The sequence below is a fragment of the Quercus robur genome, chromosome 7 (genome assembly GCF_932294415.1).
Source record: "Quercus robur chromosome 7, dhQueRobu3.1, whole genome shotgun sequence".
Classification (NCBI taxonomy): Eukaryota; Viridiplantae; Streptophyta; class Magnoliopsida; order Fagales; family Fagaceae; genus Quercus; species Quercus robur.
Window position 1 is genome coordinate 43,790,032 of NC_065540.1, and position 576,716 is coordinate 44,366,747.

General features: G+C 35.3%; 24 protein-coding genes, 5 long non-coding RNA genes and 4 pseudogenes across 86 annotated transcripts in view; 18 read left to right on the plus strand and 15 right to left on the minus strand.

Annotated features, from left to right (window-relative positions):
- LOC126693565 (L-type lectin-domain containing receptor kinase IX.1-like) overlaps positions 1–807 on the plus strand; it is a 2,046-nt gene extending 1,239 nt beyond the window's left edge. The window contains exon 1 of the mRNA XM_050389563.1: positions 1–807. This exon is cut by the window's left edge and continues 1,239 nt beyond it. Within this exon, the coding sequence (XP_050245520.1) occupies positions 1–767 (767 nt within the window). The 3' untranslated portion in view covers positions 768–807.
- A 14,189-nt stretch (positions 808–14,996) lies between these two features.
- LOC126691467 (disease resistance protein RPV1-like) lies at positions 14,997–19,258 on the plus strand. The gene is made up of 5 exons (XM_050386509.1): positions 14,997–15,377; positions 16,065–16,841; positions 16,980–17,255; positions 17,346–17,972; positions 18,794–19,258. Exons 1-5 carry the CDS (start codon positions 14,997–14,999, stop codon positions 19,256–19,258), a joined length of 2,526 nt encoding a protein of 841 aa, XP_050242466.1.
- Positions 19,259–35,851: 16,593 nt separating this feature from the next.
- LOC126693563 (disease resistance protein RUN1-like) lies at positions 35,852–93,757 on the plus strand. Of its 4 annotated transcripts, XM_050389562.1 has the most exons (6): positions 35,852–37,261; positions 39,661–39,713; positions 39,830–40,349; positions 40,589–41,687; positions 41,809–42,084; positions 42,186–42,509. In XM_050389562.1, the coding sequence occupies exons 3-6, from the start codon at positions 39,844–39,846 to the stop codon at positions 42,357–42,359; spliced, it is 2,055 nt and encodes a 684-aa protein (XP_050245519.1). In that variant the 5' UTR covers positions 35,852–37,261; positions 39,661–39,713; positions 39,830–39,843; the 3' UTR covers positions 42,360–42,509. The 4 variants fall into 4 exon arrangements, 1 of the variants encoding a protein (XP_050245519.1); XR_007645423.1 differs by lacking the exons at positions 35,852–37,261; positions 39,661–39,713; positions 40,589–41,687; positions 41,809–42,084 and adding exons at positions 44,359–45,367; positions 92,790–92,981; positions 93,128–93,757 and having other exon boundaries at positions 40,217–40,349; positions 42,186–44,252; XR_007645424.1 differs by lacking the exons at positions 35,852–37,261; positions 39,661–39,713; positions 40,589–41,687; positions 41,809–42,084 and adding exons at positions 43,279–44,252; positions 44,359–45,367; positions 92,790–93,757 and having other exon boundaries at positions 40,217–40,349; positions 42,186–43,065.
- Positions 52,486–53,178, plus strand: LOC126691468 (uncharacterized). Its single transcript, XM_050386510.1, has 2 exons — positions 52,486–52,660; positions 52,802–53,178. The coding sequence occupies exons 1-2, from the start codon at positions 52,486–52,488 to the stop codon at positions 53,176–53,178; spliced, it is 552 nt and encodes a 183-aa protein (XP_050242467.1).
- Positions 53,337–54,566, plus strand: LOC126691469 (uncharacterized). The gene is made up of 3 exons (XM_050386511.1): positions 53,337–53,679; positions 53,788–54,050; positions 54,132–54,566. The coding sequence occupies exons 1-3, from the start codon at positions 53,337–53,339 to the stop codon at positions 54,564–54,566; spliced, it is 1,041 nt and encodes a 346-aa protein (XP_050242468.1).
- Positions 84,394–212,376, plus strand: LOC126693566 (disease resistance protein RUN1-like). Of its 11 annotated transcripts, XM_050389564.1 has the most exons (8): positions 123,057–123,293; positions 123,762–123,928; positions 124,041–124,591; positions 125,822–125,915; positions 126,033–126,308; positions 126,399–128,291; positions 128,635–128,746; positions 128,902–129,182. In XM_050389564.1, the coding sequence occupies exons 3-6, from the start codon at positions 124,467–124,469 to the stop codon at positions 127,647–127,649; spliced, it is 1,746 nt and encodes a 581-aa protein (XP_050245521.1). In that variant the 5' UTR covers positions 123,057–123,293; positions 123,762–123,928; positions 124,041–124,466; the 3' UTR covers positions 127,650–128,291; positions 128,635–128,746; positions 128,902–129,182. The 11 variants fall into 11 exon arrangements, with proteins under 11 accessions (XP_050245523.1, XP_050245529.1, XP_050245525.1 ...); XM_050389566.1 differs by lacking the exons at positions 123,057–123,293; positions 123,762–123,928 and adding an exon at positions 84,394–84,500 and having other exon boundaries at positions 124,177–124,591; XM_050389570.1 differs by having other exon boundaries at positions 123,056–123,928; positions 125,830–125,915.
- LOC126693561 (disease resistance protein RPV1-like) lies at positions 84,401–104,733 on the plus strand. 4 transcript variants are annotated; one of them, XM_050389558.1, is made up of 8 exons: positions 84,401–84,918; positions 85,139–86,240; positions 86,370–86,648; positions 98,946–100,418; positions 100,501–101,290; positions 103,713–103,783; positions 103,862–103,937; positions 104,032–104,733. In XM_050389558.1, exons 1-6 carry the CDS (start codon positions 84,401–84,403, stop codon positions 103,772–103,774), a joined length of 4,224 nt encoding a protein of 1,407 aa, XP_050245515.1. In that variant the 3' UTR covers positions 103,775–103,783; positions 103,862–103,937; positions 104,032–104,733. The 4 variants fall into 4 exon arrangements, with proteins under 4 accessions (XP_050245515.1, XP_050245518.1, XP_050245517.1 ...); XM_050389561.1 differs by lacking the exons at positions 98,946–100,418; positions 100,501–101,290; positions 103,713–103,783; positions 103,862–103,937; positions 104,032–104,733 and adding exons at positions 86,756–89,028; positions 100,419–100,462; XM_050389560.1 differs by lacking the exons at positions 98,946–100,418; positions 100,501–101,290; positions 103,713–103,783; positions 103,862–103,937; positions 104,032–104,733 and adding exons at positions 86,756–89,028; positions 89,087–89,286.
- On the plus strand, positions 150,061–160,946 carry LOC126693575 (uncharacterized). Its single transcript, XR_007645429.1, has 4 exons — positions 150,061–150,780; positions 155,037–155,169; positions 160,303–160,383; positions 160,627–160,946. It is a non-coding gene; the product is annotated as an uncharacterized LOC126693575 (long non-coding RNA).
- On the minus strand, positions 164,743–171,307 carry LOC126693573 (nuclear intron maturase 3, mitochondrial-like; annotated as a pseudogene).
- Positions 212,377–218,719: 6,343 nt separating the features above from the next.
- Positions 218,720–220,777, minus strand: LOC126691470 (uncharacterized). The gene has a single exon (XM_050386513.1). It carries the CDS (start codon positions 220,775–220,777, stop codon positions 218,720–218,722), a length of 2,058 nt encoding a protein of 685 aa, XP_050242470.1.
- A 5,739-nt stretch (positions 220,778–226,516) lies between these two features.
- Positions 226,517–234,164, minus strand: LOC126691471 (AUGMIN subunit 6-like; annotated as a pseudogene).
- A 3,160-nt stretch (positions 234,165–237,324) lies between these two features.
- On the minus strand, positions 237,325–241,873 carry LOC126693572 (uncharacterized). 4 transcript variants are annotated; one of them, XR_007645427.1, is made up of 7 exons: positions 241,459–241,873; positions 241,271–241,358; positions 239,957–240,022; positions 238,784–238,928; positions 238,477–238,695; positions 237,815–237,995; positions 237,325–237,706 (listed from the first exon to the last, which is right to left on the minus strand). XR_007645427.1 is itself a non-coding variant. In XM_050389585.1 (2 exons), the coding sequence occupies exons 1-2, from the start codon at positions 237,943–237,945 to the stop codon at positions 237,595–237,597; spliced, it is 243 nt and encodes an 80-aa protein (XP_050245542.1). In that variant the 5' UTR covers positions 237,946–237,969; the 3' UTR covers positions 237,325–237,594. The 4 variants fall into 4 exon arrangements, 1 of the variants encoding a protein (XP_050245542.1); XR_007645426.1 differs by having other exon boundaries at positions 237,815–238,010; XR_007645425.1 differs by having other exon boundaries at positions 237,815–237,979; positions 241,459–241,870.
- A 4,418-nt stretch (positions 241,874–246,291) lies between these two features.
- On the plus strand, positions 246,292–309,929 carry LOC126693559 (disease resistance protein Roq1-like). Of its 16 annotated transcripts, none has more exons than XM_050389543.1 (15): positions 246,292–246,517; positions 296,439–296,557; positions 298,548–298,596; positions 298,699–299,192; positions 299,455–300,550; positions 300,656–300,991; positions 301,109–301,796; positions 302,010–302,603; positions 302,817–303,668; positions 304,521–305,350; positions 305,421–305,934; positions 306,182–306,508; positions 307,336–308,042; positions 308,265–308,408; positions 308,516–309,929. In XM_050389543.1, the coding sequence occupies exons 5-12, from the start codon at positions 299,561–299,563 to the stop codon at positions 306,463–306,465; spliced, it is 5,088 nt and encodes a 1,695-aa protein (XP_050245500.1). In that variant the 5' UTR covers positions 246,292–246,517; positions 296,439–296,557; positions 298,548–298,596; positions 298,699–299,192; positions 299,455–299,560; the 3' UTR covers positions 306,466–306,508; positions 307,336–308,042; positions 308,265–308,408; positions 308,516–309,929. The 16 variants fall into 16 exon arrangements, with proteins under 16 accessions (XP_050245500.1, XP_050245510.1, XP_050245508.1 ...); XM_050389553.1 differs by lacking the exon at positions 246,292–246,517 and having other exon boundaries at positions 296,306–296,557; positions 308,516–309,455; positions 309,542–309,929; XM_050389551.1 differs by lacking the exon at positions 246,292–246,517 and having other exon boundaries at positions 296,306–296,557; positions 308,516–309,151; positions 309,301–309,929.
- On the plus strand, positions 249,467–309,929 carry LOC126693570 (disease resistance-like protein DSC1). Of its 7 annotated transcripts, XM_050389582.1 has the most exons (8): positions 249,470–252,225; positions 252,464–252,598; positions 252,707–252,980; positions 253,069–253,128; positions 253,249–253,404; positions 253,534–253,649; positions 253,737–253,834; positions 309,602–309,929. In XM_050389582.1, the coding sequence occupies exon 1, from the start codon at positions 250,543–250,545 to the stop codon at positions 251,983–251,985; it is 1,443 nt and encodes a 480-aa protein (XP_050245539.1). In that variant the 5' UTR covers positions 249,470–250,542; the 3' UTR covers positions 251,986–252,225; positions 252,464–252,598; positions 252,707–252,980; positions 253,069–253,128; positions 253,249–253,404; positions 253,534–253,649; positions 253,737–253,834; positions 309,602–309,929. The 7 variants fall into 7 exon arrangements, with proteins under 7 accessions (XP_050245540.1, XP_050245539.1, XP_050245535.1 ...); XM_050389583.1 differs by lacking the exon at positions 309,602–309,929 and having other exon boundaries at positions 249,467–251,388; positions 251,488–252,225; positions 253,534–253,897; XM_050389578.1 differs by having other exon boundaries at positions 253,534–253,834.
- Positions 298,780–299,560, plus strand: LOC126691472 (toll/interleukin-1 receptor-like protein). The gene is made up of 2 exons (XM_050386514.1): positions 298,780–299,192; positions 299,455–299,560. Exons 1-2 carry the CDS (start codon positions 298,780–298,782, stop codon positions 299,558–299,560), a joined length of 519 nt encoding a protein of 172 aa, XP_050242471.1.
- On the plus strand, positions 307,768–322,374 carry LOC126691473 (disease resistance protein RUN1-like). Its single transcript, XM_050386515.1, has 7 exons — positions 307,768–308,017; positions 318,467–318,661; positions 318,769–319,018; positions 319,357–320,413; positions 320,598–320,819; positions 320,977–321,541; positions 322,001–322,374. Exons 1-7 carry the CDS (start codon positions 307,768–307,770, stop codon positions 322,372–322,374), a joined length of 2,913 nt encoding a protein of 970 aa, XP_050242472.1.
- A 4,205-nt stretch (positions 322,375–326,579) lies between these two features.
- On the minus strand, positions 326,580–327,258 carry LOC126691474 (pentatricopeptide repeat-containing protein At3g26782, mitochondrial-like; annotated as a pseudogene).
- Positions 327,259–335,974: 8,716 nt separating this feature from the next.
- LOC126693576 (uncharacterized) lies at positions 335,975–338,659 on the minus strand. Of its 2 annotated transcripts, XR_007645431.1 has the most exons (4): positions 338,453–338,659; positions 337,952–338,039; positions 337,267–337,339; positions 335,975–336,352 (listed from the first exon to the last, which is right to left on the minus strand). It is a non-coding gene; the product is annotated as an uncharacterized LOC126693576 (long non-coding RNA). The 2 variants fall into 2 exon arrangements; XR_007645430.1 differs by lacking the exon at positions 337,267–337,339 and having other exon boundaries at positions 336,139–336,352; positions 338,453–338,654.
- Positions 338,660–344,504: 5,845 nt separating this feature from the next.
- On the minus strand, positions 344,505–344,984 carry LOC126691475 (uncharacterized). Its single transcript, XM_050386516.1, has one exon. It carries the CDS (start codon positions 344,982–344,984, stop codon positions 344,505–344,507), a length of 480 nt encoding a protein of 159 aa, XP_050242473.1.
- An 18,411-nt stretch (positions 344,985–363,395) lies between these two features.
- Positions 363,396–363,965, plus strand: LOC126691476 (uncharacterized). Its single transcript, XM_050386517.1, has one exon. The coding sequence runs from the start codon at positions 363,396–363,398 to the stop codon at positions 363,963–363,965; it is 570 nt and encodes a 189-aa protein (XP_050242474.1).
- A 24,263-nt stretch (positions 363,966–388,228) lies between these two features.
- Positions 388,229–390,658, plus strand: LOC126691478 (pentatricopeptide repeat-containing protein At4g35130, chloroplastic-like; annotated as a pseudogene).
- A 4,808-nt stretch (positions 390,659–395,466) lies between these two features.
- LOC126693578 (nuclear intron maturase 3, mitochondrial-like) lies at positions 395,467–396,107 on the minus strand. Its single transcript, XM_050389587.1, has one exon. The coding sequence runs from the start codon at positions 396,063–396,065 to the stop codon at positions 395,580–395,582; it is 486 nt and encodes a 161-aa protein (XP_050245544.1). The 5' UTR covers positions 396,066–396,107; the 3' UTR covers positions 395,467–395,579.
- A 3,707-nt stretch (positions 396,108–399,814) lies between these two features.
- Positions 399,815–406,520, minus strand: LOC126693577 (nuclear intron maturase 3, mitochondrial-like). The gene is given in 3 exon segments (XM_050389586.1): positions 399,815–400,273; positions 403,933–404,057; positions 404,060–406,520. Coding segments are annotated over 3 exon segments (2,448 nt in total). The 5' UTR covers positions 406,358–406,520; the 3' UTR covers positions 399,815–400,248.
- Positions 406,521–438,093: 31,573 nt separating this feature from the next.
- On the minus strand, positions 438,094–439,466 carry LOC126693579 (probable calcium-binding protein CML36). The gene has a single exon (XM_050389588.1). It carries the CDS (start codon positions 439,346–439,348, stop codon positions 438,551–438,553), a length of 798 nt encoding a protein of 265 aa, XP_050245545.1. The 5' UTR covers positions 439,349–439,466; the 3' UTR covers positions 438,094–438,550.
- Positions 439,467–460,259: 20,793 nt separating this feature from the next.
- LOC126693580 (triacylglycerol lipase SDP1) lies at positions 460,260–465,968 on the minus strand. The gene is made up of 3 exons (XM_050389589.1): positions 463,548–465,968; positions 461,603–461,746; positions 460,260–461,461 (listed from the first exon to the last, which is right to left on the minus strand). The coding sequence occupies exons 1-3, from the start codon at positions 464,961–464,963 to the stop codon at positions 460,490–460,492; spliced, it is 2,532 nt and encodes an 843-aa protein (XP_050245546.1). The 5' UTR covers positions 464,964–465,968; the 3' UTR covers positions 460,260–460,489.
- Positions 465,969–482,923: 16,955 nt separating this feature from the next.
- LOC126693581 (uncharacterized) lies at positions 482,924–502,673 on the plus strand. 16 transcript variants are annotated; one of them, XM_050389599.1, is made up of 13 exons: positions 482,925–483,395; positions 484,593–484,653; positions 487,690–487,770; positions 489,060–489,114; positions 489,806–489,875; positions 493,580–493,646; positions 498,209–498,341; positions 499,176–499,426; positions 499,537–499,761; positions 500,404–500,496; positions 500,597–500,698; positions 501,439–501,816; positions 502,351–502,673. In XM_050389599.1, exons 7-13 carry the CDS (start codon positions 498,224–498,226, stop codon positions 502,423–502,425), a joined length of 1,242 nt encoding a protein of 413 aa, XP_050245556.1. In that variant the 5' UTR covers positions 482,925–483,395; positions 484,593–484,653; positions 487,690–487,770; positions 489,060–489,114; positions 489,806–489,875; positions 493,580–493,646; positions 498,209–498,223; the 3' UTR covers positions 502,426–502,673. The 16 variants fall into 16 exon arrangements, with proteins under 16 accessions (XP_050245562.1, XP_050245556.1, XP_050245558.1 ...); XM_050389601.1 differs by having other exon boundaries at positions 489,810–489,875; XM_050389595.1 differs by having other exon boundaries at positions 487,690–487,764.
- LOC126693583 (uncharacterized) lies at positions 490,864–491,649 on the minus strand. The gene is made up of 2 exons (XR_007645432.1): positions 491,345–491,649; positions 490,864–491,065 (listed from the first exon to the last, which is right to left on the minus strand). It is a non-coding gene; the product is annotated as an uncharacterized LOC126693583 (long non-coding RNA).
- A 15,132-nt stretch (positions 502,674–517,805) lies between the features above and the next one.
- Positions 517,806–518,750, minus strand: LOC126693585 (uncharacterized). The gene is made up of 2 exons (XR_007645433.1): positions 518,326–518,750; positions 517,806–518,115 (listed from the first exon to the last, which is right to left on the minus strand). It is a non-coding gene; the product is annotated as an uncharacterized LOC126693585 (long non-coding RNA).
- Positions 518,751–522,873: 4,123 nt separating this feature from the next.
- Positions 522,874–528,138, plus strand: LOC126693584 (calmodulin binding protein PICBP-like). The gene is made up of 3 exons (XM_050389606.1): positions 522,874–523,567; positions 523,781–527,294; positions 527,667–528,138. The coding sequence occupies exons 1-2, from the start codon at positions 523,277–523,279 to the stop codon at positions 527,243–527,245; spliced, it is 3,756 nt and encodes a 1,251-aa protein (XP_050245563.1). The 5' UTR covers positions 522,874–523,276; the 3' UTR covers positions 527,246–527,294; positions 527,667–528,138.
- Positions 528,139–543,298: 15,160 nt separating this feature from the next.
- LOC126693586 (uncharacterized) lies at positions 543,299–549,593 on the minus strand. Of its 2 annotated transcripts, XM_050389609.1 has the most exons (7): positions 549,346–549,593; positions 549,164–549,229; positions 547,948–548,022; positions 544,214–544,343; positions 543,997–544,122; positions 543,666–543,843; positions 543,299–543,577 (listed from the first exon to the last, which is right to left on the minus strand). In XM_050389609.1, the coding sequence occupies exons 1-6, from the start codon at positions 549,504–549,506 to the stop codon at positions 543,700–543,702; spliced, it is 702 nt and encodes a 233-aa protein (XP_050245566.1). In that variant the 5' UTR covers positions 549,507–549,593; the 3' UTR covers positions 543,299–543,577; positions 543,666–543,699. The 2 variants fall into 2 exon arrangements, with proteins under 2 accessions (XP_050245566.1, XP_050245564.1); XM_050389607.1 differs by having other exon boundaries at positions 543,299–543,843.
- Positions 549,594–562,367: 12,774 nt separating this feature from the next.
- LOC126691479 (uncharacterized) lies at positions 562,368–563,430 on the plus strand. The gene is made up of 2 exons (XM_050386518.1): positions 562,368–562,946; positions 563,068–563,430. Exons 1-2 carry the CDS (start codon positions 562,368–562,370, stop codon positions 563,428–563,430), a joined length of 942 nt encoding a protein of 313 aa, XP_050242475.1.
- A 3-nt stretch (positions 563,431–563,433) lies between these two features.
- LOC126691480 (uncharacterized) lies at positions 563,434–564,714 on the plus strand. The gene has a single exon (XM_050386519.1). The coding sequence runs from the start codon at positions 563,434–563,436 to the stop codon at positions 564,712–564,714; it is 1,281 nt and encodes a 426-aa protein (XP_050242476.1).
- An 8,271-nt stretch (positions 564,715–572,985) lies between these two features.
- LOC126693587 (uncharacterized) lies at positions 572,986–575,712 on the minus strand. Its single transcript, XR_007645434.1, has 2 exons — positions 575,620–575,712; positions 572,986–574,466 (listed from the first exon to the last, which is right to left on the minus strand). It is a non-coding gene; the product is annotated as an uncharacterized LOC126693587 (long non-coding RNA).
- Between the last annotated feature and the right edge of the window lie 1,004 nt (positions 575,713–576,716).

Genomic DNA, 576,716 nt, shown 5'->3' on the forward strand with positions numbered 1-576,716 from the left:
GAAATTTGGTGAAACTAATAGGAAGGTGTCATGAAAGAGATGAGTTCCTACTTGTCTATGAGTTTATGCCAAATGGTAGCCTTGATTATCACCTCTTTGGCAAGAGGAGTCCTCTCACATGGGTAGTGAGATACAAGATAGCTCTTGGGTTGGGCTCTGCATTGCTTTATCTTCATGAAGAGTGGGAGCAATGTGTGTTACACCGGGATATCAAATCGAGCAATGTCATGCTTGATTCCGATTTCAATGTCAAGCTTGGTGACTTTGGGCTAGCTCGGCTTATGGACCATGAGTTAGGTCCCAAAACAACTGGATTGGCTGGAACTATAGGATACTTGGCTCCAGAATATATACGCACAGGTAGGGCTAGTAAAGAATCAGATGTATATAGCTTTGGAATAGTTGCCCTAGAAATTGTTACCGGAAGAAGGTCAATTGATCGTGTGGGAACGAATTCTGAATTGATGTTGGTAGAGTGGATTTGGAATTTATATGGAAGAGGAGATCTTCTTTTGGCTGTTGATAGGATGTTGCAGACAAATTTTGATGAAAAGCAGGTAGAGTGTATGGTGGTGGTTGGACTTTGGTGTGCTCACCCTGATCAAAATATGAGACCATCCATAAGGCAAGCCATTCAAGTTCTTAAATTTGATGCAAGAATGCCAAATCTTCCACCGCAAATGCCTATTCCTATGTATCATGTACCTACACCGTTAGTCTGCTCTGGTGCACCTTCCATAACAACAAGTCTTCAACAAGGTCGTTAATCCTGTTCACTATTGCTTCTAAAAAACTGTTACAAGTATTCAACGGGGTTGTTAATGCTATTTACCTTCTTTGCTGTTAAAACCTTTTACATTTGATTGTTGTCTCTTGAGCGTAGTCAGCTCGTTTTATGCAGATATCACAAAGTTGAAAGTTATTATAAAACTTTTAGTTTCTTATACTCACTAGGTTGATTAGAATCATATAGTCAGGGAATCACAATGATAAATTATTATTTATTCCCAAAGTTTAAGTTCATTAACAACTAGTAAATTTAATTGCTTGACTATTACTCATTAGCAACACTCTTTCTCTCTCAAATGTGAATTTATACTTTTCCTCACTAAATGGGTCCAACAATATTTTTTTAGTTTTTACATGAGAGCAAAGGCACCTTGATACAATTGGAAGCTTGAGACCAAAATTTTAAGTTATTTTTCTTGTATTTAAATAGCAATTAAATAATATTTATTTAAATTTAAATTTTAGAGTTATGATTTTTTTTTTAAATAAAAAACTGTTCTGTAACTTTTCAAAAAATAATTCAATTTATTTTATATTTTATTTATTACTAGTATAATTTTTCAAGTATTTTTTAGATTCATTGCATTTTAGATTCTTCCATTTTTTATTATTTTCGATTTTTATATCTTGAATCATATGTTAGAAATGTAAAATTGAATTTATAAATGAAAGATTCATTAGCTACAATATAAATTTATAATATAACTAGAATAAAAGAAGTTTTAAAAAGCTAATTCATCAAAGGCATTGTTGTAGCCTCAATTAATAATCTAATTACCCAATAGTCTTAACCTTAACAAGTAGAAAGAGATATACTTAATTCCAAATTAATAAAAAATTCAATTCTTTTCACATTTTTTTTTTTTTTTTTGAGGAAGTCTTTTCACAAATTATATACATACAAAAGCATAATATATACTAGCTTCTAAACACGCGGATCAGAGACTCTTCTATTTTTTTGAGAAAAAGTTAATAATTTGCATCCACTATAATTTAAGATTATTACATTTTTCAATCACCAAAAAAAAAAAAAAAAAAAAAAAAAAACCCTAGCATGTAATGAGTTCATACCTCTTTGCACTAGTTATGGATGGGCTCAAAAAATTAGTTCAAGCTAACCCCAAAGTTTTGGGACTAACGTTGGTGGTTGTTTTTTTATTATACTTTAAAGAAATTGATTTGGTAAGCATACTCATAACATAAGCCAAGGTAAGTGTAGGGGCCTTTTTTTATGTGTGGTGTATTGGGCTGGGCTGCCTCCAGCGGTAATGGACTGGGCTGCCTCTTGCGGTGATGGGCCCGAATATTTCTGAGTAAGAGAGTTGGGGCCGGTCCAATTGTAACTCAACTTGGGCCGGTTTGTGCACAAATTTATGCCTTGTCTGCCAGAAGTAAACTTACGGCAAGTAGAACTGTTACAGATGAGTTACGGTAGGCAGATATAATAATAATAACCAAAACAGAGTATTCTGACTATTTAAATAAATGGCTATGTAATCCCTACCTATAAAGCACAATTACAATTATGATAATGTCATTTGTACAGAGAAAAGTAAAGGAGAAAGAAAATAACATAAACTAATCCAAAATGGGCATAAATCAAGTTTTAAGTCTAGTCTGCAGGAACAAAGCCAAAGAGGGGAGAACGCCTCTTCTCAATACAAATAATCCTTCGGGAAGAAGATCCTGCCATGGGGATTAATGACTTTGAGGGAGTCGGACCTGAATGGTTATTGCCCAAAAAAGAAAGAGTCCTTGTTTACGTTTTGGGAGAAAAGCAAGATTTGAAGGGGGAGAGAGGGAAAACGATCTACCGGTGCATGCCCACTATATTATCTCTCATCCTTCCTTAGTTTTCTCTCTTTTCTTCTCTGTTTTTCTTTCTTATCTTTTTTTCTCTTCTTTTTACTCTGTTTTTTCTTTCTACAACGTAAAAGTGTTATGTTTTTCGATGATCCTTTCAGGACATGGCAAGGGCCCTTTTACAGTACCTGCCATGGCCAATATTTTACCGTTTTGCCCCTTAACCGCCTTTGTCTGGTCTGGGCGTACTTGTCGACCACCAGGTCTGTGCGACATCCACCCTTGCCAGACAGAGGCAGGTTTGTTTCGTTCCTCTGTATACCGTAATACTTCTTTCTGCCACGGTATAAATGCTTTCTCTCTCTACTCTCAAGGCATGTACCCAACAATTCCCCCTCAAATTACTTGCCTCTTTTGGGTGGTCTATCATCCCAGCAGGACGTAGCTCCCAAAAGGGCCTGGGCAGGAGCCGCAAAATAGACCTTTTCCCCTCTCCCCACCACCAAACCATACCCCCTTTACCTCTTACCTCTGGCCCATGGCCCCACCACGTCCTATATTGGCTGGGTACAAGCTGGTGGTGCTTGGGCCTTGCGCGTGCTTCCCTTTCAGATATGTCCAAGAGTCTGCCTGCCGCTCATGCGTTTGCTGTGATCTGGAGACTCTCTGTCTGTGTTTTCTGGCCTTTTACGTGAGCTTCTCTTTGGTTTCTCGTTCCATTCAGGAGCTGGGCTTTGTATGATGATGGGCCTTGCATTTCTTTGGCCCACTCTTGACTTTCTTTATTGCCTGCAACGTTGAACTGTTATTCCTGTTGTAATAACTTAATCCTGCTGTACCTCTTTTTGGACCAACCATTTATCCCTTTTCTCAGTGGCCTGTCATGGGCACTGTTTTGCTTTTACTCATGGGCTTCTATATCCCTTTGGGCTTTCCTTTGGGCATCTACGGCCTGATTGCTTTCTTTGGGTTTCCTCGGCCTGTTTGCTAATTCCACACTCCCATGGGCTTTTTTCTAACTTCATTGGGCTTCCCCGGCCCAATAACCTTATTCTTATCTTTGGGGTTCATGGGCCTGCCATAAACCCCTTACTTTCTTAGTTTGCATTGCCTTGGGCCTGCGGTAGCCCTTTCTCACTTTTCTACCTCATACACTACCCATGGGATATTATTTCTTTCTATCCTAGCTTCTTTGAGCCCGCTTGCCTCGTTAAGACCCATTTATTTATTTGTTAGGCCTGTGATCCATTATTCCTGCCGCTTGGGCCTAATGGGTTTTTTGTTATCTATTTTGTCAATTCTTTGTAACCTTCATTATTGGGCTTTTTTGTCTGCCTGGGCCTCTACAAATGGCCCTCAACAATAAGCATGATTCATACAACATCATACATGAGAATGATTTAATAATTAAGATTTATGGTGTCATTTCGACATAGTACATTGATCTAATTCTTACTAAACCACCAATATTGGGATATGGCAACAAAGAGAGGTCTATCACAATCAATTACCCAATGCACATTTGCCAAGCCAAAGTTAACACATAAGCTCCAAAGAGCAACATTAAGCATGTTAAAGTCCACATCTATTCCTTTTTATGAGAGTTATCTACTTATCTTTAATCCTAACATTTAGCTACTTACTACACTTCCAAATAACAAAAGTAAAAAATTAAAAAAAAAAAAAAAAAAAAAAAGAGCTTAAATTCAGGCTAAAACTACCTTTAAAACCCATAAACTACATGTAACATTTTTTATAGAAATAAAAATAGATGTGGATTTTTTTTGTTATGGTTTTTTTTTTTTTTTTGTCTTTTATTTTTGTTAAATGAAAAATCCAAGTTTGTTTGTGTTTGAGTGTTGTTGCAGGTGTTGTAGGTGTTGTTTTTTGTCTATTTTATTTTATTTTATTTAAAATGTAGTGTTTTAATCCTAAAATTTAGCTATGTACCACACATCCATAGCAAAAAGTTAAGATGAGCAAAAAATTTAAAATTTAACAACTACCCCTTTTTTTATGGTAAAAGGCTGACATTTTTTTTTTTTTTTGGTGGTGGTGGTGTTGTTGTTGTTGTTTTTTTTTTTTTTTTTTAATTTTATTTATGACCTATATCAAGTTGTATTAAATCCTAAAATGTAGTGTCTTAATCCTATAATTTAGCCATATACCACACATCCATAACAAAAAGTTAAAAAGAGCTTATATTTACAATTTAGCAACTACCTTTTTTTTTCTTTTATAGTAAAAGACTCAAATTTTTCTTGCTATAGTTTTAGTTTTTATTTTTTTTTTTGGTTTAAGGAAAGGCTCTAGATGTGCATCCACATTTTATTATTTTTAGTGGTGTTGCTGTTGTTGTTTTTATTTATGATAGTTATCAAGTTGTATTTAATCCTAAAATGTTGTGTTTTAATCCTAAAATTTAGCCATGTACTACACATCCATAACAAAAAGTTAAAAAGAACCTATATTTAAATTTATAATATAACTAGAATAAAATAAGTTGTAAAAAGCTAATTCATCAAAGGCATTGTTGTATCTTCAATTAATAATCTAATTACCCAATAGTCTTAACCTTAACAAGAAGAAAGAGATATACTTAATTCCAAATTAATTAAAAAATTCAATTCTTTTCATAATTTTTTTTTTTTTTTTGAGGAAGTCTTTTCACAAATTATATACATACAAAAGCATAATATATATATACACACACACTATTTATAAGAGGAATCCCCTATTTGGAATGAACTTTTATGTGGTTCAGAAATATCCCTAAACCTTATGTTTAACGGGAAAATACTTGAAGATAACCCAGTAAAAATATATCTTCAACTCCACTTAAAATACCTACAAAATAGGACACTCTCTTACAAATTCATGTTTTCAAGACAAACTTATCCAAAGTTTAAAAATAAAAAGGAAATTATGGCACTAGACAAAGAAAATACCTCATCACACGTGCAAAGCGCATGGGATGAGGCTAGGCTAGTGTGTGTGTATGCATATATATATATATATATATATATACACACACTATCTATAAGGGAATTCCCCTCTTTAGATTGGACTTTTATGTGGTTTAAAAATACCCTTAGACCATTTAACAGAGACAAAACTTGGAAACAACTTGATAAAAATATATGTCAAACTTCACTTAAAATACTTACAAAATATGACACTCTAATACTAATCCATGTCTTTAAAACAAACTTATCCAAAATAAATAAATAAATAAACTAAAAATTGAAATGAATGGAAAATTATGACACTGAAAAAAAAAAAAAAAAAAAAAAAAAAAAAAAAAAAAGCCTCATCACTTAGAGTAAATGGGTGGTATGTTGGTGATATTAGTTGTCAAGAGATGGAGAGAGAGAGACAGAGTTATCATTCTTCTGTTTTAAATTCCGTTCGTTATAGTTGGAATTTCTCACACCAGTTAAAAATACCCTTAGACCATTTAACAGAGACAAAACTTGGAAACAACTTGATAAAAATATATGTCAAACTTAAAATACTTACAAAATATGACACTCTCATACTAATCCATGTCTTTAAAACAAACTTATCCAAAATAAATAAATAAATAAACTAAAAATTGAAATGAATAGAAAATTATGACACGGAAAAAAAAGAAAAAAAAGAAAAAAAAAAAAAAAGCCTCATCACTTAGAGTAAATGGGTGGTATGTTGGTGATATTAGTTGTCAAGAGATGGAGAGAGAGAGAGAGAGAGTTATCATTCTTCTGTTTTAAATTCCGTTCGTTACGGTTGGAATTTCTCACACCAGTTATCTTACAAGAACCCTTTGCTCTGTTTTAGTAAAGATACCAGTCCATTCCTACTTGTCAAAGGTCATACATACATACGCCTACATATACCCATACATACATGTGTAAATATGGGTTGTTCACATAGGAAATAATAAAAAAAAATTAATGTGTTCGCATTCTACCAAATCATTCGCCATAATGTTGAAAAATCTTTAGCAACAGGATAGGTGGAATCTTCATACTTCATAGTATGAATCAAAAGTATTAGGAGAAAAATCGACAAATTATTAGACTAATATACGCAGGGCCTTTGGAGGCAAAAGAACAAAACTTAAAAAAAAAAAAAAAAAACTCTTTTTTTTTTTTTTAAAGAGAGTTTTAATTTATGATATCCGCTCATGATGATTTTTCTATAAAAAAAAAATCATCAGATCAAGATACCAATTAATTTTTTTATGTAGGTAAGGATTGAACTATAGATCTTTTATTCAATCATTAGAGACTTTAAAAGAGACTTTTTGTTATTACTTAAATAACATTTAATTAGTGTTTTATATTTAAAAAATTATTATTCTTATTTTTAATATGACAATTTTTTTTTGGGAAAATGCAAAAAAACTATAACAAATTTTTCTATAGAAACTTACACATTGATGTAATGTAGCAACAAATGTGATCAATGACACCTAAAAAAGATAATTAATGAGTACTAATTTGAATGTATAATGTTAGGGATATTATAAAATTTACAACAAGAGGCTTACAAAGATGCATTACCAATCACAAAAAGCAATTTAAAAATGCATTTAATATATAAGTTGTTGCAGTCCACCAATTATATTGGCGATGGCCTAAGTGGCCTAGGCCTAGGGCTAGCTCTGAAGACACAAGATATAATAGAGCAAATTGTGTTAGTTTCATTCTTCATGCCATCAAACTCTCAAAACATCGTGTGCATTTGAAAATCGATTATATGCTAGTTTTTTTACTTAAATAATTCATTATTTGTGGGTTTTACACTACTTTTTGTTTCAGTTTAATTTCAATAATATAAGTTTTAGTTTTTTTTTTTAAATAAATTAGTTTTTAACTTTTTGTCTAACATTATGCAACTAAGCTACTGAAATTACCAATTTTCAAACATAATGGGTCATTTGGGTACAATTAAACTTTTAAAAATAGTTTAATTTTTAAAGAGAACAAATTATTGTCAATAAAATATTAGATAATAAATTATACATTATATATTCCACATTACAATATAATTATACTAATCTCTACGTACACGTGTTGCGTGTGCTCAAAGGCTCTTTCATTTTATTTTTTTTTCCTAAAGTACAAAACTTTCCATTTATCATAATTCAAGGTTTTGAACTGTGTTTTATCTTTTAATTTTTTGTTGGCCTTAGTGTCATAATTTTAATTTATTTCAATTTAAGGTTTATGTATTTCTCCAATAATATTTGTATATATAAATTACTGATACAGTCAAAGTGTGATGAGCCTAGCACAAAAAAAGAATAATAAAATAGCATTTGAAATTATATTCTTGTGTGTGAAAAAACTACCCACTTATCTAACCCGCAGCAAGCCACTATTTACAGTAAAAAACCAAACTAAAACTTTTTTGACGATTACAAAAAAAAACTTATTGCCTCGTTGACCATTGCATGCCATGTTGACTATGTTGTTTCATTTCCTGGAGACATGTGGATGGATCATTAAGTGCCCAACAACCTTAATCTTGATTAATTGTATCGTGCAATAGATTGAATTTCGCTAATTACAGTAACTACAGTTCACTCAAAATAATAATAATGTGTCTATACTCAACAAAAGGGGGAAAGGCCTTACCAAGGTGTCTTATAGCTTTTCTTGCCCACGCTCCAAATTTCGCACGAACATTAAAACTGGGGGGAAAATATCTATAATAAAAGATACATTATACAGAAACAAAATTAAAATCTAAAAATAAATTGATGCAAAATTGAGGAAGGAACAAAATCGCGTGCTAAATTGTTGACCTTACCAGATATGTATTAGACCTGCAAAATGGACATTTTTATGAAGTCAGATTCTAGAAAAAGAAGAAAACACTAAAGTCTTATGTCAAACAATTTTTGTGCATGTAATACAAAGTTTTGTTTCGTAAGTCCACACCAGCAAATTTTTACAAATTAAACTTTATATCAAACTTGAATTAGAAGGTGAAATCAAGGTGCCCAAACCAGCAGCGAGAATGAGATAGAACATTAACAAAACACAAGTGACAAAGAACAGAATTATAGAGGAATAAAATAAGATTTGGGGTTGTTCCCAAGAGAGAATCATTACACTGATACACGTGGTTTTAAAATTCGGACCGTTCATTGAACCGTAAAAGAGAGAGATTTAAGGTTTTTGAGATGGAACCGAAGTTGAACTGAAGTCGAACCGTAATGACGTAATAATTAATTTAATAATTATTTTAAATATATTAAATTACTATAAATACAAAATTTGACTAAAATAATCCCTAAATAAATATAAAAATCTATATTTCAAATGTATTTTTTATATCATAACTTTCATAAGATAAATAAAAATAAATAAATTCAAAGTAAGCATAAGTTGAACCATGATAACATCATAAATCATTTAAGAATGAAATGAAATACAAATAATAGATAAAATTTTTAAAAAGGAGCAATATTGATTTAAAAAGCAAGGATACTTTGAAATTAGAATCATGAAGCTTCTACAAAGCTTCTCTCCCACCAAGTACCAACAACCCACGTGCATTGGACTCATAAATATCTAGATATCACATTCCAAAGCATTTTTATTCAAAGCCTCGTAAAAGTCTCACACTCTATCATTTTCTCTCCGGAAGTGGCAGAGACACAAGCTTGAAGAATTGAGTTTTAGGGTGCGTTTGTTTTGGGGGGAAAATGATTTCCAGAAATCATTTTCCCCCAAACCCGCGTGTTTGGCAGCAATAGAAAATGAAATTTTCCGGAAAATCATTTCCTGTTGACCAACATTTACTCCTTTGACCCGGAAATGATTTTACTCCCTCATTTTCACTTCAAATCATTTTCGGAAAGAGAGAGAGAGAGAAAAGAGAGAGCCCAGATCGGAGAGCATGATCGTCCATCGCGTCGCTCGTCGATCGACGAGCGGTGTGATCGTCCGACGAGCGTGCTTGTCGATCGCGCCGCTCGTCGATCGCGATCGACGATCACGCCGCTAGTCGATCGACGAGCGGTGCAATCGTTCGACGAGCGCGCTCGTCGATCGCTATCGCGCCGCTCGTCGGACGATCGCACCGATCTCGCCTCCGCTCGATCTCACCTCCGCTCGATCTCGCCTTCACCACGCGATCTCATCTTCTCCTCCGCCGCGCGATCTCAATTTGACCGGATTTGATGAATTTTTTTGCTGGGTTTTATTTCTTTTGTGAATGAGTGTGGAATTGATTCATTATCCGCATGTTTACAGTTGAGGAAGTGTATGGAAAATTGGGTATGTAAAGCATTTTCTATAAAAATGTTTGAATGAACCAAACACCGAAATTGATTTTCCGTGTGGCAACCAAATACATGAAAACATTTTCCTTTCCGGAAAATAGCATTTCTAGAAAATGAAATATTTTCCTGAAATGCTTTTACACGAACCAAACACAGCCTTAATGGCAGCACTTGAGCTTTGTCCATGACTTCAATTTTTGTTTTTTTTTTTTTTTCTTCTTCTTCGATCTGATGTGAATCTTATCTTTTTTTTCTTCTTTTCTCAAGCAATTTGATAACTTCTTCTACACTTTTACTTTTCTTTCCAGCACCTACTTCTCAAATTTGAAAGTTTGTGTCTTTCTCTCCCTACTTCTCAATCTCTCATCTTCGGTCTTCCTTAGTTCTCAAGCAAATTATAACAGATCTAAAGGCAAGACTCTCTTTCACAACTTCATCCTTTACTCACTCTCCCTTTTTCTATTCCCGTCTCACTCTTTCTTCCCTAAAGAACATATCTGGCCAACCTGAAATTGCTCTTCACGAAGAAATTTTATGAGGAGGAAATCGGAAAACTCGTGTCCGGTTCAAAAAACCATGCGGTTTGACCACGGTTCGCGAGTTTCACAGCAAAAATATAATTTCCGGTTTTTTGTGTTTAAAGAACCATTTTAAGTAGTGGTTCTCAGTTAATCCGGTCGGACCGTACGGTCCAGTCCGAGTTTCAAAACCATACCGATACATTGTCTTTATTTATTTTTACATAGATTCATTGCTCTCATAGTTCAAAGTGTTTGGAGAACTGTAACAGCAAGGAGAATATGGAACGTGTCAAGGCATGGTTATTGAAAATAAACTTCAAAAAATTAATTAAAAATTAAAAGTAAAAGAATATTGCAAGGGATGCGCCACTATGCAAAATTGTAGATTATCTCATATATATATATATATATATATATATTTACAATATCCTTCCAAACTTTTTTCATTTGCTCAATTAACACCCAAATTTGAGAGACTTGCCACATTGTCCACCTTTAGTCTTGTGTGTAGCCCTGTGCATATGCATAGATACAATTAAAAATAATCACAATTATACATTTTTTTTAATAAAAGATTCAAATTATACATAGTATTAGCTTATATTTTTTTTAAATCATAAATTTCTAAAATATGTAACTTTTTCATCCAATAATTCACTTAACACAAAAATTAAAAAAATAAATGGACACATGACAGAAAATTGAAATCCAATTTAAAATCTAATTGGATTTGGACTCTTCGATTTTTATGCTCAATAATATACTTGGCACAAAATTAAAAATTAAATAGGACACTTGGTGCAAAGTTGAAAATCTAATTAAAATCTAATTGGATTCTCTCTCTTTCTCTCTCTCTCTCTCTCTCTATATATATATACACACTAGTGTGTAACCCTATGCATATACACAGATACATTTAAAAACAATCACAATTATATATAAATATATATATATATATATAATTTGAGTAGTTCTAGGACTATAAATTATTCCACAATTTTTTTACCACAACTTTAACGTGGCAAATTGTGAGTGGTTAACTGTTACTTACACATGGACCCACAATTTTTAATTTACCAATCACACTCTGCCACGTTACATTTGTGGCAAGAAGTTGTGAAAAATTATGTGGTTCTAGACTTTTTCATATAATTTAGAATCTAATTAGATCCAGACTCTTCTGTTTTTGTATTCAATAATTTACTTGTCAAAAAAATTAAAAAATTAGATGGAACACATGCACAAAATTGAACCCCAATTAAAATTCAATTTAGAATCTAATTGAATTTAGACTCTTTAATTTTTGCACCTAATAATTCACTTAACACACAAATTTAAAAATTAGGTGAGACACATGGTGCAAAATTAGACTTCAATTTAGAATTTAATTAGATTTTCTCTTAGATTTGACTATTAATATATATATATATATATGAGACACATGACACAAAATTAAACTCCAATTGAAATCTAATTTTTACATTGAATTAACTCACTTGACACAAAAATTTAAAAACTTAGATTAGATGGGACACATGACGTAAAATTAGACTTTAATTTAATTTCAATTTGAAATTTAATTGGATTTTCCCTCAGTTTTACCTATTATTATTATATATAGACTAGTGTCTAACCCTGTGCATATTTACGGATATATTTAAAAACAATCACAATTTTATATATATATATATATATATATATATAATTTGAGTAATTCTAGGACCATAAATTATTCCACAACTTTTTTGCTACAACTCTAACATGGCAGATTGTGAATGGTTAACTATTACTTACACATAGACCCACAATTTTTTCTTTACCAATCACACTCTACCACGTCACAGTTGTGGCAAGAAGTTGTGAAAAATTATATGGTCCTAGACTTTTCCTTATAATTTAGAATCTAATTAGATCCAGACTCTTCTATTTTTGCATTCAATAATTTACTTGCCACAAAAATTAAAAAATTAGATGGAACACATGCGTAAAATTGAATTCCAATTAAAATTCAATTTAGAATCTAATTGAATTTAGACACTTTATTTTTTGTACCTAATAATTTACTTGACACATAAATTTAAAAATTAAGTGAGACACGTGGCAGAAAATTAGACTTCAGTTTAGAATTTAATTGGATTTTCTCTTAATTTTGGCTATTAATATATATATATGACTTATATGACTTATAAACTTAAGTTTTTTTTAGTTATACAAAAAAAAAAAAAAAAAAAAAAAGCTCATAAATATAAAATCATTCAAAAATTATATTTTTTATGGTTTACTTATATTGAACTCCTCCTTTTTTACACTAAATTAAATCATTTGACACAAAAATTTAAAAACATAGATTAAATGAGACACATAACACAAAATTAAACTCCAATTGAAATCTAATTTTTACATTGAATTAATTCACTTGGCACAAAAATTTAAAAACTTAGATTAGATGGGACACATGGCGTAAAATTAGACTCTAATTTAATTTCAATTTGAAATCTTATTGGATTTTCTCTTAGTTATACCTATTATTATATATATAGATTATGATTATCTTGGACAAAAGACATAATCACATGCAAACCATGAGACCTATGGGCCAACAACACCAAGGGGTCTATTTTGAAGAAAATTCTGAAAATGTCCTCATTGGTTGCAATTTATTAACTAAACACATATCTTTTCAAAAAAAAAAATTAACTAAACACATACAAAGTTGATGTTATACCCAAACTGAAACCCTTTGATATGATAATATTGTAAAGACTAACCTGCAAACGGTACCCCTAAAGTTTAATGTCATTTGATTTTCTTCCCTAAAGTTTCAAAATTTTGATCATCTCTCCTATCACTAAGGTATCGTTTCAATGGGTAACCTCCCCATTATAAAAATTAAGGAAAAAAAAAATCCTTAGCTAGATGTTAAGTGACACCTCAACTTAGCGTGGGCTAGTTCTTCCATTTAAATCATGACAAATGGACCATGTAATTAAATAACCCAAAAAAAAACTTAAAATAATTGCAAAAATCTCTAAAAATCAAATAAATGAAAATTTTTAATTTAACTTTTTCCTTCGAAATTTTTCTTTCTTCTTTACCAAAATTTCACCTCTTTTTACTTTTTTTTTTTTTTTAAACCTAATTTTTGTGGTGTGGATTCGCTATTGTTTGCCCTCTTGTTTGCTCCCTAGTTTATTTTCATTATTTTTTCTTCTGTTGTATTTAATTTTCTTTTTTTCTTTTTGGCCAAAATACAAAATTCACCCTCTAAGTTTTACTTTCTGTCATTTCAACCCTCTAAGTTTCACTTTTGTCATTTTAGTCCTTTAAGTTTTAATTATACTCAATTCAGTACTCCGTTTACTATTCATTAAATTGCACCGTTAAATTATCCAAAATGACACCGTTTTAAAATTAGTTAATATTTAATTTTTTTTTTAATTTCTGAATTTTAGAAAAAAACGTTTATTTAAATAATTTTTTTTTAAAAAAAAAGAATACTAAACCCCAACGGTTGGGACCGTTGGGACTGAGAGGAAGAGAGATTGAGAGGGAGAAAGAGAGGAAGAGAGATTGAGAGGGAGAAAGAGAGGAAGAGGGACAGAGAGGAGGACGGTGGCTGGGCTCCGTCCAGTGGTGTCCTCGGCTTCACTCTGCCGCTTCAGTAGGCAGTTTCGGCCATTAATTGTGGCTGGGGTTCACTCCGCTAACCCTTACTTGTTATATTTCCAATAGATTCAGTAAGTAGAGGGCCAGGTATTGAAGAATAAGCCTTGATATAATTTTCTCGGGTTTGAAATTTTGTTTGGAGGAAGCTTATTCTCATGAATGAAGACAATTGTATTGGCAGGGAAGGATCACGGTTGCAATTATCTTGGATATCTCAATTGTCTGAATTTTGACCAAAAGGAGTATGCATATTGATTTCTGTTGCTGCTATACTTCTTTTTTCTTTTTTAATTATTTTTTATGAGGGAAGATGTAATCATTCTTGATTTGAACCAAGAACCTTTCGACCAGCCTCACGTTTCAGAAGCAAAGTTGGCAAAGGCAAAACTAGTAGAACTGGGAGCACGTATTTGATAGTTAAGGCTCTAGGAATGGATTCTGATGACAAAAAGGCAGCAAGTGGTAGTGGCCGGAGCTGCCTCCTGAAGCGGCAGAGTGAAGCTGAGGACACCACTGGATGGAGCCCAGCCGCCGTCTTCCTCTCAGTCCCTCTTTCTTCCTTTTTCCCTCTCAGTCTCTCTTCCTCTCTGTCTCTACCGTTTGGGTTTAGTTTTTATTTTTATTTTTATTTTTAATTTATTTAAATTAACGGTTTCCATAAAATTCAAAAATTAAAAAAAAAAATCAAATATTAACTAAAGTGTAAAACAGCGTCATTTTGGCTAATTTAACGGTGCAATTTAATAGATAGTAAACGGATGACTGAATTGAGTGTAATTGAGACTTAGAGGACTGAAATGACAAAAGTCAAACTTAGAAGATTAAAATGACAAAATTTGAAACTAAGAGAGTGAGTTTTGCATTTTGACATTTCTTTTTTGTTTTGGTATGCAAATCTATATATAGTGATTCAATATTTAGTAGTAGTGCCATTTGCAATGACTTTAATGGGAATGGAAACTGCCTCATCATCTTTTCCAAGTTCTTCTACTTCATCTTCTACTGAGCAATGGAAGTATGATGTTTTCCTCAGCCTTAGAGGCGAGGACACTCGAAACAATTTTATGGATCATCTATTTACTACTTTGACAGAGAAAGGCATTAACACTTTTAAAGATGATGAAAAACTTGAGAAAGGAAAATCTCTCTCGCTAGAGCTATTGAAAGCAATAGAAGAATCAAGATTTGCTATTGTCATTCTCTCAAAAGACTACACATCTTCTACTTGGTGCTTAGATGAACTTGCAAATATCATTGCGTGCAAGAAAGATATTGAAATGGCAGTTTTACCTTTTTTTCACCATGTTGATCCATCTGATGTATGAAAACAAATGGGAACTTTTGCACAGGCATTTGTTAAACATGAAGAGGAGGAGGAAAAAACAAGGGTGGATAAATGGAGAGATTCTTTGAGACAGGTGGGCAACCTCACCGGATGGCATTTAAATATTCAAATTTATCCCGACATATTTGTTTCATTTAAATATTCAAATGACCCACTTTTTATATATAACTTTATTTGGAACCTTAAGCAAATCTATACACATGTTTCCTTGTACTTCTTTCAATTTTTTCCTAAGCTAATCAATGTACATGTTTTTGTTTCAGTCAATAAAATTAAACTTTAAATATGAATCGTATTTTTTTGTCTAACTTATTGGTGGTTCAAACTCAACGCATTTCCAACTTTTTTTAATTGTAGACCTGAGTCACAAGATATTCAAGAAATAATAGAATGGATATCGCTCAACTTGAAATATGATGCATTCCCATATATTACCAAGGATCTAGTAGGAATATACTCTCAACTGGTGGAATTGGAGTCATGTTTAGCTCTAGGTTCAAAAGATGTCCGCTTTATAGGGATTTGGGCGATGGGGGGGATGGGTAAGGCAACACTTGCTAGAGTTGTTTATCATATGATTTCTAAAGAATTTGAAGCTCGTGGTTTTGTTGTGGATGTTAGGGAAAAGTTTGAAAAATATGGTCTTGTTCCATTACAATAGAAAATTATTGATGAAGTTTTGAAGGAAAAGAATTTGAAAATAGAAGAGGAGTATGATGGAGTTCTCAAGATCAAGAATAGGTTATGTCGTAAAAGGATTCTTCTTGTTCTTGATGACGTTGATAAAATAAAACAGTTAAAAATGTTAGCTAGGGAGCATGATTGGTTTGGTTCTGGTAGTAAAATTATCATAACAACAAGAGATGCGCATTTCTTAGAGGCACATCAAGTAGATAAAATATATGAAGTTAAAGGATTGAATGATGAAAATGCCCTTCAACTTTTTTCCTCGAAAGCTTTTAAAAAAAAGCATGTCCTTGATGATTATAGAGAGTTGTCTAACCATTTTTTGTTTTATGCCGCTAGCCTTCCTCTAGCTCTTGAGGTTTTGGGTTCCTCTTTGTTTGGAAAAAGTATTGTTGAATGGAAAATTGTGTTAGAGAGACTCCAAGAAATTCCAGACGAAACAATTCTCCAAGTACTTGAAATAAGTTTTAATGGACTCCAAAAACCACAGAAGGAAATATTCTTGCATATTGCATGCTTTTTTAATAATCAAAAGAAAGATTATGTATTTGAAATACTAGATATTCTTGGCCTTTACCCTGTTATTGGATTGAAGGAACTCGCTGATAAGTCTCTCTTGAAAATTATGGATAATGATATACTGTGGATGCATGACTTGCTTGAAGAAATGGGTAGGAACATAGTTTGTCAAGAGTGCCTTGATGATCCTAGGAAGCATAGTAGAATGTGGGATTATGAGGACATTGACAAAGTGTTAAAAAAAAAATAAGGCAAGAGGTTATTTAGAGAATTTGAGCTTATTCCCTACCTTCATGTTTAACAATTTGGAATTTGAATTGTAATGGTAATAATTAATTTCGCAATTCACCAATTCCTTCTTGATTATTAGGGGACAGGAACACTTAAAGCCATGGATATTGTAAGTACTTATAATGAACAACAAGATGCATGTTGGAACTGTGAGGCCTTTTTGAAGATGGACAATCTTAAATTTCTTAGAATTTGTGGTATTCTTCATGTCCCCACACAGCTCCCTAATGATTTAAAAATTCTTGATTGGATTTTGTATCCATCAAAATCTTTGCAATCGAGTTTCCAGCTAGATGAGCTTGTTCAACTTTGTTTGCAACAAACCAAAATTGAACAACTTTGGATTGGAATAAAGGTAAGTATCCTCCAAAAACATTGCTTTTTAAATTACAATAAATGGACACTAGGAAGCTAATTATTCTAACAATTGTTTTTCTTTAAACAGAATTTTGACAAGTTGAAATTCATTGACTTGATCGATTCCTCGGAACTAATTGTAACTCCAAACTTCACTGGAGTCCCAAATCTTGAGAAATTAGTTCTTGTAAGGTGTACAAATTTATGCAAATTTCACCCATCCATAAGAATTCTTAAAAAACTTATTCATCTTAATTTAGAAGATTGCAAAAGACTAATTCGTATTCCAAGAAAGTTTGGAATGGAGTCTCCTGTGACTCTTGAACTTTCTAATTGCTCAAAATGCAAGGAAAATCCAAAATTTGTTGTAAACAAGGAATTCTTACGGGAGATTCTTTTGGATCGCACTGCTGTTGTGGAACTAATTAAAAACTTGCCAGAGAACCTATGGATAGGCAAAGGCCTAGAGGTGCTTGATTTGAGCAAAGCAGATATAGAAGAGCTGCCTTCATCAATTGAACGTTTGACTAACCTTACTTCATTGACGCTAAGATATTGCATGAATCTTGTGCGCTTTCCTAACACCATTTGTGGTTTGAAGTTGCTTAATTCTATTGATCTTTTTGGATGCTTAAAATTTGGTAACTTGCCAAAGAACATAGGAAATGTAAAAGGTTTGGAGCTGCTAAATTTGTGTTGGACAGCCATAACAGAGGTTCCTTCTTCCATTGTTCTCCTTAAAAATCTGAAACATCTTTATATTTGTAGATGGAAGTTATCTGAATCTTATACCTGCCAACAAGTCTAGAGCTGATGGGCTTAGTATTGCCTTCATTAATTTTAGCAAGTCATGTGAAGCCCATAATATTGCATCAGACGAGCTCAGAATATGTTTCCATGCAAAGAGATACTCAACCATTATTGCCTTCTTTATTAGGTATTCAATCTTTAACATATTTGCATCTTAGTGACCTCGATCTTTTGTCAATCCTCGATGACATTAGCTGCTTGTCCTCTTTAGAACACTTAAATCTAAGTGGAAATTTTTTTGTTTCCCTTCTTGAAAGCATGTCCCAACTCTCTAATCTTCAAAGACTCCATTTGGAGTGTTGCACAAGGCTTCAATCATTGAAAAATGTTCCTTTAACTATTGATTTTGTAATTGCAAACCATTGTCTATCATTGAAGAGATTGCCAAAACTGCAATTTTATCCTTTTAGGTTAGATCACTCCCATTTGAATTTCCAGTGTGTTAGCTACTTCAAATTGGTTAGCCATATTCGAAGTAGCGGTCACATGCTTCAGCTCTCTCTCTCTCTCTCTCTCTCTCTCTCTCACACACACACACACACACACACTCTAAGTTCTAAACATTATTTTCCTCAAAAAAAGATATATATATATATATAAACATTAATTATGCTTTGTATATTTTAGGGGCAAAGTGGTAAACTACCAGACATCTTTGACATTATTATTCCTGAAGGTCACTTTCCAAAAAGGTTTGAACATGAATCTGTAAGCCATGAATTGCAGGTACAAGTGCCTTATAGGTGTGATGAGTTGATGGGAATTGAGTTCTGCGTTGGTTTTTCAGTCCCAAAGGTTTCTAATACCTCTAAAGATTTTCTTCTTACATGTTGGATTAAAGTCAAAGGATTTGAAAGCGCATTACCAATACACTCTTCTTTTAGGACAAACTATGACAAAATTAGATCACCTCACCTTTGGCAACTCTATTTGTCTCCTCGCTATTTTGACTCCCAATGGGGAGAAAATTTTCGTCAAATTGATGGGAATGGATCCAATAAAATTGAGAATAGAATAAGTGCTTCACATAACTTGTGGGTGAGGAAAGTTGGGATTCATTATGATATTAATAATGATTCAGCCTCCAAAGGTACCCAAAATAAGCGAAGCCATGATGAGGATGATGGGGCTGGGCCTTGTGGAGAAGGCTATTCAAATGACGAACCACCTCCAAAGACATGGAGGATATAAAATTGAATCAAGTGTAAGAGAATTTTTGACTTCTTTGCCTGTAAGTCATCATCGTTCTTCTTTCTATTACTAGTCTTGATGTTCACTTTATTATTGGGAGGGGGGGGGGGGGGAATCCAATGAGATGAAAGTGTGGGTTTTGAATTATTTTAGCATGATAACAAATTTAATTTGTCCTAGGCATATAATAGAGATTTTTTTCTTTTTGTATTTACCTTACTGGCATTTTAAAAAATAAAATAAAATCATTGCATTGTGCTAGTTGTACCTTAGCATTACCTTTTGGCTTTCATGTAGCCACATTTTTTCTTTCTTTCATTTTTTTAATCAGGTTGAAATCAAATTTTCCTATTGTCTTGTTTGTGCACTTTAATATAATGGAAGGAGGAGATCAAACGTCCAAGAATCTTGAAGCCCATTGCAGTGGTAATTAAGAGGGACAGAAACCAAAGGCACACTGAAGAATTAGCAAACCTGGGCTCTTGCTGAAGTTGTCAAGGACTCAAAATGGTCAGCTATTATTATCTATATATATATATATATATATATAACCGAAGCTTTTGCTAGCTCCACAATTTTTCACGTTAGCATTTTTTTTTTTTAATTTTTAAATATGGTTTTATTCTTTTTATAAAATATATATATATATATATATATATATTCTCCGTCTATTAATAAGCAACTTTAAGTTTTTCTATCGATCTCTCTCTCTCTCACACAATGGCTGACAACGCCATTGCCACCACCACCACGACAGTGCCACTGTCTCAAGAAAACACCACGGCGGCAGCTGCTGCTCCGCCGTCGCCACCGCCACAAGAAATCCCTGTTCCAAAGACGGAGATGAAACGCTGGGTGACGAAGAAGACGACGGGCCTTTGGAGGACACAGCTACCGCAGGACAAAGTCGCTGCCGAACTCAACGTCAAGGCCTTAACCATCGACGACACCAAAACGCTCACATCACTGCGGTACCATCAATCTCTCACATCACCAAGATTTGAATTTCTTTATTTCCCTGATCCTAATTAGGGTTTCGATCAACTCAATACCTTTGCTGCTACTTTTTGTTAAAATATAATAAAGTACTGATTTTGATTATAGTTTGAGATCCTGATTTGAATTTCTTTATTTGCCTGATCCTAATTAGGGTTTCGATCAACTCAATACCTTTGCTGTTACTTTTGGTTAAAATATAATAAAGTACTGATTTTGATTATAGTTTGAGATCCTAATTAGGGTTTTGAATCTTTATCATTGATATTAATTTTTGTTTTGATGCTTATACAATGTGGCAAGAGATATAGTGTTCTATAGTTTTAATTCCTATTATTATGTTACTTGGAACATGAATGCAGAAACACATATGTATAGTTGAATCTGTCAAAAGAACTGCTGAAGGATTTATAAATTGAGATGAAATTCCAGAAGCCAAGTAAAATTCAAGCTATTAGTTTGCCCATGATTTTGACTCCTCCCCCCATAAGGATTTGATAGCCTAGGCGCATAATGGTTTTTCTGTCAATTTAAGGATTTCGTTTTTAATTAGGTTTTTCTGTCAATTTAGGGATTTCAATTCCTAATCCCTTTTTCTCTCTATTCATTTTTGTTGAAGTCAGGGAAACACTCATAGAAAATTAAATTCTACAAGTTTTGTAAGAAAGTGGAGATAGTATTGAAGAGGCTCCCAACAGTCAAAATCTGACAACAATCCTACAGGTTTTGCTTTACTTTCAAGTTTTGCTTTATTTTGCTATCTAGGTTTTTTAGCACATCTGATTTAGCTTAGCTTAATCGTATGTTTGATTAAATAATTATTTGGGCACCTAAAACATCAGCCTTCTTTGTCTCCACTCAGTCCCCTATTTTTTTTTTTTTTTCAAACCTTCATGTTTATTTTTGTGTTGTTCCTTCCTTGCAACAACAAAGCAGGTTTCATTCTTAATTTTTGTTCTTCCATTCACTTTTATTTAGATTTAATATTCCTGATTAATTTCTGCTTTTTTATTGCCTTTCTCTTCAGTCTTTTCCTCCATTTGAATCAAGGTTAAAGGTATGGTATTCGTTTGCCTCTGTACTAAATTTTTGAATTTATTTTAGTATAGGGTTATCTATTTGTCTATGTACATCTAATTTCTAAATATTGTAGTGTTCTCTTTACATTTAAAGAACTCATGAAACTCAATTTGAATTGGTACTTATCATGTATAAATAAATTTTTTTTTGAATTTTTAGTAATTAATAATTGCATTGGTATGCTGTTGAGACACACAATCCAAATAAAATTGTAAAAGTGTCATGAAGGTTGGTTGAATTTTACTCTATTTTAATGATCATGTTGATTATATGTGTGCTTTACCTATAAACAATTGCATTGTTGTATCTTCTGGAGTTTTATTTTTATAGACTTAACTTGAATGTTTTAAAGCTAGAACTGACATGAGCACATTAACCATCCTGCCCCAGGAGGCAGATTTCATAATAGCTGAATCTCCAAGTTCTAAGTCTTTTTACTATGAAATCTTAAGTAAGTGACCAGGAAGACAGGGAAAGCCCTGAAACAGCAAACATATATGATTGGTAGTATTTAAAACATGAGCATTAAGAACCTTGGTTCTCAAATCTTCTTATTTATACCAGGTTAACTTGATTAACAATACTGGGGATTATGACATGTTCTAATTCTACACCTAATTACATACACATCTGTGGGATTTTTTTTTTTTTAATATCATTATTGGTTTATTTAAGTTTAATCTAAACTGTATATGTAATACTATGGCTCTATTTGGATTTTGAAGTATTATAGCTTATTACCAGAAGTATTTGCTATATAAAATGCAAAAACTGCATGTACTGCTCAAACTTATGCTTTAAATTTAATTTTTACTCTTCAGCTTGCTTTACTTTTGTAAATTAAAGGGTTTAGGGGTTTATCTAACAAACTAAGTCTTGAGTCTAAACATTCAGAGGATAAATGATTTTCACAGCAAGTAGGACTTCATTTCTGATTGTAGTTGCTGTTGGATTCATATGTTATTTGTACTGCTCATTTTGCATCTATGTTCATCAAATTTTCACTTGCTTTGAACTTCTCCAATCCCAAAACAAAGAGAGAAGGAATGAAAATTCCACTGACATGAGCACCAGCCTAAGCACCATCTTTACCAGTTACAACTCCAGCTTCCAATTCAATATCACAAATTCTGCCAACACAGATGGAATGATATCAAAATTTGATTGATCCAGATAGGCTTTTTAGTTTTTTATGATGGGTTTTGCTTGGTTTTGTATTTTGTATTATGCATAATTGGTTGTTGTACATTTGGTTGGAGTCAGTGATACGCTATTGTTATGATGAATATTTGTGCATAGTACTTTCAAATGATCATCTAAACAACATTTACAAGCAATAAAATTTTAGTGTTTAAACAATTTACAATTATTAACGCATGATAGATAACATTATTCTAACAGTAAGACTCCAGCATTACTTCTTTTTATTTATTTATTTTTTTATTATAGATTAAAAGTTCTGCTTTTAAACATAATTGTCATTGAACTGTTCATGCTCTTTTCCCAGTTAATTGAAGTACTTTTATTAATTTATTGTCAATATTCCTTCCCAAATTCAGAGCCCAAATTCTATTTCCAGAATTATCTTAAAATAGTAGTGTCTAAATACAATATAATTTTACCTTTTAGGGTAAAAACAACTTCAGAAAAAATAGCAATATTCATAAATAACAACAAATCCAATTTGGGAAGTCAAAATAGCCATAACTCACCCAGATATATCACATGATTTTTTTTTCATGATTGGTCCTGCATGATGGTCACACTTCACATGTCAATTGTCAAATAATTGTACATTGTATGCATGACTATAGTTGAGGAATACTATAATCTCAGCTGCTTACAAATATGATATTTAAGATGTATATGTTGTGGCCTATCTTAAACCTCAAATGAAATGGAATTGTATTGTGTTTTGGTTTAGGTTCTTTAAATTTGGGTTTAGATATGATTTAGGTCTGGGTATTTTGATTGGATTGGATTGCATTCAGGTTTTGGCTTAGATTCGGTTTGAGTAAGAAATTTGGGTTAGAATTGTTTTTAACATCAGTTATCTGTGTTAGATTTGGTATTTCTTTTGGATATTTGGGTTAAATTTGTTTTGAGTATGTCTTGGCTCCAAAGAGAAATCTCTGGAGATCTTCATGGATTGATTTAGTTCTGAAGAACATAGATTCATGTTACCAAAAAATAAAGCTCTGTTTGCCATTTCATTTATGCCGTTTTTAATTTTTTTGTTGAAATATATTCCCCTCTTTATATTTTCATTTCCCATGTTTCTTTTCTACCATTGTTGTCAAGTTTTTTCAGTATATATTTTTCTAAAATTAAAGTTTTTCCTGGGTTATGATATAAAGGCCTTGTTGTTCACATATCACAATGAGTAGGTCAATTTTATTATTAAATTGTATTTCATTAGTATAGACACACACTCTGTAATGTTAGAGATGAGTTTTGTCATATTTGATCAACGAGGCTAATAATGCAAACTTTGCATCTGAATTGGGTTTCCATTTCTACTTTAGTATGTCAAATATTTGAGCTTCAAGTCTCAATATCTATTTATTTCAATTTTTTGTTTAATGATGTGCTTTGCCTGTTTGTTAAAAGAACTGAGTCAATAAATTTTTCAGAAATTGTTGTTTCCTTTATGGCATGAGATTAACAATATGAACTATTTGAACTACCCTTTATTCTTTTGTTATGGAATTGTTGTTTTAAATTTTAATGCATCTTAATTTGTGATAATATCTTGCTATCTTGGAGGGTTAGTCATGTTGTGCAAGTCCACTAGATTCACCAAGTACATTCTCATGTTTGTAAGATTTCAACTTTTTTTTAAAAAAAAATCTGAATTTTAAAAATCGTTCACTAGGTGAATTACTAAATACTCAATGTCATTTTGTCTTTGTAAGTGCATCAAAAATCTAACAAAGAGGTACTTAAGAAGATTTTTGACATCGTGAGAAAGATAGAAAGAATTCAGGTAATTTCAAATGTAGTTAATCCAGGTGATTTAGGTTTCAGTACTATTTCAAACACGATTTACATATGATCTATAAAAGACTTTGTCTGGCCTTCCACTGCAACAAAATTCCAAACCAACACAATTTTTGCTCCCAAAAACACCATCTAAAATAGGTATTTTGGTTGGATTGATTTTGAACTTATGGTCTTTCAAAAATGGCATTAAATATGATTAGTTTTGGGTATTCTAGTCGGATTGATTTTAAATCTTTGATTTTTATTTCTAGGTTAGATTTTGTTTTGATAAAGGTATTTGGTTAGAATTTGCTATCTTTAGGATATTTGTGTCGCATTTGGTTTGCTTTTTTGTTTAGAGTATTTGGGTTAATGGGTTTTGGGTATTTTTCAATGATGTTTTTAAAATAGAGAAAAAGAAACACAATCATGCCTTTCTTTTCCTTTTTCTTAAGAGATGGGAATGGTGACAATCTTTAAGTTTGGAAGACTCTAGATATTTTTTTCCTCGATGATGGTTACCAATTCCTGTAGATAACCATAAGTCCATAAGGCTCATTAAAAATCCTCTGGGCTTGAGTTTAATGGTAGAGTGAATTACGTCCATGGAAATAATAGTGATTTTAATGATTCAATGTGAGTGTGTGTATATATTTTATCCTTACTGTGTTTGTTTAATCCATATAATCATGTTAAAATTAGAGATATGCACATGTTTTGATCCTTGCCACTTTGAAATGTACATATATATTCTTGATTGCCATTTTGATTTATAGCTGATATTTCTGCTATAATTGTTAAAATTATGCTATAAACTTGATTTTATTGTGCTTTGCTAAGTTTGATGTTGAAATAAGCTTTATTCTGAATTACTGTATTATGGGTATATAGAAAAAGGCATATAAGAATATTTTGGGTTCAGGCTTATTGCTTATGTCCTTCGTATAATAGTATAATGAAATAATGTTTGTAGATATTGATTTAAAGGTGATTGCTTTTGCTTTCTCTTGAAAAAAAGTTTCAGTGCATATGGTGGTATCTTGAATCTACCTATTCAATTCTTATTTAGTTTCTTTTCTTTATGTTGCATTCATTTCTTAAGTTGTATTGTAGCCATTGTAATTTGATATTGAGGTTAACATAGTTCTATGGTGCATAGGCTTATATAAAATGTGAGTACTTTTTTTTTCTCAATGGATTTTCTTGCCTCATATTTTATTTTAAGTTCATAAATTGATGTATTATCTGATTATACCATTTAGTTGAGTTATGATGCCAGCAATTTATTCTGTTTGTATTCTATTATTGTATTTATGAACTAAATGAGTTATGATGCTAGCAATTTGCTGCTATGGAATTCATTTGACTAAAGCAAATAAAATTTGAGCTGACAATTTTTTCTTTTGATGTTTCCCTTTTTAGGTGTATCTCTTGAACCTGTTTGGTTTCCTGTTAATTGGAAATGTTCATAGTTTGCATAATACTACATTCATAAATCCAACATATCAGATGAGGCGCTTTAGAAAAATTGGAGTCATCACTGTAATGGATGGGCTAATTCATGAAATGTGCCCACTTAAAATTTTTTTTATTTTATTTTTTTATTGATGTAAGTTGCGTAAGCTTTTTGTTGTAAAATTGGTAGTACCTTTAGCATTTTCCATATGTTCTTACATTTCAATGCTTTGATTGGGGAGTTTTGTTTTGTGTGCTAATATTTTGGATGGGAATGATTATACATGGGGAATTATTATTGCAAAACTGGTACAAGCACATGGTAGATTAATGTTATGCTTTATTTTGAAGCAAATAAAAAGATGCGCTAAATAGGTTTGGTTTGAGGATAAGAAATATATATATATATATATATATATATTTATATATATATATATATATATATATATATTTTGCTAGAAGGGTAAAGATTGTTGAGGGATTGAGATAGTATCAAAAACTACACGTGTGTTCCAAGATTAACTATCCCGTGCATCGCACGGGTTAGCGACTAGTTTGATTAAATCATGTTCTTTCTTTTCTTTTCTTTTTTTGGTGACCTACAAATGCAATGCTCTTTTAAACTTCTATATACAAATGCATATTGAAATTTCTCTTCCTTAGTATTAATATAATTGTTGTTTTGCTTTTTCTTCCACGGTTTGGTGTTTACCGTTCTCAGATTATGGCGTAACCGTTTCACCTGCACTTAGGGAATTCCCATTTGATGGTTCCTTTTGTTGATTTTGTGGAAATGGCAATGTTAAAGTTGGGTTCACCTGAGCTTGAGATCAGTTTTAAATTGGCCTAGCTGCTGTGGCATAATCTTGATGAAATTGCGTAAAGAGAAGCTGCAAGTTCTGTCGAGACTCTATGCGGCACCATGGTGGAATGTTATTGATGAATCGAGCTGTTACATTTAGTCTTGATATTGGAATACAAGACGTCATGGTGGACTTCCAATTTCAGGTTGATAGTTCCATTGAAGTTGAATGAAAGCTATTCGTTTGAGGCCAAGAAAGATATAAAAGTTCTCACACTGCAGGTTTTTAACAAATTTCTTCATGGCATGTTTGGTACACTGTAAAAATTATTACATGAGAATAAGAATACATTAAGTTGGAATGTAATAAGTATTACTATTCATTAGTTTAGTGACTATTTAGGAATAAAATCCTGAATATGCATCCACAATTTAGTATAGTATAAAAAGAAGGTGTAGTTAAATCATTTTTAAGTCAAATTTCCAAAAATACACTTATTTTAGGTTGTTCAAAATAGAGCTAATAATTAACAATAAGGAAAATTTGTTTTCTTTCCTTTTGAAGATGTGGCAACTGATGGCTTTTTAGGAAATTTTTTTAAAAAGTTATTACATAAGGTGAAGGAATAAATATTCAGTACTTTTAATAAAGGAATAACTATTACATTACAGTGTCTATTACAGTCTACTAAACGTGCCCTCAATTTTCGTGCAATATTAAAGAAGTGTAATCTGACAGCCCATGGTTTAGTGGGGTATACAAAGGAGAATGAGGAGACCTCATGTCTGGAGGACTGACCTCTCTTTTTTCTTCCTTCTGTACAGGAAATTTGAGTTAATTAAAATCTGTCTCTTTAGTTTCTTTTCATTTTACTTATCAAAAAAAAAAAAAAAAAGTTTATTTTTTTTTATTTTTTAAAGACAGTCCGATATACTAATGTTTTCTATATTTTTTCTCCCCATGCAAACAGACCTGCTCGTTTTCAGAAGCTGATTTTGGACCATGATTTGCATACGTACATGTAATTGAAGTTGCATTAAATGAGCTGATATCCCACTTTGCCAGGTCTAACCTAATGATGCTACTCTGAGAGTTTTTTAGGACTTCGAAGCACCAACAAGAGAAGCTTAGCTCTAATGTACTCCCATGACTCTGCTCTTGAATAGGTTTTATCTGAAACGTTTTGAGGACTTTGATGCACCAACAAAGTTTACTATAATAGATACAAGGCCATCTCATCTTACTGGCTTCCAAAAACAGTTTTTCTTTCAAAACACTTGACACCCTTTCATTTGATCACTGGCAGCATCATATATGACTCAAGTTGAAGTACCATTCTTCTGAATTAGGACTCCGTCTGGATTCCACCAATCATGCCATAGGAAAATGCTACAACTTGATCCCACTTCACACTTCAGTAACGGCTTAACAGTGCTTCTAAGATTTAGAATTTTCTTCCAACCTCAATAGCTGCCTTGAGGAATGTTAATACTCAGAAATTCATCTTTTAAAGATTAGATTGAACCCAAGCTACCCAATTTGAGCCTGTCGTTGCAAAAAAATCCCATGTATGTCTCATTATGGCTGCTTTGTTCAATTCTTCCACTCTTCAATCTAATCCACCTTCTCTCTTTTGCTTGTATACAATACCCCAGGCCAGGATACTTAGCCCCTAGAGCTGAACCATGCTTTCCTTTCCAAAGTTAACTATTAAATTTATGTTCAAAAGCCTTGATAATCTACTTTGGCAATATGAAGATGCTGGACCAGTAATCCAAAAGGCTGATTAAATCAACTGGAGCCATCCTACAAAGGAAAGATTCCTTGCTACCCAAGATTCAATTATGCTCTTATCATGAAGGGGCTTACATTTTTTTGCACCAAGTCTACTAGAAATGGGAGGAACCCAGAGATATCTTACTGGTAGTGAACCTTCTTTGAATTGCAAGAGCTCAAGAGTTCACTTCTTCAGCCCATTTGGAACAGCAGCATGGCAAACTCACTGTTTTGAGAGTTAGCAAGCCAAACCAGACAGACATCTATATACTAGGAAAATAAAATAAAAAAACCTGCAAATTAGTTTCTTATGTTTATAGTTGTGTCTCGATTTCCATTCCCATCCAAGAAATGCAATATACTCATATATATCTTTAGGGTGGCAAGGTAGAGTTCTCATCCCAATTGACATGAGAATCTTGAACTGTGAACCTCTCAAAGGAGCAACTGGGGGACGGTAGATGTGTTGTGGCTAGAGCAGAGATCAGTGCCCATCTTTGGGAGCTAAGGACATTGTTTATTTATCCAAGGGAAGGGGGTAAGTAGAGAAGCTGGCAACACCACAACCAATATCCAAAACCTGAACTACCCCTGTAGAACAGATATCCCTCATCTCAGTTGTCACATTTGTCAACTTGAATTAACAACATTATTCACTTGCATATATGACCAAAACCAACTTATTGACCCTGACACAAAATATAGAAGTCATAAATTCACACACCTACAAATACATATACATATACATACATATATGTACTATGTATGTAGGAAATGATAAGAAGTTGATTAGTTTGCATGACAACAAGCTTTATACCTATTCATTCACTATAAGACAAATCTTTAGCAACAGGTTAGGCAGAATCTTCATAGTATGAATCAAAATTATTAGGAGAAAAATGGACAAATTATTAGACTAAGATGCCGGATATAATAGAGCAAATTATGTTAGCTTCATTCTTCAAGCAGTCAACTCCCAAAACATGGATAATAGTTGCTAATATATAATAACATCAAATATTCCTTCATACAAATAACATTAAGTAAAATTCTCATTTGTAATTTCTGAAGCAGGAAAGCTCCAGCATTGAACATGAGTACATGACAGTATATATTAAAAGATGATTATCAACATAGACAAAATGGAACTTGCAGTTGAAATCGAATTTTAGTGAAAAACGTGGATATCTTGTTTCAGTCACTTAAAAAAACAATAAGAAAAATACCATACATGCTAATAAGTAGTAGAAAAAATTAAATAATTATCAATAGAAAGTGACTTAAAATGTCAGTTTCAAACTGTAATTCACATCTACACCCCTTTCATTGAACCACTTCTTTCCACTTTTTTGATACGTCAGTTATTCTTCCTTTCATTTTCCCTTTTTCCTCCCTCTCTTCCTGGGGAAGACATTACTTGGGACTATTGGTTTTCCAGCACCAGTTTGGCTTACATATCTTTACTCTTTAGTTGGCTGTTGCTTTTTTTTGGTTGGGAGTTGGGGGCGGGTGGCTGAACTACTTATAGGGAAAGCATGACTAAATGGGCCATAAAACCAAATAAATTATATTTTTTCTAATTAGAAAATTCAAAAAATTCATGCCATTAATGACTTCAAATTTACCTGTAAAATGAATCTTATTTTATTTAAATGACAAACAAAAGCAGTATCAAATGCTAACTACATAGCCAGTCATGCCACTGGAGAAAGCAAACACCTGTAAACAAAAGAGGGGTATGACAAACAACTGTCCCTTCGAACAGACTCAACCACCCCATGTATAAAATGCATAACACCACCTAGGAACCACCAAAGCTAGTTCACCCAAATTTCTCAATTCATGTATGATTCACATTGCTTCACCACAATCCCTGCTGGTTGGCCATTTATGGATTTCATATAATCTTTTGGCAGAGGAATAAAGCAAAACAAGCGTCTTAGGTGGTCCTTTCTGCCAACTGCATGTTAAAATTAAGCTCGCCTGTCATTCAGCCCCCTCCTATTTGAACATGTGGATACCAAATCTAAACCAGGATAATGTCTCTGCTGGGGTATTAGAATGCACCACTCGCACTGAATTGATAAATTTAGGCAAATACTACCATACAAACTCCTGTATCATCTGACTTAACCATGCCAATATCTCATAAATCTCCTCTATTTGATGGTGTGATCTACTGCAGAAACAAATCCATGGATCATCCCTTTAGCCTCAATGCAACTCAACCCTGGTTTCTTCTTCAGATCCTTCTCATTCCGTAGTCCAAAACTTGCCTGTAGATTACTCAACAGAGTATGATACCCAATATTATCAGGTTCCAATCCAAAAGCCTTTGTACTGTATATTCCCAAAGTTTGATATCTTCATGGACTCTACAAGCTGCAAGAAGAGAACCCCAAATCCTTTTATCAGGAAAATCACCATTTTCAATATTAAGGCTAAGGCCTCTTTTAAGTTTTCCACATCGAGCCAAAAGATCCACAATGCAAGTGTAATGATCCAAATCATGTTGAATACCAAAGATGCATTTCATGGAAATATAAACTTCACGCCCATCTCTGACAAGACCAGAGTGGCTACAAGCAGACAGTAAGCTCAAAAAGTGACACTGTTTGGTTTATTCTTTACCCCTAGCATTAGACCAAAAAGTTCTAGGGCTTCAAAAAAAAAGCCCATGAGTTCCAAAGCCTTCAATCATTGTTATCCAGGTTACTAAATCTTTGACCAATATCTCTGACCCCACAAAGATGCCATTGGAGCCGCTTTGCACGGTGGTGGCAACCTTGAAATTTGGTGAGGAACCCAGTGATTCCCACAAGCTTTTCGCAGCATTCATTGACACTTCGGTTGGGCTTATAGTAGTGACGGCCGCAGATCAATGCTTGCTGGTTGGCTGTCAATGTAGAGGTATGTCTTGAGGTGGTGCTTACTGTTGGAGATCAAAGGCTGGGCGCACCGAAGTCTGGCAACATATGTGAGATTTGGGTAGCAAAATTTTGAGATTTGGTTTGTTTGATAAAGGGGGCTTTTGATTTTTGTATTAGTGGAATTGGAGGGATGGGTTTGATGGCTGCAACTACCATGGAAAGGCAACCCCCGCGTCTTTTTCCAGATTCCGGCGGCGTCTTTGAGGGGTAGGAAGTGGTGGTTCTTCCGTGACAGGAGCAGGAGTTTTTAATTCAATAGGATTTAATATTTTGTGAATGCTCTAAGATCTCCAGCACTGAAGGCTTTAAAAAAACAAATTATATTTTATCTACTCAAACACTACTTTACCTATTTTATTAACTTATTAATTAAAAGCCCGTACTTTGCACAATTTTATCATAAACTTATAGAATATATGAAGTATTTTATAAGAGAAATGATAACCAAATAAATAATTATTATAATAACAAAAGGAATAAATTTTATTGATATAACAATCGTCAAATATAAAATGATAATACCTCAATAGAAAATTATTAGCTTGTAACTTACAAAATTGTGCACTAATGAGACTTGTAGTTACATGTATCAAATTGTTTTTATCTGAATTTTGTGTATGGTGAATCTATAATATTATTAGCTACAATAATATTAATGAGAAAAAAAATGATAGAAGTTGTTTTACATTTGGGAGATTGTTGTTTACCTCTTTGTATACTATATTTTCAGTGTATCCTTGTTTTTGTTTGTCATTGTTCTTTATTAAAAAATTTAATCATTCATGCAATTGGTCATAATTGAACACTGGACTTGGCAAGTCCTCGATTTTTGTTGATTGTCATAGCATAACAAATTGTTTTCTTAATCTTAAAAAAATATTAATTATGATATATATTTTAACTATAATTTACATGTAATCATGTGAAGATTATCATTTTGAATGTTTTTTAATTGATAAAATCATATATGTTTAACCATATTAATCATATATGTGTAACAATGTATCACCATTGAATATCTCTTTGGCTACCAAGTCAAAAAGTAAAGCGGTGTGTAATTCATGTATGGTATACAAAATAATGACAAAATCATGTCTAACTAACTAACTAACTAACTATATATATATATATATATTTTGGAGAAACATGTCTAAGCATATTTAATGATTGATTCTCAAACCATAATCATATAAATTGAATAGAACTTAAGAAAATTGGGTTAAACAGAAGACAAAAAATACACAAAACCTAGTAAAAAAAATTAGAGTAAACAAATATATAGTTGTAGGTAGAAGAACAAAATTCAATGGAAATCAAACTTCATCCACACTCATCAATTTTTTTTTTTTTTTTTTTTTTTGAGAAAGATCCACACTCATCAATTAAGTTTGTATATACACTCTCCAAAAAAAAAAAAAGGTTTGGATATAACTGTTTTTTTGTATATATTTGTTGCAATGATTAATGACATAACAGACTTTTTTTTTTTTGGTAAACATACAAAGATTCAAATAATTTTAACCACATAAAATTGGAAACTATATCCATCAATTTGAATTTAAAATTGTTTGTGAATTCAAAAAATTCGTACCTTAAATGTTCAATCATGAACATGACTTTTAATGCATCTACAATACAAAAGAAGTATCACTGTCTCACCAATAAACATTATTCTTGGTTATTAAAAAAAAAAAAGACGAACATGATTCTTGCTTTCTCCAAATTGTCCTGAACAAAAGAAATTATATATATATATATATATATATTTATTTATTTATATATATATTTATTTATTTATTTATTAACCATCTTCTCTCACTGCGTTACTCTTTCTTTTATTTTTTCATTATTCCTGCGGCGCTCTTTGTCTGCTCGCTCTCTCATTACCTCACATGCATGTCTCTATTTATTATTTGTCTCTATTTATATAACAAATAAAAGCAACCGTTTATCCCAAAAAAAAAAAAAAACCGCTTTATCTTTACCTCCCATATGAATTCACTTGGGACTCCTATCCCTTTTTGAAATAGAATAAACTAGTCGCTAACCCGTGCGATGCACGGGAAAACTATTGAAAATAATATTTTAAAAAGAATAATTTTATAAATTTTGTTTATATTGCATATTTATTTATGATAATTTCAAATATTATTTCAAATCCTATAACATTAGATCTTTCACAAACTATAAACAAAAATGTAATAAAAAGAAATTAAGATAGCATCACTTTTATGTGAAGAAATATTTAAAAATATGTTTTCTTCTGGTTAAATGATGAGAAATGAAACTCAGCTTCAACTTTTATTCTATTATGACTACCAAGCCTTATATAAATGTTCCTTCTAAATTATTCCAAAGATTAATATAATAGTTTCCCCTTAGTTAGATACCCTACCCATATGCTTAGCTTAAATTTAGAAATACCCTATATCTTATATTAAAATAACTATCTTGAAACACAATTGTCATATATAGTAAGAATTTTCAAGCAAAGTCCTAATGCCTAAAGTTATTTTAACAATATAAATTTAAGTTTCATTTCATTGCATTATTTGAACATGTTAGAAGAGAGTTAACTATTCTAATATGTTTTCATATTTGTAACATGGTAGTACCCAGTAGTTGATCTTTTGTCTCAATGAGTATTATGTAAAGGTCTGAATTTTGAAGAAAGGACACCAAACAATTCAGCATGATCCAAAACCTATTAATTTAAAGGGCCATTGATGATATAAACAGTATTAGAGGAAGCTGGCCTCAATTGCATATTCTTTGATTTTGACGGCGGGATTCAGATTTTGCTCTACTCGGAGACTGGCTTCAGCTGTAGACTGTTTGTATTTGTCGATGGAGAGCATGGGAAACAGAAGACAGAGATCTAGTGAATTGGTAAGATTAGAGAGTGGAGACGGAGTCAAAGAGAAGAGAATGAGTTGCATAATAAGTCTGGACCGTAGGGTATGAATTCTTCTTTTTAAGTGTCAGTCGAATATATATATATATATATATATATTTTTTTTTTTTTGAGAATCTGTGTCAGTCGAATATAAAATTGAAAGAATAAAAAATACTGATGTGGCAGAATATAAAATCAGAATTTTTGCATTTTTTTTTAAATAATGCTGACGTGGAAAATTGTGGTGCTAGCAGAGGTTTTGGTTTTATATATATATATAGATAAGTGGGTCTCTATGTGTTTGTTTTCTTATCAATTTGACCATTTGTTCCAGAAAAGAGTTTATAAGATACACCACTAAAATTACTACGTAACTGAATACAAAAATGAGTTGATTTTTAAATTTTTCCGCAATGCCTATTTTTTAACTATGTATATTATTTGAAAGATCATGCATTATACGGATTTGTTTTGCTCATAAACATATAAAATATATAATTTTATGAAGAAAAAAATAATTATTACATAATTTATATGAACTATCTGATATATGTATACACACTCCACATTGAAAAAGTTGATAAAAACAAAAAGTCTAATATTAGTTTAACTTGTGGATGTGTGAAGCTGAATTATATGTGGAATTACTCATTGTCATTACGTGGCATGGGGTTGATGAGCCCACACCGGAGACCCCCTTTTTTTATTCAGCAAAAAAAAAAAACCTACGACCCACGCGATATAAACATCGATCAAATAACATTGTTCTATGATACTTTTGTAAATATGTTAAAAATTGTAGGTTCCACCTAATTAGACCACATAAGGGAACTTTCTCTCTTCAAATAAAATAATAATACTTTTATTGTACTTGTCAGTTTTTAAAAAAAAAAACACATACAAATACTAAATACAGAATTATGTTTTTTCACAATTTAAAATATGTTATTTGAAACATAATACCAAACACATTTTTTGCATTATAAATACTTTAAACATGTGTTTTCATAACACTTCTTCTATGATACTTTTTTTTTTTTTATGGGCTTGTTCTATGATACTTTAAACACATTTTTTGCTTTATGAATTTTTCAATTTTTAAACAACATTATTCTATGATACTTTTGTAAATATGTTAAAAATTGTAGGTCCCATGTGATTAGACCACATGAAAGAACTTTCTCTCTTCAAATAAAATAATAATACTTTTATTGTACTTGTTAGTTTTTTTAAAAAAAAAAACTCATACACATACCAAACACACAATTATATTTTTTCATAATTTAAAATATGTTATTTGAAACATACTAAACACATTTTTTGCAATATAAATACTTTAAACACATGTTTTCACAACACTTTTTAAATTATAGTTTTCATATCATTTTAAACAATAATACTTGAAATCTACTACCAAACAAGCCTAATGCAATTCATTTTTAATGGTTACTTTTAATATCAGCCTTTGATCAAAGTGGTTTTAAAAAAAAAAAAAAAGTTAGAAGAAATAAAAGATAAAAAGTCGAAACTTTTTTATTTGATTTAAGGGTATTACACGGGTGCAACAGCCCAGCCGGCAGCCGTCGCTCCTGATCCAAATCCCAAAACAAGCTATACACCGGGTGAGAAGGCAATAGGATAATAACTTAACTCGTTTAGAAGAAAATATGAAAAGATGTTTATAGTATCTGTTAAAAATAAAATTTAAAAAAAGAAAAAAGAAAAAAAAAAGAGCGCTTTCGCTGCTCACGCAATAGAAGTCCAGAACTTTCAGCGCCACTTTCAAAAAAGAAGAAGAGAACTTTCGCTTTTGTGAGTTAAAATGAAAGTTGAGCGCTTTTTGGTTTTTGGCTCTATTCTCTGCTGATAGGCACAAACGAAATCTGCTTCCATCACAAGAGAGAGAAAGAAGGAAAGAAGAAAGGTTCTGAGTTGGTTTGTTCGAGGTTTAGATGATAAAAGGGAGATTTTTTTTTTTTTTTTTTTTATATTTCGGCTCAACGGAGGGGCAGGTAATATCTCTCCATGAATCTCTAATTTAATTAATTTCTTACAAATCTACATTTCTGAATTTCGACTATGTTAAATTTATATTTCTTCTCAACGAGTGTATATGTATTATTCGTGATGTTCTCTTGGGCTGGGATGCTTTTTGCTTTTGGTTTTGCAGTTAAAGAACTAAACTTTAAACTGTGGAGTGCTGATGGGTTTTGGGCTTTGATTATCTTACATTCATTTTGATTTTTGAGCTGAGCACCTTCTTCTCAATTTATTTACTGAACCCTCTCTTAAAAAATTATCATTTGACTGCCCTCTACAGTTCAGAGTTTTATAGGTTTTGTAAAAATATGAGTATTTGGAAATTATGAATCTTCTGATTTTTAGATTGAAGATGAAGGAAAAAGTTAATGAAGAAGGGAAAACAGTTAAGACCAACTCCTCTTGCCTGTGATTTGAAAATTCAAGGTACGATGACGAGTGTCTATGAAGTGTTTGTATAAATGTTCACTTAAGTGTACGTGCAGCAGAATATGTGAGTTGTTTTGTATTATATAATTTCTTGCTTATGTTAATTTTGTTTAGTTTTTTTTTTTTTTTTTGGTTTGATTCAGTTAGATCTGTTTTGTGTTTGTGGATATGTTGTGAATGAGCGAGTTGGTTTTGCTTGATTTTGATTTCAATTGGAGCTAAAAGCATGATTTGCTGGTGAAGATAGAGATATGGAGTGAGAGAGGGACTATATTTTGTTTATAGATGAAGAGCTCTCGAGATAAGGCTTACATGGGCTCTCAACTCGAGCGGCCACACTTCTTTTGCTCAAAATTGAATTGGATTGTTGATTTTTAGTTTATGATATTTGATTGGTAGCTGAGAAATGTATATATTTATAGAAAAAGGGAAAAGTTTGAAAATTTGCAACTTATTTGGGGCTTAAATCTTTTTTTTTTTCCTTCCCTTTTTTTCTTTTTGTGATTTAAACTTTCATTGCTATTTGGGTATTGATTCTTAGTCTCTATACTCTGTTGTTGTTGCTTTACAGTTTCAAAGAAAACATCAAAGGCCTCCAGAATTCCTCACAATCTAGGTAATTCTTTTTTCCATTTCTCTTGCATTGAATTTTTTTTTTCCATTTCTCTTGCATTGAATTTTTTTTTTCCATTTCTCTTGCATTGAATTTTTTTTCCTTTGTTCTCTTACAATGTTTTTGAATATTTGTGTCATTATCCCTATGAATCTATGGTTGATGCATTTTTCCAGAATGTGTTGGGTATTGAAAGATCTGAGAAGGTTAACATTACTAATTGGGTACTGATATAAGTCCATTAATATTTGGGTATTGATTTTTAGGGGATAACATTCTTTGTACTATAATGTTGGGTTTTTCTTTCTTGGGTTCGCTCTCTCCGAATCTTTGTGATTTATGTATCTTTGAGATGATTTTTCAAATTTTGTTCTTGCTTTTGGTATTTAAATTTTGTGTACATGATTCATGAATAAAAATATGCCTTAATGTTACTTATTAAAAAAAATATGCCTTCATGTTTTATTGAACCTTGAGAATAATATGAATTATTATTATTAATAGTTTGGTCTTGGGAAGTTGAGCTGATTTAAAATATTGAATTATGAGTGTTACCAAAGAGCTCAACGCCAAGCACAACAAGGTTCAATTCTTTTTCCTCAAGACCCCAAAATTCAATAAAATGTTATACTCAAAAATTAACTTGGATAAGTAATCTTTAAGCTCTTTGGTGGATTTTGATCTATGAGTAGTTCTGTGTTGATAGAAACTTAATTAGAGTGTGATAGAGAGCTTTGGGGAGGAAGTGATGGGGACAAGGCTGAAGTATTTATGTCTATGTTGAAGGTAACCATGGATTTGGTAATAGATCTGAATATTTTGAAACTTTATTTTTTGGGACGCTAATTTGTTTTATTTGTGAAAATGGTTCTCTTGTGCTAAAAATTTGGACTTTGTGCATGCAAAAATAGATGCTCATTGAGGATGTGTTGGAGAAACTCTTAGGTTTCTTCATAAAATTAGACAATTGATCTTGATCAGGATGACACATCTACCTTTAATTTTTGCTTAGCAATATGATCATTGTTTAATAGTTTATCTTCATAGCTAACCCTAACTAATCTTTTGAGGATCCATAATTGATTCCAAAATTTGGGATTAAGGCTTTGTTATTGTTGTTGTTGTAGATGTTTATATTGCAAATTCTGAATGAATTAGGGGTGTCCATGCAAACCGAAGACCCGCCGGAACCGACCAACCCGATCGGAACCGACCCGTCACGGCCGGGTTGACACCTCCGACGGGTCGATGACGGGTCTGAAATCGTCAGAACCGACTCCGGCGGGTCGAGTGGCGGGTTTCGTCCTCAAGGAACCGAGCCACCCGACCCGCCCGACAAAAACTCAAAAAACCCAGAAAATCACCAAGATCCGGCAACGATCTAGCGCTTCGTAGCTCCGATCCGGCCACGTTTGGGCTTCCTTCACTTAGATCAGCTCAAATCCGGCCAAGATCTAGTCTTTTCCTAACTCAGACATGCTTAATTCCGGCGAATCCATCCCAAATCTACTCAAACTCGGCCAAAACTCCGGTAAGCCCGACTCCAACTCAGCCAAATTTTCATAGATCCAAAGGAATCTCGCCCAACCCTCGTTAGATCCGGCCAGATCTAACAAGATCCGGCCAGATTTCGGCCAAAAACCAGCGAATCGGAAAACCCGAAACCGACCGATTTACACCCGAAAACCGATGCGACCCGACCCGGTGATCTGAAACTTCCGGTGGGTCGGTTGCGGGTCGAAATCTTCCCCACCCGATAATGTCGGGTCGAGTCCGGGTTGGGCACAAATCCGACCCGGCCCGACCCGTGGACACCCCTAGAATGAATATTGAGAAAATGATCCTATATTACTTTTATGAGATGAAGGTAAAATATTTTTTTTTTTAATAAGTAAGACAAAGGCAAAATGTCATTGTCATTTAGGTTCCTTTTACATATTACATTTATGGATAATTAACTTAGATTTGTTTATGTTTCTTTGAAATGCAGTGGCTGAACAATTTGTGCTGGTAGAGATATAATGGATGGCTCTCATCTAAAAATACAAATTATAGACTCTAGATTTTGCTTTTAGCATTGCATAACAGAATGCTCTTTAAAATAATTTTGTTGCTAATAAATTTTTTTTCTCATTGTAAATGTTTAAGAGCAATTTTGCTTTTTATTAAAGCAACCCATGATAGAATAACTATGAACATTCTTTGATAATGTTTTAGTGTTTTTCACGTGCCTTGCATGTTCATCAAAACTAGTAGTATTAAAAAGATTAGTGGGAGTTTCTTGTAATTTTACCTAAAAGGAGCACTAAAATTTCAGTCCTCTTTCATTACTTCCAAATTTCTAGCTTCTCTCCAAACTCTCTCCTCAATCTTCTCTTTCTCTCTTCATTTGCGAATTTCAGATTGGATTTTTGCTAACTCCGATTCAATGCATTTCCAAAACTACGCAAGTTAGGTTAGGGATCAAGTTATTTCTTCTTCCCTAATTTATTTCTTTTTAATCGTTTTTTGATTCTAAACTTCTAATTTATTATTATTTGTTTTTTTGGTTTTTTTAAATTTTTCATGCAGATCTATTTTTTCTAATGGCTTTAATGGACACGGAAACAAACTCATCAACTTTCCCAAGTTCTTCTGCTGCCCGATGGAAGTATGATGTCTTTCTTAATTTCAGAGGCGAGGACACCCGCTACAAGTTTATGGGTCATCTATATGATGCTTTGACACGGAAAGGCATTATCACCTATAAGGACAATGAAAAACTTGAGAGAGGAAAAGCCATTTCAGCAGAGCTTTTGAAAGCAATTGAAGAATCGAAATTTGCTGTCCTCATTCTCTCAGAAAACTATGCATCTTCAACTTGGTGCTTAGATGAACTTGCAAAGATCATTAGCTGCAAAAAAGAGATGGGAATGATAGTTTTGCCTATTTTTCACTATGTGGAACCATCCGATTTACGGAAACAAATGGGAACTTTTGCACAGGCATTTGTTAAACATGAAGAAAAGGAGAGCAAAGAGAGGGTGGAGAAATGGAGAGATGCTTTGACACAAGCGGGCAACCTTCGCGGATGGCATTTAAAGGATTATTGGTATTTTAACTTTGACTTATTTATTTCTTTAAATATTCAGATGACCCATTTTATATATGTAACTTTATTTGGAACCTTAAGCAAATTTACATACATGTTTATTCTACTTCTTTTAATTTTCTCTCGAGCAAATCAATTTACATATTTTTGTTTCAGTCACTTGAATTGAATATCAAATATATTCTGTGTGACCAATTGGTGACTAAAACTCAATGCATATTATACTTTATTCATTGTAGGTCTGAGATAGAAGACATCAAAGACATCGTAGGATGGATATCGCTTCACTTGAAATATGATGCATTCCCATACATTACCAAGGACCTAGTAGGAATATACTCTCGAATGGTGGAATTTGAGTCGTATTTAGCTATAGGGTCAAATGATGTTCGCTTTATAGGGATTTGGGGGATGGGGGGAATGGGTAAGACAACTCTTGCTAGAGTTGTTTATTATATGGTCTCTAAAAAATTTGAAGCTTGTAGTTTTATTGAGGATGTTAGGGAAAAATCTGAAAAAGATGGATTACTTTCACTACAACAGAAAATTATTTTTGATATTTTGATGGAAGCAGATTTGAAAATAAGAGATCAGTATGATGGAGTTCTCAACATCAAGAATAGGTTATCTCATAAAAGGATTCTACTTGTTCTTGATGACATAGATGTACTCGACAAATTAAACATGTTAGCTGGGGAGCATGATTGGTTTGGTCCAGGTAGTAGAATTATCATAACAACAAGAGATGTGCATGTGTTGGAGGCACATGGCGTAGATAGAATATATGAAGTTCAAGGATTGAATGAGGAAGATGCAGTTCAACTTTTTTGCTTGAAAGCTTTTAAAAAAAAGCATGTCCTTGATGATTATTTAGAGTTGTCTAACCAGTTTTTGAAATATTCTAGTGGCCTTCCTTTAGCTCTTGAGGTGTTGGGTTCTTTTTTGTTTGGAAAAAGTACCATTGAATGGAAAATTGCATTGGATAGACTCAAAGAATTTCCTGAGGAGGCGATTCTCAGAGTACTTAGAATAAGTTTTAATGGACTCCAAAAACCACAGAATGAAATATTCTTGCATATTGCATGTTTTTTTAATCATGAGAAGAAAGATCATGTAGTAGAAAAACTAGATGGTCTTGGCCTTTACCCTGGTATTGGATTGAAGGAACTCCTTGATAAATCTCTCTTGAAAATTATGGATGACAATTTAGTGTGGATGCATGAATTACTTGAAGAAATGGGTAGGAACATAGTTTCTCAAGAGTGTCCTGATGATCCTGGAAAGCGTAGTAGATTGTGGCATTTTGAGGGTATTGACAAAGTGTTAAGAAAAAATAAGGTAAGAGGTTATTTAGAGAATTTGAGCTCATTCCCTTCTTTCATGTTCAACAAATTTGAGATTTAAATTGTTTATGCTAATAATATATTTTGCAATTCACCAATTTCTTCTTGCTTATTAGGGAACAGAGGCAATTCAAGCCATAGATATTTGGGATACTAATAATGAAGAACGAGAGACACGTTGGAATCCTAAGGCCTTTTTGAAGATGTCCAATCTTAAATTTCTTAGACTTAATGATATTGGCTATGTCCCCATACATTTTCCTGATGATTTAAGAATTCTTGATTGGAGTAATTTTCCTTTAAAATCTTTGCCATCAAGTTTCCAGCTTGATGAGCTTGTTCAACTTTATTTGATAGAGAGCAAAATTGAACAACTTTGGATAGGAATAAAGGTAATTGTGTTCTTAAGTATCCTCATACAACTTTGCTATTAAATCACAATAAACAAACACTAGGAAGCTAATTATTCTAACTTTTTTTCCCCTTTTAACAGATTTTTGAGAAGTTGAAGTACATCAACTTGACCTACTCTTGGGACCTGATTACAACCCCAGACTTCACTGGAGTCCCAAATCTTGAGAAATTAATTCTTGAAAGTTGTGGTAATCTATGCAAGCTTCACCCATCCATTGGAATTCTTAAAAAACTTATTTTTCTTAATCTATGAGGTTGCAAAAGACTAAATTGTTTACCGAGCAAGTTTGGAATGGAGCCTATTGTGGGAAACTTGGAATGCTTACAAAAGCTTGTTTTGGATGACACTGCTGTTATGGAACTACCTTCATCAGTTGGAGGCATGATTGGCCTGACTTCATTGACTCTAAGGAATTGCAAAAATCTTGTGTGTCTACCTAGCGCCATTTGTAGTTTGAAATCACTTGAATCGCTGGATCTTTCTGGATGCTCAAAATTTGATAACTTGCCAGAGAACTTAGGGAATATCGAAGGTTTGAAGAAGCTTTATTTGAGTGGAACAATTATAAAAGAGTTGCCCTCATCAATTGAACATTTGACAAACCTTACTTCATTGACTCTGCATGATTGCTATAAACTTGTGTGTCTTCATAACACCACTCGTGGTTTGAAGTTGTGTGGTTCTCTTAATCTTTCTTCATGCTCAGCATTTAAAAACTTGCCAAAGAATCCAAGGATAATTGAAGGTCTAGAGATGCTTGATTTGAGTAGAACAGCTATAGAAGATTTGCCTTTATCAATTGAACGTTTGACAAGACTTACTTTATTAAGTCTCAAAGATTGTAAAACCCTTGTGTGTCTTCCTAGCACCATTTGTAGTTTGGAATCACTTGAATCTCTAGATCTTTCTAGTTGCTCTAAATTTGACAAATTGCCAGAGAGCCTAGGGAATGTCAAAGGTTTGAAGGAGCTTGATTTGAGTGGAACAGCTATTACAGAGTTGCCTTCATCAATTGAACATTTGACAAGCCTTACTTTATTAAGTCTCAAAGATTGTAAGACTCTTGTGTGTCTTCCTAGCACCATTTGTAGTTTGAAATCGCTTGAATCTCTGGATCTTTCTAGATGCTCTAAATTTGACAACTTGCCTAAGAACCTAGGGAATGTTGAAGGTTTGAAGAAGCTTGATTTGAGTGGAACAGCTATTACAGAGTTGCCTTCATCAACTGAACGTTTGACAAGTCTTACTTCATTGACTCTACATGATTGCAATAATCTTGAGTGTCTTCCTAACACCACTTGTGGTTTGAAGTTGTGTGGTGCTCTTGATCTTTCTGGATGCTCTAGATTCAAAAACTTGTCAGAGAACCTATGGATAATTGAAGATATAAAGATGCTTAATTTGAGTGGAGAAGCCATAGAAGAGTTGCCTTCATCAATTGAACGTTTGACTAACCTTACTAAATTGACTCTAAGATATTGCATAAATCTTGTGTGCCTTCCTAGCACCATTTGTAGTCTGAAGTTGCTTAATTCTCTTGATCTTTTTGGATGCTCAAATTTTAACAACTTGCCAGAGAACATAGGAAATATAATAGGTTTGGAGGTGCTTAATTTGTGTTGGACAGCCATGAAAGAGTTTCCTTCTTCAATTGTTCTCCTTAAAAATCTCAAACAGCTACATATCTGTGGATGGAAGTTATCTGAATTTTATTCCCAGCCAGCAAGTCTTGAGTTGATGGACCCATTACGGACTTCATTATTTTTTCTACCAACAAGTCTGCAATCTTTAACATATTTGTATCTTAGTGACTGCAATCTTTCATCAATCCCCAATGACATTGGTTGCTTGTCCTCTTTAGAATACTTAGATCTAAGTGGAAATAATTTTGATTCCCTTCCCGAGAGCATGTCTCAACTCTATAATCTTTTAAGACTCTATTTGGAGGGTTGCAAGAGGCTTCAATCATTGGAAAATGTTCCGTTGACTATTGATTTTGTAATTGCAAATGACTGTACCTTACTAGGGAGATTTCCAGAACTGCAATTTTATCCTTTTAGGTCAGATCACTCGCATTTGACTTTCCAGTGTCTCAACTGCATCAAATTGGTTGACCATATTCAAAGCAATAGTAACATGCTTCAGGTCTCTCTCTCTCTCTCTCTCTCTCTCTCTCTCTCTCTCTCTCTCTCTCTCTCTCTCTCTCTCTCTCTTAGCCTGTAGCTCTAAACTTTATGTTTGTATATTTCAGGGACAAAGTGGTAGACTACCAGGCATGTTAGAAATTATTATTCCTGGAAGAGAAATTCCGAAATGGTTTAACCATGAATGTACGGGTCACGAATTGAACATTCAAGTTCCTTCTTGTGGATGTGATGATCTGATCAGAATTGCATTGTGCATTGTTTTTGAACCCAACGGGTGTTATCAACACCCTAAAGAGTATCAGTTTTCATGTTCATTCAATGAAATTGAAGAATATGATCTATATAACTCTATACTTAGTAAAAACTGTGGTATAATTGTATCACATCACCTTTGGCTGCTCTATTTGTCCAATAACTATGTGTCTCGCTATATGAACTCCAGTTGGGGAAGAATATTTAGTCAAATTGATGCAAATGGATTTCGTCAACTTAAGATTAAAGTAGAAAGCTGGAGCTTGAAGGTGGAGAAAATTGGGGCCTGTTTGGTATACGAGCAAGACATGGAAGATCCCAATCAAACTATGGCACAGTGTAGCAACAACAGCAGGAAGCTCTCTGAGGATCTGGGTGTTCTCCAACACGATCTTTATGTTTCAGCTGCAGAAAGTATCAGAGAAAAGCGAAACCATGATGAGGGTGACAGGGCTGGACCTAGTGGAGAATGCTACAATATTGAGGAACCACAACCAAGGAGGATTCAAACACTTGAAGGATTCTTGGCTGATTTTGAAGGATCTAGTGAAAATGACCTGGAAGGCTAAGCATTCAGGGTGGTTTCACCAAGAAATCCTCAATCTGCAGCAAACTATGTTTGTGACTTGCTGGATGATAATACAAAGACTTGGAGAAAGGATGTTCAGGACAGGTTTTATATACCACAAGAAGCTGTTGTCATTGAAAGCATTCCGTGAAATTCTCAGCATTCTGATGACAGTATCTTTTGGGTGAAGCAAAAACTGGAGATTTTTCAGTTCAGAGTGCATATGATTAGTTGGACCACAAGGCACTGTTAGGTTTAGGAGAGGCTTCAAACAATCACAGCTCAACAATTATGTGGCAGGCAGAGGAAGGCTTGGGTTCCTGACAAGATTTATAGTTTTTCATGGTGTGCTCTTCTGTATATCCTACCAACAAAGCCTCATCTGTCTTCAGTAACTTGTGAGCAGTGTATTGAAAGTTCCTGAAACCAGTTTACATGCTTTATGGTCTTGCCCATGTGCCATAAAGGTATGGAAATTAGTTGAAGGCATAAACTTTATCCCACACCAGCCTTTTCAGAACTGGACTGATCTATTCTCCTGGATGCTGCACCACAACAACACTATCTCACTGAAACTATTTCTCACCTGCGCAGAAATGGGAAAAGATTTGGAGAACCAGGAATACAGCAACCACTTTAGTATGTAGAGGTAAGGAGATGCTTGAATGCTACTTGGCAAAAGTTTCACCTGCAGAAAGTACATATCCCGATATGGAAGCCCCCTCATTACTTTAAGGTAAATGTTACTGTAAAAATAATGCAAGAATAACTTTTGATATGAGATAGGAGCAGTGATTAGATATTTTAATGGAATTTTGCAGGATTATGGCATGCCCTACAAATACAGTTGTGTAAACCAGCAGGGACTTCAGGAGGTTCAACATGAGGACCACTTTAGTTAACATGGAATCCCCCAAAAAAAGTGACCTGAAATGCTCTGTTCAACGAAGTGAAAGTAGCTATATCTAATTTCTGATGCTGCGAGTTTAATTCTGTGGACAAAAGCTGACAAGCTGTAATAATGCTGCTCTAGTTTTAGCAGATTTTTTTTTGTTTTTTGGAGAAACTAGTTTTAGCAGATCTTGTGTGTTAATATTGTGTCACTGAGATTTGGCTGGGTGTACCCCAACCTTTTCTCACCCTTTTTTTTGTTGTGAAATGCAATATATGTCCTGCTTTTAATAAGAAAAAATTACGTGATATTCGTCTTTCTTATAAACATATTGATATTTGTCTTTCGACACACACCACAATCACCAAAAATAAAAAACAGCTAAACAGAGCAAAACTAATTAGCTGCATGGAGTGCTCTCCAAGGATAGAGCATTTCAGGTCACATCATGGACTGCATAATGCCCTCCTCAGTTCTTATCCATTGGCAATGGAGAATGACATTCCTTTGGTGCCATGTATGGTACACAGCAGCACCTGAGTCCAACTTACCAAGCACTTAGAGATTTTCACTTCCACTGATTTTCTCAGACGATGATGTCTTCCCACACAAATTCTTGGGAATTAATTAAGCAGCACTTCATTAATTCTTTCCAAAACCAGACAATTTAAATTCCTCCAGATACTATGAAAAACCTTACCATAAACTAGTTGCTTATGCTTATAGTTGCTTCAAGATTTCCATTTCCCATTCAAGAAATGCAATATAAACAAATATCTTCGGGGTGGCTAGGTACCATTCTCAGGCCAATCGACACGACAACCTTGAACAGTGAACCATCTCAAGCTCTACTGGGGTCTGGTATCTGTTCCTGGCTAAAGAAGAGATCACTCCACCAATTCAATTCCTTGCTCTAATGCGAATTGAATCTGTTTCACATGTTCATCTTTTGGGAGCAAAGGGCAATGTTATTTTGATAAACTTATTTAATAATCCTCAAATCCTTCTCATATCTCAGAACCATTTTCTCCACACAGTACAGTACAGTGTCTCTTTGAAACAACATTCCTTCTTTAGACACCATATTTCTCCAAAACAACTTATTATTGATATGATATGCCCACTTTTTCCAATTTTATAGGGAACGGAAATTAAATATTTTCAAACTAAAATTAAACCTTAATCATATTTTAAACACCAAATCATATATTTTTGCTGTCTCTATATAAATACTAACAATAAAAAAACGATGTCGTTTGTAATTGGCAATTGCCACCATTTTTCATTTCACCGAGTCAGAGCAGAGCTTGTTGAAGTAAAAATGGAGAACACGGCAATTCTGAAGGACTGGATTTGAGTGAGTCTGACTCGGAGAAAACCGGAAACATCACAGCTCCTCATCTCAACGTTCCCTTCTTCTTCTTCTTTCTTTTGTCTCTTGCAATTTCAAGATTCCTCTCTCTCTTTTTTTTTTTTTCTTTTTCTTTTTTAAATCTTTTTCCCTAAAAACGACGGCGTTTGACATCTTCTAACTAATTAAAGTGGGTTTATTCTAGTTGCATTATGAGAAGTGTTAAGTTTGGATACATGACCCGCTGGCCAGGCCTTCGCAAATAGCAAACATTTTTTTTTTTTTGGTGAATTGCGTTTTTAAACCCACATTTTATATTGTTTTTAAATTACAATCCTCCTATGGATACCAAAACATTTACCAAATATTTCACATTTTGCTTACGTAGCATTTGAGATGGTGCTCAATTGAACCACACCACTGTACAAAAACCCAAAATAGGTTGTAAGAAAATCAATGACACTTTTAAAGTTTGACATTAAAAAAAATAAATAAATAAAATCTTTCTCCAGTTTTACTATCAACTTTACGCTGCGATACGGCAATAGGTAATATCATGTGTACCATTGAGACCTTGATGAAACTATTATCATGGGCATAACACATTTGTCGAAGTGTCACTACTCGAACTGCTCAATTACTACCAAATATTATATAAAGTAATACGAGAACTCTTACCACCAAGTCACAACTTGCAGTGGTTTGCTAATATTTGCTTTCTTCTTTGTTCTTCATAGTTTCACTATTTTTTCATTTTTATTATTGAATTTGGTTGACTTGAAATTACATAGAAAAGATAATCTCAATTTCTCACGAGTCCAAATGTTGAACTAGTTTAACTCTTCCCACGACATCTACTTTCATTCCCGAAGATAAAAAGTTATCCACTTCAAATTCGATTTGGGCTACCCTAAATGACACAATAAGCTTCTTCTTTTTTTTTTTTTCTTTTTTTCTTTTTCCTTTTTTGAGGGAGACTATTATTGGGTTAGAGTTAAATGAAAATTAGAGAGGAAATTATGCTATTCATATTGAAAGAATATAATCGTTGGAAAATACAATTGTTAGAAATATGTGGTTGTTTAAAAAATAAGACCATTGAAAAAAAAAAAAAACCAATAAAGACTGAATAATGAAGGCTTAAATATGAGAGAGAGAGAGAGAGAGAGAGAGAGAGAGAGAGAGAGAGAGAGAGAGAGAGAGAGAGAGAGAGAGAGAGAGAGAGAGAGAGCTTTCTCAACAAATATATATATATATATATATATATATATATAAAAGATAGAGAATAAAAATTTGTTGTATTTGAAAAGTAGGTAACTCAAATTGAAAAATATAACACCTTGGATCCTTCGAGCCCCAAAAGACCAACTTTTGGGGCTTGAGCGACAAAAGGTGTTAGAAATAGAATTAGAAGAATGTTCTTCTTGTTGGTAGGACATGTCATAAGCCTTGTGCCGTAAGAGAAACACCTTTGAAGGACACAGCGTATTAGAAATGGGAAGCCCCTTTTCCCATTAAGCCTAGTCTTTTGGGCTTGAAGAGTTCAATATGTTACAAACTCATTAGGTATGGACACAAGATACAAGTCTCCAATTACATAAACTTACATTAACATAAAAAGAAGACAGCCCAACCAATTGCCTTATAGTTCAAGATTGCTATTAGTTGGACTTTAGGCCTAACAATTGAAGTTTAGGATTTATTTTATTTGTGCGTAATTAGTTAACACTTATTAGGCTTATTTTCCTTTCCTCTCTTTTATAAAAACCTTATTGTCTTTTACTACTTGGTTTAGAAATTTAATTTCTTTTCTTTGATTTACAGTTTATTTGACTTTAGGGTCATTCTATGGAAACCTCTGATTTTTTTTAGGGGAACGATACTCACACAAATCCTAACCATAAATTTGGTGGAGTTTTAATCCTAACTGTTCATTTTATTTTAATGGGTTACTGATTACTGGTAGAGTAGCTCAGATATATAAACCTAAAATAAAATTCAGATTGTTCATTTCACACCGTTCTCTCTTGCGTTCTCTGAGTTTTTTGCAGATTGCTTCTTCAGTTCTTCTCAAAAAACCAGATTGCTACTTCTTGCATTCTTTTTGTCAATCTCCTTTAGCCTCTCTTCGACTTACCATCCAGTGAAGGTTCCTTGAGATGATCAAAATCTTTTTGATATTGTTAAAGGTAAGGATCAAACGATGAAACCTAATTTCATTGCCATTGTTTAGTATCCCCTTTTTCTCTGTTGGTTTTTCAGGGCTACCCATTTGAAAAGGTAGATATATGCAATTATTTCAAAGGATTAATGTCGATTTTTTTGTGGGTATTGGGTATGGGGTGGTGGGGAGGAATCTTGATTTGTTATATGAGTTGATTAATAGTATCAATATTCATTTCTTATGTTTTATTTATTTATTATTATTATTGTAAACTTTTGCATATAAGGGTATGTGGGTTTCTAGTGTGCTGTTTGTTCTTTTGAAGTAGCATGTGTATGTGGGTTTGTGTTGTTTCATCGCTTTGCCAGATTAGACCACTTAGTGAATATTTAAAGTAAGTTTTTCTTAGTTACACTCACAAGCAAGACAGAGCTTTATGGGTTGGTTCTTATAAATTTGATTGTGCTGGTATTTGAAATGAAATTAGGAGCAGAGTTAGTAATATGGAATGGTGGCATTTACTGTGGTTTAACTTGGCCATTCCCAAACATTCATTTGTTGGTTGGATGGTTATTCTTAATAAGCTTTCAACCAAAGCTAGAATCTTGCGATGGGTTCTTCCAAGTTCCAGTTGATGGTTTGTGTGTTTTCTGCAGCTCTTGCATTGAGTTCAGGGACCATTTATTTTCCGGTTCTTCTTTTAACAGGAGGGTCTAGGAAATTACAATTAACTTGTTTCTACTATCTTTTGCTAAGACTGATTGGTAGGATAGTATGAGTTAGGGAGAAATAATCTTAAAGGGAAAGGCTTAAGAACAACCCTTTGCAAAGTAGCTTTGTGGGCTTCTGTTTATCATGTATGGAAGCAAAGAAATTCTATAATGTTTTCTAGGAAGGTATACGCTGAAGATCAACTCATTGGCATTATAAAGAAGGATGTTCAAGGAAGACTAGAGAGTAAACTATGCAGTTGTGACTTAATGCTTTATCATATCATTTGCTATAAATGGGGACTCAAATCTAAAATGCATACTACATTATCAAACTAGTGACTGATCTATCCTATGATGGAGAATTATTGAAAGCTTGGTATTGCTGGATATCTTGTGGTGCTCTATTATTGTCAAAGCTTGGTGGATCTGTTGTTTCATTTCTCAATTGTGACATGTTGCTGCTGTGTTAAAAAGTTGTAATACCTTGATGATGTTAATGTATAAATTTTGTTCTAGATTGTGTTTTAGGAGTGGCCAGTTTTTAGCTTGATTTTTTGAGATCATGGCCCACTGTTGAGGGGTGTAAGCTGTCATAGCCTGCTGTTTTGTTGTAGCGGGTCTGTTATAAACTGTTTTTTGTAGAGGCCAGTCTTAGTTTTGCTATAGCTTGGTTGTTTTGCCTTGTATTTTGGTTGATTTCTTAGTCAATAAAAACCTCATTGATTCATCAATAAAACTGAAAAAGGAGGTGGTGATGCAAGACAAGGACGAGAAATTGAATGATAAAAAGAAGAAAAATATCACAAAAAGGCCAAGGAATAAGAGGTCATATATACTGGTTATTGTTCTGTTTACTTTTCTTTTATTTTTATGTAATTATAATTGTCTTCCATAGAGAACATATCATGCATACTAATGTCCTAACTTTATGCAATTCCATAATTCATGCCTTACTATGAAAACTTTCTAAGGTTTCCCACCACAACAATCAAACATAAATAAATAAGGCACAAATTATAAAATCAAACGATAAAAGTAAATAAATATAAGCTTCGGCTACAAAATCATTGTTTATAATATGTGTAACTATGATTAGAACAAATAACCATATACCAAGAGTTATTTCAACATAAAAAATATTTTATTTATACAATTATATATACACTTGTGATGGAATTCAATTATCCTAGTAACCACCTCAAAATTAAAAAGTATTCTAAAAAAATGAATTTTTTAAAGTTTACAGTATCACTTATTATTATTATTATTATTATTATTATTATTATTATTGATGATGTCAAAAATTGTCAATTGGGTCACTTGTCCAATCCAAAGCTTTGGACGATCTTGAAGTACCTTTAAGAAAAACAGAGTTGATCGAAGAGACCACCAGGTTGTGCTTGGTGAGGGAGCTTTTGATGCTCAAGTTAGTATCAACCTATATATTTTGTATATAGATAGTAGTTTTGTAGTACGTTTTGACGTATCTTTACAAATAGACAAATTGTCCCTTTTATAGGTAGTTTGGGTAGTTATTGTACTCATAAATGTCTTCATGTACATAATTGCTGGTAATTATTTCCCTGTGCATAATGGTCTCTATCTTAATGGGAGTTCAAGGTTGATGAGTAACGGTCGTCATTACTAAAAACTTTAGCTTGTTATGCTTCTCTGATTGGGTCGAACAATTAAAATCTAAAAAAGACCAATAAATTTTAAGATACACATCATACTTCAGCAAACTACAATATTGGATACTTCAGCAAAGAAACAAATCTTGAAGATCCCAATTGAGAGAAGTTGGATCAGCATGACAAATTGACAATAAAGCATTTTCATATGAATAAACTCATATGATGTTTGCTAGTGCAATTCTAACAACTTTGTCATGATGTTTTTAGGAGAGGAGAAGAAAATAAAAATTAAGCTTTAAACACTCACCATGGAATATCATAGGAGGAGGGGTCACTAAAGCAATTATTAGTTTTTTCAGGAGGGGATACATGTTAAAAGAAATCAATCACTCCTTTATTGCTCTTATTCCTAAGGGCAACAATGTAGTTTCAGTAAATCAATTTAGGTCGATTAGCCTCTGTAATATGCTTTATAAAATCATCTCTAAACTCCTTGCAAATAGGCTCAAGTAAGTCCTTAAGAAATTGATTTCTTCATGGCAGACAGCCTTTATTCCTAGTCGTAAAATCCAAGAAAACACCTTCTTGGCTCAAGAAATTCTTCATGCAATGAAGAAGAAGAAGAGTGAAACAGGCTGGATGGCTTTAAAAATAGATATGGAAAAGGCGTATGACTGCCTAGAATGGGGCTTTATTGGGAAAGTCCTCCACTGTTTTGGGTTCCCTGATACTTGGATACAATGGGTTATGCTTATTTCTACAACATCCTTCTCCATCCTTATAAATGGAAGTCCGTTTGGGTTCATTAGGCCTCAAAGAGGGGTGAGGCAAGGTGATCCTCTTTCTCCCTTCCTTTTTGTATTAGCAAGGGAGGTTTTGGCTTGATTGATTGAGAGGGAAGCCTTGTGTAATGGGATAAAGGGTTTTAAGCTAGCCAAAAATCTAATTCCTATTACTCATCTACAATTTGCAGATGATCTTTTTATTTTTGCTCAAGTTAATGAGGAAAATTTAGAAAGGATAAAATATTGCCTGGATGCTTTTTCAAGCTGGTTGGGGCAAATGATAAACTTCTTTAAATCGGTTATAATTTATAGTAGAAATACTCCTCATTATCTGAAATCTTCGCTAGCAAATTCTATTGGAATTAATGCTTCAAATAAGAAGGAGAAATATCTTGGTATTCCAATAGCCTCTAGCAGAGACAAAAAAGCAGCAACTGAAGAGATTATTGAGAAGGTTAAGCCAAGGCTGCAAGGGTGGAAAATGAAAACACTCTCTCAAGTTGGTCGAGTGACACTCATCTCATATGTGGCTTCTTCCATTCCATTTACCAAGCATCATCCCTAATCCTCCCAAATGAAGTTTGTTCGAAACTTGAATCCTTTAATCGAAGATTTTGGTGGGGTACAATGGATGACAATAAAAAAGGTTGTTGTCTCAAAAGCTGGGATTCAATATGCACACCTAAAAATGTCAAAGGTCTTAGCATTAAAAAAACAGCAGACATGAATAAAGCTTTGGTGGCCAAAATGACTTGGAATGTGGTCAATAACAGCGATAAAATGTGGGTGATGGCTTTCAATAAGAGATATGTTCGGAATAGAAAATTCATGAAAATGTCCATTTTGAAGGGTGTTTCTTGGGCATCTCAAAGTATCTTTGAGTGCAGGAAGGTTATTAGTAAGGGGTTGTGCCATAGAATTGGCAATGGCCTCAACACTTGGATCTTTGAAGACCCGTGGGTCCCTAACGAGCCAAGGTTCATCCCCCAAGCAAGATGCGGTATTTCTATTGATGTTCACCTAGTTGCAAATCTAATTGATCAAGATACCAAGCAATGGGATAAAGGTAAACTTTCAATCTTATTTGAACCTCCCACAATAATTAAAATCCTAAACATTCATCTATCTCATCAAACCATGAATGACCAAGTATTCTGGTGTCTTACTCCTTCAGGCGAGTTTTCAATGAAATCTGCTTATAATGCTATTAAAGGGCTGCATTCTCCAAACCACCCTCACATGCTTAGTAAAGATTGGAAGGATTTATGGAAGCTTAAATTTAATGCCAGACTCAAAAACCTTTTGTGGAAAATGTGCTGCAACATTCAACCAACTTGTTTTGCTCTTAACAATCGATTTCCCATTTCTTCTTTAAATTGCTTTTTGTGTAATAATGCCCCTGAAATTATTGAGCATTTGTTTTTGCATTGTGGTTGGGTTGTTTAGCTTTTGTTACTAGCCCCATGGCCTTTATATATGAGTAAGTTATCCTCTCTATCTATCTTGGATTGGATTAAGGTTATTTTAAATCCAAAATCCATGTTGGGGTTGAATGAAGAATCTATCAAAGACTTCCAGCTTTATGCTACCATTCTCTGTGATCATTTATGGATGGCTAGAAATAAAGTTAGAGTGGAGAGTTCCAAAAGTAATCCAACTGATCTTTCCAAGCAAATATTTAGTGTCTTCATAGGGCATAAAGAAGCTTGTAAGGAGCAAAATGAGAGGTCATCCAAAGATGTGGTTTGGTCTCCACCTCCAAGGAGCTGGATCAAGCTAAATTTTGATGCTGCAATCCGTGAGGAGAAAACCACAGTTGCATTTGTAGGAAGAGATATAGTTGGCAACCTTCTATTGGCATGGTTAGAGCAATTTGAGAGTGGCAATTCCCTACTGGGGGAAACGAGAGCAGTTTGGTGTGCCATTAGATGTTCTATGAATGAAGCGTTTTAGAATATAATCTTGGAGGGAGATGCCTGGAATGTCATTGAGTCGCTGAAAAAGACAGATGTAACCCCGCATTGGAGTATCAGATCTATTTTGGAAGATATTTTGTACTTTGTTAATTGCTTTTCAAATGTTGAATTTTCTTTTGTTCATAGAAAGGGTAAGTTATTTGCACATTTGTTCGCCCAGTGGGCAACTCTTGTAAACTGGTCTGGGCCGATTTCCATCTCCAATCTGCCTTCTCATGTATCTCAGGCCTTTGTTAGAGATGGGTCCAGGCCTGATCTTATTGTTTCTCACCTATTTCGGGTTGAGTTTTTTGAGTAATAAAGTATTTATTCAGCAAAAAAAAAAAAAAAAAATCCTTAAAAGCCTGAACATGATAATTGATAATTTGATATCCATTCACTTCTTTCAAACTAGACTCTTGCTATTTTAAGATCAGCGAACATGTTTAAAAAAGAAAAGGAAAAGAAATATATTATGATAGAGATCAATTGCATAGTAAACAACAAAAAACAAAAGACCCCTATCAAAGACCATCTCAATCATACTCCTCTCATTTTCAATTCTCTTGCCTAAACAAGACGAGTCTCTTTTAAAAGTCAAGCAAGTCTACCAATATATCCAGCATTCATTGTCCAAGGTCCTAAATATGCTTAAATATGCTTCCACAATGTGTCCATATTTTTTTTCAATTCATTTTGTTAAGTGTGTCTTTTAATAACAAATTGTATTTGTTTTCTATCATTCTACTTTTTATTCTCCCAACCAAACACACATGGTTGAAAACTAAAATCTTTTCTATCATTCCACTTTTTCATGCTTTCACTTCGATCTTCCCTACTAAAAACAACATAAATATTGATTCATGGTTTTTTTTTTTTCTTTTAAATTCTATTTTGTTTTTCAAAAAAAAAAAAAATTACTGGTTGGAGTTGCTAAGAGAGTTTTTTTTTTGGTTGGATTTGGAACTATACAATTGCACTTATAGTGTAAGAGAGAAAATTTAAAAGGTTAGACACTGTTCATTTGTTCTAATGCTGAAATTAAAAGTAAACTTTTTAAATTTAAAAAACAATTGCAGGATTTTTCTTACTTTACTTTAATAATTAATTTTTTAATAAATATATAAATAAACTCTTAAAAGAAAATTTCACTACTTGGAACTAGTGGTGTTACCTAGAACTAGAGTTTTTCAAACTCGATTACCTTTTTTTTTTTTTGCATTGAAATCGATTTTTATAAGTTTGAGTTATGGAAAAAAAAATTTGCATAGGATTCAAGTTCCAAGTAGGATGATTGTAATTTACATGCCATGTTAGTGACTCCACATCAGTATGTGGTTGCAAGAACTCAGAATTTAGAAAAAACAATACAGCTGGTGAAAAAGCAATATGATAAAAATAAAATAATAAAAACAGAACTTTAGGTGCTCACTGCTGACCCACTTGCAACTTTCAACGCTACTTTTGAAAGCGCAGCCAAAATATTAAAAAACAATGAGAAAAATGAGAGCAACTTTCCCCCCTCACTTGGAAGTGGAAGTGCTCAGAAGTTTCTTGTAATTTTTCCTAAAAGGAGCGCTGAAATTTCAGTCCTTCTTCAACTCAGCTTGCTTCTTTCCTAATTTATTTTCTTTTTAATCTTTCTTCGGTTTTAAATTTCTAATTGATTATTATTATTTTTTTGGTTTTTTTTTTTTTAATTTTGCATGCAAATCTATATTTCCAACGGCTTTAGTGGGCATGGAAATGGACTCATCATCTTTCCCAAGTTCTTCTTCTTCTTCTTCGTCTACTGGACGATGGAAGTATGATGTTTTCCTCAGTTTCAGAGGCGAGGACACTCGCTACAAGTTTATGGGCCATCTATATGAAGCTTTGATACAGAAAGGCATTGTCACCTTTAAGGACGATGAAAAACTTGAGAGAGAAAAACCCATTTCAACAGAGCTGTTGAAAGCGATAAAAGAATCGAGATTTGCTGTAGTCATTCATCAATTGTTCTTCTTGAAAATATGGAAATTAAAGCTATATATCCATGGATGCAATAATGGGATATCTTCATTCATGCCAACAAGTCATGTTCCTGGGGGCCTATTATTGCCTTCCTTATAAATGGGTTTAGCCTTGAATTGCGTTGTGCTTTGTTTTTTTTTACAAAAGAGTTGTGTAATTACTCTAAGCTTACATTTTTGTTTAAAGTCAATGGATTTGCAAGGACATCTACAGTGCGCTCTTCTTTTATGACAAAATATGGTAAATTTAAATTACCTCACCTTTGGCTGCTCTGTGTCCTCTTATCTATTTTAAGTGGAACGGATTGGGAAATAAACTTAGTCAAATTGATGTGACTGGATCCAGTAAACTTGATATTGAAATAAGTACCAATAACTGGGTGGTGGTGAAAAATGGGATTCATGTGGTATACAAGCAGCATGCCCGGTGAGGATCTGGGTGCAATTGATCATGATATTGATGATACAGCCTCCAAAGGTACCTGAAATAAGTGATTCCATGATGACGATGATGGGTGGGGCCTAGTGATGAAGGCTACTCTTATGACGAACCACCTCCAATATAAGAGAAATTTTTGACCTCTTTGCCTGTAAGCCATCATCTTTCTTCTTTCTATTATACAATTTACAAATCTTGATGTTCGCTTTATTTTGGCGAGGGAATCCAATGAAATGAAAGTGTAGGTTTTGATTGTCAGGTTTATTTTTGGCATGACAACAAATTTAATTTGTCATAGGTATAAAATTATAAAGTTTTTCTTTTTGGAGTTCCCTTACTAGCATTTAAAAAATAAATATAAATCATAGCATTTAGTGTGCAGATGTACCTTAGCATATTATCTTTTGGCCCTCATATAGCCACTTTTTTTTCCCTTTAAAATCAGGTTGGAATAATTTAATTTTTTCTTGCTGTCTTGTTGGGGCACTTTTATATGGCGGCGGTAAGAGGGATTGTTAGCAGAGCCATGTTGAAGAATTAGACAAGTAGGGTTCCTTCTCTCACATCCACCTGGGCTCTTTCTAAAGTGGTCAAGCTCAAGGACTCAAAATGGTCAGCTATTTAAATTAACTGTCAAATGGCTCTTATTATTGATTAAATCATGTTTTTATTTTGTCCTGCAAATGTAATTCTCTGTTGAACTTCTATTTCTATGCAAATACTTATTGAAATTTCTCTTGAGGACTGTTGCATTTATATAATTGTTGTTTTGCCTTTTCTCCAACAGTCCCACATATATAATGTATGCTTTTTCTTTTCCCTTGCTGGCATTTGGGTCTATGATTCATATTTAAGAAATATCCAACAAAAACCTGGCTGGGTTCGGATGTTGATTTTGGACCATGATTTGCACAACTTATATGCAATTGAAGTTAGAAAAAGAAAAGTAATGAAAAAATGTTGAAGTTTGTAAAACTATTTTTTTTCACTGTTTGGTGATCAAAAAAGAGAAATGAAGAATAAGTGGATAACTATTCAATGTTCCATGACAATGAGTCGTAGTAAAGTTTATAGCAGAATTTACTATTCATATGAGAGTTGAGAATATTACCCAAAAGATAGAATAAATTTTCAATGAATTTGTCTTATAATTTGTACAATATGTTGTTTTATTAGGCATGAACGCTTTTATCCAAAAACAAAACACACTTCACTTCAATTTTCATCTTATTATGGAAAGAAATATAAATAGGTTCTGTTTCTTTTTTTATTTCTTATCACTTTTCTTCTATTATATATTAAAACATGAAAGTTGATTTTACCACTTCATTTTAATCAGTCTAACACATGTTAAATCAACATAAAAATCCGAGATAATTCATTTTCAGAACTCACCAATGACAGCTAAATTAATTACCCATTTACTACAAATGACTCAATTTAAGAAAGATTACATTGTTACGTCTAGTCTCGAACCTTAGTTTAACCTATGTTGCACGGACACGGACACGGACACGGACACGACACGGACACGGACACAGGGATACGCCAATTTTTTTAAAATAAGGACACGACACGGCGGGGACACGGCGGTTAAATAATTAATTAAATTTTATATTTAGGCATATTTTTAAATATTTTTAGACATAAAATACGTTTATGTCTAGAATTAAAATTAGGCAACTGACTGAGCTGATTTTTCACTTTCAATATTCATTTTAGTAAAATCACCTATAATATTTAACTTTAATAAATAAATAAATAAATAAAACTATAGCAGGACATACAAAAACAAAAATCACTAAATTTATAATGGATTTTACTAATGTGTATCCTAAGGGCACAAAATACTAAACCAATTTTGAAAAAAGTTTATCAGAAATTGAAAAAATTTTGACAACTTTTTTAATTCCTAATAAAAATTTTCCAAAAATAGATTTGTTAACAGGACCCATTTATAATAAGCATTATAATTTGAGGCAAAACAAAAGGCTGAAGGGCTGAGTAAAGAAACACAGTAACGGGACAGTGAGAGTGGGATTAAAAAAAAAAAAAAACGCGTTATAAGTAACCCACTAACCCACTAACCCATTCAGTCATTCACCCAAACCAAATGGCCGAATATCTGAAAAAAAAGAAAAAACAGAGAGAAGCTTAAAGAGGTAGGACCTGACGCCGAGAGAGAGAGAGATCGGAAGGGACAAACACGGCGTCGACGTCGATGGAGCTCGCCGATCGGCCCGATCTAGCTCCGGCGAGGAACAGAGGGCAGCGGCAGCAGCGGGCAGAGCAGAGGGTGGGTGGGTTGAGAAGTGAGAACTTGAGATGTGGGTTTCGGGACTTCTCAGGCTTGTTGTTTCACAAAATCAATGGTATTGGTAAGTCAAAATCTGTGATTTCCTTTTTTTTTTTTCACCGCTGGCGTGTCGGAGCCGTGTCGGAGAAGCGAAAAAAAAAAAAAAAAAAGAGACACTCGCCGGACACCGGAATCTGGCGAGTCGTACCCGTTCCGGTGTCCGACACGTGTCCGACACCGACACGACGCCAAAAATGGCGTGTCCGTGCAACCTAGAGTTTAACCTCTCTCTATATGGACTGCATAATGCCCTCCTCAGTTCTCATAATGGTACACAGCAGCACCTAAGGCCAACTTCCATACCACAGCCCTTAAGAGATTTTCCCTCCCACTGATTTTCTCCCCAAACAATGATGTCTTCCCACACATATTAAAGGAAATCAATTAAGCAGCACTCCATTAATTCTTTCCAAATTTCTAGTTAAAAGAACTCGAGAGTACAAGTGTGCATCCCAAGCTTTTCCTGCAGAGTACACATTTTTAGATCACCAGTGTAAACCCAATGTAGCATTCTGTCCTGAGTGCTTAATTTGGTCCTTGTTACCAGCCAATAGAGGAATAAATATCTTGGAATAACTTGAAAGAAACGCATGATTTTCCACCATCCAACTGTTAAAAGCTTAACCCTGACCCACTCCCATGTTTCTGCACTTGAATAGGTACCACTCTATCTCTTTCGCCAATGTTTAGTGAACAAAGTTTACTCTGAATGGATACAAGGCCATTTGATCTTACTCACTTCCGAGACCAGTTTTTATCTTTCAAAACACTTGAAAGTTGACCCTTGCATTTGATCTACTAGCAACATCATATATGACTCGAGTACCGTACCTCTGAATTAGAACTCCATCTAGATATCACCAATCATGCCATAGGAATCAGCTACAACCTCAACTTCAGTAATAGCCTGAAAATGCTTCTAAGATTTAGAATTTTCGTCTAGCCCTGAGAGCTATCTTGAGGGATGTTAACAAACCCGAAAGTCCAAAACTCGTGTTACAAAATATTTTAACACAAGCTACCCAAATTGACCCTGCTTTAGCAAACAGATTCCATATCTATATCTATATATTACTAAAAGCTGAAGCGTAGCGTTTAATGTTGCTGTTCTCACGTTATGCCACATCAACTATCACGTCGTTTAAAAAATATATATATAATTTTTCCTACAATTTTAAAATGGTTTTTATAATTGTAAGGACACGATTCGTAACGACCCATAATAATATTGGGTTCGCACGTAAAAAGACCCAAACAATATCATTTATAGAGCGTGGGTTTGAAAGGCTAGGCCTTGGTCACAAGACAGTGGATTTTTCGTGGTGTTCATACATAGTTAAATCGAGTTCGCTCTAGGAGTTTTTCTCTAGGAGGCGGGCTGGGAGGCTCTAGTTTTTTGCCATTTTTCCCAGCCTTGTTCCCCGGATTGCTTACTTTTCCTTTTATACTAGCCTATATCCTTTATCCAACGTCCACGTGTGGGTTCTATTTTCTAGGACTGATACTTGTCCCATCAGCCCATACCCAGAGTGGTTGGGGGTGGTTGTAAAAGCTGAAGAGTATGGCTCTGTTAGGTGTAGAGTATTGAATGGCAGTAAGGTCAGCTTTCCCTTTGTCCTTGGTCGTTATACTATCCAGCGTACCTTTCTCTATTGACCTAGATATTTTAGATTTTTTCCCAAACTGTTCTTATACCGTTTTTGCCCTTCCTTCCAGGGAGACCTCGGATATGCCAAGGACAAAATCATCCTCGGCTGTGTCTCAAGACCATTTGGACTTTTATTACCTATCCTCGGCTATAACCTTCCTCGGCTCGAGCCTTGGGCCCCAATGTAAAAATGGGCCAAGGCCACAAATTATTGGACCCCACAATAGTCCCTCGAAATCCTGCTGTCCGACCTCTTGGTCGAAGAGGAGGGTTTCGGTAATGCCACGCCTTTATTGCGGTCTGCTTAGATCTGCCCTTCATCAATGTGGGTGTCTCTTCATCTATCCAGGAAACACACCGAACTACGAGACATTCCTTTGAATTCATTCATGATGCGTTCCTACCGCTTCATTATCCGAAACGCGCCTTTAATGATTTCCCTTTACGAGACCATTTAAATTCGACGGTTATTGATGGTGTGGGGAAGTGGAGTGGGCATATTCTGGTTTACAGATTTTCTTGGAAATTTGGACAGATTAAATGCCTCCCGTTTTGCCCTTCATATAAGAAGGAAAGCAAGAGGTTACCTCCCTTACACAGAGATCTTTCAATCCTTTTAAAGTCTGAAAACCCTTAGCCTCCCCCAGAGTTTCCCTTATCCGCTCGCTTACACCTTGAATTGTGATACGTCCAAGATAGGAGCGGGAATGAAGAGACCATACCCTTCCCAGAAATGCTACGTTCTTGTGAAACTCAAAATGACTCGGTCAAGGCAGGGATGGCAGAGACTCAAGATACTCCTCATCCTCCTTTCAGCCAAAATCCGAAGCAGGGGCTCATCGCGTCAAAATTTTGGCACGACTGAGCTGGGGTCACCCATTATCAGTACCAGCCGCTCTCTTATGAGCATAGCTAACATGGCACCAGCGTGTTAGGAGTCATGACTGATGCAGGGACAAAGTATTCCTACTTCTTCCTCTCTTCCTTCACTAGTGCCTCCTTTTGCCTCTCCTTCTTCTTCTTTCCCATCACTAGATCCATCCTGGTGCTTTTCCTTCTTCCTCTTCTTCTCCTCTCCCACCAAGGAAGGTTCTCCTCTCAATATGGGTGCTACTGAGGCAGAATTTGAAAAGACTTGGGAGCAAAGCTTAAAAAAGATTTCTGGCTGTTTGTTTGTTTTTTATTGTTTTTGTAATTCGTTTTCTATATAGGCTTGTTTAAGCCCTTCATTGTACGCTATAATACCTTTTTATATTAATAAAAGTCATCATTGCTTTACTTCGTATATTCTATCTCTTCTTCTTGAAATGGTTACACCGTGAATAGACGTGCTACCCTGTGACTTCTTTTTTATTTCTATACTATGAACGATGCTTAGGGTCGAAATCCCAATTAATGAAACTATCCGGCATAGTAATGCCACTTTGAACAAACAATATTTAGGGCAAAAATCCTTACTAAGAAGAAAAGAAAAGGATATTATGATGAGCTTACTAGAGCTATCTGGCATAATAACGCCGACCTGAGAAAACAATACTTAGGGCCGAAATCCTTTACCAAGAAAAAAGATGTTATTATGAACTTATTAGAGGTATCGTGTACAATAAGACCGACCTGAAAATGGGCTGTATACCCCAAACTTGAACAAGGTGATGGCTGAATGCTCGATGTCATGTAGGAAGTAATCATCCGAAGATATATAACCCGAAAATGTACAACCCCTGTAGGTTGCTGAGTAATAAGGCGTTTCGCCATCTTCCTAATAAATTTCAAAGCCTTAACCTTTTCTGGTATTTGGTCCGAGAACTGAGCAACTTAGAATTTTTCATAAGTAGCTGACTTCTCCAAAGGTTTGAGTCCGAGGACCATACAATACCTTGGTTCTGTCCAAAATTTGATTTTTAAATAATTGGTTTCCCCATAGGTTTGAGTCTGAGGACCATGCAATACCTTGGTTCTGTCCAAAACTTGATATTTAAGTAGTTGGTTTCCCCATAAGTTTGAGTCCGAGGACCATGCAATACATTGGTTCTGTCCAAAACTTGATATTTAAGTAGTTGGTTTCCCCATAGGTTTGAGTCCGAGGACCATGCAATACCTTGGTTCTGTCCAAAACTTGATATTTAAGTAGTTGGTTTCCCCATAGGTTTGAGTCCGAGGACCATGCAATACCTTGGTTCTGTCCAAAACTTGATTTTGATAAGTAGTTGGTTTCCCCATAGGTTTGAGTCCGAGAACCATGCAATACCTTGGTTCTGTCCAAAACTTAATATTTAAGTAGTTGGTTTCCCCATAGGTTTGAGTCCGAGAACCATGCAATACCTTGGTTCTGTCCAAAAGTTGATTTTGATAAGTAGTTGGTTTCCCCATAGGTTTGAATCCGAGAACCATGCAATACCTTGGTTCTGTCCAAAACTTGATTTTGATAAGTAGTTGGTTTCCCCATAGGTTTGAGTCCGAGGACCATGCAATACCTTGGTTCTGTCCAAAACTTGATATTTAAGTAGTTGGTTTCCCAATAAGTTTGAGTCCGAAGATCATGCAATACCTTGGTTCTGTCCAAAACTTGATATTTATAAGTAGTTGGTTTCCCCATAGGTTTGAGTCCGAGGACCATGCAATACCTTAGTTCTGTCCAAAACTTGATATTTATAAGTAGTTGGTTTCCCAATAGGTTTGAGTCCGAGGACCATGCAATTCCTTGGCTCTGTCCAAAACTTGATATTTAAGTAGTTGGTTTCCCCATAGGTTTGAGTCTGAGGACCATGCAATACCTTGGTTCTGTCCAAAACTTGATATTTAAGTAGTTGGTTTCCCCATAGGTTTGAGTCTGAGGACCATGCAATACCTTGGTTCTGTCCAAAACTTGATATTTAAGTAGTTGGTTTCCCCATAGGTTTGAGTCTGAGGACCATGCAATATCTTGGTTCTGTCCAAAACTTGATATTTAAGTAGTTGGTTTCCCCATAGGTTTGAGTCCGAGGACCATGCAATACCTTGGTTCTGTCTAAAACCTGATATTTAAGTAGTTGGTTTCCCCATAGGTTTGAGTCCGAGGACCATGCAATACCTTGGTTCTGTCCAAAACTTGATATTTAAGGTCGACTATGGCGTGAGACTTTGGTTTAGGAGGATTAGCTCCACAGGCAAGCCCCTAGAACCACCCGTGCCGCTGGCGCTACAAAGCGCAGCCCTTAGTGAAAAAACATAGCCCCTAGTGGAACTTTACGCTAGAACACTACAACCGGTTGTTAGAAATGACAAGGGGACGGTCTCGACCTACTGCCTGTGCCAAGACACAAGCCTCCCCACAGACGGCGCCAATTATAAGGACACGATTCGTAACGACCCATAATAATATTGGGTTCGCACGTAAAAAGGCCCAAACAATATCATTTATAGAGCGTGGGTTTGAAAGGCTAGGCCTTGGTCACAAGACAGTGGATTTTTTGTGGTGTTCATACATAGTTAAATCGAGTTCGCTCTAGGAGTTTTTCTCCAGGAGGCGGGCTAGGAGACTCTGGTTTTTGGCCATTTTTCCTAGCCTCGTTCTCCGGATTGCTTACTTTTCCTTTTATACTAGCCTGTATCCCTTATCCAACGTTCACGTGTGGGTTCGATTTTCTAGGACTGATACTTGTCCCATCAGCCCATACCCAGAGTGGTTGGGGGTGGTTGTAAAAGCTGAAGAGTATGGCTCTGTCAGGTGCAGAGTATTGAATGGCAGTAAGGTCAGCTTTCCCTTTGTCCTTGGTCGTTATACTATCCAGCGTACCTTTCTCTATTGACCTAGATATTTTAGATTTTTTTCCAAACTGTTCCTATACCGTTTTTGTCCTTCCTTCCAGGGAGACCTCGGATATGTCGAGGACAGAATCATCCTCGGCTGTGTCTCAAGACCATTTGGACTTTTATTACCTATCCTCGGCTATAACCTTCCTTGGCTCGGGCCTTGGACCCCAATGTAAAAATGGGCCAAGACCACAAATTATTGGACCCCACAATAATTTTTAACCCTATAAATGCAGCCTACTACTTATTTATTTAGTTCCACTATCACCTTATCCTCCTATAATTGTTTTTAAGATTTATTTTTTTAATATTTACAATTCTCCAACTTTTGTCTCTCCCTTACCATTTCATCTTCTCATTACTTCTTCAATCTTTTTCTCTCCCTTACCTTTTCATCTCTTCACTACCCTCTACATTAATATCATTCTTCCTCTTCCCTTTCATCTTCCTTTATTTTTGTCTCTTCTTATTCACACCCTCTTATTATAAATTTGTCACTATCTCTTCTATTTTATGCATAGTTCCCTCACCAAAAAAAAAAAAAAAAGGTTCTCTCTCTCTAAATTTTTTGGTGGATTTTTTTTTTTTTTCTTGCATCTCTACTTTAGGTTGATAATTTTTTATATTATTTAAAACTCTATTTTGGGTTAATGCGATTTAGTTTTGTTTTTTAAATTATTGTTTTTTTTATTTATTTTTTATTCTCTTTGATTATTAAATGTTACCATATTGCGTTTTAAAGAATTAAATATAGCATATAAAAATATAATATTATTCTATTACATAGCATAATTTGGATAATTTGATATTTATTCTGTTACATATCATGATTTTTTATAGGGCTCAATTTAGACGTTAAATTATGAGACTTTACTAATTTTTGTTTATTTTCTAATCCTTTGTGCTGGACAAAGTGCTCTTAATAGTTGTATTAGAAGTACTCTATAATACCATTCATTTAAAGAAAAGCAAAGGTTAGCCAAATTAAAATAATTGGATAGGTGACAAATTTTAACTTTTTCAATTTTATTTTTATTATTATTATTATTTTATAACAATGCATATATAGAAATTTAATTCTTAGATTTTGCTAATAATTGTTTATTTGATAATATGTTTTGGGTGGCCAAAATTATAATTTCTACAAAGAAAATAACCTTAATAGATTATCAAAAAAAAAAAAAATTATCCTAATATTGGTTCAATTAATCACTGTTAAGTTTTATTAATTTTTTTTAGTTTACGTTTTTTTTTTTTTGGTGTTTTGGATTGTTTCTATAATAAATTAAAATATAATTACAAATACATTACTCATTATTAGGTTAGTTTAAATGGTAAAAAAAAAATTAATAAAACCACCCTAAAAATAATTATCACGCACAACGTGCGGGTTCATGGCTAGTATGTCCATTTCTTACACCCCTTTCAACCCTCATCCACCTTCTCTTTAGCATACAACATCCCACGATACTTAAGCCCCTAGAGCTCCTTTCCTCTCCATAGGTAACTACTAAATTTCTGTTCAATAGGCTTGATACTCTTCTTTGGCAATATGAAGATGCTTGACCGGTAAAACCTAAAGGCTATAAAGAACTGATTGGATCAACTGGAGCCATTCTGCAAATGAAAGATTCCTTGCTGCCAGGATTCAATTCTGCCTGTTATCTCAAGAAGGGTCATACATTTTCTTACACAACAACTCCCAGAAATTGGAAGAACCCTGAGGTATATTACCAGTAGTGAGGCTTTTTTAAATTGTAAGAGCTCAAAATTTTGGTTCTTCAGCCCATCTGGGACAGCAGCACAGAAATCCTCTTTCTTTTGAGAGTTACCAGCCAAATCAGACAGATTTGCAAACTCCTCCAATTACTATGAAAAAACTACTGCAAACTAGGTGCTTCTTAATAGTTGCTTCTGGATTTCCTGACACAAAATTCAGTAAAGTTAAATATAAGAACCAAAACAGCACATTGATCTTGACACAAAATTTAGAAGTCATACACACACAAAGGGAAAAATTATCTGACTCAGCTCAGATAGAGGATATAATAGTGCAAATTATTTGCTTTATTCTTCGTGTGGTCCAACTTCCAAAACAAGGATAATAAATGCTTATACATGATAACAATAAGTAATTTCTTGAAGCAGGAAATCTGCAACATTGAACATGTTAATATATATTACTGATATGATTATGAAGTCTGACACTGACTCTGACACAATGGAACTTGCAGTTGAAATCAAATTTTAGTGACAAACGTGGATATCTTGTTATGATCACTTATAAAGCCATGAGAGAAATACCATACACTAACAACTCATGAAAAATTAAAGTAACTGTCAGCAGCACAGGTTTTAAAATGTTTCTTTCAGACTGTTATTCAAATCTACACCCCTTTCATTGGAACACAATGTCAGTTCTTCTTCCTTCATTTCATTTACCATTTTTCTCCCCCTCTTCCTGAGGAAGACTTAACATGGGACAGTTTCTTTTTTCTCGCTTTTCAGCCCCAGTTTGCCTTAGATATCTTTAGTTAGGTCAGTTGTGCTGGATGTTGTATTTTACAGGGGAATGCATGATTAAATGTGCCATAAAACCAAATAAGTAATATTTCTTCTAATGAGAAAATTCCAAAAAAAAAAAAAAATATCATGCCAAACGGTCACCTCAATTTTTACCTGTAAGATAATCTTTTTATTGTGCTTGACAAACGAAAGCAGTATCGAATGCTACATGGCCAGTCGTAAAAAATAAGTGTACCTTTGAACATACTCAGCTGCCACATGTATAGGTATGCATGTATATACAAGAGGAGAATAAGTTGAAGCTGCCTTCCTCTAGCAGCATCATGCTTCCTTAATTGAGCTAGCTGGCTTTAAAACAAAAAAGAAACCTATTAAAGAGCTTGCCCTACTGAAGTACTAAAGGTGTACCCTGCGGGTTGGTTCTTTGGTTTCCTTTAGAATAAAAGTAGCTATTCAGCCCTATAGAGTGCATAAGATACGACACACAAAACTGTTTCCCGTCTATAGAATCCAAGTTAAACTCAGGATCTCTAAACTAATTTATCAGGAGCCACCCAACATTAAAATTTAATTTCTTAGAAATTCAAAGACAATTGTTTAAATTCATAGGAGCCTTAAGTTTCAAGATAAAAGAATTCTACCAACAGAATAAGATGCATAGTTGGAACACCTATATCAAATCAAAAAAATCATCAAACATCTATTTGTCACACACTTAACTCTTAAGCTCCTAGAACTTACCATCATACGATCTGTCTTAATATTGGCTTCAAAAATCATAAGTAGTACAAGGGAGGGAGCTCTATAATTTCTTGTGGATGCCTTATGTGGTTGTACTCTAAATTGTTGGATTTTTTTTTATTAATAGAAGTTAATTCCATTTGAAAAGGAATATGAATACCAATAAATTCCATATTTACTATGACACAGAGCAACAACAACAACAGCATGCTCTATGAGGATCTGGGTGTAATCCATCATGATATTGACAATTTAGCTGCAGAAGGTAGCAGAAATAAGTGAAGTCATTATGAGGATGATGGGGCTAGACCTAGTGGAGAGACTACTTTAATGAGGGACCAGATCCAAAGACTTGGAGTATGTATGGCTGATTCTTTAGGGAGTTTTTTGACTTCTTTGCCTATAAGTCATCATCTTTCTTCTTCCTATTACAATATAATGACATGAAAGTGTGGGTTTTGATTGTCAGGTTTAAGAAAAAAAATTCAAAAGTATTGTGCTAGTTGAGTAGTTGTACCTTAACATTATTACCGTTTGGCATTCACATCCCAATCACACAAACTCAAAAATTAAAATCATTCCACTCACTCTATTTTTTACTAGTTTTTTCATCAGGTTTAAATTGTTCAAATTTTTCTTGAAGCCTTTGGTGGCAGTAAGAGGGATAGTTACCAGAGGTTGTTGAAGAATTAGCCAAGGAGGGTCTCTCCTCTCACACCCACCTGGGCCCTCGTTAAAGTGGTCAAGAAATAGCCTTGGAGGGTTCCTTTTTGCTGTATGTGTGTGGCTTTGTTCAATTGGTTTTATAGAGTTTAAGCACTAGCATCAGTTTATAGAAATTAAAGATTCTCTTGTCCGGTGCTATTTTGTAATCTCCTATTTTCTTAGTGAAATTTTCTTTAGACATTGTCCGTGGATGTAGGCCCAAGGCAGAAGTGTTTCATGTGTTATGTCTTTTTCTATTTCTCCTATTTCTATTTTGCATAACCTACTATTATTTTGTTACACAGAATATAAGCATTTCAAGCTTCCACCAACTTAACGGTTTGTGATTAGAGCAATGTCTGATAGAGTTGTACACTTGCACTGTTGTAAAGTTTGAGTGCCTTGTCGGGCTTGTTTAGTGTAGTTGCAAATGTAGCTATTTGTACTTTGGTGGCAGACAGGGTTGTTTTAAGTATTGTTACTGGGCTGTTGGTTGTGTGTCATGCTTTGTTTAAAGTTTTATCTTCTAGTGTTTTGATCAATAAAAATTAATTATTTATTAAAAAATTTCTCTTGAGGTTTGTTGATTAATATAATTTTGTTGGGCTGTTGGTCAATTTATGCTTCTCTGCTAGTGACAAAATGCAATAGAACCTTTAGTGATAAGTTACTGCATTTTTTATCATCTTGAAGTTGTGACAGCAGCAGAAGAAATCAAGCCGCTTGATAGTATCAGTATCTTCAAGAGCAATGAGTAACTTGATCAGCCTAGGGCAACCCATGATTTTTGTAAAAGCAGCCATCTAAACCACCTTCCTAACAGGTTATGTTGGTGCATTTTACACACAGCCTCATCAATTCCTCCATTGTGCTTTTAGCATATTTCTGTTCCTCTTCCTCCTCTAGTCTCCTCTCTTCTTTCTCTAATGCCATTCTAGCTAGAAACAGACTCAAATTTTGTCATCATTTCCTTGGAACTTATTATAGGCATAAACTAGACCTTGGGGTAAATGATCTCTAATGCACCTTAAAGAGAGAGAACTGCCTGCTGTAAGCTTCCAATGCCATTCCCAATAATTCATTTTAAAATATTTGACTTATTAGTTTTGAATTAGTTGGATTAGTCGAACTTGGTTGTATTTGTGATACTCCACTATTTTCCTTCTTTTTGTGTTTGAATAGAGTTAGAGACCCACCAAATCCATGCAGAAGCAAAATTATCAATTCCATTTTGTTCAAGTTATTTATCGAGATGAATCATCCCCCACCTCGACCTAAATTTCAGTCTGTTTCACTAGCTTTTGGCTGATATAGTATTTTCTGCTAATACGTGAACAAAACATGAACTTTTTTCTTTGTCTTTTTTTATTTAAAACTTTTTGTTGTTAAAATATGAAATTCGAATTTGATTGTTTGATTTGATGTCATTACTATGAGAAATTTGAACCCAATGATCAGGAAGTTGTCAAAGTCAGGTTAAACTAAGCTGGTTGAACAATTTAAGTTATTGACTTGATTCATCATAATTATTTTTTCTTGATTTGATAATTAAAATTTGGTCCTTTTAGGCTAAACTCTCATTCATCCCAAATTAATTGGGTTTTTCTTATGTAATGAGATATTATAAACCTTTTTGTTGTGTAATAATGATGCTAAGAATGTGTATTATTTGATTATAAAAAACACTTGAATCTTTGAATGAGCATTATTTTGGACCTTATTTAATGTATGTTACGAAAGTTTCCACAAAATGACATGTTTTCTTTCAATTACCCCATTTTGTTAGGGTGTGTGTGGAAAAGAACGGATTTTTTTGGCATTTGGCATATTTTTGCTAACATTTTTGGTATGTAGCTCAAAAGGCAAATATATTAGTTAAGTAGCATCTCAAGTCTTAGAGACTCAAGTTCAGTGGAGGAACTCAAGTCTCTAAAAGTCAAGTTCCAAGTGGTGGCAAAGCTAATGTGGAAAAATTCCACATGGAATTTGATTCTTTCCTCAAAAGAAAACCAAGAAAAAAAATCAAGAAACTGAGACGACAATTTCTTCTTGTTCTTCTCTCTTTGAACCTCTCTTCTTCTCTCTAGCTATATCTATAGATCAAGCCCAAATTGGGCCTCCAAGGCTGAAGCTCACCATCGAGGTGGTTCTTTCTCACTTTGTCCCCATTCCCTATCTCTTTTGGTCAAAACCCCAAATCAAAACCCATGAATTTTCCCCCTCTCTTAGCAGGTTCTGATCAGGATGAGGAGGTGGTGCGTTTGTTGGGTTTGGATTTGTAGGTTCCAATCGGGATGAGGTGGCGGCGTGTTTGTTGGGTTTGGGTTTGCAAGTGAGACATTCACAGATTTGTTTTTTGTTGGGTTTGGTTTTGCTGGTGAGGAATTGAAATTTGGTCTTTAAGGAACTCTAGTTTTTAAGACTCAAGTTCCATGTGGATTTTTTAATCCACATCAGATTGCCACCACTTAGGACTTGAGTCTTGAATTCGAGTTTCTTCACTGAACTTGAGTCTCTAAGACACAAGATGCTACTTAACTAATATGTTTGCTTTTTGAGCTACATAACAAAAATGTTAGCAAAAATGTGCCAAATGCCAAAAAAATCGAGAAAATAACACTGATGGATTATACCTTGTGAAGTACAAAATTTATCAAATTTAGTTTAAGTACATTCACCTAGAGGCTAGGGCTTGGTGCAATTGCAAGTGCCTTCCACTAAAAGTGATAGGTCACAAGTTCAAGCTAGGAATCAGCCCCTCCAAAAAAGAAAATTAGGAGTAAGATTACCTACCCTCCATCTTCATTTTCTGTACACAGTACAGTATATCATCTTTATCTTCTAGAAACTACCTTCCATCTTTAGAAACCACATTTCTCCTCACTCACCCATTAACTTGATATTGCAAAAGCCAAACAATGAAACAATGTCATTCTTTCTTGCTCACTAAAAACCTCAAAACCCCACAAAACATTACACTTCATTAGTAACAAAATCTTCTTCAGCCTGTTTATGGTCAGTCTGCCAAAAGCTCAGCCTGCTTCGTCACAGAAATGATCAACACTTTCCCTTCTAAAATATTTTTTTTTTTTACTTAAAGCCTTGAAATCCAGTACCTCTGATTTAAAGATGACTCACAGAACCCCATAGCAGCCATTCCTATATTGAACAACCACAAAGACCAATTAAAAGGAAACAAGTGTTCACTACTGACTATGAAAATTTTGATAAACGATAAGGAAAAAAAGTATATTGCATTTTTCAAAAGTGTCAAACGTAGACTAAACTCTAAAAGCAAAAGACGTAAATACAATACAAGTCAATTATCAAAGAAAAATGATGATTAATTGTCAAGTCAATGCAAGTATATACACATACATCACCCATCATAATTTTTTTTTTGCACAAAATGGCAGTACTTAAGATATGAACTCGCAAACCTTTGGTAGCCAATCATACAATGGGAACTGTAAACAAACCGAGCTAAGCCCAACTTCCAACTACTCATACTCGGCTCTTGCAAAATATTTCTAGAATTCAAGATAGGCTTGAGCTTGATTCCAGTCTCAACATTCTGGTTGGCGCTCAGCTCGTGCAATAGTTGAATGTCTTCCAAGCTGATTGCAAGCTCCAAAGATAAAATTCACACAAAGATTCCTCTCCACAAATGAACAATGACATTAGTAGCAAAGATATGAATAAAAACGCAATCAATTTACACGTCACCTACCTGGTTTCATTTCAGAAATGAAATACAAAAGAATTTCTTGAATAAGGTTTCAGAACATCAGCAGCCTCTAGAACCAAAGCCAATTACATAGGAAACTGCAGCAGAACAAGCAACATTCAGTCCACATCTGCAAACAAAGTGCAGTCAATGTCTTCATTCTATCCACCTTCAACTCCAACCCCCCTTCTAAATATTTTAAAACCCAATGCTTCAAATCCATGGCCAAAATCTTTGAACTAAACATCTTTGAACCTGAAGTGATCACTAATATTTTTTTAATGAGAAAAGAGAGAGAAGTTTAATATATATATATATATATATTTTTTTTTTTTAGCTTCTTGCTACAATGCACAGCCATCTAAAAAATTTTAGTTATAACACCATTATTGCAGCATGCATTTTAAGTGTTAGTTGTGCTAAAAATAGCAATATAGCTATTTAGCACCACTATTGTGGATGTTCTTACCTCTTGCTCATTGCTACTTGTCACACTAAAAATTGCCATATAAAATGCAAGGTTGTTTTATTCGCTTCAGTCCTTCTTGTGTCAATAATGGACTCGTACAAATTTACTTCAGACCATGAAACCAAATTTTGGGTTGGCTTGATTTTGACTTGTCTTCAAAAAGCATTCTAAATTGAAGTAAAAGTTTTTTTTTTTTCTTTTAAAATTTACTAGGATCAATAATACACATCTCAACTTCTATTGGATGTAACTTTTATCAATAATACACATCTCAATAATTTTCTAATGATGCATGTAAGGACTCAATTCGTGACGGCCCCAAAATAGTATTGGGTTCGCACGTTGAGGGCCCAAATAATATAATTTGTAGAGCGTGGGTTTAAAAGGCTAGGCCTTGATCACCAGACGGTAGTTAATCAGGGTTTCCATAGCGATTTGCACAAGGATGAACCTGACGTGTGTAATAATAATCTATTCCGGTACATCATGAGTGGCTCCAGTCCTTAAACCTCATCCAAGGAGCTTCATATCCTTATTCTTCTCCCTTTTTTTGGACTCCATCGTCTGGGAGCCCCCTTTTTGACGCACAAGTCTTTACATTATATAGCCCTTCTCGGTTGATCCAGACCCTCCACCTGTTTATCACGCAGGTTCCTATTCGAATACCTGTCCCATCAGCCGCCTCCCCCTGCTTTTTGTTAGTTACACTAACCGAAACCACACTGTTTAGGCGTCTTTTCTCATTAATATGGCTAGGACGTTTGTGGGCACATTCAATGATGTATTTACCTTGAACCACCTCCACTTCGTACCCCCATGTGGGTCCCATTTTACTCACCTCTTCTTCTGGGGGCATTTCGGAGGCAGCCTTCGACGAGATATCGCTCTTCCCTTTGAAGTCTTGGGATGCCGAGGACAGGGTCATCCTCGACTGCGTCTCTAGGCTATTTGGTCTTTCACCATTTGTCCTCGGCAAATACTCTCCTCGGCACGGGCCCTAGGCCCTAGTGGAAAGTGGGCCGGGTCATAAGTTCTCTAGCCTCACAATGCATTTTCTAACAAGCTTATATATTACGTGATTATTTTGTCTTTTTGTCCCCTACATATTTAAAAAAATTATAAAGATGATTAGTTATTGATAACAATCACCTCTAGAAAATGTTTAAGATTCAAGATTTTTAACTCTAATCATACATAAAACATAAGTTAATAGATTGGATAGTAAACATCATTCGATATTAATTTAAAGTTTGGGAGTTACATTAACAATGAAGAGAACATGTAATTTAATGACAGAATTGTAAAAATATTAAACCAATACAATGTTATTAAGTAGTATAATATTAACAAAAATTTATCGTGAATATAATAACATGATCCTCATTCATTTTTTACAGGACCCAGTTAATGAGTGCCTCAAGTCATTAGTTAATGTTGAGTAGTTTTTTTTTTTTGGAGATAATATAGACAAAAGACACAAGAAATGCGGAATGAGAGAGTGACAGAAGACACAAGAAATGCGGAAAGAGAGAGTGAGAAGACAAGACTTACAATGTTGAATTTTTTATTGAAACATCTTTTTGGAAGTCACATATAATATAGTTAAAAGAAGTATTTATTTATTTATTTGTTTTTGTTGTTTCAATTTTGTAAGACTTATTAAATTCTTTGTAGTAATTAACAAAAGGTTTTCATTATTATTATATGAGATAAAAGTTAACGGATATTCTAAAAGCATTTTTTTTTATTTATTTATATTTTTTTTAGGGTGATCCAAATGGATATGTTAGTGAATCATTTTAGAAAAAACAATTTATACAAAAATAAAAAAGACAATCAATGTTTTGATAGCTTTTTCAATTTTTCATAAAAACAGTATAAAAACTTTCTTAAAATGATTTATTAACGATCGTCCTAAGTCACCCATTAAAATGACATTTATTATTATTATTATTATTATAAACCAATCAAAAGTCTAAAATCCACTGTCTTGTCGATAAAAGTTAATGGATATTCTAAAGGCAATTTTTTTTTTTTTTTTTGGTTTTAGGGTGATCCAAAGGCATACACATTAGAGAATCATTTTAGAAAAAAAAATTTATACAAAAATAAATAAATAAATGTTTGATAGCTTTTTTAATTTTTCATAAAAGTGATATAAAAATTTTATTAAAATAATTTATTAACGATTGTCTTAAATCATTCATTAAAATGACATTTATTATTATTATTATTATTATAATAATAATAATAAACCAATCAAAAGTCTAAAATCCACTGCCTTGTCAATTTGTCATGGGTCACAGACAGTAACGTACAGCCAAGATGTTTCTGTCCTAGAAAAATGTTAGGAAAAGAGGGTGAGGAAGTTTCCGGGAAAGTTGAAAACATGGAAAAAGTCACAATTCACAAGCAGGATAGCAAACATTGGAAAAACTCCCTCTAATCTAGTGTTAGTCCATTCATTTTTTTCTCTTGTCCAAACAAGAGACTATTTTATTTCCCAATAAGTAGATTAGTTTACATAATAAATAATTGGGTTGTGTTGAAGGTAAGATGCTCCTTAACAATAATTTTTTTCAGCTTTTTGCTGCATTTATTCTACTTTTCAGCTTTTTGATAATTGTAATTTATGAAATAGCTGTCAACAATGTATTTTTTATACAAATCAATATTCCCAATAGATGATAGTGACTCTTGTTTTGTAGTGATCTGCAAAATTTCTTTATCATTCATCCCCACAATCAACACAAGAAAATCCATATGCATTTTCCTTCCTGCACAGCCGCACACTCCACGCCAAATCGCCCATTTTCCATGACTTTTTTTTTTTTTTTTTCAAATCCAACCAACCCAATTTGTGAAGTATAATATTTAGTATCGAAAAGCTTATTTAACTTTTTACTTAAAACTTTTTGTTAAAAGTGTGCTAAAATATATTTGTACTTTAAAAAATATGAAAAATTGTGAAAAAAAACAAGAAAAAGTGAGGTTTTAAAAATTTGTACATAAAAACTAAAAACTAATGCTAAAAATTGATGCCAAAAATATAATGTTTAGTATTATTGAGTTTTTTATGAATAGTTTTGTTGATTAGGCCAATCGATCATTAAATCAATAAGATTTTATTATTATTATTATTATTATTAAGAAATAGGACATGAATCTCAAAAAAAAAAAAAAAAAAAATAATAATAGGACATGGGTTTGAATAACATGTATACTTTGCTATAAATTTCAGGCTTGATTAATTTTCTCTATCTCTAAGCAATTGCATTTTGTCACCTTATTATCATATTATGAAGTGGATTGCAAATGTTCTCCTCAAACTTCAATGCTGAACAATTGATTTCTTCAAACTATTGGATCAATTGTGATCTCCTTCTGTTATTAGAGTTTCTTTGATTTCTGTTATACTTAAACATAAAATTCATACGTGTATCTCATGATCATATAAAAATAAAAGAAAAATAAGAGGAGGAACGTAAATAAAAGAAAATAATTCTTAGCTAGAATATTCACAGACACATTAAAAAAAGGGAAAAAAAGTGAATAGTCAAATAATTGATAATTCTGCTTGTTTTCCTTTAAATTTTTTCCTTTATTTTTTGCCCCAATCATCATATCACAAGAAGTGAAAACTAAATAACATTAGCATTTGCTTGCTCTTATGTTTAATTATGATGATTAAAGGAGATAAAAATTCTTTATCCCAACATAAGTGTTCCCCTTGATCAATAATGGCTCTAGAATTTTTTTTTTTTTTTTTTTTTTTTTGGGGGGTCAATTAGAACTAAGAAGATGAATCTTGAGTAAGAGATGGATTGTTGTAGTTTATGTAGTTTTTTTATTACAAATTTGTTCATAGTGTTAGAAAGAGAACAAAAGATAAACTATAAGTTTATTTGATATATTGCTTCTTAACACAATAAAAAAATTAATTATTTTTTCTAATTAAGATTAAATTTTAAAAATTATCTGTTGTTTCTAAATACAATAAACATATTAATCATTGTTGTTATAATTGAACTTTAATTATTATTACTTAAAATGCTTTTATCTATTAGTTTATGTCTTTAGTCGTTACAATTATTTTATCTACCAATTCAACTTAACTTTAAAACCTATTGGTCTTTGTAATTGTATTGAGAAATTTTTTGATGTGTTAACATTTGCATTTATCTTCGTTCAATCATTCCCCTATCCGCTGTCCCATGCCCCTTGTCTATTCTATTTTTTAGAATCACCCATGTCTAATTATTTAATTGCTTTTTAGTGTAATATTTTCTGTTTTAAAAAAGCTAAAATATTGTTAAGAGAACCATATTCTAACTTATTTCAATTGAATTTTTTTAAAAATGGGGTCAAGGGATTTAAAATTTTATTTTAAAGGATCAAAGCAAAATTATTTTAATATAATTCTACATAATTCTTTATTTATTTTTATAAGTTCCAGTAATTAACGACAAAAAGATGGGCCTAAACTTAGAATCGGTTTAGCACAAAGTCTTATAAATACAAATTAGCCAGAGATAAAGTTGACAACTTTTCCCCACACCATTTACCATTATGACACGTATGTATTCAATGCCCCCGCCATTTTTGTAACAATGGAGTTGTTATCATCATCTTTTGCTAGTCACCATGAATTTACACTTTGTCCTCATTTTTGAACATGCGGGATGTGTACAGTAGAGTTGACTCATACAATGACTCTACCATTAACTAAACTTCTTCGAAGCTCACGAAGAATGAAGTTTCTTTGGAAATTTCCAACATCACTGCTTATACAGTGTACGCCTGGTGAAAAAGCAATCTGAAAAGAACTTTGTTATTTTTAAGAAGAAAATATGAAAAGCTGTTTATACTTTATGGTAGCTAATAAAAACAAAATAATACAAAAGAGAAATTTCGCATTAAAACTTTCGGCGCCACTTTTGAAAAAGTGTAAAAAAAAGGAGCAACTTTCGCTCCTCCCTAGGAATTGGAATTACTCAGAAATGAGAAAAACATATATAATAATAGTAATAAAAAAGAGCGGTGGAAGTTTCTTGTAATTTTTCCTAAAAGGAGCACTGAAACTTCAGTCTGTTTCATTACTTCCAAAATTTTAGCTCTCCTCAGTCTTTTCTCTCTTCATTTGCAAATTTCAGATTGGATTTCTACTCACTCCGATTCGACGCATTTTCAGCACAACACAAGTGATCAGGTTGGGATCAAGTCATTTCTGCTTCCCTAATTTCAGATCCACCTATTCTAGCCCCAATCTCAGGTGCGTCTCCTCCATTCTCTCAGTCTCATCTATTGTTAAAATTTTGTGGAGTTTGATGTGTTGTTACAGTCTTTTTTGGCTCTGATTTTCGGACTATTATGTGTGGGTTTATGATGTTTGTGTTATTTACTGGGTTTATGATATGAAATCAGAACTTCATATATCAACACCAAACCTTTAACACTGAGATCTTTTCACTTTATTTTCTGGGTTTATTTTAATGAAAAGGGGAGTAAAATAATATTTTTTTTGTCTAGCTCTCATGAATAGTGCACATCTATCTATAGACGTGCACTGTAGCAATGAAGTTAAAAAAAATAGATTTAGCTCCACTGTTGGAACATGCTTTTTGGTGTTTGAGGAGCTAAAAAATACCAATATACCAATATAACACCATTGTTGTGAGTGCTTTTAGTGGCATTCTCAAATTTTATTATTTTATTTTAACCTATAAGAAATTGACACTTGAATAATTATAAAAATATTGTAAATTTTATTGTGTCAATATAACAATATATATGACAACTCATATAAATATTAAAAAAATGCAAACCAAAATAGCATGACTGAAAAAAAAGAAAAAGAAGAAGGCAAAACGGTGAGTTTTGCTCACCAATTGACTAAATCAAGTTTACTGTAGAAAGAGACATTGCCTCTTAGATAGTAGATTAGTAGATATTAGAGCATCCACATCAGTTGGTGGATACTCTTCTATAATACAAAAATTCCTTTATTTTACATATTTTGATCAAAAAATCTCCCACATCAACTCATGTAAAACGGTGTAAAATCTTCTAAAAATTTCCATGAGATACAGTAACCGTGTATATTTACACGATTACTGTAGCCTTGTAAATCAATATTTTATACTATTTTCTCTGTCACCGGTCAAATCTCTCTTCTTTCTCATTTCACTCTCTCTCTCCCTTTCCCTCTCTTCATCTAAATCAGCACAGCCGATCAACCACCCACCCACCATCACAATTCAGTACCACCCAACCACCACCATTACAACACATAATAATCCAACCAAAAAATCAATGGAAAATCAAACCAAAAATCAACAGAAAATGGAACCCAAAGTCAAACCAAAACTCACACCAAAGTTGCTGTTGCCGCTGCCATGGAAGCTTGGGTGGAGTATTCGCTGCTGCCATGAGAGTGTGAAGATTTGGAGCACTGTTTGTGGCGGTGTTGCAGCTAATCTTTGCTGCCACTGCTGATGGCATGGCGAAGGATTTGGGGCTCTCGGCCCTGGACAGAGCTCAAGGTGAGCTTTGGCTATGGCTGATCGTGAGAAAGAAGGGCAGTTTGACAACAAAGGCTATGGCTGATCGTGAGAGAAGAGAGAGGGTTGTTCTGAAAAATAGCGAGGGAGACCGTGTGTGGTGGATGTTGTGGGTAGTGGGTAGTAGGTAGGTGAGTAAGTTAAATAATAAAATAATATTAATATTAAATGATTATTTGAAGAAAAGATAGTGTATAATAAATGATATGATGTTTGTGTTTTTATCAATGATTTGAGTAAAATTGAAAAAGTAAGTTTTCAGTGCAAAATAGACAAAAAAATTTTAAACAAACTGATGTGGATGCTCTTAGTAATGCAAAGACACCGTGGTATTACTAATACCTGGAACTGTGCAAATGTTGAAATAAAAAAATAAAATTTTTTAATTTAAATCTCAGTTCTTAAAAGACAATTGCATGATTTTTCTTACCTCACTTAAATAATTAATTTTTTAATAAATATATAAACAAACTCTTAAACTTGGGTCAAAAAGCAAATGTAAAAAGCACTTTATAGCCGGCAAAAAATTGCAATATAGACAGGACTTCCTGGTTAATGGGAACTTTACAGCCTGTCTTCCTCATGGTAGTATTTGAATTTTTTAGTATTTTTACTGTAAAAAAAAACTATACACCCCGGTGAAAAAGCAATATGAAAGGAACTTTTTTTAGAAGAAAATATGAAAATAAGTTTATAGTAGCCGTTAAAATTAAAATAATAAAAAGAGAACTTTTGCTGCTCCCGCACTACTACTTTCATTGCCAGTTTGCCACTCTTGAAAAAGCGTTAAAAAAAAAAAAAAAAAAAGAAAAAAAGAAAAAGAAAAATGAGGAGCAACTTTCGCGCCTCACTAGGAAGTGGAATTACTCAGAAATGAGAAAACATATAATAGTAATAAAAAAGAGCAGTGGAAGTTTCTTGTAATTTTTCCTAAAAAGAGCACTGAAACTTCAGTCTGTTTCATTACTTCCAAAATTCTAGCTCTCCTCAGTCTTTTCTCACTCTTCATTTGCAAATTTCAGATTGGATTTCTACTCACTCCGATTCGACGCATTTTCAACACAACGCAATTGATCAGGTTGGGATCAAGTCATTTCTTCTTCCCTAATTTCAGATCCACCTGTTCTAGCCCCAATCTCAGGTGCGTCTCCTTCATTCTCTCAGTCTCATCTATTGATAAAATTTTGTGGAGTTTGATGTGTTGTTACAGTCTTTTTTTACTCTGATTTTCGGACTATTATGTGTGGGTTTATGATGTTTGTGCTATTTACTGGGTTTATGATATGAGATCAGAACTTCATATATCAACACCAAACCTTTAAAACTGAGATCTTTTGGCTTTATTTCCTGGGTTTATTTTATCAGATCAAAGCTTTTATTTCTTTCACCTTTGCATTCTTCTTTTATCTTCAGGTTGGGTTTGTGTGTAGAAGAAACGTGGGTAGCCATTCTGACATAGGCCCCACTTGCTTTTTACAAACCAAATACTGAGTTCAAGTTTGGGTTCCAAACAGGAATTTGAAAATTGAGAACTAAATTATGAAAATTGAGATATGGGTGTGTTGAAAATCAAACACTGTAAACTTTCAAATCTTTGAGACTTTGGCCACACTTGCTTACGCCTCAGTTGGGCTCTAAATTAAATTTTCTTTTATTGCGATGATCTTAGCCACATCATAACTAGATTTGACTGTGTAGAACTCATTGTTGGAATGTGACCAAAACATAGCATCATTTGTCTGATAACAAATTAGGGGGAACACGTAGAATTGCCTCAACATCGTCACTATCAAAGTTTTAAGACTAAGATAAGAGTTGTAATAGCCATCTTAATTTTACGTTTTCAACAATGCTTGCAAATTGTGTCTACTTCACAATTAAAAATAAAATTCTCATAAAATAAAATAAAAAACTGTTAAAAATAAAGTGAGGCTAAAAAAGCACAATCTCCATTAAATTTAAGAAGGTAGTTTAAACTTTAAAGTTTTAATAGTTTGCAATGCAAAGTGCAAAGAATTTATAATTTATACTTTTAGAGTGGATTTAAGTAATTAATACATAAAACAAACAATATTTATGTTTTTGATTTTTTGAGCTGACATTATTTATTATTTTAGTCATGTAAAGACGCCATCGTATAACTAATACTAGGCATATGCACAATATATATGAGCACCTGAACTATGCAGTTGCACTTTTTTAATGTAAGAGAGAGAAGTTAAAAGGTTTAAAATTATTCAATTGCTCTAATGTTAAAATTAAAAATGAATGTTTTTTAAGTTTAAAAATCTCAGTTCTTAGAAGACAATTTTTTTTTTTTTTTTTTACTTTACTTTAATAATTAATTCTTTAATAAATATATAAACAAACTATTAACTTGGAAGTAACGTAAAAAGCAAAAAAGCAATATAAACCAAAGTTTTGAATTATGTTTATTGGCTATAAGAATGGAATATTCTAGTATCGGTGGGCGGTGGAACATTATTCTAGAATTACGTGCCAAATATATATATACACATAAATTATTTAAATTACTTATTTTTGGGTATAAAAATAAATTTCTTATATAGTGATATAATTATGAGATTGATGATTAAAAAAATTTAGAGGGTGCTTGGTTTGTGTTTTTAAACAACTATTTTTAATTTTTAAACAACATTATATATATTTTTACACATTTTTTAACTCATAAATATTTTCATAAATATTTCTAAACAATAATTTTCAGTTTTTTTTTGGAACTAATAATTTTCAGTTTTTAAATACACCTCTGAAACTTTGAAATTAGTTAGTACAGCTGAGATGAGATTGTTTATTTAAAAATAATCAAATAAAGGAGACTGTACTCGTTTTAGATGGGTATTGGGTAAAGTAAACTAAGAACTTTCCTTGAAGGCTGACCTTTCACAGTTTTTGATGTCTTACAAAAAAAGATAAATTCAAACTTGATATTACTTAGTACAGCTGAGATGAGATTCTTTATTTAAAATAATGAAATAAAGAAGATTGTACTTGTTGTAGATGGGTATTGGGTAAAGTAAACTATGAACTTTCCTTGAAGGCTTACTCCATTGGTTTGGTAGGATGAAAAAGTTGGAGATAAAAAAAAAATGGTAGTATGACAAAAAAGTGAGAATAATTTTTTTTTAAAATTTTTCATCTTTTTATTTGGTTGAGAGTGAAAAAGAGGGAAGATAAAAAAAGTGAGTTTATTTAAATTTATTTATATATTCATGTTAAAAAATAATATCCAATTAAAACAAAAAAAAGTGACAAATAACAAAAAAAAATCATCTAAATTTATTAAAAAATAAAAATCATATCCAGAAAAAAAATCACTTTTAGTTCAACAAAAGAGAAAAAAACATTAAAAAAACACTGTTACGCCACATCCCAGAAAAAAAATGTCCAGGAGGAAATAAAAAAGAAGAAAAAAAAGAAAAAAAATCACAATTTTAAATCTTAGTTCTTAAAAAGCAATTGTACGATTTTTCTTACTTTTCTTTAATAATTATTTTTAAAAAAATAAATACATAAATAAACCCTTAAAAGAAAATTGCGCAATTTGGAACTGGGTGTCCAGGAGGAAATCAAAAGAAGAAAATAAAAAAGAAAAAAAATCACAATTTTAAATCTCAGTTCTTAAAAGGCAATTGCACGATTTTTCTTACTTTTCTTTAATAATTATTTTTTTAAAAATAAATACATAAATAAACCCTTAAAAGAAAATTGCACATTTTGGAAGGAAATCAAAAGAAGAAAAAAAGAAAAGAAAAAGAAAATCACAATTTTAAATCTCATTTCTTAAAAGGCAATTGCAAGATTTTTCTTACTTTTCTTTAATAATTATTTTTTTAAAAATAAATACATAAATAAACCCTTAAAAGAAAATTGCGCAATTTGGAACGAGGTGTGTTACATAGAACTAGAGTTTTTCAATTGCAATTTTCTTGATTTTTTTTTCTTCTGATTTTGTATTGAAATCGATTTCTATAAACTTCAGTTTTTAAAAAAAAAAAAAAATTAGTGGGATGATTTTTATTTATAAATGCCATTATTTTTTTGAAAATAAACGGCAAAATTTTTTAAATATCATACGTTAATAATGGTGGGGCTAAAAAGACATATTGTTAAAAAAATCATTTTGCTATTTTTAAATGCCATGTTAGAGCATTATTATTAGCAAGTGGTTCATAGAGCTCAACTTCTGGAAAGTTGAATTTTACTCAAAACTTTATTTTCAAAAAGATTTTTTTTGATAAAATAATCCTAAAAAATGATTTATTTAGCGCCAAAAAAAAAAAAACCCCCAAAAAGTAGTATAAAAAGAACATTGTAGCTTGTAAAAAAGAAAAAGGAAATAAATATAAACATAAACTTTCGCTTAGTGCTTGAATTCGTTCAGTCATTGGAAAGTCGACCTGTCTTCCTTAGTGCTTGAATTTTTTACTTAAAAGAAAAAACTACAAACCTGGTGAAAAAGCAATATGAAAAAGAGAATTTCTTTGTAGTTGCAGAACTTTCGCTGCTCACGCACTCGGAAATTTCATCGCTACTTTTGAAGTGAAAGTACTCAGAAAAAGAGAGCAACTTTCGCTCCTCACTAGGAACTAGGAAGTGGAAGTACTCGGAAAAATAAAGAATAATTTCAGTCCTCTTTCATCTCTTCCAAATTTCAGTCTCCTCTTTCTCTGTCTCATCAGTTCCTAATTTCAGATTCAATTCCATCTCTTTCAAAGCTACGCAATTCAGGTTGAGGATCAAGTGGTTTCTTTTTATTCTTTCTTCGGTTCTAAACTAATTCTAATTGATCTTTTTTGTTTTTTTAAATTTTGCATGTCAGATCTATAATTTCTAATGGCTTTAATGGGCATGGAAACGGACTCCTCATCTTTCCCAAGTTCCTCTTCTTCTTCTGCCGCCCGACGGAAGTATGATGTGTTCCTCAGTTTCAGAGGTGAGGACACCCGCTACACATTGGCAGACCTTCTATATGATGCTTTCAATCAGAAGGGCATTAACGCCTTTAAGGACGATGAAAAACTTGAGAAAGGAAAAACTATTTCGCCAGAGCTTTCAAGAGCAATAGAAGAATCGCGATTTGCTGTTGTCATTTTCTCAAAAAACTATGCATCTTCGACTTGGTGCGTAGATGAACTTGCAAAGATCTTTCACTGCGAGGAACACATGGGAATGAAAATTCTGCCAGTTTTTCATGACGTGGAGCCCTCTGATGTGCGGAAGCAAATGGGAACTTTTGAACAGGCTTTTATTGAACATGAAAATCGTTTCGAGGAGAATATAGAGAAGGTGAAGATGTGGAGAGCTGCTTTGACTCACGTGGGCAATCTCGCTGGATGGCCTTTAATGAATAGGTAATTTAATTTCAATTGATTTATTTATTTGTTTTAAATATTCTGATGACCCATTTCATATATATGACTTCATTTTGAACCTTTAGCAGATCTACATTACATACATGTTTGCATTTCTATGAATTTTATCTTGAGCCTATCAATTTACGTCATTACATGGTTTTGTTTCAGTAAGCGGAATTGAACACCAAATATCTTCTATGATCTCTCTTTATTGCAGGCCTCTCTCACAAGTTATTAGAAGCATTGTGAGGCTAATATGGCATAACTTGAATAATGATACATTCTTAGAAGTTATCAAGGGCCTAGTGGGAATAGACTCTCATGTGGTGGAATTGGAGTCGCGTTTAGCTTTATGGTCAAATGATGTTCGCTTTATAGGGATTTGGGCGATGGGGGGAATGGGTAAGACAACTCTTGCTTGGGTTGTTTATCATATGGTTTCTAAAGATTTTGAAGCTTGCAGTTTTATTGAGAATGTTAGGGAAAATTTTGAAAAAAAAAAAGATTTTGTTCCAATACAACAAAAAATTATTGATCAAATTTTGATCGAAAAGGATTTGAAAATAAAAGATAAGTATGATGGAGTTGTCAAGATCAAAAATGGGTTACGTCATAAAAGAATTCTTCTTGTTCTAGATGATGTAGATAAGCTAGACATGTTAAACATGTTAGCCGGGGAGCATGATTGGTTTGGCCCGGGTAGTAGAATCATCATAACAACAAGAGATATGCAGGTGTTGAAGACACATGGAGTGGATGAAATCTATGAAATTAAAGGATTAAATGATGAAAATGCTCTTCAACTTTTTTGCTTGAAAGCTTTTAAAAAAGAGCATGTCCCTGATGATTATATAGGGTTGTCTAGCCATTTTTTGGAATATGCCGGAGGCCTTCCTTTAGCTCTTGAGGTTTTGGGTTCATTTTTGTTTGGAAAAAGTACTGATGAATGGAAAAGTGCGTTAGAGAGGCTCAAAGAATATCCTAATCTAGAAGTTTTGCATGTACTTCAAATAAGTTTTCATGGACTCCATGACACAGAGAAGGAAATATTCCTACATATTGCATGCTTCTTTAATCATAATGAAAAAGATTATGTTGTAGAAGTACTGGATAATCTTGGCCTTCATGCTGGTATTGGATTGAAGGAACTCGTTGATAAATCTCTCTTGAAAATTATGGATGATGATGTAGTGTGGATGCATGATTTACTTGAAGAAATGGGTAAGAACATAGTTTTTCAAGAACACCGTGATGATCTTGGAAAGCGTAGTAGATTGTGGGTTTATGAGGACATTGACAAAGTATTTAGAAAAAATAAGGTAAGAGATTATTTAGAGAAATTGAATTCATTCCCTACCTTCATGTTCAACAAATTTGAAATTTGAATTGTTATGCTAATAATATTTTTTTTGCAAATTATCAATTCCTTCTTGAATTTTGATCATCAGGGAACAAAAGCAGTTCAAGCTATGGATATTTGGGGTGGTGGTTTTCTTGAAGAACATGTGGCAACTTGGAACCCTGATGCCTTTTTGAAGATGTACAATCTTAAATTTCTTAGAGTTGATTACATTGACTATGTCCCCACACATCTTCCTAATGATTTAAGAATTCTTGATTGGACTGTTTATCGTTCAAAATCCTTGCCATCAAGTTTCCAGCTAGATGAGCTTGTTCAGCTTCGTTTGCAATATAGCGAAATAGAACAACTTTGGATAGGAATAAAGGTAAGTGCATTCTTAAGTATCCTCTTCCAACTTTGCTTTTAAATCACAATAAGCAAACACTAGGAAGCAAATCATTCTAACTTTTTTTTTTCTTTTTCTTTTAACAGCATTCTCAAAAGTTGAAGTTCATTGACTTGAGTAATTCCATAAACCTGATCATAACCCCAGACTTCACTGGAGTCCAAAATCTTGAGATATTAGTTCTAAATGGTTGTAAAGAACTACGTGAGCTTCACCCATCTGTCGGATTTCTTAAAAAGCTTGTTCGTCTTGATCTAAAGTGTTGTGAAAAACTAATTTGTCTTCCTAGCACCATTTATAGTTTGAAATCGCTTGAATCTCTAGATCTTTTTGGATGCTCGAATTTTGACAACTTGCCTGAGAATCTAGGAAATGTCAAAAGTTTAAAAAGGCTAGATTTGAGTGGAACAGCTATAAAAGAGTTGCCTTCATCAATTGAACGCCTTCCAAGCCTTACTTCATTGGATATACATGATTGCAAAAATCTTGTGTGTCTTCCTTACACCACTTGTGGTTTTAAGTTCCATGGTGCTCTTGATCTTTCAACATGCTCAAGATTTAAAAACTTGCCAGAGAACCCATGGATAATCGAAGGTCTAGGGATGCTTGATCTGAGTAAAACTGCTATAGAAGAGATTCCTTCATCAATTGGAGGCTTGATTGGCCTGACTTCATTGACTCTTAGGAGCTGCAAAAATCTTGTGTGTCTTCCTAACACCATTTGTTGTTTGAAAGCACTTGAATGTCTTGATCTTTGTTGGAGCTCAAATTTTGAAAACTTGCCAGAAAATCTAGGGAATGTAAAAGGTTTGAAGAGGCTTAATTTGAGTGGAACAGCTATAAAAGAGTTGCCTTCATCAATTGAACGCCTTCCAAGCCTTACTTCATTGGATATACGTGATTGCAAAAATCTTGTGTGTCTTCCTAGCACTATTTGTAGTTTGAAATTGCTTGAATCTCTAGATTTTTTTGGATGCTCGAATTTTGACAACTTGCCTGAGAATCTAGGAAATGTCAAAAGTTTAAAAAGGCTAGATTTGAGTGGAACAGCTATAAAAGAGTTGCCTTCATCAATTGAACGCCTTCCAAGCCTTACTTCATTGGATATACATGATTGCAAAAATCTTGTGTGTCTTCCTAACACCACTTGTGGTTTTAAGTTCCATGGTGCTCTTGATCTTTCAACATGCTCAAGATTTAAAAACTTGCCAGAGAACCCATGGATAATCGAAGGTCTAGGGATGCTTGATCTGAGTAAAACTGCTATAGAAGAGATTCCTTCATCAATTGGAGGCTTGATTGGCCTGACTTCATTGACTCTTAGGAGCTGCAAAAATCTTGTGTGTCTTCCTAACACCATTTGTTGTTTGAAATCACTTGAATGTCTTGATCTTTATTGGAGCTCAAATTTTGAAAACTTGCCAGAAAATCTAGGGAATGTAAAAGGTTTGAAGAGGCTTAATTTGAGTGGAACAGCTATAAAAGAGTTGCCTTCATCAATTGAACGCCTTCCAAGCCTTACTTCATTGGATATACGTAATTGCAAAAATCTTGTGTGTCTTCCTAGCACTATTTGTAGTTTGAAATTGCTTGAATCTCTAAATCTTTTTGGATGCTCGAATTTTGACAACTTGCCTGAGAATCTAGGAAATGTCAAAAGTTTAAAAAGGCTAGATTTGAGTAGAACAACTATAAAAGAGTTGCCTTCATCAATTGAATGTTTGACTAACTTTACTGCATTGACTCTAAGATTTTGCATAAATCTTGTGCGCCTTCCTAGCACCATTTGTAGTTTGAAGTTGCTTAATTCTCTTGATCTTTATGGATGCATAAAATTTAACAACTTACCAGTGAACATAGGAAATATGAAAGGTTTGAAGTGGCTTGATTTGAGTTGGACGGACATAAAGGAGGTTCCTTCTTCCACTATTCTCCTTAAAATCTCAAACTCCTACCAACAAGTCCTGTTCCAATGGGCTTGTTATTTCCTTCCTTATCAAGTCTGCAGTTTTTAACTAATTTGGGTCTTAGTGACTGCAATCTTTTTTCAATCCCCAGTGACATTGGCTGCTTGTCCTCCTTAGTACAATTAGATCTAAGAGGAAATAATTTTGTTCCCCTTCCTGAAAGCATGTCTCAACTCTCTAATCTTCGAAGACTCTATTTAGAGGGTTGCAGGAGTCTTCAATCGTTGGAAAGTGTTCCGTCAACTATTGACTCTGTAATTGCAAACAATTGTACCTCACTGGAGAAATTGCCAGAACTGCAATTTAATCCTTCTAAGTTAGGTTTAAATTTTCAGTGTTGCAACTGCTTCAAATTGGTTGACTATATTCAAAGCAGCAGTTACATGCTTCAGGTCTGTCTGTCTCTCTCTCTCTCTAAAAGTTCCTAACATTATGCCTTGTATATTTCAGGGACCACCAAACATTATTATTCCTGAAGGTGAAATTCTGAAATGGTTTTGGCTTGAATGTCAGGGTGGTAACATAAGAGTGTCTTTTCGTGGGTGTGATGACCTGATAGGAATTGCGTTGTGTATTGTTCTTGTACCCAATGGGTCACAATACTCAAAACTTACATGTCATTTATATATCAATGAATTTCCAATTGCGTATTTCGTACAATTTTTTAGGCCAAAATATGGTAAAGTTCAATCACCTCACCTTTGGCTGCTCTATTTGTCCTCTCAATATTTCGGCCCTCATTGGGGTAAAATACTTAGTCACACTGATGCTAACGGATTCAGTCAACTTAAGATGAAATTATTTGCTAACAAAGAGGGGTTGGAGAAAATTGGGGTTCATTTGGTATACAAGCAAGACATCGTAGATCCCAATCAAACTATGGCACAGTTCATTAACAACAGCAGCATACTGTATGAGGATCTGGCTGATTCTGAGGATCAGCCAGAATCAGAAATTTTTAACTTTTTTGCCAGTAAGCGATCATCTTTCTTCTTACTACTTCATAAGACATCATCTTTTTTTTTTTTAGGACGAATACTATCATTTTTATTTTCAAATGTTAACTTCAAAGTACCTTAGCATTATCTAGTAACACTTGCAGAAAAATAAGCCCAAACTAAAAAATTAAAATAATACCATATCACGTTTCTATTTTTAGGTTTTTTTTTTTAATCAGGTTGGAATAATACAAATTTTTCTTTTTGTCTTGTTGGTGAACTTTTATTTAGTGGAAGGAGAGGATCAAACGTCCAAGAAGCTTGACTCCATTCATGGAGGGAAGAGCGATTGTTACCAAGACATTGAAGATCCCAATCAAACTATAACAGAGTTAAGCATCAACAGCAGGACACTCTATGAGAATCTGGGTGATCTCTGCCATGATCTTTACCATTCAGCTGCAAAAGGTAGCAGAAATAAACGAAGCCGTGATGAGCAAGATGGGGCTGGACCTAGTGGAGAAGGCTACTCTAGTGATGAACCAAATCCAAAGACTTGGAGGATGTATGGCTGATTCTAAAAGAATTTAGTATAAGGAAGATTCGACTTGTTTGCCTGTAAGTCATCATCTTTCTTCTTGCTATTACAATATACAAGTCTTGATGTTCTCTTTTATTTTATGGAGAGGGGAATCCCATGAAATGAAATTGTGGGTTTAGTTACTCAGGTTTAAATTGTCATGATAAAAAAATTTAATTAGTCATAGGTATAAATTGGAGTTTTTCTTTTTTGATTTTTAAGCTAGCATTGAGAGAGGGAAAAAAGAAAGTTCAAAGTATTGTTTGGCACTCACATCCCAATCACCTAAACTCAAAAATTAAAATCATTCCATATCACTTTTATTTATTTATTTTGAAGTTTTTTCATCAGGTTTGAACAATAAATTTTTTTCTTCTTCTTAACTTGTTGGGGCACTTTCATATAATGGAAGGAGGGGATCCAAGAAACTTGAAGCCTATCGAAGTGGTAAGAGGGATAGTTATGAGAGCGATGTAGAAGAATTGGCCCGCGGGGGGGGGGGGGGGGTTCCTTTTTGCTGTGTGTAGGGCTTTGTTCAATTGGTTTTATAGAGTTTATTCACTTGCCCAATGCTTTTTTGCTATTTTGTAATTTCCTATTTTCTTAGTGAAATTCTTTGTTAGACAATGTCTGTGGATGTAGGTCTAAGGCCGAACCACATAAATATGTGTTCCATGCATAATTGTCTTTTCTATTTCTATATCACATGACCTACTATTATATTGTTTCACCATGCACTAAGGGTGCACGGTGGTGGTGTCTTGGAGCAGTTGTTATAGATGTTGTGTTTGGGACTGAATAATTACATTAGTTTGAGATTGTACGGCTACTCAAGATATGCCAGATGGCTTAACGGGAGGAAATTGAGGATTATGCTTCTGCTATTATATATAGTAATAGATAATAGATTCTGTTGGGCTGTTGGTCAATTCATGCTTCTCTGCTAGTGACAAAATGCAAGAGAACCTTTAGTGATAAGTTACTACATTTTTTAACATCTTGAAGTTGTGACAGCAGCAGAAGAAATCAAGCCACTTGATAGTATCTGTATCTTCAAGAGCAATGAGTAACTTGATCAGCCTAGGGCGACCCATGATTTTGTAGAAGCAGCCGTCTAAACCACCTTCCCAAAAAGTTCTGTTGCTACATTTCACACAGCCTCATCAAATCCTCAACTGTTCTCTTAGCATATTTCCATTCCTCTTCCTCTACTCTCCTTTCTGCTTTCTCTATTTTTACAATAAAATATGGTTTAATTGAATCACATCACCTTTGGCTGCCCTATTTTTCCAATTACTATGTGTCTTACCATTTCAGCTCCAATGGGGGAAGAATGTTTAGTTAAAACCAAATTGATGCTAATGGATTTTATGAACTTAATATTAAAATAAATAGCTGGAACTTGGAGGTGGAGAAAATTGGGATCTGCTTAGTATACCGGCAAGACATGGAAGATCCCAATCAAACTATGGCACAGTGCAGCAGCAACAGCAGTACAATTTATGAGGTCCTGGGTGTTCTATATCATTATCTTGATGATTCAGCTGCAGAATCAGAAATAAGCGAAGCCATGATGAGGATGACAGGGCTGGAGCTGGTGGAGAGTGCTACTATAATGAGGGTCCACAGCCAAAGAGGATTCAAACTTGAAGGATCAATTGCTGAATTTCAAGAATTTAGTGAAAATGACCTGTAAGTCATCATTTTTCTTTCTACAAACTTCGAAATATTGTGGTACTTGTACCTTAGTGGCAGCTTTTGGCAATCACATCCTAATTGACCCAAACTCAAAAATTAATATCATACGCACCATATTGCTTTTTTTTTTTTTCCCCAAGTAGTTTTTTTTATCAGGTGGGAATAACAAATATTTTTCTTAATGTCTTGTTGGTGAACTTTTATTTAATTAATGGTAAGATGGGATCAAACATCTGAGAAGCTTGAAGCCTTTGCCACCGTGGATGGTTACAAGAGCATCAACGTTGAAGTATTAGCCAAGTAGCCATTCTCCTCTCACACTCACCTTGGGCTCTTGTGAAAGTGGTCAAGGACTCTAAATGGTCAAGCTTTAAAATTAACTGTCAATTGGCTCTTATTATTGATTAAATCTTCTTTTTTTGGGTGTCCTGCAAATGTGATGTTCTGTTAAACTTCTAATGACATACAGACATAAATCCTTCCCATCTACCTCTTTTTGTTAACGCAAAGTTACCATCCAAAGCCTCATTTGGTTGGAGAAGTATAATGGAAGCTTGAAAGGTTGCACAGTTGAGCTACTGTTGGAAGATAGGGATGGAAGACAGGTTAACATCTGGGAAGATAGGCAGCTGCCAACACTGAATACATCTAAGGTGGTTTTACTAAGAAATCCTCAATCTGCAGCAAACTATGTGTGTGACTTGCTGGATGATAATACAAAGACTCGCAGAAAGATTGTTCTGGACAGGTTGTTCATGTCACAAGAAGCTGCTGTCATTCAAAGCATTCCGTGAAATACTCAACATTTTGATTACAGTATCTTTTGGGTGGGTGCAGAAATTGGAGATTTTTCAGTTCGGGGTGCATATGATTTGTCGGACCACGAGGCAATGGCAGGTTTAGGAGAGGCTTCAAACAATCACAGCTCAACAATTAGGTGGCGGCCACTGTGGAAGGCTCTGGTTCCTAACAAGATCAAAGTTTTTCATGGCATACTCTTCAGTTTGTCCTGCCAACAAAGCCTTGTCTATTTTCCAAGTGCATCATCGCTTCAGTAACTTGTGAGCAGTGTAATGAAGTTCCTGAAACCAGTTTACATGCTTTGTGGTCTTGCCCAGACACCAAGAAGGTATGGCAATTAGTTGAATGCATAAACTTTATCCCACACCAGCCTTATCAGAACTGGACTGATCTATTCTCCTGGATGCTGCACCATATGAATACATTCTCGCTGAAACTATTTCCCACTCTCTCATGGCAACCATGGCTGCGCAGAAATGGAGAGATTTGGGGAACCAGGAATACAGCCAACCAGTTTGGTATATATAGGTAAGGAGATGCATGAACACTGGTGACTGGACTGCAAAATTTTCATCTGAGATACTGCAGAAAGTACATCTTCTAATATGGAAGCCCCCTCAGTTAACTTACTCCAAGGTATATGTTGCTGTAAATGTTGTAGTGATTAGAGATCTCAATGTGAATTTTGTTGCAGCTAAGGTTGAGGTGATTGTGGGCCAATACCGTCTGGAGGCTCATTTTGCAGGATTCCGGCATGCCCTACAATTGTTTAACCAGCAGGGAATTCAGGAGGTTGAACTTGAGAGCCACTTAAGTATTGCCAATTTGCCATTGCTGCTTTTAACATGGATTCCCCCAAAAATAAGTGACCTGAAATGCTCTGTTCAACAAAGTGAAACTAGCAATATCTAATTTCAGATGCTGTGAGTTTAATTTTGTGGACAAAAGCTGTAATAATGGTCCTCTAGTTTTAGCAGATCTTGGATGTAAAAATTGCGCCACTAAGATTTGGCTACTTGATAATTTTGTGAAAGGCAATACAAATCCTGCCGCTTTTATTTTAAGAAAAATACACACCTGCATACCACAGTTACCACTTGATAATATCAGTATCTTCAAGAGCAATGAGTAACTTGATTGGCCTAGGGACCATGTTATTTGTAAAACCAGCCATCTTAACTGCCTTCCTAACAGGTTCTATTGGTGCATCAACTTTCATACACAGCCTCGTCAAATCCTCAACCGTGCTCTTAGCATATTTCTGTTCCTCTTCCTCCAACACTCTCTTTTCTTCTTTCTCTAATGCCTTTCTAGCTTGGACCGGACTCAAATACTTGTCAACTTGCTCTTGGAACTTATCATAAGCACCAACCAGCTCTTGGGGCAATTGACCTCTAATGTGCCTTAAAGAGAGAAAATCGCCTGCTGTAAGCATCTTATGCCATTCCCAACGCTCTTCCAAGGAACCCAAGAAATCATGGACCATTCATCAGTCCAAGTTCTCAAGATTTCTCAAACCTCATTTTCAATTTGGAAGTCAAATTTAAACCCATCACTTTGCTTCAACTTCTTAAAAACATGTTGCAATATCTTCACACCCCAGTATCTTTCTATTCCTCTCTCTCTCTCTATCATTTTCAAATTCTAAAGCTCTAACTTCCATCTGCCTAAGGTACTTTTTCCGTGCCCTAATTGCTTTCTCCGTCACGGGAGGATGCAAAACTGAAGGTGGAACCGCCTGTAGACTACAGGCTGTAGTTCCATACCTAGAAAACTAATATTCTCAGATACCACACTATGAATTGCCGTCATCATTTTATCCATCCTTAAATCCATTTAATCCAACCTACCTTTTAAATATTTCAAAACCCAATTCTTAAAGTCCATGGTCAACATCTTCGACCCTGACGTTACCACTAATATTTCATCCAAATATCTGACCACATACATCTTCACTAGCTTATAAAACAGGCCAGACATCCAAACAAGTTGCTCTGATTTAAACTTTGGATTCTCCTGATTTTTCTGAAGGTGCGTATCTTGAATTTCTTTATCAAACCCATCAAAGTAAATGTTAATCAAAATCGAACACAACCCGCTTTCTTGAGGAAACCCCCTTCCTAAGTAACAACCACCCAATTCAATTCCCACCACCTCACACTCAAACAACCTCTTTATTAAAACAATCAAAGAACCATCTTTTATTTTCTCTTCAATAAACAAACACAACATCAAACCTTTCTCTATCAAATGTGACACTAAACCACCAACTAGGATTCTCTACCGAGTTCTTAAGGTACCTAATGGCGGTGTGGCGTCCCATACCAACACGCCCACCATAAGAAAAAGTTACAAACTGCTCATCATACACAATTTCCAATACCAACCTAATAGCTTCAATGAAATCCTTTAATTTCAAGTTGGGCAAGACCAAGGACTCACCTTTCTTTCTTGGGGGTAGCATTGTGACACAACAAGCCTCAATATCAAACCGATTGTCGCAGAGCTGACTGCCCATTTCTTCGACATCGAATCGCTTTAAGACTAGGTGGAGAAGGGACTGCGAGTCAGTCAAGGGAGCTGAGCCTGAAACCATTGTTGGGTAGTGGAGTGGTGGCAGTGAGGAGGACATTGGGCAAAGCGATGACGTTTGAGACAAGGTTGGAGAACTTGCCTTGAGAGTGGGTGAGAACTAAGGCTTGGAGGGCTGAATTCAAGTGGATTTATTCTTCTGAGGTGAATAAGCATTGAGACAATGAGAATTGAGAAGTGAGAAGTGGAAGTTTTGGATATTAATTGTGCCTGAGTTCGAAATTGAAGATAGTAGCTGGCCAAATTTTCGCAAATAGCAAACTTTTTTATTTGCTTTAATAAATTACGTTTTTATATTGGTTTTATAAATGAACTCTCTAGTCTCTACTGTTCAAAAAGCAACGTAAATGTAAAAAGAGCAATGTGTAATAAAAAGAACTTTAACCCAGCGGGTTGGCCTATCGGTTGGGTCCTTGGTCTCAAAATGTTTGTTTTGATTGAGTGTGTTCTTCAGTTTGAGTTCGAGTACCTGCATTTTGAAAAAACTAGGTCAGTGATTTATCCCATTAGGGTCCACCTGTCAAGAACAATGATTTAAATTACAATTTACTCACATGTGGTTTTACCGAAATTTAAGTTACTTATCTGTTGTTTGAAATTTAACACTTTATCCACATGAAGTTAGCTCAGTTAGACTTCTATAACCCATTTCTATTAAAAATAGAGCTAAATATGTAATTTTTCTCCATTTTTATGTCACTCCTCCAAAAATACAAAAAATATAAAAATACAAGATCAAAAACTATCCATCGGAACACTTGCATTGTAGAATTTCAAACTACATATAAACAACTCAAATTTTGGTCAAATTTCAGATAGGTAAAGTGTCAAATTTCAGATAGGTAAAGTGTCAAATTTTAAACCACATGTAGGTAATTTAAATTTTAACCAAACTGAGTAAATTGTAATTTCTCCAAAAAAAAAATTAAAAAAATAAATAAAAAGAACTTTTAGCTGATGAAAAAAAGCTATGGTGTAGAATAGACTCTCGTGATGACTGTCACATGTTCAGATGGGTCGGGTCGACTACTGTACGTTCTCGAATCTTCAAAACCGAAGTTTCCAGGAAATTTCCCACTCCACTTCACAAGTCACGTTTCTCAAAAAGTAGGCCACTTCCCAAGTAGTCTCTGCTTTTCAAAAGGTATTCCATATCTCTCATAGATTCGATTCCAACTCTCTCCGATTCGACGTACTTTCAAAAGCCACGAACTCAACTCAGGCTGGGAGTCGAATAGTTTCTTCTTTTTTTTCATATTTATTATTATTTTTTTAATCTTTCTTCAGTTCTAAACTTCTAATTGATTTTTTTTTTTTTGGAACATGTAGATCTATATATCCAGTGGCATTAATGGGCATGGAAGCTGACTCGTCCTCTTTCCCAAGTTCTTCTTCTTCTTCTACTGCTCAAAGGAAGTATGACGTCTTCCTCAGTTTCAGAGGCGAGGACACCCGCAACAATTTTATGGATCATCTATTTAATGCTTTGAAAGGCAAAGGCATTCACACGTTTAGAGACGACGAAGAACTTAAGAAAGGGAAAGCCATTGGACCAGAGTTGTTGGAAGCCATAAAAGAATCCAAATTTGCTGTAATCATTCTCTCAAAAGACTACGCATCTTCAACTTGGTGCTTGGATGAACTTGCACACATCATTTTTTGCAAGGAAGAGAAGGGAATGACAGTTTTGCCTGTTTTTCATTATGTCGATCCATCTGATGTACGAAAACAAAGGAAAACTTTTGAACAGCCTTTTGTTGAATATGAAAAAAAGGAGAACAAAGAGAGGGTCGAGAAATGGAGAGTTGCTCTGAGACAAGTGGGCAACCTCGCTGGATGGCATTTAAAGGATACTAGGTAACACAACTTGACATATTTATTTATTTTAAATATTCAAATGACTCACTTCAAGTATATAACTTATTGACTCTATTTGGAACCTTATAAGTAGATCTATTTACATGTTTCGTTGTACATCTTTCGATTTTGTCCTGATCGCATATTTTTTTTCTTTCAGTCAACAGAATTGCACATTAAGTTTGTATTTTTTTTTTTTGTTTGTTTGTTTTTTTGTTACCTATAGGTGGTTCAAACTCAATGTATATTGAACTTTCTTAATTGCAGGCCTGAGTCACAAGATATCCAAGAAATTGTGGGATGCATATCACTTAACTTGAAATATGATGCATTCCCATATATTACCAAAGAGCTAGTAGGAATATACTCTCCAGTGGTGGAATTGGAGTCGTGTTTAGCTGTAGGGTCAAATGATGTTCGCTTCATAGGAATTTGGGCTATGGGGGGAATGGGTAAGACAACTCTTGCTAGAGTTGTTTATCATATGGTTTCTAAAGAATTTGAAGCTCATGGTTTTATTAAGGATGTTAGGAAAAAATTTGAAAATTATGGTTGTGTTCCACTACAACAGAAAATTATTGATGACATTTTGAAGGATAAGGATTTGAAAATAGAAGAGGAGTATGATGGAGTTCTCAAGATCAAGAGTAGGTTAAGTCGTAAAAAGATTCTTCTTGTTCTTGATGATGTAGATAAACCGAAACAATTAAAAATGTTATCTGGGGAGCATGATTGGTTTGGTCCCGGCACTAGAATTATCATAACAGCAAGAGATAAGCATGTGTTGGAGGCACATGGAGTGGATACAATATATGAAGTTAAAGGATTGAATGATGAAAATGCTCTTCAGCTTTTTTGCTCGAAAGCTTTTAGAAAAAAGCATGTACTTGATGATTATATAGAGCTGTCTAATCATTTTTTGAAGTATGCTGGTGGCCTTCCCTTAGCTCTTGAGGTTTTGGGTTCTTTTTTGTTTGGAAAAAGTAGTGTCGAATGGAAAATTGCGTTAGAGAGACTCAAAGAATTTCCTGAGGAAGTAATTCTCCAAGTACTTCAAATAAGTTTTGATGGACTACAAAAGCCACAAAAGGAAATATTCTTGCATATTGCATGCTTTTTTAATCATCAGAAGAAAGATCATGTAGTAGAAAAACTAGATATTCTTGGCCTTTACCCTGTTCTTGGATTGGAGGAACTCATTGATAAATCTCTCTTAAAAATTATGTATGACGATATGGTGTGGATGCATGATTTACTTGAAGAAATGGGTAGGAACCTAGTTTTTCAAGAGTGCCTTGATGATCCTGGGAAGCGTAGTAGACTATGGGTTTATAAGGACAGTGACAAAGTGTTAGAAAAAAATAAGGTAGGAGTTTAAGCAGAGAATTTGATCTCTTTCCCTATCTTTTTGTTCAACAAATTTCAAATTTGAATTGTTATGCTAATAATATATTTTGCAATTTTTCATGATTATTAGGGAACAGAAGCAATTCAAGCCATGGATATTTTAAGTACTTATAATGAAGAAAAAGAGGCACGTTGGAACCCTAAGGCCTTTTTGAAGATGGAGAATCTTAAATTTCTTAGAATTTGTGGCATTCACCGTGTCCCCACACATCTTCCTAATGATTTAAGAATTCTTGATTGGATTTCATATCCTTCAAAATCTTTGCCATCAAGTTTCCAGCTAGATGAGCTTGTTCAACTTTGTTTACAACAGAGCAAAATTGAACATCTTTGGATAGGAATAAAGGTAAGCTTGTTAACAACTTTGCTTTTAAATCACAATAAACGAACACTAGGAAACTAATTATTCTAACTTTTTTTTTTCTTCTTTTATCAGAATTTTGACAAGTTGAAGTTCATTGATTTGGCTAGCTCCTTAAACCTAATCATAACCCCTGACTTCACCGGAGTGCCAAATCTTGAGAAATTAGTTTTGTCAAATTGCACAAAGTTACGCGAGCTTCACTCATCCATTGGGATTCTAAAAAAACTTATTCTTCTTGATCTAAGACGTTGCCGAAAACTAAGTTGTCTTCCAAGAAAGTTTGAAATGGAGTCACTCGTGACTCTTGAACTTTCTGGTTGCTTTGACATCGAGAAAATTTCAGAATTTGTTGGAAACATGGGATGCTTACAAGAGCTGAATTTGGATGGCACTGGTATTAAGGAACTACCTTCATCAATTGAAGGCTTGATTGGCTTGACTTCACTATCTCTAGCATATTGTGATGACCTTGTGTGTCTTCCTAGCGCCATTTGTAGTTTGAAATCGCTTGAATCTCTTGATCTTTCTTGGTGCTTAAAAATTGACAAATTGCCAAAGAACCTAGGGAATGTCAAAGGTCTAAAGGTGCTTAAGTTGAGTGGAACTGCTATAAAAGAGCTCCCTTCATCAATTGAACATATGACAAGCCTTACTTTACTAACTTTTAATAAATGTAAAAATCTTGTGTGTCTTCCTAACTCCATTTTTAGTTTGAAGTTGGGTAATTCTCTTGATCTTGCTGGATGCTCAAAATTTGACAACTTGCCAGAAAACCTAGGGAATGTTGAAGGTTTGGAGAAGCTTGATTTGAGTGGAACAGCTATTAAAGAGCTGCCTTCATCGATTGAACATTTGACAAGCCTTACTTTATTGTCTCTAAAAAATTGTAAAAACCTTGTGTGTCTTCCTAGCACCATTTGTTGTTTGAAGTTGCTTAATTCTCTTGATCTTTCTGGATGCTCAAAATTTGACAGGTTGCCAGAGAATTTGGGGAATGTTGAAGGTTTGGAGTTCCTTGATTTGAGTGGAACTTCTATAAAAGAAGTTCCTTCCTCCATTGTTCTCCTTAAAAATCTCAAAGAACTTCTTGTCCATGGATTGAAAGAAACATTATTTTCATTTGATTCCATGCCAATGAGTCATATTGCTGTGGGCTTATTATTGCCTTCATTATCAGGTCTGCATTCCTTAATATACTTAGATCTTTGTGACTGCGATCTTTCGTCAATCCCCAATGATATTGGCAACTTGTCTTCTTTAGCACGCTTAAATCTATGTGGAAATAATTTTGTTTCCCTTCCTAAAAGCATCTCTCAACTCTCTAACCTTCAAACACTCCATTTAAAGGGTTGCAAAAGGCTTCAATCATTGGAAAATGTTCCATCAACTATTGAATTCGTAATTGCAAACAATTGTACTTCACTGGAGAGATTGCCAGAACTACAAAATCATCCTCTTAGGTCATGTCCCTCCCGTTTGCTTTTCACGTATCTCAACTGCTTCAAATTGGTTGACAATATTCAAAGTGGAAGTAACATGCTTCAGGTCTCTCTCTCTCTCTCTCTCTCTCTCTCGGTCTCTCTATCTCTTTGTCTCACTCACAAACATTATGCTTTGTATTTTTCAGGGACAAAGTGGTAGACTACCAAACATGTTAGAGATTATTATTCCTGGAGGTGAAATTCCAAAAGGGTTTAGCCCTGCAAGGTTTATTTTGAAAAGTCCCCCTCGAAGTAAGCTTCAAGCGTTGATGGGTCATACATGGAAGATACAACTACAAGTGCCGTCTTGTAGGTGTGATGAGCTGATGGGAATTGCGTTGTGCATTGTTTTTGTACCCAACGGGTCATATCAAAGCAGTTGTGCATTTGAGGTACATGGATTTCGAGGGGCAGTTCCAGTAAAATCTGATTTTGCAATAAATTATGGTAAATTTGAGTCACCTACCATGCTAGACTCTGGATTTATGACAAATTATGGTAAAGTTGAATCACCTCACCTTTGGTTGCTCTATTTGTCCACTCACTATTCTGGCTCCAATTGGGGAGAAACATTTAGTCAAATTGATGCGAATGGAGCTCATCAATTTGAGATTGAAATATCTTCCCCAGAATATGAGGTGGAAAAAGTTGGGTTCCATTTGGTATACAAGCAAGACATCGAGGATCCCAATCAAACTATGGCACAATGTAGCAGCAACAGTATGCTCTATGAGGATCTGGTGGATCTCCATAATGATCATTCCAATTCAGCTGCAGAAGGTTTCAGAAATAAGCTAAGCAATGACGGGGATGATGGGGCTGGACCTAGCAGAAAAGGCTACTCTGATGAGGAACCACAGCCAGAGAGGATTCATAGACTCGGAAGATTTATGGCTGATTCTGAGGATTCTAGTCAAAGGGAAATTTTTTACTTCAGTAAGTCATCATCTTTCTTGTTACTATTACAATTTACAAGTCATCATTTTGGGACATATATTAGCATTTTTTCAAAATGTTAACTTCAAAGCATTGTGCTTTCCTCATATTATCAGTGAACTTAGAAAAACATAAAATGCATGTTTGGTTTAACATATATTCTTCCAAATGTCAAAGACAATTATGCCTTTCCAAAAGGAATACATTTCAACAACTAAAGGAGACAGTTTCCAATAAACTTGTTGGTTGGATGGATAAGTTATTGTCTAAGGAATTTTTGGCAGGGTAAAAAAAAAGGATGAAAAGAGAATGACTTGGCATAGTTGAGACCAGTTATGTGCTCCTTAGGAGAGAGGAGGGATGGGGTTTAAAGATTTACATGCCTTTAACTTGGCTTTGTTGGCTAAGCAAGGGTGGAAACTCCCAAAAAAAAAAATTTGAACTCATTTTTCTATAAAGTATTCTGAGGAAAGTACCTTCGGAATGGTGATTTTCTGTATGCTAATTTGGGTCATAATGAGCGATGCATTAGCATGTGGCATGATAAATGGATTCCCATCCTGATATAATGTAATCCTCCAACCCCACACAACCCCATCCCCCAAACCTCCCCCCCCCCCCCCCCCCCCCCCAAAACAAAAAAAAAAAAGAGAGAAGAAAAAAACCTCCCAGTGGATGCTAAGGTTTGTGATCTAATTAATGGGGAGGATGGAACATAGAAGAGTAAAGTGGTGAGAAGATCTTTCATGGATCATGAGGATGATACCATTTTAGGAATCTGCCTATGCCCTGTATATGACAGAGGACAAGTTGATATAGGCTGCTACCACCAGCTGAAAATTCACTATGAATAGTGCATATAAAGTGGCTATGGATGCACTATTCCACTAACAGAGGCAAGAGCTCTTACAAGGTGAACACAATGAAGCTGTGAAAGCGAGTTTGGAAAGCTGAAGTATCTCTGTATCTGGGAAAGTTAAGAATTTCATGCGACATTCATGCAAGAACATTCTTCCTACAAAACTAAACCATTTACAGCATCATTTATCTACTGATTGGGTCTGTGAGGGATGTGGGAAGGCTCAGGAGTCTACTGGTCATGTCTTTTGTTGCTGCAGAATGGCTAGAGAAATATGGACCAGCTGTAATCTTGGCCACATAATGATTTCTGATGAAGAGGATTTTACTAATGTGTTTTGGAGAGTGGTTCAGGATGATAAGATCAAAGCCCATGTGATCGAATTAATTATGATGACTAACTGGGCTATTTGGATGCATAGAAATTAATTGAGGCTGGAGGGGATCTGACATTGCTAGAGGCACTTCATTGTTATTGGAGTTCCGTTCAGCCAGGGAATGCAATATTATGGCAACAGCAGCAGAAGAAGTGAAGGTCTCCACCCGAACCTGGGATGTATAAAACCAATGTGAATGGTGCAGTGTTCACAGAGGAAAAGACAGCAGGGGTGGGTGTACTGATTCGAGATGAAATGGGTAACATTGTTGCAGCTATGTGTATGAAGATTAATGCCCCCTGTCCTGTTTGGAGAATGAGTCTTATGGCATGGCTTAGTCAGTTACTCTCACAGTTCAAATAAGATTTGGACCACCACTGGTTGCACTGGAAATTGAAGCCAAAGCTATGGAAGTCGTTGCCCACTTTGCAAGAGATATAGGTGTCCAAGAGGTTATTTTTGAAGGGGACTCTGTTAGTCTGGAATGCTTTATCTGGGAAGTTGAAAAACCAGAATGTTATCAGTGGAACCCGTGTGTGGATGCAAGAGTTTCGATGAGCTGAGATTTCTCAAACACAAAGCATAATGACAATAAACCAGCTCATTCGCTAGCTCAACAGTCAACACACTTAGCATGTTCAGGATTACTTGACTTGGTTTGAGGAGACCCCAAATTTTATAGAAAGCTTTTTGTGATTCAATAAAATTTCAAGTTTCCAATAAATAAATAAATAAAAGAATAGATTGAGAATATACTTCTGGTTGTTTAAATATCTATTCACTAGAGAATGAAGGTCTTATCAAATAACAGTGAGTTGGTTGGCTTCATGAGCATGTTGGTTGAAATAGTTTTGATTGCGTAATTTGGAAATTGATTTTATACATTAAGATTATAATGTTTGTTGTATCATTTCCTTTTCTTTGTAAATCCTCTTTAATTCATTTTTCTTGTTATATAGGAATATCAAAGAGTGTTCTTTTAGTTAATGAGGGTAAAATTAATATTGAACTTCGTATTTTATTTTCGATTGGGCATATTGTTTAACACATACTGGCCTTTAAAAAGGCAGTCTTTTTTCAACAATAGAACCAATCACATCTGACAGAGATATCATCACGAACCATGACATTTTCTTCTCTATCATGCGAAGTCCTTATTTTAATATCTCCCTTTAATCAAAATGCAGGAGAATGGATATTTCGGTTACTTTGTTGGTGTGCAAGAGACAAAGACAATAGAGATGAGTAGTATAAATGGGTATGGGACAACCATAGAGTCAATTTCTCATTTGTACTCTTATTTTCAATATTGGTTTTTAATTTTTATGTTGTCCAGGTATGCTCTTATAAACGTTTGGAGAAACTTCTGCTTTTCCAACATCTTATACTACTGGGACCGTGTAGACTTTCAGGTCAGTCAATTAATGATTTACAAAAGGGGTTTGCTATAAATGTGATTTAATTGAGGGGTATATTTGTTAAATTCCTTCATTAACAACTTTTCAGATACTGAGTCCAGTAACTATACTACAGCATGGATGCAAAAGTTGGGAATCTCATTAATAGTCCCAGCCAAATCGAAATACTTCCTTCGGAGGACTCTGATCAATTCACTGTCCGTGTGATGAGCAATCTATTTTGCCATAGAAGGAGACTGGTTGGTGGTTATCAATGCAATATGCTGAGCAAGCGAAATGCACATCACCAGCAGGGCACATTGTTGAAGACGCGAAATGGCTTGCAACAGACATGAGAGCATGCAAATTTTAACATACCAGAAGAGAGGCAAACATTGCTCTGCACATTCTCTGGCACGCCCCAACCTCAAGCCCAGTTTTTAGAAGCTCCTATGTATATGGCTTCCGGATATACCAGCCTCCATTGCAAATGTTATTTTAATTTTTTAAATGAGTCATTGTTATGTTGGTTTTTGATGCAGCAATAAATTATTCATGCTCTTCTTTTTTTGTTTTTTTAAAAGGTAAACAAAAGAATAGGATTGAAGTTCCAAGAAGTGAAGAACATAGAAAAAGGGCTGGAATTTGTCTCTCTTTCAGGGGCATTTTGTAAGCGCAATGTTAGATTTTGTAATAACCTGCGCATCACGTGGGATACCGGATATGTTATCAAAGACAATATTAGCCTAAATATTCAGGAATTTTTAGGAGTTTTTTAGATCTCCTTAGGTTTTCATTTTCTTTTTTTAAATTTCTATAATATTTACTACTTTGAATAAGAATGGCCAGAAGAAGAAAACAGACCACATAAAATTGTGGAAAAAAACAGAAGATGAGTATCAGGGTGTTACAAATCAGTTCAAAACGGATTTGAAAAAAAAAAAAAAAAAAAGAGGTTTACAAAGATACCCATTTGAAATCTCCAATAAGAGACTAAAATTTTAGCCTGTTGATGCTTTTCTGATTGTGTCGAACAATTAAAAACTAAAAAAGACCAATAAATTGCGCACTTCAGCAATGAAACCAATCTCGGAGATCCCAATTGAGAGAAGTTGGATCAGCAAGACAAATTGACAATATTTAGTTGTTTCTTTATTTCAATGGTGGAGTCCTTTTTTTTTCCTTTTTTTTTTTTGTGGGGTACTGTAACGATATCATCTCATTTTAACATAAATTGAAAATGGATAACCATATAGGTGAATATTGTAAAACAAGTATTGTTATAGCTACACGAAATAATTCTTTAAAACAGCTCTTAGAAAACAACATTAATAATAAGATCCTTAAATTACCTATTATATAAAATAAAATAAAAAACAAAAACAAAAACAAAAGACACCATTATATGGCATTCAACCCATGTACTAAAAGTAAGTCAATAAAACTAAAATTTTGTAGTTGAATCAGGAAGAGAAATTTAAAATTTTAGCTTTAGAAACTCATGCATTCACATGCAAAGGGCCTAATATGTTTCTTCTCCACTCTTGTCCTTTAATCTAGGAATAAACAAACATAGAAAAGCCACAGAAACACTATGATCGAATTACACAACTTTTTTATTATTTTTATTTATACCCAAAAAAATGTAAAAGTTTTCAACTCAAATCATACCCAAAATTGATTGCAAACAATTGTACCTCACTGGAGAGATTGCTAGAACTGAATTTTATCTTTTTAGGTTAGATCACACCTATTTGCGATTCATGTTTCTCAACTAATTCAAATTGGTCAACAATATTCAAAGCGTTAATAACATGCTTCAGGTCGCTCTCTCTCTCTCTCTCTCTCTCTCATCAAGTTCTAAATTGCTTTGTATATTTCAGGGACAAAGTGGTACACAACCAGGGAAGTTAAGCATTATTCTTCTTGGAAGTGAAATTCCAAAATATTTTAACCATGAATGTATGGGTCATGAATTGAAAGTACAAGTGTCTTCTAATTGGTATAGTGTGGGAATTTTCTGCAGAAAGTGCATCCAATTTGTCACATGCAAAAAGTTGTTCTCCCTCTACAGAAACCCCAAGTATGGTTCCTAAGACAGTCACTCTTGTCTTGGTGTTTGAAGACATTGCAGTTAGGCTCTGATACCAATTGTCACATGGTCAAAAATTTTCACTCAATTTTCTACCTTTGATGGCCCTAAGTCCCTAACTTAGTCTCAACCAACACCACACACACACACTATAGGAAACACTTAGAATAGCTTATATAGGGACTCGCACACACACACACAACACACACTATCTTTACAAGGAACCCACCCCCAATATTTATTACTTAATCTCAAGTACAAAGGAAACCCTTTACAAGCTTGGAAAAAATACGTAGAAATCTCCCTAAGGCAAATAAACTTTGCTATTGACACCGTCAATAGCATTAGGGTCATATACACAAAAATAGTGGCTATGATAGTTACTGCCTAGTAATTGCCTGGTTTTTGGACAATCTGCCACTTGGGTTTGACTTAGGACACCTTGAACTAATGTTGTCTTGTTTTGCTCTCCACGTTTTCAGCCTCTACATAACAAGTCTGATCATTAGGAAAACTAGAAACTAGTTGTAACTACCACTGCACATCACATACTACACATGCACAGCCCATGCCTCAGCAAATCATGGGGCTTTTGCCCATCCTCTAGCAACCCACATAGCATGTTTCCCCACGTTTTGGGAGGCTTGGCCCATGCCCAAGCCCTCCCCCATTAGAAAACACAATCCACACAACATGCCCACATGCAGCACACATCAAGTAACTGTTATTAGCCCACTAGTATATGTCCATGCATTTAGCTAGCATCCACCAGCCCAATGCCTTGCACACAGCATTTGTTTGCACATTCTCATGCAACCCAACCCTACCTTGCACACAAGCAACCAAGCCTACACACAAGCAACTAGCAACTAAGCCATTAATGCCACGCGCCACCACATAGGGTCGACACCACGTGCTGCTGCCCATCATGAAAATCAACTCTACCACCATGGCCTTGGGGTATCATATGGAGTAGGGTGTCTCCACATGCTGCCCCCTCACATTGCTCATCGATCCAACTCAAGTAGGGAGACTGAGCATGTCCCCCTCAAAGAGTCCTTAGGAGCATTACCAATCTAGCATGAGTAGCCATCAATGTATTGAGAAAACATGAAGCCAAATGACTGGTTTAATGCTGCCCAAGCACCCTCATTCCTCATGCCCCTCATGCCATCATTAGTAATAAGTAAAGCTCCTAACACACGCCCACCATAAGAAAATGTTAGAAAGTTAGAAACGCTCTTTCTTGATGGTAGCATTACACACAAAGTGATGTGTAAGAGTGTTTATTTGGATATCAAAATTGAGAATAGATGGCCAGTGGCCACATCTTTGCAAATAGCAAAAAAAAAAAAATTTGGGTATATTTTAAATTGGTTGCAAATTATGGTCCACCTATAGACATTGCAAAATTCACCAAATTTTTCACATCTTAAATTTATACATTTTTTTCCTTTTAATATAAGGGGCAAATTACATTTTTTTTTTCCATTTTAATCTTTCACTTGTTTTACAATCTACTTCCAAACTTTGATTTGCTCAATTAATAATAGTAATAAAAAATAAATATCGGTAAGACAACAACCATTGAATGCATAAACTAATAGAATTAAATAACTAATCATACATTTTTGTCAAATTAATAATAACTTACAACCCTAAAAAAATAACTTATAATATTTATATGTAATATCAATTAAATAAAAATATATGATAAATAAAAGGCAAAAATACAAAACTGACCCTCTAACTTTCACCATTTTTCATTTTAGTCCTCTAACTTTCAGTTTTGTCAATTCAGTCCTCTAACTTTCAGTTTTGTCAATTCAGTCCTCTAACTTTCAATTTTTGTCAATATAGGGCTTCGTTACAACTCAGTTAGTGGCTGCCGTTAGAACTCCTAAAATGACGCCCGTTTTGCATTTTTTTTTTTAATTCAGAATTAAAAGAAAATAAGAAAAATCTGGAAAACAAAAATGGCTTCAAACAATTGGTGACATCATTGCCGTGTAATCCTCTATCGCTCATCTTCATGACAATCCCGAAGGTCTTGAACGGTAATTTGGCCACAACCTTGCCGTCAAACAAGGAGTTGAGGAGCCCAAAAACGATGAAGAGAACAAGCGCAACCACCGCACCAAACTTGAACTTGATGAGAGAAAGGTCGCGGCTGGATTCCTTGAGACTCGTCTCGATGCGATCAATCTTCTTGTTCTTGGATTTCTTGTTGCTGATTTTGACTTTTGCGACGGAGGAGGAAGATGAGGAATTTGGGGTTTCGGTTTTCATGGTTTCGAGTTTTTTGGCGACTTTGTCGATTGAAGAGCGGAGGGATTTATAGGAGTTGGTGCAGTAGATTGAGGAGCCCGGTGATGTTTCTTTGTTTTGTTTTGATTCAGGGGAACGACGTTCCCCTTAATATATATATATATATATATATTTTTTTTTTTTCATATTTTTCTTATTTTCTTTTAATTCTGAATTTATATAAAAAAAAAAAGAAAAAAGGGCAAAACGGCGTTGTATTAGGAGTTCTAACGGCAGCCACTAACTAAGTTGTAACACAATCCTATATTGACAAAAATTAAAAGTCAGAGGACTGAATTGATAAAACTGAAAGTTAGAGGACTGAAATGAAAAACAGTGAAAGTTAGAGGATCAGTTTTGCATTTTTGCCTTAAATAAAAATAGTAAAACGCTCAAGAGTACAACGGGAAGTAAACGGGAAATTAAGAAAAAAAATAGTAATTAAAATAGGTTTTTGCTTTTAAAGTGTATATATAGGACATTCTGGCATTTTACCCTTAATTTTTAAAAAATTTGGCAATATGCCCCTATTTTCAAACTATATAGGGGCGTGTCCCTGTTTTGATACTCGATTATCTTAAAATCGAGTTTCAATTAAATACTCGATTTGTAGAAAATCGAGTTATGCCCGATCAAACTAAAAAATTAAAAATTAAAAAAAAAAAAATTGCATGGAACTCAAGTTCCTACAAATCGAGTTACATGCAAAAAAATTTTTAGTGTGATCACCCTATAACAGGTTGAGGGAGCCCTATAATGGCGTTTTTTTATCCCTATAGTAGCGTTTTAAAGCCCTATAGTGGCATTTTGGAACTCGATCTCCCTAAAATCGAGTTCTATGCAATTTTTTTTTTTTTTTTTTTTTTTTTTTTTTTTTTTTTTTTTAAGTTTGATCGGGCATAACTCGATTTTTAGATAATCGAGTTTCGAAACAGGGGCACGCACCTATATAGTTTGCAAACGGGGCATATTGCCAATTTTTTTAAAAATTAAGGGTAAAAGGCTAGATTCTCCCTATATATATATATATATATATATATATATATATATTTGAGAAAAAAAGTTTATAGCTTTTTAATCAATACATATGGTTATTCTCTTGGAATTGGAGTAAGCACTAAAAGATGTGCCCATTTGATTGGACTTTTTGGGCCCAAAAAGCTGTTCTCTAGTGAAAACTTGATCTTTATGTGCTTGGCAAAATTTTACCATCATGCATTTAAGGCTCCAAACTGTGATTTTTTGCGTTTTGTTTGGCACCCGTTGAGCTGCAATTGCATAACACGAAAGTCACGTTGAATGGGTTAATTGGACCTTAAAATATTACCGTTGCTTTCTCCATAAATTTCCCTCAGATTTTTTTCAAATATCTAATTTTACTCCTCTAATGACAAAATAAAGCAGTGATTCCTTTCGCGCGCGTGCGGCGCCTGCGGGGGGTGGGGGGCGCTTTTCTATTAGTAGTTGGTATTGCTCCTTTCTTCAAGTGTGTTTGGTTTTGAAACAAGAAAGAGATAAAAAGAATCAGGGCAATGGCGGATTGTTGATGGAAGTATTTGGCCATTGCTAGGGGCTTCGGTAAGTGAAGAAGAAGTAAAAGAAGAGAGAGAAAGTACCTGATGGGAATTGTTAAGTGGAATGAGATAAAAAGGTGTAAAAAAAAAAAAAAAGAGTGATAAAGCATAAAATTAATTAGTTGGAGTGGGGTGTCACTTGCCTATTGGTGGAGTAGACTTTTCTAGATAAGGTTTGTGGGCTTAGTGTGCGTTTGGATACAACTATTTTGCTTAAAACTAAAAACAATAAAAAAAATAATTTTTTTTTGCTATTTATTATTGTTTGGCACTGTTCATGGCCAATGAATAGTGAATAACATGCTGGTTTAAAAAAAAAAAAAAGGCCTAAAATGAGGACACGCAATACAAACAGACCTTTAGTATTCAAACGCAGATCCACATTTGCGTTTCTTTCTTTCCTTTTTTTTTTCCCTAGCCGCATGTTTTGACTTTTCATCAATGAACAGTGCACCTGTGCACTGTTCACGGGTCCTACACAAACTTCACTTTTCAGCAACTCTTTCATTAAAAATGGGTCTCACGGTACTATTCACATATTTAAAAATTATTTTGTTGTAGTGTTTTCAGTTTTCAGTTTCAACAAAATAAGTTCTATCCAAACAGACCTTTAATCTTAGAATAATGATATTTACGCAACATTTTCATAACAAGAAATTCTATGTGGCAAATTATTATATGTTCTTATTTGAACTATGCTACTTTTTAGTTTGCTACCTAAAATTTATTATGAAAATATTGTGTATGTAGTATTCTTTCGTTTTATCAGATTTTATCAACTACTAAAGCTAATAAAGCATAAATGCACCAAGAATTGGTATGTATTTTATCATCTTTTGCACTGATCATTTTTGAATTTGTGCCCATGAAAAATTTAAGAATTAACTACTATCGATAAAAATTCATTGATAGTAATAAAAAAATAATTATGACATTAAAAAAATTACAAGGTGAAACCATAAAAATAAATGAAATTCCCCTTTGGTAATTTACACCTCAAACTTTTGATTAGTGATAACCAAACATTTAACTTTTTCAAAACACACCTTTTGTCAGCTTTTACCAAATACTCGATTTTTTTTAAAAAGCTCAATTTTCATACTACACTTTTTAAAATCACCACTTTTTCAAAAAGCGCAATTTCAAAAAATTGAATCAAACTCACCCTATTGGACTTGGAAATTTGTAGAGCACTTATCAAACTACTTGGTCTAATAAAGAGAAAAACTAAGAAAATTTAGCAGGGAGAAAGAGAGAATGAGGAGAGAATCACATATGTAGATACAAATTTGTTGGTTGTATCGCTAGTATAATATTTTTGCTAATGAAGAAAAAAAATACAAGGAAAAAACTTCATTCCACTGTTAATGCCAAAGTTTAAGAGAGAAGTTTTTTTTTTTTTTTTTAACCGAATGAGCAAAAATTTGAAACATTTTTTTTTCTTTCTTATAAAATTAAATATTTTAAGATTAGTGCTATTAACACAACACTTTCACAAAAATTTCATTAAAAAATCTAGATGGCAAGTTGTTAAAAGTAGGTAAAAAATTTATGTTAGTTTCAAGTCCAGATAAAAACTAGTTACAGCTTATCACTTAACTTTCATTGTGAAATTATTGTGAAAATAACAATAAGATGATCATTTTAAGTTAATTTTAGTTGGGTTTAAAAAATATATATCAAGGCCAGAGTGTTTACATTTTTAATTCAGGAGGTCAAAACAAATTTTTTTATATTAATTTTTTTATATATAATTTTTTTTTTTTTTTGTGGGAAAGTCAAGGGATTCGTTTGAACCCCAAGGCTGTGTAATGCCACCCCTGCAATTGGAGTCTCCTTAAAAGAAAATTCATAAACTTCCCTCACTGGTTGTAGTTTATTAACTAAAACACATACAATACCCAAATTGAAACCTTCTAATATGATATTGTAAGGTCCAACATTCAAAACATAACCCTAAAGTTTAAGTTGAGATTTATTTTACTCCTTAAAGTTTCAAAATTTCAATCCTCTCTTTTAAAGTTAGGGAAACGTTTTGATTGGTAGTCCCTTTGTTTAAAAAAAAAAAAAAAAATCCCTAGCTAGCCCCTAAGTGTTACACTTCAACCTAGCACATTGGCTAGTTCATCCAATAAAATCATGTCACATAGTCCATATGAATGACAAAAAAAAAAAATTTAAAACAATTATTTTTAAACTAACTTATTCTCTTCCATATAAAATATGTGTGTGAAGCACTCTTCTATGGACTTGAATCTCGGTTCTTATCCTCTATACCCCACAAGCACTTATACTTGTAGAGTGACCATTGTACTAAGAGTGTGCAGTGGTCTATTCCATTATTTTTAAACTCATTTATTCTCCTCCACATTTTTTTTAACAAGATTTTATATTTTGAAATTGTTGGATGATAATTTCATTATAAATACATTAGGATAAGGTACCATTTGGCAAAATTTAATCTCTATATCTCTTATTCGACAACCAAAATATCTTACTATTTAAACTAAATGGAACCATGAAAAATGGATTTTTAGTTTTATTTTTTATATATACTATCCGATGCCTACATCTCTACTAAATATAAAATATTATCTATTTATTTAACATAAATTTATTCAAAAGTCAAGCTCAATACTCAATAGTGAACGAAATGGGAAAATAGGCATAATTTCCCAACTATCTAGTTAATAGGTCCGGTTTTGAAAGTAATTGGGTTAGTAACATCTCGACTTTATGACAGTCGATTTTGGGGTGTGTAAATCGACACTCAAAGAGTCGGTTTTGATGGTCGGTGACATCTGATGTGGCGTTATTGCCATGTGGCAGCCATCTGAAAATCGACTATCAGAGACTCGATTTCCATGTTGGTGTCACGTGCCGTTGACGTGGACCCACCTGGAAACCGAGTCTATGAAGGTCGATTTCTAATAGGATATTTTTGAATTTAACGCTCTCTCTTTCTTCAGTCACCCACCCACTCACTCTCCCTCATACGCCTCTCTGTCTCAGCACACTCTCACTCTCCCTCATACGCCTCTCTGTCTCAGCACCCTCTCACTCACCCTCTCCTTCTCTCACTCTCTCAGCGTCACCGTCGCCGACGACGGCCCCAACCCAGTCACCCTCTCTTTCAGTCACCCACCCACTCACTCTCCCTCATCAGCCAAACGCGACACTCTCACTCACCCTCTCCTTCTCTCACTCTCTCAGCGTCACCGTCGCCGACGCCGGCCCCAACCCACTCACCCACTCACCCTCTCAGCCTCACCGACCCAGTCTCAGTCACCCTCTCACTCTCTCGCTCACCTACGCGGTATCTGAAAGAAATAGAAGAAAAAAAGGTGAGTCCCTTTATGTATTTTGCAATGTAATCAGTTCGTTTTGTTTGTTTGTTTGTTTTTTTTTTTTTTTTTTTTTTTTTTTTTTTTTTTGTATAAGGAGCATTCTTCTTCATTCCCAGATTGTTGCTTCAATTCCTTCCCATTTTTCAAGTATGCCATTTCTCACTTACTTTTTTAGATTCGAATTTTATGTTCGAATTAAGACAAATTTCGAAGACCCATTTTAGATAACATCAGTATTTTTTATTTTTTTTTGTTTGAGAAATGTAGGTTTTAGAAAGACCATAAGAAATGTAGGTTTTAGAAAGACCATAAGAAATGTAGAATGTACTGCTGTGCAGATAAACACTTAGAAATGAAATAAGACAAATTAATAAGCAAAGCACTTAAAAATCCAAATTTCTCATTGACAGACCAATATATAAGATGCTGGTGTGTTCGTGTGTGTGCGTGTGTGAGAGAGAGAGAGATGCATTTGGCTTAGAAATTGAACTGCAACATGATGAAATATCAATGTGGGTATATTGGGAAGTATTCCTGAAATAAGAAATATAGATAGGGTCAAAATGAAATCTTAGTGTGTTATAAAATGATTATTATCAAGTAGTTTTGAATGGGGCTTTCGATGATATTGAGATGCATAATTGAGCTAAATGGATACATTCTATAATTTGGTTTTGATAACATAGCTTTTAGTTTAGTTTGCTAAAGCAGCAACAAAGAATTGGATTTAGTTTCATTTCTGGTTCTTGGTTTCTGTGCCTATCGATGAATTATTTGAGAATCTAATGACTGAATTATTTGAGAATTTAATGACATTGAAAGGCTCAATTGAGAATTGTGATAAAATAATTCTAATCAAGGAGTTTTTAATGGGTTTTGACGATTTTGAAATGATTGAGCTGAATGGATACATTCTCTCTGGTTGGGTAGATTGTGGTATTTGTAGGTCAATTGTGTCGCATTTTTAGTTTAGTTTGCTTTCATTTTGTGGTTTTAGATTCTATGCCTGTTGATGAGCGTCTTTTGAATTTAATAACTTTGAAATGATCCGTGTGGGTAATGTAAATGCCATATTTTTAGTCCTTGGGTACTTGGAAGTATTGCTGAAATGAGAAATGTGAATGGTTTGAGATGGATTCTGATAAACCTTATAAAATAATTCTAATCAAGTAGTTTTGGATGGGACTTTTGAGGTATTAAAATGCATAAAATATCATTTGAACTGAATGGATACATTGCCTGGTAAAATAGATTCGTTTCTGGTTGCATTTTGTTTTCTTTATGGTATTTACTCATTAGTTATAGAAATTTGTTTCTTTTATCTTAGAATTCTTAGGATCTCAAGGAGTTTTATGTATGCTGATTAGGGAGCCCTGAGTAGTCACACTCATTTCCTTCGAATATTTTAGCATCTCAAGATGCTAGAGAATTCTCTGTTTGTTGCTATGATCTTGAATAAACCAGGTTTTTTCCATGATCTGGAATAAACCACCAGGTTGTTTTATTGGTTTATGTTAACTGATTTTAGGTTTTAGGTGTAAGCTACCATGGTAGCACTGTCTATCACATTGCCTAAGGGTTAACAATGGGGGTGCTTAGTGCTTACTGGTAGTGTTTGTATGGTGTTTGTTGTTTTGGTTTGAAGTTGTTTAATTGATTTTAAATATATAGGGCTCATAATTCTGGTTCACCTGGTGTATATACATATAAATACATGTCCTTTTTCTCAACATGTTTATATTCTGGGAATTACTATGTCAATACATGAGCTTGCCTGGCTGGTTGTAGAAATATAGAAAACAAAAATGATCCCTATCACCAGTTCGAAACAAAATTCTAAAACACCTCAAGAACCCCATCATGGGCAACTAATCTCCCTGCTGCTGATGTAGCACCTCCCTATAGAAAACTTGAGTGCTGAAAAACACCTTTCTTCTTCTGACCCACATACAAAGGCCTTGATGTGCTGAGCACAAAAATCCACTTAGAACCCTCAACTGTGTTAATAAGCATCCCTGTTTGCCTGTATAAAAGCTTTCCACTCTCTACAATTACTTCATATGCTTCCCTCTCTTTCTGTAATACCAAACGACAGAGAATGTAAAGTTATAACAGTGAAATATATGCACTTATCCACATTCATAAGAAGCCACTTAGTTATCTATCTAGGCACTTATCTAGGTTGCAAAGATGCTTATGGGAGTGTGTGCATGTAAATTCAACACAACAAATTTGATGAAGAAACAAGATTGGAGGGGGTCCATTTCACAGTTAAGATATTATTTTTTGGATCTAATGTATAAAGAGCCATGCTACTTAAAATTTTAAATGATGTTGCAGTGGATACACTTAAATTTGTAATATTTAATCTAAACCATGAAATGAACACATTTAAAATGGAGAGGGGGTGTATTATTGGAATGCAGTAACAGATGGTATGATTAGTAATACTTACTGGTCCAAGATACGCGATGCATTGACGTTGTAGATCAGTCCTTAGGCACCTTTCAAGATTTAGGTCTTTACCATCACCAACATCCAACCTTCAGTTTCAGAGGAGGAGAAAAATAAAGTTAGAAATGAGTGATAAAGAAGGATAAGGCTAAATCAAAAGCAATTATACCAAGAAAGAAAAAGTTAATTTTCATGAGTACCAGTAGAAGAAAGGTTGGGTGCTCTTGCTATCAGACCAGACATCATAGTAGAAGTGTAAATTGTGTCCATAACGATGGCATGGATCAATCTGAAAAAAAACAAAGATTAACAAAGCCCATTAGTCCAACGATTCTACTTCCTTACCTATTAATTGGGGACTAACAACATGGAACCTATTAATATCCAAAAATATAAATCCATAGAAGATATGTACTTAGCTAGACCACTATTCAAAAGCCCAAAACTTGAGCTCAATTTGAAATTTCATCCAAAAAAAAAGTCACCAATTCCTATATAGGAAGCATACATTGGCCAAGTTTGACTCTCTTTTTTAAGTCTTATTATGAGAAGTGACTAGGAATACATGTCCCCTAAATTCCTAATATCTAATACAGCAGTCGTTTTTGAAACCATCACTTGACCAAAATTAGATTGTTTTGAGGAAAATATTACTTTCTCCATTTTTTGATGGAAACGTTAAAAAAAGCAGAAAGAACAAAACTGCATCAGATTTAGAAAGAAGCATGTCTGGTATAAGCATATGAACTTACAGCTTCAAGCCAGTGTTGTAGTGCTGTTGATGATTCTAGGGAATTACAAGCTTTAGCATTTTGAATATTGAATTCTTTTAGATAACTAAACTAAATTATTTTGCATATTGAATTCTTTTTTAAAATTATTTCTCGTATTTTGCATATTGTAATAAATAAAAAATCTAATGCCATATAATTGTCAATAATCAGTTATTCAAATTATTGAACTCTCTCTCTCTCTCTCTCATATGCACTTTGCAAACCATGCAATACATACACAACAAGAAGTTGCTTAATTAAAGCTTTGGGACAGAGATTGTTCCTTTGTGCTCTATTTTTGACCTATTAGATGGATGCAGCTTGAAAGTAATAATTATTTGTATTTTGTGGTTTTGTTAGAGGTTTGTTCAAATAACCTATATAAAAGAAAAAGTTAGATGTAACATCAAATGCATACCTTGTTTCATTATGTATTATTATTGACAATATTTTTTAGGTTGTTTTTGTTTTTGTTTTCAATAATGTCTAGTATGTGCTAATTGCTTATCATTTTTGTGCAGTATGGCTGCTGCAGATGCTGGACAGATTAACCATGCGCAGCCTGGCCCCATTGACACGTCAGTGTTGACGTTGCAGCCCAACCATCGATCAGAAGCCATTTGGAATGGGCAGGTAAAACACACCACTAAAGATTTCACTTTAATACCTTGTGTGTGGTGAATTTCGTTTTTTGAACCTGGACTTTATTTTGTTTCTAAGTCTTTTCTTTCTATGAATATTACATGTTTATTTAGAAAAAACGAATGTTTAACATTGATGCCAATAAGAGATTTTATGACCTAAATATTTTTAAAGTGTAATTTTCTTAGTTAGCATCAAGTCATTAACTAGCTTTTAGAAATTAATAATAAATAAATAGAAAAAGATACATAAAAATCATCTTCCAAACTACTTTTTATGCTAAAGCAGCATAGATTGAACTAATACATATTGGGAATTTTGCTAATTTAGTACTTTTGCAATTCAACTGGTAATGCCATGACAAAAACGTAATAATTTCCTCCATCATCAGCATCTTCATGGAATCTTCACAGTCAACAGCATCATAGTCTCATTTTCATCCTTTCTTCTGTGTCCTTGAAAATTCAACAAAAAGTTTGTGTGGATTGCTTGCAAATCCATGGCTCTATATCAAGATCAGGGAAATTGAACTCCCTTTTATTTCTCTTTTAATACTTTTATTGATAAAATCTAGGAAAATTGATAAGTGAAAATATCATTAAAAGCACTGAAAGAAACCCAGCTATGCCGCAAGGACACAAACATTTGAATCTCTAATGTGGTGTTTTTTCTCCTTGTTATTTAGTAACTCAAATCACTTGTCAAGACTTAAATAGATTAATAAGAAGGTATCATGTACAGTATACACTGTGAACTAATAATAGAAAAACGGGGTAAGAGTGATATATAAAAAAATTAATTGTTAAAACCATAAGGGACTAGTCATTCCTTAAATTGTTGTTTACGATAGAAATATTTGATTAAGAAAGAACAAATCCTTAACCCATGTCCGTCTGTCTGTCTGTGCGTGGGTTTTGGTTTTGGGGGGGGGGGGGGGAGAGGGGAGAGAATACGTTGATCTGTAGCAAGAGAAGTCTTATGTATCATGATCTGTGAGCTAGTAAGCCAGTAGATATTGACTAAGGGAAAAAAATGAAACCACATAATTGGGAGAATATAAAAATAACAATTCTGAGTACAACAGAAAGGAGAAAGCACCTGAGCTGCAGCTCTTTTTTTTAGCAGAGTCCGTAATAAGCAAACAGAAATCTGGCCATCTCAAAGATCTGCATGCAAACTTTCAGGCTTGTACCACAATGAGAAATCAATTCCTTTGCTCTTCAATTTCTCTATTGTAGGTCCAATTCTCTCCAAAAGCTGCATTTCAGAAGATTAAAAAATCTAAGCAATTTAAGAAAACTAGCCAGACCCAAGTGAAATACTCTAGCACTTTCTTCCCTTCCATTTAAAGTTATTTTATTTCCCAAGAAGTTGCAAGTCAATTATGATACCTGTTCTCTTCCGTCCTCACGTCTAGGCCACTCTCGAATGGCACATTTGATACCTTTATGTCGGTCAGAAATAATACAAATGTCATCGTTAGGTATGACATGCTCTATGGAAGTCCTGAGACACTCTAAAAACCACCCCCAACTAGCCCCTGACTCCTTGTTCACAACAGCGAAGGCGAGAGACAAAACCTTTTGGTTAGCATCGGTTGCCATTGCAATCATCAATACCCCTTTGTATTTACCATACAGATGAGTCCCGTCAATACTAATCACTGGCCTGCAATATTGGAATGCAGCAATGCATGGAGCGAATGCCCAATATACATAGTGTAGTACCGCAGTACCTTCGTCTGGCCTAGGTATGGTGTGATAGCTGTACTGGGTACCTGAGTCCTCATCCAAGTATGCCAACAACAACTTTCGCAACTTTTGGTAAGACTCCTCCCAATCCCCAAATATCTTAGCAATTGCCTTTTGTTTTGCGTCCCATACTTTATAGTAAGAAAGCTCATGATTATACTTAGTACGTATGATCTCCCATAGGTCATCAATACGTGTAGTGTGATTTTTTTGCAATTTTCCCACAATTTCTGATGCAACAAAATGCGAATCCATCATTCTACCATCTCTTTTTAGGCCAAAGGGTATACAAGTGTGTGGACCCACATAAGACGTAACCATCCACATACCATTGAATTTAGTCTTCATGTATGCCCCAACATACCACTTGCAGTTGTCATCAGCACATGCGGCGCACAATTTCGTTTTGGTCGACCTCCGGATTATAAAATTTCTATTATCCTTTGCTGCGTATATTATCAATGCATGCTTCACCGCATCTTTATTTGCAAAAGTCAACCCTTTAGAAAAATGCATCCCATCTTTCCAAGTAGAGACAAATGGTATCTGAAGACGTGAAGGATCAACCATATCTTCCCAAGTATTTGAGTAGAATGACTCAGCAGGAGGTCTGTAGCCAGTGGTCGTATTTCTATTATACTGGACACCAATATCATCATTTGCATCACCTTCATCATGGTCCTCCATATTTTCCTCTTCAAAATTGGGAACGACTTCATGTTCATCCACATCGTTCTCAAAGTCGCCTTGCTCAATCCTCTCTTCATACTCATCCACAACCTCAACATTTTCACCATCATTCGCAACATGATCTTCGTCTTCGTCTTCCTCCTCTAAATGTGTCTCTTCACGATAGAGGGTTTCACTAGTATTAGCAACATGATCTTGAGATGGGAGCGTATAACCTCCCATCGTATACCCTTGTGCAGTATACCCTCCCATCGTATACCCTCCCATTGTAGTGCATCCATCATCTAGGGCTGTAAATTGTAAAGCCGTAGTTGTTTCTTGCACCACCTCAGTAGTGTTATCTGCAGGCGCCTCCAAACTTACATACAACTCAGCAGCATTTACTTGGGGCATTTTCTGGATCCTATTAAACATCATCTTTACATGTTTATCTTCTTTGATCGCCATATACCCATAATTTATCCGTTCATGAAGGACTTCTTGTGGGTAACGATAAATAATCTTGATGTCATACCAAGCAGGATTCAATTTCAATTCGTCCATTATTTTCCTCTTCAAATCATTCAACGTCTTCAACTTACGACGTAACATCATGTAGTAGCATTCGATACCCTCCCCTCTAAATGGGAATCCGTCAATCCCTTCAGGATTGTGAAGGGGTCCACCGAAGTATACATTTATATCAATATTCTTCAAAGATTGTGAACCTATTAGAGAGCCAAGCCAAGGAAATTTATGTTAGTGACATATTTTATCTCTTTCATTTATGTTCGAATTACAAAACCTTTTCTATCTACTCAAAGTACAAAAATTACAAGGGATCTAAAAGTGTAACAATTGCATATACTCACCCCACATCACATACAAACACACTCAATCATTATAATTTCGTACTCAAACAAATAAAAAAACTAAAAACAAAACTCACCCCCATTACAAATTTTAAACTCAGCTCTAACAAAAATATAAATAAAAATATCATCATTCCAGTGCTACGGAAATTAATGGCATACCCTATTACACTACTATTAATGAAATAACATAGAGCAGGGTTCATCAGACAAAAGAAAAAAAAAAAAAAACACTAATGTGAATATGATCATGATCAATCAAATTAGACATATCATCTAATTTGAAAATCAAGGCATTAATATACAGTGAAATATACTAGATGTGATATACAAACAGAAATTTTGACTCTGAATCATAAAAATCATACAATAAAAAATCCGTCATGACAGTAAATTTGTTTCGAATCTGCTAATATGTCATCAGCTTTATGTCATCCAGAAAATGGAAAAATGCTAGCTGCTTAATTAGGTGCAACTGGACCGGTGACCCAATTATTTTCATAGCTTTTACTGTATTCAATAATGTCTTTCTCATGGTTGGAATTTCATAAAAGTTGGAGGTTGCACAATTCTTTGAACCTGTTTCTTTTTTCTTTCCTTATGTGTCTATTATTTATATATTTATATAAATATATAAATATATAGTTGTATAAATATATAAATATAAATATATAGTTGTATAGATATATAAATATAAATATATAAATATAAATATATAGTTGTATAAATATATACATATATTTATATTTATATAAATATGTACATATATTTATATTTATATAAATATATAAATATAAATATATAAATATAAATCTATATATTTATATAACTATATATATATATAACTATATATATATATTTATATTTATATTTATATTTGCATTTAGTTGTATAAATATATAAATATATAGTTGTATAAATATATAAATATATTTCTATAAATATATAAATATATAGTTGTATAAATATATAAATATATAAATATATAAATATAAATCTATATATTTATATAAATATATATATATTTATATTTATATTTGCATTTAGTTGTATAAATATATAAATATATAGTTGTATAAATATATAAATATATTTCTATAAATATATAAATATATAAATATATTTCTATAAATATATAAATATAAATATAAATATAAATAAATATAAATAATATATATATATATATATATAAATATTTAAACATATAGTTATATAAATATAAATATATATACATATTTAAACAACCAACTAATATACATAAGGAGCCCTGCTTGGGCTTCCAGGCCGGTTACTCAAAAAAAAAAAAAAAACTAATATTATGAAACAAATATACATATTTAATACAAACAAATATCTTATCAGGAAACAAATATAAATATTTAATACAAACAAATATCTTATTACGAAACAAATATAAATATTTAATACAAACAAATATTTTATCAAGAAATGGCATGACAAATTCAATGCAAGCAACACTTTTTAAAGCAGCTATATACACTAAACAACCAACTAGATAGTGAGGAGGAGACCCTTACTTGACATGAGGATGAGCAAATATACTGCTGAGATTGTATGAGAGTGAGAGGAGCAATGTTTTGCTGCTGATGTATGAGAGTTTATGAGAGTTGTATGATGTTTTGTGAGAGTTGTTGAGAGAGGTTTTGTGATAGAAGTTGCTGAAGGTGTGAGTTGTGTGAGGCAGTCAAAATATTTTCTGAGAGTTGTGTGAGAGGTTGTGTGAGAGTTTTTTATTACAGACCAATCACCCAAAAATAAAACACGGATATGACCAATGCCAAAACAGTGCTGGTCAGACTTTTCTTTATAAGCTTTGCACATTCAAAATGACATGACCCACTCAAAAACAAAGACTTGATGGCACGCCCAAAGGAGACCAAAAATACAACACAGTAGCTGGTCAGCTTTGCACAAAAACACAGACTTGATGGACTTGATGGCACACCCAAAAGAGACCAAAAATACAACATAGTAGCTGGTCAGCGTAAGGTTCAAAAACAGACTTCATGTCAGATATTCTCTGCATGGACTTGATGGCACGCAAGAGACCAAAAATACAACACAGTAGTTGACTTGATGGCACACAAGAGACAAAAAATAATACAACACAGTAGCTGGTCAGTTCAAAAACAGACTTCATGTCAGATATTCTCTGCACGCCCAAGACAAAACATAGACACGACCAAGACGTGGGAGTTGGTTTGACTGTGTGAAAATCGAGTCTCTGAGACTCGATTTCACTTTAAGTAAATCGAGTCTCTGAGACTCGATTTCACTTTAAGTAAATCGAGTCTCATAGACTCGATTTCTACGTGTTCTCCACGTAGAAATTGAGTCTCAGACACTCGGTTTCTACGTGGAGTACACGTGGAAATCAAGTCTCAGACACTCGATTTCTGCGTGTACTCCACGTGGACTTTTCGCATAGAAAACCAGGTAAACCGAGCCTTAGAGGCTCGATTTAGAGGCCCTAAATCGACCCTCTAAGGCTCGAGTTGTTACAATTACAAATTGTTTGCAAACGGGGCCAACTAACTGAATAGTTAGTTTTTTAATGCTAGTTTCCTACAATCTCCCTCAATAGTCAATACAGTCAGTTTTGAAAGATAAAGGCATGCGTATGATACGAGTATTGCCATGGACTTTCCACATGGTAATCACCCCAACACCTATACCAGGTCCAGCATGAAAGAGCCAAGAGGCTTTAGATCTTTTATTAATTTTGGAATCTTTCCCAATTTTAGTTATATAGTTTCTCCGCTATTATCTTTTTGTTGTTTCTTTCTCCTTTCTAGCCGGGTGCTGGACTTATATCCTCTTTCAATTTCGCGTTCATCCTCAAAACTTCGAACATCCAGAATTGAAAAAGGTAGTCTCTCTCTCTCTCTCTCACAATTTCGCGTTCTCCTCTTCAGATCGTCTCACTCTTTCTTTCACTCTCTCAGTCCGTATTTTGAGATTTTTTTTTTTTTTAATATTAAAATTTGGGATTTTAGCATTTCAATGGGTGAGCTAAACAAAATCACTCAGCAAGGTTTTCTTTTTTTATTTTTTTGGGACTAATTCGTGTTGTTACTTGGGCCTTTGGGCTTATTTCAATGTAAGTCCTCTCTCTCTCTCTCTCTTCGAAATTATTGAATGAGAAGAAGATGAACCAAAACTCTTCAGAAAGTCTTCCTACAAAGTAGAGCCCTTGTTTATACACGCAGTTGACTTGACTAAAAGATAACCAAACACATAACCCATCTCCACCATTTTTATTTGAGTTTGAATTTGAGTTATCTACAAAACGTACCCAGCCGAATTCAGAGATTTAATTATATATATTGAGTTTTAGAAAATATAACGAACGGTGAGACTTCAACGGCGTTCATCGATGGCGTTACTGGCTTCGTCACAGCGAGTAGCAGGGTGATGTAAGTTTGGCTGGAGTGAGTTTATTTGCTTAACTTTGTGAATCTTCAGTTCAACTGGGCGTTCTCATAAATTAACCCAAAAAAAAAGGTAAAGTTGTTTGACCGATCTGATGAATGGAGGGATTTCTTCCCTAGTTTATTTTCCCTATCATTTTTTCTTCAGTAGTATTTGATTTCTTTCTTTTTTTTTGGGTATGCAGATCTACATATATAGTGATTCAATATTTAGTAGTAGTGTGTTTGCAATGGCTATAATGGGAATGGAAACTGCCTCATCATCTTTCCCAAGTTCTACTACTGGGCGATGGAAGTATGATGTTTTCCTCAGCTTTAGAGGCGAGGACATCCGAAACAATTTTATGGATCATCTATTTACTGCTTTGACAAAGAAAGGCATAAACACTTTTAAAGATGATGAAAAACTTAAGAAAGGAAAATCCATCTCACTAGAGCTGTTGAAAGCAATAGAAGAATCAAGATTTGCTATCGTTATTCTCTCAAAAGACTACACTTCTTCTACTTGGTGCCTAGATGAACTTGCAAATATCATTGCTTGCAAGAAAGATATTAAAATGGCAGTTTTACCTGTTTTTCACTATGTTGATCCATCTGATGTATGAAAACAAATGGGAACTCTTGCACAAGCATTTGTTAAACATGAAGAAAAGGAGGAAAAAACAAGGGTGGATAAATGGAGAGATGCTTTGAGACAAGTGGGCAACCTCGCCGGATGGCATTTAAAGGATACTAGGTAATTTATCTCGACATATTTGTTTCATTTAAATATTCAAATGACCCACTTTTTATATATAACTTTATTTGAAACTTCAAGCAAATCTATATACATGTTTCATTGTACTTCTTTCAATTTTTTCCTAAGCGGATCAATGTACATGTTTTTGTTTCAGTCAACAAAATTGAACTTCAAACATGAATCGTATTTTTTTGTCTAACTCATGTCCTACTTTTTTAATTGCAGACCTGAGTCACTAGATATCCAAGAAATAGTAGAATGGATATCGCTCAACTTGAAATATGATGCATTCCCATATATTACCAAAGACCTAGAAGGAATATACTCTCGACTAGTGGAATTGGAGTCATGCTTAGCTCTAGGTCCAAAAGATGTCCGTTTTATAGGGATTTGGGCGATGGGAGGGATGGGTAAGACAACTCTTGCTAGAGTTGTTTATCATATGGTTTCTAAAGAATTTGAAACTCGTGGTTTTATTGAGGATGTTAGGGAAAAGTTTGAAAAATATGGTCTTGTTCCACTACAACAGAAAATTATTGATGAAGTTTTGAAGGAAAAGAATTTGAAAATAGAAGAGGAGTATGATGGAGTTCTTAAGATCAAGAATAGGTTATGTCGTAAAAGGATTCTTCTTGTTCTTGATGACATAGATAAGATGAAACAGTTAAAAATGTTAGCTGGGGAGCATGATTGGTTTGGTTCTGGTAGTAGAATTATCATAACAACAAGAGATGCGCATTTGTTGGAGGCACATCAAGTAGATGAAATATATGAAGTTAAAGGATTGAATGATGAAAATGCTCTCCAACTTTTTTCCTCGAAAGCCTTTAAAAAAAAGCATGTCCTTGATGATTATAGAGAGTTGTCTAACCAATTTTTGAATTATGCTGCTGGCCTTCCTTTAGCTCGAGGTTTTGGGTTCCTTTTTATTTGGAAAAAGTTTTGTTGAATGGACAATTGCATTAGAGAGACTCCAAGAATTTCCAGATGAAGCAATTCTCGAAGTACTTAAAATAAGTTTTAATAGACTCCAAAAACCACAAAAGGAAATATTCTTGCATATTGCATGTTTTTTTAATAATCAGAAGAAAGATTATGTATTAGAAATACTAGATATTCTTGGCCTTTACCCTATTATTGGATTGAAGGAACTCACTGATAAGTCTCTTTGAAAATTATGGATAATGATATAGTGTGGATGCATGACTTACTTGAAGAAATGGGTAGGAACATAGTTCGCCAAGAGTGCCTTGATGATCCTGGGAAGCGTAGTAGATTGTGGGATTACGAGGACATTGACAAAGTGTTAAAAAAAAATAAGGTAAGGTTATTTAGAGAATTTGAGCTCATTCCCTACCTTTATGTTTGACAATTTGGAACTTGAATTTTAATGCTAATAATCAATTTTGCAATTCACTAATTACTTCTTGATTATTAGGGGACAGAAGCACTTAAAGCCATGGATATTGTGAGTACTTATAATGAACAGCAAGTTGTATGTTGGAACCCTGAGGCCTTTTTGAAGATGGACAATCTTAAATTTCTTAGAATTTATGGTATTCTTCACGTCCCCACACACCTTCCTAATGATTTAAGAATTCTTGATTGGATTTTGTATCCATCAAAATATTTGCAATCAAGTTTCCAGCTAGTTGAGCTTATTCAACTTTGTTTGCAACAAAGCAAAATTGAACAACTTTGGAGAGGAATTAAGGTAAATATCCTCCTAAAACTTTTCTTTTTAAAATTAAATAAATGAACACTATGAAGCTAATTATTCTAACAATTGTTTTTCTTCTAACAGAATTTTGACAAGTTGAAGTTCATTGACTTGACCGACTCCTCAGACCTGATTGTAACTCCAAACTTCACTAGAGCCCCAAATCTTGATAAATTAGTTCTTGTAAGGTGTACAAATTTACGCAAATTTCACCCATCCATAAGAATTCTTAAAAAACTTATTCATCTTAATTTACAAGATTGCGAAAGACTAATTCATCTTCCAAGAAAGTTTGGAATGGAGTCTCCTGTGACTCTTAAACTTTCTAATTGCTCAAAATGCAAGGAAAATCCAAAATTTGTGGTAAACAAGGAATTCTTACAGGAGATTTCTTTGGATCGCACTGCTGTTGTGGAACTAATTAAAAACTTGCCAGAGAACCTATGGATAGTCAAAGGCCTAGAGGTGCTTGAATTGAGCAAAGCAGATATAGAAGAGCTGCCTTCATCAATTGAACGTTTGATTAACCTTACTTCATTAACGCTAAGATATTGCATGAATCTTGTGCGCCTTCCTAACGCCATTTGTAGTTTGAAGTTGCTTAATTCTATTGATCTTTTTGGATGCTTAAAAATTGGTAACTTGCCAAAGAATATAGGAAATGTAAAAGGTTTGGAGCTGCTAAATTTGTGTTGGACAGCCATAAAAGAGGTTCCTTCCTCCATTGTTCTCCTTAAAAATCTGAAACATCTTTATATTTGTAGATTTTCTAAATTTTATTCCCTCCCAACAAGTCTTGAGCTAATGCGCTTAGCATTGCCTTCATTAATTTCAGCAAGTCATTTGAAGGCCATGATATTGCATCAGAGGAGCTTAGAATATGTTTCCGTGCAATTTCCTCAACCATTATTGCCTTCCTTATCAGGTCTTCAATCTTTAACATATTTGCATCTTAGTGACTGCAATCTTTTGTCAATCCCCAATGACATTGGCTGCTTGTCCTCTTTAGAGCACTTAAATCTAAGTGGAAATTATTTTGTTTGCCTTCCTGAAAGCATGTCTCAACTCTCTAATCTTCGAAGACTCCATTTGGAGTGTTGCAGAAGGCTTCAATCATTGGAAAATGTTCCTTTAACTATTGATTTTGTAATTGCAAACCATTGTAAATCACTAAAGAGATTGCCAGAATTGCAATTTTATCCTTTTATGTCAGATCAATCCCAGTTGAATTTCCAGTGTGTTAACTGCTTCGAATTGGCTGACTATATTCAATGTAGCGATAACATACTTCAGGTCTCTCTCTCGCTCTCTCTCTCTCTCTCATCTGCACATTAATTATGCTTTGTATATTTCAAGGACAATGTGGTAGACTACCAGATATCTTTGACATTATTATTCCTGGAAGTGAAATTCCAAAATGGTTTATCGATGAATTTGTGGGTCATGAATTGAAGGTACAAGTGCCTTATGGCTGTGATGAGCTAATGGGAATTGAATTGTGCGTTGTTTTTTCAGTCCCAAAGGTTTCTCATCCCTTTACAGATTTTCTACTTACATGTTGGATTAAAGTCAATGGATTTGAATGGGCATCACCAATACGCTCTTCTTTTAGGACAAAATATGGTAAAGTTATATCACCTAACCTTTGGCTGCTCTATTTGTCTCCTCACTATTTCAACTCCTAATGGGGAAAAAATTTTCATCAAATTGATGCAAATGGACCCAATAAAATTGCGATTAGAATAAGTACTTCAAATAACTTGGAGGTGGTGAAAATTGGGATGCATTTAGTATACAAACAGTGTCTCTGTGAGGATCTGGGTGTAATCCATCTTGATATTAATGATTCAGCCTCCAAAGGCACCCGAAATAAGTGAAGCTGTGATGAGGGTGATAGGGCTGGACCCTGTGGAGAAGGCTATTGTAATGACAAACCACTTCCTAAGGCTATTAGAGAATTTATTGACTTCTTTTCCGGTAAGTCATTATCATTCTTCTTTCTATTACAATTTACAAGTTTAGATTTTCTCTTTATTTTGGGGAGGGAATCCAATGAAATGAAAGTGTGGCTTTTGAATTATTTTAGCATGATAACAAATTTAATTTGTCCTAGGTATATAATAGAGATTTTTTCTTTTGTATTTCCCTTACTAGCATTTTAAATAATAAAATAAAATCATTGTATCGTGCTAGTTGTACCTTAGCATTACCTTTTGGCTTTCATATAGCCACATTTTTTTTTTTTTTTTTTTTTTTTTTTTAATCAGCTTGAAATCAAATTTTCCTATTGTCTTGTTTGTGCACTTTAATATAATGGAAGGAGGAGAATCTTGAAGCCCATTGCGGTGGTAATTAAGAGGGATAGAAACCAAAGGCACGCTGAAGAATTAGCAAACCTGGGCTCTTGCTGAAGTTGTCAAGGACTCAAAATGGTCAGCTATTATTATTGATTAAATCATGTTCTTTTTTTTCTTTTTTTTGGTGACCTACAAATGCAATGCTCTGTTAAACTTCTATATACAAATGCATATTGAAATTTCTCTTCCTTAGTATTAATATAATTGTTGCTTTGCTTTTTCTTCCACAGTTTGATGTTTACTGTTCTCAGATTATGGCGTAACTGTTTCTCCAGTACTTAGGGAATGCCCATTTGATGATGCCTTTTGTAGATTTTGTGGAAATGACAATGTTAAAGTTGGGTTCACCTGAGCTTGAGATCAGTTTTACCATGGCCTAGCTACTGTGGCATAATCTTGACGAAATTGGGCTAAGAGAAACTGCAAGTTCTGTCGAGACTTTGTGCAGCACCATGGTGGAATGTTATTGATGAATCAAGCTGTTACATTTAGAGCATTCACATCAGCTCATCTAAAAGATTCCGTCTATTTTACACCAAAAACCTACTTTTTCTATTTTACACCATTACTTTTACAAAACACCCACATCAGTTCATCTATTCTACCACCCCTTTTATTTAAATAATCAATTTTCTCAATTATTTTATTATTTTTCTCAACTAACCCATTTTACCCATTTTTATACGCGCGCTCTCTCTCTCTCTCTCTACCATATTTTCTGATTTCTTGCCCTCTCTCTTCTATCCCTCCATACCCACTCTCTCCCTCTCGGTCTATCTCTCTATACCCATCTCTCTCCCTCTCGGTCACAAGCACCAATCCACATCATCTCGGTCTCCAGCACCAATCCACATCATCTCGGTCACCAACACCAATCCACAGCACTGATCCACAACTCCGATCATAGCTCCAATCACAAGCATCGATCCACAGCAGCACCGATCCACAGCTCCGATCACAACTCCGATCACAAGCATCGATCCACAGCTCCGATCCACAGCTGCACCGATCCATAGCTCCGATCCACAACTGCACCGATCCACAGCTCCAATCACAAGCACTGATCTCCCTAGCTTCAATTAGGCTCCGATCAAGCAAGACCCATACCCACGAGCTTCGATCAAGCGAGACCCACGAGCTCCGATCGTTCCGATAAGCACTGATCTGTCTCTTTTTTGTTTTTTCGTTTGGGTTTGTTTGTGTGTGGGTGTGTTTGTGTATCTCTGTTTTTTTTTTTTTTTTTTTAGCAAGTGTATCTCTGTGTTGATTTTTCTGTGTAGATGTGTTTGTGTGTGGGTGTGTTTGTGTGCATATGAGGAAAAAGAAGAAGATGAGGAGTGGGGAAGTTACTGAGTTTGTTGAGCATGGAGAAGAGAGAGAAAAAAGGGAGCGAACGGGAAATTAATAAAATAATAAATGGACGAGCTACAGTAACCGTGTATATTAACAGGGTTACTGTAGCTACAGGGTTACTGTAGCTTGTGTAGAGATATACACATTTTTACACAATTTTAGCAGCACTAATATGGAGCATTTCTGGGTCAGAATGTGTAAAAAGAGCAGTTTTTTGTATTTTGGAAGATTATCCACGGACTGATGTGGATGCTCTTAGTCTTGATATTGGAATACAAGACCTCATGGTAGACTGTTCCAATTTCAGGTTGATAGTTCCATTGAAGTTGAATGAAAGCTATTTGTTTGAGGTCAAGAAAGATATAAAAGTGCTCACACTGCAGGTTGTTTTAAACAAATTTTTTCAGTTTTCATGCAATATTAAAGAAATGTAATTTAACAGCACATGGTTTAGTGGGGTATGCAAAGGAGAATGAGGAGATCTTATGATTGGAGGACTGTCTTCTCTTTTTTCTTCCTACCTTACAGAAAATTTCAGCTAATTAAAATCTGTCTCTTTAGTTTCTTTTCTTTTTACTTGTATAAAAAAAAGTTTATTTTCTTTTCTTTAAAAAAAAAAAAAAAAGACAGTCCGATATATTAATGTTTTCTATATATTTTTTCCCCATGCAACAGACCTGCTCGTTTTCAGAACTTGATTTTGGACCGTGATTTGCATACCTACATGTAATTGAAAGTTTTTTAGGACTTTGATGCACCAACAAAAGAAGCTTAGCTCTAATGTACTCCAATGACTCTGCAATTGAATAGGTACCACTACCAGGCTCTATCTGAAACGTTTTGAGGACTTTGATGCACCAACAAAGTTTACTATAATATATACAAGGCCATCTCATCTTACTGGCTCCCAAAAACAGTTTTTCTTTCAAAACACTTGACACCCTTTCATCTGATCACTGGCAGCATCATATATGACTCAAGTACCATTCTTCTGAATTAGGACTCCCTCTGGATTCCAGTAATCATGCCATAGAAAATGCTGCAACTTGATCCCACTTCATACTTCAGTAATGGCTGAACAGTGCTTCTAAGATTTAGAATTTTCTTCCAACCTCAATTGCTGTCTTGAGGAATGTTAATACTCCAGAAACTCATCTTCTAAAAGATTAGATTGAACCCAAGCTACCCAATTTGAGCCTGCCTTTGCAAAAAAAATCCCATATATGTCTCATTATGGCTGCTTTGTTCAATTCTTCCACTCTTCAAATCTAATCCACCTTCTCTCTTTTGTTATATTAAATAATTGTTGTTTTTCTTTTTCTCCGACAGTCGCAACAGATACAATATTTTCCCCCCTTCCCGGCATTTGGCTCTCTGATTCATATTGAGAAATTAATGAAGCAGCACTTCATTTATTCTTTCCAAAACCAGACACAATTTAAATTCCTCCAGATACTTTGAAAAACCTTACAACAAACTAGTTGCTTATGCCTATAGTTGCTTCAAGATTTCCATTTCCCATTCAAGAAATGCAATATAAATAAATATCTTCAGGGTGGCTAGGTACCATTCTCATGCCAATCGACACAACAAGCTTGAACAGTGAACCATCTCAAGCTCTAGTGGGGTCTGGTATCTGTTCCTGGCTAAAGCAGAGACCACTCCACCAATTCCTTGCTCTAATGCAAATTGAATCCGCTTCTCATGTTCATCTTTTGGGAACAAAGGGCAAGGTTATTTTGATAAACTCATTTAATAATCCTCAAATCCTTCTCATTTCTCAGAACCATTTTCTGCACACGGTACAGTACAGTGTCTCTTTGAAACCACATTCCTTCTTCAGACACCACATTTCTCCAAAACAACTTATTATTGATATGATATGCCCACTTTTTCCAATTTTATAGGGAACGGAAATTAAATATTTTCAAACTAAAATAAAACCTTTATCATATTTTAAACACCATATCATATATTTTTGCTGTCTCTATAGAAATACTAACAATAAAAAAACGACGCCGTCTGTAATTGGCAATTGCCACCATTTTTCATTTCACCGAGTCAGAGCAGAGTTTGTTGAAGTAAAAATGGAGAACACGGCAATTTTGAAGGACTGGATTTGAGTGAGTCTGATTCGGAGAAAACTGGAACCATCACAGCTCCTCGTCTCAATGTTCTCTTCTTCTTCTTCTTCTTCTTTCTTTTGTCTCTTGCAATTTCAAGATTCCTCTTTCTTTTTAATTTTTAAATCTTTTGCCCTAAAAACGACGGCGTTTGACATCTCCTAACTAATTAAAGTTGGCTTATTATTCTGAGTTGCATAAGAGAAGTGGAAGTTTGGATACCTGACCCGCTGGCCAGGCCATTGCAAATAGCAAACTTTTTTTTTTTTTTTTTTTTGGTGAATTACGTTTTTAAACCCACATTTTATATTGTTTTTAAATTACAATCCTCCAATGGATACCAAAATATTTACCAAATAGTTCACATTTTACTTACGTAGCATTTGAGATGGTGCTCAATTGAACCACACCACTGTACAAAAACCCAAAATAGGTTGTAAGAAAATCAATGACACTTATAAAGTTTGATATTAAAAAAAAAAAAAAAAAAAAAAAAAATCTTTCTCCAGTTTTATTATCAACTTTATGCTACGTGACGACAATGGGTAATATCATGTGTACCATCAAGACCTTGATGAAACTATTATTGTAATACCCCAATTTTGTTTTTATGATTATCACCGTACCTTGTCATTTTTTTTTTAATATAGAGTTGAGGTACTATATGTGTGTGCACAGTAAGATGGGAGTAGACAATTTAGTAAGGAAATTAAAATAATAAATAAATAAAAGAGGAAGATGTTTTATGAGCTTCTTGGAGACTAAAGAGATGAGCTCAAGTGGGTTTTAAACTCCAGCCCACTACACCAATAAGCCCACATCTTTGATGTGTTGAATATAAGGTAGATGAAGAGATAAATTAGGGTTTTTCATAGAAGGGGATTCATCACGAAGGAGGCTAGGAGGTATATTCTTTCCTTAGAGTTAATTAAAGAGGCAACCAAAGAATTCCAGGTATAATTTCTCGTTTGTTAGAATCAAAGAATTAAAAAGTTAGAACCTTATCATGGAATCGGTAGTGATGGGTAGATTGTTTGAAAGGGGATTGTTTACACTATAAATCTTAATTCGTGTAGATGATTTTATATTCTTCATTGGGTTATATACATATTAATTCCTAGATTGCAAATCCTAATTCAAGGAAAACATGGCTTTTACGTTTCCTGGTGGTTATATAGATTAGATTGGCTTAACGTTTTTTTACTTTGGGATTATAAAGCCATAAATTACATTTAAGAACAAAGCCACTGTGTGCATTCTAGTACAAGCCGTAAATTGAAAAAGGTTATGTATATGGCTTTACTTCTCCTTTTGGTTATATGTATATTAAATCCTAGGAGCGAAAATGGGCTTTTGCCTCTTTCGCCAAAACTTTTCAGCAAAATGCCCCATATCTGAAACTATTTAGGGTTTCTAAAAATCGAGTTTCAATTTAAAACTCGATTTTTGGACAATCAAGTTATAGCGAACTGAAAATTAAAAAATAATAATAATAATAATAAATTCTAGAATTATGTAAAGTACTTGAGTTCACAAAAAAAAATTTCTAAGTCCACATTCACTATAACTCGATGTTCCAATAATCGAGTTTCACATTGGAAACTTGACTTTTAGAAAATTGAGTTTCAAAACAGGGTTATTTCCTAATTAGTTTCAGACATGGAGCATTTTGCTAGAAAGTTTGTGAGAAATGGGTAAAAGCCCATTTTGGCCTTAAATCCTAGGTTGCTCACTGTGTGTATCTAGATAAAGCCATGGATTACAAAACTTGCTAGAGTAAAGCCACGGGTTACACAGTTTGATTATGTACATGGCTTTTACGTTTCTTTGGGATATATATATATATATATATATTAAATCCTAGGGTCTCTACAGCTTGTATTCTAGAACAAAAGTCAAGATTATAAAGCTTAAATAATGTATAAGGGTTTACTTTCCGTTGGGGCATATATCAAATCCTGAGTTTACAATATATTGGTTACTGCCTCTAAGGTTTGATAAATTCAAGGAAACATTTTGGGTAGAGATTCCTTGCATTAGTGTTATTAATTAGTTCAACAAAGTATAATCTTAGTGAGTCAGTTTGTATAATTCGATAAGCTTTATATTTTTGTGGAGGATATTAAGTAATTCCCATGATTGATTATAGGTCCTATTTAAGAGTGTTTTGAGGCTTTTTGGAGGTTGTTTCAGCTGGACTTTCAGAGTGATTCAAGTGTTGTAAGTAATTATGCATAATATGCACAAGTTTTGTTCTTTGGGTTCTTAGAAGTTAAAGGGTTTCAAAAGTTATGTTTTTAAAGCTTACGTTTTCTAAAGTTTATCAAAAGCATTATTTTTACATCATTGAAAGAGAAACTTTGACTTTTAGGCAATGTTTTAGAGAGAATCTTCGAATTTTAAACAACGTTTTGAATGTCCAAAATCTCATTTAAAAGATGATTTCTAAACTAAACTATTTTCCGAAAATAATTGAGTTTCAATGTAAGTTTTGTTCTTTAAATTTGTTTAAAACCAAGTGATTTCAAAGTCATATTCCTATTCTTCAAATGGTATTTAAAACTTTTCCTTAAGAAAATTGAGCTTTCAGACTTACTCAAGAATTGTAAAATATTTATATAAACTCCTCAGTTCCTATTTGTTTCCTAAAAGAGTCAAGCATCCTTTGATTCTGTTTCAATTCAATATTGTGATATTCGATATGTCTCTATATCTGGAATAATTGTTAATATTAAGAAAATTATTCTATTTTGTATATATTTTGTTTTGTGATATGTGACTCAAAATAAGTATTTTTATAATTGATCAGATATATGTGTAAATCCACTCACAGGATTGTATGTGAGAATATTTGTTGATCCCTCACCAGCAGGGGTTAGATGTTGGTATCCGCTCATAGGATTGTATGTGATAATATGTGATGTGTATATGTGACACTATGCTATGGTCAATTATATGTATGTGTTTTCTAATGATTTTAAGATGTGATTACATAAGTATTAAGTGATTCATTATATGTTTTGGAATAGTTATTTTTGATATTATTGAATGAGTTTGTGAAAAATCAAAATACTCGTGCTTTGCTTGACTCTATTCTGTTGTGTATTCTGTATAATTACTTACTAGATGTGTGGCTCACCCCATCAATTACTGTTTTCAAATTAAAGTTGGGAATATAGAACCTTTGGATCGTTTTGTAAGATGCAAGGTAGAGCGTGGAAGTTTTAGGCAACTTCAGTATTACTTGAAGACTTATAGAATTTTAGTTACCTTTATTTTGTAATTCATGTTTTATATATAGTGGAGATTATTCCAATTTGTGGAGTTTAGATTTTTATAAGAGGTTTTTTTTAAGAGCATTGTTTCTTTGGAGTTTTAATTTATTTTGGATTAATTATGTTTATTGAGTTATATAAGTTCAGCAAGTTAGTCGTGCATCTAAATTCATGTTCCATGGATTTGGGTCGTGACAATTATAATGGGCATAACACATTTGTCGAAGCATCACTACTCGAACTGCTCAATTACTGCCAAACATTATATGAAGCAATACAAGAACTCTTACCACCAAGTCACAACCTGCAGTGGTTTGCTAATATCTGCTTTCTTCTTTGTTCTTCATAGTCGTACTATTGTTTCATTTTTATTATTGAATTTGGTTGGCTTGAAATTACATAGAAAAGATAATCTCAATTTCTCATGTGTCCAAATGTTGAACTGGTTTAACTCTTCCATCGACATCTACTTTCATACCCAAAGATAAAAAGTTACCCACTTCAAATTGGATTTGGGCTACCCTAAATGACACAATAAGCTTCTTCTTTTTCTTTTCTTTTTTTCTTTTTTGAGGGAGACTATTATTGGGTTAGAGTTAAATGAAAATTAGAGAGGAAATTATGCAATTTATATTGAAACAATATAATCATTGGAAAATACGATTGTTAGAAATATATGGTTTTTTTTTTTTTTGAGAGAGATTTTCAACTTATAACGTCCGCTCCTGATGATAGCTCTTTATCATCAGACCAAGACACCAATCAGTTTTTTGGTGTAGGTGGGGATTGAACCCCAGATCTCTTATACAACCATCAGAGACTTTACCAGTTGAGTTAACTGGAACCCACTATGGTTGTTTAAAAAATAAGACCATTGGAAAGAAAAAAAAAATCAATAAAGATTGAATAATGAAGGCTTAAATAAAAGAGAGAGAGAGAGAGAGCTTTCTCAACAAATGTATATATATATATATATATATATATTTAATAGAGAGAGAATAGAAAATTTGTTGTATTTGAAAAGTAGGTAACTCAAATTGAAAAATAGAACACCTTGGATCCTTCGAGCCCCAAAAGACCAACTTTTGGGGCTTGAGCGACAGAAGGTGTTAGAAATAGAATTAGAGGAATGTTCTTCTTGTTGGTAGGACATGTCATAAGCTTTGTGCCGTAGGAGAAACACCTTTGAAGGACACAGCGTATTAGAAATGGGAAGCCCCTTTTCCCAATTCCCATTAAGCCTAGCCTTTTGGGCTTTAAGAGTTCAATATGTTACAAACCCATTTGGTATGGACATACGATACAAATCTCCAATTACACAAACTTATATTAACATAAAAAGAAGACAGCCCAACCAATTGCCTTATAGTTCAAGACTGCTATTAGTTGGACTTCAGGCCTAACAATTGAAGTTTAGGATTTATTTTATTTGTACGTAATTAGTTAACCCTTATTAGGCTTATTTTCCTTTTCCTTTCTTTTATAAAAACCTTATTGTCTTTTACGACTCGGTTTAGAAATTTACTTTCCTTTTCTTTGATTTACAGTTTATTTGGCTTAAGGGTCATTCTACGGAAACCTCTAATTTTTTTTAGGGTCCGGTACTCACACAAATCCTAACCATAAATTTGGTGGAGTTTTAATCCTAACTGTTCATTTTATTTTAATGGGTTATTGATTACTGGTAGAGTAGCTCAGATATATAAACCTAAAATAAAATTCAGATTGTTCATTTCACGCCATTCTCTTTTGCATTCTCTGAGTTTTTAGCAGATTGCTTCTTCAATTCTTCTTAAAAAACCAGATTGCTCCTTCTTGCATTCTTTTTGTCAATCTCCTTTAGCCTCTCTTCGACTTACTATTAGGTGAAGGTTTCTTAAGATGATCAAAATCTTTTTGATATTGTTAAAGGTAAGGATCAAACGATGAAACCTAGTTTCATTGCCATTGTTTAGTATCCCCTTTTTCTTTTTTGGTTTTTCAAGGCTACCCATTTGAAAAGGTAGATATATGCAATTATTTCAAAGGATTAATGTCGATTTTTTGTGGGTATTGGGTATGGGGTGGTGGGGAGGAATCTTGATTTGTTATATGAGTCGATTAATAGTATCAAGATTCATTTCTTATGTTTTATTTATTTATTATTATTATTGTAAACTTTCGCATATAAGGGTATGTGGGTTTCTAGTGTTTGTGTCTGTTTGTTCTTTTGAAGTAGCATGTGTATGTGGGTTTGTGTTGTTTCATTGCTTTGCCAGATTAGACCACTTAGTGAATATTTAAAGTAAGTTTTTCTTAGTCACACTCACGAGCAAGACAGAGCTTTATGGGTTGGTTCTTATAAATTTGATTATGCTGGTATTTGAAATGAAATTAGGAGCAAAGGTAGTAATATGGAATGGTGGCATTTATTGTGGTTTAACTTGGCCATTCCCAAACATACATTTGTTGGTTGGATGGTTATTCTTAATAAGCTTTCAACCAAAGCTAGAATCTTGCGATGGGTTCTTCCAAATTCCAGTGGATGGTTTGTGTGTTTTCTACAGCTCTAGCATTGAGTTCAGGGACCATTTATTTTTTTGTTCTTCTTTTAACAGGAGGGTCTGGGAAATTACAATTAACTTGTTTCTAGTATCTTTTGCTAAGACTGATTGGCAGGATAGTATGAGTTAGGGAGAAATAATCTTAAAGGAAAAGGCTTAAGAACAACACCTTTGCAAAGTAGCTTTATGGGCTTCTGTTTATCATGTATGGAAGCAAAGAAATTCTATAATGTTTTCTAGGAAGGTATACACTAAAGATTTCTATAAATGGGGCTCAAATCTGAAATGCATACTACATTATCAAACTATTGACTGATCTATCCTATGATGGAGAATTATTGAAAGCTTGGTATTGCTAGATATCTTGTGGTGCTCTATTACTGTCAAAGCTTGGTGGATCTGTTGTTTCATTTCTCAATTGTGACATGTTGCTGCTATGTTAAAAAGTTGTAATACCTTGATGATGTTAATGTATAAATTTTGTTCTAGATTGTGTTTTAGGAGTGGCCCGTTTTAGCTTGATTTGTTGAGATCATGGCACACTGTTGAGGGATGTAAGCTGTCATAGCCTGTTGTTTTGTTGTAGCGGGTCTGTTATAAACTGTTTTTTGTAGAGGCCAGTCTTAGTTTTGCTATAGCTTGGTTGTTTTGCCTTGTATTTTGGTTGATTTCTTAGTCAATAAAAACCTCATTGATTCATCAATAAAACTGAAAAAGGAGGTCGTGACGCAAGACAAGGACAAGAAATTGAATGACAAAAAGAAGGAAAATATCACAAAAAGACCAAGGAATAAGAGGTCATATATACTGGTTATTGTTCTATTTCCTTTTCTTTTATTTTTATGTAATTATAGTTGTCTTCCATAGAGAACATATCATGCATACTAATGTCCTAGCTTTATGCAATTCCATAGTTCATACCTTACCATGAAAACTTTCTAAGGTTTCCCACCACAACAATCAAACATAAATAAATAAGGCACAAATTATAAAATCAAACAATAAAAGTAAAAATTTCTACCAAAAAACAATAAAAGTAAACAAATATAAGCTTTGGCTACAAAATCATTGTTTATAATATTTGTAACTATGATTAGAACAAATAACCATATACCAAGAGTTATTTCAACATAAAAAATATTTTATTTATACAATTATATTTACACTTGTGATGGAATTCAATTATCCTAGTAACCACCTCAAAATTAAAAGGTATTCTAAAAAAATGAATTTTTTAAAGTTTACAGAATCACTTATTCTTATTATTATTATTATTGATGATGATGTAAAAAATTGTCAGTTGGGTCACTCGTTCAATCCAAAACTTTGGACGATCTTGAAGGACCTGCAAGAAAAATAGAGTTGATCGAAAAGATCACCAGGTTGTGCTCGGTGAGGAAGCCTCCGATACTTAAGTTAGTATCAGCCTATATATTTTGTATATAGATAGTAGTTTTGTAGTACATTTTGACATACCTTCACAAATAAACAAATTGTCCCTTTTATAGGTAGTTTGGGTAGTTGTTGTACTCATAAATGTCTTCTTGTACATAATTGCTGGTAATTATTTCTCTGTGCATAATGGTCTCTATCTTAATGGGAGTTCAAGGTTGATGTGTAGCGGTCGTCATTATCAAAAACTTTAGCTTGTTATGCTTCTCCGATTGGGTTGAACAATTAAAAACTAAAAAAGACCAATAAATTTTTAGATACACATCATACATCAACAAACTGCAATATTGCATACTTCAGTAAAGAAACAAATCTCGGAGATCCTAATCGAGAGAAGTTGGATCAGCATGACAAATTGACAATAAAGCATTTTCATATGAATAAACTCATATGATGTTTGCTGGTGCAATTTTAACAACTTCGTCATGATGATTCTAGGAGAGGAGAAGAAAATAAAAATTAAGCTTTAAACACTCACCATGGAATATCATAGAAGGAGAGGTCACTGAAGCAATTACTAGTTTTTTTAGGAGGGGATACATGTTAAAAGAAATCAATCACTCCTTTATTGCTCTTATTCCTAAGGGCAACAATGTAGCTTCAGTAAATCAATTTAGTTCGATTAGCCTCTGTAATATGCTTTATAAAATCATCTCTAAACTCCTTGCAAATAGGCCCAAGTAAGTCCTTAACAAATTGATTTCTTCATGGCAGACAGCCTTCATTTTTGGTCGTAAAATCCAAGAAAACACCTTCTTGGCTCAAGAATTTCTTCATGCAATGAAGAAGAAAAAGGGTAAAACAGGTTGGATGGCTTTAAAAATAGATATGGAAAAGGCATATGACCGCCTAGAATGGGGCTTTATTGAGAAAGTCCTCCACTGTTTTGGGTTCCCTGATACTTGAATACAATGGGTTATGCTTGTTTCTACAAAATCCTTCTCCATCCTTATAAATGGAAGTCTGTTTGGGTTCATTAGGCCTCAAAGAGGGGTGAGGCAGGGTGATCCTCTTTCTCCCTTCCTTTTTGTATTAGCAAGGGAGGTTTTGGCTCGATTGATTGAGAGGGAAGCCTTGTGTAATGGGATAAAGGGTTTTAAGCTAGCCAGAGATCTAACTCCTATTACTCATCTACAATTTGCAGATGATCTTTTTATTTTTGCTCAAGTTAATGAGGAAAATTTACAAAGGATAAAATATTGCTTGGATGTTTTTTCAAGCTAGTCGGGGCAAATGATAAACTTCTTTAAATCAGTTATAATTTATAGTAGAAATACTCCTCATTATCTGAAATCTCGGCTAGCAAATTCTATTGGAATTAATGCTTTAAATAAGAAGGAGAAATATCTTGGTATTTCAATAGCCTTTAGTAGAGACAAAAAAGCAGCAACTGAAGAGATTATTGAGAAGGTTAAGCAAAGGCTGCAAGGGTGGAAAATGAAAACACTCTCTCAAGTTGGTCGAGTGACACTCATCTCATATGTGGCTTCTTCCATTCCATCTACCAAGCTTCATCCTTAATCCTCCCAAATGAAGTTTGTTCAAAACTTGAATCCTTTAACTGAAGATTTTGGTGGGGTGCAATGGACGACAGTAAAAAAGGTTGTTGTCTAAAAAGATGGGATTCAATATGCACACCTAAAAATGTCGGAGGTCTTGGCATTAAAAAAACAGCAGACATAAATAAAGCTTTGGTGGCCAAAATGACTTGGAATGTGGTCAATAACAGCAATAAAATGTGGGTGATGGCTTTCAAGAAGAAATATGTTCGGAATAGAAAATTCATGAAAATGTCCATTTCGAAGGGTGTTTCTTGGTCACCTCAAAGTATCTTTGAGTGCAGGAAGGTTATTAGTAAGGGGTTGTGCCATAGAATTGGCAATGGCCTCAACACTTGGATCTTTGAAGACCCGTGGGTCCTTAATGAGCCAGGGTTCATCCCCCAAGCAAGATGCGGTATTTCTATTGATGTTCACCTGGTTGCAGATTTAATTGATCAAGATACCAAGCAATGGGATAAAGGTAAACTTTCAATCTTATTTGAACCTCCCACAGTAATTAAAATCCTAAACATTCATCTATCTCATCAAACCATGAATGACCAAGTATTCTGGTGTCTTACTCCTTCAAGCGAGTTTTCAATGAAATCCGCTTATAATGCTATTAAAGGGCTGCATTCTTCAAACCACCCTCACATGCTTAGTAAAGATTGGAAGGATTTATGGAAGCTTAAATTTAATGCCAGACTAAAAAACCTTTTGTGGAAAATGTGCTGCAACATTCAACCAACTTGTTCTGCTCTTAACAATCGATTTCCCATTTCTTCTTTAAATTGCTTTTTGTTTAATAATGCCTCTGAAACTATTGAGCATTTGTTTTTGCAATGTGATTGGGTTGTTCAGCTTTGGTTACTAGCCCCATGACCTTTATATGTGAGTAAGTAATCCTCTCTATCTATCTTGGATTAGATTAAGGTTATTTTAAATCCAAAATCCATGTTGGGGTTGAATGAAGAATCTGTCAAAGACTTCTAGCTTTATGCTACCATTCTCTGTGATCGTTTATGGATGGCTAGAAATAAAGCTAGAGTGGAGGGTTCCAAAAGTAATACAACAGATCTTTCCAGGCAAATTTTTAGTGTTTTCGTGGAGCATAAAGAAGCTTGGAAGGAGCAAAATGAGAGGTCACCCAAAGATGTGATTTGGTCGCCACCTCCAAGGAGCTAGATCAACCTAAATTTTGATGCTGCAATCTGTGAGGAGAAAACCACAGTTGCAGTTGTGGGAAGAGATACAACTGGCAACCTTCTGTTGGCATGGTTAGAGCAATTTGAGAGTGGCAATTCCCTACTAGGGGAAGCGAGAGTAGCTTGGTGTGCCATTAGATGTGCTATGGATGAAGGATTCTAAAATATAATCTTGGAGGGAGATGCCTGGAATGTCATTGAGCCATTAAAAAAGTCAGATGTAGCCCCACATTGGAGTATCAGATCTATTTTTGAAGATATTTTGTACTTTGTTAATTGTTTTCAAATGTTGAATTTTCTTTTGTTCATAGAAAGGGTAATTTATCTGCACATTTGTTCGCCTAGTGGACAGCTCTTGTATACTGGTCTGGGCTGGTTTCCATCTCCAATCTGCCTTCTCATGTATCTCAGGCCTTTGTTAGAGATAAGTCCAGGCCCGATCTTATTGTTTCTCACCTATTTTGGGTTGAGTTTTTTGAGCAATAAAGTATTTATTTAGCAAAAAGAAAAAAAATTAACTCCTTAAAAGCCTGAACATGATAATTGATAATTTGATATCCATTCACTTATTTCAAACTAGACTCTGGCTATTTTAAGATCAGCAAACATGTTTAAAAAAGCAAAGGAAAAGAAATATATTATGATAGAGATCAATTGTATAGTAAACAACAAAAAACAAAAGAACGCCCCTATCAAAGACCATCTCAATCATACTCCTCTCCTTTTCAATTCTCTTGCCTAAACAAGATGAGTCACTTTTAAAAGTCAAGCAAGTCTACCAATATATCCAGCATTCATTGTCCAAGGTCCTAAATATGCTTCCACAATGTGTCCATATTTTTTTTTCAATCCATTTTGTTAAAAGTGTGTCTTTTTAATAACAAATTGTATTTGTTTTCCATCATTCTACTTTTCATTCTCCCAACCAAACACACATGGTTGAAAATTAAAATCTTTTCTATCATTCCACTCTTTAATGCTCTCACTTCCATCTTCCCTACTAAAAAAAACATAAATATTGATTCACGGTTTTTGTTTTCTATAAATTCTATTTTGTTTTTCAAAAAAAAAAAAATTACTGGTTGGAGTTGCTAAGAGTTTTTTTTTTTTTTTTTTTTTTTGGTTGGATTTGGAACTATAAAATTTCACTTTTAGTGTAAGAGAGAAAAGTTAAAAGGTTAGACATTGTTCATTTGTTCTAATGCTGAAATTAAAAGTAAACTTTTTAAATTTAAAAAACAATTGCAGGATTTTTCTTACTTTACTTTAATAATTAATTTTTTAATAAATATACAAATAAACTCTTAAAAGAAAATTTCACTATTTGGAACTAGTGGTGTTACCTAGAACTAGAGTTTTTCAAACTCGATTACCTATTCTTTTCTTTTTTTTGCATTCAAATCGATTTTTATAAGTTTGAGTTATGGAAAAAAAAAATTTGCATAGGATTCAAGTTCCAAGTAGGATGTTCAAAGGAGACTAGAGAGTAAACTATGCAGTTGTGACTTAATGCTTTATCATATCCTTTGCTATAAGTGGGGACTCAAATCTCAAATGCATACTACATTATCAAACTAGTAACTGATCTATCCTATGATGGAGAATTATTGAAAGCTTGGTATTGCTGGATATCTTGTGGTGCTCTATTATTGTCAAAGCTTGGTGGATCTGTTGTTTCATTTCTCAATTGTGACATGTTGCTGCTGTGTTAAAAAGTTGTAATACCTAGATGATGTTAATGTATAAATTTTGTTCTAAATTGTGTTTTAGGAGTGGCCAGTTTTAGCTTGATTTGTTGAGATCATGGCACACTGTTGAGGGGTGTAAGCTGTCATAGCCTACTGTTTTGTTGTAGCGGGTCTATTATAAATTGTTTTTTGTAGAGGCCGGTCTTAGTTTTGCTATAGCTTGGTTGTTTTGCCTTGTATTTTGGTTGATTTCTTAGTCAATAAAAACCTCATTGATTCATCAATAAAACTGAAAAAGGAGGTGGTGATGCAAGACAAGGACGAGAAATTGAATGATAAAAAGAAGAAAAATATCACAAAAAGGCCAAGGAATAAGAGGTCATTTATACTGGTTATTGTTCTGTTTCCTTTTCTTTTATTTTTATGTAATTATAGTTGTCTTCCATAGAGAACATATCATGCATACTAATGTCCTAGCTTTATGCAATTCCATAGTTCAACCTTACCATGAAAACTTTCTAAGGTTTCCCACCACAACAATCAAACATAAATAAATAAGGCACAAATTATAAAATCAAACAATAAAAGTAAAAATTTCTACCAAAAAACAATAAAAGTAAATAAATATAAGCTTCGGCTACGAAATCATTGTTTATAATATTTGTAACTATGATTAGAACAAATAACCATATACCAAGAGTTATTTCAACATAAAAAATATTTTATTTATAGAATTATATTTACGCTTGTGATGGAATTCAATTATCCTAGTAACCACCTCAAAATTAAAAGGTATTCTAAAAAAATGAATTTTTTAAAGTTTACAGTATCACTTATTCTTATTATTTTTATTTTTATTATTATTGATGATGATGTAAAAAATTGCCAGTTGGGTCACTCGTCCAATCCAAAACTTTGGATGATCTTGAAGGACCTACAAGAAAAACAGAGTTGATCGAAGAGACCACTAGGTTGTGCTCGGTGAAGAAGCCTCCGATGCTTAAACCAAAAAACAATAAAAGTAAATAAATATAAGCTTCGGCTACAAAATCATTGTTTATAATATTTGTAACTATGATTAGAACAAATAACCATATACCAAGAGTTATTTCAACATAAAAAATATTTTATTTATAGAATTATATTTACGCTTGTGATGGAATTCAATTATCCTAGTAACCACCTCAAAATTAAAAGGTATTCTAAAAAAATGAATTTTTTAAAGTTTACAGTATCACTTATTCTTATTATTTTTATTTTTATTATTATTGATGATGATGTAAAAAATTGCCAGTTGGGTCACTCGTCCAATCCAAAACTTTGGATGATCTTGAAGGACCTACAAGAAAAACAGAGTTGATCGAAGAGACCACTAGGTTGTGCTCGGTGAAGAAGCCTCCGATGCTTAAACCAAAAAACAATAAAAGTAAATAAATATAAGCTTCGGCTACAAAATCATTGTTTATAATATTTGTAACTATGATTAGAACAAATAACCATATACCAAGAGTTATTTCAACATAAAAAATATTTTATTTATACAATTATATTTACACTTGTGATGGAATTCAATTATCCTAGTAACCACCTCAAAATTAAAAGGTATTCTAAAAAAATGAATTTTTTAAAGTTTACAGTATCACTTATTCTTATTATTATTATTTTTATTATTATTGATGATGATGTAAAAAATTGTCAGTTGGGTCACTCGTCCAATCCAAAACTTTGGACGATCTTGAAGGACTTGCAAGAAAAACAGAGTTGATCGAAGAGACCACTAGGTTGTGCTCGGTGAAGAAGCCTCCGATGCTTAAATTAGTATTAGCCTATATATTTTGTATATAGATAGTAGTTTTGTAGTACGTTTTGACGTACCTTCACAAATAAACAAATTGACCCTTTTATAGGTAGTTTGGGAAGTTGTTGTACTCATAAATATCTTCATGTACATAATTGCTGGTAATTATTTCTATGTGCATAATGGTCTCTATTTTAATGGGAGTTCAAGGTTGATGAGTAACGGTCGTCATTACTAAAAACTTTAGCTTGTTATGCTTCTCTGATTGGGTTGAACAATTAAAAACTAAAAAAGACCAATAAATTTTAAGATACACATCATACATCAACAAACTACAATATTGCATACTTCAGCAAAGAAACAAATCTCGGAGATCCTAATCGAGAGATGTTGGATCAGCATGACAAATTGACAATAAAGCATTTCCATATGAATAAACTCATATGATGGTTGCTGGTGCAATTTTAACAACTTTGTCATGATGTTTCTAGGAGAGGAGAAGAAAATAAAAACTGAGCTTTAAACACTCACCATGGAATATCATAGGAGGAGAGGTCACTAAAGCAATTATTAGTTTTTTTAGGAGGGGATACATGTTAAAAGAAATCAATCACTCCTTTATTGCTCTTATTCCTAAGGGCAACAATGTAGCTTCAGTAAATCAATTTAGGTCGATTAGCCTCTGTAATATGCTTTATAAAATCATCTCTAAACTCCTTGCAAATAGGCTCAAGTAAGTCCTTAACAAATTGATTTCTTCATGGCAGACAGCCTTCATTCCTAGTCGTAAAATCCAAGAAAACACCTTCTTGGCTCAAGAAATTCTTCATGCAATGAAGAAGAAAAAGGGTAAAACAGGTTGGATGGCTTTAAAAATAGATATGGAAAAGGCATATGACCGCCTAGAATGGGGCTTTATTGAGAAAGTCCTCCACTGTTTTGGGTTCCCTAATACTTGGATACAATGGGTTATGCTTGTTTCTACAACATCCTTCTCCATCCTTATAAATGGAAGTCCGTTTGGGTTCATTAGGCCTCAAAGTGGGGTGAGGCAGGGTGATCCTCTTTCTCCCTTCCTTTTTGTATTAGCAAGGGAGGTTTTGGCTCGATTGATTGAGAGGGAAGCCTTGTGTAATGGGATAAAGGGTTTTAAGCTAGCCAGAGATCTAACTCCTATTACTCATCTACAATTTGCAGATGATCTTTTTAGTTTTGCTCAAGTTAATGAGGAAAATTTACAAAGGATAAAATATTGCTTGGATGTTTTTTCAAGCTAGTCGGGGCAAATGATAAACTTCTTTAAATCAGTTATAATTTATAGTAGAAATACTCCTCATTATCTGAAATCTCGACTAGCAAATTCTATTGGAATTAATGCTTTAAATAAGAAGGAGAAATATCTTGGTATTCCAATAGCCCCTGGTAGAGACAAAAAAGCAGCAACTGAAGAGATTATTGAGAAGGTTAAGCAAAGGCTGCAAGGGTGGAAAATGAAAACACTCTCTCAAGTTGGTCGAGTGACACTCATTTCATATGTGGCTTCTTCCATTCCATCTACCAAGCTTCATCCCTAATCCTCCCAAATGAAGTTTGTTCAAAACTTGAATCCTTTAACCGAAGATTTTGGTGGGTACAATGGATGACAGTAAAAAAGGTTGTTGTCTCAAAAGCTGGGATTCAATATGCGCACTTAAAAATGTCGAAGGTCTTGGCATTAAAAAAACAACAGACATGAATAAAGCTTTGGTGGCCAAAATGACTTGGAATGTGGTCAATAACAGTGACAAAATGTGGGCGATGGCTTTCAAGAAGAAATATGTTCAGAATAGAAAATTCATGAAAATGTCCATTTCGAAGGGTGTTTCTTGGGCACCTCAAAGTATCTTTGAGTGCTGGAAGGTTATTAGTAAGGGGTTGTGCCATAGAATTGGCAATGGCCTCAACACTTGGATCTTTGAAGACCCGTGGGTCCCTAATGAGCCAAGGTTCATCCCCCAAGCAAGATGCGGTATTTCTATTGATGTTCACCTAGTTGTAGATCTAATTGATCAAGATACCAAGCAATGGGATAAAAGTAAACTTTCAATCTTATTTGAACCTCCCACAGTAATTAAAATCCTAAACATTCATCTATCTCATCAAACCATGAATGACCAAGAATTCTGGTGTCTTACTCCTTCAGGCAAGTTTTCAATGAAATCCGCTTATAATGCTATTAAAGGGCTGCATTCTTCAAACCACCCTCACATGCTAAGTAAAGATTGGAAGGATTTATGGAAGCTTAAATTTAATGCCAGACTCAAAAACCTTTTGTGGAAAATGTGCCGCAACATTCAACCAACCTGTTCTGCTCTTAACAATCGATTTCCCATTTCTTCTTTAAATTGCTTTTTGTTTAATAATGCCCCTGAAACTATTGAGCATTTGTTTTTTCTGTGTGATTGGGTTGTTTAGCTTTGGTTACTAGCCCCATGGCCTTTATATATGAGTAAGTTATCCTCTCTATCTATCTTGGATTGGATTAAGGTTATTTTAAATCCAAAATCCATGATGGGGTTGAATGAAGAATCTGTCAAAGACTTCCAACTTTATGCTACCATTCTCTGTGATCATTTATGGATGGCTAGAAATAAAGCTAGAGTGGAGGGTTCCAAAAGTAATCCAACTGATCTTTCCAGGCAAATTTTTAGTGTCTTCATGGAGCATAAAGAAGCTTGGAAGGAGCAAAATGAGAGGCCATCCAAAGATGTGGTTTGGTCTCCACCTCCAAGGAGCTGGATCAAGCTAAATTTTGATGCTGCAATCCGTGAGGAGAAAACCACAGTTGCAGTTGTGGGAAGAGATATAGTTGGCAACCTTCTATTGGCATGGTTAGAGGAATTTGAGAGTGGCAATTCCCTACTGGGGGAAACGATAGCAGCTTGGTGTGCCATTAGATGTGTTATGAATGAAGCATTCTAGAATATAATCTTGGAGGGAGATGCCTAGAATGTCATTGAGCCACTGAAAAAGTTAGATTAGCCCCGCATTGGAGTATCAGATCTATTTTTGAAGATATTTTGTACTTTGTTAATTGCTTTTAAAATGTTGAATTTTCTTTTGTTCATAGAAAGGGTAAGTTATTTGCACATTTGTTGGCCCAGAGGGTAGCTCTTGTAAACTGGTCTAGGCCGGTTTCCATCTCTAATCTGCCTTCACATATATCTTAGGCCTTTGTTAGAGATGGGTCCAGGCCCGATCTTATTGTTTCTCACCTGTTTTGGGTTGAGTTTTTTGAGGAATAAAGTATTTATTCAGCAAAAAAAAAAAAAAAAAAAACTCCTTAAAAGCCTAAACATGATAATTGATAATTTGATATCCATTCACTTCTTTCAAACTAGGCTCTGGCTATTTTAAGATCAGCGAACATATTTAAAAAAGAAAAGGAAAAGAAATATATTATGATGGAGATCAATTGCATAGTAAACAACAAAAAACAAAAGAACGCCCCTATCAAAGACCATCTCAATCATACTCCTCTCCTTTTCAATTCTCTTGCCTAAACAAGACGAGTCTCTTTTAAAAGTCAAGCAAGTCTACCAATATATCCAGCATTCATAGTCCAAGGTCCTAAATACGCTTCCACAATGTGTCCATAATTTTTTTCAATCCATTTTGTTAAAAGTGTGTCTTTTAATAACAAATTATATTTGTTTTCTATCATTCTACTTTTTATTCTCCCAACCAAACACACATGGTTGAAAACTAAAATATTTTCTATCATTCCACTCTTTTATGCTTTCACTTCGATCTTCCCTACTAAAAATAACATAAATATTGATTCATGGTTTTTTTTTCTTTTAAATTCTATTTTGTTTTTCAAAAAAAAAAAAATTTACTGGTTGGAGTTGCTAAGAGAGTTTTTTTTTGGTTGGATTTGGAACTATACAATTGCACTTTTAGTGTAAGAGAGAAAAGTTAAAAGGACTCATCATCTTTCCCAAGTTCTTCTTCTTCTTCTTCGTCTACTGGACGATGGAAGTGTGATGTTTTCCTCAGTTTCAGAGGCGAGGACACTCGCTACAAGTTTATGGGCCATCTATATGAAGCTTTGATACAGAAAGGCATTGTCACCTTTAAGGACGATGAAAAACTTGAGAGAGGAAAACCCATTTCAACAAGTGCCTTACTGTGGGAGTGATGAAAAGTTGATGGGAATTGCGTTGTGCTTTGGTTTTTTTTACAAAAGAGTTGTGTAATTACTCTAAGCTTACATGTTTGTTTAAAGTCAATGGATTTTCAAGGACATCTACAGTACGCTCTTCTTTTATGACAAAATATGGTAAATTTAAATTACCTCACCTTTGGCTGCTCTATGTGTCCTCTATCTATTTTAAGTGGAACGTATTGGGAGATAAACTTAGTCAAATTGATGTGATTGGATCCAGTAAACTTGATATTGAAATAAGTGGCAATAACTTGGTGGTGGTGAACAATGGGATTCATGCGGTATACAAGTAGCATGCTCGGTGAGGATCTGGGTGCAATTGATCATGATATTGATGATACAGCCTCCAAAGGTACCTGAAATAAGTGATTCCATGATGACGATGATGGGTGGGGCCTAGTGATGAAGACTACTCTTATGACGAACCACCTCCAATATAAGAGAAATTTTTGACCGCTTTGCCTGTAAGTCATCATCTTTCTTCTTTCTATTATACAATTTACAAATCTTGATGTTTTCTTTATTTTGGGGAGGGAATCCAATGAAATGAAAGTGTAGGTTTTGATTGTCAGGTTTATTTTTGGCATGACAACAAATTTAATTTGTCATAGGTATAAAATTATAAAGTTTTTCTTTTTGGAGTTCCCTTACTAGCATTTAAAAAATAAATATAAATCATAGCATTTAGTGTGCAGATGTACCGTAGCATATTACCTTTTGGCCCTCATATAGCCACTTTTTTTCCCTTTAAAATCAGGTTGGAATAATTTAATTTTTTCTTGCTGTCTTGTTGGGGCACTTTTATATGGCGGCGGTAAGAGGGATAGTTAGCAGAGCCATTTTGAAGAATTAGACAAGTAGGGTTCCTTCTCTCACATCCACCTGGGCTCTTTCTAAAGTGGTCAAGCTCAAGGACTCAAAATGGTCAGCTATTTAAACAGGGACGGAACCAGGATTCATACTGGGGGACAAAGCTTAAAACCAAAAAAAAAAATTATGAAAATAAAAACTAACATCTATTTCATATTCAACAAAATACTACATACAAAATAAGTATTTCTTAAACATTTCATATTATAAAACACATCAACAAAGTATAACATACAAAATAAGTGTTTCTTATTTTTTGCACGATTTTTGTTTAGTCCATTTTTTTTTTTTTTTTTTGTAGTTAAAGGGGCATGAATTTTATTTATTTATTTATTTTCTTGTAGGTCAATATCTAAATATTTTAGAGGAGGACAGACAAATATATATATATATATAAGGGCAAATCTTAATTTTTTTATACTAGGTTTTTTTTTTTTTTTTTTTTTTTTTTTTTTTTTTTTTTTTTATGATGTGGGTGGGGCAATGGCCCCCCTTTGCCCCAACGTAGATCCGTCCCTGTATTTAAATTAACTGTCAAATGGCTCTTATTATTGATTAAATCATGTTTTTATTTTGTCCTGCAAATGTAATTCTCTGTTGAACTTCTATTTCTATGCAAAATACTTATTGAAATTTCTCTTGAGGACTGTTGCATTTATATAATTGTTGTTTTGCCTTTTCTCCAACAGTCCCACATATATAATGTATGCTTTTTCTTTTCCCTTGCTGGCATTTGGGTCTATGATTCATATTTAAGAAATATCCAACAAAAACCTGGCTGGGTTCGGATGTTGATTTTGGACCATGATTTGCACAACTTATATGCAATTGAGGTTAGAAAAAGAAAAGTAATGAAAAAATGTTGAAGTTTGTAAAACTATTTTTTTTCACTGTTTGGTGATCAAAAAAGAGAAATGAATAATAAGTGGATAACTATTCAATGTTCCATGACAATGAGTCTTAGTAAAGTTTATAGCAGAATTTACTATTCATATGAGAGTTGAGAATATTACCCAAAAGATTGAATAAATTTTAAATGAATTTGTCCTATAATTTGTACAATATGTTGTTTTATTAGGCATGAACGCTTTTATCCAAAAACAAAACACACTTCACTTCAATTTTCATCTTATTATGGAAAGAAATATAAATAGGTTCTGTTTCTTTTTTATTTCTTATCACTTTTCTTCTATTATATATTAAAACATGGAAGTTGATTTTACCACTTCATTTTAATTAGTCTAACACATGTTAAATCAACATAAAAATCCGAGATAATTCATTTTCAGAACTCACCAATGACAGCTAAATTAATTACCCATTTACTACAAATGACTCAATTTAAGAAAGATTACATTGTTACGTCTAGTCTCGAACCTTAGTTTAACCTCTCTCTATATGGACTGCATAATGCCCTCCTCAGTTCTCATAATGGTACACAGCAGCACCTAAGGCCAACTTCCATACCACAGCCCTTAAGAGATTTTCCCTCCCACTGATTTTCTCCCCAAACAATGATGTCTTCCCACACATATTAAAGGAAATCAATTAAGCAGCACTCCATTAATTCTTTCCAAATTTCTAGTTAAAAGAACTCAAGAGTACAAGTGTGCATCCCAAGCTTTTCCTGCAGAGTACACATTTTTAGATCACCAGTGTAAGCCCAATGTAGCATTCTGTCCTGAGTGCTTAATTTGGTCCTTGTTACTAGCCAATAGAGGAATAAATATCTTGGAATAACTTGAAAGAAACACGTGATTTTCCACCATCCAACTGTTAAAAGCTTAACCCTGACCCACTCCCATGTTTCTGCACTTGAATAGGTACCACTCTATCTCTTTCGCCAATGTTTAGTGAACAAAGTTTACTCTGAATGGATACAAGGCCATTTGATCTTACTCACTTCCAAGACCAGTTTTTATCTTTCAAAACACTTGAAAGTTGAAACCCTTGCATTTGATCTGCTAGCAACATCATATATGACTCGAGTACCATACCTCTGAATTAGAACTCCATCTGGATGTCACCAATCATGCCATAGGAATCAGCTACAACCTCAACTTCAGTAATAGCCTGAAAATGCTTCTAAGATTTAGAATTTTCGTCTAGCCCTGAGAGCTATCTTGAGGGATGTTAACAAACCCGAAAGTCCGAAACTCGTGTTACAAAATATTTTAACACAAGCTACCCAAATTGACCCCGCCTTAGCAAACAGATTCCATATATGTCTAATTATGGCTGCTTTGTTCCATTTCTTACACCCCTTTCAAACCTAATCCACATTCTCTTTAGCATACAACATCCCACGATACTTAAGCCCCTAAAGCTCCTTCCTCTCCATAGGTAACTACTAAATTTCTGTTCAATAGGCTTGATACTCTTCTTTGGCAATATGAAGATGCTTGACCAGTAAAACCTAAAGGCCATAAAGAATTGATTGGATCAACTGGAGCCATTCTGCAAATGAAAGATTCCTTGCTGCCAGGATTCAATTCTGCCTGTTATCTCAAGAAGGGGCATACATTTTCTTACACAACAACTCCAAGAAATTGGAAGAACCCCGAGGTATATTACCAGCAGTGAGGCTTTTTTAAATTGTAAGAGCTCAAAATATTGGTTCTTCAGCCCATCTGGGACAGCAGCACAGAAAACCTCTTTCTTTTGAGAGTTACCAGCCAAATCAGACAGATTTGCAAACTCCTCCAATTACTATGAAAAAACTACTGCAAACTAGGTGCTTCTTAATAGTTGCTTCTGGATTTCCTGACACAAAATTCAGTAAAGTTAAAAATAAGAACCAAAACAGCACATTGATCTTGACACAAAATTTAGAAGTCATACACACACAAAGGGAAAACTGTCAAAAAGGGAAAAATTATCTGACTCAGCTCAGATAGAGGATATAATAGAGCAAATTATTTGCTTTATTCTTCGTGTGGTCCAACTTCCAAAACAAGGATAATAAATGCTTATACATGATAACAATAAGTAATTTCTTGAAGCAGGAAATCTGCAACATTGAACATGTTAATATATATTACTGATATGATTATGAAGTCTGACACAATGGAACTTGCAGTTGAATTCAAATTTTAGTGACAAACGTGGATATCTTGTTCAGATCACTTATAAAGCCATGAGAGAAATACCATACACTAACAACTCATGAGAAATTAAAGTAACTGTCAGCAGCACATGTTTTAAAATGTTTCTTTCAGACTGTTATTCAAATCTACACCCCTTTCATTGGAACACAATGTCAGTTCTTCTTCCTTCGTTTCATTTACCATTTTTCTCCCCCTCTTCCTGGGGAAGACTTAACATGGGACAGTTTCTTTTTTCTCGCTTTTCAGCCCCAGTTTGCCTTAAATATCTTTAGTTAGGTCAGTTGTGCTGGCTGTTGTATTCTACAGGGGAATGCATGATTAAATGTGCCTTAAAACCAAATAAGTAATATTTCTTCTAATGAGAAAATTCCCCCCAAAAAAAAAAATAATAATCATGCCAAACGGTCACCTCAATTTTTACCTGTAAGATAATCTTTTTATTGTGCTTGACAAACGAAAGCAGTATCGAATGCTTACTACATTGCCAGTCATAAAAAATGAGTGTACCTTTGAACATACTCAGCTGCTACATGTATAGGTATGCATGTATATACAAGAGGCGAATAAGTTGAAGCTGCCTTCCTCTAGCAGCATCATGCTTCCTTAATTGAGCTAGCTGCCTTTAAAACAAAAAAGAAACCTCTTAAAGAGCTTGCCCTACTGAAGTACTAAAGGTGTACCCTGCGGGTTGGTTCTTTGGTTTCCTTTAGAATAAAAGTAGCTATTCAGCCCTATAGAGTGTCATAAGATACAACGCACAAAACTGTTTCCTGTCTATAAAATCCAAGTTAAACTCAGGATCTCTAAACTAATTTATCAGGAGCCACCCAACATTAAAATTTAATTTCTTAGAAATATAAAGACAATTGTTTAAATTCACAGGAGCCTTAAGTTTCAAGAATAAAAGAATCCTACCAACAGAATAAGATGCATATTTGGAACACCTATATCAAATCAAAAAATCATCAAACATCTATTTGTCACACACTTAACTCTTAAGCTCCTATAACTAACCATGATACGATCTGTCTTAATATTGGCTTCAAAAATCATAAGTAGTACAAGGGAGGGAGCTCTATAATTTCTTGTGGATGCCTTATGTGGTTGTACTCTAAATTGTTGGATTTTCTTTTATTAATAGAAGTTAATTCCATTTGAAAAGGAATATGAATACCAGTAAATTCCATATTTACTATGACAGAGTGCAGCAGCAAAAACAACATGCTCTATGAGGATCTGGGTGTAATCCATCATGATATTGACAATTTAGCTGCAGAAGGTAGCAGAAATAAGCGAAGTCATTATGAGGATGATGGGGCTAGACCTAGTGGAGAATGTTAGTGTATAGTTTAGACTAGGTTAGCCCATTGGGCTTAGCCCAGTATACTGTACTTGTAGTTTACTCTTTTTACTTGTATTGCACACATATCTAGCCTATATAAGGCTCTCTATTGTACATTGTTCTACACACATCAATATACAGACTATTCAGTTTATAATCTTAACATGGTATCAGAGCCATTCCTCTGACTTTCTGGTTCCTGTGGACGTCTCCGGCGTTCTTCCGCTGCCCTCGCCTTCATCCAGTAGCCACTGTCAGAAGCGAGTCACCGCCATCACGCCCACAGTCCCAACAACTCTCGGATCTTATTGTTCTGCTCATCCAACTGTCAAAGCAAAGGCATTGAGTGACAGAACAGACAATCCCGAGCAAAACCCAACAAAGAACGGCCAGAAACAACCTCACACGCGCCGCCTGAAGTTTCTGCCTCACGAACACGCGCTCCACGCGCCTCCACGCGCCGCCACGCGCTGCCACTCTCACTCACGCGCCCCACGCGCCGGAACAGACGCCCTCCCACGCGCTCCACGCGCTGACACGCGCCCCACGCGCCAGCTTCGTTTCTGGAACTGCCACGTCAGCCCTAGCGTGACGTCACACCGCCCACGTCAGCACACGTCATCAGTTGACTTGACCAGGCCGCCCGTTGACTTTAACCTTTGACTTTGACCGTTGACTTTGACCGTTGACCAAGTCAAAATTTTTCAACAGGACCTGTCTTGCTTAGTTTTTCGCGTAGATTCTGATTTTGGGCTCCGTTTCTGCATTTGAGGTATCTAAATCTCACTTTTTGGTCATTTTCTTCATTATGGCTCAACAAAGTGAACGAGATATCATACGTCCTATCACCATCATGTTGGATGGTCCTACTAGCTATCATGCATGGTCTCAGAATATGACCGTCTTTCTCAAGGGTCGTAAACTGTGGAGATATGTGACTGGTTCAATTCCTAAGCCAGTACCAGACCCTAAGTCCAAAGCCACAGCTGCTGAAGAGTCTTCCAAGACTGCTGTTACAATAGATGATTATGAAGAACGTCTAGAGGAATGGGAGAGTATTCAGAGTAAGATCTTATCTTGGTTTATCAATACCTCTATTCCCTCCATTCATAATCTTCTTCCTCGTCTTGAAACTGCTGAGGCTGCTTGGAAATTTTTGGCCGATCGTTATAACTGCACTAATGATTCAAGCTTGGAGTTTCACATTGAATCAAAGCTTTATCAAATGCGCCAAGAGACAGGTCAGTCTATTTCTGATTTTTATTCTCAGACTTCTACTATGTGGGAACAACTCTCTGCTGCAGATCCTCCACTGGTGTGTTCTAAGGACATTGAGCTCTTTGTCAAATACCGGGATCGCCGTAGATTTATGCACTTCATGATGGGTTTACGTGAGGATTTTGAGCCTACTAGGGCTTCTCTACTTAGCCGGTCTCCTACTCCTTCTCTTGATGCTGCAGTAAAGGAGCTCATTTCTGAGGAGAATCGTCGGCCTACTTATCACATGACATCATCTGATCATGTATTGGCTACACCCTCACCACAGCCTCCCATTGTTGCATTCACTGCTCCTCCGCGAATAAACTCTGGGCGTCCCACCTCTCAGTCTTCCAAAGGTATTCACTGCAAGTTTTGCCGTGCCAAAGGCCATGACATCTCTGTTTGTCGTAAGCTACATAAATTTGTGCAAGAGCAGAATAAAGCTTCTCTTCCTCAGGCAGCTGCTGTATGTCCTTCAGATCCATCGGTTCCTACAGGTCCATCTTTGGCTTCCTCACTTACTACGGCTGATATTGAGGCAGTTGTTCAACAGGTTTTATCCCGCACTTCCACTGCCCTCTCTGTCACCTCAGGTAAACAACCTTGGTTTTTTGATACTGCATGTTGTAACCATATGACTCCTGATGAATCCCAATTTTCTGATAAGGCACCCTTAGAACATCCAATCACCATTTACACTGCTGATGGAACTCCTATGCCTGTTAGTCATAAAGGAACAATCTCTTCTCCTTGTTTATCCCTTAGTGACACTTTTCATATTCCAAAGTTATCCCTCAATTTGCTTTCTGTTGGTCAACTTTGCGAATTAGGCGTAGATCTTCTATTTACTAATCATGGTGTGGATGTGCAGGATCCCCGGACGGGTCAAGTGCTTGGGACAGGCCGTAAGGTTGGTCGCATGTTTGAGGTTCATGACTTGAAGATTCCTTCACAAGTTGTTTCTGCAGCTGCTACCACTGCCACCTCCTCACCTGATCTATGGCATGCTCGTCTTGGTCATCCATCCTTATCTCGTCTTCAATTATTAGCTTCTCAAGGTCATTTAGGTTCAGTTCAGTTTCAAAAATTTGATTGTACTTCCTGTCATTTTGGCAAACAAACCAAATTGCCCTTTAATAAAAGTGACTCCTTTTCTTCTGCCCCTTTTGATCTTATACATTCTGATATTTGGGGTCCTGCACCTGTTCCCACTGAGGGGGGATCTAAATATTTTGTCATATTTGTGGATGATTTTTCTCGGTATACTTGGATTTATCTGCTTCACCATAGGTCTGAACTTGTGTCTATTTACCAAACATTTCATAAAATGATTGAAACACAGTTCAATCGCACCATTAAAGTCTTTCGATCAGATAATGCTCAAGAATATAATGATAAATCTTTCCTATCCTTTTTAGACAGACATGGTACTCTTCCTCAGCGGTCTTGTCCTTACACCTCTCAACAAAATGGTCGTGTAGAACGAAAACATCGTCACATTCTTGATGTTGTCCGCACCCTTCTCATTTCTGCCTCTCTTCCTGAGCGCTTTTGGGGTGAGGCTGCACTCACTGCTGTGCACACCATTAATCGTATTCCTTCACCAACTACACACAACAAATCACCATTTGAGCTTCTCTATGGTCAAACTCCTGACTACTCCTCTCTTCGGGTTTTTGGTTGTGCTTGTTTTGTCTCTCTTCCTGCTCATGAACGAACAAAGCTCCAACCTCGTACTCGTCTCTGTTGTTTCCTTGGTTATGGTGTGTCTCAAAAAGGGTTTCGCTGCTATGATCCCATTTCTCATCGCTTTCGTGTCTCCCGTCATGTTGAGTTTTGGGAACATCGTCCTTTCACGAGTCTTCAGCAGTTTCCTACATCTTCTTCCTTAGAGTCTCCCATTTTTACTGATCTTTTCCTCCCTCTCTATCCTGAACTTGTGGAGGATTCTTCAGCATCGACTGCCTCTCCAGACGACTCATCTCCGGTTCTGTCTCCGACATATGACCCGCCTGTCTTGGATCCTGTGGCACCACCCTCTCCTGAGTCTCCTATTGGTCCTGAACTTCGTCGTTCCACTCGGGTAAGCATTCCTCCCCCTTATCTCACTGATTATCATTGCTCTTTTGCTCTTGCCACTCTCTATGAACCTCACACCTATCGTGAGGCTCATACTGACCCTCTTTGGCAGCAAGCTATGAATGAAGAACTAGATGCCCTTTATAAGAATCACACTTGGGATATGGTTGATTTGCCTCCTGGTCAGTCTGTAGTAGGTTGTAGGTGGGTTTACAAGATCAAGACCAAGGCTGATGGATCTATTGAACGATACAAAGCTCGCCTAGTTGCCAAGGGCTTTACTCAGGAGTATGGTATTGACTATGAGGAAATATTTGCTCCTGTTGCTCGTCTTACATCTGTTAGATGTCTCATTGCTGTGGCTGCTGTTCGCCGTTGGCCTCTTTATCAAATGGATGTGAAGAATACTTTCCTCAATGGAGACCTCCATGAAGAAGTGTACATGCAACCACCCCCTGGCTATCCACACTCAGGCAATCAAGTTTGCCGCCTTCGCTGTGCTCTTTATGGCCTCAAGCAGGCTCCTCGAGCTTGGTTTGAGAAGTTTAGCTCAGTTGTTGCTCAGCAGGGTTTCACTTCAAGTCCTCATGACACTGCTCTCTTTGTTCGACGATCCTCTGCTGGTATCACTCTTATTCTTCTTTATGTTGATGATATGATTATTACTGGAGATGATTCTGCAGGTATCCGCTCTCTTCAGAACTTCCTTAGTCAGCATTTTGAGATGAAAGATCTGGGCACTCTCAGCTATTTTCTTGGGCTTGAGGTTACCTCATCCTCTGATGGATACTATCTTTCCCAGGCTAAATATGCTTCTGATCTTCTCTCCAAAGCCGGTGTCACTGATAACAAGACTGTTTCCACTCCTTTGGAATACAATGCAAAACTCACACCCTTGGACGGTGAACCTATATCCGATGCTACTCGCTATCGTCAGTTGGTTGGCAGTTTGATCTATCTCACTGTTACTCGTCCGGATATTTCACATGCCGTGGGTATGGTTAGTAAGTTCATGGATGCACCTCGTTCTGTCCACTATGCTGCTGTTCTTCGGATTCTTCGATATGTCAAAGGCACACTTTATCATGGTCTGCATTACTCCTCTCGATCTTCTCTCGAGCTTCATGCTTATTCAGATGCTGACTGGGCAGGTGATCCGACTGATCGATGCTCTATCACAGGTTTTTGTTTCCTGTTAGGTACTTCTCTGGTCTCGTGGCGCAGCAAGAAGCAGGATGTGGTTTCCCGTTCCAGTACTGAGGCTGAGTATCGTGCCCTTGCCGACACCACTTGTGAGCTTGTTTGGCTTCGCTGGCTCTTGGCTGACATGGATGCTCCACAGCCCACTGCCACTCCTCTTTATTGTGACAATCGTAGTGCTATCTACATTGCTCATAATGATGTCTTTCATGAACGCACTAAGCATATTGAGATCGACTGCCACATCACTCGCCAGCATCTTAAGAAAGGAAATCTCAAGTTATTCTCCATCTCCTCTACTAACCAGCCTGCTGATATCTTTACCAAGACTCACCCGCCTGGTCGTCTTCGAGATCTTATATCCAAACTCCAGTTGGCTTCCTCCTTGCCACCTCGAGTTTGAGGGGGGATGTTAGTGTATAGTTTAGACTAGGTTAGCCCATTGGGCTTAGCCCAGTATACTGTACTTGTAGTTTACTCTTTTTACTTGTACTGCACACATATCTAGCCTATATAAGGCTCTCTATTGTACATTGTTCTACACACATCAATATACAGACTATTCAGTTTATAATCTTAACAGAGAAGACTATTTTAATGAGAGACCAAATCCAAAGACTTGGAGTATGTATGGCTGATTCTTTAGGGAGTTATTTGACTTCTTTTCCTGTAAGTCATCATCTTTCTTCTTCCTATTACAATATAATGACATGAAAGTGTGGGTTTTGATTGTCAGATTTAAGAAAAAAAATTCAAAAGTATTGTGCTAGTTGAGTAGTTGTACCTTAACATTATTACCATTTGGCACTCACATCCCAATCACCACAAACTCAAAAATTAAAATCATTCCGCATCACTCTATTTTTTACTAGTTTTTTCATCAGGTTTAAATTGTTCAAATTTTTCTTGAAGCCTATGGTGGCAGTAAGAGGGATAGTTACCAGAGGTCGTTGAAGAATTACCCAAGGAAGGTCTCTCCTCTCACACCCACCTGGGCCCTCGTTAAAGTGGTCAAGAAATAGCCTTGGAGGGTTCCTTTTTGCTGTATGTGTGTGGCTTTGTTCAATTGGTTTTATAGAGTTTAAGCACTGGCATCAGTTTATAGAAATTAAAGATTCTCTTGTCTCGTGCTATTTTGTAATCTCCTATTTTCTTAGTGAAATTTTCTGTTAGACATTGTCCGTGGATGTAGGCCCAAGGCAGAAGTGTTTCATGTGTGATGTCTTTTTCTATTTTGCATAACCTACTATTATTTTGTTACACAGAATATAAGCATTTCAAGCTTCCACCAACTCAACAGTTTGTGATTAGAGCAATGTCTGATAGAGTTGCACACTTGCACTGTTGTAATGTTTGAGTGCCTTGTTGGGCTTGTTTAGTGTAGTTGCAAATGTAGCTATTTGTACTTTGGTGGCAAACAGGGTTGTTTTAAGTATTGTTACTGGGTTGTTGGTTGTGTGTCATGCTTTGTTTAAAGTTTTATCTTCTAGTGTTTTGATCAATAAAAATTAATTATTCATTAAAAAATTTCTCTTGAGGTTTGTTGATTAATATAATTTTGTTGGGCTGTTGATCAATTTATGCTTCTCTGCTTGTGACAAAATGCAATAGAACCTTTAGTGATAAGTTACTTCTTTTTTTATCATCTTGAAGTTGTGACAGCAGCAGAAGAAATCAAGCTGCTTGATAGTATCAGTATCTCCAAGAGCAATGAGTAACTTGATCAGCCTAGGGCAACCCATGATTTTTGTAAAAGAAGCCATCTAAACCACCTTCCTAACAGGTTATGTTGGTGCATTTTACACATAGCCTCATCAATTCCTCCATTGTGCTCTTAGCATATTTCTGTTCCTCTTCCTCCTCTAGCCTCCTTTCTTCTTTCTCTAATGCCGTTCTAGCTAGAAACAGACTAAAATTTTGTCATCATTTGCTTGGAACTTATTATATGCATCAACTAGACCTTGGGGTAAATGATCTCTAATGCACCCTAAACAGAGAGAATTGCCTGCTGTAAGCTTCCAGTGCCATTCCCAATAATTCATTTTAAAATATTTAAGGACTTACTAGTTTTGAATTAGTTGGATTAGTCAAACTTGGTTGTATTTGTGATACTCCACTATTTTCCTTCCTTTTGAGTTTGAATAGAGTTAGAGACCCACCAAAAAGTCCATGCAAAAGCAAAATTATCAATTCCATTTTGTTCAAGTTATTTATCGGGATGAATCATCCCCCACCTCGACCTAAATTTCAGTCTGTTTCACTAACTTTTGGCTGATATAGTATTTTCTGCTGATACGTGAACAAAACATGAACTTTTTTCTTTGTCTTTTTTTATTTAAAACTTTTTTGTTGTTAAAATATGAAATTCGAATTTGATTGTTTGATTTGATGTCATTACTATGAGAAATTTGAACACAATGAGTAGGAAGTTGTCAAAGTCAAGTTAAACTAAGCTGGTTGAACAATTTAAGTTATTGACTCGATTCATCATAATTATTTTTTCTTGATTTGATAATTAAAATTTGGTCCTTTTAGGCTAAACTCTCATTCATCCTAAATTAATTGGGTTTTTCTTATGTAATGAGATATTATAAACCTCTTTGTTGTGTAATAATGATGTTAAGAATGTATATTATTTGATTATAAAAAACACTTGAATCTTTGAATGAGCATTATTCTGGACCTTATTTAATGTATGTTACGGAAGTTTCCACGAAATGACATGTTTTCTTTCAATTACCCCATTTTGTTAGGGTGTGTGTGGAAAAGAAGGGATTTTTTTGGCATTTGGCATATTTTTGCTAACATTTTTGGTATGTAGCTCAAAAGGCAAATATATTAGTTAAGTAGCATCTCAAGTCTTAGAGACTCAAGTTCAATGAAAAAACTCAAGTCTCTAAAAGTCAAGTTCCAAGTGGTGGCAAAGCTAATGTGGAAAAATTCCACGTGGAATTTGAGTCTTTCCTCAAAAGAAAACCAAGAAAAAAAAAAATCAAGAAACTGACATGACAATTTCTTCTTGTTCTTCTCTCTCTGAACCTCTCTTCTTCTCTCTAGCTATATCTATAGATCAAGCCCAAACTAGGCCTCCAAAGCTGAAGCTCACCATCGAGGTGGTTCTTTCTCACTTTGTCCCCATTCCCTATCTCTTTTGGTCAAAATGCTAGATCAAAACCCATGAACTTTCCCCCTCTCTTAGCAGATTCTGATCAGGATGAGGTGGTGGTGCGTTTGTTGGGTTTGGATTTACAGGTTCCAATCGGGATGAGGTGGCGGCGTGTTTGTTGGGTTTGGGTTTGCAGGTGAGACATTCACAGATTTGTTTTTTGTTGGGTTTGGTTTTGTTGGTGAGGAATTGAAATTTGGTCTTTAAGGAACTCTAGTTTTTAAGATTCAAGTTCCACGTGGATATTTTAATCCACATCAAATTGCCACCACTTAGGACTCTGAGTCTTGAAGTCGAGTTTCTTCATTGAACTTGAGTTTCTAAGACACAAGATGCTACTTAACTAATATGTTTGCTTTTTGAGCTACATAAAAAAAATGTTAGCAAAAATGTACCAAATGCCAAAAAAATCAAGAAAATAACACTGATGGATTATACCCTGTGAAGTACAAAATTTATCAAATTTAGTTTTAGTATATTCACCTAGAGGCCAGGCCTTGGTGCAATTGCAAATGCCTTCCACCAAAAGTAATAGGTCGCAAGTTCAAGCTAGGAATCAACCCCTCCAAAAAGGAAAATTAGGAGTAAGATTACCTACCATAACCTCTTCCAAACCCACCAAAAGTGGGAGTTTTATGTACTAGGTACAACCTTTTTAGTTGAAGTATATTCATCTCCACTTTCACTTAGGATTTTAAGTTAAAATGAAAATTGTGTTTCCATAACGGCTTTAAAATGCTAAGATATAGCAAATACTTTTTGATTTATTTTGTAGCAGATACAACCATGTAATCTGGTGAAATGATCAACAAAGATCAATGGAAAAGAAAAGTATTTATTAATGTGAGAGGTGGTAGCCCCTAGACATCAGTATGGACTAGTTTGGAATTTTTTTCATTTTTCCACCAAGGCAAGTTTACAAAGATGTTGGACATTTTGAGAGTTGGAAAATAAAAATTTGGACAACTTTGGTAATGCAGATTATGACATCTCTTGGATGACCGTCATTTCTTCCACAAATCCCACTAGTAAGTGGGGAAGAATTAGCTTTGAGTAATTTGCAATTCAAACGAGGACAGTTCCAATTTGGCATTCTATGGCACTTACAATAGCATCTGTCAATGGTGACAACCATCCAAGCAACTTCAGTAATACTACTTTGCCATTGTTAATCCTTCCAGATTTGTAAAAATTAACTCGAATGGACTACATCTGAATCTACCTTCCATTTCTTACACAATATCTCATTATTGATGAAAAGGGATAGATTATTAGTCCACAATTAGCTACCATAGTAAAATGCCCTATGTTACTCGGTGTCAGTAACTTCTAGTAGAATTTCAAGTGCCTACGCTCTTCTCGATTGAATATTATTTGCCTCCTCTTTATTAGATTTAGTTGGACTAAAAGAAGCAAAAGAAAATTCATATCTGAAGCAAACGGAGAATTTTCTTCTGCTTAAGTGCCAAATAATTCAATCTCAATTGTTTGATTACTTGATAATCTAATTCACATCATCATGAAAAGAATTCTTTTTTCTATTCAAACTAGTTGCCCACCTTGATAGTGTTTTGAACTCGTTGAGCTAGGTTTGGGGTGTGACATTCGAAGGTCCAAGATTCAATTCACCACACTATCAATCTATCGAACACCTTGATAGTGTTTTGAACTTGTTGAGCTAGGTTTGGGATATGACATTCAAAGGTCTAAGGTTCAATTCACCACATTATCAATCTATGGGGTTTCGGGGTGTCTCATGGATAGGAAGTAGAATAGTCTGGTCAAACGCAAAAACACCACTTCTTGAGAGAGAGAGAGAGAAAGAAAGAGAGATTATGTGTCTCAAAGTAAAACCAGCAAAATATATAATGAAAAATCTAATCTAATTATCCATATTATTTCTCATTACCATTTTCTATCCACAGTATAGTATATCATGTATATCTTCTAGAAACTACCCTCCATCTTCATTTTCTGTACACAGTACAATATATCATCTTTATCTTCTAGAAACTACCTTCATCTTCAAAAACCACATTTCTCCTCACTCACCCATTAAACTTGATATTGCAAAAGCCAAACAATGAAACAATGTCATTCTTTCTTGCTCACTAAAAACCTCAAAACCCCACAAAACATTACACTTCATTAGTAACAAAATCTTCTTCAGCCTGTTTATGGTCAGTCCGCCAAAAGCTCAGCCTGCTTCGTCACAAAAATGATCAACACTTTTCCCTTCTGAAATATTGTTTTTTACTTAAAGCCTTGAAATCCAGTACCTCCGATATAAAGATGACTCACAGAACCCCACAGCAGCCATTCCTATAATGAACAACCACAAAGACCAATTAAAAGGAAACAAGTGTTCAATACTGACTATGAAAATTTTAACAAACGATGGGGAAAAAAGTATATTGCATTTTTCAAAAGTGCCAAACGTAGACTAAACTCTAAAAGCAAAAGAGGTAAGTACAATACAAGTCAATCATCAAAGAAAAATGAAGATTAATTGTCAAGTCAATGCATGTATGTATACATACATCACCCATCATAATTTTTTTTTTTTTTTTGCACAAAATGGCAGTACTAAAGATATGAACTCGCAAACCTTTGGTAGCCAATCATACAATGGGAACTGTAAACAAACCAAGCTAAGCCCAACTTCCGACTACTCATACTCGGCTCTTGCAAAATATTTCTAGAATTCAAGATAGGCTTGAGCCTGATTCCAGTCTCAACATTCTGGTTGGAGCTCAGCTCATGCAATAGTTGAATGTCTTCCAAGCTGATTGCAAGCTCCAAAAAACTTCTAAATGCTAGCTGTCTTGAGCATTTAAACTTCAAAAGCTGATGGGCTCTACAACAAGGGTAAGGTTATTGTACAGCTTAGGAAGCAACACCTGCAATGGCCTTTTTTTCTCTCACGTGTCCATGGGAGCATGGTTGTTTATGTATATTCCCAAAAAAGGCACCTCAGTGTGTCCTCTTCTCCTATGTGTGACCTACAGCTGCTAATAGGGAAGCAGGACTTGTTATGACAGGAATGGCTACTCTTTTCATCTCTTGTTTGCAATTTGGGAACCAAAGAGGGCAAAATTCGTCTTATACATGAAAAGCCCATAACATTTTTACGTGGTGGTTCAATCCCACAGATTAAAAAACAGATAAATTAAGAAGAATGTGCTGTCTGTGCTTAATTCCCAAAATGAAATACTCAGACCAGTTTGAGAAGAAGAATATTCCCTCAGATCAGATCTATGATGGAGACCCTCTATCAAGCCAGATCATGGGCTGACAAGCTGAGCATAATGATGCTTAAGCTCAGAACATAGTTCAAGCTCAGATCATCTTGCTTAACAAACAGGCCAAGCAAACTTTGATTGAGCTGCTTGCGAGCAGCTTGGCTCATTTTTCAGCCCTACAGTACTTGAGAACAGCTCTCAACATATACCTACAACAAGCATGAGAAGAGTTGGGAGAATTCTAGCATTAGTTAAAATAAAAGCCAGAAAGATCACAAGAGACACTATACAACAAACAAACAAACATCAAACAAAAGAAGACAGATTCTGGAGAAACGCTTTTCTTATGGGTCAACCAAAAATGGGCAACTCATGGGAAAGAAGCTTCAATGAGACAAAGGTTTACCAGTCCTATTTCCTATTAAAACAAAAGAAGCTTAGGGAAACAAACAAATGGTCCCCTTAGTTGCCAGAGTAACTAATTTTTTCGATAGACAAGCCAGAGGAAATCTTTTAGATTGTGTAACTTACAAATAAAAAATAATAAGAGTAAAAAAATTAATTAATGTCTTGTATCCATTGTGAAGAACTAAGTGTTTTTGTATAAATCAAACAAATTAAGGATCAAACTGTTGGTGTGGAGAGTATGAGGGTCACAATGTTGTAGAATATTTTGGGCATGTCAACGTGAGATACTTACATAGAAGAAGGTAAGAAGGCACCAAGAAAACAGTTTTAAGGAAAGACAAGATTATCGTATTGAAAGGATACTTAAGCAACGCAAGAGGATAGAATTGTCATGGACAAAATGGTTTTGTAATCCTATCAAATGTACCCATCACAATATACTGAGCTATGAGATAAATCAAATGCTTGTGGTTGGTTAAACAAAAGATGCCTTTCGCAAAAACTTGGAGAAGTTACAAAATAACCCTCCAAAATCATGGAAAATTTTTGGATAATGACTACTTGAATAAGCTCCTCTATTATGTTCTTAAGATAAAATTCACACAAAGATTCATCACCACAAATGAACAATGACATTAGTAGCAAAGATATGAATAAAAACGCAATCCATTTACACATCACCTACCTGGTTTCATTTCAGAAATGAAATACACAAGAATTTTCTTGAATAAGGTTTCAGAACATCAGCAGCCTCTAGAACCAAAGCCAATTACATAGGAAACTGCAGCAGAACAAGCAACATTCAGTCCACATCTGCAAACAAAGTGTAGTCAATGTCTTCATTCTATCCACCTTCAACTCCAACCCCCCTTCTAAATATTTTAAAACCCAATGCTTCAAATCCATGGTCAACATCTTTGAACTAAACATCTTTGAACCTGAAGTGATCACTAATATTTCATCCAAATACCTGACCACATACATCTTCACTGGCTGGCTTGTAAAACACGCCAAACACCAAAATAAGCTCCTGTGATTCAAACTTTGTATTCTCCTGATTTTTCTGAAGACACATATCTTGAATTTATTTATCAAACCCATTAAAGTAAATATTAATCAAAATCGAAAACAACCCGCTTTCATGAGGAAACCCCCTTCCTAAGTAACAACCACCCAATTCAATTCCCACCACCTCACACTCAAACCAACCTCTTTATAATACTGACAAAGAAACCATCCTTTATTTTCTCTTCAATAAACAAACACAGCTTATTTACATGCCTATTATCAAAAAAATTTCGATCAAATGTGACACTAAACCACCAACTAGGATTCTCTACTGAGTTCTTAAGGTACCTAATGGCGGTGTGGCGTCCCATACCGACACGCTCACCATAAGAAAAATTAACAAACCGTTCATCATACACAATTTCCAACAAAAATAGCTTCAATCAAAACCTTTAATTTCAAGTTGGGCAAGACCAAGGACTCAACTTTCATTCTTGAGGGCATCATTGTGAAAAAACAAGCTTCAATATCGAACCGATTCTCGCAGAGCTGGCGGCCCATTTCTTCAATATCAAACTGCCTCGAGACTGAGTGTAGAAGGGACTGTGAGTCAAGGGAGCTGAGGCCATTTCTGGGTTGTGATGTTTTGGCAGGCAGTGAGGAGCACGTTGGGCAAAGCAAGGACATTTGAGACAAGATTGGAGAATGTGACATGTGAGTATTTAGTGAGAACTAAGGCTTTGAGTTGGGGTTTTGTGAGGGTTTCTGTGGGGTTTGTATGAATCAAACTACAAATTAAGGATCAAACAGCTGGTGTGGTGAGCATGACAGTCACAATGCTGTAGAATAAATTTAGCATGTCAACATGAGATACATTTACATAGAAGAAGGTAAGAAGGCACCGAAAAAACAATTTAAGGAAAGACATGATTATCATATTGAAAGGATACGTAAGGCACAAGAACATAATTTTCAGGGACAAAATGGTTTTGTAATCCTGTTCCATCATAATAGACTGAGCAATGAGATAAATCAAGTGCTCAGGGTTGGGAAAATAAAGGATGCCTTTCACAAAAACCTAGAGAAGTTACAAACTAACCATCCAAAATCCTGGAGAAGTATTGGATAATGACTACTTGAATATGTTTCTCTATAATGGTTTATAATAAACTTCACACGATGATCCATCACCACAAATGACAATGACATTAGTAGCTAAAAAGAAAATCAATAAAAAGGCAAAAAATTTACACATCACCTGCCTGGCCTCATTTCAGAAAAGAAATACAGAAAAATTTCTAGAACATGGTTCAGATCAATAGCAGCCACCAGAACCAATGCCAATTATGTAGAAACTGCAGCAGAACATGCAACATTCAGTCCACATCAACAAATGCAGTGCAGTCAATGTCTTGCAGGGTGATATTCCCCATATATAAATCATTTATGTGATGAGAACAGAGAGGGAGGCATTTCCGATTGAGACTTTCATGAATTGCACCCATCCCTGGGACCCACTTGTCCTCAACAGATGGATTCACTTTCAAACGGTTCTGCAGTAACCATACCCGATAATAAACAGTATCCATTCTTTCACAGAAATGACCGATACAGGAACATGAAGGCTCATCAGAAGCCAACCTGATCAAAGCCAAAGATAAAGCCCCATCAACAGGCCTTGGATCCGAAAGATTTTGATCTCCCATCATTTTAACCTCTCTTTCTGTGGGGAAATACACTTCTTCATTTCCATTAAAATCAGAGACCTTCAAATCTTTAGTGTAATGCTTAATGGCTTCACGTTTGGTTGACTCATGCTTCTCTGCTAATGGCTTCATGTTTGGTTGACTCATGCTTCTCTGCTAGTGTCAAAATGCAAGAGAACCTCAAGTGATAAGTTACTACAGTTTTAACCATCTTGAAGTTGTGACAGCAACAGAAGAAATCAAGCCACCTTCTCCCTACTCCTGCATACCACTTGATAATATCAATATCTTCAAGAGCAATGAGTAACTTGACCGGCCTAGGGCGACCCATGTTATTTGTAAAACCAGCCATCTTAACTGCCTTCCTAACAAGTTCTACTGGTGCATCAACTTTCATACACAGCCTTGTCAAATCCTCAACCGTGCTCTTAGCGTATTTCTGTTCCTCTTCCTCCTCCACTCTCTTTTCTTCTTTCTCTAATGCCTTTCTAGCTTGGACCGGACTCAAATACTTGTCAACTTGCTCTTGGAACTTATCATACGCCTCAACCAGCTCTTGGGGCAATTGACCTCTAATGTGCCTTAAAGAGAGAAAATCGCCTGCTGTCAGCATCTGATGCCATTCCCAACGCTCTTCCAAGGAACCCAAGAAATCATGGACCACTTCATCAGTCCAAGTTCTGAAGATTTCTCGAACCTCATTTTCAATTTGAAAGTCAAATTTAAACCCATCACTTTGCTTCAACTTCTTAAAAACATGCTGCAATATCTTCATCCCCAGTATCTTTCTTTTCCTCTCTCTGGCATTTTTAAATTCTAAAGCTCTAACTTCCTTCTGCCTAAGGTACTTCTTCCGTGCCCTAATTGCTTTCTCCGTCATGGGAGGATGCAAAACTGAAGGTGGAACTGCCTGTAGTTCCATACCTAGAAAACTAATATTCTCAGATACTGCACTATGAATTGCCGTCTTCATTCTATCCACCCTCAAATCCAACCTACCTTCTAAATATTTCAAAACCCAAGTCTTAAAGTCCACGGTCAACATCTTTGACCCCGACGTTATCACTAATATTTCATCCAAATACCTGACCACGTACATCTTCACTGGCATATAAAATAGGCCAGACATCCAAACAAGCTGCTCTGATTTAAACTTTGGATTCTCCTGATTTTTCTGAAGACGCATATCTTGAATTTCTTTATCAAACCCATTGAAGTAAATATTAATCAAAATCGAACACAACCCGCTTTCTTGAGGAAACCCCCTTCCTAAGTAACAACCACCCAATTCAATTCCCACCCCCTCACACTCAAACAACCTCTTTATTAAACCAATCAAAGAACCATCTTTTATTTCTCTTCAATAAACAAACACAACTTATTTACATGCCTATCATCAAACCTTTCTCTATCAAATGTGACACTAAACCACCAACTAGGATTCTCTACCGAGTTCTTAAGGTACCTAATGGCAGTGTGGCGTCCCATACCGACACGCCCACCATAAGAAAAAGTTACAAACCGTTCATCATACACAATTTCCAATACCATCCTAATAGCTTCAATCAAAACCTTTAATTTCAAGGTGGGCAAGACCAAGCACTCACCTTTCATTCTTGAAGGCATCATTGTGACACAACAAGCTTCAATATCAAACCGATTCTCACGGAGCTGGCTTCCCATTTCTTCGACATCAAACCGCCTCGAGACCGAGTTGAGAAGAGACTGTGAGTCAAGGGAGTTGAGGCCATTGTTGGGCTGTGGAGTGGTGATGTTTTGGCAGGCAGTGAGGAGGACATTGGGCAAAGCAAGGACATTTGAGACAAGATTGGAGAACTTGCCATGTGAGTATTGAGTGAGAACTAAGGCTTTGAGTTGGGGTTTTGTGAGGGTTTCTGTGGGGTTTGGGGTTTTGGTTTTGGGGGGTGGAGATGGGTTTTGTAAGCAAGTTGAGAATAGTCTGAGAGAAGAGCGATTTGGAGGGCTGAATTCAAGTGGGTTTCTTCTTCTGAGGTGTATAAGCATCGAGACAATTAGAAGAGACGTGAAATTTTGGATTTTGGAACCTCCACTTTTGAATTTATGCGTGATTTCAAAATTGAGAGAGTGGCTGGCCAGGTCTCTGCAAATAGCAAACTTTTTTTATTTGGTGAGCGTTTGGGCTCCGCGTTCGCTGCGTCTGCGTTTTTCCAGTTCGCGTTTTCTCTTTTTTTTTTTTTTTTTGGCCCGCTTTTGTTGACTTTGGGAGACAAATTTCACTATTATGAACAGTAAATGTACTGTTCACGTACTGTGCTGTTACTGTTCACATATAAAAAAATATTAAAAATGGGTCCCACGGTACTATTTACACATTTAAAAATTATTTTGCTACAGTGTTTTCAGCAACAATTTTCAGTTTCAGCAACAATAAGCTGTATCCAAACGGACCCTTGTTTGATAAATTACGTTTTTAAACCTATATTTTATGCTGATTTTAAATTATAGTCCTCCTAGGTGTGATTCTAGATATTTATCATTTATTTTATTTTATTTTACTATTCACAGATCACTGTTCACAGCAAAGCAACAGCCACCCAAACCTTGATTGTTCTCCTTTGTTTCATCCCTAAACCCTACTAATCCTTATCCCCCTTTGTAAACCCTATTATCCCTCTTATTTTCTAGCCTATTTACCACCAGAACCTAATCCTAATCCCTCAAAATAGAAGTATTACCAGATCTGCCCCAACAGTTCTAAATTAGATTTTGTTTGTCCCCCCTTGTCCTAAGTCACCTGTGTTTATGTATAAAACAAACAACAAATCCAAGATCAAACAGCTGGTGTGATGATCATGATGGTCACAATGTAGTGGAATAAATTGAACATGTCAACATGAGACACTTATGTAGAAGAAGGCACTGCAAAAACAGTTTAAGGAAAGACAATGTTAACGTATATTATGTTATGGGTTTTAGGCCTAGTTAGGTTATTTGTATAGCACACTTGTACTTGTACTACACTTTACTTGTACTGCACACATATGCCTTTTATATAAAGGCACTGATGTATATTCTTTTATTTATGAAATACAATACAATCATTCTGTATTTCTAACATGGTATCAGAGCCACTACTCTGACCTTTTCTTAGCAGTCTTGTCTTCATTAGTGTGACTTCCTTTTTTTTTTAACAACGCTTCTGCCATCACAACTGCCGCCGCAGCCTCTCACCGTTGAACCTCCGACGTCATCCAACCGTCGTCCTTGGGTTCCGGACCTGCAGACGCCGTTGTTAAGGAGTTTCACACTGCACAGACCACTGCTCTTTGCATCACCGCTGCAAATATTGCTCCGATTACGTTTTTGAAGGTACCACTAAGATCGTCCTGCGCTGATCTACACACTCGTGGAAGCCTCGAAGCAATCGGAGACTGCACGCGCCCCCACGCGCTGTTCAAAGTTGCTGTTCCGCCGATCACGCGCCACACGCACTCCCACGCGCCGCAGCTTCTTTTCACGTACCACCACGCGCCGTCACTCTCCGTCACGCACCTTTACGCGCCTCCACGCGCCGTCATGCGCCTCAACAAGTCTCGCTGACGTCAGCCCTAGCTGCCCCCCATTGCTGACGTCATCTTCTGACTCTGGATTTGACCGTTGACTTCTCAGGTTGACCATTGACTTTGACTGGCCGTTGATCGTTGACCGTTGACTTTTTCAGTCCAGGTTCTCCTTACCTAGTTTTTCGCATAGATTTCATTTTTGCTGTCTGTTTTTGCATATTGTGTCTCTAAATGGATAAAAAGGATATTTTTGTTCCTCGCCCCATCAATACTGTATTGAAGGGGAATAAAAATTACTTATCTTGGTCTCAAGCTATGCGTAGTTTTCTGAAGGGTCGAATGCTCTGGCATTATTGTACTGGTGCAATCACTATTCCTGTCAAGGGAGCAAGTGAAGAAGATGCTGCCTTTCTTGGTCGCATGATTGAATGGGATAGTCATAACCACATGATCCTCACATGGATTCGGAACACTTCCATTCCCTCTATTTCCAATCTGTTGGGCAGCTTTGATGATGCAAAATCTGCATGGGATATGTTGGCCAAAAGGTACTCCACTACTCATGGATCCATGAAATATCAGTTAGTGGTTGAATTGCATCAACTCAAGCAAGAACCAGGGCAATCCATCAATGACTATTATGATCAGCTTCGCTTCATTTGAGACCAAATTGACCTTTCTAATCCAACTTGGGCATGCTCAAAGGATGCTCAGCAATATGCTTCCATCAGAGATGAATTTCGCCTCTATGAATTCTTGATGTCACTTCATAAGGACTTTGAGCCCATTCGAGGTCAGCTTCCAAATCGCAGTCCTGCTCCCTCTCTTGATACTGCTGTGAATGAGTTAGTTAGAGAAGAAGCTCGTCTTGCAACCCTTCAAGCTCATAATAAGCTTAATACTTTGGCTCTTACTCCATCTACTCCACTCATAGAGCAACCTCAGCAATCAGGTGATTCCTCTGGCTCTAACAATCGTCGCAAGCAGACCAACAAAAAGGTCTGCAACTATTGCAAGCGTTCTGGCCACACCATTGAGACTTGTTACCGTCGCAACAAATCTATTGCTGTTGTTGCTAATACTGAGCCAACTCTGCCAATGGCTTCCACCTCAGCTGAGTCCCAGTCTTCTGGATCCACTATCAACCTCTCCCCCACTAAACTACAGGAGATCATAGCTAAAGCTGTTCGTATGGCTGGTAATGCATCTCTTTCCACTGCCCTATCTGTTCTACCTGGTAAGTCTCAAACTTGGCTTTTTGATTCTGCCTGCTGCAATCATATGACACCTCACTCGTCCTTATTCTCCAAACTTGACCCTGCACCACATCATCTAAATATTCATATAGCTGATGGTTCCACCATGCATGGGAATAGTCTAGGTTTTGTTTCAACCTCTAACCTTTCTGTTCCTGGAGTCTTCCATGTACCTGACCTATCCTATAATTTGTACTCTGTGGGACAATTAGCTAAACTAGGTTATCGTCTTATTTTTTACTATTCTGGGTGTATTGTGCAGGATCCGAGGACGGGTCAGGAGCTTGGGACCGGTCCTAGAGTTGGGCGTATGTTTCCCGTGGACAATCTTCATCTTCCACCTGTTGCTCCTGTTTCTGTTGCTGCTGCAGCTGCTGCAGTTTCTTCCTTACCTTCTCTTGCACTTTGGCATTCTCGTCTTGGTCATGCACCATCTTCTCGGGTACAACAGTTAGCGTCTAGGGGTTTGTTGGGTTCTGTGTCCAAAGACAATTTTGATTATACTTCATGTCAATTAGGAAAACAGCCAGCTTTGCCTTTTAATAACAGTGAATCCATTTCTAATAGTATTTTAAGTTAATTCATTCTGATGTTTGGGGACCTTCTCCTGTTGCTAGTATTGGTGGATCTCGATATTTTGTTGTTTTATTGATGATTATTCTCGTTATAGTTGGATCTTTCCTATGAAATCTCGTTCTGAAATTTTACCAATATACAGCAATTTTGCAAAAATGGTTGAAACACAATTCTCCAAACGTATCAAAACTTTTCGATCTGATAATGCTCTTGAATATACTCAATATGCGTTTCAAGCTCTGTTACATTCCTATGGCACTGTACATCATCTAACTTGTCCAGGTACCTCTCAGCAAAATGGTCGAGCTGAAAGAAAACTTTGTCATATTCTTGACACTGTTCGTGCTCTTCTTCTTTCTGCCAAAGTTCCTGCCCCATTCTGGGGTGAAGCTATTCTTCATGCTGTTCATGCAATTAATCGCATTCCAAGTGCTGTCATCCATAATCAGACTCCGTATGAGCGTCTCTTTGGGTCACCCCCTAACTATCATCACCTTCGCTCATTTGGATCTGCTTGTTTCATTCTTCTTCAGCCTCATGAGCACAACAAACTTGAGCTTCGATCTAGACTTTGTTGTTTCCTTGGTTATGGCGAAACTCAAAAGGGGTATAGGTGTTATGATCCTGTCTCTCATCGTCTTCGTGTTTCACGTAATGTTGTCTTTTGGGAACACCGATTGTTTGTTGAACTCTCTCACTTTCGTTCTTCCTTGACTAACTCCTCTGTTTTAGAAATCTTTCCAGATGAGTCTCTTGTTCCTTCTACAAATACTTTTGATCCTCCTTTGGACTTCTCTCCAGATATTTTTGATGTTTCTCCTAGACAGGTTGAAGATGAACAGGTTGATGACGAGCTACCCCACCTTGAGCCTGGGTCCCCTGCTCCTGCTCTGCCTGAAGATCCTCCACAAGACATTCCACCTCGCCACTCAACCCGGGTAAGATCCATTCCTCCACATTTACTTGACTATCATTGTTACACTGCCCTTGTTACACTTCATGAGCCTCAAACCTATCGTGAGGCCTCTACTGACCCTTTATGGCAAATTGTAATGAAAGAGGAACTTGATGCATTAACCAAAAACCATACTTGGGATCTGGTTACTCTCCCTCCTGGACAGTCTGTGGTTGGTTGTAAGTGGATCTATAAGATCAAGACTTGCTCTGATGGATCCGTTGAGTGCTACAAGGTTCGTCTTGTTGCTAAAGGTTTTACACAGGAGTATGGGATTGATTATGAAGAGACTTTTACTCCAGTTGCTCGTATCTCATCTGTTCGTGCTCTCTTAGCTGTTGCTGCTGCTAGTAAATGGGATCCTTTTCAGATGGATGTTAAAAATGCTTTCCTTAATGGGGATCTAAGTGAAGAAGTCTATATGCAACCTCCTCCTGGTCTCTCTGTTGAATCAAATAAGGTTTGTCATCTTCGACGTGAACTTTATGGTCTTAAACAAGCCCCACGAGCTTGGTTTGCCAAGTTCAGCTCCACTATCTTTCGCTTGGGTTACACTGCCAGTCCGTATGATTCTGCATTATTTCTTCGTCGTACTGATAAAGGCACTATTTTGCTTCTTCTATATGTGGATGATATGATCATAACTGGTGATGACCTCAGTAGCATTCAAGAACTCAAGTATTTTCTCAATCAACAGTTTGAGATGAAAGATCTTGGACATCTCAGATATTTCTTGGGTCTTGAAATTACTCACTCCACAGATGGTCTTTATATTACTCAAGCCAAGTATGCTTTTGACCTGTTATCTCGAGCTGGACTCACTGACAACAAGACTGTTGACACTCCAGTTGAACTTAATGCGCATCTGACACCCTCGGGGAGGAAACCATTGTCTAATCTTTCTCTTTACAGACGATTGGTTGACAGCCTAGTTTATCTCACAGTTACTCGTCCAGACATCTCCTATGCTGTTCATCAGGTGAGCCAGTATTTGTCTGCTCCACGATCAACTCACTATGCTGTTGTTCTGCGCATTCTTCGATACCTGAAGGGTACCCTTTTTCATGGGCTTTTCTACTCAGCTCAGTCTTCTCTTGTACTCCGTGCATTCTCTGATGCTGATTGGGCAGGAGATCCTATTGATCGCAGGTCCACTACAGGTTATTGCTTTCTCCTTGGTTCTTCTTTGATTTCTTGGCGAAGTAAGAAACAAACCTTTGTGGCCCGCTCTAGTACTGAAGCAGAATATCGTGCCCTTGCTGATACCACATTTGAGCTCCTTTGGTTACGATGGCTTCTTAAGGATTTGGGTGTGTCCACCTCCTCTGCTACTCCCCTTTATTGTGACAACCAAAGTGCCATTCATATTGCTCACAATGATGTCTTTCATGAACGGACTAAACACATCGAGATTAATTGTCATTTTATACGTTATCATCTTGTCCATGGTGCTCTTAAACTTTTCTCCGTCTCCTCCAAAGATCAACTTGCAGATATCTTCACCAAGTCACTTCCTAAGAGACGCATTCGTGATTTGGTTGACAACCTCAAGTTGGTCTCACATCCACCTTGAGTTTGAGGGGGGCTATTAACGTATATTATGTTATGGGCTTTAGGCCCAGTTAGGTTACTTGTATAGCACACTTGTACTTGTACTTGTACTACACTTTACTTGTTATGCACACATATGCCTCCTATATAAATGCACTGATGTATATTCTTTTATTTATGAAATACAATACAATCATTCTGTATTTCTAACAGACAAGATTATCATGTTGAACAAACACTTAAGCAATGTACAAGGACGGACTTTTCATGGATAAAACTGATTTGTAATCCTACTCCATCAAAATAAACTGAGCTATAAGTTCAATCAAATGGTCGGGGTTGGGAAAACAAGGGACCCCCTTGTCAATCAATTTCATCAGTTATGAAATAACCAAGAAAAAACCTGGAGAAGTTCTAGATAATTACTACTTGAATAAACTTCACACGCGGATTCATTAACACAAATAACAATGACATTAGCAGCAATAAAAATGCAAACAATTTATGCATCACCTACCTGGCTTCATTTCAGAGAAGAAATACACAAAATTTTCTTGAACAAGGTTCAGAACATCAGCAGCCAATAGAACCAAAGCCAATTACATAGAAAACTGTAGCAGAACAAGTAACATTCAGTCCACATCCACAAACGAAGTGCAGTTAATGTCTTGCAGGGTGATTTTCCCCATATATGAATCGTTTTTGTGATCAGAACAGAGACAGAGGCTGATGCAGAACAAGTAGGAAAATAGAAGATAAAAGAGGAACAAAAGTAACAACAAAACAAACCGAAGGCTTCACCACCTAGAACCTGCCTGCAAACCTTAGGAGTCAAATATGATTCCCGTGCCCATCCTTGGGAGTAAAGGACATTGTTTGTATATCCAAGGGGAAGAGGTAAGCATAATGCAGATCACTCCCTTGTAGTCCTATTTCCTAACCCGAATGTACAACAAAATTCAGTTATGTTTAACATATATGACCAAAAACAACATATTGATCCCAACAAAATACAAAAGTCACAAATACACACGCGCCACACACAAACATATGCATGTATGTATGTGTAGTATGAACATAGGAAGTGATAAAAAGCTGATGAGTTAGCATGACAAAAAACTTTGTACCTATTTTTCCACTATAATGATGACAAATTTTTAGCCACAGGTTAGGTGCATCTTCATAGTATGAACCAAAAGTATTAGGAGATGAGAAGGGACAAATTGGTAGACTAAGATACAGTATATAATAGAGAAAATTACGTTAGCTTAATTCTTTTTTTGGTGCAACTCCCAAAACAAGGATAATAATTGCTAATATATAATAACATTAAGTATTCCTTAGAAAAAATAACAGATAACATTACGTAAATTCCCATTTGTAATTTCTTTAAGCAGGAAAGCTCCAACATTGAACATGATGGTATATATTACAGATATGATTATCAATAAGAAAAAATGACAAAATGGAAATTGCAGTTGAAATCAAATTTTAGTGCCAAATAGGATATCTTATTTAGGTGACATAAAAATCCATAAGAGAAGTACCATACACACTAACAAGTCATAGAAAAATTAAAACAATTATCATCAGCACGACTTAAAATGTTATTTTCAGACTGTTATTCATCAGCACTCCCTCTCTTCCTGGGGAAGACATTACATGGGGCTATTTAGTAACGTTATTTGTGTGGGGGAGTGGGGGGCAAGCATGATTATATGCGCCATAAAACCAAACAACAAATATATTTTTTCCAATGAGAAAATTCTAACAATTCATGCCAACGGTGACTTCAAATTTACTTGTAAGATAAATAGTATTTCAGTGCTTGACAAACAAAAGCAGTATCAAATGCTAACTACATGGCCAGTCATACAATTGGAGAAAAGGAAAAACATTTAAAAAATATAGGGGATGGAAAACAAGTGCACCTTTTAACATTCTCAGTCGCTTATGTTTAAGGAACCACCAAAGGGATTCTTTTCATGCACCTAATTTTGTCAAGTCGTGTATGATGCACAGTACTTGACCACACATAATCCCTTATGGTTGGCCGCCTTATGGTATTCTTATAATCTTCTGGCAGTGGAATCAAGCAAAATAAGTGTGTCTCCAGTGGAGGGCAATGCCATTCTAGTTCTTCTCTTCCTTTCTGCCAACTGCATCTTTAAGATTAAGTTGACCTCTCATTTAAGCCCACTCCTATTTGAACATGCGGACACTGAAACCAAACCAGGATAATGCTTCTGCATGGGCATTGGAATGCACCACTGAATTGATAAGTTTAGCCAAAGATTACTATATATATTCCTGTATCATCCTACTTAAACACGCCAATATCTTGTAAATCACTTCCATTTGATGGTGTAATCTATCTGCAGAAACAAATCCATGGATCATCCCTTTAGCCTCATGGCAACTCCACCCTGGTTCCTTCTTGAGATCCTTCTTATTCGTTACTCTCCTTACTTCTTCAACTTCATCCCATTGTCCAACACTTGGCCTGTACATACTCAACAAAGTATAGTACCCAATATTATCAGGTTCCAATTCCAAAAGCCTTTTTTCCGTATATTCCCCAAGTTTTATGTCTCCATGAACTCTGCAAGCTGCAAGAAGAGAACCCCAAATCCTTCTATCAGGAAAAATCACCATTTTCACTATTATGGTTATGGCCTCTTTAAGCTTTTCATATCAACCCAAAAGATCCACAATGCAATTGTAATTATCCAAATCAGGTTGACTACCAAATATGCATTTCATGGAATTATAGACTTCCCACCCTTCTCTGAGAAGACTAGAATGGCTACAAGCAGACAGTAAGCTCAAAAAGGTGACACAGTTTGGTTTTATTCTTTCCCCCAGCATCACAACAAAAAGTGCTAGGGCTTCAACACCAAGCCCATGAGTCCCAAAGCCTTCAATCATTGTTGTCCAGGTTATTAGCTCTTTGACCAATATATTGTTAAAGCACATTCTAGCCAAAGAAATGTTTCCGCATCTTACGTACATGTTTAAGATAGAGGTTTCCAGGTGCATAGTTTCTTCCATAGATCTGTAAATTAAGTTCCTTATAAAGTAGCCATTGATTGCCATTGCCTTACCCAATTGCAGTGTTCCCAGATGGGTACATGCATCAACAATGCTTCTCAAGATCTCAGCCCTGGGCTCAAAATTTGCAGCTTGCATTTGACGGAACAAATTTATGGCATCCTTAATATATCCATTTTGAATGAAACCTGACATCATAGCCCTAAACGTAAGACTGTTTCTATTAGGAATTTCTCTGATCAACTGAGCTGATGCCGCTATTTTCCTACACTTGGCATAAAAATCCAACAAAGAACTCAGCAACACATCACCACAAAAACCAGTTTAATGGCTAAACGATGTATCTGTTCTCCTTGAAAAAGATCTCTACACTTCGCAAATGCTGATATAAGTAATGTTAAACTCTCAATGCTGAGTGCAGCACTACCCCTCATTTCACTAAAAATATTCACTAACTTTTCAATATCCCCTTCCATGGCATAATAGGAAATCAGAATATTGCAGGAAACCTTATCCTTTCTGTCAATCTTGTAGAATATGGCTTGAATTAGGAGTTCAACTTCTTGTTGGATTTGGATAAGAAAGGAATTTTATTCTTTTTGAGTTACTATTGTTTGAAGTTATCAAGCTTTATTAGAAGTCTTGTTTACTACTTGATTTTGAGTTCTATTTCGAATAGGAGTGATTCTCCTTTTGTGTGTGGAAAAGAAGTCTAGTTCTTTTTGGTTTTGGATATGCTAGCCGACTCAAGTCGCCTATATAAATAGAGTGCCGATGTGGCAAATTTAGAGAGTGTGTGTGAGAAAAAGAGGCTCTCTCTTGGTTTGGTTATTTGATATTTGTGGGTTACAATTTGGAATAGTAAGAGAGGTTTGTTGCCGCTTAGCCTACTCAAGTCTCTTATATAAGCATAGTGCTGCTACAAAAAATTAGAGAGAGAGATGAGAGGGTGTGAGAAAAAGAGGCTCTCTCCTGGTTTGGTTATTTGATATTTGTGGGTTGCAATTTGGAATTGTGAGAGAGGTTTTGTTGCCGCTTGGCTTTGGTTCTGCAGTTTGGAGATTTGCTCTCTCTTAATGCGTTGCAACTTTTGGATTTGCTTTGTGGTTTTTTTTGTTTGTTTGTTTGTTTGTTTGTTTGTTTGTATTTAATTCTTTGGTTTTGTATTTGTGGGAGAGAGCTATTTGGGTATATTTAGGATTTGGGTTTGTGAAAGTGCCTCTACACCAATTTGTATTATCCCAAATTTGATATAATGACATTTGTTCGTCGTCACCCGTGGATGTAGGCTATTACTGAACCACGTAATTCTTGGTGTTTTGTTTTTATTTTCTTTTAGATTAATTTTTTTTCTTCGTTCCTATTGCTAGTTTGGAGATCTTTCTCAAGCCTAAAATATTTTCACAATCAATCTTGGTAATTTGAGCTTCCGCTATTTTACAACAAATCTTGCTGAAAAAGTTTTCGACTTCTTCAACACTACCTCTCCTAGTATACTTTTTTAAAATTGAATTTTGTACTGACCCATCTATTACTAACCCACTCTTGATTGCATAACCATGAAGTTGCATCCCATGGATCAAACTTTCACTGGCACAACAAGCCTGCAACATTGCCATGAAAGTCACTGAATTGGGTTCAGAGTTTACCATCATTCCTGGAAAAAATTGAAAGCAGTACCAACACTTCCCTCACCAACATACCCTGAAATCATCAACGTCCAAGAAACCAAATCTCTCTGTGACATAGCATCAATCAGTCTACGGGCATAATCTACACCCCCACATTTCAAATAAACCTCAATCATGGTATTGTAAAAATAAACATCAAATCCAAACCCCATTTTCGTTGAGACACAATGGACCATCTCTCCATACATTACATCACTCTGAAGCGATGAAACAGCTTGGTTTACTATTGGAAATGTGAAGCTATCATGGGCAACACCCAGACGTCTCATTGTTTTATATAAAAACAAAGCCGAATGAAAAAGACCCAAATCAAGATAGGACTTAATGATCAAATTCCATGCAATAGTTGTCAAAGTTCTAAAGCATCAGCAAGTTCTGTTACATGTGCATCAGGTGCCTCAGGTGCCACACTGATGCAGCCCAAGCTGCATCACAGTGCAGCAGACAATGTATCAACAGAGCATCAGTGTACATCAGATCAAGCAAGACCCTTTGATGATGTAGCAGCAAGTGCCAAAGTAGCAAATGTGAAGATTGAAGAGCTAACTGATTGTTTAACTAATGAATTTGATATAGCAAAGTTGCAGAGAATTAAGAGTTGTATAGATATGCCTAAACTACAGAATAAGGATGTAGCATAGTTGGTTTTGTGTTGTAAGCTTCTTGTAGTTTTGTACCTAACTAAAGGTAGGCTAATGACTCACGTGTGGTAGTTAGATAAATTGTTAGAATGTGTTCACACGTGCATAGCAGTTTATTTAGGCAGTTACACGCTCCGTTTCGGTATATAAGTGTACAGATCATTCCATTAATAACAGATTAATCATTTCAATCACAAATTTAGTTTGTTATATGGTATCAGAGCAAAACCTCTAGAATTTCTCTTCTCTTTTCTAGGGTTTCTCAATTCAATTTTGGGGATTTTCTCATCCGCCATTGTCATCTTCCTTGAAGCTTTCTTCATTCACCATTGTTGTGTTCTATAAGCTCTTTCAATGGCAAAAACAACAACGGCCAATACTTCCACTACAGAGGCTTCATCTTCTTCGCAAGATTCATACAATCTTAGTGATCCTCTGTTCTTGCATCCTGGAGAAAATCCAGGAGCAATTCTCACTTCTCAACCATTAATTGGAGGAGAAAACTATCCTGCTTGGGTGAGATCAGTGAGGAAATCTATGATTGCCAAGAACAAGCTTGGATTTATTGATGGATCTTTAACCATCTCTTCACTATTGGTGAATACACTAGTAGCTGCTCAAGCTTGGATACGTGTAGATAATATGGTAGGCACTTGGATTATCAATTTTGTATCACCAAAACTCCAAGGTAGCATCATCTACAGAGACATTGCTTTGGAGATTTGGACTAATCTTCGAGATACTTTCTGTCAAGGAAATGGGACCAAAGTCTTCAACATCCAGAGACAGATTGCTGAGATTCATCAAGGAGAGCAATCACTCACAGATTGCCTCACTCAACTCAAGGTTTTATGGGATCAGTTGTAGAATTTGAGTCCATTTCCTTAATGTAACTGTGGTCAATGTGTGTGTGGCATCAATCAAAGGCTGAAGAGTCTTCAAGCTAAGGAATCCACCATGAAGTTTCTTATGGGGGTAAATGATGCTTTCTCTCAAGTCAGAACTCAAATATTGTTAATGGATCCTTTGCCTTCTGTTAATAAGGCACACTCCTTGTTCGTTCAAGAAGAAATGCAAAAATCTGTGACCAATCTTGTTAGAGTTGAATCAACTATTTTGGCTACCAAAAGCTCAAGCAACAATTTCAAAGGGAAAGAGAGACCTGTATGTACTCATTGTGGGAAAATGGGTCATACTGTGGACAAGTGTTACAAGTTGCATGGTTTCCCACCAGGGTTTAAGTTCAAGAACAACAAGAATGCCACTGCTCATCAAGTCTCATCTAATCTTGAGTTGATTCAAGGCAAAAAGTGCAATGGAGTTCATGAATTTACTTCAAACATGCCTGTTTCTCAAACTCCTTCATTCACTCAAGATAAGTATCAGCAGCTCCTAACCTTGATTGGTTTTTGTTCTACTTCACAACCCAAAATAGGTCAGGCCTCTCATGTAGCCAATGCTGTAACTTACACATCCAATGCTGTTGCAGGTAACCTCACTAACTTTAAGCACTCAGTCTTCTCTGCTAAGACAGTAAATAGGAGAGCTTATAACTTTAACACATGGGTTATAGACACTGGTGGTAGTGAACACATAGTCTGCTCTATAAAATTGTTGACTTCTTATACTGAAATTTCACATTCCATGGTTGAATTGCCTAATGGGGAGGCTGCTGTTGTCACACACATTGGAACCATACACCTTTCCTCTCACATTTCCCTTACCAATGTGCTTTGTGTGCCTTCTTTCACCTTTAACCTACTATCTGTCAGTGCTTTAACTAAAACTCAACCCATATGCCTTGTTTTTCTATCCAAATTTTGTTTTATACAGGACCTTACCTGTTGGAGCACGATTGGAATGGGCCAAATGCATGATGGCCTGTATATGTTGCAAGATTCCAGCTTGGATCAAGCCACCACTTGTCTTGCTGATTTTCTGTCAAAGCAATCCTTCAAATCTTTTTCTGCTGCTTGCTCATCTACTCTTTCTAGCAATTTGTTTTCCCTTTGGCATTCAAGGCTTGGACATCCCTCTGATGTGAAGGTTTAGTCCCTAAGCCATGTTTTTCCTTTTCTCAAGAACTGTTGTAATAAAACTTGTACTGTTTGCCCTTTAGCAAAACAGAAAAGAATTCTTTTTCCCTTCAATAATAATAAATGTTCTCATCCTATTGATCTTGTCCATATGGATGTTTGGGGCCCTTTTTCTGTTTTAACTTCTAATGGTCATAAATACTTCCTCACTATTGTTGATGATGCATCTAGAGCTACTTGGATTTTCTTACTCAAAGCAAAATCTAATGTTAGACCATTAATTGTTTCCTTTTACAACATGATTCTCACACAATTTGGAACCAAAATTAAGGCCATTAGATCTGACAATGCCTTAGAGTTTAGCATTCCAGACTTCTATAATTCCAATGGAATCATTCATCAAATGAGTTGTGTTTATACCCCACAACAGAATTTAGTTGTGGAGAGTAAACATCTACACATTCTTGCTACTGCTAGGGCATTGCAAATTCAATCTAATGTTCCTTTATCCTTTTGGGGTGATTGTGTTCTTATTGTAGCCTACTTGATTAATAGGCTCCCTTCTCCAATCCTTGATCATAAAACACCTTTTGAGATCCTATTCAACAAACCACCTTCTTATTCTCACCTTAGGACTTTTGGATGCTTATGTTTTGCTACTAATCTCACTCCTCATAAGCATAAATTCACTCCTAGAGCTAGAAGATGTGTTTTTCTAGGATACACTTTTAATGTCAAAGGTTATAAACTTCTTGATCTTGATTCTCATACCACTTTCCTCTCTAGGGATGTTATTATTCATGAATCACATTTTTCTTTCTCTTCTAATACTAATTCTCAGTCTCTTAATCTCATTCCTTTGCCCATTTTCTCTTCTAATTCTACCCAATCTTCTGTTTTCACTGACTTTCCTTCTTCCAATCCTTTCTATTCTTCTTTGCCCATATCTGATGATACTATTGTCCAAATCCATCATGATTTTGATGAGGACATTCAGGAGTTTCCTGATGTATCTGATTCATCTCATGCCCATGATTTGTCCAATCAGCCACCTGTTGAACAGCCACATGTTGGTCAGCCACCTGTTGTCCTTAGAAGGTCTAATAGACCTACTAAGACTCCTTCCTATCTTGCAGCTTACCATTGTAATCAGGTTTCATCTGCAACCCTTCCAATTTCCTCCATTTCAGGTACCTCACACCCCCTTCAATCTTGTATTTCTTACACTAACCTTTCCCTTTCATACAAGTCATTTTGTTGTGCCATTTCCTCAATCACAGAACTTGCTTTTTACCACCAAGTAGTAGGTAATCCCAAATGGCAAGATGCTATGGATGCTGAAATTAAGGCATTAGAAGCTAACAATACTTGGACTATTACTTCATTGCCACCAGGAAAGAAACCTATTGGATGTAAGTGGGTCTATAGGGTCAAATACAAATCAAATGGTTCCATTGAGAGGTACAAAGCAAGACTTGTTGCTAAGGGTTTCACCCAAAAGGAAGGACTTGACTACATTGACACATTCTCACCTGTTGCTAAGATGGTATCTGTGAAGTGTGTGCTTGCTGTTGCTGCTGTGAAAGGCTGGTTTCTCAGCCAACTTGATGTTAACAATGCATTTCTCCATGGAGATTTGCATGAGGAAGTATACATGTCCCTTCCACCAGGATTTCATAGCAAGGGGGAGCAATGCAGTAAGGGGGAGCAATCACAGCTGGTATGTAAACTCAACAAATCTTTATATGGCCTAAAACAGGCATCTAGAATGTGGTTTTCCAAGTTTTCCACTGCTTTGGTTGAATTTGGCTTTGTTCAATCTAAGGCAGACTATTCCTTATTCACTAGACAACAAGGTGAGTCATTCATTGTGTTGTTAGTGTATGTGGATGATGTTTTAATTGCAAGTAATGATCAGAAAGGGGTTGAAGATTTCAAGGTGTTGTTAGATCAGAATTTCAAGTTAAAGGACTTGGGAGAATTGAGATATTTTCTTGGATTGGAGGTTGCTAGAATAGATAAAGGAATCTCCTTATGCCAAAGAATATGCATTAGAGATATTGGAAGATGTTGGTTTGCTAGGATGTAAGCCTTCTAAGGTACCTATGGATCAAACCTTGAAGCTTAGTAAGTTTGATGGTGAGTTACTTGATGATCCTAGCCAATATAGGAGACTAGTTAGGAGGCTCTTGTATTTAACCATATCCAGACCTGATATTACCTGTGCAGTCCACAAGCTAAGCCAATTCATGGCAAGGCCACGAAAACCCCATTATGCAGCTGCCCTTAAAGTCCTACATTACCTCAAGAATGAACCGGGTAGAGGGGTTTTCTTTTCTGCTAGCTCAGAGCTTCATGTAAAGGGCTTCTGTGATGCTGATTGGGCTTCTTGTCCAGACACAAGGAGGTCTGTAACAGGGTATTGTATCTTCCTTGGAGACTCTTTAATTTCCTGGAAATCAAAGAAGCAAGCTATTGTATCAAGATCTTCAGCTGAGGCAGAGTATAGAGCAATGGTTGTGAGCACCTGTGAGATTGTATGGATTCTCTACTTGCTAAAGGATTTACATGTCAAGCATGATAGAGAAGCACTTCTATTCTGTGATAGTCAGTCTGCTTTACACATAGGATCAAATCCAGTTTTCTATGAAAGGACAAAACATATAGAAATTGATTGTCATATTATGAGGGATAAGGTGTTGGCTAGAGTGATCAAGCTAAATCATGTAAGGACCCATTGCCAGTTAGCAGATTTGTTGACCAAAGCTTTGGGGTATAAGCAATTTTCTAAGTTAATGTCCAAGATGGTACTGATAAACATTTACTCTCCCTCAGTCTATCTTGAGGGGGCGTGTCAAAGTTCTAAAGCATCAGCAAGTTCTGTTACATGTGCATTAGGTGCCTCAAGTGCCACACTGATGCAGCCCAAGCTGCATCACAGTGCAGCAGACAATGTATCAACAGAGCATCAGCGTACATCAAATCAAGCAAGACCCTTTGATGATGTAGCAGCAAGTGCCAAAGTAGCAAATGTGAATATTGAAGAGCTAACTGATTGTTTAACTAATGAATTTGATATAGCACAGTTGCAGAGAATTAAGAGTTGTATAGATATGCCTAAACTATAGAATAAGGATGTAGCATAGTTGGTTTTGTGTTGTAAGCTTCTTGTAGTTTTGTACCTAACTAAAGGTAGGCTAATGACTCACGTGTGGTAGTTAGATAAATTGTTAGAATGTGTTCACACGTGCATAGCAGTTCATTTAGGCAGTTACATGCTCCGTTTGGGTATATAAGAGTATAGATCATTCCATTAATAACAGATTATTCATTTCAATCACAAATTTAGTTTGTTATAATAGTATGGGGTTCTTCTAGGGTATTAAATACATGGACAACGCTGTGAAGGTCATGGGATTGTGCGTACAATCTCATGAGCTTTGAGGCAACAGAGATGGGTTGGAAACCTTTTGAGACAATGAGAGAAGCATGCGATTGTCTTAGAGTTTGGAGGTCCTTGCATGAATGTAATAGCCATGAAAAAGAAGAGGAATGAGTATTTAGGTGATGGGTGTGAAGAAGAAGAAGAGGAAGTTGTGAAGGGAGAGAGGAGAAGCGAAGAGGATGAAAGACATGACGGAGAAGCGAAGGAATATTGAAGTTTATAGATTGAACAAACAAAGGCGTGTTCTTGTTATTGTCTGATTGATGGTAAAATGAATACATCGTCATGTGTTCTGTTCTACACTGATAATTCTTTCCATGGCTAATGACTCTTATTTTGATTTTTTTTTTTTTTTTTTGAGAATCCAACTTCAAATTTATAAAACTAAAGTCAGCCACAATCAGCTAAAAGGACATCAACAACTTGTGGTGGAACATCCTCCATCCACATAGAGAAACTATCAATAGTTCTTGCATGCTTTGCTAAAGAATGAGCAAGTGAGTAACCCGAACTACGGGTATGTGAAAAGGAAAAAAAATTACAAAAAGCTAAATAATGCTTGATAGAAAAAAGCAGATGACCATAAGAAGAAAAAGATTCCTCTTCCTTTCTTAAGGCTGAAATAACCACATCTGAATCTCCCTCGACAATAAAAGAGGGTAGGTTGAGGTCTATAGCAAGGGTGATAACGCGAACAAGAGCCAACACTTCCACTTCCTCTGATGAGGATGGAAGTTTGATCTTCTCCGCCAATGCTGCGAGCACCTTTCCATGAGAATCCCGCACAACCACACCTAGCCCAGCTTCCTCTGTTTCTCTGAATACCGCACCATCGAAATTAACCTTTAGGTGCGACGGAGGAGGAGGTTCCCACTTGGGCCGAGACCTGTGAGGGGAGGCCATCTGTATTGGATATGCTGGTTGCAAATCAGTGAACTCTTGTAGCATCTGTGTGGCTGATGGAATGATCTGGGATAGAGGGAAAGCCTTGTTGCTGGTTCGTAGTTAATTACGGCGTGACCATATTGTCCACGTGATCGATGCAAACAACTCAAGACTCCTGTCAAACTCCAGCACAAATTTAGTGAGCTCGTAGAAGTTTGAGAATTTTTTAGACCTGCAAAACAGCCACAATGCGTTAGTTTCCCAAATGGCCGAGAGTTTAGAGCAGTCCCATAGAGCATGGAAACCGTCCTCGGCCTTCAAGTTACAATGGCAACACACATCTTCCTCAATGACTCTTCTGTGAACCAGATTCATCTTCACTGGCAAAGCTTCCCTACAGGCCCTCCAAAGAAAATTTTTGACTTTGTTTGGCACCAAGAGGCCCCATATACGGTCCCAAACACTTGGAGCTTCACTCTGGGAGAAGGGAGATGATGTTGGCTCAGATTTTTCTTTGACAAGGAATCTATACCCGGATCTCACATTATAAACACCATTAGGGAGATATGGCCAAATGAGCTTATCCTCTACAGTAGTTGGGCTAAGTTGGATTTTTAAAATCAAGTCAACTTCCATAGGGGCAAAGTAGCCAAGAAGTGCATCCCTATCCCAGTTCCTAGGTGTAGGATTGATAAGACAATCCACAATTTCTTCCTGTAGACCATCTATGACAAGGGACAAAATTCTTGGGTGCTCTAAACTAGGCAACCATGGATCATCCCAAATTTTGATGGACTTTCCGTTACCCACTCTCCATATAGCCCCTCTCGCCAAAACTTCCCTCCCCTTGAGAATACTAAGCCAAGCGTATGAACCACTTGAAGAGTCTGGGGCTTCCATAAATGAGTAATTTGGGAAAATTTTACTCTTGAGAACTTTGTGCAAAAGTGAGTCTTTGTTGTGTAGAAGATGCCATGCTTATTTGGCTAACAAAGCATCGTTAAAGAGAGCTAAATCTTTAAAACCCATCCCACCTACAGACTTAGCTTGGGTAAGAGTCTCCCATTTCACCCAATGAATTTTCTGCCTATCTCCACGTTGACCCCACCAAAATTTTCTGATAAGGCTGTCCAAATCATTACATAGGCCAATGGGGAGTTTGAAGCAACTCATGGTGTAGGTGGGTATTGCTTGCACTACTGCTTTAATCAGAATCTCTCTCCCAGCCTGTAAGAGTAATTTTTCCTCCCACCTTTATAGCTTCCTCCAAACCTTCTCCTTTATAAAGTTGAAACTGGCTTTCTTTTTTCTCCCCACAAAAGATAGTAACCTTAGATATTTCTCATATTGCTTGATCTCTGGCACCCCTAAGGCTTGTTTGATATGCTGTCTTATTTCTTCTGAAGTAAACTTGCAAAAGAAAATGGTGGTTTTATTTCGGTTAATTTGTTGGCCAGAATAACTCCCATATACATCCAGGATCTCCAAAATATTATTGCATTCCTACTCTGTGGCCCTGCAAAAATAGAAGACTATCATCTGCAAAAAGAAGATGTGTTAGTCTCTGGCTATTTCTGGACAAAGCATATCCCTTAATGTCACCCCGGTTTTCTGCTTGGGTAATCAGACCATTTAGCCCCTCAGTACACAGCAAGAATAAAAAGGGGGATAGTGGATCACCCTGTCTGATTCCTCGGGTTGGGACAATCACACTTGTAGGCTCACCATTGATCAATATAGAGTAGGATACAGTGGTTATGCAAATCATCATCAATTTAATCCATTTTTCATCAAATCCCATTCTCCTCATCACCGCTTCCAATTAGACCCACTCCACTCTATCATAAGCTTTACTCATGTCAAGCTTTATGGCCATATAGTCATCTTTCCTTGTGTGTCTCTGCATACTATGTAAAGACTCAAAAGCCACCAAAATATTATCTGAAATTAACCGACTCTTCGTAAAAGCACTTTGGTTTTTAGTGATAATTTTTGGTAGGATTTTTTAAAATCTGTTTGCTAAAACCTTTGAGAATATTTTATACAAAACATTACAAAGGCTAATAAGTCGAAATTCAGACACAAGTTTCGGATTTTTAACCTTAGGAATGAGAGTAATAAAAGTATGATTAAGGTTAGCAGGCAAAGATGCAGAGTTGAGACAATAAAGCACAGAAGAGGTGACATCCTCACCTAATAATTCCCAATAGTTTTGATAAAAGACAGGGGGTATACCGTCCGGCCTAGGGCTTTTAAAGGGGCCATTTGCTTGATTGCTTCTTGTACTTCCACAACTTCAAAATTAGCCACTAAGCTTGCATTCATCTCATCACTGATAATGGGATAAATAAACTGAGTAGTGCTCTCTGGATTTATGGGGTTGGCCGACTTAAACAAGTCTTGGAAATAGGCTACAATTGTGTCTGCCACTTCAGTTTGATCCCCACACCACGTGTCATCACCTTTTTTTAGAGAAGAGATTGAATTTTTTCTAAACCTTTGTGTGGCACTTGCATGGAAATATTTTGAGTTTCTATCCCCATGTTTTGCCCATTGTACTTTAGACCTTTGCATCCACATCCGAGCCTCCTTTTCCCTGAGTTTGTTAAGTTCAAGCATCAATTCCCTTACTCGAAAATTAAGCCCAGATCTCATGGTTTCCTTTTCGGCCTGCCCAATTTCCTTCTTCTTAAGATCTAGCTCTTTTCTCACACTACCAAACTTTCTCATACTCCACTTCTTTAGTTCAACACCACATCTCTCAATCTTTCTGATTACTTTAGTACCTGGATCAGCTGAGTCATTCACGGCCCAAACAGCTTGAATAGTATCAGTACACCAATATATTTTGTTTGGTTAATTATTGTCGCATCATATCAACACTATTTCATTTAAAATTGTAAAATGGTAAATAGTATTTTGAAAAAGGGATTTCATCATTTCTCGTACAAATACTATCACTACTTTTCTTGTTCCTTTTGCTCTTTCACTTTTATTGAACTCAAGACCCAAAATTCTGTTAGGCACTTAGGTCTATGCAAGATCCCCTTAGATACACTTATAACTTTAATTTCATGATCTAAAAGTCTCCCTTGTCCAAAATTTATATATCACACACACTCAAAAAAAAAAAATCCTCATATATCTCACCCTAACAACAAGCACCAAAACTCAAAAAATTCAATATAAAAAACCAGGTTAGATAGCATTTCTAGGGGAAAATGGGTATTTGCCTCTAATTTACAAACTATGCAGCAAAATGGCCATGTTTTGAAACTATTTAGCAAAATGTCTTTATTTTTAAAACTCGATTTTAACAAAATCGAGTTATTTGTAAAACTCAATATCCTCAAAATCGAGTTATATGAATATTTTTAAGTGGAACTTGACATTAGTAATGTCGAGTTTCACTTAAATTTTCAAAAAAAATTAAGCGGCAAAATATGCATAGAACCTGACATTGTTAATGTCAAGTTCCACCTATAACTCAGCATTTTGCTAAATAGTTTCAAAACATATGTGTAGTCGCACAATTTTCCTGGCCCAACTTCTGTTGATCAGGCCTCGGCCCAAAGCACAACCCACAATAAATATTTGTAGAGGATGGGTTAAAGAACTTGGCCTCAGTGAAACTATTAGGTCTGATGCATGTAATGTACTGTTTGCAAAGAGAAATAAGAACGCAAAGATGGATTCCTCAAGTCTGATTTTATTTCTTTAGTTCCTCTTATAATTCCTCCGTCCCATTCTTTGAAGGACTCCACTACATTATATAGTTCTCTTCTTTTCATCTCAACCTTACACCTGTTGACCATCTAGGCATCCACTTGAGCACCTGTCCCATCAGACGCCCTCATCAGTCCCTTTGTGAGTTGCAGAGGCCAAGGCGGTACTGTTCAGGAGTCTTTTCCTCATTAATGCGGCCAAGAGGGTGGTTGGGGCGCAATTAATGTGGTGGTAGCCTTCCGCGAGATATTTTGGATTTAATTCATTTTATATGTTGGGAAGGTGAGCTGAAATGGCTGGAGAAAGTTCCTCGTCTGGGCTTCGTGATGTCCGAGGAGGAGTTACTTCTCGGACGGGTTTCCCTGGAGCTACTGGGATTGAGTAATGCTTCATATGAGACTCCTCTTCGGACAGGACGCTCCTCGAACGGGCCTGAGTTTGGAATAGCCCATCATTTTTGGGCCGGCCCCCACAATAGCCCCTAAAAACTTCGGTTTTAACCTCCCTCCGAGGAGAAAAGCGGGGTTTTGATGTTTGTGAGTGGAGGGAAATAAGGAGATCGTGGGGTGCGCGTGCGGACCGTTACTTTTGACGCGCTACAATTTACGAGGCGTGGCCATTAACTTCTGGAGGCGTTATGTTCCCTTCATCCAACGGCTTGGCGTGGATCGAACGGCCATCGTTTTTTCTCGTATTTTTAGGCAGGGACGATCTTTTCTCTCTCTTCCCGGCTATATAAGACGTCAGCGGGGTTCAGTTCCTTCTTTCATCTGTATTTCACAAACCTCAAAAGACTCCAGAGAACTCCACCGAATCCCTGAGATATACGAACACTTGCGTCCGTTACGCCGCCGTAGCCGTTTTTGTGAAGCGTTTCTTCCAAGAGAGATTTCCAGGCATCCTATTGAGCGTTTTGTGAAGGTACCAGTACATTTCGCTTTTCTCACCGTTTCAATTCCCTCCTCGGACTCTGCTTTTCTTTTCAGTCTTTACTTTTATTTCCCCAGTTCAGTTCAGATGGGTAGATTCGAAAAATTAGTAAAAACTCCAGCCGCTATGGAAGCCTTTAGGGAGAAATACCACATTCCCCCGGGGGTTGGGCTGCGGTACTGTCCTCTTGAAGGAATACTGACAGATAGAGTTGAGGGGGAAGTTGTTATCCCCATGATTGCTTTCATAGAGGGAGGGATGACACTTCCCATGCATAGGATTACAAGGGAGTACCTGTTCAACCATAGGTTGACGCCGTATCAGTGTACCCCGAACATGTTCAAGATACTAGGCTGTGTAGACGTCTTAGACGAGCGGATGAATCTAGGCCTCACTTGGCACGATGTGGCCTATCTGTACGAATGTCACCGCCTCGGGGATGATGGGTATTATCTTAAATCCCGGAACGAGGATGTTAGGTTGATCTCTTGTCTCCCAGTATCCAATAAGACCGTGAAGAATGACTTCCTCATTGCTTCTGGGGAGTGGTTCGACGGTATTCGTTGTCCAACTCGGGCAGGAAACCCAGGTGCGGCGTTTTTAGGATCGATCCTTCTTGGGAAAGGATTTAGTATTAAGGGGTTATTATTTTTTCCTGCTTTCTGTGTAATTGGAAAATTTCTTGGACTAACCCCACTTTTCTTGGTTGTTTGCAGACAAAGCTCACGTCGCTCCTCGGATAGACCTTGCGAACGTGCCAGCGCTGAACTATCTTCTCAGGTCGGAGATTTACGCTACCGAGGACGGACAGTTGCGTGCGGCCCATCTGGTTCTGGGCTATCAGCCTCTGAGCAACGCTTTCCAGGCAATCGGTCACGCTATAAGGGCGGGCAGTCCGAGGCTGGCTAGGATTGACGTGTCCCGAAACGGGTTCCTAGCTCCACACGATCTGCCGCCAGTAGTGCTGCCTGGGGTCAGAAATCCTTACTTAGCGGAGCAACTTCCTCCGGTAAACGAGCCTGGCGCTGCTGCTCTGGTTGAAGAAGAAGCTGAATCTTCCCGTCTTTCCCTTGAGGAAGAAATAGACAAGTTTTACTTCGAGGAGGAAATTCAGCAAAATCCCTTGGTGGAGCTTTCTAATCCTGAAGCAGAGCAGGACCGTCATTCCGCAGTTGGTGTACCCTCAATCGTTATCTGCTCGGACGATACTTCAGATGAAGAGGCAGAGCCCATGGCAAGAAAAGGGAAGTCTCTAAAGGAGTTGATGTCCTCTAGAGGGAAAGGTCAGTCATCGAAGGGTCAGTCTTCGAAGGTGCCAACTCCATCACAGGCCAAAACCCTTCCCCCGGTGATCCCCCTGGGTGCTTCGAACCCTGGCCTTAAGGCTAATCCCGACCTGAAGAAGAAGAGGCCGGTTGACACTCCTGAGGAAGGCGAGGTGGCCGTCCAGCCGACCAAGCAGCAAAAAACCACACGGGCGCCAAGGAGCAGAAGGGGCACCTCCTCGGACAGCAGGGATGAGGGGAACCTTGCTGAAGTGCGCGCTGCCCCTCGTCCATGGGACCCAAAGTTGGAGCTGGATGGGGTCGCTATCCCTTACACTGCTTCGATCCGAGAGTATAATCGAGGCCGGGCAGGGTACGTGGCGGAGGCCTTAGAGCAGCCCCTACTTCTTCCTCGGGACATGGAGGCCTACAGGCGGTTCAATCAGTCCGAGCTCTTCCTATCCCTTAAAAGGGATCTCGCGTTGGTAAGTAATCCTTTTACTGTTTTATCAATTTACTTGCTCCTGTTAGATTATATATTTTTCTTTTAAGGACAATCTTGTTTCGTCCGCAGATTACTCAGCAGGTGTTCGTGGCTGAGGAGTTTTGCCGTGATAGCCGCAATCTGGCTGAGGTTGAGACCCAGGCTCGGACAGAGATGGAGAAAGCCTTGGGGTCCCTCAAGCATGATCACATTAAACTCACGGCTGAGTTCAAGGAGTCGGAGAACGGACGTAGAAGTGCAGAGGCTGGCTTGAAGAGTGCCGAGACCCAGGCGGAGGACCAGCACAAACAACTGTACACGGCTCAGCTTAACCTTAACACCGAGAGGCAGGCAGTGCAGGACCTCAAAACTGCCATGCAAAAAGTAGAGGATGAGCTGAGGCGGGTAAAGGAGGAGGCTCAGCTGATCCGAGAGGCAACAGAGGCCGAGAAGGAGGTCGCTCGCCAGCTTGGGGCCGAAGAGACGGAGGCCAGGCTATCTGAGGAGATTCCCGAGGTATGCAGGGATTACTGCAGTATTTCATGGGCTCATGCTCTTGATGCTGCAGGAGTTCCTGCAGATTCGGCACTAAGATTGCCCGAGAGTATCTTCTATCCTCGGGAGATCCGTGCGAATCCTAATGACGCCCAAGTGGCTCCAGAGCAGGATCTGACGGTGCCTGATGCCGCCCTTGTGTCTGATATGACGGAGGACCCCGCCGCAGATCCCACCATCGAGGCTCCTCCTCCTCAGCCCGAGCAGAAAGAAGATCCTCCTGCTGAAGCTTAGCCTTCTAGGTTTTCAACCTTTTTTAATTGTTTTTTTTTTTTTTTTTTTTTTTTTTTTTTTTAAATGAGAGTTATCCTACTTTTCCTTTTTTTTTTTTTTGTAAGGACCTCTCTTGCTAATGTACTCGGAATATTAATATAAGACGTTCGTTTTGCTTACTACGGATGTGTCAGTAATGCTCTTTTTATTTTAAACATTTGCAACAATGTAGACACAGGATATCGGTCAAAACAATAATGGGTTTTTGGCGCAGTGCACTTGACGATTGCGATAGTGCTAGGCTGCGCGCGCGCATAAAAATGATTTCCTTTAAGTAATAATCTCCCAATCTATCATAAGTAATAATTTCCCCAAAAGTCTGTGGTCTGAGGAGCCATGCAGGACTTAGGTTCTGCTTAAAACTATGAATTGTCATGAGTAATAATTTCCCCAAAGTCTGTGGTCCGAGGAGCCATGCAGGACTTAGGTTCTGTTTAAAACTATGAGCTCTCATGAGTAATAATTTCTCCAAAAGTCTGTGGTCCGAGGAGCCATGCAGGACTTAGGTTCTTTTTAAAACTTATAAACAGTTGGCTTAAGTATTACTTTCCCCTAAGTCTGTGGTCCGAGGAGCCATGCAGGACTTAGGTTCTGTTTAAAACTTATAAATAGTTGTAATGTAGACCGACAAGCGGCGGACAGTCATGAAAGAAAATGTATGCTAAGCCATTCTCATTAATAATAATACCTCCTGAGGTTATTTACATTCCATGGTCGAGGTACAGCTTCTTCATCTAAATCTTCTAGGTAGTAGGCGCCTATTCCGGCCACGGATGTGACACGGTATGGTCCTTCCCAGTTGGGCCCCAACTTGCCCCAAGAGGGCTTCTTTGCGTTGCCAAGGATCTTCCTCATCACGAGATCACCTGGACCCAGAGGCTGCAATTTGACGTTAGCATCGTACCCTTGTCTCAGCTTTTGGTGATAATAGGCCATGTGAATCGTGGCCTTTTCCCTTCTCTCCTCAGCTAGGTCCAGACTTCTTCCGAGCAACTCATCGTTATCGCTTGGGGTGAACGAGCTAGATCTCAACGTGGGGAAATTGTTCTCGATCGGAAGCACAGCCTCAGCCCCATAAGTCATTGAGAAGGGGGTTTCACCGGTTGAACGCCGCGGCGTTGTCCGATAGGTCCATAAGACGTGCGGTAGTTCTTCTACCCATCTCCCCTTTGACTCATCTAGTCTTTTCTTCAATCCGTTCACTATGACCTTGTTTACGGCCTCGACTTGCCCATTTCCTTGGGGGTATGCAGGGGTGGAATATCGATTAATGATCCCAAATTCACGGCAATACTCCCTAAAATTCTTGCTGTCAAACTGGAGACCATTGTCGGAAATGAGTGTTCTCGGAGTTCCGAAGCGGGTGATAATGTTCTTCCAGACGAATTTCTGGGCATCCACGTCCCTGATGTTGGCCAAAGGTTCAGCCTCCACCCATTTAGTGAAGTAATCGGTTCCTACTATTATGTATCGCTTGTTCCCCGCAGCCTTGGGGAAAGGCCCGACAATATCGAGGCCCCATTGCGCGAACGGCCATGGACTGGAGAGTGGGTTGAGCACCCCTCCCGGTTGGTGGATATTCGGAGCAAATCTTTGGCACTGATCGCACTTCTTAGCGTATTCCTGGGCCTGTCTCTGCATGTTCGGCCACCAGTATCCTTGAGTGAGTGCCCTGTGCGCCAGCGATCTTCCTCCGGTGTGACTCCCACATACTCCCTCATGCAGCTCCTCAAGAAGAGACTCGGACTCTTCTGGATGTACACAAAGTAAGTACGGTCCAGAGTAGGAGCGCCGATAGAGTTTGCGGTTCTCTGATAACCAGAAACGAGGAGCTTTTCTACGTATCTTCTCGGCTTCAAGTTTTTCTTCCGGGAGGATATCGTCTTGGAGGAAATTCCTTATGGGGTCCATCCAACTGGGACTCTGTCTTATCTGATGGACTTGGGCCGGGTTTCCGCTGATGGGACTGGCCTTGACTAGATCTTCGACTAGGATTATTCGTGGCAAACTGCATGCCGAGGACGTGGCAAGAGTGGCCAGCGAGTCTGCATGAGTGTTTACGCTCCTGGAAATGTGCGTCAGATGGAAGGATTCAAAACTCGTCTGTAGTCGTTTGACTTGTCCTAGATACTCTTGCATCCTAGTATCTCGAGCTTCTAGCTCTCCCATCACTTGTCCGACCACTAATCTGGAGTCCGAGAATGCTTCTATTACTCTTCCACCCAATCTTTGAACCATGGCCATCCCTTGAAGTAAGGCTTCGTATTCGGCTTCATTGTTCGTAGCCGAGAATCCGAGTCTCAATGATTTTTCAATGACAGCGCCGTCCGGCGATATTAAAACTATCCCAACTCCTGATCCTCTCTGGTTGGCCGCGCCATCCACGTAGATCTTCCAATGCATGGTCTCCCCGGCTAAAACTGCGCCAACCAGTTTTCCACCCAGGTCTTTCTTCTCGGTCATCGTTTCTATAGAGGGCTCAGCAAACTCCGCTACCAAGTCTGCGAGGACCTGTCCTTTGACGGAGGGTCTGGGCATATATTTAATATCAAAGGCCCCCAAAAGAGCACTCCACATGGCGATCCTTCCTGTGTAGTCAGCGCTTCGAAGCACGGCTCGAAGGGGAAGCTGAGTCAGAACGATGACCGTATGCGCCTGAAAGTAATGGGGAAGCTTCCGGGTTGCATGCACTATCGCCAGAATGGCCTTTTCTATAGGTAGGTATCGCACCTCAGCCTCGTGTAGTGATTTGCTCACATAGTACACCGGTCGCTGCACCCCATTATCATCCCGTATTAGTACCAGGCTTACGGCGTGGGGAGTTACGGCGATGTAGGCAAACAGCACCTCGTCTGCCTCAAGACTGGACATGATGGGTGGTCGGGACAGGTAGTCCTTAAGCTGCTGGAAAGCTTGAACGCAATCCTCCGACCATTTGAACTCTTTCCACTTGTTTATCAGGAGGTAAAAAGGCCGGCATCGATCCGCCGATCGCGATATGAATCGGTTTAATGCCGCAATCATGCCAGTGAGCTTCTGCACTTACTTCGGGTTCCGAGGAGTCTGTAGGCTGTTAATGGCTTTGATTTGGTCAGGACTTACTTCTATTCCCCTGTGGGTGACCATGTACCCTAGGAATTTCCCAGACCCGACCCCGAACGAGCATTTGGAGGCATTCAGCCGTAACCGGTGCTCCCTCAAGATAGCGAAGATTGTTCCAAGGTCTTTCACGTGCTCGGACACCCTTTTGCTCTTCACAACCATATCGTCTATATACACCTCAATGATTTTTCCCAGTTGTGGCTCGAACATCCGAGTCATCATCCTTTGGTATGTTGAACCCGCGTTCTTTAGCCCGAACGGCATCACCTTATAATGATAATTTCCGATGGGCGTCATGAAAGCCGTTTTCTCTTGGTCCTCTAGCGCAAGGGGTATCTGATGATAGCCCTGGAAGGCGTCCAGGAAGCTCATTCGAGGGTGCCCCACGGTTGCATCCACCAATCGGTCGATTTTGGGTAGGGGGAATGGGTCCTTAGGGCACGCCTTGTTCAGGTCCGTGAAGTCTACGCAGACCCTCCACTTCCCCGTCTTCTTCCTTACCACCACTGTGTTTGCCAACCATTCGGGATAAAAGACCTCTTTGATAGCCCCTGCTCTTTTTAATTTTGCCACCTCGTCTCTTACGGCACTAGCGTGTTCCTTTGAAGGGCGTCGGGGTGGCTACTTCCTCGGAGTGGAAGAGGGGTTGACGTTCAAGTGGTGACAAATAAGGCTAGGATCGACTCCCGGGGCATCGTAGGCATCCCAAGCGAATACATCGACGTTTTCTCTGAGAAATCTGACCAGTTCCTCCTTTTCTTGAGAGGGCAATTCAGAGCCGACCTGAAAGAATTTCTCTGGGTCATCGTTGACAGCAATCTTATCTAAACCTTCACACCTTATCTCCTCGGCCAGCCCCTCGTTATGCTTTGTCGAGGAGGCTGGTTGCTATAAGCTCTTTGGGTCCGAGGACTCGACCAAGGGTCGATGTAAAACGGCGGCCACCACACATTTCCTGGCCAAGGCCTGATCTCCTCGGATTTCTTCCACTCGTCCTTTGGATGGGTATTTTACTTTCTGGTGAAGTGTGGAGGTCACGGCCTCTAGGCTGTGGATCCATGGCCTTGCAACTATCGCAGTGTAAGGTGAATAAGCGTCAACCACGATAAAATTCACCTCCACTACTTCCGCCCCAGTCTGTACGGGCAGTCGGATTTGCCCCTTTGGCGTGACAAGCTTCCCCTCAAAGCTGAGAAGGGGGGAGTCATATGCTGTTAAATCTTCCGGCGTCAAGTTCAGCCCCTTGTATAGGTCGGGGTATATTATCTCCACCGCACTTCCCGAATCTACTAACACCCTTTTAACATCAAAACCCCCAATCCGCAAGGTGACCACCAAGGCATCATCGTGAGGTTGAATTGTTCCTTCTTTATCCTCATCCGAGAATCCCAGTATCAAAGAGCTTCCCTTTTTTAACCTTTTGGGCTCCCTTTGCCTGCCCTTGTAGGGGAGATGATCCACGGCTAATACCCTGGGGAAGGGCGGCCCAGTTCTTCCCGGTGCAGCGAGGATGACATGTATCGTCCCGGTGGGGGGTCTTAAAGACACGTCCCTTCGAGGTTCTTGTGTTGCTTGGCCGGGATGGCCGCTCGATGGGTGCAGCAGGTGACGTAGCTTTCCTTCTCGGACCAATTGATCTAGGTGATTCCACAGATTCCTGCAGTCCTCAGTAGTATGCCCGTGGTCCTGATGATAGTGGCAATACAGGTTCTGGTTACGTTTGGCAGGGTCTCCGGCCATCTTCCCCGGCCACCTGAAATAGGGTTCATCCCTTACTTTCTCCAGTACCTGTTGTACTGGCTCTCTGAATACGGCATTCACTGCCTGCGGGCTGCTCTGCCCAACCTGTCGCGGAAAATCTCTCCTCGGCTGACCAGGATTGTGACGTTCCGTCCTGAAATCATTGGCTTTAGGGGGGGTAACCTTCTCCTTTCCCTTCCCTTGCAGCTGATCTTCCTCCACTCTTTTGTACTTGTCGATCCTATCCATTAGCTGTTGGACGTTAGCAACTGGTTTTCCGGTGAGGGATTTCCTTAAGCCGTGCCCTGTGGGGAGACCGCTTTTGAACGTGCTGATAGCAACATTATCATGGTTGTCATCCAAATCGTTATACACCTCCCAATATCTATCCGAGTACGCTTTCAGGGTTTCTCCTTCGTGCATGGACAAGGACAGTAGCGAACTGAGAGGTCGAGGGACTCTGGTGTTTGTAATGAAACGGGAGCAAAAAGCTTGAGTGAGCTGCTTGTAGGAGCCTACGGAGTTTGTCTTCAAGCTGTTGAACCACCTCATCGCCATCGATCCCAAGCTGGATGGGAAGATTTTGCACATCAGGGCCTCGTTTTGCGAATAAATCGCCATTTTCTGGTTAAACTGGCTCACGTGCTCCACCGGGTCCGTTTTGCCGTAATAGATGGCGAACACCGGTTGGTTGAAGCGTCTCGGCAGCTTAGCCCCTTCGATTCTATTCGTGAAGGGTGACCTTGAGACCTGATCCAGCGCCCTCTTCATGGCGTAGCTCCCAGAACCTTTGCTGGACGGGCTCTCGTACTTCCGTACGGGGCGTGGCTCCTTTTCATAAGAAAAGGTTTCGCTTGGGGGGGTCCTAGACCTTCGTCTATAACTCACGTCTTCCGCGTTAGAAGATTCGCCCGAGCCAGAGGGAGATCGTCTTCGCTGCGCACGTCGTAACTTCCTTTTTAAGTCATCTATCTCTCGCTGCATGGCCTGGTGACTATTTCACCTTTGAGACACGTGACTTCCTGTCTGAGTGTGACTCTGGCTCGTCCGGGTGGTATGCACACTCCCTTCACGATTCCCCCTTCCACCTGGGCCAGTTGGGTTATTTTGCCTCTGGGACTCGGCAGGTCGTGTCCGTTAGGAGTTAGCTTGGTGAGGATCCTCCTGGTGCGGGTCTAGTTCTGACATGCTTGACCGTTGCACTAGCTGATGCCCTAGTTCTTCCCACAGACGGCGCCAATTGTAGTCGCACAATTTTCCTGGCCCAACTTCTGTTGATCAGGCCTCGGCCCAAAGCACAACCCACAATAAATATTTGTAGAGGATGGGTTAAAGAACTTGGCCTCAGTGAAACTATTAGGTCTGATGCATGTAATGTACTGTTTGCAAAGAGAAATAAGAACGCAAAGATGGATTCCTCAAGTCTGATTTTATTTCTTTAGTTCCTCTTACAATTCCTCCGTCCCATTCTTTGAGGGACTCCACTACATTATATAGTTCTCTTCTTTTCATCTCAACCTTACACCTGTTGACCATCTAGGCATCCACTTGAGCACCTGTCCCATCAGACGCCCTCATCAGTCCCTTTGTGAGTTGCAGAGGCCAAGGCGGTACTGTTCAGGAGTCTTTTCCTCATTAATGCGGCCAAGAGGGTGGTTGGGGCGCAATTAATGTGGTGGTAGCCTTCCGTGAGATATTTTGGATTTAATTCATTTTATATGTTGGGAAGGTGAGCTGAAATGGCTGGAGAAAGTTCCTCGTCTGGGCTTCGTGATGTCCGAGGAGGAGTTACTTCTCGGACGGGTTTCCCTGGAGCTACTGGGATTGAGTAATGCTTCATATGAGACTCCTCTTCGGACAGGACGCTCCTCGGACGGGCCTGAGTTTGGAATAGCCCATCATTTTTGGGCCGGCCCCCACAATATGCATTTTGCTATATATATATAATTTGTAAATTAGGGACAAATGCCCATTTTCCTCACATTTTTAACATGGTGTAGATTTTTCCTTTTGAGAATTGAGAGACCTACCAAACTCCAAACCCTTTCAATAATGAAAATGTAGTCTTTGGCAACATTCTAGAGCCCCTCGTCACAATTACATGTGGCAACAACAACTTGTCCTCATCTAAATCATTTTCTACCACATTAGCAATCAGTCTATTCCAATTATTTGCCATCACTTTCGATGGTATCGCGCCGGTGAAGCTGTCTTTGGTTTTGCTCATTTTGGAATTGTGTATTGCAATGAATAGCTTGAGATAGTTCTTTCTTCTATAACAAGTAATGAAATTAATTTGTTTGATTAGTATTAATCAAACCAAACTAATTTCATATAGAGATTAAAAAAATATTATGGCTCAAGAATATATATATATATATATATATATATATATATTAAAATGAGATCCACTTTACCTTGATTAAGGTCGTGCATGGTCAAGGAAAATTGAAATTTAATTCTCAATTTTGATTTTGATGTTGGAGAAAGAAAAATCCATTGGTGTGGGATCCTATAAAATTGTGTGGCTAATGTAAACAATCTCTTGGGTGAGAGATTGGTAAACAAAAGTGAAAGTCTGTTAGGGGAAATTGATCATCAATCATGATACAGTACACTCGCAATAATTTTATGGCGGTCAAGAAATTTAGGGATTCAATTAAATTGAGTTTATATTGGTCCACAATTTTAGGACCTTCTAAAAATAACTCACCTATACTATTTGTAATTGTTTTTATTTTTTTTCAATTAAAATAATTATCTCCTAATTTTAAGCCTTTAAAAAAAATTGAAATCCAAAGCTTTTATTAAAGATAATGAGGTCAAGTCAATCTTGATATATAGGCTATATAGCTTTAGTAGAACTTCTTCCATCCAGACTACTTATGTTTGAGACACATCTAGCATGCCTTGCAGAGTAAATGGCAAAAAAGAGCAAAGGATTCTTGTTTAGGGGTTATAGTCTTTACTCTTTGAGGCCTTTTTTTGAAAGAGAGCTTTAGGCTTAGTATAAAATGCCTTAGGCCTAGACTTAAAGTTGGTCCTGTGTTTTTTGGGTTACGTTTGTCATTGGCTGAAAAAGATAGTTTTTATTACTATTTAGCTTATTTTTGCTATTATTCATAGGACCTGTTGTACTTTTTGGTACTATTCATGAGTCTCAATGTACTATTTCAGCTAGCTTTTAACTTTATCTACAATACTATCAGCAAAAAGTTTTCAATTTCAGCTAAATAAGATGTTCCCAAACGGACTTATATCATAATTAAGGAAACATTTTCTTGACCAATAAATTTCTTTTCTTTGACATGATCAAACCAGTTTTGGCAGACCATTGAATCTAATTTCACTATGAAGAAATGTGAATTGTTGCCTATGTATGTATGTGAGATGAAGAGTAAGAGTCATAAAGAAATTTCGGCTTAAGTGGCCTTAGGCCTAAAGCTAACCCTGTATTAGAATATCAGAATAAAGAAAACATTTTCTTGACCGATGAATTCCTTCTCTTTGACATGATCAAATCAAACGTTGGTGTCAAGTTGGTGGCATAACAATTGGATACCAATATTTCAATAAAAAAAACCATACCAATTGATGAAACAAAAAATAGTCGTTAGTCGCTAAACTTGTATAATCGATAGACAAGAAAAGTTTCCCTACAAAAGAGAGAGAACAACGCAAAAGATAACAACACTTGGGTGGTGCCTGCCAGGGACCCTCCGATGATTAAGTTAGAGAGCTGTATGATATATCTGAACACTCAAAAGTATTAAGTGATTGTGTGTAAACATACCTCTCTTGTCTTTCTTCTATGACGTTATATAGCTTGGCTTTATGTAGCCATTGGAGGCTTATTTGCTGTTAGAAAAACACCTTCGAGGCAATTTATGCTATTTATTGCCATTTGTTTCGGCCATTTGACCGTTGTGGTCTGTTGGTTATGAGCGAGTTTATGACTGGCCTTTAAATGCTATAAGGTCGTCTAGTACTCTGGACGACATTATATTCCTCACTCAGTAGTTGCCCCCTTTATTCCTTTGTCATCATATATGACGACTAGAGGAATATGAAGGGTCCTTTATTGCTCGTTGATGTCTTTTGAGATTCCTTATCTGTTGTATTTAATGTGATGTGACTTGGCCATTAGATCGTGGACACATATCATTGTCTTACTAGCTGGTTGTGCGAGCATGCTTTCTAGATTTTTCCATGCCTTAATTTTCGTTCTTTTAAAATAAATAAAAAAAACCTTATGTTTCCTTCTTTTCCTTTTTTTTATTTTTATTTTTATTTTTATTTTTATTTCTCCTACGTTTTCTCCAAGCTTGAGTCGTCCTACAATTCTATAGTAAGATTTAATTTTCTTTGCTTTTTCATGGTTGATTACACCTTTGTTAGGCAAAACTCCCCTTCCGTCTCTTTTTTCTTTGCTAGATTAGGCGTTTATCTTGAGTGGTCAACGCCCTCAAGTTGGTTTGTTTGTGTCACGTAGTTGTGCTTTTAGGCCTGTGTTATTCGAACTCTATCCCTTGATTTGTCAATCTCTAATTCAGTACCATCTAGCAAGAGAAATGGCCAAAGAGAGGGTGAGGGACACTGAGGTCAAGTTGAGTTAACTAAATATAGGCTTATTGTCTAGTGGCAAGCCCATGGGCATGGAGATAGACACAGCTGCATCCAAGCCTTCATCATCTTTCGAGCAAAAGCCCTTCCATTTGCCTTTGGAGAGGTGTGTGACTTAAAAGAGAAACACATTAGGAGATTTAGAAAAAGGTTCCAGTTCCTTGAGGGGACCATAGTCTGTCTTCCTCATCCAAATGAAAAGGCCTATGCTTTTGCTCACAGTGAAATGTGTTTCTATGAAGCCTCTTTTTTATGTGGTCTTCGTTTTCCCATCCATCCCTTTATTATGGAACTACTTAGTCATCCAAAGATAACCCCAGGCCAGCTTGTCTCGAACACTTGGCGGATAATAATTAGTTGTATGTCGATACGGATGTTCGTCCATAAGGGAGATATGATAAGAGTGAACGAGTTCTTGTACCTTTACTACCTTAAGCCATCCACTCAATATGGGTACTATGAGCTTTTGCTGTGGGATAGGAAATTTAGGTTTGTCAACAATCTCCCCTCTTATTTTTATGATTGGAAGTTGAGGTACTTCTTTATTTCTGGGACTAGTTGGGAAACTGCTCTTGACGAGGTTTGGGCAAGGTTCCCAGGTTGCTGCGCAAATGGGAGATTCCCTCACTTGGTGCTTGTTTTTCCTGTTCTGGACCTGTCATCATCATTATATTTTCATGTAATTGCTTCTGATTTACCTTCTTGCAACCTCGATTTGTCCAAAATTAGACTTTTCTCGAGGGATCAAAGACTTTGACGAGCTTGTTGACCCGCGGCCTTTGTATGACCAATTTCTTGGTCTTGAGCCACCCGCTTATGTCCTTCGGTTACTTATTATTATTAATTTAATCAAATCTTTTGCCATTTTAGTCTTATTTTCACGAATTTTATTACTAGCGGCCATTTTGGTAGTTTTTAAGTTATTTGAAAAGATGTATTCCACGAAGAAATCTTTCAAGCGATTATCCTAGGAAATTTTTTTAATAATAATGGAAAGATCATACAAGCAAATAAAGAAGAAGAATAGTTGTTTTCCTTAGTCAAAATTCGCTTCCCCCAACTGCCTAAACACCATATCTGTCAAATATATTATTTACTTTGATGAGTGATGTACTGATCCCTTCGTATACTATAAATTTTACTATATATAATATCAAAATTTTAAATTTTACTACATATAATCTCAAAATTTTAAATTTTACTCAATGGTGGCTTCAAGAATTTATTTCAGAGGGGTCATTAAGAAAATTAAATAAAATAAAATTTAATAAAAAAGAACTTAAATATATCGAATTATTGATAAGAAAAAAAAAACATAAAAATACATGAAATTTTACAATTTTCTTCTACAAGTTTTCATATTTTGAAATTGTTAAATGATAGTTCATTATCAGTTGTTATTATCTATTATTTTCAATATGGGCAGGTGTGACAATTTTATTTTGTTAAATTTGTATAACATTTTTATTTTTATGCATTTGTCATTATGTATTTGTCATTGTTTTTATAAGAATATTTTGAACTAACTGACAAATCTCAATTCACTGGCACTGTATTAACACACTCATTCATGTATAAATAATACACTAAGCATTTACTTAACCAATAAAAAGCATGAACATCACTAACTTTACTTCTTTTTTTTCTTGAATCACTAACTTATAACTAAAATTTTCGGGATGGCTGATGTGTGTTTTTGTTTGGTTTTGGGCTAGACTGATCTGATCAGGGTGTGCAAAAATATTTTTAAAGATCTCTAAAGATATGTATAAAATTGACTGTTCAAATTAAGAATTCTCTGTCTTATGTTGCTCTCTAAAGATCTTATTAGCTATATAGAGGGTACTTTTGGTTTATGAGACAAGATCAGCAAAATGTGATTTTTATATACTTATATTTAGATGATACTGCAATGTCATGATGGATAGGTTGGTCTTATATTACCATATGATATAAGTAATTATATATTGCGGGATTTATTAATATGTTCATATTATGAAAAAAAATTGCCTTTTACATTTTATTTTATATTTCCACTTTATGATATATAATTTTTTTTTAGAGAGTTTCAGCTTATGGCATCCACTCCTGATGATAGCTTTTTATCATCAGACCAAGACACCAATCATTTTTTAATGTAGGAGGGGATTGAACCCCAGATATCTTATTCAATCATCAGAGACTTTACTAGTTGAGCTAACCGGAATGCACTATGTTATATGATTTATCGATTATGAAGAAAGAGATGTCGATCTACTTTTTGGGAAAAAAAAATACCTATAAGAGTTGATTCACATATATCTGTATAGTAATTAACAAAGTATACATAATTATAATTTGGTCTAATAATTCTCACACTATAAAAGAAAAGAAAACTTTTTTTATTGCATTGTGTTTTCATACATATCTCACAATATATAATACCCGACTACAAAATATATTATGTTACACTACAAAAAATTTCAAATAACACATACTAACTTTTAAAAAATATAAAATTCTAATATATTAATTTAATTAATAATTATCTAATAAAAAATAATTATATCAAAAAATTTCATGCATCATGCGGGTATGTGACTAGTCGTTTATTAAAGCTATGTATTTCTATAAATTCAGCAAAAGCACGATATTATGATTCACATGGGAACACTGGAGTGGAGGTTTCTTGGAAATTTCTTACTTACGTTAAAACACCAACCACAGCCACCAACCACCAACTACCTAAAAAGCATATAGGTCAACGATATAAATAGAATGGAGAAGGTAATAAAAACAATATACATCAATTATTTATTTAGATGAGTGATGTTAAATCTACTATAAGGATCCATTGCCCAATATCAAGAATCATCTATTCTATTCTATGAGTGATGTAAATTTATTCTATTAAGGATTTATTGCCGACTCCAACTTTTGGGACTAAAGCTTTGTTGTTGCTGTAGACTACAACTTTAGTGACTTCACACATGAATCTATTACAATCTGTAACTTAATTTTGTTTTAATGGTCCGGAGAAAATGGGCAAATACCCCTTTCAAAAACAAATCTAGCATTTTGTCCCCTTTCCCAAACTAATTAGGGAAATGTCCCTCTTTTGAAACTCGATTTTCTCAAAATCGAGTTATAAAAAAAAAAAAAAAAAATTCTAGAGCCCTATAGTGGCGTTTTAAGAAGCCTATATTGACGTTTTAAGGACCTATAGTGGTGTTTTGTAATCCGATCTCCATGAAGTCGAGCTACATGCAATTTTTTTTTTCTTTTTTTTACCTATAACTCGACTTCATGGAAATCAGATTACAAAACGCCACTATAGGTCCTTAAAACGTCACTATAGAATCCTTAGAAATGTCACTATAGGGCTTAACTCGATTTTAAGAAAATTGAGTTTCAACAAAAGGGCATTTCCCTAATTAATTTGGGAAAGAGGACAAAATGCTAGATTATTTTTTTTGAAAGGGACAAAAGCCAAATTTTTCCTTAATGGTCCATGTGTGAGGTGTTAGATTAATTTGGCAATATACTTCCTTTTGCTCAAAAAAAAAATGACAACGTTGTGAATTTTTGTTTGTTCATAACTTTATTGATGATTATAAAATAATGTATCACCAATAACTTAAGGTTTCAAATATTGGATATACGTGTTTGGGTCTTGATTATAATGTAATTTACTGCTTATTTTTTCTTATTATTTGTAGGTTCACGTGAGCTTTTTATTTATTTTATTTAACTTTTAGTTTTTATCTATAATGAGCAAGTCTGACAATTATATCCATTAATACGCAAATATTTGATTTTAACATTTTTCCGATTTTTATTTATTAAGATTTACACAGGAGCACTAGAGTGGAGGTTTCGTGGAAAATTCTTACGTGAAAGCTCCCTGCCAAGTCCTCTCTTACGCGTCACCAAGTCCTCTCCCTCTCTCTCTCTCTCTCTCTCTCTCTCTCTGTGAAATTATTGAATGAGAAAGTCTAATAAATGTTCCTACAAAATAGAGCCTTACTTATGCACGCAGTTGACTGACTAAAAGATAACCAGAGACACATAACCCATCTCCACCATTTTTATTTGTGTTATCAACAAAACATACCTAGCCGAGTTCAGAGATTTAATTATATATTGAGTTTTAGAAAATATACCGACGGTGAGACTTCAACGATGTTCATGAATGGCGTTACTGGCTTCGTCACAGCGAGTAGCAGGGTGATGTACGTTTGGCTGGAGTGAGTTTATTTGCTAAACTTTGTGAACGTCCAGTTCAACTGGGCGTTCTCATAAATTAACCCAAAAAAAAGGTAAAGTTGCTTGACCGATCTGATGAATTGAGGGATTTCTTCCCTAGTTTATTTCCCTTTCATTTTTTCTTCAGTAGTATTTGATTTCTTTTTATTTATTTATTTATTTTTTCGGTATGCAGATCTATATATATATATAGTGATTCAATATTTAGTAGTAGTGCATTTGCAATGGCTTTAATGGGAATGGAAATTGCCTCATCATCTTTTCCAAGTTCTTCTACTGAGCAATGGAAGTATGATGTTTTTCTTAGCTTTAGAGGCGAGGATACCCGAAACAATTTTATGGATCATCTATTTATTGCTTTGAAAGAGAAAGGCATTAACACTTTTAAAGATGATGAAAAACTTGAGAAAGGAAAATCTCTCTCACTAAAGTTGTTGAAAGCAATAGAAGAATCAAGATTGGCTATTGTTATTCTCTCAAAAGACTACGCATCTTCTACTTGGTGCTTAGATGAACTTGCAAATATCATTTCTTGCAAGAAAGATATTGAAATGGCAATTTTACCTGCTTTTCATTATGTTGATCCATCTGATGTACGAAAACAAATGGGAACTTTTGCACAGGCATTTGTTAAACATGAAGAAAAGGAAGGAAAAAACAAGGGTGGATAAATGGAGAGATGCTTTGAGACAAGTGGGCAACCTTGCTGGATGGCATCTAAAGGATACTAGGTAATTTATCCTGACATATTTGTTTCATTTAAATATTCAAATGACCCACTTTTTATATATAACTTTATTTGGAACCTTAAGCAAATCTATATACAGGTTTCATTGTACTTATTTCAATTTTTTCCTAAGTGGATCAATGTACATGTTTTTGTTTCGGTCAACAAAATTAAACTTTAAATATGAATCGTATTTTTTTGTCTAACTTATTGGTGGTTCAAACTCAACGCATTTCCTACTTTTTTAATTGCAGACCTGAGTCACTAGATATCCAAGAAATAGTAGAATGGATATCACTCAACTTGAAATATGATGCATTCTCATATATTACCAAAGACCTAGTAGGAATATACTCTCGACTAGTGGAATTGGAGTCATGCTTAGCTCTAGGTTCAAAAGATGTCCGCTTTATAGGGATTTGGGCGATGGGAGGGATGGGTAAGACAACTCTTGCTAGAGTTGTTTATCATATGGCTTCTAAAGAATTTGAAGCTCGTGGTTTTATTGAGGATATTAGGGAAAAGTTTGAAAAATATGGTCTTGTTCCACTACAACAGAAAATTATTGATGAAGTTTTGAAGGAAAAGAATTTGAAAATAGAAGAGGAGTATGATGGAGTTCTTAAGATCAAGAATAGGTTATGTCATAAAAGGATTCTTCTTGTTCTTGATGACGTAGATAAGATGAAACAGTTAAAAATGTTAGCTGGGGAGCATGATTGGTTTGGTTCTGGCAGTAGAATTATCATAACAACAAGAGATGCGCATTTGTTGGAGGCACATCAGGTAGATGAAATATATGAAGTTCAAGGATTGAATGATGAAAATGCTCTCCAACTTTTTTCCTCGAAAGCTTTTAAAAAAAGCATGTCCTTGATGATTATAGAGAGTTGTCTAACCAATTTTTGAATTATGCTGCTGGCCTTCCTTTAGCTCTTGAGGTTTTGGGTTCCTTTTTGTTTGGAAAAAGTACTGTTGAATGGACAATTGCATTAGAGAGACTCCAAGAATTTCCAGACGAAGCAATTCTTGAAGTACTTAAAATAAGTTTTAATGGACTCCAAAAACCACAGAAGGAAATATTCTTGCATATTGCATGCTTTTTTAATAATCAGAAGAAAGATTATGTATTAGAAATACTAGATATTCTTGGCCTTTACCCTATTATTGGATTGAAGGAACTCGCTAATAAGTCTCTTCTGAAAATTATGGATAATGATATAGTGTGGATGCATGACTTACTTGAAGAAATGGGTAGGAACATAGTTCGTCAAGAGTGCCTTGATGATCCTGGGAAGCGTAGTAGATTGTGGGATTACGAGGACATTGACAAAGTGTTAAAAATAAATAAGGTAAGGTTATTTAGAGAATTTGAGCTCATTCCCTACCTTCATGTTTAACAATTTGGAACTTGAATTGTAATGCTAATAATTAATTTTGCAATTCACCAATTCTTTCTTAATTATTAGGGGACAGAAGCACTTAAAGCCATGGATATTGTGAGTACTTATAATGAACAACAAGTTGTATGTTGGAATCCTGAGGCCTTTTCGAAGATGGAAAATCTTAAATATCTTAGAATTTATGGCATTCTCCACGTCCCCACACACCTTCCTAATGATTTAAGAATTCTTGATTGGATTTTGTATCCATCAAAATATTTGCAATCAAGTTTCCAGCTAGCTGAGCTTGTTAAACTTTGTTTGCAACAAAGCAAAATTGAACAACTTTGGACAGGAATAAAGGTAAGTATCCTCCTAAAACTTTGCTTTTTTAAATTACAATAAATGGACACTAGGAAGCTAATTATTCTAACAATTGTTTTTCTTCTGACAGAATTTTGACAAGTTGAAGTTCATTGACTTGACCGACTCCTCAGACCTAATTATAACTCCAAACTTCACTAGAGTCCCTAATCTTGAGAAATTAGTTCTTGTAAGGTGCACAAATTTACGTGAGATTGACCCATCTATTGGAATTCTTAAAAAACTTATTCATCTTAATTTACAAGATTGTGAAAGACTAATTCGTCTTCCAAGCAAGTTTGGAATGGAGCCCCTTGTGACTCTTGAAATTTCTAATTGCTCAAAAGTCAAGACAATTCCAAAATTTGTGGCAAACCCGAAATTCTTACAGGAGCTTTCTTTGGATCGCACAGCTATTGTGGAACTAATTAAAAACTTGCCAGAGAACCTATGGATAATCAAAGGCATAGAGATACTTGATTTGAGCAAAGCAGATATAGAAGAGCTGCCTTCATCAATTGAACATTTGACTGGCCTTACTTCATTGACTCTAAGATATTGCGAGAATCTTGTGAGCCTTCCTAACACCATTTGTAGTTTGAAGTTGCTTAAGTCTCTTGATCTTTTTGGATGCTTAAAATTTTGTAACTTGCCAAAGAACATAGGAAATGTAAAAGGTTTGGAGCTGTTTAATTTGTGTTGGACAGCCATAGACGAGGTCCCTTCTTCCATTGCCCTCCTTAAAAATCTCAAACGTCTATATATCTGTAGATTGATTTCATCTGAATATTATTCCCTACCAACAAGTCTTGAGTTGATGGGCTTAGTATTTCCTTCATTAATTTCATTAACACATTGTCTACAAAATTTTATAAACACAGACACAGCCTCTCACCCAAAAACAAAGCATCCTCACTAACTCTCAACCTCACTAACTCTTACCCATACACTCAGCCTCACTAACTCTCACTCACCCATAACTCTCACACCACATTGCCTCTCACTCTCACTCACCACACTGCCTCTCTCATTGCTCTTCCCTCTCAATAATTTCATATCTCAGGTAAGGGTTTTTGATTTGATTGTTATTGTAGTTGGGTATTAGTTGTCTATGGGTGTGGGTTAAAGAGTTTGAGTATCAGAATAAGTGTAAATTACAAAAATTTATAGTTTAGGATGAACATTGCAATTGACCTCATTGTTTAGGGTAGAAAGTTGCAATTAACCTCAGAAATAAGGTGGTGTAGCCTAGCCTCTTTTGGTGATGTATGGTTGTAGATAGAAATAAAGTCTATTGTAATCTTTAAGGTAATCAAGGTTTTGGTATCTTCCTTTTGTTCAATAATAAGCTCTCTACTTCTTTTTTATAAAAGGTTAGAAAATAAGCTATCTACTTCTAGTACAAGTTAATATAGATGTGTATATGTGAAAAAAATATTATGGAATCATTTCCAAAGTGCTCTGTACAGAATAGCAGAGGTTCTCTGATTCTTTTTCAAAGGGGCTTTTGTTGAGAACAGTCACAATCTTGAAGCAGATTTAATTTCTAATGAGTGTGTACTGTGTGTTCATTAGGCTAAAAGGTCCAATCTGATGTGGTTATTAAAGCCAGTCTTGGAATCTTATAAAATGGTTGACTGAGATTTCAGTTGATACTGATGTCTTAAGCATGAAATATGTTGGAAATACTAAAAAGGTCTTGATTCTTTTTGTTTGGGGGGGGGGGGGGGGGTGTTGTATGTGTTACAAAAAATTTTGGCTATGTATGTGTTACAAAATTATATGATATCTTTTGCAATTATTTAGTCCCCCATTATCTTTTGCAATTTTGTATGTGTTACAAAAAATTGTGTTTGCAATTATCTTTTGCTTTACACGTCTTTGCCTCTCATACCATCCTACTGTAATTAGCTTCTTGTATATAGGAAGGACAGATGGATTTGTATATGTCCAATTGTTAAATATAGTTGTACTACAGCCAAAATTTTAGAAAAAAATGTTCAGTTTGTATCATGAAAACCAAATTAAAAAATTTCTTGGCCGCTTCTTTTTATTAGAAAGTTAAAGACTTGCTTCAAGTTTCTTTTAGATCAGGGAACTTCAAAATTTTTTTTAACTAACATAGTAACTTGACTTTAACAGGTTCACAATTTCTTGGCCGGGTATAAAGAGCTATTATACCCAAATTGATCGTAGGTTGAAGACTCTTGACGAATTGAAGATGATGGTTATGGAAGAGTTGTGTGAGAATCTTGCTGTGCATAACATACAAATTACTTATTGTATGCCAAATGAAATCCTGAAGCACCGGATTAATTACAAGTATATAGCGATAGAAACAGACAAACATGTGAAAATCATGTTTGACAAGTTAGAGAGAATACCTGAAGTAATTAACATTGAGTTGTACATATAGTTGGAGCCGCGTGCAGAAGTTGGTATCTAGGAAATCCAACAAACACAAAAAAGTTTACAAGTTACAGTTCCAGATGCTCAATATGAGTATTTTACACATGTAGAACATGGTGATGTTCGTGCCGATGATGATGATGATGATGTTCATGCTGATGATGATGATGATGAGGATGAAGATGATGATGAGGATGACGATGACGATGATGATGACGACTATGTTGATGAGAGTATTGCCATTGATGGTGAAGATTTTGTCGATAGAGATGAGATTGAAGATAGGATTGAACGAGGGGACTTTAGGGACTTTGAGAGGGACATTGATGATGATGAGACATTGGACAGAAGTGAACCTGATGTAGACAACGTTCTTAGTGTCCAAAACATTACGGACACAATTCCTGCCTACGCACCTCCTGCCTTGTCATTCTCTGCAAATACTTGGGAAAATATGGTTGATCCTTCACATATTGAGACACCATTTGTGTCTACTTGGAGAGAGGGGATGAATTTGCGCAAAAGCTTGACTTTTGCCAATAAAGTGGAGGTGCAGCGCGTATTAACAAAGTGTGCCCTCAAGGAAAACAAACATATTATGATTAGTAGGTCGACCACGACAAAACTTTGTGTGAAATGCGTGGATGAGTCATGCAAGTGGTATGTCTGCGCAGTCATGAAGCTCAATCTCCACAGACTATGGATGGTCACCGTGTACAAGGGTCCTCACACGTGTATACGGATTGAGGTGCGAAATGATGGTAGAATGATGAGTTGTAATTTTATTGCAGACGACATCCTTAAGAAGTTATGTGAGGATTTGCTTGTTCACTCCCAAGTGCAGGAGATCGTAGCAATATAATTCTTGGAGTACCAAGGTCAAACCACAAGGAGCAGGGTAAATTCAAAGATAATATAATTAAATAACAATTTGGGTGAAAAGAAAAATACTTTTGCTTGGTCATTGTTAACAAGAATAATAATAAAAACTTATTTAAATTAATAACGTAAATACAAGGGCATTAGGGCGTTTCCCTATATCGATATAAAATTTTTTGTGATTTAAGAAAATATCTATTTCATAATTGATTGTTCTTATACAATTAAAAACTTATGATTCAATTGAACTGAGACAATTCAAGAACGCATGATAACCTCAATTAATAATGCGGTTAAAAAAGTTTTCAGAAAAACTCATTCACTTTAAAACCTGATTTCTATTTGAAACTATTAGAAATTCATCTAAACAATAAGAAAAACATGATTGAACTTATTGAAAGCATGGAAGAAATAATACATCAAAAGAAATCTAATTGACCAATCAAATATGTTGTTGATAAAATCCTAAAAAGAATCACATTGAATATTCATACCATATAGAAGAAACATAACCCCTAGCCCTAGTAAAGAGTTTAGGCTACCATTAGAGAAAGAAAAATACAAGGTTTTCTCTGCCAAAATTCATTCTACACAGCCTCCCTTCAAAACCCTAATGTCTAAGTGTCCCAAGAAAATAAAACATTTACTATTTTAATTTCCATCCAGGTTTACAGCAGTAAATTGTGAGTTAATTTCGGTCTTTAATAATTGAGAATTTCAGAAAAATCAAAAGTGGAAAGTTGTAGATATTTAAGTCACGGTTCCAACCCATCCAGTCTTGTATCAATTGGATTTTTGAGGAGAGAGATACATCCAAAATACTGATCAGTACTCAAATCAGATTTTTCCTTTTTAAATTCTGCCTCTTTGATTTCTTTCCTTATTTGAAGCTTCCAATCATGGTAGATGATCCAAGCACTCCAGCTGCACCTCCTTAGAAATTTAAGCATGGTCCTTTAGCTCCACTTTAATTCTAGTTTGGCCTCCATTCTCTCACAAATTCCTGTAAACTCATCTTTCTCACATGATTTCTTGAAAGTTGAAAATTACACACAATGAATAGTATCTTATTCAAGAAATTATGTAAAGATAAATAATAGGGACTAATGCAAATCATGACTTAATTATACAAATTAAGCATAATAATAAGGAGATAACGCCCACATAAATATATAACAAGAATACATTTTAAGGTGTTATCACACCCCCCAACTTAAATCTTGCTAGTCCCTAGCAATCCACAAAGCACCCATGTCTACTAAATGTGAAAAATTAAAACTAAAATACAAGCCACTTTCGTAGGCTACACGATTGCACTTCCCATGTGCAACAAGTCTTTGAAACCCTAGGTCACCCTAGTGGACGAGTTTACTCTCTTGAGGGTTTGCAGTGACTCTACCCATAAAAGTCAAAGGTTTCTTGAAAATTCTTGTAGCAAATGTTAATCTGCTTTATCATTATATCATACAAATAAACTTTCAAATTTGAATTGGGATACTATTCATCATATTAAAGAGCTTTCACTAGCTCTACTTTTGGAATGTGTGTGTGCATAGCCCATCCAATCAAACCGGCTTTTCCGAACATGCATAGACCAAGAATAATCTAGATCAGAGCCTCTACTCCAAAACCTCTCTTAAGTCATCAACACTCTGAAAGAACACACATAGAAGTGATGGTTTCTCTCTTCAAATCACATGTGAACAAAAAGGAAATAAGAAGTTTTAAGAATATCACATGTGTATACAAAAATAGCCGCTAAAACAACGGAAAAAGATCTCTTGGAAAGGATGTTGAATTCCTAGAAACATGAGGTTAATACCATTCTCATCCCTAGTTTTATCCTAAACACATACCAGCCATGCACCTTTAGGATCAAGTAGGACTTTAAGCTCAGTGGTAGTATAATCTTATGGCTAGGTAAAGGCAAACTGCTCTCTTTGAAATATGAGGTATATGAATCAAATGCAGAAAATTCAAGCCAAACCCAACTCATAGTAGTAACAACCAACTTGAATCAAAACAACCTTTACTCAACCATATAACCCTTCTGAAATACATGAAAGATGTGTAAGACACCAATGATTTATATGTATGTCTTCTCTTTCTTTTTCTTTCTTTTCTCTTTTTTTTTTTTTTTTTTTTTTTTTTTTTGAGGAAAAGAGAGACAATGGTGGTATCTAAACACATCAATTGCTCAAAACTTGAACCCCCATGAGAATGCCCATAAATAAAAATGTTTTGTGGTATTGTAGAAGTATTTCTCATGGCTCAAATGATGTTGACAATGGTTAATGTAAAGATAGACTAAATATTTGTTTAGCCGGTGACAAAAATTGATGGCCTTAAGCTCTCATCTCTTAAAATTCCACATAAACTAGCAAGCCTAAGGAAAAAAATAAGTAAGATTAGGGTATATCTCCTCATAATGTTTCCAGTAGTCAACCAAAAATAATATATATATATATATATAGATCTTTTACAAAAATTGAAGCATATGAGAGAAATTTAAGAGTTCAAATAAAGATATACTCTCACAAAGAAAAGTAAGGCTCAAAAACTCTCTATATAGGTTGAGTTTCAGCTTATATCTAGTTTGTTCATGATCCATGCATATCCAACATCCAACCTTCCGCTAACCTGGCTATTGTGCTCAAAAGTTTTCAATTGTGCTCTTCATGAAAGAGTCTTAATATAGCAAATAGTATAACCAACTCAGCATTATTCATTCTATCACATGATATAAAAATAAAGCTTATAACTCTACTGCATTCAAATTCAAGGTTTTTTTTTTTTTTTTTTTTTTTTTTTTCAAAATTGAAAAGTTGCAACCAAAAAGAAAGAAAAAAAAATCATGCAAGGTGCAGCAAAATGTGTAGACGTCTCCCCCCAACTAAAATATTGCATTGTCCTCAATGTATCAAAACCAAAATAAATTCAAGTATAAAGGGAAGAAGTTACCTTAAGCATTTAAATTTTTTTTTTTTTTTTTTTTTTTGAAATTTCTTTCACACCTACAAGTGTTAGCACACAAAAGAAAAATAACAAAACAAAAAAACAAAAAACAAAAAAAACAAAAACAAAAGGCAAAAAGAAAATTAAAACAAATATGGTACAACTTCATAAGGCTCTTTCAGAGTTCACGTAGCATCCCAATAGGAAGGGATCTTCAGTGACATAGTCTCCTCCTTTGGTATAACTCCCCCTAAGAATGGTTTTAACCTTTGTCCATTTATTTTCAAAATCCTACCATCTCTAGGGTCCTCAACTACTACAGCTCCATGGCTAAACACTTCCCTTACAATGAAAGGGCCATCCCATCTAGGTTTTAACTTACCTAAGCTTAAATATGCATATTTAAGACCACCAGGCAGCGGTTTCAGCTTCAGCTGTGGTGCCTCTTCACTTGAATGTATGAGTTTTTTTTCATTTTCTAGTAGCTCCTCAAAGCAAGGCTTCCATCCTTTATTAATTTCCATCATTTGTTGTTCTTCCAAAACCTGTAAGGAATCCAACAAAGAAAAATTTTCAGATACATGAATATCACATTCTAAATCATAAGAACCAACAGAATTATTAAGAAGAGTTTCAAAAGGATCAGAAAAACAATTCTTATTAAACTCTTCTTGAACCACCACCGCAATGAGGTTCACATAAGCACAATCATCATCCTCATGTGGTTGTTTAGTCACATGAAATATGTTTAACTCTAAAGTCATGGAACCAAAAGTGAGTTGCATTCTTCCATTCCTGCAATTAATTAAAGCATTAGCTGTGGCAAGAAAAGGTCTACCCAAAATAATAGGGGTATGAACACTAGGATGTAAAACAGGTTGGTAATCTAGAACAATAAAATTAACAGGATAATAAAATTGTTCAATTTTCACCAACACATCCTCAACAATCCCTCTCGGTTCCCTTACAGAGTGATCAGCCAACTGTAAAGTTACTGAAGTAGGTCTTAACTCACCAAGTCTAAGTTTTTGATATACACTAAATGGGATCAAATTAACACTTGCCCCAAGATCTAGCAATGCATGCTCCATGATGTAATCTCCAATACAAGAGATCGTAGGACAACCTGGATCCTTATACTTTGGTGTGGTCTTATGTTGAATAACTGCACTTACCTGTTCTGTTAGGAATGCGGTCTTTTTCACATGATGCTTTCTCTTGATGGTGCATAAGTCCTTAATTACCTTAGCATATGCAGGCACTTGCTTGATAACATGCAATAATGGCAAATTTATCTTAACTTGATGCAAATGCTTTAATATCTCAGATGTGGTGTCCAATTTCTTAGGTAATTTTAAGGCTTGTGGAAATGGAGGAGGGATTGGGCATTTTACAATTTCACCAAATCCATGTGACTCAATTTCATCCTTCTCTTTTTCAACTGGGGTCTCCTTAGATTTCTTAGTTACTAAAGGAGAACTTTTATCAATCTCTTTACCACTCCTTAAAATGGTCACAGCTTTTACTTCCTCATGTTTATCCTTAGAGCCAATTTTTAGATTTTGATTGATGGGATTGGGTTGAGTTTGGGAAGGAAGCTTCCCTCTCTCTATCCTACTCAATGAATTTGTAAGCCTAGTTATATGACTCTTGGTCTCTCTTACCTCTTCATCTACCCTAGTGAGCATGGATTCAAACTTTTGATTTTGCTCACTTTGCCTTTGAATGAAAGTACTAAGTGCATCCTCCAAGGAAGGTCTAGATGATGATGATGATGATGCATGTGGTGAATTAAAATTCCTTGAAGCAGGAGGATTCAACACACTGTCACTCTTATAACTCAAATACGGATGGTTTCGCATATTTGGGTTATAATTGTTAGAATATGAAGAATTATTTGGCCAATATGAATTAAATGCATGTACTTGTTCTTCTGGCACATTTAAGAATGATGAAAGTGATGCACATTCATTTGTAGCATGGTTTATCTCATGACAGATTTTACACACCTCCATTGGGTCCTCTCTAAAGGTAGCACTAACACTCCTACTTCCTTTCATTTTGAGTGCCTCAATTTCTTTAGTTAACATGCTGATTTTTGCGCTCATATTATCATCTTCCTTCAACTTGAAAACACTTCCACTAGAAGTGGTAGCGTTAGTTCTAGTCCTATCAGTGGAGTCCATAGAGCTAGGTCCAGTCCATGTGTTAGAGTTTTCAGCTATCTCATCAAGATAATCCATTGCATCTTCGGGTTCTTTTTGTAAAAAGTCCCCTCCGCATGAGAGTTGAACAAACTGTCGGTCCCCAGGTGTAAGCCCTTCATAAAAATAGCTAACCAACCTCCAATCTTCATACCCATGAGTTGGGCAGAAATTGAAAAGATCTTTGTACCTTTCCCAAGCTTGGTATAAGGTCTCATTTTCTCATTGGACAAAAATAGCTATCCTTCTTTTTACTTGCTGGACTTTGTGGAGAGGAAAGTTTTTCTTAAAAAACTCTTTGGCCATCTCCCCCCAACTACCTATAGACCTAGGTTTCAAGGTGTAAAGCCAACTTCTTGCCTTATCCTTAAGTGAAAAAGGAAAGAAACGTAACTTAGCAGTCTCAATAACATTTTGTGCATAGAAACTACTAATTACCTCTTCAAAAGCTCTAACATGGACATAAGGATTTTCATTTTCTTGTCCCCTAAAGTCAGGAAGTATTGCTAATAAACCTTGTTTCAGTTCTACATGTGATGCATTAGGTGGAAACATGATACATGAAGGAACAAAATTTTGTGTGGGATGCAACAATTCATACATATTTCTTCTATTCTCCTCATGATTATTACGTGTTTCATCATCTATGATTGATGAAGAAGGTGAAGGCAAAGGTGTGTCAAAAAGATTACCAAAGTAAGTTTCAAAATTTTCTAATCTGCCTTCTTGTTTCTAACCCAAATGCTCATGCAACAATGAATGCCAATCAAATAAAATAAATTAAAAACAAACAGAAAAATAAAAACAAAATAAGGGAAAAAAATGGAATGAAGTTACCAATAGAAAAGTTTCCACCAGCTATGCTTTGCTCCAAAAAATTGCCTCTGAACACGCAGCAGCTCCCTGGCAACAACGCCAAAATTGCTTGCTCACTACCAAGTGCAAGAGATCGTAGCAATATAATTCTCAAAGTATCGAGGTCGAACCATAAGGAGCAGGGTAAATTCAAAGACAATATAATTAAATAACAATTTGGGTGAAAAGAAAAATACTTTTGCTTAGTCATTGTTAATAAGAATAATAATAAAAACTGATTTAAATCAATAATGTAAATACTAGGGCATTAGGGTGTTTCTCTATATCGATATGAAATTCTTTGTGATCTAAGAAAATATCTATTTCATAATTGATTTTTCTTATACAATTAAAAACTTATGATTCAGTTTAATTGAGACAATTCAAGAACGCATGATAACCTCGATTAATAATGCGGTTAAAAAAGTTTTCAGAAAAACTCATTCACTTTAAAACCTGATTTCTATTTGAAACTATTAGAAATTCATCTAAACAATAAGAAAAACATGATTGAACTTATTGAAAGTATGGAAGAACTAATACATTAAAAGAAATCTAATTGAACAATCAAATATGTTGTTGATAAAATCCTAAAAAGAATCACATTGAATATTTATACCGTATAGAAGAAACATAACCCCCAGCCCTAGCAAAGAGTTTAGACTGCCATTAGAGAAAGAAAAATACAAGGTTTTCTCTGCCAAAATTCGTTCTACATAGCCTCCCTTCAAAACCCTAATGTCTAAGTGTCCCAAGAAATTAAAACATTTACTATTTTAATTTCCGTCCAGGTTTACAGCAGTAACTTGTGAGTTAATTTCGGTCTTTAAAAATTGAGAATTTCGGAAAACTCTAAACTGAAAAGTTGTAGATATTTAAGTCACGGTTCCAACCCATCTAGTCTTGTGTCAATTGGATTTTTGAGGAGAGAGATATGTTCAAAATACTGATTAGTGCTCAAATCAGATTTTTCCTTTTCAGATTCTGCCTCTTTGATTTCTTTCCTTATTTGAGGCTTCCAATCATGGTAGACGATCCAAGCACTCCAGCTGCACCTCCTTAGACATTTAAGCATAGTTCTTTAGCTCTACTTTAATTCTAGTTTGGCCTCCATTCTCTCATGAATTCCTATAAACTCATCTTTCTCACATGATTTCCTGAAAGTAGAAAATTACACACAATGAATAGCATCTTATTCACAAAATTATGTAAAGATAAATAATAGGGACTAATGCAAATCATGGCTTAATTATACAAATTAAGCATAGTAATAAGGAGATAACGCCCACATAAATATATAATAAGAATACATTTTAAGGTGTTATCAGGATCACACTATCCCAATTAAGCATCTCAGATCTATGATAGAGTCGAAATATGAGGGCCATAAGCCTTCTTACTACAAGGTATGGGATGCGAAACAAAAGGCAATTGGGAAGATGTTTGGGAATTAGGAAGAGTCTTACCAAAGGTTGCAAAAGTTGCTAATGGCATATATTAATCAGGATCCGACTACCCAGGTGTTCTATCGTACCACATCCACCGGTGAAGATGACACAGTATTTTTGAATTATGTGTTTTGGTGTTTCGGTCCAAGCATTGATGGATTCAAATATTGCAAGCTAGTTATCAGTATTGATGGGACCCATCTGTATGGTAAATATCAGGGAAAGTTGTTGGTTGCAATGGCAACCGACGCTAACAACAAGGTATTCACTCTCACCTTTGCTATTGTGGATTCTGAGTCAGGGTCCAATTGGAGGTGGTTTTTACAATGCCTTAAAGATGCAATTGGCCACGTGATACCTGACGAAGGCATTTGCATAATTTCTTACCGATATCTTGGTATCAAAAACGCCATTGCAAACTGGCCTAGAAAGGATGATGGAAGAACACGGGTATATCATAGATATTGCCTTCGACATGTTGCTAGCAACTTCAACACACATTTTCAGAACTCGACTCTAAAGTCAGCGGCGTTGAAAGCGGGATATGTTACTTAGGTAGTTAAATTTGATACCATAATGGAGACCATTAAGCAGGCAGAAATGAAGGCCATTAGGAGTAAGAAGAAGGTGACGGGGAAGGATGGCAAGGAAAAGAATCAAGATTATCTTCCATACACATACCTAATGAGTATGTGTACATGTGGACCCAGTCACATGATGATGGGAGACATTTTGGGGCAGTGACAACCAATATATCAAAGTGCTTCAATGGTGTACTGAAAGGTGCATAGGGCCTTCCTATTGCCATGTTGGTTGAGTTCACTTAGAACAAACTTGTTCAATATTTCCACGATCGGCACAAAGAATACCATTATGAGTTGTTAGAGGGTAAGAAATGGAGTGAATATGCCTTATCCACTTCGGATGGAAATAAGCGTAAATCTAAGAAACACTATCTCAAGCCATTTAGCAATGAATAGCTAATATTTCAAGTAGTTACCCAACTCAACACGTGTAGTGCAGGAGGGGGAAACCACAGTTATAAAGTCTGGTTATAGGAAAGAACATGTAGTTGTGGGAAATGGCAAAACATAGGGACCCCGTGTTCACATGCAATTAGAGTATGTGACTATTTACATATTCATTCGACCACATATATTCACCCATGTTATGGTTTGAACAATGCCCTTAACACTTATGAGCATGCATTTATGGTTCCTAAGTCACAGTCATTGTGGAGGGATCCCATGGGGCCAAAGTGGTTGCCTAATCCAGCATTGTTGTGGGCCAAAGGTCGACCAGTGAAGTCAAGAATAAGGAATGAGATGTATGGAGTGAGGAATAAGGATCGAGAACTGGGATGGTGAAGGGAGGATGCAGATTTGATAGAGAGTCAACCCAAGCAGACATGTGAACTATGTCATTCTTTTGGGCATAACAGAAAATGTCCACAGTCCCGTGGCGCTTTCACAAGTGGTCATGTTCCACACTAGGTAGGTACATGGCAAAAAATTATGCATCAGTTAAATAATTGTTGTTCATTCGATGTTTACCTAATGTTTACTATCTTGTCTCCTAATGTGATTCCTCTACGTTTTTCAGGCATGCTTCCATGGACGACGTTTTTGTCGTGTGGACCGTCGATGTAAGGAAAAGTGACTACGTTGTATTGGCTCTATGTTAACTTTTTGGTTTTTGTTGAATATACTTGTAATTCTCTATCCAATGTACCTCTATTAAGATTGTGATTTGAGTAATATGGTTAGAACTGCAAATTAAGCGTGGTTGGGCATGTTTAGAATGTTGAAATATTGTGAATGCCTTTTACTGCGATGTAAGTGCATTTGCATTGTAAAACCATGTTTATGTAGAGAGCGTAACAGTTTCTATAGTTTGGTGCCTATTGAGAATGTGTTTTGATGTAATTTAAGTGTATTTACATTCTCTGCCTCTCAATGAGTGTTTATGGATTACATTCTCAACTTCTCTATCTCTGTTTCTTAGCAGGTGCATCATTTCAGTTTCTGGTTTGCCTGCATTTCTAGGGAAAAAAAAATTCCGAGTGAATGGTTTGAGGAATGAGCAGAGCAAAACAGAGCAAAAAAAAAATTTCCCAGTGGAACTCGAGTCTATGAAACTCAAGTTCCACTAAAAAAAACAGGGCAGAACAGAACAACCTCTCGGACTAAACAGAGTATTCAGCACATTTGATCTCTAGAATTAAATTCTCGAGTTCTTAATGGAACTCGAGTCTATAAAACTCGAGTTCCACTGAATATCAAATTTGAGTTCTTTTCTTTTCTTTTTTTTTGGTTATTATTTTTTTAAAATCTCACATTTTTTTTTTCTTTTGTACAAATGAGAACAGATTTTTTAGAAATGTAAGTGTGAACATAAGTTTGATCGAGGTGTTTCAAGGATTAAATCACATTTGGCTGAAGTTATTGATCTTGTTATTTGTAAAAAACTAGTAAAATTGTTCAAGAAGAAGCATATTTTTCTCTCAAAAACAAAGAAAAGAAAAAGAATAGAAGCTTAACTAGCCTTTAAAATTTAGCAGCGTACAAAAAGTTAATCGGATTTTGATTTAATTATATTTATAGTATATATGTATGTGCTATAGAATATAGAGAGAAAAAGACAAAACATAATTATATAATATTTTTAAAAAATTAGAAAATGCTTATTCTTTTTCATGAAAAACTTATTTTTATAATTCTATAGATCCATTTATTTTAAATTATTTGTTATTCTTCTATTGATCCAATTTTACGCCCATGTGCTTCATGAATCATGGGGTGCAAATAAACCTGCATAGAGTTTAAGGTGGTTCAATCAGATCACACTGGCACAACTCTCGCATAACTTATATTTGACCAAACCATGATGGAAGGTGCCAGCCCATGATCACACTTGCTCAGCCAATGATATGCTTCCTTCCTTCAGAAATTTATCTGTACCTTCATTGTACATCATACAAATTTATCTATTCCTTCATTATACCTACTAAAATTATTAAAGTGTAAAACAAAGTAATTTCAATTGGGCCAGGCCTCTGAGGCTAACAAGAAGTCTAGGAACACATTTTGTCATGCAATTTGACAAACGGCTTGCTTTTGTGTTAACCGTAATTGCATTATTTTTTACCAGGCACCGATAATGACCTCATGTATAAGTGATGTAATCCGATCATAAATTAGTGTCTATGCAAGTTCTGATCAAGCACATTGCAAAAGATCGTATCTCATAAAGATAATATGTTTGTTCTCCCCCAAAGAAGTGTGATCAAGTTCTACCCACCAGCTCCCCCGTATTAGGTGAGCTTGACTCCTCTTGTGAAAAAAAAAATTAAAAGAAAAAGTAAAGTCGGTTGTGACTGCTGGAAAACTGAGAAGAATTAATATTTAGTAGAATCAGGTGGAGTCTACATGGTTAAGCTGAATTAAGGAAACATGGCCTTGCTCAACAAAATAAATAAAAGTAATCCAACCGTTACAGACAGTAACTTCTCATTCCTGATGAATCGCAAAATACATTATCAAATTCATGTGATACACATCTATCAAACACATAATAAACAGTCCATCAACAATCATTCTTGACAGTTAAAAACAGGATGCTAAGTGAATGTGGTATTGCTGCCAGAAACTTGTCAGGCTAGAAACCAACCTTCACGTTCTATTTCTAACCATGGGATGCCACATTTCTCTTCTTGAGTAACATTTTATGAACCGACTGTCAAGGGAAGTTTTCAAATTCGGACTCTATTGGTTGGCTGCAGATTTTGGCCAACACCCAGGTCAGCATTCCGATACAGTACGACCATCTCAAGTTCCAGGCATCTGTCAAGCATCTAAAAAGGTGCTGCCTAATGGCTCATAGTTCCCTCCACAATAGGATAAAAAATGTGCCGAATATGTGGGCAGAATATACAGAAGATGAAGAAGGAAAAGAGATATCCTACAAACTCCGTGTCATACAAAAATAATGGGGAGGAGAGAGTATGCCCACTGTGGAATGAAAACAAAACCATCACAGCAACCGAATTATCTGGCTCGAGAACACAAGAGCAAGGTTGCCCAAACACCTGTTTCAATGCTCCATCAAGGCTGTTTCAGTTTCGGACAGTGGAGCTGCAAGACAATGGGCAAAATATTTCAAAATGATACATCTACCAATTGTGAAAAACATATGGAAAAGTTAAATTCTCAGTAAGGTTAGTGAAAGAAAGCTCTCAATAAAGTTAGGCAGTGGTACAGAAAAGGAATGCAGAATATGTTAATCATGTATTTGTTGTGAAAGGGCAAAGGTATGTGTTGCCAGCTTAGTTTGTTTGCGGAGAGAGACGGTGAGAGCAAAGCCGACTGAAGAGATAAGAATCTGGAACACAAGCTCTTAAACTTTAAATACCTTTCTCTTGGCCTTTATAAGACACACAAGATTGAGGCTAACAAATAATTAGGGTCCCAACTCCCAAGTAAGATCCACATGGTAAATCCTAAATGATTTGACTGTCTAAATTGTGACAGTACAATACAGATACATTATACACTAAAAGTAAAGCATTCAACAGGAATGAGTGGACACATACCTCTTCCAGATTCCTTAAATGGGTTAAGGCTCAGAGTCTTTACAGGACAGAATTTCTACATTTGTAAACCCAAGGGAGGGGAGGTTCCCAGCCACCAAAGGCTCTAAATGGCATAAGGAGAATAGCATGAAGAATATGTGATTACACATTACCTGAAAGCTAGCTGAGTGCTGCTGATGCTCAGCAAGAGTGGCAGCTAAAGACTCAGCATGGCCACTTGTACCACCATCCTGTGTGTTTCGTAAAATTTCTGGACCTTCTCCATCATTAGCTTTTGCCTATGAAACAACATAAAAATAACAATACTTCACTGAGAAGGGCAAATCAATACCTTATCTCAAAGCCAAAAACAGTAACAAAACCACATTAAACAGGATGGAGTTCTCTAATTTTTGTTTTTAAAGTGATTTAAATACCAAATCCATATTACAAACAGAACAAAATCACTAAGTATGGTACAGCATGAAATGGAAGTGTTTAAACTTTTAAGCAAGGGAATTGTTGGTCCATTCTGGAAAAACCAAAAAACCTACGAGTCACCATAAATGAAGTTTCTAAGGCTATCCAAGCATGCAGGCTAACAAGGGTATGCCCATGTGCCAACAAGCTGTGGCTCAAGTGGCAATTCATCCTCCCACAAGAACATGCAGACGGTGAAGTCGTGGGATCAAAGCCCATAGGGGGAATGTGTAACTTACCAATAAAAAAAAGGGTCAGCCCATGTTTCAAAAGGAAATCAGCAAAAGACTTCGTTGGAGTAAATATCAAGAGCCATTTCCTTAACATAAAAGAGAGAGAAAGTAGCCGTATAGGGGCTGGTATGAGTGAAATACAATAGTGACCAAAGTACATCTTCTACAGTTGTCACCTAATTTATGAGCACAAAATCACCTATCAAACCAAACTTTGAGATAAAAACTAGAGTAACAGCAGAACAATAACATTTCAGGAATAACAGTGGAGGTGTTAAATTCAATCAAGTTCCAGAACTAGTAATTTGAATCACTAAATAACATGTCTCAACTGCAACCAAAATCTCAAACACACCATTGCAACAATGACTAATAAAAAATGTTACATAATAAAAAACAGCTTTAAAGAAAAGAGCATACCAGATGAAGTGACTGCTTATGAATACGCTGTAAAGCATGTGTCCAACGCCTGATGATTTCAGCTACATCAACAGTGGGCTGGACTCTTCCACTTCTATCATCTACTCCAGAAACTGTTTCATCATTTACTTGTGAATGGGATGAATCTAAGTTCTTCTTCAGCTTTTCCCTATTTACGTTGACATATGATCCATCACTCTGCTCTTTGTCATCCATATGTGTTGTAGGTAGGTCACTAGGCTGGACTGATAAGACATCAGAATAAGGAAACTGTGAACTCTGATCCATAGCTGCAAGCAAAGATGATCCAGAGATGCGGTACCTAAAAGGAAATTTATGCATGAGTAGGTGTGTTGGAAAATGGCATCTATGAAACTAGAAAGACATGGGATGCTAAATTACCTGAGTTCACGGTGAGCTATCAAGTCCTCAATAGGACCTGAGGCAAGAACTTCATGTTCACCTGTACATTAAAATGATCAGCTTTAAAGTCATCAGAGTATAATCACAAGAAAGAAAGGAGGAAAAGTAAGCCAAAGAAGGAAAAAAAATTTCAGCTATTCTTGTTCATTCAGAAACCAAAGCAACATGGATTATTTTCCAAGACACGTGTCAGTTTACAGAGAAAGACAGCTCAAGTATTTCTCAAAAATTTCCTCGGTAATTACTGCAAAATCTCACTGATATAATCAATCTCAGAATTTCCCTTGACATAATATGACCTTAAAATAAAGTTACATCCAAAACTAAAAACAATAATAGCCTTAGAAGGAGAGTACAATAATTAGAGGAGAAAGCCTTATGACCAAGGCCACTTCTTAACCTATAATCTGCATCTGAAGTTCACAAAACAGCAGGCACAAACTACGTCAACCACAGAACTGATGTATTGTACTAGTCTGCACTCAAATGTTTTTTTTTTAAGAATACATGAGACAAGATTTAAATAAAAGGACAAGAACTAAATTATCTACTCTCCCCAGTGTAAAATGCCTAACACTGTTCTAGAAAGAAGGGAACAAAATCATGGAAGGCGTACAATCTTAGAAACAAAAGCACTCATCCTTCCATACTCGGTATTAATCCCTAAATGATATAGATTACCAACCTCAATAAATCTAGGAGACTAAAATGAAATAATTTGGATTCTGTAAGAAAATTAGAAAAGAACCACAGTGCTCCAACGCTTACTTTCACGAGCTAATATTGGCTCCCACAAGCGAGTAGCCTTTGAAACTAAATGGGAATTCTGACCTGAACTAGATACAAGGTCATCCCAGAGCTCCCCTTCTGACTTCACTTTATTTCTCAAGTCATGCATTTTTCCAGCTCTTGCTGCAAATAAGCCTAAGTCCAAGTTTTCCAAGAAAAAGCATAAGAAAAATTACAAAGCCATGTGCAAGAACATAAATCTTCTAGTTATTAACCAAAAGCCCATCCCATGAATGTTGATGAGTCTGCACCATACCTCTTCAGCACAAAGACCACGAAACTCTGCAGTCATTTCGTGAGCCAAATTTGACCACATAGCTTGTCGTTGTACTGCTGTTTCTGCATTCTTAAGAAATCTTCTCCGTTCGAACGCTATTCTTGCCTGTTTAAGACATGAGGTTCATATCACTGCTACTGAATGTCAAGTAGATTTGAAAACTGATGCTAATGAGAAAGCCAATTAAAAACTTAAACCAAAAGAAGAGGAAGTAAGACAAGTCAAAACACACACTCACATGATTTTTTTAAAACATGGTATCAACCATTATTAGCGTTACACTTTAACAATAAGTATCAGAGAAAACCAAGTAGTTAATACAGATCATATTAACATTGGTGCACCCAACACAGAATATATGTGACATCCTTGAAACAGCAATATTTGTATGTAAGGCTTTTTTATTTCAGAAGAAGACAATTCAATGTCAAAGGCCACATCATATTAGAATTAAGAAAATTAGTTCTCTAAAAGAAAGAAAGCGGTGAAACTAGAGAACTATGACTGTCATTCATTTTCAATAATGTCAAACACCTCATTTTGACATAAACCCTATATGAATACAGATATATCTTGATCTTCAGAAATTCAGAGATAAACATTTCTGGCACCTTCTATCACTAACTTCAAATAGTTATGCTTTGCTACTATTATTCAAATGTGAAAAGGGAAAAAAAATCATAAAAACAGTACTACCTTTGTTACAGGAAGAAATGTGGCTGCATGGGAAAAGGCTACATCGGTCAGCGATCCAGGCAGTGGATTAGAAGCTACATCAGCTGCAAAAGTCCGTCTATGAACCTCTCGCAAGCATGCAAAGAAAGTTGCCACCAGAGTTCTACAAATCTGCAGCGAACACATAAAGCTTATAATCTACTTCAGTTACGTTGACAACCACCATCCTAAAAATGCAAATTAAGCGACTTTGAAGTTAGCAAGCATTGTCAGAACAAAAGAAGCACGAATGTTTACGTGCTCGTTCCCCCGTTTCATGAATTACAAAATTGGGGCTTCTAACGAATACTATTCACAATGCAGCATTTCTTAAATCCTCAATACACTTATCTTCCATAACTCCCAAAAATAAAGAAAGAAAGAAACTTAAAAATCATACAGTTTCCATCTGGGACCAATGTAAATAACCAAAAGTTCCCACTTAATCAAACCCAACACCGCCCATTTTGGCTTTTACTCAAGATCAGATAATAAACTTCCATTTTCTTTTTTAACTTTCCTCAGTTTTCTCACAAACCAAACACAATTGTACTAAACCCTCAATATCCAGTACAACCAACCTGGGTCCACAACACGTGGCGAGCGAGGAAACCCTGGAATTGCTTCTGGGAAGAGCCCCTTGTGATTCGAGCTCACTAATAATCCCTTGCACAACCTAACCAACCAAAATCCCACACAAAAATTTCAAATTTCAAACCCCCCAAAAAACAAAAACCAAAAAAATCCCAAACTCCCAATATGAAAAATAAAATTTCACCTTCCGAAAATCCCTCGATTGCGCCGAATCGAAGATTGGCCACACCTTGTCGAAATCCTGTTCAATAATAGAGTCATTTTTTGTGACAGTTATCAATTAAATTATATTCCTGATCTATAACACATAACTAATCTTAGTTAAATGACAGATGTATAACAACAAGGAAGCCAAAAACCGTAACAGATCAAATCTGGAGGGAATGGGCAGAGTAGCAGTGTGATGGGCAAGAATGTTGTAAGTTAGGCAACGTTTCAAAGTTTTAAGGAAAATAGCATCTCGAGTTTTAGAAACTCGAAATCCATATTAAAACCCGAGTTCCAGAGACTCGCTTTGCGAGTGTTTGGCTGGATGATTTGGACTGAAAATGCCACATAGATCTCGAGTCTTTAAGACTCGAGTTCCATGCAAAAAAAATTTATCCTATAGTGGCGTTTTTAAGTCCTATAGTGACGTTTTAAAAGCTCTATAGTGGCGTTTTTCTGCAAAAATTTTTTAAGTATGATCACCCCATACCAAGTTCTGGGAGCCCTATAGTGGCGTTTTTAAGCCCTATAGTAACGTTTTAAAGCCCTATAATGGCGTTTTTATGCAATTTATAGAAATCGAGTTTTTAAAACTCGATTTCCACGTGGATTTTTTTCCACATCGGACCCATCCGCTTACAAATCGAGACTTAAAAACTTGAGTTTTAGACACTCGAGATGCTAGTTTTCAACATTTTTTAAAATGTGACAACTAACTAAATTTTTTAATATTTATTGTTATTTAGAAAAAAAATTCATCAAATCTGCATATCAAACTTACAATTGATCAAAAAACAGGTCCATCAACATAGTTTTTCCAGTCCCTACTCCTCCAAAAAGATATAGACCCTTGACAGGCGAGTATGAAGATTGGGGTATGAATCGAGACCACAACCACCTACTCCTGTATACAAACAAATTGGTGACTAATTGGCAAATGGGTTTTTTTTTTTTTTTTTTCTATAGCCGAAGTATATTCAGAATAAAATAAAGAACTTGTCTGTGTTATCAGAATATCATAACAAAATGGAAGATTTACCTTCCAGCTTTTTCAGAAGCCAAATACCTATCCAACCAGCAGGCATCAGCAGAAGCAACAAGCTCATCATATAGGCTCTGAAGTTCTCTTAAGGTGTCTACCTGCAAAAACACTCTTAGATCCATTCAACTAGGAAAACCATAGCAGATATGAAAGTAATTGCCTTACAACTATGTACAAAGTCCATTAAGCCCATAGTAGATATGAAAGTAAAGAGTTCGAGTTTGGGCCCATATATAATGTGGGAGTGTTTTCGAATTATAGTTATGTGATTAAATTCGCCATTTCCTAGTAGCTTACACTTTTGGGACAAGTCACAATTTATCACATATTATTATCATGATTTTCCTTTCAATACTAACAAGTATTCAATAAAGTGAGTATGCAATTAATTCAAAAATTACACATGAAAGGAACTACATTAATAGACAAACACACCAAGGAGAGAACAGATTCACAAAAATCAACAACAAGGTGTTTGCATTACACAGAAAGTCCTTGTAATCATAAAGAAACAGGATAAAGAGAGAGTTTGAGCCTACAACTCAACAAAATAAACACACCTCAGTTCCTGCAGGGGTCTTAAGGATTTTCTTGGCAACAGCCCCAGCAGCAACTCTTCCAATAGTTTCTCTTGCTGAAGATCTACCACCACCCTTCATTTACAAATTAAATTCAAATAAATTAGATGCAATAAATTACCAAAATGCGCTTAGCGCCGCCATTAAACTTCAATGCCAAAAGACATTACCTGCACTGCTCTTGCACCATATTTCATGTCACAAGTAGCATCTGCATGAGAAGGCCTATAAGTCGTTGACATTTCACTGTAATCCTGAAAATTTTATAAGGAAATGCCAAAAATATGTTCATAAATATTTCCTCCTCACACCCATTATGACTTAATTATCTAGCATCAAATACTCACATGTCCTCTCTGGTCAGTATTGGGCACAAATACAGATATTGGTGTGCCAGTAGTTACTTCTGCAGTTGACAAATCATGTGTACAACCAAATAAACAAGAATTTTAGCTGAGCACCACGACTCTGACCAAATTTATCTAAATAATAACCAAGACAAAAATCTTAACCTGGCCTCCTGGACACAACTTCTACAATTTAATCCTCAAAAAGAAAATTTTCATCATCAAAAGATATCAGTACCCCAGTAACCATAACTACTTCCAACATGCAACAAAGGCATCTCATATAAGTAAAGGACACATTATCATCAGCAATGAATAGAGCAAAAGCAAAGTCTACAACAACCAATACCTTCTATCAAGTTCAACTTCCATATCAGCTTCTGAGAAGGGAAGTCTAGAAGGGCATCCATCAATGATACAACTAACACCACCTCCATGAGATTCTCCATTAGTTGTTACACGAAAATAGTTTCCATATGTACTACCAGCAGCCTGAATCTATGTGATTCAGCAATAACCATGTCAGAATCCAAAATTTCAACTTTTAGTCCTATTCTCCAACCCCATTATTGTTAAATAAAAAAACCCAAATCTGTCATATCAAACTCCTATCTCTTCTCTCTAATTTTGCAGCAACTGAATAAAGCATAAAGCTTCTCCTATTTTTCATTCACAAGCATGAAATGTATTTAATTGTCTCAACAGCCTATATGGTCCTACCATGATGGTAAACTGTTACAGATCAGTACTGAATTATAGACAGCAGCACTTAGCCATATTATTGGCTACATTTTTGAAGTCTCTCTTAACCCAAACAAAAGAAAAACTTAAGATCAAAAAGGTATGCAATATAAAACTTTCACCCAATGCCATGTACAGTGGCAAATTCATCTAGAGCTTATCATCTCTGTGGCATTACTAATAACACAGTAAATGCACCATAAGTTATTAAAACTAGTCACAAACTCGCGCGTTGCGCGTGATTATGTTTTATGGTGATCTCATTATTATTTGTTATGGTAATCATATTTATCACAAAATAATTTTTTTATTATTGTAGAATTGTTTTATTTAAAATTTGAAACCTTAATTCTACCATAGTTGGTTGACTAATTTTTACATCTCTAAGTCAATTAAACATGTTTTGCATGCTATATGTAAACCTTCTTTTCCATAAGGGTTGAAATAATGTGCGTAATATTTTTCTTTCTATGGAAGTTAAAAAGAATAAAATTCACCTTGTTTTGATGTTTTCTAAAAATTAAATTTGGAAATTCTCTTTCAGTAATTGTGAAAATTCCAAGCAATAATTCAGAAGGTAATACATGTTACATGTTCATGCTTTGATTGTGTAATTGTATGATTGATTTGGGTTGTAATTTATAAGTTGAATATGGTGGTGTATATTCAAAAGAGCCTAACTATGTTGTTTAGGATATTGAATATAGTGTTGTGTGTGATTTATAGAGTAGCGATGGTTGTAGTAATTAAAAATTGGTTTTTCATTGTCTTTTAAGTTAATAAAAACCTTACATCTACTTTTTTTTTCAAAAAACCTTTACATACTTTTTTAACGTGAATCTTTACATATACCTTAATAAGTAAACCCTATACATTTTATTTTCTTAGATGCATAAAAAAAGACATCTATTCCATAATAATAGTGGCTAATTAGTTTTTTCATGTTCTCATTTATAACGTTTCTTACTATTATCATATTTTTCTGGCTGTTGATTTTCATAATAGATGCATTAAATGAGAGTTAAATTCTTTGAACCTTTCATTAGATTTTAAAAGTCATGGTGTGTGAAGAATATAAGCATTTAAGGACTTTTTTATATATTTTATTATTTATAAATAATGTTAAATGAAATGCCAAAAAAAAGATTTTGAAAATTTTCATCTTTATTTCTTATATATTTCTATTATTACTAAAGAACGTTTTCCTTTTAGTTTTGATAATAAATATGATTTTCTAGATTAGAGTTTCATTAGTTTCAAGTTTAAATTTTGTATGATTTTATTTAATTGTTGATTATATGATTTAATTAAGTGAATTTAACGATTTATTTATTTGCATTGTAAAGTTTATAATAACATTCATAGGGTCATCTTTAATTAATTTTTTACTCCTTCAGCCGTCGGTCTCTTTGTTTTCCAATTAATGGTTACAAATTAATTTATTTAATTGATGTTTGATTTCTTTTACTAATCTCTCTCTCCCTCTTTGTTAACATCCTATTGTTTTCCCAAATTTGATGATAATTCTAATGTGCATATTGTAACGTTTATTTTTATTTTTATTTTACTCCATTTTGCCGCCATGAAGTTAGTACATCCATAACTATTAGTTTATTATTTTATGATATGTTTGGTTTGATATTATCATTATTATTATTATTATTATTATTATTATTATTATTATAAATTTAGTGTTTCTAAAATAGCATGTGTTCTGTATTCTCTTTTTATATTAATGCATTGTAACTTTTTATGGGAATACTTTATAAGAAAATTTTTTATTCTTTTTTTTTTTTTTAAATTGAGTGTTTCTAAATTGATATTTGTTTTGTATTTCATTTTTCCATTGACACATTGTAACATTTCATGGGAAGACTTTATAAGAACAATTTTTATTTATTGAATAAAATATTATACATTTAATTTTAAAAAAAATGAGACAAAATATAAATAATTACGATATGGAGGATGTTGCTAAATTTAAATGTTGAATAAAATAATAAAAATGAAATGTATAGCAATAAACACCATTTATATATAATATTATATTTTTATATACTATCTTTATAATGCAATAATATAACATTTAACAACCAATGTGAATAAAAAAGATAACAACATAAAATATAAAACTAAATCGTATCAAGCTGGATTACCTGTCAATTCCAATTTTAGCAAACTACCTAGTTTCTAGTAGTCTAAAACTGATTTCTACGATGCATTCGGTGGAGCTTTCAATACTGCATCAGTATGTTTTGATGGTCAACCTGTTACACTAAAATTTTAAAAAAAAAATATATATATATATATATATATATATATAGAGAGAGAGAGAGAGAGAGAGAGAGAGGGGGGGCTTTTGTGTGTGGAAAAATAGCAATTATGCATGGAATAAGAGGGAGAATGACAATTTTATAGCATGAGGATAAGAATAAGAAGAGTCAAAAATAAAGGAAGATAAAAAGATAAAATAATATTAATATTGAGAGTAGTGGGGATATGAAAAGTTGAAATGGAATGAGAAAGGTTGGAGAAAGTTAAGGTAAAGAGTAGTGGGCATATGAAGTAGTGGGCATATGAAAAGTTAAAATGGAATTGAAAATTTAATAATAAATAAGAATAATTAAAAATAAGATAAATTAAATATGATATTTTGATTGTAATATAATAGAGTTTTTAATTCACTTTAAATGTTAAAAAATTGTATAAAAAAATTGGAAAAAAATTGATAATGATATGTCCGCTGACGTGGCTCAATGGAAGCGTAGCAACAGTAAATGCTACGCTTCAGCTTTTTGTAATATATTGATGTCTATGAAAAATTTCTACATAGTGGATATCACATGACACTATCTATAATCAACAATCAGTTCAAAGTGCATTTCAGGAATTGATAAAATAAATTTCAGCCTAGAAGGATATGCTTGATTCATCACTATGATAATAAATTCTCAGAATCTAATCTAGACACTCCGTACAACTCTTAAGTTCCCTCAACTGATTTTGGGGGTGCAATCGTTCATTCCAGAAAAATATGATTAGCAGCTAAACTACTTCATTTTCACCCAATTAACATACAAAAAAAACAATTGTGTATTTACACCAAAAGCTAAAATTCTACAAAATCAGGTAACCATGCTAGTCTTCATCAGAAATCTTTTGCTTCTTCCACTTATAGGCAGCTTCCAAGAGTTTAAGATTAGTCGTCTGAGTTTCCTCAGGGAACATATAATCGATGTATTCCTCATACCTGCCAATTTAAACTTGTTAGTACTGGCAAATAAGGAAAAGCCTAAAGAATGTAAGGAACACAATTATATCAAACCTTAATATGACTTTTATAAGTTAATTATCATACCCAGCCGGACCATCCTCATACACCATCTGCCTCCTCTTTTTCAGCTTCTTTGGCAGCTTAGCCTGGACTAAACTAATATCACCAAGCTCCCCAAAACTGCTCTCCATGTTCAGCCACCATTCTAGTAGCATTGCTCTTTCCTCTTTTTACTCAGGTGCAGATGTTCTGTAGTAGTTAATGGCTTTCTCAAAAACCCCTGATTCATAGAAAACAAAAGAAAAGGGATAGAGCTTGTTTTATTTGTGATGGAATTTAAACACAATCAAATTATAAATTAAAAGAAGTAAACAAAAAGATTTTGCCAAAAAAAATAAATGTATTATTACCAATTATCTAAAATCAATTTAGTCAACAAGCTTTAAAAAAGTATGCCAAGTGCATTTACAATCAAGTCAAATTGCTACACTGGTAACCAAAAAAGTGATCATCACATCCGCAGAATTATGGGATATTAAGTGGCAAAATAAATCAGAGTATAAGACAGAACTGACCCAATTCTGAAAACAAAAAAAAAAAAAACAAAAATGAATGAACTTCATTTATTTATCAGATAGGGTCCCTTTTTCATTATTTCTGGAATAGCAGGATTAAGGATCAAGAAACAATAACTTCTTTCATTTTTATGAGTAACAGAAAATTTACTGAAAAACTATTGCATGTACCTTCCACAATAACTCCGGCATATCCAGTGCTGGTTGGGCAATTGCAAGCTCAAAGATTGCCCTAGGTCGCTCAGTCGCACACAAAGATCTCTCTAACTCCGCATACTTGCTCCATGCATAACAGTTTTCAGGCGCCCACTCCAAATACTTCTCACAAAGCTTTCGGCCACGGTCTATATTTCCAAGCTGAAGCTCTATCTCAATATACTTGTTGAATATCTATTGGGTTAAAAAGCAAAATCACAAGTGTGAGAATATGTGGAATATGCCAAATATGGTACATATTTAAATTCAATCAGTAAATGACCTTATCTTTAGGAGCTTTGCCAATTGCATTTCCCAGGATTTGTCGTGCAGCCTTGAGATTTAGCTGCCGGATCTCAAATTGAGCAGCTAGAAGCCATAATTTTGCAAAAGAGAATCTCTCATGAGGAATTTGCTTCAGACACTCCCTAGAAAAATTAACAGTAAGTGAGCAATCTCTTCAAAGTCACTTTGGTGTGTCCACTCGTGTGAATCATACATAGGAAAACCAGTTACAAGTGCTGTTGTGAATGACGGTTTTTTTTTATAGGTCAGAAACATGTACATTCAATAAATTGCTAAATGCAAAGAAGCACTAGCATATCAAACATACAAGAAAAGAAAGAGAAGTACAAACATAAGAGAAGAAGAACGCTAAGAACAAAGAAGAAGAGAGCATTAACAAATTTCATATAGTAATTTTTATAATGAATGTACATCAGAGAGATTTCCAAGTTGTAAACACTTACAATTCCTTATTAATTGGTCATAGGAACCAAAAAAGCCATTCCCGCACTCAAGACCTTTATTTTCTTTGATAAGTATTCCCTCACTCAAGACCTAATACATAGAAATTGTGCATTAATGTTCCTGTGTGCAGCATTCAGCAGATGCAAGGACCATTGTTTTATGCGTATGGCAGCACAGACGAAATGTACTATTTCGCCTTTCTCACCTAATCCCACATTGCCCTTATAAAATGGAGGATGAAGCCTAAATTGTGGATAATCTTTGTGAGATTTCAAAATGGCACAATACTTGGATCAAAGTGCTTTAACTAGGCTTAAGTGTAATATACATATACTGAAAACTTGCAAATTACACAACCAATTCCCCCAAAAATGTCTCATTCTCAATCGTCAGCAAGCCCAGAACACCAACCATAGCAAATCATAACAGCCACCACAAAGACTGATTATCCAACTCCACTGCCAAGTAAACATGTGAAACACAACACTGCCTTGTGTAAACATCTAAATTACAACCTTGAATTTATTTTGGCCACACACAGCAACAAATACAAGTGAAGTATGAACAACATCATGCAAAAGCATACATTGAAAACAACACAATCTGTTAGAGCTATCTGCCACATTTTTAAGTCTAAACATAAACGCTATGCAGTACATCAACTTTACCAACCACAAAAATAAGTTTTTGGCAATCACAAACTTACCCATACACATCTCTTGTGTGCTCCACATATTCTGCATCAAGCTCTTCATACAATGCATAATTAATCCTAAAAATCACAAACAAAAATCAGCAACAAAAATTGAGCATATGAACTCGAATTTTATATTAGCCCTGAGTGTCATATATATATATATATATATATATATACACGATGTTTATATATTCACTACAATCCTAGTGAATGTGTAATCTTGGATCACTCAATTGACAACATGATACACTTTTCTCTCAATACTCCAATTTTGGCAACCCAATAATTTTCTTCACTTAACTCATCTTTTTTACCCAATGTAGAAATTAATATTACAAATACTAGACAAGAAAGTAATATTGTTACCCAAATTTTTTGTCCAAAGAAATTAAAATTAACCAAAAAAAAATACAAATAAAAAATTTCCAACAAGTGGGATTAGATGGAAAATTTCATTTGGGTGAACTCAACATTGGCTTTGCAAATCTTCAAATTGCCTTGTTATTTGTCATATCATCAGGCACTCTTGTATATTTTCCAGGTAACAAGGCGGCATCTTGCTGCCTTCTAATGGATTTTCTTATTCATCATAGAGTTATATATGAGTACTTAATCCAACGTGTTCGAAAATTATCGGCTTGATAAAGGTTCACTGCACACACCAACCGAACTGCAATAATATTTATTAACTAAAAAGATTGGAATTTGCATTTATATTAAAACCACAGCTTCAAAACTACAAATCAGAAAACTAGTGTCATCAACAAAGGGAAAACATTAAGCCCTTAATAAAGAAGGAAACCAAGGTGATATCAATTCTTTTATATCAGCTCTTTGGTAGTAATTTTGCATAATCTAACAAAGGAAAAACTCCCATCCACCAACATAACTGAGAAGCATAATGCATGTATAGAAAAGCCTAGACATAATAGACCCCTAGTTTACTTAGAAACACATGCAAAAGACACGCATTGCAAGTTCAAATGACAATTGAGTGTAGAAACCAAAGATTTGGTGTCAAGAGCAACAACAACAACAACAACAACAAAAAAAAAAGTCAAAAATATTGCAACCTCAATCACATTATATGGGTTTAAAAGTATGATATAAATTAGATTTTGAAATCCATAAACCCAAACTACACACATAGTTAATAAAATTACAGAAAAGATAAATTTTCAAACCTCAAAATCCATCATATTTCTCAAAAACCAATTGAATTCAACATACAAAAACTATGACATAAAAAAATTTACTATGACATATATCTCACATGCACCATCCATAACACAAAGTAATTTGCTTCATGCATCTTTAACAAACCTCTTTTTCAAGGTTCACCAATTTTGCATTTTTTAACCCTCGTGTAATGTTTGGGCGGGGGAGGAGGCTGCGGGGCATCATCCTTAGGCTGCAAAGACATTAGATGCATAGAATCAATATTCGGTGTAATGATAAGAATAAAGTGAACTACAAAATATATCATTACATTGTAATTAATGTTATCATACCATAGAGCTGTCTGCACGTCCTATTTTGTGTCCACCTGTCCCACAAGTGGGTGCTCTTCTAACACATTGCGGTCTACCTTGTGGGGGTGCGAGCTGAGGAGGGGGATGCTCATCCGGTATAGCTAGCTGTACAGTGTCAATCCCAACTAGAGGTCCTAAAAGGTCAAATGAGGATGAGGTAGGTGGGTCTATGGGCATAGTGGGTGCACTAGAGCAGGTGGGTGGGTATGAGGGTGTCTCGGGGTGTATAGGAGGGGGTCAAATGAAAATTAATACCGAGATCAAAACTGGGCTGCGAAGGTGGGGTGGGTGAAGGGACCTCGGGCTGAGGAGATGCATCTACCATGGGTGGAGATGCATCTGGGATAGGTGGATGGACCTCGGGCTGAGGAAATGCGTACAAGATGGGTGCAGGTAAAGAAGTAGTTACAACCCGAGGGGTAGTTGCACACAGACCACGGCCCGTAGCTGCACTTGTGCTTGGGCTTGATGTAGCAGGCCGACCACGGCCCCTAAGTGCACTTATGCTTGGGCTTGCTGTACCAGGCCGACCACGGCCCCTAGGTGCACTTGTGCTTGGGCTTGCTGTACCAGGCCAACCACGACCCCTACCAACGCTTGTACTTGGACTTGCAATAGCTGCTGAGTCAGTGTCATGCCCATTGATTGTCTGACCATCGGCTGCAAGACCACCACCAAGCCCAGCCACATTATTTAGGACACGCCGAACATGGTTGTGAGCTCGACTGCCTTCAGGAAACATCTCCAACAGTGCTAAATGGCTTTGAATTTGAAACGGAGAAAGAACTGGTACAATCAGATTTGAGAAATTTATGTATCAATTAATGAATGGATAATATAGTACTTATTAATCTACTCAAATACTCAACTAAGAACTAACAGTTTTATTAGAATACTATATGTAACAGAAAGTCTTTAATTGGATGTCAGTCAAATCAAATCAGATTTGTTGAAAAAAGAAATCAATTGATTCTACGTTCATACATGTACTCAAGAAAAACGAAGTAGGCAATAAAATCTAATTAGAACACATTACCATTATATCTAATTTAGCGCTATTGCGGTTGACATACTTTTGAGTGACTGAACAGTACCAGCGGTAATAGGCATGATCGCAGGGCATCTCACCAATCTGAGGAGGTGCATGACAAAGTTGTTGTCATCTCATATCCCATGAAATGATATATGGTCCATGCTCCTCCCTCCAATTCTTTTCCACCTTCTCACGTAAGTCTATTCTACGCAGTCTATCATCATACACAACATTGTCAGGCAGCTCCTGCGCCAACCCAAACTGTCGAAGAACACAGTCTCTACTATGCAAAAACACACAAGCGGCACCCTTGCTGTCCATGTATCCTTCCCTGCAACGCAGAACTCAGGAAGGTGGCCGAAGTCTGCCTCGTATGACTGCCACACAATCTACAATAGAGACAAAAAACAATTATCATAGCATCTTAAAATGTGAAACAAGGAAGAATACATACATAAAGGGAAAAACAAAAATTAAAACAGAAGATATGTTAAAGGATGAAGCAATCATATTCTTAAGGAAAATTAACATAACCAAACAGAATTTTTGAATATTATTACCTGGTCTAGCTGCATTGTAACTAATTGCTCGTGATAGTGGATCAAGGCCGTGCTGGATGGCCTACTCTTTGGGCTTGGCACCCGCACCGACCTACAATTACAAGAGAATAACATAAGATACGATAATATCATTTAGTTACTAAGAAGAATACATTGCATAACACCCTAAATATCAGGAAAAGACTTACTTAAATGCAAGTGAAGCATATGGCCATGGGCCATAATCACATCTAGGTGGGGGCTCTATCCTCGAGCATAAGAATGGCAATCTTGCCCATGCCCAATACTGGATCAAGGTGCACGCCCCACCAATCTGTGATGCCCCTTTCTCGCTTGCCCGACACAACTCTCTATACAACCAGTTCAGGCAACCACTACCTTAACTATACTGTGGCGGATCATGAAGGTTTCGCAGGAGCTCCAAGAACATTAGATGCACCCTATCTCTCGACTTGTCCATGAAAAGCTTATCCCCTAGTAGTGCTAAAATATAGTACCAGGCATACTGGTGTATCTAAATCTCCATTGCGTCATGAGGCAGTGGCGCTACAATGGCGTCAACAAGGCGGCTGATGAGAATCATTTGCCCCACCAAGGTTTTGTTGTCATTCGCCGGAGTAAAACCAAGCAACTCGAAGCACAGTTGACTCCAATCCCCATCCACCACAGCAGTCAGCCCAACCAAGACCTCACCGTCTATAGGAAGTCCGAAAATGACCTCCACATCTTGTAGGGTGATTGACGCGGCACCATGTGGAAGATGGAACGTATGAGTCTCCGACTGCCATCGCTCAACTAGGGCCGATATTAGGCAATGATTTATCTCTCTGGAAGGGGCCCTAAACAATCCTTCTAGCCTTACCAACTTGATAATGTCAATCACCCGATTATCTCGAATATGAATGAGTGTCATCTCCTCAGTGCGACCACGGCACGTAAGTGGGCCCGGGTCTTGCAAAATCCATACAAAACCATCGCAGTTGTTAGAACTAGATATACAACTTTGAAAGAACTTACTAACTAAAAGTCAAAGACAACGTAAAAATTAAAGCGGTTGTTAGAAGATATTTCACCTCGCCATTCCAAATGTCCTCTAATCGACGATATGGTTGTCGCGTCAACAATGACTGATTTTAGGGACCAGGGTGCACGATCTCTAGCTCCTCATCGATCCGAGGCTCCATACTGCAAAGAGTATAGACAATTAAAAAGGTTATGAAGACCCCAATTTTTCTGTGCCAATTTTTGATAAGACTACATATATTTTCATTCCATCACCGAGGCTCCACGTGGAAAATTTGTCCACGTAAGGGTGTTACCAAAACAATGAATTCGAGCTTTAGAAAATTGAGTTCTAATTAAATCTCGAGTTTTAAAAACTCGAGATGCTAGTTTCACACATTCTTTCAAAACCGGGCAACTAACAAAATTGTTAGAAATCCTTCGTTATTTGGAAAGGGTGTTCGTCTTTGCTCCTTGTATAGCGGTAACTAAGTTGGTCAAAGTAATGATTGTTGTCGGAATAACAGACTATTTTTTAACTGAAGTTGTGAGTTGTTTAACTACTCTACCTGTGCAGGTTTGTAGAGATCCTAGATGGGGTCGTTGCTATGAAAGCTATAGTGAAGACCCCAAGATTGTTCAAGCAATGACTGAGATTTTACCAGGATTACAAGGTGACATTCCTAGTAACTCTGCCAAGGGTGTCCTATTTGTTGCTGGAAGGTAAAAATCTTACCAAAAAAATTAAGTTACCTCAGATGTTTTTATCCCTCAGCCCATATAACGTGAACTAGTAATAAACTTGTTTTAGATAATTTAATGCAGTATATAATAATGAGAATTGGATCTAATTTCTAAAGTTTACATAACTAGAAGTTAACTGATAGATTATAGGTTTCGAACTTCGCTGTAATATTCTCATGTTATTAGACAATGTGTTATTTTTATTTAATAGAAATCTGCACCATACTGAAAAGAAATCTATACTAAACAAATCTATGCAACACTGCGGTCAATCTGCATCATCTGACCATTGTAGTAAGATTTTAACTTAACATAAACAAAATATCTATTCATCAACTGTAAAAAAATCACAACAAAATAAGGTATCAAAACTCAAAAGCCTCAATTTTTTTCAAAATTTTTTGTAATTATAACCCAAGAACAAAGAACAAAAATAAGAGCACAAACAAAAGCACAAATTTGTCAGCCCAATGAAGAAATTTGATCATTTCTACACAAACTATAAGTAAAGACATATTGCACAGATCCAAGGAGTTCTGCAACATTTGCAACCACCCCATAACAAAGATTTTACTAACATAAATCCCAGCAAGTAAACACATGTACATATCAAGCATTATTACCCAGAAACCAACAAAAAAGCGAGACAAACACAGAACATGCCAGCAACCCAAATCATACAACAAGTAACAAAACAAATCCGTCTAACAAGAAAATCTAAAGCACTAACAAGGGAAATTATCAAACACAAACACTTGGGCTAAACCCATATGGAATGTTTCTTTAAAAAGCCCAAATTTTTATAAGAAAAACATACCTTCAAACTTGAAAAAATCTGAACTTCCGTTGGTAGGGGTGAGGGTGAAGCCAATTGTGAGAATGGCCAATTTTCAAGGTATAGGATTTTCAAGTCTGAAGCCGATTGTGAGGAAAAACAGAGAGCGTTTGATGGTGAGTGTGATTTTTGTTGCACGCCGACGGGTTGAGGATGACTGATTTGGGTGTTTGAGTGAGAGTGTTTGAGAGACTGAGAGAGAGTGTTTGAGAGAGTTGAGTGTTTGAATGAGACTAAGTGAAAGAGTGTTTGAACTGAGACAGAGTGTTTAAAAGCGTAAGATTGATATATTGTGCAGATTTTGAGTCTATAAACTCGATTTCTACGTGACTCCACATGGCAATTTTGTCCAGCTAAGGGTATCAAAAAAACACTGAACTTGAACTTTAAAAACTCGAGTTCTAATTAAATCTCGAGTTTTAAAAACTTGAGTTGCTAGTTTCACACATACTTTCAAAACCGGGCAACTAACAAAATGGTTAGAATCTTACAGTTATTTGGAAAGGGTGTTCCAACTTTCAGCGCCACTTTTGAAAAAGCGTCCAAAAAAAAAAAAAAAAGGAGCAACTTTCGCTCCTCATTGGGAAGTGGAAGTACTCCGAAATAAGAAAACATATAAATAAAAATGAGCAGTGGAAGTTTCTTGTAATTTTTCCTAAAAGGAGCACTGAAACTTCAGTCTATTTCATTACTTCCAAAATTCTAGCTCGCCTCAGTCTTTTCTCTCTCTTCATTTGCAAATTTCAGGTTGGATTTCTACTCACTCCAATTCGACGCATTTTCAAAACTATGCAAGTCAAGTTGGGGATCAAGTTATTTCTTCTTCCCTAATTTTAGATCCACCTGTTCTAGCCCCAATCTCAGGTGCGTCTCCTTCATTCTCTCAATCTCATCTATTGTTAAAATTTTGTGGAGTTCGACAGGTTGTTACAGTCTTTTATTAATCTGATTTTCGGACTAGATTATTTTAGTTTTTTTTTTTTTTTTTGGGTATTTTCTGGGTTTATGATGTTTGTTCTATTTATTGGGTTTATGATATGAGATCAAAACTTCATATATCAACACCAAACCTTTAAAATTGAGATCTTTGGGCATGGAAACATGGTGTCCTTCCTTCCACGTTGGTGATTCCCTACTATAAATTTTGTTGCTGCGACAATACTTATTAAATTAGGGAATATTCTTGCTTATTTTTCCTGAGAGGGTTACCTAAGGAATGACACTATGAGCTCTGGAAGTTTCTGGTTAATTTCCTGACAAGACAGGAGCACTGCAATTTCAGTCTTCTAGTTCTTACGTGTCCAAATATCCCTCTTCTTCTCACTCCTCTTTCTCTCTCTCATCAGCTCCAAATTTCTGATTCAATTTCATATCTCTCCAATTCAACGCATTTTCAGGTTTGTGATCAAGTCATTTCTTCTCCCCTGATTTACTTTTTAATCTTCCTTTGGTTCTATATTTCTAATAGATTTTTTTTTTTTTTTTTTTTTTAAAAAACAAGAAATTTGCTTGCAGATTTATTTTTGTTATGGCTTTGATGGGCATGGAAACGGGCTCATCATCTATCCCAAGTTCTTCTTCATCTTCTACCGCTCAGTGGAAGTATGATGTCTTCCTTAGTTTTAGAGGTGAGGACACCCGCAAAAAATTCATGGGTCATCTATATGAAGCTTTGATACAGAAAGGCATTGCCACCTTTAAAGACGATGAAAAACTTGAGAAGGGAAAACTATTAGACCAGAGCTATTGGAAGCGATAAAAGAATCCAAATTTGCTATCGTTATTCTCTCAGAAAACTACGCATCTTCAACTTGGTGCTTAGATGAACTTGTAAACATCATTCACTGCAAGAAAGAGATGGGAATGATAGTTGTTCTGCCTATTTTTCACCATGTGGACCCATTAAATGTACAAAAACAAATGGGAACTTTTGCACAGGCATTTGTTAAACACAAAGAAAAGGAGAATAAAGAAAGTGTGGAGAAATGGAGAGATGCTTTGACACAAGTGGGCAACCTCGCCGGATGGCATTTAAAGAATACTAGGTAATTAAATTTGACTTATTTATTTCTTTTAAGTATATTCAGTCAACCAAATTGAACATCATATAGTTTTCAAAAAAATAATAATAATAATAAAATTGAACATCATATATGTATCATATTTTTTGTGTGATCTCTTGGGAGTTCAAACTCAATGCATATTGTTACCTTCATTGTAGGTCTGAGATAGAAGACATCAAAGACATCGTAGGAAAAATATCACTTAACTTGAAATATGATGTATTCAAATATATTACCAAGGACCTGGTAGGAATATACTTTTGAATGGTGGAATTGGAGTTGTGTTTAGTTGTAGGGTCAAATGATGTTCGTTTTATAGGGATTTGGGGGATGGGGGGAATGGGTCAGACAACTCTTGCTAGAGTTGTTTATTATATGGTTTCTAAAAAATTTGAAGCTTGTAGTTTTATTGAGAATGTTAGGGAAAAATCTGAAAAAGATGGATTACTCTTTCTACAACAGAAACTTATTTATGATATTTTGATGGAAACAAATTTGAAAATAAAAGATGAGTATGATGGAGCTCTCAAGATCATGAATAAGGTACGTCATAAAAGGATTCTTTTTGTTCTTGATGATGTAGATAAACTGAAACAATTAAAAATGTTAGCCGGGGAGCATCATTGGTTTGGTCCTGGTAGTAGAATTATCATAACAACAAGAGGTAAGCACATGTTGGAAGCATGTGGAGTAGATGAAATATATCAATTTCAAGGATTGAATTATAAAGATGCTCTTCAACTTTTTTGCTTGAAAGCTTTTAAAAAAGAGCATGTTCCAAATGATTATATAGAGTTGTCCAAAGATTTTATAAAATATGCTGCTGATCTTCCTTTAGCTTTTGAGGTTTTGGGTTCATTCTTGTTTGGAAAAAGTACCGCTGAATGGAAAAGTGCACTAGAGAGGCTCAAAGAATATCCTAATACAGAAATTCTCCATGTACTTCAAATAAGTTTTGATGGACTCCATTACACAGAGAAGGAGATATTCCTACATATTGCATGCTTCTTTAATCATGATATGAAAGATCATGTAGTAGAAATTCTAGATAGTCTTGGCCTTTACCCTAATGTTGGGTTGAAGGAACTAAGTAACAAATCTCTCTTGAAAATTATGTATAATAATGTGGTGTGGATGCATGATTTACTTGAAGAAATGGGTAAGAACATAGTTCGTCAAGATTAACCTGATGATCTTGGGAAGCATAGTAGACTATGGTGTTTTAAGGACATTGACAACGTTTTGAAACAAAATAAGGTAAGAGGTTATTTAGAGAATTTGAGCTCATTCTCTACCTTCTTGTTCAAAAAATTTGAAATTTGAATTGTTATACTAATAATATATTTTGCAATTCTCCAATAACTTCTTGATTCTTAGGGCATAGAAGCAGTTCAAGCCATGTATATTTCATGTATTTATCATCAAGAAAAACAAGCATGTTGGAGCCCTGAGGCCTTTACAAAGATGTACAATCTTAAATTTCTTAGAATTCTTGGCTTTCACCATGTCATCAAAAGTCTTCCTAATGATTTAAGAGTTCTTGATTGGGAATCATATCATTCAAAATCTTTGCCATCTAGTTTCCAGCTAGATGAGCTTATTCAACTTCGTTTGTGCTACAACAAAATTGAACAACTTTGGGTTGAAATAAAGGTAATTGTGTTATTATCATCACAACTGTGGTTTTAAATTTCTAGAAATGGACACTAGGAAGCTAATTATTCAAACCTTTTTTTTCTTTCAATAGAATTTTTACAAGTTGAGGTTTACCAACTTGACCAATTCATGGAACTTGATTATAACCCCAGACTTCACCGGCGTCCCAAATCTTGAGAAGTTAATTCTTAAAAATTGTATACGTTTACGCAAGCTTCACCCATCCATTGGAATTCTTAAAAAAATTTATTCTTCTTAATCTACAAAATTGCCTAAGACTAAATTGTCTTCCAAGCATTGGAAATATGGAATGCTTACAGAAGCTTTTTTTGGATTACACTGCTATTATGGAACTACCTTCATCAGTTGGAGGCTTGATTGGCCTAACCTCATTGACTCTAAGTAATTGCAAAAATCTTGCCTGTCTTCCTAGCACCATTTGTAGTTTGACATCTCTTGAATCTCTAGATCTTTCTAGATGCTCAAAATTTGACAACTTGCCTGAGAACCTTGGGAATGTCAAAGGTTTGAAGAAGCTTAATTTGAGTGGAACAGCTATTAAAAAGTTGCCTTCATCAATTGAACGTTTGACAAACCTTACTTCGTTGACTCTACTTAAATGCTATAAACTTGTATGTCTTCAACACCAAATGTGGTTTCAAGTTCTGTGGTGCTCTTGATCTTTCTGGACACTCAAAATTTAAAAAATTGCCAGAGAACTTATGGATCATCGAAGGTCTAGAGAAACTTGATTTGAGTAGAACAACTATAGAAGAGCTACCTTTATCAATTGAACGTTTGACAAGCCTTACTTTATTAACTCTCAAAGGTTGTAAAAATCTTGTGTGTCTTCCTAGCACTATTTGTAGTTTGAAATTGCTTGAATCTCTAGATCTTTCTGGATGCTCAAAATTTGACAACTTGCCAGAGAACCTAGGGAATGTTGAAGCTTTGAAAAAACTTGATTTGAGTGGAACAGCTATTAAAGAGTTGCCTTCATCAATTGAATGTTTGACATGTCTTACTTCATTGACTCTACTTTATTGCTATAAACTTACGTGTCTTCCTAACACTAGTTGTGGTTTTAAGCTTCGTGGTGCTCTTGATCTTTCTACATGCTCAAGATTTAAAAAATTGCCAGAGAACCCATGGATAATCGAAGGTCTAAAGATGCTTGATTTGAGTAAAACAGTTATAGAAGAGCTACCTTCATCAATTAAACATTTGACTAGCCTTACTTCATTGACTCCAAGATATTGCATGAATCTTGTGCGCCTTCCTAGCACCATTTGTAGTTTGAGGTTGCTCAATTCTCTTGATCTTTTTGGATGCTTAAAATTTGACAACTTGCCAGAGAATATAGGAAATATAAAAGGTTTGGAGGTGCTTAATTTGTGTTGGACAGCCATAAAAGAGGTTCCTTCTTCCATTGTTCTCCTTAAAAATCTCAAACAGCTAAATATCCATGGTTGGAAGTTATCTGATTTTTATTCCCAGCCAGCAAGTCTTGAGTCCATGACCCCATTACAGACTTCATCTATTTTCTTGCCAACAAGTCCTCCTAGGAAAAGATTATTGCCTTCATTTTTATTTTTTTCCCTGCCAACAAGTCCTGTTCCGATGGGCTTATTACTGCCTACCTTATTGGGTTTGCAATCTTTAACATATTTTTATCTTAGAGACTGCGATCTTTCATCAATCCCCAATGACATTGGCTGCTTTCCATCTTTAGAATGCTTAAATTTAAGTGAAAATAATTTTGTTTCCCTTCTTAAAAGCATGTCTCAACTCTCTAATCTTCAAATACTTTGTTTGGAGGGTTGCAAGAGGCTTCAATCTTTGGAAAATGTTCTGTCAACTATTGATTCTGTAATTGCAAACGATTGTATCTCATTGGAGAGAATGCCAAAACTACAATTTTATCCTCTAAGGTCAAATCACTCCCATTTGAATTTCCAGTGTCCCAACTGCTTCAAATTGGTTGACTATATTCAAAGCGGCGGTAACATGTTTCAGGTCTCTCTCTCTCTCTCTCTCTCTCTCTCTCTCTCTCTCTCTCTCTCTCTCTCTCTCTCTCTCTCCCTAAGTTCTATACGTTATGTTTGTATATTTCAGGGACTAAGTGGTAGACTACCAGACTTGTTAGAAATTGTTATTCCTGGAAGAGAAATTCCGAAATGGTTTAACCATGAATGTATGGGTCATGAATTGAACATACAAGTGCCTTCTGGTGAGTGTGATGATGTGATGGAAATTGCATTGTGTGCTGCTTTTGTACCCAAGAAGAGGCTTCCCCGCTTTTCAATATGTCAACTTTCACGTTCATTAAATGGAGTTCAAATGAAACATCGAGTGTACTCTGGTTTTAGGACAAACTATGGAATAATTGAATCACATCACCTTTGGCTGCTCTATTATTCCAATTACACTCTAAATGATGGAAGAATATCTAGTGAAATTGATGCGAATGGATTTTGTCAACTTAAGATTAAAATAGATAGCCAGAGCTTTGAGGTGAAGAAAATTGGGGTCCGTTTGGTATACCGGCAAGACACTGAAGATCCCTATCAAACTGAGGCACTGTGCATCAACAACAGCAGTATGCTCCTATGAGGACCTGGGTGTTCTCCATCATGATCTTGACGATTCAGCCTCAGAAAGTATCAGAAATCAGTGAAGCAATGATGAGGATGGCGGGTCTGGATCGCTGGACTTCCCTTCGTGGAGAACGCTACAATATTGAGGAACCACAGACAAAGAGGATCAAAGACTCGAGGGATTAATGGCTGATTTTGTAGCATCTAGTGAAAATGACGTGGAAGGCTAAATGTTTTCTGTTCATAATCTGTAACTGTAAGTCACCATTTTTCTTCCTACTATTACTGGTCCAGTTCTTTTCTTATTTTCTCCTCTAGACATACTAACTCGTTTTTTCTTTTCTTTTTCCCCTTAAATATCATTCCGTATCACCTTTTTTTTTTTTCCTCTTTTTTTTTTTTTTTTTTTTTAAATATTATCAGGTGGGCATAATATAGATTTTGCTTGTTGTCTTGTTGGTGCACTTTTATTTATTTAATTAATGGAAGGACAGGATCAAATGTCCAAGAAGCTTGAAGCTGCAGTTAGAGGGATAGTTACAAGAGTGATATTGAAGTATCAGCCAAGTAGTTATGGTCTTCTCACACCCACCTTAGGCTCCTGCGAAAGTGGTCGAGGACCCAGAAGGGTCAAGCATTTAAATTGACTGTCAATTGGCTCTTTTTATTGATTAAATCTTTTTTGTTTTTGGTGTCCTGCAAATTTAATGTTCTGTTATGCTTCTAATGATGTACAGATATAAATACTTCCCATCAATCTCTTTCCTTAATGCAAAGTTACCATCCAGTGCCTCTATGCTTGGAGAAGTATAATGGAAGCTAGAAAGGTTGCTCAATTGAGCTACAATTGGAAGATAGGGAAGGAAGACAGGTTAACATCCGGAGATAGAGGTGGCTGCCAACACTAAGCACGTTCAGGGTGGTTTCACCAAGACATCCTCAATCTGCGCAAACTATGTGTGACTTGCTGGATGATAATACAAAGACTTGTTGAAAGGATGTTCTGGACAGGTTGTTTATGCCAAAAGAAGCTGCTGTCATTTAAAGCATTCCATGAAATTCTCAACATTCTGATGGCAGTATTTTTTGGGTGGTGCAGAAACTGGAGATTTTTCAGTTCGGAGTGCATATGATTTGTTGGAAAGCTAAGTGGACCTAAGTAAATTGCCTAATCATGTAAATGTTGTGTCGAGTGATTATTTCCCTTTGTGCAATATTTTCTCTATTTTCGTTTCTCACTGGTTCTAGGAATTAGGTTAAATACTTAAATTCCAAACAGGCTCAGGTTAGGAATGCACTGCAGGATATCCTACCAACAAAGACTCATTTCTATTTTCCAAACGCACCATGTCTTCGGTAACTTGTGAGCAGTGGAATGAAGTTCCTGAAACCAACCAATTTACATGCTTTATGGTCTTGCCCACACGCCAAGAAGGTATGTTAATTAGTTGAAGGCATAAACATTATCCCACACCAGCCTTACCAAAATGAGACTGATCTATTCTCCTGGATGCTGCACCTCAAGAATACTATCTCACTGAAACTATTTCTCATTCTGTCATAGCAATTGTGGCTGCACATAAATGGAAAAATATTTGAGGAACCAGGAATGCAGAAAAAATTTAGTCTGAGATACTGCATATCCCAACATGGAAGCCCCCTCAATTACCTTACTCCAAGGTAAATGTTGCTGTAAAAAATGCAAGGATGGCTTTTGCTATGGAATAGGTGCAGTGATTAGAGATTTTAATGGGAATTTTGTTGCAGCTAAGGTTGAGGTGATTGTGAGCCAATGCTGTCTGGATGGTCATTTTACAGGATTCTGGCATGCCCTATAATTGTGTAACCAGCAGGGACATCAGGAGGTTCACTTGAGAGCTACTTTAGTATTTTGCCATTGCTGCTTTCAACATATTACCCCCCCCCCCCCCCCCCCCAACACCAACAAAAAAAAGACCTGAAATGCTGAAACTAGCCATACTAATTTTAGATGCTGTAAGTTTAATTTTGTGGACAAAAGCTAATAATGCTGCTCTTGTTTTAGCAGTTCTTGTGTGTAAATGTTGTCACTGGGATTTGGCTGGGTATCTGTCAAAAACAAGATTGGGGAGAATGATTTCATTGAATAATTATGATTACAAAGCTATTCCCTTTATGTACAGAGATTTGATTATTTTGCAAAATGCAATATATGTCCTGCTGCTTTTAATAAGAAATAATAAAAAAAACATATATACATACTGATATTCGTCTTTCCTATGTCAAGATTTGTTATGGTAATATAATTGTTGTTTTTCTTTTTCTCCAACAGTCCCAACATATATAGTGTTGTTGTCTTTTCTTTTCTTTTTTTTTCTTCCTGGCATTTGGCTCTATGATTCATGTTGAGAAATTTCAAACAGAAACCTTGCTCTGCTTAGATGTTGATTTTGGACCGTGATTTGCACACCTACATGCTATTGAAGTCAGAAAAAGGAAAGGTGAACTGAAGTTTGCAAAACTTTGTTCTGCTTGGTAAAAATAAAAAGAAAAGTGAATAAATATAGAAAAAATGGATAATTTTTCAATTTTCCATAAAAATTAGTCGTAATAGAGTTTGTAGAACACAAGCAGAAGCAATCACAGGAGTAAGCAGAAATCAAGATAGTACAGCTCCAGGGAACACACGCAACAACAAATGGCTTATGTCTAGTTTCTGCACTTAATTTAAGCTCTCTCTCTCTCTCTCTCTCTCTCTCTCTCTCTCTCTCTCTCTCTCTCTCTCTCTCTCTCTCTCTCTCTGTGGACTGCATAATACCGTCAGTTCTTATCCCTTGGCAATGGAGAATATAGCGTTCCTATGGTGCCATATATGGTACAATGCAGCACCTGAGGCCAACACTTACATACTACAGCCCAGATTTTCCCTTCCACTGATTTTCTCCCCACACAAATTCTTGGGATTTAATTAAGCAGCACTTCATTTAATATTTCCAAAACCAGACAGATTTTAACTTCTCCTGATATTACTGAAAAGCTCACTGCAAACTAGTCGATAAATGATAATGCTTATAGTTGCTTCTAGATTGCCATTTCCCATTCAAGAAATGCAATACAAATAAATATATTTAGGAGGCCAGGTAGCGTTCTCATGCCAATCGAAATATAAATTGAGAAGTGAACGATCTCAAGCTCTACTGGGCTATGGTAGCTGCCTAGCTGTTTATGGCTGAAGCAGAGATCACCCCACCAATTCCTCTCTCTAATGTAAATTGAATCTGTTTCTTATGCCCACCTTTTGGGAGCAAAGGAAAATGTCTGTAACTCCAAGGGGAGGAGGTAAGTAGAGAAGGTGGCAACCCCCACAACTTACATCTAGAACCTGAAGTACCCCTGCAGTAAAATGCCCTATGTTACCCAGTGTCGACAACTTCTAAAAGAATTTCAAGTACCTGGGCTCTTTCGGATCCAAATTATTTGCCTTCTCTTTATTAGATTCAGCTAGCCTAAATGAAGCAAAAGGCCTCATATCTAAAGCAAACTAAGAATTTCCTTCTGCTTCTGAAGCGCCAAATAATTCAATCTCGACTGTTTGACTACTTGATAATCTGATTCACATCATCATGAGATTCATTATGTTTTGTTTAGATTAGGTATGCACCTTGATACTGGTTTGAACTTGTTGAACCAGGTTAACCATAATGCTTTATCAAGATCAAACATCTCAAGAGTATAACCAGCAAAATCTCAAATGAAAAATCTAATCTTAATTAGCTCATTAAATCATCCCATAATGCTTTATCAAGATTAGGAATCTGAAGAGTAAAACCAGTAAAATACAAAATGTAAACTTAATTCTAATCTGCTCATTTAAGCATCCTCAAATCCATCTCATTTCTCAGAACCATTTTCTGCACGCAGTATAGTGTCTCTTCTATATCTTCTCTGAAATCACATTCCTTCTTTAGACACGAGACACCACATTTCTCCAAAACAACTATTATTGACATGCCCACTTTTTCCATAATCCACACGACCAATAAACTCGAGATTACAACAGCCAAACCATTAAAACAATGCCATTCTTTCTTGCTTACCAAAAACTTGAACCGCTAAATCCCACACAACATTACACCACATTAATAACAGAATCTTCTTCAGCCTGTTTATGGTCGTTCTTACAAAGTTCAGCTTGCTTCGTTACAAAATGATCAAACACCTTTTCCACCTGAAACATCCTTGCTTACTTTAAACCAAGAAAACCAACCGTCTGCCAAGTTGGTGCTTGTAAGCTCCATAAATGATAAAACTTCTAAAGAAATATTAACAATAAAAAACGAAGCCTTCTAACTAATGATATTGTTTGGGTTTTGTAGTTATTTTCTAAAAAATCCCCACAGCTCCTTATCTCAAGGTTCTCTTCTTTCTTCTGTCTCTTGCAATTTCAATTTTTTTTTTTTTTTTTTTTTTCTATATCTTTTGCCCTGAAAACGACGGCGTTTGACATTTTGGAACCTCCAATTTTGAGATTGTACCTGACAAGCTGGCCAGGTCTCTGCAAATAGCAATTTTTTTTTATTTTTTTTTATAAATTACGTTTTTAAACCCATATTTTATATTGGTTTTAAAATTTTAAATTACAATCCTCCTGCCAATACCGAAATATTTACCAAATATTTCACATTTGAGATAGACTGATTTGCTCAATTGAACCACCACGAGACAAAAACACAAAGCAAGCTGTAAGAAAATCAATGGCACTTGAGCACTAGCATTGAGAAATGCTATGCTATACTATTATACCATCCCAAAAAGTCACTTTATTACTTATACCATCCCATTTTACAATACTTCCCACATCCTAAAACTCTATTCTTATTAAAATATTATTCTTTAATCTTTTTTTATTATTTCTTTTTAACCAATATTTTTTTTCAGTTCCACTTTCCTAGGCTTTCCAACCGTTTTTTTTTTTTTTTTTTTTTCCTCAGCCTCCCTTAACCTCTAGCATTGGTTCATCTCACAGAACCCCACACACACAGACCCATCAACAAAGCCACACACAGCCACACACACAATCCATCAAACCAGAGCCAACAACGGCCACCACACCCACCACCCAAGCCACCGATCAGAAACCACACCGCCGATTTGAAACCCACCGGAGCAAACCCATTCAAAAAACCACAACCAAAAACACCGGACCTAAGCCAAAAACAACCAAAAACCAGCCCCAAAAACACCGGTCACAGCCAAAAACCACAACCACCACACCCACGCCGTCACCCACGACCCAAACACCGGACCCACAACCCACCCATGACCCAACCAAGACCCAAACCCCGGACCCAACCACGACCCACAACCCCTTTAAGCACAAAAACCACAACAACAACCAAAAACCACAACCAAAACACACCTGACCCACGCCAAAAACAACCAAAAACCACAACCAAAAACACCGGTCACAGCCAAAAACCCACTCCGATCTCCGATCTCCGTGACCCACGCCATGACCCACTCCGATCTCCGTGACCCACAACTCACCTCAGCCATACCCACCACTTCTTTTAAGCCCCGGTCATAGCCAAAAAAAAAAAAAAAAAAAAAGCAGATGAGAAAGAGATGGATGATGTTTGGGTTTGAAAGAGGAAAGAGCAGATGAGCGGTGACCGGTGCTTGAAGAGCAGATGAGCCGATGAGAAAGAGAGAATGAAGAGAACGGAGCGGTGACCGGTGCTTGAAGAGCAGATGAGCCGATGAGAAAGAGAGAATGAAGAGAACGGAGAGAGCAGATGAGAAAGAGAGAATGAAGAGAGAGAATATTACAGAATTTATGGGAGGAGAGAGAAATTATGGGTTGATTAAAATATATATATATATATTTTTTTAGAATTGTACTGTAGCACAATTGTATAATTTTTTACAATTCCTGTGTTTAGCATCCTTTGATACAGCACATTTTGAACCATAAAATGCTAAAAAGGACCTAAATATGGCATTAGCATTTTTCAATGCTAGTGCTCTTATAAGTTGACATTTTAATTTTTAGAATCAGTTTTACTATCTGTTTTCAAACTTTTGATATGCTCAATTAATCCCCCAAATTTGAGAGAATTACCACAATATTCACCCTTTCGTCCAAATTGAGATTATGTTGGACAAAAAAGTATAGTTACAATCACATGCAAAACATGTGATTCATGGACCCACAACACCAATTAAATTGCCCTCATTATTGCCGTTTGTTATCTAACACATACAAAATCGATATCATACCCAAATTGAAATTGAAATTGAAACAATCTAATATAATAATATTGTAGAGACTAAATTGTAAAACATACCCCTCAAGTTTAAGGTTATATTTATTTTGTTTCTTAAAACTTCAACCTTTTGATCCTCTCCCCTATCATTAGGGGATCGTTTTGATTGGCAACCCCTCCATTAAGAATATAAAACAAAATCTTAGTTAGGTATTAAGTATTCCTCAACTTGTCACATGGGATAGTTCATCCAATTTAATCATGCCATATGATATGAATTAAATGGAAAAAAAAAATTAAATTTATTTTTATAAAAAATCTCTAAAATATAATAAAATAATTTAATTTAATTTAACCTTTTATTTTTTTTTCAATATTTCTTTTTTCTTCCACAAAATTTATGCTCTTTTAAATCTAAAAACACTAATTGTCAAGTGGTATGGTTTTGCTAAAGTTTATTTGTGTGTGTGTGTGTCTATATATATATATATTTATTGCTAAATAAAAAAATGGGTTTTTGATGTAGACTCATCGACCCCACATTACATGACCGCAATAGTTAATACCATGTGTACTATTAGGGCCTTAATGAGTCTATCATCATGGGCATAACACATTTGTTGAAGCATCACTACTCGAACCGCTTCACTCCTACCAAGTATCATACGAAATGATTTGAGAACTTTTACCACAAAGCCACAACCTGCAATGGTTTGCTAATGTTTGCTTTCTTCTTTGTTCTTTGTGTTCGTACTATTGTTTCATTTTTATTATTGAATTTGGTTGACTTAAAATTTCATAGAAAAGATAATCTCAATTTCTCATGAGTCCAAATGTTGAACTAATTTAACTCTTCTACCAACATCTACTTCCACCCAACAATAAAATTGGATTAGGGCTACCTCCAAATGACACAATAAGCTTTTTTTCCCCCTTTTTTTGAGGGGGACTATTATTGGGTTTGAGTTAAATGAAATTAGAGAGGAAATTATGCTATTTATATTGAAAGAATATGATCGTTGGAAAATATGATTGTTAGAAATATATGGTTGTTTTTCTTCTTCTTCTTCCCAAAAAGAAAAAAAAAAATATGGACGTTTAAAAAATATGACCATTGGACAGGGAAAAAAAATCAATAAAGACAGAATAATAAAAACTTAAAAATAATAGAGAGAAAATATAAAGAATATGTTGGGTTTGAAAAGTAGGCAACTCAAATTGAAAAATATAACACCTTGGATCCTTCAAGCCCCAAAAGACCAACCCTTTGGGCTTGAGTGACACAAGGTGATAGAAATAGAATTAGAGGAATGTTCTACTCATTGGTAGGACATGTCAAGAGCCTTGTGTGGAAACAAATTTGTAGGACACAATGTGTTAGAAATGGGAAGCTTCTTTCCCACTAACCTAGCCTTTTGGGGTTAAAGGGTTCAGTATGCTACAAAAGGTGGGCTTTTAGCTAAACTTTGGGTGAGAGTTGGCCTAACTCATTTGGTATGGACACAAAGATACAAGTCTCTAATTACAAAACTTACATTAACATAAAAAGAAAAAAGCCCAACCAATTGCCTTATAGTTCAAGACTGCTATTAGTTGGACTTCAGGCCTAACAATTGATGTTTAGGATTTATTTGGTTTAGAGATTCAATTCCTTTTCTTTGATTTATAGTTTATTTGATTTTATAAGATTTCATGTGATTTTTTTTTTTTTTGAGTTAAAGATTTATAGTTTATATGATTTAATAAGATTTCATTTGAAATTTTCTCAATGATATTATGAAATTTCATTTTAAGTCTATGCATTAATTAATTCCTTCTTCTTTTTTTCAGCTTTCTTGCTTAATGCCTTCTCTGGCAAGTATAAGTGTTGACATTGTTTTTTAAAAAAAAATTATTTTAAGTATATTATTGTTCTTCAATTTTGTTTTTCACAAGTTGGAGTTTAAGAGGATGGTTTTTATAGATTTAAATCTGTGCAATTGGACCTTCTAACGTAAGAGATAAAAGTTTAAAAGGCTTAAAAAAAAAGAAAAGAAATTAATCCAATGATTAAGAATAGAAGTGAAATTTTTAATTTTCCATCTCTTCATTCAAAAAAAATTCAATTATATGATTTTTCTTGTTGTAATGTTTGGTTGTTAATAAATTTATAAATAATTTTCTTTTGGTAATCCAGTAATTAGTAATTACATTAAGAATAAAGGTTTTTTTTTTTTTTTTGAAGAGAAAAATAAAGGTATTTAAATCCTAAATATTTTTGTCAATAATACTAAAAGGAACGGTTAGCTTCAAAGTTCTTGACTATAAATAGACTCTTTACAACTTGTATAAAGAACTTTGTGGATTCGGTACTATATGCAATTATAGCCATTCCTCTCACAATATTGTTTTACTTCTTCACTTTTTAATTTTTAATTTTTTTAATTCACTTTTTTGCTTTTTCTTTTATAAATTTGTTATTCAATTGTTACGTTGAGATTGATTATTATTTTTTTTTTTTTCATTGCTCAATCTAAGCCATTAAGAGCAACTACAAACAGTGCAATACCAGTTAACCTGACCTCAATCTGAACTTTGTAGCCATATAAATCGTAAAAAGGGCGGTGGTTGATTCATACATTGCCCAAGGTCCTTAATAAGGCTTACTAATTAAATGAGCCAGATGGGTGAAATTGTTTAAACTTTTTTGAGTCCTAATAAATTTGAGAGCAAGTTTAAAAATACAATAAAATCTCATAATATTTTTCCACTATCTTTATTTTGAGTTGGAGTGAATAATAATAATAATAATAATTATTATTATTATTATTATTATTATATATAAGGTAGTTTACTCAAGTCGTTTTACTTTACATTCACACAAGTCACCGGAGCAGGGTTTTTTTTTTGGATGAATGAGATTTAATTAAGTCTATACAACTGAAAGCACCAGTAGAATCAATCATAGTAGCAAAGGAGCAGATATCAAATAGTATAGCTCCAGAAATCAATCAGTCACAAACTGTGGGGAACCAAGACCTTTCAACAAAGAAACCAGAGAAAGTAGACAACAATTGAGGTTTCTACGTGAAATTTCCAACGCGAAAATAAACGACATCAGTCAAGTTACGCGTGAAGACTGACGGAGACCGATCTCTGCAGTCTTCTTCTGAAAATCTGTCCCTGTCATTCACTCTCTTTCTCTGTAACTAACGACAAAAAGATGGGCCTAAACTTGCCAGAAATAAACAACTTTTCCAGAAATAAAGTAGACAACTTTTCCCCCCACACCATTTACCCTTATGACACGGACGTATTCAATGCCCCCACCATTTTTGTAACATCGAGTTATCAACATCTTATGCTAGTCACCATGAATTTACGCTGTCCTCATTTTGAACACGCGGGATGTGTTTGCTATGGTGTACAGTAGAATTGACTCATGCGATGACTCTCACATGGGGTCGACCACTTAATTCATTCTTTGTATCTTGCCGAATGAAGTTTCTTTGTAAATTTCCTACATCACCGCTTAAACACCGAATTTCTCATAAATAAGGTTAGGAGTGTGCAGAAAACCCACCGATCCGTCAAATCCGACCCAACCCAACCCAATCCGTCGGGTTGAGTCGATTTTTAAGGCTTGATGGGTTGAGTTGGGTTACAAAAAAAAATTTTATGGCGGGTTGGGTTGGGTCTGGGTCATAAAATTACAAACCCACCAAACCCAACCCGACCCACCCATATTTAATATATATTTAAAATATATTTTTATATTTAATAATTTTTTTTAAATCAATTGTAAGGAACTTTTATATATAAATATATATATATATTATATTTAATAATTAAAAAAAAACAGTTATAGAGCAGTATTTCCTCAGTTCCTCCTACTAATACTAATTTAATATATATAAAATATATTATATAATTAATAAATTTTTTTAAATAGTCAGTTCTTCCTATCCTATATAAAAGTCAATTAGTTCACACAAATCCTAATAAATTACTATTGTTGTTTAGTCATTAGTGAATTTAGTGTTGTTTGCCTTTAAGGAGTTACATTGTTACTAATCTTTAGGTTTTTTTAATATTTTAAATTTTTTTTTACTCAGTTTAATAATAATAATAAAAAATTTCAAATCCATGGGTTCAACCCGACCCATACGGGTTGGGTTCGGTTGGGTTGGACTTATGTGATGGGTTGGGTTGGGTTGGGTTTTTTTTTACCCACCATGGTGGGTTGGGTCAAAAAATCCTCTCAACCTGACCCATGCACACCCCTAAATAAGGCCACCTCTCGGTAGTCTGCTCTTCAAAAGTTGTCCTCTCACTGTCTCTTTCATCAGTTCCAAATTTCACATCGATTCCATCTCTCTTTGATTCGACATAATTTCAAAACCACGCAATTCAGGTTGGAGATTGTTGGGGACATTTTTTGTGTACAACCACGAGTTAATCGCTTGTAGGATTACTTTATTAGACCCGAATTTGTTTTAGGAAGTAAATCTGGAACTCAGTATTGAGTCAAAGAAGCCACTGACTACTAGTGCACTTTTAAACTTACAAAATAGACAAAACCTAAAGTTTAAGAATCAAAATGACGATTGAATAAATATATGTTTAACATAACATCATTGATTAAGTTTTGAGTTAAAGATATCAAAATTGTATACTGATTGATAATATTAGAAAATAATTAATAAATTATTATGTGTCCAGCAATGAGACAGTTCAAAATGGTTCATGTCTAACTATGGTATAATTCATGTTCAAATAGTGGTTTGTGTTCAAATAATATATGTCCAGCAAAATAAGGTATGTCCAAATAATATATGTCCATAAATGAATTCTACTATTTTTCTTCAATTTTGTTTTTAACAGGTTGGAGTTTAAGAAGATGGTTTTTTTGGATTTGAATCCATGCAATTTTACCTTTTAATATAAAATTTAGAAAAAAGTAAAAGAAAAAAAAAGATTAAAAAATTTCTAATCTAAGATTAAGATTAAAATTAAAAGTAAAATTTTTAATTCCAATCTCATTCAAAAGGCAATTGTATAATTTCTTTTTTTAGTTATAATGTTTGAATTTTAATAAATATAATATTTTTTTAAATTTAATAGTTAATTTACATTGGAAATAAAAGAATTCAAATCTTATACATCTCTGTTAATAATATAAAGAGTATCGGTTAGACTCTTTAATTAGCAGGTAAAAAAGTAATGTAAAAGAAGAACATTGTAGCTGGTTAAAGAAAAAAAAAAAAAAAAGCAATATTAACAGAACTTCTACTGGCCAATGATGGCGCTAAATTTTGGGTCCTTCAAGCTAGCCTGAAGTGGGCCCTCCGACTAGGAATTAACTATACGTTGAGCTTAATGCAAAAGTTGTTGATTCGGTTAACTCCGATATGATGCTAATAGGACTTATACATCACTCTTAAATGATTGTAGGTCATTGCTCAATAGGCTTCAGTGTTTCACTGAGTTAGAGTTAGCCATATTTATCACGAAGTGAATAAACGTGGAGATAATAAAAGGGGTTGTGCTCAATAGGAAGACTGCGTAATTTTAGAAGAACTTCCCTCTATTGATGTCTCTAATTTTGTAAGTTTTGTTGCTTCTGGTGTGCACTCTTTGAGTATTAGAACTGATGGTGCCAAAAATTTTAGCTTTTCCATAGACAGACCCAAGAGGGTCCTTCTGGTGTACAATCTTAGAGCATCAGCATTGGTTGTACAAAAAATTTTAGCTTTTAAAGGGACGGACCCAAGTGGGGGCTCAAGTCCCTTGGGTCCAATTTTTATTTTTTAGTTATTATATATATCATTTTTGTAATTTGGCCACCTTCTAAAATCTTAGGCCCCCATTCTCCTCAATAATCTTAACTAGCTTCACCCAAATAGCAACTATTCAACCTACATACTTAACACAAATAATAAAAAAATTTACAATGGTGATTGTATTTTAGCAAAAATAAACTAATTTACTACCAAAGAATCAAAAAATCATGTGTTATTAGAGAATATAAAGCTAAATTTGTAGCAATTACAGTAAACTGGTATAAATATCAGTTAGTTGTTGCAAGTTGTTAAAAATAAAATACAATATTTTATTAAGATTATATCTCTCCCTTCAATTAAAAAACTCAAACTCTCTCTTCCTTTTTCATTTTAATGAGTTGTTTATATTATTTAAATGAAGTGATAAAAAATAAAACATTTGATATTGGGTGTATTGTAAAGTGAGGCGGTAAAATAGATAAATTACATTTTTAAGGTGCTAAAAGCTAAAATTTTTAGCACCACCAGTGTGAATGCTCTAATTTCAACCAAAAAAAAAAAAAAAAAAAATCCTAGCCAGCCTAGTATTTAAAAAAAAAAAACATTATTTTGTTTTTGTTTTTGTCTTTGTTGATAAATTATTACATCTTAATGTATAAAGAAATAACGATTTTGAGTATTTATAATTTTTTAATACTATATCAATTCCTATTTGGAGTTTTTTTTTTTTTTTTTTTTTTTTTTTACTCTATACTCTGGCCCTCACTAACTTAAAATCATAGGTTTGTTCCTGTTTTAGCACCACAAAAAGCTACTTTGTTTATTTTACCATCTCATTTTACAAAAACCCAACATCAATGGTTTTATTTTAGCATTCAACATGTTAAAATAATATAAACAATACAATAAAATAATATATCTAATACAATAAACACCAATTAGAGCCACAAACAAAAGAAAATAATTATTATAATAATAAAAGGACAAACAAAATATATATTTTTTAATTATACCATATGAGCGACAGTGTACAGCCAAAAATGGCTATGCATTATAGCTCAAGAGCTAAAAATTATGTCTTTAACTCCACTAATGCAGCTCTATAAATATATATATATATATTGGTTGTTAAATTTGGCAATATGGGCCTCTTGGGTAAGTAATTCCAAACAACTGTTTTTAGTGTTTAATAGGGCCGTTTGGTAAAGTAGTTTGAATAATGTTGTTTGTATTTTTTTGAAATATGTGTAAATGAAAAAGTGTGTGAAAATGCGTGTAATATTGTTTAAAAATTGAAAACATATTGCTAAAATGTTCTACCAAACTAGCCCTAAAAACTATGAGCCTAAAAAAAATACATGTTTGGTAAGCTTTTCAAATAACATTGTTTAATGACATTTTTGTAAATATATTAAAAATTGTGAGTCATTTTTGTAAATATCTTAAAAATTGTAAGATATTTTTGTAAATATACTAAAAATTGTAAGCCCCACCTGATAAGACCATGACTTGTTGGACTCAGCTTGTCTCTCACACCTCCACACTCCTTTTACCCTTTCTTTTTCCTCCCTTTGCTTTTCACGCCTGGAACCTTCCCTCGTCGCAGCTCTCTTCAATTAGATCCCTCTCTCTCTCTTCTCTTCAATGGGCCACTCAACTAAAACTCTCATGTATCAAGAATTTTTTTAAAAATATGTTGTTTGAAATATGGTATCAAGCATTTTTTTTTATTATAAATATTATAAACATATGTTTTTACAATACTTTTTAAACCAAAATTTTCACATTATTTTAAATAAAAATGTTTGAATATTGTTACCAAACAGTCCAACAACAATTTGACACCGACATTGTTAATGTTGTTTATAGAACAACTATGCCATATATTTTGACTAGTTAGGGCCGATTTGATAACGTTGTTCTAATAACGTTGTTTGTATTTTTTTGAAAATATGTGTGGGTGAAAAAGTATGAAAATGCGTGTAATGTTATTTAAAAATTGAAAATTATTGTTCAAAATCACATACCAAACAACCCCCCTAGCTTCGTTGTGGTTGTGCATATTCCCTTTTATCCAAAATAATAATAATAATAAATGAATAAACAAAGGGGAAGATATGAATTATCTTTCTCATTGAAATGCATGAATTTGAATTTTTATTGTAGAATGAAAAGAATTTTTACTTCTCACCTATTCATGGTAAGTAACAAGCCTACATTACTAGGCTTGGTAGGACTTTTCTTAATAAATATCTGTTTATCAGTGTGTGTATTTATACAACTTATATATATATATGTAAGGACTGGATTTGATCATGGGCCCAAAACAATAAATTTGTAGAGAGTGGGTAGAAGAACTAGACTTAAGTGAATGGGATACAAGTTATAATGAGTTTCCAAGACAATCAAACAGAAATGAACCAAGTTTGTACAAGAAAGTTTGTCCTTGGTACAATCCAAGGAGCTCTCTTCTAGTATGTATTGGATGACAACGGTTATAGGAGTTGTTGAGATTGCTACAGCGCTTTCTCTATTTTATTCTCCCCCTTATTCTTTGGGGTCTCTACCCTCATTTATACTACATCTCTCCTTCATCTTTACTCTACACGTTGACAGTTGATGGTTTACACTAATACTTGTCCCATCAGCCCCCTCTAAAAGTCTTCTGGGGTGGTAGCAGCTTTCCCTAAGATATTTTTGGGTTCCCATCTTCTTTATACGTTTATGGCACACGTCCATATCACTAGAGCTTCCTAAAAGGTCACTTTGGTCATTAGGATTTATAATCGATTTGCGTTTAGCTTATTCGAGGAGATATTCCTCCTCGGACTCAGAACTTATGCTCTCGGCCAAAGCCCCACATTCTCAGCCAAAGCCCAAAACCCGATTGTATGATCTGGGCCCATGACCTTATAATAGCACCTCAAAACTCTGGTTTTTTCCTCTCATCCAAGGAGAAAAATGGGGTTCTGAATTCTTAAGAGTCAATTCTACTTGATCCTTTGATTTACACCCATGGGAGTGCCGTTTTACGTGCCCCATAATTGGTTATAATCTTGGATCTATCTTGACACTTAGTGAGAAACAAATAGATATCATGGAACGTTACTTTTCCCAAAGTATGTGGTCCGAAGATCCATGCATAACTAAGGTTTTGTTGATACTTAAGAGATGTCATAGAGTGTTAATTTTCCCAAAGCATGTGGTCCGAGGACAGAGGCATGATTGAGCTCAGTTTAAACGCTTGTAGAGAGATGCCATTGAGTGTTAACCTTCCCATGTCATCTGGTCCGAGGACCGAGGCATGATTGAGTTCAGTTTAAACACTTGTAAAGAGATGCCATTGAGTGTTAACCTTCCCACGTCATCTGGTCCGAGGACCGAGGCAAGATTGAGTTCAGTTTAAACACTTATAAAGAGATGCCATTGAGTATTAACCTTCCCACGTCATCTGGTCCGAGGATCGAGGCATGATTGAGTTTAGTTTAAACACTTGTAGAGAGATACCATTGAGTGTTAACCTTCTCACGTCATCTGGTCCGAGGACTGAGGCATGATTGAGTTTAGTTTAAACACTTGTAGAGAGATGCCATTGAGTGTTAACCTTCTCACGTCATCTGGTCCTAGGACTGAGGCATGATTGAGTTCAATTTAAACACTTAGAAAGTTGTCATGGAGTGTTAACCTTCCCACATCATCTGGTCTCAGGACCGAGGCATGATTGAGTTCAGTTTAAACACTTAGAAAGTTGTCATGGAGTGTTAACCTTCCCACATCATCTGGTCTGAGGACTGAGGCATGATTGAGTTCAGTTTAAACACTTAGAAAGTTGTCATGGAGTGTTAACCTTCCTACATCATCTGGTCCGAGGATCGAGGCATGATTGAGTTCAGCACTTCGAAGTGTAGACCTGAGCGGAAGCTAAGTTATGACAACAACTATGTGTGTTCTTGGAAATAATGATGAAGCTTTCATGTAGTATGCACCACCACCAAAATGACCTTCTCTAGGGACTTTTGCTGATGGGAGCTTGATCCTACCATGACTAATCGTTGCACTCACTATCACACAAGCTCTTCCCACAGACGGTGCCAATTGTAAGGACTGGATTTGATCCTGGGCCCAAAACAATGAATTTGTAAAGAGTGGGTAGAAGAACTAAGCTTAAATGAATGAGATACCAGTTATAATGAGTTTCCAAGACAATCAAATAGAAATGAACCAGGTTTGTACAAGAAAGTTTGTCCTTGGCACAATCCAATGAGCTCTCTTCTAGTATGTATTGGATGACAATGGTTACAGGAGTTGTTGAGATTGCTACAACGCTTTCTCTATTTTATTCTCCCCCTTATTCTCTGGGGTCTCTACCCTCATTTATACTACATCTCTCCTTCATCTTTACCCTACATGTGGATAGTTGATGGTTTACATTGATACTTGTCCCATCTGCCCCCTCTAGAAGTTTTCTAGGATGGTAGCAGCTTTCCCTTAGATATTTTTGGGTTCCCATCTTCTTTGTACATTTATGGCGCACGTCTCTATCACTAGAGCTTCCTAGAATGTCACTTTGATCATTAGGATCTATAAGCGATCTGCATTTAGCTTATTCGAGGAGATATTCCTCCTCGGACTCAGAACTCACGCTCTTGGCCAAAGCCCCACATTCTCAGCCAAAACCTAAAACCCGATTGTATGATCTGGGCCATGACCCCACAATATATATATAAACAAATTTGGTGAATTTTTAAAATGTATTGTTTGGGATATTTATTTTGATTTAACAATGTGTATAGACTTAATAAATCATTATTATACAAATTCTCATTAACCCATTTCCCATCAAAGAAACATTGTTAACCTAATAGATTCAACCGCTACACCTAACAAAACGGGCTACACAACTATTTGATAAGAGCATTAGATGATTCGAAAACCCAATTTGCCTGATCTAACCTCATGGATGCAATTAACTCTGGAATTTTTTTAGGACCATGATGCACCACCAAGGCTACACACTCTGGAAGAAAAATATTCAAGCCGTTTTACTTTACGTTCACACAAGTCACCGGAGTAGTTTTTTTTTTTTTTTTTCCTTTGGATGAATGAGATTTAATTAAGTCTATACAACTAAAAGCACCAGTAGAATCAATCCTAGTAGCAAAGGAGCAGATATCAAATAGTATAGCTCCAGAAATCAATCAATCACAAACTGTGGGGAACCAAGACCGATATCTCTGCTGTCTTCTTCTGAAAATCTGTCCCTGTCGTTCCCTCTCTTTCTCTGTAACTAACGATAAAAAGATGGTCCAAAACTTGCCAGAAATAAACAACTTTTACAGAAATAAAGTTGACAGCTTTTCCCCACACCATTTACCATTATGACACGTACGTATTCAATCCCCCACCATTTTTGTAACAATCGAGTTATCAACATCTTTTGCTAGTCACCATGAATTTACGCTCTGTCCTCATTTTGAACACGCGGGATGTATTTGCTATGGTGTACAGTAGAGTTGACTCATACGATGACTCTCACATGGGGTCGACCACTTAACTCATTCTTTGAATCTTGCCGAATGAAGTTTATTTGTAAATTTCCTACATCACCGCTTAAACACCGAATTTCTCATAAATAAGGCCACCTCTTGGTAGTCTGCTCTTCAAAAGTTGTCCTCTCACTGTCTCTTTCATCAGTTCCAAATTTCACATCGATTCCATCTTTCTTTGATTCGACGTAATTTCAAAACCACGCAATTCAAGTTGGGGATTGTTGGGGACATTTTTTGTGTACAACCACGAGTTACCAATAGCAGGATTTCTTTATTAAACTCGGATTTGTTTTTGGGAAGTGACTCTAGAACTCAGTATTGAGTCAAAGAAACCATTAACTACTAGTGCACTTTTAAACTTATAAAGTAGATAAAATCCAAAGTTTAAAAATTAAAATAGCGATTAAAATAAGTATATGTTTAACATAACATCATTGATTAAGTTTTGAGTTAAAGATATTAAAAATGTATACTGATTGATAATATTAGAAAATAATTAATAAATTATTATGTGTCCAGCAATGATACAGTTCAAAATGGTTCATGTCTAACTATGGTATAATTCATGTTCAAACAGTGGTTTGTATTCAAATAATATATGTCCAACAAAATAAGGTACGTCCAAATGTCCAGTAATGAATTCTACTATATTTTCTTCAATTTTGTTTTTAACAGGTTGGAGCTTAAGAAGATGGTTTTTTTGGATTTGAATCCATGCAATTTTACCTTTTAATATGAGCTATAAAAGTTAGAAAAAAGTAAAAGTTAAAAAAAAAGATTAAAAATTTTCTAATCTAAGATTAAGATTAAAAGTAAACTTTGTAATTTTCAATCTCATTCAAAAGGCAATTGTACAATTTCTTTTTTAGTTATAATGTTTGAATTTTAATAAATATAATTTTTTTAATTTAATAGTTAATTTACATTGGAAATAAAAGAATTTAAATCTTATACATCTCTGCTAATAATATAAATATCAGTTAGGCTCTTTAATTAGCAGGTAAAAAAGCAATATAAAAGAAGAACTTTGTAGCTGGTTAAAAAAATAAAAAAACAATATAAATAGAACTTCTACTAGCCAATGATGGCGCTAAATTTTGGGCCCTTCACGCTAGCTTGGAGCGGGCCCTCCAGCTAGGAATTAACTGTATTGAAGTTGAGCTTAATGCAAAAGCGGTTGATTTGGTTAACTTCGAAATGATACTAACAGGACTTATTCATCACTCTTAAATGATGGTAGGTCATTACTCAATAGGTTTCAATGTTTCACCAAGTTAGAGTTAGCCATATTTATCGCGAAGTGAATAAATGTGCAGATAATTAAAAGGGGTTGTGCTCAACAGAAAGACTTCGTAATTTTGAAGAACTTCCCTCTATCGATGTCTCTATTTTTGTAAGTTTTGATGCTTCTGGTGTGCACTCTTAGAGCATCAATATTGGTAGTGCCAAAAATTTTAGTTTTTGCAGGGATGGACCCAAGTTGAGGCCCGAGCCCCCTGGGTCCAATTTTTATTTTTTAGTTATTATATATATCTTTTTGTAATTAGGCCACCTTCTAAAATCTTAGACCCCCATTCTCCTCAATAATCTTAGCTAGTCCCACTCAAATAGCAACTATCTAACCCAAATACTTAACAAAAATAATAAAAATATTCACAATGGTGATTATATTTTAGCCAAAAAAAAAAAAAAAAAAACTATTTTACCACCAAAGAACCAAAAAATTATGTGTTATTAGAGAAGCTAAAGCTAAATTTTTTGCAATTACAGCAAACTGATATAAATATCAGTTGACTGTAGCAAGTTATTAAAAATAAAATAAAATATTTTATTAAGATTATATCTCTTCCTTCAATTAAAAAACTCAAACTCTCTCTTCTTTTATTATTTTAATGAGTTGTTTATATTATTTTAAATGAAGTGATAAAAAAATAAAACATCTGATATTGGATGTATTGTAAAGTGAGGTGGTAAAATAGATAAAGTACCTTTTTAAGGTGCCAAAACCTAAAACTTTTAGCATCACCATTGTGAATGCTCTAATTTCAACCCAAAAAAAAAAAAAATTCTAGCCAGCCTAGTATTAAAAATAAAAAAAAAATATTTTGTTTTTGTTTTTGTTTTTGTCTTTGTTAGTAAATAATTACATTTTTATGTATTTAGAAATAATGATTTTGAGTATTTACAATTTTTTAATACCATATAGATGCCTATTCAGAGTTTTTTTTTTGCTTTATACTCCGGCCCTCGCTAACTTAAAATTCTAGGTTCGTCCCTGTTTTGGTACCATAAAAAGCGACTTTATCTATTTTACCATCTCATTTTACAAAAACCTAACATCAATGGTTTTATTTTAGCATTCAACACATTAAAATAATATTAAAAAATATATATCTACTACAATAAAATAATATATTCACAACCAAAAGAAAATAATTATTATAATAATAAAAGGAGAAATAAAATATATTTTTTAATTATACCATATGAGCGACAATGTACCACCAAAATGGGCTATGCACTGTAGTTTAAGAGAAAAAAATTATGTCTTTAACTCCGTTGATACAATTCTTCTTTTTTTTATATTGGTTGTTAAATTTGGCAATATGAGCATTTTGGATAAGTAATTTCAAACAATAATTTTCAGTATCTAAACACTAAAAATTATGAGCCTAAAAAAAATACATGTGTGATAAGCTTTTCAAATAGCATTGTTTAATAGTATTTTTGTAAATATATTAAAAATTGTAAGCCCACCTGATAAGACCATGCCTTGTTGGACTCAAGTTCTCTGTCACGCCTCCACACTCCTTTTTCTCTTTCTTTTTCCTTCCTCTGCTTTTCACGCCTGGAACCTTCCCTCATCACAACTCTCTTCAATTATATCTCTCTCCCTCTCTCTTCTCTTCAATGGGCCACTCAACTAAAACTAAAACTCTCATGTATTAAGAATTTTTAAAAAAATATGTTGTTTGACATATGGTATCAAACCTATTTTTTTATTATAAATATATATTTTTACAATACTTTTTAAATCATAATTTTTTATATTATTTTAAATTAAAATATTTAAATATTGTTACCAAACAGGGCAACAGCAATCAGGGCCGGCTCAACAGCAGATGCAAGAGATGCAATCGCCTAAGGCCCCCAAATAAAAGAAGGCCCCACTTGTAAATTTTTTTTTATATATAATATATTTATTTATATATTTTAGTTTAAAAAAATTTTAAGCATTTTTATTGGTCAATAAAATGCATTAAAAAGGCCACATTATATCCTAAAATGCAAAAGATTAAAAAGGAAAAAAGAAAAAAAAGTCAAAGTTCAGCTAACACAATCAAATTTTAGGAGACAAATGTATTAACTCATTCTTGAAATATGCTAGAATTAAAATTAATAGCAGACAAATTCATTAATAATATAACGTAATTGTCTTGAAATATGCTAAAATAGAGATTATAAATGTCAAAAACAAAAGAAAAATCTCTCAACTCTCTGCCTCTTCATCTATATTCTTACGGTTTTACCTTTCTTTTCTTCATCTTCATCTTGATTTTTGATCTTTTTTCATCAACTCAGTCAGCCCCTCTAGCTTAAAATTTTTCTTTGTTGATTCCTGCATACCACTCTATCAGGCACCAGCCGGCAGTCACAGAAGGTATTTTTCTGCTTCAGTTTTTTCTTCCCCTCTTTCTCTTTGTCTTTCCGAAAATAAAGACTCAAGAGCCATCTATTTCTTTAACTTATATTATATATATTTTTAGTTTGTTTCACCCATTCACTGCACTGCACAACTGTTTGATGGGATGGGACACGTTTTTTGTTCTGCCCGTCTGTGGACTTTTAACTACTTTAAAACTTAGCCATAGAAATTGGAGAAAAAAGCTGATCCAGCTGGATGGTTCTCAATTTTTTTTTAATAGGAGTACTGTGGTCAGTGGTCTGTCACGTCACGTGACAAACCATTGACCACAGCACAGTTTTTTTTTTTTGGTTAAAGACCACAGTTATTCACTTTGGTCCGACGGTTTCTTAACTTTTTTTTTTTTTTTTTTATAATCTGACACTTTATTTATTATTATAAATTATTATGTCAATTAATAATTTGATGTATATCATATTGACTCATTTGTATTATAGTGACACTAATTTATTAAATCATGTATTAAATTAATTTTTATTTGTGCAGGTTTAAACTTTCAAGTGGTCATGGCTCTAGAAAAATTACAATGACCAGGTTCTATTGTTCTGTACTTTAAATTTTATTTTTAGTTAAATTATCATTTTTAATTATAAATTGTGTTTTATTTATCTATAAATATTTTCTCATTATAAATGTCTACTAGAAAATATTTATCCGGATATGAAAAACTTCTTAAAAAGAGAAAAATTGAAAAACAAATTGAATCTAAAAAAGGATCTATGGATAAATTTGTTACTAGTTGTAGGGACACGATTCTCAAACGGCCCAACAATGACGTTGGGCTCGCGCGTGAAGGATCCCTCACAATAAGATTTGTAGAGAGTGGGCTTAAAAGGCTAGCGTTTGGTCACAAGGCGTAGGTCCAACCCGGACTTCAGGGAAACTCAGATAAGAAAAGGCTTCAGCCTGGATATTCAAGCCCTACAGCTTTGTATCTTGAGTGATTGGACTCCTCGGATTATGTCCGAGGAGCACTAATGCCTTTCTCCGGTTACCCGGCGGAGGGTTTTTCGTGGTGGTGTACATATATTGTCTGGGCATTCTCATCCCTGGAGTTTTTCCCGGAAGTCAGATGGAGATCCCCCCCCCCCTCCCCTTTTTCTAATTAGTTTACCTTTCCTTTTATACTAGCCTACGTTTGTTGTCCCTCGTCCACGTGTAGGGTCAACTTTTTCAGGACTGATATTTGTCCCGTCAATCTAATCCTAGAATTGTTGGGGATGGTTAATAAAGCCTAAAAATCAGGTTCTGTTAGGTGTAAAGTCTTATCAGTGAAGGGTATTAAGGACAACTTCCCTAAGATATTTTAGATCCTCTTACGGATTTGTTCTTATAGCTCTCTTTTACCCCTTTCGTCAAGGGAGCTTTAGGCTTGCCGAGGACTAAACCGTCCTCGGCTGCATATCTGGGCCATCCTCGGCCTTATACTTTTAAGTTTGGGCCATAACTTTTTTCAACTTGGGCTAGCGGGCTCCCCACGAGCAAGTGGGCCTGGCCCATAAACTATCGGGCCCCACAATAGCCCCTCAAAACCCTGCTGTCCAACATCTTGGTTGGAAAGGTGGGTTTTGGTAATGCCGAGCCTTTATTATGGCTCATTCATTTCAGCCCTTGAAGGACGCGGGTAACTCTTCACATGCCCAAGGAATGTACCGGTCTACGAGCTGTTCCCCTTAATTTGCGCACGTTACCCTTATGCCGTTTGGGTATTCGAGGCGCGTCTTTAATATCCTCCCTTTACGAGGCCTCCCAAATCTGATGGTTATTGATGGTGTGGGAGAACGAAACGGCGTATTCTTATTTGTAGGTTTCTCTGGGGATCTGAACGTGTTATGTACCCTTTTCTTCGTCCCTTATATAAAGAGAGAAGACAAAAGGTGATTCTCTCATATCTGAATCCCCCAGGCTCTTCCCAGAGTTCACTTCTTCCCTCTGGTTATACCCTATCCAATAATACGTTCACCATAGTAGTCAGCCATGAATAAACCATTCCTTTCCCAGAAACGCCATGTCCTAATAAAGCTTGAGATGGCTCGGTCAGGGCAAGGATGGCGGAGACTCAAGATTTGTCTCCCCTTCCTTTTAGCCAAAATCCGAAGCAGGGACTCGTCACATCTCACTTTCGGTGTGACTGAGTCAAAAACATCCATTATCATCACCGTCCGCTCTCTCACGAGCATATCTAATATGGCGCCAGCGTGTTAGGAGTCAGGACTGGGGCAGGGACTAAGTGCCCCTGCTTCTTCCTCTCTTCGTTCACTGGCGCCCCCCTTTGCCTCTCTCTCTTCTTCTCCTCATTCCCATTCATGTCCTCCATCTTCTTCATTCATCTCCTCCATCTTCTGCTCATATCCTCCATCTTCTTCTTCCTTTGCGCTCCTTGATGGCAAGAGCTTGCTGAAGTGCTTCCATGTGTTCCAATTCTTCTTCCTTCTCCTTCATCTTTTTCTAAAGAAGGTTCTTCTCTTGACATGAGCAGTACTGAGGCAGAGACTGGAGAGACTTTGAAGGCGAGTTTAAAAGACACCTAACTGTTTACTGATCTGTATTGCGGATGCTATTGTTGCTTTAGCAATTCTTTTTTTTTTTTTTTTTTTTTTTTTTTTTTTTTTTGTATAGGCTTGTTTAAGCCCTTCTTTGTACGTTGTAATAATTTTTCATATTAATAAAAGTTATTGTTATTCTACTTCGCATGTTCTGTTTATATGTTTTAATAAGTTTGCAAACACTGCTCGGCACAATAGTATATCATTTGAATTAATGACAACTAAGGCCAAAATACTTGCTGATAAAAAGATGCCACCATAACTTTAACAGAATTACTTGACATAGCAATGCCGACCAGGGAGGGACGACACTTACCTCAAAATTAACCAAGATGAGGACTGAGTATTCGATACGGTATAAGGAGTAACTATCCGAGGACATGTCATCCACAAAACGAACAGTTTCCTTAGGCTATTGAATAGGGGGTCATTTTGCCATCTTAACATACTGGCCTTAATATTTTACAGTATTTGAGCCGAGGACTTTCCCGTCCGAGCAGTTGGTTTCCCCATAGGCTTGAGTCCGAGGACCATGCAAGGCCTTGGTTATGTCCAAAACTTTTTAGAGTACTTGGTTTCCCCATAGGCTTGAGTCCGAGGACCATGCAATGCCTTGGTTCTGTCCAAAACTTTTTAGAGTACTTGGTTTCCCCAGAGGCTTGAGTCCGAGGACCATGCAAGGCCTTGGTTCTGTCCAAAACCTTTTGAGTTCAATTTTTCCCTTTCTTCAGGTATATCACGAGGCGCCGAGCAGGAGGTTGCCCTTGGCAGCGGCTATTCCTCGGCGTGGGCCATAGTCCCTGGGCCCTTATGCAGAACGGGCATGGGCCGCGAATTCACTAGGCCCACGAATTAAGAGGTATTTATGCAATCTTTGGCCATGCGGTACTTTCTGATGTCCCAGTGTTCGAAGTGCGCCTTTACGAGGCTCCTTTAATCTTGTGGTTGCAGTTGACGTTGGAAGTTGGGCCAGAGCCATTTTGTCTATAGCGTTCCTTGGGACACTGCGTGAGTTGACTGCCACCACCTTGTCTTTTCAAATAAATAGGAGGGAGAGAAAGCTGCTTTATATACACACAGCTCCTTCAGTTTCCTCCCTTAACATAACATGTTTGAGGCGAAGGTTGGGAAGAAAGAACTTTTTCCGCCACAGAAGCGCCGTGTCCTCATGAGACTCAAAATAGTAAGGTATGGGCACAGGAAGCATAAGTTCAGGGGCATACTCCATTTCGACCGAGGGGAAAGGGTGTCTCTCCCCCTTTTAGTCAAAATCCGAAACAGGTTCTGTTCATGCCAGAATTTTGGCGTGTCAGAAGGGAGATTCTCCGCCATCAGCGCCTTTGCCTTGTGGCAGACAAATATTTAGAGAAAGCTCCTCAACTTCCAGCTCCCTGCACCTTTCCTTCAGCGGTGTTAGGCTCAAGTTGGGTTTCTTTTGCTACCTGAGTTATGGGCATGTAAAAGCATTGAGGGGGAACTAGGTCTTGGGGCAGTAGCCAACCTCTCCTCTGATCCACTTCCTCGGCTTTGTTTTATTTTCTTGTATCTTTCCTTTTGATTATGTGGTTAGCTTTAGTAGCCAACCTCTCGTCTGTACTGCTCCTCAGCTTTATTTATATATTTTTTCTTGTATCTTCCTATTCAGTTACGTAGTGAGCTCTGACATAAGCTGATTCCAGCTTTTCATTGTACGCTGTACTATTTCTTTGTTTTAGTAAAAATAGAAATCTATTTACATGTTTTGAGTACTGATCTTTTGGCTACACTACTTTGTGAATGGGTGTGCTCCATGGGTGTGTTTCTTCAAGAATATTTAGAGCAAGATACCTTGAAACATAATCTAACTAACTCTAATTTACCAATACTACCAGGCATTATATCGATAATTCATAGTAAATCAAACTTAGGAAACTAACCGGGGTAACAGTTGAATATTCTGTGATAAGCGCGTGAATACCGTCCAAGACTGATAATCTCTAAATAATCCATGCGAGCAGTCGACCGGGAAGTAGGGAACTTCGATTGTGTTTTTGTGTACTTGGTTTCCCCATAGGCTTGAGTCCGAGGACCATGCAAGTCCTAGGTTCTGTCCAAAACTTATGGTTTTTCTTTTACGTACTTGGTTTCCCCGTAGGCTTGAGTCCGAGGACTATGCAAGGCCTTGGTTCTGTCCAAAACTTGTAAGATTTCTTTTTTTGTACTTGGTTTCCCCATAGGCTTGGGTCCGAGGACCATACAAGGCCTTGGTTCTGTCCAAAACTTGTAAGATTTCTTTTTTGTACTTGTTTCCCCATAGGCTTGGGTCCGAGGACCATACAAGGCCTTGGTTCTGTCCAAAACTTGTAAGATTTCTTTTTTGTACTTGGTTTCCCCATAGGCTTGGGTCCGAGGACTATACAAGGCCTTGGTTCTGTCCAAAACTTGTAAGGTTTCTTTTTTGTACTTGGTTTCCCCATAGGCTTGGGTCCGAGGACCATACAAGGCCTTGGTTCTGTCCAAAACTTGTAAGTTTTCTTTTTTGTACTTGGTTTCCCCATAGGCTTGGGTCCGAGGACCATACAAGGCCTTGGTTCTGTCCAAAACTTGTAAGATTTCTTTTTTGTACTTGGTTTCCCCATAGGCTTGGGTCCGAGGACCATACAAGGCCTTGGTTATGTCCAAAACTTGTAAGATTTCTTTTTTGTACTTGGTTTCCCCATAGGCTTGGGTCCGAGGACCATACAAGGCCTTGGTTCTGTCCAAAACTTGTAAGATTTCTTTTTTGTACTTGGTTTCCCCATAGGTTTGGGTCCGAGGACCATACAAGGCCTTGGTTCTGTCCAAAACTTGTAAGATTTCTTTTTTGTACTTGGTTTCCCCATAGGCTTGGGTCCGATGACCATACAAGGCCTTGGTTCTGTCCAAAACTTGTAAGATTTCTTTTTTGTACTTGGTTTCCCCATAGGCTTGGGTCCGAGGACCATATAAGGCCTTGATTCTGTCCAAAACTTGTAAGATTTCTTTTTTGTACTTGGTTTCCCCATAGGCTTTGGTCCGAGGACCATACAAGGCCTTGGTTCTGTCCAAAACTTGTAAGATTTCTTTTTTGTACTTGGTTTCCCCATAGGCTTGGGTCCGAGGACCATACAAGGCATTGGTTCTGTCCAAAACTTGTAAGGTTTCTTTTTTGTACTTGGTTTCCCCATAGGCTTGGGTCCGAGGACCATACAAGGCCTTGGTTCTGTCCAAAACTTGTAAGATTTCTATTTTGTACTTGGTTTCCCCATAGGCTTGGGTCCGAGGACCATACAAGGCCTTGGTTCTGTCCAAAACTTGTAAGGTTTCTTTTTTGTACTTGGTTTCCCCATAGGCTTGGGTCCGAGGACCATACAAGGCCTTGGTTCTGTCCAAAACTTGTAAGGTTTCTTTTTTGTACTTGGTTTCCCCATAGGCTTGGGTCCGAGGACCATACAAGGCCTTGGTTCTGTCCAAAACTTGTAAGATTTCTTTTTTGTATTTTTTTTCTCTATACTTATTTATTTTTCGAAGGTTAAACCCTAGGCCGGGGAGGGGAGAGTTGGCTTGAGGCCGGAAGCCCCTAGAGTTGCCCGCGCCGTTAGCAGTGCAAGGCGTAGCCCCTAGCAGAAGCTTATGTCAGAGCGACAACTGCATGTCGCCGGAGATGGGAAAAACTCGCGAATCTCTGCTTGCTAGAGAGCTGACTCATGCGCCTCCCGTGCCAACGCGCAAGCCTTTCCCACAGACGGCGCCAATTGTAGGGACACGATTCTCAAACGGCCCAACAATGACGTTGGGCTCACGCGTGAAGGATCCCTCACAATAAGATTTGTAGAGAGTGGGCTTAAAAGGCTAGCGTTTGGTCACAAGGCGTAGGTCCAACACGGACTTCAGGGAAACTCAGATAAGAAAAGGCTTCAGCCTGGATATTCAAGCCCTGCAGCTTTGTATCTTGAGTGATTGGACTCCTCGGATTATGTCCGAGGAGCACTAATGCCTTTCTCCGGATGCCCGGCGGAGGGTTTTCCGTGGTGGTGTACATATATTGTCTGGGCATTCTCATCCCTGGAGTTTTTCCCGGAAGTCAGATGGAGATCCCCCCCCCTCCCCTTTTTCTAATTAGTTTACCTTTCCTTTTATACTAGCCTACGTTTGTTGTCCCTCGTCCACGTGTAGGGTCAACTTTTTCAGGACTGATATTTGTCCCGTCAATCTAATCCCAGAATTGTTGGGGATGGTTAATAAAGCCTAAAAATCAGGTTCTGTTAGGTGTAAAGTCTTATCAGTGAAGGGTATTAAGGACAACTTCCCTAAGATATTTTAGATCCTCTTACGGATTTGTTCTTATAGCTCTCTTTTACCCCTTTCGTCAAGGGAGCTTTAGGCTTGCCGAGGACTAAACCGTCCTCGGCTGCATATCTGGGCCATCCTCGGCCTTATACTTTTAAGCTTGGGCCATAACTTTTTTCAACTTGGGCTAGCGGGCTCCCCACGAGCAAGTGGGCTTGGCCCATAAACTATCGGGCCCCACACTAGTATTAAAAAAAACACAATAGAAAGTTTGGGTGAAAATATTACATGAAAGATTAAGTGGATTAGCTATATTATCAATTGAAAAAGAAATGTTAGAGGAACTTAAATACAAAAACTTAATTAGTAATTTTGCATCTCAAAAAGCAAGAAAAATAGATTTTAAATAAAAAAATTCAATATATAAATATATTTTATTTTATTAATATTTAATTATAAAAAGGCCCCATTTAAAATTTTCGCCTAAGGCCCCAAAACTTGTGGAGCCGGCCCTGACAGCAATTTGACACCAACAATATTAATGCTGTTTATAGAACAATTATGCCATATATTTTGACTAGCCAGCGTCGTTGTAGTTGTGGTTGTGGTTGTGCATATTCCATTTTATCCCAAAAAAAAATAAATAAATAAATAAAAGGGAAGAAACGACATATCTTTCTCGTTGAAATGCATGAATTTGAATTTTTACTGTGGAATGAAAAGAATTTTAACTTTTCACCTATTTGTGATAAAAAACCAATATGAAAGTAACTTTTTAGCTAAAAAAAAACAGAGAACTTTTGCTGCTACTTTTGACGTTGGGATGCAAAAGCTATGGTGTAGAGTAGACTCATATGATGACTCTCGCATTCGGTCCACGGTCCACCACATGAAGTTTCTTGGAAATAGAACCACGTGCTTCTCATATGTTTCACTTAAGCTTTTAATTAATATGGTAAGCGTTTTTAGCCTTTTCTTCAATTCTCTTTTGCAAAACGCCACCGTCTTATTAAAATGATGTCACCCCTCTTCTTAATGTTCACGGTGTCGTTTTGGCTTTGCTTTGTTTTGTTTTCTTCAAATTTTCAGTCTTCACTATTTTCTTGACAAGCAGAAATCAAATAGTATAACTCCAGTAATTAAAGACAAAAAGATAGGCCTAAACTTAGAATCGGTTTAGCACAAAGTTTAACAAATACAAATTAGCCAGAGATAAACTTGACAGCCTTTCCCCACACACCATTTATGAAACTTATTCAATGCCCCCACCATTTTTGTAACAATGTCCTCATTTTGAACATGCGGGATGAATTTGCAGCATTTTTTCAGAAATAACCATAAAAAGAAAATTATTTTGTTAGTTGGCCATAGTTTGAAACAATTTTGCTATCTAACAATTCAAGCACGTTAGGGTCGATTTTGGGTTTGTGCCAACAACTGAGTTGGAGGAACTGTCCATGTAGGCTTGGAAATTGAGTCTAACAGACTCAGTTTTCATCAAGGAAATTGAGTCTATTGGACTCGGTTTTCGTTCGTGGAAACCGAGTCCTATGGACTCGATTTAGTAACGTAGAAACCCAGCACGAAGAAGAACAACGAAGAAGAAAGAAGCAAGCAAAACCCAGCAACCCAGGCGCCGATTTTGACCAAACCCAGGCGGCAAAAGCTTCAGGCGATGGAAATCGGATCGGACATGTGGTTTCTCACCGCCGCTCCAGTGGAAGAAAGAAGAAACGATGCAAAAACCCAGCAACCCAGGCGCTGATTACCAAACCTAGGTGGTTTCTCACCTATTACCAAACTCAGGCGATGGAAATCAGATTGGACACACGGTTTCTCGCCGCCACTCCAGTGGAGGAGAAGAACACGTTGGAGAGTGGGTTTGATTTTTTGTTTTGAATTTGATTTGTTCATGGGTTTTTGGGGCTTGGAAGTGGAGAGTGGGATGGCATTTGGAGTTTCAGAAAGGAAGAATAAGAAAAAAATCCATGTTTTGGCTGAATTGAAATCGAGTTCAGAGGGCTAGGTTTCCATTAAACAAAACCGAGTCCTTTGAGCTCGATTTTTATGAAGGAAAAGCGAGTCCTTTGGGCTCGATTTCCAAGCCTATGTGGACAGTGTGTCTAGCTCAGCTACTCTGCAATGGGAAATCGAGTGCAATATACTCAATTTATACACCAAAATCGAGTCCTTTGGACTCGATTTGTTAGATACCAAAATAGTTTCAAACTTTGGCTAACTAATAAAACAGTTTGGATTTTATAGTTATTTAAAAAAAAAAAATATGAATTTGCCATAGTGTATAGTAGAGCTGACTCATACGATGACTCTACCATTATGGTCCACCACTTAACTTCTTCGAAACTCTCGGAAGAATTACAGTAGCTATTAAAAATAAAATAACAAAAAGAGAAACTTCATTTGCAAAATTCAGATTGGATTTTGTTGATACCCATTTTCGCGACACATTTTCTACAAGCCCGATTCAACCAAACTCGACTTCCCTATGGACTCGATTCATGTATTATATTATATTTTATTCTTTTAAGCATGGCCCAAGCCCATGCGACTTATTGGGGGAAATTGAGGAAGTGTGGTTTGGAGGGTATGGGTCGGTTCCTTTCAGACCTTTTGCATGAGTCTAGCCCAAGCGTGCTACCAAGTGGGCAAGGGACACTGGTAGCACCTCAGGCTCATGGAATAGGTCTTGTATCCAAAATTTCCACCCCAAAATAGTTTTTATGCTCTGGGTGACTATGGCCTAAAGTTTCTGCCCTAACCCACTTTTACCTTTAAAACATATTTGGCTCCCATTGGCCAACTCCATCTGCTAGACCTCATTTAGGTGAGCCTCCCAATGGTCTGAAATATCTGACCAAAGGCAACCAATTAGAGCAAACCTCATTTATTTCCAAAATTATGTAAAAAGCTTACCAAACTCTTCCCTAAACAAAAGCAACCCAAGCCAAAACACCAAATTGGTATCATAGAGGATAAAAGCCTCTTCCACTACTCAAAAACCAGTCAAGAGCAACACCCCAAACTCTATATAAAACTCTCTCTTTAGCTCATAGACAAGGGAGTCACGTTCTAGCAATAGATCTGAAATTTCAGAGCAAAAGCCCATTCAACCAGTCAACAATCTCACAATTCCGAAGCTTGGGGGTGGAAATATGGGTATAGGGGAACCTTCCTTCTTTTCCTCACGACCTCCCTCAATATCCTCTTCTGTGTGACTGCGGGTTGAAGTTTCAGACTTGTTAAACCACGTTTTCCTTATAGAGCTGAAACTTGAGAGCAAAAACTCACTGAACCAAGAGACATTCTCACAATTCTAAACCTTGGGGGTGGGAATATGGGTATAGGGGAACCTTCCCTCTCTTCCTCACGACCTTCCTCAATTTCTTCTTCTGTGTGACTGTGGGTCGAAGTTTCAGACCTATTATGTTTCTATGCTTTTTCTGTATTTTTGTTGTTAGCATTTTAATTCTCTCTTGTCAAAGCACCATTAGCCTTTGTTTTTTATACATTGTGAATTTTGGGCTTGATCCTCCATAAACAAACACTTCTAAAGAACCCAAGGGGAGATTTGGGCCGTTTTCAGATTTTTGGCCCTTGTCGCAAAAACGTTCCCCGACAGATTTCTACTCACTCCGATTAGACGCATTTTCAAAACTATGCAAGTCAAGTTGGGGATCAAGTTATTTCTTCTTCCCTAATTTTAGATCCACCTGTTCTAGCCCCAATCTCAAGTGCGTCTCTTGATTCTATCAGTCTCATCTATTGTTAAAATTTTGTGGAGTTTGATGTGTTGTTAGTCTTTTTTGGCTCTGATTTTCAGACAACATTATTATAGTTTTTTTGGTTTATGATGTTTGTGCTATTTACTAGGCTTATTATATGAGATCGGAACTTCAAATATCAACACCAAACCCTTAAAACTAAGATCTTTTGGCTTCATTTTTTGGGTTTATTTTATGAGATCAAAGCTTTTTTCTTTTCTTTTCTTTTCTTTTTTCACCTTTGCATTCTTCTTTTCTTTTAAGTTTGGGTTCATGTGTGGAAGAAATGTGGGTAGCTGTTCTGACATAGTTCCCATTGTTTGAGTGCTATTTTGCTTTTTACAAACCAAAAACTGAGTTTAAGTTTGGGTTCCAAACAAGAATTTGAGTGAGATTAAAAAAAAAAAAGGAATTATGAATTGAGTTAAGAATTGTGAGTTATGAGAATGAGAACTAAGTTATGAAAATTGACACATGGATGTGTTGAGAACCGAACACTGTATAAACTTCCAAATCTTTGACCACACTTGCATATTCCCCATTTGAGTTCTAAAATAAAGTTTCTTTTATTGCGATGATTTTGGCCCCATAATAATTAGATCTGATTGTGTAGAACCCATTCTTGGAATGTGACCAAAAAATAGCATCAATAGTCCGATAAAGTTAGGGGAACACATAAAATTGCCTCAATATCCCCATTGTCAAAATACCCGTTTGCATTGAATTTGGTGTTTACCTTTTGCGTTTACGGTTTTTTTTTTTTCCCCTACACGTGAATAGTAAAATCAGGTGATTTTACTATGCAGGGGACAAAAAACACTGTTCATGGATCCCACGATACTATTCACACATTAAAAATTATTTTGCTACAGTATTTTCAGTTTCAGCAAAACTAAGTTCAATCCAGACATACCCAAAATGTAAAGGCTTAAAATACTTTTTTTTTTAATTATTTTTTTTACTCTAGATAGCCTTTACCCTTACACTTTACAAACATTTATACTTACTTGTGGAATGAGGTCCATCGCACCAAAAGTGTGCAGTCGAGATAAAGACTTTAAGCATAGTTGTCAAATCGTGAATCGTATCGTGAATCGATTTTTGATTTTTTTGTATCGTGTATCGTATATCGTAAGATACACAAACACCTAATAAAATTATAAAATAATTATAGATATACGTGTATAAAAGGTATATTTATTATAAATTCAAAATATATTCAACTAATGACTAATTTAATCATTACTTATGTAATAAAATTTAACAAAGCTAACTAAATAAATCAAATTAACTTATGTTTATAACATGCACATTCAAATTGATTAAACTCAAAAGTAATACATGATTTACGAATCAAAATAATAACGTCATCTTGGTTAATCAACTTTATCTAAGTTAATGTTATCATCATGTTTAGCATCTTGCAAAATTATATTTCATAAACATTTTCTTTATTATTATCAACATTTACTCTTTTTTTTTTGGTTTTTTTATTCTAATAACTTTTTCTTTGTATTTTTTCTTGGCATTCTAGCTTTTTAGACTCAAAATAATTATAACAAAATAAAAAATAATTATATTTTCATTTAATACATTATTAATAGCATAGAAAATAACTTTGCACATATGAAAGTGAGTGTTATGAGTATAGTCTAAATTTTGTAGGAGAAAGAGAAGGGAGGAAAAAAACTCATGAACTTGCTATTTCATTAGACTCAATTAAGTTTCCCAATAATTTTGTGTTAACAAAGTCTAACAACTTGTTTAAATAAAATAAAATCACAAATTTTAACAAAAAAACTCATTTTAAACCCACATGTCTATGTATCGTACGATACATACGATTCACTGGTACGATACGATTCATACGATATGCATCTATGTATCAGACAATTCATGAGCACTTACAATACGCCCTTACAGTATGAAACTTTTTGTACACGATACGATACGTATCACATATCGTACGATACTGACAACCATGACTTTAAGAGTTGTAATAGCTATCTTAATTTTATGTTTTTAACAATGCTTGCAAATTATGTCTTATTCACAATTAAAAATAGATTCTTATAAATAAAATTAAAAAAAGATATATATTAAAAATAAAGTGAGGCTAAAATAGTATTGTAGGAGGCAAAATTTTAAGCTAATTATAAAATGCCACATCAAAATTTAGTGGCAAATTCTTAATTAATGTCATTAAATTAATTAAATCAAATGATGACATGTGTCATCCAAATTGATATTACATTGACATATTGAAATTTGCCACGTGTCATTTGGTCCACAAAATAAAGATAAATTTTCTATTCAAAATTGATAGATAATTATCTTTATTAAAATAAATTAAATAGAGATAATTATTTATCTTTATTAATTATTACTTTATCAAAATAGATAAATAGAGATAATTATCTCTAAGAAGAATTTGGGCCAATAAAAAGTCTACTACATACTTTCAAGTATATCAATTCGAAGTGGAGCTTATCCTTTAAAATCACTATAAATAGAGGACATCCCCTCTCATTTTCAACTCCAAGTTTTCAAGAGGCCTAAGCTTTGGAAAAATTCCGTCTCAAGAAACTTTGAAGAACTTTGAAGAATCTTTGAAGAACTTGAAGAATATTCGAAGAACTTGAAGAACATTCGAAGGGCTTGAAGAACAATAAATCTCTAATAAGCTCAAAGTTAGAGATTTATTGTGAAGACCGATCAATCCATCTTCCAATCAAAATCAAGAAGATTCTTGTTCGAGTCAAATTCAATGAAGATAGAATCAGAGGGTATTCTTTTGTAAAAGACTCAAAATAGAGATTGTACTCATTATACATCAATACAAATTTATATTTGGAAACCTATTTCTTTTCAATTATTTGATTTTCTACAATTGAGAAAAATTTGTGTTTACAAGTATATTCTCCATTAAATTTGAAAAAGATAGTTTAAACTTTAAAGTTTTAATAGTTTGCAATGTAAAGTGGAAAGAATTTATAATTTAGACTGTAAGGACTCAATTTTTAACGATCCCAGATTGGTATTAGGTTCGCACGTTAAAGGCCCAAACAATAAATTTGTAGAGAGTGGGCTAAAAGGCTAGGTTTTGGTCACCGGACAGTGGTTAGTCGTGGTGTTCATGGTGGACGCACAGAGGTGAACCATGTTTGCCCAAGAAGTCTTTTTCCTCGGCACGGCTTGGGAGGCTCTGGTTCTTGGCCTTTTTTCCCAGCCTCTCTTTTGAATTGCTTTCTTCTCCTTTTATACTAGCCTTTACCCTCCCCCTAATATCCACGTGTAGGCTCAGCTTTCTGGGGCTGATATTTGTCCTATCAGCCCATACCCAAAGTCGTTGGGAGTGGTTGTAAAAACTGAAAAGCATTGTTTTGTCAGGCGTAGAGTACTTTAATTGCAGTAATGGCAGTCTTTCCCTTGTCCTTTGTCGCCACACTGTTCAGGGGTCATTTCCCCATCAATGCGGAGGTGTTTAGCTATTCCTTTGAACCACTCCTATACCATACTTGCCCTTTTTTCTAGTAGTGCTTTGGGATGCCGAGGACAGACTCGTCCTCGGCTATATCTAGGCCATTTGGATTTTCGTTATATGTTCTCGGCAATGTCTCTCCTCGTCTCGGGCCTTGAACCCTAATGCAAAGAGGGCCAGGATCACAAATTCTCTGCCCCCACATAGACTTTTAGAGTGAATTAATTGAATTTAAGTAATTTTTTTGAGTGAATTTAAGTAATTAATACATAAAACAAACAATATTTATGTTTTTGTTTTTTTGAGCTGACATTATTTATTACTAGTAAGGGTTGTACGTGCAAGACACGTGCTGCCTCTTGAGTGAGAAAATTTAAGATATAATTTTTTTAAAATAAGTATGAAATCATGTACTTAGATTTAGAAGAGTTATTTAATATATGACTATTTATTTACTATAATAATTTTTTAGAACTTATTTATTATAGACGGTATCTACTCACAAAAAAATTCTATTAAGAATGATAACAAATGTTGTTATCTTCCAACAATAAACAACTAAGTTTTGATAAGACATTGTCACAATATTTAAATTTTCACAATAAATGATGACATATGCTACAATTGAAAGTTTTCATCAAATTAAAAACCTACAACCATTTGCAATGAATATTTTGTTATTCATACTTCATTCTTTATCATCTTATTTTATGAGCCTAACTACGATGTTTAGCTTACTTAATTTTTAATGAACATCTTTTTAAGAAAGAAAGAAAATAAAAAAAAAGAATAAGATAACAAAAGACATATTTCATTGAAGTTTCTATTAGATAAAATTGTAAATCAAGAAAATTTAATCTTCTAATAATTTAGTGTCCTCTAGGTAACAATAGAATACCATACATTACAATTTTTTGCTTTCTAAGTATGACTAACACATAAAACTCAAAATACACGAAGAAATTTTTTGGGATATTAAAATTTAGTGAGTTATTTTAGATATTGCACAATGAAATATTCTAGAAACCATAAGATTTTGTTAGAGTTTAACTAAAAGAGTAACAACGGAGATTATATGTTTGTCTACAAAATATAAAAGAGGAAATTATTCAACTTTAAAGTTGGGGGGGGGGATAAAACTACCCCAAACATAGAGGGGAGAAATACTTTTTTCCATTTTATTTTTGTTGGTAAAAATATATGTTTTATTTATTTATTTTTATTTAAACAAAGTGTAAAAAAAAAAAGTAAACCCAAGAAAACTGTCCGTAAAAGTGTAAAACTATGAATTTTGACTCAACAAATTAGCTAAAAAAAAAAAAAAAAATCAAGAATACAATAAATGTCACGATATCTTCTCAATGCCTTTTATTTTAGCTATGGTGGGCCTTGTTATGATATTTTATTATTTTATTTTTGAGTAATTCTACTTCCACAACATTTTCACAACAAATTCTAGGTGGTAAATTATTATTGGTTTTTAATTGGAACAACCATTTAAACATGCATTAAAAAAAAAAACAACAAACAAGAAACCAAAAGAAGAAAATTGTGTGTAAAACAGTGAATTTTGGCTCACTAAATTTGACTAAACTAAAAAAGAAGTCTAAGAACATAAGAAAATGTCACAATATTTTTACAATACCTTTATTTTCAATCGTGGTAAGTTTCAGTCAAATATTTTATTATTTATTTTATAAAAATACTATCTCCATAATATTTTAATAACAAATTCTAGTTAGCAGGTTGTTACTGATTTTAAATAGACCCACGATTGATATCACTTTTTTATCCATCAATAGTAATTTACCACTTATAATTTATTGTGAAATTAATGTGAAAATGTTGTAGACTTAGCATTTTTTTATTAGATCTATAAGAAATTGAGACCTCAACAATTGTGAAAATATTGTGATAACAACAAGTGTTACAAAATTTTCACAAAAAAATTTATTTTCAATTGTAGTTAGTCATATTCTCATATTTTATTATTTTATTTCTACTTATAAGAAATTGACACCTGAATAATTATGAAAATATTATAAAATTTATTATGTCAATATTATAATATATATGACAACTCATATAAGTATTAAAAAAACACAAACTGAAATGGCGTGACTGAAAAAAAGAAGACAAAACGGTGAGTTTTGCTCACCAATTGACTAAACGAAGTTTACTGTAGAAAGAGACATTTCCTTAGTCGCATTCTCATATTTTATTATTTTATTTCAATCTATAAGAAATTGACACTTGAATAATTATAAAAATATTATAAAATTTATTGTATCAATATAACAATATATATAACAACTCATATAAATATTAAACAAACACAAACCAAAATAGAATTACTGAAAAATGAAAAGAAAAAAGAAGAAGACAAAACGGTGAGTAGATTAGTAGATAGTAGATTAGTACATATTAGTCATGCAAAGACACCGTCGTATTACTAATACCTGGAACTATGCAAATGCACTTTTAATGTAAGAGAGAAAAGTTAAAAGGTTTAAAATTATTCATTTGTTCTAATGTTGAAATAAATTTTTTTTTTTTTTTTTAAATTTTAAATCTCAGTTTTTAAAAGACAATCGCATGATTTTTCTTACTTCACTTAAATAATTAATTTTTTAATAAATATATAAACAAACTCTTAAACTTGGGTCAAAAAGCAAATGTAAAAAGAACTTTATAGCTGGCAAAAAATAGCAATGTAGACTGGAATTCTCTGATCGATGGGAACTTTACAGCCTGTCTTCCTTGTTGTAGTGCATGAATTTTTTTTAGTATTTTTACTATCAAGAAAAAGCTATACATCCCCGGTGAAAAAGCAATATGAAAAGAACTTTTTTTTAAGAAAAAAATATGAAAAGGCGTTCTTCTCAAAAAAAAAAAAAAAAAAAATGAAAAGGAGTTTAGAGTACCGTTAAAATTAAAATAATAAAAAGAGAACTTTTGCTGCACCTGCCCTACAATTTTCATTGAGTCTTTTGGGTTAATATTGCAGAGATTCTTTTCAGTATTTGTGGCATTGCAGAGATTCTTTCAGTTTTTTTTTTGTTGCCGAAATAGAGGAGAGAGAGATAAAAAAAAGTACGCATATAAAAAAAAGTACCCTATAAGGATAAATTCAAGTACAATGGCATTGCAGTGGCATTGCAGAGATTCTTTCAGTATTTTTTTGACCGAAGGAGTTTTGTTTGTCATATTCTTTTATGGTAAAAGTACCTATAATGTCACTGAATTTAACTGATATGAAACTTGCATCCTATTTTAACAGCACTAATGTCACAGAAATTTTCATAGTTCTTCTTTTCTACTCTTTTTCCCCTATAAATTTCATCAACCTTCTTCTCCACTCTTGTTCCCCTCATAATTTTACCAACCATTTTCAAATCATGCGTGCCAAATATTCTACAAACAACTATAAGTAACAACACTTGCAAATATCTATCCGTTCGTTATCTCTTAGAAGGTGAGTTATATTTCTTAAGTAGTTACTTTTCTTTTTATAATATTCATGTTGATATGTTTTAGGGGCATAGCTAAGCATGAAAATCTTGTTTTTGTTAAATTATTTGTTCATGCAAATCTTGTTTCTGTATTATGTGTTTTGCAATATGAACTGATTTGTATGATATGTTTTACATTATTTATTAATGAATTCTTGCCTAAATATCAAATTTGACGTATATTTCCTTAAAGAAATACTTAGTTTGTTAGCCTATAATATACACGTATGTTTAATACTATTATTATCAGTGAATATTTTTAATGGATTACCTTCTTGTATTGCATTGTAATGGTTGTGTTGTGTTAATTTATTAATACTATTATTATGTTTTAATGTAGATGGCAGAAAAGTTGTTCATTTTTCTTATCCATTCCAGTGGAATAATTAAACATGGAGAAAATGGGGTTTATTACGAAGGGCCACCTCCTTCTATGCTTCCATTAAGCCGGGGTGTTACATTTGAAGATCTATGTGATGGAGTAGCATCCACGCTTCATATAAACAGAGAAGATTCAAAATTGACTATTTGGTATAGATTTCCATTTCAATGTCATCCACATCCTGTGACTTACCAGCAAGTTTTGGTAGCAGATGATAATGGTGTCAATGCAATATTCGATATGTTAGACCACCAATATGGATTTGTAGGTGCAGAGTTATACGTGGGTGTAGAGCCTATAAGAAGCCATCGAGATGTTTTCCCCATTCGATATGCCAACGAAGGACCGAGTGCATCGTTTTGTTATTCACATAGCGAGCACTTCCATGATCCATATGCCACTCATATTAGTCATTATTCTCAAGATGCGGCTCATTCCCCAATCAACATTGGCGGTGCTGACTATCATGCTCCATATACCCATGTTGCAATTGAGGACCAACATGTTCCTTCTCGGCCAATGAACAACAGTGATGCTGACTATGATAATCCAACTGAGCATGTCACACAAGAGACTACTTGTTTTGAGTTTGAAACTCAGTATGACCAAACCGCCACTCAGAGAGCTGCTAATGATCCCAATGATACACATCGCATAGCTGCTACTACTGAAAATGCGGTCCATACATTATCAGAAAGGATGCGGACCATGGATAGTGATGACCAACTTGATGACGATGAGGTCCTTGATGATATTGGAGATGAACAAGAGCCTCTAAATGAAGGTAATCATGAAAGCAGTCCAACTATGGCAGTCCATCAACCTTCATCACTAAGCTTTTCACAGAACACGTGGGATAATATGATTGATCCAACCTTACCATTTGAAAAGCCCACTCAGAGTATTTGGGACCCTACCCAAGAGTTTTATGTGGGCTTGCTTTTTGCCGATAAGGATGAACTACAAGCTGCTGTTAAACGCTATCACATCAAGAGGAACCAAACATTTTGTGTAAGAGAGTCAGATCCAGAATGTTGGTCTGTAAGGTGCAAAAATTGTTCTTGGCGTCTTCGAGCATGCTTCCGGGCTACATATGGGTTGTTTGAGGTTAGAAATACAATGGTCCACACACATGTACAGAGTCCACTCTCACACAAGATCACGAGCAATTAGACACCCATGTTATTGAGAAAGAGTTGAGGGATGTTGTCAAAAATGATCCAACCATAAAGATTGCTTCACTTCAACAGACTCTTTACAATAAGTACCAATACAGGCCTTCTTATTTTAAGGTGTGGGAGGCAAAAGAGAAAGCAATTGGTAGAGCGTTTGGTGATTGGGACAAATCTTACCAATTATTGCCAAAATGGTTGAAAGCTTTGACTGATTCAAACCCGGGCAGCAGGGTTATTTGGAGAACAATACCTGCTACTATGCCAGGCTGTGCGATATTCGAGAGAGTGTTCTGGGCTTTTGGTCCATCAATTGAAGGTTTTCAACATTGTAGGCCAGTAATTAGTATTGATGGAACTTTCCTATATGGTAAGTACAAAGGTACGTTATTGATTGCATCAACGTGGGATGGTGACAACAGACTTTTTCCACTTGCCTTTGCCATTGTGGAGAAGGAAACTGATGATAGCTGGTATTGGTTTTTGCGTTGTATTCAGATTAATGTCACTAATCGAGAAGGGTTATGTGTCATATCTGATCGTCATCCTGGTATAATGGCAGCGATACAGACTATATGTCAATCGACACGTTGGTATCATCGTTTTTGCCTTCGCCATGTGGCTAGCAATTTCAATCAACAAATTGGGAATAAAAACTTGAAGGCTATGGTAATGTGGGCAGGCATGGAGAATCAGTTACGAAAGTATCAAATCACTAGGGATAGAATTACTCAATTAAGTGCAGATGGTGAGAAGTATTTAAGGGAAATACCAGTGGAAAAGTGGACGTTAGCATACGATGGTGGACATCGTTATGGGGCAATGACCACAAACTTGTCTGAAAGCTTCAACGGAATTCTAAAGAGTGCTAGAAATCTGCCCATAACTGCATTAGTTGAACTTACATACTATCGTTGTGTCGCCTACTTTGCCGATCGGTATACTAAGGCATGTGCAGAGGTTACTACCGGTGAACGCATTACGGCCTATGCAAAAAATAAATTCAATAAATGGGAAAAAAAGGCACCAAAGCATTCAGTTATTGTGTTCAGTCATGAAGATGGTTTGTTTGAAGTCAGAACACCAATAAACCCTAACTCTGCATATAGGGGTAATCATCGTCATGAGGTAAATTTGAGGCAGAACACTTGTAGTTGTCAAAAATGGCAGGTTTATAAGATTCCATGCTCACATGTCATTGCTGTGTGTAAATATCAAGGCATCTCTGCAATGCGATATATCGACCGTTGCTACCATTTGGAAGAACAAGTTGCTTGTTATGCACCTAGATTTCGCATGGTTCCAGACAGTGTACATTGGAATGAGCCTAATTTCCCGGTCTTGTATCCTAATGTCAAGCTGCGCCGTGAAAAAGGTCGACCAAGAACAACTCGGCTTCGAAATGAAATGGACGAAGGGGCAGAGCATCAACCAAGGCCATTGTGCAGTCTCTGTAGGCAAGAAGGCCATAATAGAAGAACATGCCCCACTCGAACTGTGGCTGGCTCCACTAGTGGCTAAACTAAATGACCCAACATAAGTATTCAATCTACTTCAGTGGATTGGTTGGACTGTTGTTTTTTTTTTTTTTTTTTTTTTAATTATGTTTTTAGGAGTTGGACCATATTGTTAGTTTGTGCAATATGGTCCATATGTTATGATGTTACAGTGTGCACATCAGTCATTTTGTAAGAATCTATGTACTTTCTTTGCTTTTTTTTGGTTCACAGTGTGCACATTAATTATTTTTTCTTTTCTATTGTAAGAATCTATATACTTTCTTTGTTTTTTTTGTTTACAGCGTGCACATCAGTCATTTTTTTCTTCTATAAGAATCTATGTACTTTTTGTTTTTGTTTACAGCATGCACTTTAGAATAAGAATCAATGTACCAGATAGGGTACTTGAATATATCCTTATCTATTTCTAAAAGAACATGACAAACCAAACTGGTTCAGTCAAAAAAATATTGAAAGAATAATATGCGTACTTTGTTTATATCTCTCTCCTCTATTTCGGCAATGGGAACAAATGTTTTTTCTCCTATTTCAGCAATGTCATTGCCACAATTCCATTCCATTATTCCCCTCCCCATTTTCGGCAATGACATTGCCACAATTATCCCAAAAAAAAATTCATCTATTTCGGCAATACCATTGCCACAATTACCAAAAAAAATTCGCCTAATTCTTTTTTTTTTTCCTCACATTTTCGGCAATCCCATTGCCACAATTTTTTTTTTTTTTTTTCTTTTCCTCACATTTTCGGCAATCCCATTGCCACAATTCTTTTTCTTTTTTTTTTTTTTCACATTTTCGGCAATCCCATTGCCACAATTCTCTTCTTTTTTTTTTTTTTTTTTTTTTTTTTTTTCCTTACATTTTCGGCAATCCCATTGCCACAATTCTTTTTTTTTTTTTTTTTTCCTCACATTTTCGGCAATCCCATTGCCACAATTCTCTCTTTTTTTTTTTCTTTTTTTTTTTCACATTTTCGGCAATCCAATTGCCACAATTACTTTGCCACAAATTTTTTTAACTAATAATAATTAATTACATGTGATTTATTGTGAAAATGTTGTAAAAATATTGTGGACATTACACTTTTTTTTTACTCTTTTAGATATTTTGGAACCACTTTTTTTTTTTTTTTCTTTTCCTCACATTTTCGGCAATCCCATTGCCAAAATTTTTTTTTTTTTTTTCTTTTCCTCACATTTTCGGCAATCCCATTACCACAATTCTCTCTCTTTTTTTTTTTTTTTTTTTTTTTTTCTTTTCCTCACATTTTCGGCAATCCCATAGCCACAATTCTTTTTTTTTTTTTTTTTCCTCACATTTTCGGCAATCCCATTGCCACAATTCTCTTTTTTTTTTTTTTTTTTTTTTTTTTTTCCTCACATTTTCGGCAATCCCATTGCCACAATTCTTTTTTTTTTTTTTTCTTTTCCTCACATTTTCGGCAATCCCATTGCCACAATTCTTTTTTTTTTTTTTTTTTTTTTTTTTTTTTTCTTTTCCTCACATTTTCGGCAATTCCATTGCCAAAATTCTCTTTTTTTTTTTTTTTTTTTTTTTTTTTTCTTTTCCTCACATTTTCGGCAATCCCATTGCCACAATTTTTTTTTTTTTTTTTCTTTTCCTCATATTTTCGGCAATCCCATTGCCACAATTCTTTTTTTTTTTTTTTTTTTTTTTTTTTTTTTTTTCCTCACATTTTCGGCAATCCCATTGCCATAATTCTTTTTTTTTTTTTTTTTTTTTTCACATTTTCGGCAATCCTATTGCCACAATTACTTTGCCACAAATTTTTTTAACTAATAATAATTAATTACATGTGATTTATTGTGAAAATGTTGTAAAAATATTGTGGACATTACTTTTTTTTACTCTTTCAGATATTTTGGAACCACTTTTTTTTTTATTTTTTTATTTTCGGCATGGCCATGGCGACAATTACCAAAAAAAAAAAAAAAAAATCTTTTTCTCCCCTATTTCGGCAATTGCATTACCGCAATTGCCTTTTTTTTTTTTTTTTCCCTGGGCACTCCACACACGAGCACATAGGAGAGAGGGTTGGGTAGCAGAACTGGGCAGACGAATTTCGGTAACCACGTTGCCGAAATTCAACATTTTTTCTTTCCTCCTTTTGCATCTTCTCTCTCATACTTTTGGTTGAATTTCGGCAATGGTGATACCGAAATTCAGTCTCTCTCCTCAAAATCCCAAATAAGTTTCAATAGTACCTATAACGCAAATTAATTTCAGTTTTTGCAATATTAACCCAAAAGACTCACTTTCATTGCCACTTTTGAAAAAGTTACAAAAAAAAAAAGAAAAGAAAAAAAAAAAAAAGGAGAAACTTTCGCTCTTCACTAGGAAGTGGACTACTCAGAAATGAGAAAACATATAATAGTAATAAAAAAGAGCAGTGGAAGTTTCTTGTAATTTTTCCTAAAAGGAGCACTGAAACTTCAGTCCATTTCATTACTTCCAAAATTCTAGCTTGCCTCAGTCTTTTCTCTCTCTTCATTTGCAAATTTCAGATTGGATTTCTACTCACTCCGATTCGACGCATTCTCAACACAACGCAAGTGATCAGGTTGGGATCAAGTCATTTCTTCTTCCCTAATTTCAGATCCACCTGTTCTAGCCCCAATCTCAGGTGTGTCTCCTTCATTCTCTCAGTCTCATCTATTGTTAAAATTTTGTGGAGTTTGATGTGTTGTTACAGTCTTTTTTGCCTCTGATTTTCAGACTACATTATTTTAGCTTTTTGGGTTTATGATGTTTGTGCTATTTACTAGGCTTATGATATGAGATCAGAACTTCATATATCAACACCAAACCTTTAAAACTGAAATCTTTTGGCTTTGTTTTCTGGGTTTATTTTATCAGATCAAAGCTTTTATTTTTTTCACCTTTGCGTTCTTCTTTTATCTTCAAGTTGGGTCTGTGTGTAGAAGAAACGTGGGTAGCCGTTCTGACATAGGCCCCACTTGCTTTTTACAAACCAAATACTGAGTTCAAGTTTGGGTTGCAAACAGGAATTTGAAAATTGAGAACTAAATTATGAAAATTGAGATATGGGTGTGTTGAGAATCAAACACTGTAAACTTTCAACTCTTTGAGACTTTGACCACACTTGCTTATGCCCCATTTGAGCTCTATATTAAATTTTCTTTTATTGCGATGATCTTAGCCACATAATAACTAGATTTGTACCGGCCGATATGACCGGTAATTTCCCTACCGGCACCTACTCCGGTTCAGAAATGCCTGTGTTTTGTGTCGGATTAAATACCGGTCTTATCGGGTTGATCCGGTCATACCGGACCAAATACCGGATTCCGGCCAATAAATGCATACCGGACCGAAACCAAAAAAGTTAACCGTCAGATCTAAAAGTCACTCTCCGTCCTCTCAATAACTTACTGGATTAGCGTCGATCATGTCGCCTACACAGTAAACATGCTTCTTTGTCACCCTCACCTTGTTGATCTATCTCCATTCTTCGTCGTTTATTTTCTTCTTGATATTTGTTTTATACGGGTCTTAATTTATGTGCTGCTTGCCATGTGAGCGTGTGACTGGCGTGAGTCTGATTCTACTGACCCCTCACGTGATGGAAATTTTGTTTTGAATTGAAGAGAATGGTTAAAAGCTTTCTCGGAACTATAAGGTTTCGATTGGTAGAACATTTTAAAAATAAATGGTCAGTTTTTAAATAATATTACATATATTTTTATATATTTTTATTTATTTATATTTTAAAAAATTACAAACAACATTATTCAAATTTTTTTATCAAATGGATAGTAAGAAATTGTACAAATGGTCAAATATTACACCTATAGTTGTCCGCCACTCTTCTTTCACGGGAAATTGCTTATCATTCAATACCAATATTTTAGGCTTGTGCTCTCAAAGTTTTATTGGGTAGTCAAATAAAATATTGGGCTTGGATAGAGGTTTAAAATAGCTTGGACATGGGCTAGTAGCATAAACAAAATAAATAGGAATTTAAGTTCTAATTAAATATATTAAGTTATGTTTTAAGATTAATAAGCTCTAATTATTTATATGAATTAGAAGATTGTACAATCTCAGCTGAGATGAGATTGTTTATTTAAAAATAATCAAATAAAGAAGATTGTACTTGTTGTAGATGCTCTCTCTCAAAAAAAAAAAAAAAAAAAACTTGTCGTAGATGGGTATTGGGTAAAGTAAACTATGAACGTTCCTAGAAGGCTCCTTACTTCATTTCTTTAACTTATTTTTTGTACTTTTCAATTTTTCAGATATTACTTTTTCTCCTTCTCATCTCTTTACCTTCTTCACTGACCTGACCAGACCTTTTTCTTCCCTCTCTCACTTTCTTCCATTCTCACTGTACCCTCTCGGCCTCTCATGATCTACTCATCGTTTAGCTCTTCTCAAAAATTAAAAAACTCATTGTTTAGTTCTTTGTTTCCTCTCGGGAGCACTGAAATTTCTAAGAAGTGGAAGTACTCTGAAAAATATAGTAAAAGAGAGCAGTGGAAGTTCCTTGTAATATTTCCTAAAAGGAGCACTGAAATTTCATCACTTCCAAATTTCTAGGTCCACTCCAAATTCTCTTCTCAGTCTTCTCTCTCTTCATTTGCAAATTTCAGATTGGATTCGACGCATTTTCAAAACTACGCAAGTCAGGTTGGGGATCAAGTAATTTCTTCTTCCCTAATTCATTTCCTTTTTAATCTTTCTTCGGTTCTAAATTTCTAATTGATTATTATTATTATTATTATTTTTTAATTTTGCATGCAGATCTATTTTTCTAATGGCTTTAGTGGACATGGAAACGGACTTGTCATCTTTCCCAAGTTCTTCTTCTTCTGCTGCTGCCCGATGGACACCCGCTACAATTTTGTGGGTCATCTTTACGAAGCTTTGAGACAAAAAGGCATTCATACTTTTAAGGACGATAAAAACCTTGACAGAGGAAAACCCATCTCACCAGAGCTGTTGAAAGCAATAGAGGAGTCGAGATTTGCTGTCGTCATTATATCAAAAGACTACGCATCTTCAGCTTGGTGCTTAGATGAACTTGCACACATCATTCACTGCAAGAAAAAGACGGGAATGACGATTCTACCTGTTTTTCACTATGTGGATCCATCCGATATACGGAAACAAATGGGAACTTTTGAGCAAGCATTTATTGAACATGAAGAAAAGGAGAACAAAGAGAGGGTGGAGAAATGGAGAGAAGCTTTGAGAGAAGTGGGCAATCTGGCTGGATGTCATTTAAAGAATACTAGGTAATTAAACTTGACTAATTATTTATTTATTTTAAATATATTCAGATGACCCACTTCATATACATATATAACTTTATCTGGAACCTTAAGCAGATCTACATTAATGTTTCATTCTACTTCTTTCAATTTTTTCCTGAGTGGATCACTTTACTTATTTTTGTTTCACTCAACCGAATTGAACATCATATATGTTATATATATTTTTTTTGCATGAACTCTTGGTGGTTCAAACTCAATGCGTACTGTACCTTTTTCATTGCAGGTATGAGACAGAAGACATCAAAGACATCATGGGATGGATATCACTTCACTTGAAATATGATGCATTCCCTTACATTACTAGGGATCTGGTAGGAATATACTCTTGAATGGTGGAATTGGAGTCGTTATTAGCTATAGGGTCAAACGATGTTCGCTTTATAGGGGTTTGGGCAATGGGGGGAATGGGTAAGACAACTCTTGCTAGAGTTGTTTACCATATGGTTTCTAAAGAATTTGAAGCTTATAGTTTTATTGAGGATGTTAGGGAAAATTCTGAAAAACATGGTTTAGTTGGACTACAACAGAAACTTATTTCTAATATTTTGGAGGAAACAGATTTGAAAATTAGAGATAAGTATGATGGAGTTCTCAAGATCAGGAATAGGTTATGTCATAAAAGGATTCTTCTTGTTCTTGATGACGTAAATGAATCAGACCAGTTAGAAAATTTGGCGGGGGAGCATGATTGGTTTGGTCCGGGTAGTAGAATTATCATAACAACAAGAGATGTGCATGTGTTGAAAACGCATGGAGTTGATGAAATATATGCAGTTAAAGGATTGTATGACAAAGATGCTTTACAACTTTTTTGCTCAAAAGCTTTTAGAAAAGAGCATGTCCCAAATGATTATTTAGTGATGTCCAAAGAAGTTTTAAAATATGCTGCTGGTCTGCCTTTAGCTCTTAAGGTTTTGGGTTCCTTCTTGTTTGGGAAAAGTACCAATTTATGGAGAAGTGCATTGGAGAGGATCAAAGAAAATCCTAAGAAAGAAGTTTTCAATGTACTTCAAATAAGTTTTGATGGACTCGATGACTTAGATAAGGAAATATTCCTGCATATTGCATGCTTCTTTAATCATGAGGAGAAGGATCATATAGTAGAAGTACTAGATAGTCTTGGCCTTCACCCTGATATTGGATTGCAGGAACTCATTGATAAATCTCTCTTGGAAGATGATGAAGGTATATTGAGGATGCATGATTTACTTGAAGAAATGGGTAAGAACATAGTTCGTCGAGAGTGCCCTAATGATTGTGGGAAGTGGAATAGGCTGTGGCGTAACGAGGACATTGAAAACGTGTTGAAAAAAAATAAGGTAAGAGTTTATTTAGAGAATTTGAGCTCATTCCCTACCTTCTTGTTCAGTAATTTTGATATTTAAATATTTATGCTAATAAGTTCTTTCCTTCTTGATTATTAGGGAAATGAAGTAGTCCAAGCCATGCATATTTGGAATTATTATGATTGTTATCATCTTGAAGATGAAGATGAAGAGACATGGTGGAGCCCTGAGGGCAATTCGCAGATGCACGATCTTAAAATTCTTAGAATTGATGGTATTTCGCAGATGCACAATCTTAAATTTCTTAGAATTGATGGTAGTTTCTGTGCCCCTCAACGTCTTCCAAATTCTTTGAGCGTTCTTTCTTGGAGGTATTATATTTCAAATTCTTTGCCATCAACTTTCCTGCCAGATGGGCTTGTTCAACTTTGTTTGCCAGATAGCAGAATTAAAAAACTTTGGATAGGAGTAAAGGTAATTGTGATATTAAGTATCCTCACAACTTTGCATTTAAATTTCAATAAATCGGACACTAGAAAGCTCATCGACTTAACTTCTTTTTTAACTTTTTTTTTTCTTTTCTTAAAACAGAATTTTGACAAGTTGAAGATCATGGACTTGTCATACTCAGACTTGATTATATGCCCAGACTTCACTGGAGTCCCAAATCTCGAGAAATTAACTTTTTCAAATTGTTTAAAGTTACATGAGCTTCACCCAACCATTGGAATTCTTAAAAAGCTTGTTCTTCTTAATCTAAAAGATTGCCGAAAACTAAGTCATCTTCCAAGCAAGTTTGAAATGGATTCCCTCATGACTCTAGTGCTTTCAAGTTGCGTAAGACTCGAGACAATTCCAGAAAATATGGGAAACATGAAATGCTTACAAAGTCTTAATTTGGATTTCACTGCTATTAAGGAACTACCTTCATCAATTGGAGGCTTGATTGGCCTGACTTCATTGACTCTTAGGGGTTGCAAAAATCTTGTGTGTCTTCCTAACACCATTTGTTGTTTGAAATCACTCGAATGTCTTGATCTTTCTGGGACAGCTATAAAAGAGTTGCCTTCATCAATTGAATGCTTGCCAAGCCTTACTTCATTGGATATGCATGGTTGCAAAAATCTTGTGTGTCTTCCTAACACCACTTGTGGTTTTCAGTTCCATGGTGCTCTTGATCTTTCAACATGCTCAAGATTTAAAAACTTGCCAGAGAACCCGTGGATAATCGAACGTCTAGGGAGGCTTGATTTGAGTGAAACAGCTATAGAAGAGTTTCCTTCATCAATTGGAGGCTTGATTGGCCTGACTTCATTGAATCTTAGGGGTTGCAAAAATCTTGTGTGTCTTTCTAACACCATTTGTTATTTGAAATCACTTGAATGTCTTGATCTTTCTCGGAGCTCAAATTTTGAAAACTTGCCAGAGAATCTAGGGAATGTCAAAGGTCTAAAGATGCTTCATTTGGATTTCACTGCTATTATGGAACTACCTTCATCAATTGGAGGCTTGATTGGCCTGACTTCATTGACTCTTAGGAGCTGCAAAAAACTTGTGTGTCTTCCTAACACCATTTGTTGTTTGAAATCACTTGAATGTCTTGATCTTTCTGGGAGCTCAAATTTTGAAAACTTGCCAGAGAATCTAGGGAATGTAAAAGGTTTGAAGAGGCTTAATTTGAGTGGAACAGCTATAAAAGAGTTGCCTTCATCAATTGAATGCTTGCCAAGCCTTACTTCATTGGATATGCATGGTTGCAAAAATCTTGTGTGTCTTCCTAACACCACTTGTGGTTTTCAGTTCCAGGGTGCTCTTGATCTTTCAACATGCTCAAGATTTAAAAACTTGGCAGAGAACCCGTGGATAATCGAACGTCTAGGGAGGCTTGATTTGAGTGAAACAGCTATAGAAGAGTTTCCTTCATCAATTGGAGGCTTGATTGGCCTGACTTCATTGAATCTTAGGGGTTGCAAAAATCTTGTGTGTCTTTCTAACACCATTTGTTATTTGAAATCACTTGAATGTCTTGATCTTTCTCGGAGCTCAAATTTTGAAAACTTGCCAGAGAATCTAGGGAATGTCAAAGGTCTAAAGATGCTTCTTTTGGATTTCACTGCTATTATGGAACTACCTTCATCAATTGGAGGCTTGATTGGCCTGACTTCATTGACTCTTAGGAGCTGCAAAAAACTTGTGTGTCTTCCTAACACCATTTGTTGTTTGAAATCACTTGAATATCTTGATCTTTTTGGGAGCTCAAATTTTGAAAACTTGCCAGAGAATCTAGGGAATGTAAAAGGTTTGAAGAGGCTTAATTTGAGTGGAACAGCTATAAAAGAGTTGCCTTCATCAATTGAATGCTTGCCAAGCCTTACTTCATTGGTTATGCATGGTTGCAAAAATCTTGTGTGTCTTCCTAACACCACTTGTGGTTTTCAGTTCCATGGTGCTCTTGATCTTTCAACATGCTCAAGATTTAAAAACTTGCCAGAGAACCCGTGGATAATCGAATGTCTAGGGAGGCTTGATTTGAGTGAAACAGCTATAGAAGAGCTTCCTTCATCAATTGGAGGCTTGATTGGCCTGACTTCATTGACTCTTGGGAGCTGCAAAAATCTTGTGTATCTTCCTAACACCATTTGTTGTTTGAAATCACTTGAATGTCTTGATCTTTCTCGGAGCTCAAATTTTGAAAACTTGCCAGAGAATCTAGGGAATGTCAAAAGTCTAAAGATGCTTCATTTGGATTTCACTGCTATTATGGAACTACCTTCATCAATTGGAGGCTTGATTGGCTTGACTTCATTGACTCTTAGGGGTTGCAAAAAACTTGTGTGTCTTCCTAACTCCATTTGTTGTTTGAAATCACTTGAATGTCTTGATCTTTTTGGGAGCTCAAATTTTGAAAACTTGCCAGAGAATCTAGGGAATGTAAAAGGTTTGAAGAGGCTTAATTTGAGTGGAACAGCTATAAAAGAGTTGCCTTCATCAATTGAATGCTTGCCAAGCCTTACTTCATTGGTTATGCATGGTTGCAAAAATCTTGTGTGTTTTCCTAACACCACTTGTGGTTTTCAGTTCCATGGTGCTCTTGATCTTTCAACATGCTCAAGATTTGAAAACTTGCCAGAGAACCCGTGGATAATCGAACGTCTAGGGAGGCTTGATTGGAGTGAAACAGCTATAGAAGAGTTTCCTTCATCAATTGGAGGCTTGATTGGCCTGATTTCATTGAATCTTAGGGATTGCAAAAATCTTGTGTGTCTTTCTAACACCATTTGTTATTTGAAATCACTTGAATGTCTTGATCTTTCTCGGTGCTCAAATTTTGAAAACTTGCCAGAGAATCTAGGGAATGTCAAAGGTCTAAAGATGCTTCATTTGGATTTCACTGCTATTATGGAACTACCTTCATCAATTGGAGGCTTGATTGGCCTGACTTCATTGACTCTTAGGGGTTGCGAAAATCTTGTGTGTCTTCCTAACACCATTTGTTGTTTGAAATCACTCGAATGTCTCGATCTTTCTCGGAGCTCAAATTTTGAAAACTTGCCAGAGAATCTAGGGAATGTCAAAGGTCTAAAGATGCTTCATTTGGATTTCACTGCTATTATGGAACTACCTTCATCAATTGGAGGCTTGATTGGCCTGACTTCATTGACTCTTGGGAGCTGCAAAAATCTTGTGTGTCTTCCTAATACCATTTGTTGTTTGAAATCACTCGAATGTCTCGATCTTTCTCGGAGCTCAAATTTTGAAAACTTGCCAGAGAATCTAGGGAATGTAAAAGGTTTGAAGAGGCTTAATTTGAGTGGAACAGCTATAAAAGAGTTGCCTTCATCAATTGAACGCTTGCCAAGCCTTACTTCATTGGATATACATGGTTGCAAAAATCTTGTGTGTCTTCCTAACACCACTTGTGGTTTTAAGTTCCATCGAGCTCTTAATCTTTCAACATGCCCAAGATTTAAAAACTTACCAGAGAACCCATAGATAATTGAAGGTCTAGGGATGCTTGATTTGAGTAAAACAGCTATAGAAGAGATGCCTTCATCAATTGGATGTTTGACTAACCTTACTGCATTGACTTTAAGATTTTGCTTAAATCTTGTGCGCCTTCCTAGCACCATTTGTAGTTTGAAGTTGCTTAATTCTCTTGATCTTTATGGATGCATAAAATTTAACAACTTGCCAGTGAACATAGGAAATATGAAAGGTTTGAAGTGGCTTGATTTGTGTTGGACGGACATAAAGGAGGTTCCTTCTTCCATTGCTCTCCTTAAAAGTCTCGAACACTTATATATCAGTAAATGGAAGTTATCTGAATTTTATTTTATGCCAGTAACTCTTGCGACGATGGCCCCATTATGGAGTTCCCTGCCAAGAAGCCCATTATTGTCTTTATCTTTACATCATTCCTTATCAACAAGTCCCGTTCCAATGGGCTTTTTATTTCCTTCCTTATCAGGTCTGCAGTCTTTAACTAATCTGGGTCTTAGTGACTGCAATCTTTTGTCAATCTCCAATGACATTGGTTGCTTGTCCTCTTTAGTACAGTTAGATCTAAGTGGAAATAATTTTGTTTTCCTTCCTGAAAGCATGTCTCAACTCTCTAATCTTCGAAGACTCTATTTAGAGGGTTGCAAAAGTCTTCAATCATTGGAAAGTGTTCCGTCAACTGTTGATTATGTAATTGCAAACAATTGTACCTCACTGGAGAAATTGCCAAAACTGCAATTTAATCCTTCTAGGTCAGATCACTCCCGTTTAAATTTCCAGTGTTGCAACTGCTTCAAATTGGTTGACTATTTTCAAAGCAGTAACATGCTTCAGGTGTCTCTCTCTCTCTCTCTCTCTCTCTCTCTCTCTCTCAGTTCCTAACATTATGCCTTGTATATTTCAGGGACTACCAAACATTATTATTCCTGGAGGTAAAATTCCGAAATGGTTTTCCCTTGAATGTCAGGGTGGTAACATAGGAGTGTCTTTTCGTGGGTGTGATGACTTGATGGGAATTGCGTTGTGTATTGTACTTGTACCCAATGGGTCACAAGTCTCACAACTTACATATAATTTATTTATCAATGAATTTAAATGGTTCGTACAAAATTTTCAGTTAAAATATGGTAATGTTGAATCACCTCACCGTTGGCTGCTCTATTTGTCCTCTCAATATTTGGGCTCTGATTGGGGTAAAATACTTAGTCACACTGATGCTAATGGACTCAGTCAACTCGAGATGAAATTATTAGCTAACAAAGAGGGGGTGGAGAAAATTGGGGTTCATTTGGTATACAAGCAAGACATCGTAGATCCCAATCAAACTATGGCACAGTGCATTAACAACAACAGTATACTGTATGAGGATCTGGCTGATTCTGAGGATCAGCCAGAATCAGAAATTTTTAACTTTGCCAGTAAGTGATCATCTTCTTTTTTTTTGTTTTTTTTTTTTTTTTTTTTTGGGACGAATACTATCATTTTTATTTTCAAATGTTAACTTCAAAGTACCTCGGCATTATCTAGTAACACTTGCAGAAAAATAAGCCCAAACTCAAAAATTAAAATAATACCATATCACGTTTCTATTTTTAGGTTTAGTTTTTAATCGGGTTGGAATAATACAAAATTTTCTTTTTGTCTTGTTGGTGAACTTTTATTTAGTGGAAGGAGAGGATCAAACGTCCAAGAAGCTTGACTTCATTCATGGAGGGAAGAGCCATTGTTTCCAAGACATTGAAGATCCCAATCAAACTATAACAGAGTTGAGCATCAACAGCAGGACACTCTATGAGAATCTGGGTGATCTCTGCCATGATCTTTACCATTCAGCCGCAGAAGGTAGCAGAAATAAACGAAGCCGTGATGAGCAAGATTGGGCTGGACCTAGTGGAGAAGGCTACTCTAGTGATGAACCAAATCCAAAGACTTGGAGGTTGTATGGCTGATTCTAAAAGAATTTATTATAAGGAAGATTCGACTTCTTTGCCTGTAAGTCATCATCTTTCTTCTTGCTATTACAATATACAAGTCTTGATGTTCTCTTTTATTTTATGGAGAGGGGAATCCAATGAAATGAAATTGTGCGTCTAGTTTCTTAGGTTTAAATTGGCATGATAAAAAAATTTAATTTGTCATAGGTATAAATTGGAGTGTTTCTTTTTCGATTTTTAAGCTAGCATTGAGAGAGGGAAAAAAGAAAGTTCAAAGTATTGTTTGGCACTCACATCCCAATCATCTAAACGAATAATAATTTTTTTTTTCTTCTTAACTTGTTGGGGCACTTTCATATAATGGAAGGAGGGGATCCAAGAAACTTGAAGCCTATCGAAGTGGTAACAGGGATAGTTACGAGAGCGATGTAGAAGAATTAGCCAAGGGGGGTTCCTTTTTGCTGTGTGTGGGGCTTTGTTCAATTGGTTTTATAGAGTTTATTCACTTGCCCAATGCTTTTCTTCTATTTTGTAATTTCCTAGTTTCTTAGTGAAATTTTTTGTTAGACATTGTCTGTGGATGTAGGCCTAAGGCCGAACCACATAAATCTGTGTTCCATGTGTAATTGTCTTTTCTATTTCTATATCACATGACCTACTATTATATTGTTACACCATCACAATAAGGGTGCGTGGTGGTGGTGTCTTGGAGCAGTTGTTATAGATGTTGTGTTTGGGACTGAATAATTACATTAGTTTGAGATTGTATGGCTACTCAAGACATGCCAGATGGCATAATGGGAGGAAATTGGGAATTATGCTTCTGCTATTATCTATAGTGATAAGTTTCTACATTTTTTAAACATCTTGAAGTTGTGACAGCAGCAGAAGAAATCAAGCCACTTGATAGTATCTGTATCTTCAAGAGCAATGAGGAACTTGATCAGCCTAGGGCGACCCATGATTTTGTAGAAGCAGCCATCTAAACCACCTTCCCCAAAAGTTCTATTGGTACATTTCACACACAGCCTCATCAAATCCTCAATTGTTCTCTTAGCATATTTCCATTCCTCTTCCTCTACTCTCCTTTCTGCTTTCTCTATTTTTACGATAAATTATGGTTTAATTGAATCGCATCACCTTTGGCTGCCCTATTTTTCCAACTACTATGTGTCTTGCCATTTCAGCTCCAATGGGGGAAGGATGTTTAGCTAAAACCAAATTGATGCTAATGGATTTTGTGAAATTAATATTAAAATAGATAGCTGGAACTTGGAGGTGGAGAAAATTGGGATCTGCTTAGTATACTGGCAAGACATGGAAGATCCCAATCAAACTATGGCACAGTGCAGCAGCAACAGCAGTACAATTTATGAGGTCCTGGGTGTTCTACATCATGATCTTGATGATTCAGCTGCAGAATCAGAAATAAGCGAAGCCATGATGAGGATGACAGGGCTGGAGCTAGTGGAGAGTGCTACTATAAAGAGGATCCACAGCCAAAGAGGATTCAAACTTGAAGGATTAATTGCTGATTTTGAAGAATCTAGTGAAAATGACCTGGAAGGCTAAACAGTTTCTGTTCATTACCTGTAAGTCATCATTTTTCTTTCTACAAACTTCAAAATATTGTGGTACTTGTACCTTAGTGGCAGCTTTTGGCAATCACATCCAAATTGAAACAAACTCAAAAATTAATATCATGCGCACCGTATCACTTTTTTTTTCCCCCTAAGTTGTTATTTTTATTGGGTGGGAATAACACAAATTTTTCTTCTTGTCTTGTTGGTGAACTTTTATTTAATTAATGGTAGGATGGGATCAAACATCTGAGAAGCTTGAAGCTTTTGCCACCGTGGATGGTTACAAGAGTGTCAACGTTGAAGTATTAGCCAAGTAGCTATTCTCCTCTCACACTCACCTTGGGCTCTTGCGAAAGTGGTCAAGGACTCAAAATGGTCAAGCTTTTAAATTAACTTTCAATTGGCTCTCATTATTGATTAAATCTTCTATTTTTGGGTGGCCTGCTAATGTGATGTTCTGTTAAAATTCTAATGACATACAGACATAAATCCTTCCCATCTACTTCTTTTTGTTAACACAAAGTTACCATCCAATGCCTCATTTGGTTGGAGAAGTATAATGGAAGCTTGAAAGGTTGCACAGTTGAGCTACTGTTGGAAGATAGGGATGGAAAACAGGCAGCTGCCGACACCGAATGCATCCAGGGTGGTTTTACTAAGAAATCCTCAATCTGCAGCAAACTAGGTGACTTGCTGGATGATAATACAAAGACTCGCAGAAAGATTTTTCTGGACAGGTTGTTCATGCCACAAGAAGCTGCTGTCATTCAAAAGCATTCTGTGAAATACTCAACATTTTGATTACAGTATCTTTTGGGTGGGTGCAGAAATTTGAGATTTTTCAGTTCGGGGTGCATATGATTTGTCAGACCACGAGGCAATGGCAGGTTTAGGAGAGGCTTCAAACAATCACAGCTCAACAATTTTGTGGCGGGCACTGTGGAAGGCTCGGGTTCCTAACAAGATTAAAGTTTTTCATGGCATACTCTTAAGTTTATCCTGCTAACAAAGCCACATCTATTTTCCAAATGCATCATCTCTTCAGTAACTTGTGATCAGTGTAATGAAGTTCCTGAAACCAGTTTACATGCTTTTGGTCTTGCCCCGACACCAAGAAGGTATGGCAATTAGTTGAATGCATAAACTACTTTATCCTGCACCAGCCTTATCAGAACTGGACTGGTCTATTCTCCTGGATGCTGCACCATAAGAACACATTCTCACTGAAACTATTTTCCACTCTCTCATGGCAATTATGGCTGCACAGAAATGGAGAGATTTGGGGAACCAGGAATACAGCCAACCACTTTGGTATATATAGGTAAAGAGATGCATGAACACTAAGCTGCAAAATTTTCATCTGAGATACTGCAGAAAGTACGTCTCCTAATATTGAAGCCCCCTCAGTTACCTTACTCCAAGGTAAATGTTGCGGTGATTAGAGATCTCAATGTGAATTTTGTTGCACCTAAGGTTGAGGTGATTGTGGGCGAATGCTGTCTCTGGAGGCTCATTTTGCAGGATTCTGGCATGCCTTACAATTGTTTAACCAGCAGGGAATTCAGGAGGTTCAACTTGAGAGCCACTTAAGTATTGCCAATTTGCCATTGCTGCTTTTAACATGGATTCCTCCCTCCCCCCACCCCCGCCCCCAAAAAAAAAAGAAAAAAAAGAAAAAAGAAAAAAAGTGACCTGAAATGTGCTGTTCAACAAAGTGAAAATAGCAATATCTACTTTGCGATGTTGCAATTTTAATTTTTTGGACAAAAGCTGTAATAATGCTCCTCTAGATTTAGCAGATCTTGGATGTAAAAATTGCGTCACTGAGATTTGGCTACTTGATAATTTTGTGAAATGCAATACAAATCCTGCCGCTTTTATTTTAAGAAAAATACATATTTACGTATTGATATTTATCTTTCCAATGTAACGGTTTGTTATTAAATAATTGTTGTTTTTATTTTTCTCCAACAGTCGCAACATATATAATATTTTTCCCCCCTTCTTGGCATTTGGCTCTCTGATTCATATTGAGAAATTTCGAACAGAAACCTTGCTTGGTTCAGATGTTGATTAACTACAAATGGCTTACTTTTAGTCTCCACCGTTGGTTTAAGCTCTCTTCATAATCCCCCCTCAGTTCTTAATCTTATCCCTTGGCATTGGAGAATGGCATTCCTTTGGTGCCATATATGGGTAAACAGCAGCACCTGAGGCCAACTTACATACCACAACCCTTAAAGATTTTCACATCCACTGATTTTCTCATTCAACGATGTCTTCCCACACAAATTCTTGGGAATTAATTAAGCAGCCCGTCATTAATTCTTTCCAAAACCAGACACAATTTAAATTCCTCTAGATACTATGAAAAATCTTATTGCAAACTGGTTGCTCATGCTTATAGTTGCTTCAAGATTTCCATTTCCCATTCAAGAAATGCAATATAAATAAATATCTTCAGGGTGGCTAGGAACCATTCTCATGCCAATCGACACAACAACCTTGAACAGTGAACCATCTCTAGCTCTACTGGGGCCTGGTATCTGTTCCTGGCTAAAGCAGAGATCATTCTACCAATTCCTTGCTCTAATGCAAATTGAATCTGATTCTCATGTCCATCTTTTGGGAGCAAAGGGCAATGTTATTTTGATAAACTCATTTAATAATCCTCAAATCCTTCTCATTTCTCAGAACCATTTTCTGCACACAGTACAGTACAATGTCTCTTTGAAACCACATTCCTTCTTCAGTCACCACATTTCTCCAAAACAACTTATTATTGATATGATATGCCCACCTTTTCCAATTTTATAGGGAATGAAAATTAAATATTTCAAACTAAAATAAAACCTTAATCAAATTTTAAACACCAAATCATATATTTTTGCTATCTCTAAAGAAATACTAACAATAAATAAAAGGCGAAAAACACATTTTGGTCCCTACATTTTCAGCCGATTCCCGTTTTAGTCCCTAAGTTTTTTTTTTACCGCTTTTAGTCCCTCTCCTGAAAAACCGTTCCATTTTGGTCCCTACCGTTACATCATAAACAGATATTGCTGATGTGGCAAACGGCATGCACTGTTGGCCTGACGTGGTCATTAAAATAATAATAAAAAATGACACGTCAGCATTTAAATTAAAAAAATTAATTTATTAATTTTAACTAAATAAAAAAAATTAAAAACAGAATTAAAAACTAAAAATCATGTGAATTGAGATCTAAGTGTGTCTTGAACAAGAACACCAAGAACACAAACTCAAATCTAAGAACACAAACCCAGAAATTTAAAAAAAAACACAGATCATGCAGAAAATCCTTTCTGTTCTGCAGAAAACAGAATATGCAGTAACAGAAATACAGCCCATGGACAACATCACAGAAACAACAACAGATATTACACTCAACCCCCCTGTAAGCACAGATTATGCAGAAATCCTGAACCTGTTCTGCAGAAAACAGAATATGCAGCAGTAGAAATACAACCATGGAAAATTTCATGGAGAACTCAAAAATCCAAAACAGAAACGAATCAAAGCCAAAATAAAATCTAAACCTATACAACAAAAAAAAGAAAACTCCATAAAAAGTAACATTGCATACCCAAATCTAAATCTGGAAAAATAAAAAAGAGAGAGAAAAATGTACCCATGCCGGTTTCAACAATCTACAGTTCCCTCTCTCAATCATTCTGTGTTTTAAAAACCCAAAACAAAAACAAATCAAATCTAAACCTATCCAACAGGAAAACTCAATTAAAAGTAACATATCATACCCAAATCTGAAAAAATTTACCGATGTTGATGGGCCATTGGTTTTTATTTCTATGTTTTTGTGGTTCCGGTGGTCTGATTCTGCCTCTTTCGGATCGCCTCTCTCTTTCTCTGCTTCTTTCCCCGTTTCCTCGTTGCCTCTCTCTCTTTCATCGCCTCTCTATTTCTATTTCCGTGTTTCTTTTATTTAATATTAACCGGTTCTATTTCTATTAAATCCTTTATTTAATATCCCCGTTTCCTCTGGCATTTTTTTTTGAGTTCTCCATGAAATTTTCCATGGCTGTATTTCTACTGCTGCATATTCTGTTTTCTGCAGAACAGGTTCAGGATTTCTGCATAATCTGTGCTTACAGGGGGGTTGAGTGTAATATCTGTTGTTGTTTCTGTGATGTTGTCCATGGGCTGTATTTCTGTTACTGCATATTCTGTTTTCTGCAGAACAGAAAGGATTTTCTGCATGATCTGTGTTTTTTTTTTCATTTCTGGGTTTGTGTTCTTGGATTTGAGTTTGTGTTCTTGGTGTTCTTGTTCAAGACACACTTAGATCTCAATTCATATGATTTTTAGTTTTTAATTCTGTTTTTAATTTTTTTTATTTAGTTAAAATTAATAAATTAATTTTTTTAATTTAAATGCTAACGTGGCATTTTTTATTATTATTTTAATGACCACGTCAGGCCAACAGTGCATGCCGTTTGCCACATCAGCAATATCTGTTTATGATGTAACGGTAGGGACCAAAATGGAACGGTTTTTCAGGAGAGGGACTAAAAGCGGTAAAAAAAAAACTTAGGGACTAAAACGGGAATCGGCTGAAAATGTAGGGACCAAAATGTGTTTTTCGCCTAAATAAAACGACACCGGCTATAATTGGCAATTGCCACCATTTTTCACTTCACTAAGTCAGAGCTGAGCTTGTTGAAGTAAAAAAATGGAGAATACGACAATTCTGAAGGACTGGGTTCGAGTGAGTCTGACTCGGAGAAAACCGGAACCATCACAACCCCTCACCTCAAGGTTCTCTTCTTCTTTCTTTTGTCTCTTGAAATTTCAAAATTCCTCTATTTTTTTGTTATATATCTTTTGCCCTATAAACGACGGCGTTTGACATCTCATAATTAAAGTGGGTTTATTCTTCTGAGTTGCAAAAGGGAAGTGGAAGTTTGGACACCTGACACGCTGGCCAGGTCTTTGAAAATAGCAAACTTTTTTTTTTTTTTTTGGTAAATTACTTTTTTAAACCCATATTTTATATTTTTTTTTAAATTACAATCCTCCCACAAATACCAAAAAATTTACCAAATATTTCACATTTTACTTCTATAGCATTTGAGACAGTGTCAACTAAACCACCACCGAACAGAAACCCAAAGTAGGTTGTCAGAAAATCAATGACACTTTTAAAGTTTGACAAACATTTAGGGAAAAAAAAAAAATTCTTTCTCTAGTTTTACCATCGATTGCACACTACGTGACGACAATAGGTAATACCATATGTACCATCAAGACCTTGATGAAACTATTATTGTGGGCATAACACAATTGTCAAAGTGTCACAACTCGAATCGCTCAACTATTGCCAAACATTATGTGAAGATAATCTTGAAATTTCATGGTCATACTATTGTACCAGTTTGGATTGCGCGTTTGCGTTCAGCGTTTTGGGGTTTTTTTTTTTTTTTTTTTTTTTAGCGCATGAACAGTAAAATCACATGAATTTACTATGCAGAAGACAAAAATCACTGTTCACGTACTATAGCAGCACTGTTCACGCATTTAAAAATATTAAAAATGAGTCTCACGGTACTATTCACACATTTAAAAATTATTTTGCTATAGTGTTTTCAGTTTTTAATTTCAGCAAAAATAAGTTCAATCCAAACGGACCCATGGTTTCATTTTTATTATTGAATTTGGTTGACTTGAAATTTCATAGAAAAGATAATCTCAACTTTTCATTAGTCCAAATGTTGAATTGGTTTAACTCTTCCACCAACATCTACTTTCATACCCAAAGATAAAAAGTTACCCACTTCAAATTGGATTTGGGCTACCTTCAAATGACACAATAAGTGTATAAAAATAAAATGACACACAATAAGCTTTTTTTTTTTTTTTTTTTCCTTTTTTGAGGGAGACTATTATTGGATTAGAGTTAAATGAAAATTAGAGAGGAAATTATGCTATTTATATTGACAGAATATAATTGTTGGAAAATACGATTGTTAGAAATATATGGCTGTTTAAAAAATATGACCATTCGAAAGAAAAAAAAAAAAAAAAAACCAATAAAGGCTAAAATATAATAGAGAGAGAATAGAAAATCTGTTGTATTTGAAGAGTAGGCAACTCAAATTGAAAAATATAACACCTTGAATCCTTCAAGCCCCAAAAGATCAACCATTTGGGCTTGAGAAACAAGGTGTTAGAAATAGAATTGGAGGAATGTTCTACTTGTTGATAGGACACGTCACAAGCCTTCTGCGCAGGAGAAACACCTTCCAAGCAAGGGCACAGCATATTAGAAATGGGAAGCCCCTTTCCCATTAAGCCCAGCCTTTTGGGGTTGATGGGTTCAATATATTACAAAAGGTGGGCTTTTAGGTAAACTTTAGGTGAGAGTTGGCCTAACCCATTTGGTATGGACACAAAGATACAAGTCTCCAATTACAGAAACTTCCATTAACATAAAAAGAAGATAACCCGACCAATGGCCGACCAATGGCCTACTAGTTCAAGACTGCTATTAAAAACCTTACAGTCTTTTACTACTGGGTTTAGAAATTTAATTCATTTTCTTTGATTTACAGTTTATTTAACTTTATAAGATTTCATTTGAAAATTTCTCAATGATATTATGCTGATTTCAGTTAACTAATTGCATAATTCCAATGTTTTTTTAAAAAAATTATTTAAAGTCTACTATTGTACTTCAATTTTGTTTTTCACTAGTTCAAGTTTAAGAGGATGGTTTTACTGGATTTGGATCTGTGCAGTTGTACCTTTTACCATGAGAGAGAAAAGTTTAAAATGTAAAAATTTAAAAAGCTAAAAATAATTGTTAATCTGAAGATTAAGAATAAAGTCAACTTTTAATTTTCAATCTCATCATTCAAAAAAGTCAATTGTAAAATTTTCTTGTTATAGTGTTTGGTTTTTAATAATTTTTTTTTTAAATTTTTTATAATTCAATAATTACATTGGGGATAGAAGTATTTAAATCCTAGAAATTTTTGTTAATAATACTAAATATACGGTTAGCCTCAAAGTTCTTGACCATAAATAGACTCTTTACAAACTGTATAAAGAACTTTGTGGATTCAGTACGTATGCAATTACATCCATTCCTCTTAAAATATTGTTTTACTTCTTCACTTTATAACTTCTAATTTTTTTTTATTCACTTTTAAACTTTTTCTAACTTAATTTATTCAATGATTAAGTTTGATTTGTTTTGATTTGATTTTATTTTTTCACAATCTAGGCCATTAAGAGCATTACACACGGTGCAATACTCTAGGTAATCATATCTCAATCCGAACTTTGTAACCATATAAATAGTAAAAAGGACGGTAGTTGTTTCATACATTGCCCAGGTCCTAAATCATGTTCATTAATTAAATGAGCCAGATTGGTGAAATTGTTTATAATATTTCATAAATTTGAGTCCTAATAAACTTGAGAGTAAGTTTAAGAACACAATAAAGTTTCACAATATTTTCATGATATCTTATGCATAAATTTAGCTAACTCTATGCATAAATTCCTCTTTTATTATTTATTTATTATTTTTTTTTTCTCGGCTTTCTTACTTAATTCCTTCTTTGGCAAGTCTAAGTGTTAACATTTTTTTCTTCTTCAAATTCTATAGTTGTTCTTCAATTTTGTTTTTTACGAGTTGGAGTTTAAGAGGATTTTTTTTTTTTCCCGATTTTGGATCTTTGCAATTGTACCTTTTAATGTGATCAAGAAAAGTTAAAAAAAAGTTAAAAGTTAAAAAGCCAAAAAAAAAAAAAAAAAAGAATCGAAAGATTAAAACTAAAAGTGATTTTTCTTGTTGTAATGTTTGATTTTTAATAAATTTATAAAAAAATTTCTTTTTGATAATTCAATAATCAGGGCAGCTGTACATAGTAGTCATGAGATGGCAATTTTACCTAGCCCTGCCTTGACCCGCCCCTCACCACTTCACTCTGCGCGGGTTTTAATAAAACATGTTTTATTAAAAAATATTATAATAATTGTATAGCAAATTAAAATGAAATAGAATTTTACGGGGTGAGGTGGGGCCCCAAGGAGCAGGGATGGATAAGAAAGTTTTTCTCGTCATATGGGACAAGGCAGAAGGGCCAAAATAAAATCACACTGGGCGGGGGTGAAGATCTCATCCTTCGGCCCCGCTCCTCCCCATTGCCATCCCTTACTAGTCAAGGTGGTCCTGTGACCACCTTGACTTGCCAAAAAAAAAAAAAAAATTATATACATAATTATATTTAAATTAACATATTTTGCCTATCCTATTGACCACACTGACTTGATAATTTCAAGAATTGGGATTTAATAAAAATAAGAATAATGCTAGGAAAACAATAAAATCTTATAACAGTTTCATAACATTCCAAAATTAGTATACCAACTCACACATGTGCTTTTTTTATTTTAATTATCTCTAATTATATATATATATATATATATATATATATATTTGTATGCTTATATTGGAATTGTTGTGAAATTTTTTTTGTGTCTCTAGCTACTCATAAAAATAATCTTGGTCTCTCAAACATGGTCTTTAACTTCAACAAAATAAATAAATAAATAAACATTTAAATAACAACAAAAATGAGCCAAAATAACATTAAAAAAAATAGCCAAAAAAAAAAAAACAAGATTAGTCCAAACAACAACTACTAAACAAGATATCCAACAAACGCTCATTCAAAAATAAAAATAAAATAAAAATTTCTAATCATTCAGATTCATAACTTGTTCAACTCATTCTATAAAAATAATTAAATAATCTCTGATTTTATTTTCCTAGATACCAAAAAAGAGATTGTGATCATTAGTTTTCCTTGGTGACGCTAGGAGCTATGCTCTTTAGAGACTTGACCTACAATCACAACATGATCGTTCATTGCGCTCTTTTACTTTTATTTGTTTTTCTTTTCTCCATCATCATTTTAGACTTTTTCTCTTGTTATTACTTTTATCTTAACATTCTCAGATCTCACTTAATTTCTTATCAGTCATTTTTTACTTTTTAATTTTGTATGTAAAAGGATTTTTTATTATTTTTTATTTTTTATGATGTTGATATATTTAAATTATATTTTTATTAAATTATATATAATTTAAGGTTTTTAATGACTACCTACAAAAAATTCATTTTGTATAAACTGAAGATACCCAGTATGTATTGTAACAGATTTTACCCTGATAAAAATGGTTGAAATTTTACTATAAATGAAAAGAACTATTTTCATTTGGTCAAAAAGCAATATGAAAAGAACTCTATAGTTGTCAATGAAAACAAAACACAGTAACTTTCGCTTAGGGATGGCAATGGGGCGGGACGGGGCCGAAGGATGGGGTCTTCGTCTCCGCCCTGCATGGTTTTGTCTTGCCCCATCCCCGCCCCACCCCGCATGACGGGGAATACTTTCTCACCCCATCCCCGCCCCTTGGGGCCCCGCGAAGCCCCACCCCACCTTGTAAAACTCTACTTTTTGTTAATTTGCCCTACAACTAGTACAATTTTTTTAATGAAACCTATTTCATTAATAAAAATATATTTGAAATTACAACTAAATTTATCCCATCAATTCAAATCAATTTTTAGAAAAAACTGAATAATATATCCAAGTGTTTAATAAGACAATCATAAAAAATTAAAAAAAAAATAAAAATCTCATAGTATAACACATAACAAAATAAAGGTAGATAATTATATTGGGTAGAATAAAATATGCTAATATTAATATGTTTGTTTAAATAGTAGCATTTTAGGGTATGAAAAATTTACAATTATAACCCCTAGTAACATAGGACGGGGTGGGGATGGGGAGGGGCGGGGCAGGGTGGGTTTAAAAAGTCTAAACCCATCCCCGTCCCGCCCCATGGTGCGGGGCTAAAATCTTGCCCCATCCCTGCCCCACCACCTTTGCGGGGTGGGGAAAACCCGCTTGGGGCAAAGCGGGGAGAGCGGGTTAAGCGGGGCAGGAAAAAATTGCCATCCCTACTTTCGCTCCTCCCTAAGAACTTTTGCTACTACTTTTGACGCAAGATGCCGATGTGTGTGGGCCTATGGTGTAGACTGTACAGTGTAGACACATACAATGATTCTCACATTATGGGTCGACCGCTTTAACTTCTTCGAATCTTGTAGAATGATGTCTCTTGTAATTTCCTACATCACCACTTAAGCACCACGCCATTTCAAATTTCTTATAAACAACAAGGCTTCCGTTCCTCAAAAGATGTCCTCTCTCCCATTCTGGATTTGATTCCATCTCTCTCTCTCCGATTCGAAGTAATTTCAAAATCATGCAGTTCAGGTTGAACATCAACTAGTTTCTTCTTCCCTAATTTATTTATTTTTTAATCTTTCTTCAGTTCTAGTTGAATGTTTTTTCTTCTTTTTTTGTATGCAGATATAGACTGTGATTCAATATTTAGTAGTATATTTCCTATGGCTTTAATGGTCACAGAAACCGCTTCGTCATGTTTCCCAAGTTCTTCTTCTTCCCCTGCTGTTGGACGGAAGTATGACGTCTTCCTCAGTTTCATAGGCGAGGACACCCACAACAAGTTTATGGGTCATCTACATGATGCTTTGATTCAAAAAGGCATTATCATCTTTAAAGACAACGAAAATCTTGAGAGAGGAAAGCCCATTTCACCAAAGCTGTTGAAAGCAATAGAAGAATCAAATTTGCTATTGTCATTCTCTCAGAAAACTATGCATCTTCAACTTGGTGCTTAGATGAACTTGCAAAGATCATTGCTTGCAAGAAAGATATGGGAATGACAGTTTTGCCTGTTTTGCACTATATTGATCCATCTGATGTATGTAAACAAATGGGAACTTTTGCACATGCATTTGGTAAACATGAAGAAAAGGAGAACAAAGAGAGGGTGGAGAAATGGAGAGATGCTTTGACACAAGTAGGCAACCTCTCCGGATGGCATTTAAGGAATATTAGGTAATTTAATTTGACATATTTATTTCTTTTAAATATTCAGATGACCCACTCTATGTAGAGATAGTTTAATGTAGACTTGGAGTGTTTATATATATATATATATATATATATTTTTTTTTTTACTTTCTTCATAGGGAATGTATATAACTCTGTTTGAAACCTTAAGCAAATCTACATACATGTTTCATTGTATTTCTTTCAAATTTGTCGTGATCCAATTAATTTACATATTTTTTGTTTTCAGTCAATAAAATTGAACTTTAAATATGTATCATATTTTTTTTGTGTTACCTATTGGTGGTTCAAACTCAATGCATATTGTGCTTTCTTTATTGTAGGCCTGAGTCCCAAGATATCCAAGAAATAGTGGGATGGATATCGCTTAACTTGAAATATGATGCATTTCCATATACTACCGAGGACCTAGTAGGAATATACTCTCAAGTGGTGGAATTAGAGTCATGTTTAGCTCTAGAATCAAACAATGTTCGCTTTGTAGGAATTTGGGCTATGGGGGGAATGGGCAAGACAACCCTTGCTAGAGTTGTTTATCACATGGTTTCTAAAGAATTTAAAGCTCGTGGTTTTATTGAGGATGTTAGAGAAAAGTTTGAAAAATATGGTTGTGTTCCACTACAACAAAAAATTATTAAGGACGTTTTGAAGGATAATGATTTGAAAATAGAAGAGACGTATGATGGAGTTCTCAAGATCAAGAATAGGTTATGTCGTAAAAGGATTCTTCTTGTTCTTGATGACGTAAACAAACTGGAACAATTAAAACTGTTAGTTGGGGAGCATAATTGGTTTGGATCGGGTAGTAGAATTATCATAACAACAAGAAATGCACATTTGTTGGAGGAACATCAAGTAGATGAAATATATGAAGTTAAAGGATTGAATGATGAAAATGCTCTTCAACTTTTTTGCTCGAAGGCTTTTAAAGAAAAGCATGTCCTTGAAGATTATAGAGAATTGTCTTTCCATTTTTTGAATTATGCTGGTGGCCTTCCTTTAGCTCTTGAGGTTTTGGGTTCCTTTTTGTTTGGAAAAAGTATTGTTGAATGGAAAATTGCATTAGAGAGACTCAAAGAATTTCCTGAAGAAGCAATTCTCCGCGTGCTTGAAATAAGTTTTAATGGACTCCAAAAATCACAAAAGGAAATATTCTTGCATATTGCATGCTTTTTTAATCATCAAGATAAAGATGAGGTAGTAGAAATACTTGATATTCTTGGCCTTTACCCTGGTATTGGATTGAAGGACATTGATAATTCTCTCTTGAAAATTATGGATAATGATATAGTGTGGATGCATGATTTACTCGAAGAAATGGGAAGGAAAATAGTCTTTCAAGAGTGCCTTGATAATCCTGGGAAGCGTAGTAGATTATGGGTTTATAAGGACATTGACAAAATGTAAAAAAAAAAAAAAGGTAAGAACTTATCCAAAAAAAAGGGTAAGAAGTTATTTAGAGAATTTCCACTCATTCCCTACCTTCATGTTCCAAGAATTTGAAATTTGAATTCTCATGGTAATAATTGATTTTGCAATTCACCAATTTCTTCTTGATTATTAGGGGATAGAAGCACTTAAAGCCATGGATATTTCGACTACTTATAATGAACCAAAAGATGCAAGGTGGAACCCTGAGGCCTTTTTGAAGATGGAAAATCTTAAATTTCTTAGAATTTTCGGCTTTCTCCATGTCCCCTCACATCTTCCTAATGATTTAAGAATTCTTGATTGGACTTTGTATCCTTCAAAATCTTTGCCATCAAGTTTCCAGCTAGATGAGCTTGTTCAACTTTGTTTGCGACAAAGCAAAATTGAACGGCTTTGAATAGGGGTAAAGGTAAGTGCGTTAGTAATTATACTCTTAAAACTTTGCTTCTAAATTACAATAAATGGACACTAAGAAGCTAATTGTTCTAACAATTTTTTTTTTCTTCTAACAGAATTTTGACAAGTTGAAGTTCATTGACTTGACCGTTTCCTTGGACCTAATTATAACTCCAGACTTCACTGGAGTCTCAAATCTTGAGAAATTAGTTCTTGAATATTGTACAAATTTATGTGAGCTTCACCCATCCATTGGAATTCTTAAAAAACTTGTTCTTCTTAATCTACAATATTGTAAAACACTAAGGCGTCTTCCAAGCACATTTGAAGTGGGTTCTCTTGTGACTCTTAACCTTTCTGGTTGCTCCAATCTCAAGAAACTTCCACAATTTGTGGGAAACCTGAAATGCTTACAAAAGCTTTTTTTGGATATCACTGCTATTATGAAACTACCTTCATCAGTTGGAGGCTTGATTAGCCTGACTTCATTGACCCTTAGCGATTGCAAAAATCTTTGGCGCCTTCCTAACACCATTTTTAATTTGAAATCGCTTGAATCTCTGGATCTTTCTTGGTGCTCAACATTTGAATACTTGCCAAAGAACCTAGGGAATGTCGAAGGTCTAAAGACACTTGATTTGAGTGGAATAGCTATAGAAGAGTTGCCTTTACCAATTGAAGGTTTGGTAAACCTTACTTTATTGACTCTAGTAAATTGTGAAAACTTGTGTATCTTCCTAGCGCCATTTCTAGTTTGAAATTGCTTGAATCTCTTGAACTTTCTGGATGCTTAGAATTTGAATACTTGCCAGAGAACCTAGGGAGTGTCATAGGTCTAAAGGAGCTTAAGTTGAGTGGAACATCTATCAAAGATCTGACTTCATCAATTGAACATTTGACAAACCTTACTTTATTGACCCTAAGAGATTGCAAAAATCTTGTTTGTCTTCCTAATACCTTTTGGTGTTTAAAGTTGGGCAATTCTCTAGATCTCGCTGGATGCACAAAAATTGAAAAATTGCCAGAGAACCTAGGGAATGTCGAAGGCCTAGAGAAGCTTGATTTTGAGTGGAACAGCTATAAAAGAGCTACCTTCATCAATTGAATGTTTGACTAACCTTACTATGTTGACTCTAAAAGATTGCAAAAATCTCGTGTGTCTTCCTAATGCCATTTGGAGTTTGAAGTTAGGTAATTCTCTTGATCTTTTTGGATGCTCAAAATTTGATAATTTGTCAGAGAACCTAGGGAATGTCAAAGGTCTGGAGAAGATTGATTTGAGTGGAATAGCTATAAAAGAGCTGCCTTCATCTATTGAGTATTTGACTTACCTTACTGTGTTGACTCTAAAAGATTGCAAAAATCTCGCGCATCTTCCTAACAATATTTTTTGTTTGAAGTTGCTTAAATTTCTTGATCTTTTTGGATGCTCAAAATTTGACAACTTGGGAGAGAACCTAGGCAATGCAAAAGGTTTGGAGTTGCTCAATTTGAGTGGAACAGCCATAAAATAGGTTCCTTCCTCTATTTTTTTCCTTGAAAATCTCAAAGAACTAAATATCCATGGATGTAATAAAAGGGCATTATCTTTATTTTATTCCATGCCATCAGATTATGTTCCCGTGGGCCAATTATTTCCTTCCTTATCAGGTCTGCATTCTTTAAGATATTTGGATCTTAGTGACTCAGATCTTTCATCAATTCCCAAAGAAATTGGCTGCTTGTCCTCTTTGGAACACTTAAATTTAAGTGGAAATAATTTTTTTTCCCTTCCTAAAAGCATCTCTCAACTCTCTAACCTTCGAAGACTCCATTTGGAGGGTTGCGAGAGGCTTCAATCATTGCAAAATGTTCCGTCAACTACTCATGTTGTAATTGCAAACAATTGTATCTCATTGGAGAGATTGCCAGAACTACAAAATTATTCTATTAAAACTAAAATCATACCTCATTTGGAGGTTTGCGAGAGGCTTCACTCCCATTTGTGTTTCCGGTGTGTCAACTGCTTCAAATTGGTAGACAATATTCAGATCGATTACATTCTTCAGGTCTCTCTCCCTATCTCTCTCTCTCTCTCTCTCTCTCTCTCTCTCTCTCAGTTCCTAACATTTATGCTTTGTATATTTCAGGGACAAAGTGGTAGACTACAAGACATCTTAGACATTATTATTCCTGGAGGTGAAATTCTGAAATGGTTTAACCTTAAATGTAGGAGTGATAAAATAAAGGTCCCTTCTTTTGGATGTAATGATCCTATGGTAATTGCGTTGTGCTTTGTTTTTGAACGCAACAAGTTGCGTCAATACTTCAGAGATTGTCACCTTTCATGTCTTTTTGTAGTCAATGGAATTACAATGGAATGTGTACACTCTAATTTTTCGACAAACTATGGTGAAGTTAAATTACCTCACCTTTGGCTGCTCTATTTGTCCTCTCACTTTTTCGGCTCCTATTGGAAAGAAATACTTAGTGAAACTGATGCAAGCGGATGCTGGAAACTTGAGATTAAAGTAATTTTCGGGTCCTTGGTGGTGGAGAAGAAAATGGGGTTCCGTTTGGTATATGAGCAAGACAAAGAAGGTCCCCAATCAAACTATGGCACAGTGTAGCAACAGCAGCATACCCTATGAATTTGGGTGTTCTTCATCATGATCTTGACGATTCAGCCTCAGAAGGTAGTGATTCAGAATGTACTGATTAATTTTTCTTGTCTCTTTTCCAGCCCATTGGGCATTTATTGTGTGCCCAATGACTGTTTATTTTGGCCCATTGGAGTACCTAGTTACCATTGGGTTGACCCATTGGGTTCAGCTTATTTACTAAGCTACCTTTCTCTCTTCAGCACATATCTCTCTCATCTCCTAGACCTACTCTCTCCTTCTTTGCTCCTCTGTTCTTTTTCGAGAAATGTTATGTTTACAACATTTTCACAACAAATCACATGTGGTAAATTGTTATTGGTTTTAATTTAAATCAACAACTTAAAATACTTTTTTACCCACTTATAACAACCAATAACAACTTACCACGTAAGAATTATTGCGAAAATGTTGTGGACATAGCATTTCTCTTCTTTTTCTCCCACAAATTTCTACTTTGGTTTTTGGGTTTAAGGAAAGGCAAATATAAGGTTGTTCTTGATTCTTCGTGATTGGAAGTGCATCTATCTCAAATATTGTTGCTATAGTTTAATCCTAGGGATTGTTCGGCCAAGAGGTCCATTAGCACCAAGTTTTACTGAATTAAACCTTAAAGGACAATGTCATTGCGTGATTCTACAACTTTGTGAGATCTTTCTAACTTTCTGTTTTAATTTCTATTATTGCTAATTTTTAAGGTTTACATTGTTAAATCAAACTTGTTTTTTCTTAGCTATTTTTCAACATTTCGCACCCTTCTCTGACAAGAGCAGAGTGGCACTGTTTGGTTTTATTCTTTCCTCCAGATTAGTCCAAAAGTTCTATAGCTTGGTGACCTAGCCCATGAGTTCCAAAGCCTTCAACCATTGTTGTCTAGGTTATTAAAACACACTCTAGCAGAAGAAATGTTTCCGCGTCTTATGTACAAATTTAAGATAGAGGTTTCCAAGTGTCTAGTTTCTTACATAGATCTGTAAAACAAGTTTCTTATAAAGTAACCATAGATTGACTTACTCAATTGCAGAGTTCCCAGATGAGTATATGTGTCAAGAATGCATCTTAAATTCTGGGCTCCAAGTTCAGTATTTGCAGCTTGCATTTGATGGAACAAATTTATGACATCCTTAATGTATCCATTTTGAATGAAACCTAACATCATAGCACCTAAAGTAACATTGTTTTTATTAGGAATTTATCTAAACAAAAAAACAACTTCACAAAACCCAGTTATATTGACTAAACAATGTACCTATTCACACTGAAAGATCTCGTGTTATAATTTGTGCAATATAATGTATTTATTATGCATGAACACTTCATTTTTAATTTCATCATATCATGGAAGGAAATAAAATACAGATCTGTTTCTTTTTGATTTCGCATCACCTCTTCTTATTCAATATCCAAACAAAGTTGAATAAAATTTTTACCACTTCACATCTCTCATTCTGAACATATTCTTAAAGAAAAATAAATAATAAATATCCCAAATAATATATTCTGAGAATTCTTTTAAAAAAAAGAACATCTAAGCTTGTTGAAGTAAATTAAAAATGGAGACTTATATAGTAATAAATTGAAGCACTAAGCTTCATGGCTTTGTTTATGATGCAAATTAAAACGTATGATAAAAATACTGATAAACCCATTGCCCATCAAAGAAACAATGTTAACCTGATGGATGAGATGGCTACACCTAGCACTAATTTACAAAGTTTTCAGCAAAATAGCACTGTTCGCGAACTTTGTAGCATAAAACCACCCTTTTGGAACTTGATTTTGTGAAAATTGAATTCCACATAGAACTCGATTTCATTGATGTTGAGTTCCATGAGTAAATAGCCACAGCCACGGTAGCACTCGGTGATGTGGCTTTTCTCAATAAAAAATGCCACGTGGAACTCAATATTCAAAAAATTGAGTTCAATGCAAAAAAAATTTAATTGAAACTTGATAACACTAGTAATGAGTTCTATGTAAACTTTAAAAATAAATAAATAAATAAAGTGGAAATACAATCGAGTTCTATATGAATATGATAGAATCAGGAAACCAGGAAATACCATCAAGTTCTATATGATAAATTTTTTTTTTTTTTTTTTAATTTGAAGCGGGAAAGTTGCAACATTGAATATGATAGTACATATTACATATATGATTATAAAATCAGACACAATGGAACTTGCAGTTGAAATCAAATTTTAGTAACAAACTTGGATATCTTGTTCAGATCACTTATAAAGCCATAAAAGAAATACCATCCAGAGTAACAACTAACAATTCATATGAAAAATTAAAATAATTATCAGTATTACATAACTTAAAATGTAAGTTTCAGACTGTTTCTCACATCAACACCCCTTTCATTTGACCACTTTTTTTTCCCCAATATGTCAGTTATTCTTACTTTCATTTTCCCTTTTTCCTACCTCTCTTCCTGGGGTAGACATTATATGGGCCTATTTCTTAATTCTGGTTTTCCAGGCTCAGTTTGGCTTAGATATCTTAAATTAGGTTATTTGTGTTGGCTGGGGGGTGGGGGGGAGGGAGTGTCTACAGGGCAAGCATGACTAAATGTGATATATTTTTCCTAATGAGAAAATTCAAAAAATTCATGTCTACGTTGACTTCAAATTTACCAATAAGATAATTATTATCTCAGCCCTTCAATAAAAAAAAAGCAATATCAAATTGAGCAAAGGAAATGCATTTGAACAAAATATATGAAAAGCAAGTGAACCTTTGAACATACTCAGCCACCCAATGTTTAGAATGGGTACCACCACCTGGGAACCACCAGAACCGATTCTTCTCATGCACCCGATTTTGTCAAGTTGTGTATGATTCACATTGCTTGACCACAAATAATCCCTGCTGGTTGGCCATCTTATAATATTCTGGCAGTACAATCAAGCAAAACAAAAGTGTCTCAGGTGGAGGGCAATGCCACTCAAGTTCTCTTCTGCCAACTGCATATTAAGATTAAGCTGAACTCTCATTCAGCCCCCTCCTATTTGAACATGTGGACACCAAACCAAAAACCAAGATAATGTCTCGGTATGGATATTAGAATGCACCACTCAATTGATAAAGTTAGACAAATACTTCCACACAAATTCTTGTATCATCCTACTTAAGCACATCAATATTTCAAAAAAATCCTCCATTTGCAGAAACAAATCCATGGATCGCCCCCTTATCCTCAACGCAACTCCACCCTGGCTTCTTCAGATCCTTCTCATTCATTACTCTCCTTCTTCAACTTCACCCCATTGTCCAACACTTGCCTTTACATTACTCAACAGAGTATGATGCGCGCTATTATTAGGTTCCAATTTCAAAAGCCTATGTGCCAAATATTCCTCGAGTTTTATGTCTTCATGAACTCTACAAGCTGCAAGAAGAGCACTCCAAATCCTACTATCAGGAATAATCACCATTTTCACTATTATGGTATGGCAATGCCTCTTTAATCTTTCAGTATTGACCGAAAAGATCCACCATACAAGTGTAATGATCCAAATTAGGTTGAAGACCAAATATCCATTTCATAGAATTATAAACTTCACACCCTTATATAACAAGACCAGAGTGGCCACAAACAGACAGTAAGCTCAAGAAGGTGATACAGTTTGGTATTATTCTTTCCTCTAGCATTATACCAAAAAGTTCTAGGGCTTCAAGACCAAGCCCATGGCTTCCAAAGCCTTCAATCATTGTTGTCCAGGTTACTATATCTTTGACCAATATATTTTCAAAACATGGCCAAAATGGCCAAATACCACCAATTTCAGAAATTTTTTGTAAAAAAAACACTATTTCTGAACTATATAGGGAAATACCACTTTTTATGGTACTCGAGTTTAAGAAACTCGAGTTCCTAGAAGTTTTGCCATCGTGCCACTGCTGAGGTGGAAATTGGGCAATTAAAAAAAATTATGTGGTACTCGAGCATGCTAAACTCGAGTACCATGCAACACAATACTCGAGTATAACACGCTCGAGTACCATTTTATAATAAAATGCTGTTTTTTTTTTTTTTTTTCTAAGGTACTCGAGCTCACCAAACTCGAGTACCTTGTAATATTTTTTTTTTTGGGGGATTATTGACAAATAAACATAAACATAAAATGGAGTTTATTTTATTTATAGAGTACTCGAGCTCATCAAGCTCAAGTACCTAGTAAATTTTTTTTTTTTGGGATTATCGACAAATAAACATAAACATAAAAATAAGTAACTTTTTTACGTTTTTATTTATTTAAATAGAAACATTGTAAAATATAGAGATTTTAATTTCAAAATAAGAATTTAATTTCTACATTAAGTAAAACTATTCACTGTTTTCTCACAAAAATTGTTCACTGTTTTCTGCATAAACTATTTCTAGCATTTTGCATAAAATTATTTTCTATTCAACATTATTTAAAAAATTGTTCACTCTCTTTTCTACGTAAATTATTTTTTGTTCACTATTTAAAAAATCGTTCACTGTTTTACCATAAAACACCTAGTGAAATCATTTTTTCTAAGTCTAAACGCCAAATCTGAATGCTTTTTCATGTTTGAATTTCACAATAATCGAATCTATTTTTTCTGCATTGATAAAATCTATTTCTATATTACTAAAATTTGCACTTTGCCCATCATGTTTACAGTATATTCAAATCTGCTTACTGCATTCATAAAATCTATTTTTTGCATTAAGTAGAACTGTTCACTATTTTCTCATAAAAATTGTTCACTGTTTTTTGCATAAACTATTTTTAGCATTCTGCATAAAATTATTTTATGTTTAGCATTATTTAAAAAATTGTTCACACTCTTTTCCGCGTAAATTATTTTCTGTTCACTATTTAAAAAATTGTTCACTGTTTTCTCATAAAATACCTAGTGAAATCGTTTTTTCTAAATCTAAACGCCAAATCTAAATGCTTTTTCATGTTTGAATTTCACAATAATCGAATCTATTTTTCTGCATTGATAAAATCTGTTTCTACATTAATAAAATTTGCACTTTGCCCATCATGTTTACTGTATATTCGAATCTGCTTACTGCATTCATAAAATGTGTTTTTTTGCCTTAAGTCAAACTGTTCACTGTTTTCTCATAAAAATTGTTCACAGTTTTCTGCATAAACTATTTCTAGCATTCTGCATAAAATTATTTTTTGTTCAGCATTATTTAAAAAATTGTTCACTCTCTTTTCTGTATAAATTATTGTCTATTCACTATTTAAAAAATCGTTCACTGTTTTCTCATAAATCACCTAGTGAAATCATTTTTTCTAAATCTAAACGCCAAATTTGAATGCTTTTTCATGTTTGAATTTCATAGTAATCAAATCTATTTTTCTGCATTGATAAAATCTATTTCTACATTAATAAAATTTGCTCTCTGTACATCACGTTCACTGTATATTCGAATCTGCTTACTGCATTCATAAAATCTGTTTTTTCCATTAAGTAAAACTGTTCATTGTTTTCTCATAAAAATTGTTCACTGTTTTCTGCATAAACAATTTCTAGCATTCTGCATAAAATTGTTTTCTGTTCAGCATTATTTAAAAAATTGTTCACTCTCTTTTCTGCGTAAATTATTTTCTGTCCACTATTTAAAAAATTATTCCTTGTTTTCTCATAAAACACCTAGTGAAATCTTGTTTTCTAATTCTAAAAGCCAAATCTGAATGCTTTTTCATGTTTAAATTTCAAAATGAACGAATTTGTTTTTTAGCATTGATAAAATCTATTTCTACATTAATAAAATTTGCTCTCTGTACATCATTTTTACCGTATATTCGAATCTACTTACTGCATTCATAAAATCTGTTTTTTGCATTAAGTAAAACTGTTCACTGTTTTCTCATAAAAATTGTTCACTATTTTTTGCATAAAATTATTTTCTGTTTGCTATTTAAAAACTTGTTCATTTGTTCACTTGTGATAATCCATTTGTTGAAGTAGATCCAAACTTTTTTCGTATTGTACGATTTAATGTTAAGGTGTTGTGACTCATAGCTTAGTCAATCTACGAAGTTAGTGGGGGTAGAAATAAGATCATTATTGTGGTGCATTTATAACCTCATTTCATGTTCCAAGCATTATAATTTCAGTTATTAGGGCTTTTTCATGTCAATACAGGCTAGAAAAACACTACATAAATTGGATTTTAAATGTTCCCAATGTCACAATGAGATTTGAAGATGTGAGCGGTAGTTGCAGTGTTCTTGAACAAAGCATCATATTTAATTTACATAGTGCTATGTCCCTGGCACCTGGGTATGATTATTCATATATTTAAGTATTCTCATGAATGTGGATGATATGACTGGATAGTGTGTGAAATCGTGTCGAGCTATTGAGCAGCATGTGTGAAACAGTGGCATCTGTTGGCGCATGTGGTTCATATGACTACAGTTGGTGCTACAACAGCGGATTGGTGATGTGTCTTCAAAAAACTACTCATGCCACAGTTGGTGCTACATCATGTTTACTGTCTATTCAAATTTGCTTACTGCATTCATAAAATTTGTTTTCTACATTAATTAAAACTATTCATTGTTTTCTCATAAAAATTGTTCACTATTTTCTGCATAAACTATTTTTAGTATTCTGTATAAAATTATTTTCTGCTCAGCATTACTTGAAAAATTGTTCATTGCTTTTTCTGCATAAATTATTCACTGTTCATTAGGTGTTTTATGATATGGATGCTCTAATACCAATGACTACCCAGGAGAGAGCACAACAGTAATATGGAAGCATAAACAATGATAAAATAAATAATAAAGAAGTAAAATGGCAAAATAGGTATATTCAAAATAAGGTTAAAATGAAGTATGGAATATGAAAACAGAAACTAGTAAAATCTTACTTGAATAAAAACTTCAGTCTTTGATAAACTTGAAAACAAACTACTGTCTTTGATGCTTGAAAATAAAACTTTCTGAAGAGAGAGGTTACAAGATTACAAGATGGGGAGAGAGTACAAAAGTCTTTCTGAGGGAGAGGGAAGGCTATTACAAAAGGCTTTCTAAAACATGGAACTTAAAAGCTTAGAATCTTAGAAACTTAGAAACTTGTCTTCTGTCTTCGTAGTCCGTCTCTTTTGTAGGTGAAATGAACAATGGTAAAGTAACCTGAGTAGGTAAATTTAACTCAAGTTAATCTATCGGTAGTATGGAAATTAGTACTGATGAGTAATAGTTTGTCTGCGTTTGTCTGGGAATCTTTCAAATCTCGGGAATCTATCAGATCTCTTTTTACGCATGCTAGTAAATAGTAGTAACTTTTGAACATCTATCTATATCTGTCTGGACTGTCTTGATTTGTCTGGAAGCTATTCACGCTGTTGGTGAATAGTGATCTGTCGCCAGTGAAATAGTGATTTGTCGCCAGTGAATAGTGATTTTTCGCTAGTGAATAGTTATCTATTGCTAGTGAATAGTGATCTATCTGTTTGTCTTTCAATTTGTATCATTCTAGGATCCTTAACAAACTTTCTTTTCCCAAATAGCCTCCTTGGTGAAGGTATTGGACCATATACGGCTATCCTATTTGTGTAACTATATAAGTAGAAGCCTCTATCTAATTCTTTTTGTGAACATGATGTATAGAGAGCAAATTTTATTAATGTAGAAATAGATTTTATCAAAGCAGAAAAACAAATTCATTCATTTTGAAATTTTTGTGAGAAAATAGTGAACAATTTTACTTAATACAAAAAATAGATTTTATGAATGCAGTAAGCAGATTCGAATATACAGTAAACATGATGGGTAGAGTGCAAATTTTATTAATGAAGAAACAGATTTTATCAATGCAGAAAAATAGATTCGATTATTGTGAAATTCAAACATGAAAAAACGATTTTGTAGGTGATTTATGAGAAAACAGTGAACAGAAAATAATTTATGCAGAAAAGAGAGTGAACAATTTTGTAAATAATGCTGAACGGAAAATAATTTTATGCAAAATGCTAGAAATAGTTTATGCAGAAAATAATGAACAATTTTTATGAGAAAACAGTGAACAGTTTTACTTAATACAAAAAACAGATTTTATGAATGCAGTAAGCAGATTCGAATATACATTAAACATGATGTACAGAGAGCAAATTTTATTAATGTAGAAATAGATTTTATCAATGCAGAAAAACAAATTCGTTCATTTTGAAATGTAAACATGAAAAAGCATTCAGATTTGGCTTTTAAAATTAGAAAACAAGATTTCACTAGGTTTTTTATGAGAAAATAGGGAATAATTTTTTAAATTGTAAACAGAAAATAATTTACGCAGAAAAGAGAGTGAACAATTTTTTAAATAATACTGAACATAAAATAATTTTATGTAGAATGCTAGAGATAGTTTATGCAGAAAACAGTGAACAGTTATACTTAATGTAAAAAACGGATTTTATGAATGCAGTAAGTAGATTTGAATATACAGTAAACATGATGTATATAATGCAAATTTTATTAATGTAGAAACATATTTTATCAATGCAAAAAAACAAATTCGTTCATTTGGAAATTTAAACATGAAAAAGCATTCAGATTTGGTTTTTAAAATTAGAAAACAAGATTTTACTAGGTGTTTTATGAGAAAACAAGAATTAATTTTTTAAATAGTGAACAAAAAATAATGTACGTAGAAAAGAGAGTGAACAATTTTTTAAATAATGCTGAAGAGAAAATAATTTTATGCAGAATGCTAGAAATAGTTTATGCAGAAAATAGTGAACAATTTTTATGATAAGACAATGAACGGTTTTACTTAATGCAAAAAACAGATTTTATGAATGCAGTAATCAGATTTGAATATACGTGAACATGATGTACAGAGAGCAAATTTTATTAATGTAGAAATAGATTTTATCAATGCAGAAAAATAGATTCGATTATTGTGAAATTCAAACATGAAAAAGCATTCAAATTTGGCATTTAGATTTAGAAAAAACGATTTCACTAGGTGTTTTATGAGAAAATAGTGAACGATTTTTTAAATAGTGAACAGAAAATAATTTACGCAGAAAAGAGAGTGAGCAATTTTTTAAATAATGTTGAATAGAAAATAATTTTATGCAAAATGCTAGAAATAGTTTATGGAGAAAATAGTGAACAATTTTTGTGAGAAAACAGTGAATAGTTTTACTTAATGTAGAAATTAAATTCTTATTTTGAAATTAAAATCTCTATATTTTACAATGTTTCTATTTAAATAAATAAAAACGCAAAAAAGTTACTTATTTTTATGTTTATGTTTATTTGTTGATAATCCCAAAAAAAAAAAAATACTAGGTACTTGAGCTTGATGAGCTCAAGTACTCTATAAATAAAATAAACTCCATTTTATGTTTGTTTATTTGTCAATAATCCCAAAAAAAAAAAAAAAAATTACAAGTTACTCGAGTTTGGTGAGCTCGAGTATCTTAGAAAAAAAAAAAAACAGCATTTTATTATAAAATGGTACTCGAGCCTGTTATACTCGAGTCTTGTGTTGCATGGTACTCGAGTTTAGCATGCTCGAGTACCACAAATTTTTTTTTAATTGCCCAATTTCCACCTCAGCAGTGGCACGATAGCAAAACTTCTAGGAACTCGAGTTTAAGAAACTCAAGTACCATAAAAAGTGGTATTTCCCTATATAGTTTCGAAACAGTGTTTTTTTACAAAAAATTTCTGAAATTGGTGGTATTTGGTCATCAAAACACATTCTAGCAGAAGAAATGTTTCCACATCTTATGCACATGTTTAAGACACAGGTTTCCATGTGTGTTGTTCCGTCCATGGATTTGTAAAACAAGTTTTCTTATAGAGTAGCAATGATTGCCTTACCCAATTGCACTGCTGCCAGATGCGTATATGCATCTGGAATGCTTGTCATAATCTCAGCCCTGTCCTCAAAATTTGCAGCTTGCATTTGATGGAACAAATTTATGGCATCCTTAATATATCCATTTGAATGAATGCCGGCGGCATAGCTCCAAACTTAGCAGTGTTTCTCTGGGTTCTATAAACAATTGAGCTGATATCTCTGTTTCTGCACATTTAGCAGAAAAATCCAAAAAAGAAGTCAACAAAACATAATTGCTAAAACCAGTTTTAATGGCTAAAGAATGTATCTATTCACTTTAAATAGATCTCTAGACTTCGCAAATGCTGATATAAGTAATGTTAAAAGTCTCAATGCTGAGTGTAGATATACCCTGCATTTCGCTAAACCTATTCACTAACTTTTCAACATTCCCCTTCATGGAATAAAAGGAAATCAGAATATTCCACGAAACATCATCCTTTCAGTCCATCTTGCTGAAAAATATTCAAACTTCTTCAACACTACCTGTCCTAGTACACACTTTCAAAACTGAATTTTGTACTGATCCATCTGTTTCTAACCCACTAAACATGAAGTTGCCTCCCATGAATCAAACTATCACCAGCACTACAAGCCCGCAACATTACCATCAATGTCACTGAATCGGGTTCAGACTTTACCATCATTTCCCGGAACAAATCAAAAGCATTACTAACACTTCCCTCACAAACATACCCCAAAATCATCGACATCCAAAAAACCACATCTCATCAAACAGTTTACGTGCAAAACATACACACCCCTCAATTATTGCATTGCAAAGGTACACATCAAATCGAAAACCCATTTTCGTTGAGACACAATGGACCATCTATCCATATAAGAAAAAGCTGAATAAAAAAGACCCACATTAATGATCAAATTCCACGCAATAGTATGAGGTTTATTTTTTCTTCTAAAAAAAAAAAAAGTATGAGGTTTATTTTTTTAACAAGTCTCAGTTCATTTCCTGTTATTATAATTTATAACTACGTAATTATAATTACTTTTGTTTCTAAAAAAAAAATAACTACGGAATTTTTCTCATAAAAAAAAATCAAATTCTAAATTATAAATGAATTATTAAAATATAATTTTTTTTAGAAGGATTTTATATATCTATATAATAATTAATAGCCGAAACGTTTGACTTTTCGTTGACCACTTCTCATTCCGCCACACGGCTACATAAATTGCTGACATGTTCACTTTAAAACACTAAACAATTGTATCTTTTCGGTGATTTGATTATTTAGTTTCGTGTGGGTAACTACTTATTATTGTTTATATACGCTGTTTACTTTTTGTTTTCTTCTTTCCGTTTTTCTGTTTTCTGTTTTTTTTCCCTTTGCGAGAACAAACCCAACGAAGGTTGTGGACAAAAAACATAGCACCCTTGTCGCTTTTGCTATTGGTAATTCTTTTCTTCACAATCATGATATTGTTTTTTGTTTTTAATTTTTAATTTTTATAATAACAAACATTTATAACTAAGGCATTGAAATATTTTGTGCACACAATGTGTTTGAGAAAATTTTGCGCAGAGTAAACCAATTGCCGATAGTGTTTTGCCTTTGTCATATTTGTTGTGTTTGCTCTGTGTCTGAGATATTTTCCAACCATTGTATAAAGTTGTTTTGATGCTTGACAGTAGTGGTGGGATTAATTAAATTATATTATATTAAGATATTTGTCTTCTTGAATCTTTGTTTGACTGAGCATTGGTCTATATATTTGCTGGTCTATGTGTATTATGTGTATTGTGCCTGGGCTGCATTGTTTGGTTTTGAAATATAGTTGGCTTATAATATATTATATGATATTAAGCCTTTTTTGTCTCTTACGGTTTATTGCTTGGCTGGGCATTATTTAGGTTCTATAGTGTATTCGTACTATGCTGCTCTTTTTCTGCAATTCGGTGATGAAGTCAAAGCAAATGTTTTATTTGCATCTCTTGGTAAGTGGTGATTGGTCATTGTAGTACATACACGACAGTATATGGTAAGGCAATGAATAACTGTCTAAAGATTTTATGTTTCGTACATTTTATGGATAGTTGAGGATATTTAAGATTTAATTCTTCATTTTATTTTAAACTTAAGTTTGATTTTTATTTTTCATTAAGTAATTAATGTTTCATCTTTATATAAAATAGTTTTTCTGTGCATCACATAGGTTAGCGACTAGTATATATATATATATATATATTAAATGACCCATGTATGTATGTTTTCAGTCAAATTAGTATTTATAAAATAGGGTATTTAAAGGATGCCGTTTCTTAATAGATTTATACGGAAAGACCAAGTTGATTCATTTTTACAAAAGGAAAGACTTATTAATTGACAAAAAAGTAAAATTTTTAAAGATTTATTTGAGAATTGAAATTAAGGTCTAGGACTAAATTGAATATTAGCTTTGATTTTTAAAAAAACTAGTCGCTAACCCGTGCGATGCACGGAAAATTGCTAAAAATGAGATCAACTCCAAAATATATATATATATTGTATCATACATAAAATCGTTGGATCCAAAGCAAGTTACAAACTATTCAGCTTTACAATTAGAATCATTTGCAAATTAGACTACAAAATTGGGTAAAAGAATCAATCGCATGTTGCAAACTATCCATCTTTTTATTGGTAGAAGAATCACTTGCATGTTTGAATTTGGTCTCAATGAATAAAGTGAAATCCTTCATCTAGATATTCCAGTATCAGGATAGATGATATGTTTTTGATAAGTAAGAATTAAGGTAAATAACAATTACACATATATACATAACTCCAAAAAAATAAAATCATTTATTGAAGAAGCTCAAAAATATAAATTTTTCCAAACAAAACAAAACATCACATATAATGCATAAGCACATGTCTACATAATTTTTGAATCATCCAAGTGCAGCAACATTAGAAGCAACCTTTAGGCTTCTTTCCTATTTCAAGTGTCTCCTAAACAAAGTCCTTTTTCCTTCTCAGTTCTTTTCATCATTCTACAACATAAAAATCATAGTCAACATGTATACATCTCATAAAATCTGTAAGCCTTTTTCCTTTTTTTTTTTTTTTTTTTAAGGAAAAAAATTCCTTCACCCTTCTTAGTTTGACTACAGAGAAATCAAAGTGAATAAAAAACCTTTTTTTTTTTTAAATTAATAATTTAAAACTAAAAGGTCAAAGTTTACTTCTTTATGGTGTTTCACATAGAGTAGACACAAAACCATGTTTTTAATAAGAGTTCAAGTTAATTTCAAAACACAAACAGGTCCAGTTCAATATAATGCAGCGAGAACCTTTGAGAATGAAACTACTACATACTTCAAATAATTGGAAACATGTAAATGCATAACCTCAATCATGATTAGAAAGACATTATCATGAATTAGCTCTAAAGTATAAACTACCAAATAAAATTGAGTGGCATCATATTAGGATGATAAACTATCCCACATTAATTTTTTTTTTTACTTAAAAAACATTCCATTGACAAATTGAAAGTACTCAAATAAAACTTTCATCAACAAATTCAGAACTATTGATTCAGAATCTAACTATAATCATTCATGTTGACTTTTAAAAGTTCTACAAAATGACAATGTTACAATTGCAAACAAAGAAGCAATGTCACCATGATACCCTCAACTATATAGATTTTCGTCCATTTGCATAGTCCATTATGTGATTGTTTTATCATTGTACCAGCCATCATTAACAGTTTAACACACACACACACACATAGTGAAACTAATAGTAGCTAATTAATAAAACAAATAAAATAGCTATATAAAGATGCTTGAATCCCAAACATACTAAATAAAAACCCACAATTATTTATAATTTGATTCATACAATTTTTCAATAACAATAAAAAAAATCATTATTATTATGAGAATGAAGATATCCTCACCTTGCATAATTAGTTAACATTACAACCCTATTGAGATTGGCTGGAATGAAATTGAATTTCCACTAATGAAATCCTGGCAACAGAGTATAAAATATTAAAATAGCAGCAACTAAAAGTTCGTAGCTATGAAATTTGGAGTTAGAAGATTGCATAGCAAAGATCACTTGCTAAACTCTGTTTCAAAAATAACATAAAAATGCCAACATTAAGATCAAATCCGGACACAACTAACAGCCCTAATATTTTTTGGAAGGACCTGCAATTATTTGCACAAAGCTACCCTTTATAACAATTCCTAAACCAACAACATCAGTATTTTGCAGAAAATGAACAGCCTAGTATACTTTAAATCATATAGCAGGTGGTGGATTCCATCTACTCATACCTGGCACTGGTAATAAATTAGTTTTGCAATCTAATTGTGATAGCCACCACTACGGTAGAATGTTATAAGTTAGGGGGAAACAGGGACCTTTTTTTTTCTAGTAATAATATCTCTCTATTTTTCCCCCATAAACTACAAACACTACCCTTTAAACAAATAATGCATAACAAATAAAATCAATCTAAGCCATCATATATAGTTAATAGAAGCATTCAACTTTTATATTTGATAATTAAAATCATAATTTTGTTATCACATAACCAAAAAAAAAGAAAAAAAAGAATTGATTATAGATTATACCTTAGCACTTTGCCGAACACTTTGAGGGTAATGGGGTTGCCTCTATTCTCCTCTCATGCGATGAAGAACTATTACAGCCTACTGGTTTCTGTTATTCATTTCAAGCATTCCACCATCAAAAATATATCTTGTTAAAAAAAAAAGAATAATAAAAATCAAAGTCAAAACAGGGTCTCTAAAAATTAGAAGAAGATAGACAAAGACAGACTTGGAAAGGCCAATCAAATAAAGTGTGAGACCAAATCAAAACCTTAATTAAAACCAAATCTAACCTAATTAGGTAAAACGTGGAAACCTACAAAGAAAAAAAGAAAAAAAAACTTAAATCAAGAGCAACCCACAACCACAAATCAACAAAATTCCATGAAAACAAAAACAAAAAAAACTTAAATCCAGAGCAACCCACAACCACAAACTAACAAAATTCCATGAAAAATTGAAGCGGATAGAGAGAGAGCAATATATAGAAATTAAGGAGAGTAAAAAACATGTTTTAATTACCTCAAAATAATTTGCCGATATAGAATATGATGGGCTGGATTGAACGACGATGGAGAGGCAAAGAGAAATTGATGCAGTGGCGGTGATTCATGGTGGCGGCGGCGGCGGCAAGAGGATCCAGCGTATATGAGAAAACACAGAGGTTGTGGGGTTTGGACGTGAAGGCTGAAGAGGGAGTCCTATACTTGTATTAGGGTTCTAAATTGATAAAACGTTAAAAAGAATATATATAATAAATAAATAAATAAATAAATAAAAAAGGGGGTGACGTGAAGGCTGAGAGAAAAGGAGGGTACATATATTATATATTTAATTAAAATAAATAAATCAGATTTAAAAATTAGAAAAAAAAAATGCTGACGTGGAAAATTGTGGAAGCAGCAAAGGCTTCGGTTTTATATATATATTTAGACTAGTTGAAGGCGAGTGTGGTACATGGTTTTTTTTTTTGACTGAGTGGTACATGGTTTTTAATGATCAACTTACGTGTTCTTCAATAATAGTCTTTCAATGTCTCTATGAAGTTATTGTTGATTTTAGAGAAATTAGACAAAAAGGCTCACAATTCGGAAATTGTTTCAATTTAAAAGCTTTCCACATATTTATTATTTGTTCTCATTGTTCAGGATAGTAATGGAGCAAAAAACGCTAAAAAGAAAAAAATTATTAATTAAACTCTGCATTTCCCTTAAAATTTATTCATAAACTATTGATTGTTTATTGGGGGTGTGGGGCTAGTGAATTCGCGGACCAGGCCCACTCTACATGGGGGCCCAGGGCCTAGGGCCCAAGCCGAGGAGAGCCATTGCCGAGGACGACCTCTTGCTCGGCACCTCACGAAATGCCTGAAAAAAGGGGGAAACTGAGTTCAGGGGCAGGGTAAGGGAAAAAGCTGCCAACATCATAATACCAAGCCCTGTATCTGACAAGTCCATACTTTAAACCATACCCTTTAACTTTCCCAACGAACCCAAACCATACTGGGTATGGGTTGACAGGATAGGTCTGCACCCCAGAAAAGTGAAACTTACACGTGGACTCTAAAGAGGAAAGCAAACATGAGTATAAAAGGAAAAATACCCCCAGAAGAAAAGGGGAGGAGGACTCTCTCCCCCGGTAAAAGGGGAGAAATGGAAGGATATAAGGATCCTTGGACAGCGTCCGAGGACAAAAGTCCTACAACCTGTACCAATGGAGGGCTTAGCCGGTCAAGCCAGGCCCGCCCATATAAGAATTTCCATAGATGCCACGATCAAACCGTCCACCTGTGCCCAAGGTCATGCCTTTCAAGCCCACTCTCTACAAATCATATTGTTGGGGCCCATTGCATACGAGCCCAACGTCACTCTTGGGCCGTTAAACAAATCGTGTCCCTACAATTGGCGCCGTCTGTGGGAAGGCTTGTGCGTTGGCTCAGGCGGCGGCGAAGTTAAGCCTTTGTCGAGCAAGGGTCTATGAGGGTGCCTTCATTACCAGCGACATGTTGTTGTTGTTCCAACATAAGTTCCCACTAGGAGCTATGCCTAACAATGCCAAGGGCATAGGCAATTCTAGGGGCTTCCAACATCAAGTTAACCCCTACCCACCTGGGTCAAGGGGCTAACCTTTGGAAATTAAATCAATAGATAAGTAAAAGATTCCCACTTAAAAGAAAAACTACAAGTTTTGGACAGAACCAAGACCTTGCATGGTCCTCGGACTCAAGCCTCTGAGGAAACCAACTACTTAAAAGAAAAACTACAAGTTTTGGACAGAACCAAGGCCTTGCATGGTCCTCGGACTCAAGCCTGTGGGGAAACCAACTACTTAAAAGAAAAACTACAAGTTTTGGACAGAACCAAGGCCTTGCATGGTCCTCGAACTTAAGCCTCTGGGGAAACCAACTACTTAGAAGAAAAACTACAAGTTTGGGACAGAACCAAGGCCTTGCATGGTCCTCGGACTCAAGCCTCAGGGGAAACCAACTACTTAGAAGAAAAACTACAAGTTTTGGACAGAACCAAGGCCTTGCATGGTCCTCGGACTCAAGCCTCTGGGGAAACCAACTACTTAGAAGAAAAACTACAAGTTTTGGACAGAACCAAGGCCTTGCATGGTCCTCGGACTCAAGCCTCTGGGGAAACCAACTACTTAGAAGAAAAACCACAAGTTTTGGATAGAACCAAGGCCTTGCATGGTCCTCGGACTCAAGCCTATGGGGAAACCAAGTACACAGGAAAAACTACAAGTTTTGGACAGAACCAAGACCTTGCATGGTCCTCGGACTCAAGCCTATGGGGAAACCAAGTACTCAAAAGAAAAACTACGTTACATGGACCTTAAAATCTGTCCGAGGATAGCTCTCCATTAACAATTGGGTTAATCCCTAAACTGCATGGATTCCCAAGTCTGCTCTCGGATCCTCAGTAGCAAAGGGATTGATGCAATATAGAGCAACATGTTACCAAAAACACAATCGAAGTCCCTCACTGCTCGGCCATCCTCTCGGATGGATTATTTAGAGTTTATCGTTCTCGGACGGTCTCCTCGCACGTATCACGGAACATTCAGCTGTTATCTCAGTTAGTTTCCTGAGTTTAATTTACTGTGAATTATCATGAATTATCGTTATTATGTCTGGTAATGTCGGTAAATTAGAATTAGTCGGATTATGTTTCAAGGTTTCCTGCTCCAAGTATCATTGAAGAAAAACACACATAGAGCACACCCATTCACAAAGTAGTTGTTGCAAAAAAAAAAAAAAAAAAAAAAAAAAAATTAAAACAAGTAAATAAATTCTACTTTTATTAAGACAAATAAATAATACAGCATGCAATGAAAAGCTGGAATAAGCTTATATTAAAGCTAACTACATAAGCGAAAAGAAAGATACAAGAGAGTAAAGAGAAAGCCGAGGAAGTAGTACAGAGGAGAGGTTAGCTGTTGTTTCAAGACGTTGTTCAAGGAAAACCATTCCTCAGCACTTTTACATGCCTATAACTCAGGCAGCCAAAGAACCTAACGTGGGGCCTGCACCGTTGAAGAAAAGGCGTAGAGAGCTCGACTTCGGGCTAGCGGAGCTGAAGAAAAGGTGTAGAGAACCCAACTTGAGGCCAGCACCGTTGAAGAAAAGGTGCAGGGAGCCGGAAGTTGATGGGCCTTCACGTAACCACGTCTGCGATAAAGCAGACGGCGCTGATGGCGGAAAACTTTACTTCTGATGCACCAAGAATCTGGTGCGACCAGTACCTGTTTCGGATTTTGACTAAAAGAAGGAGAAACACCATTTCCCCCCTTGTCAAGACGGAATATTTTCTTGAATCTGTGCCTCCCTTGCCCAGACCACGCTACCTTAAGTCTCGGAAGGACCCGGCGCCTCTGTGGCGGATGGAGTTCCTTCACCCCAACTCGCGCCTCAAGCATATTACACTAAGGGTGAATAACATCAGATATGGAGGCTGTGATTATGGCTGAAGGATTATGGTTTGGGAGGAAACTGAAGGATTTATGTGTAAGTGGAGCAACCTCCTATCCTATTTATTTAAAAGACAAGGAGGTGGCATTTAATTCACGCAGAGTTCCAAGGAACGCTACAGACAAAATGGTTTCGGCTCAATTCCCAACGCCACCTACAACCATAAGATTAAAGGATTCTCATGAAGGCGCGTCTCGAACGCTGGAACGTCAAAGGGCACCGCGTGACTAAAGACTAAAGGAATGCCTCTTAATCCGGTGCATCTCCTATGCAAATGGAAAAGCCTAAACATCAAAAAGTACATAATCTGAGTGAGTCGTGATGTGGGCCCAGCATTATCAAAATCCTCATCCCCAACTAAAAGTCGGGCAGCAGGATTTTAAGGGGTTATTGTGGGGCTAGTGAATTCGCGGACCAGGCCCACTCTACATGGGGGCCCAGGGCCTAGGGCCCAATCCGAGGAGAGCCATTGCCGAGGACGACCTCTTGCTTGGCACCTCACGAAATGCCTGAAGAAAGGGGGAAACTGAGTTCAGGGGCAGGGTAAGGGAAAAAGCTGCCAACATCATAATACCAAGCCCTGTATCTGACAAGTCCATACTTTAAACCATACCCTTTAACTTTCCCAACGACCCCAAACCATACTGGGTATGGGTTGACAGGACAGGTCTGCACTCCAGAAAAGTGAAACTTACACGTGGACTCTAAAGAGGAAAGCAAACATGAGTATAAAAGGAAAAATACCCCCAGAAGAAAATGGGCGGAGGACTCTCTCCCCCGGTAAAAGGGGAGAAATGGAAGGATATAAAGATCCTTGGACAACGTCCGAGGACAAAAGTCCTACAACCCGTACCAATGGAGGGCTTAGCCGGTCAAGCCAGGCCCGCCCATATAAGAATTTCCATAGACGCCACGATCAAACCGTCCACCTGTGCCCAAGGTCATGCCTTTCAAGCCCACTCTCTACAAATCATATTGTTGGGGCCCATTGCATACGAGCCCAACGTCACTCTTGGGCCGTTAAACAAATCGTGTCCCTACAGGGGGAGTGAGAGATGACTAGACATCATTAAGATTTTTTTTCTTATTAATTGATATAGCAATATTGTATTTTAGTTAGTATTTTATATTTTAATTTTAGGTTTGATGATTTTTTAGATTAATTTTTTCATAAATAAATTAAGTTGCTTAATTGATAACTAAAATGGCATGTTATGATTTTCATTGGACCAGCTAGCTCATGTGACAGTTTAGGTGGCACTTGATGGGCAGCTAGGTATGACGCATGAATTGAAGTGTCCAAATCGAAACAATATATAAAGTTAGGGGAGCAAATCCAAATTTTTAAAACAATAGGGAGTAAAATCAAAATTATTCTATTTTATAGGTGTAAAATTGTAATTAGCATAATTTTCAATTTATTCTATTTAGATTTTAAACAATTTATTTAATTACTTAAAATTTTTAGCCTATTTATTTAATATGGTATAGTTGAATTCACATAGCGTGATTTAATTAAACCAACTTAGCTTAGGTAATTGGCTTTTGTGGCATTTAGTGGCCACCATATCAACAAAAAGACTTGAATCAAAGGGGGCAAATCAAAATTGCCGCAAACATTAAGGATATAAGAAATTTAATCAAAATTTATCAATTGAGCTAAACTAAAATCCATTTTACATCACAAATTTTTTTTTTCTTTTTTTGGGAGTTAAACTTGTCCACATCATTTCTTGATTGAAAGTTATGTATATCAAAATACAAAGCTTCCTCACAGGTGGGAGAAAGTCCTCAATCTAAACAACATTGTCAACTAAATTCCTAAAAAATTTTGCTAAACAATGAGGGCCTGTTTGGTAAGTAATTCCAAACAACAGTTTTTAGTGTTTAAAAATACTGAATTTGCCAAACTTACCAATTTTTTCTAAAAACACATTCACATACCAAACACACAATTATATTTTTTTTCACATTTTTAAATATGTTATTTGAAACACAGTGCAAAACATATTTTTTGCATTATGAGTACTTTAAATGCATGTTTTCTTAACACTTTTTAAACCATAGTTTTCACATTAATTTGAATAACAATACTTGAAAAAGCTACCAAATAAGCCCTGAGCTATTGAGTTAGCAGCCCGTGCTACATGAGATAGAGAACTCCACCACAAAAATTTTTTTTATATAGGATAAACGACAAAATTTCATTTATATATAATAAAAAAAAAAAAAAAAAAAAAAAAAAAAAAAAAAAACCTAAACTAGATCAATACAATTCAAGCTAGAGGAGACACCTCCAATCAAAATTGACAATTGAGACAACATTACAATAAGATTTGCTAGATCTAACCCAATTGTCATATTTATCTAATTCCCCAAAACAACTTTCATGGTGACAAAATGAAAGAATTCCTATAGAGAACAACAACTTTTGGTATCTTTATTTTCCCAACTTTTGACGACCCAACAAATTTTTCCTATCAGATATCACTCTTTGTCAGGCTAGATCTTTCTTGGTAGGGAGGGTACTCCAAGAAAGATCTAGCCTAACAAAGATCTAGCCTGACAAAGAGTGATATCGGTGGTGTGACCTGGCTCTCAGTGGTACGCGCAATACAGATTCTGGTTACGTTTCGAGGGGTCACTTGCCATCCTGCCTGGCCATTGAAAGAACAGTTCGTGCTTTACCTTCTCTAGGATCTTGTGTAATGGTTCTTGGAACACAGCATGGACTGCCTGCGCCCCAATGGATCCAGACTGTTCCGAGTAATCTCTTCTCGGCCTGTTACTATTGATAATACGGTCCGACCTGAAGTCCCTCCTTTCCTGAGGGACAACCTTCGCTTTGCCCTTTCCCGTCTGCTGGTCTTCCTCGACCCTTTTGTACTTGTCGATTTTGTCCATGAGTTGGCGCACACTAGTGACCGGCTTCCCAGTCAGGGACTTCCTTAAGCCATGCTCTGTCGACAGGCCCCTCTTGAATGTACTAATGGCGACGTCATCATAATTTCCCTCCATCTCATTATACATTTCCCAGTACCTGTCTGAATAGGCCTTTAGTGTTTCTCCTTCTCGCATGGACAAGGATAGGAGGGAATTTAGGGGCCGAGGGACTCTGCTGCTGGTAATGAAGCGGGAACCAAAAGCCTATGTCAGCTGCTTAAAGGAATTTATGGAATTTGGCTTAAGGTCATCAAACCATCTCATTGCCATAGGTCCCAGGCTAGACGGAAACACCTTACACATCAACACCTCATCCCTGGAATGGACAGCCATCCTCTGATTAAACTGGCTTACATGCTCTACTGGGTCAGTCCGACCATTGTATATGGCAAATGTTGGTTGATGGAATCGTCGAGGAAGCTCTGCCCCCTCTATTCTACGCGTGAAAGGCGACTGGGAGATGCGATCCAGGGCCTTGCTCATGGCATCGTTGGCTAGGCCTTGGTAAGATGGGCTTTTGTGGCCGTGTTTGTGAGGTTGCTCTTCCTCATAGGAAAAAGTCTCGCTTGAAGGGGTTCTTGATCTCCGCCTGTATTCATTGTCCTCATCACTGCTAGTATCCGAGCCGGGTGAAGGACGTTTTCGCTGCGCTCGGCGCAGCTTCTTATTCAAGTCATCAATTTCTTGCTGTAAAGCCTTTCGATCGTTTCGCTTATGGGATGCATGTCCTTTCCCTTTCGAGCGGCTCCTGCTCGTGTGGGAGGTGTTCACACTGCCCTCTCGCTGCTTGTCTTGATCTTTCTCCCGTTCGAGATTCAAAAAGTTATCCTGCCGTTGGGAATCTACACGTCCGATTTGGCGTAGACCTGATCCTTCCATTTCTTACGGTTTCACTTGTTGAGACACAAGTTCTTCCCACAGACGGCACCAATTGTAGGGTCTGTTTTTAGGGCCCAGGCCCAGCAAGTAGGTGATTTTGGCCCAAAGAACCCTAGACAATGAATTTGTAGAAAGCGGGTTACAGAACTAGGACTTGACGAAGTGAATGTTAGTTAATTTTAGGCCATGCAGCGGTTTGGACGTAAGAATACCTCCTTCATGTCCACTGGATACTCGGTCCGAGGAGACGTATGGGTGTACCTCTGTTTCTGATTAAAGGCTCTAATCTTTTTCTCTCTCTCTATATCCTTCTTTCTTTTCTTTTTCCGATCCCCTCTTCATTGGGATGCCCTTCTCTTATATAGCCTCCTTAAAGTAATAAGGGCCTTACACTTGTTGATCATCTGGACCTTCACTTGAGTGCTTGTCCCATCGGACATCCACCCTACCTTTCTGTGAGTTGCAGTGGCCAAGGTAACACTGTTCGCCTGTCCTCTCCACATTAATGCGGCCAGAAAAGTAGTTTCCTTGTATTTAATGCGGCAGTTGTGGTCTCCCCTTGGACATCCTATACTCTCGTTTTTCTCCTTGCTTTGTGAGGCTTATCCTTACTACCAATATTTGTTTGGAATGATTCCCCATTATGGATAGGGTGCACGTTGGGCCCATATTTGGCATGTCCGAGGAGACATTCCTCCTCGGACATCTTTTTAAATAAGTTTGGACTTATTAGGGTTGGGCCGGAAGTCTTTTTGGCGCCCCATTTTCTCCTCGGTTGTGGCTGGACTCTGCATGGGCCCAAGGCCCGTTGTTTGACATGGGAATTTTACCCTTACACATGGCATAGTCGTTGAAACCTACTAAACATGTTCAAATATTGCAAAAACTAACAGAAAAATTTAGATGTAAAAATTTCCAAAATGCCAAAAATATATGACTATTCAAAAGAGAAAAATAAGAAGAAGAAAAAAGTATATGAACCCATAAGGTAAGAAGTTTTAAATTTTAATGGGTCTAAACTTTAAACAATGAAAAAAAATCACATGTTAGGTTGTGTTCCTAGCAACCCTAAAAGAAAAAGTAAAGGGGAAAAAAAACCATGAAATAACATCAAGCAATAAGTTTTAATGGGTTTAAACTATAAACAATGAACAAAAATAATCATAAACAATCATAGGTGCAGGGTTTGGTTACCAAGATCAGATGGTTGTAAAACACAACCTTTCAACATTGATTTAGGGTTATGTAGAAAGCAACATAAATGACAGAAAATTGTTTTTACATTGTTTGCCATGCCAACCATCTAAATATATTAATTCCAAAAAATATTAAATAAAATAATTCATAGAATTATATGAGATAATTAAGAAGAACATAAAGCCCTTGCTTGGATGTTATTTGTGGATGACTGTCCATCACTACAATTCATAGACTTTGTTGTTAATTCATAGACTTTGCGTATTTGTTGTTCTCATTGAAGAATTAACTTGCTTCCGACTATGGCTTCAATTTGATATGTGTGTTTTCTTTGTGAAAATTTGAGTGAGTACAAAGAGTTTTGACCTTGGCAGGGGTTTATATTTGTTGAAATTTCTGTTATAGAATTTTAGTTGAAGTAGAATTTTCAAGCATTTGAAACATATATCTAATAGAGTTTTATTTAAACTAAACTATTGTAACACTTGATAAGATAATTACACGTTGAAGGAAAATAATAAACATATAAGATATAAAACCAAAAATAAAAAGAATCTAAAATAAAAAAGAAAAGAAAATAGTGGTGACATGGAAAATTGTAGGAACTCCAGAGACTTCGGTTATATATATATATATATATATACACATATATAGATGAGCCAGATTGGTGAAATTGTTTAAACTCTGAGTCCTAATAAATTTGAGAGCAAGTTTAAAAACACAATAAAATCTCATAATATTTTCATAATATTCTTGTTTTGAGTTGCAGTGAATAATAATAATAAGTATTATTATTATTATTATTATTATTATTATTATTATTATTATTATTATTTTGGCTTATGGTCAGTTGACACCTAATTTGTAATTATATTGTGAAATTTTGTTGCGTCTATAAAAGAACTTTAAAAATATGGTGGAATATAGTATTCAAGTTTGAGTAGATAATATTATCTATTGAATAAATTTTCAATGAAAAAGTGTTAATCATATCATGGAAGGAAATATAATGAGGATCTAGTGTTGTTATTATTATTATTATTATTATTATTTTGGCATCACTACTCTTTTTATTCCTAATTTATCAATTTATATTTTTAGCTACCAACCATGGTGGATGGGGTTTGGCCCATTAACCCATGGGCTAGGGGTCTTCGGCCAGTGTTAAAGGCTCCACCTTGAAATCCAATATAGATCCAATCACTTTTATAGCCCCACTTGGTAACAAGCCTACGTTACTAGGCTCGACACTACTCTTCTTATTAAATATCCGTTTATCAGTATGTGTATATATACAACCTATATATATATATCTATATTCTATATAATAACTAATAGTCGAAACGTTTGACTTTTTGTTGACTACTCCTCATTGCGCCATGTGGCTATATAAATTACTGACACGTTTACATTTTTTAAAACCCGAAACATTGTGCCTTTTCGTTTGGTGGTTTTTGCAAAACATTTAAATTTTCCTAGATAAGATACATCTTTTGGTAAAGAGATATATTTCTTCCCAAAAGACATGAAGAAGTTTATAAATATTGATACTCTGCATTCATTTGTTACACAATTTACATTATCTCTTTATCAGTTTTGGTGATCCCCACCTAACGGAATTACTATTCACATTGTAGGATCCAATAATGGTATCCGAGCAGGTTCTTGATGCAATTTTTTAATAATATTATATCAATCATGGTTTCATTGTGGAAAATTTGTGTGACTGTTGAGGACTAATTTATCTTATGGAAGAGAGAGAAAATAGTACGATGATGGCATGTTATCAGAATTTCATGGTGATATAATTCTATCATGTGGTGGTGACGTTCAAAAGCCAAGTTACACCAGTTTAGATCAAGGCAATAACCATATATTCGAATTTGTTGTGCAAAGGTGAACCATCACGTCAATGGCTACATTGACCAACAAAGGAGAAGATGGCAACTAAAGCAAAACAAGTTTCCCAACAATGAGGAAGAAGAATGACGAAACAAATGTGTCATTTTGTTCTAAACTGCTGAGATGTGAATGGGATGTCGTTTAGCCTAAAGTCAAATCATACCTTCAATTCGAAAGATACAAATATTGTCGATCATAAGTGAAGCCATATTGTTCTTTCTTTGTGTTGTGGTGCCGTGGACGGAACAAGGAAGTAAGTGGTTGGCATGAGCATGACTTGAGATGAACCAAGTAATATAACTACATGCATTATTTCAGACGTGTAAAGCATGGATATTGCCACCAAAGTTTTCTTTTAAACCAAACTTTATCATTTGTATCATGAGTGCCAATCTTGAAATTCCTTCACCATTTTAGGATTAATACTTCTTAATAGTAATAGAAAATAGAAGTAACATAAACTTCAGAAAAGAGTCTACCAATCCAAATGCTTCGCAAACGTCTCAAGACAACTACATCAAAAACTTATTACTAAATCTTAATTCTTTACTTTATCTACTTTTACTTTATAGAGAATTTTTTTTTTTTTTTTTTGGGTTCATGTGATTTTTTTTTTTCTTAATTAAAGATGTGATTTTTGGTTGATTAAAATTGTCATTCAATCTCACATATAATCTATGTATGATCTATCCATATTTTAATTAATTGTTTGTTTAGATTCAACATAAAAGATAATGGAATAAGGTGTTATAATTTTAATATTGTTCCATGTATTGAATTATCTATATTATTATTACCACAACCAAGCAAAATTGAGAAAGTCATATTACTACTCAAATTTGAAACTTAGTATTCTCCTTATATCATGGTCTTTATTTATATCTTTGTAATTTATATTTTCAAAGGCTGTTGATGGGAAAATTAAGACTTGGTTGTACAATATGTATGTGTTCAAATGGGGTATTAGTTCTAAGTGTGTGTATATATAACTTTTGGGAATTTTGCTTTACTAATTCAATAATTGTGAATTACTTTGTAGGTTTCAGTAACTATGCACTTGCAGTGAGTTATTGACAATAAATGCACATATGTCAACATATTTCTAATATTAACAATTTATAAAAATCTCTCCTGGCAACCCAATAATAATCTATGTTAGATAACATTTCTAAACCATGGAAAGTATAGAAATTAAATATTTCTTCCCATTGTATTTTATTTTATTATGATCATTTTTTTTTAAATGCTATCTTGCAAAATGTCTACAAAATGCATATTATTAACTCAATTTCTTATTTTTAAATTTCATTAGACCTTATAATCAATAGTTTTCCCGTACATCGCACGAGTTGGTGACTAGTATATATATTTTTCAAACATTTCCTTTATAAAAAAAATCCAAACATGAAAGTTGATTAGGATTTTTTACCACCTTATTTCTCTCAATCTAAAGTCTATACACATTGTTAAATCAAAATAAATATCCCAAACAATACATTTTAAAAATTCACCAAATTTTTATATATATATATATATATAGAAGAATTTGTTTATAATACTTAATAAATCATTATATACAAATTCTCATTAACCCATTTCCCGTCAATGAAACATTGTTAACCTAATGGATTCAACCGCTACACCTAACAAAACGGATTACACAACTATTTGATAAGAGCATTAGATGTTTCGAAAACCCAATTTGCCTGTTCTAACCTCACGGGTGCAATTAACTCCGGAATTTTTTTAGGACCATGATGCACCACCAAGGCTGCACACTTTGGAAGAAAAATATTCAAGCCATTTTACTTTACGTTCACACAAGTCACCGGAGTAGTTTTTTTTTTTTGGGATGAATGAGATTTAATGAAGTCTATACAACTGAAAGCACCAGTAGAATCAATCATAGTAGCAAAGGAGCAGATATCAAATAGTATAGCTCCAGAAATCAATCAATCACAAATTGTGGGGGAACCAAGACCGATCTCTGCTGTCTTCTTCTGAAAATCTGTCCCTGTCGGTCACTCTCTTTCTCTGTAACTAACGACAAAAAGATGGGCCTAAACTTGCCAGAAATAAACAACTTTTCCAGAAATAAAGTTGACAACTTCCCCCCCCCCCCCACACCATTTAACCTTATGACACGTACGTATTCAATGCCCCCACTATTTTTGTAACAATAGAGTTATCACATCTTTATTCATAAAAAAAAAAAAAAAAAAAAAAAAGAGTTATCACATCTTTTGCTAATCACCATGAATTTACACTCTGTCCTCGTTTTGAACACGCAGGACGTGTTTGCTATGGTGTACAGTAGAGTGACTCATACGATGACTCTTACATGGGGCCAACCATTTATCACTTAACTCATTCTTTGAATCTTGCCTAATGAAAATTTCTTTGTAAATTTCCTACATCACCCTTAAACACTGAATTTCTCATAAATAAGGCCACCTCTCGGAATTCTGCTCTTCAAAAGTTGTCCTCTCACTATCTCTTTCATCAGTTCCAAATTTCACATCGATTCCATTGATACGGGTTGGGGATTGTTGGGGACATTTTTGGTGTACAACCACAAGTTATCGGTCGTAGGATTACTTTATTAGACCCGAATTTGTTTTAGGAAGTGAGTCTGGAACTCAGAATTGAGTCAAAGAAACCATTGGCTACTAGTGCACTTTTAAGTTTACATAATAGATAAAACTCAAAGTTTAAGAATCAAAATAACAATTGAAATAAATATATGTTTTGATGAAGCACGAGCTCGTCAGTAAGAATGGGCAGATGGAATCCCTTGTTGGTGTGAGTGTATGCTCTATAAGGGTCACCGGTGTGGTGCCTGCCACAACGCCTCCGATGCCAAAGTTAGAATAATGACAAAGCAAGATAAAAAACCAGAGTGCTCTCTCAAAGTGTGAATGCATGTGTGTACCTTCTGTTGACTGTGTGAGGGCTTTATATATGTGGCTTTAGGGGCTAGCCGTTGTGGTTGTTAATGCTTTCCCAAGTAACGCCTCTGGTCCAATAATGGGACTTCTAAGAGGCTCCCAACGGTCTGTCTGGTTGATTTGGTAACTGCTTAAGTCATTGATTGACTGCATTGAATGACTCCCCTGCCTTCGTCAGTGATGACTGTTTTCTTCGTTATTCAGGATGATTTCGTCAGGGATGTAATCTCATCATTAGCGTTAACTTCGTCTGTGGGATGTAATCTCGTCATTCCCATTAGTTGCCCCCCAAGTTCTGGGGTCGTCTGTGACGTGTCATGACGATCACAGAAGATGAAAAGTTTTCTTGAGCTGTCTGTGACTCTTGGGGTTCTGTTCCGAATTTAATGCTTAGTGGCGGCGCTACACGCAACGTGGCTACGTGGCGCGTGCTAATCCGTGGAATTAATGGTATGACTCTTGGGTGTCCCGCTGGTTTTTCAATCGTTTTTTGGCCTAAGTTTAAAACTTCTCCTCTTCTAATTTCTTTTACTTTTCAAAAAGTAAAACAGAAAAAATACCCAAACGATACTCTGAGCGTTTTTTCTCGAGACTTCCTTCTTCTTCAAATTGTTGTGCTGTGCTTTTGGTGTTCCGCCATTGGAGGTACGTTTTTCCTTACTGGTCCTTTCCTTATATTTTCCTTTTATCTTACTGCAGTGTAGTTTCTGATTCTCTCTGTCATTTTCTTCCTTTTCTTTTGTCGGTCTTTGATTTTCTGGGGATTTAGCTTGTATCGTTTTTCTCTGCCCTCTGTTTTCTATACTTCCATGGTTGATAGTTTGGAGGTTAGGATAGCTTGCCCATCGATCTCGTTTCTTTTTGCGCGCCTAGGAGGGTCTTTGGGTACTTACCCGTTTTTAGAAAATTTTGTGTTTGAGGGCAATTGTCTGAGCGTGGTTTTGGGCGACTTGCTGCCTTTGCTCCGTCAATCGCTTAATTGGTTCAAGGGTTTAGCAAGGAGGGAAGTGATGTCTGAGGTTAGGTCTAGCGATCTCGAGACTGGGTTGTCGTCTAATGGCGACCTAGTGGAAGGGGATACAGCCGTCTCTGGTCCTCGGGAGGTTAGGGCTTTTTATGCCCTCAGGGAGGCGTGTGGTTTGGACGCTGAAACTGTGAGTAGGTTCAAGGATAGGTTCCAGTTTCCAGCGCGGGTTCATGTCCGTCTACCTAAGGACGAAGATAGGGCCTGCCACTTTTTTCTGGGTGAAGTGTGTTTTTATGAGTCAACCTTCTCCTGCGGGCTTAGGCTCCCCGTCCACCCGTTCCTGATGGAACTTTTGGCTCATTTTGGTATTGCTCCCAGGCAGCTCATGCCTAACTCGTGGAGGATTGTGATCAACTGTATGCAAATATGGTTGGCCTCCAATGGGGATATGATCAGGATGGGTGAGCTCACCTATCTATACCGTTTGATAGAGTCCAAGGAGTGGGGGTATTATGAGTTAGTCCCTTGGGAGAGAAAGACAAGGATTATCAAGGGCTTACCTTCGTCCTTCAGGTATTGGAAGTCGCGCTTTTTCTTTGTGTCTGGGGATGACTTCAAGACTCAATCCAGCAGTGATTGGGGTGATATCCCGAGGTTGCTCCGTCAGTGGGGAACCCCGACCTTAGGTGCGTCAGTATTTCTCCCCGTCATTTTAATTTTGCCACCTTTGAGGCTTTAGTATTGCTAACTCCTTTGTTTCTTGTTTGGTACAGTTAAGAGACGGCCTAAGTTTAAGAGCCGGCACAAGGAATGCATTGAAATTGCAATCGGGTACGCTGAGACGATTGAGAACTGGGACGATCTGGTTGACCCTCGAACCCTCGCTTTCTACAACCTCGGTCCTGACCCGTCTCCTTTCGTTCTTCGTCAAATCGGTATTGAGGACAAAAAAAGTAAGTATTATACTCGTCAGTGCTAATTCTTCTCATGTACACTTAGGATTTCCTGTTAAACGTTTTCCTCTTGCAGAGATGACGACAAAATTTAACAAAGACATGTACGCTAAGATGAGATCCAAAAAGGACGAACCGCTGTCCAACTTGGGGAAGAAAACTATGCGTGTGACTGGGAAGGGCCCTACCCCCACTCCCCTTAGTTCCGTCCACCCCATAGCTTCTGAGACGACGAGGACGGCCTCTCCAACCACGTCAATAGAGGAGATCCCTACTCCCGGCTCTAAAAGGCCACGCGTGACTGGCAAGGAGAAGGAGAAGGAGAAGGCTAATACTCGTTCGTCCATAATATGGGATGACGAAAGGCTGGCCGTGGACAGGGCTCACGAGGTCGTCACTCCAGCGGATTTAAGGGCTCTCTCCGACATGTCATTGAACGAGGTCGCCTCTCGTCATGTTCACAAGCTCGTCCAGGTATGGTGTTCTCCTTTTTTTTTTTTTTTTTTTTTTTTTTTTAACTGACGACTTATATGATTTCCTCCAGGTGTTGGGAGAGAGCCTCCATGTTACCTCCGAATACCTCACTCAAGAGGCCAAGGTGGCATCTTTAACATCCCGGATAGAGGCTTTGGAGAAAGAGAATTCTAACCTGAAGAAGAACTTGATTGCCTCTATGGACGAGACAACTTCTTTGAAGGAGAAGGTCAAGATACTGGATGACGACCTCAGGGTTGAGCGCAAGTTGACTCAGGAGAAGGATGAGCAGCTTCTTTCGGCCAAAGAGAAACTCATAACCATCGCTGCCAAATCCGTGGAGGCTTTCCAGACCACTGACGAGTACAATACTGTACTCTTCAATTGGTACTTCAAAGGCTTCGATCTTCTCAGGAGGTATTTGGTCAAGCATCCTGCTAGGGTCGACATGGGGAGCCTGGACCTAGAGGAGGTGGATAAGGATATGGCTATGGACGAAGCTGCTCAGTCTTCTGCCATGGATGGTGATGCTCCTGAGCCTGCTACTAACGCACCTACCGGTGAAGATGCTGCTGCTGACGCCTGACTTTATTACTTAGAAAATTTTTCTTTTGTTTATTTTTGGTGGATGCCCGTCCTGTTTTGGGCCTTTTTCTTTTTTTGTAAATCTAATTCTGGAACAATCAATTTTATTTTGAAAACAATGTTTGCGGCCCAGTGGTTATGGGTTTTTAATGAAGCATACTTACTTGTTTAACAGATGTTTTGGCTGATTTATACTCGTCCGTATTTTGCACTTTGCAATCTATTTATTCATCAATAATCTATTACTTGATTGCTTTGACGATCTTGAATGCAGTCTGAGTGTTGTTTTAATTTGTTGCATGGTTCTTCCCTTTTCTCTTTCTTTTTGTGTGAATTCGTCAGACGAGATCTTGTCACTTGCACTTGCTAAAGGGTTGTACCTGTGGTGACTTACATCCGTCAAAGCGGAATCTTGTTACTTTAGTATCCTATACCCGTGGGGTTATCGTCAGTAACTTACATCCGTCGAGGCGGAATCTTGTTACTTTAGTTTTTTATACCCGTTGGGGTGGTCGTCAATAACTTACATCCGTCGAGGTGGAATCTTGTTACGTCAGTGTTTTATACCCGTTAGGATAGTCGTCAGTAACTTACATCCGTCGAGGCGGAATCTTGTTACTTTAGTGATTTATACCCGTTAGGGTGGTCGTTAGTAACTTACATCCGTCAAGGCGAAATCTTGTTACTTTAGTGATTTATACCCGTTAGGGTGGTCGGCAGTAACTTACATTCGTCAAGGCGGAATCTTGTTACTTAAGTGTTTCATGGACCCTATGATTGACTAGAACTACCTGCACAAAGACATCAGAGGAATAATTCTTTCATTAAATTCAAGAATGAATGCATTTGTCTATTACATTTACTGGTGGTACTTCTTTAAATGCTCAATGTTCCATGGTCGGGGGAGCCTTTGTTCGTCCATGGTTTCCAGGTGGTAGCTTCCTTGTCTTGAGTAATGAATGACGCGGTAAGGTCCTTCCCATGTAGGACCTAGCTTTCCTTGAGTAGGGTCTTTAGTTACTGTGGTGGTCTTGCGCAGGACGAGATCTCCTATGTCCAGTCGCCTGAGTTTAACCCTCTTATTGTAGTACTCAGCCATCTTTTTTTGATACTTCGTCATCTTGCTGGATGCGTTGTCTCTGACTTCGTCCAGAAAGTCCAGGTTGAGTCGCAGTTCATCGTCGTTGAGTCCTTCGCTGAACGTTCCTCGTTTGATGCTTGTTACCCCCACTTCTACTGGGATTACTGCTTCCATGCCATAGGTAAGCTTGAAGGGTATCTCTCCTGTCGAGGTTCTGGCTGTGGTTCTGTAAGCCCACAGGACATTAGGTAATTCTTCTGGCCAAGCACCCTTCGCATTGTCCAGCCTGGTCTTGATAATCTTGAGCAGCATCCGGTTCGTCACTTCCGTCTGTCTGTTTGCCTGGGGGTGCCCCGGGGATGAGAACTGATTCTTGATTCCAAGGTTTAAATAGAATTCTCTGAAGCCTTGGCTGTCGAACTGCCTCCCATTATCTGATATGGTCGTCAATGGAATCCCGAACCTACAGATTATGTTCTTCCACACAAAGCTCCGAATTCGAGCCTCAGTAATCGTTGCTAAAGCCTCTACTTCAACCCACTTTGTGAAATAATCAATAGCAACAAGCAGGAACTTTACCTGGCCTTTACCTTAGGGTAGCGGGCCGACAATGTCCATTCCCCATTGTGCGAATGGCCATGGGGAAGCTATAGTCGTCAGTCTCTCCACTGGGAGCCGTTGCACATTCCCGTATAGCTGACACTTGTCGCACCTCTTGACGATCTCAGCAGCGTCTACCTGCATGGTTGGCCAAAAATATCCTGTTCGTACTACCTTGTTCACCAGGGATCTGGGGCCAGCGTGGTCACCGCAAATTCCTCCATGGATTTCTTCCAGGATGTATCTAGCTTCTTCTTCGTCGACACACTTCAAGTAAGGCATAGAGAAGCCTCTCTTGTATAAGGCGTCATTAAGGATCGTGAACCTGGCCGCCCTCTTCTTGATCTTTTTAGCTTCCTCCGTGCTCTGAGGGAGGTACCCGTCCTGGAGGTAGGATATTATGGGTGTCATCTAGCTATTTGTGCTCTGGATGGTGAATGTTGCAATTTCTTCAATGTTGGGGTGTTTTTGGACCTCCATTGCCAGATCTGTGCTAATCTCCCCTTCTTCTGATGACGTTAATTTCGAGACTTCGTCAGCCCCTATATTCTGACTCCTCAGGATCTGCACGAACTCCACTACATCGAACTCCTGAGTCAGATGTTTCGTCAGCTTGAGGTATTTCTGCATCCTTTCTTCCTTTGCTTCGTACTCTCCCCTAATCTGCCCGATCACCAGCTTTGAATCACTTTGAATCAACAAGTTTTTAATGCCAAGTGCCTTTCCAAGCCTCAGTCCCGTCAGTATCCCCTCGTATTCAGCTTCGTTGTTGGTGGCCGGGAATTTTAGTTGGACCCCATATTTCAGCACTTCTCCGTCAGGGGTGGTTATGACGACCCCTACTCCTCCTTTCCTCTGAACTGACGAACCATTAGTTTGTATTGTCCATCTATCTACCTCGTCGGTAATCCTGTCTTCGTCTGGAAGAGTGAACTCTACGATGAAGTCCGCCAGAGCTTGCACCTTGATTGCCGTTCTAGGATGGTACTCGATGTCAAATTGACTAAGTTCAATCGCCCACTGGACCATTCTTCCTACTGCTTCGGGCTTGTTCATTGATTTCTTGATTGGTTGGTCCGTCATTACAAGAATGGGATTTGCCTGGAAGTATTGCCTTAGCTTGCGCGAGGCTACTATTAGCGCAAACGCGATCTTTTCGATCCTTGGGTACCTGGACTCAGCTCCTTGGAAGGCTTGGCTGACATAGTAAATCGGGAGCTGCTTCTTGCCCTCCTTTCTGATCAGGGTTGCACTTACTGCTGAGGCTGACACTGCCAGGTATAAGTATAGGTTTTCCCCTTCTTTGGACGGGCTTAGAAGGGGTGGACTGTTCAGGTAATGCTTTAGTTCCTGGAACGCAGCTTCGCATTCGTCGGTCCAGGCAAAGGCCTGCTTCAAGGTCTTGAAAAAGGGCAGGCATTTGTCTGTAGCCCTGGAAACGAACCTGTTCATAGCTGCTATTCTTCCTGTGAGTTTTTGAACTTCCTTGACGGTCCTGGGGGACGTCATGTCGATGATGGCTCGCACTTTTTCTGGGTTTGCTTCTATTCCTCTTTGGGACACCATGAACCCTAGGAATTTTCCCGAAGCAACCCCAAAGACACACTTACTTGGATTCAACCTCATCTGGTGCGTTTTAAGGGTTGTAAATGTCTCCTTCAGGTCGTCCAGGTGTGCGAGCTCTTTTTTGCTCTTGATGAGCATATCGTCCACGTACACTTCCATGTTCCTGCCAATCTGTTGGCTGAACATTTTGTTCACCAACCTCTGATACGTAGCCCCGTCATTCTTCAACCCAAAAGGCATTACCTTGTAACAGTAAAGTCCTAGACTTGTGATGAAGGCGGTCTTCTCCTGGTCTTCCTCAGCCATCTTTATCTGGTTGTACCCTGAGAAGGCGTTCATGAATGTCAGTAACTTGTGCCCGGCTGTGGAGTCCACGAGCTGGTCTATTCTTGGTAGAGGGAAGCTGTCCTTCGGACATGCCTTGTTCAGGTCGGTGAAGTCTACACACATCCTCCATTTCCCGTTTGCTTTCTTTACCAGGACGACGTTTGCTAGCCATTCAGGATAATACACCTCTCGGATGAACCCTGCCGTCAGGAGTTTGGTGACTTCCTCTGCAACTGCCTGGTCTCGTTCTGGAGCGAAGGTTCTTCGTTGTTGCTGGACGGGTTTCCGTTCTAGGTCCACATTCAACTTATGTTGGATGACTTTTGGAGATATGCCTGGCATATCCTCTTGACTCCATGCGAAAACATCTAGATTCTCTTTGAGGAACCTTATGAGTCTTGTTCTCATCTCGGGGCTCAACGTCGTTCCTATCTTGGTCATCTTGTTCGCTTCTCCTTCTACCAATTCCACCGTCTCCAGGGCCTCTATCCTGTTTTCTTCCTTTTCCTCAATCATCCACGTGTGGTTCTCCTTCTCAGCCAGGACAGCTTGGTAGCATTCTCTTGCCAGGACTTGATCTCCTTTCACTTCACCGACACCATTATTTGTTGGGAATTTTACCTTCAAACAGTAGGTTGACGTTGCCGCCTTCCACTTGTTGAAAGTGGGTCTTCCAATGATGACATTGTAGGATGAGGGACAATCTACCACCAGGAAGTCTACTTGTCGGGTCAACTGTACTGGGTAGGTCCCCGCCGTCATCGTCAATGTCACTATACCCCTAGGGTAGACCCTGTCTTCGCTGAAACTGACGAGTGGAGAGTCAAAAGGGCGCAGTCTTTTTAGATCTAGTCTCAACTGCTGGAAGGCTGGGAGGTAGATGATGTCTGCAGAGCTGCCATTATCGACGAGGATCCTCTTGGTATTGAACCCTTCTATATTCAGCATTATGACCAAGGGATCGTTGTGGGGCTGCTTCACTCCCATGGCGTCTCCTTCACTGAAGGACATGTCCTGGTATGTTCGTCGGTGTTTGGACGGAAGTACGGCGTGGACGCTGTTAACTTGTCTCTGGTACGCCTTTTTGAGTGATTTAAATGATCCTCCTGAGAACAGCCTTCCTGTAATCGTGTTTATCTCCTCGATCACCTTGTGTGGAGGCTGGGACGGACGATCGTCATCCCGGGAGAAGGATTCATGCTGGAATTTATTGTCGTCCCTGAACTTGCTATATTCTCCTTTCTTCACATATTTCTGTAACTTCCCTTTCCGTATTAACTCCTCTATTTGCTCCTTTAGGTTTCTACAGTCTTCCGTGTTGTGGCCGTGATCTTTGTGGAACCGGCAGTACTTGTTCTTGTTGCGGACATTGGGGGATGAGTGCAATGGTCTGGGCCATTTGAGATAATGCTCGTCCTTGATCTGCGTGAAAATTTTGTCAACAGGCATAACCAAGGGAGTAAATCTTACCGTCCGAGAACTTTTATCATCTTTCCTCCTGTTCCCATCATTGTTCCGACGATCTGGTCGATCTCTCTTCTGCCCCCTACGTTCGTCTTCCCTCTTGGCCTTGTCGCCTAGCTTCTCGGCATCCTTTATGGCAGCTAAAGCATCTTCATCATTCATGTACTTCTGTGCCTTCAGGAGCATTTCCACCATTGTCTTTGGTGGATTCTTTGCGAGGGAGGCCACGAGATCTCTGGACTTCAGCCCCGCCTTGAAGGTCGTCAGCTGCATCTTGTCATCGGCTTCATCCACCTCCAGAGTCTCCCGAGTGAACCGTTTGACATACGACCTCAGAGTTTCCTTCTCTCCCTATCTTATGGTGAGTAAGTAGTCTACCGGCCTCTTTGGACGTTGCCCCCCTATGAAATGGCGCAAGAAGGCACTACTTAATTAATCGAAGTTGTCTATGGACGAGGTCGGCAACTTCGTGAACCATTCTCTTGCAGCTCCTTTGAGAGTGGTTGGGAAGGAACGACACAGTATCTCGTCAGGTGGTTGTTGAAGACCCAGAGTCGTCTTAAAGGTATTAAGATGATCCTGAGGGTCTTTGAGTCCGTCGAATGGCTCTAGTTGAGGTAAGCGAAACTTTGACGATACAGGGCATTCAAGTACCGCTGCGGTGAAAGGCGAATCCGTAGCCCTTACCATTTTGTCTACGCTTCCGTCCGTCTTCTCTTTAATGGCACTCCTTAGTTCGTCCATCTCCTTCCTCATTTCTCGAAGGAGATCTGAGTTCTGTTCGTTCGTAGTAGTTGGCCTTTGAGGGGTACCTCTCCTATGGCTATCCCCTTCTCCCTCCAGGTTACCCTTGGACCGACTTTCGTCCTGCTGAGCCTGTTGAACCTGCTGGAGTCGTAGCTTCATTTCCTGGTTTTGTTTGGTGAGTTCTTCAATGGTGGCTGCAAGGGCTTGAACTTGCTGGGCCAAGGCTGCTGAATCTAGGTTGGATTCCATCTGAATGTAGAGAGTTACTGGAAACCACGCTTTCAAATATGAATCTGAAAATGTCGTCCCCACAGACGGCGCCAAACTGATGAAGCACGAGCTCGTTAGTAAGAGTGGGCAGATGGAATCCCTTGTTGGTGTGAGTGTATGCTCTATAAGGGTCACCGGTGTGGTGCCTGCCACAACGCCTCCGATGCCAAAGTTAGAATAATGACAAAACAAGATAAAAAACCAGAGTGCTCTCTCAAAGTGTGAATGTATGTGTGTACCTTCTGTTGACTGTGTGAGGGCTTTATACATGTGGCTTTAGGGGCTAGCCGTTGTGGTTGTTAATGCTTTCCCAAGTAACGCCTCTGGTCCAATAATGGGACTTTTAAGAGGCTCCCAACGGTCTGCCTGGTTGATTTGGTAACTGCCCAGGTCATTGATTGACTGCATTAAATGACTCTCCTGCCTTCGTCAATGATGACTGTTTTCTTCGTTATTCAGGATGACTTCGTCAGGGATGTAATCTCGTCATTAGCGTTAGCTTCGTCTGTGGGATGTAATCTCGTCATTCCCATCATGTTTAACATAACATCATTGATTAAGTTTTGAGTTAAAGATGTTAGAAATATATAGTGATTGATAATATTAGAAAATAATTAATAAATTATTATGTGTCCAACAATGAGACAGTCCAAAATGGTTCGTTTCCAACTATGATATAATTCATGTTCAAACAGTAGTTTGTGTTCAAATAATATATGTCTAGCAAAATAAGGTATGTCCAAATAATATATGTACAGTAATGAATTCTACTATTTTTCTTCAATTTTGTTTTTAACATGTTGGAGTTTAAGAAGATGGCTCTTTTGTATTTGAATCCATGCAATTTTACCTTTAATTTGAGATATAAAAGTTAAAAAAAAAAAAAAAAAAAAGATTAAAAAATTTCTAATCTAAGGTTAAGATTAAAAGTAAACTTTTTAATTTTCAATCTCATTCAAAAGGCAATTGTACAATTTTGTTTTTAGTTATAATGTTTGAATTTTAATAAATATATAAAAGAATTCAAATCTTATAAATCTCTGTTAATAATATAAAGAATATCAGTTAGGCTCTTTAATTAGCAGGTAAAAAAGCAATGAAGTGATAAAAAATAAAACATTTGATATTGAGTATATTGTAAAGCTAGGTGGTAAAATAGATAAAGTACATTTTTAAGATTCTAAAAGCTAAAATATTTAGCATCACCACTGTGAATACTCTAATTTCAACAACAACAAAAAAATTAAAAAATTAAAAAATCCTAGCCAGCCTAGTATTAAAAAAATATATATTTTGTTTTTGTTTTTGTTTTTGTTGGTAAATTATTACATCTTAATGTATTTAGAAACAACTGTGGGGGTCAGTTAATTAGGAAGTATTGTTAAAAACAGTATTAACTAGGCCTATGGCCCTATCTTAGGACGTTAGACCATCCGAGGAGGCCCAACTAAGGCTATGAGGAGAATAAAGTTAAGAGAGGAGCAAAGACAATGTGAGATGGGTCCAATAAGCGTCCGAGGACAAAAGCCTTCTCGGCAACATGTGTCCGAAGTGAATCTGAGTGCCTTATCATCGCGGACTTACTTCGAGGTTACGTCACAACTAAGGGTAGGACACTGGACCAGGGATAAGAATAAAAAGGTAGACAAATATCTTCAAAGGCTGCTACCTCCGCATTAATTGCTTCTCAACCAACTCTCTAGCAGCATTAATGTGGAAGTGATACCTAAACAGTGATTAAGCAGCCTTACAGCTACTAGTTGATGTTCTAGGAAGTGTTGGATGGGACAGGAAGGAATCCCCCGAATCTAACCTACACGTGTGTGGTAAGGATGACACCAAGATTGCAGTATATAACATGGAAGAATGCACTGAGAGAAAAGATAAAACCACATGAAACAAATAACTTAGTTTGTTTCGAGGATAAATTTGATAATCTTATTTGTGTCAAATCGTCTTGAATCGTTAAGTCTAATCGTTTTTCTTCTAGGATAAATCTAGTTCTTCTATCCACGCTCTACAAATTTATTGTTTGGGCCGTTAGCGTTTAAGCCCAATCTGGATTTGGGACCAATCCAATTTCAGTCCTTACAATTGGCGCCGTCTATGGGAAAGAGCTTGATCTAGGCCAAAGGAAATTCGGTTACAACGTTCACGATGAAGGAAGCAGGTCCACACCAAGCAACAGCAAGGCCGCACCAGATAGATGCTAACTTACACCAAACAGAATCAAGGGGTTCCCAGCATGGCAATTCGCACCGGAGCCTCGAACAGAGAGAGGGCTGTGAGGGAAGTGTACGCACAACTCATACCAGCAAAAGTCAATCTCAAGGGAAGAGTCATGCCTCTCATGCAAAGAATGACAGAGACATGCAACGTGAAATTGACAAATTGAAAAGAGAGTTGCGTCACGCTCGACGAAGATGTTCCCCACCCAACTCTGAGCCTTCCTCCGAAGATACAGATGGTGCTAGTTATAGACAGAGATCCAAAACTCCGCCTAGCTAGACTTTTTCCTATGAAGAGGAGTATCACCATCGATGTAGGTACAAAAGTCTACCTTACAAAGGCTTGGGGAATAACGCCATGAACAAAGCGTTAAGCCAGGTTTCCAAATCACCCTTCACAAGGAATATAGAGGATGCAAATCTTCCTTGGCAATTTCACCAGCCTACATTCACCCTATATAATAGTCGGACAGACCCAGTAGAACACGTTAGCCATTTCAGCCAAAGGATGGCCATCTACTCTAGAGATGAGGCTTTGATGTGTAAGGTCTTTCCATCAAGCTTGGGCCCGGTGGCAATGACATGGTTCAACGGTTTAAGAGCTAACTCTATCGATTCCTTCAAGAAACTTACCTGGGCTTTTGGCGCTCACTTTATTACCTGCAGCAGGGTTCCTCGACCTTTGGGGTCCTTGTTGTCTATGTCCATGCGAGAAGGTGAGACTCTTAAAACTTATTCAGATAAATACTGGGAAATGTTTAATGAGATAGAGGGAGAGCATGACGATGTGGCTATAAGTACTTTCAAGGCTGGTATTCCAGCTGAGCATGATTTGAGGAAATCTCTAATTGGTAAACCTGTTACTAGTGTACACCAATTGATGGATCGGATTGACAAGTACAGAAGAGTAGAAGAAGACCAACTGTAGGGAAAAGGAAAGACCAAGGTAATCCCTCAGGAGAGGAGGGATTTCAAGTCGGACCGGTACAACAATAACCGACCTCAGAAAGACTTTGTTGGGCAATCAGGTTCTACTAACACCCAGGCGGTTAATGCTGTGTTTCGGGAGCCGGTGCAACAGGTACTGGAGAAGATCAAGAATGAACAATTTTTTAAATGGCCAAACAAGATGGCAGGAGAGCCTACGAGACGCAACCAGAATCTTTGCTGCCACTACCATCAAGATCATGGACACACGACTGAGGATTGCAGGAATTTATGGGACCGTCTGGAACAACTAGTCCGAGAAGGGAAGTTGAAGCAACTCTTGCACCACTCCAGTGGTCGAGTAAGCTAGGCAGGCTCGGAGATACGGGGAGATGCTTCTTTGAGACTCCCCCTTGGCATAATAAACGTTATTTTTGCTACCTCGGGAAGGACTGGATCTTGTCCTTCCAAGGTACTGTCAGTATCCCGATCTCTAGCCGAGAAGTATAACTCAATGTCTAAAAGAGCTAGGATGGACATCCCGTTGGTTTTGGGCTTTTCAGATGAAGACAAGGTTAGAACCATACAGCCACATGATGATGCTCTGGTGGTCACACTGAGAATTGGTGGGTACGATGTGAGAAGAGTAATGGTTGACCAGGGCAGTGCTGCTGATATAATGTACCTTGACTTGTACAAGGGGCTAGGTTTGAAACCTGAGCACTTGGCAGCCTACAGTTTACCTGTGCAAACCGGTACGGATGTGGTGGAGGTGGACTTCATCGTTATAGACGTATTTTCTCCATACACGGCTATTATGGGTAGACCTTGGCTTCATACCCTGAGGGCAGTCTCCTCTACTCTACATTAGAAGGTAAAATACCCATCCGGAGGCCAAGTTTTGGAGATAGTAGGAAGTCAGGCTACAACCTGGCAATGCCTAGTAGCGGCTATCCAACATAGGCCAGAGGCAAAGACCTTGGCTACCGCCGATAATGGTTTATAGCAATCAAAAGCCGTAGCATTACCCTTAAATGGACTGGCCGATAAGGCAAAATGTGAAGATCTGGAGAGGGTAATTATTGCTGATGATCCGAAGAAATTCTTCCAGGTTGGGGCTAAACTACCTTCTCGAGAGAAGGAGCAATTGGTGGAATTCCTCAGAGAAAATGTCGACGTATTCGCATGGAGTCCATATGAAGCCTCGGGTATAGATCTGAGTTTCATCTGTCATCAACTCAATGTGAATCCTTCCATTATTTCGAAGAGACAACCACTTCGACGACCATCAAAAGAGCACGCCAAAGCTGTCAGAAGTGAGGTGGCCAAGCTCAAACAGGCCAGGGCTATTAAGGAAGTTTTTTACCCTCAATGGTTAGCCAACACAGTGGTGGTAAAAAAGAAGACTGGGAAGTGGTGGGTGTGCGTGGACTTCACGGACCTCAATAAGGCTTGTTCCAAGGATCCTTTTCCTATGCCGAGGATTGACCAGTTGGTGGATGCAACAGTTGGTCACCCTCGAATGAGTTTTTTGGATGCCTTCCAAGGATATCACCAAATACCGTTAGCATTGGACGATCAAGAGAAGACAACTTTTGTCACCCTTATTGGAAACTATCATTATAAAGTGATGCCCTTTGGTTTGAAAAATACAGGGTCTACCTATCAACGGATGATGACTAAAATGTTCGAACCACAACTGGGTAGAAACATTGAATTCTATATCGATGATATGGTTGTGAAGAGCAAAGTAGTCTCCGAGCATGTGGAAGATCTTACGAGTATCTTTGGAATTCTGAGAAAGCATAAGCTATGTCTGAATGCCTTAAAGTGTTCCTTTGGTGTAGGCTCCGGAAAGTTCTTGGGGTACATGGTGTCTCATAGGGGAATTGAGGTGAACCTAAACCAGATCAAGGCCATTAATGATTTACAAGCACCTCGGAATCCGAAAGAGGTGCAGAAACTAACATGAATGACTGCCGCCTTGAACCGATTTATCTCCCAGTCAACTGATAGGTGCAAACCTTTCTTCCATTTACTACATAAATGGAAAGGATTTGAGTGGACCGAGGAATGCACTGTAGCATTTCAGCAGCTGAAAGAGTATCTATCTCGGCCGCCTATCATGTCCAGCCCTGAGGTGAACGAAGTCCTGTTTGCTTACCTGGCGATTGCCTCTCACTCAATTAGTTTTGTCTTAATACGAGAGGACGGTGGCTTTCAAAGACCAGTTTATTACGTAAGTAAATCACTTCATGAGGCCGAGATGCGATATTTATCGCTAGAAAATGCCATCTTGGTAGTAGTCCATGCAACACGCAAACTCCCACATTACTTTCAAGCACACACCATAGTAGTCCTAACTCAACTACCACTGAAGTCCATACTTAGAAGTGTAGACTACACGAGGAGGATTGCTAAGTGGGGCATGATCCTAGGGGCTTTCGACATCAAATACATGCCTCGCACCTCCGTGAAAGGCCAGGTCCTCGCCGATTTAGTAGCCGAGTTCGCCGAGCTTCCAGAAGAAGCTGAGATGAAGCAACATGACATGGATGAAAAGTCGGTTGGCCTGATTTCCACACAGGACGCCTCATCGTGGAAAGTATATATGGATGGAGCTGCAAACCAACGGGGAGCAGGAGTGGGGCTAGTTCTGCTATCCCCCGAAAAGATCATCATTGAGAAGTCCTTAAGGTTGGGATTCTCAACTACAAACAATGAAGCGGAATATGAAGCTTTGTTGATGGGAATGAATATGGTTCAGAAAATGGGTGGAAAGGTAGTGGAAGTGTTCTCGGATTCAATATTGATAGTCAGCCAAGTGAAAGAGGAACTGGAAGCCCGAGATGCAAGAATGCAGGAATATTTGAGTTATGTTAGGCGTGTGCAAACGAAATTTGAGTCTTTTAACTTGTCACATATTCCCAAAGGTGAAAATACCCACGCAGATTCCTTGGCAACCCTTGCCACCTCTTCAGCACAAAATTTGCCCCGGGTGATAATCGTTAAGGATTTGTGCACCCCTACCCCAGCAGGGAAGGACGTGCTTCAGGTCCATCAAGTCAACCCAGCGCCGAGCTAGATGGACCCCATACTGAAATTCCTCGAAAACGACACCTTGCCTTAAGAGAAAATAGAAGTCGAGAAAATACGGAGGAAAGCTCCTTGGTTTTGGTTATCCGAGGACAAAAAGTTGTACAAACGCTCTTTTTCTGGGCCGTATCTACTTTGTATACATCCCGAGATGTCAGAGTCACTTTTAGAGGAACTGCATGAAGGAATTTGTGGAAGTCACACAGGGAGAAGGTCCCTATCTCACAGGGCCATTACTCAAGGATACTTGTGGCCAAATATGCAGAAGGAAGCACAAGTGTATGTTAGAAAATGTGACCAATGTCAAAGATTCGCTCCCAACATCCACCAGCCTGGAGGAACTCTTAATCCCCTATCCAGCCCTTAGCCTTTTGCTCAGTGGGGTTTAGATATTGTAGGTCTTTTTCCTAAAACATTAGGAAACAAAAAGTATCTGCTGGTTGGCACGGATTATTTCACTAAGTGGGTCAAAGCTGAACCTTTGGCTAACATCAGAGACGTAGATGTTAAGAGGTTTATCTGGAAGAATATCGTAACGTGGTTCGGAACTCCACGCACCCTTATCTCAGATAATGACCTTTAATTTGATAGTAAAGCCTTCAGGCAATACTGTTCTGACTTAGGGATAAATAATAAATATTCCACTCCGGCCTATCCTCAAGGGAATGGGCAAGCTAAGGCTGTCAACAAAGTTATAGTCAATGGACTTAAAAAGAGGCTGGATGATGCTAAAGGAAAATGGGTGGAAGAATTGCCACATGTCCTTTGGACGTATCGAACAATGCCTCGATGGTCAACAGGAGAGACTCCTTTCTCAATGACATATGGAGCCGAGGTCGTAATCCCTTTAGAAACTTGTTTCCCAACATTAAGGACTAGTACATTTACCTCGGATGGTAACGCTGGGTTGTTAGAAAAAAGTTTGGACTTGATCGAAGAGCGAAGGGAGAATGCAATGGTCCAGTTGGCTTACTACCAGCATAAACTTAAGCAAGGCTATGATATCAATGTAAAGCTGAGGCCGTTAGCTATAGGAGATCTGGTGCTGAGGAAAGTTCTGGGAACCACCAAGAATCCAGCTTGGGGAAAATTGGGGCCTAATTAGGAAGGACCGTATCGGATTACTTCAGTAGCAGGAATAATAGCCTATTATCTGGAAGACTTAGATGAAAAGGCTGTACTCTATCCTTGGAATGTAAACAATCTCAAGAGGTATTATTATTAATAAAAGTAGTCTTGTTTGGGTTTGTTTTAATTTATGCCAATCATACATCATGCGTTTCCACATCTATTAAAGTATTAAACAAAAACTAAGTTATGTCAGGTTCCTCAGACCATAAACTTAGTGGAAATTAATACCCTATGACATCTATTGAAGTATTAAACAGAAACTAAGTTATGTCAGGTTCCTCGGACCACAAACTTAGTGGAAATTAATACCCTATGACATCTATTGAAGTATTAAACAGAAACTAAGTTATGTCAGGTTCCCCGGACCACAAACTTAGTGGAAATTAATACCCTATGATGTCTATTGAAGTGTTAAACAGAATTAAGTTATGTCAGGTTCCTCAGACCACAAACTTAGTGGAAATTAATACCCTATGACATCTATTGAAGTATGAAACAGAAACTAAGTTATGTCAGGTTCCTCGGACCACAAACTTGGTGGAAATTGATACCCTATGACCTCCATTGGAGCATTGACCAGGTTCAATGGAAACTAATACAACCTCTTGTTATTAAAATGCTAGTGCCACATGAACTTAGGCGTTTCAAAGTAATAAACCCTCAAGTACCATCCTTAGGTCACAGGGTTCCTAATTACCTAGTGAAGATATAAATCCCAATAGGCCTGTGAGCATCATTTAATATATAATTGAATTGCTTTGGACTTAAATTTATCCAACTTTTTGAACGCTTCCTTAGTCTCAATGGTTATCATCCATTTTAGTAGCCAACTATTAATGTGTGTAAGTTATGTTTTTTCTCTTGTATAAACAAAGGACAATCAAGATGAAATTACTCAAAACTAGAATGACAAAATGAATAACACAAAAATGAGGCAAACAGCAACTCAAACAAATTCCAAAAAGTAAAAATGCATACTTCATTAAGATATGTCTAAAAAAAAAACAAACAAACAAAATAAACGGAAATAAAATCCCTTACAAAAGTTCTAATTAAACTACAAAATAAGGCCTATTTTTTCAGCTTAATTTGAAGCTTGGAAGTTTGGTTGGCCGGTTTATCTGCCTCCGAGGTAGTTATTCCCTCTTTGTCTTTAGAAGCTCCCTCAGCTGGCATGACTGTAGAAGCTAAGTCTTGCTGAAAGCCTTGGGAAGCTACCTCTACCTCTGGAACGGCTGCAGCTTTATCCAAGGATGCTTCTTGGGAAGCATTGGTCTCTTTTGCTAGTTCTTATTGGTTAGGAGGAGGAGGATCCTGAAGCGATACTTCTGGATTTGGATCAGTAGTTATGGAAGTCACTTCTTTTTTAGTGGAAGGAGGATCCGAGGCTCAGATTGCAGAAGGGTAAAACACATTCTCTGCTTTCCTCAACTCAGATGAAGCCTCAAACCCAGCTCGGTTAAAGGCTTCATCCCAAGTTTGGGTGTAATAAATGCGGCATACCACTGGGACCTCTGCCCTAAGGTTTTCCTCGGTCTCAACTACCCTGAGGTCATAACCCTTCTGCTCGGCCTCGTCCATTGCCTTCTCGGCCTCAACCCTTGCTTTCTCGGCCTCCTCCTTGGATTTTTCAGCTTGATCCTTTAGCCTTTGGGTTTCCTCCAGTTGTTTTTTAAGGGCTGCCAGTTGTTCCTTGGCAGCATTCAATTCCTCGTTTGCCTCACGTAGACACTTTCTCTAGTCCTCGGCTTGTCTCTGTGCGCCTTCCAAGGCTGAATCCGTGCTACAACGAGCCTGCTCCTCAACAGTCAATCTTTTCTTCGCCTCGGCAAGGTTATGCTTAGATATAGTCAATGTCTATACGGCAGCCGCACGTCTTTTCCTTTCATCTTCCAATTGCTGGAAGCAGTTGTTGGTAATCTCTTCCAATCTGAAGGTATTTTGGATAACCTAAAAAGGAAGGATCAATGCCATAGCCAATAAAAAGTACATGTCAATAAATAATAATCACAAGTTTAAAAAAAAAAAAAAAAAAAAAAAAAAAAAAAAGAGAGAAGGGAAAAAGAGTTAGTACTATACCATTCCCAGATATCTTTTGTTGTTAAGGAAGAGCTCGTTCTTCCTCATATTCTTCAACTCGGCCATATCTCGTGGAAGCAACAAAGCCTCCTCCACAGCCGAGGCTACGTGGTACCCAATGCCACCGTTGAAATCCCTGAGTGATGCGTCAACCCTCAAAGGCTCTCCACCGTGCATAGCTGCTGGCAGCCAAGCTTATGGCTCAGGAGGCTGAGTGTCCGATCTCTCCAGGCCCCGTTGAGAAACATGGCTGACTTTTTACTGCTTCGCAGCTCGTTGGGCCTCTTCCTCTCAAGTCGGAAGGGATCTTCCAGTATCCACCACGTCTTTCCCTTTCTGCTCCCTTCGCCTTTTTAAATCGGTAGCTTTAGTTCTAACCGGCTGAGATTGGTGAGGAGGCTGGTGAGGAGCAGGAGGAGGTGATTTGGTAGGAGGAGGGGGAATCTAAGACTATGCAGATTTCCCCGGTGCACCTTTCCCAGGCTGATTCTCTATCAACTCCATGAGACTTCTTTAGGGTTTCCTTCGTACACCAATTTCGTCGAAATTGTCCTCGGAATGTATAGTCTAATTGAAAACCTTGAACTTGTCCGGAGAGTATGTCAAATCTACAATTTCCTCTGGATTTCTTTCTTCTTCTTCTTCTTCTTCTTCTTCTTCTCTAAGGACGGGTTGGGATGCAGATGCTCCTGCTGAAAGAGTGGCAACGAAAAGTGGCTGGGTGAAGGGAGTGTCTTTAGGGAGTGGAACACCCTCTGGAATGATGAACCCCTGGTAGGCAACGCTGATACAACGGAGCCGAGGATCGCGAGCTCTGATTACGTATTTGGGAGCTTGGAAGGCGAACGAGAGAGGTGTGTATCCGAGGATCAAATGGGCTGCTCGGAGTTGATCGTCAGCTTCGTTCACATATATTTCCGCTTGGAACACCCTATCCAAGCTCTCTTTGTTGATTAAGCTGAGTTTGGGTTTGGCATAGCGCCTATCTGCAAAATCATTGAATTAAAGGGAAGTCTCATTAGAAACAAGAATATTGAGACACAAAACAAAAAAAATGTAAACCAAAATTCGTGAGTCTCCGGCTATACTCCCACCTAGTTCTCCCTCCTCCATTGGGCAGGGTAGACCATCATGCCATTTCCCGGAAAAGATAAGGAAGTCCTCCTTTAAATTTTTGTTTGAATTGGGAAGGCACTGGATTAGCCTTACTACGGAATACCTCGATTTGAGATAATATCCCTACCCTTTCAAATTATGTAAATTGTACACCCAGTTTACATCATGATGGGTGAGGTTCAAGTTCATTCTCTCATTTAAGGCTTCTATACTTCCAAGACCCTAAATATGTTTGGGGCACACTGTGTGGGAGATAACCTAAAAAACCTAAGGTAGCTTCTAGTAATAGTACCCATGGGAATGGTCATCCCACCTTTTATGAAGGCGATCATGGGAATAACTACCTCCCCTGTTCTCCTAGTGCCAAACCATTCCCCCTGGGCAGCATACCTCATGCCCACTATTGGTGGGATTCTATACTTAGCCCGGAAACTTCTCATACTCTCCTCAGATTCAACCATACATTTGAACTTACCCATTTTCCTAAAGGGTTTCGAAGAAAAATTAACAAGTTTAAGATGAAAGCTAAAAAAGGTTTTAAGAAGACTTACAGGTTTGAAAGAGGGTCCTCGGACAAGATTCTAGTATTTGTAGATGCACAGGGAAAGGAAAGAAAGCGACAGGTTCAATGTATGAGCTCTAGGATTGTGTGATTGCTGAAAGTAAAAGAGAGAACTGATTTGAAAAGCTATTTTTAGTGGCGCAGAAGTTACAAGCGGGAAAGTTCCCGCTCGTAAAACAAGAAAAACCATCCACCGTACTATTTACATCTTACCGTTGAATGTAGGGGACAAAGGCGTCACCAAAATTTAATGCTGGCATGCTCTGGACGCCGAATCGTCAGGAGCGTGTCCAGAGCATACAAAAAGACATGTAGGAGGTAAGGAATACAGAGTAAAGCCAAAAACAAGATGGGATAAGGACATCAAAATCATCATTTTCTTCCGAGGAGTCAAAAAGCAAGATTTTGAGGGACTATTGTGGGGGCCAGTTAATTAGGAAGTATTGTTAAAAGTAGTATTAACTGGGCCTATGGCCCTATCGGAGGACGTTAGACCATCCGAGGAGGCCCAAATAAGGCTATGAGGAGAATAAAATTAAGAGAGGAGTAGAGACAATGTGAGATGGGTTCAATAAGCGTCCGATGACAAAAGCCTTCTCGGCAACATGTGTCTGAGGTGAATCTGAGTGCCTTATCATCTCGGACTTACTTCGGGGTTACGTCACAACTAAGGGTAAGACATTGGACTAGGGATAAGAATAAAAAGGTAGACAAATATCTTCAAAGGTTGCTACCTCCGCATTAATTGCCTCTCAACCAACTCTCTAACCACATTAATATGGAAGTGATGCCTGAACAATAATCAAACAGGCTTACAACTACTAGTTGATGGTTCTAGGAAGTGTTGGATGGGATAGGAAGGAATCCCCCAAATCTAACCTACACGTGTGTGGTAAGGATGACACCAAGATTGCAGTATATAACATGGAAGAATGCACTGAGAGAAAATATGGGAATTCTTGTACAATTTCTGTCTTGAAGAAAACCACATGAAACAAATAACTTAGTTTGTTCTGAGGATAAATTTGATAATCATATTTGTGTCAAACCGTCTTGAATCGTTAAGTCTAATCGTTTTTCTTCTGGGATAAATCTAGTTCTTCTATCCACGCTCTACAAATTTATTATTTGGGCCGTTAGCATTTGAGCCCAATCTGGATTTGGGACCAATCCAATTTCAGTCCTTACAACAACGATTTTGAGTATTTACAATTTTATAATACTATATGGATGCCTATTTGGAGTTTTTTTTTTATTTTTTTTATTTTTTTATAACTTTATAATCTACTCCTCGCTAACTTAAAATCATAGGTCCGTCCCTATTTTGGAACCACAAAAAGCTATTTTATCACCTCATTTTACAACACAACATCAATAGTTTTATTTTAGCATTCAACACATTAAAATAATATATTTATTACAATAAAGACCAATCACAACCACAAACAAACGAAAATAATTATTATAATAATAAAAGTACAAATAAAATATATTTTTTAATTATACCATATGAGCGATAATGCATAGCCATTTAATACAATAAAATAATATATTCATTACAACAAACACTAATCACAACCACAAACAAACGAAAATAATTATTATAATAATAAAAGTATAAATAAAATATATATTTTTAATTAAACCATATGAACGACAGTGCATAGCCAAAAATGGCTATGCATTGTAACTCAAGAGCAAAAAATTAGGCCCATTTGATATATGTGTTTAAACACATATTTTCAATTTTTAAACAATATTACACGTATTTTCATACACTTTTTCATACACACTTATTTCCAAAAAATACAAACAACATTACCAAACAGGCCATGTCTTTAACTCCAATGATGCAGCTCTATTTTTTTTTTCTATTGGTTGTTAAATTTGGCAATATAGGCTTCTTGGGTAAGTAATTCCAAACAACAATTTCCAGTATTTAAATACTAAAAACTGTGGGCCTAAAAAAAATACATGTTTAGGGTGCGTTTGGATACTGCTTATTTTGTTAAAATTGAAAATAATAAAAAAATAATTTCCGATTACTGTTCAAACTCACAAAACACTATTCATTTGCCTTAATGCACTGTTCATGTCCCATGAACAATGCAAGAGGCGCTAGTCAAGATAAAAAAAAAAAAAAAAAAAAAAAAAAAAAAAAAAAAAAAAAAAAAAAAAAAAAAAAAAAAAAAAAAGGTAAAACACTAAACGTGGACGTGGGATCCAAACAGGTACTTAGTAAGCTTTTCAAATAAGATTGCTTAATGGAATTTTTGTAAATATATTAAAAATTGTAAGCCCCACCTGATAAGACCATGAATTGCTAGACTCAGCTTCTCTCTCACCATCACCCTTTACTTGTCAACACTGACCAACCACCTCCAAACCCCAACAATCGGCCCTTTCAACTGGAGACAATGTGGTTCAATGACCCCTCCTTCAATGATATTGTCCAAGAAGTATCTCAAGCCCACCCCGACGATATCATGCAAACTCTCAATAACTTCACCACCAAGGTCAGGATTTGGAATAAAGAATGTTTTGGAAACATTTTTCACAGAAAAAATAGAGTGCTCGCTCGACTTAAGGGCACGCAAACAACCATCTGCTCTAACCCCTCTCACTTCCTCCTCAAGCTAGAAAAAGAACTCATTGCTGAATTCCATCACATCCTAAAGCTTGAAGAAGATTTTTGGGCACTTAAATCCAAAACAGAGTGGAACATGTTAGGGGATCGGAACACAAATTTCTTCCATATCTCCACCATTCGTAGAAGGCATCATAACAAAATTCGGTGCTTCAAGGATGGCATGGGTAGTTAGACTTACTCCCCTGGAGACATTGAAAATCTTATCACCTCACACTTCATCTCCCTCTACACTAGAGGATCCACTTGCTCACTCTCTACCATCCTTTTCCCAAATATTGATACGCCTCTACTCCATGTGGAAGACCCCCTTCTCCAAAACATCACCACACAAGAAATTCATGCTGCCATTAACACTTTCAAACCTCACAAGGCACTGAGTCCCAATGGTTTCTACCCCATTTTCTTCCAACATTTCTGGCACACCTTAGGCAACTCCATCTGCTCTTTTATCATAAATGTCTTCACTAATAAAAATATCCCCTTTGAGTTAAACTCCACCCTTCTTTGCCTTATCCCCAAAACCCCCAAACCCGAAACTGTCCACCAACTTTGCCCCATTGGTCTTTGCAACACTCTGTACAAAACCATTACAAAAATTCTGGTGAGTAGGCTTAAACCTCACCTCGGTGACCTTATTCATCCCTTCCAAGCTAGCTTTATTTCGGGTAGAAAGGCTAGCGACAACATCATTATTGCCCAAGAGATCTTACACTCGATGACTACTTCCAAAAGTAAAGTTGGCTCCATGGCTATTAAGATTGACCTTGAAAAAGCTTTTGATAGGCCTGAATGGAGTTTTATCAGGCATACCCTTAATCACTTCAATTTTCCCCCCTGCTTGGATTGAACTCATAATGTCCTGCATTACCTCATCCAATCTCTCTGTTGTTCTTAATAGGGAACGACTCACCCAATTCACTCCCACTAGGGGCATCTGTCAAGGCGACCCTTTCTCCCCATACATCTTCATCCTATGCATGGAGCACCTTGCATGGCTCATACTCAAAGAATTCTCATTGGGCCACTAGAAAGGTATCAAATCAGCAAGAAATAGCCTTCCCTTCTCCCACCTATTTTTTGTTGATGATCTCATTTTGTTTGCCAAAGCCACCAAGAAAAACTGCTCTATCATCAAGAAAGTTCTTGATATTTTTTGCAATCTTTCGGGTCAAAAAATAAATATTGTCAAGTCAAAGATTTTCTTCTCTCCTCACACCTCACCCTCCAATATGGCGAACATGGAAAATGAGCTTGGAATCTCCTCCTCTAGAAATTTCAGAAAATACCTTGGAGTACCCATTCTCACAAACGAGACAAAAGAGCTTTTAATTTTATCATCGACAAGATCCGTGACAAAATGGCTTCTTGTAAAGCCAAAACTCTCTCCCTTGCGAGTCCTCACTCTTATCAACTTCGTCACTTCTGCCATACCCACTTACATCATGCAAAGCACCCTTTTGCCCCAACAAGTCTGCAAGGAAATTGATAAAATCAATAGAAACTTCCTCTGGGGTGATACTGAAGCTTGCAAGAAAATCCACCTCAAAAATTGGAGCACAGTGACAAGCCCAAAATTCCTTGGTAGGCTAGGAATCAAAAAAGCCTATGCAAGAAATTTAGTCCTTCTAGCTAAAAGAGTCTGGGCTCCTCAAAATAACTCAATGGACATTTGGGCCAAAACTTTGTCACTTAAATACCCACCCAACCATTCGGCCTCTAAAAATATGTCTACAACATGGACTAGTTTGCTCAAGGCTTACCACATTTGCACTCTAGGCACGGGTTGGAGATTGGGCAATGGCTCCTTGGCAAATTTTTGGGTTGATAACTGGACGGGTAGAGGCCCTTTGAAAAGCATGATCCACGGCCCACTAAGCAGAAACAAAGAGCTTTTAAAAGTTGGTGAGCTTTGGGACATTTCGGGCAACTGGTGTCTTGACAGAATATCTTTCCACCTCCCCACCCTCATCAAAGACTTAATTCATGCCACTCCCAAACCCCACACTCCCTTACACGATGACTCCACCTAGTGGTTTCCTTCACCGAATGGTGAGTTTAGCACTAAATCTGCGTACCACCTTGCTTGTGGTCTCACTTCCGAAGCTCCTCACAACAAATGGAAATGGATTTGGAAACTCCCTACTCTCCCAAGAATCAGTACCTTCATATGGCTCTCCTGCCACAATAGCCTTCCCACTAAATCCTTGCTCCACAATCGGAAAATCATCATGGATTCCTCATGCCCATTATGCCACACTACCCCTGAAACCCCTTTGCACATACTTCGTGACTGCACTGTCACCGCCCCCATTTGGTCCAAAATCATCCCTCACACCCCACCTTTTTTCTACTTTTCAAACACCACAGCATCATGGATCAAAACCATGTCTTCCAAAAGCATCCCCACAAGCCTCTTCTCGAACTTACCGTGGCAAACCTTATTCCCTACTTCCATTTGGGCAATCTGGACCGCTAGGAATAAGTTGGTCACGAAGAGCAAACCTTTCAATAAGTTGGTCACGGAGAGCAAACCTTTCACATTGGAAGACATTCTCAAGAAAATTCAATCCTTATCCATTGAGCTCTTCATTGCACTCCCTCTCCGAACTCTAAAACGGCATTGCAATACATTTGTAGTCGGATGGAAACCACCACCCATTGGTTTCTTTAAGCTCAATACTGACGGCTCCGCAAGAAGCAATCCAGGCATGTCAAGTGCTAGTGGACTTATCAGGGACCATAGAGGCAGCTGGATTGGAGGATTCTCTAGAAACATTGGCTTCACCCATTCCCTTGCCGCTGAACTTTGGGGTTTAAGAGACCGTCTCACATTAGCTAAAAATCTAAACATTAAGAAACTCCACATTGAGCTTGATGCCAAAGTAGTCACTGACTTCGTCACTGCCCAAAACAACATCATGGCTAACCATCTAGTTTTTATTTTTTATGTTTCCATCACCCATAACTCTGTTTTCATCACCCATAACTCAAAATAAGTGGAACCCACTCCAAGAAAGCTTGTTTGGTTGTGTTTCCTATTTTGTGGGGTTGGGGAAATTGAGGTATTTTAAATGATGAGTGATGAGTAACGAAAATTGAGTGAAGAGTGATGAGTGATGAGTGATGAAAAAAAAAAAAAAAAACCAAACAACTATATGTCCGTGGGCTTAGAAGAAAACTTCCAAGCTCCACCAACTTGTCCCCCTCCTCACCCCCTCTCCTATAATCTCAATCAAACAACCACAAATAATATTTTCTCCCCACTTTTTTCACCTCAATTTTTCACCTTTTATAATCATCCCAACCTAAGTGCCTTCTAGTAAAAACCTAAAAAATTCAAGCACTACAACAAGGAAGACAGGCGGTAACTTCCCATTGACTAGCCAAGTCCTGTTTATATTGCTTTTTCTTGCCAGCTACAAAGTTCTTTTTACATTACCTTTTTGACCCAAGTTAAGAGTTTGTTTATATATTTATTTAAAAATTAATTATTAAAGTAAAGTAAGAAAAATCATGCAATTGTCTTTTACGAACTAAGATTTAAAATAAATAAAAAAATTCATTTTTTATTTCAGAGCAAATGAATAATTTTTAACTTTTTAACTTTTCTCTCTTACAGGAACCAAGTCCCACTTTGGAACCATGACAGCTTGAGGCAATGCTCGAACTTCATCGATTTAATTCGGTGTACCTTTGCTGAGAATAGAGACCCTACTCTATTTTCAAGGTGAGCTGGGTAATATGGAATAGACCCAACAACCTCAGGCTAGGAAAGAACTCCTGTACACTCGGCCAAATCCTGCAGCAAGCCAAAGAGAGACTCCTGGAATACACCTCACACCACTTGGCAGCTACTCCACCATCGGTCAGACCAGTAACATCTTGGTGCCCTCCTGACACATCATGGTACAAGATTAATTTTGATGGGGCACTCTTCGAGTAAGAACAACGTGCTGGAATTGGGGTGATCATCAGAAACTAAGCTGGACTGGTTATGGCTTCTCTCACACAACAAATAACCATACCTTTCACGGCCATTGAAGTGTAAGCGCTAGCTGCAAGACAGGCTCTAGAATTTGCAGTAAAAACTGGAGTAGACAGGGTTATTTTAGACATAGTTGCCAGTATGGTATGATACATACGATATGCGATACGTATCGTATCATGTAGAAAAAGTTCTGTATCGTATTGGCGTATCGTAAGTACTCATGAATCGTACGATACAGTGTGAGTATCGTATGAATCGTATTGTATCGTAAAATCATATGTATCGTACGATATATAAACAAATGCCTTAAAATGAGATTTTTTGTTAAAATTTATACTTTTATTTGAATCTAATAAGTTGTTAGACTTGTTTTTAGCAAAAAATTATTAGTTTACTTAATTTAGCCTACTAAAATAACAAATTCATAAGTTTTTTGTCCCTCTCTCGTACAATTGGACTACACAGTACACACTTACCTTTCACTTTAATATTTTAAAATTTTTTTATTTTTATCGTTATTGTTATAAGTCCAAGAAACTAGAATGCCAAAAAAAATTTATAAAAAAATTATTAAAATAAAAAGAACAAAAAGAGACAGTAAATGTTAATGACGAATAACGATGAAAAAAATTTTAATAAAGAAATAAATTTGCAAAATTATAAATAGGATGATAGCGTTGACTCAATTTGGTGAATATGATGAAAATAAATTATTATTTGTGGGTCATTTGTAATATATTATCACTTTTGAATTTAAGTAATTTGAATGTGTATGTTATAAACACATGCTAGTTTGATTTATTTAGTTAGCTTGTTAAATATTATTATATAAGTGATGAATAAATTAGTCATTAGTTAAATACATTCAAAATTTATAATGAATATACCCTTTATATATGTATATTTATAATTTTTTAAAAATTTTATTAAATGTTTGTGTATTTTACGATACGATACACGATACGAAAAAATTAAAAATTGATTTACGATACAATTCATGTTTTGACAATTATGATTTTAGAGCGTGATTCAAATATCCTCATCAAGGCGTTACAAACTGACTCTAGCAGCCTAACTCAGTATAGACATCTGGTTAATGATGTGTAGTATCTTGCCTCAACTTTCCCCACCCTTGTATACTTTTCCCATTTAAGAAGGCACTGCAATTTTGTAGCAAATTCTTTAGCACGAAGAGCAATTTTTTTCCCTCTTTTATTGTTGTAAATATACTTTTAGTCCCTACATTTTGGCTTTTTTTCATTTTGATCCCTACATTTTCATTTTACCACTTTTAGTCTGTAAACTAATTAACGCGTGTTATTTTCGTCCTTTCCGTCAGGCAACAGACAAAAATATCTGAGCTGGCTAACAGAGGAATTAAAATATTATTAAAAATCCACTGTGGCACTCATCACCCATGCCACATGGGTTCCCGCCCCTTTAGAAATTTATTAATCAATTTTAACAAAATAAATAAATAAATAACAGAATTAAAAACAATAAAATACATAAATTTAGATCTGATAGGCCACAAACTGAATGACCCCTTGTGATAGAAAATAATTAATTAATTAGCCAAGTTATTAAATAATCAATTTATCATGCAAACACGTGGTAGCGCAAACAAATCACCAATAAACTAATTATGCAGCAGAAAATAAATAACACGGTAATTTATTTACGAATGGGGAAAACCTAACAGCAAAAACCCCACCAGGTGATTTTCAGGTCACCACTTCCGAAACTCCACTATTATCACAACAAGCGGTTACAAGTAAAGGAATCTCAAGTACCTTACCAACCTACACTTGAACCTTTACCCCAATACCCAATTGGACTTGTTTTGTAATGACAATTCCCCTTTCTGATGCACGACTCCCAAGTATGTGACTAACCAATTACGCGGATCCCAGTACGTGACTTCAATCACCAATTAAAAAGGTTGTTGGTTGCAAAGTTCTTTAGTTCATCCACACGATGAAGATCAAGAAGATGCTTGGTCACAAAACCCTACGGTGCACATGCACAGTAACTTCTTCAAGAGAAAGAGATGAACTAGGGTAAGAACTTCGTCTTCGGTCACAATTTGCTTTAACAGAGTTTGCTCAATACTTGTGCAACTTGTGAACTATTTGACGACCCTTAAAACAATTCTTTTATATGTCTAGGGTTAGGAGAAAAGAAAGCCTAAAGACATATTCACGGATCCCAAGAAAATCATATTTGAATTCTGAAAATCTTAAATCTCAACAGATAGAAGGTGTCGAGCAGCTGTCGAGCACACCGAATGTAGAACAGCTTTCTTAAACTCGATAGATACAACTATCGAGCCAGCTGTCGAGCTTGAATGAATTTGCACTATGAACTTGTTTTCTTGGACAGACTTGAAGGCTTCAACACTTGATCTTGAAACATGGTTTCTTGAAGTATTTAAACACATCCTAAATCTATCCAAATACAAGTAAAATGCGTTTTGTCAAAGGATAAGTCAATTACATAAAATCATGATATATGTTCTTAACATGTGAAACACATATGTCCTAACAAGATCTAATTCATTTTGAACAAGAACACACAAGCACATGATCACAGATTCAAACATCAACACAAGAACATAAGAGCACAAACCCAAAACCAAACACAAACTCAAATTTAAACATTAACACAAGATCACAAACACAAAGAACACAATAACAAACATAAACTATTTACTCTCAAAATAAATGCCATGTCAAATCCAGAAAATCACACAAACCCAGAAAATCATACAAACCCATCAAGAACACACAAGTGCACAAACCCAAAAAAATCATACAAACCCAGAAATCAAACACAGAAAAATCATAAAAGAATATTGTACAAAACAAAATCAATCCATATATATACACAAACCAAATTGTCCAAAAGAAAAAATAGATTTGAATCCGAAAATTAAATCAATACAATCATTAACAAAATACCCACAAAATTGAACAAACCCAGCTCAATCCCTCAACCATACCAACACAAACCCAACTCAACCATATCAACACAAAGCAAAACATCCCAGCCTCTCTTTAAACCCACCAATGGACCTAGCCGATCCAGACCTAGAAACCCAGATCTACCCACCACCTGCGACCCAAAAAAACCAAATCAACACCACTGATCTGACCCTGCCACCACGATCTCCACCTCCACCAATCTGGCACAGCCATCAAACCTAACCCACCCAACCCTCTCTCTCCACCTCCACTAATCTGGCATAGCCATCAAACCTAACCAACTTGATTTGGGTGTGTGTTATTACACATGTTACATGCTCACAAAGCCTCACAACACTGAGCACACAAACACATAAACCCATCACTTACCCTCTACTTTGCACACACTTGTTCACGCACCACTGTGTGTAGGTCCACACACCACCATGGTCACGATTCTTGGCAGATCTATAAGGCCTTTAACCTCCACATCTCATTTTTGTGGATCACACGCCGTTCAAGATGCTCTTAGCTTGTAGATTAGAGAGTAGCTTCTGGGTTTGGGAGTAAAGAGATTCAAGTTTAGAGAGAGTGTTTGTTGGTTTTGGGCTTAGGTTGAGAGTCTTGTGAGCTCATAAAAGGAAGCCATCCTCATGGTGGTGTTGGCTGAGTTTCGTGGTGGAACAGGGAGGCTGTGCCTCGTTTTGGATCAAAGAGAGAGAAGACGAGGTCTAGAGAGAGATGGACTCAGATCAGATTTTGGGTCTCAAGTGTTTGAAGTGTGTGAGATTTAGCTTGAGTGATAGAGAGATTGGAGGTGGAGGAAGCTCCGGCTATGGTGGCCATAGAGCTTTTGCACAGAAGAGAGGAAAGAAAATGAAAATTAGATAGCATTTTGTGTTCATCTTATATTCAAATCTGAGTTTGTGTTCTTGTTGAAGATGAAACCAGATCTAGATTTATGTATTTTTTAAAATTTTAATTCTGTCTTTTTTTATTTAGTTAAAATTGATAATTAAAAAAAAAAATTAGACGCTGATGTGGCATTTTTTAATATTATTTTAATGGACACATAAGCATTTACTGTGTCAACAATGTACTCAGTTTGCCATGTAGGATATTTCCGTTAAGTGAGTGACGGTAAGGACTAAAATGAAACACAGTTTTTTTATTTTAGGGACTAAAAGTGGTAAAATAGAAATGTAGGGACCAAAATAGAAATAAGGCCAAAATGTAGGGACCAAAAATGCATTTACGCCCTCTTTTATTAGTTTGGATGGAAGACGTACCACCGGACATTTAAATGTACTTCAAACTAATTAAAATAACCTCCCTTAATTCTTGAATAAGACTTGGAATTTTTGTCAAAAAAAAAAGGTGCTCATATATATTGTTCATGTGCCGAGTATTAGTAATACGACCGCATCTTTGCACGACTAATACCATAAAATATTGTCAGCTTAAAAAAATTATAAATATTGTAGCTTTATTTATTAATTACTTAAATTCAGTCTGAAAGTCTAAATTATAAGTTCTTTGCACTGTGCCTTCATTGCAAACTATTAAAACTTTAAACTATATCCTTAAATTTAATGGAGAATGTACTTTTTTAGCCTCACTTTGTTTTTAACATTTTTTTTTTTATGAGAATCCATTTTTTTATGTCAATAAGGCACAATTTGCAACCATTGTTAAAACATAAATTTAAGATGCTTGTTACAACTATTAATACTTTGATAGTGGGGATGTCGAGGCAATTTTACATGTTCCCCTAACCTTTTATTGGACAAATATGTTTTGGTCACATTCCAAGAATGGGTGCTACACAGTCAGACTAGTTAGCATTCTCAAGGGGGTAGTTATTATGAGGCTAGGATCATTGCAATTAAAGAAAATTTAATTTTGGGCTCCAATGGGGTATATGTGCAGCAAGTCCGATCAAAGATTTGAAAGTTTAACATCCCAAATCTTTTGGTTATTATGTGGCTTGGATCATCACAAGAGAAGCAAATTTAGTTAAGCTCAATTGAATTAATTTGACTAAATTGTTACATCCTTAATATTTGGAGTAATATTGATTTTACACTCTAAAATTTCAAAATTTTAATATGCATCTCTTACATTATAAATCACTTAATTTGATTTGAGCCTTTCATCCATTTTTGTTGATGTGGTGGCCACTAAACTAGTTACTTATGGTAATTGGTCCAATTAAATCATGCTAGGTCAATTCAATTATGCCATGTCAATTAAATAGTCTAAAAACTATTAAGTAATTAAAATGAATTATCTAAAATCTAAATAGACTAAATTTAAAATTATGCTAATTGCATCCTTAAAGTTTAGGATAATTTTGATATTCCCTTAATATTTAAAATTTTAAATTTGCTTCCCTAACGTTATGTATTATTTCATTTCACATATAAGACTATCATGTCATTTTAATTATACAGTTATTCTACCACAATTTATTATTTATTTTTTAATCCTCTAAAATCTAAAAAAGATCAAACCTAAAAATAAAATATAAAATTCTAACTAGAAAACAATATTGCTATTTGAGTTACTGGGATTAAAATGTCTAATCATCTCTCCCTCTTCCAATAAGCAATTAATAGTTTATAAATAAGCCCTAAGTGAAACAAAGAGTTTAATAAATATTTTTGCACTTTTTTCTGCTACATTATTGCCCAAAATAATAAAAACGAATAATAAACATGTGAAAATACTTTAAATTTAAACAATTTCATAAATTTTGGTCATTTTTGTGTAATTTCCCCAAAATTAACTTTTGAGAGACGTAGAAGGACTATTAGTGAAAGCACAATATATGATGATCATCATAAACCATGTAATACATGTGCCTTCAATTAGATTTTAAAAAAAAAATTGAGGCTTATATTCAATTTAGTCCTTGACTATAATTTCAATTTCTTAGATTAGTCCTTAAATTTTACTTTTTTTAGCAAATTAGTCTCATTTTGTAAAAATGAATTAATTTGGTCTTCTAATCCAAATCTATTAACAAATGATACTGTTGGGTTTTGTGGAGCCTAGTTGTGTTTGATTTGGATGGCAACCCAACTCGACCCGAAATGATGTTGCGTGGTTTTTAATGGGAGAAACCATTGTTTTGGTGATTAGGGTTTCTTGAGGTAGTTTTTTGTGAGAGAAAAAAAACTGTACTGCCGCACTTTGTATTTTTTCCCTAATAATAGTGAAATCCTTGCAACTCCGTAGACATAGGCACATTGCCGAACCACATAAATACTGTCTTGTGCGTGTGATTATTTTATTTTTTTCTTTGGCGTGTGTTTTCTCTATTTTGTTTCTCACAGATTTGGGAATTTCATGTTAATTCTCCACATATACCATTTTTTTTGTACAAGATATAAATTATATTCTAGAATCATCTAAGTGTATATGTGTGTGAAACTCCCTCCTTAAGACTTGAATCCCGGCTCTTACTCCCCACACCTTATAAACACTTATACTTGTAAAGTGACCATCGCACCAAGAGTGTACAGTAGTACAAATGATACCCTTTTGTAAGGTTGAATTTAATCAACCATGTGTTAGCTTTATTCCGTGACATATTTGCTTGTAATACAACACTTAGAAGTCCTGTATTTAGGTGGGAATCATGTAAGGGTAGTGTGTGAGAGAGTGTGAAGAAATACTCAAGACTGTGCAATGAAGCAGAGACTTGCGGCTTGTTCTCGCGGGTGGCTCGCAGCTTCAAGCCGCCAGACGCAGCACACGTGCCAAGCATGCCAGAAGGTGAACAATCATGCTAGCTGGAGCACTACAGGACAAAACAGGACAACTGGCCATACGGTTATCTCACGACTGGATCTCGCGACTTAGTCAAGTCGCGAGGTCAAGCCGCGAGCCACCCTTGTTTTGTAAATCCTGACGTTTCACATTCCTCTCTTACTCCAGTATAAATACCCCTTTTACCCACAAATGAAAGAGAGCTTCCAGAGAGAATTTTAAGAGAGAAACCCTAAAGAAAAACAAGATTGATTCACCCACAATCTATACATTAGAGTCTCTTCAAATTCTTCAACTCTCTTCCTCTCCATTGCCAAACCCTTGAGGGGCTTTTTACCAAAATTTTGTTCTCACCATATCCATTACTGTGAGCGGGCTGTTTGGTGTTCTGGGAAGCAGTTAGGAAGGAACCAATCTTCATTGGTTGATGCTATGGTCTAGTAGCGGAATCCGGGAAGCTAGAAAAGAAAAAGGTTCGGCGCAACCTCGTTGGAGCAAGAAGCTTGGAGGGCTTAGGTGCACTAGGTAGATTAGGCTTGGAGGGTCTATTGCTGTCCTTGTATCCCAACTACATTTTCTAGTGGATTGTTTACCACTTGGAGGGCGGCGGAGAGGTTTTATGCCGAGGGCTTCGGTTTCCTCTTCGATAACACATCGCGTGTTGTCTTTGTGTTTGCATCTTCCTTCCCTTTTATCTTTGCCTTTTATTATCTGTTGTGGATTGTGATTCTAAGGCTTAGATAGTCTTTCCAATTCCATATTATAGCTTATGTTAATTTTCCGCACACTAGTTGTTTGACATAATGCTTGAATTGGTTAAGTTGTAATTTGGGGGTCTAAACGTTTAAGGGTGTTTTTACACTATTTGAACTTTCACCTTTAAATACCCTATTTTGTTTAATACAAATTTAAATCAAAACCTACATTAATAGGTCATTTAATAGATTATTTTTTAATAATTCGGCAACTCTTTTTATAATTTATAACGCAACAGTTTTTTTTTTTTTTTTCAAAATAATTTATTAGTTATAATAATAGAGAATGACAAACTAAGAGTTTTAACCGAGATTTAATGAGAATTATTAAAAAATAAAGTTCAAACAACTTCTACTTTTTATAAAATATAAAGCTTTTTTTTAGAAGATAAAATAAGGAACTAAATTCACAAAAATTAAACCTCAAGGAGTAAGGATCTATTTCACCATTGAAGTTTAATTTTTAAAAAAAAAAAAAAACAAAAAACAAAAAAACAAAAAAAAAAACAAAAACTGACCAATGAAGTAAAACTCAATGGATTAAATATAATTTTAGCTAAAAATAAAATAAGTCCAGGAGAGCCGTAGTAGAAAGATTTATCAATGATGAACACTAACTTACGTGAGTGCTGTCTCTGTTCTTCAACTTCAGTAAGGGAATGTTTGATAGACCGTAACAGACACTGTAATGTAATAGTTATTTCTATGACTTAACTATTCAGTATTCAGTAGTTTGATTATGTATTTATTACAAGGATGGTCATTCCTTATAAATAATTATTTTTTTAAATGAGAAATAAATATGTATTTCTTTTTCTATATTATATAAGATAGAAATTCTACTCTAAAAAAAATCCTACAAGCACTTATACTTGTGAAGTGACCATTGCACTAAGGGTGTGCAGTGGTAACTATTCATCTCTAAAAGGGTTGTAATAGCTATTCATTAGTAGGTATATTAATTTCTAAAATTAATATATTCCCCAATAAACAAACTTTCCATATACACATAATAATTATGAAAATAAAAATTCTTTAAAAAATAACTATTTCTCTTTCAAATTTTAAAATATATATATATTATTTTAAGAAATATAATTATATGAGTAAGATATTTTCTAAAATATATTTTAAGTTTGATTTAAAATGTTTTCATTCCATTGTCTTTAGGATTCTCTTATTGTGTTGTCACCAAGAAAATGAATAATAATAAATATTACATTACAGCGTCTTGTATTCTTTGTAATACATATTCCTATTCATAGTCTACCAAACATGCCGAAAAGACAAGAATAGAACACGCCTTTGTTTGTTCAATAATCTTCAACTTCAATATTTCCCCGCTTCTCCATCATATCTTTCATCATCTTCACTTCTCTTCTCTCCCTTCATGGCTATTTCATTCATGCAAGGACCTTCAAACTTTGAGACAAGCTCATTCTTCTCTCATTGTCTCAAAAAGTCTGTTTCCTCATCTTTGTTGCCTCAAAGCTCATGAGCTTCTACGCCCACTTCCATGACCTTCACATCGTCGTCTGGGTACTTAACACCTTTGAAGAATATGGAATTTGATCCAATGGTGGCTCTAAGATTATCTTTTAAGGGGATAAATAAGAAACATAAATTATACAAAATTTAAAATAAAAGAGATATTGAATATATCGACATCACAAAACACAAAAAACCTAAATAAATAAAGGTTTACAATTACTTTCTATGATGTTTCATATTTTGAAATCATTACATGATTTATTTATTATCAATCTTACGAGTTACATATTTTTTAATGTATATAGGCAAGCAATCATTCATCCATTGATCTCCCATTTGATTGATTTATTTCAAATTTGTTTAGATTTAAATGGGCTTTTTCTAAGGTTTAAGAAATTAAGATTGACATATTTCCACTTATGTTGTTAGATTTTTTTTTTTTTTTCTTCTAGATTTTAGATCAAATTGATTTGTTATTGGGCTTTATTGTGTTTAAAAATGTCAAGATATTGTTAAGAAAATTATATTCAAACTTATTTTACCTAGTCTAAAAAAAAAAAAAAAAAAAAAATCTAGGATCAAGTGTTCAAAATTTTATTTTACGTTGGGCAAAAAAAAAAAACTATATATATATTTGGCCAGTTCAGGGGACCCCCTGATCTCCAAGTGGAGCCCCCCATGATTTGATCGTTAAGTCCCATCTTGATTTGGGTCTTTCTGATTCGACTTTCTTGTTATATTATACAATGAGACTTCTTGGTGTTGCTGATGATAGTTTCAAGTTTCCGATAGTAAATCATTGCTTCAGAGTGATGTAATATATGGAGAGATGGTCCATTGTGTTTAACTTTAAACCAAAATGGGTTTTGGATTTGATGTATATTTTTGCAATACAATGATTGAAGTTTATGTGAAATGCGGGTGTGTAGTCTATGCACGTAAATTGTTTGATGAATTGTCACGGAGAGATTTGCCTTCTTGGATGTCCATGATTTCAGGGCATGTTTGTGCGGGAAGTGTTGGTAATGCTTTTGATTAGTTCCGGGAAATGGTGGTAAAGTCTCTTTTGAATTCAGTGACTATGATGGTAATGCTGCAGGCTTGTTATGTCAGTAAAAGTTTGATTTAGGGGAGCCAACTTCATGGTTATGCAATCAAGCGTGGGTTAGTAACAGATGGGTCGGTGCAAAATTCAGTTTTGAAATTGTATACTAGGACAGGTAGTATTTAAGAAGTTTAAATCTTTTTCCAGAAAGATTGACAGAAAGGATGATGTTTCCTGGAATAATTTGATTTCCTTTTATTCCATGAAAGAGGATATTGAAAAGTTAGTGAATAAGTTTAGTGAAATGCAGGGTAGTGCTGCACTCAGCATTGAGACTAACAATACTTATATCAGCAATTGCGAAGTCTAGAGATCTTTTTCAAGGTGAACAGATACATTGTCTAGTCAATAAAACTGGCTTTTGTGATGAGTGTTGCTGACTTCTTTGTTGGATTTTTATGCCAAGTGTGGGAAAATAGAGGAATTGGCTTGATTTTTTAGAGAAATTCCCAATAAAAACAATGTTACATGTGGTGCTATGATGTCAGGTTTCATTCAAAATGGATATATTAAGGATGCCATAAATTTGTTTGTTCAAATGCAGGCTGCAAATTTTGAGCCCGGGGTTGAGATTTTGAGAAGCATTCTTGATTTTGTTAAACTTCCCCTTAATAAGTGTGTGCCTAACACGTGAGATTTTTAACATTTTAAATGGGAGGTAGAGTAAAGTTAGGGATTAAACTCAAGTTCTCTACTTTAATACCATGTTAAATTACTAATTGTTTGAACAGCTTAAACTATTAGGAAATAATGAATTTAATCACTTAATCATAATTCTAACAAATGCATATACCCAACTGGGAGCACTGCAATTGGGTAAGGCAATCCATGGCTACTTTATAAGGATCTTATTTTACAGATCTATGGAAGAAACTTAGCACCTGGAAAACTCTATCTTAAACATGTATGTAAGATGCAGAAACATTTCATGGCTAGAATGTGTTTTAATAATATATTGGTCAAAGATTTTGTAGCCTAGATAACAATGATCGAAGGCTCTGGAACTCATGGGCATGGTTTTGAAGCCCAAAAACCTTTTGGTCTAATGCTGTTTTGGTGGGGGGGTTGGAATTTCTCTGTCTTGTCAATGAAGGGCGTGAAGTTTATAGTTTCATGAAATGCATGTTTGGTATTCAATCTAGTTTGGATCATTACTCTTGCATTGCGGATCTTTTGGGTCGATATGGAAAACTTAAAAATGCCTTAGCCTTAATATTGAAAATGGTGATTTTCTTGATGGTAGGATTTGGGGTTCTCTTCTTGCGGCTTGTAGAGTTCATGAAGACATAAAACTCTGGGAATATACGGTACAAAGGCTTTTGGAATTGGAACCTGATAATATTGGGTATCATACTCTGTTGAGCAATCTACAGGCAAGTTTTGGACAATGGAATGAAGTTGAAGAAGTAGAAAGGGTAATGAATGAGAGTATCTGAAGAAGAAACCAGGGTGGAGTTGCATTGAGGCTAAAGGGATGATCCATGGATTTGTTTTTGCAGAAGATGACACCATCAAATAGAGGAGATTTATGAGATATTGGCATGTTTAAGTCAGATGATACAGGAGTTTGTATGGTAGTATTTGGCTAAATTTATCAATTGAGTGTTGCATTCTAATACCCAAGTAGAGACATTATCCTGGTTTAGATTTGGTATCCACATGTTCAAATAGGAGGGGGCTGAATGAGAGGTGAGCTTAATTTTAATATGCAGTTGGCAGAAAGGACCACCTGAAACACTTGTTTTGCTTGATTTTTTCAAAGATTATACGAAACCCATAAATGGCCAAGCAGCTGGGATTGTGTGGTGAAGCAATGTGATTCATACGCAACTTGACAAATTTGGGTGCATGAGAAGAATTGGCTCAGGTGGTTCCTAGGTGGTGGTACGCATTTTAGACATGGGGTAGTTGAATATGCTCAAAGGGAAAATTGTTTTTCATACCCCTCTTTTGTTTACACGTGTTTCCTTTTCTCCAGTGGTAAGTCTGGCTATGTAATTAGCATTTAATACTGCTTTTGTTTGTCATTTAAAAAAAAAAAAAAAAGATTCATCCTACAGTTAAATTTGAAGTCACCAATGGCATGGATTTTATGAATTTTCTAATTAGAAAAAATATCAGTAATTTGGTTTTATAGTGCATTTAGTCATGCTTTCCACCCCCCCCCCCCCCCCCCCACCCCCCTCCCAAAAACAGCCTGAAACTAACATTTTAAGTCACTTTCTATTAATAATTATTTTATTTTTCCTATGACTTGTTAGTGTGTATGGTTTTTTTCTTAATGTTTTTTTAAGTTGCCTAAACAAGGTGTCCACTTTTTCACTAAGATTCGATTTCAACTGCAAGTTCCAATTTGTCTGCTTTGCTAATCATCTTTATAACATATACTGTCATAATCATCTTTGTAACATATACTGTCATATTCAATGCTGGAGCTTTCCTGCTTAAAAAATTACAAATGGGAATTTTACTAAATGTTATTTGTTTGAAGGAATATTTAATGTTATTATATATCAGCAACTATTATCCTTGTTTTGGGAGTTGACTGCTTGAAGAATGAAGCTAACATAATTTTCTCTATTATATCTGGTATCTTAGTCAGTTAGTCTAATAAATTGTCCATTTTTCTCCTAATAATTTTGATTTATACTATGAAGATTCCGCCTAACCTGTTACTAAAGATTTGTCAACATTATAGTGAATGAATATGTGGAAAGCTTTGTCATGCAAACTCGTCGACTTTTTATCATTTCCTATGTCATACTACACAATGTACACACACATATATAAATAGGGCAAATTACAACTTACCTGTGATTTGGCTGAAATTTAAGTTACATATTTGTGGTTTGAAATTCGACACTTTATCCATCTAAAGAAAAGAAACTAAAGAACTCATATATGAAGAAAACTATGAATTTTCTTGTCCTTCGAAATTGCCAAATAATTCAATCTATACTGTTTAATTACTTGATAATCTAATTCACAACATCATGACAACCATTCTTTTTTCTATATAGGGTGTGACAAAAACCTATAAGTCCAAAGTTCAATTCACCACGCTATTAGTACATGAAGATTTCAAGATGGCTAATGGACAAGAAATAGAATAGCTTGGTTAAAAGCTGAAACACCATTTCCTTATTTTAAAAAACAAAAGGCGGAGAGAGAGAGAGAGAGAGAGATATTAGGCATCTCAGAAAAAAAAAATGAAAAATGAAAAATGAAAAATGAAAAATCTAATCTTAATTAGCTCATTAAATCATCCTCTAATCCATCTCATTGCTTAGAACCATTTTCCGTGCACAGTACAATTTATCATCTAACTTTTCTCTGAAACTACCTACCACCTTCAAAACCGTTCTCCTCACACCCATCGAACTTGTTATTGCAACAGCCAATCAATGAAACAATGTCATTCTTTCTTGCTCACCAACATTCAAGCCTCAAAAGCCCACAAAACATAACACTTCATTAGTAACAAAATCTTCTTCAGCCTGTTTATGGTCAGACTGCCAAAAGTTCAGCCTGCTTTGTCACAAAACGATCAACACTTTCCCTCCAAAAATATCCAATTTTTACATAAAGCCTTGAAATCCAGTACCTCTGATTCAAAGATGGCCTCTTATTCCCTGTAAGCAGCCTATACAGAACACTTTCACACAGTCCCAAGGCAGCCATTCCTACAACAAACAACCACAAAGACCAGTTTAAAAGGAAACAGGTGTTAAATAATGACAGCAAAAAAGATTTAATAAATAATAAGGGGAAAAAAGTATATTGCCTTTTTCAAAAGTTCCAAACATAGATTAAACTCTAAAAGCAAAAGAGGTATATACAATAAACAACAATCATGAAAGAAAAATGAAAATTAATTGTCAAGTCAATGCAAGAATATACACATACACTACCCTTCCTAATTTTTGTACAAAATTGTTGTGAATAAGATTTAAACTCGCACACCTTTGGTTAGCCAATCATACAGTTAGGAGTGCAAACAAACCAAACTATGCCCAACTTCCTACCACTCAGACTCAACTCTTGCAAATAATTTCTAGAACTCAAGATTGCCTCGAGCTTGATTCTAGTTTCAATATTCTGGTTGGAGCTCAGCTCATGCTATACTCGACTGTCTTCCAAGCTGATTGCAAGCTCCAAAAAAACTACTAAATGTCTGGTTTAACTATGAGTTTTTAAACTTCAAAAGTTGACGGGCTCTACATCAATGGTAAGCTTAATGCAGAGCTAGAAAGCAACATCTGAGATGGCCTTTTTTATTGTCTCAAAAAAGGCTTTCATTATGTGCTCTCCCATGTGGGACCTACAGCTGCTAATAGGGAAGTATGGCTTGTTATGACAGGAATGGCTACTTTTTTCATCTCTTGTTTGCAATTAGGGAACCAAAGAGGGCAAAATCCGCCTTACACATGAAAAGCCCATAGCATTTTTTATGCGGTTCTTCAATCCCGCAGATAAAAAATAATAATAAAAAAAACAGATAAATTGAGAAAGATGTGCTATCTGTGCTTGATTCCCAAAATAAAAGACTCAGATCAGTTTGATAAGAAGAATATTCCCTCAGATTAGATCTATGATGGAGACCTTCTATCAAAGCCAGATCATGAGCTGACAAGCTCAGCATAATGATGCTTAATCTCAGAACATATTTCAAGCTCAGGTAATCTTGCTTAACAAACAGGCCAGGCAAACTTTGATCAAGCTGCTTGTGAGCAGCTTGGCTCATTTTTTATCCCTACAGTACTTGAGAACATCTCTCAACGTGTACCTACCATCAAGCACGAGAAGAGTTGGGAGAACAGGTTTTCTAGTTTTAATTAAAATAAATCCAGAAAGATCAATAGTAAGAGACACTATACAACAAACAAAGCGTTATTCCTAAAATTTGGGGGTTGGCTATGGATCCTCGACAGATTAGTTAGGGTCCGCTATATGTGCTCTTAGGGGACGGCCCAACGAGCATCCGTAATGAAATAATAAAAGAGTGATGTTTCAATGAACAAACAACTTAAAAGAGCTAAAGATCGAAACTGCAAAGTTGTAACTTCGGCAGCATTGAGTGATGTTTCAATGAACAAACAAAAAAAACCAAAGAAACTTCAGCACTAAACTGCATTTAGTGCTGTTCACTCAAAATGTGAGAAAAAAAATTATAAAAAAAGACAGATGTATCTCCAGAAATGCGTGAGAAAAAAAATTATTAAAAAAAAAAAAGACATAAAGATATATCTCCAGAAATGCATTTCTTGCGGGTCAACAAAAATGGGTAACTTATGGGAAAGAAGCTTCAATGAGACAAAGGTTTTACCAGTCCTATTTCCCATTAAAACAAAAGAAGCTTACGGAAATGAACAAATGGTCCCCTTAGTTAAAGGAGTAACTAGCTTTTTCACCAGAAAAGACAGAGGAAATCTTTTAATTATTGTGTAACTTACAAACAAAAAATAAAAAGAGTGAAATTATTTATGTATTTTATCCATTGTGAAGACCCAAGTGTCTGTGTATAAAGCATACAAATTTAGGATTAAACTGCAGGTGTCGAGAGTATGACAGTCACAATGTTGTAGAATAAATTTGGCATGTCAACATGAGATACTTACATAGAAGAAGGTAAGAAGGCACCAAGAAGACAATTTAAGGAAAGACAAAAATTATCATATTGAAAGGATACTTAAGCAACGCATGAGGACAGAATTTTCTTGGACAAAATGGTTTTTGTAATCCTATCCAACGTATCCACCACAATATACTGAGCTATTAGATAAATCAAATGCTCGGGGTTGGTAAAACAAGACAACTTTTGCAAAAACCTGGAGAATTTACGAAATAACCATCCAAAATCCTGGAGAAGTTTTAGATAATGACTGCTGAAGTAAGCTTCCCTATAATGTTCTTATAATAAACTTACACTAGGATTCATCACCACAAATGACAATGACATAAGTAGCAAAGCAAATCAATAAAAACGCAAAAAATTTATGCATCACCTACCTGGCTTCATTTCAGAAAAGAAAAACACAAGAATTTCTTGAACAAGGTTCAGAACATCAGCAGCCTCTAGAACCAATGCCAATTACATAGAAAACTGTAGCAGAACATGAAATATTCAGTCCACATCCACAAACAAAGTGCAGTCAATGTCTTGCAGAGTGATTTTCCCAATATATAAATCATTTATGTGATTTGAACAGAGAGGGAGGCATTTCCGATTGAGACTTTCATGAATTGCACCCATCCCTAGGACCCACTTGTCCTCAACAGATGGGTTCACATTCAAACGGTTTTGCAGTAACCATACCCGATAAAAAATAGTATCCATTCTTTCACAGAAATGAGCGATACAGGAACATGAGGGCTCATCAGAAGCCAACCTGATCAAAGCCAAAGATAAAGCACCATCAACAGGCCTTGGATCCGAAAGATTTTGATCTCCCATCATTTTAACCTCTCTTTCTGTGGGGAAGAACACTTCCTCGTTCCCGTTCAAATCAGAGACCTTCAAATCTTTAGTGTAATGCTTAATGGCTTCACGTTTGGTTGATTCATGCTTCTCTGCTAGTGTCAAAATGCAGGAGAACCTCAAGTGATAAGTTACTACAATTTTAACCATCTTGAAGTTGTGACAGCAGCAGAAGAAATCAAGCCACCTTCTCCCTACACCTGCATACCACTTGATAATATCAGTATCTTCGAAAGCAATGAGTAATTTAATCGGCCTAGGGCGACCCATGTTATTTGTAAAACCAGCCATCTTAACTGCGTTCCTAACAAGTTTTATTGGTGCAACAACTTTCATACACAGCCTCGTCAAATCCTCAACCGTTCTCTTGGCATATTTCCGTTCCTCTTCCTCCTCCACTCTCTTTTCTTCTTTCTCTAATGCCTTTCTAGCTTGGACCGGACTCAAATACTTTGTCAACTTGCTCTTGGAACTTATCATAAGCATCAACCAGCTCTTGGGGTAATTGATCTCTAATGTGCCTTAAAGAGAGAAAATCACCTGCTGTGAGCATCCGATGCCATTCCCAACGCTCTTCCAAGGAACCCAAGAAATCTTGGACCACTTCATCTGTCCAAGTTCTGAAGATTTCTCGAACCTCATTTTCAATTTGAAAGTCAAATTTAAACCCATCACTTTGCTTCAACTTCTTAAAAACATGCTGCAATATCTTCATCCCCAGTATCTTTCTATTCCTCTCTCTAGCATTTTTAAACTCTAAAACTCTAACTTCCTTCTGCCTAAGGTACTTCTTCCGTGCCCTAATTGCTTTCTCTGTCATGGGAGGATGCAAAACTGAAGGTGGAACTGCCTGTAGTTCCATACCTAGAAAACTAATATTCTCAGATACTGCACTATGAATTGCCGTCTTCATTTTATCCACCCTCAAATCCAACCTACCTTCTAAATATTTCAAAACCCACTATGATAGAGTTGCACACTTGCACTGTTGTAACGTTTGAGTGCCTTGTCGGGCTTGTTTAGTGTAGTTGCAAATGTAGCTATTTGTACTTTGGTGGCAGACAGGGTTGTTTTAAGTATTGTTACTGGGCTGTTGGTTGTGTGTCATGCTTTGTTTAAAGTTTTATCTTCTAGTGTTTTGATCAATAAAAATTAATTATTCATTAAAAAATTTCTCTAGGTTTGTTGATTAATATAATTTTGTTGGGCTGTTGGTCAATTTATGCTTCTCTGCTAGTGACAAAATGCAATAGAACCTTTAGTGGTAAGTTACTTCTTTTTTTATCATCTTGAAGTTGTGACGGCAGCAGAAGAAATCAAGCTGCTTGATAGGATCAGTAACTCCAAGAGCAATGAGTAACTTGATCAGCCTAGGGCAACCCATGATTTTTGTAAAAGCAGCCATCTAAACCACCTTCCTAACAGGTTATGTTGGTGCATTTTACACACAGCCTCATCAATTCCTCCATTGTGCTCTTAGCATATTTCTGTTCCTCTTCCTCCTCTAGTCTCCTTTCTTCTTTCTCTAATGCCGTTCTAGCTAGAAACAGACTCAAATTTTGTCATCATTTGCTTGGAACTTATTATAGGCATCAACTAGACCTTGGGGTAAATGATTTAAAGAGAGAGAATTGCCTGCTGTAAGCTTCCAGTGCCATTCCCAATAATTCATTTTAAAATATTTAAGGACTTATTAGTTTTGAATTAGTTGGATTAGTCAAACTTGGTTGTATTTGTGATACTCCACTATTTTACTTCTTTTTGTGTTTGAATAGAGTTAGAGACCCACCAAAAAGTCCATGCAGAAGAAAAATTATCAATTCCATTTTGTTCAAGTTATTTATCGGGATGAATCATCCCCCACCTCGACCTAAATTTCAATCTGTTTCACTAACTTTTGGCTGATATAGTATTTTCTTCTGATACGTGAACAAAACATGAACTTTTTTCTTTGTCTTTTTTTATTTAAAACTTTTTGTTGTTAAAATATGAAATTCAAATTTGATTGTTTGATTTGATGTCATTACTATGAGAAATTTGAACCCAATGATAAGGAAGTTGTCAAAGTCAGGTTAAACTAAGCTAGTTGAACAATTTAAGTTATTGACTTGATTCATCATAATTATTTTTTCTTGATTTGATAATTAAAATTTGGTCCTTATAGGCTAAACTCTCATTCATCCTAAATTAATTGGGTTTTTCTTATGTAATGAGATATTATAAACCTCTTTGTTGTGTAATAATGATGTTAAGAATGTGTATTATTTGATTATAAAAAACACTTGAATCTTTGAATGAGCATTATTTTGGACCTTATTTAATGTATGTTACGGAAGTTTCCATGAAATGACATGTTTTCTTTCAATTACCCCATTTTATTAGGGTGTGTGTGGAAAAGAACGGATTTTTGCGGCATTTGGCATATTTTTGCTAACATTTTTGGTATGTAGCTCAAAAGGCAAATATATTAGTTAAGTAGCATTTCAAGTCTTAGAGACTCAAGTTCAGTGAAGGAACTCAAGTCTCTAAAAGTCAAGTTCCAAGTGGTGGCAAAGCTAATGTGGAAAAATTCCACGTGGAATTTGAGTCTTTCCTCAAAAGAAAACCAAGAAAAAAAATCAAGAAACTGACATGACAATTTCTTCTTGTTCTTCTCTCTTTGAACCTCTCTTCTTCTCTCTAGCTATATCTATAGATCAAGCCCAAACTAGGCCTCCAAGGATAAAGCTCACCATCGAGGTGGTTCTTTCTCACTTTGTCCCCATTCCCTATCTGTTTTGGTCAAAACGCTAGATCAAAACCCATGAACTTTCCCTCTCTCTTAGCAGGTTCTGATCAGGATGAGGTGGTGGTGCGTTTGTTGGGTTTGGATTTGCAGGTTCCAATCAGGATGAGGTTGCGGCATGCTTGTTGGGTTTGGGTTGGCAGGTGAGACATTCACAGATTTGTTTTTTGTTGGGTTTGGTTTTGCTGGTGAGGAATTGAAATTTGGTCTTTAAGGAAGTCTAGTTTTTAAGACTCAAGTTCCATGTGGATATTTTAATCCACATCAAATTGCCACCACTTAGGACTCGAGTCTTGAATTCGAGTTTCTTCATTGAACTTGAGTCATTAAAGAGACAAGATGCTACTTATCTAATATGTTTGCTTTTTGAGCTACATAACAAAAATGTTAGCAAAAATGTGCCAAATGCCAAAAAAATCGAGAAAATAACACTGATGGATTATACCCTGTGAAGTACAAAATTTATCAAATTTAGTTTTAGTACATTCACCTAGAGGCCAGACCTTGGTGCAATTGCAAATGCCTTCCACCAAAAGTGATAGGTCGCAAGTTCAAGCTAGGAATCAACCCCTCCAAAAAAGAAAATTAGGAGTAAAATTACGTACCATAACCTCTTCCAAACCCACCAAAAGTGGAAGTTTTATGTACTCAAAACAACATTTTTAGTTGAAGTATATTCATCTCCACTTTCACTTAGGATTTTAAGTTAAAATGAAAATTGTGTTTCCATAATGGCTTTAAAATGCTAAGATATAGCAAATACTTTTGATTTATTTTGTAACAAATACAACCATGTAATCTGGTGAAATGATCAACAAAGATCAATGGAAAAGAAAAGTATATACTAATGTGAGAGGTGGTAGCCCCTAGACATCAGTATGGACTAGTTTGGAATTTTTTCATTTTCCACCAAGGCAAGTTTACAAAGATGTTGGACATTTTGAGAGTTGGAAAATAGAAATTTGGACAACTCTGGTAATGCAGATTATAACACATTTCGTAGATGACCGTCATTTCTTCCACAAATCCCACTAGTAAGTGGGGAAGAATTAGCTTTGAGTTATTTGCAATTCAAATGAGGACAGTTCCAATTTGGCATTCTATGGCACTTATAACAGCGTCTGTAAATGGTGACAATCATCCAAACAACTTTAGTAATACTACTTTGCCATTGTTAATCCTTCCAGATTTGTAAAAATTAACTCGAATGGACTACATCTGAATCTACCTTCCATTTCTTACACAATATCTCATTACTGATGAAAAGGGATAGATTATTAGTCCACAATAAGCTACCATAGTAAAATGCCCTATGTTACTCGGTGTCAATAACTTCTAGTAGAATTTCAAGTGCCTACGCTCTTCTTGATTGAATATTATTTGCCTCCTCTTTATTAGATTTAGTAGGACTAAAAGAAGCAAAAGAAAATTTATATCTGAAGCAAACTGAGAATTTTCTTCTGCTTCTAAAGTGCCAAATAATTCAATCTCAATTGTTTGATTACTTGATAATCTAATTCACATCATCATGAAAAACATTCTTCTTTCTGTTCAGACTAGTTGCCCACCTTGATAGTGTTTTGAACTTGTTGAGCTAGGTTTGGGGTGTGACATCCGACAGTCCAAGATTCAATTCACCACACTATCAATCTATTGAACACCTTTATAGTGTTTTGAACTTGTTGAGTTAGGTTTGGGATATGACATCCGAAGGTCTAAGGTTCAATTCACCACATTATCAATCTATGGGGTTTCGAGATGTCTCATGGATAGGAAGTAGAATAGTCTGGTCAAACGCAAAAACACCACTTCTTGAGAGAGAGAGAGAGAGAGAGAGAGAGAGAGATTATGTGTCTCAAAGTAAAACCAGCAAAATATATAATGAAAAATCTAATCTAATTATCCATATTATTTCTCATTACCATTTTCAATCCACAGTATAGTATATCATGTATATCTTCTAGAAACTACCCTCCATCTTCATTTTCTGTACACAGTACAATATATCATCTTTATCTTCTAGAAACTACCTTCCATCTTCAGAAACCACATTTCTCCTCACTCACCCATTAAACTTGATATTGCAAAAACCAAACAATGAAACAATGTCATTCTTTCTTGCTCACTAAAAACCTCAAAACCCCACAAAACATTACACTTCATTAGTAACAAAATCTTCTTCAGCCTGTTTTATGGTTAGTCTGCCAAAAGCTCAGCCTGCTTCGTCACAAAAATGATCAACACTTTCCCTTCTGAAATATTGTTTTTTACTTAAAGCCTTGAAATCCAGTACCTCTGATTTAAAGATGACTCACAGAACCCCACAGCAGCCATTCCTATAATGAACAACCACAAAGACCAATTAAAAGGAAACAAGTGTTCAATACTGACTATGAAAATTTTAATAAACGATGGGAAAAAAAGTATATTGCATTTTTCAAAAGTGCCAAACGTAGACTAAACTCTAAAAGCAAAAGAGGTAAATACAATACAAGTCAATCATCAAAGAAAAATGAAGATTAATTGTCAAGTCAATGCAAGTATATACCCATACATCACCCATCATAATTTTTTTTTTGCACAAAATGGCAGTACTTAAGATATGAACTCGCAAACCTTTGGTAGCAAATCATACAATGGGAACTGTAAACAAACCGAGCTAAGCCCAACTTCCAACTACTCATACTCGGCTCTTGCAAAATATTTCTAGAATTCAAGATGGGCTTGAGCTTGATTCCAGTCTCAACATTCTGGTTGGAGCTCAGCTCATGCAATAGTTGAATGTCTTCCAAGCTGATTGCAAGCTCCAAAAAACTTCTAAATGCTAGCTGTTTTGAGCATTTAAACTTCAAAAGCTGATGGGCTCTACAACAAGGGTAAGGTTATTGTACAGCTTAGGAAGCAAAACCTGCAATGGCCTTTTTTTCTCTCACGTGTCCATGGGAGCATGGTTGTTTATGTATATTCCCAAAAAAGGTACCTCAATGTGTCCTCTTCTCCTATGTGTGACCTACAGCTGCTAATAGGGAAGCAGGACTTGTTATGACAGGAATGGCTACTCTTTTCATCTCTTGTTTGCAATTTGGGAACCAAAGAGGGCAAAATTCGTCTTATACATGAAAAGCCCATAACATTTTTATGTGGTGGTTCAATCCCACAGATTAAAAAACAGATAAATTAAGAAGAATGTGCTGTCTGTGCTTAATTCCCAAAATGAAATACTCAGATCAGTTTGAGAAGAAGAATATTCCCTCAGATCAGATCTATGATGGAGACCCTCTATCAAGCCAGATCATGGGCTGACAAGCTGAGCATAATGATGCTTAAGCTCAGAACATAGTTCAAGCTCAGATCATCTTGCTTAACAAACAGGCCAAGCAAACTTTGATCGAGCTGCTTGCGAGCAGCTTGGCTCATTTTTCAGCCCTACAGTACTTGAGAACAGCTCTCAACATGTACCTACAACAAGCATGAGAAGAGTTGGGAGAATTCTAGTATTAGTTAAAATAAAAGCCAGAAAGATCACAAGAGACACTATACAACAAACAAACAAACATCAAACAAAAGAAGACAGATTCTGGAGAAACGCTTTTCTTATGGGTCAACCAAAAATGGGCAACTCATGGGAAAGAAGCTTCAATGAGACAAAGGTTTACCAGTCCTATTTCCTATTAAAACAAAAGAAGCTTAGGGAAACAAACAAATGGTCCCCTTAGTTGCCAGAGTAACTAATTTTTTCGATAGACAAGCCAGAGGAAATCTTTTAGTTTGTGTAACTTACAAATAAAAAATAATAAGAGTAAAAAAATTAATTAATGTCTTGTATCCATTGTGAAGAACTAATTGTTTTTGTATAAATCAAACAAATTAGGGATCAAACTGCTGGTGTGGAGAGTATGAGGGTCACAATGTTGTAGGATATTTTGGGCATGTCAACATGAGATACTTACATAGAAGAAGGTAAGAAGGCACCAAGAAAACAGTTTTAAGGAAAGACAAGATTATCGTATTGAAAGGATACTTAAGCAACGCAAGAGGACAGAATTGTCATGGACAAAATGGTTTTGTAATCCTATCCAATGTATCCATCACAATATACTGAGCTATGAGATAAATCAAATGCTCGTGGTTGGTTAAACAAAAGACGCCTTTCGCAAAAACTTGGAGAAGTTACAAAATAACCCTCCAAAATCATGGAAAAGTTTTGGATAATGACTACTTGAATAAGCTCCTCTATTATGTTCTTAAGATAAAATTCACACAAAGACTCATCACCACAAATGAACAATGACATTAGTAGCAAAGATATGAATAAAAACGCAATCAATTTACACATCACCTACCTGGTTTCATTTCAGAAATGAAATACACAAGAATTTCATGAATAAGGTTTCAGAACATCAGCAGCCTCTAGAACCAAAGCCAATTACATAGGAAACTGCAGCAGAACAAGCAACATTCAGTCCACATCTGCAAACAAAGTGTAGTCAATGTCTTCATTCTATCCACCTTCAACTCCAACCCCCCTTCTAAATATTTTAAAACCCAATGCTTCAAATCCATGGTCAACATCTTTGACTAAACATCTTTGAACCTGATGTGATCACTAATATTTCATCCAAATACCTGACCACATACATCTTCACTGGCTGGCTTGTAAAACATGCCAGACACCGAAATAAGCTCCTCCGATTCAAACTTTGTATTCTCCTGATTTTTCTGAAGATGCATATCTTGAATTTATTTATCAAACCCATTAAAGTAAATATTAATCAAAATCGAAAACAACCCGCTTTCATGAGGAAACCCCCTTCCTAAGTAACAACCACCCAATTCAATTCCCACCACCTCACACTCAAGCCAACCTCTTTGTAATACCGACAAAGAAACCATCCTTTATTTTCTCTTCAATAAACAAACACAGCTTATTTACATGCCTATTATCAAAAAAATTTCAATCAAATGTGACACTAAACCACCAACTAGGATTCTCTACTGAGTTCTTAAGGTACCTAATGGCAGTGTGGTGTCCCATACCGACACGCTCACCATAATAAAAATTAACAAACCGTTCATCATACACAATTTCCAACACCATCCTAATAGCTTCAATCAAAACCTTTAATTTCAAGTTGGGCAAGACCAAGGACTCAACTTTCATTCTTGAGGGCATCATTGTGAAAAAACAAGCTTCAATATCGAACCGATTCTCGCAGAGCTGGCGGCCCATTTCTTCAATATCAAACCGCCTCGAGACCGAGTGTAGAAGGGACTGTGAGTCAAGGGAGCTGAGGCCATTGTTGGTTTGTGGAGTTGTGATGTTTTGGCAGGCAGTGAGGAGCACGTTGGGCAAAGCAAGGACATTTGAGACAAGATTGGAGAATGTGACATGTGAGTATTGAGTAAGAACTAAGGCTTTGAGTTGGGGTTTTGTGAGGGTTTCTGTGGGGTTTGTATGAATCAAACTACAAATTAAGAATCAAACTACAAATTAAGGATCAAACAGCTGGGGTGGTGAGCATGAAAGTCACAATGCTGTAGAATAAATTGAGCATGTCAACATGAGATACTTACATTTACATAGAAGAGGGTAAGAAGGCACCAAAAAAACAGTTTAAGGAAAGACATGATTATCATATTGAAAGGATATGTAAGGCACAAGAACAGAGTTTATCAAAAAAAAAAAAAAAAGGCACAAGAACAGAATTTTCAGGGACAAAATGGTTTTGTAATCCTGTTCCATCATAATAGACTGAGCAATGAGATAAATCAAGTGCTCAGGGTTGGGAAAATAAAGGATGCCTTTCACAGAAACCTAGAGAAGTTACAAACTAACCATCCAAAATCCTGGAGAAGTATTGGATAATGACTACTTGAATATGTTTCTCTATAATGGTTTATAGTAAACTTCACACGATGATTCATCACCACAAATGACAATGAGATTAGTAGCTAAAAAGAAAATCAATAAAAACGCAAAAAATTTACACATCACCTGCCTGGCCTCATTTCAGAAAAGAAATACATAAGAATTTCTAGAACAAGGTTCACATCAATAGCAGCCACCAGAACCAATGCCAATTCAGCAGAACATGCAACATTCAGTCCACATCCACAAATGCAGTGCAGTCAATGTCTTGCAGGGTGATACTCCCCATATATAAATCATTTATGTGATGAGAACAGAGAGGGAGGCATTTCCGATTGAGACTTTCATGAATTGCACCCATCCCTGGGACCCACTTGTCCTCAACAGATGGATTCACATTCAAACGGTTCTGCAGTAACCATACCCGATAATAAACAGTATCCATTCTGTCACAGAAATGACCGATACAGGAACATGAAGGCTCATCAGAAGCCAACCTGATCAAAGCCAAAGATAAAGCCCCATCAACAGGCCTTGGATCCAAAAGATTTTGATCTCCCATCATTTTAACCTCTCTTTCTGTGGGGAAGTACACTTCTTCATTTCCATTAAAATCAGAGACCTTCAAATCTTTAGTGTAATGCTTAATGGCTTCACGTTTGGTTGACTCATGCTTCTCTGCTAGTGTCAAAATGCAAGAGAACCTCAAGTGATAAGTTACTACAGTTTTAACCATCTTGAAGTTGTGACAGCAACAGAAGAAATCAAGCCACCTTCTCCCTACTCCTGCATACCACTTGATAATATCAATATCTTCAAGAGCAATAAGTAACTTGATCGGCCTAGGGCGACCCATGTTATTTGTAAAACCAGCCATCTTAACTGCCTTCCTAACAAGTTCTACTGGTGCATCAACTTTCATACACAGCCTTGTCAAATCCTCAACCGTGCTCTTAGCATATTTCTGTTCCTCTTCCTCCTCCACTCTCTTTTCTTCTTTCTCTAATGCCTTTCTAGCTTGGACCGGACTCAAATACTTGTCAACTTGCTCTTGGAACTTATCGTACGCATCAACCAGCTCTTGGGGCAATTGACCTCTAATGTGCCTTAAAGAGAGAAAATCGCCTGCTGTAAGCATCCGATGCCATTCCCAACGCTCTTCCAAGGAACCCAAGAAATCATGGACCACTTCATCAGTCCAAGTTCTGAAGATTTCTTGAACCTCATTTTCAATTTGAAAGTCAAATTTAAACCCATCACTTTGCTTCAACTTCTTAAAAACATGCTGCAATATCTTCATCCCCAGTATCTTTCTTTTCCTCTCTCTGGCATTTTTAAATTCTAAAGCTCTAACTTCCTTCTGCCTAAGGTACTTCTTCCGTGCCCTAATTGCTTTCTCTGTCATGGGAGGATGCAAAACTGAAGGTGGAACTGCCTGTAGTTCCATACCTAGAAAACTAATATTCTCAGATACTGCACTATGAATTGCCGTCTTCATTTTATCCACCCTCAAATCCAACCTACCTTCTAAATATTTCAAAACCCAATTCTTAAAGTCCATGGTCAACATCTTTGACCCCGACGTTATCACTAATATTTCATCCAAATACCTGACCACGTACATCTTCACTGGCTTATAAAATAGGCCAGACATCCAAACAAGCTGCTCTGATTTAAACTTTGGATTCTCCTGATTTTTCTGAAGACGCATATCTTGAATTTCTTTATCAAATCCATTAAAGTAAATATTAATCAAGATCGAACACAACCCGCTTTCTTGAGGAAACCCCCTTCCTAAGTAACAACCACCCATTTCAATTCCCACCACCTCACACTCAAACAACCTCTTTATTAAACCAATCAAAAAATCATCTTTTATTTTCTCTTCAATAAACAAACACAACTTATTTACATGCCTATCATCAAACCTTTCTCTATCAAATGTGACACTAAACCACCAACTAGGATTCTCTACCGAGTTCTTAAGGTACCTAATGGCTGTGTGGCGTCCCATACCGACACGCCCACCATAAGAAAAAGTTACAAACCGTTCATCATACACAATTTCCAAGACCATCCTAATAGCTTCAATCAAAACCTTTAATTTCAAGTTGGGCAAGACCAAGGACTCACCTTTCATTCTTGAGGGCATCATTGTGACACAACAAGCTTCAATATCAAACCGATTCTCACAGAGCTGGCGGCCCATTTCTTCGATATCAAACCGCCTCGAGACCGAGTTGAGAAGAGACTGCGAGTCAAGGGAGTTGAGGGCATTGTTGGATTGTGAGGTGGTGAGGTTTTGGCAGGCAGTTAGGAGGACATTGGGCAAAGCAAGGACATTTGAGACAAGATTGGAGAATTTGCCATGTGAGTATTGTGTGAGAACTAAGGCTTTGAGTTGCGGTTTTGTGAGGGTTTCTGTGGGGTTCTGGGTTTTGGTTTTGGGGGATGGAGATGGGTTTTGTAAGAGAGTTGAGAATAGTCTGAGAGAGGAGCGATTTGGAGACCTGAATTCAAGTGGGTTTATTCTTCTGAGGTGTATAATCATTGAGACAACGAGAAGAAAAGTGGAAGGTTGGACGTTGGAACCTCCACTTTTGATTTTGTTTTGGGGGTTTAAGGTTTTTCTGCCTGAGTTCAAACTTTTTTTTTTTTTTTTTTGAGAAACTCATGAGTTCAAACTTGAGAGAGTAGTTCTAGTTGAAATTGCAAACAGCAAACTTTTTCTTTTTTCACTTTTTTTTTTTTTATGTGTGTGGTGAATTTCGTTTTATGAACCTGGACTTTAATTTGGTTTTAATTAAATGAATTTAATTTTTTTTTTTAGTTAAAAATAGGTTATTTGTATTTTAATTAGGGGGATCCTTCTAATTTCTATCTCTTTTTTTTTGGGTTTATAAATCATATTTTTAGGAAGGCTAGTGTTTTTGCCCATAAAATGGAGCCAAATGAGAGATTTAACCCCATCTCTTCCTCACTTAATTTTCGTTTTAAATCACAAGATAGAGAAGGGATTAATTCCCTCCCCTGTGATTTGTTTCTAAGTCTTTTCTTTCTATGAATATTACATGTTTATTTAGAAAAAACAAATGTTTAGCATTGATGTCAGTAAGAGATTTTATGACCTAAATATTTTTAAAGTGTAATTTTCTTAGTTAGCATCAAGTCATTAACTAGCTTTTAGAAATGAATAATAAATAAATAGAAAAAGGTCATCAACTAGTTGAAATTGCTGGGAATGCAACATAGAAACATAAAAATCATCTTCCAAACTATTTTTTATGCTAAAGCAGCATAGATTGAACTAATACATATTGGGAATTTTGCTAATTTAGTACTTTTGCAATTCAATTGGTAATGCCATGATATAAATTGATATTTATTGGAATAATTATTCATAAAATTTTTTTATCAAGCTTGAAAAACAATTTTTTGGTTGAAATTGAGGTCTCATAAACAAGATACTCCGATAATTGATATTTAGCTCACTTTCAATGCAAGCCCATCACATGCATAAATATTAGAGACAGGGAAGTACATTCAACCCACCAATCGACCCAATATTTCAAGTTATTTTTTGTGGGTTGAATTAGGTGATGGATTGGGTTGTGTTTGATTTTGTTTTTCTTTTTTTTTTAAAGCTTGGGCCGGGTTAGGTGCGAGTTGGCAAAATTTTTTACAGGAATAACCTGATCTCACTGATATTAAAACTAATTATGTAAATAATACTAAATTATTGAGTAATATACTTAAATAATTAAATGAAACCGCAATTTTTCTATTTGATTTGACAAAATGGCCCTATCATGATTATCCAATCCAAACCTTACATTGCATTCTTTTTAGAGCTACCAAGGGTTGGAGATTTCTCAATCCTAAGAGATCGGTTGGGTTGAAAAACACCCCAAACCCCCAACCCATCCTATATGCAACTCCATAGTTCTTTTTTTTTTTTTAATCATATTTTAAAGAAATTCATTTGTTTATAGTATTTACTATTAATTCAGTTATGTGCTAGCAAAATGAAATGTATCTGTCCAAGGAGAGTAATTAGCCACGAAAGTGTGCAAAAACTGCCTTCATACCTGCAAAATGAAATGAAATGTATGGGCTTGGATCTAGTGTAGAGAATGGACCTTTTCACTTCTTCACAATTTGGCCCTGTGGCCTCTCATAGTCCAATCCCAATTATTGTAAATTGAATTTTCTTTTCATCTAGTTGCACCAATTAGATTTTCTTTTTCTTTTTCTTTTTTTCAATTTCAAATGGGGAATATGTAAACTAGAACATATGTAGTCTACCTTCCACCCACCAAAAATCCTTTATCTCCTATCGATTGAAATCAAAATCTCCTTTTATTGATGGAGAAATATGTATCATTTTAATAACAAAAACTAATGATTTGCTTTGGGAGAGAAAGCCTAGTCCAGAAATTGATTTAACAATAAAAACTTCAAAATGTCACTTTTCTTTATTTCTTGGATAAATTGCAAATTATATCCCTAATGTTTGGGATGTTTAGATTTTACACCCTGAAGTTTTAGAATTTGAACTTTATCTCATAAAATTTGGGGATGTTTGGATTTTACATCCTAACGTTTCAAAATTTGGAAATTTTAAGGGTATTTGGATTTTATTCTCTAAAGTTTGGAAGTGTTTGAATTTTACTACCTAAAGTTTCAGAATTTAGGGATGTAAAATCTAAATATTTCCAAACTTTAGAGGGTAAAATCCAAGTTCTAAAGCGTCATGGTGAAATCTAAACACCCCAAATTTCAAAAAGTAAAATTCAAATTCTAAAACGTTAGGGTGTAAAATCTGAATACCATCAAATTTTAGAGGTGTAATTTGCAATTTACCCTTATTTCTTTCTTTCATGTGATGATACTCACAATTGTGTGGCCCAAACTTGACAAAATATATAGTTAGCAGCTATACGTCTTAATCAATATTCATACATAGCATTAGTGCATTATAGAGTGTTTGTCCTTGTTCCCACTGTCATGTTAAATGATAGGTGGGACGCTAGTGTCTGAAAATGGTTTACCTCTTGTTCATTGATACTTGTCACATTGAAAATTGCCATATAAAATGCAAGGTTGTTTTATTCGCTTCAGTCCTTCTTGTGTCAATAATGGACTCGTACAAATTTACTTCAGACCATGAAACCAAATTTTGGGTTGGCTTGATTTTGACTGTCTTCAAAAAGCATTCTAAATTGAAGTAAATATCATGAAATTTCCTTTTCTTTTAAAATTTACTAGGATCAATAATATACATCTCAACTTCAACTGGATGTAACTTTTACCAATAATACACATCTCAATAATTTTCTAATGATGCATTTTCTAATAAGCTTATATACCACTTGATTATTTTGTCTTTTTGTCCCCTTCATACTTATAAAAATTATTAAGATGATTAGTTATTGATAACAATCACCTCTTGAAAATGTTTAAGATTCAAGATTTTTAACTTTAATCATACACAAAACATAAGTTAATAGATTGGATAGTAAACATCATTTGATATTAATTTAAAGTTCGGCAATTACATTAACAATGAAGAGAACATGTAATTTAATGACAAAATTTTAAAATTATTAAACCAATACAATGTTATTAAGTAGTATAATATAAACAAAAATTTATCGCAAGTATAATAACACGATCCTCATTCATTTTTTAAAGGACCCAGTTAATTAGTGTCTCAAGTCAATAGTTAATGTTGAGTTTTTTTTTTTTTTTTTTTTTGAGATAATATAGACAAAAGACACAGGAAATGGGGAAAGAGAGAGTGGGAAGACAAGACTTATAATGTTAAGTTTTTAATTGAAACATCTTTTTAGAAGTCATGTATAATATAGTTAAAAGAAGTATTTGTTTATTTATTTATTTTTGATGTTTCAATTTCATAAGACTTATTAAATTCTTTGTAGCAATTAACAAAAGGTTTTTATTATTATTATTTTAGGAAAAAGTTAATAGATATTCTAAAGGTATTTATTAATGAATCATTTAAAAAATAATAATTTATTAAAAAAAACCAATGTTTTAATAATTTTTTCAATTTTTCATAAAAATGGTATAAAAACCTTCTTAAAATGATTTATTAATGATTATCCAGAGTCACCCATTAAAATGACCTTTATCATTGTTATTATTATTATTATTATAAACAATCAAAAGTCTAAAATCCACTGCCTTGTCAATTTGTCATGGTCACAAACACTAACGTACAGCCAAGATGTTTCTGTCCTAGAAAAATGATAGGAAAGAGGGTGAGGAAGTTTCCGGGAAGGTTGAAAACATGGAAAAAGTCACAACTCACAAGTAGGACAGCATACATCGGAAAAAACACCCTCTAATCTAATGTGAGTCCATTCATTTTTTTCTCTTGTCCTTTATTTCCCAATAAGTAGATTAGTTTACATAATAAATAATTTATGGAATACCTGTCAACAATGTCATTGTTCATACAAATCAATATTCCCAATAGATGACAGCGACTCTTGTTTTGTAGTGATCTGCAAAATTTCTTTATCATTCATCCCCACAATCAATACAAGAAAAACCATATGCATCTTCCTTCCTGCACAGCCGCACACTCCACGCCAAACCGCCCATTTTACATGACTTTTTTTTTTTTTTTTTTCCAAATCCAACAAACCCAATTTGTAGAGTATAATATTTCAAATCCGTTTGAGATCATCTTATTTTGTTAAAATCGAAAACTTTTTGCTAAAAAAATTATATTTAAAAGTAAAAATTAGCTGAAATAGTATAGTGGGACCTGTGAATAGTACCAAAAAATTCAGTGAAACCCATCAATAGTAACAAAAATAAGCTAAATAATAAAATAACTAATTTTGCTTTTTGCCAAATGGACACATAGTATCGAACAGCTAATTTTGCTTTTTGTTAAAAAAATTTTGTTGAAAATGTACTAAAATATATTTGTACCTTAAAAAAGTGGAAAAATATGAGAAAAGACAAGAAAAAGTGAAGTTTTAAAAATATGTACATAAAAGCTAAAAGCTAATACTAAAAATTGATGCCAAAAATATAATATTTAGTCTTATTGAAAAAAAATTTATGAATAGTTTTGTTGATTAGGCCATTCGATCATTTAATCAATAAGATTTTTTTATTATTATTAAAAAATAGGACATGAATCTCAAAAAAAAAAAAAAAAAAAAAAAACAGGACATGGGTTTTTTGAAAGTGGAATTCCAGAAAGGGTGTCATACACATATTAGATAATGTATAATAATAAAAGGGTTTGACTTACCTCTAATACTTTTTAACTGGTTTTTTTTTTTTTTTTAATGAGACTGTCACGTCACTCACTAACTAAATAAAATGTAGAGATTAAAACTCACTACCACAGTACCACTTGCCATTATATATTTAAAAAAAAATAATATGTCCAGTTAAAAAAATACTGAAAGTAGGCTAAACCCATAATAAAACTAAAAAAATGCAATCTTCAAAATTTTTAATTACATTATTATGTATAATTACTTTTTAGTAAAAACTATAACCAAACTAATTTTTCAGAGAATTCCATTTTTTTTTTTTCATTAGAGAAAAAGAAGAGTTATCAAATTTATACCTAAAACAGTGTAAAGAAACGCAACTAAACACTTAAAACATCTTTCTCAAAAAAAAAAAAACTAAAAACATAATATAAAAATCACCAAAAGACCCAACCAATAATATGTACTATCTAGTAGTAAAATGGCTTTCCATGTATCACCGAAAGTTGTTCACTTTTGAAAATTGTTAAATCTATAATAAATACTTACAAACTGCATGAAAATCAACATAATGACTATTAGTTCAATACATAATTAATAAATATTGTAATTTCTATTTTATAGCTAGTGATACATTAATTTGTAAGATTTATATATTAAAATTTGTAGAATTTTTAGGTCACTCTTCTTTTTGTTTTTTCTTTTTTTCTTTTGTTTTTTTTTTTTAAAATCCATATAAGCTTTAAGAAATCAAGAGAGGATGGTTAGGATGGGTGGCAATTTGGGTTGAATAACATGTATACTTTGCTATGAATTTCGAGCTTGATTTTCTCTATCTCTAAGCAATTGCTTTTTGTCACCTTATTATCATATTATGAAGTGGATTGCAAATGTTTTACTGCCACCGTCTTATCATATTATGAAGTGGATTGCAAATGTTTTCCTCAAACTTCAATGCTGAGCAATTGATTTCTTCAAACTATTGGATCAATTGTGATCTCCCCTGTTATTAGAGTTTCTTTGATTTCTGTTATACTTAAAACATAAAATTCATACGTGCATCTCATGATCATGTAAAAATAAAAGAAAAATAAGAGGTCACAGACACATTAAAAATAGGGGAAAAAAGTGAATGGTCAAATAATTGATAATCTTTCTTGTTTCCCTTAAAAAAAAATTTCCATTTTTTACTTTTTTTTTTTTTTTTTGGGTGCCCCAATCATCACATCACAAGAAGTGAAAACTAAATAACATTAGCATTTGCTTGCCCTTTTGTTTAATTAGGGTGATTAAAGGAGATAAAAATTCTTTATCCCAACATAAGTGTTCCTATCGATCTATGCTCCAATAACTGTAGTTTGTGTCTATTTGGGAACAATTTATTTAACTTTTTGTTGAGGTATACTAAAGTATTATTATCCTTTAAAAAAGTAAAAAAAGTATGAAAATTTAATATTTTAAAAAATTATACTTAAATACTAAAAGGTAAAAGATTATCTTATAACGCGTCCTTTTTTTTTCTTTCTTTTTTCTATATATAGATATTAAAATATTTTTTTAAAAGGTCAAAAACAAAAACATGACATACATTAGTTAGTAGATTATGAAATAGAAAAATCTTAATGTGACAAAATTTTTATTTTTGCGAAAGATATGGAGTATTAAAGTCTTCTTTTTTTTTTTGCTGAATGAGAATCTAAGTCTTTAAGAAAGTGTATGGTGTTTCCATTATATATAGCATCATAACAAAGTGTATGGGTTTTATAATGAGAGTGTGATGCTGCATTAATTTATACAAAGCATAATAACATTTTACTTTTGCTGTCAGCTGCAAGATATTAAGATGGAGTGGTACGGTTGTTTGGGATAATTCTAGACAGACTAGGGTTCAAACTGCACCTAAAAAACAGACAAGGTGAATTGATATGAAATATATTAGTAAAATAAATAGCAGCTTACTTCTGAATAATATATGCGTTAAATATCCAAGAAAATCAAAACTTCGTTGAGACATTCTTTGATTCACATTCTCATATTCGTTCTTGTTAAAGAAATACGTACCCAAGGTTTGCTGGAACATCATTTTATTGTAATATAGTAACGTATCAAGACGGGAATCTCTGCAGAAAACAGAGCCAATGACAGTCAGAAAAATTTATTGAAAATGATGAAGATGACTAAATGTGTCAACCATTTAACCATCATGATTATTTTATTCATCTAAGCTTTGGGAACAGGGATTTCATTTTTCAATGAACTCATCTCTTTTTTATAGTTCAGTAATGGTTTCCCAAACGAACTAGGCCATTTAATATGTGCACTGAAGTCCCGTATTAGTAAAATCCTATATATATATATATATATATTTTTTTTTTTTTTAAACCATATAGTTAAATTATTCATTATTCAAAAAGTTTAAATTATTAAAAAATAATAAATTTAATCACTTAATTATAATTTTTACACTCTTCCTCACTTGTAGGTTTAAAGTCTCACTTTATAAGTGAGTGCTCAATAAATAAAAATTTAACATTTTAGATGGGAAGTAGAGTAAAAATAATGAATTTAATTATTTAACCATAATTCTAACACATATCTCTCTTAAAGTTATTATAAAACTAATTCTCATTACTGCTTTCTGTGTAGTTTTTAAATTCTATAGTATAAACTACCAAGTTTATCCACACAAAAAAGTATCAACTATCCAATATGTAATTTTTGAGTGAAAATAAAAGGATTAGCATTGTTTAACACACTCTATCTAAATATATTTGATAAATAAGTTATTCCTTGCAACAATCATGGTTTTAAAAACTTGTACCATCAATTGTCATTTTAGTCTAGTAAGGTTTTTTTTTTTTTTTTTTTTTCTTATCATTTTAGTCATGTAAATTCATAGTTGCTGTCACTATTAGTCTGTTAGTCATTTCTAATGACAACTTTTTAAATGAATTAAAGAAATGACTTACAGTGATAGCAATTAGCAATATAAATTTACACAACCAAAAAACAAAAATAAAACTTACACAATTTGCTTAACTTAACAGCTATAATCTACATTTTTGCCTTCAGCTAATTAATTAGTAATTACTCATATGCATGACAGGTGACTAAAATCCAAGCTTTTAAATTCTGCTCCATATACCCATATTATGGGATTGCACTCTGAAAGGTTGAGACTTCAATCTCAACCGTTGATTAAAAAAGATTAAGAAAAAAAAATTTAAAAAATAAAAAGTAAAAGTTAAAAAAGTGAAAAATGAAAAAAATAAAATAAAAATAAAAAATAAGAGAAGCAGATGAATTGGGGACAATACACCATGCATTTGAATTGACGCCTAATCCCATATTATGACGCCGTCAAAGCAATTTGAAGTGACATGCAGGAAGTTAATTAATGCAGATAAGTACATCACTGTTCTTCCTGTTGAGCCATGTGTTAGCTAGGGTAAGTCGTACATTTGCCAGAACACAATTTTGGTTTCGCAAGCTAGCTGAGCTCCTCCAAGACTTTGTTCTTTTTAATTATATAACACATTTCTACATATAATAACACACAATATATATATATATATATATATATATATATATGAACTCATAAAGTGGAAGGATTAAACAAAATTCACAGATTGAAGATTAATTAAAAAAAAGATAAATTAACAACATGGAACACAAAAAAGGAATATAATCAAACAAATAATTAAACATTACACCAATAGATTTTATATATGATTTACTTCATTTTAATTTGATATTGTTCAAAAAAAAAAAAAACTATAGAGCTGCATAGACATCCATTTGTACCTACAACTACAAGGGAAAACAAAAGTTTGTTTGTTTGGACACCACCTATGAATGTTATATAATTTATAGTTTCAGTAACTTTTTACCCATCGTTGAGAGAGCAATCTTTTAGAGTTTCTTCTAGCCGATGACAGTGGGAGAACTTGGAAGAATTTAGGTGAATTGTGTGCTTTGCTGCTGTCTGTCCATAGCCAAACACTGGATCCTGCAGTTGTCATCGATCTAAGAGTAAGCAAGAGTTTTTTTTTTTTTTTTTTTATTAATATTTTATTATTACTTTAAGGAACCAAAAATAATTTTTTTTTTTATACAATATAGAAATTTTACTCAAACCTAATTTAAGTGTATATGTGTGTAAAACTCTCTCCTAAAAACTTGAATCCTGGCTCTTACCCCCAACACCCCACAAACACTTATACTTGTGGAGTGACCATCGCGCCAATGATGCGTGGTGGTAAAGTTTTTTTTTTACTTTTTTTTTTAGGGTTTTAATCTATTGCGTTCGCTCTTGATTAATTATAACTTTTTATCATCAGACTAAAACATTAATCAGTTTTTTGTATAAACGGGAATTGAATCTTAGATCTCTTATTCAACCCTAAATTTTTTTATCAATTGAGCTTGTAGGGGCACGATTTTGGGGCTCTGGCCCAACAGGCGGGTGATTCTGGCCCAAAAGTCCCTCAACAATGAATTTGTAGAGAGTAGGTTACAGAACTAGTTCTTGACAGAGGAAACGCAGTTACGACCATGCCATGCAACCAGTTGGACGTAAGGATATCCCTTCGAACTTTTGGAGTAATGGTCCCTGGGGCTGTTTCTTATACTTCTATCTCTTTTCTCGTTCTCTATCTTTCTCTTCCTTCTCTATCTTTTTCTTCCTTCAGCTTGCGATCCCTTTTCCATGGGGATCTTCTTCTCTTATATAGCATCCTTCCTAAGATCATGACCCTACACTTGTCAGCCATCTGACCTTCCACTTGAGTGCCTGTCCCATAGGTCATCCTTTTTCTTTTCTGTGAGTTGCACTGGCCAAGATGATTCTGCCTTCCTGTCCCTTCCACATTAATGCGGCTGGAAAAGTAGTTCCTTGGCATTTAATGCGGCAGTTGTGGTTGCCCCCCTTCCTGGACGCCATGCACCATTCCTTCGTATTGAGTGACCTTTCGCCAGGTAGGAGGTGCGAATTTGATACTCACTTGGTGAGTCCGAGGAGGTACTCCTCCTCGGACGCCCCTAAGTAGGCCCGGCCCATCATAGTTAGGATGTGATATCCTGCGCCCCCTGCCTTTTCTTCTTATCGTGGTTGGGCTTGGTACATGAACTACGGCCCAACATCCGCTGACAGATTTTATCCCCCACAATAGCCCCTCAAAATGCCGGCCTTTTTCTGGGTCCGAGGAGAAAAGGCGGGATTTTGATACCCACTAGACGGCTCGTGGTGAACCACTGCTTCACACGTGTAGGGGGTGAAGGCACGCCTTTACGTGCCTCATTAATGCTGTGGGCAGTTAATGACTCTGGGGATAGTAATCGCAACTTTCGAGGTTTTACACTCGCCCAATCCAACGGTTGGAGGCAGGATCTACGGTGGACAGCGCTTCACGTGCCTTAGACGCGAGTGCGTCTGTTCAACTTCTCTCGAGTATAACAGGCTTTGAGGGTATTCGTCCCTCACTTTTGACGAGCCTTTCAGTATTCGGAACTTCTCAGAGCTTATTCCTTCAGTCCGTTCTTACTTCCGCTGCCATTCTTTTGAAGACTACTTCGTGCCTCTTACCCGTAAGTGCGTGCTTCTTCTCCATCATTCTTCATTAATCATACTGCCTTCAAGTTGTTTTTTAGGATTAGAGGGGATGGGTAGGCTTGAGAAAATGGTAGATTCTCCGGCCGGTATGGCGGGCTTCAGGGCGAAGTATCGTATCCCACCGGAGGTAGGTTTAGAATACTGTCATCTGGAGGACATTTTGCTCAAACGGAGAACAGGAGAGGTCGCAATTCCAATGATAGCCTTCGTGGAAGGAGGAATGACTATTTCGATGGGGAGAATAACTAGGGATTACCTACGTGGTCATAGGTTGGCCCCCTATCAATGCACTGCTAATCTGTTCCGGATCCTGGGGTGTATCGAAACCCTGAACGGTCAGATGAACCTCGGCCTCTCATGGCACGATGTGGTTCATCTTTATGAATGCCATAAGCTCGGCGACACATACTATCTAAAGTCTAGGAATGACGAAGTGAGGTTGATATCCTGCCTATCGAAGTCCAGCAAAGGCTTGAAGGATGACCATTTGATCGTCTCCGGGCCATGGTTTGACGGACCTCACTGTCCGACTAGGGCGGGAGAGCCAGGTGGGATGTCGTAGGACTAGATGCCGTGGGGAGGACTTTGGTTTCAAGCTCCTCCCCCTCTTTTTCTTTTTCTTCTTTTTTTTTTTTTTTTTTGAACTTGTTGGTTTGGTTGCATGTCTCCTCGGACTAACATAAATCTTTTAACGGCCTTTGCAGACAAAAAACGAACAACTCCTCGGCTGAGCCTAGTCAATGTCCCAGCCTTAAATTACCTCCTGAGGTCCGAGATTTTTGTTAGCGAGGACGGACAACTTCGGTCGGCTCCTTTGATTTTGGATTACATTCCGCTCACTCGAGCCCAGGTAGAAGCCGGACAAGCTATTAGAGCCGGTAGTCCGAGATTAGCACGGATTGACGTGTCCATACCAGGGTTCCTCGCTGATACAGATCTGCCTCCTGTTCAGTTACCTCCCCAACATATCTTTCCCCCAGTAGTTATCCCAGATGAGGAGGAGGCCGGCTCTTCACATTCATCCTTAGAGGATCAGATAGACCAGTTCCAGTTTACTGAGGAAGGGGAGGCTTCGGTCAGAGTAGTAGAGATATCCGATTCTGACGCTGATTTAGACCGTGCCTCAGCGGCTCCTGGTACTGGTTTGGTCATCGCACAGCCCGATATCAGCGAGGACACAGAAGAGGAAGAAGGGATGGACCTCCAGCCGAGGACTGGCCTCCGGGGTCTCCTATCCAACAGGTCCAAAGGGCAGACCTCTAAGGAACTCCTGAAAGGGCAGGTTGTCTCCAAATCCCCCGCTCCTCCTCCCCCTCCCTCGTCGGGTGCGGCGCTGAAGCCTATGCCTAACCTAAGGCGAAAAAGGCCTGTAGAAGAGGCGGAGGAGGGAGAGGTTGCCCGTGAGAAAGCCGGGCCTAAAAAGAAGGGTAAGGAAACGAAAGAGCCCCGAGAAAAAAGAACCAGGTCCACTGAGAGCCGAGATGAGGCGGTCACTCAGAGGGGACCACGAACATGGTCTCCTCGGATCGAGCTAGATGGCGCTCCAATCCTCTGGGATGCGACCCTATGGGAGTCCCAGCGTGAGCAAGCTTCGTTCATGGCTGAAGCGTTGCAGCAACCTCTACTCTTGCCCCGTGATATGGAAGGCCTCAGGAAGATTCGCCAGCCAGAGCTTTTCATGTCACTGAAGAGGGACATGGCTGTGGTAAGTGGAATCTTCTATCTTATCTTCGTGTTGAGAACCCTCTTATCGTCTTATCTTGGCATCGTCTTCATTTCCGTCTGAGTGCAGGTCACCCAACAAATTTATGTTGCTGAGGAGTGGGCCAAGCAAGCTCGTGAGGATGCGCATAAAGAGGCTCAATCCCGTGCTACAGCTGAGAGGGCCGCGAGCGATCTCAAACGAGATCTTGATCGTAAGGATCATGAGCTAAAAGAAATGAAGAAGGCCAATGCGAGTGCAGAGGCTGGCCTGAAGAATGCTGAAAAGCAAACCGAAGAGCTGCGCAAGCAGCTCCGACACTCTGAGGAAAGACTGTCAGCGGAGCAACAAGCGGTTTCGAAGCTTAAGGCTGAGCTTGCAAGGGCTAAGGAGGAAGCCCGTTTGTCCAGGGAGGTTGCCGAGAAGGCTGTGGCGGCTTCGTATGAACGTGGGGTTCACGATACTGAGGAGAGATTGACCGAGGAAGTTGCCACCGTCTGCAGGGATTATGTCACCTCGACCTCGGGATTGGCCATGGATCGGGCAGCCGTCCCCGCCGATTCTGATCTCAGGAAAGCTGAGAACATCTTTTACCCTGCGGAGATACGTGAGACTCCTGGGGAGGTCACCTCCACTGAGCCTCTTCCAGCAGATTCCCCCATTCCCGAGACTGGGGGCATGGAGCAAGCTATGCAGGGTCAGTCACCCGAGGACAGTCTCCGCATCAGTGAGATCCTTGCCCAGGCCCAGGAGATCGCCCCGGAGAACCCAGCAGTAGATGATTAGCCTGCCCCAACTCAGGGCCCTTAGGGACGTAGAATAGGAATTCGTCTGTCCCGTTTTTGTACTTTGTTTTGTTTGATCCTTGCTGCTATTTCTGAACTAAATTACTTTGAACATTATATGACAAAAGTTGTTTCATTATATATATCGCTGCTTTACTCTATTTTGTTTTCATCATGAATGGATATCGGTTTTACTCTTTTACTGCTTAAAGTCAAACAATAATGAATGAATGCGTTAGAACTGCGACACTTTGTAATTGAGCAACAACGATTACAGTGCTGATTTTTCCCAAGTCCGTGGCCAAGAATCCGCGCAGGACTTGGGCTTCCTTTAACACTTTTCGTGAATCATAAACGGTTAACCCATGGTGAAAGAATTGTGTGGTTAATTTCCCCCAAGCCTGTGGTCCGAGGAGCCATGCAGGACTTGGGTTCTGTTTAACTCTTACTGAGATTGTTGCGCGGTTAATTTCCCCCAAGTCTGTGGTCCGAGGAGCCATGCAGGACTTGGGTTCTGTTTAACGCTTACTGAGAATTGTTGCGCGGTTAATTTCCCCCAAGTCTGTGGTCCGAGGAGCCATGCAGGACTTGGGTTCTGTTTAACGCTTACTGAGAATTGTTGCGCGGTTAATTTCCTCCAAGTCTGTGGTCCGAGGAGCCATGCAGGACTTGGGTTCTGTTTAACGCTTACTGAGAATTGTTGCACGGTTAATTTCCCCCAAGTCTGTGGTCCGAGGAGCCATGCAGGACTTGGGTTCTGTTTAACGCTTACTGAGAATTGTTGCGCGGTTAATTTCCTCCAAGTCTGTGGTCCGAGGAGCCATGCAGGACTTGGGTTCTATTTAACGCTTACTGAGAATTGTTGCACGGTTAATTTCCCCCAAGTCTGTGGTCCGAGGAGCCATGCAGGACTTGGGTTCTGTTTAACGCTTACTGAGAATTGTTGCACGGTTAATTTCCCCCAAGTTTGTGGTCCGAGGAGCCATGCAGGACTTGGGTTCTGTTTAACACTTACTGAGAATTGTTGCGCGGTTAATTTCCTCCAAGTCTGTGGTCCGAGGAGCCATGCAGGACTTGGGTTCTGTTTAACGCTTACTGAGAATTGTTGCACGGTTAATTTCCCCCAAGTCTGTGGTCCGAGGAGCCATGCAGGACTTGGGTTCTGTTTAACACTTACTGAGAATTGTTGCGCGGTTAATTTCCTCCAAGTCTGTGGTCCGAGGAGCCATGCAGGACTTGGGTTCTGTTTAACGCTTACTGAGAATTGTTGCACGGTTAATTTCCCCCAAGTCTGTGGTCCGAGGAGCCATGCAGGACTTGGGTTCTGTTTAACGTTTACTGAGAATTGTACAGTAGAACAACATCAAGTAGAATATTTTTCATTAATAAAAGTACATTTTCAGGTTATTTACATTCCATGGACGTGGCACTACACGTTCGTCCAAGTCTTCCAAATAGTACGCTCCAATGCCAGCCACAGAGGTGATACGGTATGGACCCTCCCAGTTTGGCCCAAGCTTTCCCCATGCAGGGTTCCTCGCATTGCCCAGGACTTTCCTCAGCACCAGGTCCCCAAGCGTCAAGGGCCTCGACTTCACCTTGGCGTCATAGCCCCGCTTGAGCTTTTGTTGATACTGAGCTAGATGCACCATCGCGCAATCCCTTCTCTCATCAAGGAGGTCCAAGCTTTTCTCTATAAGCCCGTTGTTAACAATAGGGTTGAATGTAGCAGTCCTCTGGGAGGGAAAATTTATCTCTAACGGGATGACGGCCTCGGCCCCGTAAGTCAACGAAAAGGGGGTTTCTCCCGTGGATCGGCGGGGCGTGGTGCGATACGTCCACAAAACATGGGCGAGCTCCTCAACCCACCTCCCTTTCGCGTCGTCCAACCTCCTCTTCAGCCCATTCACTATGGTTTTGTTAATTGCCTCGGCTTGTCCGTTACTCTGCGGATAGGCTGGTGTAGAGTACCTGTTGACAATCCCCAATTCACTGCAATATTCCCTAAAGGCCTTGCTATCAAATTGCAGACCATTGTCCGAGATTAGGGTATGTGGGGTACCGAATCGGGTGACAATGTTTTTCCAGATAAACTTCTTGACATCAACATCCCTAATGTTTGCCAGCGCCTCAGCCTCAACCCATTTCGTAAAGTAATCGGTGCCAACGAGAAGAAACTTCTTGTTCCCGGCAGCTTTGGGGAACGGACCTAATATGTCTAGGCCCCATTGTGCAAATGGCCAAGGGCTGGATAATGGGTTAAGTACCCCACCCGGCTGATGTATATTCGGAGCGAACCGTTGGCATTGATCACACTTCTTCACATATTCCAGAGCCTCCTTATGCATGCTCGGCCACCAGTAACCCAGCGTCATAGCCCTGTGGGAAAGGGACCGGCCCCTCGTATGGCTTCCACAAATCCCCTCGTGCAACTCCTCCAGAATGAGTTCAGTAGCGCTTGGGTGCACACACAGCAAGTATGGCCCCGAGAATGAACGTCTATAGAGCTTGGAGTCCTCGGACAACCAGAATCGAGGAGCCCACTTCCTGATTTTGTCGGCCTCGACTTTGTCGTCCGGTAAGGAATCGTTCTTCAAGAATTGGACAAGAGGGTCCATCCAGCTTGGTCCCTCACCGACGTTGTGTACCCGAATACCGTTAGCCTCCTCTTCCATGGGGCGGTAGAGGTCCTCGACCAAAATAACCCGCGGAAGGGGCTGAGCCGAGGATGTGGCCAGTGTTGCCAGGGAATCGGCGTGGGTATTCCCGCTTCTGGGTATATGCGTTAAACTGAGGTCGTCGAAGTGGGCACGTAGGCGTTTAGCTCGGGCAAGATACCGTCGCATTCTTTCATCTTTCGCCTCCAACTCCCCGCTTACTTGCCCCACTATGAGTCTCGAATCCGAGAATATGCTCGCGCATTTCCCACCCAGCTTTCGGATCATGGACATCCCCTCCAGCAGTGCCTCATACTCAGCTTCGTTATTCGTTGCTGGGAATCCCAGTCTCAACGACTTCTCCAAGGTTATACCTTCGGGAGAGATTAGAACGAGCCCCACTCCGGAGCCCTTTTGGTTTGCTGCTCCATCAATGTATGCTTTCCACTTATCGTGTTCTTGCACAGAAATCGCGCTGATCAATCTCCTATCGTCATTCGGTGATTCCTGCACTTCCACCCCTTCCAAGGTTGGCTCCGCAAATTCAGCTACCAGATGGGCGAGGACTTGACCCTTTATGGCGGTGCGTGGCATATATCTGATGTCAAAGGCGCTCAAGATAGTTCCCCATTTAGCTATTCTCCTAGTGTAGTCAGCGCTACGGAGCACTGATTTCAATGGAAGTTGGGTTAGCACAACAACTGTATGCGCCTGAAAATAGTGGGGGAGCTTCTTTGTAGCTTGCACGACAGCCAAAATTGCCTTTTCGAGGGGGAGGTACCGGGTCTCTGCCTCCTGTAGCGACTTGCTTACGTAATACACGGGCCGTTGCGTGCCGTTGTCCTCTCGGATCAGTACTAGGCTAACCGCATGATCGGCGACTGCGATGTATGCATAGAGTACCTCGTCGGCCTCGGGACTGGACATGATCGGAGGTCGGGCGAGGTATTCTTTGAGCTGTTGGAATGCTACGTCACACTCCTCAGTCCACTCGAAACCCTTCCACTTATGCAATAGGAGGAAAAAAGGTCTGCATCTGTCCGCCGAGCGGGAGATGAAACGGTTCAAAGCTGCTATCATGCCGGTAAGCTTCTGGACTTCTTTGGGATTCCGAGGAGGCTGCATATTATGAATGGCCCTTATTTGGTCAGGGTTAACCTCAATCCCCCGATGGGTTACCATGTAGCCAAGGAATTTCCCCGATCCCACTCCAAATGAGCACTTGGATGCGTTCAGTCGCAGTTTGTACCTTCTCAGAATGTGAAACACCTCGTCAAGGTCCCTGATGTGCTCGGTCACCAGTTTACTCTTTACTACCATATCGTCTATATACACCTCGACAGTTTTTCCCATCTGCTGTTCAAACATCCTAGTCATCATCCTTTGATAGGTCGAACCGGCATTCTTCAGGCCAAAAGGCATCACCTTGTAATGATAGTTACCAATTGGGGTGACAAAGGCAGTTTTTTCCTGGTCTTCCGCGGCCAAGGATATCTGATGGTAGCCTTGGAAAGCGTCCAAGAAACTCATTCGGGGATGCCCGACAGTTGCGTCGACCAGTCGGTCTATCCGCGGCATTGGGAAAGGATCCTTTGGGCAAGCCTTGTTTAAGTCCGTGAAGTCCACACAGACTCGCCATTTCCCGCTCTTCTTCTTCACCACGACTGTGTTCGCCAACCATTCGGGGTAGAACACTTCCTTGATAGCCCCAGCTCTTTTCAATTTTGCTACCTCCTCCCTCACAGCGTCTGCATGCTCCCTTGATGGGCGCCGAGGGGGCTGCTTCTTTGGGGTAATGGCCGGATTAACGTTAAGGTGATGGCGTATTAGGTCTGAGTCAACCCCAGGTGCTTCATAAGGATCCCAAGCGAATACGTCCTCATTTCGGCGCAGGAAATTAATTAACGCCGACTTCTCCTGTGCTGGTAGCTCCGAGCCGATCTGGAAAAATCTCTCGGGGTCTGATCCGACGAACACTTTCTCCAGCTCTTCACAGCTCACTTCCATGGCCGGTCCTTCACTACCTGTAGATAGGACCGGGGTTCTTGATTGCTATAAGGTATTCCCGGTTGAAGTGGAGGGCACGTTGCTTAATTGTCGAGCAATTGCCGACACCATGCATCGCCTGGCCATTCCTTGATCCCCCACTATCTCTTTGATTCGGCCCTCTGACGGATACTTCACTTTCTGGTGCAGGGTAGACGACATAGCCCCTAACGTATGAAGCCATGGCCGTGCCACAATAGCTGTGTAGGGTGAGTATGCGTCCACCACAATGAAGTCCACTTCCACTACTTCTATGTCTGTTTGCACAGGCAATCTGATCATGCCCTTCGGGATGACGATTTTTCCCTCAAAACTAAGCAGGGGAGCATCGTATGGAGATAGGTCTTCCTGCTTTAAATTCAGCCCCTTATACAAGTCTGGGTACATCACCTCCACGGCGCTACCCTGATCAACTAACACCCTCTTCACGTCATAACCTCCTATTCTGAGAGTCACGACTAGGGCGTCGTCATGGGGCTGAATAGTTCCTTCCTTGTCCTCCTCCGTGAACCCAATTAATGGCGGGGCCCTCCCTCTAGCACTCCTGGACTCCCTTCCACCTGGCTCTGCCGGGGACTTACCCACTGACATTACTCTGAACGGGCCGGAACCGGTTCTCCCAGGTGCGGCAAGAATGACATTTATCGTGCCTATTGGTGGCCTCAAAGCGCTTTGCCTGGTATCGACATTTGATTGCTCAGGGCGTTGCAACAGATGCCTTAGCTTCCCTTCTCGGACAAGCCGATCCAAATAGTTTTTCAGGTTCCTGCATTCGTCAATAACGTGACCAGGCTCTTGGTGATACGCACAATATAGATTCTGATTGCGTCTTGAGGAGTCGCCCGCCATCTTATTCGGCCATTGGAAAAAGGGTTCATGCTTTATTTTCTCCATGACCTCGTGTAATGGCTCTCGGAACACGGCGTGGACTACTTGAGCCCCTGTGGATCTCGATTGTTCCGTATAGTCTCTTCTCGGCTTATTGCTGCTACTGAAGTGGTCCGACCTGGAGTCCCTTCTCTCCTGAGGGACAAACTTCGTCTTTCCCTTCCCGGTTTGCTGGTCCTCTTCGACCCTTTTATACTTGTCTATCCTGTCCATGAGTTACCGAACGCTGGTGGCTGGCTTCCCCGTAAGAGACTTTCTTAAGCCATGCTCTGTCGGCAAGCCCCTTTTAAAGGCACTGATGGCGACGTCATCGTGACTTCCTTCTACCTCGTTGTGCACCTCCCAATATCTGTCCGAGTAGGCCTTCAGCGTTTCTCCTTCTCGTATGGACAGAGATAAAAGGGAATCGAGGGGCCGAGGGACTCTAGTGCTGGTGATGAAGCGGGAGCCAAAGGCCTGCGTCAACTGTTTAAAGGAGTCTATGGAGTTTGGTGGGAGGGCATCAAACCATCTCATGGCCAGGGGCCCCAGGCTGGAGGGAAACACTTTACACATTAACGCCTCGTCCCTGGAGTGGACGGCCATCCTTTGGTTGAACTGGCTCACGTGCTCCACTGGGTCAGTTCGACCATTGTACAGGGTAAACGTTGGCTGATTAAATCGCCGAGGGAGCACCGCCCGCTCTATTCTACGGGTAAATGGCGACTGGGAGATTCGATCCAGGGCCTTGCTCATGGCGTCATTGACTAAGCCTTGGTAAGGTGGGCTTTTGCGGCCGCGTTTGTGAGGCCTCTCTTCCTCATAGGAGAACGTCTCGCTCGGAGGGATCCTCGTCCTTCGTCTGTATTCATCATCCTCACCACTGCTAGTATCCGAAATGGGCAAAGGACGTTTTTGCTGGGCTCGCCGCAGCCTTTTCTTCAAATCCTCAATCTCTTGCTGTAGAGCCTTCTGCTCGTTGTGCTGGTGGGACGCATGATCTTTCCCTTTCGAGCGACTTCTACTCGTGTGAGAGGTGTTCACACTGCCCTCTCGTTGATCATTTTGGTCCTTTGCTTGTTCAAGGTTTACAAAGTTGTCCTGTCGTTGAGATTCTGTACGTCCGGTTTGGCGCGGACCTGATCCTTCCATCCCTTGTTGTTTCACTTGTCGAGACGCAAGTTCTTCCCACAGACGGCGCCAATTGTAGGGGCACGATTTTGGGGCTCTGGCCCAACAGGCGGGTGATTCTGGCCCAAAAGTCCCTCAACAATGAATTTGTAGAGAGTAGGTTACAGAACTAGTTCTTGACAGAGGAAACGCAGTTACGACCATGCCATGCAACCAGTTGGACGTAAGGATATCCCTTCGAACTTTTGGAGTAATGGTCCCTGGGGCTGTTTCTTATACTTCTATCTCTTTTCTCGTTCTCTATCTTTCTCTTCCTTCTCTATCTTTTTCTTCCTTCAGCTTGCGATCCCTTTTCCATGGGGATCTTCTTCTCTTATATAGCATCCTTCCTAAGATCATGACCCTACACTTGTCAGCCATCTGACCTTCCACTTGAGTGCCTGTCCCATAGGTCATCCTTTTTCTTTTCTGTGAGTTGCACTGGCCAAGATGATTCTGCCTTCCTGTCCCTTCCACATTAATGCGGCTGGAAAAGTAGTTCCTTGGCATTTAATGCGGCAGTTGTGGTTGCCCCCCTTCCTGGACGCCATGCACCATTCCTTCGTATTGAGTGACCTTTCGCCAGGTAGGAGGTGCGAATTTGATACTCACTTGGTGAGTCCGAGGAGGTACTCCTCCTCGGACGCCCCTAAGTAGGCCCGACCCATCATAGTTAGGATGGGATATCCTGCGCCCCCTGCCTTTTCTTCTTATCGTGGTTGGGCTTGGTACATGAACTACGGCCCAACATCCGCTGACAGATTTTATCCCCCACAGAGCTAATTAGAACCTACAAAAGAAAGAATTTTAAAGATATAACTATGTATTTATTATAGTTTTATGAATATCTATTTAATTTAAGTAATTAGTGTATACAACTTATTATATATATATATATATATATATATATATAAATAAGGGAAATGCTAACGAGTGCCCTTAGGGCATTGGTTAACAAACCATTTTATGAAAGTTTTGACATCACTTTTATGGGAAATGAAAAAAACTGTCAAAACATTAATTGTTTTTTTTTTTTTTTTTGCTTTAAAAAATTTATTTAATTGGATTGTTAACTAATGCTCTAAAGGTACTCGTTAACATTATCCTATATATAATATAAAAATAAAGGAAGCAACTTATAATGAGTTTATCATTAATGAAATTATTATAACTCTATTTAAATAAAAAAAATCTTAGACTTTCTTACCAAAAATTATATACCATAAAAAATAATTATTTCTATAGATATATAAAAATATTTAATTGAGATTTAAGGGATCATTAATCCAATCACTATACTTGGAGAATTTCTAAAATTTTAGGGGGCCATGACTGATTCTCCACTGCTCAACCTAAGAGTCAAATTAGGTTCACCTCGATCTAACTATATATATATATATATATATATATATATATTGTTTTCAACCAACTGTCTTGTGAAAAAATGGTCTAGACCTTTTCTTTTTGGTAAGTTTGTCTGAGTGTATATAGCGACTAAAATGAAAGAGGTGCATTTGGATTTTTGTTTAGTATAGCATGATTTGTGGGAGATTACATTACTTTATCACCTAAGTTCATGTGTTAGGTGTAGGAAACATACTTTTCTTATTCTCAGTAGTTTCGGATTTTTCAACAAAGTCAGGTCAGATATCATCTCCTTTAATCATTGATCTGGAAACGATGGCATGTGAAATAGCAGCACATTTCGTACATCATGCTCTAAAGACTATACAAGAGCTGTGGACCCTTGCTATAGCTTAGTAGCTGGCTTTTTGATTTTGATGCTTTGAACACAGAGTAGCTAACTGAGAGTGAAATCCTACTTACATTAATTAATGTGCTTTCACAACTTCTTATTAATTTTTTTTTCTTAAGAATCTTATTATTCATTTATCTTCGTAGAGAATACTTATTTACTTTTGAAGTATAGTAAAATGATACTTGATTTATCCTTTTTTATTTATGATGAACCCCACTAAGAATCTAAGAGAAGAAAACATTATTTATTATACTCTAAGAGTATCTAAATTATATCAAGTATGAATGTGAATTTATTACGTATATTTATGATTATTTTTCTAATCACTAGATAAAGGTACGTGTGTGTATATATATAAATCTTTTTGCCTAATGGTTGACACGAATCCAAATCTTCTGTTCTACTTTTCATGCTCCACTCTATATTTCACCAATAAAAGCTTGTCACATGTTAACATAATTAATTAAATACTATCATTATTGACTTATTAATATTATCGTTATTAATTAATGGTAGTATTTAATTAATTAGGTGAATATGTGACAAATTTTTATTGGTGGAGTATAAAGTGGAACAGGAAAAGTGAGACAGAAGATTTGGAGTGGGTTGACACCACTTGGTATTTTCAAAGAAGACATTCATGATTTGAATTCTCACATTTTTGTTATAATTATTAAATTAAAAAAAAAAATATATATATATATATATAAATTATCTTTTTTTTTATGTTCATTTGATTCAGAACAATTTTAATCAAGTTAATCTTTTAATATCATATATCCAAAATCTCTTATTCACGACAAAAATTTTCATGAGTTAAGAAAACTCACCCACTACAACACTATGTTTTGATATAGGAATTTAACCAATAATCTATAAAACTTTTTGATAAACATAATCTATAGAACTTAAAACCTTATCTAAAATGACTTTTATTTTATATTAATTTATATATCACACCGTACCAGTTGAAAAGTCGTATATTTAGATGGAGCGAAGGCACTACTTTTGTATGAGATTTACAAATATTAGAATACAAAGAAACAAAGATTTAGTTTATCGCAGCCTGATGAGTCATTGACAAGTCAGTTTTCATTCTATGCATAAAAAATATTAAAATTCCTAGCTCGTTCAAAAAAACGTTCTTCGTTTTTACTCCTCTCCTGTTTAGTTACGTTACAACATGATAGCGACTACTAGAGAATTACAAATGCATTAGTTATAATAGTCACATTCTTCGTTCACTTAGCTCTCAGAGATAAAGATTAATTTAAGAAGAAAAAAAATTCCCTCATGCAACATCCATTTTTTAACACTACGAAATAATTCAATCAAAACCATGAAATTTTTTTACACTGTTTATTAATTAATTAATTAAGTACGTGCTGCCAACTTATGCACATTTGCAAGTAAAGAATGATTCATATCATATGGAAATTTCTTCTCTTTATGAACATGGCTAACTAATAAGCGCAGGTAATTTATATGCCTGTAAAAACGAAAAAAAGAAAAGAAAAGAAGAAGAATTTAATTAACCTTTATATTGAAAAAGTTAGGTATGCTGTACTCTGTCAAGAAGTACCCTTTTTTTTTTTTTTTTTTTTTTCCTACAGATATTTTGTTTACAATACGACACTCAAAATAAAATTGTGAGTTGTTTGGAGTTAAAAGAAAGTTACAAAATGAACTTTTGTTTGTTGGTGGTGGCTTTAAGGATTTTACGATATTTTGGTGTCAAAATTCTTGCTACCTTGTCATTCTAGCAATGTGTGATAGGAAGACTACATGGTATATACCCAAGGATTACTTAACTACTCTGAGAGCTCTGAAGGCCCACACCCAAGACAAAAAAAGTCACAGGATACAAATTTACAAATTGATAGGATGGTTGAAACTTGAATGAAAATATCATGTAAAGTTTTTTTTTTTTTTGAATAGGTTATAAATATTACTAAATAAATACCCCAGTCTTCCTCCGAACTCAAACAAAGGAGTGAGCTCCCACATTGCCTAAGTGAGTGTTAGCATTGGTGGTGTAAAAAATTTGGCAATTTGGCACTATAAAAAGGTACTTTATCTATTTTATTATCTCATTTTACAAAACATTCAATATCGATGATTTTATTTTAGCATTCAACACAATAAAATAATATATATCTTTTAATAAAATATTGTTTTTGTTTTTAGCATTTGAGCTACAGTACACACGCAAAGATAGTTGTGCATTGTAGCTCAACAACAAAAAAAAATTTGGCTCTCTCTCCACTAATGCATGAGCATTTTGTTATATTTAGTTGGAAAATTTAGCATTTTAGCAATTTGCCTCCACCATTACTAATGCTTAAGTGCACGGAGAGATGCCATTCGGCTAGTCTCACCCAATGGTTGGTAAGTTTAAACTTTGAACACACATGATATTTAACTTTATTTAATGTTACGGGCATTACAAGTTTTACTACATTAAACTTATAAAGAAATAATTCAAATTTTTATAAATGAGCTGGTTAAAACCTGCCAATCACATTTATTGTTATGTTAATTCGTAAGTTTTAGCAGACCTTATATTTAATTTTAGCATTTTCCAAGAAATGGTCATTGCAGGCACTTCGTGTTGATTAATTGATGCTTATATTTATAAATTCAAGAAACTTCTATGAACTAATGTGTTTTAAATTATATTTTATGACCAAGAGACTGGAGTCAATGGAATTTTAATTTCTTTTTATATATGGATTGAATCAATATGATGCTTACTCCTAAGAAAATACCCATAGTTTTCTAAAAGGAAAATGCTACTCTTATACTCCCATTTTCTGCGAGATATGTTTACTTTTGATAATATATAGTTGCCAACAGTGTCTAACCAATGTGAACATATCCTAATACGAATTGCTGATATGTATCGTGCATAGCATTTGCTACCTTTTACGCATTTCTTGCACAAATCAGCCACAGTGAAACCTGTGAAAACCATGGTCCAGGACTCAGGAAAGAAAAGAATCACAAGAAAGTAAAGACAATATATATACATCCAAGGAAAAAGACAGATTCACATACCAAGAAATAAGAAGCAGTTTTGATGCACAAAAGAGAAAGAGCAGAGCAATGTTTTAAAAAAATTATACAACCCCAAATTGTTCATATGAATAAAAAAAAAAAGCTAAGGAATGAGGCCGGCCAACAGAGAAGCATCTGGAGAAATAGCAGGAACAGCCAAAGAAGAAAGGATCCTCTGCCGCTTGACTTTCAAATCTTGTAGAACTTTGTGAGCATGAGCCAAAGCTTCCTCAGCAACAGCTATCTCAGTGTCTATACTCTTGAATGATTGCCTTTGAAACAGCATATGAGCCAGTAGACGCAAGTGATCCAGCAGGAAAGACAAATTAAACTTGGCCTCTAGAAGGTCCTGCACCACACCTCTCCATTCCAGAAGCTTTTCTTCAGACAACGAATCAACAGAGGAATTCTTTAGAGAAATCAACACAGCACACAGCAACTCCATCAGAATATTGCCTAGAAAAATGCCTCCCCTGAAGCCACTGGTAAAATCCCCGTGACTCTTGAGCAGGCTCTCTAGCAGTGGCAAGCCCTCCACAGGAACAGAGAAGCGCAGGAAGCTGCCATAAGAAGACCCAAAGACATGAAAGTGGCTGGCAGGAAGACTGTTGAATTCCAAAAGATCGAAGCGAGCCAGGAAAGAGGAAAGCTTCGAATCAAGATCTGATGCAGCCACCTTCGAGGCATCCCCCATCACCGTGTCACCACTTGCAGAAACCTGAGGACTTGCAGCCTTCTGCTCTGGATGAAGGTCAGCAACTCCAACAGGTCTCACAATTCCTTCAGGGATAACAGGCTCAGAACCTGCAAAGCCTGTATCAGTATTCAAAAAAAATGGGGAGAAAGAAGAAAAAGAAAAAAGAAGAACAAATCTAGAAGAACAAACCGACTCCAGTTTCTTGAGGCAGAACCTCTTCTTCCTGATCTCCTGACTTCCCCGAAGATTCTGGGAAGGAACATAAGGCAAGTTGAAGAAAAGGTGAGGGACCAATGGCAAATTGGCTAAAGGAAGGGATAGATGCAGGAGGCTTCGCCATATATATAAAAAAAAGGGGAAAACACGATGGAACAGCCTGCACTCACCTTCTGAGCTCTCTGATTCTAAAGAAGAGGCAACACTATGAGCGGGTTTCTCACTGGTTTGACCTAAAAGGAAAAGAAGGAACTCAAGAGAAACTGGGAAAGAGAGTGAAACATAACGTTATTTCAAAAGAAACAAGCTTTACCTGTTTGTTTGGATAAAGGAGTGTCTCCCAAAGCATCTTTATCTGACGAGGACAGAGGAAACACAGTCTTGATAGGACTAGGAGTGCGTTCAAGATGGGGACTCTGAGATGATGGGATCCTAGAAGCTTTGGGATCCTGAGAGTCCTGGGAACCTTGCATCGGCTGCCCAATTTCATCAGCAGGGTCATCAATAGGGGGCTCCTTCCCCATAACAGGAAAAATGACAGAAAGAGCTGTGATAGTTTCCTCCCCCAGAGCCTTGCCAGTCACAGGAGGGGATACCTCCACCTAAAGAAAGGAGAAGCAGAGAAGGCAATACTAAGAAAAAAAAAAGAAAACAGCAGGAATGCTAGCAACACAGAAAGAACAGAAGAAGGGGGAACACACGTACCACGTCGTCTCCAGAGGATTGACTCTTACCCTTCTTATAATCAAACTTGCGCTTGGACTGCAAAGAAAATCACCACTCGTCAGCAAAGATAGAAAATGAATGCAACAAAAAAAAAGAAAGAAGAAGGAAAGAAGTCTTGCCCTTCTCTCTCTCTCTACAGATTCTCTGGGAGTCTTTTGCTTACTACGAGTACGCCCAGAGGGTCCTAAAGGAGGCTGGGATACCAAACCAGAGGATCCTAAAGAACCATGGACTGAAGCAGTCACAGGAACCTGGGGAAAAGAAGACTCTACCTTGGTCTTCTTCCGGGTCCTTGAAACTAAAGGTTCCCTGACATCCTTGCCTTCGTGAGATGCCAAGTGCGCTTGAGATTTCCCCGTTTTCCTTCTTTTTGCTTCAGAGCCTATCTCCACACCCCCTGCACTTTCGCCAGCATCAGCAGCTTTCATCTTCTTCAACTTAACATCCTTGCCTTTAGCAGTAGCAGCACTAATTGTCTCTGTTGCACCCTTTTTTATGGGCACCCCAGAGGAAGTACCAATGATAAGACTGTCACCCAGCCAGGCTTCAGGAAAATCCTGTCCATAAGTCACCCAACCTCCCCTGGAGGAATGCCACTCTGCAAACCCAGTCTTGCTGCTGGCAGCAGCAGAAACGATCCCAGCAGTAGGAAGGGATAAACGTCTATTAGCTGTCGGAGCAGAAACAATGCTAGAGTTCGGGACTTCCCGAATTGTACCAGTGCCAACATAGTCAACAAAAGATTTTTGTACTCTTCTCCAATAACCGGTATAGCCACTGGAAGCAAAGACTCCTCTCTGGGAGTTAGGCACTACGAACTGGGGGCTCCTCCGAGACCAATAAGAAAAGGCCTGCAGCCTCAAGAAAGGATCCAAGGAAGGAAGGGATGGCACCACATCCTTGAAAACTGGCGGGATATCTTGATCAAAACCAAACTGTCGAAGCACCCGATGTGCTGAATAATGAGTGTACTTTGGGCCGCTTGAAGAGGGCACGGGAAGCCAGGAGGGGCTAATGCAGGCAAGATAAGCCAGACTGCCCTCATCACCACGGCGCAGGTCGAAGGTATTACCTGTTGAAGATAAAAAAGAAGATAACACAGAATCACATGCAAAGCCAGGACCAAACTCACGAGGGGATCTCCAATATAAGCTCCCTGCTTGGTCAAACAACTCCACAAGATTCAGGCCACCACCCTTCAAGCTAATCCAACGAAAAATAATGGGAAAGGCATCAGTAGAATTGCCACAAAGACCCTTCACTATGTCGGGGGATCCTTGGAACTTGTCCTTCACAAACTTCAAATTTCTACACTTAGCCAAGGTAGCTGCAGAACGGTCCCACATAAAAATTTGAAGAATGGCACAATGAAGAGATGAAGTAATTACATAGCAAGAGTCACCCTCAGCCTCGTCTCCATGAAGCTGGTCCAGTTGAGAATAAACATGACCCAAAAACAGAGGGGCCAAAGGATACTGGGTACCCCGAGCCAACTTGATTGCCAACGGAAAAAATGAAGACTTAACTCCGTACCCATGGAACTCACTGAACAAAAATTTACTAAGCCAAAAAGCCAGGAAACCGGCCCACCTCACTTCCTTATCCTTTTCACGAGAGAGGGTCATCACCCATCTCCCCATCCTAGCCGGTTTACCACCAGGAGAGGCGGAGCGGCCACCAAAATGACCAAATAATTTCTCTTCTACCACGAGATCCTCACCAGAAAGATCAATATCAAAGGGATTTTCTTCACCAAACACCGGGAGGAGGAAGTTATTAACCACATCCTCCAAGGTGATTGTCAATTCACCAGTAGAAAAGAAAAAAGTATGAAGGGAAGGACACCAACGACGTACCAGATGCCTGAGCCCTTTGGCGTCTCTGAAACCCTCAAGGTTTCTGGAAATAGCCACTGCCTTTAGGATGCCGGCGCGCTTCAAACGACCCACGAACTCAGCATCAGACAGTTCTTTGTCTACCCATATAGGCCAACCCTGAATCTTGCCCGGAACAAAATCAAAGAAAATAGGAACCGCCTCTCGGATTCCTTGTCTGATCTGGAGATCAAAAATCTCTCTAGGGTCAGGAACCTGAGCGGAACCAGCAAAACCCGCTTGGCCAGAAAATAGCCAAACGTGAGGGGATGGAGGAGCCTCACCATGAGATATATGGGGGAAAAATAAACTGAGAGAATACCAAGGATCCCGTAAAGGGAAGGCCGGACGTTCAGCAACCTCGCGGGAATCGCTCGGAGCAGAACCAGAAGAACCTTCCCCCTCAGAAGGACTGGGGGTGCGCTCTCTCCTCTTGCGAGAAGAAGAAGAAGCCATGGAAACAGCACACACTCTGAGAAGAAAAGAGATTGAAATTGCGAAAAGGGGAAGACCAGAGTAACAGAGAAGAAGAAAAAACTCAGGGAATGAAAAAAGTTCAGAGAAGCAAAATGATAAGGTGAAACGGCTACAATAAAGGCGCAAGTAGCAGTTGGGAAAAACAGTTTATGAAAAGACGCGCCAGTTGCAAAAAATTTAATTTGAAGAGAGGGTTAATCAGCAGTTATTAATGAGAAGCAATGGGAAACGAGATAAGTGGATAGAAGAGTTTTATCTCAAATACTCAACTGCCACGTCCCGTGTAAAGAGGAAGCTGCGAAAAGTAATAATTGTAAAAGAACACAACACGCGAAAAGGAGGCGACCAAAAGCAGCATAAGAGAGCTGGGATCCCACAAAAACCTAAGGAAACCTAAATCACTCACGCGTGGGCTTCAGGCAACCCACGAGCTCGGGGGGCTAAATGTTGAGGTCTAAAAAATCACAGCAAAAAATAAGCCCAAGAAAGAATAAGCTAAGCCCAAGAAAGAGTGAGTTAAGCCCAGAAGAAAAAAAGACCAAGTCCAAAGGTATTATACAAAAGGCCCTGAGGATCCCGAAGCCCTGAAAAGGAAAAGCAACCAAAAAAGAAAAAGAGAGAACATCACAGCAAAGTATAAGGCGCAAGGATCCTCGGGCACCATCAATGAGCGAGAAAAAAAGAAAGGAACAATAGAAAGAAGAGATTTACTAGAAAAATCATCAGAAAGTTTAGGCAGAAAGAAAATACTAAAGGGAAAGACAATACTGCTTCCCGATATCCTGTAAAAGCAACTATGGCACATACTCGGATCCAACAAGAATCAAACTTCGCAAGTTTTGAAGGCTGAAATAGCCATTCAAGGCTGCAATTTTTGAGCTTGATTGGACCTTGTATCACGTCCTAGTAAGCTTGCTGTAATCAAACAGATAATGCTTTAATGAAATATTGTCCCCAGGATCCCCACAGTACTTCTTTTTATTGTCTTGCTAATCCTGTTTAATCTTTCTTTCTGAACTTACGTTGTTAATTTTGGCACTCCTCGATATCCTTGTTTATTGTCAGGAATATTTCTCTGCATTCGCTTGATTCTTAAACAGCCATTTAGCTGCGGTGAGTCAAGGCCCAGTCCACCAAATCCCCTTTTTCTTTTTCACTCAGGCTCGGGATCCTTGGGCCTGAGTATCCCGAAAAAGACACTCTCACACACATCTAAGAGAATCGAAATGGCATAAGATAAGCCACTATGATACAATTGTATGAAATGACACTTTTTGCAAGTCTCTAACTATACAAAACACATTTGGCTCTCTCAATTGAAAGAGTCCAAAAAATGTCACTAAATCCAAAACAATAAGTCTACATACACAAAATTTCACAATTGTTGAGATGGTAAGTACGTTGTTCACCCATTAATTTGGAGCTGAGCCAATCGCATCGCCAGAAGGGGTTGTCAATGATGAACAAGAAGGTGGTCGGTAGTGTGGCTAAGATTCTGACATTGGCTAGTATGGCTGTGGGTGGACAATTCCAAATTTTGATGAAAACCGCACTGACATTGGCTAGTATGCTTCTTCAATTCTTTGCTAGCTAAATCGCAGAAACCATAACTCAATCCCTGTCCCAAATTTGCTTCTTCAGCCAAATCTTATATCTACCTAGAACTCAATCCCAATCCCAAGTCTACTTTTACCTACCCAATAGTCCAGTACTCAATTTAGATCGGCTACTTCAGCCGAAACAACAACAATCAAATTTTAAACCCATTAATTTTTTTCAAGGATTCAAACCCATCAAAACCTAAGATATAAAAATCCAAATATCAAGTAAATCATATCTAAATGACTAATCTTGATTTAAATCTCACCTTTAAAGTTTGATCCAAAACCTAATGATTTTGGCTGCCTTAATCCAATTGAAATTTTGAACAAGTTGTTCCAAATCTCTTTATTTCTCTCTCAAGTGATGGTTACTTAGTGGGAACCGACTATTGCACCGATGTAGACAGTCGCTGACCTTGTCGAAAAGTTGATCCACATAGTGCGACGACGATTCAAGTTTTCAAATCACTTATCTCAATGGCTTAGCTCCAAAAGACCCTATACCCGATCACATCAGGCAACGAATAGTTTTAGTGGCAAGTTATTATTGGTGGGTAAAAAAAATGATGTTAATAGCGGGCTCAGAAGAGATCAATAGAAATATACTTATATGTTGTAAAAAAATATTGTATAAATTGTAGCATTAACTCAACCTGAAACTTTTTTTTTATTATACAAGATAGAATTTCTATTCTAACATAATCTAAGTGTATATGTGTGTGAAGCTCCCTCCTGGAGACTTGAACCCCAACCCTTACCCCCAACACCTTACAAACATTTATACTTGTAGAGTGACCACCACACCAAGGGTGCGTGGTGGTAACTCAACTTGAAACTGATTTGGTGCAAATAAGGCACCCTTTGCATCTTTGAGCGTTGAAGTAAATTATCACCATAAACAAATTATTTCACATTGATGTTTTTAATTTTATAAATCATAATAATTAGCCAAATAGGATCAGATTCTATATAAGACAACATATTTTCATATAAAAATACATGTATTTGTAGTAAGTACGCACATACATAGATACATATGCATACATAAAGCACTTACACCTTAAAAAATATAAAGATAGAAGTAGTGAAATTTCTAAGCACTGATCCACAAATTGATCAAGACAATTCTTCCTCATTATATATATAAAAAATGGAACACCCACAGCCCATAGGGGCAATTTTTCGAACTTATGGTCCGTTTAGATTGAGGGAAAAAGAGGAAGAGTAGAGTGAAGTATATTTAGCACAAAATTAGTTTATTTTTAACAATTTCTACTCTATTCTCCTCCACTCGTCCCTCTTCCGCCAATCCCTTCATCCAAACTAGCCATTAAAGTTGGACCATTTCTATCGATACATATTACAATCTTCTTCAAGATCTCAAGTTTGTTTGCACTTGATCTCAACCTTAGAAAAACAATACAACCTTAGAAAAACAATACAACCATATCTGATTATGATTATCAGATAAATGAAAATATTCCCTAATAAGTCCCAACCCAAAAAAAAGGGTGCAAAAAAGGCACCCTTTGCATATTTGAGCGTTGAAGTAAATTATCACCATAAACAAATTATTTCAAATTGATGTTTTTAATTTTATAAATCATAATGATTAGCTAAAAAGGACCGTATTCTATATAACACAACATATTTTCATATAAAAATACATGTATTTGTAGTAAGTACGCACATACATAGGTACATTCACATACATAACGCACTTACACCTTAAAAAATATAAAGACAGAAGTAGTGAAATTTCCAAGCACTGATCCACAAATTGATCAAGACAATTCTTCCTCATTATATACGTAAAAAATGGAACACCCAAAGCCCACAGGGGCAATTCCTTGAACTTATAATTCGTTTGGATGGAGGAGGGAAAAAGAAGGAGAGTAAAGTAGACTAAATTAGTTTATTTTTAGCTTCCTCTAGTCTCCTTCCCTCCTCTCCTACTTCTTCCCTTCATCCAAAGAGGCCATTAAAGTTGGACCATTTCTATCGATCCATATTACGCTCTTCTTCAAGATCTCAAGTTTGTTTGCACTTGATCTCAACCTTAGAAAAACAAAACAACCATTTCTGATTATGATTATCAGATAAATGACAATATTCCCTAATAAGTCCCAACCCAAAAAAAAAAAAAAAACAGCAAAAAAATCAAAAGGACTTTTTTTTTTTTTTTTTTCAACATCAAGAGCCACATCATCAACAAGATCAACCGTTAGATTTATTATTCATCTCTGCAGCTCCATCATACGCGAGAAGTCCTCGAAGCACACGAACCCATCTCCGTTCTTATCAACGCCGTCAATCATTCTCCGGCAATCCTCTAACGTGCAACGCTCGTCACCAATCGTTTGAAAGACCGATAACAGTTCCTCCGCCGTTATCTTTCCGTCGTGATCCGTGTCGAAGAAATCGAAAGTCTCGCGGAGCTCCGTGTCGCCGGCGGGCCCGCACTCGGATCCGACACGGGTCAGCAACGCGTCGACGCTGATGCAGCCGTGTCCCTCGCCGTCCACGTCGCTCAACATCATGGTCACCTCTTCTTGACTCAGGGGCTCGGCCCCGAGTCGACTCAGAAGAGCCTCGAGTTCTTTTCGGGAAACTATGCCGTCGTTGTCTCGGTCCATGAGCTTAAACGCCTGAACGAGTTCCAACTGCTTTTCGGCCGAAATCTCGCCCCAGTCGCCCGATACTTGGGGTAAAACGCTTTTGGGTGTCCCGATATTTGCGAATTCGGTCCCGGAACCGGGCTTGTGAAGTGACGCGGCCGAGTCGGAACTCGAGGAAGACGAGGTGGAGGATCCGAATGAAAGTGGGTCATGGCGGGACAAGTCGGGGCGGTTCTTTTTGGACCCAAAAAGGCGTTTCGGGCTGAGCTTGAGGGATTTCGGGAGCTTCATAATGAGAAGGAATGGAAGAGAAAGGAAGTGGAGAGAGAAAGAAAGGAAGAAGAAGAAGAAATGGGGTTTGGATGGAAAGAGGGAGGAAGGTAGAGGGGTTAAATGGGAGTGTGGCAGAGTAGCCATTGCAACTTCCACGAAGCTTCCTCCAAAGTAGAAGCATATAAATGTAATTTACAGCCTCTCTCTCTTTCTCTCTCTCTCTCTCATATCTTTCGATAATATCTAATATATTTTTAATGGAATTATAATATTATATTCTAATAATATTCTGTTCTATAATATTGAATTATTTTTATTGTGTTGTCTCTTATTTTGGAAAGGACGTGTAAGTTGTAACCATCGGTGGTGTGGTGATGGTATTTGATTTGTGACCATGGTAGGTAACATAATAGTTACACATTATTTATTTCCTAAGAAAACAATAGTGTTTGTTTGAGCATGATATTTGTACAGTATTTATTAAAATATATAATTTTTTGTAATTATTATGTTAAATAAGTGACAAAAAGTGAAAAGTTAGTATATTACATAAAAAGCTAAAAGTTGGATTATTTGCAAAAAAAATTAGACAAAAAGAAAAAAACTTTTAGCAAATAAGCAATTGCCAAATATACGATCCATTTGATTGAATGGATAAAGTTGACTCATTTTGGTAAATGATGTGTGAGTCATAACCATCGATGTGATAAGAGCAATTCAAACTTTTACTAATCTTCATTTGAGCTTGTTATTGACATTATTATTTTTTTATTTAAAATTTATTACTAATAATCTGCCACATCAAAAATTGTGAAATTATTTGTCAATTTTTTTTTTTTTTTTATGTGTCCAGAGTTTCTCATGTGATGATGTTATTTGTGATTATAGTAGTTATCATAATAGCCACTTATTTATTTGCTTATTTGCTGAGAAACTTATAGAGTCAACAGATAAAGTTTTGGTTGTCGAATAAGGGGTTTTAGTTCGAATCTCATGCACACTAAAATTCAATTGATGTCTTAACTTGATGATAAAAATAATAATTATTATGGATTAAAGACTATAGATTAAAAAATTATTATATGTGTTAATAGTCTTGAAGGATGTTTAGTTAATAAGAGGTCTCATGTTTCATTCACCACACTATAAATTTAGGGGGTTTTAGAGTGCCTTATTTCGGAGAGAGTGAAACAATTTGGCCAAAGACTAGACACTACTTTCTTTAATAAATATATAAAAAGCTGTATCTATCCAAAAAAATAAAAAAAAAATACTTGAGGGATTTATAAGGGTCTATTGGGCGCGTGCTCCAAACAAAAGATTTGCAAGTTTTCCGCTTGATAGATTAATTGAGTCGTAATCAGGTCTCTGCTCTACTTCGAGTTCATTGGTTTTTGGTTGGAAATTATATCATGTATAATACATTGAACTTAACCCATAATCAGAATTTAAAAATAGTTTCTAATCGTAAAATAATTTTTTGTCAGGAGTTCATTTTAATTTTCTTAAGTTTGGCGCTAAGTGACCCATTTATAATACTTAGGAATAAAATAAAGATAATCGCCTCATTTATCCAGTGGCGATTTCAGGAATTTTTTTTAGGGTGTTCTTCAAAAAGCATAAATTACACAATCTAATAAAAAGAAAATTTTATATATTGACGACAACAACAACAACAACAACAATAAAAAAAATATGCAAATGCATAAAGTTTTACAACATAAAATTTGTGGAGTTCATTTGTGGTTGTTGTTAGTGTTGTTGAACAGGGCGTAACAAGGAACACGTACTTGGGGGGGCCAAATTGCAATACTGATAGAAAAATCATAATTCATAAATTTATAAATAAAAAATTATCAACTTTGATATATTATCATATTTTTAAATATTAATGAAAATATAAAAGGCAGTCTATTTTACAATACACATACAAAAATTTGTATACTATTATTTTAAGCACCATCAACCCATCATTATCCATAATATTGAAAATTTTCTTATTTTTTAATGAATTATTCAGCTCCTAATTTCAAATTAAAAAAAAAATGATGATATGGAAAGAGATATAATATATTATCATATAGCAATAGAACAAATTGAACAACTTAATAAACAAAGCATATTCATAAAACTAAATGACCATTATCATATATATAAAAAGCATAAATCTAAATACCTATATGATGTTGAAGAAACAAACAAACCAGACACAAGAAGAAGCTAGAACTGAAAGCAAATATGGATAGTTTTTTTTTAGATGAAAGGAGTTTATTTGATTTCTACCCTTGTTGAGAAGAGAGTTAATGTGTTTAGAGCAATCAACAATGAGACTAAAGAAACGTAAGGCACTGTGGGCTTGTATCAGCAGGAGAAAAAGTAGTAGGGATTACTTCTATTTTCTTTGAGAATCATGTAGGTGGCTTCTTGAGATTGAGAATGATGAAAAAAAAAAAGTAAATTTTTGTTTGAAAATGAGTGGTAAAAGACGGTATTTTGAGGGTGTGGATTATTGTCTATTGGATATTTGGATTGACAACAAATCATTTGGACAATTGGGAGAGCTAACTAGTATTTTATTTTAGGACTTTGGGTTATCTATTGGACTAAGTAGAGATCCTAGAAAGAATCGGGGCCGGTCATTATTTTCTAGGGGGCATAGCCTTTTACTTAAAGCAAAAACTAAAAGAATTGAAAGACTTTAATATATTGTTAAGTTGCTTAAATTATGAATCAAAATTTAATTTTATTGACATAAAAAAAATTCAGGGTGTTCCTAAAATTTTTATTAAAGGTAGATAAATATAAAATTTTAAATTATTATGTATAAATTTTTTCTTTTTTTCAAGTCAGGGTGGTCCTGGGACCACCCTGACCATAAGGTGGCGCCGCCCCTGCATTTATCTGCATAAGAATTTCTTATCACCATTACTATTAAATATTTCTGTATATAAAAATGATTTACAACCTAGTTTGTATTTAAATAAGGGAGATTCAAATTTCATGGTTTAAAATCAATTATCAATTCTAATTTGGTAAAATAAAAAATTTTAAAGATGGAGGTACTAAGGAATAGAATTGTAAATGACGTGAGATTATGCATAACCTTTAATTACTCAAAACTAAATCTTAACCAAACATTTTCTATTCAAAGAAAATGGAGAAGTTTTTGATCTTTTCTAATGCTGTGAAGTAATAACCATGGGACGGACGAACGTCACACCATCATTCCAAGAATTCGAATTCAGACCCTACTCTAGATCAAGATCGTAACCATTGGCCCACGCCTCTTGGTGGTATCATAAACAACAATATATATTTAATGAGATAGAGAGAAAGAGCACTTATCAGTGATCACATATTACTTTTAAGATATAGCCCTTTTTTAAAATTTGATTTTATTGTTTAAAAAATTATTATAGAAATTGTTCGATCAAATAGTAAATACACTTTTACTTTTCACCACAATCCTTATAATAATTTTTTTAAAGAGAAAAAAATTCCTTGTAATATTAGTGACAAGTTCTCACAACAAAATCTTACAATATTTTCACGAGTGAGATGCTAAATTTTCACGGGTAAAAAGAATTAAAAAAAATTATTGTGAAAATATATTTTTTATCCATAAATAACAACTTATCATTTAAGATTTATTATGAAAATATTGTGAATGAGTATTATTTAAAAAATATATATATTATACTAAAATTCATTCCAATAAAAAATAAAAATATTATGAAAATATTATAAAATTGTGTCGTATCAATACGCTTTCTCCGAGTGATGGAACAAGATAAGTAAGTTTTGTTTTGATTTAACGTGTGAAACGTGAATGCGATTTTACGGAGGGATGAACTCTTTTTGTGACTGCCACTTTGGTTGGTTTTGTGTTTGGGTTTCTTCATTGATTGGGTAGTAATATGGAAAGGGACCAGCAGAAAGACTCCAGTGAGTTGGAATTATTATTATTGTGAAAGTTCAATAAAGGTGCTTTATTGCTAAAGGTGTTCATCTTTATGGCACTCACCTCACCTAGTATTCTCTTTCGGAGGGGAAATTCTTGGGTGTTCTGATTAAAGAGTAATACTGTAATCAATAACTATTTTACAATATTATTATAAATTATTGATGCAGTAAATTTTTACCGATTTTTATTTGGACTCACCACTAATATCATATTTTTACTTATCAATAATCACTCATCACATTTGTTATTTATAAAATTTTTTGTGAATTTAACATTTTTCTTGATTTAAGTTCGCAATTTGAGTATATAAAGAAAAGTGGCATGCTGCCTGTTAGTGCTTCTCAATTTATTTATTTTATTTTTTGATGAAAGAAAAATGGAGCGCTCACAAGCGTGGTCATTACTTCTACGGTCAAAATGGGCATTTGTCCATTTCGCCAAAACTTTCTAACAAAATGGCATTTATCTAAAACTATTTAGAAAAATACCTCTATTTTGAAATTTTATTTTCTAAAAATCGAGCTTCAATTTAAAACTCGATTTTTTGACAATCGAGTTATAGTGAATTGAAACTTATAAATAAAAAATAAAAAAAATTGTGAAACTATATTCCAGTGGAACTCGTGTTCCATGAACTTGAGTTCTTTGAATGGAACTCGAGTTCCAAAAAAAATTAAAAAATAAAAAATAAAAAATAATTTCCTAAGTTCAATTTTGCTATAACTCAACTGCTCAAAAATCGAGTTTCAAAACAGTGGTATATCCTTAAACAGTTTCAGACATGAGATATTTTGCTGGAAAATTTACGAGAAATGGGTAAAATCCCATTTTGGCCTTACTTCTACTCATGTAAACCTATCATGCATGGCATGGGACTGCCCAAGCAGTAATAGGACTTATCAGTACTCAAATCTAAGAACCTATAATTCCAGACTCACAAGTATAATAAGTCACAAAGTACTTTCAACCACTAACCCGTTTGATAAGAGATTTTTAGAAACGTTGTTTAAGTATTATGGAAATACATGTATAAATTAAAAAAATATTGTGAAAATACATGTTGTGATATTTAAAGAATATTGCCCATCACCCCGGAACCACGCTGGTAAACACCCTCTAACCTACGCTGGTAGTGCTTTTCAAGTTATGTGGTTCATTGTTGAATAGACCAGTAAATAGATTCTAAAGATTGGTTTATCTTGGATTCTCCACCGAATTGGGAGGATTGGATCCCCTAACTAATGGGGAGATTAGTTGAACTTCTTTTTGATTGGTAGAAATAAGATTTCTTTTGACTGGTACCTGTTCAATCGGCTACTAGTCTACTACTTAGAAAAGAGTAGGTGCAATGCAATCCTTTTCTTAGTTTTGTTTTACATTTCCGACAATATGTATAGGGATTAGCAAATTTGGCTTCCGTTCTCTTACCATCTTCACTTTTTATCAAACAAATAAAAATACATTTCTTTTTTTTTACATAAATAAAAATACATTTTAATTGGTCTAAACATTAGAAGTTGGAGTAGATACCATGAATCCGTATCATGAACATCGTTTAGTATAATGTATAGAAAGTTGGACTAACTCAATATTTCGAGGGAGTTTGACATCCTTATTTTCCCTAAAAATGTAGGACCATATTCTTTTGTGCAATAATTTTGTCACAATTCTAATAAGGTGAATGATAGAGAAAAAATAGTGGAGTTTATATAATAGTGATAGACAATCAGTTATAGACAATCAGTTATAATCTGCCACATAAATTTTTTTCTTTAATCTGTTGCCGCATAAGATAATTGTGGAAAAGAGTATGGTGTTAGAATTGTTCTATTTTACGGTAGCTTATTTATTATAAAGTGTGACGAAAAGCACTAAATTAATTTACTTTTTTACAAAATAGTTTATTTCGTAAAAGGTGAGACAAAAAGTAGATTTACACAAAAATGTGAAATGAATTAGTGTGTTTGGAAATTGTTGAAAAAAGTTTTCCTTTCTGCTTTTTTTCTCATCTTTGTTTGCAAATAATTTAACTTTTAGTTTCTTTTTTAATAAAGAACTAGTTTTTAATTTTTTTGTAACAGGTTTAACATAAAGTTACAAAAACTGCTATATTTTGATAAACACTATGAAAATAAGCTACCGAACACCTAGTTTTCACTATGCAAATAAGAAATTTTCAAAGGGACACCTAATCTTCTACTTTACACACTTGCTAAGTAGTTTATTAAGGTAAACTTTTACAGTGAAGGTTCCACGTAATGGTAGAAAAAAGTAGCGATGATAAGATGGGCTTACTTAGGTGAGTGAGGTGATCAACTCGGTTTTCCCCTTGAGTATTAAGAATGGATCAAAAATAAATTGAACATATGACGCAAAATTAGAGAACAATTAGAAAAATTAGTGTTTATTTGAGAACAATTTATCTAGCTTTTTGGTTTTTGCTGAAACTTGAAAGCATTGTTAGATAAAATAAGTTGATCGTATTTTTTCTGAAAGTACTGTAGAAAAAAGTATAGTAGAATTCACAAGAAGCTAACCATAAAATGGGACTTGCAATAAGCAACTGTGGCTGACCTTTTTTTATTTATTTAATCAAAAACATTGGGTGGAACTGGGACTCGCAAACAGAAACTATGGTTGTTTAAGGAATAAGCTAACTGAAACAAAAAATAAGTTGCTTTTTTTGTATTTGACTTACCTTCAGTACTTTTTAAACTAAAATTTCCTTTTGTTTTAATGATAAACTACCACATCACTTACTAACTAAATAAAATATGGAGATTAAAACTTATAACCACTTGCCAATGTATATTTAAAACAACTAGAGATATCTAGTTAACAAAATACTGGAGATAAGCCAAAACATTTTTTTTTGGGACCCATAAACAGTTCATAAACTATGCAAAATTCTAGCTGAAAATTGGTTCCCAAACACACATTAACTAATTTGGATTAGATTGTACTTTTAACTTTAATATGATTGACATTGTTCACTTGATTATGTAGGTTTAATATATTTACTCATTTATTGAATATGATTTTTCACTTCATTTCAAGAGTAAATAAACTCAGCTACCACACTTTTATTTCAAAACTAAACCTAGCTACCACATTGATTCTTATTTAGTTTAAAAGTATTGTAACTCCTAACTATTACAAAACTTCATCGAAGTTTCCTAGCAATTTTTTTATTTGTCAAGACTTCGTTTTATTGGATAAATTTGTCTTATAGCTTATGGAGTAAACATTAGAATTCTTGATGGATGAGTGCCTCTTAATGAAGTCCTAAAAACCTCTTGGCTATGACGGTAATCTGTCATTTTCGTTGAAAAAATTGCATAAAATTACCTTAATCAGATATTACTCTAAAGGGCATGCCTCTTTTATGTCGTGAAGAGATCTTGCATTTAAGGTAAGGAAAATTAAAAAAAGACTATATGCATGTCACGATGTCTTTGACGAAGATCAAAGAGGCTCGAACCCTCCAACACGTAATATTTTGCATATAAAAATCAACCTCAAAGAGTCATATATAATATGGTTATTATTTTAAGTAATTAATAATGGTAGTTGTATAATGTCCCTTATTTGTCTTCTGCAGAATTTCCTTTCCCTTTCGTGGCTTGTTTATATATATTATATTAAATTTTTTGTGACTTTCACTATGTTCAATTATTTTTAAATTCAAATAAAAAAAATTTTAATTAATATTTTGAAAAATATGATGATTAAGTTAAAACCTAATTACGGGATCTACCTTTAAGTCATTTTTTTAATAAAAAAATACTATAATAAATACTTAAATAGGTTGAGGATGTATCAATCATCACAATACTACTAAAGCATGATTTTAGCAGCTCATTTACAAACTGAGAAACCAATGTCTGAGAGACCTAAATAGAAAATAAGTGGCATGCACTCCTATTGCTCGTTATATTTCATTTATATGTTTTCTAACCCTCACATTTAATTTGTTCCCTACAATCTCTTACAAAAGATTGAAAATAATAATTTAGAGTAAAAAGGGGTGTGCAGTGTACATGGGTTGATATAAGAGAGACAAACATGTGAAAATGTTTTAAAACATGAGAAAGATAAATATTTATGAATATTTATTTATTTTAAATCTTAGAGGGACAATGAATAATTATAATTCATTTAAAAATTATTGATGAAGTGATAGAATTTATGTAGATGTCAAATGATTAATTTCATTAGGTTTTAACGGAAATTTTTTTTAAACAATTTTGATTTGTCATTATTTTTATGTTCAAAGTGTTAAATATTAAAATCAAAAGTTTAAGACTAAATTGATATCTGCATCAAGATTCATTTGGAACATTTCTAAAGAAAAATTCGAGTATTTATGACAAACATTTTTCAACCCAAAAACCCTTAATCCTTTACAAACTCTGCCCTCTTCTTCTTATTTAACCAAAATGACTAGGAATTATGTTTACACAATCTCCTCTATCCTCTTCTTCTTACTTAAAAAGTAAAAAGGAACCAAAAAAAAAAAAAAAAAAAACTGAGTGTGCTTAGAATATTTGCCAGTGGCATTATACTTTCTATTTTACATCTTGATATTTGCTTCGGATATGGTCTATTTATTTATTTTCCGTAGGATTTGGTAAATCTGACATGCACATGATGAATAATTTCAATAGTGAGGAAAAGAAGGTTGGTTTGTTGACTATTAATCATTGGCAGATATTCTAGGTAGCACCACAGGCACAGGGAAACAGAGCAGATGGATGCATTATCAAGTTGCATCAATCTTCTGTTATAAAAAAAAAAAAAAAATTAAAAAGTTGCATCAGTCTTCGTGCATTGCATTTGGCACTTTGGTTATTAAAATATTTTGTTTATGAATGTCAGTCTTCTTTTTTTTTTTTTTTTTTTTTTTTTCTCTCCCTTGTTCAATTTCTTACCTATTAAAAAAAACAATCGAGTTTTGTAAGTTGTACCTCAATAGAGTTGATATTTTTAATAGAGACTGAAATTGAAATTTTTTTATTGGAAGTGTAGAAAAAAAAAGTTTAAAGTTAATTGAATGGTACAATAGAATCCACGAATAGTACTAAAAAGAAACTAAAAAGTCAAATAAGCATATCTTAAACGGACTCTTAATAAAATATTTCAATTTCGTTGTACTAACAAATCATAAAATTAAATAACTTAGGGTGTGTTTGGATACCGCTTATTTTGCTGAAACTGAAAAATTATTGCTGAAAGTACTATAGATAAAAGTAAAAGTTAGTTGAAATAGTATAATGGAGCTTATGAATAGTGTCAAAAAGTGCAATTGGGCCCATGAATAGTAACAAAAATAAGCTGAATAGTGAAATAATTTTCATTTTTCATTCTAACCCAAACGTACATTAAGTGTCCATTTGGGACAAGCTAAACATTTCAACTTATTTGCAATTTCAGCTTATTTTTACTACTATTTATAAGTCCTACTGTACTTTTTGATACTATTCATAGATCCAGTGTACTAAATGCATGAACTTTGTGATAATCTTTCACGTTGATAGATTTATTTTTTTTGGAGACGTTTATTGTTCAAAATCTTTCTATCTCATTGTACTATTTAGTCATATTTTTTTTTTTTTTTAAACACCTAGAAGCTTTTCAACAATTGCATAGATCCTTCCTATGGACCAACCAAGTCCTTTTTCCTTTTTGACCTTGTTGTATAGACTTTGTGATGGTTTTTCACATTGATAAATCTATGTTTTAATGAAAGTGTTTACGGTTCAAAAATTTTCATCTCATTATACTATCAAATCATATAAATAAATAGATAAATAAATATATAAGACCCACCTAAAGAAGCTTTTCAACAATTGAATAGATCCTTTCAATAGGCCAACTTTATCATTTTTAACTTTGTTTTTTTATTTTCTTTTTCTTTTTCTTTTTACCTTGTTGCATATACTTTATGATGATTTTCCACGCTAATATATATATCCATTTTTTAATAAAAATATCTATGGTTAAAATCTTTTCACCCCATTGCACTATTGAACCATAAAAATAAATAATAATAAAAACTTGCCTAAAGAGAGAGTTTCAACTCTCAAAAAAAAAAAAAAAAAAAAAAATTGGCTAAAGAAGATTTTCAACAAGTGCATAGATCCTTCCAACAGGCCAACTTCGTCTTTCTACCTTTGTTTTTTATTTTGTAGTTTTTTTTTTTTTTTCCCACCTAGTAAAATAGATCCATGCGTTAAAACTTAGAAAAGAGATGTTTATTGTTTAAATCTTTCCAACCTATTAAATTGTACTATCGAAACACAAAAATAAATAATAAAAAAACTACCCAAAAAAAACTTTTGAACAATTTCATAGATCCTTTTAATGGGCCAACTTCATTTTTTATATAGATAAAGTTTAGTTACAAAATTGATTGTAGTCTAAGACTACAATATTACTCAAAAGAATAAACATTAGTACATATTTTGAAAATCTAACCGTTGAATTACATGTTCATTATGTTCTTAATATACATATCAAATTTTGTGTCAATCAGATGTTATTTACCATATGATCTATAAGCTTATTTTTTATGTATAATTTTAAATTATAGAAACTTGCAATTTAAATAATTTATTAATGACATAGCTATTGATATTTAATTTTTTAAAAATTTTGCAAGTATGGTGGATATAAGAAGAAGATGCAGTCCAATGGTGGATTTGTTAAAATTCACCTATAATAAAAAGATATTGACCAATATTACAGTCCTAAATTACAACCAATTTTGTAGTTAAACTTTATCATTTTCATATTACGTATTTTTACCCTTTTTGATCTTGTTGCATAGACTTTGTGAAGATATTTTGATCTTATACGCCAATAGAACCTAGAAGGATAGAAATGAATGAATTTATAGACCCCACGAAACCGTGTGAAGCTAAGCATATTCTTTAATCTAGGATTATAGATTTATTCTTCACTATTCTCTTTTAGTTTGCTTATGGGAAAATTATTCTCATTGAAAGTCTCATAAGTCACAATGCCGTATAAACTTGATCCAACTCTTTAAAGTCTAGCCTCCTTTTCCATAGCTTAATTTTAGTCCACAGTTTCTGCCAAAGCAACTACACCCTTCACACCTAATGATCCAATAATCTTCCTTTAACAATTAGTACATTAATTAAACTTTCAACTCACTTATTGTTTGTGTTTAATACTTTAACATAGTCTAAGTATTCATGAAAAATAAAAAAATCAGTCATCTTTTGGTAATGATTGGAGGAAGTCATGCGCAAGTTATGAAACCTGTTCATGTCCCAAGCTCGAGGCCTCAGATTCCATCTTCGAATCATGCCTCTCTTTTTTTTTCTTTTTTCTTTTTTTGATCACAGGATGCATGCCTCACTTGATTTAAAAGAAAGCATAATGTCAGTCAGTCAAAACCCAACAAAAAAAAAAAAAAAAAAAAAAAACACATAATGTCTCTGTCGAAGGGAGGAGAAAAATAATAATATTTCCTTTAGACTATAGCTGTCCACGGGTCGGTTTTCGACCCAACCCGAACTTGACCAGCCGGTGTTGGATGGAGGGCGGAGTAACCCGAAACCGATCGTTGGGAAAATTGGTCGGTTCGGTTTCAAGTGATGGTTAGCATCGGTCGGGCCGAGTTGGTTGCCGGAATTAAAAAAGGCATCGAAATTTGAAAAAAAAAAAAAAAAGAATCACTGGAATTTGGAATTTTCGCAGGAAACTGGAAAATATTTATAGAAATTGGAAAGTCTTGTTGGAAACTGGAAAAATCTTGCCGGAAACTAGATTTTTTTTTTTGAAATCTGCATTTTTTTAGCTAGAAATTGCTAGAATTTGGCCGGATCTGGCAAAATCCCACCAGATCTAGCCGGATCTAGTCAAGATCTCGCCAGATCTGGCTTGTTTTTGTAGGATTTGGCAAGATTTTTTTGTAGCTCTGGTCAGGTTTGGGTTGCTCGGGTTTTGTAGATGCAAACCCACCACTTGACTCGTCGGTGTCGGTTTTAAGAACGGAAACCCGCTGCCGATCGACTGAATCTTCAGTTCGGGCTAGAATCGGGTCGGCGTTGGGCAGTTTGGCTGAGTTGTCAGGCTCTGCTCGGGTCTAGACAGCCTTACTTTAGACCATAACTTTTGTTGAATTCTTTTATATATATATATATTTTTTTTTTCAGAATAATATCTAACACAAATCTAGCATTTATGCTTTTATTTTGATTGAAGTTTGAAAACTTAAAAGAGTGTTGCTAGGAATGGTACAAACTTTATGTTATAGAGCTTACATGTTCATGTGTCACTACTCACCAAAAACAATTCAAATATTCATTTATTAGATCGTTGAAACACACTAATTATGTTCATTGTCACATTAGTTTATAAGTTTTTTGTAGTAAAACTTGTAATACCTTTAACGTTTTTCTTTAAATTTGTGGTACGTTTAGTATTTTTGGTTTTATATTTTAGTTTAGGAAAATGCTAAATGTACTACAAATTTTACTATAAAAAACTTACAAACTAATGTGACAATGTATGTGATTAGTGGATTTCATTTACCTAATAAATGAATGATTCAAATTTATTTTAGTGATTTGTGACACATCAATGTGTAAGTTTTATATAGTAAAATTTATATTACCCTTAACACATGAATAATATAGTCACATGACAATATGCTCATGTGTTCACAAATTCTTATTTTTTCAAAATAAAGAATATAATAATTTTAAGTTACAAGTTGTAATAGCAATCAGCAAATAGTTATATTTTAAGTATAAATTGCGTGTCCTATTTTTATAAAATTGGAATTTAAATTTAAATTTTAAATATTTTTAAATTGTAACAAAAAGTAATTATATTTTAAGTATAAAATATGTGTTCTAATTTTATGGAATTAGAATTTTAAATTTCTCAGTAACCCTTATGGTCTTAATTTGTCTAATTGTTAAATCATTATCAATTGGATGATAGGGTTATCTTAGGAAGTATAGGAAAGTGGTTTCTAATTGCATTCCAATTTTGTGCCTAGTTCTTCTAAATAAATTAATAATTTAATACTAAGTGTGTTTAGATTTTCAATGCACTTCAATTTAATGCCAAGTATCTTTTTGATTATACTATAATTTTATGTTAATTATATTTACATGTAAATTCATTCATCTAAAGTTAGAAAATATAAAAAAAGACTCAATTCAAATTTATTATTTTCTATATAATATTATGAATATGTACAGTTTATTATTTATTAGGTTAAAAAGCTCCACACATATATAATTACGGTTATTGTTATTTGCACATATGCGTATGTAGAGATTATATGTTAGTTATATATAGAAATGGGACGGAATTTTTTTTAATGAAATTTGTAGATTGATTTCAACTTTATTAATGTGGATTTGAAATGATCAAAAATGTTAAATTTTATTTTAAAATCATAACATCACAAGTATTTTTGTTAGAGCAACATGATCAAACTCAAATCATCATTCATTTGCGTTAAATTCATATCAATGGAATTTACTTTAGTAAATTGCTTTAGAAAAAAAAAAGTTATTACTCATTGGATCACATGAATTTTAAATACTAAGATCCAATGCCACCTTAAGGAATTAGAATCATTTTCTTTTTGCTTTGAAAGTGTTATAAACCATTTCATTTCTAAGATATAATTTTGAAAATACGAAGTTTAAATGATGTCACATAATTTAAATCCCATTTTACTAAATAAAGGATGATAATTTGTGGTAATAGTAACCTTTGTGGTGTCCCTTATTTTTTGTTCAAATCTCACCTCTCCCTCCTCCAATATTTAACTATTAAAAACTTAATAGTTATTAACTGCATCAATTGAACGTTAAACATATGAAAATTAAATCTTTATTATAAAATGGCACCAATCAATTTTGCAAATAAATTTAGAGGAGCATATCTGTATTTTGAATTTTGAAGATGGGTTGAATCCCACACTATTTTTTAAAACAATCAGGGAAAATAACATCAATGATTAGAAATTTAGAACAGAAAACTTTCTATGACTCTGTTACATTTAATACATTAAATGATTTCATTAATCTCCAATGAAAAGATAGAATAAGAGTTTATATATAACTCTCTCAACCAAAAAAAAAGAGTTTTTATATAACTCAGTTAAGATTTTTTATTTTTGGATTTGACACTGTATATCTGTCAAATTGTCAATAGATACACATTTAGATTTGTAATATTCACTATGAATCATGAATTTGTTCCATATTAAATGGAGAGAATTCTAATCAATAGTTAAGTCCTAGTTTTCTTAATAAATCCAATTAATGGGTGCCTTAAAGGCAATTGTTAATGGACTATTTTAGGAAAATTTTAATATCACTTTTATAGAAAATATAAAAATATATCATAAAAATTAATTATTTTTTCCAATAAAAAAATTTTTAAAAATTTCTAAACTTATGTCTTTGTGCATTGGTTAACTTTTTCCTTTCTTATTATATGAATTATTTTGACCCAAACAAAAGTAGCTGGGAGCCACAAAAAAGGTAAAATTATTAGATCCACCGAAAGATTTAAGTGATCCTCTCAAAAAATAAAATATTATTATTTATGTAAATGTGACATCATTTAGTGATTTATTTATTGTACTGATTAAAAAGTTAACCAACATGTTTGCATATGTGGTATCATTTCATTGATCGGGAGGAATACTTCAGTAATCTTTGTGATGAACTTAATAATTTCTTTGCAAGAAGAGGTTGGAGGGAGAGACCACCATAATTATTAGTCCGGATGTAAGAAGAATTTCACATCAAGACTATGTATATTCCAAGCATCTTTTTTTTTTTTCTTTTTTTTTTTTTAATCCCTACGGAGGCTCTGTGAAGCAGAAATTATCTAGTTGTCACAAATTGCGAGATTTATGGGCGGGGTTGATGGATGAATTTAGAGCATTTGTTTATTGAGAAATGTTATATTTACAATATTGTCATAACAAATTTTAAGTAGCAGATTATTAGAGGTTGTTAATAGTAGACAAAAAAGTAACTTTAATAATAAGTTTAAATTAAAACTAATAACAACTTACTACCTATAATTTGTTGTAAAAATATTGTAGATGTAACATTTCTATTTGTTAATAGACTATTAAAAGAAGTTTCTAATACTACTTTTATGAAAAATATAAAAATTATTAATCAAAATCAAAATTTTTTTATAAAATTTTTTTAAAAAATATTTCATAAACTAATATTTTTAGGACATTTGTTAAAATTTTTTTCTTCTAAATTTATTGACTTGTTACTTTCATATTCAAAACAATTTATGGCACAACAACTTCACTTATTACTTAGAATTATCTAGTAAAAATGTAAAATATGGTTGGGGCCAGGTTGGCACAGGTTGCCAGATTTATTGAGTTGTTTACTTTGGTATACTAAAATAATTAATGGTTCAACAACTTCATTTATTATAACTTAGAAAAACGTGAGTGAGTAGGTGAACAAATCTCGGAGCAAGTGAGGATGGAATTATGAGAGGGATCTCAATTTTTGCATGATTTTGTGTCACAACTTGTCACATAGTATATTTTGATTAGTAAGGGTATATATGGTGGGTCATATAGGGATACATTTTTACCAATCACAACTCATTATGTGGCGAGTTGTACTATAGTGAGTTGTGGCATAAAATTGTACCAAAAGTTGTGTCCTTCAAATAATTCTAGCTTAAAAGTGTTTTAATGTGGGATTTCTTTTAAATTATTATTTTTAGGAGTTTGGATAAAATTTAATTACAAAATTAGTTGTAGACTAAATTTACAACTTTACTCAATATCTTTTTATTAGAGATGATTTTTTATAAATCTACCATTGGATTGCATCTTCTTCTTATATTCTCTACGCTTGCAAAATTTCTATAAAATTAAAGATCAATAGTTATATCATCAATAAATTATTTAAATTACAAGTTTTATAGTTCAAAATTATACATAAATATTCATATAGTAAATAATAGCTGATTGATACAAAATTTAATATGTATATTAAAAGCGTAAAGAATATACAATTTAACGGTTAAATTTTCAAAATATGTAGTAATATTTATTTTAATTTAGTAAGGCTATAGTCTTAGACTACAATCCATCTTGTAGTTAAACTTTGTCTTTTAAGTTTTATAGTTATAAATTAACCATCCACTCATTTTATTTATTTATTTACATATAAAAAAATTATTCAAAATTTTAGATATTGCCTCAATTATACAAATTTATTCGGGTTGAGAATTGGTGAATTGTGCAGCCTTTATCTAAATTTTCGATTTTGTTTCTGCTTGATAACTAACTCTTGCGCCTGAGGACATGAATAATAACTCACCTGCCTTATTTTATACACATGGTCTGGAAATAAAGACATCATTTTGTCAAAAAGATACAGTAAGCAAACTTTTTTTTTTTGATAATCCAGTAAGCAAACTTAAGGTTGGAATGATTTTTCTATCTCAGAAAAAAAAAAAAAAAAGGTTGGAATGATTGAAATTTTTTTTTGACTGTTTTACATATTTAATAAGGTGAAACTCATTTAACATACTTATCCCATACTAGATTGTGTTTATGTTGTAAAAAAATTAATGAGAACCAACAAAAAAAAAAAAAAAAAAAAAAATTTACTAACATTTTCAAAATATCAAAAGCATTTTGTTTTGGCTGTGTCAAAAACAAATGCGAATGGCCGGTAATGGGTTTGTTTGGGTGGTTTTAATTATTTAAAAAGAAATTTTAACAAATATAAATTGCACCTAACAAATAAACTGATGTATAAATTGGACCAAGTAGGTCCTAAGAAAATAACTTAACTTAATTTTTAGGTAAGTATCCACAAAGAAAATATTTCATAACTACTAGTACAAGATTTTTTTTTTAAGATGATAACCACTAATAGAATTTTAAAGAGACTAATACAAGTCATTTCCATTTTTTCTTTATTTTTACATTTGTTAGCTAAACTTTCCAATCATCATGCCTAACAATGCTAGAAGCTCTGAGTCTCTAACACGTTATTCATTTTTATGGAAAATATTTTCTGAGGAAAATGCTTTCATCTAAAAAAATTTTAAAGGAGTTATTTTCTTGCATTTTGTTCTAATTTTTAAAACGATCGATCTTGAAAATATTTACGTCATTTGGTTTGCACGTTTGGAAAAAATGTAAGCATGGTAGCGGTGTCAGAGGTGGCAAAGATAATTGTGGCTGTAGTAGTAGTAGTAATAATGTTCATGAGTGTGATGGTGGCCGAAAGTGGTGGCAATGATAACAATCGTAGCTATTGATGGGCACAAACGGAAAGGAAAGGAAAGGAAGGGAAGTGAAGCATAAAATGTTTTTTTTGTCTCTTTTGAATTATTTTTGTTAATTTTGAAAAATATTCTCTATTAACCAATAATTTTTGTCATACCAAATATTATAGAATATGTAAAAAAAAAAAATGTTTTCAGTCAAAACAAATTCTAAAAAAAAATGTTTCCAAAGAGAATATTATGGAAGAGTGTCTACTTCCACTGTTCAAATTGTTTACTTCTTCTCCCTTAAAAAAATAAAATAAAAATAGCTTACTTTATACCAACATATTTGTTTTTTTCAATCCTCCCAATAAAATATCATACAATCAAAAGAATAACAAACCCTACCACATGTGATAGACTTGGAAAGTTGGACAAAAAAACAAAGATAAAAAAGTCCTACTTTTTCTCTCTATCTCTTTTCATAGTGGGAACCTGCTGAAATTAAAAGCAAAGCTGTGCTCCACAGATGCAAAGAAATTTACCAAGTAGAGGAAGACGAAGAAGTCAGAGAGTGACATTGCTATAAACGAAGAAACCAAATTAAAAAAAAAAACGAAAATGTTCCACAATTTCGGCAGAGTTTAGCTTTTAAAAACGCCGACAAATAGCGGCACGCGGAAAAGGCTAAGCACACGGAAAATTCTTTAAAAAACAACAGTGGAACACAGAATACACACGTAAAAAATTACAACTAGACATTCACTGCACTTATATCACTATGCCTTTTTTCTAAATGACAGCCTACTATCCATACAATACCCCCCAAAAAATAATTTTCAAGTGGACATTGTTGGACCACCATGCCATGCTCATGAGAAAGTGACATTTCTTTTCTATATTCAATACGAGAAATGACAAATTATGAGTGCCTATTATAATGCAAAGAAGGAGATGATGTTTGACTCCTTGGTATCCACTCCTTTTTTTTTTTTTTTTGGTCTTTCATTTTGATTAATTATGCTATGGCCCCATGTGCAAAATTTTCCCCCCCTTAATTCATTGAGAAAATTTAAGATACCAGTCTTTTGTGTCACAATTTTATCATAATTATGATGTGATTGATTGAGTAGTTGATAGAAATAATAAATGCTACAGGAGATTTTAAATTGAGTTTACAAACTGATGTGTTATCAATTATAAAGTGACAATTCAAATATTTATTTAAGAAATGGTTGAAATCCACCAATCATATGCATTTTCGTATCAGTTTTTAAGTTTTATATGGTAAAATTTGTAGTACTTTTAGTGTTTTTTGAGAAAAAAATAGAATTATGGGAAAGTGACAGACAATTAAATATAGTCTGCCATGAAAAACAGCTGTGAAAAATAGTATAATGAAGGTTATATTCCTAGCTCTAATTCAACCAAGTAGATTTTGCACCAGTAGTCACAGTTTTCTTAGCTGTTTGTGAATATATGACTAATTCACTATTCAATTCCAAATGGAGTAGTCCCCCTTTATTTGTTTGTGTGCGGCCAATAGAAAATGGAAAGGGTCAATTGGAGTTAGCTGGTTCGGCTAAAAAGGTGCAAAATTATGATAAAACATAATAAGGATAAGAATAACGGTTATGATCCCCCCCCCAAAAAAAAAAAAAGAAGAAGAAAAAAATAATAATAACGGTATATGTCACTTAATTTATTTCACCATTTCTTCATCTTGTAAAGCTAAGGTGTAATGATTACTTTCCTTTGTAAATGTTGACATATGAAGCTTTTGAAAGTGTTCTTTAAGAAAAAGAAAGCAATAAAATGTTTTATAACACAAGTAACACAACCCAACCCCACTTGACGGTATTGAAACTTGAACGGAATGTTTTGCATGGAAAGTCTGTTCATATAGGTTTGATGAGTTGGTTGTTAAACCCAACATGAAGTTAGAAAATTTGACAAGATTGATGAACTCATGATTCCCATTGGTGTTTCTTGTGAAACTTCTTAATGTCAAATTTGCTGAAGCAATCCTTGTGGAAAATGCTCCTGTTTGTACTGCTTTTGTTGGGTTTTACCTGTGTAAACACGCCAAGATCAATGGCTAAGAATTGAATTTTAGACCTTCACCCACTCTAGATGGGACTTTTTTATTACCTTATTAGGACAAAACATTGACCTACATTTCACCATTGTTGACATAATTTATTCCCTATTAATATCTTTGAAGTTTGGGCTAATACTAGCAAGGTTTAAAACTTTTCAAAACTAATTAACTTGGTTTTTGTGGGTTCCAGTTAGCTTAACTAGTAAAGCCTTTGATGATTGAATAAGAAATTTGGGGTTCAAACCCCGCCTACACCAAAAACTGATTGGTGTCTTAGTCTGATAATAAAGAGTTATTATCGGAAGCAGATGCCATAAGTTGAAACTCTCTAAAAAAAACTAACTTGGTCCTAATGTTTTGGACTAATGTTTAGGGATCAAGTTGGTCAGTATTGAAAAGTCTTGGATTGGTTGGCATTAGCCGAAACCTTAGGGGTGTTAAACTATATTTTACCTTAATTTGTTTTAATTGGAATAATATTACTTCACTATTATTGATAACATTTTTTTATGTATTAATCATAACAAATTATGTCAATAATGGTGAAAAAAGTCATGAAAAATGTTGTTAGCATTGTTGGTAATTAAAAATTTTTAGCAGAAAATGGAATGACTTTGGAAACGAGGTCATGAAATATCTTATAAATATGACGATATGAAGTTGGTCAGGGTCATGGATCACTTGTCCTCTCCATTTCATTAACCTTCTTGGACGACTTAAGAAAGTTACAGGTAAATGCAGGCAGACCAGAAAGCAAGAACCCAACAAACAAGGTACAACCAAAAAGAAATTTTGTTATCTTTTGTTTCTTCCAGGATTCGCAAGGAAAGTTGGAATTTTTCTAACAAGACAGGCCTCCAATGTAACTTGAACAAGTTGCAATTGACCTGGTACATGAACTACTTAATAAGTCGGCTAGAAAATGGTTGAAATATAGGCTTGGGTCCAAGGACTAAAATTAGGAAGCCCAGTAATTCACAATTGCAGTAAACATAGGCAACATCAAGGAAAATGATCCAAGATTCTAGTCCTTCCAAATGTTGTTGGGCCAACAGAGAATTTATATATAATTTGGGATACAACTAGAAGTTAATCGAAAAAATATTTAAAAATGTGGATTTTTAAACCACATTTTGCTTAAACACTGTATTATGGTCAGACTAGCGATTGTTAACTTGTCATTGGACCATGGACCTGAAGCTCTAATTTGGTATTAGATGGTCATACCCAGAAGAATCTTTTTTCTTTAGAGTACTGCTTGTAAGTTGTCTGACACTATCTAAAACATACATAGAAAATTGAAGAGAATATTCACATTTTAGCTGTCCCTTGGTAGTATTTAGTTTAATGTTTAGTATAATAAAGAAACCAAGAACCTCTTCACAGTTGTTATGTCATTCTATTTTATTATATGAACGCACTGAGAGTCGGTTCATAATATTGCTACAGTAGACTAACACAGCAACATGTAGCAATGGTTGTAAGTTTCAACAGGACATATAAACAGTATTTAGTATTTACCCACATTCATATAAGAAATAATGAAATCCTTAACTACACGATACTTATGTTACAAAATCATATTCATGTCACCTTGGATTAGGTAGCACTAATCTGAAAACCCGTGGTTATGGAAGAAGCCTGTAAAATTTGGAAAGAAGTTTTGAATCATTAAAAGGAAAAGAATCTCAGAGTTGATCATGTTCTCCAGCATGCACTTTTGCTCGAGCGCGCACAGATCTGATTCATTCATTGAAAAATAAGCATGACATTTTCAACTATGGTGTTTATATGCTGATAAATTACATGCATGATTAGGATTACAGAATAAACAGCTTTATGCATTACTTCTACCATTTTGTGGAAGGCATTGTCCCACATTTCAATGGCTACAATGAAGTAACCAATGGTTAAATAAAGAATCATTGAAGCAAAATGGCTCTCAAAATCAACTATCTACAGCATGCTTGTTGATACAATCATCTCCGACAGAATGGTCCTCAGTGATACAATCCGGAATTGTCCCATCTGGAATGTCAGTTGTAATGACATTTTCCTCGCCAAATTCTGATCCAGAACTGGCATCAATCTCCTTTTCAAGACAGTCAAGTTGAACACATTCAGGAACGTCACTGTTGTAACTTTCCGTGTCGTGACTTCTAGTTGATGCTGTTAAATTTTCTTTCTTGACAACATTGAACACAATCCCATTATGAGTCCTTTCAGGCTGTAAAAGATCACCTTCATTCACCATTATGCTAGGACCATTAACGGTGACTTTATTGCCAAAATCCCTCTGATCAAACTCTGTGCTTTCTGAGCTTCTATCAGGTGTTGTCACCCTTGGGCTATGATAATATTGATTGTTGGCGACTATTTGTAATGCAAAACCTCTGTTCATCTCAGTATCCATATCCAAATTTTGGACAAAGTGTATAAACTTTTCTGCCGAAGTTGTCCTCATCAAGGGCCCACCAGATCTTGTCCAAGAACTTAACTCAACACTTTCAGATTCACTATCACTTCCATCATGCATATTCCGGTAAGTTCGCATACTTTTAGCAGAATGTCCTACTCCAGTGGATCCACCAACTCCATGATGAAACGAGGAAGCAACATCCGTAAGGTCTTCTTCAAGGGATCCAGTTGAATTCTCTCGTGCGATACAATTCCAAGAAGGAATTCGTCTTGAGGCACTAAATTTTGTGGTGCTGATTAGGCCATGAGAAGAAGCAGCAGCTCTCTCAGCACTCCTTCTGAGTCTACACATGTGGTTGAGAATTGCAACACACTCATCAAGGACAAGCTCAATCCCACAGTTCGATTTTATGGCAGAAAGCTTCTCCCAAGTGCACCTTCTCCCTTGGTTTGCTGCCTTTTGGAGCTCCACGTAAGATGGGTTTTGTAAAATTTTTGAATACTGGTACAAGATACAAGGATTGGAAAGAATAATTACTAGTCAGTTCCATCTTAAGAATTCTGCAATTGATAAAAACAAATGGAATTCTAAAACTAGTATTTAGATGCCTATATACTTGTTATACTGTTTCTTTGCATATACCTGAGCAAGTGTGGCAGGCATAACAACGGTGACATCACCTTCCCAATCTTGAGCAAACAGCTTGGCAAGTCCCCCCAAAGGAAAACCAAGTTCCAATATCTGGTTACATCTATGTTTCGCCTCCATTTCGGCAAGATGAGCAAGCTACATTGTAAAAAGGGAAAAAGGTTTATTTTCAATTTACACAACTGTCAAGAAAAGACAAAACAGATTCCATAACTGAATCAAACAACCACTAGGCATGGACTGATGAGGTGATTATTCCAACCAACGTTCTAACAATACCAATTAGGTGCTGTAAATCAAACAAGACGAAACACATTCAAATCGTCTCTAAAATATTTTGAAAACTACATTTTAGCTGGAATCTATTTAAGAGGAGGTTAACATCCATGGTTCAGAAAATATGTATGTTTATTGTGCTATTACATTCCCTCCAAGTGTAAATGCCATTACATTCCAACCAAGTGTATGGACTCTGATTCTCACAAAAACAGATCCCTGTGTATGCACATCAAAAGTGGGGTCAGCAGGGCCCTTTACTGTTTATTTTGCCTCAACATTCGATGCAGTGCATTGGTAGGAAAATAGAGATAAAAGTGGAGAAGGAGATAGACAGAACAAATCCTAGGCTTCACCACCTAGAATTTGCTTGAAAACTCTAGGCAGCACCACCTAAGGGTGCTTGGAATCACCACCAAGAAAATCATAAAATTCTTATTCAAATGGTAATGTCCTTCACGGTTACAAGGGCCACTATTTCAAAAGGGATTCCAAGATTACATCAATATGGAAATATCTAATCAAGCCACAATTAAATCCCATAAAAGCCTCAACAACTTAAAGACCAAATTCAAAATTCAAAAAGAAAACTAATTCAAAAATCAAATATGGTATCTCAAAGGAAAGCTGAAACAATAAAATTTGAAATAATTTTGGTGCTCCTTGCATCATATTCCCCTAATTAGAGATAACTTGACCTCGAGTTTTGAAGGTGAATTTTGGCACTTGGCACTTGCACCAACTCCTGAAGCATATCTTTTGTTACGCTAAAAACACGGCAGCTTTTTGTTCCACCATATTAAATGTATGTGGAATGATAAAATTGATAGGTGGAGTTACTGGAGTATTTGATGCAACCTTATCTTATTCTGTAGTGAGCACCATCAAATCAAGCATTTTCACATCATCCATCATGGATAGTTCCAATAGTGACTCTCCAAAAGGTTGAATCGGGTCTACTACACATGGTTTAGATTGTATGAACTGTACATCTGTTACATTAGTATTTCTTTTTCATCACAGTTTTTTGGGGCCTCAACATTGTTCTTTCATGTGTGAAGCTTTACCCTCAAGCTTGTTGGGTGGTTTTTGAGTGGAGGCCAGTAAAGCAAAGAATGAAAGACTAAATATCTAGAGAACATAGCCAAATATCTCTTTCCCTTTTTCATATTAGAAACAGAATGAGGGGATGGGTTTGGAGGGGAGGAAGGGCCAGTTTATAAAAAAACATTTCACCGAGGAATTCTGAAAAAAAAGCTTTATTCTTTTGTTACTTAGTAGCATGACTCATAAGATTAAAAACAAAGGACCAATCCCAATAATGTTCATCAAAATATCAGGACACTAAGCGCTAGAAGGTCAAAATATATACCAGACTTGAGTCAAGCAAAGATCAGGAAAACCAGATTTCGCTACAGTCCATCTAAAATATTGTCAAAGAAACACAGCAGTGGCCAACAAGAGTACACAACACATGCACTGAAATTCCATACTCATGCATGTTGGGGAAAAGATGAAGAGAAGACAAGATCATTATCATATAGCTCTTTTGTGGGCCATAAACAATATAATAAAGAAAATTATATACAGAAGCAGAATCATCAGCAAAGAATAACACAGAATAATCAAAACTGATTGAAATTCCAAGTCAACATATACACACCTTGGCAGCAAAGTTGCCTCCATAAGCTCTCACAAATTCCTTTAGCCTCAATAATGGTGCAATATGAGGATTTGCCTGACTGACAATAAAATGATTCACATTGAACAGTTCTTTCAATTGTATCATAGGTAAATCAATCTCCAGGCTACCATCCCTCCATCGACGCGTAGTGCCTGAGCCCTCCTCTGGATCCAAATTAAATGGTGGGTGATAAGGAACAATATCTCCGCTTCTATCCTTTGCCATTAGCTCCTGAGCCTCAAAGAGACCAGGGAAGGCACAAGAAGCAGTCACTGCACTCCATATAACAACATGAGGGGAAGTCAAGTAGTTAAGGCATCTAGGTGGCTCATGCTTCCTAGGGGAGCAAACGGTTATCCCAAGTATTCGACCTGTCATATCATACGCTTCTTGAAATGTAAGGTTACTTGTTAGATGCCTTAACATCTTCTGCAACTGCCTGATCTCGTGGACAGCCCCTTGTGTCATCACCCGCTTCACGACCGTAAAAATCCCACCCATCTGATCAAAAAACTGCAATGAGTGCAAAGAATCTTCAAAAAAACTTTGCAGCTCTGGCCAAGACCTAGTGGCGACCACAGCACACACAATGGATCCTACACTAGAGCCGGCAACTATCCTAGGCAAAAGCTTATGCTCTACGAGTGTTCTAGCCACACCAACATGAAAAGATCCAAGGGAAGCACCCCCACTCAAAAGCAAAGCTGTCCTCCCAAAGGCATGTCTTGTTTCATGCAGGAAAGCAAGCTTCTCTTCTAATGATAGCTCCTCTGAATCTGAATCACAAACCATTCTTAACTGAGTTGAGACCTCATCAATGTATTCCTTTATGAGTTTCGGCACATGAAGCCTACCCTTGTGAAGTTCAGGGTTGCACATATTACCAAGGTTTCTGACAAGATCAGCTCGCATGAAAAAAACAATATCCCTCAGCGATCCCTCTTGCCGACGATGGCGGAGCTCTTGAAGCTTGTTTGTCACCAATTCTACATCAAACAGGTCTGATTCATTCATCTTTGGGGTCTCTTTATCTAGCATCTTTGCAGCATGAGCCCATTCTTCATATGTCAATGCAGTTCTCATCATATTTCTCCAAAATTTCCTCCGATAAGCCATTTCGGCCCTCTGTTTTACATTTGCATATCGTTTCAACAAAAAGGCAACTATTGTCACCATTGCCAATATCCCCTGTGGGTTTCGGGGATGCAACCATGCTGCCATGGGTGTGACAAAGTCCCTAAATCTATAGATGAGATGCAACAGCAGATGAAATATTTGATGCCTCAAATGTGAGACTGACTTGCAGAATAAAACTCTGAAAGCTATTGTCCGACCGACAAAGGATGAAGGTCCAATTTTAAAAGGATCAACACTGGCATCATTACTAATATCCATATCTTGGTTAATAAAACAGGTCTGTGAATAACTGAGTGGTTATGTCACAGCTCAATCTACAGAGCTGAAGAAATATAATAAAGGTCTACAAAAGAACTAGGAAACTATGATATGGACAGTCACCTGGCAAGCCAAATCTCAATAATTAAAAAAATCTATAAAGATGTAAGAAGAAAATAGCTGAATTTGTATGCACAAGATGATAGTGAAAAATGGGTTTGTCTCTTCAAACTAGAATTGAACTTCAATAAATTGATTTCTCCTATAATTTTGTCTAATGCTCAATCTGCTTACACGATAGAATTTTGAAAAAAAAAAATACAATAAATGTTGTTGCACCCTATAAAAATCAGTAATTTTGATCAAAGATCTTCACAAAGTCAACAACAAGAAGCCTAATTGCACATATTAAAGTACAAAATATGGATAAAAGTAACAGATGCCAACCTCTTGATCCTGAACCAAATTCCAAAGCACATAAATTGACCTCAAATCCTCAAACTTCCATTCGGGATCCAAATCAGAAGCCCCCAAAAATTGCCATAACTAATGAAACCCTCAAAGCTCCAAACTTTAACTTTCCCAATTCCACACTCCTCACCCAGAAAAAAAAAAACTTGGTCGAAGACAACAACCTCAACCTTCCAAATCCCAATGGTGCTTCAAAACCCAGATGGAAAAAATAAAAATTTCGACCTTTAATCCTCACAATCAAAATCAATAGCCAAATGGGTCATCCAAATCAGAACCCAATACTTAATAAAATCCCAAGATAATAAAGAGCTGTAGAATTTGAAAACAGAGAGGTATGTGAGAGGAATTAATATTACCAGGGAAATTGAATTCTTGAAAGCATGGGATCTGAAAAGAGATGATAAAAGAAAAAGATAGCGATATGACGCCGACTTCTGAAAAGAAGATTGGGATGAAGCTATTCACAAACGTGGAACAGGATAAGGAAGAGAATGGGCGGGTTCTGGACAACAACAAATATTTTTGGAACTTTGTATTTAAAGAAAGTGACATCAAAATATTGAAACGACAAGTAACAAAGTTCAACGTAATGTTTCCCTAAATACTAATATGATTTATTTATTATTATTATTTTTTGGGATAATTCAATTAGAAAATTGATGTCTATTGTTTTAAGAAATATTTTTAGAAACATTTTTATCGGAAATAAAAAATACTAAAGGATTTTGTTTTTACTAATTTTATATATTTCTTATAAAAGTGGTATAAAAAATTTTCTAAATAAATTTATTAATAAATGTTCTAAGGATACTCACTGACCATACTCAATTTTTATTAGATGAAAGTGGAGTGATTTAAATCCTAAATGTTTTTCGTGAGAAATATCAGAGTTATCAATTAAAATATGAGGTATTTGACTTAACATGATTTGTTATGATTTATGCATAATAAAGTTATGCTAATGATGATCTATATAAAAGTACTATAATGCTCTTACTTCTTAACACCCAAAAAAAAAAAAAGGAAAAATATATTGTGTTCTCTTAAAAGTACATTCTAGAAAAAAAAATACTAGATATTACATTAATCTCTTAAAAAAACATTCTAGAAAATTACCAAGTGTTGTTACATTGATCACGACTTGAAATTTGAACGACATTCATAAGATATCATACAAGTTGTCAATATAACAAGGTGGCTGTCACTCATTGGCTTCTTGTGGTCATTTTGTCGTTGAGATTCACAGTGTTTTTCTTTTGGCAAAAGCAACGCTTGACAGTTGACAGCATGTATTTTTTTTGCTAAATATTAACACTTGTATCTATCAACGCTTGACAGTTGACAGCATATATATGTTACAAAAGCTAAATATTAACACATGACACTTAGGAAGATCTGGTAATATGGAGTTGTTAGAACGAGAGGGCTTAGTTTATAAGGTGGAGTTGTATTCTGGTTTGATCGTCTGGTTACTGTTAAGAGGAATCATCCTCGCTTCTTTCTACTACTCTGGCACATGGTGTAATATACTAGTTTGTTATAGTTTTTCCGAGATAATGAAACAATTTCTACAATTTTATAATATAAACTAAAAAAAAAATAGTAACAGTTTGTTATCTTAACAAGGAAAAATAAATATTAAAAGAAGAAAATGTTGTGCCATTTTTTCAAAGTGTTGCGTAAACGAAAGCGCATTTTGTTGCTTGCAAGAAAAACTACGATTTGAGTTGTGATAACAACATAATGAATGGAGCTTGTTTGGGTCACTACATGGCATGGTGTGTAAGCTTGTATTGACTGGTTCATACGGGATATGTTTTGGAGGTTGAAAGAGAGGACTTTTCACGTAAGTTAGAAAAGTGAAGGGTTTAATTTGGAGAAATAAATAGATGTCAAAGTTTAGCTACAAAATTAGTTGTAGTTTTAAATTGCAAACTTACTTAATATATTTTCATTAGAGGAAAATTTTGATAAATCCATAATTGGATTACATCTTTTTCTTATATTCTTTATGCTTGCAAAATTTCAAAAAAAATTAAAGATCAATAGTTATGTTATAATAAATTTTTTAAATTTCAAGTTTTTGTAATTTAAAATTATGTATAAAATATAAACTTATAGATCATATAGTAAATAATATTCGATTGACACAAAATTTAACATGTATATTAAGAATGTAAAGAATATGTAATTCAACGGTTAGATTTTCAAAATATGTTATAATATTTATTTTATTGAGTGTGTTTGTAGCCTTAAACTACAGCCAATTTTGTACCTAACTTTATCCATACTTTATTATTCATATTAAAGAACCAAATTATTGGTATCCAAAAAAAAAAAAAAGTTAGCCAAGATAACTCAGTGGAATACAAACAAGAATTATCTGACTTAGATTCAAAACAACATCAGTCATGAATTTTAGTTAGCTCGAATTTGTGTTTTGCCTTGATAATAAAGAGCAAATTATAGCCAAAGGAGTTAAATAAACTTTAAAGTCTACACCTTGATTACAACCAACTGTGGATAAAAGATCAACACATCCAGTGGCAAAGGCAGAAATTTTCTGTCCAGTAGTGCAAAGTTAAATATATAAAAAAATTTATAAAAATCCAACAAATAACATATTACTACATACAACTTCTACCAAAAGTATACTTAAAACATAAATTTTTTTTTTGTCATTACTTATAACATAATTTAACATATGTTATTTTCTTATATACAATAAAAACATTTTAACCATATTAGTCTTTAATTATGTTGGTCAATTTTTTTTTTTTATCCTGTCAGTTTGTAAATTGCTAACTATCTTTTAAATCGTATGGTTCATAATTAATATTCTTTAAATATTCTAAAACAAGATTTTTTGTTAAATAAATTATAAATTACACAAATAGACTAAACTAATAGCTTTAAAAATTATGACACATATAAAAATATAATCAATTATAAATAATTTAAATAAAAGCTATCCCTTTTACATTCTTAAATCTACACAAGTCAATAAGGATCTCTAACTTTTAATCACAAAATTCAAAAATTTTCTTTCTTCTAAAAATTAAAAGAATTAACAACATAGTATCTATACTCTAATTCTCCAAACAAAAAATAAAAATAATTCTTTATGAAAATTAAAGAAGGTTTCTATTGTTAGGAGCAATCATATATGTTTTTTTTTTTTTTTTTTTTTTTGGAGTTAGGAGTATATATATTGAATATACTTTGATATAACGAGCCATATAAGAGCCCTTAATTTTTTTTCAAGGAAATATAAGAGTCTTTTTTTTTTTTTATGAACATATAAGAGCCCTTAAATTAATATAATTTTTTTCCCTTTTTTGAGAAACAATATGCTTTGAGATAATAAGCAAGGTTTGGTGTATATATAGTACATAGTATCTCTTCTCTATATATTAAGAAGATTAAAAAAGTTAATTCTTTTTACCTCTACTAACTAAAATACTAAAATAGTCCTAATATAGGGCATATAAGGAAAATAAAAATATTAAAAAAAAAATTCAAATTCTATGTTCAACCCACTACTAAGCAGTTTTAAAATCTTTTTGCATAATTTTTGGTTTCCTTTTTAAAATTCATCCACAATGTAGACATCATTATTATTTTTTTCAACCAAAAAAAAAAAAAAAAAAAAACACTCAATCTTAACCTAAAATTTGAGTGTGTTTTTATTCCTCTCACGATCTACTTATCATCACAACAAAAATTAGATAAATATTAACTACTTAAAAAAAAAAATCAACTAAAGAAACACATTTCTTTATCTTAAAATAACTTTTTGGCAAAATTTTTGGATTTTCTTTTAAAACTTATCCAGAATTTAGATTTCATCTATATTTATATCTATATCTACTCCATATTTAAGGGGCTTCTCCTATTTGAATTCCTATTTTTTGATGCAAAAAATATTCTCAAATTAACTTGTTTAGAAAGTTTAAATAATAGGGTTAGACATGCAAAATTATTAATTTTAAAACTCCTAAATTTTAGATAAACTTAAAAAAGCAGTTTATTAACAACGTACATTTTTTCCCCTTTATTCTCTTAAACATATCTACTCACACGTTCCCATTAACTTTATACTCACGATAAGAAATAGTCACTTCATTCAACACGTCTCTCCATCGTTATCATCTTTTCTCTTTCTTCTTCAAATTCTAAAAACCAAATCCAATCCTACATATTTATTTCCACGCTCTCACTAATTTAAATATAAGATAATTACTCGAAACTCAATCAAGAATGTATGAACATTGAACATACCATTTGTAAGTGGCGGCTTCAAGATTTTTTTCTCGAGGGGTTAGAACCTGCAAATCTAGGAATTTGTCGTGGGGGGTGACTATAATATAAATGATTATATATATATAGTATATACAACTTCCATATTATAAGTAATAATATAAAATATTATTTTAAATACAATTTAGTATACAATACAACTATATTGTATAATAGTCTAAGGATGTTAGGACATATGTGTTTCACATGTTAGGAACATATGTCACTATTTTATTTAATTGGCTAATCCTTTGACAAAACGCACTTTACCTGTATTTGGATAGATTTAGGATGTGTTTAATACTTTAAGAAAACTTGTTTCAAGATCAAGTGTTAAAACCATGCAAATCTGTCTAAGATTTAAGCTGAGAAAGTGTCTGTCATTAAAACTCGACAGCTAGCATTTATCGAGCTTTAAAAGCTGTTCAAGCCTCGTGGCTCAACAGCAGCTAGACAGATAGCTATCTGTCGAGGTTTAAGAAAAACAGATTTTTCTGTTCTGTTTTCTTCCTATCTGTGATTATGTGTTTGAGCTTTCTTTTCTCACAACCCTAGACATATAAAATGATTATTTTAAGGGCAATCAAAGGTGACACAAGTTGCACAAGTGTTGAGTAAAGTTTGTTCATGCAAATTGTGACCGGAGACAGAATTTGCCCTAGTTCATCTCTCTTATAAAGAAGCTGCTGTGTTTGTGCACCGTAGAGTTTTGTAACCAAGCATTTTCTTGATCTTTATCGTTTGGATGAACTGAAGAACTTTACAGCCAACAACCTTTTTTAGTTGGTGATTGAAGTCGCGTATTGGGATCCGCGCAATTGGTTAGTCACATACTGGGAGCCGTACATTACAAGGAGAGATTGTCACTATAGAACAAGTCCAATTGGGTATTGGCGTAATTTATTTTTTTGTTAGGTTAATACTTTAATTTATTCTTAAAAATATATTTTTGCACACCCTTATTACAAGTATTTTTGACTCTAAAATTAAAGAGTGAGTATTTGTGAATTGGAAGTGTAATTTTTTTTTATAAGTTTATATTATATTTGTGTGAGTATGTCTAATATTGATTGTGTATATTACATTTTGTTATAATGTTATTTGTATAAATTATGATGCATGTGGATGATTATGTGTAAAATATAAATATAATATAACTTTATATAATTTAATAATTAGGAAATAAAAAGGGTTTTTTGACATGCGTGTGTATTGTTATCATGTTATAATAATTTTTGGTTATAAAGTTAGTAAAATTCAAGAAAAAAATTGTAAAGTTAGTGATTGTTTAAGCATTTGATTAGTTAAGTAGACACAAAATGTATAATTTTATGTATAAATGAGTGTAATTGTGTGCGTCAATAATTAATATGGAGCCAATGAGTTGAGATTAGTCATTTAGTCTAAAATCTTTTTATAAAAATAAAATCAAATAAATAATAACAACTTTATAAAGATAAAAATGTTAGACAAACTTAACAAAATAAAATGGTCATAGGCTCATAATTACCCATATTGGCAATAGATACTCATAATGAACTATCATATAACATTCAAAATTTGAAAACTTGTAGAATAAAATTGTAAAACTTCACGTATTATTATTATATTTTTTTGTCTAAAACTCGATATATTCAAGTTCTCTTTTTATTAAAATTTTGTAATGAACCCCCTAAACAAAATTTCTGGAGACGCCACTGACTCCTTCCACTTTTTGAGAGTAGCAGACCATGACCTAATTCCATGGAGTTTTATGAGAAGGTTTCTTGTAGAATTCACTAAGTATTTTCTGGTCGTCCATGCCCTTGTGTTAGTCCTGGACAACCATCATGAGATCAAATGGTCTTGTAATTGATGGACGAGTATCAATCATACATGATGTTATTATTATTGACGTGGTTTGACTCTTTGGATGACCACTATGGACGAATTGACCTTAGATTGATCCCCATCATATCCTATTGCTACTTTGGATTATATTGATCACTCAAAATAATTTCAAATTCTTAATTCAACAATTGCATAATTTCTATCCTTTGAAAATCACTTAAAAATAAATATTGGAATCCATTTGTTATTTCCTAACGCATCTTCTGATTAATTTCTTTTTTCTTTTGGGCAGGAGGACTTGGGGTTCACAGTTTTTCAAAAAAAAAAAAAAAATTTGGTCATGCTCAGAGTATAAGACACGAACTTTCGAAAATTTGAAGCTTTTAATTTATGTGCTTACTTCTATTTTTTGTATTAACTTGGTTATAGAAGTCATTTGAACACTATGTAAAATACAAAATATTTGAATATTTCATACTCTTTCAAAAAGGAGTTTAAATTTTTATCTAAATCAAAATAATTTCTGTTGTTATTAATTTCTCATTGTAGGTGTCATTCGCAGCACTATACGTCTATACCTTAGTTATTGGACCTATAAATCATCTACAACCTAATTGTAAACAAATTTATTTTGTTAAAAGATTCATGGAGTTTTTTTTAAAAGAAAAAAAAAATCCATGAAATTAATATTTTAGTCCGTGAACACATGTGATAAAAAAAAAAATGACAAAATTCAAAACTAGATTGTGATTTACTGTTTTCTCCCCCCCCCCCCCCCCCAAAAAAAAAAAAAAAAGATTGTGATTTATCGTTTTTGTTTTTCAGATGTTTGTTTTTCGTTTTATTATTATTATTATTAGAAGCTCTTTTTTATTTGGGTTTATGTTAAAATTTTTCATTCATATAAATTTGAGGTTTTTTTAGTATTTGTCAAGTGATATTACGCTTAGACAGTTAGAAGTGATAAGATGAGGCTAGCACCCAAAAAAGAACACATCCGTACATGAAGACCAAACTAATATTTAAACCATCTGTATACACCATTCTTGTAGACTGTAGCATTGAAATCATATGTTTGTGCATAGATTTGTTTAGTTTTTTAAAGGTTACTTGGTAGTATCAGCAGTTCGCAAATGTGTAATATTAATTAGTAAACAAATTTGTAAATTTCAAATAAAGATGAATTGAAAATTATGACCAAAAAAAATAAAAAATAAAACCTCAAAACTGCAATGAGGCTAATTTATATTAATGTAGTATAGTTTAAAAAAAAAAAAATTTAGGAGAGCCATTAACTAAATTTAGCTAGAGTTTCACAACTACACCACGACACCTTAACTCAAAAAAAAAGCTAGAGTTTCACATTAACTCAAAAAAAGCTAGAGTTTCACACTTCACAGTTATAAATGTCTGGGAAGTGCGTGCTCAACGTTTTAATTCAGCCCAAGGTGGGATCCATTAGTTTTTGTACGGTGAGAAAATGATAATAGGCCATTTTCTGACCTATATGGGCCATACTCTCTCCCAACAAGTGGCCCATGTGTGGGCTTTGTTAGGATCTTATTTTCCATTTTTTTTCCTCTCTAGATTTATTTATTATTACAATTATGAGTAAAATATTATTTTGATCCTTAAATTTACCAAAAGTCTATATTTCATCCATAAACTTTAAAAAATTCTTTTTCCGTTCCCAAAGCATTGAAAAGTTCATTTTTAAAAGTTTTTACCTTTTGTTCTTAAACTTTTTTAATAGTTAAGAGATAAGAATAGGGGAAAAAAAAATTCAATAGTTTAAGGAAGAGAAGTTTAAGGATTAAAAAAAAAAATTAGAAAAGTTTAAGAATTAAAATATTATTTTACATTATTATTTATTATTTTTTCTATAACTCCTTTTCACGAAGCCAATTATGTTTACAATTGATTATTTTGAGCAAAATCCAAATATATTGTAATTTTGATGACATTCTAATATTGAGATCATATTTAGTACCCCAAAATCCCAAATGCTAGACTATGAAAATTGGAACAGATTAAAAATTAGGAACAGATTAAAAATATCATTATTATTATTATTTGTTTATAAGGACTTCGGATCTCAGAGCTCTCAACACTCAATGTTCAATCTTCTTCCTTTATAATCTTTGAGGAAGCCTCTCTCTAGAGTTAGGTGTGTATGTCAACTATGATGAGTTTTGTAATTGAGAGTATTATTTCTTACAGACCTAGAGCTATAGAAATAAATAGTGCTTTGCAAGGACCAAATTAACAAGGACCACTTAAGATCGAAATTCAAGTTGAGAAAGAAGAATGGCGAGACTGCCATGTCCATTATTGTCTAAAACAGATGAGATGTAAATCTTGCATTAAGTAAAAAGGAACACCATTGACGTGATAATAGTAGTACTCCTATTGCTCATCAAAAAGACAAAAAAGAAAAAGAAAAAAAAAGTAGTACTCCTACCCAACACCAATTTGCAAGGATCAGCTAACAATCAAAATGCCATCATAAATACATCTCGCATAAGTCACAAGAGGTGCTTATATTAATTAGGGGAATTTTTTTTTTAAATATTATTTTTAATATAAAAAAACCCGGCCCGTTGTTTTATCTCTCACAAATTAAATCTCTTTGTTTGATTTAATTTCTTATTTTTTTTAAAGATACAAATGTATTTCAAACTTATGATGTCCGCTTCTTGAAAATACTAATTGATTTTTTATGTAAACAGGAATTGTGAATTTTAAATCTCTTATTTAATGATAAGAAATTTTATGAGTTGAATAAACTAGAACTCTCAAATTATATATTTAAATATGCTACTTTAGACCCCATATTTTTATTATTATGCCAAATAAAACTTCACTTACATGATCTTAAGTGAGACATAAAATTAAGTTACAAAACTCTGAATAATTATTTACGTAGCAGTTGGTTTCTTAGTGGTAGAAATATTATGGTTTTTTTTTTTTTTTCTTAAAAAAAGGTCACATGTCAAATGTCAATTATATATAATTTTCTATATTAATTATTTACAATGCTTTTCATATTGGCATTTATTTATTCTTAATGCAAACCAGTATGCCAAATTGGCACCTTCCATACACAAAGTGCTTGCCTTGGAGGACTAGGGGAGAAAGGGTTCGAGCTTAGCATGTTTCTCTAAAAAAAATGCAAACCAGTATAAATAGTATATAGTTTCGATTTTCGTTGATTGTGATGTTTATGGTTTTGAAACTCGAACTGGACTGTACGGTCGGATGGGATTAACAGCAAACCGACCATCAATTTGGGTTTTTAAACATAAAAAACCAAAACTCTTTGTTTTGCAGCAAACCGTTCGAACCCCGGCCAAACCGTCCGGTTTGTGGAACCGGGCACGGGTTTTCTAGTTTTCTTCCCCACATAATTTTGCTAAAAATCTCCGGCTTTCATCTCGTTTGTCAACTACATCACTGGATTTCATCGTTTAATGGGAGACCAAGAGAGCGGAGGGAGAGAGAAAAAGGTGAGAGTAATAGAGATTAGAGAGAATGAAGTAATATAGTAATGGAAAATGAAGAGCAAACTTACGCTGGCATTGGATTTTCTGGAATAGAAGTTGAATCATGCATTTTCGAAGAGATGTTTTGCAGGCATTCTTGGAGCTAACCAAAACGAAGAAAGAGAAGAAAAAGGAACAAAGTATCAGACTATTAGAGCATTTGCAGCAGTGGAGGTATAATGTTATAATGCTATATTTTAGCTCCACTATCCCTAAAATGATGCTCCAGCAGTGGAGCAATAGCAAAAAATTTTCGATGAATTGCTACAGTGCACATCTATTTATAGATGTGCACTGTAGATTGAAGCAAAAAAAAAAAAAAAAAAAAAAAAAAAAATTTTATTCAGCCGGACCTCATTGTTTCTATTTTTTATTCATTTTATCAAATCCGGTCATTCATTCACTCTCATTCTCAATCTCTCTCGTTCATCTCTCATTCCTCTCAAGCTCCACCCTCTCAACGTCGCCGCCATCGTCAAGCTCACTCTGGTACGGTACAACTTGCTTCTTCTTTTTCTTTTCTTTTTTTCATTTTATCATATCCGGTCTCATTCACTCTCTCTCGTTCGTTGTCATCTCTCATCTCAAGCCTCTCAATCTCACTCTCTCGACGTCGCCGGCCCGACCATTGTCAACGTCGCCGCCATCATCAAGTTCACTCCGATCTCTCAAGCTCACTCTCTCAACGTCGCTGGCCCGACCATCGTCAATGTCACCGCCATTGTCAAGTTCAGACCCACGCCGCCGATCTGCCTCAGACGCATTTCTCTTCCGCTGATCCACTTCAGGTCAGTTGTCTCTGTCTTCTTCATGTGATGCTTTGGGTTTTTGATTTGGGTATAACATCCTCTTCCGCCGATCCGCCGATCCACTTTGGGTTTTTGATTTGGATCCACTTCATGTGAATGTCTCTGTTTTTTATTTTTGATATATGATTTTTGATTGTTGTTCTGGATTATTGGCTTGGTGATTTTATGTTATGAGATTTCATTTTGCTTTGTATTAGCTGTTTTGAGTTGGTAGAAATGGATGAATACGGTAGTTTTTTTAGGATTCTTAATGTTCCATATCTGATTTTGGTAGATTGATGATGATTATGGTTTGGTAAGTGTGAGTGTGAGTACTGAGTAGAGATATTAAGATGGTTTGTGATATGGATTTTGTTGGGCTCTTAATGTTTCACATCTGATCTGGGTGGATTTTGTTGTGTTCTGTTGCACAAAACTAGGAACAGAGCACACATTTCTTGTGGTCATTTTAATGAGAAATTGTTAGTTTGGTTTTGAGATTCCCAAAAATGAATTTGGTGTTTTCTTTATCAGTGGGATTAAGCTATATGTCAAATTAAGTATTTATGCATAATCATGTTCTATTGTTATAGTTCTAAGTATTTTAAGTTTTGATATAAATGTTTGGGAATTTTTTGTGTGTAGGGAAGTTTACATTTTTTTTTCTTCTAATTTTATAGAGTCACGTTGATGGTGGCGGCGGTGGAAGAGTCGATGGCGGCGGCGGCGGCGGTAGAAAAGTCGGCGATAGCGGTGGTGGTTACAGGTGGTTGTGATTGCTGTTTATTGTAGTGGATATATTATTTTATTGTAGTGGATATATTATTTTATTGTGATGTTTATATTATTTTATTGTGTTAAAAGCTAAAATAGATCCACTGCTGCAGCATGTGTGTAAGTAAAATAAATAAAATAACTTTTGGTGGAGCTAAAAAACTAAATTTTTAGCTCCACTGCTGTGGATGCTCTAAGAATACTAAAATTTAATTTATTTAAAAAATTTTTTTATCATGATACATAATTTCAAATCATTATGGATAACACAAACTTTTTACACAGGTATATCTTGCCTCCTAAACAATTCAAAACTTATCCTTTTAATATTGTAGAACCTACGTAATAGAAGATTCATTTCAACATAATTAACTTTTTTCCAATTAGTATTAGAAAAGTTCCAAAATACAAATTTGGTGTAAAAAAGAAGAAAAGAAAATCCTATATCATACCATAAAAGGTAAGAATAATATCAATAACAACAAAAGTTACAAATCTTTTTTTAAAGGGAGAAAATGGGCAAATGCCCATTTCAAAAAAAAAAAAAAAAAATCCAGCATTTTGCCTAATTTCCCAAATTAATTAGGGAAATGCTCATCTTTTAAAACTCGATTTTCTCAAAATAGAGTTATAACAAAAAAAAAAAAAAACCGGAGCCCTATAGTAGTGTTTTAAGGAGTCTATAGTGATATTTTAAGAACTTATAGTGGCGTTTTGTAACTCGATCTCCATGAAGTCGAGTTACATGTTTTTTTTTTCTTTTTTTACTTATAACTCAAGTTCAAGGAGCTCGAGTTTCAAAACGCCATTATATGTCTTTAAAATGTCACAATGAGCTCCTTAAAAACGCCACTATAGGGCTTAACTCGATTTTGAGAAAATTGAGTTTCAAAAGAGGGGCATTTCCCTAATTAGTTTGGAAAATGGGGCAAAATATTGGAATTTTTTTTTTTTTAAAAAGGGCAAAGACCAATTTTTTCCTTTTTTTAAGCAATATACTTTATGGAATGAGAGCATTTTGTTGCCTTTTTCTCTTTTTTTTTTTTTTTTTTTTGTTGGGGATTTTTCGTTTGCTTTTGATGATGCTCTCTAGTTATTCTTCAGTAGAAAGAATAGATCTGGTCTTGCAATCTGAAAGATCCGAAGCCACGGACATGGGTTCTCTTGCAATACAGGAAGGAAAAAAGCAGAAGATATATTTAAAATTTTAACACCGTTTGTCTGGATTGTTAAATTAGATAGATGGCAAAAATTTAAGAGGGGAATCTAAGGAAAAGTAGCTAAAATAATGTATTTAAGTTTTACCGATTTAAAGCATTCACATCAAAGATGTGAAAAATACAAAATTCTAATTATAGTTCTCATCCCCTTAAAATGTCATTCACATCAAAGTAGCTATTCTTAAAACTTTTGACAACTTTGCTACAGCAGAGTGACATCTTTGACAACCTACTATGGCAACAATTTAATAAAAAAATAATAATTCTTTATTAGATTTCTCTCTCTTCTCTCAATAATGAAATATTTTTCTCCTTGCTTCTTTTCTCTCAATCCGACTTCTCTCTTTTTCTCATTCAGGTAAAATACTATTTTGGTCCTTAAACTTGATTAAAAGTTTGTTTTTCATTCCTAAACTTTAAAAAAGTTTTTATTTATTTTTTATCCCTAAACTTTGTAAAGAGTTTTTTTAAATAGTATAGAGACAAAAAATAAATATGAAAAAAAAACTTTTTCAATGGTTTAGGGATGAAAAACAAACTTTTAATAAAATTTAAGGACATAAATAAAACATTTTCAATAATTTATGAGCAAAATATGAACTTTTCAATAATTTATGAATGAAAAATAAACTTCTCTAAATTTAGGAATAAAAAACAAACTTTTAATAAAATTTAGGGACCAAAATAGTATTTTACCTTCTTTTTTTTTTTTTTTTTTTTTTTTTTTTTCAAACTCTAGGACTCAGATTGAAGAGAAAACCTTGTGGTTTTTTGGGTTTGGGTATGAAATCAAAAGAAAGGGAGGGTTTACGGTCTAGAGAGAGGAAGTGAGATAGAGAGAAGTTTAGGAAGTTTTTGGCAAAGAGAAACCACTGTTCATGGAGGTGGCCAGAGCAAGGGGCTCCATTCGTTCGAATCTGCAAGGCCGAGAGAGGATGAGAGGAGTTTCAGAGAGAGAGCTCGAAGGGAGTTTCAACCATGGAGTTTCGGTGAGATTTTCAGATCTGGTGGAAGGGGGTTGTGGATGTTTGTGGTGGTTTTTTGGGATTTATGCAGGCTTGTGGTTATGGGTTTATGGAGGTCGCCGAATGGGTGTGTGGATTTGCTTCAGACGAAAAGAGGTGGTGAGAAGCATACGAAGAGAAGAGAAGAAGATAGAGTGACAGTAAAGGAGAGAGAGAAATGAATTAAAAAAAAAAAAAATGAAAGGGTGGGGGAGAGAAATGACTAAATAAAAATGAATAGTTTTTATTTAGCCTGAGTTTGGATGCAGCTGAAATTTATTTATGTTTGCATTTTAAACGGTGGGTTTTATGTACTGTTTATGAGACTCGTAAATACGAAATTTGACAAAATCAATTTTAAAAATGGGTTTTACAGTACTATTTACACATTTAAAAATTATTTTGACACAATATTTTCAATTTTCTGTTTTTAATAATAAGCGGTATCCAAATAAACCCCTAATGTCAAAAATAAAATTTTTGATGTTGAGTGTATTGTAAAGAGAGTTATTAAAATAGATAAAGTGACTTTTTGAGTTGATAAATGCTAAAATATTTGACATCTTTACTGTGAATGCTCTTATCAAACTTATATTACTTTTCAAGAAATTTAAAGTTTTAGTTCAACTAAATTCTATTATCAAAAGTTTCATATAATTTAAAATAAGTTTAACATTTCTTTTCATTATTTTGATTGTACATCATAATTTTTTGTTTTAATGTTGTAAAATTTACATACTGCACATTGTGGTTACCTAAAGTGACTTAATACATGTATGTATTACACTTTGTAAAATTAATGCATGTGTTTCTTTCATATGACTCATTAAGAGCATCCACAGCAGTGGATCTATAATTTTAGCTATTTAGCACCAATAAAAGTTATTTTATCTAATTTACCTACATACATGCTATAGTAGTGGATCTATTTTAGTTTTTAACACAATAAAATAATATAAATATCACAATAAAATAATATATCTCCTACAATAAAATAATATATCCCACTACCCAAAAAAACATACATAGCACCAACCACCACCACCACCTCTACCATTAGCCACAGCCACAACTACACCCACAACCACCACCACAACCACCACCACCACCACCATCGGCCACAACTACCACTCTACTTTGGCAACCATAACACAACATAGAAAAAAAAAAAAAAAAAAAAAAAAAAAAACCACAACCCCATCACCACCGGTCACCACAAACCACCAGCCATGACAACCACAACCACAACCACAACCCACTACCACAGCCACAACCACAACCACAACCACAACCATAAACCATAAAACTCATAGCCAAAATCCACAAAACCCACTGCTAAAGCCAAAATCATCCACCACCACCACAACCACCAAACCCATATGAAAATACATAAAAAAAATAAAAAATAAAAAACTCAATCACAGTAAAGAGAATAGAGAGATGGGCGGCAGTGGTGGCTTGCAGCTGGCGGCGTGGGTCTGAGGCGATCGGCGGCGGTGAATGAGGGAGCTTCGGTGACGTTGTGGATGAGGATGAGTCGAGCTTCATGGGTCGGCGACTTTGACGAGCTTGAGAGACCGGAGAGTGAATGAGAGAGATGAGGATGAGTTGAGCTTCATGGGTCGGCGACGTTGACAAGCTTGAGAGACCGGAGAGTGAATGAGATAGATGAGTTCAGAGAGAGATGAGAGGAGAGTGAACGAGAGAGAGAGAGAGGCACAGTGTGAAAGAATGAATAAAAAAAAAGAGCCGGCATAATAAATTTTTTTTTTTTTGGCTCACAGCTACAGTGCACATCTATAGATAGATGTGCACTGTAGCAAATCAGCTAAAAAAAAAATTATAGCTCCATTGCTGGGGCTTGTTTTTTGTGTATGGGGAGCTAAAATATACCAATATAGCTTTTTAGCACCAATAGAGCTAAAATATACCAAGTTAGTTACTTTAGCTAAAACTATATTAAGGTTTCAATTGACACACTAATTATTAATATAAAATGTTTACATATAATTTCATAATAATGAAAATTATCAAAACTCTATGCTAAAATGACCACAAAAAGGTAAGTATCACAAAATTAAAACACATGATAATTTCACATTTTATTGGATCACGATTTTTAACAATTTGCATTTTTGAGAACGGGAAAAAACCTCCATTTCAAAATCAGAGTCATTGCTAGCTTTTTGGGAAAACATAGTTTTTTAGACAACATACACATCTTTGCAATGCTGTGGACACCCCAAAAGAATTCCTCTTGGTTGGTTTCACATTGAGTCCTTTATGACGTGACTCTTTGTGTGCTTGCGTCTCTAGGGAGGGGTGTGTATTTGTAAGTCCTTTGTTCTTTCTTTTATTTTATGAGTCACCATCAATTATTGGTTTTATATTAGGTGTGATTGGTTATCTAGAGATTTAATTAATTTTAAATTGCCTAATTAAGTAAACCAAATTTTAAGGGTTCATTAATTAAGGCAAACTACAAGTTTTGAACTGAAAATTAGAAATTTGATTATGTATGGAGAAAGTATTAAGCATCCTACAACACATTAGCCTGCGACGTGCTTGTTGGAAGAGGAGCACTCATAACAAATGCTACGTATATATGTTTTCTGTTTCTCTAATTTCCTATCAGTGTATCTCTTTTTCTTCTTCTTCTTCTTCTTCTTCTTCTTCTTTTACTTTTTTTTTTCTCTGACTACTACAGAAAGATATATAGAGAAATATACTACAGAAAGATATATAGTACCTATTTGGATTCAAATGATTGTGGCGTTTGCGTTTTTGTTCTGCATTTTCTCTCTCTCTTTTTTTTTTTGTTCAGCTCGCAATGGTTGACAAGTCAACTGTGAACAGTGCATCCGTGCACTGTTTACGGGTCCCACAAATTACACTTTTCAGGAACTTTTTCATTAAAAATGGGTCCCATGGTACTATTTACACATTTAAAAATTATTTCGCTACAGTGTTTTCAGTTTCAGTTTTCAATTTCAACAAAAATATGTTCAATTTAAACGGACCCATATATAGAGAAATATTGGGAGGAGTGTTACTTCACACGAGGAAAGACTAAAGGTGAAAAGTGAAAACCCTTACTAAGATAATATCGTAGGCATTGACTTGGTCAAATCAACCCAATTATTAATAAAAATAATATATTTATTTTATTTTATTAATTCTTTTAATGAATTTTTATTTTTATTATTTATGATTCTATAAAATAAATATCAAATCATACGTAACATAAAGTTAACAAAAAGCTTACAAATCTAAAGAAACTTAATGGAAAGAAGACTAGTGTTTAACACTACATCTTTTAAGAAATATTACATTGGCACAATGGTGCTTTAGTTTTTTCTTTGGACATTTGTTTCCCAAGATATATACTTCAATAAACAGAATAGGCACCCCAAGCTGTATGTACATGCAGCTAATAGAATTATGTTTCTCTCTTTCTAAATGACTCATATGCACAAAAATATGAAGATAAAAGTGATTCACAGAGAACTATTCATAGTAGTTTAGAATAGATGTAACTATTGAAGGATAATTTTCATACTATTTCGAAAGGGAAAAAGTAAAAGTTGTTCGGAAAGAATAAAAATAATTTAAATATTGCACCATGCCCAGCCTGCGACGTCCATGCCACATTGAGAGGCTCACTTGGGTTAGTCTTCCCTTATCACAAAATTGTGACCAATGTCATATAAACCTACAAATTCTTTATAATCTTTCCAATGCTAGATCATGTCTTCCTCACTACTTTCACTCAAGTTTTAGTAGGATTTTTGGAGTCAATTTCTTATTTACTTCTTAATAATTTCGAGTATCACAGAAAAACGAGCTATTGTGGCGGGTGCAAAAACTACCACTATATATCATCTGCTGCAGTATGTTTTTGGCCAGCCGCTGTACATGAGATCCATTGGCGAACTATTATATTGCAGCGTACTACAGCGCCGCAATAGACCCTTAAATCCCCCACCTAGTCTTAAATTTTCCCTCTGTTTTTTTTTGTCCCTCTTCATTTTTAGCGCCTTTCTTTTTTAGCCATTTCATGAGTCTCCCCCCCTCACACACACTCTCTCTCTCACACTTCGAAAATCTCTTCATTGTCTCATCTCTACCACTACCCACAAACCCACAGCCACAGCCACAGCCACCACCACCCACAACCACAGCCACCACCACCACCACCCAAAAATCGAGCCTAGTTAGGTCCAAAAAAAAAATGGGTCAGGTCTAGCCCGACCCATTTCTTTCATCCGAACTCTCTTGACAGAAACCCATGGCTTGAGCTACCTGATCGCATCACCTCAAACCGGCACCGCCACCACTGGAGGCGGCTTGCTCCTCATCAAAAACCCTTACCGAGATCTCTCTAATCTAGGTTCGATCTCTCTCTCTCCCTCTAGACCTTGATCGACCTTTCCGATCAACATTCCTTTGAGCTTTGAATTCGACCACTCTGTTTTGTCCAACTTGGCTCGCAAAGTTCCAGGTATGGCTTTTTGTTTTTATTTTTGTTTGTACATTTATTGCTTCAATTTGTGTTAAAGATTGCTTTTTTTAGATGTTTTGGTTTCTGGGTATCTGCATTTGACCATTTCTTCAAAGTTATAGACATAGAACTTAGTTGGGTTTCTTTGGAAATTCTTATGTGGATGATAATGACTGATCTTATATCAGCTTTGTTTCAATTTTGAGTCAAACAGTGTATACTATCTTTATTTTAGAGGAAAGTGATGTACGCATGGAAATTCTATAATGTGGATTTCTTGTTCATTTCAATAGTGAACTTAAATATCGTATTGTTACTAACAAAGAATCTATTAAGATTGAACTGGGGTTACTTTTCCCCTAATTAAGCCATACAAATGTAGGGACTGGGTTTTATGTCTCTATGGTTCAACCTGGTGTTCTAGGAATTCCAATTGAAGTTAACTCATTGTATAAAATACAATTAGTTTGTAATGAGTTTGATTGGTATGGGTATGTGGGTTTGAAGGTTTTGTCTTGGTTCATTGTTATTGACATCTTTGTGTTTGTCCTCTATGTGTTTGTTTAAATTTCACAGTGAATAATTTGATTTAGATTAACTTTATTCTCTTCTCTCTGAATCTTGGGTTTTTCTTTTTTGGATTTATGACTCAACTTTTGAATAAAATTTTGTTATTCAAATTTAATCTTCTCCACTAATGAAACGCAGTAAATTCTCTCAAACCTCCACTACCAATTGAATTTCTTGTTTGTCCTTATACTAATTTCTGCTAGCTTGTCATTATGAGAATTTATGCCAAACTATAATGATTAAGTCAAAACAATGGCTATTCATTATCATGTTTTTTTCTTTGGGGGCGGAGGGATTGGAGTCTTTTCTATGGAACGCTATTGTTAGAGCTAGCAAGTCAATTCCATTGGTACTATAGTGAAATTTTTATCACTTACAAAAAAATAATAATAAGAAGTAAGAAACAGACACTAAGATACTTTATTAAGCCATGGATGCTACTAAAAAAATTTTAGGGAATGAGTTACTTAAAAAAAGTGCTCCGAGAATAACAATGCTCATTCTTTTTTCTAATGTTTTGTTTTTCTTTTTTTATTTATTTGCAGTGAATTTGTTATTAGTTCTCTTTGCTATTTTGGTTTACTGGTATATTAATGGCTTCAATTTTTTTCCTCCGTATGCGCATAGAAAGTGCGTCCAGCATTGGTGTAATGAGAAAGGAGATATAACTTGTGAGATCTGCCATCAGGTATGCTTTTGAATATTGCCTTTTATGCTTTGTGCTATTTCCTTAGAAGCATAGATGCTTTTTAAGTTAATATTTTACAACTCTGATGGCTATGATACTTAATGTTTTTCTTCAAGGAAATCTTGAGTTGAAATGAGAAAGGCACAGCATGCATTACCTTTAGAAATGTGATGATTAAAGATGCAATATAATTAGTCATGGGTTGAACCCACTAGTTTCCTGTTGTCAGACCGAAATCAGTAACCCAGATGATCTGTACAAATTGAATATCACAGCACCACATGGAGCAGGGTCAGCCATTTTTAAGCAAACATACCCTTTTTGGTTGTTCATGATTTCTAATTCCATGATATTTTTGTCCTCAATGGCAGTAATGGTTGTCCTCGTTCCACCAAGCGAGTTCGTTGGTTGGACTTTAGCCGGATTCTCTCTATTCCTCTATTACTGCTATTTTAATTCATTGATAATCATAACCAATTCTCCAGGCTGGACCGCTCTCATTGTTCTTTTCTCACCACTTATTTTCCTTATAGTAGGAGCCTTTGTGACGAGTTTGGATCAGGTGGAATTGCTAAATGCAATTGTACCATGGAGAACACCCAAGTCCCTCACATTTATTTGTTTCTTTTTTTTCTTGCCATCAATTTTACTTCTTATTTTCATCGTTAAATCTTGACCATCCATACCAATTGCATCAGGTGCAATTGGTATTTGTTGACTCTTATATGGAAGGTACTAAAAAATATATATATATATATAGCCGAGCCCAGAGCTGTTGCATCTAGAATGTGTGTCAGTACAACTCTGTTTCAGTTTTCCTCAGTTGCTCTTTTGTTTGGGTCCGTAGGTCTTGTAATATTGCAGCACATAATGCTGCAAAGTTAGCTTTAAATTCTGCATTACCTTTGTGTTTTAACAAGGAGAATCTACCTGAGGTTATCCTCTCTGCTTCTGTGGTAGACTCCCAAGCTGCAGTATCCTCTTTTTCATATGAATGACATTGAAGTTTAGCTATAAAAAAAGAAAGAATGTGTGTCAGTTTGTTTTTTTTTTTTTTACTAATAAATTTCGAGAATAAAATTTAGCTTATTTAGGCATGGTTGGAAGTACCCAACGCCATCTATGAATATAATGTATGTATGTAAAATATTATTGCAGTAAAACAGTCTGATTGGATTATCATCACTTTTTTTTTTCTTTTTTTTGAGTTTGCAATCAATTTCCTCACACCGTCTGTCACACATACACCTAAAATGGCAAAATCCTCTTGCGTTCAAAATTTATCATCTTTCAGCTAATATATAATTTTTTATAACCCCCATTTTCCTCTAGTTACAAGTTATTTGCTTTGTAAATTTCACAAGTTAAGACGACTTTTGTCAAAACACAGGCCACAAACCTTCTCAAAAACTACTATTAATTTCGGTCTACCAATTAAGTTGATTAAACTCTATTAGATTTAAAATATTATACATGGTTCTCAAGATACTAAAATAAAACCAAGATTTTAAAATTATTTCACTGATTTGTGGGAAAAATAATAATAAACAAGCATTTTTCCAAAAAAAAAAAAAGGAAAAAGGTTATTGGACCCTTGAGAACTAATTTTTAAACTTTTATCTTTTTTTAAGTACTATTATTCTTCACATGAAGCAAAATATTTCTTAACAAACTTAATTAACCTTTTTTTGAAATATGCAATCAAAAAAAATGTTTTTGAATATAACAATGTGGTCAGCACTTATTCAGGTTTATGAATTATGGTATGTATAAAATATTGGATGTGCAGGCTCTTAGTCCCTGTACAATCCTTTTTTATATGTGTTTAAGGATTGCATTTTCTTGGAACTACTTTTTCTCGAGAAAAGGACATCTCGTCGTTTACATCACTGGATTCTTCTTCTGAGCTTGGAATGCAAATTCAGTCACGTAATTAATAATTAGCCAGAAAAAGTATAACACTCACAGATACGATGTGGTATGGGATGGATTTAACGCCTTGAGAGGGGGTGGCCTGATGGTTGCAATCTGTGAATCAGATTTGTGGTCCCTAGTTCGAGTCCAGAGAGTACCTTGGGAGGAATATGGGTATCCTTATTGAGGAACCCTTGATTACTAGCTCTCTCGAGATGCTAGAGTGAGGCTTATGGTCATCTCAAACCATAGTAGTTATGGCTCAATTCAACATTTCCTAGTGGGAGTGCCCCTATGGCCACACTCAGGGGGTGAGTCACAATAATTGCCCCCACCCCATGGTATTTGGTGGTTGAGTTGCATTGCCTTATTGTTTGTTTGCTCTTCTTGCACATATGGCAGTTAGGAAAGAATTTGTGATGAAGTCTCTGATCATTTTCCCTTTGTTTCATACAAAACATTTTTCATGTTCTATAAGTGACATAACTTCTGTTTTCATGGATTTCTAAAAGATAAAATTTCGTTAATTCATTGTATAAAATACAATGAGTTTATAATGAGTTTGATTGGTATAGGTATGTGGGGTTGTCCATTGCATTTGAATACTCAAAATACTAGTGTAGCATATAATGAGCTATTTCATGTTAAGAAGAGGTATCTCTTCAGGTGTAAATTTCTTATCTTTTTTTTTTTTTCTTGAGAAAAGAAATTTCCTTGTGAAACTGTATTCCTAGGAAATAAATAAAAGTAGGGGTCACTTGTTTTTTAGTATGTACCCATCAACATATTAGATTTTCTTTTTCGGGATAAAACAGTGTACTACAGACTGCTACGTGAGATTTGTATATGGAGAGGATACACTGTAACTACCTAATTTTAAACTGGATAACTCTGTTACCAATTTCACAAATTATAGGTCAACGTTTTTTTTTTTTTTTTTTGGGATAAATTATAGGTCAACTTTTAAGATTAGGTATCTTTTGATATTTTTAAGAATCCCATGTGTTAAAATTCTTTTATTTTAATTTTCTCCTGAAAAACACATAATATTTGTATTATTTTTATTGTTAAGTTTTCACAATTCTTTTTAGCGGGGCTGAAGATTAAATCTTTGGTTTTCAGGGAGTCGGTAAAATTTTCTGTTGGGGACAATGGCTGTTACTGTGAGACTCATGGCTACGATGGTAGCATTACTTGGTATAAGTATGTGGGGTTGTCCATTGCATTTGAATGCTCAAAATACTAGTGTAGCATATAATGAGTTTGATTTTGTCATAAGATTGTCAACTCAGTTGTGTAAAAGCTAACAACAAGTGAACATGGGTGCTCTGTTTTGTAGCCTTAGTTTTGATTTGATCTTTGGTTCTTAAAATTTTAAGGTTCCTGTCAACTTAAATTCTAGAGTGTTTCATAAGCCAGTTAACCTTGTGAACTACAATTTTGAGAAGTATAAGCTTATTGTCCCAGTTCTTAATGACCAAAATTTCAGTTAAACTCAGTCACTTGACCATTATTAATGATGAATGTTCCTACGTTGTGGCTAGTTTAGACACCAATTCAGTAAATCAACCAATATCCTTGCATATTTAAGATAATTGAAAACCTCCAAAATTTCTAGTTCATGTTAGGTCCATATTTGTCATGATAAAAGTAAGACTTAGACCTCGAGGCTAAGTTTTTCTTGAATACTTCTGGGCTCCACTGACACTGTGACCCATGGTTAATTTTCATTATTTTATCAAATAATTTTTGCTAGGCTCCACCTAGGCTAAGTAATACTTTAATACTTCTAATATATGTGTTGGTTTCATGTTTGTATTGTAAAAATATGCATGAAATATCTACATGAATGATAATGTAAAAGCAGCCTGCTTTACATCTGAACCCGAAAGTATTAGCAATAGAATTATTACATGATGAGGAATTTCTTGGATAATTTTAAAGTATGCCTTTTGGAGTAATTAGAGCATATTTAGAGAGTATTGTAGCTGTAAGGTTTCTGGACTGACTTCAATCATGAGAGTTTATAAGGACTCATTTAGTGGAACGAGCATTCTCTTTTACTAGACTGGGGGAAGTTAGAGCTTATATAATTTATAGCAGTTCTTTTTTTTTTTTTTTTTCCTGTTAGTGTGTATGGTTTTCTGCTAATGCTCTAAGTAGAAGATTACAGAATCTTTGTTGTTTGTTCAGTTATTTGGTTGTTATTAATTTGTTTTCTTATGTAGCTGACATGTTTGATGATTTGGCTTTTTTTTTTTTTTTTTTTTTTTTGGGTTATAAAGAAATTGGGTTTAGTTTTCTGGGGCAAAATTATTTTAAGTTTATATGGGTCTTTGGAATAAGATGTAGAAGATTGTTTTGGTTTTTTGTTATTGGAATTTTGGTAATTTTGTATGTATTATTTTTTCAGTTTAGTATAGTTTATCTGGGAGTATTTACACCATATATATTTTTTATAATATAAGTCTCTCTCTCTTTCCTTTTTACAGGCACTAGCGAAGCGAGGAAATGCAGTGAACACACTACACAACACAATCACATTTGGTTATTTGAAGTTTGATTTGACATGTTTTTTGTTATAAACTTTTTTTTGTTTCCTCGTAACTCATTGATTAATTATATGATTTTAAAAACTGAAAGCAACTTGTTTTTCTTATTCTTTCATGAAGAAATTGTTGAGTAATTTTTTGCTCTTCCAAATGCTACAGACAAAAAATGGAACAAATAAAATTCCAATAGGATATCTGAACCCTTTTTTATTTAATTGAATATTGGTCCTATTTTTGTATGGTAGAAGAAATGATTGGGTCAGAGAGATTAAAACCCCAACATGAATATCTGATTGTGATGCCTTAATATTCAAATGTGGGAGAAACTATAGAATTGGTTTGCTTCCAACAAGTAGGGAATGTGGATATTTGAACCCAGTTTCTTCCTGTGGAGAGAACTGGACAATACCATATACCTACAAGGCTCGTGATGAACTGATTTGGCATTTTAAGTGTTAGTGCACAATTCATAGAAAAGGACATCACCCCACCCCCCTCTTTTTTTCCTCATCCTTTCATCTTTTTAATGTATTTCTGCTTTCTGCCTAACTTGATATCCTTTATAATGACAATGTTATTGTCAAAGGGTTTAATGCAGAATTGCTATTAAGATCTTTTAAGGTGGAGTTCTATATTATTACTTTTCAGCATTATACAGAGACTTAACCAATATTCTTTTATTTCAGAAAGTTCTCAAGAAAGAATAGGAGGAAAGGAGAGCCAAAGAAGAGAATACAGGCAAAACCATAAGAACTGGTCAGCTACTTACAAAAAATAATTTCTTGGTATAGCATTGGTTATTTTCTTATGTGCCTTGGCAATTTAAGTAACTAGAAGGTTGCCCGCGCGTTGCACGGATAATGCTATAAACTTTTATGTAAAATGGTTTTTGAAATTTTTGTACATATATTATAACATAAATTGTGGATATTTTCATTGCTAAAATTACCTACAATTATAGTAGAAACTTAGGATAATGTAGGCATATTTTGTTGCAAACCATCAGTTGATTGTAAACCAATTAATTGCAAGCATACATTATGCATATCAAACTCCTTCAACCTATCCCTTGTCATATGAAATGTCTAACTAAGGCATTGATCTTATGAAGCATCTTCAATAATATTTTAACTATAGTAGTGCTAAGGTTGCATAGTGATTCATGTCTAGGCAAAGCAACAAACACACTTTGATATTGTCAAGGCTCTTGCGGACAGCTGTACTTGATACTTGACCAATAAATAAATAAATAAATAAAGCAAGTAGTTTCAATGATGGTTGAGGTAGACATGATTCAACATATTTAACAATTTTTTAACAAAGGTGTACCTGTATAATATATTTAACAATTTTTTAATACTTGAGTTTATATAGATTTTAGGCTAACCTTCAAATAATGGAGACACCACATAATTTTTTCTGCCCACTTAGTTCTTAATTTGTACCTTTGCTGTTCTATTGTTTTTTTATTTTTTTTTATTTTATTTTTTATTTTTGTGTGCTAATTTTTAACAATTGAGTTTCTATCATTTAGTAGGACATAGATATGTGTAGATTGTGGTGATTATTTTAAAACTTTGCTACCAAATAATACTTAATCCCTCAATAGGTAAAAGAAAATTATTCACCTAAAAATAATAACAACTTTCTTACCTGTAGCTAGTTTAATTTGTTTCACTCATGTCAATTATATAGGCTGCTACATCATACAACCAAATAAAAATTATAAATTTTCTGTCAAACATTTTATCAAACACTATGGATTCAAAATAAAATATATAATTACTCTTGGGCTCTTTGCACTTCAAATCCCACAAAAGTTTTGCCTCCATTGGCGCTTTGAATGTGACCCAATCCATATAGATACATGAGTTTGTGCTCCGATTACATGTGGCATAGAGGAGCTTGATTTATTGATTAAGCTTCTTCGTCATTGATCTTTCTACCTGCCCAACAAAACATGATTATTTACTCAACCTGTCTTTGCCTTAGGGTCTAAATAGTACCCAATTCAACTAATTTTCTTAATCACATCCTCATGTAACATATTTAAATTACTCACCAAAAGCCAAATCATAAATTACAAAAATGGTGTGGCTTAGTAAAAATCTCAACCAGTAAACAGTTCAAATGAAAAGAAACAAACCACCATCTAGTTTGATTATCAAAAACCCATTACCAAACAACAACAAAGAATGAACAAATTGACTATTTGTATTTTGTACCTCTTAGATATTGAAGAAGGGTTTGATAAATTAGGGGCCGGTGGCTTTTTCTCCTTGGGTTTAGTGACTTTAGTCCCCGGCCAAAATAGGTAAAGTTGAAGCTTCAATCTCCCTGAGTCTGTCTTCCCTCAATCATTGCAAACCACAAACTCAGTATCCCAAATAAAATTTTGAAAAAAAAAAAAATGAAAGAAAGAAAAAAAGAGAGAGTTGGCAATATTTATTTATTTACAGACACTAAGAAAGGAGCTTTTGTCCATGAACTCATAGAGGAATTGTTGATCCATCAATCTATAATTTTCAAAAGAAACAGGTATGTAGTGTGCATTTAATTGAAAGGGGAAGTGAAGGAGTTTCTTTCTACCGAAATTAAATTGGTTCATTTGAAATGTTTTAAATTTGATTGGTATTAACTCAAACCTCATTGTAAGTTACTGAGATTTATTCAAATAAAAAATAAAAATGGCTAGTGATATAAAATTTTTCACAATAAAATGATAAACTTGTATTGAAGATGAACTCATAACTATAGCTAATTCAATCCTTGTGAATAAACTTATGATAAATTTTTTGACACTAGATATATTATTAAAAGAAAAATTATAATATGGTATGGGGAATTTTAAATTATTAATAATTATTTAATTAAATTTTAAAAGAAAAATAATTGTGTAGGAGGGAGATGTTGAATAAGATATTAGTCTATTGTTTGATAACCAATCAAATTTTTATTGCAAATTTATGTAAAAATATTCAAGATTATACAAAATAAATTTGAATGCTAGATGAGTGAAATATTTTTAAAAACTTCATATTTTTGGTATGATCTATTTTTGAAGTAAAATAAGTCAATCAAAAAAAAAAAAACTCATCTAAACATATATCTCTTGACAAAAATTACTCTTTCAAACACCCATTATAGTCTTTTGTGCTATTCTTGTGTGATAGAAGGTTCAAATTCTTTTTTTAATTTTCAAAATAATAAATCAAAACTAATACCTTTTATGTAAGAATATAAAAAAAATTATTATTTATTAGAAAAAAAAAATGTAAGTGCATTGAATATGATCTATCTAATTAATTAATGAAATACATGCACACATTAATTTAAATAAAAATAAATAAAATTTTTTTAAATCAGAAAATTATTCAATGTAATAATGAAAAATAATTAAGCAAATTACATGAAAAGATAAATTGAATGCATTCTTGAAAAAAAAAAAAAGATACAATTTATTAGGTACAACAATTTTAATTGTCATTGGAAAATTCAACATTATTTGCAATCCATTGGTCAATGTTATCGTGTGGAAAACTTTAGTTAACATCATGAGGTACAACACTTTTAAAAAACTGTAACTAAATAATTTTTTAAAAATAATAATACTTAAGGGCTTAAGGCAAGTGAAAAACAAACAAACACTTAAAAGAAGTTAATCAAAATGTTGTTGTTTTATAATATATCAATGAATTTTATAATATTAAAAAAAGGCACAAATATATGACTTTACAATTATACAGTTGATTTTTTATTTGTATTTTACCAATACCTCCTTAAATAATAGTATTTCACTCTTCTCTCACTTTTGAAATATATAGAAAGAAATATGATGGAATGAGTATTCATTATTATTATTATTATCTAGAAACAAACATACACACAAGTGAAAACAAATAGGGTTCTAATACAAGTCATGGTAAAAAAGAAAATCACTCACAGAACTACTCTACAATCATCACGGATATACACACTTATAAAAAGAATCAACACAAGCACTGTAGCTTAAACTCTTCCACCATAGGGTCTTGGTCTTCATGAAACACTTCCAACCCCAGCATGGATAGCAACCGTGTAGAACAGTTGTGTTGCACTCACAATTATGGTGATGACTTCTAGAGTCCTCTGCATATCATGACACAACAATATTATAATTGTCCTTAATTTTATTTTTCTCTGGTTATAAAATAAAAACTTCTTACCAGTTATGAATCTGTCGATCCATGTTGAATCTCTTTGCATAATCTGTAACATTTAGTTCATTATTAGAAATTGAAAGAAATACAAACTCAAGAGTTTGTAGTTGAAGCTGTTTTATATTTCATCTTGCACAACACAAACTTGTGTGTTGTTTCTAGATATGCTTTCTTTGTGACTCACTCTCAGCTGAATTGCTTTGAAGTGAGTTTTGTTTGAAAATTAACTTAGGTTTATATATATTCTTTTCTTGTTGGCAGATTGCAAAAAGAAGAGGCACTATAAATTCGTGTGATCAAAGCAAGTGAAGTTGGTGAAAGACTTAAGGTACTATCTCTCTCTCTCTCTCTCTGTGTGTGTTTGTGGTGGGTTGTTGAATTGGGGCAAGCAGGTGGCTTGCATGGAGTAATAAGGTGGTTTTAGTTGATATTAGGAGCGTTGACTGTTTTGTGTAATATTGGATGATTGTTGTTGAGTTGTTTTTATTTGATTAATTCATTTTAAGGACTTCTCTCTATCTTTTTCATACATGTGGAATGCTAAAATGGAATTGCATATTTAAAGAGATGTCCATTTTTAAAGAATATTGCTAGTAATGATGTTATAGTTACCAAATGTATTGATAACTTCTCTATGCATTTAAATTCATTGTTTGATTAGGAACATATTTAAAAGTGAATGATTAAAGATGATTTGTTTCTTAAATTAAAGTGAAATTGTGTAAATGAAATGTATGTTCACTCTTGGTTTGTGTTTTCATAAAATCACATTATAGGTATTTCTTGCAAATTACTTTATAGCAATGGATAAGAGTTGGATGAAAATTACTAATAGAAGGTCGCGAGAATATTTAGATGGAGTTCAACAGTTTCTGAATTTTGCATCTAACCATGCATATCCGGATGGAACAATTTCATGTTCGTGTAAAAAATGTGTGCATACAAATACGTGACCTATAGATATTGTACATGCTCACTTAGTGTCAAAAGGGATTTGTAGGGTTATAACCCTTGTGTTTTTAATGGTGAATCATCGTTTGCAAAGACTTCTACTGAAATTCCCTCTAGTTATGTCCAAGAAAACTTAATAGAGTATACCGATCTTCGTGACATGTTATATAACATGTTCCCCATACAAGATATGGTATTTGAGCCAATGGAAGAAGTTTCTAGTGTGCAACAACCTACCGAAGGTCCTGCAGAAGGTCCTAATGAAAATGCACTTAAGTTTATGAAATTGCTTGAAGATGTTAATCAACTTTGTTATGAGGGTTGTAAGTATTTTAGCAAATTGTCAGCTATTGTGCATTTGTACCACATGAAGTGTCTTAATGGTTGGACTAACAAATCATTTACCATGTTGCTGCAATTTTTGCTTGATTTTCTTCTTTTAAATTCTAAGTTGCCAAAAGATTATTATGAAGCTAAGAAGATTTATGCATGTCCTAAATATTGTGTTTTATATTGGAAGGAGAATGCCAACTTTGAACTTGTCCAAATTGTAACCTTTCAAGATGGGAAATTAATGAGTCTAAAGGTCAACAAAGTACTAATGCTTCCTCCAAGAAAAGAAAAAAGAAAGCTGCAAAGATCTTACGATGGTTCCTCTTAAAGCTAAGATTGCAACGACTATTTATGTCTCCTGAAATAGCCAATCATATGAAGTGGCATGCCAATGGTCGTATGAATGACGGGTTAATAAGGCATCCTGCTGATTCTAAAGCTTGGAAGTCATTTGACTTTAAGTACATAGAGTTCTCATCCGAGCCTCGTAATGAGAGGCTTAGATTAGCAGCCGATGGATTCAACCCGTATGGAAATATGAGTATTACTCATAGTACATGACCTGTCATTTTGATCCCATACAATCTCTTTCCATGGATGTGCATGAAAAGGTCTTATTTCATGCTATCATTATTGATTCCAGGTCCAACTTCACTCGGGAACGATATTGATGTGTACTTACAACCCCTAGTAGAAGAATTTGAGTTATAAGATGTTAAGAGTAGAAACGTTTGATATGTCTTCTAAAAAATCATTTCAAATGCATGCTGCATTATTGTGGACCATAAATGATTTTCCTGCATATGGTGATATCTTAGGTTGGAGTACCAAGGGTTCTCTTGCATGTCTCTCTTGTAACTATGATAATCAGTCTTGTTGGTTAAGATATGGAAGGAAATTTAGTTACATTGGACATAAGCGATTCTTGGATAGTGATCATAGATTCCGTAAGCAAAAAAAATCATTTGATGGGAATGTTGATATAAGATCAGCTCCTATTACAGTATCCGAAGGGGAAATCATATTACAAACGGATGCTGTAGTCGATCATGCGTTTGGGAAGAAAAAAATTAATTTGACAAATAAAAGAAAAAGAGGGGAGGAAGCCTTAATTGTGTGGAAGAAGAGAAGTATATTTTTCATCTTGCCTTATTGGGAGTATCATGTGTTGCGTTATAATCTTGACATGATGCATATTGAGAAGAATGTAGTCGATAATATAATTGGCACATTGTTGAACTTGGATGGCAAGACAAATGATAACTTGAAGGCATGCCAAGACTTAAAGAATATGGGTATAAGAAGTGAACTTCACTTGAAAAAGGTTGGGAATGATCAGACATGTATGCCACATGCTTGTTACCATATGAATGCTAGTGAAAAGGATGGTTTTTTGCAAGTTTTGAAAGATGTAAGAGTGTCAGATGGATATTCTTCAAACATCTCACGTTATGTTAAACTCAAAGAACGCAAGATTAGTGGGATGAAGAGTCATGCTAATCACATCTTAATGCAGCAACTTTTTCCAATAGCAATACGTAGATCTTTGCCCCCTGAAGTGAGTAGGCATTTAATTGACTTATCTTATTTCTTTAGGGAGATATGTTCTAAAGTACTAAATGTGGAAGAACTTGGGGCTCTTGAGAAAAGAATTGCAGTAACATTGTGTGAGTTGGAAAAGATATTTCCTCCATCTTTCTTTACAATGATGGTATGTATAATTATGCATTTGGCTAGCGAAGCCAAAGTTGCTAGCCTAGTTCATTATCGTTGGATGTATCCTATAGAGAGGTAACACATATAGGAACTTGGTCTATTTGTTTGTTTTTTTTTTTTTAACTTACCAATTTCCCGTTGTTGATCTTGGGTTTTCCAATAGGTACTTGTCAAGACTTAAGTCTTACATGCATAATAAAACTTATCTAGAAGGCTCCATTGCAGAAGGGTATATAGCAGAGGAATGCTTAACATTTTGTTCACACTATTTTAAATCTATTGAAACTGCATTCAATCGGCCTATAAGGAATGTTGAGGAATCCATGGGTGCGATGGTGAGCATTACACTAGATTCAAATTCATGGATCCAAGCATATCGTTATGTGCTATTCAATTGTGAAGAAATCACCCCATTTCGCGAGTAAGTGATATGTCCTTGTGTATCCTTTAATGACATTCCAATGCAATACTCTAGCTTAACACTAACACGTTTGTGTACATAATGAAGATCAAGGCTGGTTTCCCTTCTCATGTGATTGATAATGTTATTCAAAAGTAGCACATAGAGAAATTCTACAATTGGTTTAGGGAATATGTAAGTAAAGCATATATATATATATATAGCATTATTTTCAGTTGTAACACTTTAAATAACATACTTATAATAAAAGTTTTTCTCTATAATAGGTGATGTCAATGGATGCCTCTAAGAAAAAGGAAATCTTTGATAAAGTTAGATGGCTTGCTCGATATCCAGATAATAAAGCAAAACGGTTTAAGCGTTATGTTATAAATGGTTTGAAGTTTCACACCAAAGATTTTGAGGCAACTAGGAAAACTCAAAATAGTAGAGTTTGTGTTGTTACTGAAGATGGTGCTACTTATTATGATGTACTAATCGATATTATTGAGTTGAACTACTTTGACAAGTATCGATATGTATTATTCAAATGTCAATGGGCTGATATTATTAGTGAGACAGGATGCAAAAAAGATGAGTTTGAATTTTCCCTTGTCAATTTTTCAAGATTAATACACATGGGTGATCAATTGATTGACGAACCTTATGTATTAGCATCTCAAGTTTCGCAAGTGTTTTATGTGGAGGATGTGAGACATAAAGATTGGGTGGTGGTGGTCAGAACAAAACCTAGGGAGGTGTTTGATGTTGGTGTTCAAGCTTTAGATGATGATGATGATGATGACGATAAAGTGGATACATATATGGAGAATGTTCCTTATAATGTAACTACTGATGATGTATGTGATGATGCAAATGATAACCATGCTTGGGCTCGAGTTGATGAAGAAGGAATCATTTATGATACACCGTTGATTAGTGAGAATGAATTGCTTGAACAAGACTTTATTGATGATGAAGAACTTAGTGATGATGTTTATGAGTTTAATGATGATGGGTCCAATGATGATTAGGTTGTGCCCCTTCTTGCACATTCTTTTACGAAATTCATTATTGCTTAATAGGAAAAAAAAAGAAAAGGAAAAAAAAGGTCTCTTTAACATGTTATTTAACTGAGTTGTTTTGTAACAACTTACATTGAACTTCAAAGAATGGATGAATGTTAAAGTGACAAATACATTCCTTTTTATTAAGTATATATTATTTTTGCTATTATGATGAACTTTATAGTAATTTTATTACATGTTATTTAATTGGGGTCTGAAATTATTATTATTATTATTTTTATGGTATTTAAACCTGTTATCTTGACTTAAGCCTACAACATTGTATTTGTTAAATTCTAATGTTGAGTTGCATGACTATATAATAAATTGTGTTGTTTTAGTGTTGAAAGTAGTTAGAGTTGTTGTATTTGCAATTGCTTGTACCATTACTTATCATTGTGCTTATATGCTTGTTTATTTTAGACTTTGACAGTTGAAATGGCAAGGCGAAAGGCAAATCTGCGCACACGTCCCAAGAGTGTAACATTGGAAAGAGCTTCTTCACAAGATGCGAATGAAGTGGGAGACCAAGAAACGCATGAAGCTTCTACACAAGGTATGAGCTTTTTACTCAAAAGTTTACTGTTCATACAGAAGGTATGGCACTTCGGTGTTGGTTATGCGGTTTGTCTTATTGTTCATTTCTTTATTGCATTGCCTTCTGAGTTTAGGTAAATTGTAGTTGTTTATGAACTTTGAAGCTACCTTTTCCCATTTACCTGTTTCTTTGTTGGCTTGAATCAATGTTAAGACTAAACCACAATTATTTGAAGGTTATTTATTTATAATATTCCACCCATGCTAAGAAGTGGACGAAATTGATAATTTTGATAAATAGATATGATCATGAATCATAAGTGGACGAAAAAGGTGTTTTTTTCCATACACTGTACGTGTATTCAGTAGACGTGGGTTCGTGGTTTTGGTTGGGCGTTGATCAAGGCTGTGACAAAGACTCCATTAGTATTGAAATCCAATGCAAGCCTTGATAAAATAAATCAAGACTGGGCTTTTAAGGGCCTTATAAATTGTCCTTATTTTGGTTTTTTCCTTCTCAAATTCCTTGTTTATGCCTAATGTTTATGCATGTCCCAAAATGATATTATGGGCTGGTGGGGCAGTCCATGTCCATGTCCATGTCCATGTCCATGTCCATGTGGATCACTAATTTTACTAACATTGCTCTCTACAAACCTAAATGGACATGGTGGGGCAATCCATGTCCCAAAATTTATTTGTTTGTTTCTTGAAATATATTAGTTTGTCAGCATGTTTCTAATATTTTATATTCTTTAGCATATAATGATCACTTGTTTAATAGAATATTTAGATTCATCCTTAGCTTTGCATGTTTTGTTGTTTGACATTGGTTGATATTTTCTCCTTTTAGGATCAGATGTGCAACCAGCTATACGTGTCACTCGCGGGCCAAACAAGTACTTAGAAATTTGGGATCTTCTCGATGACCAAGAAATTGAGTTGCCACTAAATAGTATGCATCAGCCGGTTGATGAGGGAGCGAGGACTTTCACTGGTTTCTTGGGTACGATTGCACGGAAACCCCACATGTGCCCGATTAAATACCTTGATTGGAAGGCCATGCCAGAAAAACTTAAAGAAGAGTGTTGGCGTCTTGTAAAGGTATTAAAGAAGTTATAATACTTGTAATTATGACATTTTGTACTAAGTTTTACATAAGTATTTTAGCATGAAAATATTTATAATTTGATAACTCAACTATTTGATTGTAGCGAAAATACCAAGTCCCTGATAATCCTAAGGCATATGAGGGTCTGAAGAAATTTACTTTACAAAAAATTGGGAAGGCTTGGAGAGATCATAAGTGTAGGCTGAAGGCTAAGCATTATATACCGCATTCAAGAAACAAAGCACGGGTGAAGAGCAATCGACCTAGGAAATGCATACTAGAAGATTGGGATATACTTGTTGATCATTGGTATACTGATGATGCAGTGGTATGTTTGTTTTCTCTCTCTTTTCCATCATTGATCATACTAAAAGTAGAATAATTATTGAGAAATTAAGAGAATACATATTGGATTGCTTTAAGATAGGATTAGCTAGAACCTTTATGTGGGCCTTTTGTGAAACTGGTATATATGAGAAGTTGTGTTTCATATTTCATATTTGTTTAATTTGGTAGAAATCTTGGAGTAAATGTTGGTTTGTCAAGGTTCAAAAATAAAGGCAAGTGTGTGGTGTGGAGATTTTTTTAATAGGTTTTAGTTTTCTTTTAAGATTTTTTGCTTTGGCCTATAATGATTTTTCTTAAAATGAGTTAGTTTTCTTAAAAGCGTCTAGTTTTCATTTATCAAAAGTATTCATCATTAAATCAGTACAGTTATATCAACCATTAAGCTTCTAGTCCAAATGGAAGGTATAGACATGTTATGCTCCTGTAAATGAAATAGTATGGGAAACTTGGGTCTCTTCACTCCATGATAAGAGATGCTCAGCCAAAACTTATTATCTTTAGCATGCAGTTCCTCTCATTCTTTTATACCAAATGATATTTTTGAGCATTCTGGCTTTAGCTAAAAGTGGCTTTAGATACTTAAAGTATACTGTATGTAAACATGTAATTTTGTTGAATGTAGATAGAGTCAGATAAGAATAAGGATCGTCGTTCTAAACAGGATGACATACATACTGGTGGTTCGTGTGGCTATGTTATGCACGCTGCAAAAAAGGTAATAAGTATTATGACTATTTTTTAAATGATTTTGACTTCTCCTAAGTTTATGTGGAACCAATATTTATAATTACATAAATATGCTGTTCATAATGTAGGCAAAAACGGATGGACATCCTATAGAGCGTGCAGTATTATTTCAAATTCTACGTACTCGTAAAGATGGATCTGCAGTTAATCCTGTAATGAAAGAAAAAATGGTGAGTAATTTCTGCATTGTAGTTGGGTGTAAACAAAATAGGAATTCAAGAAACAATATTATAGTTTTCCTTTACAAAGTTGTCTCAAAGATGAGATTTGTTCAAATAATTCAAGTCTTAGTTCTTGCAAAATATTGTATAACCAGCATGTCTTTTCTGACAAAAACCAAGCATAAGATGAAATTTCATGTGGTTGTTTGAACACTTGTGTAACTACTTTAAATCAATGATAATTGTTATGAATGATTCTTTTAATTTTTAAATTGATATATTTCGATTTGATGTTAGCCAATACACATTTCTTTTTATTGTGGGGTCATTTGATTGTTGGATTACATAGCAAACTCCATTTTATTGTGGAAATGTTATTCTTACCAAGTTGAGGCCTTTATGTTTAGTTCATTTGTTATATTATAGCATATCCAGTGGATGTATATGACTTCCTTTTTTTTTTTTGAGAGAGATTCTTGTGGTGAGTTGCTTGTAGAATGTCAATTTTCTCTTAAGAGTTACTGGTTGTTGTGGCAAAGTAGCACCAACAATTTTGGCACTGGTGCCTTTGGTTGTGGTGAGGGGGACACTAGCTTTGTGTGAATAATTTTTGCATCGTTTTGGGTTTTATTGGTGCTTGCTTGTCCTATCCTATATATATATATATATATATGTATATATATGTTGTAGGGTCATTTTAACTATATGATTTCTAATTTTTTTTTGTTTTGTTCAAACTCAAATATCAGGATAAAATGAAGGAATTGTTGGTTGACCCTAAGAATCAATTGCAGTCATTTGACAGAAGTGGGAGTATTGCATGGTCAACAGATGATGTGTTTGCCAAAGTGATGGGTAAGGAGCGCAAAGGTCGCATTCGTGGGGTAGGATTTGGTCCAACCCCAAGTGGTCAAAGTAGCAAGACTACTCTCACGGACAGTGAAATACAATCAAGTCAAGCAAGGGACAACGAACTTGCACAATTGAAGGCTTCCTTGGCTACTATGGAGGAGAAACTAGTAGGTTTTGACAAAATGAAGGAAAAAATTAGTCAATTCGAAGAAATGGAGCAAAGAATGGCTCGCATGTTTCAACAAATGCAACAAATTTCTACACAATGCAATCAGGTATGATAAATGACTTGAGTGTCACTTTATATGGAGTAGGAAAGGAATGCTAAATGTATGGTTGATAATTAATATTTACTTATGGTAATTAGCTGGAAAGATATTTATTGATTTAATAATTAGTATTTACTTGTGAATTGTGATGGTATGAATTTATTGATCTGTAACATTGATAAAGGGTAGTGAAGGAAAAAGATTTCTAGAAGCACCATGTTATTAATAGATGTTTATGGAATTATGTGGTGACACCTTTGCATCCTTTGAATTCTATATCAAGGGACCTCCCAACACCAATCCTTTTGATTTGATCCCATCAGTTGTCTTGTTGTGCCTCTGCTTTGTAATTTCAAAACTAGGAAGTTGCAAAGAGAGGTGGTCCTCCCATAAAAGATCAAGACAAACTATAATGGTCAACCTAAAAGATCAAGAAACATGTCTTCATTTAACTTGTTCCTATTTTTTACCTTGGTAATATTTTCTTGTCATTCTATTTCATTTATATGCACTTATTAAGTAATCATACTTTGTATGTAGGATGCTCCTTTGATCGAACAATCTCCAGCTCTCTCCAAATCATCAGCCGCATCTCATCAACCAAGAAGCTTATAAGTTTTATCTTAGAGTTCTTGGACTTTTTTGTGTACAAAGAACTATAGAAGAACAACCGCATTTTTTGCAAGTGTTGAAGGATCTTTTCAAACACTTTGGAACTTTGATTATAGGATTAGATTAATTTGAGCGGTTGTTTTATTCAAAGGACCACATCTTTTTTTTGTTAATTTTAAGATGGTGGTTATAGATAATGTTATGTATTTGATAATATATTTCTATGTTAATATTACGTTAGTTTCAAGATATTTGTGGTGTTGTTAATTAGTTACATTTATGGTATTTTGTTAGTAGAGCTAAAACTATTACAGGTTCTTTGTAACAGGTTTGTGAACCATTTATTTATTAGCAAATAGTGGTTTTAAAACTCACTAGGAAAAAAAAAAAAAAACGTATAGCGGCGGTCAAAAAGCACCACTAAAGGTGCACATTTTATGTTTTTAATGAATCCCTATAGCGGCGTTTATTGCCTGTTACTAAAGGTTGAAACATATAGTGGCATTTCTACCCGCCGCTAAAAGTACAATTAGTTTGTTTTGATTGATTGCCTATAGTGGCGTCGTTTGCCCACCGCTAAAAGTCAATGCCACGAATTCTGAACACATATGGCAGCGGTTTTATGCCTGTCGCAATAAACCTTCACCCGCCACTAAAAGGTACATATATAGCGGCGTTTTTCACAACTGCTGCAATCGACCTATAGCGGCACTGCAACACTGACGGGACGGCCTGCCGCAATAGGTCGAATGTACCTTTAGCGGTGCTTTTTTGGGCTTTAGCGGCAGTTTTGGCCCGCTGCAATAGTCCTTTTTCTTGTAGTGTAAGTAAACACATGAAGTCAAGGCAAGCCCTAAGCTTAGGCCACCTAGGTCATGGCCTAAAGCCTCCTACTAGAGAGGTCCCCAAATGTGGAGGTAAATAAATGATTTCTGTAAGTATTCAGAAAGCGATAGTCCAAGCTCACTAAGAACAATGATGCTTTGGCCTTCTAACTAAGCATAAACAATAGAATTTCTAAAGAGAGTGGAAGAAAGTTCAATAATAGTTCAAAATCAAGTTTTAATTTGTGGCCGAAATATTCAAAGTGTTATAGAAATTTCTCTTAAGTTGTTACAAATAATGTTCTCCTCGGGTTTGATTGAGGATTGATTACTTATGCACAAATGTTCTAAGTTTTGCCCTATCTTCTACACTATCACCTTTTCTCTCTCTTATCCTAGAAGAAAAATGTTCAACCCCTAAATCTAGAGGTTCCCTTTCCTTATATATCATTACTCCTTGCATTCTAGCCCTCCATCTGTATGCTTCAGGGCTTTTCTCAAGATACTTGTCCTATCAAATTTCTACCGAAAGTGGTAGAAGGAGTTGCTAACTATAAAGTCATTGTTTAGGTGTTATTTCCTCATTAATGCACCTGATAAGGTTGTTGCAGGGTATGTAATGCGTAGGGGGAAGGTATGACTTTCTAAGAAGCTTCCTCCCACTGTCTTTACCCCCCTTATGGACCTTCCTCTTCTCCATGAGTTCTCATGAAACGCTATTATGTATTCCCTCACATCCTCAGGTCGATGAAGTCTTCAGGGCAAATACCCTCATGCGGGTGGTATTGTATGAGATGTTTTCATGTTCTGCCTCACTTCGGTCCTCAAACCTCTCACAATTTCTTTTTAAATTAAAAAAAAAAATGCGAGTTGTACATTTTTCCCTCTAGTCTTAAGAAGACCAAAAAAAGAAAGTAATATTAGGAATGTTATAAATTTTACTAGTCGTACAAACTGATATGTCAATAAGCACAATAAGTAATCAAATACCCATTTATCATCGTATAGAAGTACTACCAATCATATTTATTACTACATTATTCTGTAAATTTTTTTATTGTAAAAGTTATAATAGCTTTAGATTATCCGAAAAGTAAAACAAATATGCATTAATATAAATTTAATACAATCACCATTAAGTAAATAAGTAATATTAAAAAGTAAGAATAATGAATTTTAAATAAAAATTTCAAAATAAAACTTAAATTAAAATTTTTTAAGTGATATATAAATATAAAAATGCCTGTTCAAACTTATTGCCATAAGCAGCCTCTATTAATCCAACCATGCATAAAGTTATTCTCTTCGTCAACGGAGAATGGGCAAATGCCAACTTACTCAAACGACATGTGAGTTCTACTTTTGTTTGGCTGAAAGTTAACCAAAAAATAACTCTTAAAACCCATTTTCCCACATATAGGACCCGAGTAATAAAAATTAGAAATAACATTCATGTGACATGAAATTGTAAAAAAATTCATTATAAGAGTATGAAATTGTAGTAAAATCCACTTATGAATCCCTTCATGGGACAAGTCCTATATTCGACATCACATTCCCAGGTAATTATAAAACATTTTCAATTTAACGTATTAAAAAATTTCTAAACTTCAACCAAATTACAAATACACTTTAGAAGTAGCATATATAAGAGCATTCGCACTGACATTTGGATATGCCAAGTGTAAGCTCTAATTTACAATTCAGCCCAAAAATAGCCCACAGCTAGACTGGTAAACATGAGATATGCCAATTTTTTTTGGCATAGTGCTATAGTGCCATCGCAAATATAGGATGGCACTATAGCAACTTTTCTATATCACAAATTATTATTTTAATGGTACTGTAGCTATTTTTAAAAAATATATGATGGTACTGTAGCAATATTATATTATTTTAATGTGTAAATATATTATTTTAATGAGTAGAATAGGAAAATAAAAGTTGGGATATTGAGTATATTCCAAGTGTAAGCTCTAATTTACAATTCAACCCAAAAATAGCCCACAGCTGGACTGGTAAACATGAGATATGCCAATTTTTTTTGGCATAGTGCTATAGTGCCATTGCAAATATAGGATGGCACTATAGCAACTTTTCTATATCACAAATTATTATTTTAATGGTACTGTAGCTATTTTTTAAAAATATATGATGGTACTGTAGCAATATTATATTATTTTAATGTGTAAATATATTATTTTAATGAGTAGAATAGGAAAATAAAAGTTGGGATATTGGGTATATTGTAAAATGGTATGAGATAATTGATAAAATAGCTTTTTGGAATGGTAAAATAGAATAGTCTGAAAATACCGGATGTGAATGCTCTAAACCTAAAAATTAAAAAAAAGCAATAACAATAACAATCCATCTTTAACATGTTCTTTATTTGGATTTTTTGCCATTTAAGAATTTTCTATCTTTCAAGTACTTTTATCATGATAAGCAACTTCAAATCAGTGGAGATTGTTATTTTACACAGGTTAGAATTCTTACCTTCAAAACAATAATCTCTTTAATAATTTAGTACCTAAGTAATAGAATGATGAATTATGTCAAAAGAATTAATTTTAAAGAAGTGTTACGTCCATAATATTTTCGCAATAATTAATTTCAGAACAAATCATAGATTTTAAGTAGTTATTGGTTTTATGAATCATAGATTTTTTGCTTATCTGTAACAACTCATAACAATCTACAATTTAACATTTGTTGTGAAAGTATTGTGAAAATGTTGTGGACATAGCATTTCTCTTAATTTTATCCTAATCAAAGTAGGAAAAATACCAAAAATCCAAATTTTGCTTATAAAACAACATTAAAAGATTCCTATAATATATTGTACCAGTCACAACAATATCAATAACAATAAACATAATATTAACAATAATTTTTTTAACAATGTACTTTCTTTGATCAGCTTCTGGTGATGAAAGAAATTTCCTAGCTTTTAAACATTTATGATCAATGTGATCTTTAGCCAACTGGAATATAGTTTACTATGATGTAAGTTTAAAACTATTACATATTTCCCGCATATTTTAATAGTTTTCTAATAAGCACGTGCCTCTTATTAAAAGTAAGAGGTAAGAATTTAATCCAAAAAAAGAGAGAGTAAGAAGTAAGAATATTCGAAGGTTGTTCATATCAAATTATATGGGAAATTCATCTGTCATAAAAATCGATCTTATAAAATTTTGCTATAAGATTTGAAGGCTGTATGTGTCAAATTATAATGGAAATTCATCCGTCATAAAAATAGATCTTGTAAAATTTTGCTCCTCATTCATGTTGGGAATCTTAGAAATTGTGTCAAAAAAATTAATCCAGCACTCCTCGCTCGTTAGAATCTTCAGCTCTGTCCTTTCTCTACTATAAATTTGTAATGACTGGACTTAAGATCAATGTAAAATATAATGAATTAAATTCTAACCTCTACTTTGTTATGTAATATCTGTTAATTTTATAATTTTAAACTCGTCTTTTTGAACTCTTCAGTTGGGTAAATTTTCTTTAATATTTCCCTAACTTGAGACAATTTGTTATAGAAAAAGAAAAAATCATTTAAAGCAGTAAAGTGATGCAAATATAAAATACTACTAATTGAGTCAGTTATTTAATTTTTTTAAGGTATAGCATTTCAAATACTTAATTTTAAAATATAATAGAATGATACTAAAAATTTTATTTAAAATCATTATGGATTACACAAACTTTTTACACATGTATTTCTTGCCTCCCAAACAACACCAAACTTATCCTTTTGATATTGTAGAACCTAATTAATAGAAGATTCATTTCAACATAGGGTTCATTTGGATACAGCTTATTTTGCTGAAAACTGAAAATACTGTAGCAAAATAATATTTAAATGTGTGAATAGTGTCGTGAAACCTATTTTTAATGAAAAAGTTGAGTTTGTGGTCCCGTGAATAGTGCACGGGACCCACTAATGTGCACTGGTCATGGAAGAATAACTTCGGCTAAAAAAAAGAAAGAAAAAAAAGAAGAGAAAAACGCTGAAAAGTGAAAACATGAATCCAAACAATCACATAATTAACTTTGTCCCAGTTAATGTAAGAAAAATACCAAAACCCAGATTTGGTGTAAAAAACAATAAAAGAAAATCCTATATCATACCATAAAAGGTAAGAACAATATCAATAACAATAAACATAACAATAACAGTTAGAGCATTTGCAGCAGTGGAGCTAAAGAGCTAAATAGCTATAATGCTATTTTAGCTCCACCAAAATACCAAAAATAGCCATGCAACAGTGGAGGCATTCCTATAATTTTTAGCTGAATTGCTACAGTGCACATCTATCCATAGATGTGCACTGTAGCATACATCTAAAAAAAAAAAAAATTTTATTCACCCCGGATTAAAATAACACTACTTGTTTTATTTTTTTCATTTCTTTTAATCTCATCTCACCGTGCTCAGCTCAGTGTCACTCTCAAGCTCCCATTTGAAATTTCTCTCAAGCTCTTACCTCTTTGTTTACCACCGTCAGCCCTCCCCACCATCTCACCTGAAACTCAAGCTCTCATCTGAAACTCAATCTCAAGCTCTCATCTCTCAAGCTCACTCTCTCAAACTCTCACCTCTCTGTTTACCGCCGCCAGCCGACCCACCATCTCATTTGAAACTCAAGCTCTCAAGCTCAAGCTCTCAGACCCACGTCGTCCCAAGCCGCCCATCTCTCTCAACTCCGGTCTCTCAACTCCCACCGAAGCTTGACCCACCAACCATCCCAGCCGCCAATCGCCAAAAACCCACCAGCCATCCCAACTGCTGATCGCCTCCGGCCTCATGGATCGAAGTGGCTTCCCTCACCTCCACTCCGCCATTGGGTTGTGGTTGTGCTCCGGTGTGCGTTGGTATCGGGGTTGAGATTGGTGTGCGTTGAAGGTGGTTGTGCCGTGTTTTGTGGTATCGGGTTGAGATTGGGTTTGCTCCGGTGTGCGTTGGTTGTGCCGTGTTTTGTGGTATTGGGTTGAGATCGGGTTTGCTCCAGTGTGCATTGGTATCGGGTTTGTTTTGTGTTGCTATGTTGGCGGTGGTTGTGCCGTGTTTTGTGGTGTTGTGGTTTTTTTTTTTTTTTGCTGCTGTGGACTGGTGGTGGTGGTGGTGGTTGTGGCTGTGGCTGATGGTAGAGTGGTTGTGGTTTGTGGTATGGATGTTTTTTTGGGTAGTGAAATATATTATTTTATTGTAGTGGTTATATTATTTTATTGTGATGTTTATATTATTTTATTGTGTTAAAAGCTAAAATAGATCCACTGCTGCAGCATGTGTGTAGGTAAAATAGATAAAATAACTTTTGGTGGAGCTAAAAAGCTAAATTTTTAGCTCCACTGCTGTGGATGCTCTTACAAGTCCTTTTTTTTTTAGCAATATACTTTATGGAATGAGGGCGTTTTGCTGCGTTTTTATTTATTTTTTGCTGGGGCTTTTTTCTTTGCTTTTGATGATGAACACTGGTTATTATTTAGCAAAAAGAACATATCTGGTCCTGCGGTCTGAGAGATCTGAACTCACGGCCATGGGTTCTCTTGCAGTACAGGAAGGAAAAAAGCAGAAGATGTATTTTAAGTTTTAATACTGTTTGTCTGGGCTGTTAAACTAGATAAATGTCAAAAATTTAAGAGAGGAATTTAAGGAAAAGTAGCCAAGATATTATATTTATGTTTTACCGAATTGTCAAACACTATATTACTTTTCAATAAATATGGTAAAATATACATACCACACATTGTGGTTACCTGAAGTGACTTAATATATGTATAAGAGAAGTTAATATCGTACCTTACCAGTTGGTACCGTCGGTATTTATCATACCGGCACCTAAACCGGTACTGAAACATGTTTGTTTCTTACCACTCCAAATACCGGGGCATACTGGATTGTACAGGCCATACCGGGAAATATATCGGATTCCGGCCAAAAAATAAAAATAGGCCGGTATTTGAAAAAAAAAAAAAACCAAAACAAATGATGTAGTGAATAAGAATAAAAAGCCAGATAGCTCAGATCCTCACTGTCACCATGATGTTCAGGTAGTGAGTCTAGTGACTCTATTTCATCCTCTCATCTAGTCCTCCTAATGTTGTTCTTCTTTGCGTAGAGCCCTGAAAGCCAGACTTCTTCCCTTTTTTTTTTTTTTTTTTTTTCTATTTCTTACTTTATCTTATGGTTATGGATGGCAGACTCAAGTAATAGTTTTTTAACTTTTACTTTTTTGGAGGACATGTGTAGCTTTTATGGCCTTTAAACTTGAAGTTTGGGCAGTGTGCCTTTGAAAGGCTTTGATAGGACACTAACTCACGTTAAATTGATAATTCAAAGTTTTAAAATTTTTTAGGGGTATGGAGAGGAGTTCGAGTAGTGTTGTTTGTAATTTTTTGAAATACATGTGGGTAGAAAAGTATGTGAAAATGTGTGTAATGTTGTTTAAAAACTGAAAATGAGTGTTTGAAATGCTCTACCAAACAAGCCGTTATTTTTTTTAATTAAAATATTTTTAAAACCTTAGAGCATCCACAGTAGTGGAGCTAAAAATTTGGCAATTTAGCTTAACCAAAAGTTACTTTACCTATTTTACCTACACACATGCTACAACAGTAGATCTATTTTAGTTTTCAACATAATAAAATAATATAAACATCACAATAAAATAATGTAACCACTACAATAAAATAATATATTACACTATCCAAAAACATTCACAACACCAACCAAAACCACCTCTACCATCAGTCATAGCCACAACCACAACCACAGCCATAACCACCACTAACACCACCAGCACCAGCACCAGCACTAGCAGTCCACAGCAGAAGAAAAAAAAAAAAACCAATTTTTTTCGTCAACCCAGACCAAACAAAATCACCAATCACAAAAAAATAAAAAATCACCAATCACAAACAAGCACAATGTCGACGAGCTGGGTCGGCAGAACGGATGGGTCGGCGGCAAGGGTCTGAGGCGATCGGCAGCTTGGGACGGCTGGGTCGGGCCGGCAGCGGTGAATGAGGGAGCTTGAGAGAGTGACGATGAGAGAGGAGAGTGACGGCAATCAGCGGCTTGGGATGGCTGGGTCGGGCCGGCGGCGATGAATGAGGGAGATTGAGAGAGTGACGGTGAGAGGGGAGAGTGACAGTGAGGAGAGTGACTGAGAGAGGATGAGAGCTTGAGAGATTGAGAGTCTTGGGAGAGGATGAGAGCTGAGTGATTGAGAGAGAGAGAGAGACACACACACGGAGTGAGAGAGAGAATGAAATAATATATTTAATCTCCGGGGCAGAATAAAATAATATATATTTTTTTTAGCTCTCATGAACAGTGCACATTTATCTATAGATGTGCACTATAACAGTGGAGCTAAAAAAATAGATTTAGCTCCACTGCTGGAGCAAGATTTTGATGTTTGAGGAGTTATAATTTAGCAATATAGCAATATAGATGTACTGTTGTGAGTGCTCTTAGAAGTTTCCAATGGCAGGTAGGAAAAGACATTAATTATTATTATTAACTAAATAGTAAATAGTAAATACATCAATGAGCTAATATTACTAATTAGCTCACACTTTAACTAAAGCTTAATATATTAAGTGAATTTTTTATTTCTAAATTTAAATTTCTTTTACAAATTATAGGGATTTAACTTAACATATATAAATATATTAAATTAGTGATAATCCCGAAACGATACACCGGTATTAATCGGTATTGAAATATTTCGTTTTCATGACCAAAACGAAATGCCCTCTAGTATGGTATTGACTTCCTTATTATGTATGTATTACACTTTGTAAAATTAATGCATGTGTTTCTTTCATATGAATCATTAAGTTAATTACTTTACCTAAAACTCTATTAAGGATTCAATTGACACACTAGTTATTAATATAATATATTTATGTATAATTTTTTAATCAAATCTTGCGTGGCACAAGCATAATACTACTTCCATGAAAATAATCAAAATTCTATTTTAAAATTACCACAAAAAGGTAAGTATAACATAATTAAAACTAAAACACCTAATAATTTCACATTTTATTGGTTCACAAATTTTAACAATTTGCATTTTAAAGAACGGGAAAAAAACCGGCGTTTCAAAATCAGAGCTACTTCTAGCTTTTTGGAAACATTGTTTTTTAGACAACAAACACATCTTTGCAATGGCTAATTTTTAGGATGTAAATTCCTAAAGTATTATCTATTTAGAGAAATGTTATATATGTCCATAATATTTTCATAACAAATTTTATGTCTTAAGTTGTTCCTTATAATTTTAGTGGGGAATTCAAATAATTCTTATGGGCTGAGGCTAGGACATCTGTGGTCTAGAAAAATCGGGTATGCTTGACTTTTATATAGAGGAAGCATTATTTTGGCTGTTAATAAGAGGAAGGAACACGTTTTAGTGCTTTTGCTACTTGTCATCCAATTATGGTGAATTTGCCTTTCTTTTCTTTTTCTAATGTTTACAAGCCAAGTGAACATGTGATGTTTCCCAAGAGCCAAGGAATTATTTTAGTTCAACGCACAATAAAATATAATTATTTTTTTTTCATAATTGTCTTTTATGACAGATTTTGATTAGTTGTTTATTACTATTATATGAATCACAATTTTTCTCTATCATTCATGAACACTTGTGACAAAGTGTATGCTATTATAATTATTTAGACGCAAAAGCTATATTAGGGGTGGCAAAATCAACCCAAACCCATTTACCCACCCAATTATTAATTGGGTTAAATGGGTATTAACCCAATTAGACACAATTATAATCCAACTATCATTTCTACAAATCACCCAACTCTAAAATGCCCTAAAACCACTAAAATTACCAAAATACCCTCTCAACCTAAAAAATGATCAAAATAACACCTAAACCTAAAAATGACCAAAATACCCCCTTAAACCTAAAAAATGACCAAAATACCCCCTTAAACCTAAAAAATGACCAAAATATCCCTTGCTAGGGTACTTTTTTTTTTTACACTTAATTTTATTTGGGTACCATCTATTTATTTTCAAACACCACTAATAAGTTATTGGGTTTTCCCAAATATTTTTTGCTCTCCTATTATGTTAATCACAAATATTTCATATCTCATTATCTAAATTGGGTTATGATATAAAATATCACAAAAAAAGCCCGGAAACTCATTTTTTTATCCAATTTTATTTTCATGTTCTATTTAAAGCCCAAGACTACTTATGTTTGACAATATTTGAGAAGCCTATGATTCAAGTCCATGACAAAACAATTTTATCAATGGAATTCAAATCCATGATCAAAGCCCATGATTTAAACCCATGGCAATTTATTTATCCAAAACCCAATTTTCATTGGCAACATCAAAGCCTAATTCTCATTGGCAATATCAAAAGCCCAACTTACGTTGGCACTATTTAAAGCCCAATTTTCATTGGCAATATTAAAAGTCCAACTTACGTTGGCACTATTAAAAGCCCAAACTAACTACTTGGCATTATTCTATCAAAAGCCCAAGGTTATTAATATTTGGCAAAATACTATATATTATTTCACTTAAAAGTCTAATAATGAACAATACTTTAAATTCTTAAACATATCATTATAATATTACAAGCTCGTGGAATTTATGAATTATCTATTCTCAAAGTATAAGAATAGAACCCACTTAAAGTAGTTGTCTTAGACCCCACAATACCTTGAGCCGGCCCTGTCCCCTTATGCGCATTTCCCATATTCTCCTACTTTACACTTACGCCCAATAAATGTCCACACTTATAAATTAATAAATACTCTATTTTTTTTTTAATCAATGTGGGATTCCAAATTTGGCTAAAACACTAAATTTACTACATCAAACTCTCATATCTTGTGGGTTCCAGTTAGCTCAATTGGTAAAGTCTCTGATGGTTAAAAGTTTCAAATATTTATTTTTTAAATATAAGAGTGACACTAAGAATAATAAAAATTTTATTTTTAAACAATTTTATCATTATACATAATTTCAAATCATTAAGAATTAGACAAACATTTTACACAAGTATTTCTTGCCTCCCAAAAAACATACGAAAATTATCCATTTAATATTGTAGAACCTATGTAATAGAAGATTTTCAACATAATTAACTTTGTCCTAGTTAATGTAAGAAAAATACCAAAATCCAAATTTGGTGTTAAAAAAAACAATATAAGGAAATCATAAATCATACCGAAATAGGTAATTAAGAACAGTATCAATAACAATAAACATAAAAATAACAGTTATAAATCTCTTTTTTGTGTCATATATATATATATATATATAGTGAAACCCCCAAGGGTGAAATTTATTCAATCAAAAACAAATCCTTAACGTAAACATCTTAGATATTTGGCGGAATTGATTCCATCCAGACAAGAATAAAATCAAATGATCTAGCTCTTTTAGCAAGACTATGAGCAACAATGTTTCCAAGTCTCTTGACATGACAAAAATTAATCTTAGAAAAAAACGATGAAAATGTATTTCAAAATATCCTACTCGGGTTGATATTTTCACATTTTATAAACACTTGATTTAGTCTGGGGTGGGGACTATATAGAACCCATGCAATTGAAAAACACTCATGTAACATGAATTAATAATCATCTAGTAAGAGATTCTCAAAATAAATAAATAAATAAAGGTCATTATCAAAGTCACCTAGTTACCTTTATATAGGACTAGTCCTATGATTCATATAGGTATCCATATAGGTATGGCTATGAAGTCTCGTTAAAGAAGTTTTGTTTCTTTTAAAGACTTCTATATTATAATACATAGTTTTTTTATTTTATGATTTGGCTTACTTCTAGTAATTTTTAACTAGAATCACATTAATTACTAACTAAATAAAATGTAGAGATTAAAACTCACTATCACTTGCCATTGTGTATTTAAAATAAAAGAAGATTTCTAGTTAAAAAAGTACTGGAAGTAAACCATACTTTTTTTATTTTTATTTTTATTTTTATAGAAGGTTTCAACTTATAGTGTCCGCTCCTAATACATAGTTTTAAATGTTCGTAAATTGTCTAAAAACTTCATTCCATTTTTATTAGATTTATCCTTTCAATTTTGTAGCACTTAGATAACTGTGTATTTGTGTTAGAACTATTTTCTTTCTCCCTTATGTGTGTTTTTGTTTCTCAAAAAAATAAATAATATAAGGATTTAATGTTGCAAGAATGAAATCTCTTATTTAGCATAGGAAAAAGGAAATACATTAAATATCCAAATTGGGCATGAGAAATATAATATTAAATATCCATTTTTAATTAATAACAATATCAATTGAAACAAAAGAACATCTATAACAAGTCTTCTTTTGACACGGTATTTTTAGGGAAGCTTTTAGTCATGTAAGAAGTTTCCTCACTTTTGAACACTTTTTCTTGGGTTATATATTTTATCTCCTTGTTTGAATAAATATGTTTTTTTTTTACGTGGTTGCCATATTTTTATATTATAAATTACTAGTGTATAATCTATGCATATGCACACTACAATTAAAAACAACACAATTACATATAAAAGGATTCAAATTATATATTGTTTAAATCATAGATATATAAATGAGTTTTGCTCTTTCTTTCTTTTTATTTATTTATTTATTTTATCTTATCTTATTTTATTTTTTTGGATATACACATGAGTTTACTCTTTTTTATTGGGTTTTTCTTTTAGTGGTTTATTCATTTAGACTCTTTGACTTTTACACAACATTAACTCGCCTAGAAATTAAAAAAATATTTAGATATATAGGACATGTGACGCAAAATTATATAACAATTAGAATCTAATTTGAAATCTATATATATATATATATATATAACTTGGAGAATGAATTCAACTCCCAATAATGAGTAATCCCTCAATCAAGAGAACTTGTTAGCAAGGAGAGATTAAAATAAACACAACTGCAAATACATAAAATTAAAGCAAATAAAATCAACAACTAAGAGATTGATAAACCCCATTTGAATCAAATTGAAGATCATAATACAAGAGTTGATTACAAATGTTAAAGATGAACAACAAGACAGTGACAGAAACTCGAATACAAGAAGATCACTTCTACACTAATCCTACTTATAGATGAACTACAAGAACTGAACAACCCTTTGTCTATGATAAAAAAGAAGACATGCATGTTGTCTTGAAGTTGAATATTAATGTGTGTTGAATGTTGCTGTCTTTCTTCATGCAAACCCTTCCCCTTATATAGACAATCGTTGGACGTTATTTTCATGCCCATAAACCTACAAAGCAAGGAAGTGGGGTGATTATATCCATTTGAACGATAAGTCTCTTCGAACCTTTTTATCTACTTGAAAAGAGTCTTCAAGCCTTCTAACTACTTCACAATGAAATCTGCAGTCCAAAATTAATGCAGCATGAGCACTGTTTGAACAATGAATACTACCAACCCAATCAAAAACCACCTTAGCATCCAGCTATATCTTAATTGCCTCCATATTCAAAGTTTTGCACAAGAAGAGTCCATCTTTGAGGGCCCATAACTCAGCCTCAACACTAGTAGCATGATGCAGGACAGAATCTTCAAATTAATTTCTGTAATTTGTTATATTTGGTATTTTTATGTAATTTTTGTTATTTTAGGTTTATGGCATTTATTTCCTTGTTTTTAGGTGTTTTTAATGCCTTTTAGGTCAAATTTGGTTCTTGTTATGGTTAGGTATTAATTGGGACTTATTTTAGAATATATTTCCTTATCTATCAAGTTTTACGAAACTCTTAAATAGGCCTCTAAGTTTATAAACCTTTTTTTTAAGTATTATTTGTGGACGACTAAATTTAGAGTTTGAAATAAATCAAACAAGTAAAATAGTTTCACAAATGTGAATTTGTATTAATGAATGTGTGGTACAATTTTCTGTGATTACAAAAGAGCGATAATCTGATTTGATCTCCTTGCAAGACTTGTTGATTGGAATTGTGGTAATGTGATTTTGACTCGAACGCCAAATATCCTTCAATTTGTTTGAAGAATAGATCGAAAATCCTTGAAACAGAATTACAACAAATCTCTAACTATAAACTTGTTAGAAATTCTTTGTTGTTTGTGTTCTTCATGTGTTCTTTGTCCTTGAAGGTTTATTGTGGAAGTTCTTCGGAGCTTTTGGGGCTTAAATCTGTAGAACTTCACTGATTTGTGGTTTGTTGAAGTTTCTAGAGGCTTTGAGCTTGATTTCAGCAAACTTTAAGATCTAAGCAGGTAGTTTGGATGATTCTGCTTCGAATGTTTTTTGATTTTGAGGTTGAAGTTCCTAAAGGCTTTGAGACTTGATTCTTGCAAAGCTTCTATACTTCTGAGTGTTTCTGAATCTTCTTTGATGTTGCTAGTGCTCTAAATGTCTTGGTGTGTAGAAATGCCTTAGGAAGGCTTCTATTTATAGGAGTTTGGGGGTGGATGAGCGACACGTGGTGGAGTTTGATTGGTGATAGGTCTGATTGGAGGAGCATTAAGACTTTTTCACCATGACACGTGGCATCTTTTGATTGGCCAAAATGTCTTGATTTTCAAGGTGACACATGTCAGCACCCGATTGGACTACTTATGTCATTGCTTACATGCACCGATGTGTGATCGGTTTTTGCACGCTTTTTATGCTTTTATGTCAACGACACTTGGCAAAATTTCTGTTGATTTCTGAATAGTGATAGTAGAACCTAGTTGTAGTACATGGCATTTTGTAATTGGATGTACTTATGGACTTTGAAGTATGATGTGTTAGCTTGTGATAGGTCGGAAATTTTCCCTCTCTACATTATTAATATTAATAAAAATTCAGATTTTTGTCTATTATTTCTCTAGTAGATTCTAGAATCCTTTCTCCTAGCGGATTCAAGGAACCTTGCGGATTCAAGAAACCTTCATAGATTTGAGGGTATTTTCATAAGCAAACGTGTTTTGTTTCTTGTTTTCTAAAAGTAGACGTGTTCTGCTTCTTAACGCTTCTGCATCTCGCATCATAGCCAATATTCTGGATGAATCTAGCTATATATCCACATCCCTTTATCAATCCACCACCACTTACTCTGTCTGGATTGCCTAATGAAGAGCCATCTATATTAAGTTTGAACCAATTAGCAATAGGCTTAGTCCAACTCATCTGTTATTATTAATATTACTGTTTTATAGTATATACTGTACGCATTCCTTATAGTAGTGCATATAAACTATTTAACCTGTTTTTTCGATCAAAATAAACTATTTAACTTTGGTTTAGAATCCTCGCATCTTATAAAAACTTATTCTATTCTTTTGAGTATATGGCTCTCAAGTAATAGAAATTAGAAAGTAGAAACGAAACCATATATAGTCATGACTCATGTCACATGAATCACTTATCTTATGGTTGGAGTTAGAAATATAAACGGAAAAGAAATTAATGATTTACGTTAGACATTCGAGTGTAGGAAAAGCCATCTAGGTGACTATGACCTCATGGGACTAGTATTTAAAAAATAATAACATTATTATAAAATAAAATCCAATGAGAAACCATTGTGGACCATTAATTTATGGATAGATAGCTAAAATTAAGAAAGGGTAAAACGTAAAGTAGACTAACAATTGCATGTAATATCCCTATCACATAAGAGTGGGAGGAATGTCATATATAAGTGTTAGACGAAGTAATAAATCAAGTTCTAGAGTAGGGGTGTCCATGGGTCTGGCCGGTTCGGGTTTGGGCTCGACCCAAAACCAACCTGATCCAGTCGGGTTGTAGGACAGTCAACCCACTGCCGATCTTGAAAAACCGCGGGTCGAGTTGAATCAGGCTCGAGTAGACAATGGCTAGATCTGACTTCGAACGGAAAACACAAATCAAGAACCAAACTTTGTACAAATTTCAAAAATTTGAAAGAACAAATCTATACTGACAAACAAATTTACAAAACTAAACACCAGTAGCGCACAAATACAAAACACAAACAGAAATAGAGAGAGATGATAGCAGATTTGAACTTTCAAGTGACTCAAATGAAGAGAGAAAATGACTAAAAATCAAACCTAAGCAAGGTATTTGCATATCGACGATGGGTGATGGAGGAGATTTGCAGTTCGGTGATGGGCAATGGAGATTTGCAGATCAGTGATGGGTTGGAGGTTTTAGCTATTGAGTGTTGAGAGATCAAGAGTGAGAGAGATCCTAGAGACTGAGAGAGAAAAAGAGGACTGAGAAACAAATAGTAATGACTGAGGAGTGTAAGGGTTATCTATCATGGTCGGGTTGGGTGGATCGGGTTTTGGAAGGGAAGACCCGCAACTCAACATGCCGGAACCGAGTTGGGAAGGCAAGGACTTGCCATCAACTGCCAAGAAGTTGGGTCGAGTGATGGATGGTTTGGGTCCGGTCGGTTAAGCTGGGTGGGTCGGGTCTATTGTTTTTTGGACAGGCCTATTCAAGAATCAAAGAAGAGGTTTTGTCTTTTTCATATATGTGCTAGTGTGCACTATGCCACATATGATTCTAAAGTTATGCGACAATTGTACCTTAAGCAATTGCACAAAGGTAACTAGAAGTGTCACATGTTGACCAATGGTCAACTTTGTTGTCTATCTTAAGAAGCCTAACAACAAGAAAGTTTAGGAACATAACAAAATGTTAACATTTTCACAAGATTCTTACTTTTAGTGTGGTGGATTCTAGTATAATATATACTATATATAAGAGGATTCTTCTCTTTCAACTAGATTTTTTTGTAGTTTAAAAATAGCTTTGTTAATGAAGGGTAATTTCATTTAGAAATAATGTCATAAATGTCAAATAACAAATTTTATTTTGAATTCAAAAGGAGAACTCCTATAATTGCACAAAGGTAATTAGAAGTGTCACATGTTGACCAATGGTCAACTTTGTTGTCTATCTTAAGAAGCCTAACAACAAGAAAGTTTAGGAACATAACAAAATGTTAACATTTTCACAAGATTCTTACTTTTAGTGTGGTGGATTCTAGTATAATATATACTATATATAAGAGGATTCTTCTCTTTCAACTAGATTTTTTTGTAGTTTAAAAATAGCTTTGTTAATGAAGGGTAATTTCATTTAGAAATAATGTCATAAATGTCAAATAACAAATTTTATTTTGAATTCAAAAGGAGAATTCCTATAATTTAGGATTTTTTTTCCTTTCACGGTTAAAAAAGAAATTACAGTTACTGTTTATCTTTAAAGTTTATCATTTTTATTTATTTGAAAAAAAAAATCTAAATTATAATAAATGTAAATTATTAACTTTTACTTAAAAAAATAGAAAAACATATGAACATGCGCGTGAGCTTAGAGGCTAACACATCAATTGATATGAAAATTAAAGTTACGACAACAACTAGCCTCACAACTATTCTTGTGGACTTAACCATGAGATTCAGCTGAACAGGGTCTACTTGTAACTGGTGGATGGGTAGCTGAAGGCACCCAATAACTAGTGTCATAAGTAGATTGAGCTTAGCCCTTAACAAATCATGAGCCGTGGTTGGTCGTTCTAGTTCCTCAATTCTCAAACCCAATACTAGTGACCCTTTTAAGGGCAACTCAAGCCCAGTTTCACTGGACCAATTTTTCGTTACTGTGGCTAAGCTAACTTAGCCAGTCAGCCAGGCAAAATCCCAAGCACGACCGTACATAGCATTAAAGCTGAAGCCCATTGAAGATGAGAAGCACGACTGAGGTGTTCAGAGCAAGTGTGAGCCCAGTAGAGTTAACCCATGAAATTTAATAGGAAATGTATACATATATATTGGACAATCTCACAATCAATTTTGGTTCTTCTAAGAAGGGTCCAAATGTCTATTAGACCTACCTAAACAATGCTTAGTCAACCACGTTTACTTTGGGTCCTAGAAATCTTAGTTGTGTAAGTAACTATTTTCTATTTGGGACAAGTGTCCCCACTTTCATTAACTACTAAGATAGTTTATTAAACTCTATTTTAAATTTCCGAAAATTTCAAATTATAATTCAACTAAATTATATCACTAAAAGTTTCAAATAATTTGAAATAAATTTAACATTTTTTTTCCATTATTTTGATTATAAATTTACTCACCAGACACATTGCAATTATGCAAAATGGCTTAATATGTGTATGTATTATGTCTCATAAAGTTAATGTGTTTTTGTCATATGATTCATTAAGTTACTTAAGGTAAAACGCTATTAAGGTTTCAAATGCCCCCCTCTCAAAAAAAAAAAAAAAAAGTTTCAAGTGGCCCATTAATTATTGATATAATTTCAATATATTTACATGTAACTTTTTAATCAAGTCATGCATTGCACAGGCACAATACTAATTCCATTAAAATTATCAAAAACTCTATTAAACTAATCACAAAAAAGTAAGTATCATAAAACTAAAGCACATGATAATTTCACATTTGAATAGCATAAGAGAACCGAAATTGTAGCATAGGACAATCTTTTTTACATAAAAAAAAATTCTTGATAGATGATGCTAACACTTACACATAATCAAATTCCACTGAAATTATGAAAACAACTTGCAAAACTAATCATAAAAAGGGATATATCACTAAAATAAAGCACAAGAGAACTCCACATTTGAATAACATACGATAAGAATGGTATCTTTCAATTATCTATTTTATAATTAGGTGAACAAAGACTTAAAATAATTAAATAAAAAGAGCCCTTTCAAAGAGACTTTTTTTTTTTTTTGAGAATGCCATAAATCCAAAAACCCAAGTTCTATTTGCCACAATTTTAGGCATTTATATTCTAATACATACTTTTAATTGAATTTAAACTCTTTTTTAGAATCTTACAACATCACATTATCTTTAAATGATAGAATAAATAGTTCCATATATTATAATAAATATTTATTAATAATTACTATGATTATTAAATTACATTTTTAATATTTCATAAATAAACATAATCTAAATAAATATCTATTAATAAATAATTATCATAATTATTAAATTTTAAATTTATATTAAAAAAATCTTTCTTTTTTATGACAATCATGTTCATATAAAAGAAGATCAGAAACTGTTCTGGATTTGGGTCCCACTTTAGACATTTGTTCAAAGCAGATTTGAAGATCTAAAAGAAGAAAAAAAAAGATTGATTCAGCCAGGGCCCTTTGATCCCCGGCAATTACGCTTGGAATTATTTGGGTCCCACAGCCAGCAAAATGTTTTTGGTCCCACACTCATTGATGAGCATTTTAGCAACGCGTTTTCTGACAACTTTTTAGAGCTTCCCTTCTGTGATGAATTGGTCAGTGCGAACAATTATTCTCAAATCTCAACCATCAAAATTAACGATTTTTTTTTTTTTTTTCTCTCCTCTTTTTTAAGTGTTTTGCTTTGGCAAAAAGTTTATGATTATAAAAATATATATATATATATATATATATATGAAATAGGTCTAAATGTTCGAGCTGTAATTGTCTAATCTTGATCGTATGGTCTTGACTCTTGAGTCCACCAACTGTTTAGTTGTTTGATCCAGATTACAGCTCTAATGCTCTAATGGACATTTCATTTTAAATGTCATACATATTTTATAAAATGGTTTTGCTTATTGTACATTAATGTATTTATATTTGGTTTAGAGCTTGCTTAATTGTTTGCTTTTATCTCACTGAGTTTACACCATTAGTTAAAGTGTGAACAATCTATAAGGAAAAAAAAATTCACAATTTATGGATATTTTATAAGAAAAAATATTCAAGATTTGCAAATTGTAATTCAATCATTTATCTCAAATTCTGAAATTCTAAAATATTAAACCGCCTTTTTTAATTGAAAATATTCATGCCAACATGTCTTTTTTGGGTCAACAAAGCTGAGTAGTGAGGACTTTTTTAATCTCTTTCTCAACAATATTTGTGGGCAAGAATGATCTCTCATGGTTATTTCATTCAAAATTTGAGTAGTGAGGACTTTTTAAATCTCTTTCTCAACAATATTTGTGGACAAGAATGATCTGATAATCTCATGGTTATTTCATTCAAAATTCTTAGTTAATATTCTATCTGTCCCAATTTGTTTGTTTTATTTGAAAAATCAAACTTTTTAAGGAAACATCATTTATTGTCTTGTTTGCCTTATAAAAATGTATAAGTTTTCAATACTATCCTTAAGTAAATTTATCAGTTTTTTTAAAAAGAGTTATTTTTAATGAGGCAACTAAAAAGGTGTCCAATTAGATTGATTTTAAAAAAAAATATTTGTTAGTTTTCTTTTCAAATAGTTTTGAAAATAAAGTATGGGTATAATAGGAATATTAGTAAATTGATGACTTCTATTCTTAGAAACACGACAATATTTTGAAATATCTCAAAATAGAATAGAAGACAAACAAACTGAGGCAGGGGAAATATTAATTATTTACTGGAGTTTGAATTTTCTATAAGCATGATAATTGTACAAGGAAAGGGATAAGGTTTTCTGTGCAATAAATTTAGTCGCTCCCATCCAATACCCACCAAAATGAGGTTTAAGGCCAAGAAAAAGCTTTAAAAATAAAATAAAAAGAGTCAATCAGGAAGGCCAAGTCAATAACTCTCATTCTTGGTACAAGCCAAGGAATCTCGTGTCTCTTTCACAACCATATTCAAACTTTCAACTTGCCAAGTCAGAGCTGAAATTTAAGATAAAGTTACAAGAGGAAGAGGAAGACTAGTCACCATAGGCAAGCAGAGACTTTGGAATCTCTGATATTTTGAGCCATTACAAAAACTTGCAATAATTTTCATTAACCAGACAGCCAGAATAGCACCTTGCTTTTCTTCAACCAAAAAAAAAAAAAAAAAAAGAATTCTAAACCAGAGAGTAAAATAATAAATAATAATCAGCCTCCATAACATTACCATATTGAAAACTCTATTGCTTTTCCTATCCAACTACAAATTCAGAAGAAGTGATTCCTAACCAGCTTGAAAGTGGAGCTGATTTTCATGGTAATTCTACTTCTGCAGAATCTGAGATGTTGTCAATAACCAATGAATCATCTTTTTATCAGAATCAAGAAAGTAGTGACATGGGAGGAACAGAGCCAAAGAAGAAGCTGAAGAAATTGAGGTCAGTCAAGCTTTCAAGATTGCCAAGCTTAAGATCATCCACAAGGAGGGCTAAATCTCGATCCAATCACCTTCCCATTGTCTTATCTGCTAATGTATCAAGCTCAGGGCAGTCAACTCCATTTGAAATGTCAGATGGGTCTCCAAATTTTGTGAAGGCCACAAGCAGTGCAGATGCAAAGAAGGAAACTTCGCAGGTAAGCATTTGTATTTCTGTATCTTGTTTTGGTAAGTAATGATTCAAGTAAAGGGTATTTTTTTCCTTTTTCTTTCAATAAGTGGGGGAGGGGGATTCAAACCCGGGTTCTCCTCGTTGGAAGAATCGGGAAATGTCATTAAGCTACAAGGTTCTTGGCAATTAAAGGGTGTTCAAATTGTTTGATTCCAAATATTGCTTTTCTTCTGGGCAGAATTCAGTGACAAGGTTGATAAGGAGATCAAGTTTTAAGCCTGGGAAGAGTTTAACAAGAATGTCTAGTTTGAGGTACAAGAGGTCTTTGATGAGTAAAAGCTCTGGAGGGACAGAGTTGCAGAGGAAACTGAAGAAGTCAAGATCAATGAAGAAGGCAAGTTTTAAGGGGTCAAGTCTATCCATAAGAAGCATGGAATCTGGCTATCAGGCAAGTCCCCATACTTCTGAATCCAGTTTTAGTAGCAATGGTCAAATTAGGAAAAAATCAAGAGCTCCAAATCCAAAACCTGTCTTTTCTGGTAACAAATCTGTGAGAATTATAACAAGAACATCAAGTTTGAGACCCATGAAAGTGTTAACAAAAATGGGTACTTTCAAATCAAAGAAAAATTCCATGGGGAGATGTTCTAACACATGTCAAATCTCGGACTCAAGCATGCGTAAAGCTACCTGTTCTTCAACTCTCAAGAACTCCAAATTCCCTGTCTCCTTGGAGCTTCATCCTGGAGGACATGAATCTGAAAGAAATTCAATCATGAAGGTTTGTCCATACACTTACTGCTCTCTGCATGGCCATCACCATAATGATTCACCTCCATTGAAGAGCTTCATATCTACTAAGCGGCGTTTATTGAGGACCCAGAAGAGCATGAAACGGGACAGTCAATTTCTTAAAGGCGGCCGGTCTGGAAATATGAAGAAAGGAATTCAGACAAAAAAAATGGTCCACAATGGAGATCCAGCAGCTCGTAAATCCCGCAGAGCTATCTCTCCCATTGAAGAAAAAGCTGGCAGGGACTTCACTGTCAATACATATGCTGAACCAGAAGCCACATCAAATGAAGTTGGCCCTTCAGGTGGAAAAGATGAAGAGGCTAATTCCATTCTCACTGATGACATGTACAATGGTGATTCAGAATCATTTGGCGAAAATTTTAAGGCCAAGTGTTTAATTGTTGAACCACCTGATGGATATAGAAGACCAATCCTTGACAGATTTGTGGAATCAACGGGAAGTAACAGTGTGGTCTCTTCTGATATTGATCATGAGCCAATGGAGGAAGAATTTACAGGCGGTGAAGAAAAGAAAGGATGTTCAAACGATGTAGAAGGCAAGATGCAGTTTAAAAATCAGAAATATATCAGAATGTGGCGCTTGCTATATAAGCATGCAGTGGTAGGTATTGATGGAAAAGTTGAAAACCAGCATCATCTAGATGGAGTGGACAGTGAAGAACAAGTGGAAGATGGTAACAACTTGCTTGGAATGAACAACTCTAGTTCTTCTGAGGATTTTTCTGAAACAAATGAAGACACCGCTAAGGAAAGTCAAGATACATACCAACAAAGGAATGAGCTCAGCCAGATTGATGCCATCAAGCTGGTACAAGATGCAGTCGATAATATCCTTCTCCAAGACTTTCAAGACAACTCAACTGATGATCAATCAATTACTAGTAGCACAAGTTCAGACCAGGAACTCTTAGGAAAGAGTCATGGTGAGGGTGGGGATCGGAGCATGTCAGATTCCAGTGAGCCTGCTAAAGACAGTATGATACAAGATACAAAAGCAATATGGCTCAACATCAATACTATTAGTACTCCCAAAGATGAGAAAGCAGCATCTGAGGTGGGAAACAAATCTGACAAGAAAATGCTCAAGGGATGGAGCAATTTGAAAAGGATAATCCTCCTCAAGAGATTTGTCAAGGCACTGGAGAAGGTGAGGAATTTCAAACCCCGAGGGCCACGATATCTATCTTTGAAGCCTGATCCAGAAGCAGAAAAAGTTAATCTGAGGCACCAAACAACAGACAAGAGAAAAAACACTGAGGAATGGATGCTTGATCATGCACTTCAACAGGTCATTTCTAAATTAGCTCCAGCTCAAAAACAAAAAGTAGCACTGCTTGTAGAAGCTTTTGAGAAAGTACTTCCACTTCAAGAAATTGAAACTAGCCAGAGGTCCAATGCAGCAGTTTGCACTCAAGCAAATTCCATTCAATCCTGTAATGGTTTTTCAATTCAAAGTGGAGAAGAAAAATGTCAAGAAAGAAGTTATGAAGAGTCTGCTGAGAACTTGCCAAGAAAAACATCATATCTAGAGAAAGAATTCAAACACTATCCAGACCAAGTCCGTGATTTTCTTACAGACAAACAGAAAACTCCAGTGAAATTTTCTGAGCTTGGAGTAGATTTGGAGAGTTGCTGCATTAAAACAGAACATGACATTCTTGCTTCTCAAGCCACCAAAGAAGACTGGAAGGAAAAGAAAATTTTTGCCATCAATCTTGATAAGGTGGACAACAAATTCATTCTTGCTGATGATCAGCCTGATTCCATCAACAGTTGTTCACCGGAGGTCAAAGTCCCCAGCTTATGTGATGAATTCTCCTTGAAGCCAGAGGACATTGTGAGCATCTGTCACAAAGAAGTTCAAGAGAATGGAGAAGTCTCCAGAGAATTTACTTCAAGTTCAGAACCTTGCAACAGTGGTTCTGAATCAATGGCAACCCAGGAAGAAAGAGGAGGAGCTAAGCCAGAATCTCAGTCCCTTCCAGGGTTTTCTCCAATTGAAGAATCTAAGCATTGTTCCACCGCTGATGTAGCAAATGATACACAATTTGAAAAACAGAAAAACATGGGGCTGTGGGGCTTAGTATATAAGCACATGGTATCAGCTCTTGCAGAAAATGATGAAACCAAGCCACATCTTGATGAAGCAGGTAAAGAAGAACAAGCGAGCAATGCCAACTCATTGCCTGTAACAAGCATCTCCAATTCTTGTCAAAATTTCTCAGAAATAAATCAAGACATGGAAATGGATAACAAGCCAGATGACCAGAAGGTTGAACTCCAACGTATTGAGGCCATTAAGCTTGTAGAAGAAGCAATTGATGAAATCCTTCTTCCAGAAATGCAGGACCACTCAACTGATGATCAACAAATCGCTAGTGGCATAAATCAAGATAAAGAGCTCCCAGAAGAGAAACGTGGTGAAGGAGGGGAACCATTCATCTCGAAGTGCAAAATTTTGGATAAAGACAGCTTCGTGGAGTCTGAAAATACAGATTCAGAAGAAAAAAGGCTCATATCTGATAGTGTCAGTACCCAAGAAGAAGAGAAAACAGAAATGAAGGTGGGAAAGAAATCTAACCAACAAATAACAAGGAGCTGGAGCAACGTGAAAAAGTTGATCCTACTTAAAAGATTCATCAAGGCAGTAGTAAAAGTAAGGAAATTTAATCCAAGGGAGCCACGGTATTTGCCTTCGGAGCTGGACCCTGAAGCAGAAAAAGTTCATTTAAGGCATCAAGACATGGATCAGAAAAAGAATGCTGAGGAATGGATGCTTGATTATGCACTTCAACAGGTTGTTGCAAAACTGACTCCAGAACGGAAAAGGAAAGTGGAACTTCTTGTAAAAGCATTTGAAACAGTCACTCCAACTATTGGAAGTTGAAAGGCAAGACGCAGCAGCTTCATATCATGCAAAACTGCAAACAGTCAAGGTAAATACAAAGAGCCTCGACTTTCCTTTTCATTTACATAAGGCAGTGCAAGAAGTCCCATAGTGTTCAAAGAGAAGTATGATATTAGTAAAATGTAGATCACAAAGTTTCATTAAACTAAGCTAAAGAGAAGAAACTCATAATAATAGGGACACATTAGCCACTTAACGCCCTTGTTCTGATCTAAAACAATTATCTATTAGATTGCATAAAAGTTTCTACTTAAGCTAAAAAGTATCTCACCATCCATGCATTAGTTCAATCATAAACTAAAGAAATTCCCAATTGATGTGCTCTCACAAGCGACATCTTAAATTCATAATGTATATTCTCTCGTGGTGGAGTCTCATTCTTCTTTTCGATAATGTGCAGGTAAGACGACAAAAAGCAGCTACTTGGTGGTGATCAGTGGACATTGCTCTGTAGTATCAGTCTGAGGGGAAATGTTCCAAAGTAATAATCTCTGAAAGTTAATCATTCTGACATGTAGGACACAGAAGTATAACACATAGATGCAAGTTGCGAGTCTATAGAGATGGTAACCTCTCAGCTGAACCACTGAACTGTTATTTATTCTGTCATTTAGAACACAGAAGTGTACCCCATAGATGAAAGTTGTGAGTCAATGGAGATTAAAAGGTGCATGCCCTCTTTTTTTCCTTTTGTGATTTTTTAGTCTTATTGAAATCTGCATATATTGTGAAGAATAAATAGAAATACAATGATAAAAATTTGTACTTGGGAGTTGCAATTTTTGTAGTGTATCAAAAACTGTTTTATAATGTACATTGTAATGCAGTAATGACTCAAGAGAATTGAACAAGCACAGATAGTTCATAGTCAATACCATTTCATCCTTGTGTAAACGCTTCTTTCCCAACTCTGAGCTAATGGATTAGCCATAGATTGAACAACTTCCTCAAATTAATATCTGGTTTTGCACTATGAAATGGAAGCACATGAACATTTATATCTACGTGCTATGCAATTTATCTTCTCATCCTCTCTTTTCAAAGCATAAACCTCATCCAGTAACCCACTTACAGTCACATGTAAATACTTATCTTAATATCATAATCCAGAAGTAAACACTTGTTTGTAGTTTTGCATAAAGTGAACATTAAAAAAACAAAAAGGTAATATTCAGGAGCTAACAGGACTTGGGGACTGATTGCAGAATCAAACCAACTAGATGAACAGCTTTAGCACAACATAGACTAAGTGCCCGTTTGGTTCCACTTTAAGGAGCCAAAACGCACTTTTTTCAGCCCAAAACCCAAACCATGTATTTGGTAAATTATTGCAAAATACGTTATGAAAAAGTGACTTATCCAAATACGAAGGAGACCTGTGTTATTGTGTGGTAGTTAGAGAGCTACAGTTGCAAAACTCAACAAATGCAAAATAAATATTACCATTGGAAGGTGCATTCATTTCCCAAATTGCCCATAGTTTTTTCTTAAAAACCCAATTTTAACCTCTTTATTTAAAAAGTTAGATTACACACCGTGCAACCCCAGAACCAAATCTCAATTGTGCCGGTAGTAGTGGTTCTTCTTTCTTTTTCTTTCCTCCAAATTCCAACCAACAGAACCGGCTACAAAATTCTAAATCAAATGTACAATTGCAAATCATACCAAAAAGACACATTCTTTAAATTGAGTACCAATTGTTCCTTGTGAGTGCCATATAGATGAATTAGTAAAGTCTCTTGCCCTAGAATATGGGATCTAAGAAATCCCGCCTACACCAAAACCAATTAATGTCTTATCCAAATGATAAAGATCAATCATCATAGAGAAATAAGTTCCTTGAACCTTGTATTTGAACAATCAACCCTTTCACATTAGTTTGTGACAAATCAAATTTTCTATTGTTATTTTTTGTTACAGCAAAACAAATTCAATTACATGATGTGCACATAGTTTCTAACTTTCTATCAAACATTAATAATTTTGAAATATCATTATTATCATGCACATATCGGGTAATTAAATTCATCAAGGTTTAACAGAAAATACTAACAAGCTTAATATGCAGGAGATTATTTGATAAAATTATATAGTCCTAAGAACAAATTGAAACTCACGGTTATTTTTATTTTAAATCCCAAAAAATATATTACTTTCCAAAACTAATCCCTGTACTTTAAACTCAAATAAAGCTAATATAAAAATGCTATTGATTTTTCAAATAAAGCAAACCGTAAGGTTGAAAATCATTGTTCTAAGGTTTTGTGATGAACATATAACACAAAAAAAAAAAAAAAAAAATCCTATTTCTCTACAATTTTACAAATAGGATTTTTTATTTTATTAATTAGTTTTCTTTTTCTTAAGGAATTTCATTAGAAAAAAGTACGGCCCAATAACAACCCCATGGGCTTGAGTTTTAGAAAACGACGCACTTTCTTTTTTTTAGAAAGATAACGAAGAACTTTGAAGCATAGCAAGGCCTACATTTCTTTTTGAGATAGAAGGCCCAATTTTAATTGCCCAGATTTCTGTGGTTGGACTTGGATACTCTTGGTCTTTTTCCTATAGTTATGGGGTAACACCCACATGGGCTTTTTCTTTTTTAATTCAATAGTTTGAGGGGAACACCCTACGGCCCATGGGTTTAAGTAATGCACTATAAAGCACAATTTTTTAGAGATACAAATTCATAACTTTGAAGGATAAAGGGTTATAAGAAAATATAAAAAGGTTATAAGAAAAATAGCACTGGATACCCTAAAAAAAAAATTTCAATATTTATATTTCTGTTAGTATAAATATTTTTATAGAAAATACCTATACAAATTAAGTCATACTCGTATCAAAATATATGCCAAGTGACAATATATGTATATAAAGATATAGAAAATTTTAGTAGATTATAAAATTTAGTATAAAATTCTTTTGTGTAAATAATAAAAATGTCTCTCCAAAATTTATTCCTTTCTATTATGTCATTTAATTTTCAATTGTTTAGATCATATCTCTACTATTCAACAATTTAATTACAACCTTTTTTAATATGTCGTTAGAAAAATGAGCACACGATATGCACATGCGCGCGTACACACACACATAATTAGATCTGAATTTTTATTAAAAATTCATTCTTTTTCACCATGGAAACTCAATTCTAAATATTTCATCAAGCAATCTTATTAAACCTTTTTGATACAAAATACGATTGCAAATCTAGGATTCTTAAATAGTATTTTAACTCTATATCTAGAAGTTGACATGGCATTTGTTACATATCATTTAACATTTTGAATATGGGTACTAATGATCATTTAGAGTCTAGAAGACCGATTTTTCTTAAATCAAGTCTCTTTTGATGTTGATTACAATGATTCGAAGTGATGGTTCAAAATGAAGTTGTGGTTAGAAGTGGAATCTAACTTTGTAGATTAGTGAAGGGGTTTAGAAATGCCTTGCTTTAGGGGACCTTTATATGTGTGTGTGGTTATTTTTAGTTGCACTCATGCATATGCATGAGATATAAAGCAGTTTATTAATTATATGTTTATTTGAGTAGAAGCCGATTTTTCTTAAATCAAGTCTCTTTTAATGTTGATTATAAGTGATTCCAGGTGATGGGTCATTAAAATTAATAAAATAAAATCTTATAAAAATTAAAACATCATACATATAAACTTATATTAATTTTCTTTTATAGGATTTTGCTTTCTCTCTTTTTTAAAAAAAAAAATAATAATTATGTACAAATATTTGAGTGGGGGCTTTTCTGAACCAACTTCTTGACGAAAATACATGGTTTAAGAGTAATGAGTGGCAACCAATAATATGATTTTCTAGTCACTTAATGCTTAATTGCTTTAATAAATAGCCTATAATTTTTTATGCTTTATCTATATATATATATATATATATATTTGCTTATATAATTTTATTTAACATATAAAAGATCTCAAAATAAGAAAATTAAATATGAAATAAATTATTTAAATTCTTAAAAATATAAAATATAATGATGTTAATTTCTTTTTTCAAAGTATACATAACGTACTTTGTTTAACAATTACAATAAATTCTAATGATAATATTCCAAGAGTAATGTACAAAAGGTGTGCTCAAAGGATCCTAAATCAAATAATTCTGATTAAAACAAATTAAAATCTATGTGGTATTATTAGAAAATAATCAAAGTCGGAAGAATATACATAATTTATTATAACCATTTAAATACTATACAAAGAGATTGTTTTTTAGGAATAAAAATATACATCAAAAACATTTTTAACGAAGCAATATATCATAGTTCAATATGATATGTTTTAAAATGAACTTTGTTTTGAGAACGTACTTATCTAACAATTTTGTCATATTTATTCATTTTAGATGTAAAGTAATTCGATTTCATTCCTATTGGATAAATACATACATGAGATGTATCTTGTAGATATATAATATTAATAAGATTAAGGTCAAGTACAACACTCCAAGGAATATTTTTTGGCTTCGCAACTGCTCGGATTAATTATGTGATTTTGATTGGATTGGATAGTATGAATGTATATCGTGTGGACATGTGTTGAGTTTTACATTAAGTGTTTATTGGAAAAAATGTGGCAATATAATTGATTATGAGACTTTATTAGTATTCTAGATAGCATAAAATTGGCTCTCGAAAATAAGGGTGTGTTGTGTGAGCTTGTGACTCTCACATCGAGTATTTTATGAGTACATCTTGGTCATAAATTATTATGATGAGTTAATTATGGGGAATAAATATTCTTTCATTCCTTGTTCTTTTATCTTTTCTAGTTAATTTATTGATTTTTAGATATAAGAATAAAAATTACTAGACTAAAGAAAATGAAGGCTAACTATATATTTTTGTATATTTAGGTATTGATATAGCTAAAACAACAAGAACAAATAATGTTATGAAAATCATCATTTTTTCAATGAGTAAAACATAATATTGAGTAGTTTTAATCGAGTCGAGTTGAAAACACTATTTTTATGTCAAAATGTGTAATTTTTGCATTTTCTCAAATTTATATATTTCTTTTATTGTCGTAATCACCGGTTCATCATTGTTTTATCAAAGATGCTTTTTTATTATTATGTGGAATTAGGTGGTAGATGGGTCATGGTAATATGATACTGTTTATGTACAGAAATTAGGGTAGATTCTAACTTAGAGTCAAAGGAAATTAGTGCAAAATTTAGTACAGAATAAATCATATATGATTTTCAAGTTTTTTTTTTAAATGAAAAAAAAAATGTAGAGTTATATGTTGATAAATGATTAATTAAATTGAGCTGTATTAAAAAATTATTTTATCTTTTTGTTATTACAAAATAGATGTTAGTTTTATTTATTTATTTGTATATTAATTTAGTATTAAATATTCTTATGAATTCTTATTCTTAAATTGTGAAAAAATAGAATAAATTTTCATACTTTGCTACGAAACAAGAAATCCTCCCATCCACAGTGATGCCTTTAGCTGGGACTGTTCAGTATTCACCTTCATATTCTTTGCAACGTGATGGGTCCTTAAGCATTGTGTTGATCATGCTGGCTCAATGCACTGTCGTCTCTCTCCAAGTTCAACATCTAAAAGACAAACCTAGCTAGTAGCTGGATTCGATGTCAACTTTATTAGAGAGTTTGGAACCTAAGTACCATGCATAATCTCAACAATTTTCTGCGACCGTACGTATTGAAGGTATGGTGTGTGTGATAAATCCCGTGACTGAAGCCAACAACAACGTGATGGGAAGGCAATCAATCTGTGGCGAAAGAGTAAAGACTGGGTTTTGAACTGTATTAATTAAGAAGGACCGATCATATAATTGGAGCTTTGAGTTTCGGTTTGGAGATGACTGGTTGGTGGTGGAAACAAGAAGTTGTAATGAATCCTAAATGTTTTGGACCTACAGCTTGCAGTTGTGCCTTGAATTGGTTTCTGGCAGGTTAATATGGGAGTGCTCGATTACTTGCGAATAAAAATCTTATGTCTCATTTTGAATATTCAATCTTATATTTCACTTATTACAACCTGTTATATGTTCATTGTTGTTTCCTTATAAAATAATCAAAGTTTGAATGAAATAATTAGACATATAATATTTCTATTCATTTTGAATTTTCTATACTAGTTGGATATATTGGAATAACAAACTAGTACTTCTTGGTATGCCTTTGTATTAATTAGAATCTTATTTTCTCTTATATGTTTATTTCCAAAAAAATAAAACACACAATAATAATAAATGCCTAATTGTAACTATCATAATTATCAATTTCATATTTAGAAAAAAAAAAAAAAAATCATACCTTACACGGATTACTGATTTGTATGTGCAGAGAAACATTTTCTTTTTATGGGACATTCCATGTTGTGGTTGTTTGGTTAAACTAATTGTCTGGTTCAATCAAAATATCTCAAATCTTAATTATTTCACTTCCAATTTTGGCCTTTTCTTTTACTCTATGTTTTAGCAAAGTTATAAAATTTATATGTTTTGGTCAAAGAAGGAAGGACGGCTAGCTTCTTTTCAGATGCATGAACCATATATACCACATTCTCTTAATCAAATTTTCTTTCCAATTCTGTAGTGTATTTAAACACCGAGCCTTCACTTTCAAAAAGAGAAGAAATATCACCTTTTTTTTTTTTTTTTTGGTTGATATCACTTCAGTTACCAAATTTTTGCATCTATATTTCACATCTGACAAGTTACTGAATTTATTCTAATTCCTCTCACATCTGGTTAAATTTGGATCAAAGTAAAGAGTTGTCTCATTAAGAAGTTGGATGGGAAACATAAAGTTTTATATAAATCCAATATAAAATTATTTTAAAAAATAATACCATCTGGTAAACTATGGCACAAATTTTGTTTGGTGGTAGGAACCGGATCCAGATGAATTCATACCAGGAAGTCAAATGGAATAAAAAAGAAAAAAAAAAAAAGAAACAAATAGAATATCCCATGGAATACCTTTTTTTTTTTTTTTTGTTAATTTTTCATTTTTACAACAATGATAAAGACATAATAAATTTCTCAATTTCTTTTACAAATTTTGATTAGTGTAACATTAATTATTTTCACAAGGAATGACAATTGAAATAATTGTACATTATTACCACGCATCATTAGCATAATAGTCACTTTACAAGTACAAATTTTTGTAAGGTAAGGGGATAAGGTCTGGAGTTCAGGTCTTTAAAAGAAAACTTTACACATATAAATACTTAGATTAGGTTAGAATAGAATTTTTATTTTATAATAATAATAATAATAATTGTACAATGAGCACAACTTGACATTTCAATATACGATAATAATTATATAAAAAAATGAAATAAATTGTATATCTATACTTATTTTAATTGATTCTTTAAAATAACAAAACTTTAAAAGGACTTAAGGCCATGGGATGCAAATTAGGAAGGGGCACCTCTTGAGGTAACCGTAACCCATAAAAGAAAAACTTTGTAAACAAATAAATAAAAATCTCACGCTTTTATTGTTATGGTGGGGACAGATATCACATGCTTAATAATCAAAGCCTACCTTCTCCTCCTTTCTCTATATATAGCTGTGAACGTTAAGAGCCAGGCCAATAAGACAAAGTCATAGATATAAAGTTCTCAGTTTTTTTTTAAGTCTTCTACAGATTAATTAAAGAGTTGAGAGCTTTCATGGCTGGCCTTCAATACAACTTCTTCCCTACTGATTTCTATTACCCTCGTCCAAAGTCTGTGGCCATAGACACCACCACTCCCAAAGCTGTTCTTCCTCTCCAACAAGACCCCATCAGAGACGTTATCAATGATATTGAAGTGTCCAAAACTTTGGTTCAAAATAACCCTGTTAAGAAGGTTACCCCTTTAACTTTGACACATAAATCAGCCTCTTTCTTGGTTACGAAGGACCCCAGAAGAGCCTAAGGCATGAGAAAAATAATCTATGTGCAAGATCAATTTCGTTCGGCAAATTGAGCTTTATTTGGCGTTTTATATATATATACAGTATTTGTGGAGCTTGAGTTCTTCTCTTGCTTGGAAAAAGAAGGGGTGGGATAGGATTGGTTTTTTCTTTTTTCTTTTGAATACTTGTTTTCATAGAAAGATGTTATGTAATATGTTATATATGTACTAATAAGATCAATCTCATCATTTCACCGGAATAGTGTATCTATACATGGTTGTACTGTAATTTTTTTTATTTCTTGACAAGTGAGTAATTCAAACTGTGTAATCCTCAAAGAGAGGACCGAGTAATGTTATTGAGCACCGTGACTCTTAACATGATTTGTATTGTAAATTACTCCATAAAGGAATTAATTATGCATACTACAGTTTCTGTTTGTATAGTTGCTATATTATTTTTCTTCTTGTTATTCACAATTGGTGCAGAATTTGAGAATTCTGAGTCCACATGGCATGTTAGGTAACCTGAAGATTACCAAATGGGTTTGTTTAAAACTTTCAAAAAACAACTAACACATAAATAAAGATGCCTAACACTACAGAAGAATTCATACCGAAATCACACTTGTATCATTTTGATAAATTATTGATTGTTTCAAAAAATTAAGTTATTAAAATGTGATAAAATATCACTTAATTATTATATTAACTCTTCTTTTCTTGACTAAATTTAATTACTTTAACTAGTATACAAAACTAACACTTCTACTGGCGGCTCTCAAAGAGTCAAAAGAGTGAAAGTTTATTTAAGTGATAACTTGTTGGGTTTGTTTGTTTGACCAATTTAATATTATAAATTTAAACAAATATGGAATATTTAAATAATAAATATGACTTTTGATTCGCCCACTTTTTATTTTGTTTCATGTTCAAGAGCATCCTTTCAAGGGTCATAGTTGGTAAGAAAGGATATACCAAGGACCCATAGCCTGCAGTCAATGGAGGGTGCTTGATGGAACGGAATATTCGTGAATATGCCCTGAAGAAAGTGTAGAAATTTAGTTAGCCCAAATGCATCCTGTTAAATGTAGCAACTCAACTTCTTACTTTTCTTTCTGTGGCTACCAAATATAAAATTCATTAAAAATATATTAATTTTCTTGGATGAAAATAATTTTTCTGTTTCTTATTCCATGAAAAGAAACCCTGATAGTGATAGGTTTCTACAATCTACGTACCAAAACAAATTAGAAAATTATAGAATAATTCATAGTTCAATAAATACGCATTCACATTATTCCTCTCTCCTGAATAGTAAGTCAATTTAATTAATGAAAGTAGGAGAAATTATACAGTATTAATGATGGACTATGTCGCTTATTCATCATTTTACTACAAGACTCTTACTTATTTAAAATTGCTGAGTTAATTTATAATAAAAATACATTACTTGTCTACCATTTCACTACAAGACTCTCACCTATTTAAAATTGTTAAGTCAATTTATGATAAAAAAAAATTAACAAAAGGTGACTTCCACTCAACAATTTAAATATGTGGAAGTTTTTAGTGAAATTGTAGATAAGTAATGTGGTCCACCTTGAAAACCGTATAATTTCTCGATACAATAGCTCATTTTTATGTGAGAAGATGGAGCACACACTACACATTTCTTTGGTCACGCTTATTATACATTTTTCCACACATTTAAAAAGTCTTAAATATATATAGATTTCAGTTAGCTCAACTGATAAAATTTCTGATGGTTTAATAAGACATCTGAGATTCAATTTCCGCCTACACTAGAAACTGATTGGTATTTTTGTCTAATGATAAAAAACACAATCATCAAAAGCAAATACCATAAATTAAAACTTATAAAATATATAAATAAATAAATAAATAAAAGTCTTACAGAGTCATCCTTTTTTTTTTTTTTCGTTTCTTTTTGGGTGATAAGTTATGTTAGTCGCATGCATTAGTCTCACAAGTCACAACTAGGGACTAGCTAGTTATCTTATCATTTCGCCCATAAAAACAGAAAGGTAGCTTATCAATCATCTTATAAAAAAATGTCCATATGGTAAATACAAATATCATGCCTTACGTGTAGAATTTGGCCTTTAGACCATCCGCGAAGGCGTCAATAAAAAAAGCTGTGTTATAAGAGCATGAAGGAGCAATGGACGGCTGGTATTGTCTCTTGAGATAAGCTGACTCTAATTATAAGTTGATTTGTTTTTTAATTAGAATGAAGCCGACCCTGAGTCAATAGAGTGGTGCTAGATAAATACTACATAAGTAACATTATACTAATAAACCATTATATTATCAATCACCAAAAAAAAAAAAAAAAAATATATATATATATATATATATTTAAACATTCATTTATTATGTTTTTAAAATCTACTAATTAATTCTTTTATATATATATATATATATATATAATAATCACATTTTTTGTTATATCAGTTTATCAAGATTTTATAGTATAAAAATTTATAATATCTTTAATATTTTTAAAGTAATAATATTGTCTAGACTCTTTGTTGGGTATACATGTGAGTATAAGTCTCACAGTGAGAAAAAAATAAATAAAGAAAGAAGTGAATTATGACAAAATTCAGAAATCTTAGCGGTCTCATAAATAATAGAATATAGAAAGCCCAAATGCATTCCAGCCTCTCTCTTTTAATTGATTAATTAAAGAAACTTGGGTTGATGATGATCACGTGTACGTATTATGTTAGGTTGCAACTCCCCCTAGATAGTACTTCTTCCCTCAGGGTCAGATTAAGTATACACCACGAGATTAATTATATGAATTAATTGAAGACAATGAATATATAATATAAGTCAACCTAATTATTTTGTAGATTTTCTTCCAAACTGAGCCATACATGAAATAACATATTTCACTACTCATCTGCCTATCCCCTGCCCCTCCCCCCTCTCCTTTCTCTAGTATCGATTATGGAAGAAATTTTTTTTGGGTAAATTAAAAACTGGATTAATTGGTTACTAGTGATAGGTGTGAGCTACCTGATCTAACTAAATCCAAAACCCATTAGATTGATTGTATGTAGAGTTTAGAAGAAAATTTCAATGAAGAAATAATTTTGCAATATGATGAATATAATGATACAACTGACTTAGATGAAGGTTTTGAAATGTAGAGTTTCAATATATGACGTTCGCTCGTGATGATTGCCTTTCAGCATTAGACCGAGATACCAGTTGGTTTTTAGTATAAGCGGGGATGTAACCCAGATCTTTTATTCAACGACAAAAGACTTTAATAATAGTTAAGCTAACTGAAACCTACCACTTAGATAAAGTTAATTAGGTAAGATGATAAATATGATGATTTTTTTTTTAATTGATCTTGGTTTGAAATATTTAAATACACCAATTCAACGTTATCATCCATGTTCACTTCTTTGTAGATTACTACTTGAGCCAAGATAATGGAAAAAGATTTGTTGTAAACTAAGTGGCAGCAACTTTTGCAAAAATACACACATGTCAATGACTTAAATAGGGAAAATTATTAGGTACTCCTGGAGTACCATAAATGCGTACTCCCCCCTCTCACATAAATGGTGGGTTCCATTATGAATTTAATTAATGTGACCCACCATTCATGTGAGAGGAGGGAGCATGCATTTATAGTACTCCAGGAGTACACAATAATTTCCCCTTAAATAGACACCTGTTTAGACTTATATTTAAATGAAAACTTCCTTCTTAAGATTGAATTTTTTACCAAATAGTCACTTGATATATATACATTTTGCAAGAGTTGCTGCAACTTAATTTACTACAAATCCTTGCTCCAAGAGAATTTGCTTTAATTGTAAATGCATTACATTGGACATGGTGAATCCAATAATATAGTGATACTGCTATGCTATGGCCAAGTGGTTCAATGATAAACGGTTACTCCCATGTGGTTTGGTGAGGGATAGACATTGAAATTGATCTGTCTAGAATAATAGTTAACTTTGATGATAGTGATGTTAAGTTATGATTGAACGCACCTTAGAGAGCACATGTGAACCACGTTCTATGTACACCTTTATTAAGGCATTGATTTTCAACAATAAAGACTACTCTGAACGTGTTTTTCACAACTTATTGCTCCCTAACCAATATCAATATGTATGGCTCATGTTTAAAGTCTAAAGTATTACTAATACAATTCCACCATTTTCTCAATGGTGGGTCCCCGAGAGTATTAGGACATAAGAAAATTTCACGAAATATCCCTAGCTCTCACAATTTAAAATTACACAATAGGCGCCATCCATTATGAACATAAATGACACGTTGATCAAATGTGCACTAGAATTTTGACTCATTTGGCTGTGTTTAGAACGTGTTTAGCTTATGTTCCACACAAAAACACAAAAGCAAAAGCAAATATTGGATGATCGATATGGCTTTTGATTTGTCCACTATTTGTTTCATTTTCAAAAGTATCATTTTCTCAGCCAAAAAAAGAGATCACTATTTTCGACTTTCATAGTAGGTAAGAAAGAATATACCGAGGAGCTATAGCGTGCTGATCGAACGGAATATGCGTGAATATGCCTTGGAAAAAGAATTGAAAATTCTGTACGTAGAAATTTTAGCCAAGCCCATCCTGTTAAATGTAGCAACTCTCACCTTTTTCAATTTTCTTGGATACATTACTAATTAATGCTTTCCTCACTTCACATTTTCAACATTGAAAAGTCTTTTCTTCTCCTATTTTTTTGGTGGGGTTGATAAGTTATGTTATTTACATGCATACATTAGTCAAACTAAGTTAGCTTATCATGTCACCACAAACAAAAAAAAAAAAAATGTTAGCTTATCAATCATATTATAAAAAAAATTTCTGTATGCCAAAGTATTTTTCCTTCTTTGTCAATCATTTGTTTATTGTCTGCATGTAATATCTCACGCCTGCATCTTATGTACGTATCAGTTTAGTTTCTAGAGCACCCCTGAAAAACAAAAACAAAAAGGGAAATACTAACGAGTGCCTTTAGTACACTGGTTAAGAATTCAGTTAAAGAAAGTTTTTATAGGAAAAAAAATTAATGTTTTGATAGCTTTTTTAATTTCCCATAAAAGTAATGTCAAAAATTTCCTAAAATGGATTCCTAAAATGGATTGTAGTTTTTTTTTTTTTTTTTTTGGAGAAACCCTTAGCTAGTAGTATTGTCTTCTTTCTTTTCTTTTTTCTTTTTTTTTTGGGTAGAAAAAGGATTGCATTGCATTAAATTAAATTAAAAGAGTTAAGACAAAGCCTCTCATAGTACAAATCCATTGAATCATAATACATCAATAAAATGATAACCATAGGCGGATTGGCAAAAACCATAAAATTCCGCGATTGATTTGCTCCATTCTTAACAAGTCTGTCTGTACACTGGTTCACCTCTTGGTAACAATGCTTAATTTTCACACTAGGGGTCTGTCTCATCAGTTGCCTACAATATGAAATGAGGGTAGAGTGAGCATAGTTATTACACATTTTACCCGATCCCATTTCACCGCTACTGGCAGGTTTAGTGAACAAAAAAATTTTGGACCATTGGGCAAGGTCCAAAGCTTTGCGTCAATACTTGAAGCTGTACCAATGGCACTGCTAATTCCAAACGGCCACACACCAATGCATTATGGTCTCGGATGATTCCTCCATCACTTGCTCTGCCTAGGATTCCCAATTTAGTAGTATTGTCTTTGAGGCTTTGTTGGATACACTTCCACATTAAGAAAAAATTAAAATTTTAATATAAAATAATTGAATCCAAACTCATAAACTTAAAATTTTAAATTTAGTAGTGCTCATATGATATTAAGCCTTCAATGTGTTATATCATCCAACACTCTTAATAGGATTGCAAGCACAAACCCAAAGTCAATGCTATCAACTAGTAGTTACTTTTGGAGAAAAGGGGAGATTAGTTAAAATAATTGAATATAGAAAAGCCCAAATGCATCATCCTAGCTAGCTTCTCTCACCCTTGCATTGATTAAAGAAGAGGCTGATCTGATCACGTGTATTGCATCACATTGCAATGGCAATCTCCAACAACCCCCCCACCCCACCCCCCCCCCCCCCCCCCCCCCCCCCCACAATAATTCTTCCTCAGTGCCAGATTAAGTATACATCGCGAGGTTAATAGAGTTAAAAATAAAAAGAAGAATGGAAGTCAACCAAATTATTTTGTAGATTGTTCTCTAAACTCAGCAATGACTTAGTTTGTGAAATAACATATTTCAATACTCATCCTATCCCCTCTTTTCTCCAGTATCTTTTATGAAGAAAAAAAATGTGTGTGAAATAAAAACTGGATTGATTACTAGTAATAGGAGCAGGGACCTGCTAACTTATCCATATATAAAATCTATAAGCTTGATTGTGTTTAGAGTTTAGATTCTTTAGAAGCTCACTTCAAACATGATTTGCGCCACTTAATCTGTAGTTTTAAAGGAGCTCGATATCTCTTAAAATTGTTTATTAAGTTTATTGCACGCAATCTGGTAAGGTCCTTCAGTTAAATTGAAGAATTTTTTACAAGATCATGACAAGGTTAGTAAGATTCAAAATATGAAGCAAACAGCTAAAATCATCGAAGGTGTTGATACAGCAAACTTCAGCATTAAATTTTGCAACTCTAGCTAGGTTTGAAAAACCAAAAATTCACGCAAATGACGTATCAAAGTTGAAGTTATTACTTTTTTATTTATCCGGCAGTTAGATTTGACTAGTTCTTTTTCTATTCTTTTTTGGGTTGCGTTAACCTCAGCTTTGTGTCATTTTTTTAGCAGCTTTATAGGTTGTAGGGCCAGTTTCATAAGGAAGAAGAAATATCAACTGTAGGACCAATTTTATATATTTTTCTTCTATTTATTCAATTTTTTTATTAAGTGAGATCCACATTAGTCCAACCTTAACAAACACCTCACAATGCTTGTTAACATTTGCCTTCATTTTTTTTAGTTAGGTAGACAGTCGGGAACTAGAGTGGTGGATTTCAAACTACATACATAGAGCATTATAATTCATAAAGGATGTCATTACCACTAAACTATTCCTTGAAGCCCTTTTAGGATTATTTCAAGGTATTCTATTTTGATAAATAGTTCATTTTTAAATTTTAAACACTACTAATACAATTCTTCCATGCATTTTCTCAAGGGTAGGCACTCATGAAAAAAGCCAATGTCCGATTGAAAATTACTTATTTTTTTATAACTTATTTGCATAGTGTTTATTATAATATATAGTTTTTGGTAACTTTTATGTTAATTGTGTTACAAAATGCTAAAAGATTATTTATTTAAAAAAAAAAAACTAAAAAGCTAAATTATTTGCTAAAAAAATGAGAAAAGGCAAAAAAAATTTCAACAATTCTCAGAAGCACACTATGTTGCTTTGGGTAAAACCACCATCGGGCCATGAAAGGGAAGATACATGGATCACAGGATCAGAGCCCAGCCGCTTAAACCAACAGTTAATTGAACATTGAGATTTGAGAGGTTTATTATTATTATTTCTTTTTTTCTTTTTTAGGTTAGAGTAGACTGGTGGTTGGCCTTCCTCCTATACTTTGTCAATTCAATCCCATAACCCCCGTCTTGTATTCCAGTGCCAGGACAGAAGCCTACACCGTGAACTGGTGTAAGGAACAAGCGTGTTTGGGATCCAAAATTGCAAAATAGATAGCACTCGAATTTAATACATCTGAACTCAGTATATCTCAGCATTGTTTGTGTACCAGGGAAAGCATGTCCCACCCTGTATATCTCAACATTGTTGGTGTACCAAGGAATACATGTTCATCTTAATTCATTTGCTTGTGTGCTGATGAAAGCGCGCCACGAATCATAATTTGTGTTCCATAAAAAATTAAAAAAATAATGAAAAGAAAAAATAAAAAAATCCAGAAGCTTTCATTCCTTATCCATGATAATGAGCCTGCTCCTGTGCACAATTTACTATTGGGGAGATTCATTCCTGATTAGTTCACCTGCAAGGCATTCTAGCCTACCATCAGAGTTGTCCCTCGAACTCCACTAGGGATTATGGACAATCTAGCGATGAAAATCCGACACAACTTGAGTTATTAAAAACCAATTCACCAAATGATACACATTTGATTTGCAGAATGAGGCTCCTAGACAGGCTACAAAAATTGCATAAATTACAATAAGTTGAATTTTTTTGAGTAATCTTCTTATTGCAGTAGGGGGGGAGATGAAGGCACATACAAAAACAGCAGAAAGAAGCAACTTAGTTCATGCATCGGACTTGAATCAATAAACGATCCTAATTGCTGAACCATTTGTTGCCTTAGGAAACCTCAACTGCATCCTGCAGCCTAATCCTATGTCAGCTTGTATTGCAAAAAATGATGCCATAACAGATACATATTTCATCAGTAATATCATTTCAAAACAACCTGTGTGGATTGGAAATTAAATTTGGTTGCTGAATTAGCTGATGATCATTTTGTTAAGAAATTCAGCTTGCTCAGGAAAATATTCCAAAATTTCATCCTTGGTCACCCAAACAAAATCCTCACACTTCCCAATTTTGAACTTGTTGGTTGCAATCACTTGGGACTTGAAGAAGAATCGCTGTCAAATCAAGAAAACAATCCAGGGCTTAAGATTAAAATTGATGCAACAATTATCAATAGTCAATAAGTTACATGAATTGCAACCATAATGCTGCCATATACATTTTGGCAAAAGCTAGAGCAAAGTAAAACCAATATCAAGAAAATATACCTTAAAAGATGGAGAGTTTAACTCATTCTCTGTTGGCTGTATAACCATATGACCCATCGGAGCATTTCCAACAAAATATGTGTGGGAAAGGTCTCCAATCACAGATTCCAATGCAGTCTCCGCACACTGCAAACAGTAAGAGTTAATATGAAAAGAAAAGAAAAGAGGGAGAGACAGAGAAGGAAGAAGAGGCAGCTAAAAAAATAGCAACTCTCACCTTACGCAATGTCTCCTCAGTTTCATAAACTTTTTCTGGAAAATGCCAGACAGGCTTATCACTAGGAGCTCCACTTGCTTTGCCATAGAGAAGAAGATAAAGTCTTCTGTCAAGTGCTCTCTGTAGTGACCTAAGGTGAAAAAGACAAAAAAAAAGGGCTCATAAATTTGCGAATCAAACTGCAGTGATCCATATGAAAATATTAAAACAAGTTTCCATTAGCCACATTGAATTTCACTACTCTTATAACTTTAACAACATATGGCCTCTAGAAATTATTTTAGTAGAAGATAGTGCTGGGGATATATATTTTTTTTGATAAGTAACGAAAATTTTATTAAGCAAAGAGAAACAGCCAACCTGAGTACATTGGGAATGTACTAAGAGGACACAAATCAAGGACCAAGGTTACAACGATCAAGCAAAACAGGAAGGGTAGAACAAGAAATATGACAAACGACCACACTCCAATCGAGGAGAGTGTGTTAAAAAAAAAAGACTTAATCTCTAACAAAGAGCGTTCACATCCCTCAAAACTTCTAGCATTTCTTTCATGCCAAATACACCATAACAAGCAATGAGGCACAAGTCTCCACAAAACTATGTTACGATGCCATCCAAACATACCTTGCCAAGACTCAAACAACCCAATAACCTTGTGAGGCATAACCCAGTGGATACCAAACAAATAGAGCACCAACGACCACAACTCGCAAGCTATGGGGCAATGAAGAAGAAGATGATCCAATGACTCCCCACAACTCTTACACATATAGCACCAATCAAGAACTAGCACACGTCTTTTGCGAAGTTTATTTGTTGTTAAAATCTTACCTAAGGAAGCAGACCATGAAAAGAAAGCTACCCTTGGAGGAACCTTCGAATGCCATATCATTCTCCAAGGGAAGGATAAGAGGGTAGGAGGGTAGAGGGAAAGATAGAATCCTCTAACCTCAAAACCTCTACACCTAGCTGGCTTCCAACAAACCCGATCAGGACCCAACCCTTACACTGTAGAAGAGTAGACCATATCCATAAACAGATCAAAGGATTCTTGTTCCCAATCTTGTGGGGGACGACGGAATTTAGCATCCCAATGAATCCTCCCACCAGACCAACACATAACCTCCGCTACTAAAAAATCCTTTGTCCTACTAATACAATAAAGTTCCGGAAAAGCCTCTTGGAGAGTACAATCTCCACACCACACATGCTTCCAAAACTTCACTCTAGTACCATCCCCCACATCATACAGAAGGAGTTTAGAAAAATTCAGCCAACCACTTCTAATATATCTCCACAAGCTAACACCATAAGCATTGGTCACCTTTTTCGTGCACCAACCACCCCAATCATTCCCATATTTCACCTCAATAACCCTCCTCCATAGAGCATTGGTCTCCATGCCATACCTCCATAACTATTTCCCTAACAAGGCAGAATTAAAACTCCTCAAGCATCTAATACCTAGCCCTCCAAGCTGCAACGGCTTACAAACCTTCACCTAATTAACTAAATGAAGTTTAGAATCATCACTAATACCACTCCACAGAAAGTCTCGTTGTAATTTCTCCATACAATTAGCCACCTTCCCAGGTAAAGGCAGAAGGGAAAGAAAGTAAGTAGGTAAAGAGGAAGGAGTACTTTTAATAAGAGTTACCTTACCCCACCTTAGATAAATACAACCTCTTCCACCCAGCTAATCTCCTCTCCATCTTCTCCAAAATGGGATTCTAGATTGGCAACTCCTTAAATTTAGCACCTAACGGTAGGCCCAAATATTTCAAAGAAAGAGAGGATTGCCTACAACCCAACATCCCCACCAGAACATCCATATTGTGCACCACACCAATAGGAACCAACTCAGATTTTCCCAAGTTAATCCTTAAGCTTGAGACCTCCTCAAATCTAGCCAGAATTTCCCTCAAACTAGCTATTTGCGTAGGATCAGCATCACAAAAAATAAAGGTGTCATCAGCAAATAAAAGGTGAGACACCATCACCGAGTTACCAGCCGTATTACCTACAGAGAAGCCTGAGAACTGTCTAGAAATAGCCACCACATCCAACATATGACTCAAAGCCTTCATAACAATATCAAATAGCAACGGAGACAAGGGGTCCCCTTGCCGAATCCCCCAAGAGCTACCAAAGAAATCAGAAGGACTACCATTGAGCAAAATGAAGAATTTAACAGTTGAGATGCAACACATTATCCATTTTCTCAATTTCTCTGAAAACCCACAGTGCTGAAGCATATTCATTAAAAAACCCCAACTCACATGGTCATACGTCTTCTCCACATCCAACTTACACAACACCCTTGAAACATCTGTCTTCAATCTACTATCAATACATTCTAAAGCAATTAAAAAGGAATCCAAGATCTGTCTACCTTTCACAAAAGTATTCTGAGAATCTGAAATAAGCCACCCTTCGAAGCCGATTGGCCAACACCTTAGAAATAATCTTATAAATCCCACCAACTAAACTAATAGGCTGAAAATCCTTGATCTCCACAGCATCCACCTTTTTGGGAATAAGAGCAAGGAAAGAAGCATTAAGGCTCTTCTCAAACACAACTTGAGAATGAAAGTTTTGAAACACTGCCATAATTTCAACCTTCAAAATACACCAGCAAGACTGAAAGAATGCCATGGAAAAGCCATCCGGACCAAGAGCCTTATCACCCTTAAAATCGCTAATCACCCCAAACACCTCATCCTCATCAAATGGCCTATCAAGCCAAAAGGCATCTTCCTCCGAGATACAAGAGAACTCCACATCATCTAGTAAAGGTCTATGAGCCACATTTTCAGTATATAGTTGCCTATAAAAATGAGAAATAGCACTTGCTATAGCCTCCGGATCGGAAGACAAATCTCCATCCACCATAAGCCTATCAATGGAATTAAATCTCCTATGAGAGTTAGCTATACGATGAAAGAATTTGGTATTCTTGTCTCCTTCTCTAATACAAAGGACTCTAGACTTCTGCCTCCAACAGATTTCCTCCATCAAAGTAGCTTTTTCTAATTCGCCTCGAACTCTCTCCAATTCCAGCCTTTCCTCCTCCAATAAAACTCGACTATCCTCTGTCAACTCTAAAACACTAAGATCTTTCCACAAATTTCTCACCCGATCTTCAACAATTAGCGAGAAGGATATAGGCTCCCTCATTACCACCCTCACACCTCAAGTGATTTGATCTTTAAATATGTATACATGCACATACAGACATTATAAACAAGTTTATAAATTATTGCTTTTATTAAATAACTTGGCTATATAAAGGAAAATTATGTCAGTGCTTTTACTATGCCTATCACAAGACTTTCCATCAATCATATCAAGACATGAATCTATTTAGGAAGGCCTTATGCTAATCACACTAAGAGATGATTTTGCTTCAAGTAAAGGAAAAGGTGAAAGCAATTATGTAATATTGGGACTAGGGTTACACACTTGCGCATAAATTGACTTGTATCAATTATGTAAACTACATTTTTTTTAAGTTCTTAACCAAATTACAGAAGCTATTAGAGATCTAGGTTTAAATTAATATCATTGTATGTAACATCCTCACAAGATCAATGACTTCTATATAAAAAATTTCATATTTGTTACATATTGCTAATATACCCCCCATAATCATTATAAAAGGCGAACAAAAGAAGTTGAAAACAAAGAAATTCATCCGGAATTAACAAGGGGAGAAAAAATCTGCTTCATACTTCTTATCATTCTTTTTGTCAGCTTCAGTGATCCGTGGAGCTGGTACATAATCCATTTGGTATTCACCTTTTCCCCTGTTCATGAAATTCAGTTGCATACATAAAGTTGTTCAAACGGGGTAAAAACATGGCAACTTCTACTGCATCTATATGAGATGGATAGAGTGTGCATATATAACCAGTAAACTATGACATACAAGCATAGTCTTACACAAGTAGTTTGCAAGAAGAAAGAATGGATCAGCAATGCAAGTATAAAATTTACTGATTGATGTCTTCAACATAACACAAGAAATTAACATTCTCCCTAACTAGATATGCAAATTGTTAGATTCACACAAAGAGCAATACAATGTATCATGACCGAAACACTCTTTCCAGAGTTCTTGAAGCAGAATATAGACAAAGACTTACAGTCTTACAGATTTCAGACAATGTTTCAGCCATAAAGCAGTAAATCAAGTCACCTAATCTCAATTAAGCAACAAAAAAGCTTAATTACCCCTTTTGAGGCACCCCAGTAACTCCTAATATACTAACACTTGTCCCAAAATTTTAAACTGATAAGAAATTGTGAATTCAATCATTTAACAATTATTCTAAAAATGCCAAACATATACTTTTTTTACTTAGAGCTACACCATTCCCCATGGTACAAGGTGTCTTTCATCCAACAGAATTTTGACATTCAATAAGTGACGGCAAATTTCACAATTGCTATTGTGATATGTTGTATTAGAGTACAATAAAAATGATGTCACTAATGGTCTTAGTAAAAGTGATGTTGCACTAATCACAGTCTGCAAACTCAACAACAACAAGCCCCATTCCCAATTTTTTCAGTTCGTTTATGAATCTTTAACAGATTAGTTAGAGTTGGCCATGTGTATTTTTTCTTTTTTTCAAACTCAACAATTTGCCCAAAAAAATAAAATAAAATATTGTTGGGTGTATAGCATTGTTTTCAGATGAATGAGTGTATTTTATTTTCAAAAATATGAAACAATGGTTTATATACTAGCATTAAATATACCAAAGATAACAATGACAATAAGATTGGCACCCAAAAAAGAAAAAAAAGAAATACATATTGTAAATCTGAGATATCAATCAATAACTAGCAATTGTATTAGAAACCATTGAAAAGAAAATGAGTTAAAGCTGAAATTGATATATTGAGCTAGAGATTCTAATAAAAAGGAAAAACAGAACTTACCTAGAATTAGACTTATCTAAAAGCTCATCTGGATATCTACGTCGATATTGCTGTCGCCACCGAAACCTAAAACCCAAAAAAAAAAAAATGAATGTTAGAATCAGAAAGGTTTGGTGCTCAAAATATGTTACTAAAACGCATTATTAATGTTGGAGAAATGGTAGATTGAAACAGAGACTTACGAGAACTCCTGAAAGGCGTAAACGACAGGGTCGATCTTAGGGATCACAACCGGAAGCCTCTCGAACAGTACGGAGGCTACGACCTTCTCCGCCGCCGCCGCCGCCGGTTTCTTCGTGCAGAACCCACGCGCTTTCGTCAAAGACGTTAACGATCTCTGCATTTTTTTTTTATAGATCTGTTACAATACCGTAACTGTAAATTGAATTTTTTTTTTTCTTTTTGAATTTTTATGAATTTTTTGGGTTTTGTAGCTAGAAATGAGCCATAACAGAGTAATGATTTAGTGAAGCTCAAGAAGAAGAAATCGTGAAGTGGAGTGGGAGTGGAGGTTTCACCGGAGGGTTTTTCTTTCACTTATTGGGCTGGCTGCCTGGCCCATTACGGATTTTCTTGGGTTTGAGATGGAAATTTCTGTGGTTTTTTGGGCCTTTTAGAATAATGGATTTTGTACAAAAGAAAAGAAAAAAAAAATCATACAACAACATTTCAAATTTAGGAACGGTTTGGATACCGTTTATTTTGCTGAAACTGAAAACTTATTATTGAAAGTATCGTATATAAAAGTAAAAGTTAGCTGAAATAGTACAGTGGGGCCCATGAATAGTACTAAAAAGTGCCGTGAGACCCATGAATAATAACAAAAATAAACTAAATAGTGAAATAATTTTCATTTTTCATTGGTATCCAAACGGAGGCTTATGAGGCTATGAGGTCTTCTACATGATTATTTTATGGAGGTAAAATTTGTTTATGAGATAAAACATGTTTTAGAGAAGAATTTTTTTTTTTTTTGGTTATATTTAGTTTGGTCTTCCTAAGAAAAATTTCTAACTCAGCCACTTTTTGACAATCAATAATTATATGCTAATACATGCATTAGCAATGATAAAGATTTTGAAAAATAAAAAACAAGATCTTATAGAATGCATTGTTTATTTCTTTTAATATGTATATTCTTGAGAATTGGATGGTACCTCCTCATGCCTTCAATGCATGGAAAACACGAAAAACTCAATTAGTGCCCAAAGTCTTAGACTATATTGATAGCCCCAGGACCTAGCCCTTCTCATATGGCTTGATTGATTTTTATTTTTATTCTAGAAAGCCCATATGACTTGATTTAATTCCCAAGAAAGAAACTTCTATTCGAGAAGGAAAAGTAGAAAACAGAGACTATTCACAAAAGGAAAAAAGAATAAAACAACGTACGCCCACCAATCACTCCTTGACCTTGTGCCCAAGTCTTGAACCAAGGTCGGTGTTTCTCTCTTCCAGCATATAAAAACATACCCAAATATCAAAAGCCCTTAAAAGTAAAAAAAAAAAAACAAGACTCAAAGCTCCTGTTTATCAAAAAAAAAAAAAAAAACAAAAGTTTATAAAAAAAGACTCAAACCTGTTGTAACTTTTGCGTTAGATTCAATGGCTGGCCTTCAATATTACTTCTTTCCTACTGATTTCTTTTACCCTCGTCCAAGTTCTACCAATGGCGACAACACTAGCAACCCGGTTCTTCATGTTCAAACTCAGAAGCAGGCAGATGCAGAAAACATTGAAAAGTGCAAAATTGTGGTCCATAACGATGTACAAGGCAGCAACAAGCTTTATTATCAACCTTCTACTTCTTGCACAGCACTAGTTCCTTATCCATGCATAATCAAGAAAGAGTTGCGTCGTAAAAGGTCCATTGTGGCAAACTGTGGCAATAACAGCAACTGTGGCTAAACCTTTTTCTTTCTTTCTTTTTAGGCTTTGATTTAGCTGTGAATTAAGGTTTTTCTTGGATTTTATTCTTTACTTTTGTTTTGTAGTATCTCTATATTTATTTTATTTATTTTTTTAATTTCGTTGTCGATTTGAAATTTTGAAGGATGATGTTTAATTCAAAGTTCAAGCCTTCTTTATTGGATTGTTTTGTCTACTCTGTTATGTCAGTGACTCTAATCTCAAACTAGGCTAATTTATAGTATTACAATCCTACGAGAATAAACGCTATTGATGGTTTATTTTTTCAATTTCAATCAATAAAATTTGTGACATTAAATAGAAAAAGCACATAATTGTATGATATTACAGTTTTTAGCTTTTTCTTCTTCTTCTTCTTCTTCTTTTTTTTTTTTTTTTTTTTTTTTTTTTTTTTTTTTTTTTATGGCCAAGCAATCTATAATTTGTTTGAGTTCCTTATTAGGTAAGTGAATCTTTTACAACCTTTAATATATTTTGACCAAATCTGAACATGGTTCTTTTTATATTATTTCTTTAAATAGGAGACTAAATAATAAAAAAGTGGCCGGTTGTTACATACTTTTAACGTGTGTAATGAAAATATTATGAATTAATAAATAAAAATTTTAATTTGATAATTTATAGAAAATTATTTACCCAATTAAAAAGAAAAAAAAAAAAACAAAATGCACTTTTGTATAAATTTTCAAGTGTTTGAATTCTAATTAATTTAATTAAAAATTATCTTTTTATTTATTTATTTATTTTTTAGAAAGAGTTTTAACCTATGGCTCTTGATGATAGCTCTATCATTAGATCAACTGGTACCTACAAAATCTCTTATTCAATCATAAGAGACTTTATCAACTGATACCCACAAAATTATCTTATTATTAATTTCAAATCATATACAAATATTTATAAGTCTATTTAGACTAATTATATGGCCTTTTTTTTTCTCTTTACAATAAGTGAGGGGGAGGAATTCAAATCAAATCCCCCAATTCTCCCAATAGAAAAACCAATAACAAAGCTTGGCAATTGCACCAATAAGTGGCCTTTTTTTTTACCAAAAAAAAGAAAAAGAAAAAGAAATGACCCACTTTTATCTAAGCGCATATGGATTCGGTAATATGTTTGGTCCAATTTACTGTGGACCTTCCCATGTGACATTTTGGATCCATTTATATAGAATTTATTTTGCTGAAACTGAAAATTTAAAACACTGTAGTAAAATAATTTTTAAATGTGTGAATAGTGCCGTGAGAAATTGTTGAAAGTGAAGTTTGTGGGTTTCGTGAACAGTTTACAGAACCCACAAACTGATGAAAAGTGGCTGAAAAATCAAAAATATACGACTACTGTTTATGAATAGTAGCCGTTTGTCCAACGCAACGTGTATTCAAACGGACACCCAAGAAAGAAAGTTCTATTCGAAAAGGAAAAGTAGCAACGTGTATTCAAACGGACACCCAAGAAAGAAAGTTCTATTCGAAAAGGAAAAGTAGTAGAAAACAATTTCAATTCAGAAAAGGGAAGAACAAAACAACGTACGCCCACCAATCACTCCTTGTGGCCCAAGTCATGACCCAAAACCATTAAAATATAGCTACAGATCAAAAGCCACAGGTTAGTCTTTCTGTGTTCCAATATATATATATATATATATATAATTAAAACCATCAAAATATAGCCACAGATCAGAAGCCCCTAAAGAAAACCAGACCAAGACTCAAAACCTTTATAACTTTTGTGTTAGATTCATCAATGGCTGGCCTTCAATACTACTTCTTTCCAGGGGCGTAGCCAGGAATTTGTACATGGGGGGGCCAATTCGAAAGTTGAAATCGATGATGATGAGTATCATTACTGTATGAATAGTCTATATTTTTAGGTTGATATGGACATTTTTTGAAATAAACTCATCGAATTTCATCTTGTTTGTTGATAGGGAATTCACATATTTGTTTACGTGATCCTAGATCACGATCTATCTCTTTAGATTGAATTCTTAAACATTTGGAAGGGTATTCATCAGGCATTAAAATATCAACATTTGTTTTTATAGCCACCGTGTCCTAATTTCTGAATTGCTAATATCTTATTTCTTAAAGAATGCATCAATTGTTTTTCATTTGCTCATAATTCTTTTAGTTTTAAGAATATGACTCAAAAATTAACTTGAAAATAACTTTAAAAAATAAAATTTTAATTAGAAATTTTTACTTAGTTATATGAATGTTATTCATACTCAAGAAAAAACAAAATTTCCACTATAATTTAAACAGTCAACTCATTTTTAATACGATTTTAATTAATAATAACCCCTCAAACAAAAACAAAAATAATTTAATTAATTTGTCTTTTATTATGTATTGGTTAATTTAATTATATAGCTTTGATTATTGTTGTTTAGCGTAACAATAAATGAAGTGGGCCAACAGCTTTTTGGTTTATTTGGAGTACCTAAAACTAGTGGCGACTTCAGGAAATTTTTCTAGGGTATTCCTTACACAGTTTAATAAAAAAAGAAATTCATATATTGACGCTAACAACAACTAAAAAACACGCAAATTCATATTTGAACGAAGATTTTCTAAGTTAAAGTTAATACAAATCCACTTAGAAGATGAAGATGAATCTTTCACAAAAAATAAATCTTAGGTACATGGTTTCTTTATCAAATATTTGTCAATAATAACTAACAAAATAATAAACAATAAATTATAATTTCATTTGAAATATTAATAAAATTATTAATTATTTTTATTTAATTGTTTAATTATTTTTCTTTACTAACCACTAGTAACCTAGCACACACCTCACTGTCAGTTTTGCACAATGTAAAAAATACAAGTACACTGCATCATCCACCTGATTCAACCCACTGTCTAACGTAGTTCATTTTTTATTTTTTTATTTTTGTCTTTTAATAATGTGTTGTTCTGGGTGTTGCTTTTAAGTACAGAAATACACAATTACATATTTACATATATACACTTACACAAAAAGCCAATTTAGCCAAAAGAGAACTAGAGGAAAGCACAAAAAGCCAATTTGGAAAGCCTAAGTCTAAGTCAGAGCAAAGAAAAAGAGAGATTTCAAAAGACAAAAAAATAGTCACAATGACAAGGCAGAGCAGAGATGAGATAAAAGAAAAAGAGAGAGAGAACGCCGCTCTCAGTGAGGCTCAGAGCAGAGATGAGATAAAGAAAAAGAGACAGAACTGAAATACCTTGATGTTGCCTGAGGTTCTTATCCCGATCTCGCCGTCGCGGTGTCGCCAATCTCCGATCTGCGCAACGGAATCTCTGATCTCGCCGTCGACTGCTCTGGGTGTGGCTGTTGCAGCGTTGCTGAGTCGCTTTTGCAAAGGACCTGAGGTTTCCGTTGCCATTGGTTGTTGTCGTTGAGCTGTTCTGGTTTTGCTTTTTTTTTTTTTTTTTAAATGGTTTTGCTTTACTTGATGAATCTGTTGCTCATGCTCTAGTTTCTTTAGGTTAGGTTGTAATCGCGTATATTGGGTTTTGGTTTCTTATTTTTTATTTTTTTTATTAATTTTTTTTTTTGAGATTCCGTAGGTTTGCTACGCTTTACCTTGTTTTTTTTTTTTTTTTTTCTTTTGATTGGGTTCCTAACATGTTGTTTAAGATTGATGACTAATATGTTGTTTAAGATTGATGATGGGCTTTTTTTTCCATGGTGGGCTGGTCCTGTTACATTTTTTTTTTTTTAGATTTTAGTTCAAAATTTTTATCTGGGCTTTTTTTTTTTCTTTTTTCGCTTGAAAGTAGAACAAATGATTTTTTTTTTTTTTTTTCTTTCTGAGGGTGTTAAAGCTGGGGCTGGGCTGGGAGGATAGTTGAGAAGTGGGTAGGGGGGGCCGGCTGTCCAATGTTGAGGGGGCCCATTTATTTTTTCTTCCTAGTCTAATGGAAATTTTTTTTTTTTTGCAGGGGCCACGGCCCCCCCAAGCCTCAACGTGGCTCCGCCCCTGCTTCTTTCCTACAGATTTCTTTTACCCTCGTCCTAGTTCTGCCAATGGGGACAACGCTAGCAAGCCGGTTCTTCAAGTCCAAACTCAGAAGGCAGGTGCAGAAAACATTGAAAGGTGCAAAATTGTGGTCCATAACGATGTGCAAGACAACAACAAGCTTTGTTATCAACCTCCAGCTTCCACTTCTTGCACAGCACTAGTTCCTTCTACATGCATAATCAATGTTGTTACGTGGCTTTTAATTTGGTCAAAGGAGTTGACCAAGTCCTAGAACTAATAGGACTATGTTTTGACCGACTTTGTGGTATGCTCTCATTAATATACCCTAGCCTACTTATACTTTGTATAAGTATGTTTGTCATGCGGCAATGGATTGATAAGTGATCAAAGGCAGCCGCATATTATTTAGAGTTCTAAGCCGTGCTTTGTTTTTAGAGAGAAATTTAGATTTTCTCTAGTCATGTGCTTCTGGTGATTGAGAGCTCTTTTGGGTGTATTTGGGGTTTGGGTTTCGTGAGAGTGTTTTGGTACCATCTTTGTAATCTCTTTCTTTTGTTAGTGAAACTTTCTCTTCGACGCCGCCCGTGGACGTAGGCCAAAAGCCGAACCACTTAAATCTTTGTGTTCTCGTGTGATTGTTTCTTTTGTCGATCTATTTCTATTTTGCATAAACCCACTATTATTTGGATACATACACAACAAATTGATATTCATGCTTTTGCTATTCTCAACAAATTGGTATTAAAGCTTCCGCTTCTACAACAATCAAGGAAGAGTTTCGTCATAGAAGGTCCATTGTAGCAAACTGTTGCAACAACTAACTGCGGCTAAACCTTTTTCTTTGTTTGTTTTAGGCTTTAATTTAGCTGTGAATTGAGGATTTTCTAGGATTTTATCATGGCTTTTGTTGTAGTATGTTTATTTCGTTGTCTTTCTTATCTAAAAGCATTCATTCGGTAACATCTTTGATTTGAATGATGAGGTTTTATTCAAAGTTCAAACCTTCTTTATTGGATTGTTTTATCTACTCTTTTTATATTAATTCAAATCTCAAACTGGGCTAATTTATAGTGTTACAAACCTACGAGAATAAACGTTATTGATGGGTATATTTTTTTCAATTTCAACCATCAAAATCTGTGACATAACTATATGGTGTTACAATTTTTGCCCTTTTTTTTTTGTGTCGTTATCTTTCTCAATAATATATGGGATAATTACATATTTCTCTCTTTTTATTTGGAGAAATGACATTCCTCCTTTTTGTTTATATTAATAATTAATGAAATATTCTAAATTTTTATAAGAATTTTTTTTTACCATTGTTAGGAAAAAAAATTGATAAATTTAGAATAAAAATACAAAATTTATTAAGCATCAAAACACTTGCAATAGAAAATCTCTTCATAACTTATTGAAAAAAAAAAAAGAAAAAAAGAAGCAAAATTCACACTTAATATTTTAAAACGCACTTCAATTAAAAATTTAAAACAATGAATTTTAACTATGAAATATGATAATTTTAGAAACTTGCTCTTAAGAAAGTTAATACACAACAATTTTTATATTAATTTAACAAAGTTTGGTCAAATGGATGTCAAGGGGGGAAAGTATTTTTTCCCTTCAAGTTTGGGGTGGGGTGTTGTGATGGGCCTTTTTAAGTCCTGGGCTAGATTGCTCCTGCTGTACTACAGCCCAATGATTTTGGAGTAGTAGAGTCGGGACTGGCTTAATTGAAACTCACCTTAAGCCAACTTGTGCGCAAGTTAGAACTCTTGGTAGGAATCTTGATGGAATTACATGCCCACGACAGAAAATACTGTCACAGAAAACGTTATAGCAGGAGAAACATAGTACAACAGGATAACTAAAATGTTTTAACTAAAATACTTGCTATTGACAACAATAATACTTAAATGATTCTGCAAAAAGAAAATACGATAATCTAATTATGACAAGAGTAAATTAATAACAAGAAAATAGCATTAGTACTTGATCCACCATAACAAAAGAAGGAAGATGATTAGTCTGCTAAACTTGGCTCTTTGGTAGATTCAAGTCCAAGAAGGGAATCAATCTCTAATGTGGGCAACCTCACAAGGGAATCCTGCCATAGAAATTGCTCACTTTGGAGAATGGACCTAAGTGGCTTAATCTCAGATTCTTAATTTGCTAGAGAGTGGGCTATTGAGAGGGAGAGAAGTGGGTAGCCTACTAGTGCATGTTTTTCACTCCTATCGCTCCCATTTTCTTCCTCACTCTCGGTTATCTTATTTTCTTAGTTTACCTTCTTTGATTTTCTTTGTTTTCTCTCCTCTACTTCTCTGTTTTTCGTGTTTTCTTCTATTCCTCCTCCTATTGTTGTTTACTGTGCACTGCTAAGGCCTTTTTTTTTTTATACTACTTGCTATTATAAGATTTACCATTTTTACCCATCAACTACTTTTAGCCTATTGTGAGTGTCCTTCCCAGACTGCCCACTGGTCTATTGGCTGCCCAGCCACCACCACTACATTGTGTTAGCCAAAAGTAGTTTTATTTTGTTTTCTTGCTTCCCTTGGTATTCTTACCCGGATAAGAACTGGGTTTCTCTCTTATTAACTCCTATAGCATACACCTAGTAATTCCAGCCCATGTTTGCATCTTTTGGGTGGTTTGTCATCCCAACACGACATTTCCCCCAAAAGAGCTTAAGCGAGAACCCCAAAATAGGCTCCCCCTTCTCCCCACCGCCAGACCACACCCCCTCTTACCTCTAACCAATGGCCCATCTCTCCTGTATTGGCTGGGTACAAGTAGGTGGTGCCTGAGCCTTTTGCATGCTCCACTCCCATATAAGTCCATTGTTTTTATGGCGATCATGTGTTTGCCATTGCTTGCAGGTTTGTCTAGTCCTGCTGCGTATTCTACTGCTTGTTTATCTCTTATGGCGTGGATGAGTTATTGAGTCTTCATTCTTTGCATCTCGTTTCTTCTTTGGGCTAGGTATTGTTTGGGTGTGGGCTTTCTCTTCTTTAACTCGACCCCTGTCTTCTTTCACTAGTGCTCCTGTCATGCTACTGCATTGTTCTTGCTATGATGTTGTTTACCCTTGTTTACTGTACCACTTCTGGGCTTGCGGGTTGAAGTGCCCGCCATGCCAGTTTTATGTGTTATTCCTTCCTACATTGCCCAGTATTCCTACTAGGTCAGTTCCTATAACATCTTGGGCTTCCTCGGCCCAATTTATTCTTTGGGCATCCTCGGCCCGTTTCATTCCTTGGGGCGTCCTTGACCCATTTCATTTTTTCCTACCTCTTACATTCCTATGGGCTTTTGCTAAATCTTTTGGGCTTCATCGGCCCAATTACCACATCCTTTACTTTTGGGTTTATTGGCCTTTGAACCAATTACATTTACTAATTCCTTTCTTTGGGCTCCTCCGGCCCGTTTTTGCTTTCTTTCTATTTCTTCTGATTCCTATGGGTTTACCATTTCATTCTTTGGGGCTCCCTTGGGCCCATTTGCTTTCTTTGGGGTTTTTTTTTACTATTTTGTAGGATTGTGAATCATTATTTCTGCTATTCTGGTCCAATGGTCTTTACTTTGTTGCTTTCTTTCTCCATCTCTTTCATATTGTTGAGCTTCTTCTGCCATTGGGTCCTTTTGCCAAAAATGGACATCAATAGGTGTCATTTCTCCAAACCTTGAGGGAGGAGGTGTAATAACCTCCATAATATATTAACAAATAAATAAAAAGGATAAATTGAGGATGTGTAAAAAATAATTTTGAACTAATTTAATAAGAATTTATTGGAGGAGAAAGAACAAACCTAATCGAATATGTCTAGCGTGGGTTGAATTGTTTAATTCAAAAAGAGTTTTAATTAGTTTTAAGTAATATAATTTAACATTATTTGTAACCCTAAAAATATATTACTATAAACCAGAAAAAAATGTGAGTTGTGGCAAAAGTAATCAATAAAAAAAAAATTAAAAGACTTTAATTTTTTTTTTCGAGAGCTTTAACTTATACCGTTCGTTCCTGATAATAGTTTTTTATCATCAAATCAAGACACCAATCGGTTTTTGATGTAGACGAGAAATGAACTACAAATCTTTTATTCAACCATCCAAGACATTACCAGTTGAATTAACTGAAAACCACTTAATTTCCATATCATAGATTAGGCACTTTCATGCCTCCCATTCCAAACTTCAAAATGGTCAAACATGAGAATGAGATCAGTGGCCCTGGCCCATAAACCATCACCCACTAGAATTTGGCCAATTTCTCCAAATATGGATGTGAAATAAACAATTGATACTTATTTTTGAATCAAATCACTGGCAGAGCATTTTGATTCTATATTTAATTTACGATATATATATATATATATATATATATATATCTATCATAATGGGAGAACAAGATGCTCTAATTTATATTTAAAAAAGGGGGCTTCTTTTATGATAATCTTATGGCAATTTTTAATATTTCCAAATGAACTAACCCATTTTTGAATTATACTAAAAACATATAAATGAATATATTCCAAATGAGAATTTCATTTGGAATATCTAGATTCTAGAAAGCATGCAAAAGAGAATTTCAGCACATGGAAAGTCCAAAACTCATTGGCTTCCTCATTGCTCTTAGAAAACAAACCACCCAATATGCCATGGGAATGTACACGGTGCGCACTATACATTGATCTAACTACGTCCAAAAGCACACAGTTCCAAAATTTGGAACACAATCTCCACCCTTACCATTACCAATAACTTGAATCCCAATACATATTAACTATATCTGGTTAGGGGTGGCAATTCGTGTTCGCGTGCTGGGTTAATGTCGTGTCAACTCATGAGTATTTGACGATAAAGGCAGGGACGGACCCAGGTAGGGGCCAAAGGGGGCCCGGGCCCCTCTTGGGCCCAAAAAAAAAATTTTTGTAGCAGCTAAAATTTTCAAAAAAAAAAAGAAAAGGGCTTGGGCCCCCCTTAATTTTTAGCTTCGGCCCCCCCTTAGTTTTAGCTCGGGCCCCCCTCCCAAAAATATGAATCGCTTAGCCCATCATCCAGCCAGCCCAGGAGCCCATGACCCATGTAAATCTATATAAATAAATATATAAATAAATAAATAAAAAAAAGGAAAGTGAGACTTGAGTTGAGAGCACTGAGAGTCTGAGAGGTGAGAGCGAGACAGAGAGTACCCACTCACCCACCCCGTGACGCTGCCGCCCACGCCCATGCCGTGTCACCATCCCATCTTGATCTTGCTAGTTGCTACCACTACCAGTACCCAGTACCCACGCCGGCGAGACCCACTTGCTGCCGTCGTCGGTTGCTCAAGACCCACTTGCCGCCGTCGCTCACAGGTATTTACTCTTATCTTTTCATTCAAAACCCAATAAATATAAAATGTTTGTGATCTGATCTGAGAATATGAGATTCACAGAAACTATGCTTGTGCCTTGTGGACTTGTGGTGTTTCATGTTTGTGTTTTTACTGATGAGTGATGAACTGAACTGATGTTAGTGATTGACTGATGGTGAATTGAATCTGTGCTGCTGCTTGTGGTGTTTTTTTTTTTTTTTTTTTTTTTTTTTTTTTTTGTTTGGTTTTTTGGCTTTGTGACTCTGTTACTCTGTGTTTGTGACTCTCTATATAGATAAGAGAGATACAGAGAGAGAGAGAGAGAGAGAGTAGAGTTTGTAGTTGTAGAGATTGGTTTTTTCTTTGTTGACTGGTAGTTGGGCATAATAGGGACAAGTGGAGTTGGGCAATGGACAAAAGGTAAAGTTAAAGTCTTTAACTTTACCTTTTTTTTTTTTTTTTTTTTTTTCGTGTAAGGTCAATTAGTGTCGGTAGTGGCCAATGGGATTCATTGGGTTAGTGGGTTAGTGTTAGAAAGATGGAGACAACACAGACATAAATAATGGCAGACCAAACACAAATACATAAATAAAGGCAGAGTGGCAGATCAAAGACAAAAAGAAAAAGACAAATCATATAATATGAAAGTTCAAATAGTGTAAAAACACCCTTGAACGTTTAGACCCCCAAATTACAACTTAACCAATTCAAGCATTATGTCAAACAAGTAGTGTGCAGAAAATTAATATAAGCTATAATATGGAATTGGAAAAACTATCTAAGCCAAATTAAAATTCAAACCCACAGCAGATAATAAAAGGCAAAGATAAAAGGGAAGGAAGATGCAAACACAAAGACAACATGCGATGTGTTATCGAAGAGGAAACCGAAACCCTCGGCGTAAAACCTCTCCGCCGCCCTCCAAGCGGTAAACAATCCACTAGAAAATGTAGTTGGGATACATGGACAGCAATAGACCCTCCAAGCCTAATCTACCCAGTGCACCTAAGCCCTCCAAGCTTCTTGCTCCAACGAGGTTGCGCCGAACCTTTTTCTTTTCTAGCTTCCCGGATTCCGCTACTTGACCATAGCATCAACCAATGAAGATTGGTTCCTTCCTAACTGCTTCCCAGAACACCAAACAGCCTTCTCACAGTAATGGATATGGTGAGAACAAGGTTTTGGTAAAAAACCTCACAAGGGTTTGGCAATGGAGAGGAAGAGAGTTGAGGAATTTGAAGAGACACTTATGTAAAGATTGTAGATGAATCAATCTTGTTTTACTCTAGGGTTTCTCTCTCAAAATTCTCTCTGGAAGCTCTCTCTCATTTGTGGGTATAAGGGGTATTCATACTGAGGTGAGAGGAGAATGTGAAACGTCAGGTTTTTCAAAACAGGGCTGGCTCGCGGCTTGGCCTTGCGACTTGACTGAGTTGCGAGATCCAGTCGCGAGATAACCGTATGGCCAATTGTCCTGTTTTGTCCTGTAGTGCTCCAACTAGCATGACTGTTCACCTTCTGGCATGCTTGGCACGTGTGATGCGTCTGGCGGCTTGCAGCCGCGAGTCACCCGCGAGGCCAAGCCGCGAGTCTCTGTTTTCTTGCACACTCTTGAGCAAACTTCACTCTATCTCACTCACTACCCTTACAACAAGCCCACCTAAATACAGGGTTACTAAATGCTGAAATACAAGCAAATTTGGCACGGAATAAAGCCAATTAGATGGTTGATTAAATTCAACCTTACATAATATAAAAAATTGTCACACAAATTTAAGAAAATAATGGTGATTCTTATATGATTCTTATTTTATTTGTAGATCATGAAAAAATCAACTACAATGCTTGATTTTTTCAAAAGAAAAGGTTCAACTTCAAATTCTTCCGAAGTCAACGTGGAATTGCCAACAACTAATGTTGCTATTCCAATTCTAGAAAATATGAATTTCCCAATTCCAAATGTCGATGTTCCAATCTCTCAAACACAATTTCAAAGAATTGACCTTGATTCTTTGGATTATGATCCCGGAACACGCAAACAAATATTGGAATATCATGTTAATCAATGTGATGAAATTCGACAGGCTTACATTATAAAAGGTCCGCACCAACCTCCTCTAAAGACATTCAAAAAAAGTGGGAAGCACAATCGTAGCTTTCAAGCTTCTTGGTTTGAAAATAATTCAACATGGCTTGAGTATTCTCCTACGACAGATGCAGCTTATTGTCTACCCTGCTTTGTCTTTCATAATTCAAATAGGGTTGTGAGACAAAATAAATTCATTGTTGGTGGATTTAGAAATTGGAAAAAGGGTGGGGGCAGAGATTGTTATTTTCAAGGTCATATAGGAAAATATCCTAACTCAGCTCATAGAGTTGCCGAGCAAATGTGTAAGGATTTAATGAACCAATGGCAGCATTTACAAAGGGTAGTTGATCATTTCACTATTGAACAAATTGCAAATAATCGATTGCAACTGAAGGCCACAATTTTTATTGTCCGGTATCTTGCCTTTCAAGTTATAGGTTTTAGAGGTAGTGATGAAAGTTTTAGTTCATTAAATCGTGGAAAGTTTTAGTTCATTAAATCGTGGGAACTTTTTTGAATCATTGGGTATTGTGACTTTTTGGAATGAGAAGGTTGCTGAAATAATAGAAAAAGCTCCCAAAAATGCAACCTACACATCACCTAGGATTCAAAAGGAAATTCTACATGTTTTCTCAGCCAAAGTGAAGAAGGCCATTCGGGAAGAAATTGGTGATGAAAAGTTTTGCATAATGGTTGAGGAAGCTCATGATGAGTCCATGAAAGAGCAAATGACTGTGGTTTTTAGATATGTTGATGCAGAAGGCTTTGTGAAAGAACGTTTTTTTGGGCTTAGTCATGTTGTTGACACTGCGGCTTTGACTCTAAAGAATGGGATATATTCTTTGTTATCTCAACATTGCTTAGATATACAAAATATTCGAGGGCAACGATATGATGGAGCAAGCAACATGTGAGGTATGTGGAATGGATTACAAGCTTTGATTTTAAATGATTGCCCATATACTTACTACATCCATTGTTTTGCACATCGCTTACAATTGGCATTAGTAAAAGCATCAAAACAAGTTGTTCCCATTAGTCATTTTTTTCTTACATTGCTTTTTCTGATCAAAACTGTTATTGCTTCATGCAAGCGCAATGAGCAATTGAAAGTTACCAATGCTAATGAAATAGAACGTTTGATTGATCTTGAAGAGCTTGAGACTGGAAGTGGACTTAATCAAATTGACACTTTACAACGACCTGTAGAAATACGTTGGAGTTCACATTTTAGATCAGTTTCTAACTTATTAAGGATGTTTACTTCAACTGTTGAAGTTTTGCAAAATATAATTGATGATGCAATTGATGGAGAACATTGGGCAGAAGCAGAGTCAGCTTATGATGGTTTAACTTCATTTGAATTTGTCTTCATCTTGCATCTTGAGAAGGAAACTATGGAGATCACTAATAAACTTTGTCAAGCTTTGCAAAGTCAATCTCAAGACATTTTAAATGCAATGCATTTAGTTTCATCTACTAAAGCACTTATCCAAAAATTTAGAGATGATGGATGGGATGGCTTACTCACCACTGTGATATCATTTTGTGAGAAGCATTGCATTGATGTCCTGGATATGAATGCTCGTTATGTTGCGAGAAGAGGTCGAGCTCGTAATCAACAAGATAACGCTACAATTGAGCATCATTATCGAGTAAATATTTTTTATGCTACAATAGATTCTCAACTACAAGAACTAAATTATCGATTTAATGAAGATATAATGGAGTTACTTAGGCTTAGCTCAGCTTTAGAATCTCAAGAGGCATTAAAATCTTTTAGAAGTAGTGATCTTTGTTTGTTGGTAAAGAATTTCTATCCACAAGATTTCACTGATTATGACAAACAAGTGTTGGAGAAGGAGCTTTATCATTTTGAGCATAATGTAGTCCAGGATTCAGAATTCAAAAAATTGAAAATTTTATCTGAGTTGTCTCAATGGTTAGTGAGAACTGGAAATTCAGAACACTACAAACTTGTTTATAGAATGGTGAGACTTGTGCTTACTCTTCCAGTTTCTACTGCTACTACAGAGCGAGCATTTTCAGCTATGAAAGTTGTCAAAACTAACCTTCGAAACAAAATGGAAAATGATTTTTTGACGGACTCTTTGATGTTATACATTGAAAAGGATATAGTTTCAACATTTAGTTTGGATTCAATCGTAGATGATTTTGAAGATTTGAAAGAGCGTTGAGTTCCCTTTTCATAGATGATTGTATAAAGAAACAATAGTGTTTCGTGTCTTTTGTTTTTGTTAGTAGATGATTGTATCTTAATATATTAAGAAACAATGATTTTTGGGTATTTGTCTTGGTTGATAATTTATTAATACTATATGGATGTGAATTTGAAAATTTTTTTTCCGCTTATCTCCACAGCCTATAACCTTAGACGCCACTCACACCGCAACTCTTCCGCTTCGAACCCCGAAAAAAAAACAATGTGGACAATCTTGATGAGCAGCCAAATGGAAAAAAACACACGTGACAAGAAGATGATCAAAGCTCCTTCCCACATGGCAAAGAAAAAGGAAGGTAGTGTCAATGACCAAGCCGATCATGGAAAATATCTCAAAACTCTCACCAAACTTGTTTTTTTGTGGGATTCAAAAGAGATGATTGATAGGCATCTTAGATAGTTTGATTCCAGAACTCGAACCCACTATTGTTAGAACCGTATCTAATAACAATTGTCATTAAGCTATTAATTTTTAGAGGACAGTAGTATAAGTATTTTTTAATTATATGAACTTCCTTAATAAAATTAGCTAGAAAGATAAAATCAAAAGAAGCAAATCCTTGCAAAAGAGAAAGTAGGGCTGCCATAAATAGCTAATAAAAGCCAGAGAGGCTTGCTTGAGGAGGATACTGTTGCATGAATCTCTTGTTCAGTTGAAGATAGTTCAACCACCTCCACCTGACTAGAGTCCCAAAGTAACCACAGGCCACCCGATAGGCCAATCGAGTTAGCAATAATAGCCCCGTCCATAGGGAGTCTATCAATAATCCTTCTAGCTCTATCACCACACACTTTGGTTTCCATGATGATCATGATAGCAAGGGAGTGAACACGAACCATATCTTTAATATTATTACAAAAATTTGGGCTTAAAGCACCCCGACAATTCTAGATTAACGTATTCATAATTAACACAAGAAAGAGAATTTGAACAGAAAATTAACTGGAAGGATTGAGAAGCTCACCTCCCTGTTCAACTTGCATATCTGCCTTTGAGTGAGACCCGTCTTCTGCTCAAGGATAATCCTCTTCTTCAAGCCCTGTTCACTTTGACCGTAGTGAAGGATCAATCCTCTTCAGCTCAAGCTTGGTTATTCGCTGGACCTCCTTCTCCATAGTTGAACCCGAGTGATTTTCCTCCCGTGGAGAGTAGTTTGAAGTTACCTCCAATGGCTTCCTTTCAATTAGACCCATCTCCAATCCATCTAAGTAGGTGTCTTCTATTCAATCTTCTGCAACGGCCAAGACCGGTTTCTCCATCGGCGTTGAGATTGCTTCGTCAGATCTCCCAGCAAAAAATCCCTTAAACTCCATTCCTATTATAGACATGCCAACTGGATCAGAACCAAATTTGATGGGTGAGCTTAACCCGAATGGATTTGAATTGACAACTCTCCACTCTGAGGAAGCTTTTTGTCCAATAGCTTTTGGTCCATCAGTCTTTGCTTGGCTCTTTTTGTGTTGTTGTCCACACCTGGGGTTCTTCTCTTTCTGAGATTTTGGCTTGAAGGTAGACTTTTCACGGCTCAAAGATAAGTTAGTGCGATCTGCACGCAAGTTGCTCTCTTTTGTCATGTCACGGTGGTGTTGAAATTCCATGTTTGCCCCCAGGTCTGGCCGCATATTTTCTTTTGTTGGGCTCTAAAAGCTAGTGGGCAGACTTGTTTTGGACATGGAAATGCCTACTTGGGTTAAAGTCTTATCTACTTTACTTAGATTTTTCCTAGGCTTCCTGTTTCGTGTAACAAAAACCCAAGGCCTGAAATCATCACAGTCAGGTACCACGTGATCCTTCCCCACCCCGTGACTTCCTACTGCATCATTTTCTCCCACTGTCTTCTCCGCTTGCTCTAGCAACTTCATTCTATACGGGCATCCCTCAGTTTTGTGGCTGACACGTCCACATGAGAAACAAAGCGCATTAATTCCTTCATACTACACAGGCAGTTGAAGACCGCCTATCTTGACAAGCTTGATGATTGGTTTATCAAACTTAACCTGGACACAAAGTCTCGCAAAGCGTCCTCTCGCCTCCGTTGCGGTTTAGGTGTCAATTCTAAGTACTGGTCCTATTGCTAGGTCAATATCCTTCAAAACCGATGGTTCGTAGTACTCGATGGGCAATCCCGACAGCCTTATCCACACTGCAATAGCCGAAAGCTTGGTGGTTTCTACCCTGAAGTTTTGTTCCCAACATTTAATGGAGAAATAATGGCCACCAACAAACCATGGACCACCTTTGAGCACTCTTGCTTGGTCCTCCGCAATGGAGAATCTAATGAGAAAGAACTCATTTCCGAGGTCTATGCACTCCATTATGCCCATCGGTTTCCATAGACTTACCAACCTTGAAATAAGGAAGTGGTAACCTAGGGTTTTCCTAAACACTTTAACTATAAGTGCATTTGTCCAAGCAGCCCGTATCTTACCTTTCCTATCTCCGGTGATGCGTACTGTTGCCTCGCCCAGAAGGTCTTCCTCCGTTTCATAGTCTAACATCGCTTCCATCTCCATAGTATTCTCAACTTCAAAAACTTTTTCAAAAACTCCTGTGCACTCGCCCACGAGTTTACATAATTCAAAAACAACAAAAAGTTGTTTTCATTTTCCATGACTCTAACTCAATTTTTTGAGTAATGAGTTATGAAAATTGAGAACAAAAATTAAACAAAACAACATCAGTTAGTGTGGGGCCACAGAATGTGAGTGATGAATAATGAAAACTGAGTATTGAGCGATGAAAACTTAGCAAACCAAACATGGTCTTATTATTTGATTTTTTTTTTTTTTTTTTTATAATTTTCTTATATGTTTATATTATTTTTATAATTTTAATTTGATATAATAATAAAAGGTGTAGTATAATTTTTAATTAATGGTTTTGAAAATATATGTATTTTAATATTTTGTTTTATTTAAATGTATGTTGCTGTTGGGGCAATTTTAAATTAGTTAGCTTGATTTATTTTGATAGTTTAAGACTTAATTTTGATGAAAATGAAATATTATACCTAATGGTGTAAATTATAATTTATTGAATAAAGGGTTGAATAAAAAAATAAAATAAACTTTTTTTAAGTCTCAAAAAATTGCATCAACCTGCCAACTGAACCCAATTCCTATGGGTTGGGTTAGGTTGGCATTTTCTGAACCCAAAGAAATAAAATTGGGTTAAAACATACCCAATACACACCTCTAATATAGATAGGAAAAATGCAGGAACACCCTTTCTAAATAACAATAAATATCAAAAAAATTAGTTAGTTGTCACGTTTCAAAACAATGTTGAAAAGTAGCATCTCGAGTGTCTAAAACTCGAGTTCCAAGAAAAAACTTGAGTTTTTAAGTCTCGATTTGTAAGTGGATGTGGAAAAAATCCACGTGAAAATCGAGTTTTAAAAACTCGAGTTCCATAAATTGCAGAAAAACACCGCTATAGGGTTTTAAAACGTCACTATAGGGCTTAAAAACGCCACTATAGGGCTCCCTGAACCTAGTACGGGGTGATCATACTTATAAAAAAAAATTTGCAGGAAAACGCCGCTATAGGGTTTCAAAACGTCACTATAGGGATTGAAAACGCCACTATAGGGCTCCCTGAAGTGTGGGGTGATCATATAAAAGAAATTTACAGGGAAACGCCGCTATAGGGCTTTCAAACGTCACTATAGGACTTAAAAACGCCACTATAGGAACTCGAGTTTCTAAAACTCGAGATCTATGTAGCAGTTTTTAGCCAACTCAGTAGTTCACAACAACTGCAAAGCGAGTTTATAAAACTCGATTTTTAATTGAATCTCGAGTTTTTAAAACTCGAGATGTTACTTTTCTTAAAACTTTAAAACGGTTCCTAACTTACTACTTTGAATCTCTATTAACAGCTATTTTGCACATTCCCTCAAAATTGCAGCTAAAATTAAACAATATTCTTTTTAATAATAATAGTACCGCCCATAAAAAAAAAAAAAAAAAGTAATAGTACCGCAAAAGCCCAATAGTAATAGCCTTATGCAAGAGTTTGATGTTATTTCATCTATCCAAACTACCATAAGATTTATTAAGTCAAACATTTTTTGGTAATATCAAAAATAATATAATTATAGATTTTCTTAATTGATAGTGAAAATTATTAAGTCATTAGAGTTTTTTCTTTTTTGTAATTTTCATATATTTTTCCTTTTTGTTATAATTTTCATATAAAAAAGGTGTAATATAATTTTTAATTAATAGTTTGGAAATATATGTATTTTGCATTTTTCTTTAATTTATATGTATGTTGGGGGAATGTTTAAATTAGCTAGCTTGATTTATTTTGATATTTTTAGACTTTTTATTTTTTATTTTTAGAAAACATATCATATAATTCATTTGGGTAAACATTTTGTTCCTCTAGCCATACTAAAATGGTCTCCGTTGAAGGTATGCTGCTCAACTAACTTTCATAACCCACCATTGATTCTTATTGCAAATCTCTACTTACTTTCATAACCCACCATTGGAGATATGCAGCTCAACTAATATTGTCATTTGATATAATTGATGATGGTCTAGAATATCCAAGTTGGCATGCCTTCATTTGATTAGAAATTCAAATTTGAAAAAAATAAAATATTGTAAACTTACTATCAAAAAATTGACTTTAGAACAATCATTATAAAGAAAATCACCGAGCATACATGTCACAAATGGTAGTTACTATATTTTTGAATAAAAAAAACCTTGAATGGTAGAAATTTTTTGTTTAATTTAATTTTCAATCTTATTAGAAACCTAGACTTATGAAGTTTTTGAAAAAACCTTTAGTAAAAGAGTTTCACATAAATGAAATTAAAAAAGAAAAAAAGAAAAAAAGAAAAAAAAAAAAAAAAACAGATTATGCACATAGCACATGCACGTGCAATGAGGCTGCTGACTTGTTAGCTAACTTATTTTTCCCCTTATTTATGTACAATTTTATAAAAAAAGATTTCTTAGTTATAATTTGTCAAAACCTTACTAAAATACGTCTCAGATTTTGAAATAGTGTGCCCAAAATAAGCTTTAGCCTTAGTTTTAGAGTTGTATAATAAATGAGACAAATCCAAGGAAAAAAAAAAAAAAAAGAGGTTTATAAACAAGCTTGTGAACAATAGGGCTTGATAAAAAATCAAGCTGAGCCGAAACTCGTTTTATAGGCTTGGTAATAAATTTGATATGGGCTTGACAAATAAACTCATATCTTACTAAGACTTTAAATAATTGGAATGTGAGACCACTCATCCAAACCAAATGACCTTAATAAAACGTTATAATATACTTGTGTTGGATCTTAGCTCAGAAGCTTGATATTGAGTTCGAGTTTGACCTTTATATTGAGATCAAGTTCATCTTGACTAATGAACTAAGCCAAATTTAAGCTTTTATATATACTTTTAAATGAGTTCAAGCTTAATCATTATTTTTAAACTTGGTTCAATCTCGAACCGAGCTTGAACATTTTACTTTGTTATCGAATCAAGCTAGAACATTCATTACTCGACAAATTTCAACTCATTTATAGCCATAGGTATTTTATTGAAAACAAATGTTTTATAAATTACATATCATCAAAGGGAGATGGTGCCAGATCTATTGAAAAAAATAACCTCTAAGAAATTTTCAAGAATTTGTTTGTGCTATGGGTGTATCATGTAAAATTGAATAAGGTGCGTGTACATCATGATCTAATTGGCCCAAGTGAGAGATGTTGAATCATGCAGCCAGCTAGCCATCATTGCATTCAACGGCTAGAAAAATATTTTGTTTAAAACCTCCCACAATGTTGTATATTCACTACTAAAATCGGTAATTTAAGCTGTGTTTTCTAAAAACGCAACTCTAGGGTCGTATTTTGAGCTGCGTTTTCTAAAAACGCAGCTTCAGGATGCTGTTTGAGCTGTGTTTATTAAACTCGGCTATAGACTAGCTCTGAAGCTGCGTTTTTTGATGTTCGAGCTGCGTTTAGCCGGGTAGGATTGAAGCCGCGTTTTCAAAAACGCAACTTTAGTTCCAACCTGGGATTTTTTTTTTCAATATATCTAAGAGCTGCGTTTAACAAACGCAGCTTCAAAACTTATAGAGCTGCGTTGTTCTAAACGCAGCTCCAGACATGTCAAAGCTGCGTTTAGAGGAACGCAGCTCTAATATGTGGTAGAGCTGCGTCTATTTAAACGCAGCTCCAGACTCATTTATGCCGCAGCTATAGCTTTCCTATAAATTCAAAAAACCCCTAAAATTTCAACCCAATCAATCCCTAAATTGAAAAACACTCAGCTTCTCAACCTAGCTCCCGGTAATCTCGCCACCGTGCTCTGAACCTCTCGCCGCCGTGCTTGATCTCAACCCACAGTCCGCAATCTCAACAATGCAGGGTGACCCAGTTGGCCTCTGACTCTGTTGCTTGGACCCACGCTCAGAGAGCTTGACTGCGAAGAACCTACTGTGCAGAGTTCGGGTTGTTGAACTAGTTCCCGGGCTCCAAGTGGCCAAGATTTCAGCGATTCGTTGCAAGGTGAGGTTTTGGGTTTGATTGGAAATTTGATTTGGGTTTAGGGTTCTGAATGGTTGTTGCTGTGAGTTTTTGATTTGGGGTTTAATCTGGGGTTTTGAGGGGCTTCGGGTTTACTGTTGTTTTGTGCGTGTGTATGAATGTACGTTTGTGCAAGACCATTGGCTCAGTTGTTTGCTGTAATGAAACTATGTGTTTGATGATTCTTTCTTTAATGAAACTATTTGTTTTGTTTGCAGGCTGATTTGGTTGCTTAGTGGATTGCTAAAAATTGTTTTCAAGATTGCTGTGTTTGTTTTTTCTCGACATCGTATGTGATGGTGTCACAGAAAACATCCAACTCCATAACTCGTCCATATGTCTTGTCCAACGAAAGACAAGCTACAACAAATCAAATAGGCGAAGTGATTGTTCCAAGTGTTCTGACTAATCCCGTCCGTCTATGGACGGACGAGACCTCATGGGAATCTTACTCATCATCATTCAGGCAAGGGCAAGGCGTCCAAGATGGTCTCGTCCGTCTTTAATAAATGATGGACGAGTTCACCATGGAATGGCCCATCCAACTTAGGTAACTTCCATAGCGGTTATGGAAGTTACCCCCAATTCTCCGGACTCCTCGACATTGGGAACGGTTACTAAACAGATAACCGTTCCACCCATACTATATAAGGATTCTTCAATGAAGGGTAAGGCATTCAGACAATTTTATCTTAAGAAAATACTCCTTCCTTACAGAGAGTTCAAAAGTAACTAACTTCATCATCGGAGGACTTTTGGCCGGTCTCCACCGGTCCCCTCTGATTCAGTGTTCTTTGTGTTACAGGATCTAGCCCAAAGATCACCGTTCGAGTCTCATCAACCTACTGATATCCAAAGAATTATCAGTTGGCGCTGTCTGTGGGAACACAATCTATTTGTCCGCTTTGGGGATTTTCACCTCAGGCCAAGGGCTTGCCTTGTAGCCGATATTGGCTTGACACCCGCATGGCTTTGTCCTCTTGACGAGTGTGGGCATGCTCATTGTGCAAGAGTCTCACATCGCTTAGAGAAGCGCCCCCCTTATGCCTTATAAGCTTGAGCTGAAGGCATAAGGGTACCACTACAACACATCTTTGGATATCAGTAGGTTGATGAGACTCGAACGGTGATCTTTGGGCTAGATCCTGTAACACAAAGAACACTGAATCAGAGGGGACCGGTGGAAACCGGCCAAAAGTCCTCCGATGATGAAGTTAGTTACTTTTGAACTCTCTGTAAGGAAGGAGTATTTTCTTAAGATAAAATTGTCTGAATACCTTACCCTTCATCGAAGAATCCTTATATAGTATGGGTGGAACGGTTATCTGTTTAGTAATCGTTCCCAATGTCGAGGAGTCCGGAGAATTGGGAGTAACTTCCATAACCGCTATGGAAGTTACCTAGGTTGGACGGGCCATTCCATGGTGAACTCGTCCATCATTTATTAAAGACGGACGATACCATCTTGGACGGCTTGTGTCACGCCCCAAACCCGATACCCGGATTTGTGACCATGACCGGCATGCTAATATCAAGTTTAAACCTAATATTAACAAGAACCAACTTAACTTTTACAAAACTTTTCCAAAAACTTCTATTTTTTCTTTTCATACTTGTTTCTTTACTTCTTGATATAATTTTTCACTTGATAGTCAGAGCATCTACACCATACTCAAAATATAACATAATCCACCAGTCATTTGATTTCCATACTTTTACATAATACATCTCTTAATACTTTTAGGTACACAACTTTCATTTGATCCTAGAATACACAATAACTATAACGCTAAACGTCAGAATGCTAGTTTAGGATCTATACATATAAGACTAAAACCAGCTCCTTCCAAACTCGACTAAGGCTCCCTCTGCTCCAAAATAAAACTTGTTAACTGAAAGAGTGGAAGGGGTGAGCTACACAGCTCAGTAAAGGTAAGATATATGTGAATTCAATAAGGATGCATGTAAATCAGATCATTTCATTCTATGAATATTCGAATAGGAGAACATCTTTTCATGCATAGTATTTAATACTATTCATAATAATAGTATACGCTCTTCATAGAAAATAATTGTTCTCCTTTTTCTTATTAGTTTAATATTACCAAAACCTTCCAGATTAAACTTCTTTCACTTCCTACAAAGTCGCCATACATATATTCTCATTATAAGATAATTATTTTAACTTAAATCAAATAATCGGCAACTTTGTATTAAGCTAGAAACAACTTGACTAATAAGAAAACTTTTCTTTATAAACTTCTTCTCATAGAATACTATAACTTTCATGATAATAAAACTTAACGTTTCATAAAAACAGATATCTGATAACTTTTAAACATAACCTGCACTTTCATCAGAAACTTTATCTTTAATGAACAGCTTTCTTTTCATCAGAAACTTCTTATTTTCATGAGAGCTTTTAACTTTTTATAATGCATTTAAACAAAATAATTCTCTCATGATTAGTAACATAACATAGCTGTTCATATCATATTGGTTAGTCCATATCTGATAAGCTGTACAGAGAAGGCCTCATCACATTTGGGTGCCCCCGTGTGTATGATATTGTCCCCTTTGGGAGGCCTGATGGCACATCCCCTCCAGGTTTTGTTCCTCCTCGCCGTTCGTACACATTGGGGAGAAGGCCTTAATCAGATTAGAGTTACGGGCAACCCCATTTCCTCTACTTTAAATGGCCTAGAGTTACGGGCAGCCCCATTTCCTCTACTTTAAATGGCCAAACAGATAACATATTTCCATGGAAAGCCAGTAATTAACCCCTACTAGCCGAGTTCAGATTACCAGAGGACATAACCCGAAAACATTTCATACTTTACATCATACTGAAATTTCTTCTTTTGCATAACATTTCATAATCATAGCACTTCCATTCTTTTCATTAAACATCATGTTCGTGAAATCAATAATAGCATCAATATGCTTAAATCATATACATAAGTCTTTCGAAAGCTCACGAACATATCTTTGTCAGAATAATGATTACATGCCATATCTCTAATCAAAAACATTTTAATGCATAATATACTTTAAAATAACCTCATGACTTACCAAATGCCCATATAACTTATCCCTTACCTGAAAGCAGAGGAACCAAGAGCCTAAAGTCGAGGGAGCTTAGACTTGGATACTGGTAACACCTAAACCATAAATCAAAGCTTATTACTATCCATAATTCTTTACCATAAACTTCACATTCATCTCAAAGCCTATTTCTTAGAATTAAGGAAATCCTAATCCCACCTCAACGAGGTTCCCACAAACAAAAAATACATTCATCAACAACAAGTACAAAATCCTAGAGAAACCAACATTCTTATATTAATCCCATATCTCTAAAAGAGCTAACTTTATTTCAAAAGGTGCTTTAAGGTTAGGGCAATAATGCATGCATAAATATAAAATCTTTTAAGCATGATCATGTAACTATATAGATTCATATGATAACATACAACACGTCGGGCAAAACAGCTTCATACATACAACCATCCCATGGTTTACAACCCCTTCCTTTGGGTACTAAACCTCAAAACAAGTTACACAAAATTAATCTATGATCGAAACATACCAAAAGATAAGCATATCAAACTATAGCTCAAAACATTCACCCTAACTTGATAATTAAATCCACAAAGTTAGGCATGTCCCTTACTATTCACTGTTCTATTCCAGCAGCATAGGCTCCATTTGTAAAATACAAACGGGCTACTCAAACACATCCAATTGTCATGAAATTTTACATAACTACTCCCCTATATGTCCAGTATATACCTTTAAAATTTCGGAGTCAAAGCATAAACCCATGATTTACTAAAAATCACGCAAGACAGCATACTCAAATCTGTCATGTCAGAAATTCATGCAACTTATAAATTAAACCATTAATTTTATGTTCATCCAAATGCTGTGAGACCAATTCAATAACAACCAAAAGTGTCTTAAGTTTCATAGGAATTATCCCTAGCATCCAAATTCACTATATAAAATTTAATACATAATTTAACATGCATGAACACAGAATCTGTCACAGTGACAGCTTCAGAACATATTCTTACAAAATCATCAACAAATAGCAATAAGCCTTAATTTCATTTGGGTATTTTTATACCTATAATTAACATACTAAAATATGTTATTAAACATTAAATAAACCATAATATCATTAAACCTTCAAATCACTAAAACAGAATCACCAATTCAACTTCCAAAAACAGAGCAGAGAACAAAGAGGGAAAGTAAGCAAACAATTATACTATCCAAATACACAAAATCAGATAAGGTTTAATTACTTACCCACCACAATTTGAAGCTGAAACCTTAGGGTTAATTGTTTAATTTCATCTTTAGAGAGGAATGTATTGTGTTGGTGAGAAAGGGAGGGCTGCCGTGTATAGACATGGCAAAACGGGCGGGTCGGGTCGGGTTCGGGTCGGGTCAATCGGGTCACGGGTCAAACGGGTCACGGGTCAAAAACGGGTCATTTTAAGCGGGTTGAAATCGGGTTCGGGTCAATCGGGTTGCGGGTCGGGTCGGGTTGGGTTGGGTTGACCCGTATTTTTCACATGAAATTTTTTATTTTTTTTATTTTTTATTTTTTTTATAAAGAAAACAATATGTATTTGCCATTTGGATAGTTATGCAACATATTACTTGATGTAAAATGCATTATTTTGCATTCACTACTTATATCAAGAATAAACTCAGTTAAACTTATTAACATTTATTCAATAATTTTAAAATTATACAAATCCTAATATTGCTATCTAAAACAAAACAACACAAAGATAAGTAAAACAAATATACAAGTTTTATTTTTACACAATATCAACATTCCAAAAAAAAAAAAATTACAAATGACTTATTGGATAACTCATTTGATAAAGAATAAAAACATATAAGAAAGTTACAATTTTAAAAATTAATTTTATAATCTATTATCAATTGTGGTTGACACTCTATTTCAATTTGAGATATACATTAAAGTTTGATTGCTTACTTATTTATACCTAGTCTCTTTTATGAAGATCATATCATTGTTAAGCAGCACACACTTTAGGAAATATCATAATTTATTTTGAAAAGCCGTTTATTTTGAACATAAATTGTTAAAAAATAGATCTAAGCATTCATAATTTATGTTAATTTGATACTTTGGCTTTACTATTTTCACACTCGTGAATGTGTCTCACACATATCTACAATTTTAAATATGTTTTTAACTTTACTGTAACTAGATTATCTTGGCATGTACTTTGCTATTTGATATCTAAAAATCTTTACTCATTACAGAATGCTCAACCATTTATTTTTCAATTAATTTGCATGCAGTTATGTAAATGTATCAATTTTTTCCTTAAAACTCACAATAAACAATTAAACCAATATTGTCT

Coding starts and splice junctions, on each gene's coding strand:
- LOC126691473 (XM_050386515.1), top strand. CDS start 307,768: ATGGAAGATCCCAATCAAACTATGGCACAGTGCAGCAGCAACAGCAGT. Junction 319,019..319,356: donor TGGCATTTAAGGAATATTAG/GTAATTTAATTT, acceptor TCTTTATTGTAG/GCCTGAGTCCCAAGATATCC. Junction 321,542..322,000: donor GTTGCCTTTACCAATTGAAG/GTTTGGTAAACC, acceptor TGACTCTAAAAG/ATTGCAAAAATCTCGTGTGT.
- LOC126691469 (XM_050386511.1), top strand. CDS start 53,337: ATGAATAAAGCTTTGGTGGCCAAAATGACTTGGAATGTGGTCAATAAC. Junction 53,680..53,787: donor TACCAAGCAATGGGATAAAG/GTAAACTTTCAA, acceptor TTACTCCTTCAG/GCGAGTTTTCAATGAAATCT. Junction 54,051..54,131: donor TGTTTTTGCATTGTGGTTGG/GTTGTTTAGCTT, acceptor GATTGGATTAAG/GTTATTTTAAATCCAAAATC.
- LOC126693578 (XM_050389587.1), bottom strand. CDS start 396,065: ATGAAGACGGCAATTCATAGTGCAGTATCTGAGAATATTAGTTTTCTA.
- LOC126693572 (XM_050389585.1), bottom strand. CDS start 237,945: ATGCTACTAGAATGGTGGCTGAACATGGAGAGCAGTTTTGGGGAGCTT. Junction 237,707..237,814: donor TATGAGGATGGTCCGGCTGG/GTATGATAATTA, acceptor TTAAATTGGCAG/GTATGAGGAATACATCGATT.
- LOC126691472 (XM_050386514.1), top strand. CDS start 298,780: ATGGACACCCGCTACAATTTTGTGGGTCATCTTTACGAAGCTTTGAGA. Junction 299,193..299,454: donor TGTCATTTAAAGAATACTAG/GTAATTAAACTT, acceptor TTTTCATTGCAG/GTATGAGACAGAAGACATCA.
- LOC126691476 (XM_050386517.1), top strand. CDS start 363,396: ATGAACAAAGCGTTAAGCCAGGTTTCCAAATCACCCTTCACAAGGAAT.
- LOC126693566 (XM_050389566.1), top strand. CDS start 124,467: ATGGGAACTCTTGCACAAGCATTTGTTAAACATGAAGAAAAGGAGGAA. Junction 125,916..126,032: donor AAGTGTTAAAAAAAAATAAG/GTAAGGTTATTT, acceptor CTTGATTATTAG/GGGACAGAAGCACTTAAAGC. Junction 126,309..126,398: donor AACTTTGGAGAGGAATTAAG/GTAAATATCCTC, acceptor TTCTTCTAACAG/AATTTTGACAAGTTGAAGTT.
- LOC126693580 (XM_050389589.1), bottom strand. CDS start 464,963: ATGGATATTAGTAATGATGCCAGTGTTGATCCTTTTAAAATTGGACCT. Junction 461,747..463,547: donor GAGGCAACTTTGCTGCCAAG/GTGTGTATATGT, acceptor TTTACAATGTAG/CTTGCTCATCTTGCCGAAAT. Junction 461,462..461,602: donor TGCCTGCCACACTTGCTCAG/GTATATGCAAAG, acceptor ATCTTGTACCAG/TATTCAAAAATTTTACAAAA.
- LOC126691467 (XM_050386509.1), top strand. CDS start 14,997: ATGACTTTAATGGGAATGGAAACTGCCTCATCATCTTTTCCAAGTTCT. Junction 15,378..16,064: donor ACCATGTTGATCCATCTGAT/GTATGAAAACAA, acceptor CCATTACAATAG/AAAATTATTGATGAAGTTTT. Junction 17,973..18,793: donor GTTGGACAGCCATAACAGAG/GTTCCTTCTTCC, acceptor CATGAATTGCAG/GTACAAGTGCCTTATAGGTG.
- LOC126693570 (XM_050389578.1), top strand. CDS start 250,543: ATGCTTGATTTGAGTAAAACAGTTATAGAAGAGCTACCTTCATCAATT.
- LOC126693579 (XM_050389588.1), bottom strand. CDS start 439,348: ATGGCTACTCTGCCACACTCCCATTTAACCCCTCTACCTTCCTCCCTC.
- LOC126693584 (XM_050389606.1), top strand. CDS start 523,277: ATGTTGTCAATAACCAATGAATCATCTTTTTATCAGAATCAAGAAAGT. Junction 523,568..523,780: donor CAAAGAAGGAAACTTCGCAG/GTAAGCATTTGT, acceptor TCTTCTGGGCAG/AATTCAGTGACAAGGTTGAT.
- LOC126691470 (XM_050386513.1), bottom strand. CDS start 220,777: ATGGATTATCTTGATGAGATAGCTGAAAACTCTAACACATGGACTGGA.
- LOC126691468 (XM_050386510.1), top strand. CDS start 52,486: ATGGAAAAGGCGTATGACTGCCTAGAATGGGGCTTTATTGGGAAAGTC. Junction 52,661..52,801: donor TCAAAGAGGGGTGAGGCAAG/GTGATCCTCTTT, acceptor TACAATTTGCAG/ATGATCTTTTTATTTTTGCT.
- LOC126691475 (XM_050386516.1), bottom strand. CDS start 344,984: ATGCGAGAAGGAGAAACACTAAAGGCCTATTCAGACAGGTACTGGGAA.
- LOC126693563 (XM_050389562.1), top strand. CDS start 39,844: ATGGCTTTAATGGACACGGAAACAAACTCATCAACTTTCCCAAGTTCT. Junction 40,350..40,588: donor TGGCATTTAAAGGATTATTG/GTATTTTAACTT, acceptor TATTCATTGTAG/GTCTGAGATAGAAGACATCA. Junction 41,688..41,808: donor AAGTGTTAAGAAAAAATAAG/GTAAGAGGTTAT, acceptor CTTGCTTATTAG/GGAACAGAGGCAATTCAAGC.
- LOC126693586 (XM_050389609.1), bottom strand. CDS start 549,506: ATGCAGAGATCGTTAACGTCTTTGACGAAAGCGCGTGGGTTCTGCACG. Junction 544,123..544,213: donor CTGAGGAGACATTGCGTAAG/GTGAGAGTTGCT, acceptor TACTGTTTGCAG/TGTGCGGAGACTGCATTGGA. Junction 543,844..543,996: donor TAAACTCTCCATCTTTTAAG/GTATATTTTCTT, acceptor TTGATTTGACAG/CGATTCTTCTTCAAGTCCCA.
- LOC126693581 (XM_050389596.1), top strand. CDS start 498,224: ATGGCAAGGCGAAAGGCAAATCTGCGCACACGTCCCAAGAGTGTAACA. Junction 499,427..499,536: donor AGTGTTGGCGTCTTGTAAAG/GTATTAAAGAAG, acceptor ATTTGATTGTAG/CGAAAATACCAAGTCCCTGA. Junction 500,699..501,438: donor CTGTAATGAAAGAAAAAATG/GTGAGTAATTTC, acceptor CTCAAATATCAG/GATAAAATGAAGGAATTGTT.
- LOC126691479 (XM_050386518.1), top strand. CDS start 562,368: ATGAATTTCCCAATTCCAAATGTCGATGTTCCAATCTCTCAAACACAA. Junction 562,947..563,067: donor TCCGGTATCTTGCCTTTCAA/GTTATAGGTTTT, acceptor TGGAATGAGAAG/GTTGCTGAAATAATAGAAAA.
- LOC126693559 (XM_050389543.1), top strand. CDS start 299,561: ATGGTGGAATTGGAGTCGTTATTAGCTATAGGGTCAAACGATGTTCGC. Junction 303,669..304,520: donor GAACCCGTGGATAATCGAAC/GTCTAGGGAGGC, acceptor AGATAATTGAAG/GTCTAGGGATGCTTGATTTG. Junction 305,935..306,181: donor AGAAATTTTTAACTTTGCCA/GTAAGTGATCAT, acceptor ACTTTTATTTAG/TGGAAGGAGAGGATCAAACG.
- LOC126691480 (XM_050386519.1), top strand. CDS start 563,434: ATGTGGAATGGATTACAAGCTTTGATTTTAAATGATTGCCCATATACT.
- LOC126693561 (XM_050389558.1), top strand. CDS start 84,401: ATGGCTTTAATGGGCATGGAAACGGACTCCTCATCTTTCCCAAGTTCC. Junction 86,241..86,369: donor AAGTATTTAGAAAAAATAAG/GTAAGAGATTAT, acceptor TTTGATCATCAG/GGAACAAAAGCAGTTCAAGC. Junction 86,649..98,945: donor AACTTTGGATAGGAATAAAG/GTAAGTGCATTC, acceptor TTCTTTTATCAG/AATTTTGACAAGTTGAAGTT.